We start from the raw sequence: 576,716 nt of genomic DNA on the forward strand, positions 1-576,716 counted from the left end.
TAGGCTCAAGTAATCATCCCATCTCAGCCTCCCAAGGAGCTGGGATTACAGGTGTGAGCCACTGCACCCCACCACAAGCTGTATTTTCAATGGCAATAGTCTTCTGATCTATTTGCCTCATCCTAACTAAACCACAGCAAAATCCTCGGTACATTAAAAAATATCCTTCGAGCCCCAATTAACTCTCTATTTTGGAAGGATATAAACTAGAATATTCAAAGTGAGCCAAATTTGTCTAACATGGATGTGTGCCTTCCCTCAGACTGAGAGGTGCCAGTTTAGAGCAAAAAATTCACCAAAGAAATAGGTGAAAGAATTTGGCACATGGTAAGTACCCAGGAAATGCTCCGTTCCTGACTTACCTTCTCCCTCTTTGACCTTAACTCAGAAAGCAAAATTCCACAGCACCAATGTCTACATAAGTAAAAGAGAATCTAATTCTTTTCAGCAAGTGTCCCTCATGAAACAAAAGAGCTTCATGCATGGCCCACTGATGCCTTTGTTTCTGCAAAGAAGACTTCACAGTCAACCTGTTTTACAGGAAACTCATACTGGACCTCTACCCGTGGCAGTCCTCTGATGCAACAGACTCAAGGTTCCTGGCCTCTGCTACGGGGCACCCTGCAGTCTGACTCAGCTTGCAGCCTGCACCTTCCTGAGCCTCATTCTCATCCTCCTATTAGACTTCACTACATGGTGTTGCCAGATCTCACTCCTGCTCTTGAGTGATTCCATCTCAGAGCTTGGATCTGTCCTACCTTATCTCCCTTCTGAATGACCTCTCCATTTCAGCTTTGCTTTCTAAGCTCTTAACCATTCCTATTCTGGGTTCATAGATGGGTTTCAGGGGGTCAGTGAAGCAATGGGAAAGGTTGTTGAGCTTTAGAAAATTCGACTTACTATGCAAGTATGTAGAATGATCATTTTATCCTGCTTTTTTGTGTGTCTCCAAATATGTTCTTTACACTGGTTGCCCATTGGAATTGCCTGGGCAGCTTTTGAAATGTACTGGGCCCTATCCCCAAAGTCCTGCTTCAGTAGGTCTAAGGTGAAACTAAACATTGGTCATTTTAAAAGATTCTCAAGTGATTCCTGTAAGCATCTAAGGTGGAGCTTCATTTTCTTGGCCTTTGGCCCTTTGGCCACCCCCGGGTCCTCAAATTATATGATCAAACCTGAGATATGCCCATTCAAGTGAGAATATTTGACTTCCTATAAATTGGTAGAGGCTTGTGTGCAGATTCAGTTTAGAATTCTGGGGCAGGACAAATTCACAGGTATTGTTATGGGCCTCTATCAAGAGACACATAATATCTGGTTTGCAGATATTGATGATTGATATTTAGGTCCATTAATATATTAGGGGCTATGAAATGCTGATATTCTAATTCCATCATTCCTTCTTTACTTATCACCTAAAATCTTTCTATAAAGAGAAATGTCCCTTCATCTGTCATTTGGTGAGCCAATGGCATGGTTCATATAGGAAGGGAGGATAAATTATACAAGCTACTTGTTTTCAGATGAATTGGTTCACTGGTATTATCTGCTGTGATTACTTAAAGCTCCTTCATCTAGTGTTTTGTAATTATTGTCTTTTTGTCTGGATATAATGCTGTAGCTAACATGATTCAATTTGACAAGTGAGCACAAGACACAGACACTGCTTCACATACCACTTTTCTCTACATCAATATGCGTTTGTTCCTGAATTATCCAATATTACATTCACATCAGTCATCAACTGAAAATGACACCTACAAGGCTGGGCATGATGGCTCACACCTGTAATCCCAGCACTTTTGGAGGCTGTGGTGGGAGGATTGCTTGAGCCCAGGAGTCTGAGGCCAGATTGGGCAACATAGCAAGGCCCCATTTCTAATAAAATAAAAAATAAAAAAATAAAGTTAGCCAGGCATGGTGGCATGCACTTGTGGTCCCAACTACTAGGTAGGCTGAGGTGGGAAGATTGCTTGAGCCCAGAAGGTTGAGGCTGCAGTAAGCCATGATCGCACCACTGCACTCCAGTCTGGGCAACAAAGTAAGACCCCATCTCTAAAAAAAAAAAAGAAAAAAGAGAATGGCACCTGCAAAGTTAATGATACAGAAAGAGTTTGATAAGCATGTGCCTACTTAAACACATAAAAACTTGAAGATACTTAGCACGTCTTTGTTCTGTGTGTTTTTTTTTTTTTAAATAAGGGTCTTCAGAAGGCTATGGATTACTATTTAATTATATTTTAATCTTCCAGCTATTGTATCATCCTAGTTAGGACTGCTAAAGAGCTAAGGCTTAACCTGGTTTCTGAAAGTCAGAGTGTAAGCCAGCCTACACATCTCCTGTAAACACACTTGGTTCTTCAAGTTCCCAGCAAAAGCAACACAGCCATAACACAGGTGAGGTACATTGCTTATCAACGTATACAGATTAACTGAAGTAAGAATTGTGCTGTTAAAGAGAAGTACCCAAACACATGTTCTTATAAGTTTATGCAAATACATTCTCTAACAATTTTATATTGGAATAAAATATATATGGCAAAGTATACAAACATTCGTATTCCAACTGAATCTCTGGCTGTCTAGCCATTTGGCAGATCAAAACTCTGCCAGTTTATGAGGCAGATTCTGCATTAAATTAAGGTACTGTCCTGGGCAACAGGGCAAACACCCATCTCTACTAAAAATACAAAAATTAGCCAGGTGTGGTGGTGCTTCCCTATGATCCCAGCTACTCAGGACGCTGAGGAGGAAGGATTGCTTGAGCCTGGGAGGTCGAGGCTGCAGTGAACCAAATTCACACCACTGCACTACAGTGTAGGTGACAGAGCAAGATCCTGTCTCAAAAAATAATAATAATAAAATAAATTAAGGTGTTGATGTTCTCTGTACATTTGAACCCGACAAAGACTCTCTCCTTGACCAAACTTTAGTCAGTCTCTCCTGAGCCCTCTTCTCAACTAGGCCTCAACGTGCCCAGTTTTCACAAGCATCCCTCAAAGTCAGTTTAGAGAGAATCCCACACCCTTGATATTTGATCACTGTTGATTGTTAATCAACAGCCTTTCCTGCCCTCAGCAAGAGCCCTTTTTGGCTACTTTAGCAAGAATCCCCCATCTTTGATTTCCCTTCTTAGAACATTTCCACCCATCATTACTCCCAACCTGCTCCTTCGCTGTAAATCTCCACTTGTTCTTGCCGTATTCAGTGATGAACCCAATCTCTCTCCTCTATTGCAATGGTCTTGACACTTTTACCTATTGCAATAGTTCTGGATCCTTCTTACCATGTTAACGAGGGTCAGAATGATTTCTTCTTTAACAAACCTGGGCCCAGCCTACTCTATCCAGCACTAATGTGCACCTCCTAGAAGTAAGGGAGTCTTCTTAGGATCCTTTTCTTTGGTTACCTGAGGTAGAAGGTGTGGGGTACCAAATCAAAGAGTACATACACCAGTTTCTCCCGACATTCTTTCTCTTTCCTTAGATGAAGAACAAAGAGAAGACATCACATTGCTAGATGCAGTAAAATGGGTACATAGAAAAACTTCACCAAAGGATTAAAAATAACATAACTACACTATCCCATTAATCATTCCACTGACACAATAAAGTTAACTCAAGTGGGGATTCTTAGTTTCATGTTAATTTCCTCCCATAATGCCCCAAGATGGGGACATACTCTTCAGATAAATAGCCCTGCTCCTGGTGGTGCACCCTGAGCATTCCTGGGGCTCCCTGCACATTCGTACTGGCATTTATCTCACCACATTCCAGTCACCTCTTGTCTTGGCCTCTCCAGGGTAGGGACACCTGGGGTGACGGTGGGAAGGTGGGGAGCTGCTCCTTACAGTTGAACACAGGCCTCTAATTCCATAATCATCTGAAGGACATCAGGCCCAGAATCTGGACCATTAGAAGCTCCAGGCAACATTTTGACTCTTTAGATAGACAATACCGTGTTAGTCCTTAAACTTTTGCCTGAAACCTTTTGAAAATGTCAATGCTTTATTGCCACCTTCTGGTCAAATTGTGTTTTGTGTTACTTCTTGAAGTCATCATTTGGTCTCAGTAAAAAGGATTTGAGAGAAATTAAGTCCCTGTCAGAGCAGAAATCCCACTTCTCCAGTGGCAGCCAATATGGACAGAATGTTATATATCCCTTGAGAAATTTCCCAAGGATGTGAATGCATGTATATGTCACATAAATGAATACTGTTCTGAATCTTGTAGGGTATAAAAGGTAATTATAGCTTACATTTCTATAGGGCTTTGTTTTTAAAAAAACAGTTTACAAAGTGCTTTCACATTTGGTCATTATACCAACTTGAGAGACAAGTAGGATATATTAATAGAATGATCTTTTAGCCATCCTATAAAAAGACAGGGAATTGTCAATGAACTCTAACTTTCCTTGCAGATTTGTGTTCCTGTTAATCTTTTTAAGCTTTCTATAATGGTTCTATATCTACTTTTTCATTAGCAAGCCCACTTTTGCCCTTAAAATGTAATTTAGTTTACAAGAATAATGTACACATCATATTAAACCATCGATTGTGTAGACAAAACTTTAATAATCAATTAATAACATGTATACATTAATGCTTCATGCTGATGCATAAACCTGAATTTATGGTTCATGATGATGATGATGATGACACTAACGTGAATTTAAGAGCACTGCCTCTGGAAGCAGATTGTCTGAATTTGAATCCTAGCTCTGACTCTTACTGGCTGTGTTATATTAAGCAAGTTACCTAATCTCTGGACTCCATTTTTGTTCTCTGTGAAATAGAGGTGGTGATGATGATGATGATGATACCTATCCCACAAGACTGTTATGAGAATTAAATGTGTTAATATCTATACAGTGCTTAAAACAGTGCCTAGCATGTAAATAATTATTTTTTGAAAAGTAATTAGACTAGCTCCTGGCATGTAGCAAACACTATTCATAAAACAGAACACCAATAATTAATATTCATTGCAAACTTCTTATGTGCTAGGTTCTAAATTTAGAGCTTTGCACACTATTTTTTTTTTTTTTTTAGATGGAGTCTTGCTCTGTCGCCCAGGCTGGAGTGCAGTGGTGCGATCTCGGCTCACTGCAAGCTCCGCCTCCCAGGCCCACGCCACTCTTCTACCTCAGTCTCCGGAGCAGCTGGGACCACAGGCTCCCGCCACCACACCCAGCTAATTTTTTGTATTTTTAGTAGAGATGGGGTTTCACCGTGTTAGCCAGGATGGTCTCGTGATCCACGCTCCTTGGCCTCCCAAAGTGCTGGGATTACAGGCGTGAGCCACTGCGCGCAGCCTCACAAACATTACTTTACCAAATTTCTGGAAAGTTTTAAAGTATTAATTGCTGGAGACTTGTCAATTAATACAACTGTCTTGTGTGGCTTTATAATAGGGATACTGAGACATTCATCAATTTTAGGCGATTTTGTCATTGTGTGAACGTTATAGCGTGTACTTACACAAAGACTTATACAAATCTAGATGGTGTAGCCTAGTACTACACACCTAGGCTACATGGTATTGTCTGTTGCTCCTAGGCTATAAGCCTGTACATTATGACTGTACTGAATACTGTGTAAACATAATAAACATAGAAAAGTTAATGTCTTGTGCTATGACGTTACAGAGGCTACAACATCACTAGATGATAGGAGTTTTTCAGCTCTGTTATAGTCTTAGGGCACCACTCTCATATATATGGTCCATCACCAACTAAAATGTTATTTGGTGTATGACTGCACTTGACTTTTGGGGAAAAGGTTGGAGGACATAAAACTTTCTGAGCCAACTGATATATTTCTTAACTGAAAGCTTTCCTAGGTTATTCACACAGAGGAAGAACAAAAGATGGTCGAGAAGAACCTTGCATATTCTCAAATCTTCCATTGCTAATGGAAGCACCAGGAAGCCAGAGGTTCTTTTTTTTTTTGAGACGGAGTCTCGCTCTGTTGCCCAGGCTGTGGCACAGTGGCCGGATCTCGGCTCACTGCAAGCTCCGCCTCCCGGGTTCACACCATTCTCCTGCCTCAGCCTCCCAAGTAGCTGGGACTACAGGCGCCCGCCACCTCGCCTGGCTAGTTTTTAGTAGAGACGGGTTTCACCATATATTAGCCAGGATGGTCTCGATCTCCTGACCTCATGATCCGCCCGTCTTGGCCTCCCACAGGCCAGAGGTTCTTAAACTTACTCTTATCATACTGCCAGCAATTATTCCTTGAGCTGGAATTCTCTTAAAGTGTTCCTAGAGAACCAGACAGTAAATACTTCGCCTAAAAGTTAGGTTAGTAAAAATTACTAAGATGTTTAACAAAGTAGATAAACCACATTTAAAAAGACTATGTCATTTAGGCATTACATTAGGCTGAATGAAATAAAAACCCCACTATGGTGACTTAATCAAGAGGAAGTTCAGAGACAGGTGGTTCCAGTGACATTAACATCCCAGGATCCTCCCATCCTTCTGGTTTGCTTTCCTTAGGGTGTGGTGTTCATCGCACAGTCATGTTGTGGCTTCTCCACCTTGAGCATAAGGTCCATCTTTCAGGTAGGGGGGAGAAGAAGAAAGAGAAAGGCAAAAACAAAAGACCGAAGCGATCTTTTTTAAACTGGTGATATGGTTTGACTCTGTGTCCCCACCCAAATCTTATCTTGTAGCTCCCGTAATTCCCATGTGTTGTGGGAGGGACCCAGTGGGAGATTATTGAATCTGATGGTTTTAAAAATGGGAGTTTTCCTGCACAGTTTCTCTCTTGTGCCTGCTGCCATCCATGTTAAGATGTGACTTGTTACTACTTGCCTTCTGCCGTGATTGTGAGGCTTCCCCAGCCACGTGGAACTATAAGTCCAATTAAACCTCTATTGTAAATTGCCCAGTCTCTGGTATGTCTTATCAGCAGTGTGAAAACGGACTAATACAACAGGAAACTATAGCTTTTCCAGAAACCTTGCCTGTAGTCTGCTACTTATACCTCATTGGCCAAAACTTTGACACATGGTCACCTAGCTGCAAACAAGAGTGAGAAATGTACACTTTAGCTAGATGCATTGCTACCCAGAAGAAAATTCAGGTTCTCTTGTCAGAAAGGGGAAAATATGGCTGTTGGGTTGACAACTAGCAGTGCCTGCCACAAAAACACTTTTTAAAGTTGCAGCCAGAAAGGGCTTAACTCCCAGGGACCTTGGAGACAGTGAGAAAATGAATGAATCTAATATTTTGAATAAAAATTATTTACAGGCTCAGGCTCATGTTCAGGTTTAGGCTGAGGAAAAAGATATGACCTATGCAGCAGGCAATTAGACATAGTTGGGCAAGAGCTAGTTTGAGTGATTTGTAAAGAACTAGGTAGACACCTTCCTGCTTATGCTGTAGGATACCTGAAAGGCACTAGCAAGCAATGAACACCCTCAGAAGAATTTAACAATGGTTGCTGATTTTTGTATTTTGTATCCAATTTTAACACTAAAAAATTCCTGTTGGAGTGGGCCAGTTGCATTCAAAAAAGCACAGTTGAAATAGCCAAAAAATCTTTTTAAAATTAAAAATCCAAACTGATTTGGCATTTCTTGAGAACTATTAAAAGGGCACCATTTCACACTGCCCAGTAACCTTTCTTGCATCCCTTATTCTCTCCTCTCCCATTCACTCATGCATTTTGTTGTGTCTTACAAAAGTATTAATCCATAATGAACTAGAATTTTTAAAAACATTCTCACCACAAAGAACTTAAGTACTACTCTAGTATGAACCATTGATTTTGCATTCTAAAGACCTCGAATTGGTCCAGTGGGACAGACTGTCCTTTGAGAGTTTGAATTCTTATTATTAAGGGAGAGTAGAAGGGAAGAGGATGTGGGAAGGTTCATAACACAGTAATGTTTTTACTCATTATACTATCATAAAAGGGAGGTACAAAATGTAAGAATTTCAGCTGGGGGTGGAGAAGAGTGTCTTACCTAGCTTCCTCTGGCTTCCTTTACTGTCACTCCAGTGTTTTAATGTTATACCCACCCATTCTTTTCTTGGGCCTCCAGGGGAGGAAACAGATAATGGTCAATTGACCAAAAGTAATATGGGGCAATAAATCATAACTATCAAAATGCTATGGCTCCCCAGATATTCTCCTGTGGCATCAAAAAGTTGAATCAGGTAAGAAAATGTTGGCTACCCACCGTATCCATATAAATTATGACAGGTGGATATTAATTAAATATAAATTGATGACACTCTAAAAGAAATTGGATATAAATCAGCTTTTATTGAATTGACAATATTCCTCTGTTGTGGAATATTATAATATCTCAGGCATTTGAACTCCAGCCTGATTAAATTCATAGGCTCCTGGAATGGCTGTAGATCAGATTGAGTATGAGTTAGCTATTGCTGCATACTAAACACCCAAACCTCAGTGACTTTAAACAACCATCCTTCGTTATTTCTTACAAGCCTAGGGGTGATGTGTGGGCTGGTTGATCACTACCACCAGGATTGCTAATTTATCTGAGGGTTTCCTGAAGTCTCTCCTGTAAGCTGGTCTTAGCTGGAGCATCTAAGTTAGGAGAGGTCTGCTCCCTGTATTCATCTTTCTCCTGAGACCAACACACATGCCTGGGTATGTTCTTCTCGTGGCAATGGCAGGAATTCCAGAGGGCAAACAGAATCACTAAGGCCTTGGGACTTAGGCTTCGATGTGCCACTCTGTTGGCACATCACCTCATTCTACTGGCCAAAGCAAATCACATGGCCAAACCAGCTCAAAGGTGAAGGGGAGATTCTTCCCTTTTAGTGAGGAAAACCACAAAATCACATGTCAAAGGATGAGGAAGCAAGACAGATAAAGAACTGGGGCCATTCATGCAATTTCCAAAGTGTGATGGTTAATTTTATGTGTCAGCTTGATTGGGCCACAAGATGCTCATTTATCTCCTTCAATATTATTTCTGGGGTGTGTGTGAGGTTATTTCCAGAAGAGATTAGCATCTGAATTGGCAAACTAGGTAAAGCAGATGGCCCTCCCCAATGTGGATGGGAATTCTCCAACCCACTGAAGGTCTGAATAGAAGAAAAAGACAGAGTAAAGTTGAATTCTTGCTCTGCCTGACTGCTTGAGCTGGAACATTGATCTTCTCCTGCCCTTGGCACTCCTGGTTCTCAGACCTTCAGACTTGGACTGGAATCTATACCGTTGGCTCCCTGGCTCTCATGCCTTCAAATGACACCATAGGCTTTCCTGGGTATCCAGCTTGCAGACAACAGATTGTGGCGCTTCTCAGCCTCTATAACCACATGAGTCAATTCCTTATAATAAATCATATGACAGCTGGGCACGGTGGCTCGTGCCTGTAATCCCAGCACTTTGAGAGGCCAAGGCAGGTGGATCACCTGAGGTCAGGAGTTGGAGACCAGCCTGACCAACATGGTGAAATCCTGTTTCTACTAAAAATACAAAATTAATTGGTTGTGGTGATGGGTGCCTGTAGTCCCAGCTACTCGGGAGCCTGAGGTGGGAGAATTGTTTGAACCCGGGAGGCCGAGGTTGCGGTGAGCTGAGATGTCACCACTGCACTCCAGTCTGGAAGACAGAGCAAGACTCCATCTCAAAAAACAAAACAAAATAAAATAAATCATATGACACTGAAGTTACAGAAATTACTTTTCTAATTTGAACCAGTTTTTTAAAACAGAGAGATTTCACATAAAAATCCTGATTGAATTTTTTTTTTTTGAAAAATCAGAAGCTTTGCAACACAGGGTCCACATTCCCACATGTCTCCACAGTTCTCAGGAGCTGAGTAGTAGCTGCCTTGTCCATTCATTTGCTTTATCTCCCTAGCCCTTTGAGCCATTTGAGTTTGCTTTACACAGTACTAGTTCTACAGCCAGATCTGTTTCTCAAGCTTCAGATAGGCTTCTGCAGTGCTCACTATTTACTGAACACCTCAAATTCAATATAATCAACAAAATCAAAACTAAAGCATCCCTTCCTCCTCATGCAACATACTCTTCTCCAATAGTCCCTACCTTCCTTGTCCAACCTAGAAACCTATTCATCACTTCGATTTTTCTTTCCCTCTTTAATATACTACAGTATAAAATTTTATTCACAATAAAACTACAGAGTGTCTAGGAAATAACTTAAGAAACAACGCCCAAGACCTTTCCCAAAACAAGTGTTAAAATTGTACTAAAGTCCAAGAAAAATATTAAGCAAAAAAAGTATGTGAATTGACTAAATAAAGTTTTATGTTAATTCCCCTAAATAAATCTATACATTCAGTGTAATCTTAATGAAAATCCCATTGGAACTCAAGGAACTCATTCTAAAATGTTATGGAAAAATAGAGGTTTATGAATAAGCTGATTTTGAAAAAGAAAAACAAAATAGGGCCTTGCCCTACCAGTTAGGGCATACTAAAGAACCTAAGTGATAAAAACAGAATGGCTCCAGCATGGGAGCAGACTAATAGACAAACAGAAAAGAATGGCAAGCTCAGAACTAGACCCACATATAAAGATGGGAACCTGATGGAAGATGATGGTGGTACTACAAAGCAATGCAAAGGGGATGGTCTTGAGAAAACTAGGTCATGTCTGAATACCCCCCTGTTGGAATAGAGAACAAATGCAAAAGTTTAAATTATAAGATCAATAGAAGAAAATATGACTTGGGGTAAGGAAAATCTTCATGAAACCCTAAACTGTAAAGCCAAATAAAATTTTAAAAAGTAAAATAAAATAAAGACTGATTTCACTACATACAAATTAAGAATTCCTGGTTAACAAAGAACACTGGACAAAGCTAACAGATATATGACAAACTGGGAGAAGATATCTGTAATATCTAAAACTCATAAAGAAGCAATACCTTGCTTATATAAAGAACTGCAAAATAACAAGAAAGAAATGGGAAAAAAGATATGGATAGGCAATTCACAGAAAGGAAAGGACACATAGCCATTTCAACATACATATATTTCAACAAATGCATGAGATTCTCTAGTAATCAGAGGAGCATCAATTAAAACAGCAAGGAAATACCTCATTATATTCATAATGGCAAAAAGTACAAAAATGGTTCATATAATTTATTGGAGAGGATGTGGGAAAAAAACATTACAAAACAAAATCAAATGGTGAAGGGTGTCAAGTTGAATGCTTCTTTAGGGCAGCGCCTCTGCCCACTATGCTAAGTACCTCTTAGATCTGAAAACTAGGTGTGGCAAATACTGCTATTTACCTACTCAACATGAATTTTGCCCTTCTTCCTCACTTGTAGAATCCCTATATTATTAGGAGAATAACATGTCTAGCTTAGAAAAACACACATATACACATAATTTCCAGCCCCACTTGCAGCAAGAGGTGACTATTGATACGTAGACAGGAACCATTGGGTGGGGCTTTGGGAAATTCCTTTCACCCCTTGCCATCTTGCACCATGGATCAACCTGGAGGCTCTGGAAACATGCTCCGAGAATAGCAGAGCAGAAAGACATACCAAGCCTGGGTCCCTGAAGAACTGTGGAGTCACTGGCCGTGGACTGCCCCTCTTTAGGCTCTGTAACAGGATAACACCCTAATTTGTTTAATAAGCCACTATAGACCACCTCTGATACTAGCATCTTAATGCAATTCCTGATATTCAAGACTTTTTCTAAAAAAAAAAAAACAGCCATTCTTTTCTAATGGTCAGAGGTAAGGTACAGACTGGTATTACAAGGTAAAGATAACTTAGCCTTGAATAGATTAAGACAAATAAGAGGATCACTGCTTGAAGTAGCGGTTAATAAGCTTATTTATTCTCCACTTAATTACTAAAAACTGAAATACCATCTTAAAGATACCTTTCAAATGGTATTTATGGATTTTCTTATCCCCCAAAGGTGGAGAAAGTAGAAAATGACATCTTTTAAAAAAGACTTCAATATGTTCATTGATGGAGTCATAATGCGTCAAGGGAAGTCAGAATTCTTTTTCAATACATCTTTTTTCTACATCACAGGGGACATACCATGTCTTCTCACTAAATTTCCTTTGATGGCTTGAGGGTTACTCTTGACATGACAATAAGGTAGAATCTCTGTGTTTCCAGATACAATGCCTTGTAAAGAGCTCTTCAGGCCTAAGGAGGAATGTGTACAGGACCTACAGAGGGCAGGTCTCTGCTGGAAAGCTCACTGTTTACGAATGATGTAGTGGCAGAGCACAAGACAAAAATACATACAGAGCCATGTTTTAAAATTTAGATTTTATTATTATTTAGTTATAGTGAGGCCAACAGGTCAGGAGATGATCTGCTATTAAAAAGAGAGTTTATTATTCACCCAGCCCAAGAGGAGGATGCACACCAAGCCACACAAGGCAATGTGGAGAAGCACCAAGGTCCAAAAGGAGGCAGAAGGAGTGGGAGGAAATATGGCAAAAAAACTACCTGATTTTTGCAGGAAGGAATGGACAAGTCAGGGTAAGCAGGTTTAGTTTGCATAATTTCAGCGGGATCTGAGATGTAGGAGTTGTTCCTAGTTGTCTGGTACTTGGCCCTGGAGTGATGAGGACAGGGGAATATTGGCAAGGAGTGTAACAGTCTGATAAAGAAGGTAGATGATCAGTGGGTGGCATGCTGGGTGAGTTGTTTGCTATGTCTAGAAATTAGCTAACCCTTGGAGGGGGTATCTCCCTGGTCATGGAGACCCCAGATGCCAGAGCATCGATAATACAAAAAATAAGAAAATACAGTTAATGGAAGTGGCCACTGATCTAAGACACCAAACAGGATTATCTTGTTCAGCTGTGTTCAGCACTTATGGATACTGCTCTGTGACAGGCACTGTGCTAAGCCCTGAGAGAGGAGCATCTGCACGACACAGCTGCTGACCTCCATGAATCTCAGGCCCAGGACTCTGAGCTCATGATCTAATTCTAAATGACATTGGCAAAGGAAGGAAGTGTGTTCCAAAGAAGCTCTCATCAGTTTAAATATTGGCGAACCAATGCCAGGGTCACGCAGACAAAAGACCAAATAAATGCACCAGACCAGAGCATTTTTCTCCCCTGTTCCACAGAATATTGTCTCTCTCTTATTTTCCCACCAGGGATGCTCCTTTTTGCGGCTCAGACCTAATGTACTCGCTCTATTTTCCCAGGGGGTCTAAACTTAGGAACCAGCAGAATGACTAAATGAGAAATAAAAGTAAAATTCTGAGCCCCTCGACTGACTGAACAGATCCATTGCACACTACATAGAAAGCCAGTCATTGAGACAAGGAGTATTGCCAGGGAAGAAGGCTCTATTTGGGTGCTGCAGCCAAGGAGAGTAGGAAATCAGTCTCAAATTCATCTACTCAACCAACTAAAATTAGGGGTTTATATGGCAAGGGAGCAATGTGACTACATGTGGGAAAATAGGAAGTAGTAAGCAGTAAGGATGAGGACTTGTTCAACAGGCAGCATGTGGCTGGTTAGGGAATCATAATGGGTGAGGGATTTGGTGCCTCATTGTCCAGATGCAGTGATCTGGTAAGTTTCAGTTCCTTGATACTATCTGGGAGGCCTCATGGTTGGTTTCCCAAGAAAGGAACTCAGATAAGACAAATGTAACTTTCTGAAGTTTTAAGACTGGGAGGGTAAGTTTCCAGGTTTATTCAAAAGAAACCATAAACATCAGTTCTATAGGACAGTTGGGCTGATTTCACACCAACCAGCATTCCTTCCTGATAAGAGACCACCAACCACAGAGCAGTTCTGGCCAATCTACCAGGGACTCACAGTGAGGGTTTTCATCTCCTCTGCTTTGCCATTTGACGTCAGAGGATGAAAACTTCACACTGGGATCATGCTAACACCACCATTTTTTGAATATGGGTCCCACAGAGAGGCAGGAAGCTTAATTGTGCATGTGCATGTTTCTCCTTTCATAAATATTCATGAATCCTCCTACAGCTCATTGAATATATTTGGCCACCCTGCTCAGCATAAATTTCTGTTCCCTTTGCCCTTCCTTCCAAGTGTCTTGTTCTCAGCTTCTGACCAGAGGCTATGCTTCGAAGCCTGTGAGGATGGCCACCCTGCAGGCTGTAACCCTTCATGAGAAATAAAGCCCTTTTCTAAATTTATCAGCCTCCTCATTCTTCAGTTGACATAGGTAAGTAGAGCATTATAGTCCCCACAAAACATTACTGGGGTACTCTGTTCTTATTTGTAAAACAAGGAGCTAGGAAATGCATGCTATACTAAAAGTTTGTTCAAAGAACATCAGCAAGTGCAAAAGTCTAAGACCAGAGGCTGCAAGCCTCCCTATCAGTCTAAGGCTTCGGTAGCCACATTGCCAACAGCTCTCCACGCCCTCAGGTACCGCAGGCTAGACGTCCGCACGCACACTATCGGTCCTTACTGCTTTCCGTCGCTTCCTGTTCCGTCTTGGCCCCGCCTACCGCTGGCGCCGTAGTTTCCGGCTCAACTGGGGAGCTGCCGGATCGCTTCTGGCCCCTGGTTTTCTGGACACTGGTTTTCCGGCTCCTTATCCCACGCTCCTCCCTCTGTTTCTGTAGCTGGAGAAGGTAGTTTCCAGGCAAGTTTTCCGGTTTCCAGGCCGCGCACATCGGGCAGGGGCCATCCTCAGTCCCCTTGCTCGTCGCCCGCAGCCCCGTTCGGCTACAAGTGAGTTTCAGGGCGTCATGGCCAGGGGCCACCGCGGCCGGCCGGGTGTGAGGCTGCCTTTCGCTGCCCGCGCGCTCCCGTGGCCTCTGGGTCCGCCGGCGTCCGTTTCGGCCTGAACGCAGCCCCTCCGCGGCAACAAGCAGTCTCGCGCCGGACCTCATGGCCTCGGAGGCGCCGTCCCCGCCGCCGCCCACCTCCCCTGAGCCTGAGCTGGCCCAGCTAAGGCGGAAGGTGGAGAAGTTGGAACGTGAACTGCGGAGCTGCAAGCGGCAGGTGCGGGAGATCGAGAAGCTGCTGCATCACACAGAACGGCTGTACCAGAACGCAGAAAGCAACAACCAGGAGCTCCGCACGCAGGTGCGCGGTCCGCCTTAGCCCCGCGCCCCATCCAGCCCGAGGCGAGGCTTTCGAAGCCCCTGATGGCCTCGAAAGGGGTCCTTGGCAGGGGCTCAGAACTACTGTAGAGTACTTGAAATATAAATAAGTAAAAGTTCAGCGCAGTTACAATTCTAAGTACATCAGGAGCAAAGCTGAGTTCAGGTTACTTGATTTAAATCTATGTCTCGCGACTGGCGTGAATTGAACTTAAGTATTGTGGCTACATAGTCTTCATTCTCGCTTGCCCCAGCATCCCATTTCCCATTGGCAGTAGGCGCATTTACTGTAGAGCACATTTGAGTTTATTAAAACGTTGAACTTGAGTCAGAATCCCATCGTTGCCATTCACTGGATGTGTAAGCTTATACCGAGCCTCAGTTGCCCATTAAATGGGAATGATAGCTCACAGTTGTGAAGGTGGAGTAAAACACGAGTAAACAATTTTACAAACTTTTGAACGCTATACCTGTGTAAGGTTGCTTTTCTGGGCGTTTACTTGGGCTTTCTTGTGGAAGTAGGGAAGATATATAACTGCTTTTGTTGGAGACGTTAAGCAGCTTATTTCGTTTTCAAGATAGTAGGGGCAAACGTTAATACTTAAACTGTCGCATTAAAAACAAAAAACCTTGTCCGGGCGCAGTAGTTCACGTCTGTAATCCCAGCACCCTGGGAGGCCGAGGCGGGCAGATCACCAGGTCAGGAGTTCGAGACCAGTCTGGCCAACATGGTGAAACCCCGTCTCTACTAAAGTACAAAAATTAGCCAGGCCTGGCGGCGGGCTCCTGGAATCCCAGCTACTCGGGAGGCTGAGGCAGGAGAATTGCTTGAACCTGGGAGGTGGAGCTTGCAGTGAGCCGAGATCGTGCCACTGCACTCCAGCCAGGGCGACAGAGTGCGACTCTATCTCAAAAACCAAGAGCATAATATTTTTTTTTCCACTTTGTTGGCAGGCACTCTCTGCCAACACATTATTTCCACATAGTAACTAGTTTCAATTTGACAGTTGTCTAGTTCTTCATAATTTATTGGTACGTTTCCTAAAACCAGTATATAGGCCGAACACTAAAACGTCATCAAACTTCTTTATGTTTTACCAAACGGACTATGAAAATAACTGCTGAGTTGCAATGACTTTGTATGACCGTTACATAGAGTTCTTGACATCATGACATTGGAAAGTTTTTGTTTGTCAATTTGAACACCTACGGTGTGTAACTGTGTAGGAGCATACAAGTACGGTAAAAAAAAAAATATGGGGAGAAGGTAGGGCGCGGTGGCTCACGCTTGTAATCCCAGCACTTTGGGAGGCTGAGGCGGGGGATCACGAGGTCAGAAGATAGAGACCATCCTGGCTAACACAGTGAAACCCCGTCTCTACTAAAACTACAAAAAAAAAATTAGCTGGGCGTGTTGGCGGGCGCCTGTAGTCCCAGCTACTCAGGAGGCTGAGGCAGGAGAATGGCGTGAACCCGGGAGGCGGAGCTTGCAGTGAGCTGAGATCGTGCCACTGCATTCCAGCCTGGGCGACAAAGCGAGACTCCGTCTCAAAAAAAAAAAAAAAAAAAAAAAAAGGAGAGGGGAGCAAAATATGACAGCCTTTTTAAAATGACAGCCTTTTGAAAAGGGCTTTATAATTCTAAATTGTTGAAGTACTGCTTGCGTTAGAGATTCTAAAACATTTTTTGCTAATCTTCAAAGAGCCAGCATTTTGGTGTTAACTGTTAATTTGATAAATCAGACTAAATAATGGGACTTTGTGAACAGATCCTTTATTTCTTACAGAAAAGAATGTTTTTATGCTAATATTTCGGGAGGTCAGCAATTCTCCCTAAAGAATTAGAAAAATTAAAAACTGTTAATTCCCATTCATATTATCTAATATTCAGTGTTCTCCACGTGGATTTAATTATTAAATATGTTAATGCCTCTTATAAGCTTTAATACACTTAAAAAAAATAGTAGTTCTCTGACTAAACTGCAGCAGAAGCGAACTTCTGCAGGTAATTGCCTAAGAGGAGCATCTGTCTTCCACATGCCTCCATTTTAGTTCAGTATTAAGAATTTAATCTGGTAGAAAGTCTTGACTCTACTTTGGATAGTGATAACTCCTTACTCTCCTGGTCAGCCTCCCTTGGTTGGAGAGAGGGTGGATTTGATTAACTGTCATTCCAAATTACTGAATATGTCTTATCTGGAGCAGTTAAAAAGTTTTGCTTGAGAATTAATGATAACTGGAGAACCATAGTACATATAGGGTTTGTACAAGACCCCAAAATAGCCTTCTGCAAATTACTTTGTCTCGTCTGATATTTTATGTGTAAAATTGGGGTTAGGGCAACGAATATTTCAGGTGGTTTTGTGAATTAATGAGATGTTATCCAAAGCATCAAGTATAGTGCCCAGCAGGTAGTAGATACTAAGTAATCTAATTCATAGTAACAGACAGTAGCCAGAGCCAGGATTTAGGGCAAGGCAATCAGGCTCCTAGGGCAAGGAATTTAATGGGGCACTAATTCCCAGCTATGGAGCCTGTACTTGCATGAATCAGAGGAGGGCGTCAAATTTTTCATGATCAGTGTCTTGCTTCCCTCACTGTAGTTCCTGCCCTCGCATTAGCAACAGATTGGATAACTCATGAAGTGCATGGATAATCTGTATATAATCAGTTTTATTGCCTTTCTCTGTTTAAGCTTTTTGTATCATTAAATAAGTATTTAAAAGCTTGTTTTTTACTTGGTTTCATGTATGTAGTAGACATTGTCTCACATTGAGGTCCTCTCAGGCTGAGGTACATTGACTGAGGCAGCATGTTACCTGCTTTTGGGCACTTCCACACACTTTCTCTCTGTCCTATGTAGTAGCATCCTTTTAAGGGTATTTTAGTGTGTGAAATACATGGAGGACAGATGCCGCTCTCAGGCAGTCACCTTCCCTGTTGTCTTGTGCTACCGTTAATTATAGGACTACTGTTTAATGAAAAAATGTGTATTAAAGCTTGTAAGTGGCATTAACATATTCAAGTGGATAGTTATTTCCAAATGGAGAATACCAAATGAATATTAGATAATTCAGTAGGGATGAGAATTTGTAATTTTTAAATTTTTGAATTATTTAGAAAGAACTACTGACTTTAAAATATTAACATAAAAACAATCTTATTTGTTAGAAATAAAGGACCCTGTTCACAAAGTGTCATTATTCGATTTTTGGAGGAGATATTTGGACATTTAGTAAGAGAGATTAGGAATGAAAACGTCTTTTAAATGTAAAAAGTAAAATAGTAATTTTAGCTTTTCTGAAAGGTAAACTTGCTGCTCTTGACATTTCTCTAAAACTTTTATCAAGAAAAACAATTATTTGTAACAGCGGGAGATTGGTATATATATTATTAGATCATTACATAATTTCTTTTTCCTAAAGCCTTGTTTTCTCTCAGGTGGAAGAACTCAGTAAAATACTCCAACGTGGGAGAAATGAAGATAATAAAAAGTCTGATGTAGAAGTACAAACAGAGAACCATGCTCCTTGGTCAATCTCAGGTATTTAGCTTATAGTGAGGATATGCTAATACTGTTACATTCAAATCATGCTAATGTTGAGTTTTCTTTAAATTTAAAATAAACTAAGATCAAGGTAAATGAGAATTGTTAATGCTGTTGACGTCTCTCCATATGATCTGGTATTTTCAGGTAATCAGTTTGTTCTTCTGGAGGAAAAAGTAGAAATGTATTGTCATTCCTGTGATTTCTATAATGTTGCTAATGTTTTCAGTGACACACTCACTGAGTAATTTTTGGCCCGCAGTTAGCCATCTACTTCTGTATCTGCCTTCCTTGTGACCAGGGGCATTTGTTTTCTTGTTGATGTGTTCTAATTAGAATTGTGTATAGTGTCAGTTCTCTCACCCTTGTGGGAATGGTGGGCCTACCACCATGGCCTCATGAGTGTTATGAGGCAGAATAGCTGAGATACTGAGTTTTAATATATATGCGTCACAAGAAGAAATCATCTTTCCTATTAAGTTTTGCCTTACTTCATTCAGGACATAATTTGGCTAAATTGCTAAACACAGCAATAGTACTAACCTTACTTATCTGTATAATATGTTTTAAAAAGTCTGCATGGGGAGAGAAATTTGACAAAAAAAAAAAAAAAAAGAAAAGAAAAAACCCTAATTCCTTGCCTTTATTTCTTTATCAATTGATAAGCAACAATATTAAGGTATTCGGTTAGAAGTTAAATTGATAAGCAACAATATTAAGATATCCGGTTAGAAGTTAAGAGTTAAGTTTTTTAAATAGAATACAACCTATCTACCTATTTTTATTTTACTCTTGCTGTGGAAAATGTAACCAACTTACCTTTTTTTTTTCTTTTTAACTGACAGCTAGGGTCCTGAAGGAGACATTAGAATCAGAGATACACACTTCTGCAGATTTATTTGTACCATCTGTTTTAATCTTTTAAAATTTGTACAGTTGTAAAAATCATGATTTATTTGAAGTATGCGCTTTTTGTGTTTAAATGCCATTGTTTTGTAATTAAGTCCTTTTTATATACATTATTCTAATATGATATGATTTCACTTAATTTTTTTGCTACAGATTATTATTATCAGACATACTACAATGATGTTAGTCTTCCAGGTAAAGTGACTGAACTGTCAGATCAACAAGATCAAGATATCGAAACTTCTACTTTGAATTCTAAAGACCATTTACAAATAGAAAATGATGCTTACCCTGGTACTGATAAAACAGAAAATGTTAAATGTAGACAGGTGGACCATTTTGCCTCAAATTCACAGGTAATAAAATGCTAAACATGAAACTGTTGATGCCCAAGAACCTGTCCTTCTTTGTTGTTATTATGTGGAAAGATAGACTTCTTTGGTCCGTCACAGCATATACAAGTGTTGTAAACATTCTTATGTGTAATTATGCAAAGAATATTATAGTTTTTCAAAAACCAAAAGTAGAACTTGTTCATATGTGTAGTGGTTTTCCTGCTACATTGTGTTCCAAAATTGTATGATATACATAATCTAAAACAAAATTTGTCCAAATATTTTGACTCAACAAAAGAACTGTGGACAACAATACCACATTTACTCCTAAAAAAATTTTAATGTTCCTTTATGTCAGATACCCTGCCACTGTTCAAATTTCCCTGAATCTGTAAATTTGTTTTTATAGTTTGTTTGAATCAGGATCCCTATTGTGTTTGACATACCTCATTTAATCTATGGTTTTCTCCTTCATTTGTCTTTTTGAAGTTTTTTTTCCAATTGAACATACAATTATTGAAGAACCTAGATCTTTGTCTTAGTCAATATTTCAGAGTCTGTGTTTTGTGGATGGCTTCTCTGTGGCATCATACATTTATTCTCAAATAATTGTCACTCATTTTTACTGCCTTCAAAACTGGGTCAAAGTTGAAGTTACTGACACACTAGTAAATGTTCTAAAAAGTGGTTCAAATCATAATTGATAGACATCCTTTTCCATTGTAGTAATTGAAGTCATTACTTAAACATAGTCTCAAGTCTTGAGTTCAGCCAGCTTTTTAATTGATATACAGAAGCTTTTGTCTTATTTGGTGTGACTGTATCTTTTATAGGAACCAGCATCTGCATTAGCAACAGAAGATACATCCTTAGAAGGTTCATCATTAGCTGAAAGTTTGAGAGCTGCAGCAGAAGCGGCTGTGTCACAGACTGGATTTAGTTATGATGAAAATACTGGACTGTATTTTGACCACAGCACTGGTTTCTATTATGATTCTGTAAGTATCTCAGATCTTTTTTTTTTTTTTTTTGAGGCGGAGTCTTCCTCTGTCACCCTGGCTGGAGTGCAGTGGTGCGATCTCAGCTCACTGCAACTTTCACTCCCCAGGTTCAAGTGATTCTTATGCCTCAGCATCCCAAGTAGCTGGGATTACAGGCGTGCACCACCACACACAGCTAATTTTTTGTATTTTTAGTAGAGGCAGGGTTTCGCCATGTTGGCCAGGCTGGTCTCAAATTCCATCTCAGACCTTTAATACTGTATGATACATACTTAGTGCCTGATATCAAATATTAAACCCTAAGCTGAAGTAAGAAAGCCAAAAGCTGCATTTAAAAATTATATTTGACTCAAAACTATTTGACAGAAGAATTCTAACATAGCTTATGGTGCTACGCTTCTAAGTTTTTAAAATAAGGTTGTTTATTGTGATTATTATAGATAATGTTTTGGAGAAGCCTTTATGTATAAAAATAACATCTAAAGTATTAGAGCTTTTGTTAATAAAAGCAGATAGTTAACTACATTGTAAATATTTTAGAACCTAAACTAATTTTTTTTTCATAGAATTAATAGAGAAGTAAGGTTAATTTTAGGTTTGAGGTAAGAATTTTAAAAATTATTTCAAATACTTTATGAATTCATTTTAGGCCACATAAGGAGACTTCTTTCTTGAATTCTTAGTAGTGTGTTTATTATTAGCCAGTGTTTTATATTCTGTGTCTTTTAACTCTTTCACTTTAAAAAAGTCAATCTGTTGGCTAGGCATGGTGGCTCACTCCTTGTAATCCTAGCACTTCAGGAGGCTGAGGCAGGAGAGTTGCTTGAGTCAAGAGTGCAAGACCAGCCTGGGCAACACAGTGAGACTCTTTCTATAAAAAATTTTAAAAGTCAGCCGGCTGTAGTGGCTCACCTTGTAGTCCCAGCTACTCAGGCGGCTGATGTGGGAGCATCGCTTGAGCTGGGAAGATGGAGGCTGCAGTGAGCCATGATTGTACCACTGCCCTCCAGCCTAGGTGACAGAGTGAGACCCTGTCTCAAAAACAAACAAAAATCAATCTGTTAACAGTGAGAACTAGGGAATTAATATGGGATCTAAAATATAATGGACCACTGACTAGGATAGAACCAGAAAATAAAGTTCTTGATTTACAATACAGTGTTATAGCTGTTGAAGCCTAATACTTAATTGTATTTCATTCCAGATTTGATGACAATGATAGAACTCAGTCACATACCTCAAACTCAAGAATCTAGTAATGTAATCTGGTTCTCTGAGGAATTATAGAATGTGGTGCACAAAAGTGGAGTTGATGCTCATCATTCCTGTTACTGCAACTATTGTCAGCTTATCTAGAGAACATAGTATCATACTAAATATCTCAATTAACATAAGAGGTTTTATTAGTTTGTCAATCTGCATATGGTAAACTGTAAGTCCTTATACAGAGAGGGTTTTCTTTCATGGAGGATGCTAATTGACAATGCTAATACATAACCAGAAAATTAATGTTTAAACACTTATCCAAAGGGAGTAGTTATTGTTTAGTTTCTAGGAAAACAACAGTTTCAGGTAGACATTAGTGTTTGTCAATCTTCTGCCTTCCTTTCTGTATCTTTTCTCTTGATATCCGTTGTTCTGTAAATGGTTAGTTACATTCTGCAGGTTATATTTCTGAGTAAATTAGGAACTTCATTGTGTTGCCATTTTTATTATTTTAGTAAAATTTTTTTTTTATATTTTGAAAATGTCTATATTTGGGACTGACAAACAGATTAAAAAGGTTTGAATTATAAAAGTTCCATTATTACTAGAAATAAAGATTGGAAAGCCTCCATTCAGTTTCTTAGTTAAGAGAAAGATGGTGAGAAATCTAAATATTTTTGTAAGAGATCTGCAAAATGGAGGAATTAAAGACAGTAAATTGCAAGTGTCAATAGTTAGAAAAATAAATTATTCTTTTTCAGGAAGTTTTAGTTGCTCAATCTCAGTACATCAAAGATGTTTCCAGGTCTGGTCTGCATGGATTTAGGATGTAAATAAAATATAGACTGTTCAATTAAATATTGGTTTTAGAGTACTGGCCAGTGTATCATAAATGCAGGTGATTACCTAATTTTAACTTTCTGGCTTTTAAATCTGTAATTTGCCAAATTTTTGCATGGTTGCTTGTCCTATTTACTATAGAATTAATTAATTAGTGGAGACAGTTGTTTATTGATTGCATTATACAGAATGTTATTTTTTGGTATGCATGAACTTTATTTTCAAATTTTTTTTCACTGATTTTAAGTAATGAACATCAAAAGACAAATCTTTGTTTTATGACATTAAGAGGAGGGTTTAGAGGTTTATACTGCCACACCATTATTGTGCAGTCATTAAGAATAAAGAGTCTAGAACTGCTCTCATATGGTCAGCTTTTTCTTATGCATGCTTTAGTTTTCATGCCTTCAAAAGTATTATCAATTTTTGTTAATGTATTAAGTGGAACCATACAAAATTGCTGTTTCTTAGATAAAAATGGTCAAGTATTGACAGTTTTATATGATTCAATTTAATATTTAGATTTACTTGTTTCTCACACTAGGAAAATTAGATCAGCTATTGAATGGTAAAGTATTTTGGAAGATTAAAGCATTTTTTATTCTGTTATCTTTAATTCATTGTCTTCTGAAAATACCATAGTTGTTCAAAGAAATATTTACTACATTTGAATATATTTGGCATTTTCGTTAAGTTTATTTTATCTTAGATGAATTTAGAATTTATTTTTTTCTTGACTTTCAAAGGAAAATCAACTGTATTATGATCCTTCCACTGGAATTTATTACTATTGTGATGTGGAAAGTGGTCGTTACCAGTTTCATTCTCGAGTAGATTTGCAATCTTATCAGACTTCTAGCACAAAACAAAGTAAAGATAAAAAATTGAAGAAGAAAAGAAAAGATCCAGATTCTTCTGCAACAAATGAGGAAAAGGTAATGTCTTTATAATTTTAAAACTTTACATAATGGTGATAACATGATAATTAAGACAAAATTTTTTATGAAACTGAAAATCATTCAATAACTCTGTATTTCAAACATGCCCATTAAGATAACATCTAAGGAAAGTTTAGATGGAGCAAACATGGACTTTGTCATAAACTCTGTCACTAGAAATAGAAAGCATTTCTTAAAATTTGAAGGAGATAGATTTAGGGCAGATAAAATATCTCATGTTGTATAGTTTGGAAGAAGAATTCAGATCTTCAGTTGATAAGTTGATGTCAATGCACAATTCATAATAAAAGATAAACACAGTTTACAGGTAGACATAGATACAGGTTCAACTTTTTTTTTTTTTTGAGATGAAGTTTCATTCTTGTTGCCCAGGCTGGAGTGCAATGGCATGATCTTGGCTTACTGCAACCTCCACCTCCCAGGTTTGAGCGATTCTCCTGCCTTAGTCTCCCAAGTAGCTGGGATTACAGGCATGCACCAACGTGCTCAGCTAATTTTTTTTTGTAATTTTAGTAGACACAGGGCTTCTCCATGTGGTCAGGCTGGTCTTGAACTCCTGACTTCAGGTGATCCACCCACCTCCGCCTCCAAAAGTGCTGGGATTAGAGGTGTGAGCCACCGCACCCAGCCAGGCAAACATTACAAAAAAAAAAAAAAAAATCCAATGTTGACAACTATGGAGTGAGAGTTTAAATGGCCTGCAAGACAATGGTTAAGAAAGTGATAATTACATTTAACTGAAAAAAGTATTATGTAGGCTTTCAGATGGTACTTGTAAAGACTAAGGGGAACCCCCAAAATGCTTACAATGATACAATGTTAAATTGAAAGAAGGAAAATATAAAAAGGTATCAGTGTTCTTTATTTCTACTCTCTAAACAGATAAGTTTGGTGGTTTATAGGTAAGAAAGGAGTCTTGTTTGTTTTATTGACATTTTATCAACTGTGGCAACTGTTTGGTATCTTACTCTTGAAATTTTATCTCATGGTTTCCTGTCCTGTCCTTTCCTCTCCTATCCCTTCCTATCCCTGTCCTGTCGTGTCCTGTCCTATCCTATCCTTCTGTCCTGTCCTAACAGGGTCTTGCTCTGTCACCCAGGTTGAGTGCAGTGGTGCCATCATGGCTCACTGCATCCCCGACCTCCTGAGCTCAAGTGATCTGCCTACCTTGGCCTCCCCAAGTGCTGGAATTGTAGACGTGAGCCACTGTGCCAGCCAGTTTTTCTTAACAAAAGAAAAATTACTTGATACTAAATTCTAAAGTTCACATAAGGAATTAGGATTCTGTTGGATTTTTTTCTGTTCTCTATTTGATTTGTTTTTGTTCTTCTGTTTTTTTGTGGACAATACTTAGGAATAGAAGAGTATGTGACTTAAATACTAGAAATGAGTTTTCTGTTTGCGTTCAAGATCTCTGTTTTAATGGCTAGTGCTTGTTACTAGTGGTTTAACTGTTTGAAAGGCTAGGTTGTAGGCTGGATGTAGTGGCTCATGCCTGTAATCCCAACAGTTTGGGAGGCCAAGGCAGGCAGATTACCTGAGATCAGGAGTTCAAGACCAGCATGGCCAACATGGTGAAACCCCGTCTCTACTAAAAATACAAAAATTAGCTGAGTGTGGTGGCAGACGCCTGTAATCCGAGCTACTTGGGAGGCTGAGACAGGAGAATCGCTTGAACCTGGGAGGTGGGGGTTGCAGTGAGCCAAGATTGCACCACCACACTCCAGCCTGGGCAACAGAGCCAGACTCCGTCAAAAAAAAAAAAAAAAAAAAAAAAAGCTAGCTTGTGAAAGCACCTCTCACTAACAATAGGAAAAGAGTATATAGGGCTCCTCAAATGGCCTTGCCTGAAAAACTAGAGAATAGAGGTGGAAAGCATTCTGTGATATTGTGGTCCAGCTTCGCTCCCATAACTACTCATCTTAGCCATCCTTCTTTGAAAATATGTGAATTCCAAGACGAGCTTTAAGAAAAATTCTGTTGGAATTTTGAGAATTTCCTGAGGATTCTAAAAGGTACCTGTGAGGCCATGAGAGTATCTTCATCTGTTTTCTTTATTTTTAAAGATATTTTTGAGCCTCACTTTTTGTAGGTGGAGGTTATGTGGAAGGAAGACAGTAGGGGAGACAGGAGTAAATAATTTGAAATACACATATGTGCCTCAGTGCCCGTAAATAAGCCCTCCTTTCTTTTCACTTAATGACTATCTAACGTTCTGTACTGGCAAATAGCTTTCCCTGCATATGTTGTTCCGCAAGTAATAAATATACAAGTGCTTTTTTAAGAGTATATACAGATAGGCAGCTTTTTTGCTATAATTTTATAATGTAAAAGCTCCTCATGGTTTTTCAGCTCCTTGCCCTTGTTCTTGTTCTTGATGAATTTGTATTGCTAAAAGTGTATATAATTTATCACACTGTGAATGTTTAGCCAGTCTTCAAGCTGAATTTATGCTGTTATTAAAGATAGGTGTGTGAGGTGGGTGGATCATGAGGTCGAGAGCTCGAGACCATCCTGGCCAACATGATGAAACCCCCTCTCTACTAAAAATACAAAAATTACCTGGACGTGGTGGCTCACGCCTGTAGCCTCAGGTACTCGGGAGATTGAGGCAGGAGAATCTCTTGAACCTGGAAAGTGGAGGTTAGAGCGAGCCGAGATTGTGTCACTGCACTCCAGCCTGAGAGACAGAATGAGACTCCATCTCAAAAAAAAAAAAAAAAAGCTGTGTGAGATGCTCTCATATTTAATAAAATAACAGAAGAGCATATGAATTTGCCTCATGTTGCTCTAAGGTAGAAAGAAAAGTGAGAGTGTGTCAGAAACCAAGGGAAAAAAATGGAAAATAATTATTTGCTTTTTCTAAGGCTAAAATAACAGATTTGACCATTGTATAACATGGTGACTATTGTTAATAACAATGTATTGTATTATTGAAAACTGCTGAGAGCAAATTTTAAGTTTCTTACCACAGAAAAATAAGTATTTGAGGTAATGTACATGTTAATTAACTCAATTTAACCACTCTACATTGTGTACATATTTCAGAACTTCATATTGTACATGATAAAAATACATAATTTTTGTTAATTGAAAAATAGATTTGTTCATTTATTATAAGGCATATCAGCTATAAATGTACAATAAATAATAAAAGACTTATACCAGGCAAGTTAAGATTTTGGAATAAGATAGTTACCATTAATTTGTACTTTAAACTTTTATGTATTATCAAGCCAAATCTGAAGTACTCAATTTTAGCAAAACTACACTTTTGCTACATATTGAGTACATTTGGATCTTTAAATTCATGTTGTAAGTAAAGCTAATTCTGTATTTTATTTGTATTGACTTGCTAATTGATTACAAGTTTAAAAAGAAAATTTAGAATAGGTATTCTTTAGGCCTGCACTGTCCAGTAAGGTAACCACCAGCTCCATGTGGCTGTTGAGCACTTAAAGTGTTACTAGTCCAAACTCAAATGCGCTGTTAGGTGTAAAATACACTCTGGATTTTGCAGACCATGTAAACTATCTCATTAATAATTTTACTTTTTAAATGTGACTGCTAGAAAATGTAAAAGTACAAATACAGCTTGTGTTACATTTTTATTGGACACCATTGGTCTATGCTATCCCATAGTCCAGGCAATATGTGATTAGGGCTTGGACTAGGAATGTTAAGACATTGAGAATAGAGGGACAGATTTGGATATATTTTGAGAAAAGTCTGTAGCACTTGGTAATTTTATATATGGTTAAGGGGATCTCAGACATAACTAGAGGATTTTTAATTTGGATGATAAGAAGATGGTAATATCATTAACCAAGAAAGGAAATGTGAGAAGGAGAGGGGGAACAGATCGTAACCATTGTTATTTTACTGACATATATCTTCATGAATTCATTAAAACTTGATGTAATGTTATCAGATAGTGATGTTTAAGAGTGTTCTCCCCTGTTCCCACCTATCTACCCACCCTTCTCCAGGATTTGAACTCAGAGGATCAAAAAGCCTTAAGTGTTGAACATACAAGCTGCAATGAGGAAGAAAATATTGCGAATATGAAAAAGAAGGCGAAAATAGGCATTCATCACAAAAATAGTCTCCCCAAATTCACTGTTCCAGCTAGTGGAAATACTATAGAGTCTCCTCTTCATGAAAACATCTCTAATTCAACATCATTTAAAGATGAGAAAATCATGGAGACTGATAGTGAACCAGAGGAAGGTGAAATTACAGACTCTCAGACCGAGGATAGTTATGATGAAGACATTACCAGTGAAGGCAATGTAACTGCAGAAGATAGTGAGGATGAAGGTGAGTAGATAATCATTATTTAAGTAAATACCCCAGTCTGGTAACTATGTAAGAGCAAAACCGTTAAAAATGTTAGTGAGTCATCGTATACCTGCCGGAAAGTAAACATTATTTTAATGATGTTATTGAAAATTATGTGGGTAGCTACTTGGTTTTTAGAGAGTAGGATGTGAATACATGACTAATACTTGGACCTTCAGAAAGTTTCATTGTATTGAATGGCGTAGTCAATAGAATACAAAACCAAGTTACCTGCATTCTAATCTTAAAATATAGATTAAGGCTGTTTTAGTGGGTTAGATATTCGTAGTCTACTTTTGTAATTAAGAGAGAAAAACAAGTTGTCTTTAAAAAGTATACATTATGAATTCAATTACATGGATATTATGGAAAATCTAATTTTTTTTTACTTGAATATATAAAGACATACTTTTAAAACACAGGATTTCATGTTACAATTGGCCTTCTGTATCCATGGGTTCTGCATTAGTGGATTCAAGCAACCTCAGATCAAACATATTCAGGGAAAAAAATGGATAGCTGCATCTGTACTGAACGTGTACAAACTTTTTTTCTTGTTATTATCCCCTAAATACAGTGTAACTATTTATATAGCATTTACGTTCTATTAGCTATAAGTAATCTAGAGATGATTTATAGTATACAGAAGGATGCACATAGGTTATATGCAAATATGATACCATTTATATAAGGACTTGAGCATCCATAGCTTTTTGGCATATGAGGAGGGATCTTGGAACTAATCCCCCACAGATACTGAGGGCCAACTGTGTAGTGTATGAGCTTATTTTGTTCTTTGGTTCTCAATGTCATTTCTTTTGCTTTTATTTTGAAATTTATTTTATTTATTTTTTATTTTATTTTATTTTTTGAGACAGAGTCTTGCTCTGTTGCCCAGGCTGGAGTGCAGTGGTGCGATCTCGGCTCACTGTAACCTCTGCCTCCTGGGTTCAAGTGATTCTCTTGCCTCAGCCTCCCGAGTAGCTGGGACTACAGGCACACACTACCATGCCCAGCTAATTTTTGTATTTTTAGCAGAGACGGGGTTTCACCATGTTGGCCAGGCTGATCTCCAACTCCTGACCTCAGGTGATCCACCCACATCGGCCTCCCAAAGTGCTGGGATTATAGGTGTGAGCCACTGTGCCTAGCCTTTTTTTTTTTTTTTTAAATGGACTCAATTTTTGTAACTTAAAATAATATAAAAATATTTGGGATATTTTCAGATTCCAAAACCTTAAAAAAGAGTTGATTATTTGATAACTGTGATAGATGCTACATATCCTGCAACCTTTATGTTGATCACTTTAATAACAGTATTAAGCCTTACCCATTGCTATGTATTATACAGCAGAATTTAAGAAGTTTGTTTTAGTCAGAATTAAGATTTTTGACCAACACTTTTTTATTTTATGGATGCCGCCTAGTTATCCCTATGAAGTTCTTTTTCATAGTAGTTAAGTTAATATTTACTCACTTCTTTCCTTGGCAGACGAAGACAAAATTTGGCCCCCATGTATTAGAGTAATTGTCATTAGATCACCTGTGTTGCAGACAGGATCACTCTTTATCATTACTGCTGTAAACCCTGCTACAATTGGAAGGTAAAACAGTTAATATTATTATATCATTCTTTCAATTATTTCAGAAAGGCTTTATTGAGAGCATGTATTTTTGTTTGTTTGTTTTTTGTTTTTGAGACAGAGTTGTGCTCTTTTGCCCAGGCTGGAGTTCAGTGGCATGGTCTCGGCTCATTGCAACCTCCGTATCCTGGGTTCAATCAATTCTCCTGCCTCAGCCTCCTGATTAGCTGGGATTACAGGCGTGCACCACCACGCCCAGCTGATTTTTGTGTTTTTAGTGGAGTCGGGGGTTTCACCATGTTGGCCAGACTGGTCTCGAACTCCTGGCCTCAAGTGATCCACCCACCTCGGGCTCCCAAAGTGCTAGGATTACAGGCACATAAGCCACCACGCCTCACCATAAGTTAAGCATTATTATATGTGCTGTGGATACAAAGAGGACTAATGCAAATCTCTACCCAAAGGAAGCACAGTCTGGGGGGAGAAAAAGACATGAGCAAATAATCACTGTGTGAAAGCACAGGAAGTCTAGAGTAGCAGTAAGGAAACTGGATAATCCATAACCAGGAGATTTACTGTTGATAGACATGTATTTTAACATTATCTATTCTTAAAAATCCTTTCCATGTCACTCTATAAGTGCTGCATTTATACAATATGCTTCAAAAATTATTAAAGACACTTTACTTCATTCTGCAGAGAAAAGGATATGGAGCATACTCTCCGAATCCCTGAAGTTGGTGTCAGTAAGGTAAGCTCTTTGATTTCTCAAATATAGTCCCCTAGATGTAAATTTTTATATTATTATTACAGTAGAAAGCTTAGAGGTTTTTCTCATTTAATAGGAAGGTTAATATACAGTGTAGTAATGGTAATGAAGGCAGTGCAGATTTATTTCAGTGCTTGAGAAAATAAAATTTTTTATCACAATTTGAATAAACAAAATTATGTTTATTTTTAAGAATCTGGACAAGGGTAGAAAACATATTACGTCTTAAAGTAGTACCCATTTAATGAATATTTATTGAGTGAAATAAATAGGCTGTATTTTATGACAGTTAAAAATTGAATCTTACCTGGCTTCTGGCTACTTTAGGAGGTGGTTACTTTGAGCCAGAGGATTTTACAACCCAAGAATATATCCTATACCGCTCAGAGATCTTGTTTAAAACTTCCCCCAATTGATCATCTAATGGTTTCAGGAAAAAGAACGATTGAGTTTTCAAAACAAATAGAACAGAATTGCAACTCAAGTTATAAGTAGAAAATAACTAAAGGTTTAGCTCCTGATGCTCTTTATATATTTTTACTTTTTTTTTTTTTTTTCTGGAGATAGGATTTCACTGTCGCCCGGGCTGGAGTACAGTGATGTGATCATGACTCACTGAAACCTCGACCTCCCAGGTTCAAGCAATCCTCCCGCCTCAGCCCCACAGGTAGCTGGGACTACAGGCATACTCCACCATGCCCAGCTAATCTTTATGTATTTCATAGAGATGCGGTTTCGCCTGGAGGTTCCCTAGGCTGGTCTCGAACCCCCTGGGCTCAAGTGATCCACTCGCCTCGGCCTCCCAGAGTGTTGGGATTACAGGCGTGAGCCACCATGTCTGGCCGAGGCTCTTTATATTTCTCTTTCCTGTACTGTTTTCTCTCCTCTCTTATAGTTATCTTTTTTCCTTTTTTGCTTTTCTCTTTTTTTAACCTTCCATCATTCCCATTTTGCTTTTATTTAATGGACCGTAATGTGGACCTAAAATAGATTTTATGTGATTTTTGTCTTTTTGGAATATAATTTGTCATTTTTAATTTGAAAGACCATTTACTTTCACTTTTTGGAGACTCATTCAGCAAGAGGAAAAAGTTCTCATAATTTTAATTCTAACCAGATTATCTTGCTTATTTACTTTTTTACTATGACCTTGGGTCTCCTGCCTCCAAAAAAATAACACCTTATCTGTAACTTAAATAGCAAAGAGTTCTGAGATCCTTCCCCACTTTCCATCTAAACTATAGATAGTTCTATGGTGGCTTTCTTTGTTTTTTTTTTTTTTTGATATAGAGACAGGTTCTTAACTGTGTTGCCCAGGCTGGGATGCAGTGGCACGCACTACAACCCATGACACCTCCTGGGCTTAAGTGATCCTCCTGCCTCCGTTTCCTGAGTAGCTAGCACTATAGGCACACACCACCACACCAGGCTTCTGGTGGCATTTCTGTTTTTTCTTTCTTTCTTTTAAACTAACATCCATTGGTGGGGTGGATAATTAGTTGGTGAAGTCAGTTTGATAGCACATATGACGTGTATCCAAATAGAAACTTCTAAAAAAGAAACTTAATGTTAGGGGAAAAAACAAGTATTTGACCACTAGATAGAAGACTTTCTGAGTTTAAAAAATGGTAAAAATTACAAAGGACAAAGTAATTTTGCTCTTTGTATGTTAAGAAACCAGTTTAGAAGGCAGACTCGGACAGGCACAACAAATATGACACAATATACATTATTATTTATTTTTGAAAAGTTCACGCAAATTTTTGTTTTCAAACCCCACTGTGACACCAGTAGATAAGTGAGCAAAAGATACATCAGGCAATTCACAGTTAAGGAAATATCATGGTTAATATATGAAAAGCCATTCAGTCTTTCTAGTAATCTGAGAAATACAGATGAAGCCAAGGTGTCAATTTTCATTCATCATTTATTAAATATCACTCCTATTGGAAAAGTAATTTAGAACAGCTTTTTGGAATAGGGTTTTGCAGTACGGAAAGACTTATTCTGAACAATCCAGTTGGAAAAAAGTGTATAAAGGACTTAAAAAGAAAATTTACAGAAGAGGAAACTCAAATGACTAGTAAATATTAAAAAGAGTTTTGGGGTTGGGCACGGTGGCTTACGCCTGTAATCTCAGCACTTTGGGAGGCTGAGGCGGGCAGATAACGAGGTCAGGAGATTGAGACCATCCTGGCATACATGGAGAAACCCCATTTCTACTAAAAATACAAAAAGTTAGCCAAGTGTGGTGGCAGGTGCCTGTAGTCCCAGCTACTCAGGAGGCTGAGGCAGGAGAGTGGTGTGAACCTGGGAGGTGGAGCTTGCAGTGAGTCAAGATGGCGCCACTGCACTCCAGCATGGGTGACAGAATGAGATTCCGTCTCAGAAAAGAGTTTTGGTACTAATCAGGGAAATGCAAGTTAAAATCACAATGATAAAGCAATTTCACACCTCTTAGGCTAGCAAAAATTAAACATTTTGGCAATGTCAAGTTTTGGTTTAGTATACATAGAGCAACGAGGATTTTCACAGACTGCTGGTGGGAGTATGAATTGATACAACCACTTTGGAAAAACAGTTATCTAGTAAAGTTTAAGATTTGCTTATATTATGATTTAGCAATTCCATTCCTAGGTGTGTACTCCAGAGAAACACTTGCATTTTGCACACAAATAGATTGCAGGTACAAGAAGGTTTATAGTAATATTTAAAAAAAATAGTAAAACCTTGGAAAAAACCCCTGAATGTCCATTTTCAGAAGGATAGATGGATAGATTGTGGTATATCCACACAATGGATTACCATTCAGCAAAATGAAGGAACGACAGCTCTGTAACTGTATAACAACTGGATGAACCTCATGACTTAACGTTAAAGAAGCAAAATAAGAGGAATAGATAAAGTGCTATGGAAAAAGGAGGGAAAGATTAGTCCTAACTATTGAAGATCCTGGAAACTTCTCTGAGATGTTGGCCTTGGGTGTTTCAAATCACATTTTGTATTAAAAATTTTTGGCCAGGTGTGGTGGCTCATGCCTGTAATCCCAGCACTTTGGGAGGCCAAGGCGGGAGGATCACTTGAACTCAGGAGTTCAAGACCAACCTGGGCAACATGGTGAAACCCTGTCTCTACAAAAAATACAAAAAATAACCAGGTATGGTGGCACACACCTGTGCTACTCAGGAAGCTGAGGTGGGAGGATTGCCTAAGCCCAGGAGGTCAAGGCTGCAGGAAGCCGTGATCACACCACTGCACTGTAGCCTGGGTGACAGAGTGAGACTCTGTCTCCAAAAAAAAAAAAAAAAAAGGAGTTTTTAATGATATGGACAAATACTTACATTAGGTCAAAATTTTTCAAATTATCATCTCTAGTACAAAAAGAGAAAAAGTAGGACATATTCTAAATTTTTCATGGTAGTTAAAGGTAGAATTATAGATGACATTTTCTTCTATAGCCTCTGTTTCTACCAGAAGCATATAATAGTTTGTGTTTCTAAAAAAGTGTTAAGTATAATAAAATGTAAATTATCAAAGACTCAAGTTAACATCATCATATCATACAGAAATTGTCCATAGTTTTGAAAAGTGTAGTAATTAATAATTGCTTGATTTTATTTTCTAAGTTTCATGCAGAAATTTATTTTGACCATGACTTACAAAGTTATGTCCTTGTGGATCAAGGCAGTCAAAATGGCACAGTTGTTAATGGAAAACAGATTCTTCAGGTGAGTGTATATGTATTAATTAGTTACCTGCACATTATTTTAAAACTGAATTTTTTTTATTTCTGAAGGCCATAATCTTTATCATTTGGTTCAGAGTAAAGCCCAAATGTGTTACTCGGAAAGAAATTTCCAGAAAGGCTGAAAAAAGAATATAATCAGTGGGTCTTCCTTGGCTGTTGAGTTTTGACTTCTAATTGTGTATCTGTGCCTTATTTTCAGTTATGAATCCATTGTAAAGCTATTGAGAGTAAGTGTGTAAATGTCTCAATAACAACTTTGAAGGTCCTCCTTTTTTTTTGTTGTTGTCTTAATGGAAATGCTGCTAAATTGAAAACTTCTTAAAGGCAAAAGCTATGTCTATTCAGTTAACACTTACATCCTCAGCATGTAACAAACTATTTGGCCTATAATAAGAAAATATAGGGGCTGGACGCGATGGTTCATACCTGTAATCCCAGCACTTTGGGAGCCTGAGGCCAGTGGATCATCTGAGGTTAAGAGTTCAAGACAAGCCTGGCCAACACGGTGAAACTCCGTCTCTACTAAAAATACAAAAATTAGCTGGGCTTGGTGGTGTGTGCCTGTTATCCCAGCTACTTGGGATGCTGAGACAGGAGAATCGTTTGCACCAGGGAGGCGGAGGTTGCAGTGAGCCGAGATCATGCCACTGCACTCCAGCCTGGGCTATGGGGTGAAACTCTGTCTCAAAAAAAACAAAAAATATAGGGAAGGAGGGAGGCCTTATTCTTAGTCTGTAAGAGTAAAAATGGAAATAAAACTGAGTTATCAAGAGAGAAGAAAAGGGAGATGTGATGCATTTATCCCATTCTCTTAACACTTCATCTTTTTTTACTATGATGATTATATGTTTTGGTAATAGATTGAAGTCTAGAATTGGATATTTCTGATTGGATAGCGAGATTGGTGGGTTTGACAAATTGCTCAGTTCAGCTGTCTTCATCTCCACTAGTAGAACTTTTTTTTATGCGTCATCAAGTTGGGGAAGTGTGTTTGTGTCTATTTCATTTACAGCTATTTTAAATATATTTTTAAAATTGTAATCAGACATTACTTACAGTAGATGTAAGGTAACCATATGTGATTGTTTTGATTTCTGTTTTGTAAATGGTTCCCCTCTAGCCGAAAACTAAATGTGACCCTTATGTACTTGAGCATGGAGATGAAGTGAAAATTGGAGAAACTGTCTTATCCTTTCACATTCACCCTGGCAGTGATACCTGTGATGGCTGTGAACCAGGGCAGGTTAGAGCCCACCTTCGCCTTGATAAGAAAGATGAATCTTTTGGTATGTGAAACAGATTAAATGTGGCTGTGATAACGTTCTCTTTCATTACCTAAGTGTTCTAAAAAATACCAGTCAGCTACTGGCTATGTGTCTAATTGATATGATACTGCATTGAGAGATATTTATACAAAGCTATTGGTCTTGTATCCAGTTGATGTAATAATAGATTGAGATATATTTCAGTGAATATTACCAAATGAGACTAAGAAATGACATATATTTGGAATTTGAGACCTAGGCTAATAGATTATAATTGTAGTTGATTTTTCTGTGTAATAATTTAGCTTCATGATATGTAGCATTGGTCTGCTTTCTGACCAGGAAAGAGATTGATTAGCTCTGTTTCTGCTAATCCAGTTTAGTAGGCTTTTGAGTCAGACTGTAGTGGTAGTCAAATGTCCTTAGGAGCAGTTGTAATTGAAAAATTGGTAAGAGAGTAAATTTTAAGTGTTCTCATCATACACAAAAAAGTGATAAGTACATGAGGTAGTAATGGATATGTTAATGAGGTTGATTTAGCCAGTTCACAATGTATACATATATAAAAAATCATGTTGTATACCATATATACACTTTTAATTTATCAATTAAAATAATTTAAAAAGTAATGACAAAGTAATAATTTAATAAAGATTGGTTTCCTTTTGACATGTATGTATTGATGTAAAAAAGTCATCCACAGTTGAACTCTGTCATGTAATATTAACATAGGAAATAATAGGCCAAGGCATTAAGGGTTGTTGATTGATATGTTTTCTGTCCTATTGATAGCTCATGCTGTATATTGTCTATGTACCATTATTTTTTATAATGGCACTGTAGGATATTACTGTTGTGCTTTCATCCCACCCATCTAAAGCTCTTAAAATTTAAATAGTTGCTTTGAACTAGTAAGAGGTCATCTTTTTTGACATAAATTTTCCCCCAAATGCCAAGTATGCATGTTCATTGTTTTTTTTTTTTGTTTTCTGATACTAATTTGAAAATGAGTATGTTGCATTACACAGTAACATGAATTTTGGTTTCTCTGACTTTTATTTTGCTTATGGCTATGTTCCTTTGCAAAATTTACTTAATATTTCTGCATTTGAGATTGTGTTACAATAATCATATTGAAAAATCAAAATGTTCATTGTTCATTTTGGTATCTATACTGTAAGATTCCTATTATGTGTAGTTTTTGCTTTACTTCTCAAGTAGGTTTAGTTACCAAAATGCTGAAAGGACATCATCACAACCCTTTTATCCTTTATATTAATGTTTATTTCAACTTCTGGTTAATCGGAATGGTTACTAACGGGTTATATTAGTTTTTTATTAATTAAATAACATTAGTTTTAATTTTCTACAAAATCAGATTTAGTGGCTTTTTTTTAACCAAACTTTTTTTCTTTCAGTTGGTCCAACACTAAGTAAGGAGGAAAAAGAGTTGGAAAGAAGAAAAGAATTAAAGAAAATACGAGTAAAATATGGTTTACAGGTGAGGATGTTAAATATTGTTTCATTTGTTAAGCTGTATATCTGGTTTTCAGTAAAAATGTCTTTAAATATGCTGAGTACATTTTATATATAAATAGTTGTGTAGTATGATTTTGTGATTTCTGTTAGTTTAGTGTTCTGGTATTCATAATCTAAAAACTACTGAAGTTGGAGTAGAAAAATGATAATAGCCTACATTTGAATATATATTTCTGGTTTTCAGAAAACTTGCATTAAGATGCCTTGACATAACTAGACATGGTAGTGTCTGTAGTTTGTAGTCCCTGGTACTTGGGAGGCTGAGGCAAGAGGATCACTTGCAGTGAGCTGTGATTGCACTTACGAATAGGCTCTGCACTCCAGCCTGGGCAATATAGCAAGATCTTATCTCTGCAAAAAAGATGACATTGATTGAACATAGTTGGAGAACTAATACGACCTGATTTAAAGACTTATTATAATTAAACTACAGTGATTAAGGTAGTATCATATTGGCATAAAGATAAATAGATGGATGGAACAAAATAGTCCAGGAGTAGATCCATATATATGTGTGGACTGTCAATTTTTGATAAAGGCATGAAGGCAGTTTGGTGGAGAAAGAGTGGTCTTTTTTTTTTTTTTGAGACAGAGTCTTATTCTGTCACCCAGGCTGGAAGCGTGCAGTGGCACAATCTCAGTTCACTGCTACCTCTGTCTCCTGGATTCAAGTAATTCTCCTGCCTCAGCCTCCCAAGTAGCTGTGATTGCAGGTGCCTGCCACCATGCCCGGCTAATTTTTGTATTTTTAGTAGAGACGAGGTTCACCACATTGGGCAGACTGGTCTCGAACTCCTAACCTCAGGTGATCCGCCCACCTTCGCCTCCCAAAGTGCTGGGATTAAAGGCATGCACCACTGTGCCCGGCCAAGAGTGGTCTTTTTCAACAAATGGTGGTAGAATAATTGGATGGCCTTACCAAAAAAAACAGCAGACAAAAAGAATATTGATCCATACCTTGAACAATCTATAAAAATGATCCAAAAATGGATCGTAGATATAAAAATAAAACCTAAAAACTTTAAAACTTCTAGAAACTTTTTTTTTAAAGGCAAAGATTCTAACACCAAAAGCACAATCCTTAAGAACAACTTGATAATTTGTATTTCTTCAAAATTAAAAATTTATGTTTTTCCAAAGACACTATTAAGAGAGTGAAAAGACAAGCCATAGACTGGAGAAAATATTTGCAAATCATGTATCTGGTCAAAGACTTCTATATCTAGAATATACAAAAAACTTTCAAAACTTAATAATAAGAAGAAGACACCTCAGTTAAAAAATGGGCCAAAGATTTGAATAGATACTTCACCAGAGAAGGTATGCTGATGGCAAATAAACACCCGAAAAAATGTTCAGTATCATCAGTCTTTAAGGAAATGAAAATTAAAACCACAATGAGATACCACTACAAATCTGTTAGAATGCCTAAAATTTTCAAAACTGACTGTAACAGGTATTGTAAGGGTTGTGGAGGAACTAGAAATCTCATACACTGCTGGTGGGAATGTAAAATGGTGCAGTTGCTTTGGTGGTTTCTAAAAATTTAACATACACCTATTTTACAATTCAGCCATTCTACTCTAAGACATTTAACCGAGATAAATGCAAGCATATGTGCATAAAAAGACCAGTAAGCAAATGCTCATTGCTTTTTTTTTTGAATAACCAAAAACTGAGAAAAACTCAAATGTCCTTCATATATGGATAAGCAAACTATGGTGTATCTATATGGTGAAAATACTACTTAGCAATAAAAAAGCAGGAACTAGTAATATAGGCCACAACCTACCTGGATGAATCTCAAAATAGTTATGTTGAGTGAAGCCAAATAAAACACGTATATGTGCTGCCACTTGTGGAACAGTTTCACTATTCACTGATTTCCAGCTTGTCTGAGGTCAGTGAGATAGAACACACTCTCATACAAGTTACATGAAGCAAACTTATGACTTACAAATAGGCAGCAAGGGATGACAGAAGCCTGGGATTTATTGTGAAACCACCCCCCAAAGGTCAGAAAGCTGCCTTGTGGGTGAATGGAGCCTCAACTTTGTATGTCCTACTTGCACAGCAGTTGAGGGACCCTGGAAAGCAGCCCACCTTGGGTTATGTACCTCAGGGTCGTTTGACTCACTGGGCTACAATGTTGAAGGCTGTCGTGTTTCCAGGTGGGGACTGGAACAGCCTGGACTGTTTCAGCCAATCCCTCCTTACCTCAGGATGTTGCATTCCCAGCACATTCTGGTTGGTGTTGAGAACTACAAACAAGAAAGTGGGAAGAACTGTTCTGCACCATTTATATAAACTTCTAGGAAAGCAAACTAATGTATTGTGACAGAAGGAAGAAGAGTGATTGCTTAGACAAGGTTGATGCTATACAGGGAAGGTCTGGAGAGCTGGATTACAAAGAGAGACAAGGACACTTTTGGGAGAGATGGGTTTGTTTATTATCTTGCTTATGGTGATAGTTTCATAGGTCCATAAATCTCAAAAGCATCTCATTGTACACTAGTATGATTTATTTATATTAATTATACCTCAATAAAGGTTTTTTTTAAAAAAGTTACCGCTTAATCCTGTAAATAGACCAGGGAGGCAATTAATTAATGTTTCTAGTTTACTTTTGAGAAACTAAACCTTAGTAGCCCAGCTATTAAATGGTAGAGCTAGATGTAGAATCTAGGTCTTAAGTATATTTGTGCTGAATTTTTACACTTCATGAAGATATGGAAAAAGAAGTTGCTGCCAAAATAACATATTTTTCTGTCAAATTGTGTTTTTTTTGTTGTTGCTGTTTTACTAAGGTAGAGAAATCATAGAAAAAAAACAAGATAGGCCAATTTTGGGGGAAAATAGAAGACATTTAAGGAGAGAATAAAATTGTTTTCTCAAAAATTTTAGCTCAATTTCTTTATTGTCTTCTGGGGGAAGAACTTACTAGGATAGGTAGTTCTATATTTTTCTTCTCTTTTTAAAAGCAAAATTAATTAAAAGCTTCTGTCGTACCTTTGTTGAGTTGCTCTCCAGTCCCTAGCATCTCTCTGGATGAGTATCATACTTTTTATATAAAGATCAGCAAGTTATAACAAAGGGAAAGGGAAGGCTTCTGTGAATGCTGAATTGACTACCCCTTCTTTGTGCCACCACCACACCTTGTGTATACCTTTATCGAACCACTCATACTGTAATAGGCCAAAGGTTATGCACATCTTCCTTCTGGCATTTCATAACCTAGCATGGAGCTTGACATACTCTTTATCCAGTGAATGTTTGTTAAGTGACTAATTAGTCACTTAAATGGAGCTTTATTGAAGTAAAAAACTATTATTGCCAGGTTAAATGGGTTTTTTAAAAGTCTCTACATTTCTCCCTTCCAAGAAACAGTATCGAACTACTGTAGGTCCCTTGGAACTTTCAGTTCCTTAGAGAAAAGGGGAGATAGATTTTTTCCCAAACCCCAGGGATTCTGTATTTTTCTTCAAATACTAGTCGTTCGTATGACGAGATGAGAACGCAGCATTGAGTCAGAATATACTATATTTTCACCGTATCATCTTCTTACGTATATGTATGTTGTGGCATAACTTGAAATAATATAAACATTTTAAAGGGGATAGAATAAAAGTAGCATATCTAATATGATAATTTCTTCATATCTTTTTTTTATAACTTTAATATAAATCAAGTAGAGATGGGAGTCTTGCTATATTGCTCACACTGGTCTCAAACTCCTGACCTCTAGCTATCCTCTTGCCTTAGCTTCCCAGAGTGCTAGGATTATAGGCATGAGCCACCATACCCGGCAGTTTCTTCATATCATAGCTTGTTTTATTTTATTGTTTATAGAGGCCACATTGACCCATATTCGTTAAGTAAGGCACATGTACAGAAATTGTCTTATTTATCAGCTTTCTCTTCCTCAATGAATATTTTGTGTTTATTAAGAATACAGAATACGAAGATGAAAAGACATTGAAGAATCCAAAATATAAAGATAGAGCTGGAAAACGTAGGGAGCAGATTGGAAGTGAAGGAACTTTCCAAAGAGATGATGCTCCTGCATCTGTTCATTCGTAAGTTTTGAATTACAGTGGCTCGAAACATCCTTTGTTCATAATCACATTCATAGGTTGGTCTGATGTTCAGGGCTATATATCCTGATAGGTGGCCTATTTATTTATTTATTTATGAGATGGAGTCTTGCTCTGTCGCCCAGGCTGGAGTGCAGTGGTGTTATCTCAGCTCACTGCAACCTCCGTCTCCTGGGTTCAAGCAGTTCTCCTGCCTCAGCCTCCTGAGTAGCTGGGATTAGAGTTGCGTGCCGTCACGCCCAGCTAATTTTTGTGTTTTTAGCAGAGGCAGGGTTTCACCATGTTGTTGGCCAGGCTGGTCTTGAACTCCTGACCTCATGGTCCACCCGCCTTGGCCTCCCAAAGTGTTTAGATTACAGGCGTGAGCTACCACGCCTAGCCGATAAGTGGCCTTAAAATGAATGCTTTAACAACAAAATGGAGACACTAAGTCTATTTATACTTTCCACTAATCTTAGAATTCCATTATCCCCTAAAAAATTGCTGAGCATATACATGAGTACCTGTACTTAAACACACGTATATGTATGTTAACAGTCTAGCCACACAGTTGAGTGTGTATGCTTTTATATGCTAGATATCTAGAAGCCTAGACTGGTAAGAACTTGGTATGGACTAGTATCAAATACTTCTGTTCTTAATGACTGTGAAATATAATTTTTCTTATTTATTTTTCTCTGATTCAGTTTTCTCTTGGCAAAGTAGTTTGGATAAAAATGAAAAAAGGTGATTTTTGAGGCCTGCAATATGACCATATTTCTGCATTTAATCAAATATTAGCTACATTTTTTTCCTCAGAATATAAATTTTGAGTTTAGTTAAAATTTAAATTTTTCATATAGAACTAGTAACTAATTATAAAGTTTTGATTCAGTATCATATTGCATTGACGCTAAGAGTTTTATGGTTACAAATGGCAACAATTTTCTCTTGATGGTACATAAAATAATGGTGTACCTTAGAGTTGGTGGAGTTTGATCCATTACCAACATTTTATTTGATGAAATACAGGATTACAAAACAGGTACACTAAGCAACATGACACTTTTTTTTTTAAGTTTAATATTTAAAATATAATCTTGGAGAATATAAAGAGTGCATTCAAATTAAATAAGATAAATTTAAAATAAAACACATTGGTTTGACATTGCTTGGTTATTAATTAGGGCTACTAACAGCATATTTTGTGGAACTGAAAAGATAGAACATAAAATACTCTTGAATTAGCAGAGTATAGAATCATAGGACAAAATGCAAACAGTGATTAAGAAGTTTGTTTTTTTTTTTTTTTTTGAGACGAGTCTCGCTAGCTGTGGCACCCAGGCTGGAGGTGCAGTGGCTGAGTCTCGGCTCACTGTAAGCCTGGGCCCCAGGTTCACGCTTCTATTCTTCCTGCCTCTGCCTCCGAGTAGCTGGGACTACAGGCTGCCTCGCCACCACCGGCTAGTTTTTTGTATTTTTAGTAGAGACGGGGTTTCACCATGTTAGCCAGGATGGTCTCGATCTCCTGACCTCGTGATCCACCCGCCTCGGCCTCCCAAAGTGCTGGGATTACAGGCTTGAGCCACCGCGCCCGGCCCACAAGAAGTTTTATTTCATTTGAACTTCTTAATATATAACATGTACAGAAAATAACACAGATTATAAGTATATAGCTCAATGATACATCATAAAATTAACGTATTGCAGAATAGACATTTCTTGGACAAGAAATAGAAAATTATCAGTAACCCCAGAAGCTTATTCTCCCTGTGCCTTGCCTAATCACTGTCCTGCTCTCCTCCTCAAAGGTAATCACCATCCTGACAGCAATAGATTAATTTCACTTATTTTAAAATTTTAAAGAAATGGAACAATTCAATATTTATTTTGTGTCTATATTCTTTTTGTTCCACATTATTTTGTTATGTATGGTTTATTTTTATTACTGAATAATATTCTACTGTATGACTATACCACAATTTATCCATTTTAATCATTGCCAGACATCTGGATTGTTTCTGATTTGTTGCTATTAGATTTGCTGGAAGAACATTGTTGTATGTGTCTTTTGGTGCACATGCTTTTCTAAGTAGGACATGTACCAGTGGAATTTATGTGTCTTCAACTTTGTTAGGTAATGCCAAGCGGTTTTCTAAAGTAGTTGTACCAATTACTTTTAATTCATGAATTTGTTATAAATGTGACCTAAAAGATCTTTTATCAATCAACTATCATTTTAATATTCCTTAAAGTGAAATTACTGATAGCAACAAAGGTCGGAAGATGTTGGAGAAGATGGGTTGGAAGAAAGGAGAGGGGTTGGGGAAGGATGGTGGAGGAATGAAAACTCCGGTAAGACTTGCATTTTCTTGTATTCATTTATTCCTAGAGCAGATATTTACTGTGTACATTAACGTGCCAAACATTGCCTTAAGTGTTAAGAATATAGTAGAAAGCAAAAGCAGACATGATTACTGCCTTTGTGGCATTCACAATTACCAGATATATACATGTGCTTTGTTTTGTGTTTTATATTTTTAGAAAGCCTCTTTTTGAGTGCTTCTTTTTCCTACATTAAAGCTAGGGTAAAAAGTGCTGTTTCCTGAGCCAAAGGTTCTTCTGTGTTTTAGAGTCATTTTTAATAACTGTCATACTGTGCCTGGTGCTGAGCACTCAAGAACAATCACAGTGTTAGTTTACAAACAGGTGGATTCTGTGTGAGCTGAAAAGTCTGTTAGGTTCAAGAATCAGAGCATGTTAACATGGAATATAGAGAATAATGTCTGGAAAACGACATAGTGGTTTAATTAATGGTCCCATTGTTCATAGGAGGTTTGGGTTATCTTTCACACAAACCTTAAGAAGTAACCTGACTGTAGAACTTTCTGGATAATGACTTAGTACCTAAAGAAATAATAGATGGATCAGTGTGAGTATATTCCAGCTTTCTCATTTTTTTTGAGTTACAGTGGCAAGAACTAGGATTTTGTAGTCAGACCTAGGTTAGAATATGTGCTCTGTCATTTACTAGCTATGTGGCTTTGGGCAAGTTTGGACTTTAGTTTTCTTATGAAAAAATGGGGATAAGAACTCTTTTTCAGGGTTATCTTGAAGATAAAGCCCCTAAGCATTGTACCTTACATTAGGCACTCAGTAAATGTTAGCTTTGAATGTTCTTAAAATATTGAGAAGTGCTCCCCTCCTGTTATGAAAATAAACAATCAGATTCTTTTTATGGTTATTAATGTTTAACCTGCTTGTTCCACTTACTTAGGTAAGGATAGGACAGTGGGTTTAAACATATCCATTGCCTTTATTTCTGTTTAGGGTGGAATGACATACTCTGCAGCATCTAAATGAAATTTGGTGATTGCTAGTTAAGGAGCACTCTATTTTCTGTAAAGTAGGCTGTACTTATTGACAGGCAAGACAACATAGAAAAATGAGTGTAAGTTCCATGTATAAAAGTATATATATTCCTGCACGTATTAGATGCATTTGACAGGTTTTTCTTTTGCATCAATCTGTAATAAATCAAAAAATTATAGAGTCCTAAGTTGGACACAGCAGATTTCAATGTGTTTAGACTCTAAAATAAGTCCTCTGCTCAACTTTTGGTAACAGATCCAGCTTCAGCTTCGGCGAACACATGCAGGCTTGGGGACAGGCAAACCATCCTCAATTGAAGATGTTCACCTTCTCCAAAACAAGAACAAAAAAAACTGGGACAAAGCACGAGAGCGGTTTACTGAAAACTTCCCAGAAACTAAGCCTCAAAAAGATGACCCAGGGACCATGCCTTGGGTAAAAGGGACTTTAGAGTGAAGGTTAATCATAGAAGAAAACTCTAGCTTTTTTAAAAATAGAATTTGGAAACTTATTTTTTCTCCCCAAAAGAATCAGCAGCACGGGGGAACTGTGTCACAGTTTACCTCTTCCTGATTCAGAAATGTGTATGGTTTGCAGCTTTTAAAAACCATTTTTTAAAAACTAATAAATAGTGACTGAACCAATTTATGCAGTAAATAGACTAAAGTTCACAGGGCACGGATGAGTTTATCCAACTTCGTTATTTTATCTTGTCATTTACAACATCCATATAAGCAACTAGCCATATACGCAAAATTCATATAACTACTGACTTAAATGTACATCTATCTGTTCTTGTCTCCATATATTCATGTAAGATGCACAACAAAAGAAACATCAAAAGTTTATAAAAATAAATCTGACTATATGCATCCTCATTTATGCCCTTTAGAACCTAGATTAAAAATGTTGAGAAGACATGGGTAGTGGCGCATACATTTTGTTATCCTTGAAATAGATAGCCTAAGTCATATTATTGAAGAACTAATGAACAGGTAACATGTTGTAGAAAATTAGCCTTTCATTATTTTCTTCTGTGAAGAATCTGTTGCTATGTACTATATATTCAGCATTTATATTTGGTTTGTTTCATAGCTAATGAGGTATTTAGATATGAACAACTGAATACATATTGAAATAGTGTGCTGGCATTTGTAGTTTTGATAAAGACCATTGCAGGCAATGGAATTGTGCCAGAGAAATCTGATTTCTAGTACAAAAGGAATACTTAGCCAGGGCCTCAAGCTCAAGATACTTACTGAAAACGTCCTCAATTGCAATAAAAACATTATAACATGAAAAAGAGTGGTTTGTTGAACCAGTGATTTAAATGTATTGATCTGTTTTGGCAGAATTTTCTAGTTTAAATTGGCAGAATTATAACAAAGGGGAGCCTCAAATATTAGACAATTGCAGTGCGGCTTTCTGGGTGCAGGTGTCACTGCTCTGCCACCTATCACTGTTCTGTTCAGTTTTTCTCTTGGGTGTTTGCTGGGAAGTTAACACTGGAACTGACCCTTTTCTGGCAGTGAATGTAAGCTCTAGCTCCCCCATCTACTATAAAGAAATGTCTTCAAGATGTAGAAATAAGGAATATCCTGAAAATAAAAATTATACAGTAGTAAAGGTAATTCAGAAAGAAAAAACTACCTGTTAGAATTTCCAGTCTAAATGGCACAGGGTAGTTAGGGAGAAAGGGGGATGGAGAAAAAGAAACTATGACTAAAGATGAGAGGTATGAACGAGTTGTCAAGTTCCTATGGGCTTAAGCTAGGACAATCAGGCCCTAAACTCCAAATTTGGATAAAATATCTCTTTGCATTCCTCTTGGCCACGTGCATAGTCTGACACATATGTATGTACAATTAGACTTGCAGGCTGCAGGAGTGCCCTGCATTGTTTTCTTTTAATTAGAAATAAAAAGTATTAGTCTAAATGTGGTTCTGGTGCTGGTGCCCTGTTTATACATAACAATATAGGACACCCCCAAATAGGTTTTGCCTCTGGTGAATCTTGGTCATTGGGTTAGTATGTGACTGTCTATAATGTTTTCCATTTGTATTATTATATTGGGGAAAACATTTTTTATCATTTTCTATTAAGAAAATGGAAAACTTAAATATGGTGTTGAAAATGGAAATACATGTGATATTTGCATTATTAAACCCTTTTGCAGATCTAAAGTCTCAGGGTTCCACTATTAGTGGTTAAAGTATTGAATAATGTCTGGGTCTATTTCCATCTGTAAAATAAGAATATTTGTCTCACTTGTCTGTCGTGAATAGCAAATGAGAAAATGTATATAAAAGCACTTTGTAAATTGTAAAAGTAGTACAGATGTGAGCTTCTATTTGTTTAGAAGCATAAATGTGAATTATGTACAGTTTGAATTATGCATAAATTTTTTGTCTAATTTTAAATATTTGTTTAATCACACAATACATTTTCTAACTGAGTAGCTTTTAAGTATGTATTTTAAGTGGAGCTGCAAGTTCCTGAATTTTGAGAAATCTAACGTCTAATATTTTTGCCAGAACATGAGAAGCTGGCAAAGTTGAAAACAGAAGAAGCCTTCAACATTAAAGTAAAATAGAAATTTTTTCCAGTATTAAATAGAGGAAGCACTCTCATCGTCAAAGAGAAACTTTTTTCTGCCTTTGAAACAAGTATTACTTCTGATGTTTCATTTTTATCCTGAATTTATAGAAAGTAATGGTTTACGCAAATCAAAAACCTTCTGACTTTTCATAGAAAGATTATTTTTTATTTTTTGTGATTTTTATTTTTATTTTTTTATTTTTTGAGACAGAGTCTTGCTCTGTTGCCCAGACTAGAATGCAGTGGTTCTATCTTGGTTCACTGCAACCTCAACCTCCTGGGTTCAAGCGATTTTCGTGCCTCAGCCTCCCAGGTAGCTGGATTACAGGTGCATGCCAACATGCCTGGCTAATGTTTGTATTTTTAGTAGAGATGGGGTTTCACCATGTTGGCCAGGCTGGACTCCAACTCCTGACCTCAGGTGATCTACCTGCCTCGGCCTCCCAAAGTGCTGGGATTACAGGCGTGTGTGAGCCACCATACCTGTCCAAAAGATTATTTCTTAATTTGACATATTTTTAAAGAGCAGGCAAAGAAGATAGAAATCTCAAACAAGGGAAAGCAAGAGACATTGGAGATTGCATACAAAGACCATTCTGTAAGGTTGCAGGACTGAGGGATGTCCTTGGCAGGGGGCCAGAAAGCACTTGTGGACCCCAAACCCAAAGGCAGTCTCAGGAACAGTTGAAAGTATTTTCCCCACCATCTTCTTGTAAGTGTGCTTCTTTTAGTAGGGTATAACTTATATTTCTGCTCTGAATCTTTGATTCAAACATTTCATTTTACTTTTTCAGCCTTTAAAGTGGAAATGCATTTTGATTCTTTAAAATGAGGCAGTGGTTACTTATGTTTCTGTGTGTTTCAGGGCTCAGGCTGTCTCTTCTGCTTTTCTGTTTTACTAATCTTAGTGTTGGCTTATAGCCTTGTAGTTGCAAAATGGCTTTTGAAACTTTAGACATCATATTTGTACCTAAAGCAAGAAGAAAGAGGAAAGAGCAGAGTGTAGTGTTAGTTCTCTTTTTTTAGGAAAACAATAGCTTACACAGAAGCTGACTTCTTGGGGTCATTAGCCAGAACTGGATAGCATGGCTACCCATAGAAGAGATGCTATAAAAGTAGCCAACAAGATGGTTACATTTGGCTTAAGCCAGTCATGAACCAACACCTGCAGCTGAGAATGTTGCCATTGGAATGAAATACATTCAGTGAACCAAGCAGAAGGGGGCAGTGGATGTTGAATGGGGCAGGTAGGTAACTGTGCTAGATAACGTACCTGTCCATCAGTGGGGACTAGGGGTTGCTTAAATTGTGATGCATCCCTACTATGTAATACTTTCTAGCCATTCAAATGAATAGGATAGAACTGTGTATACCCTAGTATAGAAGAATATCTCACAAAGCAGATTGAAGCAAAGTATATATGGCATAATCCCATTTTTATTTTTAAATTACAAAGGTACATATTGAGTTGCTGATTACCCAGAGTGAGCAAACTTTCACATTTTATTATTTCTTTATTTGAACTTTAAAAAAGTAAACAGGTGTGTGGTTAATGTGTATGTATATACACGTTTGTGCTAAGAATTTACCCAGAAGTGGGTAAATTTGTGGTTAAGCCTTCATGGCTCAAACCCAGGCATTTTTCTCACATGTATACCCAGTTTCACTTACCATCTATAAACTCATGACTTCTCTCTGTCTTAGGATATTGATTCTGAGATTATGACTTACATAGCCACCTCAGAGTCACTTTAAATGCAGCTCCAAGACTAACTCCATAATCTTCTCCAAACCTAGTCTCTTCTAGTTTACTCTGTCCAGCTGGTAACACCATCCATCCAGTTGCGTGAGCCAGAAGCCTAAGTCAGCCTCTGTTTCACAACCACCAGCTTTTCTCCCCTTTGTCTGTTTCCAGTATATTAGTTCACCGTCACCACTCACCAAAATTATTCTGAGGGCTTCCTAACTGGTCTTCCTGCAGGCATTCTTTCCTCCGTCTTCCACACTGCAGATAACTTCCATCTCATCGTCTCTTGTTTGGCTTCCCATTAATTTGAGGCTATAAAACAAACTCCAGGCCCATAAGACCCTAAAGGATCTGGCCACTGCCAGCTTTCCTAGTCTCATCTTGTGTCACTTTCCTACTTGTTCGTTGGGTCCTAGCATGCTGGCCCTGAAAAGTTTGTCAAACACAGCTGCCTTCTCTCATCACAGAGCCTCTTAACATTGTATTATATGTGGAATGCTCTTCCTCCCCCATTTTACAGAGTTAATTCTTACATAGTCTTTAGGTCTGCTGATTGAATCTTCAGGAATGCCTCCTTTGAAGCCCTGGACTAGATAAATTGCCTTTGATACGTGTTTTGAAAAACCATTTCTTTCATTTAGACCACTTAGCTTGGTTCTCGGTTATATATTAGTGTGGTTAGTGTAATATTTGTCTGTTTCTCCAGATTCTTAAGTGCCATGTAAGCAGGACCTTGGGTATGCTTACTGTTGCATCCCTAGAGCCTAGCACCACATCTGGTTTATACAACCATAGGCACTGAAGCAAACAATGGGTAACTGCAAGAGGCTTGATGGAGTTTTATCAAGCTGTGACTGAAGAAACATGGGAACTGAGGCTACATAGAGGATCTACAACAATGGCTTTCAAACTATTTTGATGATGATCTACAATATGAATACAGTTTGTATTACAATTCAGTACACAAGCATGTTCATAGCATATGTAGCATAGATTTTGTATACCAGTACTTTGCCATAGGCTCATGTAATACACTCTTGTTTTCCACATCATGGATTGCATCCACTAAATTGCTTTCATAATGCACTAATGCGCTGTGTCCTACAATTAGATTTTCAAACCTTTTCAAAGAACCCACTGCGTTGCTTTAGGAGCTGCAGCTGTGTGAGTCTGTTTGCGTGATGAGGTGGGGAGAGTTTCAGATGCCAAACTGGTGACTCCAGTTCTCAGGCTCATTAACTACAATAGGTCTGGTTTGCAGTTCAAGCTTCTAGATAGGTTTGATTGCATAACATAGAAGGGGTGAACAAAACTGAGCCTCTTACCTGTAGCCAAAACTGCATATTGTGTTAAGAAATTTACACAATTAAGAAATGAAGGATTTTATCTCTGAGACAATGAGGAATCCACTGAAGGATTTTAAGCAGGAAAGGAACCTCATTAGATTGCTTTATAGCAGAATAACTGGTTGATTAAAAGGAGGCAGAGTGGCGACTGGAAATCTTGAGAGTAGGTTGACCTCTTTGAGAGTTTGTTCAAATATTTATTGAGCACCCACCAAATGCTGTGCACATCTTGGAAGGCAGGAACCTTCTTTGTCTTAATCACTGCTCTATCTTCAGCACCTAGCATAGGATTGGATGTTTGGGAGGTCCTCAATAAGCATTTGTTGGTGGAATGGATGGAATGCACATTTGTGTTGCGTCTGGCACTGTGCTAGGCCCTTAACATACATTCTTTATTCTGGACACCATTTTATGAATTAGAAAACTGAGGCTTAAGAGGTTTTAATTTTGCTCAAAGTCAAAAAGCCGGTGTGACAGAAGTGGCAGGGCTGAGATTTCTATCTTGATTCTTTCCATCCCACAGGGATGATTAAGAGCACAGGCTGAAGAGTCTAACTGGCCTGAGTTTAAATTAAAATTCCACCACTTCCAAGCTGAGTGACCTTTAAAAATTTATTTGAACCTCTCTACCCAAGTGTCTTCTATGGAGTTTGTAACCGCTCATTGGGATCACCTTGCCTGCTGCCCAGATAAAGCCAATTTATCAAGACGGGGGAATTGCAATAGAGAAAGAGTTTAATTCATGCAGAGCTGGGTAAGTGGGAGCCAAGTTTTATTACTCAAATTGGTCTCCCTGAAAATGTGGTGACTGGTTTTTTTTTTTAAAGGATAATTTGGCAGATAGGTGGCTAGAATAGTTGGGAGTACTAATGGGTTTGGCCGGAATTGAAATCATAGGGGGTCAAAGTGGGTTCTTGCTGTCTTCTGTTCCTGGGTGAGCCAGGACTGGTTGAGCTAGATTATCAGTCTGGGTGGCTCCAGCTGGTGCATCAGAATGCAGGGTCTGAAAGATATCTCAACTACCAATCTTAGGTTTTACAATAGTGATTTTATCCCTAGGAGCAATGGAGAGGTTCAAATCTTATGGCCTCTGGTTGCATAACTCCTAAACAGTAATTTCTAATCTTGTGGCTATTTGTTAGTCCTACAAAGGCAGTCTGGAATCCAGTCAAGAAGGGAGTTTGTTTCAGGAAAGGGTTATCATCATCTTTGTTTCAAAGTTGAAATATAAACTAAGTTCCTCTAAAAGTTAGTTTTGTCTTTGCCCAAGAATGAACAAGGACAGTGTGGAGGTTAGAAGCAAGATGGAGTCAGTTAGGTCAAATCTGTTTCACTGTCATAATTTTTGCAAAGGTGGTTTCAAGTTTTGGTGAAGATTAAATGGAGATAAGGTTTGTGTGGCACTGAGCACACTCTCTGATGCATAATAAACCTCCACATATCAGTGATTATTAGCATTGTTATTATCCATGCTAGCAATACCAAGGACATGGTTGTAGGAGTAGAATCCCAGAGTAGAGATGGTGGTTATTGAAGTCAGGTAGGATGAGGAATGAGGCTAGCAAGTAGTGGATGGGTCATCCTCATTCCACAAGGCAATAGGAGATAGGTGTGGACAAGAAGACTGAGTCAGGAGGTGGATTTCTAAGTGAATATTGGAAAATGAGGAGGAGATTGGTAGACAATAGTGAGAAAGGATAGAAGTTACTGTAGGTGACTCTCATCATCCTCAAAGGAGGAGGAATGGATTCTACATGACTTTGGAAATGGAGTCATCTGGAGGAATGATAGGGAGATCTAGCCAGACAACCCTGGCTCTCAGTACTCCATGGGAGCACGGGAGCTACAGGGAGAATTCCAAGAAGTAGAAGATTTCAGATCCCCATATGTAAAAGTCTTTCAACAGCATACATTAATTCAGCAAATAGCCATGAAACACGTAGCACAGGCCAGGCACTGTTCTAGGTACTAGGGATACAACAGTGAATAAAATAGTCAAGGCTCCCTGCCTTCATGGAGCTTACATTTATTTTTACATAGGATTTGGCAGAATGTAAGGGCCAAGTAATACATGCAGGCCTTGATAGTTCCAGAAAGTATTAATCCAAAATCGTTTCTGTTCATTCCAAAGTTTTAAAGCCAAAATTTTAAAGCAAAAATTTGGGTGGAGCATTTGATGCAGGAAGGATTTGGGGCTTTTTTCTTAATGTTTTCAGACTGTTTCTAAACCAGATCTATTTAGGGGAATCTTACAAACTGTGCTTTCAAAATCTTTTTAGTTATGTGTTTGAGAGTTCTGGGTATGTAGACAACAGACCTCATTGAGGCTGCAGCCCCTTGTTCAATTATGTATCTCCTCTACCTGAGAAGAATAACTGCTTGCTCAGACATCTGGGTTCTATGGTTCTAAATCTGAGCACTAAGTACAGTCATGTATCACTTAACGATGGGGATATGTTCTGAGAAATGCCTTGGTGGTGATTTCGTCACTGTACAAACATGGTAGAGGTACTCACACAAACCTAGATGGTACAGCCTACTGTACACCTAGGCTATATGGTATACTGATTGCTTCTAGGCTACAAACCTGTACAGAATTCTGTCGTCTAACACAGTAAGTATTCATATATCAAAACATATCTAAACATAGAAAAGGTACAGTAAAAATAACAGTGTGGTAATCTTACAGGACCACCACTGTATGTGTGGTATGTCATAGACTGAAACTTTAGGTGGTGCATGACTCTACCAAAAAAACAAAAATGAAATTGCATTATGCAGTTCATGACTATACAAAAAAACCATGCAACAGGAATCAGGTCACTGGAACTGGAAGTGATGGAGAACATGTAAATCAAGTCTTTGGAGGGTGAAGAGCAGACAGAGATGGGAAAGTTAATGTGAATGGAGGCAAACAATGTCTGCCTGCTATGTAAGAATGTCTTTTTTTTTTTTTTTTTTTTGAGACAAAGTCTTCCTCTACTGCCCAGGCCAGAATGCAGTAGCATGGTCATAGCTCACTGCAGTCTCCACCTCCCAGGCTCAAGCAATCCTTCCACCTCAGCTTCCTGAGTAGCTAGGATGACAAGTGTGTACTAGCACACCTGGCTGAAAATTTGAATTTTTTGTGGATATGGGGTCTCCCTGTGTTGCCTAGGCTGGTCTTCAACTCCTAGGCTCAAGCGATCCTCCCGCCTTGGCCCTCCCAGTGTGCTGGGATTACAGGCATGAACTACCATGCCCAGCCAAGAACGACTTTTGGAAATTCTTTCTTTAAAAAAAATCACTCTTCATCTATGTTAAAATGCTGTGGTATTTCATTGCCCAGCATGCAGAATACAGGGAGAAGCTGGTGGAATATTATCAAATGTATTTAAACATGTGACAACGTTTTACTTAGCTTCCAATTACTAGTAGACTTCAGAGGGCAGAAGGTTGCCAGCTCATTCATCTGGTCATTACTTATCTTGACCAAAAGCCCACGAGAATATATACTAAAAGAATAAAGCTTTCATTACCATTTAATGTTTTTCCTTAAAGCCTTATTTTAATACTGTGAAACCAGATTTCAGAGAATGTCATAATTAAGATTTTCATAAAAAGAAATATTTAATACTATTTAAACATATAATGACTCCCAGTGCTACCTGAATTCATTCACATCATAAACCAACTAAAATGGGCTTTAATCTCTACGGTGACCATGCTGCCTTTACTTAACCTTAATATACCACTATCAAGATCAATTTATGAGCCACACTAAAATAATTATTGTTTTATTATAATTTCACCTTATTAACCAGAAATGTTAATCTGGTTAATCATCTACCGTATTCACCAGACTCTGAATAATTGGCAGTTCTTTTAAAAAATCAAATGTATCCTGGAAAGAGGGGTATTTGCGAACTCAAGGATGTTTTAAAGAATGTGCTGGGGACTCATGGCCACTCTAAAAGAGGAGTTCCAGAAATATTGAAGCATTTTGGGAATAACTGTGTAGTCTTCCAGGTCTTCTACTTTGAAGAGAAAATGCCTTAGATAGATAGATTTGTATATACCTTTGGGATTCATCAGATTACTTTGTAGTCACAAGTCAGATTGAGTTTTGACTGGCGCAGGTCATTTGGCAACTATTTGATAGAAAAATATTAAATTGTTCTATCGGAAAGAGAATGTCTTGGCAGATCTCTGAGGCTTGTGTGTAGGTGTTCTCAGGAATCCTCCCGGGGAGCCTGCTTTTGTGGGTTCCTTGGGAATGGTTTCAGGTGAGCAGCAGGAGCTCTCAAGGCGGAAGAGGCTGAAATGCGTTAAGTAGGCTGGAGTCAGGTGACGCGCCACAGCCACCATATCCTGACAGTGGACAAGTCACTCTCTGGGACCTATTTTCCTAATCTATCAAATGATGGAGTTGGACTGAACAAGGGCTGCATTTGTTTCTAGGATTTTCTGGAAACGGGGATCGTATCCATGCTTTCGTTGGAGATTGTATTTTAACTAAGGAAGCTGAATGCTGAAGGAGAGGAATTTTGTCTACGAACAAAATTTTTTATCATAAAAGTAATTCATACTTTGTGTAAAAAATTACAACAATGCAGAAGTGTATAAACAGAAAGTAAAAACCTCTTCCCTTAACTCAGCACTCAGGTTTATTGTTCTGTATATCCTGAACAGAACATTCAGGCTCGCACTAGCCATCTTTGAGGCAGTAGTTAAGACTCTAAATCTTTTCCTATGTTTTAATGGTTCTTACAGTTGGTGAGATGGAAGAGTAACATTTGTGGAAGTCTTTTTCCTTCTAAAAAGGAAATTCAGATCATCTAGCCCATATAAATCCATATGAAGAAGTTAAGTTCCAATACTTGAAAATAACTTATACTATTACTAGAGTAATATAAAAATTGCAAAAGACAAAAGAAAATACATTAAAATGTTAATAGCAGTTTTACAGAGGTGACAGGATTTTGAGGTATTATTTTTTCTGTTCTTCCTCGGTTGAGGCAATACATTTTGTGTTACTTGTATAATAAAAAAGATTTACATACCAGAATAGTTGGTTGATTGGCTTCAAACCAAACAGTCCAATAACTGATGCATTAAATCTTTATTGACTAAACAGCTTAAAAATTATTACTGCTATTTCCTTTATTTGTTGTTGTGAATTTTACTCAGAATTAAAGATAAATGATTATATTAGTAATTACAGGAAAACTAGTAAAAATCTTAAAGACATTGAATGGGTTAATGTACTGAGCAGCTATGGAATGCAAGGCACTGTGGGAGTGGGGTGAGTCTACTCCCCGCAAAGGCTCAGGGTCTGGCAGGGGAGGTGAGATAAAAACCCATAGCCATACACTGGCTGGCCTGTCCTGAGGGTTGTGAGACAGAATGCTAGGAGACCAGAGAAGAAAGAAATGTCTCGACATGAGGAGAAATCAAGGAAAGCATGGTTTTAGAAAATGGGTGGGATGTTTTTTGTACCGAGAGACTGAAGAGGCTTTTTAAAGTGGAGGGAAGGCAAACTGTGGCATAAAGATGCCAATACCAGGTCTTATCAGGAAGAACAGAGTCCAATTTGGCTGGAGCATAGGGCATATGTAGGGGAAGGGAGAGGACTGGCACGGGGGCAGAAGGGGACTTGAATGTCAGGTGACAGTCAAAGCTTGCACTCTAATAAGTAGGTGATTGATAGGTGATCTTGGGGACTTTTGAGCAGGAAGAGTGGATAATAAATCAATACTGGCTTAGGACAGTCCCTTTGGCTTTGGCCAAATTGTGACTCAGGTAAGGGACAGTTGAGGGAGACAAGGATGGGAATATGCATGATAAATGGGCCCTATGCTTGGCAGGAAGGCAGTGCAATATTTTGTAGAAATAGACTTAGCAGAGCAGGCGCCCAGCATTCAGTGAGACCGCAGTTCAAACCCCATACAGACTCTTAGCTGCTGTATGACTTGAAGCTGTTAGTAACTCCCCTGAACCTGTCTCATCTACAAAATGGGCATAGTAGCACCTATGTCATAGGGTTGCTTCATGGCAGGTAATTATTCTTGTAAAGCATTTAGCACAGCTCTGACAACACATGGTGAATGCTCAGTAAATATTAATGTCACTAATTCCAGTCAATTCCATTAACTGGAATTAATTAGTTGGAGTTAGGAAGGAAACAGGTGTCAGCTGGGTCGACTGAGGGAAGCAGAGATCTCAGGAAGCAGTGCATGGTGGTACGGTGGGAGCATGGCATCTGTGAGGGAGACTGTCTGCAGTGGGATCCCACCTCTACTGCCGGCCAGCTGTGATCTTCTACAGGCTACTTAACCCTTCTAGCTCAGCACAATGTTACCATGGAGCTGGTGTGAGAGTAAAGTGAGATAATTAATGCATGTTAAGTGTGTCGTATGTGCCTGATACATTGTTAGTGCCTAGTAAATGTAAGTCATCAGGTGAGAGGTGTGATGTGGGGTTGAATAGATTCGCCTCTTCCACTCACAGAGGCAGGATGTGCAAGGAGGAGTGGAGACGTGCAGCAAGGGATTGGGCATGAAGGATCAGGCCTGGGGAGATCACCCGGCCTGGAGATATTCAGGAGTCCCTGGCCCAGAGGAGATTACAATTCTGCAGGGAGATGAGCCACGAGTGGAGTATTAGATATAGGCCTAAGGAAGCAATCAGACACTTCCAGAATAAAGGACATTTGCTAAGACAGCTGGCCTGGTTGCTTCACAAAGTGTCATGGGAAAATATGTCGGGATTGTTCTAGACTAAAAGTGACTAGAGTTGAAACCAAAAGAATGTATGAACCTTGATGGGACCTGGTTTTTTTTTTTTTTTTTTTTTTTAAAGACAAACATTTTGGAGACAATTGTTGAATACTGATTAAGGGCTCTATATTAGAGGTTATAAAGAAGTTATTGTTTATATTTTTAAGCATGATAATCTTATTGTAATCACGTAGAACAATGTCTTTGTTCTCAGGAAATCTATGTGGAAATACTCAGGGGTGAAATGTCATTTTATGTACACATGCATGGGGGGTGAGAACAGTAAATCTGGCAAAATGTTAACTATTCAATCCAAGTGGAGAGTACGTATCTGAGTATTCATTGTGCTAGCCTTTCAACTTTTTCTGGATGTGTGGAATTTTTCAATATAAAAAAAGAGGGAAATAAAAGAGGCCTGTGAAAAATCTGGGAACCAGTATACAACAGGAAAAGGAATTCTTTGGAGGAAAAACACGATCCACCTACCAAGAGAGCAATTTCAAGAAGGGAGAGATTAAGCAAAATGGAGGCTGCAAATAGATCATATTTGGTCACTGAGAGATTGTGGCGACTTGGAAATAGTCCACTGTAGCATAGAAAACTGAACCAGAGTGAAGGAGTAAAAACTGGGGAGGAAGTATAGGCAGCAAGGACTTGTTGGCCCTTCTGGGTTAAGTCTTTCTTTTCAGTAAGAAAGGGAGCCTGAGTATTGATGAGGAAGATCCTGGGGGAAAGGGAGGGACTGAGACAGCGAAAGGGGAAATACTACAGGAGGAAAGACCCAGTAAACATGGGAGAGGAATGGGATGGAAAATGACAGGAAGATGTGGCCTTATGCGAAGGGATGCTTTCCCCTTCAGCCCAGAGGTGAGGACTATGACGACACGTGGGGAAGAAACCCTCTTCCTAGTGACAAGGGGATGAGCTGATGTCTTGCTAAGGTGGCAGATGTGAGGCCTGAAAGTGGACATATGTGCCACACTTGTCGTTAGGTCTGAACCAAGGGAAAGATGGCCGAGGGGAGACAGAGTGCACCTGGTATTGGTTGAATAATATGGGGAGTAAAAAAGGGGGCTCTTTGGGACTGCCCCGATGAGGGCTAGAGATGATGCGGGTCTACAGCAGTCACGGAAACTGGAGGGGACATCCCTCTGACCCTTCAGAACTTGGTGTTGGGCAGATTATGCATTAGGAACTCTTTTTTTGGTAAAAAGCTTTCTCATTTCCCCGCACCCTCCACCTTGGGCTGTTGGAGGCACATGGTGTGATAAGTCTTTGGTATGGAATGAAGCTCTCTATCCTTTCAAAGTCACCAGGTTCGGGTTCCCAGCCCTAAGTGGTCATGGCACCAGGGGGTCTGGGTTCACGGGGCTGCTGCAGCTCTCGGGTGTTCCGTGTGCTACCCCATCCCTTGCGTGCATGCCCACGAAAGGCCGCCCAGGCACCCCAGGTGACCCCATGGAAGTGAGTTTTGGTTCTGCTCTGGCTTCGAAGTGCTTCTCAAGCTGAAGCCTTCAGGCGCGGAAGGCCCTACAGTTAGCTGGAGCTTCCAAGTGAGTAGCGGCTGCTTCGGGCCTGGCTTCGGTGCCAGCGGGGGCTGAAGGCGTTGGTCGGAGAAGCGCTGGCCTGGGGTGGGGAAGTGGCCACACCCCTACAGGAGGACCTTTGTGATGACGCAGCTGTCCCTGTCCCCCTCGGGGTCGTCCTTGAGCGGCAGCGCAGTGGGAGCCCAGCCCAAGGCGCCCTCACGGCGGCTCACTTCCCGCAGCCGCGCCTGCAGCGCCTCCCGCTCGGCCTGCAGCTCCCGGCGCGCCTGGGCCGCGGCGCGCTCTTCCTCCTGCAGCGCCCTCCGCCTCCGCTCCAGGGCGCGCTCACCCTGCTCCACGGCCGCCTCACGCCGCTCCAGCTCCCGCTCCCGCCTGCTGCCGCGCACGGCCAGTGCGCCCATCTGTTCCAGCAGGCGCGCCCAGTCGCCCTCAGGGGCCGCAGCGGGGACGGGCGGCGGCGGGCAGGGCGCGGCAGGTGGTGAGCGCCGGGCGCTGCTGCTCTCCAGCTCCCGCCGGTGCGCGCTCTTCAGGTGCCTCCACAGCGCCGAGGTCCCTGCGTGGAAGCCCGGGCCGCGGCCCACCTGCTCCCCGCACAGACGGCAGGTGGCCCAGTGGCCTGACGGATGCCCGGGGCGCCCCGGGGCCAGGTGGAAGTAGCCCCAGGCCTCGGAGTACGGCGCCCCCAGGCGGCCGGGAGGCATTGGCGCCGGCCCCAGTCCCCGACACTGACCGCCCCGTGCCGCCGCGTCGTCTAGCCCGCGGGCCTCGTCCATGATGCAGGCCGGCTCGCCACTCCTCATTCTGCGGCGCCCGCACGCTGGGGAGCAGGGGAAGAATAATAATGAGTGTTAGGATCACGCACACAGCTCCTAGACTACAGTTAGTCTGAGAAAGCATGCCGCCCTCCATTTTCTTACCGATAAAAATCCTATAGTGTGGGTAGATGTCTAGGTTTCTAATTAATCTTCAGTATTAAGTGTTGATTCCTCAGGAAAAAAACTGTTAAAAATGTCTAGCCCTTCCTATACTAGGAATCCTCTTTGAAATCAAGTGGATCCCTAGTCAACAAGTATTTATACTAATAGCGGGAGGCTAAGCTGCTTGAACGGAAAGAACTAGCTAACTCCGTGCAGTGTCTGTGTTAGCTTTAACTAGTCTCTCCTTTCTTAACAATAACAACAACAATAAAAAAGGTACTGTCTTCAGAATAACAGCGAGGCTTCCTTATGCAGTCTTCTCTGGGTGCTGCACAGCACACTTCAGCAATGACCAGAAAAAAAGCTCTGGGAATGAAAATTTTGTTTCTTAAACTTCAGGAGTGGAAGAGCCAGTGGTGAAAGCTTTTAAAAAGCTTTCAACGACTGTATGCTTTTCAAGATAAAAATATGTTTTTGTGATTATAAAAACAATCTACCATGAGAAAATCGGCAGTACTGAAAGCAATGCTTTTAAGATATGCACATTTAGGAAATGGCAATGTCCAAAGCAGCACTCTAAATTTTTACCTTTAAATTAGACAGTGGGTCATTTCCCAAGGACTCTGGGGTCCCTGTCATTGCCTCAGGGTTTCCAACCATCTCAGGTTCCACGGGTAGAAACAATGCATGCAACACGATTCCTGAGTTCCGAAGAACCATCAGCAGTGCTAGGAGTAAATTCAGAGGACAGGCAGGCCAGTGAAAGAAATGCATTCAAACCACCTTAAAGATAGATACTAGAAATAATGAGCAGCGCCATGCCCTCGTTCACTTTTTCTAACCCTTTCATAGATACCCAAGGAATAAAACAAATAAAATTAGTTTTCTTTATTGTTTTTGCTAACTAAAAGATCCCCTCTACGTATTTGCAAGATACAAAGTTTGCTCAATACTTTTAATTAAGGAAGAAAAAGAAATAAAAGTAATAATGTCTTGCTTTGTTCAACACAAAATCTGTTAAAAGGATCCAAACATAATGCAATGACTGTCACCGCAGTCTTTTTTATTAGGAAAATAATTCACCACTGCAATAACCTATTAAAGAAAACGGAATACAAAAAAAGGCAAAGTTTATTCCTTAGGAAATAAGTTCACAAAGGACCAAATGTGTGATTCTAGATAAATTTGCTTTGAAAGTTGAAAAACAATGAGAAGAAAACACATGACAGACTTCTTGAGCTCTTGTGAGAACTTATCTCAGGGAGAAAAGGGCAAGGTGAGACCCAGGCACAGTGAGATCAATGCTGTTCATGCTGTCAGATTTTGAACCAGCAGCCATGGACATGACAAAATTCCAGAACCTTTCTTGTTAAACACAACTGGAAAAAACTGAAGACAAAGATGAGAATAGGAAAAATAAGCTGCTATAGTAACAGTAGCATTTAGTGTAAACTATGAATTCAGTTGCTAATAGTCTTGTTAGAGATGCACAGTACTTTTCTAAACCTAAGTATTATTTTTCCCACCAAGCAAGTCCACTCCGGATCAGGTATGACATTTAACATATCTCATTTTTTAAAAAAGATAACAGATCTGCCAGAATCATCAAAAAAGACAAGTACCATGCATCTTCTAACAAGGAAATGGCTATTTACATGTCTTCTGATATACAGGCATTGATTTAAATATGGTCACTCATGATAAAGACCAATTAGCATAAAAAATCTTTAGAAATTAAAGGCTACATTTTCCCCCAAGAGATTTATTACATTGCTAAAGTCTCAAAAGTGGGAGAAAGTAGGATGAGGAGTTACAGACCACCTTCAAGAATGGTATTTTTGTGGCCAGTAAATATTATGGTTATGTAACATTATGGTTGCTAAACAGAGTAAGATGTAAGGGTTATAAACATTTTTTTAATTATCTAACTTGACTTAGAATTTTTTCTATACTTTTTTCTTTTTTAAAATTTCTATTTCCTTCTATGTTGAATCTGATCTTTCCCGAGGTCCTTTTTTATTACTGGACAAACACAAAAGTGGACAGAGTATTAAAAGGGATGTAAATGTTTCTTATAACATCAAGAGTATTGCTTTGCATTCTGATATGCTTGAGCTAAAGCTTGGAAACTGCACATAAACCCGCAGATTGTCTTACTTGTGCCAAAGTCTGAGAGTCATCCTTACTGATGTGCCCCTAATAGAGCCAGAGGTGACCGATTATTGTCATGCTTTTTACCTCTCCGGGTTTCTTTAAAAACTGGAATGCCCAGAGGGCGTGTTGCACAGGTGAATGCCAGCTGTTAGGAGTTAAAGTGGGCACAAGGTGAGAAGCACTGACTTTGACGTCTTAATCCTTTTGACCTAGTAGAAGCCTCACAAATGTCGGCCAGCACAGCGCTGCCCCTCCGAGGGTGGCAGGGGGACATCCTCTGCCTGGGCAGCCCTTCGATTTTGGAGGTCGTAACCGGTGGAAGGCAGCATGGGGCAGAACTGCCTCACCTTCTCAGTCCTCCACACCATGCGGCTATATTCTAGCTCAATACAATCCTCAGTCTCAGTATCTACCGTAACAGCCTGGTTAGCTCTGCTAAACAACCCGAGTGCATTTCAGCTGCCCCTGCAATGTGGAGGGGGAGAAAGCTCTTCAGACACTTCAGCCACAACCATAACACACAAAGGGCTCTTCAAACTGACAATAAAAAGACAAAGAGCCCGATAGAAAAACAGACGAGAAATATGAGTAGGCAAATGACCTAATAGCAAACTCAAATAGCCAGGAAATTTGTGAAAAGGTGCACAACATCACTTATATTCATGGAAATGCTATTAAAGTAGCAGGAAGGTATCATTTTACATCCATCACACCAAGAAACATTAAGAGGTCTAACAGCCAAAGTTACAAGGGAGATAGAGAAAACGCACACACTCCTCAATTACTAGTGAAGATGGGATGGATTTTAGGAAAGCATTCTGGCCATTCCTTCCTTCCCTCCCTCCCTCCCTTCCCTCCTTCCCAGGGTCTTGCTCTGTCACCTAGGCTGGAGTGCAGTGGCACAATCATGGCTCACTGCAAACCTCTGCTTCCCGGGCTCAAGAAGCGATCCTCCCACCTCAGCATCCAAAGTAGCTGGGACTACAGGTGCATGCCACCATGCTTGGCTAATTTTTGTATTTTTTGGTAGAGACGGGGTCTATGTTACCCAGGCTGGTCTTTCTTGAACTCCTGGCTCAAGTGATCCACCTGCCTCAGCCTCCTAAAGTGCTGGGATTACAGTCATGAGCATATCCAATGAGAATGCATATCATTAATTCTGTGGTTAGCTAATAAGAAGAAAATGAAAAGTAAGAGCTCCCTCAATTTTTCCTTGAACATTTTTTTTTAAAACTAACACAAAGGTGCCAATGAATTTGAGTATTTTGCTTACATCCATCCACTCCATCCAACTCTCATTCAAATGCTCATTGTGCACCTGCTAAGATCAGGTGCGTGCTTTCTGCCAAGCATTCCAAGAGGAATGTCACGAAGTCTCTGCTCGCAGGAAGCGTACCATCTGGTGGGGAAAGAGATGCTTCCAACAATAATTCTGATACCTGTGTGATAGGGCCGGCTGCAGTTTCTATATTAATTAAAAACAGAGGCTGGGCTCGGTGGCTCACGCCTATAATCCCAACACTTTGGAAGGCCCAAGCAGGTGGATCACCTGAGGTCAGGAGTTCAAGAGCAGCTTGGCCAACATGGTGAAACCTTTTCTCTACTAAAAATACAAAAATTAGCTGGGCGTGGTGGCGGGTGCCTATATTCCCAGCTACTCGAGAGGCTAAGGTAGGAGAATTGCTTGAACCCGGGAGGTGGAGGTTGCAATGAGCCGAGATAGCACCATTGCATTCCAGTCTGGGTGACAAGAGCGAAACTCTGTCTTGGGAAAAAAAAAAAAAAAAAAAGATATAACCTGAGATTCTACTCCTGGAGGTCTCTTCTATAGAACTAACAGCACCAATAAACACAGTCTTGTGTCAGGATGTTCATTACAGAATCATGTAGGGTGACAAGAAACTGGAAGCAAGGGAATGCCTGCCACCAGGAAAATGGCTGGGTATATAACATATGTTTATATCAGGGAATATTATATAGCAATTAAAGAGGAATAGCATGAAGTTCTGTTCAATGTCTTAGAAGGATATCTGGAGGAACTGTTCAGGGAGAAAAGAGATGCAGAAGAGTGTATAATATGATCCCACTATTATTAAGTAATACACATATCTGTATAGGCAATATACAGATACAGATGAAGAAAAATAAAGGAGATACTATGGGTTGAGGCAATGGTGACTGATGTGAAAGAAGGGAGAAGGGGAAGAGGTAAACACAAAAGCAAAAGCAATAAGATGCTAAGAAAGCATGCATGTGATCACGTGTATACATTTAGGGAAAGTGTGTATATCACAGGATCTCTACAAAAATAAAAAATAATTTTACAAAACAACCCCTGGGGCAGGGTGTGGTGGCTCACACCTGTAATCCCAGCCCTTTGGGAGGCCGAGGCAGGTGGATCACTTGAGGTCAGGAGTTCAGAAGACCAGCCTGGCCAACATGGTGAAAACCCATCTCTACGAAAAATAGAAAAAATTAGCTGGGCGTGGTGGCGCATGCCTGTAATCCCAGCTACTCTGGAGGCTGAGGCAGGAGAATCGCTTGAACCTGGGAGGCGGAGGTTGCAGTGAGCTGAGATTGCACCATTGCACTCCAGCCTGGGCAACAAGACCGAAACCCTATCTCAGAAAAACGAAAAACAAAAACCAAAAAAACAAAACAACCCTTGGCTCCTCAGGCGTGTGAGCTCAGGCAGGGCCAGCCCAGCCTTAACTGTGGAGGCTGGTGGGACAGTCCCATGGGGAAGCCCACTGCTGTGCCGCCTGGAGGAGGAAACCCAGCGTGTGGGGCAGCTCATTGTCACGTGGTTTGCTGTGCTCTGCAGAAGGAGATTCTGTATGCACACCCAGGATGTCATGGAAGAGGAGCTCATCCCATTCATCTCCCTGGCACAGAGTAGACGCTTGGGGGATGCCGCATTAAATGAAATGAACCTGACTCTGTGTCTTCAGCCCCAGCCCACCTGCGTCTCACTCTTCCCATCTGTCAAGAGAAATAAGATTATTTGCCTCTAAACAGGTGGCTGAGATCAGACAGTGCAAATGATGTCACTGTTGGACTCTCCGGTGTTATATAAATTCAAGGCATGAACAAGAAAGAAACTACCGATATTTACTACTCAGACACATCCACGTTAAGATTTTAGTGGTTAAAAGGCAGTTATTTTTCCATCTGACATTATGTTATTGAACAAAGTAAGTAGTCTAAGTTGGGGGAATCCCCTTGGGAGTTGTTTGAGTACAAAGAGCAAATAAAAAAGAGTAACAGATCTAAGGCCCTTACCCCTTAAATTTATTTTCACTTCCTAAACTGACCTTCATGCAAAATAGGTTGCTTATCACTAAGGTAAAATAAGATAATGAGGAAGTTTAATTAGCCAAAGCCCTGTGATATGCATTTCTTCCTTATCAAATACCTAATGAGAATGCATATCATTAATTCTGTGGTTAGCTAATAAGAAGAAAATGAAAAGTAACAGCTCCCTTAATTTTTCCTTGAAATTTTTTTTGAACTAACACAAAGGTGCCAATGAATTTGAGTATTTTGCTTACATCCATCCACTCCATCCAACTCTCATTCAAATGCTCATTGTGCACCTGCTAAGGTCAGGTGCGTGCTTTCTGCCAAGCATTCCAAGAGGAACGTCACATAGTCTCTGCCCTGAGGAAGCGTACCCTCTGGTTGGGAAAGATGCTTCCAACAATAATTCTGATACCTGTGTGATACGGTTTGGCTGTGTCCCCACCCAAATCTCATCTTGAATTGTACTCCCGTAATTCCCACGTGTTGTGGGAGGGAACTGGTGGGAGATAATTGAATCATGGGCGCGGTTTCTCCCATACTGTTCTCGTGCTAGTGAATAAATCTCATGAGATCGGATGGTTTTATAAACAAGAAGCCCTTTTCGCTTGACCCTCATTCTAGCTCATGCCGCAGTCAGCTAAGGAGCGCCTTTCGCCTTCTGCCATGACTGTTAGGCCTCCCTAGCCACGTGGAACTTTAAGTCCATTAAACCTCTTTCTTTTATAAATTGCCCAGTCTTGGGTATGTCTTTATCAGCAGCGCGAAAACAGACTACCAACAGACTGGTAAAGGTGAAATCAATGCTCGCTCCTTTGGGTGAATTCCATTACATCATCTCCACTGGGGAAGGGGTGGGCGTGGGCAGCTCCTGGGAGCTGATGTCTTAGGGACCCTAACACAGAAGTTCATGCAGTTCAGCATCCCTTCCCCTCCCATGCCCCACAGGGCACAACCGCATTGTCATCCACCACCAAAACACATTACCCTTAGTACTCGACTCTAATAAAGTTCCAGTTCCTCAGTTGTATAATGAGGCTTCCAAGCTCCTATTTTAAAAGAAAGTTTCTTGAAGCTAAATAAAAGCACTACTAACATGAAATTAACAGTGGAAATCTCTGAGTGCAATTTCAGGGTGAAAAAAACTGAAAAGACAAATGCAGATTTTAGATATTTCAAGGAAAGAGAGAGAGTAGTGTTGCTGGTACCATGCCTCTGCACTTGCTGTAGCTGAGTTTCATTTGAGTATCCATTATTTGGAAGGAGTTCTTAAATCTAAGCCTGTGGAAGACAATAAATTCACATTAATTATCTCTCCATTTGACTCAATTTCTGAAGAGGTTCTATCCTGATAAACTATCAGATTCAATCCCAGATTCCTCGGTATGATGTCCCTGAATACCAGTATAAAGAATAAAGGAAGAAATCAAAACCTGGATGAATAATCTGTATAAATATGGGCATATACACAAGGTATGACTGTAATATTGACAGTCATCCTATAAAGCACCCACAAAAGTTAATTGTATTATTTTATACTTATGCTTGTGCACATAAAAAAATATTTGACAGGCTAAAGGCCAAAGAACCAGGCACTGTTCTCAAAAGGACATAGTAATTAATTACACTTCTATTTGTCCTTTCATACTCAAGGCTACTCACTGTAGCTGGGTTAACCAGGCAGAGTTTAAACCAATATATGTTGGTTGAGCCTGGATCTTAGATAAGAAATTCACACTCATGTGAAATTCACACAGACTTATGTGGAAACAGTAAAAACATTTACTTCATCCACCAGTGACTTTAATCAAAGTAGAACAAAATAATTAATACAAGTAATTAGAGTTGACAACTGAAGTGTCAAGAAAACCACAGTTCATCTGTTATCCGTCCATCTCTGTTGAAATATTAATTTACTGCCATATATTAATCTATTTATAAACAGATCCAGACAATTAGAAAAATTAGTCTGGAATCACCAGGCTGAAGGCTTAGCTGAAGTTAAAAGACAAGTAAAAATGCCTCCAAACTGTAAAACCTGAGTTGGGGAATAAATGGTAAAATGTGTAAAAGTTTAGAAAAAGGTTATATGTGGACTGTAAAAAATACACTGGACTCACAGGTAATTATGTGGTGAATCAGAGATGTTTCTTAAATGTCATAAGCCAAACTCTTAGATATTTCTACCATTAGCTAAAAGGCAGAAAAGCACTCTATTAATGCACTTTTTAAAATGAAAATTGTGACATGCTCTGCCCTTAAAGTGGACCTTTATTTCAGGCCTGCATTACTTTGCTTAATAGATATGGTCCTAAAGATTAAGGTGGTGATCCATTTTATCTTGTAAAAATGCATAATTTAATCTGAGTTATAGGACTTTAAAGCCGCCCTACTTTGAAGGCCTTTGTGACTCAAAGATTTTTTAATTTAATTTTTAGATTGAGAACTACCTGGCTTGGGTTTTTGGTCTTTTTATAATACATATCGCTGTCTACTTTTTAAAATTCTTGGCTGCCTCAAGCTATTCTTGCCTCCAAAAGCTGTCATCATAATATATGAATAAAAAGAGCAGAAAATAATTACCCTAATTAGGTTAATGTATTAAGTTGTTTCCACAGCAGTTTCTCTTAAACACCTTATCTTTGTAGTCTTGGTTAATTAGAAATTCGACTAGTGGTAAGTATTTATTTTTTCCTTCAAGGGGATTTTTGCTTTGGTAAACCTCGGACATTTGGTTAGTGCAACAAATCACAGAAACTGCTCCAGCGGACTCCGAAAGGAGCGGAAAATTCTTTTGTTTGGGGGCCACGAGGGGTGGGGGAGGGGTGGGGATTCTGGTGTAAGCTTTTGGCTTGCATTCACTTTCTCCCTCCGAAAGTGGGCGACACCAAGTAAGTCTCAATTACAGAAAGAACCCACTGCAGGGCGCCCAGCCGCTTGCCCAGTAAAAAGACTGTAATCAGACAACTTTAATAAAGGGAGAGCAGGAGAGTGGCAACGAATTTCCACATTCCGAACAAGCCTGTCGAAAGCGGAGTATAGGGAAGGAGCAAGAATGAGGTACTGGAAGATGGTGAGCGGGGCCTTGCAGCAGAATCCCGGGCCCACCTGCCTTCTCACAATCGCGACAGCCGGCCCGGGGAAGGGCAGCCCAGCGAAGGGCACGCCCCGCGCTGATGCCAGGGAGGCCGGCGGGGGCGTCCGCGGTCGCTGCTCACCCGCGCTCCCCGCTGCCCGGCCCGGCCCGCCTCGCCCACCGAGTCTCGAAACCCACACTCACCCCATTACCCGCGAAACGCTGCCGGAGCCGGCGGCTGGTCGGGAGTCGGGGATGGTAGATCCCCCTCCAGGCGCCTAGCTGACATTTTGTCCCGGACGGAAAACCTCCGCGCTTCGCACTTAAAGACACAGCGCTCCATTCACACGTCTGCGGGGAAAGGGGGCCGTCACTTGTGGCCTTCACCCGAAAGTGGTAGGGGAGTCGCTCTGAAACCACCAAGGTCCGCGAGCGACAGACTTGTGTTGGCCAGGGTTTAAAGATGACGCAATAGCTGAGTGTGGTTGAAATGTAACTATTGTTTTATAACTTTGCATTAACCTTCCAAGACCTGGATTCCCGGGCCTGAGTCTCAGAGCGCGGTTTGCATCCTTGCAGGCTGCAGGCACATGATGTCACAAGTTATTAGAAGAAATCCCTCCAACCTAGGTCGGGACAGATGAAGGCGGCGCTTGTTGGTGTTCACCAAAACACCAGCATGGTGTACCAGCTTTGGCTAGATTATACTCAGGTAACGAACAACCCCTGCAACTGAGTAGCTTCAAGTTCAAGGTCCGTTTCTCAAGCGAATTACTGTGGCTGAAGGGAGCTTTCGTAGTACTCCACCAGTTTTCTTCACTCCCGGCTCTAGGCTGAAAGATCAACTTTTCTGGGTCGTGCTCCCTGCTGGGCTGGTAAACCAACTTTGAGGGAGAACGGGGAAGTCCTGATTTGTAGTGTTTGCTATTTCTGTGATGTTAATACTCCCACCATGGCCGATTTCAAGCTACAAACAGTCTAACAAGTGGCTTGCCAAGTTCCTGGAAATGTAACGATTAGCTCTTGTACGTGACTGGCACAAGCTGCTCCTCAAACTCACATTCCGCATGCCTCAGTTCTGCTCAGGTTCTATTGGTCAAAACTTGCTGTCAGTGGGTGGGGAAGTATACCCCTCTCTTAAGGAAGCCTTGCAAGTCATGTGACAATGAAACGGGAGAGTTCCCTGATTTCCCCGTTTTCCCCGCCCTTTGCAGGACATGCAACAGGGCTGTGGCTGGTGTGTTCGGTCTCTGCCCTGCTGAAACCCCTTATGGGAGGTGGAGCATGCAGACGGACGGGTGCAGGAGCTGGGGTGCAAAAGCTGGGGCGCTAGGCTTCCAGCCCCATTGCAGTGTCCAGGGGCAGGAGCCTGTGATTCCTGGAGCCCAAATGGGCTTGTGTTATAGTGTGCTCTTTTAGCCTTACCATCAGCGGACGGTTTAAGTGTTAACCAGCTCAATAGACCCTCTGCATTTTTGCAAGCGCAGAGGGTCAGTCTGACAGCTTTCTGTATCTCGAGCTCTTGTCCCCCCTCCCAGAAAAATTAGGTCACACATGGACTTGAAGGATAGTGAATGCTAGGGAAGTAGAGTAGTGGGGTGGGGGTTATTAGGTGGTAGGGGTGGCAGTCAGTGGGATGGATGGGGAACTGGAAAGGGGATGGAGTACGAAGATGATCTTCCCCTGGAGTTTGACCGTCCAGTGATGGATTCTCTGACTGTCCCCAGCTGAACTCCTCCTAACATTCCTTCTCTTTACCTGCCGTTCTTCTGCTCTTCTGTTCATCTGCTCATCTTTTGCTGCTGGAGCCTGGTTTCTGGAGTTTATTTGGGTACAGGATAGGGGGTCATGGAGGGCCAAAAGGTAACTTTTGGGCACAAGGGCAGGAATGCCTCTCTTCATTTAGGGCCATGGGTTTCCAGGCTTGAGGGTGGGGCCTTTGCCAGGGAACTGCCTTATTCTACTCGGTAGTTCCCTGTCTTCTGTCCCTATCAACAATAAGTGAGCTGAATAATACTCTTAAAAGGAGGACAAGAAATAACTGGGTAGAATAATACAATCCACCTTTCCAATAATGGTTTCAGAAGAAGAAACTGGTTGGGTGTCTTCAAAGGCAGGGGTCCCCAACCCCGGGCCATGAATCAGTACCCTTTGTACCCTGTTAGGAACCTGGTGGCACAGCAGGAGATGAGTAAGGGGCAAGCAAAAGAGGGAAGCTTCATCTGTATTTATAGCCGCTCCCCATGACTAGCATTGCCATCTGAGCTCCACCTCCTGTTACATCAGCTGGGGCATTAGATTCTCACAGGAGCACAATTGTGAACTATGTGCATTCAAGGGATCTAGGTTGTGTGCCCCTTATGAGAATCTAATGCCTGATGATCTGTCACTATCTCCTATCACGCCCAGATGGGCCCATCTAATTGCAGGAAAACAAACTCAGGGCTCCCACTGATTCTACATTATGGCGAGTTGTATAGTTATTTCATTATATATTACAGTGTAATAATAATAGAAATAAAGTGCACAATAAATGTGATGTGCTTGAATCATCCCGAACCCATTCCCCACCCCATCCATGGAAAAATTGTCTTCCATGAAACCAGTCGCTGTTGCCAAAAAGGTTGGGGATTGCTGTTCAAAGGGATAATTTTGCAATGTGAAGGCCAACTATTAGGTTACTACTGTTCTTCAGGCCCGAGGGACACTTTATAGCTGTGGACATCTGATAAAAAGAAAAGTAATGAGTATACTGTTGGTGGGAATGTATATCTAGACACCCATTATGGAAAACAGTATGGAGGCTTCTCAGAAAACTAAAGATAGAACTGTCATATGATCCGTCAATCTCACTACTGGTTATTTATCCAAAGGAAAGGAAATCAATGTATCAAAGGGATCCTTGTACCCCCGTTTATAGCCACACTATTCACAATAGCCAAGATATGAAATCAACCAAAGTCTATAAACAGATCAGTAAAGAAAATGTGATATATATACACAGTGGAATACTATTCAGCCATAAAAAGGAATGAAATCCTGTCATTTGCAGCGACATGCAGGGAACTAAAGGCCATCTTGTTAAGTTAAATAAGTCAGACACAGAAAGGCAAAAATCACATATTCACACTCATGTGGGAGCTAAAGAAGTTGATCTCATGGAGGTAGAGAGCAGAAGGGTGTAGGGGTAGGGGAGTGAAGACAGGCTGGTGAATGGGTACAAGCAAACAGATAAGATGGAATAAGTTCTAGTTTTTGATAACGCAGAAGGGTGACTATAGTTAGCAACAATACATTGTATTTCCAAATAACTAGAAGAGAAGATATTTTTCTTTCTTTCTTTTTTTTTTTTTTTTGAGACGGCTCTTGCACTGTTGCCCAGGCTGGGGTACAGTGGTGCAATCTCGGCTCACTGAAAGCTCCGCCTCCTGGGTTCACGCCATTCTCCTGCCTCAGCCTCCCAAGTAGCTGGGACTACAGGCGCCTGCCACCACGCCCGGCTAACTTTTTTGTATTTTTAGTAGAGATGGGGTTTCACCGTGTTAGCCAGGGTGGTCTCAATCTCCTGACCTCATGATCCGCCCGCCTCTACCTCCCAAAGTGCTGGGATTAAAGGCGTGAGCCAGTGCACCCGGCCGAAGAGAAGATTTTTTTCTATGAGTTTGACTTTAATTTCTAAGATTCCACATATACATGAGATGATGCAGTATTTGTCTTTCTGTGTCTGCCTTATTTCACTTAGCATACTCTTCTCTAAGACATCTATGTTGTTGCAAATGGTAAGAGTTCCTTTTTCTTTAAGGCTGAATAATATCCGTGTGTGTGTGTGTGTGTGTGTGTGTGTGTGTGTGTGTGTATGTATACACCACAGTTTCTTTTTTTTATTCATCAGTTGATGGACACTTAGATTGTTACCATATCTTTTGGCTTCTGTAAATAATGCTGCAATTAACATGGGACTGCAGATACTTCTGGGAGATAGGGTTTTTATTTCTTATGGAAATATACCCAATAGTAGTATTAGTGGATCATATGGTAGTTCTATTTTTAATTTTTTGAGGAACCTCTATACTATTTTTCGTAATGGCTGCACCAATTGACATTTCCACCAACAGGGTACAAGTGTCCCCTTTTCTCGAATGCTCACCAACACTTGCTGTCTTTTGACTTTTTGATAATAGCCATCCTAACAGGTGTAAGGTGATGTCATTTTGACTTGCATTTCTCTGCTAATTAGTGATGTCGAGTAGAAGAGAAGATTTAAAATGTTCCCAATACAAAGAAATGATAAATGTTCAAGGTGATGGGTATCCTGATAACCCTGACGATCATTACACATTGTATGCATGCATCAAAATATCGCATATACCCCATAAATATGTACAAATATTTTGTATCAATAAAAACATGAAAAAGAAAAGTAACTAGTATAAATGGCCAGGTGCAGTGGCTCATGCCTGTAATCCCAGCACTTTGGGAGGCCCAGGTGAGTGGATCACTTAAGGTCAGGAGTTCAAGACCAGCCTGGTCAACATGGTGAAACCCCATCTCTACTAGAAAAATACAAAAATTAGCCGGATGTGGTGGCAGATCCCTGTAAGCCCAGCTCCCTGGGAGCCTGAGGTGGGAGAATTGCTTGAACCCAGAGGTGGAGGTTGCAGCGAGCCAAGATCGTGCAACTGCACTCCAGCCTGGGCGACAGTGTGAGACCCTGTCTAAAAAATAATAATAAAATAAAATAAATAAAAAAGAAAAGTAACTAGTGTAAACGAATCAGGTTAAAGTCATCTCTAATTCATGTTTAAATATTTGAACAAATTTGTACAGTTTACTCTATCTGGCAGTTCTTTTAAGAAGAAGCTTTATTACTTTGAGTGTCTAAAAGAATCCATTTAACTTTAAACTGACCACGTAATGAGATACATTATCTTTTCATTAGTTCATAGAGGAGTTTTTAGTAAGTGCTGGTTATAGGCAAAGCACTATCTTAAGCCTAAGCAGGAGTCTGGAGACTATTCCTGCCCTCAAGAGGATTACACTCCAGTATGACAGTAAGACACATGCAACTCCAAGAAGAAAGTAAAAAATTATGTAAGAGGAAATATTCAAGTGCCATAATAAATTGAAAATGGCTACATAGTTTTGAAAGTGGCAGCATTTTATCAAGGCTTGAAAAGGAGTAGGATTGGACTCCTGGCATTATATGTTTATTATCTTAACGAGATGTATTTTCAAAGTCAGATAAAAGGAGCTTATCTTATTTGTGAGTCAGTGCTTAAATTTTCTTAAATTTTGTGAGTCAATGCTTAAATTTATTATTTTTCTAAATTCTTAAATTTTCTTGTAATCAGAAATCTCCTTCTTGTGTTACATTTAAAATCAAACTACAAAATATGTCTCAATATCTAATAACTTTTCTTCTTTGCCCTACATACTTTGTTCAAGTTTCAGCAAGAAAAACAACCTTCAGTTCTTACTTTCTTGGTAGTGGCAATTCCCCTAACGTTCATCACACATTTAACCATAAATAAATAACATTTAATTTTCACAGGAGGATCTCATTTCTGTCCCCTGCCCTGGAAGTTGGCAAAAAGTAAGGACCTGCATTTCATTGGAAATACAGAATATTTACTCTCCCTATTCTCTTCAGAAATTACAGCCTTGAAATCTGCTCTCAGAAACCCAGTTTGAGGCTGAGCCCAGTGCAGCGACTCACGCCTGTAATCCCGGCACTTTGGGAGGCCAAAGCAGGCAAATTAGTTGAGCCCAGGAGTTTGAGACCAGCTTGGACAACATGGCGAAATCACCTCTTAAAAAAGAAAAAAAAGAAAATACAAAAATCCCCCCCAGAATGGTAGCACACATCTGTGGTCCCAGTTACTCAGGAGGCTGAGGTGGGAGTGTTGTTTGAGCTCAGGAGGTGAAGGCTGTAGTGAGCCCTGATCACACACACCACTATACCCCAGCCTGGGTGATGGCGTGAGATCCTGTCTCAAAACCAAACCCAGTTTGAGAAAAATATTTATCAAGATTGCCTCAAAGACATGCAATTATGGAGCTGTGTTCTTTGGACCACACTGTTGTGGTGCATCCCAGATGTGCTTTTGGTCTGTAGGTTTCTTTCTTGGGCTGTTTTTATCTTGTTTTTGGTATAAGGGTAATACCAGCCTCACAAAGTGAGTTAACAAGTGCTCTTTTCTATTTTTTGAAAGAGTTTGTGAAGAACTGCTATTAATTTTTCTTTAAATGTTTGGTAGATTCAACAGTGAAGACATCTGGACCCCGGCTTTGATTTATGCATAGGTGGTTGATTACTAATTCAATCTCTTCATTTATTATCTGTCTGTTCAGATTATCTATTTCTTCTTGTCAGTTTTGGTAGTTCGTATTTTTTCCAGGAATTTGTTGATTTCATCAATATGATCTAAGGTGTTGGTATATACTTTTTCATAATATAGTATTTTTTATACTTTTTTAAATTTCTATAAGGTTGAGGGTAATGTCCCCTCTTTCCTTTCTGGTTCCTGGATGTGCTTTTACTAAACTGTCCCTGGGGTAGTGCCATCTGCCTTCAGAGAGGCACCTTGTAGGAAACAGATGCATAAACTTCATTATCAGATTTAGTGTCATGATGTCATCTGCTACAGCTGTCTACTGCATCCCACAGTGTTTTCTCTGCAGGACCTAGAGGAGAACTTTCTCTGATCTCTCCGTGTCATGAAAAGCGCTGCATGCCCTGAACAAATGAGACCTTTTAATCCCACTGTGGATTATGTCTCCTGCTTTGGCTGCTGGGAGGGCTGAGTCCAATGTTGAATATCTACTCCATCAGTTTCCTAGAGCTGCCACAACAAAGTATCACAAACAGATTGGCTGAAAACAACAGGTGTTTATTCTTCCATAGTCCTGGAGGTTTGGTTAGAAGTCAAAATTAAGGTGTCCCCTGGGCTATGTTACCTTTGGAACCTGTAGGGAAGAATATGAGGGAACTTCAAAAAGGTTGTGGAAAAATGGAATTAAAAGATTAAAAATGAGAAATATACATTTTATTTCTCAACATAAACTCCATTAAGTTCAAGAGACTTTTGTAAGCGATGATACCAGCCATCTAGTCCATTCCCAGCATCCTGGGAATTTAGCCATGTCAATGCAGTCTTCCTTACATCATTAACTGAAGAAAAATGGGTACACTTTACATCTGTTTTCTTGAGATTGAGTCTCACTCTGCCACTCAGGCTGGGGTGCAGTTGTGTGATCATAGCTCACTACAACCTCGACCTCCTGGGTTCAAGCAATCCTCCCACCTCAGTCTCCCAAGTAGCAGAGACAGGCAGACACCACCATGCCTGGTTAAGTTTATATTTTGTGTAGAGACAGAGTCTCACCATGTTGCCCAGTCTGGTCTTGAACTCCTGGGCTCAAGTGATCCTCTCATCTTGGCTTCTCAAAGTCTTGGGATTATAAGCATGAGCCACCATGCCTGCCATTTTTTTTTTTTTTTTTTTTTTTTTAATATTAGTGTGTTAGTCCATTTTGCATTGCTATAAAAGGATACCTGAAAGGAGGCTCATTCGACTCTCAGTTCTGCAGGCTGTACAAGTAGCAAGGTGTCAGCATCTGCTTCTGGTGAGGACCTCAGGAAACTTCCACTTATGATAAAAGGGGAAGGGGAGCAGACATCATGGCAAGAGAAGAGGAAAGAGGGAGTAGAGGGAGGCGCCAGACTCTTTTTAACAACCAGATCTGGAGGGAAGTAAGAGTGAGAACTCATACCCCCCAGGTACGGCATTAATCTATTTTTGAGGAATCTGCCCCCATGACTCAAACACCTCCTATTATGCCCCACCTGCAACACTGGGAATCAAACTTCAGCATGAGACTTGGAGGGGACAAATATTCAAACTATATCAATTAGAAAAAAAAGAAGTCAGACAGCCACGTCAGCTCTGTAAGGTGGATGCCTAATGATTTTCTATGGGAACTCTCAAAAAATTGCCCTTGTCTGATGAGAGGAATAAGCAGGAGCACTGTTGTGGTAGAGAAATACTCTCTCTGGTGAAGCTTTCCCAGGTGTTTTTTCGCTAAAGCTTTGGTTAACTTTCTCAAGACACTCTCATAATAAGCAGATGGTATTGTTGTTTGGCCCCTCAGAAAGTCAACAGGTGAAATGCCTTGAACATCCCCAGAAATTGTTGCCAGAACTTTGGTCTTGACTGGTCTGCTTTTGCTTTGCTGCGGTAACTTTCTTCTCTTGTTAGCCATTGCTCTGATTGTGCTTTGTCTTCAGGATCATCCTGGTAAAGCCATGTTTCATCTTCTGTTCCAATTCTTCAAAGAAATGATCCCATTGTTTATTCTGCTCTTCTGCACAGCTGATCTGAGCACAGTGGTTTTGGCACCCATTGAGTAGAAACTTTGCTCAACTAAAATTTTTCAGTGAGAATTGTGTGAGCTGACCCAGGTGAGATGTCTGTGGTGTTGGCCATTGTTTCTGCTCTTCATCGTTGGTCCTCTTCAGTTAGGGCTCAAACAAGATGAATTTTTTTTCTTGCAAATCGACGTAGATGGTCTACTGCGATGGGCTTCATCTTCAACATTGTCTCATCCCTTCGTAAACTTATCCATTTGTAAGCATCTAATTTCTTTGGGGGCATTGTCCCCATAAACTTTCTGTAAAGCATCGATGATTTTACCACTCTTGTCCCCACACTTCACCATAAATTTGAGGTTGATTCTTGCAATAGCTGACTTCATGTTGCTCTGATGTGGACTCTTCAAACTGAAGTCATATCCTTCTTCATGCCTCAAACAGGACCCTATTCAGATATGTTATACAAGTCAGTACCAGTTTATTGGTGTGGAAAAACTTTGAAATCCATGCACAATTTTTTCATGATACACTGTTTTTTTTTTTTGAGATGGAGTCTCACTGTGTTGCCCAGGCTGGAGTGTGGTGGTGTGATCTCTGCTCACTGCAGCCTGAAGCTCCAGGTTTAAGCAATTCTCCCACCTCAGCCTCCCCAGTAGCTGGGACCACAGGTGTATGCTAACACACCCAGCTAATTTTTGTATTTTTATTAGAGCTAGGGTTTTGCTATGTTGACCAGGCTGGTCTTGAGCTTCTGACCTGAAGTGATCTGCCTGCCTTGGCCTCCCAAAGTGCTGGGATTACAGGCATGAGCCACCGTGCTGAGCATGATACACATTATTGATGAACTTTGTTGAAGTACCCTTTGTACTTCCTTACCTTTCCCTAGCTTCTGGTGGTGGCTGGCTGTCTTACTCCATTTCATGCCTACTATAACAGAACACCTAAAACTGGGTAATTTATAATGAACAGGCATTTATTAGCTCATAGTTCTGGAGGCTGGTAAGTTCCCTATCAAGATGCCAGCAATGGGTGAGAGCATTCTGGTTTCATCATCACATGGCAGAAGGCAAGAGGTAGGAGGAGAAACTCCCTTCATCAAGCCCTTTATAATTACATTAATCTATTCGTGAGGGCAGGGCTCTCATGACTGAAACATTTCCCACTGGGCTCTTCCTCCCAGCACATTGGGGATTATGTTTCAACATGAGTTTTGGAGGGGACAGAAACATTCAAACCATAGCAGTAGCAATACCTTGTGTTCCTTGGCTTGCAGTTGCATCCCTCCAATCGCTGCCTCTGTCATCACATGGCATTGTCCCTGGGTGTCTGTGTCCAAATTTGCCCCTTATAAGGATGCTGGCTATATTGGATTACGACCCACCCTAGTGGGTGTCTTAACATGATTACATCTGCAATCACCTTATTTCCAGATAAGGTCACATTCACAAATGCCCAGAGTTAGGACTTCAACACATCTTTTGCAGGGACATAGTTCAACTCAAAGCACCTACAAGTGCCACGTGGTCAACTTCTCTGTATGCTAATATTACCCTTCTTATTTCATCTTTTATTTTTCTCCCTCTATTTTCCTTTTGTCCCAATTACCTAGATTACTTAGTTTTTGCTTAATTATATACATCTTTGGCTGGGTTTGAAAGGAAGAAGACAGAAATGAAGGGAAGGATGAAGAGAAGGCGAGAGGAAAAGAGAGAAGGAGAAGGAGGAAGAAAAGCTTGCCCCCTAAAATTAGACATGAGACCAGGGGAACAGAGTTGCTGGAATGGAGAGCAAGGGTGGGAAAGACTGACTGGGAAAATGTTTTTGCTGTGGGCTTCATCAGAACCTCAGAATTACTTTTTTTGAGGAGATGGATGCAGTGGCTAGCAGCTGCTTGAAGCTTAGCTGATCTAGGAAAAAGTGGAAGATAGTTTGATGAACTGGGAATTAGGAGAGTAAAGGTATGGTCCAGCTACTTTTATATGAATGTTAGTAGACACAATATGGATTGAAGTTTTGTGGTAATAGGAAGCTTATACAGTGTTGAAGACTAACGTATCCTAGCTGTTGTGGACACAGACCCATAAATCATTGATTTAGTGCATGCAATTTATTCTGGAGGACAGTATCTCATGTTTACAGGGTATCATCCTCCAAATGGCACTTTAGCTGAAACTTTAATAGGCTATTCCAGTTGTCTATGAGACTAGCTGTTTGTGGAGATTATATGCATATATGACCAGCTAAAGCTACTATATAAACCAACATTTCCCTTTCCACCTGTTTCTCATCTTAACCCATCACAGGTAAGAGTCTTAATCCTAATACTATAGCACACCAAGGGTTACCATCACCCCACTTACCACTAGAAATGAGGTCCTTGTTACTGTTTGGTGGGTGAATGATCCAGTAACAGAATTCTATCCTGAGGTTTGAAGGTTCAGACCTATAAGTAGCTACAAGTAGCTTCTATTTTCTAGGGCCACTCTCTACATGCTTTCTTAGTTTGGATTTCCCTAAATGCAACAACTAAGACAAGGACTAGGATGCAGATAATCTGAGGGCTGACTGCAGGAAGCAGGGCTAAGGGAGCAAGGAGAGTAATGGAAGAAACATGTCAAAATAAAGAGGCTTTGCTTTTCTAACTATAAATGACTGTGTGTCTTTCAAATAATGTCCTCATTTTATACTGATTATGATTGTAACAAAACCCATTCCCAAATGGTGAACTGTTTTTGATGTTCACCTTTAGACTTTTTCAGACCCACCTTCCTTTTTTTTTTTTTTTTCAGAAAGAAGGTCTTGTTCTGTCACCCGGACTGGGGTGCAGTGGCGTAATCATGGCTCACTTCAGCCTCAAACTCCTGCATGCCAGTGATTCTCCCACCTCAGCCTCCCAAGCACCTGGGGGTACAGGCACATGCCACTGTGCCCACCTAATTTATTTATTTTTTATTTTTATTTTTTTTGGAAGGTAGAGACAGGGTCTCACTATGTTTCCCAGGCTGGTCTCAAACTCCTGGTGTCAAGTGATCCTTCTACCTCAGCCTCCCAAAATGCTGGGATTAAAGGTGTGAACCACTGTGCTGGGCCACTTCTACCCCATTGTTTAACTTAACATTGTCTTAATCTGTTTTGTTCTGCTATAACAGAACACCAGAGACTGGGTAATTAATGAAAAGAGGAAATTTATCTGGCCTACAGTTCTGGAATCTTGGAAGTCCGAGATCAAGGGGCTGCATCTAGTGAGAGCCTTCTTGCATCATCCCGTGGCAGAGGCAGAAGGGCAAGAAAGAATGAGAGAGAGAGAGAGGGAGAGGGAGAGGGAGAAAGAGAGGGAGAGGGGGAGATGGGGCGGTGGGGGGCGGAGAAAGAGAGGGAAAGAGAGAGAGACACAGCGAGGGAGAGTGCACTAAACTTGCTTTTAGAGCAAACCCACTCCCACAATTAATCCATTCAAGAAGAGTCTGCAGTCACCTCTTAAAGTTCTTAGCTGTCAACACGGTTGCTTTGGGGAATTAAGTTTCCAATACATAAAGTTTGGGGACACATTCAAACCACAGCTATCATTTTCTGCCATTTATTATTAGAAAAACGTTAATGTATACTTTATGTTTATTTTGTTGGTTGGCTTTTGGCTTGGATACTTATGAAATTTTTAAAACTTATCTTTGAGACTGGAAATTTTTACTGTAATTATATATGTGAAGTCTCTTTTTGCTTGAAACATAGTGCGCTAAGCTTGGAGTTTATCCTGAGGTAGTTTTAGGCAAGAGAGTTACATGGTGAGAGCTGTGTTTTAAATATACCACCTCAGGCAAGTATGGGGGATGTGTTTGGAAAAAGTACAGACTAGAGCTGAGTAGACCAGTTGGACTGTTGGAATATTGTAGGCCAGAACTGAGATATTTTTAAGATTCAGCCTGTTCAATATGTACCAGGAAGTAATCAACAAGAGAATAGATGGGAAATGGAGTTGGTAAGAAGTAACTCCAGTGTGGTCTGCGGTTCCCATGTCTCACTGCTGTGTGTTACTGGCCTCGGTGTATTTGAGGAGCCTGAGCTGCTGTGCAGAGGCCAGCGTCACTGGGGCATGCGACTCTAGGGAGTAGTGCTCCCTGGGGTGACATTTTCTTTTTCTTTTTTTTTTGAAACGGAGTCTCGCTCTGTCACCCAGGCTGGAGTGCAGTGGTGCGATCTCAGCTCACTGCAACCTCTGCCTTCCGGGTTCAAGCGATTCCTGTCTCAGCCTCCTGCGTAGCTGGGACTATAGGTGCCCGCTACCATGCCCGGCTAATTTCTGTATTTTTAGTAGAGACGGGGTTTCACCATATTGGTCAGGCTGGTCTTGAACTCCTGACCTCAGGTGATCCACCTGCTTCAGCCTCCCAAAGTGCTGGGATTACAGGCGTGAACCAACACACCTGGCCCGGGGTGACCTTTTCTACATCACTGGAATGAGAGGAAAATACTGGTTGCAGAAAGAAATGGCTCTTTTCCTATGGAAATCCTCAGCAAGGCATTTGATACTGATTTCTGTTTCTCAGAACTGTTAGGAAGAACTGGTACAGAGATTTATCCCAGAATTTCAACTCCTTTTCAGGATTCATTAGTCTACCACTCTGTATTGTTTTGTGGTTTATGTACATCTATTCACCATAAACTACTACTACTGCCTAAGGATGGAGGAGGCTGGCAGGGGATCCAGGCAGGACTCACTCACTGCCGTCTCACGTTTTTCCTCTCCTAGGGTTCTAGGATGCCTTATAAAGGCCCATAGTGTACTTTCTGTCTACTTCACTTAGCTCCACATTGGCGATTTCTGTTAACACGCATGCAGTTGAATGGATGGCCAGAATCGAAGCTATCTGCTGTGAGACACAATGAGAAATGCTTTTGTGTAAAGGCAGGAGTAGTTTTATTTACTGCTACATCACACAGGAAAGGTGGGGAGGAAATAAAAAGAAAGACAGGAAAGCAAAGGCAAACCAATATGACCAACAGTGGTACAGGCCTTTTTGTTCTTACCTCTCTACCAGGGTCCCTAAATGAGGCTTATACTTGGAAAAGCAGAAGACAGATCTGGTGGGAGGGGATATGGAAAAGACCTGGGAGGCAACCCTCGTACAGAGAGCCTTGTCTCCACGGAGCACTGCTCCACTGGCACACTTGTTCAAAGAACTGGCAGGCTGGGGGTCGGGCTCCCTCCTGCTTGTTTAAAGGGCTGGTATGACTGGTTAGAGTGAACCTCTGGAGGCTTATCCCACCATGATTCCAGGGGTCTCACTCTGCAACCGTAGTCAGGGTTGATGTGACCTGACCTTTGCGTTCAGACATCCACGCAAGTTTCAGAAGTGTTTACAAACTTTTTGCCAAAGGAAAAATAAACTTGCACAGAAGAGCTGGTTTAGCTGTTTTCTGAGATAATTATAAAAATAATAGCAAGCCCCAACTCTCAATCATTTAAATTTTTTTCCTTTTTTTTTTTTTTGAGACAGGGTCTCAGTCTGTTGCCCAGGCCAGAGTGCCATGGCATAATCGTAGCTCATTGCAGTCTTATCCTCCTGGGCTCAAGCTATCCTCTTGCCTCAGTCTCCCAAAGTGATGGGATTACAGGAGTGAGCCACTGTACCTGGTCAATTTTTTTCTTTTGCATTTCTTTTGCCATAGGAGAAAAGCAAACCATTATCTGAGTATGTATGGCTTGGGGGCACAAGCAGATGTAGGGTGTATCGCTCTGTCCTCAGAGAAACTATCAGCATGCTGTTGCTTTTGGTGTTGGCTGGCACTACTCAGGATGATCCAGCCTGCCTGCTTGGATGTATGATTCAGTTAATCCGAAATCCTCCTCTCCGCCCAACCAAACCTCCTACTCATTCACTGAGTCATCACCCTTATGAAAACCTCTTAGATTACACTATGTTAGAAGGATCTCTCCCTCACCCGAGTTTCTCTTGTCCTCCAGGCTAGTACTGTGCATCTGACACGTTGTTTCTTAGAAGCTAGCCTTGCTTTCACAGCTCAGCTAGAATGGTCTCTGTGGCAGGAATGAGAGCGCGTACATTTCCCCCATAAAGCCTAGCACAATGCTGGGCAAAGTATTCGGTGAATACTTGGAGTGATTGAAAACTTGCCATTAAAAGCATATACTGTGTAGGTGCTTACATGAGGTGCTTAAGAGTAGTCACATTTATAGAAATATAAAACAGAATGGTAGCTGCTGGAGGCTGGGGGGTGGAGGAGAGATGGGGAGTCATGGTTTAAGGGGTACAGACTTTCTCTTTGTGAAGATGAAAATGTTCTGGAGATGCATGGTGGTGATGGTTGCACAACATTATGAACGTACTTAATGCCACCAAATTGTGTACCTAAAAAGGTAAATTTTATTTTATGTATATTTTGCCACAATAAGGTTTAATTTTTTAAGAAACCTATACTGTAGAAATTTGAGGCTCTCCCCTAAGTCCACCCTCAGCTGCTCTCCCTGGTGCCCATGTGCAGAATCCATATCATGTGTGAGTGCAATGTCCAGTTGGATTGCCATGCTGGCCAGGCCCCAGCTACTGGGCTCAGCTTCCCACTTGGCAGCTCCATTTTTGTTTTGAAAATGGGGTCATTTGCACCAGGCTTTTAGTTTAGATTTGTTTTTGTAGTTCCTGTCTACACAAGGATGGTGAGGAAAGAGTCCAGATCTAGAGCAAGCAAGGTTATAGTTTCCCTGTGGTAATGGAGAAAAGCTTAGTGATGGTGAGATTTCTTGACATCTCACAGCCTCCAATTTAGTTTGGTTTTGTTTTTCATCTGTAAAATGAAGATTTCAATAGTCCCTACCTCCTCAGGTTGTTGTGGGGATTAAATGAAGTGAGTTGTATCAAATACCTTCCACAGTGCCTGAGGCAGGGCAGGAGCTAGGAAGTGTTGTTCATTATTTAACGACAGCTGAGAATTCTTGGATTCTGTGACTCCAGCTTGGGTTCCAGAAGGACAGAAGCAGCCCACAGGGCTCCTGACACAGTGCCTTGTCTATGATGTGTGATCCTATGCATAACAAAATCCTTGGGAGGCACCAAGTTGGTGGCTGGGGAAACAATCTGGTCCAGAGCGTCAGGGATTTTTCGGTACGACTTTCCCCACTCAGTCAGAAACCCAGCTGCCTGCCATGCCTGGGCTCCCATGTTCCCTGCGGTGCTCTCTTTCTCTAGTTCACATTCAAAAAATCTTGAGAAAGGACTTGAAGAGACCTGCTTGGCTGGCTTTCTCACCTGCGTGGCCAAGATGCCAGCACTCACTTGACCACGTAGTCAGAGTAGGGTGGGCAGCTTTCCATGTGAAGAGGAGTGGTGGGCAAAGAAAAATGAGGCATCCACCCTGCACTGAACTGCATACCCTGGGCAGGCCAGAGAAAAAGCAGCCATGGCCCCACCGCCATCTCTCTCTTCAGTGACTAATGCCCTATGCGCCATGATATCTGTTTGCAAAGAAAAGATGCCTTATGTTTCTTCTTTTGAAAGGGAGTCGAGCACATTGATCTTAAGGCTTTCCAAGTTAGCATCTAAAATTATTTGACCTTGGTTTAATAGGGAGAAATTGATCAGGTTGTGGAAATGAAAAATGCAAATGCTTGATGAAAAATACTTGAAATAAATTCAAGGCCATATTAACATTTAATTTACACTTCCTCCCAGAAGCTATTTTTACATTCCTATTTACTAGTATGATATGCAGTAGTTATTTTTCTCCGTGACTCAATATGACGGGATATTTTTTTCCTTTCTTCAAATAGTTCTCAATTCGGATATGACACAGAGTTCCCATTTTCCCCATAAATTACATATTTATAGCACACGGGAATAGCAGGAATGCTGTATGTCTCTTAAAAGTACTTCTGTATTTGAATTATAGAGAAAATGACTTGATGGGAGTCTGAACTTTGGGCACTCTTGATGTAGCTGGAGCAGAGAGGGGAACAGTGTGTTCCAGGCCTAGGCACTGTCTGTTCTGAACATGAGCCTGCCACTGCCAACTGAGTGTACGTGGGGAAGGGTAATGAGGGAAGGATGGGCATGAGCAACCTGGATCAAAGGTCATGTGGTGGTGACAACATAGCTTGGACATCCTGCGTCTTGGATTCTGTTCTGCTGTGTACTAGTTCTGAAAGCTTGAGACAGCTTCTTAGCCTTTTTGGTCCTTTTGCTTTTTCCTCTGTAAACTGGCATAACAGAAGGAGTTACACTTAGGGTTATTATAAGGATTTGAATAACGTAATGCATGGAAAGCTTCCATGCTAGTGTTTTTGTTGAGAGAGTCATCAATTAAAAAAACAAACAAACAAACAAACAAACAAAAGCCTGTCATTCCAGAGAGTTCTAAAGCAGGACAAGTGTCTTCTGTGCCTTGCACCCTTCTTCCCCTTCCCTTTGGAAGACTGGTGGCTGAGACCAGCTAAGTTGTCTGCTTGGGAGGAGGTACCCTTCCTTCCCCACAGAAAGCTAAGTGGGATCCAAGAGTCAAGGGAGCACAGAGCAGGCCCCTTAAGCCTACCTCTATCCCAGGCTTCCTGTAGAGGTTTATGTGGGGCCTATTGCTCCTCCACACAGTAAGGAACCATGTAAAAGCTTGGGAGCTGAAGTACATATTTGCCGGGAGGGAGCTCAGTATAGTAGATGTTCCCTTTATAACCCTGCACCCAGCGTGACAATGGGCAGTGCTATGGTTTGAATGTTTGTGTCTCTCCAAAATTCATACTGAAACTACATCCTCAATGCAATAATAGTATTAAGAGGTGGGACCTTCAGAAGCTGATTAAGCCATAAGGCTCCTTCCTGGTGAATGGGATTAAGGCCCTTATATAAGAGGCTTCTTGGAGTCTTCATCTTTTTTCCCCCTTCTGGCTTCTGCCATGTGAGAGCTCAATGATCACCCACTCCACAGGACGCAGCAAAAAGGCACTGTCTTGGAAGTAGAGACCCGCTCTCACCAGACACTGAATCTGCTGGCTCCCTGATCTTGGACTTCCCAGGGTCCAGAACTCTGAGAAATAAATTTCTATTGTTTACCAAGTACTCAGTCTGTTGTATTTTGTTATAGCAGCAGGAATGGACTGAGAGATAAGCAGCTATTTGAGGATTTGGGAATTTGGGTGTTTATTTGGTTTTTGGTTTTGGTTTAAGTGAACCTTTTTGCAACACATTGTAGACATTTTATGTCTAATAAAATGCTTCCATTTAAAATATGCTTTTGGGTAGGCTTTAGAAAATGTATACAACCACGTAAGCATCTTAATCAAGACACAGAAAGTTTTTGTAACCCTCAAAAGTTCCCTTGTGTCCTGTTGCAATAAATCTCCCCTTCTCCCCACCCCCAAGTGATTCCTAATCTGCTTTCTATCACTATAGAAAAGTTTGCATTTTCTAGAATTTTGTATAGAGTGAATGGATCAGGCTTTCATTTATCAAAATGCTTTTGAGATTCATCCATATTGTTGCATGTATCGGTGGATTCTTCCTTTTCCTTGCTAAGCTTCATTCCATTATATAGATATACTGCAATTTGTTGATCAATTCTCTGTTAATGGACATTTGGATTGTTGCTAGTTTTGGTGTATTTTGTATAAACGGACAGTTCCTGACTTATGATGGTTCAACTTTCAGATATTGTGAAAGCAATACACATTCAGTAGAATTCATACTTCAAGTACCCGTTCAACCATTCTATTTTTCACTTTCAGTACACTATTTAATAAATTATGTGAGATATTCAACACTTTATTATAAAACAGGCTTGTGTTAGATGATTTTGCCTAGCCTAAGCTAATGTAAATGTTCTGAGCACATTTAATGTAGGCTAAGCTAAGCTATGATGTCAGGTAGGTTAGGTATAGTAAATGCACTTTTGATTTATGATATTTTCAACTTATGATGGCTTTATTGGGACATAATTGTATTGTAAGTTAGCCAAGGAGCATCTGTATGTTAAAAAGCTGCTATGAACATCTGTGTACAAGTCTTTTTGTAGATACATGTTCTCATTTCTTTTGGATAAATACCTGGAGTGGGATTGGTAGATCACATGGTAAATATGTGTTTAAATTTATGAGAAACTGCCAAAGTATTTTCCAAAGTAATAGTAACATTTTACACTCCTACCAGGACTGTAGGAGACTTCCAGGCGCTCCACATCCTCACTGACACTTAGTATTGCCTGTCTCTTTAATTTTGGTTGTTCTGGTGGGTGTGAAATGGTATCTTGGTTTAGTTTTAATGTGCATTTTCCTAATGCCTATGGAATTTTCCTTTGCCTAATGGCTAATGAAGTTGGGGTCTTTCCATGTGCTTATTAGTCATTCATTTATCTTCTTTAGCAAAGGGTCTTTTCAAATATCTTGCTTATATTTAATTGGTCTGTCTTCACAGCTGAGTTGTAATAGGTCTTTTTATATTCAAACTACAAGTCCTTTGTTAGATATATGTTTGCAAATATTTTTTTTTCCCATTCTGTGGTTTCTCTTTCATCTTCCTAGTGGTGTTTTTCAATGAGCAAAAATATTAATTTTATAAAAGCTCAGTTTACTAATTATGTTTTTAATAGTTTGTGGGTTTAATGCTCTATTCAAGAAATATTTGCCTACACTAACGTTGCCAAGATTTTCTCCTAGGTTTTCTTCTAGGAGTTTTATGGTTTCCACTTTTACATGTTGCCTATTATACAATTTGAGTTAATTGTTGAGTATGGTGTGAGGCAAAGGCCAATACTTACATCTTTTGCCATGAATGTCCTAGCACCATTTGCTGAAGCACCCCTTTTCCCCATTGAAATGCCTTGGCACAAAAATCACTTGACCATACATGTGTGGGTCTATTTCTGGACTGTCTCTGCCTGGATGAAAGGTTAGGAAAACTATGGGTTTCTAATGAGAAAGTCAAGTTTAATTAATTATCCTCTGAGTAGATATGCACTGGGGGGTTGGCAGCTGACGCTTAATAGCTAATTGCAAGGACTGCCAGCGAATAGTGGGTAATCTACATCCCCAATTTCATGTTGGAGATGTCATAATTACTGTATATCACGGGACAGCAAGGCAGAGCAAATGGATACAAGCTGCAGCTTTCTAGAGGCATTCCATGATGCTGCTCTGAGAGTTGGAGAAAAGGTCCCAGTTGTCAACCACAGACTGCCACGAAGCCAGCAGTTTCAAGTAATGTGGTATGCACCCAACTGCCTTTGAATCATGGAACCAGAGAGACTACTGGATGGCCTCTAGCTGATCCCCTTCCACTAGGCCATTGATGCATCCAGTTATTTCAGACGATACCATTTTCCCCTTTCCTTCCAACCCCATCTCCTATTCAGCCAGTTTCCTTTAGTAGTTAGATATCAGGCAGGGTTCCTGTAATTCACTGTATTGAAAGCATTTGGCAAAATTCAGCACCCCTTCATGATAAAATGTTATCATCAATCTTAGACTAGAAGAGGACTCAACTTGAGAAAGAACATCTACAAAAAATGTATAGGTAACATTGTACCTAATGCTACAAGACAATGTTTTTCCCCAATGTTGAAAAATCACTTTGGTTGCAGAATGAAGAATGGCTTGTGGAGAGATGGGTAAAAGTCAATGATATAATTGCATCTAGGAAGTTATGGCAATAGTTCAGGTGAAGATGAGAGCTTAGACTTGCATGGCAGCAATAGAAATGAGAGGTATTTAGGAAGATGGGGCTCATTCACAGATTGGGGATTATTCACAAATTGAGGGAGAGATCTAAATATAACTGTTAGGTATTAGCTTACTCAGCTGGATGGATAGTGCTGCCATTCATTGGGCACAAAAATCAGGATGATTTTCTCTATACCATGGCCCCTAAAAGTCAATTAGAAGAGTCTGATATCTGTGGATGATATCTGTATTCAGAATGGAGGTGAGGTATTTTCAAGTACATGAAACTGTGTTTACATACACAGGGCTCCCTGACTGCAGAAAGTAATTGAAGGAAAAAGCAGGTCTTATGAAGTAAATTACTGGGGAGACATGCCAATACTGAAATACTGGAGAAGAGGGGAGAATTATATATTTCAAGGTGCTTTACAACAAGCTCTTTAACATATTATCTGATTTAAGTATTACCACAGCCATGTGAAGTAGAATTTTTCTGATACCTGTTTTTAGATGAGGATTGGAGTCCCAATTTATTAAATGATTTGTCCAAAACTATTCAATGATGAAAGGTTTTAAATGTAAATCTCCTGATTGCAGTGTCCCTAATCTTTTCAGTGCTACAGTAAAGGTTAATTTCAGCTAATTTCTCTAAAGAAGAGAGTCATTGGAAGGAATTCAGGTCTGCAGACTGGGTCCTCTCTAATAGGCTATTTCTCTTTTCTCCCACCCAGTTAAATCCTACTCATCCTTTGAGACTCTGTTCTGATTGTTCATCTCCTGTAAATCGTTTGCACCCATTCCTTTTTTAAAAAAATTTAAATTATATGTTATTTAATGTAATATGTTAAAATAGTATAATTTCAACATGCTATCAATATAAAAATGATATTTCACATTTTTCTGTACCAAATATTTGAAACCCAGCATGTATTTTATACTTACAATGAATCATAATTGGAAGTAGTCTCATTTCCAGTGCTTACTGGCTAGTGGCTTCTGTACTGGACAGCACAAGTCTACAGTCTAACCCCTTCTAACCTTCAGTGTGATACTCACCTTAAAATGTACAAAAAGAGGTGCATAATAGTTGATCCAAAATTCAATAATGCTCTGTTAAAAGGGGAAGTGAAAGACAAAATATCTTAACATTTGGACCTTATCTGATTACCAAGAGACATTTTACGGTGATTGAAGAATGGCTAAGCAAATCTTTTTGACATTATTTTTACAAATACTTTGCAGACTGGTTTTCTCTTTCCATTACCTCATTGAAAGTCTGTCTGGGCACCTAGTTATATTGTTCTATTTCTCCACTTAACAGTTGTTCATTCTGATGTATCTCAAAATAATAAGAGCTATTTATGACAAACCCACAGTCAATATCATACTGAATGGGCAAAAACTGGAAGCATTCCCTTTGAAAACCAGTGGAAGACAAGGATGCCCTCTCTCACCCCTCCTATCCAACATAGTGTTGGAAGTTCTGGCTAGGGTAATCAGGCAAGAGAAATAAATAAAGGTATTCAATTAGGAAAAGAGGAAGTCAAATCATCTCTGTTTGCAGATGGCATGATTGTATATTTAGAAAACCCCATCGTCTCAGCCCAAAATCTCCTTAAGCTCATAAGCAACTTCAGCAAAGTCTCAGGATACAAAATCAATATGCAAAAATCACAAACATTCCTCTACACCAATAATAGACAAACAGAGAGCCAAATCATGAGTGAAATCCCATTCACAATTGCTACAAAGAGAATACAATACCTAGGAATCCAACTTAAAAAGGATGTGATGGGCCTCTTCAAGGAGAACTACAAACAACTGTTCAATGAAATAAAAGAGGACACAAATGAAAGAACATTCCATGCTCATGGATAGGAAGAATTAATATATTGAAAATGGCCATACCGCCCAAGGTAATTTATAGATTCAATGCTATCCCCATCAAGCTACCACTGAGTTTCTTCACAGAATTGGAAAAAACTACTTTAAAGTTCACATGGAACCAAAAAAGAGCCCGCATTTCCAAGACAATCCTAAGCAAAAAAAAAAAAAAAAAAAAAAAAGCTGGAGGCATTGTGCTACCTGACTATACTACAAGGTTACAGTAACCAAAACAGCATGGTACTGGTACAAAAACAGATATCTAGACCAATGGAACAGAACAGAGGCCTCAGAAATAACACCACACATCTACAACCATCTGACCTTTGACAAACCTGGCAAAAACAAGAAATGGGGAAAGGATTCCCTATGTAATAAATGGTACTGGGAAAACTGGCTAGCCATATGTAGAAGGCTGAAACTGGATCCCTTCCTTACACCTTATACAAAAATTAACTCAAGATGGATTAATGACTTAATGTAAGACCTAACACCATAAAAACCCTAGAAGAAAACCTAGGCAATACCATTTAGGACATAGGCATGGGCAAAGACTTCATGACTACAACACCAAAAGCAATGGCAACAAAAGCCAAAATAGACAAATGGGATCTAATTAAACTAAAGAGCTTCTGCACAGCAAAAGAAACTATCATCAGAGTGAACAAGCAACCTACAGAATGGGAGAAAATTTTTGCAATCTACGTATCTGCCAAAGGGCTAATATCCAGAATCTACAAAGAAGTTAAACACATTTACAAAGGAAAAACTAAGAACCCCATCAAAAAGTGGGGAAATGATATGAACAGACACTTCTTAAAAGAAGACATTTATGCAGCCAAAAGACACTTGAAAAAATGATCATCATCACTGTTCATCAGAGAAATGCAAATTAAAACCACAATGCAATACCATCTCATGCCAGTTAGAATGGCGGTCATTAAAAAGTCAGGAAACAACAGATACTGGAGAGGATGTGGAGAAATAGGAATGCTTTTACACTGTTGGTGGGAGTGTAAATTAGTTCAACCATTGTGGAAGATAGTGTGGCGATTCCTCAAGGATCTAGAACTAGAAATACCATTTGACCCAGCGATCCCATTACTGGGTACATAACAAAAGGATTATAAATCATGCTACTATGAAGACACATGCACACGTATGTTTATTGTGGCACTATTCACAATAGCAAAGACTTGAAACCAACCCAGATGTCCATCAGTGATAGATTGGATTACGAAAATGTGGCACATATACACCATGGAATACTATGCAGCCATAAAAAAGGATGAGTTCATGTCCTTTGCAGGGACATGGATGAAGCTGGAAACCATCATTCTAAGCAAACTATCGCAAGGACAGAAAACCAAACACTGCATGTTCTCACTCATAGGTGGGAATTGAACAATGGGAACACATGGACACAGGGTGAGGAACATTACACACAGGGGCCTGTCAAGGGGTTGGAGGCTGGGGGAGGGATAGCATTAGGAGAAATACCTAATGTAAATTACGAGTTAATGGGTGCAGCAAACCAACATGGCACACGTATACCTATGTATCAAACCTACACGTTGTGCCTATGTAACCTAGAACTGAAAGTATATACATAAAAAGATTTAAACATTTTAAAATCTATAGTAGACAAGAGGGAAAAAAATCCAAGTGAAATTAAATTCTAGAAGATTAATGTTGCCAGTTATATTTTGATGACAACAATAAACATAATGCAGTTTTGTTAAATTATTGCTTTAAAATGCAAGTTGATGACCAATAATGGTACCATTTTAGCACAGGTAACTAACTACTTGCGTTTGAGTGTCCCTACAGGTAACCTGAATTGCAATAATGAAGAGGCGTTTAACTCATTAATGTTTTTTATAGTCTCTTAAATAACATTAAAATTGTCTTAAAGTCTCTAGTATATTTAACAATTATATAAAGAAAAAGAAAAAGAGTTGTTCATTCTGCCATTCACTAAATACCTGCTGACACCTTACTGGCCAAATGTGCCAGATGCAGGGATGTAAAGATACCCCATGTCTGCTTTCACAAAGCTTCCAAAGTAGTGATAAAGAGAAAGAGGGTGAAAAATATGTGAAAACATATCTTTGTGTTTTATTTGACAATTATCATTCTGTGTCAATTATTTGTCTGAATATTAGTTTACCCTCATTTCTTTAGCTGAAGTGAGAGGAATGGATTTTATCTTCTTATTCTTTTTATCTTCTTGGGACCTAGGAGAATGCCTTAATAAATACATGTGGAATCCACTGCAATGGATGAATAAATGTGTGTTATTTTCTAGAACAGAGGTCCCTACAAAGTATACTAGGAATATAAAGAAACATGTCATCTTCCTGATGGAGAATAGAAAGGAATATAAGGCAGGGGGGACATATGGTCCAGGCCTTGAAGGACTTGACACAATTGAAGAAGCTGATAAGAAAGAAATTTGAGGAAAAGAATTAATAGTAGTTTTCAGATGAGAAAGTCAGGGAGTAGAAGTACATCACTTATGGTGGGTACTCTCTGAACATTTGCTTAATAAATACACAAATAGGTAAAAGAAAGAACCTGAAGGACCTGAAGATGATCTACTTTGTGGAGTTAGAAATGGAGGGAGTGAAGGGGTGGTGGCACAGCAGAAGGAACATGGGAAAAAGTGACAGCCACAAGTTGGCCGTTGCCATTGTTAACATTTTAAAGCAAAACAAGACAACAGCAACCACCCTTTCGACGCTGGAGGTACAGTATTGTATCCTCTTCTCTTAGCTTTGGGATAATGCCTATTGTATCTATCTGAGAACTTAATGATTCCATAATCTCTCATTAACGTGAACAATTTCATTCAAGAAGGTTTATGGGTAGAATGAAAAATAAGAAACCTAGCAGAGTGACATGCTTTTATTTTACTATCATGCATATAAAGGAAGACAAATATGCCAATAATACCCTTCTAATTCAATAGAAGAGTCTCACAAGAACTTGTGCTATTTAGAAAAAGAGACACATCAATGACTAACTTGTTCCCTGGGCAAACTACCAAGTAAGACAATCAACGCCACAGCTTTTCATAGGTTCTGTTTCCAGGAAGACAGCAGTTTCCAAAGTCTTCAGAGTCCAAGAAGACCAAGTTCTTCAATTTTTATATGTATGTGTATATATATATTTTTTTGAGACAGAGTCTCACTCTTTCACCCAGGCTGGAGTGCAGTGGCACAATCTCGGCTCACCGCAACCTCCGCCTCCCAGGTTCAAACGATTCTCCTGCCTCAGCCTCCCGAGTAGCCGGGATTACCACCATGTGCCACCACAGCCGGCTAACTTTTGTATTTTCACAAAAATACAAAAGAGACAGAGTTTCGCCACGTCGTCCAGGCTGGCCTTGAACTCCTGACCTCAAGTGATCCACCCGCCTTGACCTCCCAAAGTGCTGGGATTACAGATGTGAGCCACCATGCCCAGCTTCTCAAATTATATTTCTAAGGACACAGTTTATTAATAGAGACAACAAACTTAAAGCTATTAGAAATTTTCACCTGCCTCTATATTGTACAGTAAAGTAAAATTGATATTCCCTAAAAGTTCCAAGTTGAGAGCAAATGTAAGCCTGTACAGCCCAATTTTTCCAGAAACAGAAACCAAGAAAGTAATAGGATTTTACCAAATACTAGTGAAAAAAAGAGCACGGTATTATTCTTCCACGTACATAAGGTCACATGCAAACATGAGAAAACCCCCAAAGTCGCACTGTTTGTGTTTCTTTATGGAACCGTTCTCTAAGTAACATATCTGACACTCCAACCCCCTTCAATTCCCCCATTGCAATCCTGAGAAAAGCATTTCTCCTTCCACCACCACTGCCAGAGTAAGTGCCCTCTCCCCCCAGGCTCTCAGCCAGTGCAGCTTTACTTCTACGGCTGGTTTCCGCCCGGCTCATTTCTGCCTCTGGCCTTTTGTTCAGCTTTCCCTGCTTGGGGCAGCCACCCCATTCCCTTTAGTGCTTCCATGATTCTGAACTATTATAGAAATCACCTTTCATCTAGATTGTTTGCCTTTGAACCCTCTAGGCCTTGTTAAGGGGCGGGTAGAGGTTGGAATGAGAGCAGAGGGGGCAAAACGTTCTGGTAGTCTGTTTTTCAGGACAAGCGCTGTGTCTCTGGAAATGGTAACAAGAGCCACGTTAAACAGAAGAGCTTGCTTTCGTGGATGTTTCTGTTATATATATGCATTTTTTTTTTTTTCAATTCGAGAGAAGAGGAAGTGTACTTCCCCTGGCACTCAGTCATGTTCAGGATGAGGAAGGCAGACAAACAGGGAACCTAGGTTTTATGTGAACTCGCCGATTGAGACTGACAATGCCTGGTACTTGGAAAGGACACCACTTTACCTTTACTGTGAGGACCGGGTCTCACTGTCACCCCAACCACTTGCCTTATAATATGGTTCCTGGAGGCTGGGGGACACGGGTAAGGAGTGGAGAGGTATTTAGGGGGAGGAATGTGGTTAGAAGTCTTCTGTGTGCTGGCAGGAAACCTGGGTCCCCCAGTTCCGGAGATCCTTGTTTACTATATACCAGACAGTGAGGCTGATGATGATCTGGAAGATGTTCCTTCAGAAGCCAGCAGCCAAAAGTGGTGGACAGAACCAGAGGCAGATGTAAGAAAAGGTGACCTGAGGGGCAGGAAGAGCAATGGAGTCATATAAATCACATACTGTCTTGTGCTGCTATTGCAATGTGCATCCATTCATTTATACATTCACTTTCTTTCAACCAACAGTTATTGAATGCCTGTGTATTCACATTATTGAATGTGAATTCAATGCATCTTTTTAAGGTGGTAGTTCTTTTTTTTTTTTTTTTGGTGGTGGTGGTTGTTTTTTGAGATGGAGTTTTGCTCTGTCGCCCTGGCTGGAGTGCAGTGGTGCAGTCTCGGCTCACTGAAAACTCCGCCTCCCAGGTTCAAGCAATTCTTCTCCTTCAGCCTCCTGAGTAGCTGGGATTACAGGTGTGCACTACCACACCTGGCTAATTTTTTAAAACTTTATTTTATTTTTAGTAGAGACAGGGTTTCACCATGTTGGCCAGGCTGGTCTCAAACTCCTGACCTCAACTGATCCTCCTGCCTTGGCCTCCCAAAGTGCTGGTACTACATGCGTGAGCCACCGTGCCTGGGCCTAAGGTGTTGGTTCTGTATCTAAGTTTAGAAGCATCTAAATTTTAAGTTTTATTGTTGTTGTTGTTGTTGCAGGAAAACATAGATCCTAGTGCCGAACATGAGGACAGGACAGACCAAAGGAGAAAGTAGAAGGAGGGGATCTTCTCTCTCAGCCGCATCCTCCTGGGCCTGGATGCTGGAGAGTCATGAGGTGCTTCAGAGTACTCTGGGTGAGGAGGGAAAGATGGTGCCCACCACATGGAGGCCAGCCTAGGTCTTGTATGAAACCTGTGAGGTACGAAGGAGTAATTTTTCTTTCCAAGCCATTTCTCTGCTTATTTCTCAGATCAGTGCCCTTTATGTTTGAACTTGGTGTGAATGACCACCTTAGTGATTCTTACTGCAATGACAATAGGGAGTTAAATGACATAAGATTCTTTTTTTGTGGTAAAGGATATAGAAATGTATCTGCATGTGGTCAATGTAGAATATTCCCAGCCAGAGGTGCAGTTTTCGGGATTCCTTCCACAGACACTGTGTGGAAACACACCTATTAACCAATAAGGGGTGAAATTTCACCAGAATGAAGAAGCATCCTCTTTTCCCTTTTCACAGGGGTGGGGATGAGGTTAGGGATGGGGTTATACCTTCTTTGCTCTCCCAGCTGCTTCTATATTTCTTAGCCTGTATATGCCTAAAGTTAAGCCAAGACAAAGAGTCATAGACAGGTAGTTTATTTGCAAAATGATACTGGGGATCAGGAGTGAGGAATGAGAGAGTAAAGCAGGGGCAGAAAAGCCATTGCAAGCATGCTCTGTCAATAGAGGAGTGACCAACAGGCACGTGAAAGGCCTCAGTGTTACTAGTCATCAGAATTCAAATGAAAACCACACGAGATACCTACTAGATGCCTATTAGAATGGCTACATTAATAATACTGCAGTAACAAATGTTGGTGAGAGTGTGGAACAATCAGAGCTCTCATAAATTGTTGGTAGGGGTGTAAATTGGTACAACTGCTTTGGAAAGGTCTGGCACTTTCTTAAAAAACTAAACACACACCTTCTATGACCCAGCAATTTCATTCCTAGATATTTGCCCAGAGAAATGAAAATATGTGTATATAAACAGACTTGTTTAAGAATGTTCACAGCAGCATTATGTGTTACAGTCAGAAACTGGAAACAGGCCAGGCATGGTGGCTCACGCCTGTTATCCTAGCACTTTGAGAACCTCAGGTAGGAGGATTGCTTGAGGCCAGGAATTCGAGACCAGCCTGGGGAATATAGCAAGACCCTGTCTTTAAAAAACAAACAAACAAACAAACAAAAACAAACATTAGCCAGCGTGGTGGCACACATCTGTAGTCCTAGCTACTCAGGAGGCTGAGGTGGGAGGATCACTTGAGTCCAGGAGTTCAAGGCTGTAGTGAGCCATGATCACCCAGCCTGGTGATAGAGTAAGACCTTGTTTCAAAAACAACAACAACAAAAACCAAAAACAAACAAACAAAAACTGGAAACAGCCCATTGACAGAAGAATGGATAAACAAACTATGGTATGTCCATGCAATGGAGTATTGCCCAGCCATAAAAAGCAATATAGATATAATAATATGGGTAAATATTAAAGCATGCTGGGTGAAAAAAGCCTTACACAAAAAGAATATGGTATTTTCCTATTTAAAGTTCTAGAATAGGCAGAACTAATCTGCAATGAAGAAAAATCAAAACAGTGATCTGCGCAGATGTGGGCGTAGAAGTAGGAGTTGACAGAGAGCAGGCATGAGGGAATGTTCTTATACATCTTCAGAGGAGTTTGGGTTACACATGTCAATGTACTTTTCAAAACTTACTGAATGGTACACTTACAATTGTTCATTTTATTGAATATAAATTTTGCCTTAGAAGAAAAACATCGTAAATGAATACCAAAGTTTAGTTAATGGGATGCATGCTGAAGTGTTAAAGGTGAATTATACCGTTACCTGAAAAGTACTTTGAAATGCATTAAAAATAAAATAGATTAGTAGATGGATAGAACAGTAGACAAATGGATATATATATGACAAAAGAAATAGAATAAGATGTTAGTTGTACAATCTAGATAGGGATATATGGGTTTTGACTGTAGAATTCTTTCAACTTCTCTGTATGCTTGAACATTTTTATAATAAAAAGTGAGGTAAAAAGAAAAACACAGGATCACATTGGCTGCAACTGAGCAACTGCTGTACAAGCCTATCAGGACCTTTGAGGAGTTTTCTGAAATCCACTTCAGAACCTAACACCTGAGTGGTGGAAGGGAAAATATTTATCTGTTGGCTTCTTTCTCCTTGTGTCAGTGCTTAAAGCCCTCTTGCAGGTGCCCTGCATCTTAGAGAATTCCCAAGGTAGGGAGCTAGAGGTACACAGCATGCATGGACTGACGTGGGATGCTTCAGATTGTACCTGTGTGTAGCTGGTCAAAGCCTATGCAGAATCAAGAGTCAGATTACCCTCCAAACTTAGTGTCTTACAACAAACAAACAGCTATTCTCCACTATTCCTGTGGGTCAGAAACTCAGGAGTCACTTAGCTGGCTGATTCTAGCTCAGGGTCTGCCATGACATTATATTCAATATTTTAAGCCAGGGCTGCATTTATCTGAAAACTTGATTGGGGCTGAAAGATCCACTTTCAAAGTGGTGCACTACATGGCCCTTGGCAGGAGGCTCCAGTGTCCCTGCCACATGGGCCTCACAATAGGGGTGCTGAATGTCCTTATAACATGGCACATGGCATCCCCCAGAGTGAGTGATTATTGGCAGGGGGAAGTCACAATGTCTTTTATGACCTAGTCTTGGAAATCACACACTGTCACTTCCACCACCTTTTATTACTTAGAAGTGAATCACTGGGCACATTCCACACTCCAGGAGAAGGGAATAAGGCATTCCCCTCTCCCCAACTCGCTTTTTTTTTTGAGACAGAGTCTCGCTCTGTCGCCCAGGCTGGAGTGCAGTGACGTGATCTTGGCTCACTGCAACCTTCACTTCCCGGGTTCAAGCAATTCTTCTGCCTCAGCCTCCCGAGTAGCTGGGACTACAGGCGTGAGCCACCACACCTGGCTAATTTTTGTATTTTTAGTAGAGACGGGGTTTCACCATATTGGCCAGACTGGTCTTGAACTACTGACCTCGTGATCCACCCACCTCAGCCTCCCAAAATGCTGGGATTACAGGCGTGAGCTACCGCTTCCAGCCTAGGCTTCAGTTTTTGAAGGAAGGAACATCAAAGAAGTTAAGAACATGTTTTGAAACCACAACAGATTTCCATTACGTTTCACCTTTGCCCTTCTTAGGACTTTTGTGCTCTGCATTAAGTCCAATCTGTCCAGAGTCTTCTAGATTGTGGCTAGCTCCAAATCCTACAAAGACTAAATACAGGAAGGTTAATAGAACAACTTACATTCCCTGCTGATGCAATAGGTTCCAAGTCCATAAATAGTACTTGTCATCTCCATTTTCCACCATTTGCTCTAGATTTCCCTTAACCTCAGCCAATTCTTTGGCTGATGTAGGTTGCTTTCCTGATGTCTGACTCAAAACTTTATCTCTGAGTGATCTGAGCCTTTAGTTGACCTTGTAAAGTCATGATCACTGCGATTGCCCATCCGCCATCACCAGTCATGGAATCATCAATAGATGTCCCTGTGAATCTTCTATGTCCCAGACACAGTCCTTCCTGCACACATAATGTAACAACAGCCTTAGCTCCTCATGGTAATCAGAGTCGATTACTCTTTTCAGCATAGGAACACTTCTTTTTTCTTGCTGGTCTACTGCCATGAGGAATCCCAAATTCAAAACCAATAATCACACTTTAAGGTGAATGGAAATGCTATCATTTCTTAGTGCACACATTTGCCTACCTGAAAGTGGGACAATTAATTCAGCAGAACCTAAGCTCATTTGATGGGAATTGTACAACATTTTTAAGTGGATCATGAGAAGTGATGGTGAGGGGGGCAATCCTACTTCTACCTCATGTTTCCTGGACCAATGTTGCTAGACATTGGGTACATAGCATCATGTATCAGCTATTGTTTTAGCACATATATACAATATTCTGGAGGACAGTGTAATTACCGACAGGTCGTTCTACCTGAACCTGAGCTGGCACTGAAAATCCTTTTCAAGAACTTCTGCTTTCAACCATGAAGGAGTAAGGCAGCCTGTGGTTACATTTTGAAAGTAAGCAACTAGAAAACTAAACAAAAAGTAGGAAAAAATTATTTTAAGACATTGGATAAGAGTCCAATGAGATTATGATCCCCACGAAAAGGAAAACAAAGGGGGCAAAATACACCCTCATGTAGGCTTTCTTCCTGTAGGTAGCTCCAAGATTGTGATTCAGGGAGATGACATGGTACAGAGTGTGGTCATTTCCACTGAATTAAACAGAGATTATAGTTCAAGAAGACCAAGGTAGCTATGATTTATAAGGCAGAGAACCTGTCTAAGTCCATTTTCTGTTGTTATAGCCAAGTACCTGAGACTACGTAGTTTATAATGAAGAGAAATCTATTTCTCACAGTTCTGAAGGCTAAAAGTCCAACGTTGAGAGGGTGCATTTGGTGAGGGCCTTCCTATTGGTAGGGACTCTCTGCAGAGTCCCAAGGTGGTATAGGGCATAGAGAGGGAGCTAAGCATGCTAGCTTAGGTTTCTTTCTCCTCTATGAAGCCACTCACGTCCCACACTCATGACCTTATCTCTTTCGAATGACCTCCAAAGATGCTGCTTCTCAAAATACTATAGTTGAATTTCCCATGCTCTTAATATTGTTACAGTGGGGATTAAGTTTCAACATGAGTTTCAGAGAGGACAAACATTAAAACCATAGCATTGCTTGAGAGGAGAGCTCTCAAGAAATCTCTGGCTGGGTGCAGTGGCTCACACCTGTAATCCCAGCACTTTGGGAGGCTGAGGTGGATGGATTGCTTGAGCCCAGGAATTTGAGACCAGCCTGAGTAACATGGCAACATCCTGTCTCTACAAAAAATACAAAAAATTAGCTGGGTATGGTGGTGCATACCTGTGGTCCCAGCCACTTGGGAGGTTGACTCTTTGTCTGAACACCAAACTAGTCAGGAATAGAATGAAATCCCATAGGGCTGGACAAGAACAACTTTCAAGGAAAGAATAGTTCTGTGTAAGCTGTAAGACAAATAACCAATAACCAGGGTTCACACAGAGCTGGGAATCATTTGAGTTCCCTCTAGTCAGAGTAAAGAGACCTTGGTGAATACACATGACATTCAGTAAAAATCCTGGAAAGGCAACAGTTTGAAGTGGGGCTAAATTATTTCTCAAATAAATGCTACTCTAGAAAACACTAAAGGATCCTAGAACATACCTCGAAAGGATCAAACTAATCTTCAAGTAAAAACCCAACAGAAAAGATTCAACACTCTTCTAAGAAATATAAAATTTCAGCACCCAACAATGTAAACTTCACAATATCTAGAATCCAATCTGAAATTAATAGACATATGAAGAAAAAGAAAATATGAAGGATAGTCAAGAGAAAAATTAGTCACAAGACTCAGTCCCAGAAACAGCAGAGACTATGGGATTATCAGACAAGAAGGTTAATATCGCTATTGGAAATATGTTGGCTAGGCCTGGTGGTTCACACCTGTAATCCCAGTGCTTTGGGAGGCTGAGGTGGGTGGATTGCTTGAGCCCGGGAGCTCGAGACCATCCTGGGCAACGTGAAAATCCATCACTACACAAAATACAAAAAATTATTCAGGTGTGGTGGTATACACCTGTATCCCAGCTACTTGGGAGGCTGAGATGGGAGGATCACCTGAGCTCAGGAGGTTGAGGCTGTAGTGAGCTGAGATTGTGCCACTCACTCCAGCCTGGGCGACAGAGTGAGACACTGTCTTAAAAAAAAAAAAAAAGAAAGAAAGAAATATGTTTCTTGTATAAAGAAACGAAAGAACGTGAAAGTTATAAGAAATAAAAGATTTATAAGGGACTAAACTGAAGCTTTTAGTGATAAATATATGACACCCAAAATTGAAAATTCACTGGATAGATATAATAGCAGGTGAGACATTGTAGAAGAAAAGAACAGTGAACACAATGACACAGGAAAAGAAACTGCCCAAAGTGAAGCACAGAGAAAAGATGGAGAAACGGCACATCAGTGAGCTGGGGAACAATATCATATGAGCATTTGAAGTAAAAGAAGGAAAGGAAAAAGAGGAGGGATAAAAATGTTTAAAGAATTAATAGAAAAAGAAATTTCTAAATTCTTCACACCTGTTAGGATTTTTGTGTTGTTTTGTTTTGCTTTTGAGCAAAAAGACACAGGGTCTTGCTCTGTCACCCAGTCTGGAATGCAGTGGCACTCACAGCTCACTGTCTTGAAGATTAAGACAGGGTCTTGCTCTGTCACCCAGGTCTTGCTCTGTCAGGGGTCTTGCTCTGTCACCCAGGTTGGAATGCAGTGGCACGCATAGCTCACTGCAGCCTCAAACTCCTGGGCTGGCTTCAGTGATTCTTCCGCTTCAATCTCTGGGGTAGCTGGGACTACAGGCATGCACCTCCATGCCAGCTAAATTCTTTTATTTTAATGTTTTTGTAGAGACACACTCTTTCTATGTTGTCCAGGCTGGTATCCAACTCCTGGCCTCAAATGATTCTTCCGCTTGGCCTCCCAAAGTGCTGAGATTACAAGGGTGAGCTACCATGCACCACTGTTTTTTTAAAAAGGAAAATATCAGTTGTTGGAAAGAATGTAGAGAAATTGGAATTCCTGTGCATTGCTGGTGGGAATATAAAATTGTGCAGCTGCAATGGAAAGCAGTTTGGTGGTTCTTCAAAAAGTTAAACAGAGAATTACCATATGATTTAGCAATTCCACTCCTAAGTATATGCCCCAAAGAATTAAAGAATTAAAAGCAGAGACTCAAATAGATACTTGTACACCAATGTCCATGGAAGTGTTAATTTGCAAAAGCCAAAAGGCATAAACAATTCAAATGTCAAAACAGACAAGTGGATGTATATACATACAATGGAATATTATTCATCTTTTTAAAGAAAAGATATTTGGATATCTCCTACATCATCCTTTCAAGGATGAACTTTGAAAACATTATGCTAACTAAACGAAGCACAAAAGGAAAAATATTGTATGATTCCATTCATATGAAGTACTTAGAACACACAAATTCATGGAAACAGAAAGTAAAATAGAGGTTGCCAGGGTCTGGGGGAATAGTAGATTGGGAAGTTATTGTTTAATGCGAACAGAGTTTCAGTTTAGGGTGATAAAAACGTTCTGGAGATGGATGGTGGGAATGGTTACATGACAGTGAGAGTACACTTAGTGCCACTCAACTGTACACTTAAAATGGCAGGTTGTATGTTCTGTATATTTTACCACAATAAAATTAAATCTCTTAAAAGTTAGTTACTGCCGGGCTCAGTGCCTCATGCCTGTAATCCTAGCACTTTGGGAGGCCGAGGTGGGTGGATCATGCGGTCAGGAGATCGAGACCATTCTAGCTAACACGGTAAAACCCCATCTCTACTAAAACTACAAAAAATTAGCTGGGCATGGTGGCACACGCCTTTGGTCCCAGCTACTCAGGAGGCTGAGGCAGGAGAATAGCTTGAACCTGGGAGGCGGAGGCTGCAGGGAACTGAGATTGTGCCACTGCACTCGAGCTTGGGAGACAGAGAGAGACTCCTTCTCAGAAAAACAAAAACAAAACCAAAAAATCTTAGTTACTATTGTTCAAGAATAAATTGTGCCTTATTTGCCAATTTATGTCATTTGAGGAGGATGACAAAAATTGAAGAGCTTGATGGAATTCAGTTTTGTAAAGTGGCATCTATGTGTGTTTCCTACCAAGTTTATATTTTTTGAGACAGTGTCTCGCTCTGTCACCCAGGCCGGAGTGCAGTGGCATAATCACAGCTCACTGCAACCTTAATCTCCTGGGCTCAGGTGATTCTCCCACCTCAGCCTCCCGAGTAGCGAGGACTACAGGTGTGTGCCGCCACGCCTGGCTCTTTTAAAATTTGTTGACAGGGACTCTCCATGTTACCTAGGTGGTATTGAATTCCTGAGCTTGAGCAATCCTACCCACCTTGGCCTCCAAAAATGTTGGGATTACAGGCGTGAGCCATAGCACCTGGCCCTACAAACTTTTAAAAACATAAATGCTTGTAGAAATTTAATTACATTTTGCCTCTGTGAATTCCTGATGAAAACTTTCTGAAATCTGTCATAACTACATAATCAAAAGAAAAAATAAGTATCTTTAATATTTTCACATCCCTGAGCTTTCTGACTCCTTCCTTAATGCTATGGCAAGCTCCAGTCCAGGCAAGTTCCAGCCTCTGGACTTTATTTATTATAGGCCACTATTTTGTCCAAGCCTCAAGAAATCACTCTTGCAGTGTATTGCTACTGGTATCCTTGCCAGGACACTGAGTTTAAATCAAGGAAGGGTGCTCCCAGGTCAATAAATTCACTGTTATCCAGCTTTCTATTCCACTCACCCACCCGAGTCCAACATCCTCAAGATCCACTTTCACAAGCTTATCCAGGTTCCTGCCTATATACATTACCCAGGCGAAGGGTTTGGCTCTGTGTCCCCACCCAAATCTCATCTCGAATTGTAATCCCTATGTGCTGAGGGTGGGGCCTGTAATCCCCATGTGTTGAGGGAGGGAGGTGATTGGATCATGAGGGAGATTTCCCCCATGTTGTTCTTGTGATGAGTGGGTTCTCATGAGATCTGATGATTTTATAAGCATCTAGCATTTCCCCTGCTTATACTTCTCGCTCCCGCCACCCTGTGAAGAAGGATTTGCTTCCTCTTTGCTTTCCACCACGATTGTAAGTTTCCTGAGGCCCCTCCAGCTATGCAGAACTGTGAGTTAAACCTTTTTCCTTTATAAATTACCCAGTCTTAGGTATTTCTTTATAGCAGTGTGAGAACAGTGTAATATACCAGGTCCTTCAGTTTCTTTAGTAAACTATTTCCTACTGCAGCAGGGATACATTTCCCCACCTGCTTGAGCCAAAACCTGACTCCAGTTATCATGGACCCAGTGAATTGGAGATGGAAGGAGACCTTGAGGAAGACAGACATCACTTTGCACAGCAAGATTCAGATGAGGTATTTTCAGGATCTCCTGGCATGATGAGGCTGATGTCCCCAGCAAGGAGAAGGCTGACTTTGCTCTCCTAGAGGATGAAAATTAATCTAGTGACTCAATATTCTCAGACTTGTCTGTCCTATCCCAGCTCTTAAGATCTTAAGCTTTTCCTATCAGGGTTCTAACTTTGAAATAGGAAATCTGTGAAGGCTTGTCATTCTGTCTCCTCTATGACTCTGTCACCTGTTGTCTTAATCTTCAAGACAGTATTCCCTGTGCCTGCAGGAGATCAAATTCTTTTAACCATTGCTCTATTCACTGTGGGCTTGAGTTGATAGTTGGCTAACATGACCCTGTCATTTTCTTATTTTGAGACTTTCAAAGCAGTTAACAAAAGCCAATGAACTCCACATTCCTTTACAATTATCATTGCCTCCATATTGTTCAAGTACCATAGCTACCACTTGACCCAGAGCCTCTCCCTTCCACCTGTACCTCATCCCAATCCACCACAGGTGACAGCCTTAATTGTGTTGCCACTGGATCCGCACTTACCACTCAAGCTGTGACAGAAATGATGAGAAAAACGTTCTTCTCTTGCAGTGACCATCTGGCTACTTGCAAAGTATGGTTAGAATTCTAGATTCCTTTGAAGTCTTGGTAAAGATCTCCCAAGGGCTGGCTGATGGGGACATGGGGATTCTTAATCCTCTTCACCTACAACATCCCATCCAAAGGGAGCCTCAAAAGTAGTAATTGCCCACCTTATGGGTTGTACATGCATTACTGCCAAGCAGCTTTCCACAGGCATCACAGACTTTGGTGTCAGACAAGCCTTGGAGCAAAAGCTACAGGTCCAGTGTTTGGACTGAGGCAAGGTCAGGTTACGCCTATGTGGAACTGTTTGCCTACACTAGTGACTGGGGTAGGTGGCCGGTCCAAAAGGATGGGAAATGGTGCTCAAGAGTTCTGGTCCCCTGGAGGCCCTGCCTGGAGCCAAGTGTCAGCACACAAAACATCATCAGCTCATTCTGGAGCATTCACTTTAACCCAAGTATTAATAAATAAATTGGAAGTCAATTCGTAGATGCATTGGACCAGAACGAAGTCAAAGTCTATTAGCCTAATCAATGTCCTGGCTACCCTTTTGTCTGTGTGGTTGTACGGGGTTTGGTTTGAGGACCATGATCACAGTCCATTTCTCAGGAGACTAAACAAGAAACCAGGCTTAAGATTCCCAAACTTATTAACATCCTTCCCTTTACCCAGATATTAGCCTGGTGACAATTTCATTCATTAACCTAGCTTTGAACATAGTTTTCAGTGTCCAAATTCTTTCTGGATAGTTTATTTGTGCGTTCAGTTATTAGGTCTGTCATCTTTTATATGATCTACTGTGTCCACATAAAAAATTACCAACATTTTCCCAACCAGTTTAGTAATGAAAGTACCATCTAATTAAAAAAAAAAAAACTTCAGTGTGGGGAAAAGGAGGACAGATGCAGTTATTAGACTGTCATCATGGGTCTCTACTTGTTTTAAAAAGTTATAGTTACCTGAGGATTTTTTCAAAATATTTTATTATGAAAAATTTTAAACATCCACAAAGTAGGAAGAATAAAATAATAAATCCCCATGTACCCATCAGCCAGCCCTTGGGAGATCTTTACCAAGACTCCAAAGGAATCTAGAATTCTAAGCATACTTTGCAGGTAGCCAGGATGGTCACTGTAAGAGAAGAACGTTTTTTTCTCATCATTCCCATCACGTCTTGAATGAGTGATCACATTTTTACCTTGGAAATGGATTACTTCCCCTCTGGTGGGTTTATTTGCTCAGGTTCCCTTTAACCAGAGGATATCAGGGCTGGGGCCAGACATGAGGCAAGATCTAGCTGTGCCCACCGGAGGGAGCAGTGTCCTCCTGTTTCACAGTAATTTGCTATGGATTGGCGCGGCTACTTGTCAGAGTTTTATTTAGCTCTGTTCTTCTCCTTCTGTTGGAATATCATTCATTTTTCTTGGACTGTGGGATATGGTCCATGACCTTCACACTAGCTCTGTCATTACTGTCTGTAGTGTTTCGCAGTAAATGAATTGGTATAACGTCACCCACCCTACCTCTACACTGTTTGACTCTCACATTTCCATCAGTCTAGGCTGCTCACTGTTTTCCATCTCAGTTCTGGGAAACCAGAAAAAAATTGGTTTGAAATTGAATCTTTAAAGGATGTTTTTCTAATGAAACTCCTAGATGGCCTTGATTGCGTTTCCAGATCTCCTCTCATCTCGCTTCTGTTTTCACACAGAGATGCAGTTGTTTTTCATAGTCTGGAGCATAGAAAAAATGTGGACTGCACTCTATGCTGATCAGAACCTATATAGACCTCTGGGTTTTATTTTGGGCACTGCATTTGAAAGGATATAATGGCAAACTGGAGTGGGGCGGAGGTGAGGGAGGGGAACTAACAGATAGGTCTGAGCAATATGTGATGAACAATTAACCATGTAGAAAAGAAGACCCAGGGGAGGCAGAGTAGCTCCTGTAAAAGTTGTGTTGAAATATAGCTATGACCGGTGTGGGGAAGTTAGAGAAAGCAAATTTCAGCTTTTTATAAGGTTAGATCAGAAATATCCGATAGTTAAACTAGACTGACCCATAAAAAAGTGAGTTCTCCTTCCTAGGAGTCAGATAAATGCCAGGTAACATCTCTCAGGAATATACTTCGTGGGGGAAGCATTCTCCGTAATAGAAAACACGTCTAGAACACTTAGTTTCTTCCAAGTACTCTTCTAAGCACCTTTCCTTTATTATTTATTTAACCCTCGTGACAACCTTGTGAAATAGACACTTCAGATCCACAGCTTTTATCTGAAAACCTTAGGACCAAAATTCTTAATTTTCTGGATTTTAGAAAGGTATATGGCACATACACCTTATGATGGAAAACACCCCCATGGGACTGTTCTCCATAATCAAATACATTAATATTTATACAGTGACGCATGTGAATTTTTGCATTAAATGGAATACTTTTACATGAGTTGGGTTACATTTTGTTGCCAAATGAGTTCAAATCATCTCTTCCCACCAAAAAATTTTGAAATAATTTTAGATTTTTGCATTCTGAATTGTAGAAAAGAGATTATGGACGCATATTGCTATTCCCAGTTTACTCATGAAGAAACTGAGGCAGAGAGATTAAGTAGCTTGCTCGAAGTCATACGGCTTCCACCCAGGCAGGAACCGGGTTTGAGCCCTGCTCTTAAGCACTGTGTGGACTGCCTCTCCCTGCGCTCTGCCTCCTCTCTTTGAGGGGTTGGGCTTAGTTACCTGAAACGTCTCTAACCTTGAGCCTTCGATTCCCTGATCTCTGACTTCAGCCAGCCTCACACTGGTTCCAGAGCGATCCTCAGAGCTGTTCTCAGATACCAGACTGGAATAAATGAGAGACATCTGGAGAAAGGAGACCTGTTCCTATCCCAACAGGACTGTGTTTCACAGGAGGCATTTTAGTGTTGTTGTTCCCCAGTGGCTAGGCAAAGGCAGACAAAGAGAACATTGTGTATCATCATAATTTGTCTTCAATGACCTTTCTTTTTGTGTCATTCACCACCACCTGTTCCTCAAAACACCACCACGTGAACCCCAAGCCCAGTGGCTCAGGCTTGCCCTTCTTCTACCCACGTTCCAGGATGGATTTTTCCAGGAGCAGGACTAACGACTCTTAACTTTTCTTCTACCATCTAGAGATGGATTATAAGGCACCCAAGAAAATGGGTTTGGACATTCACATACTTGAGTTTAAGTCCAGATGTGCAAACTTGGGCAAAGCCATTTAACCTCATTCATCAACTTGTCAAATAGGACAGATAATACTTACCCGGGATGAATTCAAGTTTTGGTGAGCCTGACATTTTCACTATTTGGTGGAGCCTTCTTTAAGCAAAAGAATAAAAATTTTTGATATGAATTGGGTACAAAAGTGTATGTTTATTTAGAAAATGTTCACATAAGGAGAAAGATGATGCTTTAGGAGTTGAAGTGATCTTAACAAAAGGCTTTTTTTTGGGTATAATTTACGAAATTATATGACCATTTAAACATATTGATAGGGCCCCTTTCCAGAGTTAGAAAGGGGTCCATTCAGCAAACAGTACTGCAACTTAGAATTCATTAACAGCAAGGTAAATTTGCTTCTGTATCAAACTCACAGAGTTGTGAGAATTGAATCACAAGATTAAATATATGCAAATATGTTTTGTAATCATCAAACACTGTGCATAATTATTTTGATGCCTACAACTAAGCAAAAATATTTATACCTAGAACAACGCAAAAATATCTATTCAATAAATGATAAAATAGATGAAATTTGCTCTCACCAAAGCAGTATACAAGCTAATTGTATTACATTTCCCTAGGCCTGAAAAAATTTATCAGAGTAACATATGTACATATTTTTACACAACAGTCCAATATTGGTAAAAGATTTGCAACCAAATATAACAAACCCATGTCCCAACCCTCATATTTTCTAATTCTACTTTCCAGACTCAATACATTTCCTCCATATTGCTAACTATTATGTGCTATATTGTTTTTCCTGATTTATCAACCTTGAGTATTGTCTGGTGACTTTCTATTATGGTATTATTCACTTTCTTCTTCCCATTCTCTCAATATGGTTATAGGACAGTTCTTCTTACAATATGAAATATTGTTGTTTATGGCTGAACAAAATAGTGGACTATGATTTTACTTCCTTCCACATACTTCTAAATAATTGTGTTATTTTTCATTTGCTTAGTTTTCCATTGTACCTATACTTGGGTTTTTCCACTGTCTACAATAGCATTTTAGATATCTTTCTACCCAGTCAAATTCCCTACACTGCAGAGAGCCATGGAGCCCTCTATCCCTCTGCTCCAGACTAGTCTTGCTGTTTTCTGTGCAACAATATGGAACTTCATGTGCTATCATGCTGGAAATTTCCATCGTCTCTCTCCTAAATTGGACGTCCTATGTTTTCTATCTTCTCTGTTTTGGCTGCATCTTTTTGGTGGCTCTTATTCTCTAGTAGCTTCTAAGGAAAGGTCTATGGGAGGTACATTAACTGAGACTCTACACGTGCATGTCTCAAAATATCTTTATTTTAGCCTTATAATTGACTGATAGTTTAGACGGATATGGAATTCCAGGTTTAAAACAGTTTCACTCGAAATTTGGAAGGCATTTCATTGTCTTCTAGCTTCTGATATTGCTCTAGAGAGGTTCTGCCATTCTCATTCACAATCCTTTGTATCTGATGACTTTTCCTCTTCGGAGGTGACCTATGATTCCACAATAACATGTGGTAGGTTAGATTATTATTCAAAATACTCACTTTTCTCCCTCCCCCGACTTACTTTGGCTAGTGGGATATTAGCAAGTATGTTGCAAGCAGGGGCTTGAAAAACACTTGTGTGGTTGGGCTTGTTTTCTTAGGCTTATGCCATCAGAAGCACAGAACAGGCTGATGACTAGCCCACTGGTTCTAGGAGGAGGATGAGTAACACATGGAGCAAAGCCAAACTCTCCTAGCCAAGCTCAGCCTGAATCAGCAGAGCTGCACAGTGGAGCCCAGCTTGGATCTGCCAACACTCAGCTGATTCATAGATCAATGACAATAAACGACTGTTATTTTAAGCCACTGAATTTTTGGATGTTTGTCATATAACATTTTGTGGCAATAGCTTTTGGTATCAGAAATTAGTATCTAATTGGTATTAGAAATTGGTATTTGTAGTGGGGTATAGGCACCAGAACACAAAAAAATAAGTGGCATTGGTTTGGAGACTGAATGATGGGCACAAGAAAACAGTTATAGGAGGCTGGAAAGAAAATGTTAATCTGTGTTTTGCAGGGATGAGACATTTTCTAAAACTGTCACCTTTGGTAACTTGGAAGTTAGCATATGTACCTAAAAATATTTGGATTTGTGCTGAGAAGTCTTCAGGCACAATGATAAAAGTGTGAGCTAGTTGTATTTAGCTGCATATAATAGGTACTAGAGATGAGTTCAGAAAAGAACCAGCCAGGTTTCAAGGAACATGTAGGTGGAATACAGAGAGCCCAAGAATTCTGGGACTTGCTGAGTTGGAAAATAAACTTTTACATCTCCAATGTAGTTGGCAAGTCAGCTACATTGGGCCTTCTGTCCTGGAAGGTTCCACAGTTCATCCTCACAGGGTTAGATACCTCTCCTGGCTTTAGATTTGCCTTTCCTCGCCACAGAGCTTCAGCAAGCCCCACTATCTGGGGCTGATCTGTAGTCCTGGAAGCACACACAGCATAATATTGACCAGAGGATCACTTCATAGCAAAGGAGGCTTGGGAATAGGACAATAACCATGGGATCCACTGGTCATATCAGATACTACATCATCTAGATGGAGCCAGCCTCATAAAGCATTGGAATGGTTACTAAAAGCATAGCTGAAGCTCCAGCTGGAGGCAATGCTCTGAAAGGACAGGGTACCGGATGCACTGTATATACTAAACTGGGGTTCTCCATATGGTGCTGTGTCCTCAACAGGAAGAATACATAGGTCTGAGAACCAAGGAGTGGAAGCAGGAGTGGACCCACTTATCATTTCCAAAGACATCCTGGGGAACTTTGTGCTTCTTGTCTCTACAACTCTGGGCTCTATGAGATTAGAGGTCTTGGTTCTCAAATGTAGTGTAGCTTGGCGGGAGACACAGCAAGTGTCCCATTGAATTATATACTATGGCTTCCACCAGGGCATTTTGGACTCTTTCTATGAAGAGACCAGCAGGTGAAAAGAAGAGATCATTGACTTTCACCGGCAGGAAGAGATGAGGCTGCCTGTATACAATGGGAGAGGGAGGAAGGAATGTGTATGGATCCCAGGTGATGCCTGTGGTCAAGTTTTTCTGTTGTCTTGCCCAATCTTGACTAGCCGTGGGCAACAAATTCCTCCTGACAAGAGTGTGTTTGCCAACAGCTAAGACCTTCTGGAATAAAGATAATAAAGATAATAAAGAGGGGGAATTTAGATTGGATAGTGCAGGTAGGAGAAGATGACTATGGGTTGCCATCTCAAGACAAATGGCGGCACTAGGGACTATATTCCTCCCATTAACTTCTCTCTTCTAAGTATTTCCTCAAGAAGAGGGCCCACAGGAGCCATGGGAAACTGGATCTGTGGAGGACAAGAAATGGACTGTGGCAGTAGCTGAAGGTACACTGCTTAGATGTCCCTTTAAGATAGTCGGCCATGGAAAGCATAGCTGAGTGACAGCTACATAGAGGCCATACTTCCCTTTGACTGCTCCCAGCTGACCACCGAATAAGATGAGGATAGTAGAGCCACTTGTGCCTACCTGATGTGAGGCTACTCTAATGAACAGACCTTGTCTCAGACACTAACTCTCCTTTGTTCTGGCTGGACACAGTATCACAGTTTCTCAGAACTGTGCTGTGGCCTGAAGCTTTTCCTAGGCAGGACTTTCTTTCCTCTCTTCTTTCCCAGGAAGCAGACCTGCATTATATTCTTCTGCTCTCCATTCCTTTACCTTCACAGGCGTTTCTCCCAATAAATCTCTTGACTACCTAATCTCATCTTGACATCTCAGAGGATCCAACGTGACGTAAATGCCACAGCATTTCTATTGGAAATAATAGTATGACTTAGCATGGTTTGAATTCATTGTGCTGGACACTTGGGAGACCCTTTTAGATGAGGGACTGAAGACTTTCAGCCAGAGGAATTTTTTTTTTTTTTTTGAAACTGAGTCTCGCTGTCACCCAGGCTGGAGTGCAGTGGTGTGATCTCGGCTCATTGCAACCTCTGCCTCCTGAGTTCAAGCAATTCTCCAGGCTCAGTGTCCTGAGTAGCTGGGATTACAGGCATGCGCCACCATGCCCAGCTAATTTTTGTATTTTTAGTAGAGATGGGGTTTCACGATGTTGGTCAGGCTGGTCTCAAGCTCCTGACCTCATGATCCACCCGCCTTGGCCTCCCAAAGTGTTGGGATTACAGGCATGAGCCACCGCGCCTGGCTGGAATTTTTTTTTTTTTTTTTAATAGAGACAGGATCTTGCTATGTTGAACAGGCTGGTCTTGAACTTCTGGCCTGCAGCGATCCCTCACCCACACCTCAGCCTCTCAAAGTGCTAGGATAACAGGCATGAGCATTGGCAAATCTGAGGTGCCTGGCCTCAAATTTCTCTCTCTGGAACTCCTATTTTGAATGTTGATCCCCAGGATCAAGCTTCTAATTTTCTTATTTTTTCTCCTCTATTGCCCATATCTTTGTCTTTTAGTTCTGTTTTCTAAAAGAGTTCCTCAACTTTATCATTCAACTTTTAAAACTTAGCTTTCTTACTCGTAATTTCCAAGGGCTCTTTCTTATTTTACAGTTACTTGTTTTCTGTATTATTCTGTTTTCCTTTCATGAGTGCACTTTCTGTTCTTATCTAAGGATGTTATTTCTAGTTTTGTCTTTGAAGTGTTTATTTATTCCCTACCTTGTCTCTACTGCCTCTAAGTAGCCTTTTCTGTTTTGTTTTTGTTTTTTTTGGTTTGACTTTTGTGTCTGTCTTTCATGCAAGGAAACTTTTAAAAATGTCTACTGATTCTTGACTATCTGTTCTTATTTAAGAGTGAAGCACTAGCCAGCTAAGTGACAAATCTGTGGGCTTGGGAGGGTTTTAAAAGCACTTATCTAAACATCTAGTAATACAGGTCCCAGGACATTTATGAAGAAAAGGAGACTGAATATTTAAAATAGGTACCATCCTTGGAAATTTTGAGTCTGGGGGTGACCTCTCCTCAGTCTCCTCTTGTCCTGAAATCTGTCACCCTCCTTGGTTCCACGGCAGTGTGTATGGCAGTAAGCTGGCTTTGTCAATGGGAGAAAATCAGATGTCAATATCTGTTAGAATTCTCTCTGGAGACTTGATGTCTGGAGAGAAGAATCTTACAATCTCCCTCCTGAAGGGTATAAGCCTGGCTGCTGGCTTTTTTGCAGCTGAGATGAGGAGAACATTTGCATCATTCAATATTTTTACTCTGGATTCTAACCCCCATCATATATTAGAAACCTTCTGGTTCAGTTTTTCCTCCAAAATATTTGTAAAGAAGGGTTTTTGTCATTTTTTTTGGCTATGGGTGAGGACTAAATGCTTATTAAATATATTTTAAACAAATCTCTCTATTTTTATCAGTTGCCTCACCCCAACTAGTGCTCAAAGCCTGGGCACTAGTTTGAGAGTTCATACAGGGCAAAATCAGTTTGCTTCTTGGTGATTTCATTCTCTGCAGGTTCTTACATTTCACATTCTCTGCAGGTTTTTACATTTCACCTTTCTCTATTCTGCTAAGGCCAGAGTCCTCTAGCTGCTTTCTGTCATCATGTATTGTGATGTGCGCTTCTATTTCTCATCTCTTTCCTGACAGGGGAAAGGAGAGATAAGGTCTTTTCTCCATCACCTTAAGCTGAGAGTCTTCCAGGTTATTTTCATGTTTAAAGAGTGCATGCTAATTCATAGCTATCTTGTGCAGAACACGCCAGGAGAGCCTGGCCTAGCAGGGCTGGGAGAACCCATAGGGGTGAACAAATGCAGCTGGATTGAAAGACAAGAGCACAAAGCATGATTGAGCTGGGAAAGAGCTCTTTTCCAAACGGCCTATTCAAAAATGGGATGGGAACTGCAATTGGGTTGAGGTGCACTCAGTCAGTCATAGAGGAAGAAACAGATGTGAGATGCTCTGGCTGAGGCCGAGTCAAGGTGGAAGCAGCTTATTTGAACTCCTGTCCAAGCTATTCTAGTGGCCATGTCAGATCTGCCTTGATGCCACCTGTTCTCAGTATCTTCACGCAAAGTAAGAAGCACAAGCAGTCGAATTCCAGTGTCAGCAAGTGGCCCTCTGTGTACCCTGCAGAAAAAGGCTCCCTACGGAAACGTTAAAGTCACACCTTTGCTCTAGCTCTACTTTGCCCTCATATTTTGTGGATCTTGTCCAACTTGAGCATTTTTCACCTGAAGGATTAAAATAGGGTGTGGTTTATGTGGGGGTAAAATGGCTACAGATTGATCATCATTAAAGCCAAGGAGAGACTTTTTTCATTCAAGCAAAGGGGAGACTTCAAAGTCTGAGAAAGCCAAGGAGGACACCAAATCTACAGACTAACCATAGCAAAAGCACAGGCATGCCGCCCACACAGAAGCATTGGAAATGAGCGTGTTGCCAAGGTAGCTGGAAAGACCCCTTCTATTAGGTTGGCGCAAAAGTAATTGCTGTTTTTGCTATTAAAAGTAATACTTAAAAAAAGTAATACTTCCCTACTCCCCTTGGACTTCCCATGGTAATAGTGACACAATTTTTAAAACGATTTATCTGAACATCTAGTAATACAAGTCCGAGGGCATTTTTGAGGACAAGGAGACGACTGAATATTTGAAATAGGTATCGTCCTTGGAAATCTGGAGCCTGGGGGTGGCCTCTCTTCAACCCCCTCTCATCCTGAAGCCACATGGATGGTTTCTTGTCCCCACCCTTCCCTACACCTTCCCTCTGGCCCTGCTTTTAGGTCTTAAATGGATGAAATTTTCAGCACAGGTGACGCTTTTCCCTCTTGTCCCTCAGGGTGGTTTTTCTGTTGTCTTCGTTTGTTTTCCCCCATGGCTTGTATATTTCAAATAGAACAATTACGTGAGGATGATCAGCCTGGAAGCGCTTTCCAGAGCTGAGTATTTCCAGAACAGAAGTAAGCAGGCTTCTTTCATTCTAAAGTCTACTGTGATTTTTAACAGGATTTCCTTATTTCCTATCAGTTTGTTTATCAAAGACTCTAGCATGGAGTTTATTTAGGAAAAACAAATGACTTTCTAGGTTCCACTACTTGGCTGAGAGGAATTCATGTTTTAGGAAGCCCCAGATGGGAAAACCTTGTTGTTTTCTTCTCTTAAATGATCTGTATTTTCCATTTTTTCTACTTGCTTTTATTTCCCACAATCCAGACTCGCCTTTTCTACTTTGCCTATCCAACGATCTAAAACACTATGTAAAGATTGTGTCTTTACATAAGTCTTGTTGCTTCTTTTAAACATTAGCCATAATCCAAAAAAGAAAAAAGTCTTAGGACTATAGTCCTAACAACACAAATTTTAACCCTGACCAAAGCAATTTCTATTTTAATTTAGATTATTTGAGCTGAATTTGCAGGGCGAAGTGGTCATGGGTAAAACTAACCATTAGTTACCTCAAGCTTGCAACAATGGCAAAGAAATGTCAAGCCATTAATTAAAATGACTCCCACTGCCCCTCCTGGAATCAAGTCATTCCCAGTTAGTCAACATCTGTCACAATCTGTGTAAAAGGGCAGAACACACTGCACCCCAGCACATTAAGTTAGAACACAGAGGTCTTCGGTCACTGCCAGGGTAACTTGTCTGTGGCATGATAGTTGCCAAGTGAAACAGAGCCTTCTCTGTAGGGAGCCCTCCTGGGCTGAGGCTCCTTTTCTTCCCCTTTATTTCTTGCTAGGCTGGCAGGAGCCAGGCTGTGGCCTGCTGACTGCACCTGCCAGATGACTACAAATGTGTGAGTAAACCCATTCTCAAGACCAAGAGAACCTCTCAGCTGAACCAGGCCCAAGTTGCTCACCCGCTGAACTGCCAGTTAAATAAATGGTGGTTGTTTTAATTCACTAAATGCTGGGATGGTTTGTTACACACCAGTAGGAATCAATACAGTATACTTGTCGATCTAGGAATTCCTGTCTTGTCAAATCTGAGAAAATTCTCAGTCATTATCACTTCAAATATTACTTTTTTCCCATTTTCTAGTCACTCATTCCAAAACTCCTAGTGGATGTCTTTTCTGTCATTTCTGGTTCTGTCTTTTGTGATCTTAAACTTTCTTTCATTTTTTTTTTCCATTTTTACTTCTGTGTTACATTTTGAGTCATTTCCTTAGTTCCAGTTTGCTTATTTTCTATTCAACCATTAAATATTTCTATTTAGTTTTGAGTTTCAGTGACTGTAAGTTTCATTTATAAAAGAACTATTTGGTTATTTTCTAAATCTGCATTTTGATTTTACATGTTTTTCTGTTTTTTTAATTTGTGTTTTCCTTTGCCCTTGTAAATCATTTAAAATGTACTTATTTTATAATCATCTATGGCTTGATCTATACTTCTTGGGCATTACTTTTTCTGTTAATTTCATGATCTGACCTTCAAGGTGGGTTCCTCCTGTGGTTTGTCATTTTTGGTATGAGCTTATTTTCAGCAGAGATTTCTCCCCTCTGGTGAAGATCTGTATGCCTTGGGTTATGTGATTGTCACTTCACTGTGCCCGCCAGTTTGCTTCTGATGGAGTCCTACAGATATCACCAACTCTCAACCAGCTCTGATGTTTCTTGGTATTTCTGCCCACAGTGAAAATTCAGAGCTTATTTCAATGTAGGGCATGGGCTTGGCATGGGCTTTTTCTACATGACTTTTATTATTATTATTATTATTTTACACCTATAGCCTGAGGACACGGGAGCTTTTTTTCCTGATTTGTTTTTGCCAACACTGCAGCCCTCAGGAACTCAGATTTTGCAGAGTGCTCAATTCCAGTTGCCTTCCTTACTCACACCAGAGATGACATTTTATTGGCCTGCAAGGGTGTTAAACTCCCAAGGGTGTTAAAATCCCTGGATCTCCAGGGCCTATCATTGGTCCAAACCCTGCAGAGGCTGCAGTGACATTAGCCCCTACTTACTGCCCAGCCTCTGAGCTCCCTCTTTGTTTCTGGAATCTGGGGATTTCCCTTTCGCTCTGTCTATAGATGATCGTGCTGGACCCCTATTGACTCCAATAGGAATGGCACCAGGTTCAAGAGGCCAAAGAAAAGACCTGGAGCCAGAAAATGAGACATACGATTTGATTTGGGGGAACTTACGTACAGGGATGGACTGGTGGCAGTGGGCTGGATAGGAGAACCACAACTGCTTTCCAACAGGCTGTAGTTCATACAGCACCTTCACTTAGCACCCTCTCTCCAGCAACATCCACGTGGCAACCCCCATTTCCTAGGCTGAGTTATTGCTGTCAGATGTGTTTGCCATTCAGGCTGCTGTATAGAGTATGCTTAAGTTATTGCTGTCAGGTACATCCACCATATATATACATATACATGTACGTATATATGCACATACATGTATGTATGTGTGTACATATTTGTACTTATATACGTGTGTGTGTGTGTGTTTGTATATATATATATATATATAAAAAACCTTTTCTCTGTGTTTCTCTGTAATAGTAACTGAAGAGGGAATTCTTCTATATAATCTTAGTCCACTATATTGCTGGAAGTTCTCTTCTCCATACTTTTGAGATACGAATTTTACCTTTCAATATTATAAAACTATAACAAAGCTGTAAATTTTGGGAATTGGTATATGTTTGTTTTTAGAAAAATTGTTAGAAGCATCCCAATAGCAATAGGAGGCTTTAACATACTACCTTGAATCTGTACCAAATAAAGAAAGTAAAAATTAAGCACAAAAGAGGGATCTAATACTATAAACAAGGTAGATTTAATACATATGTATCAAACATAGTAACCTAGAAGCAATGAATATACATTTTCTGATGCTCACGTAACATTAACGACTTTTAAGAAAGCTTTAAATAGCAACAGATAGAGTTGAGTTGCTTTGGCGTATTGCTAAAGGCATCTAACCCACCTGCTTTGTGGGAGGTCATCTGCTTTGAACCTCAACTGTATCCAAGTCAGATTTAAACTCTGTGGGCCATTGGAATTGTCCTCTGAATCATCTCCAACTCTGCAGGATACATAATAGAGCCACTTTGTTGTTCTGGAATTTAAAGACAGGGTCTTATTCAATTTTGGCTATTTTTGTGCAGTCCATGGATCCTTGAAACAGGACATTCTACTTTATCAATATCTGACTCATAGAAGACCTATATATATACCTACCAGGTGGCTACTACCCAGTAACTCCTACCAATACCATGACATTTGTTTTGAAAACCTTAGCTTATTGCAATATTGCTTATAATTATGAAACATTAGAAACAACCGAAATGCCTATCAAAGAGAGAATTTATAAATAAAATGTAACATATTCACATTCTATTTTGACATGAATTACCGTAATATTCTATTAGGATATGAATTGTTATAATGGCCATTAGAAGGAATGGATTGTTCCCATATATAACATAATATATCTATGCATAAAGTATCTATACAATACCAACACATAACATCATGTAAAGAAAAGAGATTCATGGAATAAAATATACATGACATTTATATAAATTTTAAAAACACAGAAATAATACACTATATTGTTTAAGACCATATATGTATGTAAAATTAATACCAGTAGACTGATTTGGATATACACTAAATTCATGCTACTTGCTTCTGGAGGTTGCAGTAAAGAACTGGAACTGTGGCTGGGGACATCACTTTTATCTGTTTTATTTAGTTCATTTTTTATAAACAATCCTTGAGGCAAATAATGAGAAGCTGTTAATAAATGTCTATTAGTCTTTTTGCATATTGGTTGCATTTCTCTTTTTGATGACTTTATTGAGTATAATTGATGTACAGTAAACTGCACATATTTAAAGCGCACATGGGATAAGTTTTGACAAGTGTATATACCCATGGAACCTTTACCACAGTCAAGACAATGAACATTTGTTACCTCCAACAGTTTTCTCAGGCCCTTTTGTAATCCATCTTTTCCTTGGACAACCACTGATTTGTTTTCTATCACTATAGATTAGTTTTATATAAACTCATCTATTTATATAAATCCCATTTATATAAATGGCATCCCATAGTAGGTACTCTTCTGGTTGTGGGGAGATGTCTATCTGCCTTAATTCAGTAATTTCTCGAGATAAAAACAATTTTAAAAATCTCAGAACTGCTGAAAACAATCTGGGGCATATAATCTGTGATTATATTCCCCCCTTTCAGAAAGGGGGAAAGGAGGGAATCTGTGGAAAGCAGGTACCATTTGGGATAGATTGCCAAGCAGGAAGAATAAGCACACTTATTATAATGGCTTCCACATTCCCCAAATTATTTCCTTCATGTAATCTTTTTTTTTTTTCATTTTGTGACAGTGTCTGAAACTGCACAGATGAGAGTCTTTTGGATAAGTAAGCTACCCATTTAAAAACAGACGCTTTGCTCAGAATTTACTCATGGCAGCTGGTTCAAGTAGAAGCTTGTCATCCTAACCCTCACCCAAACTTAGCTTCATTAAGGAAATGCGTGTTTGGATCATAAGCGAGAGGAGCTAAGATGTATTGAGGCATGGAGAATTGGGGACTGTAGGAAGATCTGAGAAGGCAGCACCCTAGGAGACTTCGGGGGACAATAGGATATCGGGAAGCAGGACCCAAGGAGGTAGGGAGGGCCAGAAAAGAATGTGAGAAGACACCCAGAGTTAATAGCCATCCCTTTCCTAATATTCCCTATGGGCGGCTCCCTGATGAGAAACTGGAGGAAGAAATTCCCATCTTCTTGCATCTTCTATTCTCAACATCAGAAAACGCCTATTCTTGAAATTCCACCTCATATCATTATTGCTCTGTGGATTAAACTGGCTCTTGTTTGCTAGGCTTAGAGTCCAAATACAAGATATAACATTGATTCTGTGGAGAAACGTGCCCAAATACCAAATAATTGATCTACAAAGAAATTCTGAAACATAACCTGTTATACGCCAGGGATTTCTTACATGTGTAAATCTTTGTAACAATGAACTATGTTCTAATGGAAATATTTTCACAGATATAATTCTTAATCTATAGCCAATATCAGTCATTAAAACATACTGCTCAGTCTTGGGGCCCATAGGTGAAAGATGTTGTGAAGACATTGGAAAGGAGCCAGGGGAGACAAAGTAACTCATGAAAGGTTTTGAAAAATAGCCCTTCAGGGAAATGTCTACATTCATTCTGAGGAGAGAGGTGTGAGTATCAGTCTTCAAACTGTAAAAGGATGTTACATTATTGACATCAAGTCTTTTTTTCTTCTTGTCCACAGAGGGCAATATGAGAGGAAATGAGTTTAAACTGCAGCAGAGGGGATTTAGGCTAGTCAGGTGTCCCCAGCTTGAAGATGAGAGGTGCATTCTCAAGCTCCCAAGCCTCAATCTCATAAGGGAGTAGGTCTTTCTTGAGGAATTTTTTTTTTTTTTTTTTCACTCTGATCAGTGGCAGGCCAAGTTCACACAGCCCTGGTCTGCTTGAAGTTGTTTGCATACATTAGTGTTTGCGAAACTAAGTTCTGTCCAAGAACAGAAAATGTTTCATGGCTACATGGAGGGTAAAGAAAACGTGAAGTTGCCTCATACGAGAAGAATCCAGGCATGAGAAATCTCAGCCTTTGGTCCATCATTTTGTCAATCTGCTCAAAAGAGCATGGATTCACAGGAGAAGTGTCCAGGAGGAGGGTGGTGCCAGCCCCACTGCTCCGAGGGCAGTTGGATCACATCTCAGGCACTGGGTCGAGGTCTTGGCAGTCAGGATGTCTCCAGGGGCTGTTGAGAAATTGGAGTGCCTCCAGAGGGGAGCAACGGGGACAGAGGAATCTGGAAACTGGGTCAAAGAAGGAGCAGTTGAAGGAACCACATGTGTTGGCCTGAGGAAGATAAGTTGCAGTGGGGACGAGAAGCTGTTTTCAAATATTTGAAGTGCTGTCAGGTGAAAGAGCAGTGAAAATTGTGTGGCTCCAAACGGTAAACCCAGGACCCATGAGTATGGGTCACAGGGACGGTGTCCGCTGAAAAGAAGGAAGCATTTTATAATCATTAAAGATGTTCAAAGTAGATGGTGGTACTTCGTGATATAGAAAATGTTGGTATGAAGACTAGATATATATAAAAATGTTGGAGGAAGAATTTTTGAGCTTTTTTTTTTTATCTCACCAAGCAAACGAAACTTTTTGGAGAGAGATGACCTAGCAAAAGATTTTTTCTCTTGGTGATCGGGAAAGGCAGTCTTTGCAGACCGAACCACTAGAGGGAGTCAGGGCAGCAGCGTTGCAAGGCCGCCGTCCATTCTCTTCACCGAAGCAGCAACTGATACCCAGGCCTGGCTCTCCGGTTCTAAGTTCCCCTGATTTCAATATCACCCCCATGAATCTTTCTGAAATGTTTACATCTGATTAAATTCTTTAATGTCTGAGAGACCTCTGTGTGTAGAGAGGCACAATCACTGCTATTTGTTGTCTGTTTACATCTTTATTTATTAATTATATAATAAACAGTATTCTCCTTAAAATTCAAATACTCCTTAAATGACTAAAAATGAAAACTTATGCATTTAACAAATGTGACATTTTCCAAATGTTTAAATATTAGTTTATAAACTAAATGAATTATCCTAAATATATGTAATATATAGTATATAATATATACTTCTAAAATCACAAATATCCTATATCTAAGTCTTTTAAATGCTACAAATGCCTTAAAAGCAGAAACACACAAATGAATAATCACTATGATACATATACAAAGTGATACATACACAAAGTGATGAAATATAGCTAAAAAGATTTCCAAGCAAAGTGTTGAAGGTACCACCTGGTTTCTTCTTGGTGCTTATAGTAAAATGCAAGAGGAGAGTGATAAATTGAGGGAAGAACTGTTAAACAAAAAGGAATCAGGACTTGATGATTCTGAAAATTCTCAGTCTCTCCAGATGGCAAAAGATGTTAAAATTAAGAAATTACTTTTGAACGTGTGGCATAGAGATAAGTCCTGGCCTAGAGAAAAAGCTAAGTAGTGATTGTACAAGCTTTTGTTAAAATCTCAGGAAGATTAAGGGATCAGAGTAGCATGCAGTCATACAAAGGGCCCTCTCCAGAGATTAATTGTGTATCTCACGGAACCTCTTAAATAACAGGGCCTTTTGGAAGCTTAATTGAGTTATCTTTCAACCTTCTCAGCAGGAACTCAAGGAAGAGGAGGGCCTAAGTCCAAAAGAACCTTGGATGTGGCCTTTGTGTAAAGGGAAATTTACTGGAGACCCACAAAGTATTTAAGAAAAGTATTTCAGCAAAAACACTGCCAACTTAAACTGAAAGGGACAGAAAGAGTACAAAATGAAAGGAGGCTGTTAGATCTCCAAAATTCTACTGGCAGGAAGCAAAATGATAAAACTACTCAGCTGCAAACATGTGCTACTTTTCATGAAAAAAGGAAAGATGACTCAGAGGGTGGAACTAAGAGCTATGGTGAATTATTCCCAACCCTTGAAATCTAATCAAAGAATTCTGACTGAAGTTTGCTAGGTTGGATTTTAAAACTACTTTGGACTGTAACTCCTTTTTATCTTCCATTGCCCACCTCTCCTTCTCTTTTTAACTAGAAATGTCAATAACTATTTTACTATATTCATTCCTTCGTTGTGGGAGCAAGATGATTTGTCTTTAGTTTTATAGATTGAGAGGAACTGTGCTCAAGGAGCCTCATGCATACCTGGACCTGATTTAAATGATGAGATGCTGGACTTCAAGCAGATGCTGTCATGATATGAGGTTCTCAGGGACCTTGGGAAATAGTAAATGTATTTTGCATGTGAGAGGGACACAAATCATTGGAGGCCAAAGGGGTGAACCGAGGACAGATGCTAGGGTAGCTCCCACAATCCCCACCTCCTGGTTTCACCCTTGTGGGATCTCTCCATGAGTGTGGATGGAACCTGTGATTTGCTTCTAACTAGTAGAATTTGGCAAAAATGATGAGATATATGTGATTATGTTTACATGATTATATTATATAAGATTCTGAGTACATTGAGCTGCATAGAGAGAGCACAGGGGCAAGTGAGAGCCAGGTGGGCACTGGACAACCCTCTGCCTCACTGAGGAAAAATAACTAAACAAGGGCAAAAGAGATCCATGGAACCTGAGAGGCAAAGTGTTATTATATGCATTATTTGGCAAACTTGTCAGGAGGCGCATAAGAAGAAGCACCCAGATGGTTCAGTCAACTTCTCAGTTTTCTGGGAAGTGCTCAGAGAGGTGCAAGACCATGTCTGCTAAAGAGAAAGGGAAATTTGAAGACATGGCAAAGGCGAACAAGGCTCGTTATGAAAGACAAACGAAAACCTATATCCCTCCTAAAGATCCCCTTTAGGACAAAAAAGTAGTTCAAGGATCCCAACGCACCCAGGAGGCATTCTTTGGCCGTTTTCTTGTTCTGTTCTGAGTATTGCCCAAAAATCAAAGGAGAACATCCTGGCCTATCCATTGGTGAGTTGTAAAGAAATTGGGAGAGATGTGGAAGGGCACTGCCGCAGATAATAAGCAGCCTTATGAAAAGAAGGCTGCGAAGCTGAAGGAAAAATATGAAAAGGATATTGCTGCATACTGAGCTAAAGGAAAGCCTGATGCAGCAAAAAAGGGAGTTGTCAAGGCTGAAAAAAAGCAAGAAAAGGAAGAAGAGGAAGATGAAGGTGATGATGATGATGATGATAATGAGTAAGTTGGTTCTAGCACAGTTTTTTTTTTTCTTGTCTAGAAAACATTTAAACCCCTGTTAACAACTCCTTTTAAAGAGAGACATTGAGATGTAAGGCTGTGTAACATTTGTTTTTAAACTGTGCAGTGTCTTTTTTGTATAGTTAACACACTACTGAATGTGGCTTTAGATAGCACTGTCCTGGTGTATTTTCAATAGGCACTAACCTTGCCTGATACAGTATGGGGATTGTAAACTGGCAAGGAAATTTAAAGCAGGTTCTTCTTGGTGCACAGCACAAATTAGTATACATGAGGATGGTAGATTTTTTTATTTTCACTTGTCTCTGATGCAGCTTATATGAAATAATTGTTTTTTTTTTTTAAGTGAATACCACTCTGTAATTGCCAAAAAAAAAAAAAATTGCAGCTGTTTTGTTGACATTCTGAATTCTGAATGCTTCTAAATAAATACAATTTTTTTATTAGTAAACAAAAATGTTCTAATCCATCTTTCCAGAAGATTCTGTCTCGCTTGCTGACTTTGAAAAAGCAAGTGGCCATGTGAAGAGGGCCATATAGCATAGGAGCTGAAGGCAGCCTCCAACTGACAGCAAGAAAATGAGGTCCTCAATCTGACAACCTGCAAGAAAAGTGAATGCTGTAAAAGCCACATGAGCTTGGGAGCAGATCTGACCCTAGCCAAATCTCTGAAGTCCACAGGCAGGAAATGAAGACCAGAAAAAGGCTATTGTCTCATGAATATGAGCCAGACTCCACAGAAGCTAGAGTCCTTCATTATGGAGCTAAACACACACACCTGGCTTAGGAGTCAGAAAAACTCAAGGAGAATTCAGGGAAGTAGAGAAATTGCAAGCTCAGATGCTGCTTCATACCAAAGAAGCAAGTCAGCAGATCAGCAACAATGTGTATCAGCTCCAAAATAACTTACACAGGTACCAAGACAAGACATTATATACACTTATATAGTCAAATACTTTAAAACTGTTAACAAACTTGCTACAATTGTCTCATTTGTCTTTTAACCTTAATATCACAGGTCAAGTTTGTAATCTCAAAAGTTCACCCTGGCTGCTGTATGGAGTATTCTCTTATCTGCTCATGTTACATTGTGCTTATTCATTCATCAGTTAATGGAAATTTGGGTTGTTTCCTGATTTTGACTGTAATGAATAATGTTGCTGTAAACATTTGTGTACAGTTTTGTGTGGACATGCTTTTCTTTCTCTTGGGTAGGTTCCTATGAATGGAATCACTAGATTGTATGGTAAATGTATGTTTAACTTTTAAAGAAACTGTCAAACCGTTTTCTAACATGAACGGGCCATTTTACATTCTTATCAACAGTATATGAGGGTTTCCATTTTTCCACATCCTCACCAACATTTGGTGTTGTCTCTCTTTTACATCATAATTATTTTAGTGGGGATGTAGTGATATCTTATTGTGGATTTAATTTGTGTCTCCCTAATGACTAATGATATTGTGCATCTTTCCATATGCTTGTTAGCCATTTATGTACCTTCTATAGTGAAATGGCTATTCAAATCTTTTGCCCATTTAAAAATCGACTTGTTTTTCTTATTAGTCAGTTGTAAGAGTTTTTTCTTTATTCTGTACAAAAGTTCTTTATCAAGTCTATGATTTTTAAATATTTTCTCGGCCTAGAGCTTGTCTTTAAACATTTTTTTCTTAATGATCTTTTGAAGTGCAAAAGTTTCATTTTGATGAAGTCTAATGTATTATTTCTTCCTTTAACTGTCATGATTTTTGTGTCATATCTAAGAACTCTTTACCCAACTCAAAGTTACCAAGGTATTTTCTTCCAGAAGTTTTGTAGTTTTAACTCATATGTAGGCCTGTGATTCATTTTTAATTCATTTTTGCCTATGATGTGAGAGAAGGGCCTAAGTTCATATTCGTACATGTGGATGTACAATAGTCCCAGGATCACTTGCTGAGAAAAGACTATCCTTTCCCCATTGATTTTCTTTTTGGCACCTTTGTCAAAAATCAATTGACCATCAATGCAAGGGTTTATATCTGAACTCTCAGTTCTTCTCTATTCATCTCTAAGGATATGTCTATGCTTACATCAGTATCACAGTGTATTGATTCATGGGGCTTTGTAGTAAATTTTGAAACTGGATGATAGAAGTCTTTCAATTTTGTTCTTATTTTTCAAAATAGTTTTGGCTATACTTTGCATTTTGATATAAATTTTAGGATCTGTGTGTGAAGTTTTACAAAAATGCTTGCTAGGATTTTGATAGGAATTATGTTGGATCTATAGATCTATTTGAGGGGGGAATTGCCATCTTGACAAGCTTGAGTCTTCCACTCCATGGATAGGGAATGTCTCCATTTATTTGAATCTTCATTACTTTTTCTTAGTAATGTTTCACAATTTTTAGTGTACAAGTCTTAAACTTTTATTACATTTATTCCTGTTTATTCTTTTTGATGCTTTGTGAATGGAATTTTTTTTTAATTTTATTTTTTGGGTTTGCCATTGCTAATATATAGAGATACAATAGATTTTTAAAATACTGATCTTAGATCCTGCAGCTTTGCTAAACTGTTCGATGAGTTCTAGATATTTTGTGTATAGATTCCTTGGTGTTTTCTATACACAGGATTATGCCATCTGCAAATAGAAGCAGTTTTAATTCTTCCTTTACTCTCAGTCTGCTTTTAATGAGCTATTATGTCTTCTGTTCTGCATTGGTCAAACCCTCACCTGGATCACAGTATTTATTACCGACCATCACAGTTTCCTTGAGGAAATGAAAAAAAGTAAAAAGATAAAGTAACTATTCCCATAATCCCTATATTCAGACACAATATTTATGAGCATGTGGGGTAAATTCTTCCAGACACTCTTGCTAGAGGCCGTGTAGCAGAGCTTATGATGCACTGAGCCACATCCTTCAGCCACCAGATTCCAGGGTAGCTGTGGTGAACCTTGCCTTGCACTTTGCCAGTGTCCATATAAGCTCACATTACAGTGTCTTTCTGTTTTACTTTCTGGAGGTCAGGAAAGCCTGCTGAGCTATATGTAGACCCAACCCATATTCTCAAGGCAGTTAATACTCCTTAGTTGATAGAAGCCCTCAGTTGATGGGAACAGGATTTCGTGGATTAATGCCCCAGTTCCCCCATCCTGCAGGACATAGCATATGTGACAATCTAAGATGCTTGCAACATGGTTTCTCAGAGTTCCCAATGGGAATGAATCCTAGCTGCATACAATTGTAACCCACTCATTTATTAACTTTTCTCCCTTCCTCTTTTCCTTCACTTCTGTTTCCTAAGACTACTTCCCTCTAAATGATCTGTACCCAAGTCATTGTCTCAAGGTCTTATAGAGAAACCCAAACTAAGGCAGTTTGTGAAGGGACAAACTGGGGTACATCCCCGAAACAGCCATTAGGAGAGTGAGAGGACCTGCAATGATGTAATACAAAAACAGTGAAAATAGCTGAGAAAACTAGAAACAGAGAAAACTTATGGAAATAATAATAGTCATCTTTAAATACCTGCAAAACAATCAGGTATAAGAGGTCCAGAGGAGACACTGGTATTAACTGAGCACCTTCCAGTTTATATACTCGCTACTATGCAGTGTGTTTATTCCATCCTTACAACAACCCAGGGAGGCAATTAGAACTACCGTTATTTTTCAAATGAGAAAACTGAGGCACAGATGATTAAGGAATTTGCCAAGGTCTGAAGCTAGCAAGTATTGGAGCTAGGATTCAAATCCAAGCCTGTCTGCCCCCTAACGTGTGTCTTGCTGCTGTGTGTGTTGCTTTGAAGGGCAAAACAGAGACCAGCAGGCAGACATTCTAAATCCATAGAATTGTGTTTATATGCATGCAGTGTGTGGCAGAGATTGTCTAGATGTTCATCAATGCTGTTTTCTCTGTTCTGTTTCTGGACACATAGGAACACTTCATGTCCTAGCCTCCTTTATAAGTAGATTGGGGTCATGTAACAGGGTTCTGGCAAATGGGAATGTGCAGATGTGATATGTGATGCTCCTGATTCATTCATTCTGTCTCTTTCTCTCTCCCCCTCTCAGCTAGCTGAAAGCAGAGAACCCAGCAGAGGATTCTGGGAAGGTCCTGGGGGATGGCAGAGCCAGCAGAGCGAGGGTATGAATCCACCAGGCATGGGGTGGAACGGAGCACTACTGACCACAGCGAACTGGGGCATGGGCAATCAATAAATGTATTTTAGATTAAGCTATTGAGACTCAGGGATTTTTATACAACTGGCATTCCCTAAGAAGCCATGAGCTTCCTGTCTCAGGAGGTGCACAAGCAGTGGTTGAATGTTCAACAGTCAAGAATGTTACAAAGAGAGGTTCCTGGAAGAGTGGACCTGATGGCTAGCAAAAATCACAGCTCACATTTATTGAGTTATTATGGATCAGGCGTGTGCACATATTCTTTTATTTAAATCTACAATGTGCTTTATCACACTCATTTTATACATGAGGAACATAAGGCACGGAGAGGTTAGATAACGTGCCTAAGATCATGAAGCAAGGGGAAGCAAAGATACCCTTCTCACTCCTTCCAGACACCTCACTTCACCACCACTGCCCGCTGTCTCTAAAGCAAAAGTTATCATTTGAAGGCTTGGGGACTGGTTTGGGGACTGGTTTGGTGTTATCCATGCAGGGCAGTTTGTTTTGTTTTTCTTTTTAAAATTTCAGCCTATGCTTAAAAGATTTCACGTAAAAATTCTGTTCTCTAGTTTCTCTTGAAAATTCAGAAGATCTGGTAAAACTGGGCTTGAAGACCATATGGTAACGGGCCGCTGAAGCTGAGGAGAGGGCCCCTTCAGATGGGCATAAGCACTGCTCCCCTCCCCAACCCCCCCTTTTAGGTTACTATGAGGCTCTGGAAGCTTCTGAATGTGTGAACCCTGAAAGAGTCCATCTAAAGCTAAGTTCTCCCCAGGGGTAGAGCCCAATGCTGGGTATACAATAAGGACTCTATGGATATTTATCAAATGAATGAATACAGTTGGAATTCGGATCCTCTTGACCTCTCTTTTCTATGACTGGGGACAGCTGAACTTGAGTCACTAGTGATAACTCACAACACAAATTTTCTTTTTGTTCCAAGCAGCCAGGACCCAGGTTCTAGGTATCTAAAAATGCTCTGCCTGACTTGAGTTCACAATGGCATTTTTTTATCAACTGAAAATATTTACTTCTATGCAACCGGCCAAAGCTGGGGGTAAGCAGCCCAGCAGGGTGCATTGATTCTATCTTAGATTACACTGTGCACAATGGACTCTTTGTAAAGTCCTTATGGCAGGGAGTGGCCAGGCAGGCATCTCCTGCACCCAGCTTTGGAGACTCACTTGCCACAATGCTTAAGAAGGATGGAGCAGTTTTAATCCACTTGGCTTAGAGAAGCCACAGACTGTAGGACTTACATGTGGGTGTGTAAGCCCCGCACAGAAGCAGCTTTTTCTCCAGCATTGTTAACAAAGCTCATTTGGAGGAATGCAGGTCTGGGGCATGGCCTGGATGGGCAGCGTGACGCACATACCACGTAAGCTCCAGACGCTCACTGATCCCCTTCACAGAGGCTGAGCCTGCCCACCCAACACTGCCCTCACTCTCACCTCCGCAGCCAGCCCTGGGAGAGCACTGCTTTTCTTGAGATGGCTGAGTCTTAGCATTGAGGATGGGAAGGGGAATGTAAGGACTCTTCCAGGAGAGAATCCCTTGCTTATTTGCATGGAGGAAGAAGGGAGCTTTTCCAAGTGCCTACACGTCTGACTCCCAATTGTGAGAGAAAATGAATTGATTAAAGTTACAGTTCTCAACCAGAGGTGATTCCCCTCCTAGGGGATATTTGCAACACTTGGAGGGATTTTTCATGGCAATGACTTGGAAGGGGAATAAGGGAGGTGGTGCTATGGGCATCTTGTGAGTGGAGGCCAGGGATGCTGCTGAGCATCCTACAAAGCACAGGACAGCCCCTCATGGCAAAGCATTACTCACCCCAAATGTCAGTGTGCCAAGGTGGAGAAACCCTGGCTTAAAGGAGGGCTTTTGTTACCTTTTAAGCTTAAGAATTATAAAATGCAATTTGTTGTTTTATAATAAAAAAGGGTGATTTTAAATATAGGCAAATATGCTGAACTTCCCAAGTATCCCCTTCTTTCATTATTTGTGGTAACAGTCTTGGCACACAGCAAGTGCTCAATACCTATCTGTGCAATGAATGAATGTCATACTGTAATAGTGTCTTTTACTTAGTTTGTTATAACATGGTCACTCCTTCACTGAAGCAGTACACAGGCTCTAGGGGGAGGGCTGGGGGTAGGTATTGGACAGTTTACTTACTTATTTACTTTTCTGCTTATGGCTTTAGCACGTGGGCCCCTGACCCCAGCTGTACCTTTTTTTTTTTTTTTTTTTTTTTGAGACGGAGTCTCACTCTGTCACCCAGGCTGGAGTGCAGTGGTGCGATCTCAGCTCACTACAACCTCCGCCTCCCAGATTCAACTGATTCTCCTGCCTCAGCCTCTGCAGTAGCTGGGATTACAGGTGTCTGCCACCATGCCTGGCTAATTTTTGTGTTTTTAGTAGAGATGGGGTTTCACCATGTTGGCCAGGCTGGTCTTGAACTCCTGACCTCAAGTGATCCACCCGCCTCAGCCTCCCAAAGTATTGGGATTACAGGCATGAGCCACCGTGCCCGGCCCAGCTGTACTTTTAAAAAAATGTTGTCCGATTTGCTAATAAGCTTGGCCTCTCTCTTTTCTCAATCCTTGTGCTATTGTTTGGGTGGATTTGACTTGATAAATTTCCAACCCATCTGTGTAGGAACCACATTTGATATTGATATGGATTGTAGCCATAAAGCTTTTTTCACTGAGGAAGAAACATTTCATAATTGAAAAATTGAATTGTTACATATACCCCTTGAGTTACAAAACCTGAAGAATTTGCTATTGTTCAAAATAGGAGGCCAAGTGAAATTCTGACTCATTTCTGGTACTTCTTCCCTCTCACCCAAATTGCTGATGGCCCTGTAGCCACATTGACTGCATTTCTCATATGGTTGATGGGATTATCACTATCTGAAATGCTGTCAGATATTATTAGCTTGTTTTCCTGTCTTTCCTTTTCTAGATGTGAGTTCTCTAAGGGTAAATACCTTGTTCTTGCTCATTCACTGCTGTATCCTCAGTGCCTAGAACGGCGCTTGGTATAGGGAAGACGTTTAATAAATATTTGTTGCATGAATGAATGGCAAGGCAGAGAGGCCAGAGCCTGAGTGACCTACCTAAGATCATGTAGAGCCCCATCAGGAGAATCGGTCATGAAACTGGGAACCAGGTTAAGGTCCTCTCCATTTGGCCTGCCCACATCCCCTGCATATCTACTGTGGGGTGGGGATAGTAGGCATGCCATCCTTTTACCACAGGAGTTGCCCAGTGAGACTCAGGACAACTAGGATGCAGTAGAGCATCATCATCTCCCAGATGGGAGGGGCCACCTTAGAGGTGACCTTGTGACGTGACACATAGGTCAACTAACCCGGTTTGCCTGTGACTGAGGAATTTCCTGGGGCGCAGGACTTTGCATCTGAAAAGGGGAAAGTCCCAGTTAAATTGGGATGAACTGGTCACCCTATGTGACAGAAACATTCAGTAAAAATCTATGGTGCCCTGCAGTGGATTCTTCCTTTGGGAAACTCTGTTAAGTTGTCAAAGAATCATGGACTGTTAGTGGTGGCAGGGAGAGACCTTAGTGATCATTAAGTCTGGATATCGCAGACTTAAATGACTGCACAAGTGTGAGAAATGGGGACTATGGCAAATTGGGGCATATTTGCCTCTTATAAAAGGAGGTGGCCTTGGCTCAATGTTGCCCATGGGAATAAGAGCCCATGTGGCCAGATGGGCCTGTTCTCAAGAAAAGCTTGAAATCTCCCTCTCTCTCCCTCCTCCCTCTCTCTCCCTCTTCCCCCTCTCTCCCTCCTCCCTCTCTCTCTTTTTCTCTCTTCTCTCTGTCGGTGCCCACACATGTTCACCCACGAATATGTGTGGAGAGAGAGAAAAATGAGAAAGGGAGAAATAGAGGGAAATCTGATTTTTAACGCTGCAACTATTTTTTAAAATGTAAACACTATGCAATGCAACACAATGTAGCTGCAGGCAGGTCCACCCCATAGGCCACTGATTGACAGCTGCTGTTGTCTGGCATTTCACATAGGGGGATACTAAAACAGAGAGCAGTAAATGCAGAGGTAGGAGTGAAGGATCCAGGCCTCTTGACCAGGGAGCTTTGTTAAAAGACTCGTTTCTATAAAGATCAGTTACTATACCCAATTTTCACAATATCCCTTTGAGCAAGTTACTTAATCTCTCTCTGTCTGTTTCCTTATGTGCAAAGAATAATAGTGTGTATTTCCTGAGGTTGTGGTAAAGATGAAAGGAATGAATTCGTGCGAAGCGGTTAGAACCGTGGAGTAAGCATGTTGACTCTCATCATCACTAAGGTAGGTACTGTCATCATCCTCGTTTTACATGTGGAGAAACTGATTTCTCAGAGGTTACCTAACTTGCTGGTGATGGTACAGCAATATAACCCTGGCTGTCTGACTCTGGTAACAGGGGTATTTTTCTCTGTACCTTCTTGCTATACCACTAGGCTGGTGTTATAAATTCAAGATAAGAAAAACAAAAGCCAGGTTTTTTTCCTCTGGTAATTATTGTATAGATAGATTATCAAGGCCAGAAGTTAAGTCCTGTGTTATTTCTCTCTGCTGTCAGCCAAGTATCATCTGCAATGACGGAAGGGAAAATGTTACGTAGATAATAAAAAATGGTGGATAATAAAAATAATTTCTGCTTGGGCATTCATTATGCAATTTGGGGGGCAGCTAATTTATCTTCCTAATTATGTTTTGCTTAAGCTGATTTTAAAATTAGTTTGTTTACCCTGAGCACACACTGATTAACAGCAGAGAGAGGTGGCCCAGAAACTTCTTGGGTGGTAGAGGGAAGGTATTTTGAGATTCAGGGGAATTTCCATGGATAATTTTCATGTAGCTCTGGGAAGGTAGAAGGTTGATAGGTTGATGGTGCTCTGAGTGTAATTAACTGTTGTGATTTGTTGTTGAGAGAATTTAAATATAAGGCCCTAGATTGCAGACTCAGAGAGGTGGATGAACCCCAAGCTCCTTGTTTCTTCTTCAGTGCTGAGGAAGGTTCAGACTGTCAAGGTAGGTAGATTGAAAAAGGAGATGGAGAAGGAGAGCTAGCTGGAGGTGACCCCAGGAATTTCCTTTCAATAGATACCCAAGGACGATTAAATGCCTATTACATACTGTAAATTATGCCCGGAGCTGAGGATGCCAAGATGAATAAAGCCATTGTCTTACCCTGTGGAACTCCACAACCTAGTAAGGAACAGGCTTATAAACAGAGAGATCACAGCCCATTGGAATCAGTGCTATCTAGAAAACAGGATCACAGTGAGAGCAGAGAAGAGAGAAGAGGGGGTGGCTATCACCATAGGAGAGGCAGGAAAGGAAGGAGCTCCGCCCCTCACACTTCCTCTGTTCACCCACTTTCTGGGGAGTTGGGGGAGGCAGGAAGGGGGTGGGGAGGTAAGGGATGGGGTGTAGCAACCCCTTCAGGTTCAGTGTCAGCTGGCTTCTGGCTGTTTCAGCCAGTGGGAGGTGCTGGGACAGGCTGGAGGATGGGAAAAGGGGAAAGTCAGGATAGCTCTCCCCTTCCTCTGCCTTGAGTGGCATCTTCAAAATCCTAAAAGCATGTGGTCTCTCCCATGAGCCCATTTCCCACTAGACAGGTCCACTGGGGTCCAGCTTCAGCAGAGTGATCATGGCTTCTGAGCTCTGGTGACTTCCTTCAATTGCCCCTCCAGCCTGTGGGTGGTAACAGTTTCTTACTGGTGCTAAAAAACTGTCTCCTGTTTGGTGACTCCATGTTTCCATCCTCTGGAAAATCAATCCCTTGCATTAAATTCACTCTATTTAAATACAGTGGGTGGCTCTGATGGATGTGAAAGGCTTCCCAGGGTAACTCATACTTGAACTGGTTTTTAAAGAATAAAAAGGTATTTGCTAGGTTGAGACACAGGAAGATTGTGTCTGCAATATACTTGGAAGTGTGAAACACTGGAGCGTGGGGACCCAGAAGGGACAGACATCCCAGCAGTGGAGAGCCACTAAAAGATTAGAAAGGAAATACATTATTCAGGTATTTTAGAAAACTCATTTGGCCAGCTCTGCTCTGTATAGATTAACAAGGAAAACATGAGAGTGGCTGTGAAGACTACTTAAGAGACAATCACAACGATTCAGGCTAGAAGTCATGAGGCTCAAACTATATATGCACATAGAGGCGTGATGGATAGATGTGGACATGGGACACACTCTTGCTATTATTCTCTTAACTGTATCCAAGGAGAAAATATCTTATTTTCCTGGCATACAATAGGTGCTCAATAAATGCTTGCTGAATGAATTAGTAACATTCTAATAACTTAATTTGTGTTATGAAACCTCAGTTCCCCACATTTCTTTCCCTTAACCAGAACTCTGACCTGTCCCGTGGAGTCTGTTGCCCAGGGTCACCAGGTTTCTGCCTCCCCATTTAGGACAGCATGGGGTCCTCAACACGGGTGCTCTGGCTTCCCAGCCTTGCTCTAGAGCATCCCTCTCTCTAGTTACTGACTGCCCCTCCTCTATCAGAGCCATTCAATCAGCAGGTATTTATAGACACTTATATACTCATAGCTGGCACCGTGTGGGACACTTCCCACTCATTTATCTCCATCCTTGCAACCGCCCAGTGAAGGGGCTACTTTCATCCTCATTTTATAGACAAAGAAGACAGATAGAGGCTGATAACTTGTCCTGGGTTATGCAGCTAGTAAGTGGCAGAACTGGAACTCATACTCAGGTGTATGACTCTCAAGCCCAGGTTCTGAGCCACTAGGCTAGATTGCCTGGTACTGGGTGCTGTATGTAGCTGGAGATATAAAGAAATGGACGATAACTTCCATTTCTCTCCCCACTCCGTGTGGGGAGAGAAAGTGTGAATGCACAAAGAATTAACTTTGATGCTAAAAATATGTAGTGATTCAATTCAACCAGCGAAAAGCTGCCACAAAGCAGAATGATGACTGCCAGTATAAACAGTAGGGCTAAGAGGAAAGAGAGATCATCCTAGGCTGGGGTAATCAAGGGAGGCTTAAGGAAGTAGGTAGGATTTAACCTGTGGCTTTCCTGCTAGTTAAGGAGACATGCTGAATTCTTCTAAAACAATGCGAGACCAGCTGGGAGGTCACTAGCAGGCCAATGCAAATTGCAGCAGGAAATTAAAGAAGGGAGACATTTGTATAAACTGGAGAAGGACATCTGGTTGATTCTGGAGCTCTGAGTGCCTGTGGATGGAGCCTGGGTGGACTGCCTGTGGGTGGAATACCTTCTACCAACTTTGCACAACCACCTGTAGCCGACTCATTTCACACATGCACATTCCTAGGTTGAAATAGGCTCCTTCCAGGACTCCAGGTTTTCCTTTGGGTGTGACCTGTCCCCAGTCTTTCTTTTCACACATCACGTGTGATCCCATAGCAGGGAAGACAGATCCCACTACACCTGAGAAAGAGGGACCATCTCTTCCAGTTCTTGGGGATAATAGAATGACAAGCAACACATGAGACTCAACATCAGGTGTATTTGCTTGATGGTATACTCCTTAGGTAACACAGGGAAATGGCCCGGTGACTCCAGGAGGGAGTCAGGGAGCCTGAGCATGCAGGTAAGAGAATGCCTACTTGCCCCCTGTGGTAACATCTGTATCTTTTAAGCATATCCATCATTCCTTCCCTTGTGGGGACTCCTGCCCTACTGTATGTGGTCTAAATGGGACTTGATTGAATATGTCACCCTCCACCACAGGGGCAAGGATATAAACCAGCTGGCCAATCAGACTACTCCATTCTCCTGGCCATAGCGATTGAGCCAAGCCTGGTGATAGATAGTGTGATGGTTAACACTAGAGTGTCAACTTAATTGGATTGAAGGATACAGGTATCTGGGTGTGTCTATGAGGGTGTTGCCAAAAGAGATTACAATTTGAGTCAGTGGGCTGGGGGAAGGCAGATCCACCCTTAATCTGGTGAGCACAATCTAATCAGCTGCCAGCAGATATAAAGCAGGCAGAAAAACGTGAAAAGGAGAGACAGGCCTAGCCTCCCAGCCTACATCTTTCTCCCATGCTGTGTGCTTCCTGTCTGAACACTGGACTCCAAGTTCTTCAGTTTTGGGACTCAGACTGGCTCTCCTTGCTCATTAGCTTACAGACAGCTTATTATGGGACCTTGTAATCATGTAAGTTAATATGTAATCAACTCCCCTTCATATATATATTTGGGTTGGGGATTGGTGCATTTGTATATATCCTATTAGTTCTGCCCCTCTAAGAGAACCTTGACTAATACAGGTAGCCCCTGCTCTCCCGCTGTGCTAGTCTTGAGCTGCAGGAGAGCACCACTTAACAATGGCAGGGCCCCATGTGAGCCCACACTGGCTAATGCTCTGTAGTTCAGGATTTAGCCTGGAGCCTGCCTCAGATATGAAGGGTTGATCTCCTCTGGTCTTTTAAAGGGTACATATCCAGAGACTCTCAGTTGATAGTTGGTTGCTTTGGAGATTTGGGGTCTTCTCAGTGCTAGACTGGTTTACCCTGATTAAGATTAAATTTTACTTCCCAGGACAGAAACACATAATGGTTACATTTAAAGTTAAGGTTATATTTTGCTTTCTGGAACACAAACCCATAACAGAGGCATAAACCGATGGATCTTTGCACCAGAGGTGATTTGAAGAGGGAATGCAGGCATGCCCACCCCTAGCCCCTACATCTAGGCATCCTGTTAAAGCAAAAGGAGTTTGCATATATACTGACAAGTTTTCTTCCAAGAATATTGTACCAATTTACATTACTACTAAACAGCTGAAAGCCCTTTTTACTCTCTGCCTTCCCAAAACACCAAGCCCAGGTGTTTATGTTTAAAAAAATAATCAATTTGATAAATAATAAATTACAGTAATCTCTCAGCATGCATGGGGATTGGTTCCAGGATCCCTGCTGTACCAAAATCTGCATGTACTCAAGTCCCACAGACGACGCTGCAGAACCCACAGACAGGAAAAGTTGGCTCTTAGGTTTCACATCCCATGAATACTGTATTTTCAATCTGTGTTTGGTTGAAGAAAATCCATGTATAAGTGGAACTGCACAGTCCAAACCCGTGCTGTTCAAGGGTCAACTGTATATTGTCGTATACTAATTTGTATTTCCTTGATTTCTAAAGAGTTGGAGTCTTTTTCATATTTATTGTCTGTTTATATTTCTTGTTTTATGAATTACTCCTTTCGGTGTTTTGCAATTATTTATTAGTATGTACATCTTTTTCTTTTTGATTTAGTTTAGTTTAGCTTTGAGACAGTATCTCGCTCTGTTGCCCAGGCTGAGTGCAGTGGTGTGATTATAGCTCACTGCAGCCTCAACCTCCTGGGCTCGAGGGATCCGCCCACCTCAGCCTCCCAAGTAGCTGGGACTACAGAAGTGGGCCACCATGCCTGCATATTTTTCTTATTTTTAAATAGAGACTGGGGTCTCCCTATGTTGCCCAGGCTGGTCTCAAACTTCTAGTCTCAAGTGATCCTACCACCTCAGCCACCCAAAGTGCTAGGATTACACGCATGAGCCACCATGCCTGGCCTTTTATTGTTTTTCATTTTTATTTATTTATTTTATTTTTTTATTATACTTTAAGTTCTAGGGTACGTGTGCACAACGTGCAGGTTTGTTACATATGTATACATGTGCCATGTTGGTGTGCTGTACCCATTAACTCGTCATTTACATTAGGTGTATCTCCTAATGCTATCCCTTCCCCCTCCCCCACCCCATGACAGGCCCCAGTGTGTGATATTCCCCTTTCTGTATCCAAGTGTTCTCATTGTTCAATTCCCACTTATGACTGAGAACACGCAGTGTTTGATTTTTTGTCCCTGTGATACTTTGCTGAGAATGATGGTTTCCAGCTTCATCCATGTCCCTACAAAGGACATGAGCTCATCCTTTTTTATGGCTGCATAGTATTCCATGGTGTATATGTGCCACATTTTCTTAATCCAGTCTATCATTGATGGACACTTGGGTTGGTTCCAAGTCTTTGCTATTGTGAATAGTGCCACAATAAACATACGTGTGCATATGTCTTTATAGCAGCATGATTTATAATCCTTTGGGTATATACCCAGTAATGGGATGGCTGGGTCAAATGGTGTTTCTAATTCTAGATCCTTGAGGAATTGCCACACTATCTCCCACAATGATTGAACCAGTTTACAGTCCCACCAACAGTGGAAAAGTGTTCCTATTTCTCCACATCCTCTCCAGCACCTATTGTTTCCTGACTTTTTAGTGATCGCCATTCTAACTGGTATGAGATGGTATCTCATTGTGGTTTTGGTTTTGATTTGTATTTCCCTAAAAATAAATAAATAAACTCCCCTGGAACTAATAAGTAAATTTAGCAAGGTTGGAGGATACAAAGCATTTTTTCATGTGTCTGTTGACTGCATAAATGTCTTCTTTTGAGAAGTGTCTGTTCACCTTTGCCCACTTTTTGATGGGGTTGTTTTTTTCTTGTAAATTTGTTTAAGTTCTTTGTAGATTCTGGATATTAGCCCTATTGTTTTTTAAGAGTTCTTTGCATATTACAAACTTATCTGCCTTATATGTTGCAAATCTCAGTTTGTCATTTTCTTTGGATGTTTATTATGAATTTTTTCAATGTAATTGCAGCGTAATTTATATAATTTACATACAATAAAATGCATCCATTTAAAGTATATAATTGAGTGAGTTTTGATAAATGTATAACAACATTACCATGACCATAAGCAAGATATAGAATATTTCTGTCACCTCCAAAAGTTCTCTTGTGCCATTTTATATGAATCTAATTTCCACAACTTTAGGTTACTTTTTTCCTATTCTTGGATTTCATATAAATGAAATAATATAATACGTGCTTTTCCACAAAGCATATTTTTGAGGCTCATCCATGCTGTTGTATCAGTAGTTTGTTCCTTTTTATTTTTGTATAGTTTTCCATTGTATGACTATCCCACAATTTGATTATTGATTCCCCTATTGATGAACAGGAGGTTTTTCAGTTTTGGTCTCATGAGTAAGGCTGATATGGACTTCTGAGTACAAATCCTTTTGTGGACATATGTTTTCATTTCTCTTGGGTAAATATCTAGAAGCAGAATTGCTATGTCATGCATGAATATGTATGTATACATATACACCTAAGCATATATATAATTTTATAAGACACTGGTGAACTCTTAAAACAAATGGTATCATTTTGTTCTCCCACCAACATTGATGAGCATTTCAGTTGCTCCAAAGCTCTATCAACATTTAGTACTATAGTATGTTTAATATTAGTCATTCTAGTGGACCTTTTTTTTGGTATTTTCTTGTCAGTTTAATTTGTCTTCCCTGATGACTAATGTTGTTAAACATCTTTTTATGTGCTTATTGGGTATTTTTAGATCTTCTTTTGTTAGGTATCCTTTCAAATGTTTTGATCTTGTTTAAAAATTTTTTCTTTTTTTTTATTTTTAAGTTTCAAGATATTTTTATCTTTGGAAAATACAATCATGTATGTAGTACAGTCCCTAAAAATAAATAAATAAACTCTCCTGGAACTAATAAGTAAATTTAGCAAGGTTGGAGGATACAAGGCCAATGTACGAGAATCAATTGTTTTTCTATGTATCAGCAACAAAAAAATTGGAAAATAAAAAATTTTAAATGATTATTTATATCTTTAAAAATCTAAGCTACTTAGGGATAAATTTAAATAAAATATATCTAAGGCTTATACACTGAAAATGTATAAAATGCTACTGAGAGAAATTAAAATATATACATCAATGGAAGAATAAATCATGTCCATGTATTGAATTTAATATTGATAAGATATCCATTTCCCCTAAGTTCATCTGTAGATTTGACCAATCCCAATCGAAACCCCTTCAGGCTATTTTATAGAAATTGACAAGCTGACTTTAAAATTTATTTTGAAGTAAAAAGCACCTAGAATTGCTAGAAAAAAGAAATTGAAAAAGAAGAACAGAGTTGGAACACTCATACTGATTTCAAGACTTAGAATAAAGCTATAGTAATTAAATAAATGTAGTACTAGGGAAAAAATAGACATATAGGTAAATGGAACAAAATAGACCTGCACATACACAACCAGTTGATTTTTGACCAAATAATCTTGATGTTATGTTTGTGTTCATGAGAGTATTCTTCATTTTAATATTGAAATCATGTTAACTTAGTGAGAGAATGCAGAAATAGTGGTATTAAAGCTAATGGCAAGCTAGCCCATTACAATCTAATAATCAGTGGCCCTGATTTACCAATGGGCAGAGAGAAAATGAACCACTTTTGCAAATCACAGAGATCCAATTTGTAAATTGGGAAATTGCCTTTCCCAGGGTACAAGTCTGTAGGTGGTCCCCAAAGAATTATTAACTATTCACAATAGTTCTTAGTAGTAATTGACTTATTTGAACAAACAATTGGTTCCCATATTTGCTTTAACCAGACTTAAATACTAAATATACTTCATTTCAAATATAGAAGACAGGTTAAAAGGGAGCACTAATCTTACTCTTGGGAAAGCGACATTAAAATGATTTGTGTCTTATTTCTCGAAGTAGCCATTTGCCATTGATTTTACCCATGAGGCAGGCATATAACACCAAAAGAAAGAACAAACAGTACCTTCTGAACTCAATTTTGTGATAGAAATGAGGGTCAGAAATAAAATTATGAGAACCTTTGGGGAACACAGCAATACAGGATGAGAGGGAGTTGCAGAAATGGCTTGCATGGTAATCCCTGCCCTCTCCGAGTAATGTCTCCCTCCACATTTCTTTTGTCTTTCAGAATATTTTGCTTTCATTTATTTAAGGGTAGGATTCTTATATGTGGTGTTCACATGACTCAGTTGAAGTAATAGACAAGAACACTTTGCAAAGGTTGACATGCTTTATAAATTTAAGGTGTTATTATTGTGCTTCTGAAAGTATAATGAAGACTGAAAAAAGGTGATTATCTACTGAAAATCCTTTGGTGATAGTAGGACTTTAAAAAAATCTTCATTTCCCATCAAATAACCACTATGAACAGTTTGGTACAAATTTTTCCCATCACAGCTTATAAAACAAAAACCCTCATTACAGGGATATAATAAGGAGTTTCTTTTCCCCAGTTCTTTGGGTCTGGCCCAAGGACTGGGTCGGCAGCTGTTTTGCAAAAGCTGGCCACTCTCCTTCCCCTTTTCATAGTCTCTGCCCAATTGGCCAGCAAATTAGTAAGGCTTCATGTCATCCAGTGTTTTAGTAGGAAATTAACAAAGTAAAGTCTCATAAAAAATGTTTAGGAGTTGATGGTATGTAGAGTCACAGTTTAAGAACTCCATATTCCTTACAAGCAGAGTTTCTTTACTACTTCTAGCTTTCCCCACTGATCAGTTAAATGTGGCCTTGTGACCCCATGGCCTTGTTGTCTTCTTCTTTGTACTCTGCTGTCCCTGTTAAGGACATTGAAGGCCAACCGCTAATCTTACTTCCTGGTAAATAAATGGTGCACACGACCAGGATGAAATTCTAAATAGCTCAATGCTATGGAATCAAGTGCCAAGCTAATGTGAGAGTCCTTGGAGGAAGAAGAGGGAGTGAATAGCACAGGGGTTGACTTGGTTGACTTGAGGTTAAAATAATTGGCATTGCATGCTTCCTGCCCTTGTAAGGCATGGCATATTTAAAAACCAGTTGGCACTGTGGAACCTATCCCAGCTCTTTTACAAACTAGCCAAGTGGGCAGTGGTAGATTAGGTAGCTTCTGAATTGGGGGCTCCTTTCATTCATCATGGGGATAGTAATGTGTGTATTGTACCTATCTCTTGGTGTTATTCTAAAAATTGTATGCGATAATAAATGTGATGAGGTTTCATAAAAATATAAAACACGAAGAATTCTTTTAAGGATTATACCTTTTGACCCAGTCACTCTGCAGAAGAAAAAAAAGCCAAGTGTTTTCAAAAGCAGAGGTCAAAGCTAGAGGTTTACTTCTACTTGCTCAGTCCTTTACTTAACTCGTTCAGCATGTGTCTGTCAAGAGCTACAGACCCACTCTTCTCTCACCTTATAGGACCAAATGGTGATAAGAGAAGGTATGCACACTAGCTTCATATCCAAAACAACCCATTTGCCCTGCTTTAGAACCCGTCCCCGACTCTGGAAGACTCTCAGATTTCCCAGACTTGCATTGGAGTTAACAGGATTCACCTGGAACAGAGGGTGTTGTCTACGAAGTGTTTGTATATGTGTGTGTTGGAGGGGGAGCTTGTATCTTTGTGGTGGGGAAGGGATGCAGCAGGAGTGACTTGTGGGGGTCAGAAATTACCCAGGCAAAGTGGCTCTGGGAAGACACAGGCAGAGCTTTGGGGAAGTTCTGCATTTCTCTCTCCACATTCATGAAGTTCCATATTGGCACTCGTAACTGACTACAAGCCAGGCTCCTGGGCCCACAACAGGTCAAAATAGTGGTATACTGATACATGCTTAACTGGCTTGGTAGGAGAAAGGGTAGTAAATAAAGCCCTGATTTACAGTGTTAGACAAGTTCTCTGGTGTAAATGCTCCCACCATGTCTGAGTTCAAGCTACCAGCGTGATGTCACTGAACATGGAGTTGGAAAGAGATGTGCAGTCACACACCATATACAATAGTCCCACCATACAAATCTCAGAGACAAATCTCTTCAAGTGCACTGATAAGAGAAAGTATAATAAAATAATTAGGCAGTGATGGTGTTTAAGTATTGATTACTTTTGTTTTCAATATAATTTATTTAATTACTTGCCTCTATAATTTAATTTTTTAAAATGACAGTGTCTAACAACCATCTTGAAAAATTCCTGAAATTTTCATACTCAGCTCTCATGAACCAGTACAGGTCTGCTTGAGCATAGCACTGGGTCCAAAGGAAAAGAAGAAAGTGCTGAGTGTGTGGGTGGAACATCTAACCTCTATGGATTTATAAGGCTCCTGCCTATTTCATTCTCTCCCCAGCACGATAAGTGCCCTAAAATAGGTCTAAGACAGAAAATAGGGCTTCTCTAAACAACAACTGCAACAACAACAACCAAACAAAAACAAAAAAACAAAAAAACTTCTCCCTACTGGCATAAAAATTCCACTGTACTCATGGGCTAAACCATATCCATCTTGCAGATAGATATTGGAAGGATTATAGGAAGGGCGAGTTTTGAAGTATAAGAAAGATAAGAACTTAGCCAGGCGTGGTGGATCATGCCTGTGATCCCAGCACTTTGAGAGGCCAAGGCAGCTGGATCACTTGAGGCCAGGAGTTCAAGACCAGCCTGGCCAACATGGCAAAACCCCATCTCTACTAAAAATATAAAACTTAGCCAGGTGTGGTGGTGCATGCCTGTAATCCCAGCTACTTGGGAGGCCGAGGCAGGAGAATCATAAACCCAGGAGGCAGAGGTTGCAGTGAGCTGAGATCGTGAGTGAGACTGCCTCCAAAAAAAAAGTAAGAGGCCGGGCGCGGTGGCTCACGCCTGTAATCCCAGCACTTTGGGAGGCCGAGGTGGGCGGATCATGAGGTCAGGAGATCGAGACCATCTTGGCTAACACGGTGAAACCCCATCTCTGCTAACAATTCAAAAAATTAGCCGGGCGTGGTGGCGGGCGCCTGTAATCCCAGCTACTCAGGAGGCTGAGGCAGGAGAATGGCGCGAACCTGGGAGGTGGAGCTTGCAGTGAGCCGAGATCACGCCACTGCACTCCAGCCTGGGCAACAGGGCAAGACTCCGTCTCAAAAAAAAAAAAAAAAAAAAAGTAAGAGCTTGAATTATATCAGAATAGATAAGATATTATCATAGAAGGTTCTGGAAGCCAACTGTGGCATTTGGATGCTCAGTGCTTAGAGAGAGGAGAAGCAGAAGAAATGATGGAAACTCTCTGCACTTCACAATTGTGCCCTGGGCCAGTCCTGGCACAATTCTTGAAGAACAACATTTCTTCATGAGATTCTTTTGATAAAGATTAAACAACAACAACAACAAAACAACCTTCTGTGGCCATACAAACACATCATCTAAAATAGGTCTCCCAGAATTCAGGCCACCGGGTCATTTTCAGTACCATAATGAGATACAAAATGAGAAGGGCCTGCGGTCTAGGCATTACTAAATCCCTCCCCAGTGAGTACACACACAGAGGAAAATGACCAAATGTCATTTCGATCCATTTTCAACCCAATATACTTCTCCTTGAGTGGAAGCAGAGTTAGAAATTTCGTTCTAAAAATAACATTGTGATCTCTGGCCTGGAATAATCATGCCTATCTAAGGCCAGGCTAAAGCATGTGCACGTGTGCAAGTGTGTGTAGGGTAGGATGAGAGAATGAACACACCCTTGTGTGTATATGCAACAGTCATTTTCTTTTCTATTTTTATATATTTTTCTAGGCAGCAGATGCAACTCTGGAGAAGAGGGCAGGAAAAGAGCCTGCGCTGCTGAGCACTTACCAGGACTTGTCAGGGCCCGGGCACCCTGCGAAGCACCTCATGTTGGTTATCTCACACTAAGCTCGCAAACCTCTCAGGTAGGCAACTTTGTCACACAGAGAGGCTGAGTAACAAGCCCAAAGTCAAACAGCCAGGAAGAGACAGAACTGTATTAAACTTATCTACTGGACCCCAAAGACCACTGTCTCCCCTACACTACTATCACATCCTTCCCTATCTGGACTGGAGTTGGCCACAGAAGTTGATCATCTCCATTCCTGTATACCCAGCACCACATTGGTCCCTAGCACAAAGTAGGGTTCACAAATATTTGTTGGATGTAGTGATTTCAAAACAAAGATTTAACATCTGAAAGTTTGCCTGGCTGCATATGAATTGGGAAGAGACTCCACAACTCTCCTAGATCCAGTGACATGGCTCTAAGCGCCAAGACATTAAACCAGGTCATGGCAGGCTCTAATTCCTGTATTGCATTAACAGTTATTGGTGTATTCATAAGTGTGGCCCTGCTTGTCAACACTCCTCAGCATTCTTTGAAGTCAGATGCCTCTTAATGATAAAGATGCATTGGGTTGTACACCAGACCATGTCTATTTTTGGCTTTGGGGCACAGGGGTGCTTAACACTTTGAGAAAAACCCAATAGAGGAATAGCTAGATTTACAAAAAAAAAAAAGAATCTGTTGGGGAGTGTTTGCGTTACAAAATTATTTACCACAGGGTTTGTTTAAATAGTTCCAAGTTTAGATTGTGTATAGAATATGAATGAACACACCCTGGCCAATGTGCACAGCACTTTCCAGGGCACGTCGATGCTGAGGGCACGGTGGAGTCTTTCCACACCTGCCCCTTCCTGTGCAAGGGGGCACGCGGCTCCTCCCTCCTGCATCCTCCTTTCTCCTCTCCAGGAAGACAAATGTCCCCTCAGTGTATGCTCAGGAAGTCTGGGGAAGAGACAAGCTGGCTGCTCCTGAGCAGGAAAATTTGAGTGGAAAAATAGAGACTTGGGGAAATCGAGGGGATGAGTAGAATGGATTGTGACATTTGCTAGGAATGTCACCTCAAACCCAGAAAACACCCAGCCCAGGGAGTGAGGCCCACCCTGTGGGACTGTGTGCCCAGGACTCCCGGGGCGTCTTGAGGGAGAAACACAGTCCCCACAGCACAGAGCCCCCACCCATTTACACTAGTTGGCTTTCACCACACAAGGGGGTAACATGAGCCAAATGTTTGATGATGAGGAAGTGAAGTGGAATGTGAGAATCCTCACTGCTGACGTCAAGCTAGCCTTTCATTTTATTTATACCCATGACACTGTGACACAGGATCTAATTTTCCATTGTATTTTTTCCTCTGTTGGGAACCAAGTGAAGACAAGTAATTTTGTGCCTGAGCCTGGAAAACAGTATTTTAAATTTGAAGACAGGGATGATATAAGAGTCTATATCTATCTTCCTCCTGCCCCTCTTCCCTCGAATTACTAAATTAACTGTGGAACAGAGCAAAGGAGTAACACTCCGACAGGGCGTGGCAGCCCGAGAAGTCAGGGCTGGAAGCATCCAGTTGCCCGCTCTTCACTTGTGTCAGGCTGTTCCTTCCGGGCACGGGGCTGGAGGGAGGCCAGGGAGCAGCGAGGCTGCACGGCAGCCCTGGCACAGAGCCCCGGCTGCCGTCTGGGGATGAAACTGGGCTCTGGCACCAGGAGCGTGGTTCCAGCTCCCTGACCCAGAACTGCCTGTGCAGGGGCCGCTCTGCCACTTGTGCCCTGGTGGGACCCTACTCCTCCTGCCCCTCTGAGGCAGGGCAGATTCAGGAACAGAGCTGGATCTGGATGGAATGGCAAGTCAGGGATGCTGGGGTGAAGGCAAGTCATATCCCTTCTGCAGAAGCAGCCTTTAGGGATGTGCCTGTGATGGGGAAGAGAATGATGTGTGTGTTCAGCAAGTGACAGAGTGGGCTTTACCGCAGCTCCTTCCTTTGCTGGCAGACTAGTGGCCTCAGCTCCATCAACAGCCTCCCTCCATTACTCCCCATGGCTTCAGGTCCAGACACAGCCTTTCTAACGTGGGTCCCTCCTCCCACTCTGAAATGGAAGCTCCACCTGGTCCCTGCAGACCTGCCATGATTTCAGTAGGGCCTCTTTTCACCAGGTTTGCAATCATGTTTTTCAGCCTCTAACTCCAGAGAAATCTTGACTTCCTTGTACTTAGTTCAGAAGACATTTGTTGTTCAGGATTCTGATGCAGAGGTCTGATAAGAGAGGCCTCGGGCCTTCCAAGTTAGTAAAACCGACAGTCTGGAGATTCAAAAAATCCCAGAAACACAAGGACAGCCACACCCTGAGAGTTGGCACAGTGCCAGCTCCTGTCACTTGAAATCTTCCAGGATATTTAGACATGGGTGTCAGTAAGTTTTCACTACATTTACCTTGGTGGTTGTGTTTGGTTTTTTTTTGCTTGCTTTTGTAAACAAAGGGTTTCCCATAGCACCAACACAGTCAGACCTGTGTTTTATTGATAAGATGAGACAGCATAATGGCATAGTTCAGCTTCGAGAGGTGGGGGCTAGGAAGCCCCTCTGTGGAGGTACACATAAAGCCTAGAATGGTGCTTCTCACATTTTAATGTACATCACAATCACCTGGAGGTTTGTGAAAACACAGGTTTCAAGGGCTCACTCCCAGCGTCTGAGGTGGACCCCAAATATTTGTGTTTCCAAGTTCCAGGTGACACTGAGGCTGCTATTTGGAGACTACACTTTGAGAACTACTGGCCTAAAGAGCAAATAGGAAGTAGCCATGGAAAGAGAGTGGGAGAGGAGGTCAGAGTAGGCAGCAGCAGAAGCATGTGCAAATACCCGAGCTGAGAAGGAGTTTGGTGGCCGCAGGGAATGGAAAGATCTGCGTGTCTGGAAGACAGCGGATTGGCAGCCGTGTGGCTTGAGGTAATCTGAGAGATACACCTGACCCTCATCCCCATCCTGAAAAATCACTCCAACGAAGCCACCTCCAGTTGTAGTGTGTCTAAGAAGAATAGTTCCACTGAGCCCCGGAGGTGTGCTACTGCAGCATGGGCTAATCAAACTGTGCCGACCCTGTGGATAGTGTGAGTGCTGAAAGGGATTAGGTAGGCAAAGGGCTGAGCGCAGAGTAAATGCTCAGTGCACTGTAGTTTTCTCTCCTCCCTGACTTGAAACACGGCTCTATCTCAAGTTCCCTGTTTTAGCTATATGAAGACATGTTCCTGAATTGGTGCTGAGGTGCTATCCTGCACCTGCAAGCAAAAAGGGTTAATGTGGAGGTCACCCCTGAGACCTGAACTGGGGTCCTGTTGAGTAGATGGCTATAGCTAAGAAATCTGGATGCCACTTCCTAAGAGCAGTTTTGGACGTGTATGTGTTTTCCTCCATCATACCCAACTGATAAATGTCTCAGGTTTTTAAACCAAAGGAAGCATGGATTAGGTTTTTGGAGCCAGAGTGCACAATTGGCATTAGATCAATTCCTTTCAGACTGCATTTATTGAGTACTTACTCTGTGCCAGGTACAATGTTAAGTTTGGGAAGACAAAAGTGAACAAGACTGGGTCCCTTCTCTTAAGGAGCTGATGGTCTCACTGGGAGCTTGACACATAATTAACCACAGAGCAGTGGGATAAAAGCCACAACAAAAATCTATATAGAGGGCAAGAAAAACTCGGGAGAGGGAGCCGTTCTGCCTGGGGATGTCAGAGAAGGTCACAGATAGAAGGTGACATCTGAGCCAAGCCTGGAAAGGAAACTTCTAGAGAATAAGCAGGACTGAGGATAAATGAACACATCTCCTTTAAGAACTTTCTTGTTATTGTTTTAAGCTCTGAACTAAATCATCGTTATGAGTTTCTAGGAGATACATGGCCACATGGTGTTAAATTTGATTTAAAATATTGCATAAGCTGATATATATAGAAACACATATGGAAACAATCTGAAAATATTTCTCCTCAAATATAGTGCCATTTGCTTTTACGAATTTGCTATTTCTAGATAAATATGTGAAATATGGTTTGGTCTTCTGAGACTCAGAAGAAATTATATCACTGTCCCAAGAAAAAATAACTTTGGTTGCTAATTCACTCATTCATTTATTTAGTCAGTCAACAAACATTTAGTTAGGAATTTCAATTTTTGAAGCACTGTAATAGTCCATCAGGGTAAACAAAAAGATGTAAGACGTTGTCTTGACTTCAGGACTCTTCAAAGCTTGGGAGTGAGAAAAATACCGGAACACAAATAATTCTAACACAAATCAGGAGTCTATGATATGGGTGAGTACAAACAAAATGCTCCAAGTATCTAGAGGAAAAGAAGCTATTTTCTGATTGAAATAATGGGAGAAAGCTTGTTCATTTATGAAGGAGAATTCATTTGCATAGGCCTTGTAGCGTGGAAAGGGATTGGACTTAACAGAAACAAGCATTGGGGAGGTATTCCAGGCAGATGGAAGTTTGTGAACAAAACAGGTGGGAAACTTGAGGTCACTTGGAAATGGCACTTTGTCTTATTTAGGGGTATGACTTGGGGAAAGAACTGAAATAGATGGATGTCAGTCTCACAGCATAGTTTGAACTTCATTCCACTGGCTGTGGCTTCTCGGAATTTGAAATGCCAAGCATGTGTCACTTGGTTCCTTGTACACTTGTTTCAGTTGGCACCTCAGGCTTGACCTTAATCCTGGCATAATTCTGTCTGGCCCATAGGAAAATTTTAAAAAATATCAGTCTGTGTATGCTGGGAGTAGTAAAATCACGATGCGACTCTAAAGCCACAGATTGGAAGTTGACCCTTTTCTTCAGGAATTTATGATTCCACATCTGGAGGTTGCAAGAGATGGGTTTTGTGTCCAAGTCCCTTCAGACAACAGGTGAGGGCTTATTTACACAGGTGTGGGCAGGGTTAAAAAATGGTGCGGTGTCTGTGACTTGTGAGAGCCAGGAAGCCGTTTCCACTCCCTAGGCAGGTGGTAATGGGGCAGGGGATGAAGACGACATTGGAACTTGGAAAGACTTCTGGGTTGCCACGGAGGGATGCAGCTCCAGCCCCTGCTTGACATCCTGTGCTCGTGCCTTTCATTGACTGAACCTGACTGACTGGAAGCCAGAGGGCCAGGGACCCACTGATGAATTCCCCACAGGTCAGACTCCTAGGGCACAGGACGAGGGGAGGAAGGATGGAGGTGATCTGGAGGGGCAGACAGAGCCTCTCCAGCACAATCCTTTCTAGCTTTAATATTTCTATAATGCCAAAACAACCCGAACTACAGTCAGCCTTCGTTTGACAAGTGTGTTCTAAACACCCAACTTGTTCTCAGCAATTTATTTATTAAAAAAAGAAAGGGAATCAATTGGATGGATAGATGAATGCGTGGATGGTGAAGGAGCCTCTGACTGAGAAAATTCACAAGATAATAACTCAACTAGATTGCAAGCTTGGCGAACCCAGGGACCGGACTGGGTTTGTTCATTGTTGACTCCTCACTGGCCAGCACTGAGCTTGAACCTTAGTAGACCCATAATAAACATTTGTCTGAATAACTTGACTGATGAAACATCAAGAGCACCAAACAACATAAAATATGCAGTTGGGAGTCTTGGGACAGGAGAAGGCAAAGTTAGGGTAAGGAGCTAACGTTTTTGGACCTAGGAGAAGCAGACAATGACGGTGTTTGTTATTCTGCTCCTAGTAACTTTTACACCAAAGCTTCTAAGCACTTCTCAGGGAACAAAGAACATCTGATGTTGATGGAGAGATAAAGGATAGTCTGTCCCTCAATCATAACTAGTCACTTAAAAGAGCAACATTGTAACACATCCCAACCTCAATTAAGTCATCCATTTATTTATCCAGTGAAAATTTATTGAGTGCTGATTTTGTGTTTGCAAATTCAGAAATAAGACATAAACAGGCTCAGCCCCCAAGGAGCTTAGTCTGGTCAGAACTAAAGATAAGACATTAGGAAATACCAGTACCAGTGCTGACTGCGGGGAGCACAGGCTGCTGTGGGAGCAACAGGAAACCTGGGACAGGCAGTGGGTGTCGGAGTAGGTAAGTTGAGCATGGAAGGACTTTCCCACTTCTTTACTTGTTTCTGGCTTCCATCCCTCCACCAGCCATTCACCCCTCCACCATCATCACCCAAAAAGTATGTAAGCAAATGGTTTGTAATGCACATTTCTTTGATTTGGATGCATGTTACACCAGAGTGCCATAACCCAGCCAATAAACACATATGTAGGGTAGAGTCTCATCAGCTAATCAGTGAATGCATGTAGAGGTGGTCCCATCAGCCAATCAGTGAACACACGGAGGGTATGCTCCTTCCTCCAGAGTTTTCGGCAGAGAAAGAGAACGAGAGGTCAGGAAAGCAAAAGTGGGTGTCTGGGTTGGAAGGAGGAGACAACAGGTACAGGAATAGAGGCTGGAGATCCTGTAGACAAATCTGACTGCAGAATATTTTGGAGGATTAGTACTATTTATCTTCAACTCTTTGCAAACAAATGGAAAGTACGTGAGGAGGTTTATTTGTGCTTGTTTGGTTTTTTTGGCCTCTAGCAACAGTTGGGTACAAGATCTCAGAAAGTTACTGATCTGCATGGTCTATATTAACACTGATTCATCTGACTTATGAAGGTGGTTATTGGCTGATTTTTAAATATTGGCAATTTTGTTACAAAATTGCTTCATTCTCAGAGGTTTTGTTAATTAGGATATTCATGTATTTAACTTGAGTATTATGACTAGTAATGGGGGGGAAAAAGCAATTTGGGAGAAGAAACAGAGGGGAAGATAGAGAATAGCATGTGAGTCAAGATGGAAGGGCAAATATTTCCTAATTTATCTATATTGCCCTCTTTTTTAATGTAAAGCCTACTAGAGTTGTGAAAATTTGCTGAAAATACATTTTAACTGTTAGTTACATTTGGGAAATTGAAGTGCTTTTTAATTTACTCCCTTTCTCCCCCCATCTCATTTTTCAAAGGTAAGAAAAATGCTTCTAGCTCTAGAAAGTGTAGCAGAGTTAAGTGTATATGTGTTTGTGGGGGTAGGGTGCATGGCGTGCATTTTATTTTCTATGAGAACATTACTTCTGTTAGGGAATAACTCTCCATTTTGCAGTCTTTAAGGCATTTTGACTTTTGATGAATTTCTTTACTATTAGCACACTCTGTCCTTGGCCTGGAAGAAGTTATGCTAGGACCAACCACCGGCCTGAGAGCTGATTCTCTTACCTTCCGGCCATCTGCTTAAGTCTCCTTTGTCCTACTCTCTGTTTAGCCCTTGAAGGTCAGTAGTCTGTTTTGAAGCTTGGTCTGTAGGTCTCCTTCTCAGAGCTTCCTCTCTTACCTATATATTGATGCTGCATGAATTTTTAACTGTCACCCAAATACTTCCCTTCACTTGTAGACCTGTGTTTCTTCTTACCTATTAGGTATCCTTCCTGGGTGTCAACACACTCACAACTTCTCCCCATCAGTGTTTGTTCTTGCCCACCCTGTCTCTGTTTTTATGGGAGGTAGCGGCATCCCCACTCACAGCCACTGAGTCACCCACTCAAATTCATGTATGTGATCCCTTACCAAGTCCTACTGTACCCCTGAATACCTTTCCTATTCTTTCCTTTTTTTTTCCATCCGCAAAGCCACTGCTCTCATCAGCTCTTTCTGGATTATTATTGTTATTATCTCTCTCTCCTCCACTGGTCTTCACTATATGCTTCCCTCAACCACCAGGTTTTTATTTATACTGCACACATCTCCATGTCTATTCCTTGTGTCAAATCTTTCAGGAACTCTCCGTTTTCTAGCTCTTCATATCAGTGAACAAGTCATTGAAACAGCTTCATTCTCACTGAGCAGGTTTTCCTCCTATCGCATGGGCCTCAGCTCCCCGGGCTCTGCTGGTATCTCCTCTGCTGCATGACCTTGAGGAGTTGGCAGGCCCAAAGTATGGTTCTCCACCCTCTTCTCCTTTCTGATGGCACCCCTCCTCCCCACCACCTTAGGTGACCCCATCCAGCCCCACAGCTCACAGTAGCATCTATATACTAATGATTCCCAAATTTATGGCTCTAGCCCTGACCTGTCTACTGAGCTCAGACACATAGATCCAGCTGCCTCTTTGACATCTTCACTCTAATAGAGATTCTTATTTCACAAGGCCAAGGCAGAACTCTTGATTTCCCACCCATTCTTTTTCTGATCCTGTCCCATGTCTCAGAGAATGGTGCTACTGCCCACCCATTAGCTCAGGTCAAAAACCTAGAGGTTATCTTGTTTTTTCCTTCTCCGTACTCCACTCCCCACATCCAACCCATCACAGGTCCTGTCAACCTTGCATTCAAAATTCATTCATCCTGAACCTGACCCTTTCTATCTATCTCCACTGCCTTCTCCCTAGTAACCCCCATCTCTCATGTGGATGGCTCTGACATCTTCCTGCCCTAGCAGCTTCCACCCTTCATCCCTACAATTGATTCTCCACACAGGGACCAGAGGAATTTTCAAAAAGCAAATTATATTGTGTTTCTTCTCTGCTTAAAATTCTCCCAAGGCCTCCTCCCTGGCCTGGACTCTTGTCGCTTCCTTGAACTCACCAAGCTTTTTCCTGCCTTAAGGATTTTGCATTTGCAATTCCCTTCCCTAGAATCCTATTCGCCCCAGATATTTGCATTTCCAGCTCCTTTGGGATAATTCACGTGCCAGTTTAAATGTCCCCTCCTAGGGAAGCCTTCTCTGGCTTTCCAAACTAAAGTGGACTCTACCTCAGCTTCTCTCTATTACAGTAAGTTGTTTTATTATCTTCAGATCATGATACAATGATCATTTTCTTTTCTTGCTAATTGTCTCTCTTCCTCCACTAGAATGTAAGCATCATGACAAGTGTGGATTCATCTTACAAATTTATCTTACAGATCTATCCTCAGCACCTAAAATAATTCTTGGCATATAGTAGTTGCTCAAAAATATTTGTTGAGTCAATGAATGAATATATAATTGCATAAATTTGCCTCTGTGATAAAATACCTCACCACCGATTTATATATATGCATGTATATAAATGTGTGTATCTATATATATAGATACACACATACCTATATATGTTAGCTTGTTAGCGTCATCAACATCTTCAATCTTTGAAGAAGAAAAACTGAAAACCTGTTCAAGAGAACCTAAATGGTGCATCCCATTTGTTTTAACCTCATCAGTGAAACCAGAATGGGGTTATCAGTAGATAATTGCTGCTCTTGCAGTCCTGAATGGTTGGGCTTCTATTTGTTTCCTCTTAGAAAACTATTTTCTTCTTTTCCCATATCTTTGCTTGTTGAGTTATACATTGGAAGCAGGTAGATTCCACTGCACATCCAGGGTGACCAGAAACCAACTAGCCACCAGTCACGTGAAAGCCACCTCACTCCCACTCGTATTCCAAACAACTAGACGTGCAGCACCATAGGCAAAGCTGTGAATGGGGTGAAGTTGCTTTTGCTGCCCTTTTCCATCACCCCAGCACTGTCTACCCTTCCCAAGGAAGCAGTGTAGGAAGAAGAGAGTGATCAACAGAGTCTTATGAAGGTTTTAAAGGCACAAAGAGTTACTGCAAAATAGAAACATTTACAGTTTTTAAACTTAACGATAGAGCAATGCCGAAGCAATTAAAAAAAAACATTTTAAGGACATTTCAAGCCCTGTCAAATGTGGGTGGAGGAGATATTCATGGGCATGAGCAGGAGGAGGGTGGATTCTTTGGCACATCTCAGTTGGATGATGTCATGTTGGCTACTACCTACTCGCCTGGGTTGGTCCAGAGGGAGAGGACAGGGGCCCACACTGAGCCTGTTTCCCTCCTGGTGGTAGGGGTGCAAAGGGACGGACAGAAAGCAGTGACGCAGTAATGGAAGTGGTGGCTGGTTGATATGGAGAACAAGGGAGAAGAACAGATGGCCATGGTTTGAATTTGGAGAGTTGCTAGTAGCATGAACCACTAGGTATCAGATTTGGTAGGGAGATGATGCTTTATGGTTCAGAAGCTTTCATTGTGTGATATTGATGGAACTCATACTTGGAGTTATCCAGGAGGCCATGGGGATCATGAGAGCAGAGCTTCAGTGTGCAATTTTAGATACCCCAGCCCCACCCCCAGCTAGACTTGGAATTCTGTGCCTTTGGTTTCTTTTCTCTTTTCCTTCTTTTCTTCCTTCCCTTTGCTTCAGTTCCCTTTCCTTCTCTTTCTTCCTCCTGTCCCTTCTTTTTCTTTCTTCTTCCTCTTTCTCTCTCCCTTCTTGTTTCCTCTTTTAAAATCTTCTACCACTCCATAGTCTCTTCAAGGTGCATGGTAGGTGATAAATATCCAGCAGGTTAAGTGTTGGGCTCTGTTTCGCTGTATGATAGCAGGAGTGGAGGAAAAAAAACCATGTTTAAACATGAGGCATCCAAAGACACTTAAAACCTAACAAATACGGTATCTCCCCCTTATTCACAAGGGATATGTTCCAGGACTCCCAGTGGCTGCCTGGAACCACAGATAGTACTGAACCCTGTGTACACTATTTTTTTTGCTATACGTACATACCTATGATAAAGTTTAATTTGTAAATTAGGCACAGTAAGAGAGTGACAATATAACAAATAACAAAATAAAACAATTATAACAATAGACTGGAATAAAAATTACGTGAATGTGGTCTCTAGCTCTCAAAATATCTTAGCGTACTGTAGGTCTTAGCAACCTCAACATACAATTTTTTTATTGCCTTATTAAGTCAAGAACTTTTACCTTTTCACTTAAAGGAAGTGCATTACAGCTTCTCTTTGGTATATAGAATGGCCAGCATCACTGCTTTTGCACTTTGGGGCCATTATTAAATAAAATAAGGGTGCCTTGAACACCAGCACTGGAATGCCACAACAGGAAAACTGATAGTCAAGGTGTCTACTCAGTGACTCACAGGGATGTGGTGGAGGTAGGGGATATAGCATGGAGACACTGGACAAAGGGACGATTCCTATTCTGGGCAGGATGGAAGCAGGACACCTCTAGATGTTATCAGAATGGCATGCAATTTACAACTTATCAATGGTTTGTTCTGGAATTTTTCTATTTAATCTTTTTGGACCACTGTTGACTGTGGGTCACTGAACTGCAGAAACTTAAACTGTGGATAAGTGGGGACTACTGTATGTGCAAACCATCAGAACTCAGGCTAGTGGTTTTAAGATACTGTCAATTTTTATGCAGTATCTCGGGAAAAAATAGACAAACTCCCAGTTGCCACAGACATGTACTAAGCAGACATCCTCCTAGTACTTCTTAACTGGCTCTTCTGGAAAATCCTCACTCTCTTAGGAGTGAATAGTATGGCTTTCCTTTTTCTTTTATACATAGTGAGAAGAGGAATTCAGAGGATTTGGTGCCTTTATCCTTCCTCATCATCTCTTTGTTGTTGTTTTTGTCTTTTTTGTTTTCCTTTTAACTTACTTATTTTTCTTTCAGAAAACATTTATTTTTAACCTGGGTCAGTGTACCCTGAGTTTTTCAAACTGTCCTTTAACCTGTTGGGTTGTTTTTGCATCAGACTTTATTAAAGTTTTTCTTTTGCCTTGCTTTACCTTCCACAAATCTCAACCTGCACTTGATGCTTTACTTTCTGATTTCTTTGCTGTTCTGCTTTTCCTTGTCTGCCCAGGCCTAAAAATACTATGATGTGAAAGAAGGATAGATCATGCCGTTAATTTAAATCACCTTGGCCCTTCTACCTAACCTCCCTTTGCCTCACTTTTCTTTCTGTGGAAGGACAAAGTATATTCGTTTGCTATTGCTACATAACAAAGTACAAATTCAGTGGTTTACAACAACACTTATTTATTATTTCACAGTTTCTGTGGGTCAGAGCCTGGGCATGTCTTTACTAGATCCTCTGTTTTAGGATTACTCTGAAAGTGGCAATCAGTATCTCAGCCGGAGCTGCAGTTGCATCTCAAGGCGCAGTTAGGGAAAGGTTCACTTTCAGGCTCTCCTGATTGTTGGCAGAATTTACCTCCTTTCAGTTTGTTGGACCCAGGACCCTTGAACAAAGGCACCCTCAGTTCCCTGCCAGGTGGGCCTCCCCAATATGTCTGCATGCTTTATCAAAGCCAGCAAGAGAAAGCCTCTGCTAGAAAAACTGTATAACCTAATCTATGAAGTGACATTTGGTCCCCTTTGCCATTGTTCCATAGGTGGGCAGCAAGTCAAGTCACAAGTTCTACCCACACTCAAGGGGAGGGGGACAACACAAGGGCATGGACACCAGGTGATGGGGATCATTGGGAGTCATCTTAAAGTTTGTCCACACATGGAGGAATGCTTTTGTGAAAAAATGCTTGGGTTCCTAGAAGAAGGTGGTGAAGGCCATGTTCATACTGAATTCCTGCCTTTTTGTAGGCCTTTATGGCTAATGTTAAAAATAATAATTTTTCCTCTTGTTTTATTTCTAAAAATGACCTGATTTTGTTTTCTGCCATTAGAAATCTTATCTAATGAGACTTTCTCTCTGGATGAGAAAGTCAGCAGGAACAGATTGTTGTTGGTCTTGGTTTTGGCTGGGCTGACTCAGCACTGTGGGCAGCTGACAAGGGGAAGGCCTTGCAAATGCTCTGGAGGCCTCTGTTCGGAATCCCTCCACCCCAGAGGAGCCAGGTATGGGCCAGGCGTGATAATGGCCTCAAGCAAGATGCCAGGACCGTTTAAGGCTGAGGCATTTAATTAGGTACAATGTATTACTTCCTGAAAGTGTATGAAAGCTTCATAGTATCTGCTTGGACATTTAGTGATACCAGCTACCTACACAGATTGGAGGGGAGCTGGGTGGGGGGCGGCTCTAGAAGCTTAGCTGCACCTTTGATTTGATCCGTGTTTGACTCATGTTTGTAAATTGTCCCTACAATTAAGGCTGAGGGATAATTTCAGCCCCTAATAGATTTTTTTCAAGGTTTTTTCTCCTTATGTTGCTCAGGCTGGTCTTGAATTCCTGGCCTGAAGAGATCCTCCCGCCTTGGCCTTTCAAAGTGTGAGGATTACAGGCCTGAGCCACCGCACCCAGGAGATGTTATTTTCATATTCATTCTTTTACTTGGAGGAAAAACTGTCTTTCTTACATATGATGTGAGATATATATATATATACACATACACACACACACACACACACACACCAATATCTCTAACTTGAAAGTCTCTTTAAAATTATAGTGTATATGATTGTGAGTTGAGGGATGCAGGCAAATCTGATCTTTCAGCATTTTCTTGGGGGTAAAGGCCCAATGAGAGGAAAGTGGAGACCTGTAGAGGAGGCGTTGGGAACCCGAATCCTGAGTCCCCAGAAAGGCTCCAGGTTTGGCAGCTCCAGCGAGACTGGACTTCTCTTGAGGGGCTGGGAAGGTGTTGCCCGGAGCGGAGTAGCTCAGCGGGCTCAAAGTCTGGGCTCCACACCCCGGGAGGGGCGCTAGGACCCAGGCACCCGCCGGCCTGGGGACGCGTCTGGAAAGTGAAGGCGCGGCGCAGAGGCTCAGGCTAGCGGCCAGAGTCCCACGGAGCAACCAGAGCCTTCACGTGGGCACGAGGCCCGGGGAGTGGGGTGCAGGGTGCACCGGTCGGTGCCCTCTGTGCGGGGCTAAGGCGCCGGGCACCGACACCACCAGGGCGCCCAGCAGCCGCCGGCCTCCGGTATGGACCAGCTGCACTGCCCACCCAGCGCGCGCCAGGTGAGCCCCCCGGCGCGGGGGACCGCGCAGCCCTCGGCCGCCCCCTCGCACCTGGGCACCCGGCCACTGGGCACAAGCCCAGAGCTGGCTCCAGGGCCCCCTTTCAGACATCCAGGTGTTAGACTGGCTTTTTTTTTTCTTTTCTTTTCGCCCTTAGTCCCTCCGTGTCCTAGTGCCAACTACCTCCTTCCTTTCCAGGCGGGAAGCACCTCGAGCGTCTAGTGTAACCGTCAGGTTTATTATTCCTAATAATAATTGACCACAGACAGCCGCTGTTCGCGTCTACCTGGTGCTTCTTAGCAGGAGCTGGACCTGTTTCTCTGTCGGGCCAGCTCCGCCGGCTCCTGTTGCGCCTAGTGTTTTCCACGCTTCCCCGGCGTGGACGGTGGGGCCCCTGCTTGCCTCCTCATGCTTCTAGTGGCTGCAAAGTAGTGAGTCGCCGGCAGCCCCAGCCTCGGGTGTGTGTACACGTGTGTGTGTGTGTGTGTGTTTGCACGCGCACCTCAGTGCCTAGCTCCAGCGCTCGGGACTCTGCGATGGGGCACCTACCCCTACCCCCACCCCCACGCCCACCCCTACCCCTCCCCTTGCACTAAGTTCTAGGGACAACGCTCGCTGGGTGAATAGACGGAGCGTGGACTAAACCACCCGCCTCATCCCCTGTGGGAAGGGATGTTTGGAGGTGGAAAGAAGGAAAGGGAGAGATGGAACGTGTGTACAAAGAAGGATCCCACGCTGCGGGATGGCAGGAAAGGGCGCCGGAGAACAGTCTGTGATAGGGAGGGGCGCTTAGTGCAAGGGGGAAGGTGCGCAGGTGGCGCTGCCACTCTGAACTTGGGGGCGTTCTGCTGGGCGTTCAGAGTGTCCCCTGAAATGCACCTAGTTACGAGGATCAAAGTAACTGTGCTCCTGCGGACTGTTGGTAGAGTTGAGGCTTGCAGCTGCCTTTGCAAAGGCTTGGCTAAAAGCCTTGAACCGTCCACAGACTCCTCTATACCCTCAAGACTAACTGTGCCCATGCATTCTGCTTCTGGCTCAATCTGACACCAGTTTACCTGTCCCCAGGTTGCCAGCTCCAGAAAAACACTGCTGGCGGGGAGGTGTGAGTTACTAGGACTGTAAGACCCCCGCAGTTGAGCGGTGGTTATTTGCCCAGGTTGCCTTCCCTGGACGGTTGGGAGGTCAGGGTAGCTGGAGGCGTGCTGGCTGATAGTTACAGGTGCTTCTGTCTGAACCTGAAGTTGGACGTGCAGTGCTAACCTAGAAGAGAGACTTCCTCTAAACTGTGTGTTGAGAGACAATCAAGGAAAACATTTACACAGGGTCCCAGGGGGAGGCGAGGGCCAGAGGACCCGCCCTCTTGGATTTTATAACGCAGCAGTTCGCATTACCAGTTCTACTTGACTGCCCTCTTGACTTTGAATAAGTTATTTTAACTTTGTAGAGGTTCGGTTTTCCAAGAAGCAAAAACGGAAGAATGACAATTCATCAGCAGTGGCAAGAACATGGATTAGGAGGCCAAGGAGTTGGATTCCAAGCGCCACCGGTACCACTGACCAGTTGTGAAACTCTGGGCAAGCCGTACAACCTGTCCTGGCCTCAGCTGCCAGGAAGGCTCAGAGCCTTTAATTCTGGATTGATTCCACTCTGGCAGTAATCTGCCAGACTTAGCCTATGAATGCTCACTAGTTCTTTGCAGTCTTGCTACAGATTGTACTTGGTTCCAAAGAGCATTTATGGACAGAAGAGATACTAGATCAGTGGGTGAATTGAATTTTAATTCCAATCTGTTTATAGGGCTACACAAATCATTCAGGCTTAAAGATCGGTGGAAGTAAGCCTGACTGGTTTAGTTAATGCTTAGAATGCACTGGGAAGGATCTCACATAGAAAGTCCTGGTAAAGTTTGAGCTTGGTTATATAATCCTGGAAGACATCCTTTCTGTGCATTTGAAAGATTCCAGCCACAATCTCCCTGTTACAGGCATGAGTGGAGGGGAAGCCTTAGACCGACCCCTCAGTAGAAGACAGCCCAGTGTCTTGCAGAGCCCATCAAGGCCCCTTACATTATATCTGATAAACAATTGACTTACCTGGGAATGACTCAGTTAATATCAACTTCTCAGAAAAGCAGCTTATCAGCTTGGTAATGAAATAGTGAAATTGTCTTTAAAAGCTGTATTAAATATTGAATGCCTAATATTGCCAGAGCTTATTGAGATAAGCGCTGCCTTTTTTTTTTTTTTTTTTTTTTACTTTATATGCACATCTTATTTTTATTTATGGAGAATCAGTTAATAAACACATTTTAAATTCAATATATTATGTATTTGCTTTTTAAATAACACTGCTCTTTAGCTTTTTAATTTAGCTTTGGGAAGGGAAATAAGCAGGATGACAATTTTTTTTTTACTAGATAATTATAAGAGATTAAGAAGCCACAAAGAACCTTGTTTCTTCAGGTTTTCAGAGATGAATATCATCTTAATGGTGAATATTTTTTAAGTACTTAGGCACTAGGCATTGGACTAAGCACTTTATGTAAACACTCTCATGTAATCCTATCAACACCTTCTGAGGGATGTGCCATTATTATTGTTATAATTATTATTATTTTGAGACAGAATCCTGCTCCGTTGTCCAGGCTGTAGTGCAGTGGTATGATCTCGGCTCACTGCAACCTCTGCCTCCCAGGTTCAAGTGATTGTCCTGCCTTAGCCTCCTGAGTAGTTGGGGCTACAGGTGCGCACCACCATGCCTGGCTAATTTTTGTATTTTTAGTAGAGGCAGGGTTTCACCATGTTGGTCAGGCTGGTCTCGAACTCCTGACCTCGTGATCCGCCCGCCTCGGCCTCCCAAAGTGCTGGGATTACAGGCATGAGCTACCGTGCCTGGGCACTGTTATTTCTTTCAGTTTTACAGAAGAGAGAACTGAGGCTTCTCATCTGAGATGACACAGCTAGTAGGTGGTGGAGCTGAACCAGCCAGCTGGGTGTATTTACAATGATCCAAGTGACATGCAAGAAATAAGAAAAGGGGAGGGCAAAAAGTGCCTACTAAGTGTCAGATACTTTATACACCTCAGTTCATGGAGATTAAAAAATCTTTTATGAGTGGTAATTTTCTTTTCTTTTTCTACTTGGACTTTCTTGCTTTTATCAATATGATCTGGGTGTCTTTTCATGTCAGCGAAGAGATTGACTCCTTTATTTTTAACTATGTGGGCTTGAGAGCAGATGGGTAAACCGTAATTTATTTCGCCAATCCCTGTGAATGGGCCATTTGGATTATTTCTCAGTTTTCACAGTCACATACAGTACTTGTGAAAGATCACACAGTGGCTCCATTTGTTTATATATTTCTGCATACCTGTTTAGATATTTCTGGTGAATCTGTTCCTAGGGGTGGAATTATTATGTGAAAGATCATGGTTACTATTTAAATACATACTTTTTTTTTTTTTTTAAAACAGAATCTCCCTCTGTTGCCCAGGCTGGAGGAGAGCTGGCTCACTGCAGGCTTGACCTCCCCAACCAAGCGGTTCTCCCTCCTTAACATCCCAATTAGCTGGGACTACAGGCATGCGCCACCATGCCCAGCTAATTTTTTAATTATTGTAGAGAGAGAGTCTCACTGTGTTGCCCCAGCTGGTCTCAAACTCCTAAGTTCAAGCAATCCTCCACCTCAACCTCCCAAAGTGCTGGGATTACACGTGTGAGCCACCGTGCTGGCCAGATATATACTTTTAAATACATACTACTAACTTGCCTTCCCCAAATGAAGTGTAATTTCTGATTTGGGGTCCAATTCTTCCACTAACATGTTTTTGGACTTTTGATAAATCATTTAATCTGAAAGATGTATTATCTATAAACTATGGATGGTAGGACTTCTTGGTTGCCAAAGTCTGTTCCAACTGTGAGAGTCTGCAAATATGTGCAGTTAGAGGTCACACAAATGAACTGTCCATATCTGACCATTTTTTGCCTACAAAAACAACTTAGTATGATTTCATCTAATATCACATGAATTCCTGAAATATCTGTTTTTGGTACCCTGGCTTTTCTGAGGCAGCTTTGTGTGAGAGAAGTGGCTAGGCTATGTTGCAGTCACAAATCAACCCTGAAACCTCAGTAGCTTAAAAAATAGAAAGAGGCTGGGCATGGTGGCTCACACCTATAATCCCAGCACTTTAGGGGGCTGAGGCAGGAGGATTGCTTGAGGCCAGAAGTTTGAGACCAGCTTAGGCAACATAGTGAGACCCTTCTTTAAATTTTTTAAAATAAAAATAAAAATAAATAAATAAAATAATAAAATAAAATAAAAATAAAAAGTAAAATATAAAGATTTATTTATCACTCACATGTTATGTCCAAAGCAGGTTAGCAGAGTGTCCTGCCCCACAGAGGCACTCAGGGCACCAGGCTATCAGAGCTCTGCCGTCTTGTAACTGCACTGTCTAGAACATGCAGTCTTGATGTTCCTATGGCAGGGGAGGAAACAAGAGACAGTGGAGAATCAACACCTGCTTGTAAATGCCTTGGCTCAGAAATGAAGCATATTTCTTGTATTTACAGTCTTTTGGTAAGAACTAGTCACACAGACCTCAACCTGATGCATGGAGACAAGGAAATGCTTTTTGGAAAGAGGAAAGGTTGATACATAGGACTCTGTATTAGTTTGCTAGAGCTGCCATAATAAAGTACTAAAGACTGATAGCTCACACAACAGAGATTGACTTCCTTACAGTTCTGGCAGCTAAAAGCCTCCAAACTATAAGGTATCAGCAGCATTGATTAATTCTGAGGACCTCTCTTCTTGGCTTGTAGACAGTCATCTTTTCCCTCTGTCTTCATATGGTCTTCCCTCTGTGTGTCATGTCCTAATCTCTTCTTACAAAGACACCAGTCATATTGGATTAGGAGCCACGTTAATGACCTCATTTAAAATTAATTCATCTTTAAAGACTATCTCCAAATACAGTTACATTCTGAGGTACTGGGAGTTAGGACTTCAACCTAAGAATTGTGTTGAACACAATTCAGCCCATAACACATTGTCTCTGTCGGACAGCACATCCTGAGGTGTAGTCATGTTGTTGTCATTGGAGGGGCTGGTAGGTTACCGAGCCATGTTATGGAGTCATCTTCCTCTTCACCTCACATCCATCTCCTCCTGCCCCCCCTGCCCCCTGCTATTTCCTAACCCAAAACTGTTATTTTTCTGAATTCCCTGGGTAATGTTTAAAGGGGTCCAATGTTACTACTTACTTCGAGCAAACTTTTATTGATGGCATTGGCTGTAATGTGAAGCAGGGTGGCTGTGGGTCAGAGATGGGAAACCTAGGGGTTAGGAGCACGAACTCTGAAGCAGACTGTTTGGGTGCTCATCCCAGCTCCATTGCTTGCCAGTAGTATTCCTCATCTGTCAAATGGGAATAGTAATACTTCCCTTGCAGGGTTGTTGTCCTGATTAAATGAGATAATCTATGTAAAGTGGTTGGCACAGACTAGGTATCAAAAATGGTGACTATTATTATTTGCAGCTTCAGAAGCTCATGGAGCCCTTCACACCCAGTGTCCTGCATTCCAGCCTGTGTCCCAGCATCACAGACAACCCAGAGGCTCTGCCACACAAGCTCCTAGGGCTTCCCTGGCGTGCCCAGGAAGCATGTATTTGTTAGTATGGCAGTAACTTCATTACCACTTTAAAGCTCCAACAGCCTGCACATATTAAAGTCATAGGTTCCTAATTAGATTGTACAGCCAAAAGGAACACAACAGACTATCCCGTTAAATAGCCCCTTAAAATTATTATCCTTGTTACAGTTAAGACAATGAGAGCTGGCAGTTAAATTGATTTGGAAAAGCAGCATTTCAGTTTTTCCAAGAGGCACCCTCCTCCTCTCCTGTTTTAATGACCCTAGAATCAGGATGTGTTAATAGCTGAGAGATAGGCTTGGAACCTTTTCCCATTGACCTGCCTGGGAAAATGACTGCAGACTCACCTTCTCATGCCATCTTTTTCTTGGAAACACAGCAGTTGGATTGCTCTGAACCTGGGGTGAATTATCTGTCTTGATTATTGCAAAACTATTGATTCCTGAGACTGCATTAGGATTGGAAGAGCTATGAGTTGCCCAGTGGCCTTAGGCCTCCATGATTGGAGCAAGAAAGAATCCAGAAGGAAACCAAAGCAGTGGTTTCTCCTGGGCAGGATGAACCACACTCTTCATCTTTGGCAACTATGCGCACCATAGTGTGCATAGGGGAGGCCAAGACTCTGCAACTATGAGTAGTTGCTGGGCCTTCCTATGAGATAGCAGATATTATGCGAACTGTGTTTCCCATTCTGTTTCCTACTAGAAAGCTAAATAAAGGTAGTGATAGATTAAAACCTATTGTGTCTTGTGAATTGATTACCAGTCTGAATCTGTGACCACTATTGCTGGTGGTACAGCTTCTTATAAATTGCTGTCAGCCAGGCAGTGGTTGTAATGGATTTGTCTATGAATGTGTACACGGTGCACACAGTTTCAGCTTTTTATGTTTTCAACATTTGTTGAAGTAGGTGCATGGTTGATAATACATGTGTTGAGTTTAATTGCTGGCTAAGATGACTTCACAAAGGTTACACTATGATTTGACCTTGACACAAAAGTTATTGTTTATACAGGCAGTCAAGGAAATAGAGCATGGGGATAAATTTGATATTGATGAGGCAAATATTTGGCATTGGAGGGATGATGCAATTTCAGTTTTGTTTTGCTTGTTTGTTTTGCAAGGTAGCAGCCAAGTGCTTTTAAGGAAGAAAAGATACCCACAAGTACCTACAGCTAGGTTTATGTTTCGGTATTGAGAGATGTGCAAAGGGGTTACCTCTTATATGTCAAGTAATTAAACTGAAGCCAGGAGATATAGCCTAATCTATAGATGAAAAAAAATCAAAGCAGTGAGTGGCCAGTGGGAGCACTTTTCATATCTTGTAGGACTGTTAATGTTCGATGGGCAGCATTCTTTTCTTAGTGATACATAAAGTGATAGCATTCCCTACAATTAGTGGTATTTTAGATTTGATGAAATATGGCAAAAATGGCAAAGAGGGGACTAGAATCTAGAGCTTCTATCTCTCAAGCAGTCTACTTTCTCCTACCCATACCAAGGTATGCATTCCCTGACCCTGGTGTTGCCTGACTCCAGCCCTGGTTTTCTTCTCAAAAGAATTTTTAAACTTTTCCCTAGAAGATTGAGACAATTACACTGAAGCATAAACAAATGAAAAAGCAACCATCTAGCACACGTGGCCAGCCAATATTCTCTATCGTAAATATTACTCCTTTTGAGTGAAACTTATGAAGGGTGTTACTAAGATCAGGACATCACTAAGAAAGTAAGTGACTTAATAAATGTATTTATTACAAGTTCTTTACCATTGTGTACACGTTTAAGAGGCCATGGTTGATTAAATAGCAGGAAAACATGACTTCTCTAGGGTTTTAGCATCTATTTTCTAGTTCCAGTTAGTGTTAAAAAATAAATTCAAGACCATCTTTGCTGGAATAGAATGCAATTGAAATAGGAAAATTAACTTGCTCAGAGAGCTTTTAATTAAATCTGTTTGAAAACTGCACAAAAGACCCTCTTAGAAACCTAAGAGTACTTTAGAAAGTTGAGGAGTTCTAGATCCTGTCCTGGATTGAGATGGAATGATATTAGGAAGGTTGAGATGAATAATATTGATAAAGGACTTACTACGAACATCTTTGTCAAACAGCCATTGAACAGCATTCCTGTTTAAAGTGCATCATTTCGCAATACTCATTTTCACATCTTGAAGAGGAAACACCCAGTTTTATTCCAGAATAGCATTTTCAGGGGGACAGTGGCCACTGAAATATTTTCACAACCTGTCTTTTCTTGGGCAGGTTTTTCTTTTTAAGGAAGGGCATTTTTGATATTTTAATATGGTGTGCATTGGGGCTTCTCAACGTGCAGTCACTCATATCGTGAGAATAACTTCTGTCGGAAAGACCACAGCTCACCCACTGATCTCTGCAACTGCAGAAAATATCTCACGGCTGCAAGGATTGCACAAGAGGAAAATAAGTAGGAAGGTAGAAGTGGGAGGAAATAGTGAAGGGAGTAGAAGGAAGGCTGCTTAGAGGAAGGATAAAGCAGTGTATTTCAACCCTGTGCATCACAACACACAGAGGACAATGTAATATTGTCTAGGACATTTGAACCAGTGGACAAGGCTCTGTGTCTGCTCCAAATGCTGAATGGGTGACCTGAAGGCTTAGAGAATCAGTATCTTGCTTCTGTACCAGTTCAGCTGGTACCCTGATGAGGAAGTCTGAGAGTAAAGCATAGCCCTCAGTGGGGGAAGGGAGAGGAGTCTGGGGACCACCACATTATCTGCTCCTGCCTGTCTCAAACATCTAGATGGCCTCTTGCTTTGGCCCAGGTGTGGTTAGTCTTCTCTTTCTCCCCTAAGCCCTTCCCACTGCCTTTCTAGGGATTTGCCCAGTCTGCAGGGTTTTTCTCTGCACTACAGCAAGCACTGCTGTCATTCACACCCCCTCTTCCCTAGGCTTGAAATCTGGAAGGCAATGAGAGCTGTGAGCTGCAGGGGAGGACACAGGCGGCCTAGGACCCTTGCTTCCCCCCTCTGACTTGTCATCCTTAAAGGACATATTTCTATTATTCATGCAACACATAATTAGTGAGCATCTAATATGTGCCAAAGATCTTCTTCTCTTGAGGCTTACCTTCAAGTGTGGAGATAAAGTCAAGAAGGAAAGGAGAGGAGGAGAAGGAGAAGGAGAGGGAAGGGAAGAAGAGGGAGGGTAGAAAGGATGCAAGTGTCAGATGTGGTGAGCACCAAAAAGAAAGATAAAGCAGCAAAGAGCAATGTAACTGTCCAGGATGGGGTGGGGGACGTTGCCATATTAAATAGCATGGTCAGAGAATGCCTCCCTGATAAGGTAATATCTGAGCTGAAGCCTGAAGGAAGTGGAGAGTGAGCCACGTGGGTATTTGTGAAAGAATATTTCAAGTGGGAGGAATAGTGGGTGCAAAGGCCCTGAAGGAGCATATCGGCGTGCTCATGGTGCATCATGGAGGCTGCTGAAGCAGGAGGGAGTGAGCAGGGGGTGCAGCAGGAGCTGACGGCAGAGAGGTTGTGGAGAGCCAGGCTGCTCAGGGACTGTGGTCTGCTATAAGGACCAGGTCAGATGGGAAGTGGGGGATCTGACAGGTTGTAGGAGGCTCACCCTGGCTGCTTACGGAGACTAGCCTGACGGAGCCAGGTGAAGCTAGGAGACGTACTAGGAGGCCATCAGTCATCCAGGCAAGAGGTGTTGGCAGCTTAGACCAGAATGGTAGCAGTGAAGATGGCAAAAAATGGTCAGATTCTGAATCAGTTTTGTAAGCGAATCTAACAGGATTTGCAGGCAGATGGAATATGGAGTGAGAGAAAGTCTAGGGTGACGTTAGAATATCTCTAAGGCCCCTTCCAGCACTAACATGGTGTGAGTTATCATCAACCTGTTCGTTGGGCTTGACACCTGGTCCCTGTCCTTTGCCCATGTTCCTATTAAGTCTTCTCCATGAGTTGAGTCAACTGACCTTGTTGTTATCAAGGGTGATTGTGGTCTTTGTTTTTGAGTGCCAAAATGCCCTTTGGTTTCCCTGGAGGGGTAAACCTTCCAGGGAGTTCTAAGGCCAGTCCTTGACTGCAACAGCTTAACAGGCCATGGTCAAAATAAAGGCTGCTTTCCCTCTGGAAGCCTTTCTTCATTACCAAACTTGGAGTGCCACTAAGTTGGCTTTAAAGGAGAGGGGTGGATCTAATTTGTTAGCTGAAAAATATTGCTCTTAATAAGTGAATCGTAATTAGTGGAAAGATGAGAACCAATTCTGTCATCTGTTGCAGAATTTATTTGATAAATGAGATAATAGGAGAGAAAAAGACGTCTACAGTCTATAGTTTAGGGGCCAGTACTAAGTGAGGCTCAATGAGAAGCCAAGAGAAAGCAATTGCTTCACTGAAATCTTATCTGACACACAGGTGAGTGTGATGGAGGTGCTCCTGTCATCTACCTTTCACTTGACCCTGGTAAGGTCTGACTGGTGTCAATCATGGCATTTACAGACCTAAAAGTTGTGTTCTCCTCGTCACTTTGGCTCTAGCACATGAACTGGTTGTATGAACTGTTGGCCGAGACCTTCCCTTGCAGAACTGAAACAACCTCTGGTCTCTCAGTATATGCTCTAGGAAAGCTTTGATTGGCTGAAGACAAAATAGGCCCAAGAATAATATGATTAGTAAGGGATGGTGAATTTATTATCTTATGCTTGTCGGCCCAGTATATCAGTCAGCTTCAGCTACCATAACAAAATACCACACCCTGGGTGGCTTAAACAACAGATACTCATTTCCTCACAGTGCAGAAGGTTGGAAGTCCAAGATCAAGGTGCTGTCAGGGTTGGTTTCTGGTGATGCCCCTCTTCCCAGCTGGCACACAGCCACTTTCTTGCTGTGTCCTCACATGGCTTTTTCTCCATGCGTGTATGGAGAGAGCTCTATAGTGTCTCTTCCTCTTCCCACAAGGATATCGGTCCTATTGGATTAGGGCCCCACCTTTATCCTCATTTAACCTTAATTACCTCCCTCAAGGCCCTGTCTTCAAATATAGTCATATTGACAGTTAGAATTTCAACTTAGGAATTTTGGGGGACAGACTTCAGTCCATAACATGAGGTAAATGTTGTAAGCTTTTTAAAAAATGAATTTTATTGAAGTATAATAATTTACGTACAATAAAGCATATGCTTTTTTTTTTTTTTTTGAGACAGAGTCTTGCTCTGTTGCCCAGGCTGGAGTGCAGTGGCACGATCTCGGCTCACGGCAAGCTCCACCTCCCAGGTTCACACCATTGTCCTGCCTCAGCCTCCCGAGTAGCTGAGACTACAGGTGCCCACCACCACGCCCAGCTAAATTTTTCTGTATTTTTAGTAAAGATGGGGTTTCACTGTGTTAGCCAGGATGGTCTCGATCTCCTGACCTCGTGATCCACCTGCCTTGGCCTCCCAAAGTGCTGCGATTACAGGTGTGAGCCACTGTGCCCGGCCAAAACATATACCTTTTAAAGCAGCGGTCCCCAACCTTTTTGGCACCAGGCACCAATTTTATGGAAGACAGTGTTTCCACAGATCCAAGGTGGGTATTGTTTTGGGTTGATTGAAGCACATCACATTTACTGTGCACTTTATTTCTATTATCATTACATTGTAATATATAATGAAATAATTATATAACTCACCATAATGTAGAATCAGTGGGAGCCCTGAGCTTGTTTTTCTGCAATTACATGGTCCTGTCTGGGGGTGATGGGAGACAGTGACAGATCATCAGGCGTAGATTCTCATAAGGAGCATGCAGCCTAGATCCATCACGTACGCAGTTCACAATAGGGTTCACACTCCTATGAGAATCTAATGCTGCCACTGATCTGACAGGAGACGGAGTTCAAGTGGTAATGTGAGTGAGGGGCAGTGGCTATAAATAGAGATGAAGCTTTGCTGGCTTGGCCTACTGCTCACCTTCTGCTCTGTGGCCCAGTTCCCAACAGGCCACGGACTGGTATGGGTCCATGGCCCAGGGGTCAGGGACTCCTATTTTAAAGTGTACAGTTTGATGAATTTTGACAAACTAAGTCATCGTGTAATGTGTCCATGTAATCACTACCACAGTCTAGATATAGACCAGTTCCATCAGCCTGAGTCATGTGCTCCTTCCCAGCCAATCCCAACCCCCACCAGAGACCCCAAGTAACCAGTGTCTTCCTTCCATTCCACTAGACTAGAGTTGTCTGTTTTAGAGTTTCATGTCAATAAAATCATACACATAACCTTTTGTGTCTGTCTTGTTTCACCCAGTATAAGGATTTTGATTTATACGTGTTGTTGTGTATATCAGTAGTTTGTCACTTTTCATCTTTGAGTAGTCTGTTTTATGGGTGTACCACAATTTGTGTATTTATTCACCTACTAATGAACATTTGGGTTGTTTCCAGTTTGGGGCTATTATTTTAAAAGCTACTATGAATGTCCATAGATAAGCCTTTGGCCATTTTCCATTATGTTCTTATTTCTCTTGGGTAAGTGCCTAGAAATGAAATTTCACCTTTCCATGGTAAGAGTATGTTTTTAATAAGAAAATATTATAGACTGCTGTCCTTAAAAGATATTGTAGTAATTTACATTCCCATCAGCAGTGTATGAGAATTCCAGTTGTTCCGTATCTTGCTAACCCTTGGTATTGTCAGTCTTTTTCATTTTAGCCATTTTAGTGGCTGTATGCTGGTATCTCATTGTGGTTTTATTTGCAATTCACTGATGACTAATTGATGATGAGTATTTTTTATATGATTACTGACCATTTTTATTTTTTGTATTATGAAGTATCTGCTCTAAATATTTTGCCCAGTTTTAAAAATTGGGTTGTTTGACTTTTGATTATTGACTTGTAAGAGTATTATGAAGTATCTGCTCTAAATATTTTGCCCAGTTTTAAAAATTGGGTTGTTTGACTTTTGATTATTGACTTGTAAGACTTTTAAAAATATATTCCCCAGCGACAGAGCGAGACTCCGTCTCAAAAAAAACAAAACAAAACAAAACAAAACAAAACATATATATATATATATATATATATATATTCCCCATACAAGTCGTTGGATGTGTATTTCTCCCAGTCTGTGGCTTGCCTTTTTATTTTCTTGAAGGTATCTTTAAAAGAGCAGACTTTTACATTTTCAATGAATTGCAATTTATCATTTTTTTCTTTTATAGTTCATGCCTTTTACATTCTTTTAAAGAAATCTTTGCCAACCTCAATTTCACAAAGATTTTTTCCTATGTTTACTTCTAGAAGCTTGCTTCTTAAATTCTGTGATCCATTTCAAGTTAATATTCATGTATGGTGTGAAGTAAGGGTGGAAGGTTTTTTTGTTTGTTTTGTTTATGCACTTGGATACTCAGTCATTCCACCACCATTTGTTGTAAAGCTATACTTTCCAAATTAAGTTACTTTGGTACTTTTATTGAAAATTAATTGACCCTATATGCATGGGTCTATATCTGGACACTATTTTATTCTGTTGATCTATTTGTTTGTCCTTATGCCAATACCACTCTGTATTGTTTACTGTGGCTTTGTATTAAATTTTAAAATCAAGCACTGTTTGTCTTCTTTGTTCTTTTTCAAAATTCGTTTTGACTATTCTAGGTCAATCGCATTTCTACATAATTTTTATAACCATTTTGTCAATTTCTACAGATATAAACCTGCTGGGTTTTGATTGGGATTGTATTGAATCTATAGATCAATTTAGGGGAAACTGACCTCTCAGCAATATGGAGTTTTCTGATATAAGAACATTGTATATCTCTATTTAATTAGACTTTTAAATTTCACTATCAGTGTTTTACAGCTTTCAGTGTAAAGGTCTACAGAAATATTTTATGCTTTTTAATATTATTGTAAATAGTATTTTGTATTTCAATTTCCAATTGCTCATTGCTAGTATATAGAATACAACTGACTTTTGTTTATTGACTTTGTATCCTGTGATTTTATTACACTCACATATTAGTTCCAGCAGCTGTTTTTGTAGCCATTAGCATTTTCTATGTGTACAATTATGTTGTCTGTGAATAAACAGAATTCTACTTCTTCTTTCCCAAATGGTGTATCTTTTACTTCTTTTTCTTGCTTTATTTTATTGGCTAGAGCCCCCAGTGTAGCTTTGGTGATAGTGACATCTGTGCCTTGTTCCTGAGCTTAGGGGAAAGACGTTCAATCTTTTAAGTATGATGCTTACTGTAGGGGTTTTTGCATATGCTTTTTATCAGGTTAAAAAAAGTTTCCTTTCTCGACTTACTTATTGAGAATTCTTATTGTAAATAAGTAGTGAATTATCAAAAGCTTTTATTACACCTATCAAAATGATGTTTGTTTTTTTCTTTGTTCTTTTACAGTGGTGAATCACATTGACCTTTTTATTGTAGTAAAATACCCATAACATACGATTCACATTTGTAACAATTTTAAAGTGTACAATTAAGTAGTATTAAGTATGTTACTATGTTGTGCAACCATCATCCCAATCAAGTTCCGGAATTTTTAAAAAATCACTCTAAAAAGAAACCCCATGCCCATTCAACACTCACTTTACATTCCCTAGCCCCTGGCAAGCACCTGCTCTGTCTCTGGATTGGCCTATTCTAGATATTTCATATAAATGAAATCATAGTGGTGACCTTTGTGTGTGGCTTCTTTCACTTAGCATTTTTAAAAGTTTCATTCATGTGACAGCATGTATTTGTGCTTCATTTTTTTTAATGGCTGAATAATATTCCATTGTATGGATATACCACATTTTGTTTATTCAGTCATCTATTGATGAACATTTGAACTACTTCTACCTTTTGACTATTGTAAATAGTGCTGCTGTTAAACATTTAAGTACAAGTTATTGTTTGAACACCTGTTGTCAGTTCTTTGGGGTATAAGCCTGGGAATGGAATTGCTGAGTCATATGGTAACTCTCTTTACCTTTTAGGAACTGCCAAACTGTTCTCCACACTGGTGTTATGTTTTAGTTTGTGCTGCTGTAACAGAACACCTGAGGCTGAGTAGCTTAAGAGAACAGAAATTTATTTTCTCTCAGTTCAGGAGGCTGGGAAGTCCAAGATCAAGGTGCCTGCATCCAGTGAGGGCCTTCTTACTACATACTCTGGAGAAGAGGAAACACATGCCCTCACATGGCAGAAGGCAGAAGGGCAAGAGGACAAAAGAGATCGAACTTAGCCTCAAGCCCTTTATATAATGGCATGAATCCATTCATGAGGGCAAATACCTGCTATTAGGCCCCACCCCCCAAAACAGTTGCATTAAGCATCAAGTTTCCAACACATGAATTTTGGAGGAATGAGTTCAAGCCATAGCATTCTACTATTTTACTTTCTGAACGGCGATGTTTAAGGGTTGCAGTTTCCCATATCATTGCCAACACTTCTTTTTTTTTTTCCAATTATAGGCATCCTAGCAGATTGGAAGGGACATTTCACTGTAGTTTTGACTTTATTTACATTCATTTTACAGTTGACCCTTGAACAATGTGGGGATTAGGGATTCTGACCCCCTGCACAGTAAAAAAAGAAATCAGTGTATAACTTTGAACTTCCTAAAAACTTGAGACAAATCACCTATTGTTGACCAGAAGCCTTCCCAATAACAAAAAGTCAATTAACACATATTTTGCATGTTATATGTATTATATACTATATTCTTATGATAAAGCATAGAGAAAAGAAAATGTTGTTAAGAAAATCATAAGGGAGAGAAAATATATTTACTATTCATTATGTGAAAGTGGATCATCATAAAGGTCTTCATTCTTGTCATCTTCATGTTGAGTAAACTGAGGAGGACAAGGAAGAGGGGAGAGGTGATCTTCTTATCTGTGGCAGAGGCAGAAGAAAATCTGCACGTAAGTGGACCCACAAAGTTCAAATCTGTTGTTCAAAGGTCAACTGTAGTTTTCAATTCATCGGAGTTTTAAATTGTATTTCTCTAGTGACAAACGATGTTGAGCATCTTTCCATGTGCTCCTTGGCCACTTGTGTATCTTCTTTGTACAAATGTCTATTCAAGTTCTTTGTCTCTTTTTGAATTGGATTGTTCATCTTTTTGTAGTTGAGTTATAAGAGTTTTCTTTTTAGTTTATTCTAGATACTTGACCCTTACCGAATATATAATTTGCAAATATTTTCTCCCATTCTTTGCATTGTCTTATTACTCTCTTGATACTGTCATTTGATGTACAAAAACTTTTTAATTTTGATGAAGACCCAATTTAATTTTTCTTTTGTGGCTTGTGCTTTTGGTATTATATTTAAGAAACTATTGTCAAATCCAAGGTCATGAAAATTTGTCCCTGTGTTTTCTTCTAAGAGTTTTATAATTTTAGTTTTAACATGTTTCATGGCTAGTTTGCACATGGTATGAGGTAAAAATACAACTTCATTCTTTTGTGCATTGATTGATTTTTGAATATGAAACTAACTTTGTGTTTTTGGGATAAAAACTGCCTGGTCATGGTGTACTACATTTTTATTCTATTGCTGGAGGTTTGGTTTGCTCAATTGTGTTAAATATTTTTGCATCTGTGTTTAGGGGTATTTTTATCTGCACTTTTCCTTTTTTGTAAAATCTTTTTTTCCTTGGCTTTGGTATTTGGATAATGCTGGCCTTATAATATGAGCTGTGAAGGGCTTCCTACTGCCCAATTTTATGGACATGTTTGCGTAGGGTTAGTATTATTTCTTCTTTATATATTTTATAGACTTCACCTGAGAATTTTCTGGGATTGGAGTTTTCTTTGTAAGCAGGCTATTAAACACATATTCAACTTCTTTAGTAAATATAGGGAAATCTAGATTTTAAAATATTTCTTCTTGAGTATTTCTTTCAGTATTTCTAGGGAAATGTCTATCTAAATTGTGAATCTGTTGACATAAATTTGTTTCTAATATTCCCTTATTATTCCTATTAATAGTTTAGGGTCTTGATGTTAGTAATTGATGTCTTTTATCTTTTTTTTTTGACCAGTCTTGCTAGAGCTTTATCAATTGTATTGACTTTAAAAAAACATTTTTTATTTTTATCTTTTTTTTTTTTTTTTTTGAGACTGAGTCTCACTCTGTCACCCAAGCTGGAGTGCAGTGGCATGATCTTGGCTGACTTCAAATCTCATCTCCTGGTTCAAGTTATTCTCCTGCCTCACCCTCCCAAGTAGCTGGGATTACAGGGATCTGCCACCATGACTGGCTAATTTTAAAACTCTTTTTTAGTAGAGTCAGGGTTTCACCATGTTGGACAGGCTGGTCCTGAACTTCTGACCTCAAGTGATCAATCCACCTTGGCTTCCCAAAGTGCTGGAAGTACAGATGTGAGTCACTACATCTTGCCCAGCATTTTTGTTTATTGCATTTGTCTATTGTTTACCTGTTTACCATGTATTAATTTCTGTTTCTATACTTATCATATCCTCCTTTCTTTTTAGTTTAGATTTAATTGTTTTTTCCCTAGTTTCTTAAGGTAGAATCTTAGATTATGGGATTTGGACCCACTTTCTGTTCTAACATAAGCTTTTGTCCCTTTTATAATTTTTTATTGTGTCTCTTTGATTCTTCTCTCTTTTCTTCTTTATTAGTCTGGCTAGTGGTCTATGTATTTTGTTAATCTTTTCAAAAAACCAGCTCCTGGTTAATTAATTAGCCTGTCTTTGAGTTCACTGATCCTTTTCTTCTGTAGTGTCTAATCTGCTTTTAGTTCCATCCAGTGACCATTTCTTTTCAGAACTTGTATTTTTCGTTTCTGGAAGTTCTATTTGATTCTTTTTTTGTATTTTCCATTTCTCTTCTCACAAGTTTTCTCAATACTTGGACAATAATTATAACAGTTGTGTTGATGTTCTTGTCTGCTAATTTCTGTCATATCTGTTTCTATTGATCTTTCTTTTGATTATTGGTCACATTTTCCTGCTTCTTGGGATATCTAATGATTTTGATTATATGCTAGACATTGTGAATGTCTAAGTTTTGTTGTCTTTCTTTATTGAGTGTTGGATTTTGGTTTGGTACACAAGTTAATTTTGGTTCCATTTAATTCTTTCAAGGTTTGTTTTTGAGCTTTTAAAGGTAGGTCTGCAGTATTTTCTCTAGGGATTCTTTAACCTTAGTATTAAGGTATGACCCAACTGGCTTCTCTACTGAATGCCCTGAGTGATCAACAAAGACACTCCTTTTTGGCTGGTAGAACTTGGATAGCTCCTAGTTCTGTGTGAGCTCTGTAAACTGTTTGCTTATAGCTTTTCAGTTGCTGTCTTTCTGGTCTAAGGAATTTCACCCTACTCATACATATTTTAGTACCTACTAAACTCTCAAGTGCCCCTCTATGTTTCTTTCATAAGTATTTCCTTCTTTCTGAAATACTGCCCCATAAATCCCAGCTACAGAAGCCTGTCTGAACCATGATTTTGGTCTTCTCACATCAACAAAACCACTGTGCTCTGCCTTGAACTCCTTTCCTGCTGTGAGACATTGAATTTGCCTCCACGGTGATAGCTGGGGTAGTCATATTGTATATTCCATCTGTTTCCCTTCTCTCATGAATTACAGTCCTGAGCCACCTATTTTTCAATGTCTGATAATAGTTGTTTCACACATTTTATCTGATTTTCTAGTTGTTAATGGAAGGAAGGTAAATTTGGTCCCTGCTTATTCATCAGAAGTCCATGTTGCAAATGTTTATTCATGATCCTATCCAAAAGGTTGCCATCTGAAAATGCTGTTCTATTTGAAGATGTCTTCTGGGACATTTTTTGTTTTTTTCTCCATTCTTCTTCTACAACTTAAAACTATGGATATTCCAAATAAATTTGGGAGAACTATACTGCATTGTTTCTGGTTTTTGTTGCAGAATTGTTGGTTTTCCCGTAGTGATCCCTACGTCTTATTCATCTTTTCCCACACACGCACTTCAAATAGGGCTAATGTGACTTTTTGATACAGTATTTAGGCTACGAAATGGCTCTCAGACCTTTCCAGGGGAGTTTCTAAGCCCCTTATAGCTGGAGTTCTAAGAACAGCCACTCAAGGCTTGCTTCTACCATTTCTTAAAAGTGAGAATTACTTGTAGATGTGGCATCTCTAACATCGTTGCTTTATACTCACTTGAACATACAGTGGGAAACAGAGGCTATTAAAAATGTAATCAGTGTGAAAATTCATGCCATCTGAATTGTACGGGTATGTAAGGGATTTGAGTTCCTTACAGAATTTTCTGCAATTTAGTACTTAAAATGACTTATAAATGTATATACTTCTCTCTCCTTAGGAGAAGGAAAATCTTAAATACTAGCTTGATTTCTTAATTTAACAGCAAAAAACAATTCTCATACCATGTATCTCCTAACATGTCACTTTCACTTTAAAAGTCTAAAGAGTTGAGGTTTATTTCTTTTCTTTTAAAATTGATGTTTATGTTGGTGATTTTAAAAAAGATCAGATCCCCTGTTATGAAGGATCTTAACCTTGTCTTTTAGATCTCAGTGAGAAATGCAGTACATGTAGCATTAGCTATATTTCTTTTTTAGAGGCTTATGTAGGATATTTATAACCTATAAAAGTTTGATGACTTCATGTTCAGGAGAAAGCAAGTAATTACCTAGCCAAGCTAGGTGGGTGTTCAAGTTAATGGTAAACAGAAAGGAGATGTTGAAAGATTTCTTATCTGAAGGGTAGAAACACAAGAGAAATATATAGAGATAAAACATACAAAGTATAAGACTGATACATAGTAAGCTACCTCCGAAGTAGCAGCCATTGTTATTATTATTCTGCCAGTATTCTGAAAGTAATTGTATCTGTTTTGTGTACTTACACTGGATTGAATTTACACTATCTTCCCCTGCCCTGTCCTCCAGACCTCTGCTTCCTAGAACTTTATTCATTGTTCTTAAAACATAATGGACTTTTGTCTTCTCTGGTTTGAAGTCTATATAGTAAAAAAAATAAAAAATAAAAATAAATAAATAAATAAATAAATAAAATAATAATAATAAAAAGAAAGAAAAAGAAAATCAAGTACTGTACTGGAAATTTATATCATTCTGCTGGTGTGTATTTAAACATTAAGTTTACTTCCACAGATAAGCCTCTCCTTCCTCTACCCCCACTCCCACATCTCAGAAAAGATAAAGGAGACTATTGAAAACCTGTCCTTAGAAGTCCTTGGTTTTGTGAGGCTTACAGACATCCTAAAATTTACAACCTTACATTTTGTTTCAGAAAATGAAACATCACAGGTGAGGGGCTTTTTAAAAATTTTGTTTTGTTTTGTTTTTGTTTATCATTGTTTTCGCTTTGCAATATCTTACTACGTGTACAGAAGTAGTTTTCAAAGTGTGATCCCTGAGTAAGTGGCATTAACATCACCTGAGAATTACTTAGAAGTGCAAATTCTCAGGCCTCACAATCTGTGTTTAGGCAGTTCTGGTACATGCTACAGTTTGATAGCCACTAGTGTCGAGTACCCTAGAAAACTCTCCCACATCTGACTGAATCTATTTCTGTCTATGATATTATAAGCCTCAAATATGAGGTATGAAGAAGTAATCAGTCATGCCCCCAGTGACTGTTGCCTTGGAGATGTTTAATGGTGTGACATGGGAAGTGCCATGCTGCAGAGCAAATGTCAAACCCCAAGAAGGGAGAGACTTTCTGCCGCAAGCTTCCAGAGCGTCTCCTTTCACTGCCCTAGCAGCCACAGTGTAAGAGGATTAAGACACCAGAACTGCAGAAGGTACTAAAGCAAGCAGGGCCTTCAGGCAGAGTTGCAGCCTCGAGGCACCTTAAGCTAGTTAAGAAGTAAGATCCCAGGGCTCAAAAGCAGTCCTTGAAACAAGAGTATCAAAGGCTGACTTTAGCGATCCAGACATGGAGCAAAAAACTAACATCACTGCATAGGTCTGACTATGGGGAAGCCCAAGGAAGTCTTGGCAGAAACTGTTTACTTAGCAACCCTGGAAAAGGACAATGGTGCTCTTGTCAGTAAAGAGGACCTGGAGGCTGGCATATCTATCTGTCCTCCTCATAAAGGCTCATGATTGGTTCAGCAAATATTGAACATGTACCATTTCTTGTTCTAAGTACTAGAGTTCCAGCAGCAAACACAAAAGAGGTTCCTCACATTCTAATCATGTTCTAGGGAGAGTTCAGTGTCAGCACTGGCTTTGGGTGGACACTTTCTGGTTTCTAGACTCAAGATTCTGGGTCCCAGAAAGTGCAAATCCAGGTGAAGAATTCCCTTGATAGACAAAGCTTATTTCTCCTGGGAGTGCTCCCCAATCTCATTTGCACTTTGTCCTAGACATCTAACCTGGAAATTTTGCAGTCAGTTTTGATATCACTGGCTCCCTGGCTCCTTATCTAATCAGGCACCGGATCCTAAGGATTCGTTTTCAGTAAGGTCCATGGAATTCCCCTCCCCACCCTTTTTTTCTGTTTTTACAAATTCTGTCTACTCAATATCTCTGTATTTGTTTGCTAGGCCACCATAATAAAATACCACAGACTGGGGGACTTAAACAACAGAAACTTATTTTCTCGTGATTCTGGAGCCTAGAAGTCTCAGGTCAAGGTTCCAGCAGGGTAGGTGTCTAGTGAGGCCTCCCTCCTCAGCTTGCAGGTGGTGCATTCTCTGTGTGGTCTTTTCTCTGTGTGCATGCAGGAGAGCGTGGGCAATCTCTGCTGTCTCTTTTTCTTATAGGGACACCAGTCTTATTGGATTAGGGCCCCACCCTTATGACCTTGTAACCTTAATTACCTCCTTAAAGGCCCTGTCTCCAAATATAGCCACACTGGGGGTTAGGCTTCAAAATATAAATTTTGGGAGGTCACAATTCAGTCCATAACAATCCCTATTATCCCATTCCTGGGTTATTATAGGTCCTTACTGATCTTCATTCCTGACTTCCTTCACCAGTCCTTCTGGAATATGCAATAAGTAAAGTAGCACAGTTGACTCTTGAACACCAGAGTTTGAACTGTGTGGGTTCACTTTCATGTGGATTTTCTTCTGCCTTTGCAATCTTGAAACAGCAAGGTGAACCCCTCCTCCTCTTCCTCCTCAGCTTACTTAACATGAAGATGAAAAGAATGAAGACCTTAATGATGATCTACTTTCACTTAATGAATAGTAAATATATTTTCTCTTTCTCTTGATTTTCTTAATAACATTTTCTTTTCTCTAGCTTACTTTATTGTAAGACTATAGTATATACTACATATAACATGTAAACTATGTGTTAACTGACTGTTTATGGTATCTGTAAGGTTTCTGGTCAATAGTAGGTTATTAGTAAATCCTTTTTTTTTTTTTTTTCTTTTTTTTGAGACAGAGTCTCGCTCTCTTGCCCAGGCTGGAGTGCAGTGGCGTGATCTAGGCTCACTATAACCTCTGCCTCCCAGGTTCAAGCGATTCTCCTGCCTCAGCTCCTGTGTAGCTGGGACTACAGCGGCATGTCACCATCCCTGGCTAATTTTTATTTTTAGTAGAGATGAGGTTTCACCTTGTGAAAGTGGCCTCAAGTGATCCACCCACCTTGGCCTCCCAAAGTGCTGGGATTACAGGTTAGAGCCAATGTGCCTGGCCTGTAGTTAAGTTTTTGAGGAGTCAAAAGTAATATGTGGATTTTCGACTGTGTGGCAGTTGGTGCCCCTAGCACTGTGTTGTTCAAGGGTCAACTGTATTTTAAAGTTACAGTCTTATTGAAAACATCACTGATTTCTAATGACTAGAATTTAGCCAGACTGCTTAGTCTGGCATTTGACTCGCTGGTCATAGCCTCCCTTGTCAGCCAAAATAATGTTATTCTCTTCTTCCGTACCACAAACCTTTTGACTCATCTGCCTCTTTGTTCTTCAAGCATTTAGCAAGTGTTCCCACCTCTAGGCCTTAAGCACATTATTCTCTCTGAAATGTCCTCTTTTCCACTTATTCAAATACTGCCCTTTCTTCCAAGAGCTATACTCTGTCTCCTCAGTGACATCTCCCGGATAATTTCCACCCACAGTGATCTTTCTCTCTGGGCTTGGATTAATTTTTCAAAGCAAATGTTAACGCAATTCTCTTGTGTGTATGTCTGTGTTCCTAACTGAATTGTCTGAGGGCAAATACTAAGTCTTTTACTTCTTTGTATCCCTCACAGCACCTGGCACAGTAGTGGTGCTCAAACCATGTTCTCATGGCATCATGGGTGGCTGGATGGATGGACGGATGGAAAAAGAATGATATTCCCTTTGATAAAGTTTTCTGGGAATCTTAGCTTAAATGTCATGTCCTCTGAGAAAAATTTCATCATCCTACCCCAGTCTCACGCTATCACATCAACATATTTTAAATCCCTATATAACCTTCATCACTACCAGAGAATTTTATTGTTTGTTTGTCCTTCCAACTCCCCCTAATATCCTAAACTCCATAGAAATAGGGACTGTTTCTGTCTTGTTTCTCACTGAATGAATGGATGGATGAATTTAGCATCACATTAGTGTAATGAAATCTTTTGGAATGGATGATATGCCTAGCAAGGTGTGCATGCGGGCAGGAGAGGACCTGCTTAGAAACCTGAACTTTAAAAAATTGCCCATGAGACATTTAGGAAATCTCACACTAATTTAGAAACAGATGTGCCTTGTGCCTTGCTTTATAGATTGTAAATGTTTAAAAAATTGGTATGAATTAATAATTTGTACCCTTAGTTGTTGTTTTTTTTTTTTTTTTTTTGTACCCTGACTTAGAATACCTAAAAACCTCAAAGTACTATGTAAGAGTATTCATGGAGGCTGGATGCAGTGGCTCACGCCTGTAATCCTAGCACTTTGGGAGGCTGAGGCAGGCAGATCACCTGAGGTCAGGAGTTCGAGAACAACTTGGCCAACATGGTTAAACCCATCTCTACTAAAATATAAAAAAATTAGCTGGGTGAGGTGGCATGCACCTGTAGTCCCAGCTACTTGGGAGGCTGAGGCAAGAGAATCACTTGAACCCGGGAGGCAGAGCTTGCAGTGAGCCGGGGTCACACCACTGTACTCCAGCCTGGGTGACAGAATGAGACTCTGTCTCAAAAAAAAAAAAAAAAGAAAGAAAGAAAGAAAAGTATTCATGTTAATCATTTGGCAAACAACAATATTTTTTGCAAGACAATGGATTTGTTTTCTAAATCTAGATTTTCACACAGGATGTTTCCTTAAGGGTGGTAGAACCTACAGTGACTTCCATTACATAGAGAAATTGTTTCAGGGTCTTCTCCCTTCATTTCTTTCTTCTTCCGATGTTATCATCCCTGCCTTAGGAGACATTGTCTAGTTACCCTGTCTGCTCACTGCCTTCTGGCGCCACCAAGGTTAGTTCTGCCTCTGTGCCTTTGTTCATGCTGTTCCCTGTGATTGACAAGTTCTTATTGAAGCCCAACTGACATGCCCCCTTCTTCCCTTCCCAATGACCATAACTACTATAAAAGAATTGACAATACCACACATCTTCGTTCTGGGCCCTTGACACTCATAGATTTTATTCCATTCTCATGTGTAAGTCCCATCTGCCTGATTGCTCTGTAAGTTCCTTTGGAGTAGGACTGCACCTTGTGTTTCATGCATATATCCTTTTGTGTCTGATGCTTTTGTGAAATGTATTTGTAAGACTTTAGGAAATGAATGTTCCATCTCTCCTAGCCTGACTATTGGGGTCCAAAATTCTGGAGGTGAGTAGCATTCTGAAGTCTTTGCAGGGCGAATCCAGCCCCTCCCTGTGGGGTGCTTGTTAACAAGAAGGACAGATCACTTTTGTACTATGCAGACTCAGGACCCAGCATTTGGTGGCCTCCAAGTTTCATGATGTTGACTTAAGGAAGTCAGATGTTGGCTGACTCTCTATTTGCTACAACTGGCAAGAGAAAACCATCCTATGGGCCAAATCCTCTCCTTAGTTTCACTTGGCCTATGGCAAAAGGTCCAATAAGTGATGCACCTATAGTTACAAATACAACTTATTTTTACTCTCTTGAAAGACCTGTCTCTGTAAACTCACTTGGTAGGAATATTTCACCAAGAAAGTGCTCCCCATGGCTTTCTTTGTCTCTCATTTTCTTTTTTCCTCTCTGTGTGTCTGGTTCTGTGAGGTTTCCTTTGTAAATGTGTATGCATTAGTTTCTCTGTCTCCACCTATCTCTGATTCTCTCCCTTTTAAATTTATTTTCCATCTTTCACCTTCTGTCCAAAGGAAAAAAAAATCAGTGGAAATCCATAAAAGAAAATAGAGTTACCTAAATACTTTCTGTGGAGAGCATTAGGAAATATTATACTTATTCATTTACATGGTTTTTTATGCACTGAAACTGGTTTTCAGAAAAATAAATTTGCTGTTTCTTGTCTAAACCACTTTATACTCACTTATGAACCTCAACACATGTTCATACATTTTCTATATTTGTAATTAATCCATGTACATATCTATTTTTAACCTAACATTGTTTTGTTAGGTTTTATATTACTACAAATAGTGATATTTACATGTGATTTGTTGAGCCATTCCCTAAGTGTTTGATGGTTGAATTATCTCCAGTTTCATTATCATAGACAACATTGCTACCAACAACTTTGTACAAATTATTATATTTTATTATTTTGGCTTTTTCTGATGTACATTACCAAAAGACTACCATGATCTAATCAAAGGCATTCACTGCCTTTAAAAACTAAAAATGCAGAGCATAAAACTCTATTAAACAAACAAACAAAATAACCCCTTCCATTTTGGATTATAACAGTTAAGAGAAAGACAGAAGACAAAGAAATGGGAGAAAATTATTCATTCATAAATTCAACAAATATTTGAGCACCTTCTGTATACTAGGCACTGTTCCAAAAGTATGGGATACATCAGTGAATAAGAAGGCCCCAAACCCCTGCCTTTGTAGAGCCAATATTCTAGTGGGAGAAGGCAGACAATAAACATAATAGTAAGTCAGCTAATTATATAATAAGTTGGAAGGTGATATATGCTATGAAATAAGAAAAATAGGCTAAGGGGAATCAGGAGTGGTAGAGGAACAATAGAGGTATGTGGGTTGCAATTTCAAACAAGGGTTGGGAATAGGCATCACTGAGTAGGAGACATTTGAGCAGAGACTTGAAGGAAGTGAGGAAGTTAGCCTTGCAAGTGCTGATGAAGCTGCACAACAGGCAGAGGGAACAGCTACTGGCTAACAATGTTGGATATCCTGGAGAGACAGCAAGGAGGCTGGTGTGGCTGGAGCAGTGAAGGGGGGCTCAGCAAGGTCGCCAGGACCCATATCGGGTAGGGTCTTCGAGGTACTTATAAGGACTTAAACTTCAAGGAGGCTGTGGAAAGGTTATACTGGATTCACTTTCTTTGAAAGGACAGATGCTGGACCTGTCCTTAACCCCTGAACCAAGTCTCTGGGATAGAACCAGGGAACTGTTGAATTTCTGGCAAATTCCTCAGGGTGGTTCTGTTGTGCATGTGGATTCAGGACTACTCTTTCTGTTCAAAAGTCCCACAATTCTAAATATAAAATAATTTAATAAAAGGAAGCAAAAATTTCACAGCATTCTCAAATGTTGGTGATTTACAGACTCTGGAGATTATCTAGGAAATTGAAGCCCAGAGGTTAAGTGACTTGCTCAAGTTTACACAGCCACAAGAGGCAGACCTCGGTTTCAGATTCACTTGTCTATCCCTGAATTCAATGTGCCTTCCCCTGTACTGGGCTGCCTAATAAACAGTATCATTTCACTTATCAGGTGGTTAGATTTCCAATAGCTCCACCATTAGGAACATAGTTTGAATCCAGAAGCTCTATAAGGTTGATTGGTTGATTAAATGTTTGATTATCTAAAAATCAATCAGATAGCTACTATTGTTTTAACCTTTACAGCTAAGAATCATTCAAAATGTATTAATCACATTTGCTGCTTCTCTAGAGGAATTCTGAAGAGTCATGCCATCTTAGAATTGGAAGGGACCTTAATTGTTCAGCATCTTGCAGTGCCTGTGGGCCATAATTTTAAAGTTAGCTCTTATTTAATCCTATTATAAAACACACAAGCCATTCAGGTGACCCTGGACATATTGGAGGTTTTGTTTTACAGTATGTTTCTGATTTAGGTTACTTTCTTTCGATTTGCTTCTTGGATATTTTCTGTTGCTAAATTTTTCTCCTCTTAATTTTTTTTTTTATAACGTTGGTCTTTCTGGCCTTATTCTGTAACTTGGGCCTAAATTTTATCAGCAATGTCTGAGCCTGTAGTCTCTGCTCTCATCTGGGATGTATTGAAGTGGTCAGTGGCAATTGATTCAGAAATCCCTTCTATGGGCCAGAACTCAGGCCTCACAACTAAGCTGTGGAAATTTCAGTTAAACCATTTCCCCTCCACTTGCACGCTTCTGCAGGTTTCAGCAGCCAGATCTGTTCCAGCAATGGGGGCAGGTTGCACATTCCCACTGAGAACACTTGGTGGAGATTATAGGGACACATTATTTTTTTCTTTCACTAAGCCAGAATTGGCAGTCGAAGATGTGTTTGAGCTACTGGCTGCTTTGGGAATGGGAAGAAAAATGTATATCTAGTGCATTTCCCCTTCTATCTTCTATTCCAACAAAGAACTTGCAGTCAATGAAAGGCACTGGTCCTAATATGAACTGTTCAGTTAACCCACTAAAGCAGCCTAGTCCTTTTCACTAGCTACCTTGAGGTCACCTACTCTTTCAAGGCTTAATTATTCTTATTTTTTAACGTAGAAAGTTCAACCTAAATTTGTTTCTGGGTGACTTGTAGCTTCATGATTCAGCTCCTAATGTTCTCCACCAGAAGATTGGTTGTAATTTCTATTTTATCACAATCTTCTTGCCTTTCAAAGCCTCAGTGAGTGACTGGTGCTTTTTTTCTGGGTGGTTTCATTGCATTCCTAGAGAAAACTCTGAAAAAGTAGACATGTGTCATGAGAATTAGCATGGCTCTAAATTTCAATATGTGAAGGCTGTCATTGATAGCTCCATGAAACGTAATGACTGAAATGCTATATGCATTATCACAGATAAGCTTTAGGAATGATTAAACCCTGACTTGAACATTACATCAGGGACTAGTGTAGAGAGTAGTGTTTTTGCAATTTAACTCTGATGTTGTTTTCCCAGGTCCTAAATTGTCCTTTGGAAGCAGAGAAGATGGTAGCTATGAGGCTTAGTTTTAAATGAATGGCTGTCCCCATATCTCAGTCTCAGCCATTTAATGTGGTGTTCTTATAGGCATGGATGGGACAAGGAAGCATGGACCTCAGCAGCCTGGAAGGGAACTGTGGTGGAAGCTATGATGCCAGGAAAGGACTTACTCCTCCAGCTACTGGGAGTGCTGCCAGCAGAAAGCCCTTGGCTCGGCTGACATCTCCTGGGGGCAGTGCCTCAGCTGAAGAGAGCCACCTTGCCCAAGGTCACTGAGGTGGCCTGCATGTAAAGACTGGTCCATGCTGGGGTATAAAGGCCCATCAGAACAGCTCAGAACCCAGCTCCAACTGAGAACAACTCTGATGCATCATCCCACCTTCAGAATCCTCCCTGCAGGGATGCCTGAGGCTTGGTCAATTTCTCCCCTGCTCAAGCTTGCCTCCCTCCCATCCCTTCCTTTATTTCCTCCCACAAATGACTATAAGAGCACTTCCTAAAAAGCCTCCCTCTGCCTGCTAAACACCATCTCAGAATCTGCTTCTAGGAGGACCCAACCTGTGCAGAAATTTTATGAGCAATTTGCCTGTCCATTAAAAAATATAGCATAGACTTTTTCCAGGTTAGCTGGAGATGGAGTTTTTGTATCAAAAAAAGAGAGAGCTAAACTGAGAAGAGAAGCAAAGGTAGAAGAATAAGGTTAGACTCTTTCTCTGTATATCTGAATTTGGGATTGGGAATGATACCTTGCTTCTCTATGAAATTTAGAAACTGTCTTTTGAAGTCTTCATCCAGTCACGTCCAAGAGTGGTACAGGAAGAAAAAGGAAAATATGAAAAAAAAAAACCCCTTAAAATTGAATACTTCTTTGTGCCTTGCATTAAGCCTCTATGTTATTGCCCTTGTCTGTATAAGCAACTCTAGATAAAATCCTTTCTTAGACCATCTAATTATCTCCCCGTACCATTGTGGCAATAGGGCAGGAATTACTGTGGGAACCGGTGACTGAATGGGCAGTGGCGTCTTGCAGCTCTAACTCGGAGTTCACAAGGGAAGGATGAACAGCAGCCATCCTTCTAAAGGCATTCTTCCTCTCCTCCAGCACAGCTCAGTCTGTGCATGCCTCACCAAGGAGAATGAGGGAAGGCCTTGTTGACTGCCCAGCCCGGAATGTGAGGAAGAACAGTTGACATGGGCGGCTGGATGGGGTAGAAATCAGCATGAACATTTAGTGGCACCCAAGGAAGAGGTGAAAACGGGGGAGAAAGCCAAGAACCGTCAGACAGCTTCTTTCTGTTCTTTCCTTGGATCTTAGGGGAACGTATGTGTTCAAGGGTGCCTTCCTCCGCAGGGCCTCCCATCCCTTGGCATGAACTTCCAAACGATGAGTAGACATGGAACGGGCTTCTTCCAAAGACTGGGTCACCATCCAACTCAGCCTTCGGAGTAGGCGGTGGGGCTGTGGGAAGAGGACGGACCCATGAGGTCTCTCCATCACTCCCCGGGTGTGTTGACAGGCGAGCAAATCCAGTGGATGGGCCTGGGCTGTAGGGTCCCTGCCATTTCGGGAGGGGCCTCCTGGTGTTTAGCTCTGGGATGTGTGAAAATGTGTTGGTGAAAAGCGAGAGGCTTACACAGCCCTTCAGGGGAAGAGGGGCTGGGGCGCTGGGGGCGGCGTCGGGATGAGTGCAGAAGAGACGAGGCCTCTGGACAGCGGAGGAGGAGGGGAGGGCGCCGAGACGCGGTGCCAGCTGCCGCGCACAGGGGCCCCGCGGCGGAGCCGAGCCGCGGGCACGCTCTGCCCAGTCGGGAGAGCTCGGGGAGCGGCGGGAGGGGCGGAGGGGCGCAGTGGGGCCCGGGCGGCTGTGGCCGCGGAGCCGGGGCACCTGAGGAGGAAGGAGGGTGGGAGCGAGGGAGGGAGGGGACGGGTGCAGACCGAAAGTGGGGAAAGAAGGTGCAGGCAGGCGGGCAGGCGGGCGGGCGCCCTGGCCCAGGGCCGCGGGTGCGGGAGCCCGGCGAGGTCGAGCTGGGCGGCGGCGGGGGCCGCGCCGAGGGAGGAGGGGAAGGCGGAGGCGCGGGGAGCGTGTTTGGGGCGCCGCGGCGGCGAGGGTGGCGGCCGCTGGTGCGCGCGGGGCGCTGTGTGTGCGCGCTCCCCAGCTCGGGGAGGAAGATGGCCCAAAAGGGAAAGTTGGGGTGACGCGCGCGTTACCCGGAGGCTCGGCGGGGGGCACCGCGGCCAGCCCGACGGAGCGGCGGACACACAGGCCGGGGGGCGCGCAGTCCGGGCGCCGCCGCGACCGCCCCCTCACTGCAGGTGGCAGCGGGTGCGCTGGGTCCCGGCGGCCGCGGGCGCGGGCGGGCGCGCGGGGGAGCCCGGCCGAGGGATGGGCTGCGCCCCCAGCATCCATGTCTCGCAGAGCGGCGTGATCTACTGCCGGGACTCGGACGAGTCCAACTCGCCCCGCCAGACCACCAGCGTGTCGCAGGGTCCCGCGGCACCCCTGCCCGGCCTCTTCGTCCAGACCGACGCCGCCGACGCCATCCCCCCGAGCCGCGCGTCGGGACCCCCCAGCGCCGCCCGCGTCCGCAGGGCCCGCACAGAGCTGGGCAGCGGCAGCAGCGCGGGTTCCGCAGCCCCCGCCGCGACCACCAGCAGGGGCCGGAGGCGCCACTGCTGCAGCAGCGCCGAGGCCGAGACTCAGACCAGCTACACCAGCGTGAAGGTAAATGCCCCGCGCTGGCACACAGTGTGGGGGCCGCCCGCCCCGTCGGCGGGGCTTGCACGGGCTGGGGGCTCTGGCGGAGTTGGGTGACCGTGACGCGGTTGGTTTGGAGAGGTTGTCACTAAGGAGGAGTTTACTTTTCATTTGTGGAGATGGTGGGAGCCCAGGAAATGTGGACAGAAAAAGGCCCCTGGAGGGGTCCTGGGAGCGTCCTTAGCTGGTCCTGGGGGACGGGGCGGGGAAGGGAGCGCAGAGGGAAGCAGGTGGTCTGGTCTGTTCCTCCTTGAGGACAGGAAGGCTGTGGCTTGGAGGAAGAGGGGTGGGGACCATTGAGAGCATTCGGTGGCCAGTCCTGTTGAATGAAATCTGAGCACGAGCTGGATTTGCATGCCTTGTAGGTGACTGGTGCAGTTGCAGCACCAGGATAGATAGTGCCCCATATTCCGATTTTTACCTGGGATTACCAGCCAGGCTGGAGTCTCAGCACAGGCACCGAGCGTAGGGATTTGTGAATGAATAAGTGTTCGTGTTTTGAGAAGAGATGTGGGAACGGAGCAGAGTGGAACCTGTTGTTTGTCACTGTAGCGTTTCTCTGGGTTGGCTGCATCCTAGACAGAATTGAGAGAATCGGGCCATGAGTTCGGAGTGTCAGCAGAGCCACCGTGAGGGGACATGGTTTCCAGTGCAGTACAGCTGTCTGAGGATGATTCTGCACATACATATGGTCTTTCCAGAAAGTGGGATTTTGAGGAAGTGGAAAAAATTGTTTAGGTGGTTAAAGCAGTCGCTAAATATTTATTTCTTAATGACAGAAGAAAAATAATTATTTAAATAGTGTCCTCCTGTATGTTCTCAAAGTACTATTAAATGTAAGAGGCTTTTCATTGTGTAAATCTGGGCACTGGGTCTTTTTTCCTTACAGCAAACAAGATGACAATGGCATATCCCATTGTACAGAGAGAAGAAATACACATCTCTATGACTCCTAATGTCAGATAGAATCACAGCCTTTACCTGGCCAATAGGTTACCAAGAACCATTCCGTGGATTTTTGTCAAAGACACATTTGTATTTTTAGTAGTTAAAAACTTGGTCTTCATAGGGTGAAGTCAGCCCACAGTGGAGCAGTGAGGAGAAGGATAACATATTTTGGCTTCAATCTGGAAGTCCAGAAGTTTTTTAATGAACCTATTTTTTTTTTTTTTTTTTTTTACAGCATCTGATTGTTTAACATGAAGCTTAACTGATGTTTGCTTGTGGTTGCAGTGTTTCTCTGGCAGTAATCATAATCACCATTATAATAAAAACACCATTTATTGAGCACCTACTATGTGCCAGAAATAAGCTTTCTCTCCTAACTATTGAATGTTAACAGTGTGATCTTAGCATAGCATATCTGAAGACTAGAGTCTAGGATTCATGACAGTACAAACCTACCAGTTGTCCATTTGTTACAGAGGCATGTGCTGAAAGCTATACTTTGCTTTTGTCAGGCTCTCTCTCTCTCCCACTCCCTGTTCACACACAGTTAGCTTTAGGAGCAATTTCAGGGATGAAAATGTTAAATTTGGTGAAAATATTAAGTTGGGCTGTTATCGGTAAAGACCATCCTATTGCCTGATGGTTGAAGACCTGAAGCAGTAGTTCAAAATGGTGACAGCTCATGAACTTTGTGATACTTTTTTTGGTTGCTCCAGAGAAATTGTGAATTTTTGTTTTCCAGAATATCAAGAATCTCAGTTTAGTGCTTGGCAACTCTAGCTACTCCATGTTTGTTCAGTAGAAGAAAGAATACTGAATGAACCCATTCTGTACGTTTTTAATACTTCCCTCAAGAGGCTGCTTAGAGACCAAATGAAGTAAAAACTGAAGGGACAATGAGTCCCAATTATTAGTAGCTTGTATAAACTTGTGTAAATCTCATTGCTACTTGGCTTAAGTGTTAAAAGCCTTGACCTGGGTTAGAATTGAACTCATTTTGCTTTATCAACAAGATTCCCAAATAAGAGCTTAATTCACTCTAACCCATTACTAGGAATGTTGGAAATGAAACCGCTGGTTCAGTGACTTAACACTGCTTTGCATTGTGTGGATCTCAGAAAGTATATATTTGAAGTGAAATTTGAGACCAGAGTTATTCATGCAAATCTTACAGAATTGTTATCACAGAACTGCCCTAATATATTTAATAGTATCCTTTTAGGCCTGTGACTGGGCGTCGTATTGTCTTTTCTCAATCTTAAAGTTCACATGTTCTGTGCCCTTTTGTTGCTGAGATGATTTTATAAAAACTTTACTTTCATTTTTCGTAGACTAAGCATTCTTTTTTTTGCCTTAATAGTTTGAGATAGTTGCTAGGCACGTGGTGGTGCCCCACGCCTTTCCGAAGCACTCAGGTGGAAAAAGTAAAATCTTTACCATTTGGTCCTGTTTACAATGGTGGAAAGTTGTAATAGTTTCCACCCCTTCCCCCACCACTTTACATCAATTATGAAGTGTATCCTCATTATCTGCTTGGCCTCTGGTATTCCCCAGAGTGCAAAAAGTGTGTGCTTGATCTCTCTCTCTTTTCTAGCAATAATTCATCTCATTAAGCTTTTAGAATGATGAGGCATTATGATGTCAAACATGATGTCAACAGGAACCTTCCTGAATACCTAATTTGCAAAAAAAAAAAAAGGATTATAAGCATTAATAATTCATATGCAGTGCAATGATATCACATGGGTTTCCATTTCTGGTAAGAAGTTAGATTTGTCTCCCAATTGCTGTAAAAATGCAACTTCCTAGCAATTTCTTTCCTTTTTGCTTGCCTTTTCAAAAATAGTACTCCAACAGGAGAATCCTGCAGGATGCTCACTCTTGATATTGTGCCAGTTTTGTAATTCTTGTTCAGAAATCCTCAGAGGAGATGGTTGAACCTCTCTCTGGGAAGAACCAGGGATTCTTACAAGTTTTCTCATACCAGCTGTTCCTACTTGGGAGCATCTGGGACTAGACAACCAGTTGTAGAAAGGAATCTTTACTGACAATACCATCAACTTGCTATGACCGCGGTGTAGGTTAACTCTTTTGTGGATTAGACACAGGACGTTGTTAGTTTCCAGATGGCAGCATCACCAGCTCCCCGCTTTCCCTCCATTCATACAGAATGTGCTCATTTGTTCATTCAGTATTTGTGGCCAGACTGTGTTGTAGGTGCTAGCGATTCAGGAAATATCCATGAAATTTGGTAAGCAAAGCCTAATGAGGAGGATAAATCTCCTGTGAAATGGTGTACCTAAACCAGTTATTAGTGACTTCTATGTCTTCTGTTCCATAGCGTTCTAGAATTTGTGAGGATAATCCTGAGTTGACTATATGTAAAAGGAAAATAAATAGATATTCCACTGACCTGATGGTAAATAATAATACGATTTTATCTGGGGGAGGAGTAGAGCTATATTGGAGAAAAGTCATTTTTGTTTTCTAAGTAGGTGTTTTGGAGTCAAACTTTAGTGTACGCCAGAATCGCCTAGAGAGCTTGTTAAAATATAGATTGCTGTACTCCACTCCCAGAGATCCTGATTTAGTAGGTCTTGGGTGGGGCCTGAGAATTTGAATTTCTAGCAGGCTTCCAGAAGATGCTAGTGTTACTGATCTGGGGACCACATTTTGAGAACCACTGCTTTTCAGTGAACTAAATTATCTGTCGGTTGGCCAGGTGAGTGAGGTGGGGCCACCTCAGCAGAGTGCATAGTACCACACTATCTTTATCTGGGGTACTAGTCATAGCACTGCTTTCATCTTAGTTCACTTCTGTATGGGAAACCTATCGCTGTACAAGAAGTCAAACTCTGAGCCTCCGAGATTTGCTAAAAAGTCTGTAAGTGAGGAGAGTGCTGGATCCTGTAGCCAACTCTGGTTTCTTGAGGTAAGTTTTCCCCAGGATCCTTTTGGGTTTGTACAGGTCGTAATGTCTTGCTTTGCCACCACAAGAGAAGCCTAAAGCAAGACTGGATGTTACGTGATACAGGCACATATTGTCTTCTCAGCTCTTGGAATTCCTGCTACGCCTTTCACCATCATTTTTCATTTTAAAATGGAATATAAAGTTTAGTAAGCTCAAGTGAGTCCTGCAAGCTGATTTCATAAGATTCAAGTTTGCCTTCTGCCATTGTATATATGATTACAGTTTAGTTCCTCCTTTTCCCAACACATTAATTAGAATGAATGAGCACATTTTCCTTATTTTCATGACTTTCTTCAGTAGTTCCATGAATTTTTAAGGACCATCAGGTAATTTTTCCTTTTAAAGGAAAGTAAGTCCTCAAGCCAGGATGTAACATAGTATAAGCTGCCAGCTGTTCAGAGATGATACAGTTTCTATTGAAATCCTGGCCAGGCGCGGTGGCTCACACCTGTAATCCCAGCACTTTGGGAGGCCGAGGCGGGCAGATCACAAGGTCAGGAGATCAAGACCATGGTGAAACCCCGTCTCTACTAAAAATAGAAAAAATTAGCCGGGCGCGGTGGTGGGCGCCTGTAGTCCCAGCTACTCGGGAGGCTGAGGCAGGAGAATGGCGTGAACCCAGGAGGCGGAGCTTGCAGTGAGCCGAGATTGTGCCACTGCACTCCAGCCTGGGCGACAGAGCGAGACTCCGTCTCAAAAAAAAAAAAAAAAAAAAAGAAATCCTGTTTTGCTGACCACCAGGTATGGCCTGGGCACCGGCAGGACAGGACATGCTGGTGAGGGCAGGGCAGATTGTGTGGCACTAGACTGGTCATGAGTTAAGACCAGTAATCAAAATAGGAAGAAGGGAGTGAGCCCTGTGGAACCAGGTGGGAAGACAAGAGTCCAGAGTTTGGACATCCAGCAAAGTTGGAGGGGGGCAGGGAGCAGGTGGGAACGCTGGGGCCAGGCAGGCAAGGGAAATCTAGAAATTAGTGGTTCAGCAAGGGTGACAGCTGTTGAACCAGGTTGAGACTTCTGATGGCAGAATAGAAACTTCTCACTTTCTATTCTATTCAGGAGGCTGTGGTGACCAATCAGAGGGCTGTAGGTAACTTTGTGAACCCGGTACCAAATGACACAAGACCAACCAAGCAATCCTTCCTTGCACCCTGATCAGACAGAGTCTGGGCAGGAAACAGACTGCACATCCAAAAGGGGTAACTCAGAATAATCAAATGAAGGGATTACTGCAAATTTTTTGGCAGAATGAAGGAAAGACAACAAATGAAGCTGAAGCACCCTAGGCTGGAAAAAGAGGGAGCTGTTACTACCCCAGAAGAGTCAAGGGGAGGGGGTGTGTATTCGTTCGTTTTCACGCTGCTGATAAAGACATACCAGAGACTGGGTAATTTATAAAGAAAAAGAGATTTAATGGACTTACATTTCCACGTGGCTGGGGAAGCCTCACAATCATGGCCGAAGGCAAAAGGCATGTCTTACATGGTGGCAGACGAGAGAATGAGAACCAAGCAAAAGAGGTTCCCGTTATAAAACCATCAGACCTCGTGAGACTTGTTCACTATCATGAGAACAGTAAGGGGGAAACTGCCCCATGATTCCATTACCTTCCACTGGGTCCCTCCCACAACACATGGGAATTATGGAGGCTACAGTTCAAGGTGAGATTTGGGTAGGGACACAGCCAAACCATATCAGGGTGGTTATGGGAAGCTGAGAAACCAAACCTGTAGGTCAGAGAAACCCTCAGAAGCTGTAGCCTTCAGGAGGAGTGGGCAGGGAGGGAGCCAAAGCAGTAAATCCCTTCATGACATTGTCCTCCCTTTCATCAAGCTCCTGCTGGTTTCCACATATGGAAACCAGAGGGAAAGGGAATCTGTTGATTGGGGTTTTCCAGGGTACCGAGCAGGGTGGAGAGTGGGTCTGGAGGGGCAAATGAAAAATATCCTGAGCATATCCCAAAGGCTCTTCGTAACAGGCAGTAAGAGATGTTCAGTGTCACTGGAGCTACCTCGGTATAGATAAACTCAAATTGTGATGGGCAGTTTGATGGTTGTCTAAAATAATGGCATTTTAAAATGGCCACTTAATTCACTGTTTACAGTTCCTGTTTGATGACTAATGATATTAAAATATGTCCAATTATCTTGGTCGGAGACCTCGAAGTTATTGCTGTAAACATATCCTTCTCTTCAGTTCATTCTGTCCCGTGACTGCTGATACATGTGTTTTATCACTTCCTCTGGCCCCTGCCTGCTGTCCTTCTCCCTATCCTGAACTCAAAGCCCAAGGGTGGAATGGGGGAGAAAGACCTGAGCCTCATAAGAGACTCAGGATCCAGCCTTATCAGTTTATTCCATTTTTCTTCTCAGTTTTTACTTTCGCGCTTTCTATAACCTTCTCTCCACAGGCTTGAAAAGTTTAAAAAAAGTGAATTTTGCTATGTGCTTATAAGGTTATATTTTCAATAAAGAATGTGTACATTTAGAACATATTTAAAAATATTAAAATGTGTCCGGGAATTTATTTTTAAAGATAGGTGTTACCTTTACCCTACAGTGGAATTCTTGGTAGTTATATTTTAGTAAAAAACACTTTTTTTGTTGTTTTGAGACAAGGTCTCACTGTGTCACCAGGCTGGAGTGCAATGGTGTGATCTCAGCTCACTGCAACCTCTGCCTCCCAGGCTCAAGCTATCATCCCACCTCAGCCTCCCGAGTAGCTGGGACTACAGGTGGTGCCACCACCCTTGGTTAATTTTTTGGTATTTTCTGTAGAGACGGTGTTTCTCCATGTTACCCAGACTGGTCTCAAACTCCTGAGCTCAAGCTATCCATCTGCCTTGGCCCCCAAAGTGCTGGGATTACAGGCGTGAGCCACCATGCCTGGCCCAAAACACTACTTCTCAACAAGTTGTAGTATATATTAGTTTAGAATTAGTTGTTCATGACTCCTTCCCCAGTCTATTTTTTTCTCCCATCAGCAGATAATAGCCAGCTTTTATTTCGGATTTTTTTGCTTTACTCTTTACCATTGGTTTCTTTCATCCCCTCCTTTCTACCTCCTTAGGGAGAATGCACAGAAAAGTAGTTCTTGAAGTAGAATTATCCTACTCTACTGAAAATTTGCTTTAAGAAGCTTGTGATTGCTGTAATAAAAATCAAGGAACCATTTTGCTTTTGGATAATCCGTCAATGAAAATAAGACTATTTCATGGTTGCCTCTTGTTTCCAAGGCAATTTAAGTTTTCAGGCATAGTTTGTACACTTCGCAACAAGGTAAACAGGATAGCTATAATAATATTAGTTGTTATTTAAGTTCTTGCTATTTGCTGAGCACTTTATATACATTGTTTCACCAAATCTGCATGGTTTCGCCTGATCTGCTATGAGCTACACTTTATCATTTTCACTTTAGAAAAGTGGAAAATGGGGCTGCAAGAGGTGGGATAAATTTCCCAAGGCAAGGACTGAAGTTTGAAGGCAGGAGGGTCCGAATGGTCTCTCACCCCGTGAGCCCATCCCTTAAGTGTGTTGCACACTCAGGCCTGTGGCCACACAGCCTGCAGCCCCAAGTGTGGCTGGTCCTGGAACTGCAGTTATTTAGAGCAGAAGGATGATAAACAGGCAGAGGGAAGGGGAGCAGGGAGCCTCATGAGTGAGATTTTTCCTTTGACATATCCACTGTCACCCCTTCTATTAACTTGAACTAGAGTGTTTTGAAGTTGGAGAAGAATTTAAAAATGCACACAAAATGTGAGAAGCTCTGACACAACATGTTGTCATTATTTTCACTGAACACAGTGCCTGACACTTTGTAAGTGCTGTACAAATAGTAGCTGCTCTTATTTTTGTGGTTGCTATTATTACTCTTTGGGTAATTAAAATGAGATTTCGGTTATTTAGATTTAGGTATTTTTTAAACATATAATTGTTTTTTATGGAAAATGTATCCCACACTTTCAAGTACGTTGATTTGGCCGATAGATGACTAACTGAATTTATAGAGAGATGTGTTATCCCAAAGCCTTGGAAACTGCTGCCACAGACGTGGGTTTTGTCCGCTTCAGTTGGATTTCCAGAGGTGATGACATAGTAGAATCTTGCCAGTCCAAGGCCCAAGGTGGGGTTTGGGTTCCATGACTGTTGAGCCCACACTCAGCAGAATTTAAAGGTCAAGGCCTTGGTGTTATCCTGAGGTGGTTGGTTCCCTGTGGAATTCTTTGGTATAAACGTGTAGCCTGAAGCTTCAGTCTCTAATTGCTCTTTGAAGCATTTTGCATGAGCTCAGTCGATTTTTGTATTGCTGCGTTTTGGGTGCTGTCAGACACTATATTGTTGGGAAAATGATACCCTGTACATCTAAAACCTGTTTTCTCTCAAATAGGAAGATGTAATGATTAACTCCAGGGACTCAGTTGTCTGTGTGAGTCATAAAACTGAGACAAGACCCTGAATTTTGGAAATTTTTATAGGAAGATGCATGAGAGATTTTAAAGCAATCTGCCACCCAGGGTACCATATGAAGAAAAAGGTGCCGTTCTGACATCAGAACCACAAATAACATTAAAGCTCCGGAACTGGAAGGTGATGACAAGGGTTCAGGATAGCCAGAGCTTTTGTCCACTCCAGAGTTCCTGCTGAGGGAGCTTCAAATGAGAGCAGTGACCAAATGGAGAGACAGATACATTTATGAAGGTCAGTGATGACCCACCAATCCACACTTCAGCCACTAGTGGTCCTGGGACCTTGTGGGACATACTCATTTTCAGCTTAAAAATCTGATCGACAGTCTTGGCTGAGAAATGGGGTCTCTGCGAGGAAACAAAAGCCACCAACAGTGTTTGGAGCTGAGCCTTAGTTGGAACTAGAAGTCTCTTTCCCCCACAATCGAGAGTGTGATACTCAAAAGAAGGATGGCCAAATAAAGACTGAAGGGAGCAAGGATCAGCGTAGTCTGTGGCTGTGCAAGCATTGGGTGGATACCACCTTTCATCCCAGATCCATCTGTCATGTGCAGCCTCAGACGCACACATGCACACATGCACGCACGCACACACACCTGCTCTGGGAAGTATTGCTGGGGCAGAATACCTAGGCGGGGAGGTTTGCAGGAGACTTCCTGCTCTCCCCCTCCCACATCTATAATGCTGAGTCCGTAAAGCCAGTTTCAGGACCCTCCTCACCTAGTAGACTCTTGCAGGTCCTCCTGTCCTTGTGGTTGCTGCCCTGCCCTTCTTCTCAGTCACATGTGGAGCCCAGGGTGAGCTCTCTGACACCCAGGCTGTTCTCTGCAGTGATCTGGTCCATTAGGACTGTCAAGCCCTGGCACTGGCTGACTGACTGTGGAGCCTTCATCCCTTGGGAGGAACAGGTGAGGGCAGGGGAGTGTGATCCACTTAGCCTGATCTCCCTAAGGGCAGTGGTAGAGGGGAGTTTTGCAGACTTAGTTGAGATTTTCAAGAACGGACAAGGAGGTGGGGCAAAAGATTGGAATCTCTTGTTGTATCAAAGGTGAGAACTTTGAATCCTAAAACACAACCAGGAAGTGCTTTGGATGAATGTGAAAGGCAGTGTTCACTTTTATATGCAGACTATATGATGAACATTAGTTTGTAAGGCACCTAGTTGTTATTGGGGAAAGACTTTCATGTAGAAACAATGTTATATGTGGCATTTAGGTTTCTAGGTTAGCACAAAAAAGTTTTAGTCCATTATGTAGCTGGAATGTATTTACACTGTTGAAACAATATTGCTGTGAAAGAAACATAAAATTGAATTAGAACTCTCGTTTCTTTTGTATGGGTGTCCTTTGGGAGAAGTGGGTTTAATTAGAGGCTGATGAAGCAGATGAGGGAGAATTTGTGAAGTTCCTTTAGGGAGTAGTTATCTTTAGTGATCCATGGTGTGCTGGGGCACTGAGGGGCTCAGGTGGTGTTATTAACCTCACATTGCTAGGGAGGAGGCGGAGGCACAGGCGGCTCCAGTGGCTTGACCAAGATCACACAGCTAGGGACCCAGAGCTACATCTGCTCAACCGTCCTGTTTTCACTGTCCTATTTTATCTGCAGGTAAAAAGGGGTGTGTCTAGCTTCTTTGTGGTACTTCTTTTCTGTTTCATGTACAGATAGCTCAGTTGGTATCTTTTAACTATAACTGTTTTTTAAAAATAAATCATAAAACTACTATACACCAAAAATATGACAACTTAATATCGATCACACTTTTCTAATTGTCTTACTGCTTATTCTTGTACTGTTTGTTGGTATCCAAACGGTAACTCCACTCATTGCAGTTGGTTGCTATGCCTCTGAAGTCTTTTTTAGTCTGTAGCTTCCCCTTCCCGTCTCTCTTTTCTATATACTTGCAATTTGTTTGTTGAGGAACCTGGGTTGTTTGTCCTGTAGATTTTCCCCCAATCTAAAGTTTACTTATTGCATTCCCGTGGTGCATCTAACATATTTCCCTGCTGTCTGTGTTTGCTAGAAACTGCAGTTTGATTTAGAGGTTTGATTGGATTATACTACGTTTTGTAGGGTGGAGGTTGTCTCTTTTCTGTGATGCTAACAGAAAATCGGAGTATGCTAAGTTTTGTAGGGTGTTTGGTTGTCTCTTTTCTGTGATGCTAACTCTCATTAATGATCATTGCTTATATCTATTAGTCATTAGAGGTTGTAAAATGGTGATACGCTATCATTTTGTCTTCATATATTCACTGGAATGCCTCAAGAAACTTGTTTCAAGAGTTGATTCCCTAGCATTCTCCTAAGGCCACAGGAGTTCTTTGCCTGTTAATTTGCTTAGTATCATTATGAATTGTTATGGGTTTGTGTGTATTGGATGTGTTGATGCATTGCAGTTATTAAACCTATTTGTGCTCAGACTGCCCAGTTTGGACTGAAGGGAACTTATTCAAGCTGGTGAGGCACTTTTCTTGAAGAAACCGTTTCAGCTAAGTTGAGTGTGTCCTTATTCGAAACTCACTGTAGATGAGGACTCCACTGACCACCCTGGGGGTGGAGGCACATCCTGGTGTCCACCTAGCCCTCTCCAGTTGTGCCAAGGCCCCAGACATCATGGAGCTTTTGAAAGGAGGCATTTCACAAGGCTCCCTTGCAGCTCCTTTGCTATAATGTTTGTGGCTACAAAAGGGTAACTTGGTGTGAAGGAAAGTTACTCACTGACTCCGGCTTGAGTTCCAGCTCTGCCCTGTACAAACTTTGTGACTTTGGAGAAGCTGCATGGTTTCTCCTTGCTCAGTAGGGATAATGTATCTCCAAAAGGACTGGTACAACTATGACAGAGGTACAGTCCCTGTAAACCCACTAGGTTCTCAAGTACGTGTGTATGTGTATTTTCTGCCTTATACTAAGGCACTACTCTAGGTTTAGAGTGATTAAAAAATGAATATGATGGCCGGGCGTGGTGGCTCATACCTGTAATCCCAGCACTCTGGGAGGCCGAGGTGGGTGGATCACGAAGTCAGGAGTTAGAGACCAGCCTGACCAACATGGTGAACCCCATCTCTCCTAAAATACAAAAATTGGCTGGGCATGGTGGCTTGTACCTGTAATCCCAGCTACTCAGGAGGCAGAGGCAGGAGGATTGCTTGAACCTGGCAGGCAGAGGTTGCAGTGAGCAGAGATTGCACCACTCCTCTCCAGCCTGGGTGACAGAGTGAGACTGCATCTCAAAAAACAGAATACGACATAGTTCCACCTTTCAGGAGCTTCCATTGTTTGTGCCCTATATTGTGGTCTTCTGTGGGAAGGCAGTGTATTGACTGAGTGCCGGCTGGCTGGCAGGAGTTAGGGGTTGGGAATTGGGTTCTTCCAGGTGAGACACTCCTACTGGGAGAGCATGAAGAACTGTGAGCCTGAGGGGTAATCAGCTGAAGACTCTGAGGAAAAGCCAAGGAGCAGACAATTGTACGGCCACAGACAGGGGCCAGAGATAGAATTAAGATCAAGCCTGGAGCTCAAAGCTGCCAGACACAAATAGGATCCAAGAGAACTGATTAAGAAGGACTCTAAAGTCTGGTGGAGTTGATGGCTGAGAATGCCCTTGGGTGTTGTGGTTCAGAGACTGCCAGATAAGGCTTGCTTTGGGTTGAAGCTCTAAAGCAGCATTACCCACTAGAAATAAAATGTGACCCAGATGTAACCTGCACATATAATTTTAAAATATTTTATGAATCACATTTTTAAATGTCAAAATAAGCAGGTAAATTAATTTTAATATGTGTTCATTTAACCAATATATTAAAAATATTATTTTGACATGTACTCAATATAAAATTTGTTAATGAGATAGTTTACATTCTTTCTTTTTTTCAGAACTAAGTTCTTAAAGTCTAGAATGTATTTTGTGATTACACTGCATCTCGGTAGGGACTATCCACATCTCAAGTGCATAATGACCACACAAGTAGCTACCATGATGGAAATAGGGAGGAAGAAAGTGAAATTTACATCAAGGTTCTAAGTCAAGCAATTACAATTTGACATTGTAACTTGACATGTATAGCACAGTAGTGGTGTTGGTTTTTTGTCTCTTAGTTCGTAGCTCCATTTTTGCTTTCCCATTTTCTCCTTTGTATTATATGAGGCTAGAAGTCTGCAAGCTGCGTCTTCCAGATTACTTTGCCAGATGGTTTCCTCTTAAATTCCACAGGTAGGAGATACTGGCAGGAAATTGGAATGTGAGAGAAAGGAACAGGTGATAGCAGTGGCCCCTGCTAAGTGGCAGTGGTGCCACCTGAGTGGTGATGGTGCCAGCCCCCCCACCCCCATACCCCCCGCTGATCAGCACGAGTGTGGGCTGGCGGGTGTCAGCCCAGGGTATTAACAGTTTATTGTCTCTGGATGTTACTGCTTTATCTTTTTAGTTCCTCGAGCTCTACTTCCATCTTTCCTTTGTTCATCCATACCTTCTAACACCTTTGTAAACAGTTCTCTACAGCGGTATCTCATCTTAATGTATATAAAATGGTTCTTGCTTTTCTCATTGGACACTTGGGATCTGATGTCAGAGAACTATGCTGTAGTCTTATATGTACCATCTACTTGGTTCTATGGCTTAGCTTCTTTAATTTTCAATTTCTTCTGTCTAAGGGTAGAAAAATAAGGATAGTGAAAGTTCTGACCTCATAGAGTTGCTGTGAGGATGATATAATCAATATATGTACCATTGCTAGCTTTGAATGTAACACCCAGTAAGTATTGCTTATTATTGATAATAATATACAAGCCAATTCATAATTGAACATTTTTTGTTATGGTAAAGTTCAAATGTACACAAAAGTAGAGAGAATAGGATAGTGAAACCTCATGAGTACATCCCCCAGTTTCAACAGTAACAAATTAAGACTATTATTTTATTTATACCTCCTACTTTTCCCCATATTTTGGGACTCTTAAAGCAAATCCGAAACATCCTCTTATTTCAGCTGTAACTATTTCAGCATGTAACTCTGAAAGATAAGGACTGTTTAGAAAACACAACCACAATACTATTAGCAAATCTCTAAATTAAAATAATTTCTTAATATTAAGTACCAAGACAGTGTTCAAGTTTCCCTATCTCATAAACATTTTCATTTAAAGATTTTTTTTGAATCATCTTTCAAATAAGATCCACCTATTGCAATCAATTGATACGTTTCTTAAGAATCTTTTGCTCTGTGGGTTCCCGTTCCTCTCTTTCTTTTTCTCTAACAATTTGTTTGTTGAAGAAACTGAGTCATTTGTCCAGCAGAGTTTCCCACAGTCTGGACTTTGCTGATTACATTCCTGTGGTATCATTAACCACATTCTTCTGGCCTTGTATTCCCTGTATGTTGGTAGTTAGATCTAGAGGCTTGATAGGATTCAGGTTTATTCACTTGTTTCTTTTTGGGAAGACTACTTCATAGGTAGTGTCATGGACCTCCGTCAGGAGGCACATGATGTCTGGTTGTGTCTCTTGGTGACGTTAGCAGCCACTGATGATTGTTGTCTAGATCAATTAATTCCTTAGGGGTTGCAAAAGTCTACCATTCTTTCTACTATGCTTCTGGAATGCATCTATAAAGAGAAACTTCCCTCCATCAAATAGTTGGTCAGTTCATATGGGAAAGGCAGGGCACATGCTTGATTCTACTCTTCTATTTGCCAGTTTTCAAAATAACGAGTTGATTTCCTAGCATCCTCCAAAGGTAACCAGTGATGATTTCAGAATTCCTATAAAATTATCAGTTTATAAATATTAGATGTATCATAGTCCATTGCAGTGATTGTCCTTACTGACGCTCAATTGTCCTGACTTTGTCTACTGGGAGTAGCCACGTTGGCTCCTGTGTCCTTTTCATAGTCTGCTAGTAATGTTTGACAGATTTCCTGCCTTTTGGACTGACAAGATGTTCTAGGTTTGTTGCGTCCATTCCCTGTCTCTGATCTAGAATTAGTCTTTTCTCCCAGGAACCTAATTATTTTTATTGAAAAATGGTATTTAGAGGTATGATCTGGGGAGTTCATTGCTAATGGACTGGTCATTGCTTCTGGGCTTTTTAAGTGGACACAGCCAGGAAATAGATACTTTTGAAAGATAAAAATGTACTGTGAGTGTATACTTATTCATCCAGTTTAAATTTAGGACTACAAGGCTTTTCTTCAACCTCATCAGTCTTACGTTTCTATTTCCTCTTTCCCATGACACAAATCCTGGTTCTTAACATCACTATGATAATTCCTCATTTGTTAGATGCCACATGCGTGTGCGCACACACACACACACACACACACACACACACCCCACACGTCTCAGAATACCAGTGATCAATACGACTTCATGATCAATATGAACACTGTAAACAGTTTAATTTTTTTCCAGTGATTTTTGATATTAGGGTATATCCCACTAGGGATGAGCAGGCAAATTACTATGTTTGTAATTTGTTTGAATCAGTTCCTTTTTATGTGACTGTTCTACTAACAATGGACCAGTTAGTGATTAGCACAATACAGTTAGGATTATTTATTTCATTTTACTTTTGATTTGGTCTTCTTTAGTGTTTAATTTAGTGTTATAGGAATGTAAATTATTTATATGCTTCAACATAGAATACGGTATATTCGGAGACATTTAGATTTTATCTCTGTCTCTTACATTCTATGCCCTCTGTCTTATTGGTAATTATGTTTTAAAATGTTATGCATTTCATACCATTGTTTAAAATGCACATTAACATGTTCTGCAGAAGTCACTTTTCTGCATTTTCCTTTTTTCACTTAGCAAATATCCTGGAGATCCTTCCATCATAGTACAGAAATCATTTCTACTCATAGCTGCATAGTATACCATTACGTGGCTGTACTTTGGTTTATTCAGCCAGTCCCCTATTGATGTTTTTTGGGGGAATTATTTCCACTGATTTTTGCTATTGTAATGGTGATACAGGGAATGGCCCTATGCCTATATATTTTCATATCATACAGTCTAATTTTTTAGTACAATAGTGACATAATGTTTTCCAGAAAGAATATATTTATCTATCCAGAGCATTAACTTCTGCCTATCATACAAAGACTTTCTTTGGACTCTTTAGTTGTCTAGTAACTGCAAAATAGTAATACAGTTTTAGCTCAAGCTTAAGCTTAAGATCTCTAGATCTTAATCTCAGAGAATTTTCTTTGAGTAAAATGTACTTTTTCTGCTTTTAACCCAGCTATAGTTACATTTTCATGGAGGTGTGAGATCTCTGAGACAAATTTTCTAGAGGAGGTTTGTCTTGCATCTGTTGGACTTGTAATTCTCCTCCCTTATTATGGCAGCAAAGTGATTTGAGAAGAATAGTGGCTGCATTTTCATCTTCACTTCTGCCTTTCCACTTACATTAAAGTTCTATGTGTTTACACTGGCATTAACCCGGTCAGCACCCACAGAATGCCACAGAAGGCTCTGTATCACTGATTGTTGTAAAGAACTTTCTTGAGTCTTCATGAGAGCTTAGAGCATAATGGTACTTTATTTTGGTATTAATCACCAAGACCTAAAATCAAGTTTTTTTTTCCCACTTTAGAAATGGAATGCATAGATGTATATTCTTTTGTATGTTTCAGAAATTGGATTTTATCTTTGTGATAGAATCGCATATCTGATCCATAATGATACTTTTCCTGTAGTGCTTTCTTGTGTCCAGTATAATTTTTAAACTGACCTTGTTCTTTTTCCTTATATAAATGTATCAACTTTATCAACTATCAGTGCTCAAGGAGGTTTCTTGGCTCACAAGTTGTACATGAATGAGTGAGATAGTGTGATGAAGTTTGGGTGGGGCAGAAGAAGAAAGACTGGCAGAAGCGAAGGCACCAGTGAGAGAGACAGCAAATATGAATTAGATTCATAGCAAAATTTTGGAGGTATAGATGGGAATTGAAAGATGGAGAAAGTAATATAAAGAGTGGAGGTGTGCCTGTGCATGTCCATAAGAGATAATCTTGGAAGTGGAGTATCTTAACTATGCTATGAGTCACGCAGAATGGAAGACAGAGTTGGTTACCTGCCTCAGTTTAGGAGGGGGAAGCAAGATTGGGGTCAAATATGCAGAAACTTTGGGGCAGACTGGTTCAGTTCAACAAACATATAGTGAGGGCCTAACTGGGCATCAAGCACGTGCATGAGACTTAGGAATACAAAGTTGAACAGGATGGTTGCTTCCCTAGGTGACTTTATACTTAGTTGGAGTAATTGAAGGGGATAACACAAAAGCAGATGTTTACTTCTGTATAACACATTACCACAGACTTAGGGGCTTGAGACACGCACATTTATTATTAGTTGCTCTGGGTCAGGAGTATAGGCATGGCCCATCTGGGTCGTACGTGTACTTCAGGGTGTCTTACAAGGCTGCAATCAAGATGTTGGCTAGGGCAGGGTCTTATCTGAAGGCTTGACTGGAGAAAATCTTCTAAGCTTATCTACATGGTTGTTAGTAGGATTCACTTTTTAGATGGCTGTTAGGCTGAGAGCTTTAGCTCCTTCCTGGCTGTTGGCTGGAGACCACCAGCCCACAGCCACGCCATCCTGCCCAATATAGCAGCATATTTTATCAAAGCCAGCAGGAGAGACAGTCTCTTTTATCAGTAAGATGGTAGTCATATTATGGATGTGGAGGAGAGCATTACACAAGGGCATGAGTACGAAGAGGTGGGAATTATTGGGGGCTGTGTTGGAAGCTGCCTGCCCTACAAGTGTCTGCTACAGTTCTGTAATGCCTGAGAGAGGAGGTGTTCCATGGAAACATGAAGGAAGAGCATGGAACCCACCTGGCACGGACGTCGCTTCTTCAATAACGCAGTGTCTGGATGTCTGAGTGTAACCTTGAAAGAAAAATAGGGATTAACTTGATGTGTAGCTGGGAGAGGAGGGAGGGAGAGATTCCAAGCAGAGGGACCAACATGAGCAAACATTGAGCGGGTAGAATACCTGAGGACCACCATCCAAGTAGTTCTGTGTAAACCATGTGTGGAAGACATATAGAAGGTGTCAGAAATGGAGAAAATGAAAGATGAGGGTCAGATTTTGGAGTTCCTCGTTTGTCAGGCTGAAGAACAAAGATTTTATCAAGGTGATCACAGGGAGGATTTTAAACAGGGGAATGACACAGTCCAAATTGTGGTTTCATTAGTGTGGGAGATCAGTTTTAGCAGCATTTATAATGATTTGGGTGGTAGATGAAGAGGGTCTGGATTAAAGTAGTGCAATAGGAGGGCATACATTTTTATTTTACAATTAGGAAGTTATTTGATGTTTGGGCAAGGCAGATGTGTGAGATAGAACAGTCTGGAATGATGTCCAGGTTTTGGCAGAACATTCTTATTAGGAAGCAGGGAAAAGATAAGCTAATAGAGGGAAAGGAAAGGGTGGAAGGGAGAGGTCTGTAAGAGTTTATGTAAGTTTGTAAATTAAGAGGCTGACGATAGGAGAGCCCAACTCAAAATACTCTTTACAGAGCTTATGTTCTCAATTTAATCAATGTAACTGTGTAAATTTTCTTTCTAGTTAAGCCATATGTTCCACTGGTAGGAGAGAGAATCAAATACGGAATTCATTTTTCTTGCAAACAGTTGGATAAAAGAAAAATTAGTGTCAGAATTTTAGTAAACCTAGACCAAAGGTGGGACACGCATCCACCAGTTATGTCTAGTGCTTGGAATATTGTACTCTGGCATGCAGATACTGCTATAGAATACCATTCACAAGCTATAAAGTGTCATGTAACTGACTTTTTCTTGAAAATTGAGATATAATTAGAAAAACATAAAATTAACCATTTTAAAGTGCGCAGTTCTGTGCTTTCAGTATATTCACTATGTTGTAAAACCATTACTGCTAATTCTAAATAATTTCTAACACCCCCAAAAGAAACCCTGAATTTACTAGCAGTCAGTTCCAATCCTCACCCCTCTGCACTCCTGCCCCAGGAACCCCTGGCAACCATTAATGTATTTTCAGGCACTATAGATTTGCCTATTATGGACATTTGCTATAGATGGACTCATACAATATGTAGTGTTTGTGTCCAGCTTCTTTCATTTAGCATGATGTTTCACAGTTCATTCTCATTGAAGTATATATCAGACTGCATTCCTCTTGACTGTCAAATAATATGTCATTATATGGATATACTACATTTTGTTGATCCTTTCATCCATTGATAGACATTTGAGTTGTTTTGACTTTTTGGCTCTTAGGAATAATGCTGCTATGAACATTCTTGCACAGGTTTTGGTGTGGACATATGGTTTTATTTCTCTTGGGTATATATATATTAGGAATAGAACTGCTGCGTTGTACGGTAACTATGTGTTTAACTGAGAAACCACTAAACTGTTCTCCAAAGTGGCTGTACCAGTTTCTCCTCCTGCCAGCATGTACGAGGGTCTCTATTTCTCCATGTTTTCACCAACACTTGTTATTGCCTGTCTTTTTTATTACAACCATTCTTGCATTCTTGTGGATGTGAAGTGGTATCTCACGTGGTTTGATTTGCATTTCCCTGATGGCTCATTCAAGATTGTTTTTAAGAATTAAATAAGATACCATAGGTGAAATCTCAACATGAACGTGGGTTTCAGTTCTCTGCTAGATCCAGGGGCCTTCAGAAAAACTGTATCAGTGTTCCTTGCCAACTTAATTTACACTGCAACTTTTTAGCTCAGGAAGCCAGAGTACAGGCACCACTTCCCACACTGGCTTTACAGGGATGGATGCTAGAATCCCCTGTGGAGCCCTATCCCAGAGCTCTGGAATCACAATCTCATGGGGTCTGCCCAGCCTGTGCATTTTTAATTTATTCTATTTTATTTTGAGATGGAATCTCTCTCTCTTGCCTAGGCTAGAGTGCAGTGGCATGATTTTGGCTCACTGCAAACTCAGCCTCCAAGGTTCAAACAATTCTCCTGCCTCAGCCTCCCGAGTAGTTAGGATTACAGGCGCCCACCACCACACCTCACTGATTTTTGTGTTTTTGTATGTTGGCCAGGCTGGTCTCGAACTTCTGACCTCAAGTGATTTGCCCACCTCAGCTTCCCAAAGTGCTGGGATTACAGGCGTGAGCCAACACACCCGGCCATTCTGTGTATTTCTAAAAAGCTGCACATTCAATGTCAATGCAAAGTCAAGAGTTGAGAATCACTACTTGACTCCAGTCTGGGAGAAGAAATTGATGGGACCTGGAGGAAAAGCAAGAGACTTAGTCTCAAGAATCTTCAGGCAGCACCATTTTTTGCCACCACAGGAGGCGATAGTGAACACATGTTGTTCAGACCTCTTAATAAGAACTGAGAGAGTTGCTCACCATTTCTGTAAAGTGCAGAAACTAAGGTTTAGATTTGGTTCAGAAGTTTAGCATTAACCCCAAATCATTGGAAGCACTAGAATTAAATGTGGGCCAGGTTTCTGGTTTGGGTGCATGGAGTCTCACGCAGTGTGTTGGTACTTGATATTTGTTTTGGTAATTTAGAAGAAATGGCGGTTAAAATAATTTCCAAATGGTGGCTGAAACAAAATTCACATGTAGTTGTTTTGGAATGCATTTTCTACCTGCTTATATGAAGGCAGATAGAGTGGAAAGTGTGGAAATTGGAAGGACACAAACAAAGACCCAGCTTAAAAGGAAGTAGGGGAAAGTCTGTGGGAACTTCCCCTTTCTACTTTTCAGTTCTTCTTGCTTTTTGCTTGGATTAAACAGTCTTGCTTTTTAGATTGACTTAAAGTTCTTAAGGAAAAATTCTGTTTCTCTTTAGGCCGTTTTTCTCTGGTTACAGTGGAAGTAGTTGGATTTAGGATTAAAGGGAGGGAATTCCAAATCACCTTCATTTCTATCTTCTTTTGTATGATAATCAGAGAAAGTAGGAATGATGATAATGGTAACAATGTCAAAAGGAAGCTGTGTGACAAAAGGTTTTGCTACGTGTTAATTCAGAATTGATTGCAGTTGTCAAAGTTGCATCAGTCCCGGTCCCACGGGAAACAGCTCACCCCAGACAGTTCTGATGAAGAGACTTCAGTGTAGGTTCCACTTACAGAGGTGTGAGCAGAGATAAGGAAAGACAAGGGAAAATGAGATGTCCAGACTAGCAACTGTATTCAGCCCTTACTGGCCCTAGGACTGTAGGCTGGGGGGCTCCTGGCATAAGCGGTACTCATGAAGGCACATGCTATTGCCAGGACAGGGCACTGAAGCAGGGAAGGAGTGGGGAGGAAGGGACCTGACTTCTGTCTCCTCTCATCCTCCAGTGCCCTGCCAGTGCCTCCCACTGGCCGCATACAGCATGAAGCCAGACACAAGGGAGGCTTGTGCAGGCTGCACAGATCAGCCTCCCAAGACAGAGAGCAGGGCAGACAGTGGATGTGGATGGGCATAGTGGTTTTTGCAATTGGAGACTAACTTGCACAGTAATCAGCTGTTTTACAGTGATCACATTGTATATTTTGTTAATTTTACAATGTGTTATTTTGGAGAACTTTGAGAAATTTTGCAAGCATAGAAAAACATCCATTTCTCATATTTAAAAAAATTCCTCAGTATTTCACATTTACTTATGCAAAAGCTTCTTGTCTTGTAGGTTGTAAACTTTGTTATGAAGTCACTTCACTTTATGTACACTTAAACTTTGTACATTCTTATTTTCCCAATATATTGATGCATATCACTGTACTGTGATAAGCCTGAAGCAGAGAGGGCCGCACTGTCTTTCAGATTGGCAAAGGGTGCTTTAAAAATTCCTCTTTTCTAAATAGGTGCTTAGATATTTGTGAATTATTCAAAGGTGATCACTTGCCTTTAAATCAAGTTAATCAAAGTGGAATTTAGTTTAATGTCTTTCATAGCTCATTGCTTAGGGGGAAGATGCCATGTGTTTGAGACATTCATGTAGCTGCATATATCATCTCCTTGCAGACATAGCTGGGAATTATTTTGCTCCACACATTAGTGAAATATACCAACTTGAAATGTTTGTGCTAACCGAGTGACCTGTTTTCTCTGTCATCATGTGTGTAATTCTCTTAGGAGTAAAAGGCTGAGATGAAGGTCTGTGTCTCTGGATACCCGTGGGGTTGCTAGGAAATGATTTTCAAAGTGCTCTGTGGTGATGCAGCAGGTTGAACTTTTTTTGTGAAGTGTTGTCATGGAAACCAAGTGCATCATTGCCTTGTCTGACTAATTTATCTTTTAATGATAAAAAATTGTAATCCAGGGTTAACAGATATAAATAATAAAAATGCAATAAAAAACCAATAACGTTAAAGGGAATACTGCTGTTAAGTAGCAAATCCTTTGAATTGGAAGATTTCACAGGAGCATTGTGTGGTGATTCGTGTTGGTAAGGGCTTGGCTGTGTGGAGAGCTAATCAGTTTGTTTTCCTTCTTGTCATTGGAGTAGGGAAACCATGATTTCACCCCATGGCTTAGTGCTGTGGGCTTTTGTTACTGACCTCGGCTCCTGAGGTTATAAGTAAAGTGGAAGGCAGCACACCCTGTGAGGCTCAGCAAGTTTGCCAGGGTTTTGTTTTTTGGGTGGTTGCTTAGTTGTACTTCTCCTTTATGCCCTCCTGCTCTGCTCTCTTCCCTAAGAGAAGGCTGGGTGACACAATGCAAGCCCTACCATTGATGAAGGCCAGTCATATGGAAATGGTGCCACAGGCTTGCTCTCTGGACTAAGCAGTCCTACATCCCCCTTCCTCAGGAGCAGGCCCTGGAGCACAGAATCTGCCTTGACTTCCTTTTTGTGGTTAAAGGGCCCTCAAGGAGAGAAAACCTCCTCTTTTGTTTATTGAGGACAAAGTCTTAGAGCATTGTAAGATATCAACGGATACTGCTTATATCTTGATGAGTAGCTTACTAGGGTAAGCTTTCCAATGAAAGTACTTTGTCAGGATAGGAGAGATGATCTGAAAGAAGACTTGATTCTGTATTTAGTAGTCTATCTGCCTCCATAAGGATTTAGTTACTGGCGTTTCAGTCTGAGAGCCCCTAACCCCCTGAAGCTGTGTGTGTGCGTGTGTGTGTGTGTGTGTGTGTGTATGTATGTATGTATGTGCAGTAGACTTTTGTTGCATTAGATTAAATATGCTCTTCAGTTTTAGACCATTCCAAAATATCTTTTATTAATATTTCCACCTTTAGGATATGTTTGAGGTTTTTGTTTTTTTTTTTTTAAAAAAAGTTTGACTCTAGACATGCATCCTAAGATAAATAATGGAAGCAAGTCAATTTAAATCAGTATTTCGCTGACTGGCATTTACAGCCCAAATCTGTTTTCATACTTTCATTTAGCATATATTTCCTGAGCACCTTCTTTGTGCTGGGTACTTCTGATGCACCTATTATGGATAAAAGAAGGAGCCTAGAGGTAACTTTAAGGGACTGAGAGCAAAAGCCAGCCAGAGCTTGTGACCTGGCCAGAGCAGTTTCAGACCAGGAGGATTCCATCTGGCAGCCATACTGGAATCTCGTTGGTGATGTCCCTGCATTTCTGTGGTTTATGCCCTATGCCTTTGGTTGTTTTCCCAGTTCCAGAATCTTGACCACACCTCCTAATGACAATATGGTACACATACCCAGCATTTTGTATGATTTTCTAGTATTGACCTTCTGTAGAGAATGTCACCTTTGTTGATAAAATGGCCCTCAGAACCTAGCTCTGGAAGGACTGGGCAGCTCTTGACTCCATCTACAGCATTTTGTCTTCTGCTTTGATCTCCCTACTCACCCTCACCCAACCCCACATGGGCTTCAGAGTGAGAGAAGGGGCCCTTCTTCTCACATTAATATCCTGGACAACTCATACACGTGAGGTTGTATTTGGTTCCAGAGCAGAGATGAGTCAAGACTGGCATGTTCAAGAGGACTTTACTGAGCCTCAGAGATGACAGAATAGAACAGGCCGAGGGAGCACTCTGAAACTAGACTCTCTGGTTTGCCGTTGGGTGCTGGCAATACTTGTCTAGTCTACCAGAGACTCCAGTCTGGCCTTCCCTACGTAGTACCTTTCCATAGAAGTTTGACCTTTATCCTCTCTCCTCCAGATTCTTTCCCAAGATTCCTAGACCAGACCAGGTGATTCTAAATCCCTCCCAGGGTAGATGTTATCTCTGGAAGTAAGTGGTTGAGAACTTTTGCTTAGAATTCCAGCTGCCACCACTCGCTAAATGAATATTATTTAGCCTGTTTTCTCATTCATTTAATGGGGTAAGAGTATTTCCTATTTCATCTAGGACCAGTGAGGATTAAGTGAGAGCATGCAAGCAAAGTGCTCAATGTAATGCCTGACACTTCGTAAATGTGTTGTCATCATCATATTATTGGAAAGACCACTCTTCCAGTGGTCTCTCACCCCCAACCCATTAGGGCTATTCTTAGCCCTCCTGGTCTAAGTACAGTTATCATGGCCATCATCCCACAGAGCAGCCCCACAGAGGCCTACAATCTGTTTGTCCTTGTACCACAGCTGCCCCTGGGCCCCTCTTGTGTCACAGAATAATCCCATAGCCCTACCTTACCTTCCTTCTAGTATTTACCTATTGGTTGTGACTTGTGTGTGTGTGCCCATGCTTGAGGAAACCCCAAGTTGGGAAACATGAAAATGGGAGCATAGACTAAAAATTGACCATATTTACTAACTTTTTAGTGTATTATTCAATTGTTGAAATATTCAGAATGGCCTTTGCTGTAAAACATCCAGCATTTTACCTCCATTTCCTATGGGTATTTCAGCACTGGGCCTACCAGCATATGAACAGGATTCTCTGGGCGATGCTCATGTTTCTCCCTGTTAGAGTCTCATTCTTGCAGATCAAGGACCAGGAGACTAAACAGGGCATTCATTCATTCAGCTATACAACAAGTAAATGTTGAGTGCCTACTGTGACCTTGAATCAGGGAATACTAACAAGGTCCTTACACTCACAGTGCTTACATTATAATTGATTCACCATTTTCATTCATTCATTCATTCATTCATTCATTCATTCAATGAATCTTGAAATTCTGTGTTCATCTTTTGATCAATAAGGAATATTTTCTTCATATCCTTCTCTTTTTTTCACTTATACCTTCATTCGTCTATTTGGCAAATATTGATTGAAGTGGGAGCCTAATCTGTGTCAGTCAATGTTTGAGACACTGAGTTACAGCAGAAAAAAAAAACCCTCCAAACTAAAAGTTCTTGTTTTCTTAGAACTTACATTTTAATTGCGGGAGATGACCAAGAAAAAAATTTCACAACCTTATTTGGTTGGTACTATAATTATCCCCATTTAAAAGATGAGGAAACTGGAGCCTAGATAGATTAAATTTATTTAAGATCACACCACCAGGAAGTGGCAAAGTCAGGATTGAAACCTAGGCTGGCTGACTGGACTCTTAACTGCTGTGCTGTGCTGTGTTGCCAGAGAGGATATTCTGGAAAGGTAACTTTTGAGATAAGACTTGAAGGAAGCAGGGGAGTGAGCCATGTGGCTATCTGGAGGAGGAATATCCCAGACAGTGGGAGGTCCCAAGTCAGGAATATACTTGGCATTTTGAAAGAAGCACAAGCAGGCCAGAGTTTTTGGAATGGAATAAGTGAGAGGGAAGAGAGGTGAGAGGGCAAGGTTCCAGCTACCTGTAGATGTAAATGTGGGAGTCATCAGTGCATGGATGACACTTACAGCTGTGAACCTGGATGGGATGACCAAGGGAGTGAGTATGGGTAGAAGAAGAGATCTGAGAACTAGATTAAGACCTGGGGCACCCAGAAATCAGAGGCTGGGTTGATGAAGAGAAATCCAGTTTCTAAGAATGAGTAGCCACTGAATAGGAGGAAGAAGCGTAGTGACTTTCACTTGAAAGCCAAGTGGAAAAAGTGTTTTGAAGAGGAGGAAGTGATTAACTGTGTCACATGCCGCTGAAAGTTCAGAAAAGATGAGGACCAATATTGGACCACTGGATTTAGCAACATGGAGGTCATCAGTGAACTTGACCAGGACAGTTTCAGTGCGGTGATGGAGGCAAAATCTTGCCTCAAATGGTTCAAAGAGAGAATGGGGGAGAGTAAATTTAGATAACTATTTTGAGGAGTTTTTCCACAAGGGAAAGGAAAAAAATGAAATGATGTTGGCTGGGAAAGTGTTCTATAATGTCAGTTTAGTTCAGTTGGATGATGGTATTGTTTGGTTTTTCTATATTCATGCATATTTTCTGTCTAATAGTTCTATTAATTACTGAAAGAGACTTCCAACTGTAACTGTGAATTTGTCTATTTTTTCTTTAGTTCTGTCAGTTTTTGCTTTATGTATTTTGAAGCTCTGTTGTTTGTTAATTATATATTTAGTATTTTTAGATATGCTTGGTGAATTGACTTTTTTATGATTATATAGTGTCCCTTTTTACCCTTAGTAATTTTCTTTGATCCAAAGTTTACTTAGACAGTTATTCCCTTTTTTTGATTAGTATTGACCTGGTTTATACTTTTCCATTTGATTCTACCTGTATAATTTATGTTCAAAGTGAGTTTCTCATAGATAGCATGTAGTTGGATCATGTGTTTTTAATTCATTCTAACAATTTCTGTCTTTTGATTTATTTAGACTATTTACATTTAATGTCCATACTTTTATTATTTGTTTTCTGTTTGCCTCCCCTGTTTTCCATTCCTCTGTTCCATCTTTTCTGCTTTTTCTGGTTTATTCAAACAGTTTTTAGTATTCAATTTTAATTTATCTATTGTATTTTTTACTATATCTCTTTGTGTCATTTTTTTAGTGGTTGCTCTATGGATTATACACACACACACTTAACTTTTCATAGTGAACTTAGAAACAATATTCCATGTCTTCAAATTATATGAAGAAATCTTCATGTATGTCTTTTTTATTCAATCCTCTTCATAATTGTCTTATACACTACTTATATGTACATTGAAAACTCCATTAGGCCATGTCATAAATTTTCCTTTCCACTGTCAAACATACTTTAAAGAATTCAAGAGGAGAAGAATAGTCTACTATAGTTACCCAAATATTTACAATCTGTTGCTTTTCCTTCATTCCTGGTCTTCCAAGTTTTCTTCTAGTATCAATTTCCTTTAGTCTGAAAGCTTTTCTTTAGAATTCTTTTAGAGCAGGTCTGTTGACAACTGATTTTTAAGTCTTTTCTGCATTTGAGAATGTCTTTATTTCACCTTAATTCCTTATGGATATTTTTATAAAATATAGAATCCTGAGTGAACAGGTTCCCCCAACCCCAGGACTTTGAAGATTATATTTCACTACCTTCTGTCTCCCATGGTTTCTGGTGAGAAATCTTTAGTCATTTGAATTATGGTCCCCTTATAAGTAATGTACCATTTTCTTTGGGTGCTTTCAAGAATTTTTCATTATCTTTAGTTTTCAGTAGTTTGATTATGTTTCTGGACATGGATTTCTTGGAGTTTATCCTGTTTGGAGTTTGCTGAGTTTCTTAAATATTATATAGGTTTATGACTTTTGCCACAGTTGGAAATAATTCCAACCATTATTTCTTCAAGTATTTGTTTATCTTCTCTTTCTGAAATTCCACGACATGATGTTAAGACCTTTTGTTATTGTTCAGGTTTCTAAGACTCTGTTTTTTTAGTTCAGTCTTTTCTCTTTTGTTCAGATTGGATAATTTGTATTGATTCATATACAAAGTTCACTGATTCTTTTCTTCAGTCATTCTAACATTGAGCCTATCCAGTTGGTTTTTTATTTTGGTTATTCTATCCTTTAGTCATCAGATTTTCATTTGATTCTTTTTTATATCTTCTATTCTTTGCTGAGACTTTAAATCTTTCCAATTGGTTCAAGTGTTAACTCTTGCTTAGTGGAATTTTTTATAATAATTGCTTAAAGTCTTTGTCAGATAATTCTTGCATCTTTGTCATTTTTGTGTTGACATCTATATTACTCAGGGCTCTTCATAGAAACAGAATATATATATCCAATAGGATATATATAGATATACAGAATGTAGTTTATTACAAGGAATTGGCTTATGTAGTTATGGAGGCAGAGAATTCTCATGATCTGACATCTGTAACCTGGAGGCCTGAGAAACCTGGAAGTGCAGTTCTAGTTCAAATCTGAAGGTCTGAGAACCAGGAGAGTCAATGTGTAAATTCTAGTATGAGTCCAAAGGCCAGAGAACCAGGAGCACTGATGGCCAAGGGCAAGAGAGATGAATGTGCCAGCTCGAGAAGAGAGAATGAATTTGCCCTTCTTCTGCCCTTTTGTTCTTTTCAGGCCTTCAACAGATTGAATGATGTCCACCCACATTGGTGAAGGTGAATGTCTTTATTCAGTCTACTAATTTGAATGCTAATCTTTTCCAGAAACATCCTTACAGATACACCCAGATATGTTTTACACGCTATCTAGGCATCCCTTAGCCCAGTAAAATTGACACATAAAATTAATCATCACAACATCTGTCAATTATCTTGTCCCATGCAAGTTGTAGTTTTCCTGGTTCTCATGTCCAGGAATTTTAGATTGATTATAAGACTTTGTATCTTGATTAAATCTTATGGTGAATCTTGATATTTCCATTTTAGTAGGGAATCAACCCTGTTGGGTTCAGACCACAATTTCTAGTCAGCCTTCTTTTGTGGTTATATCAGTTACATTTTTAAAGCCTTTTCAATGTTCTTTGAATATGTCCCATGTGTATGCCACCCAGTGGCCAGTCTGTGACCTGAAAAGTGATCTGTCTCATAATTTAGTTCTCTGTGACGTGCTTTTTGGTATGAGATCCATATATATGCAGCTTGGAGGTGATTCTAAGAGTACATAAACAGCCTGTGACTTCGATTTTCCAAGCTCTTCCTTCTTTGCAATCTCTTGGTATTTTCAAGTATCCTGGGGCTACTGATATCTGGCCACTTTTCTTTTCTCTAATTCTTTATATAATAAACGATACCAATCTTTTCTCTCCTTTACTGGATAATTTTAATGTGGAAAACAACATCTGACCTTTCTGAAATTGAAATCCACACTTTTGATGAACATGATTCAATCTCTTATCCTTATGTAACTTTAAAACTTTCCACACATCCTTCTAACAAACATGGGCTCCTCTAGCTTCAGCTGTATTGTAAGATCTTAGATGAGGTTAAATGCGTTCCTATTCAGAGCTCTCATTCTTGTAATAACCCAGGCTTGTCTCTCCAGAATGCTCTTCTACTTGGGTGGCTTTTAAAGCATGTTTGTTTATAGCTGCTCTTGATCCATTATCCCCTGGGAACACAATGTTTTATAGGGGGTCCTTGAGCAGAGAAACACAGCAGCAACCCTAACCCTTCGACGTCAGTCTCTCCAAGTGCATCGAAGTGTAAGTGTTTTGCTTCCTTCATCAGTACTTTTTCTGTGATCCTTCCTTTTCAACAAGCTCTCCAGTGACAGCGCAAGACAAAAGTTAAAATGAAGCTATTTTTTTGTATTTTGTTTTAGTCATTCAATTGAGAGTTTTTTGAAAGGGCAATTTAAATTTTAATTAAAACTCTGAGGTCACAGGAGGTCTCATAGATAGGATTCTACTCATGTAGAAAGAAAGTATAAACCATAACATAACCTAGTGTACATCTGCCTTGTCACCAGTCAGATAATACTATGCCAGCATCTTCTCCATCCCTAGGGGCTAGCTACTAATATCTTTTCAGTAAAATATTCTATATAAAGTGTTATACCCACACAAATTATTCAAACACATTCAAATTAAAAAAAACTAAGCTGACAATTATTCAGTACCCATTTTATGCAATAGGTGTTGTGAAAGGAAATAAAGAAAAATACATAACTCTTACCTCCAGGAAGCTTTCTGATTTGCATTTCCATAAAATAAAATTATTTTGTCTTTCAAATACAGGTTTCCAAATACAGAGGGATAAAATGTTGAATTAGCATTTTGAATAATACGTAGTTGCAACTAAGCAGCATTTTCCTAAATAAGCATGTTTACAAAACTTCCTAGGAAGTGACCAGATTGCTATTCATTTTAGTAACACATAGTAAATTTTTTTAGTGCAAAAATGAAGGATAAAGGAGAAAAAATGAGACAGTTGCAAACAGGATTTGTGATCAACAGGGGAGACAGCAGCCAAATGAAAAGAATTCTTTTTCTAGAGCACTCACTAGTATAGCATTTTTGGAAGAGTGGCTCTTGAATAAAACATCCAGAAAACTGGTTGATATACTTACCGTGAGTTCTGCACGCGCACGTCATTGCTTTTCTTTGGCAAGTGTTGGGAGTAACTCATCATTATAGTCAAATATGTATTCAAATGCTTTGACTGCTGGAGATATCATAGTTCAAAGTGTACTGCTCTTGAGTCTGAAGAAAGAACCTTAATTGATGTTTAATGTGAACTCAGATATTGAGAGAAGAATGATTAGATGCCATATATTTCAACAGATTTAAAGTAATTTGAGGAGGTAAGTAGGCATGATCATTTTATTTACCGCACAAAAACAATCGTACTAAGAATAATCACTAATATTTATTGAGCACCACATGAAGAGCATGATGTGCATTACCTCACCGAATCACACAGTAATCCTGTCCTATAAGCACTATGGTCCTTATCTCCATTTTACCAACATGAAGGATTAGAGGTTAGAGAGGTTCAGTAGCTTGACCAAGGTCACACTGTTACTAAGTGACGAGGCCAAGTCTGAGTGCCAAGGCCAGTTCCCAGCCACCATTCCTGCCTCTCTCATGAGATCATGTGTTCTTCAAGCACAGTTCATGTTGGCCATTAGATTATTTCTCTGGGAAAATATTAAAGCTGCATTGATTTGCTAAAGAAACCACAAGTGTCTGGCTAACTTGCATTTGAAATTTTGCTTTAAAGTTTTAAAGTTATCATTTTAAGAACAGCTGCTGTAGCTGCTATAATGCCTCTGGAAAAGATAGCAGCAAAAATCCACTGCCTTGCCCACCACCACTACAAACAACAACAAAACACTTTCTCATGGTGCAAATCCTTCCTTAACTTGCCCCAACACCAAATTCATGCAAGGTGTATACCAATAAGCCTCCTGTAAAATATCCAGAGCTTCTAATTTGGGGTAAGATTCTCTCTCCATTCTCTCTCTCCAACTGAATGCAATTATAAAACCTGGCGCGAATGCATGGAGCTATTATTTAAGAACCTTGAAAAGTAAATAGTAACAGGTAGATTGGGAGGGCAGCCAGAAATTGAAGAACTGCCAAACTGGTGGTGAGTTTACCACTTTCCCCTCACTGGTATCCCTCAGCCTGTATCCAGTGCTCTCCAAGAGACCTCCATGAGTCCTTAGTTCTGGCACAAGGCTCAGGAAAAGGAAAGTGGCCAAATATCAGTAGCAAACATGCTTAAAGAGAGGTTAACAGTTACTAGCTCAACATATTTCATCTACATCAGCATGTTTTAAAGTTGTGCAGGATGTTAGGATGTTAGACTCAAATGAACAAAAAAGCAAAATAATGGAGATCCAGCGCTGTCTGGAATTAGGCTCTTTGTCAACCACTAAAAGAAGCTAGATATATTTTAATTTGATAAAATAATGAGTATGATTTGGAGATCCAGTTTATTGTGGTTAAAATTTATTAGTGAGACTTTAAGACATCAATTCCTTCTGTTAGAAGTTTTATATCAAAATATCAAATTTCTTTTTCTTATTAGATTTAACATTCTAAGAAATACCAAAGATAAAAATTATAATACCAATCAATTATACTTTTTAATATCAACTATACCATGTTTATTCTTTTTTTAAAAAAGTGGTCTCTTTTAATCAAGACTTTGCAATGATTATGGTGGGAGAAGTTTATGGTGAATTTTATAAATATAATTCAGTAGCTTGAGCCTGACTTTTTGGAGTACAAGGGGAGTGTCTAAGAAGATGTCTTCTATGGTATGTCCATAGATTAAAATGTAATACCTTTAGACAGAGCCAACTATACTACCAGAAAATATCATCTATATTTTAAGTAAGCCATTTAGGAGTTAGCATTGCATTTTTTTTTTTGTTTTGAAAAAACACTCCAGCTTTATTGAAGTATGCTTTATATACCATAAACTTCATCCATTTGAAGTGTATAGTTTCATGAATTTTAATAAATGTATATAGTTATGGCAACATCACCACAATCCAGTTTTAGGACATTTTCATTACCCCTAAAAGATCCCTAGCACCTGTTTACAGTTGAGCCTGCTCCCACTCCCAGACCTAGACAACCACAGATCCTCTTTCTGTTGGTTTTAACTTTTCTGGAAATTTTATATAAACGGAATCATACAATATGTAGTCTTTTTTGTCTGAGTTCTTTCACTTAACATGCTTTCAAGGTTATTTGTGTTGTGGCATGTGTGAGTAGTTGTGTGAGTAGTTGGTTCCATTTTATTGCTGAGTGGTGTTCTACTATATGGATAGGACACATTTTGTTTGTTCATTCATCAGTTGATGGACATTTTGGTTATTTTTAAATTTTTGCTGTTATAAGTAATGCTGCTGTGGACATTTGCATACAAGTTTTTGTGTGGATGTGTGTTTTTGTTATTTCTCGTGAGGAGCTCTATCAGAGTGAAGTCAGGGTTGTATAGTGACTCCTTAAGTCATTGCCAAAATGTTTTCCAAAGTACTTGTAACATGCTGCATTTCCACCACCACCGTCATTTTCTGCTTGATTAAATGGTTAATGTTTGGTCTGAACTTCAGAGCAGGAAGCAGGGTATGTGGGAGAGTTGAAGAAGACACTCTACCACCACCACCACTGCAACAAGAAGGGCTCTGGGGAATCAGATTGGATAACACAAGCCAAGCGATGATAGGACTGAAGGAAACCCAGGCTTGAAGATCGTAGCAGACCTACAAACTAATCAGATGGGTTTTAGAATGACTTAGCTTGGGATGGGGTAAACCGGTGGCAGCATACATCTGAAATGGCACAGTAGGACTCCAGCTGTAGGCTCAGCTCCAGAGAGGAAGACTGAAAACAGAAAGAGCAACAGGGCCTTCAGCCACTTGCCTTGGGTTCATGGCAGGGCTGCAGCCTTGGGATACTCCCAATGTAGCCAAAGTCACAGGGTCACGTATAGAGATGGGACCAGGTCAGGAAGGAAAGAGAAACGATCTGGGTCTAGGAAACCATACAGGCTGCAGGGACAGCCTTAGGTCAACTTGCAGTGAAGATGCCATAGAGGCAAGCTTCTTACCAGAAATATATCTGTTGTGAGTAGCCCAGCAGGCCTTGGTATATTGTATAGAAAGCAGAGACTTTGGTATAATAATAATAAATAATAATAATAATGACCAACCTGTATGTAGTTCTCACTTTATACTAAGTACTTTTTTAAGTGCTTTATATATATATCTAAATTTATTTAATTCTCACTGCAACCCCACAGGATAGATACTGTTATCTCATTTGATCAACCAAGATACTAAGCATCAAGAGATGGAGTGACCTGCCCAAGGTCACACAGCTAGTAAGTGGGTAAACTAGGATTCCAACCAAGACTGGCTGGCTCCAGGGGCCATCCTCTTGATCACTAAGCTAGTCACCCCTCGGTGTAATCCTTATCACCTCTGCCTGAATGGACTCAGAAACTTATCATCCAGGGCAAGGGTGCTGAGAAGCTCAAGACAGGAGAGGCAAGACCCTAGTCGAAAGTTTAATACAAAAATATCACACAGACATAGGCCACAGATTCCAATGAATGTGTAATCGTAGGCAAGGGGAAAATACTGTATCTTAAGGGAAACCGTAAGTGAAATATTCCTTACACTGTGTTTTTAAAAACAGCCAAAAATCTCCTCCCTCTAGCTCTGCAGTTAATATTTGAGCTATATCTAAGATAGGTCCAAAAGCAATGAACTAGAACATTATCATACAGGCTTTGCATGATTTTAGCTACTTTCCATTGGTTTGAATCAAATACTCTCCTACTCTCCAAATTAGCGAAATGTTATACAAGCTAACAACGGTTTAAAAAATGAAGAGTGTCTTGAGTAAAATAAAATAACTTTTTGTTTTTTAGGGGGAGCATTAAAATAAAAAGAATATATTGAAACCAAATTATCAGTGCTTTGTAACTTTTCAGTGACTTTATATGCAAGATAATTAGATTTTTTAAAAGAGACATATGGGTAGTATCATTATCATTAGCAATGACTATTTTCTGAGCATTGACAGTGTCTCTGATCACTGAGCACTGACAGTGTCTACAGAAGACAAGGCCCAGACCCTGAGGAACTTAGAGTTCAGAGAATGAAGTGAGATGATTGTTATTGGGCCTCCTCTGCCTGTCTCATTTCCTCTTTCTCTTTGGTCTTTATTTCATGGAGCAGCCTGTGTGTGTGTGCACATGTATGCATGTTCACTAAGGGCTATACACTTATTTGATCTTCACAGCAGCCCTGTGGGATAGATATATTATTATCCTCATTTTAAAGAAAAGGAAACTCAGGTTTAGTATTTACATATGATAACTTATCTGAGATCATTCTGATCAGAATCTGTGTTCTTACTACTATGTATTTGTACCCCTCATCTCTCCTATAACCTCCTTCCCCTACCACCCCCCCCCCCCACTTTTTGAGATAGATTCTTGTTCTGTTGCCCAGGCTAGAGTGCAGTAGCACAGTCACAGCTCACTGTAGCCTTACCTCCTGAGCTCAAGCAATCCTCTTGTCTCAGCCTTCCAAGTACCTGGGACCACAGGTATGGTCTACCACGCCCAGCTAATTTTTTAAATTTTTTGTAGAGATGGGTTCTTATTATGTTGCCCAGGCTGGTCTTGAATTCCTGGGCTCAAGCAGTCCTCCTGTCTCAGCCTCCAAAAGTGCTGAGATTACGGGCATGAGCCACCATGCCCTGCCCTATTGTCTTTTATCTTCCTCCTCAATTGGTCATAATATTTAAAAAAAAAAAAAAGAATGCATTTTAGGTCATTTGATGGATTTATTGCATTCATGCTGTGTTGACTCCATTGATCTACAAATGACTGTGCTATCCTGGCTTGTGGGCGTAGGGGGTTCCCTCAGAGGAGAGGTCCCAGGACAGTTAGGTTGTTCGTGGGGACTCTGCCATCTGAGGTCAGGAAGAGAAAACAAAGGCAGAGCCTGACTTATGTACAATTTATTGCAGGGTTCTGAAATTCCCACCTGAGGACCAGTCTGGCTCACTACCTATTTTTATATGGCTCATGACTTAAGAAAGGGTTTTACATTTTTAAATGGCTGAAAGAAAGTTAGAAGAAAAAAAACGTTTTATGACAGGTGAAAATTATCTGAAATTCCAATTTTGGTGAACATAAATAATGTTTTATTGAAGCATAGCTGTGCTCATTTATTTACTTATTGTCTATGATAGCTGTCACACTGACAGAGTCGAATAGTTGTGACAGAGACCAAATGGCTTGCAAACCCCAAAATATTTACTGTCTGGGGCCCTTTACAGAAAAAGTTTGCCAATCCCTGGTCTATTGGAGCAGGTTGGAGAAGCTGTGAGCTCGTTGGAAAGTGATTAAGCTTTACAAAGGAAAAGAGCCAGCAGGCGACATGGTGTTCTTGTTTTGTTGGGTAAGAGTTCCTCAGACTCTGGCTTTGATCTTGGCTCCACCTGTGTGACCTTGGCTCCACCTGTATGACCTTCAGCAAGTTACTTTGCCTATCTATGCTCGTATTTCATATTTATAAAGTAGTGATAATCATAGTTCCTACCTCATAGGTTGTTATAAGGATTATATTTGTATGCTAATCTTGTAAACAGTGCTTTAATATAAATGTAGCACACAAATAAGTTAATTAAGGTTCATTGTTGTGCTATGTGCATTTCCTCTAGGCTTCATACAACAGGGCCCTAGTAGCCGCCAAACCTCAGCCACTCTGGATGGCACCCCACCCTTAGAAATATGAGACCCTCTGGTTGGCCTCCTGAGACGCTTCTGTCCCCAGCACAGGCCCTGGTGTCTCACAGGTATACTTTTCTCCTTACTGTTCCGGGCCAGTAGTTCCCAACGCCAGCCCTTTCAGAGGCTCCTGACCTCTATTCTGCAGCAGGAGGCACAATGCAGTCCTGGCACTGCTGTCACGCGGGGTGCCTCGGGGTCCCAAATGTGGGCCATGTCATTCTCAAACGAGCCTCCCTCCGTGTCATATCACAATGAGTGCATCCCTGATGGCCCTGTGGGGCCACAACCATGAACATTAGCAGGGGTCAAGCCATGCCCTGTGGTGACCCTGTGTGAACTTCTGAGAGCCTGGCTGCTCTACATGTTCATGAATATCGCTTTTATGGAGCAGGTAGCACATTCTAGGCCTCAGGCTAGGGCTCTGCACATATCACCCTTCATCCTCATGGGATCCCTGCAGAGCAGCGCCATACCCGTCTTACAGTGGAGAGGGCACCACAGCAGCTGGCAAAGCCTCCCTCCTGTATCTAGGGCTAAATGTGTTCCTTCCCCGCTCCCCCCAAGGGCCAGTGTTCTGTAGAGATTTGGTTTCCCTCAAGAGAGGTGGAAATCATGTCCTAGTATGATAACTGTGAATCCTTTCTACCTCTTACCCTTGGCTGCCTCATCCTGTCACCCTTAGGCTGCATTGGTTTCTCCTAAGCACCATGTGTAGTAGGTGTTCTGTAAATGTTTGCTGTCCAGGGGACCCATGCAGGAAGGTCTGAGGTTACAAGCAGGTAAACAGAAAAACCCACAGCACTTCACCCACATGGTGGTGTTTGGATCTATTATAACAGCACATCTAAGCCAGGCTTGCTTATCTCCCATAGGACAGTTGAGAAAACAAAGGTAGGTGCAGAGAAGTGAAGTGATTATCACAAAGTTACAGTCACAAACCCAGCTCTGACTCTGAAACAGAAAAGTGTTCTGGGTAGAAATGACAAATGGGGGCTGAGTATTAACTGGACTGCAAACTCGATGAGGGCAGGAGCGGTTGCCTGTTTTATTCACTGTTGGAACCCAAGGGCCTAGAATGCTGCCTGGCTCATGGGAAGTGGCCAACTAATATGGGTTGAAGTCATAGCAAATATTGTTGCCAAGGTGCAGCTGAATCAGGAGCTTCCTATTTGGACAGGAAGCAAAGGAGAGAGTATAACTGCACTGAGAGGGACACCTTCTATCCTCAAGAATTAAGAAACCCCCAATTAAATTAGTTTTGTTGTTGTTGTTGTTGTCTAATGAGCTTCAGTTTCTTCCGTATCCACAACACGGATCATTGGCATTGGTGACAGAAACTTCCTTGCCCCAGTATACCTTATCACTACAGGGAAAAAGTCCGTGTGCACCTGCTGTGAGGAAGCAAGGATGTTACCTGACACACTAACAACGCATTAGATGCACTTGCAGAATCCAGATTGTTTCTGGGGAAAGGAACAATCTACTTATGCCAGAAAACCTCTGGAAATTTACACATCATATGTGGCGCTGTGAACTGAATTGTGTCCCTACAAATTCATGTGTTGAAGCCTTAACTCTTCATGTGACTGTATTTTGGAGATTGGGTCTTTAAGGTGGTGATTAAGGCTCGATGAGGTCACAAGGCTGGAGAACTGATCCAACAGGATTAGTATCCTTATAAGAAGAGACACCCGAAAGCGACTCCCCGCTCCCTGCCATGTGAGGACACAGCAAGAAGGCAGCCATCTGCAAGCCAGCAAGAGAGCCCTCACCAGGAACCAATCCTGCCAGACCTTGACCTTGGACTTCCTAGCCTTTGGAAGTTTGAGAAGATAAATTTCTGTTGTTTAAGGCACCCAGTCTATGGTATTTCGTTATGGCCACTCAAGTGGACTAGTAAATATAGTTTCCCAGTATTAATCCATTTATATAACCAAGATCTGGCTGGAAAGGCCTTTAAATTTTTGACAACAGAAGCAGAATTCTTCAAATGATGCCACTAGTAGTTAATGGATTCTATCCAAGTAAGTAGCAGGTATAATGATCCATATTTTTACAATAGGAAAAGCAGCATTTAACTATTTTCTGTTTACGAAAGTCACACCACAAGCACTGTCCACTTTAATTCTCAGAGTAGTGCTGTGATATTGTGAGAGGCAAGAAAATTCAGGCTCGAGAGAGGCTGAATGAGTTATCTGAAGCCACACAGCTTGTAAGTGGAAAAGCTGAATTCTAGCCTCAGTGTTTGACTTTTGGACTAGACTGTGTAGACTCAGGGACATAGTTTAGATTCTCTGACCTTTCATAGCTATATCTACCAAGTGGCAAAAAAGAGCTCAAAATAAGGCACTGTAACCCAAGGAAAATTTAGAACGAAGGTTTTGTCTTTGTCCTTAATTTACCTGACAGCATTTTCTGAAGTAATGGATGTCTCAGAAATGTGTGGGATGCAGTATGCCACATTTGCAGCAATTACTAGGCAGAATAAGGAGAATTGGGGAAGGTGTTAGCAGCATTCTGCCTTATCAGCTGTCAAGGCCACTTGCTCTTGTTTACCTGAAGCATGCCGCTTAAGAAGCACTTCATTTTCCACTGATAAAAATTAGAGGAATTAAGTTTTTTGGGCAAGCATTCCAGAATGAAAGAAACCATTTGGCTGAAGTGTGTGCATTTGATCTCTTGGAAGAAACAGAGATTTGTGAAAACAAAAACCATTACAAGTTGATGCAAGCCCCGTACAAGAAGATGTATACAGAAGTTTCTTCAGTTGGTCAGGCTATATGCACACATCCCTGTTATACAATTACTGAATTACTGCTTTGCTTAATTGCTTCCATTTTAAAGAGAAAAACAACATAATAGACCAAGATCTAAAAGGAAAACCTTGCAATGCTTCTTTCTCATCAAACTGGGAGAGGAATAAGAAATTAACATTTATTGCATGCTTACTCCATGTCAGTTTCTGTGCTAGGCTCTTGGGATGGGTATGTTGCATTTTCATCTTCACAGCAACTCTGTGAGGTAGAGAGTATCATTTCCATTTTTACGAATTGAGAAATAGAGTTGTTAACTTCTTCAAGCTTTTTCTCTTTGGAACTTGGGGATTGAAACAAGGTCATATGATTCAGAAATCCTTGCCCTCGCTGCTAATGGAATCCAGTTACTCCCTTCCCATTCTCCCTCTATGATGATTTCAGGAAGGGGCGAGGCCCTCTTGCCCCTGGGATATATGAGGACAAGGGACCTGGGGCAGCGACACTTTTCCTAAGTGCCACGCTTCAAGGTAAAAATGCCCATCTTTGCTATTTAAAGAGCAAGTTCCTCTTGAGGTTCTGGGGTGCCTTCCCCTCTTCTTCATTAACTTATTTCTCCCACAGTGAAAGCAGAGAAGATCTCTTTTTCATGTCACAATGACTTTTGTATTTTTGCCTGCCCACTGATAGCTCCCTTTGCAGGGTCCACAATCAGAGTGAGGTGTGGGGGCAGTCTCAGTCTCTCTATAGCTTTGATGATCTGTAATTGTCTGGGACTCACTTTCCAGCCTGGGTCATTGGTGGCCTCGGGATTCGCTGACAAGTCCAGAAGAACAAGACGTGTTTTCTGGACCACCAAGGTCCCTCTTCTCAGGTGTGGGGAGGAGATGCAAAAGGCTACTCCAGGAGACATAGCATGATTCTGCAAGTGCATTTTGGCTGAACATCATGAGATGTATTTTTCTTTGTAGGTCAGGTTATAAAAGCACATAGTATAGGTACTCAACTAAATAACCATCCGTAGTAGTGTAATTCAGCCACATTATAGGTTCTTAAAGACAGTTTCGATAGCTAGGGAGGCTGTTTAACAATAGTAACTAGGAGCATAGACTTTGAAGTCAGACTGTCTGGCTTTGTATCTCAACCCTGCCACTTAGCTGTGTGACCTTGGGCAAGTGTTGTTGGACCTTTATGTGCTTCAGTCTCTATCTGTAAAATGAAAATGATAATACCAACCTTACAATGTTGTCAGGAGTATTGCTGCTGAGAAGTGGCAACTCTGAGGATGATCCATTTGAAGGTCATCTGTATTTTTTTCTCTGGCTGTTTTTAGGATTTTCTTTGTCTTTGGTTCCCTGCAGTTTCACTGTGATGTGTGTAGGTGTGACTTCCTTCTTATATAAGTGCCATGCTCCTGAGTAAAAATGCCCATCTTTGCTACTTAAAGAGCAAGTCCTCTTGAAGTTCTGGGGCATCCTCCCCTCTTCTTTATTGATTTATTTTTCCTTGAGTTAAAGCAGAGAAGGTCTCTTTCCCACGTGAGAAAGACTTTTGCATTTTGCCTGCCCAATTGCTTGGGAATTGTTGGTTCTCCTGAGTCCGTGGATTGATGTCTCTGATTGGCTGTAAATTATTTTCAGTAATGACTTCTTCCCATGATGCTTCTTCCCCATTTTCTCCCCTTTCTCCTTCTTGAACTCCAAGTAAATAAATGTTAGACTTTCCCACTGTATCCACCGCATCTCTCTCTCTCTTTCTTTTTTTGTCTCTGTGTCATATTCCAGATGGGTTTCTGATATTTTGTGGTTTCTCTGTTCAGTTGTATCTTATCAGCTGTTAACTTCTTCCACTGATTTATTAATTTCGATTATTACTTTTTTCAGCTCTAGAATTTTAATTTGTTTCTTTTTCAAATCTGCCAAACCATCTTCTCATAGTTTCCAATTCCTTTCTAAAATTTAAGCCTTTGTTTTTAATGCCTTTGAGTGCTATACATATAGTTGTTTTACAGTCTGTAGCTGGTGATTTCAGTATTCGAAGGCAGCCTCTATTTCTGTTGTTTCTACTGGCTCTCGCCTGTGTGGTCACATGTGCTCATAAACCTGGTTATCCATTACAGCTTTGGCCTCTGCAGAGTGTGGGGTGTTGTCTGGTGACTGACTTACTCTGAGCACAAGGCTTGAGGTGTCCTAGATGACTCGTTGCTGCAAGGCAGGCTGCCAGTCCACCGCAGGGCTGGTTCACTTGGGGTTCACCCTTTCCCAGACTTGCAGCCTTTGGGGCACAGATGAATCTGGGTGGTTCACTACATTCTCCACTTTTGGTGTCCCTGGCTTTTCCTTTAGCCTCCTTTTACCCTTGAAGCTGTTAAAATAAGAAGCTCAGTTTTACAACTTTTTCTACCAAATTAGCAAATACTTATGGGTACTCAATTTACCCAAGTGGGTTCTCATCTTCTAGAATTTGGCCTTCCAATGCTTACTACATTGATAACTCTTTGAGGCCTTTTAAGAGGATGTTTTAAGCTATTCAGTAGTTTTAGTTGTCCTTATTGGGCACGTCGGTCTTAATTTCTTAGTGTGCCATTACTAGAAGTGGAAGTTCCCCATTCTGACTTTGATACAGGAGGATTGGTTGCCCTATTATGTCTGTTGCTGTTTGTTTGAGGAAGATACTTTTGTGCCACCTTTTTCTGCCCATTTCCCTTTTTGATACTCCTTTTTCCTATGTAAGAACTACATTTATTTGGAAAGGGGTAAATATAATCATCTTATCATTCCTCCTGGCAGAGGTAGCCATTGAGGAGTAAGACTTTTTTGATAAGTAGAACACTGGTGGTTTGATAGAAAAGAATAATACTTCTGACCAATATTTTCCATTAATTTTTCTGTTATCATCTTAAAAGCATCAGAGCTTAAGTAGATAATTTTCTATTTCAACCCTTCCATTGAGGTCACTTTTTACGAAGTCTAATCTCTGCAATTATGACATCACGTTTTGTTGTAGAGCAAAGCATCATACTTTCAGAGGGCAAATATCATTTAAGTGATAGAACTGATTTTTTTCCCCCAAAATAAACACAGTTCAAGAAAAAGCAGCAAGAAAATTAATTGGTATACTAGGAGCAGGAACTGATCTCCTGGTTTGCTGGGTAAACACCTGTTTTTAGGGCAGTATCAGGTGTTCCTCTGAAGGCAATTTGTACTTTAATACATGAATATATTGGTTCAAAGTAATTATGAAGAACACAGTGTTCCATATGTGTTACCTTCTTGTTGTAAATGAGTACAAATTTTCAAGGATAAAGGATCGCAGTAATCAAGTCACACTTGAAAATTCCTCACCTGGAGATACCTAATGATTAACATAAATGAGGTTGGAGAGGAAAATATTTGACTATGAGAGTTGCTATTTGCTGCCGTTGTATTTTCCTTAGCAGTTTTCCCCTTTCATGTCTTTGGATTCCAAATTCCTGTCTCCAAAGCATCAAGTTTTCTAATGATTGACAAAAAACACTCAAAATATTAACATTTGTTTTCTGCTTCTTAGAAGAAACCTTTGAAATATGAGAGAAAAAGAAATTGAAGATGATTGCCCCTATGGATTTATTTTATTCATTTGAAATTTTGCCAGCATAGAGTCAGCTTATAGTGAACATAATTCTCTTTCAAAAAGTCTTCATTTGATGTTATCCTCCAAAGATTGCTTAGGTTAATGGGACAAAAGTTTTGAGTAAAAGCTTGGGATACCTGAAATTTGTAGTTGTATACCCCTGGCTCTTGATGTGAGACTTGACATTGAACCTTACAAAGAGGACAACCTTAGGTGATATCATTGGTCACAAATGCATTACAGAAAATGTTTTCTCGTAGTCAAATTGATATATCTAGCTCCTAAGTTGATTCATTCAAAATAATTGTAGACTGAACTATAATGAATTTTGAGTATTCTGTATTTTATTTAGTATTTATATATGATATATAAATATGTAACTATTTTATTGGGTATTTATAGTTATTACTGATATGAAGTATGCTTTCACATTCTTTTCATTAATATGACCTAAAAGATTACTAAAAAGTAATGCATTGAGACTTTGTGTGGAACTAATAAGTAGATAATCTCTATGATTGTATCCTTGCTTGAAAAATTTTATGATGTTCTGTTCAGATCTATTTCTTATCCATTGTGGATCACAGATACAAAAAGAATCTGGTTGCTAAGCAACCAGATTATATATGATGGAACTCCTTGAAAGAACTTAAGTGTTAACTCTTTAGAAATTGAGAGGTGTCTGAGACATTGTGAATCCCTTACTTTTAAAAGTAGATATGCATTATGCTTGGAAAAGAACTACAGTGAAAAACTGTCTCAAAAGTAGACAAAAATGATCTCAGAACTATTTGAATAACTGCTTTCCAATTTAGAAAATTCAGTCATTAAAAAAAATGGAAATAATTGCACTGAAGAGTGATCGGTTAGTGCTGTCTTCTAAGATTCCCATCTCTACTGGGTTTATTAGCTGCCTCTTTTCTCTAGTCATTGTGCTGTTACCGAACTCTCAAAACCACATGTGTAGTGATGCACTTAGTTTCCTTCTGCCTTTCTCACAAAGGGGCTGATCTTTCAGGCTTTGTTTGTTTTGTCTTTTTTTCATTTTGTTTTCTATCAAGTTTCCATTTTGTGAAATACAGTTGAACAGTGGTTGGAACATTAACTTGAAATGAAAAGAATCATTATTGGAATTAATTTTTTTAATCATTTGATCAATTCTTCAGCAATAACTGATTTCTTTTGTGCCTACTGTTTCTGTTCTTCTTGAAATGTCTTGTGTTTTCCTGGATGGACCAGTAATAGCAGATGCTTCTGTGTGGGTAGAGGTGAGAGCTCACTATATTTCTTCATTTGTATATGCTCTCTGTAGGCTTAGGGGAGTACAGTTGTTTTAAATAAATGGTACCTTTTGGGGAGACAGGGAGGGTGGATGTGTCTTCTGATTTTATGAGTCTCTATCGTTTCTAGAGAATCTTTAATTTCTGTTGCTTGCTTTTTCTTTTCTTCCTTTCACCATCAAGCGTCCAGGGGATGTAACCCTCCAAGTTGCCTCCCTCTCCCAAAAGTGGTACCCTCCCAAGACTTTGGTCCTGGCAACCTTTCAGCCCCTTCTTTCATTTCCTCTGTAGCCAAGAATCAGACTTGTTCTCAGTATTTCCACACTTAGGGTGGTACACTCTTTCTGGGGGTGATTTTCATCTGTTCCCCAACCAGGCTCTGCCACCTGACTCTCTTTTCTGGAAAGATTTCTGCTGGTTTCAGATGTTCATTTTTTTTCCCTGTGCATTAATTGAAGTTTAGAGTATGCTTCATGTCCTGGCTATGCTACAGGCAGGGCTGGCTTCATAGGCATGCCACCAATGCAGCTGCACAGGGCCCCATTCTCAGAAGGGCCTCTCACCTGGGGTTTAATGCTCCACAGTCACTGTCTTAAAATCCTTAATAATTTAATATTTGAATTTGTGTTTTGTAAGTGAAATCTGATGGGACAATGGCGCATGTGCCAGGACCTTGAAGCCTTGGCTCACACATGAGCCTGCCTCCCCTTCCCCAGCAACCCTTACCCCTCACCTCCCTAGCCCCAAACTCTCCTGGCTGAATTCTCAGCCCCCTGCCTCCGTGTCTGCCTTGCAGCCACTGTGGTCCTCTGGCTGAGGCAGCAACCTGGCTGCATTGCAGGTGGAGGTCGGTGCTCTGTCTTAGCCTTCCACACCCACCAGGGGCCTGGAGGCATGTGTGGGAAGGTTGAGGTTCCTGGTTGACAGTGTCATGGTACATTCAGCCAGCAACTCAGTGGGGCCTCTCGTCTACTACAGATCCGGGTACAGGGTGTGTCCTGGCACAGAGGTTTCGATTCCTTGGAGGCTGCCAGTTCACTGTGGTTTGGGTGGACCCTGGGAAGGGGAAATTGATTTCTCTGCCCCGGGCTGGAGCCCTCATTTTCATTTCGAAATGAGCCCTGCCAACTGTGTAGCGTGCCCTGGCTGTAGATGTGAGTTTTGGGTGGTTTTATTTGCTCTCCTGGTTGATTTCTGTGGTTTTGGAGACATTCGAATTTAGGCAGTTGTCATTATCTCACGGGGAACTGGAAGTTCCTTATTTCTTTTAATTTACTTTTATCAAAATGTTTTCAAACTGTAAATCAATTCGTATTTTTTGCAGCAAAACAAACAATATACAGGTATACAAAGAAAAAGTCAACATTTTGTTCTTGTCCCCCCTCCCTCTCAAAGTGACCGGTGTTTACATTGGGTACATATATGAGGTCTTGCCACACTTTTATTCATGATCATATCATACACGCATGCTCACACACATTTATATATGCAAGTGTACATATACACAAGCCTTGTGGGGGACTTGGGGGTGTGGTAAAAATGCTTATATCTTGATAACCTGAAAGTCCCTCTACTTCAATGCATCTGAATCCAACTCATTCTTTTTAATAAAGTATAATATTCTGTATCCATAGATTTGCCATTATTCATTTGTGCATCTTGTAATGATGAACATTTAGGTTGTTTCCAGTTTTTTAGTGCTATGATCTTGCCACTGTGCTATAGCCTAGGTGACAGAGGGAGACCTTGGCTCTAAAAAAATAAGGAAGAGAAACTAAATAAATAACTTCTATGGTGTGTCCTGGGCTTTGTACTGGTTTATTCTATTCTATACTTTATTTCTGTATTCAGACATCAACATCACTGGTGTTTAGAATAATGATAATGAGGTACTGCAACTTATTTATAATATACTAAACTTGTAAGGCATGAAGAGCCAACTATTACATTTTAGGAAAAAACCTGAAACCAAAAAAGAGTTGAAGCATATAGATTTTCTGAATAATCTTCATTGACTAAAAATTTACTTTACCAAATGCTCTTTTTCTTGATTATTTTGTTTAACTGGTATTTTGCTTAGCTCTGTTATTCAATTTATTTAATTCCAGGCATTTTTCCAGGCATTTTTCCAGGTGCTAGGGTAATAGCAGTGAATTGAATGGTAGTGAATATAGATAGAATATTATGTCAATCACAAAAAAGTAGATATATCTAATAAACTAACATAGAAGATAAGATATATTAGATATTTCAGAAATAGTACATCCAAAAGAAGACAGAAAAAGGGGAATGGGGGGAACTAAGAACACAGAAGACAAGTAGGAAACAAAAAGCAAGATGATAGATTTAAACCCAACCACATCAATAGTTGTATTAAATGTATGTGGTCTAAGTGTCTGAATTAAAAGGCAGAGCTTATCAGATAGGATAAAAGAAAAGGCAAGACCCAACTATATGCTGTCAACAAGACATCCACTTTTAATATAAAGACACAGAAAGCTTAAAAGTATAGAAAAGGATATACCACCTAGTGCTAACCAAAAGAAAACAGAAGTGGCTATTTTCATTAATATTAAACAAAATGAATTTTAGAACTAAGAATGTTACCAGTGATAAGTATTATCATTTTATAATTTTTATAATTTAAAAATAGGCCATGAGTCAAGAGCATATAATAATACTAAAATATTATGCATCTAATAATAGGTCTTCAAAATATGTAAACACTGATAGAACTAGAAGGAGAAATAAATAAATAAACCAACATTTATAGCCAGAGTTCTCAACACCCTTTTCTTTTTTAAAAAATTTGATTTAATTTTAAGTTCTGGGATACATGTGCAGGATATGCAGGTTTGTTACATAGGTAAACATGTGCCATGGTGGTTTGCTGCACCTATCAACCCATCACCTAGGTATTAAGCCCGGCATGCATTAGCTATTTATCCTGATGCTCTCCCTCCCCAATCCCCGACCCTGACAGGCTCCAGTGTGTATTGTTCCCCTCCCTGTGTCTGTGTGCCCTCATTGTTCAGCTACATGCAACACCCTTTTCTTAATAATAATTTGGGGAAAAATATTCAGGGCAAAAGAAAAGTGCAAGGATCCTGAGGTGAGAAAGAGCTTGAGTGTTAGAGGAACCCAGAGCAGCCGGGTGCAGTTTGGGAGGCCGAGGCGGACAGATCACTCCCAGTACTTTGGGAGGCCGAGGCGGACAGATCACCTGAGGTCAGGAGTTCGAGACCAGTCTGGGCAACATGGTGAAACCCCGTCTCCACTAAAAGTACAAAGATTAGCTGGGCGTGTGGCAGGCACCTGTAATCCCGGCTACTCAGGACACTGAGGCAGGAGAATTGCTTGAACTGGGGAGGCAGAGGTTGTAGTGAGCCGAGATTATGCCACTGCAGTTCAGCTTGGGTGACAAGAGTGAGACTCCATCTCAAAAAAAAAAAGGAACCCAGAGCCAGAGCAGAGTGAACTGGTGGAGCATGGTCCATTATAGACCAGGGAGATAGGCAGGGGCTAGATTGCATAAGACCTTGTGGACCATTGTAAGGAGTTTGCAAAAGCACTAAACATGTTTGCTTCATACTGTGACTTTGATTTAATATTTAATCATTAGGTGTATCTTAGAACTTCTCCACAGCCTAAAACTGAAAACAGTAGGTGACAAAGAACCCCATACTTTAAAAAACAGGCTGGACCTGATAGGATACCATCAGGAAACAGATATGTATTCCTCCCATCCCTTCTTTCAAACCTGTTCTGTCAGATCTGCGTCTCTGAATTGTATCTCAGGGATCTATCACAGCTTTTGAGTCTTATTTTCAGTTATTAAAAAGTCCAGTCTGGTCTTAATCAAAGCTCCCATCTCCCATTATTCAGTTCAGTGCTCCTGTGTTTCCTTCAGCTCAGCACTGCCCTTGTCTTGGAAATTGCAGCAGGGAAGAGCTAGCTGTGTGGCCTTTGTCTCAGCTCCCTGGCTTTTCCTCCTCCTGCATGGGCTTTTTGGTCCCCAGGGTCTGGGCAGGGGCAGTGAGAGGCAAAAAGGGAGAAATTGGTTTTCTGGGAGTCTTCTAACACTCTCACTCTTTGGGTACTGAATACCTTCTCTCATGGAATACTTTGGTGGTTATTTTTCTATTCCCTGCCTCCAACACACCCCCCCCACACACACACACCCCCACACACACACATGCACACACACAAATGTTTCTGTCCCTTGACAGAGGACTATGCTTTCCAGCTGACCCATGTGCATACCCTCCTCTCCTGGTTCCTGCTTTTCAAGTACAGCTCCAGCCTCTTCCTGCTAAAATCCCCTCACTCCGGTGGCAGGCAGCCCTCCTGAGTAGGGTCCCTTCCAGGTAGTTCAAGTCTGCTCCTGTCTTCTAAAGACATTGTCCACTTGGCCCATAGAATAGGTTACAAATCTTTGCCCCAAAGGACATTGGAATGTAAGCTGCTCTCGCTATCTTCTTGCCCTCTCCCTTGAAGGGCAGCTCCAGGCAGCTCCCATCTCTGTGATATATGCCCCTGACTCTCCTAAGAACCCTTCTGCAGCTTCTCTGGTGGCAGCGTGTGGAGGCCTAGGAGTTTCTTTCCACAACCCAGCAAGAGCTCTGCCTGGGAGGGAGTTGCCAGCCTCTCCTCCAGCAAGCACATTGCTCTCTTGAGTAAGTTCCCTTGCTGCTGCCCTCACTTGGAGGGGGAATTCCTCCCCACTTCTCTACTCTGAGAAGGAGGGAGAACTCCGCAGCAATTCCTACTAAGCCAACAACTCTTTCAAAAGTCCCCTTCACCCAGCAAGTCCCCAGCTTTCTCTTAAAGACACTGAAGATGGGAGGTGAGCTCAAGGTGCTGGGGGTATGTTTCCCACATCCTGGCAAGGTCTTTCTAGATGAGTCTCTATAGTGTGGGATCTTTATTTCGGCTTTCAGCCATTTAATATCCTGTTTCATGTGGAAAAAAGTTTGAGTATAGAAATAAAGCTATCGGCTGGGTGCAGTGGCTCACCCCTGTAATCCCAGCAGTTTGGGAGGCCCAGGCGGGTGGATCACCTGAGGTCAGGAGTTCGAGACTAACCTGGCCAACATGGCGAACCCCTGTCTCTACTAAAAATACAAAAAAAATTAGCTGGGTGTGGTGGTGCATGCCTGTAATCTCAGCTACTTGGGAAGCTAAGGCAGGAGAATCATTTGAACTCAGGAGGCGGAGGTTGCAGTGAGTCGAGATCATGCCATTGTACTCCAGCCTGGGCAACAAGAGCAAAACTCCATCTTAAAAAAAAAAAGAAAAGAAAAGAAATAAAGCTATCATGCTTAATTGTACTGATGAAATGAAAAAGACCAGCTAATTTGATCATTTAGGATTCTTTTGAAAAGATCTAATATGGCAGTAGAAATTTAAGACTTTGCACAATTAAACATATTTTTCAGAAATCAGTTCATCAGTTTACCATCTGGTTGGGAAAGGAAGAGGCCTTTTCCTGTAAGGAGCATTTTAAAAGGGACATTTAAAAATTAGCTATCACATATGCAAATACTTTTGGAAAACTTTTATGTCAGATTTAATGATTTGACTAATTAGGAAATGGTACATATATCCATAGACATCAGTTTCATAGACTTGAATATCATAATTAAAAAGTGAGTATATCCTTGGGTATTTTATTGATAATTTTCACTGTGGCTCATTTTTTTTTTTTTTTTTTTTGAGACGGAGTCTCACTCTGTTGCCCAGGCTGGAGTGCAGTGGTGCAATCTCAGCTCGCTGCAACCTCTGCCTCCCGGGTTCGATCACTTCTCATGCCTCAGCCACCTGAGTAGCTGGGATTGCAGGCATATAGCACCACACCCAGCTAATTTTTGTATTTTTATTAGTAGTAGAGGTGAAGTTTCACTGTGTTGACCAGGCTGGTCTCGAACTCCTAGCCTCAAGTGATCCACCCGTCTCAGCCACCCAAAGTGCTGGAATCACCACGCCCGGCCACTGTGGCTCACTTCTTAATTGTTGGGCCATTTTCCCCAAGTACCCTGTTTCTTTATCAGAAAAGTGATGAAAATATAGAATTATGACTGTTCTAATACTGGCTGAAGATGGAGGAACAAATTGGGAACTACTGATCAAGACCACGCTTCAGATCTGTGAGACTGTACATAAAGTCTGCCTGAAAACTGGTTGCATTCTGTTGCTTTTAAATGTCTGGAAATAAAAATAGTCTGGTATCTTTAAAAAGTTTAGAAAAAGTCCAGTGGCTTAGAAAAATGCCAGAAGCCATTCTGTCGGAATTCTGTAGTGGAGGTAGTAAACCCAGCCTGCAGTTCTTTATTAAAGGAACTCACCACATGATGTATACAGATGTGATGGTAAGGAATGTCACCTCCACAGAGACAGGAGAAGACACTCACCAGGAGCAGCTCTTATCCCTTAGGATCTGCATGAAGCCCAGGCTTTTGGAGAGATGGAAGTGAAAGGGTTAAGTATTTCTCTTTAATGTAGACCAAGGTAAACCAAGATGAAATTAAGCATTGCTTGACAGCAGTTGAAGATTGAAGACTGGCAAGACTATGGCAACTACACTTAACTTTTCTACATTTGACTCTCAGTTATGCCATTTTGTTTCTAATTAATCACTAGCATTTTAACAAAATGATGTAATTGATAGCTATCAACCAGACTGTCAGTCTTCTCCCTACATCAGAAGGTATCTATCTATTCAGCTATTGCCAGACACACTTTGTGCCCCATGGCAGCTACCTAGATTGCCGGCCAGAGGGCCTGCTCTCCACACTAGACCTGTGAAGTACTGGCAGGTGCCTAAGAGGATTCCAGTAATGTCCCTTCTAAGGCTGTCAGTGGGAGAAGGATTGTCCTGGTGTGCTTCTAAATCCCAATGGTTGCTGGGTCTTACTCCTGGCTTTTAGAAGGCTACCCCAGCTGTGCCTGCAGCAGCAAAGGGAATTTCTGTGTGTGGATTCAGAGAAGTGCCTTGTATTCACAGGGAAACTGTTTTTATTCTTATGTAACGTTTGAGGCCATCCCTCTGTAGGTTACCGACAGCCTCCTGTTCTCCATTTTTCCTCACCGCAGCTTGGGCCGGGCGCGGTGGCTCACGCCTGTAATCCCAGCACTTTGGGAGGCCGAGGCGGGCGGATCACAAGGTCAGGAGATCGAGACCACGGTGAAACCTCGTCTCTACTAAAAATACAAAAAATTAGCCGGGCGCGGTTGTGGGCGCCTGTAGTCCCAGCTACTCGGGAGGCTGAGGCAGGAGAATGGCGTGAACCCGGGAGGCGGAGCTTGCAGTGAGCTGAGATCCGGCCACTGCACTCCAGCCTGGGCGACAGAGCGAGACTCCGTCTCAAAAAAAAAATAAATAAATAAATAAAAAAAAATAAAAATAAAAAAAAAATAAATTGGGCTTCAATTTTTGTTCATAATTCTTTTAAATGAGAATACTAAGACTTAAAAATAGTAGCAGGAAACATAAGCCTTTATTCACTTTACAAAGTATAACTAGTAACAGTATACTTCATGTGTATACTGTGACCAGTTAAAATGGAAAGATCCTGTGTATGGGAACAGGGGTAGCGCTAGTGAGAATCCCTGGTAAGAGAAAAAGGGCAAAAAGGCAGAAAATGGAGAGAAAGAGGGGACAGACAGAATGATTAGCTCACACAGAAAAAGGAAGACAGAAGAGCCCCCTTGTGCTTCTTCTGACATGTCCTCTAGTACTAAAGTGGTCATGGGTTAGCTTTATCCACAATCTCCCTGTGTGGCTATCAAGCATAATCAGTATTATTTTTCAAAAATAGAACCAGGAGAGGAAAACAAACGTCCCTCTCGCTTTGCACCCCTACTGAAATGTTGAAGAACTAATTTCCTGGAGGCAAAATGCCAGTGTAGAAAGTGACAGGCCTCATTACATACTGCTTTCACAAAAATTGATTTCCATACTTTATAGTTGTACCTTATTATCAGGTGCATATATTGCATGTCTGCATTTGACATTTGTGCACAAAATAAACTTCTTTGATTACACCTTGAATCTCTTTGACTTGGCACCTTGAATCTCTTTCCTGTTGCATGCTGGAATTGGTTGTGACTCTGGTTTTCTACTTCTGTCTTTAGTGCACTTGTAACATGCCAGTGTCTGGAAACCATTATGACAGGTCCTACCAAGGATGCCAGCTGGACTTGAAGGAGACACTTGGTTTCCCTCCTAAAGTCTATTTTGTGAATCACATGACCTGAGGATCTGCTTTGTTTAGTACTGGGAGCCTGCTCTTTCCACTTATGCACTCTCAACTGATTTCACAAGGCTAAGTATGCATCAGATTTTCATTTCGCTTGACCTGTGATATAATATCCTCAACTGAGGGCTCCCTCCTTTTTTTCTGATATTATAGTAATTTTTAAAATGCTTTCCTGGCAACTGACTGAAATGGGCATGGTTGCCACTTTATAGGAATACACTGAATATTGACTCTAAGACTTACATATACTTTGGAGACAGTGTTACAAGGTTTCACCAAAATAGAAGGAAGATGGAAAAAAAAATGAAAAGATTAGTGGATCATACAGAGGCCACCAAGGAGAGTGTTTGAGAGATCAGGGCAACTAGAATAGCGGGGATGACAGTTTAGGGCAGAATACATTTTTGTAAGAGAATAGGAAATGTTTTGTCTTTAATGAATTAAGATCAATGTGAATTTTTATTCCAATGCTGATCTTGCAGCAGGTTAAATAGCATATCCTGATGTTGCAGTGCACTTTCTCAGAACAGTTAAGTAAATAAAACCTTTTTTCTTGGATCACATCGAAGTGAATAAATCTTTTTATTCTTTAGTACTAAGAGCTTTATATTAAATACCATGTTTCTGATATGCTGTTATATAATCTGGTAAGTGCTTTTTCATAGAGAATGAAGTTGATTTTTCTCTACTGAAAAATGAAATTACAGGAACCCATCCTCCTGTTTTCCTCCCCTACCCATCAAAATAGGATGATTGGAAAACATGGTAATTATCTCATGTGATTTGGTTTATGAAGGTTAAAGACATCTTATTAGGTTATTGCTAAAGGTTTCCAAGACCCTTTGCCACCTGATGTCAGAGGACCTGGTATTTGGCACTATGTGGAGTGACTATATAGCTCATTTCCTAATGGAGGTTATTGTTATTAATTCAGTTTATTTTTATAGCAGCTTTATTGAGAAATAATTTATCACCATACAGTTCACCCCTTTAAGCATTTAACTTTTAGTATACTCCTAGAAGTTGTGCAACCATCACCATAATCAATTTTAGAACATTCTTACCATTCTCAAGAGAAAGCCTATATACATTAGCAGTCTCTACGATTTTCTCTCACTAGCAGCCCCAGCCCCAGAAAAACACAAACCTAGTTTCTATCTCTATAATTTGCCAATTCTGGACATTTCATATAAAATGAACTCATGCAGTATATGGGTCTTTTGTGTCTGGCTTCTTAGATTTAGCATAGTGTTTTCAAGGTTCATCCATGTTGTAGCAGGTATCAGTACTTCATCCTTCTTATTTCTGAATTATTTTCCATTTAATGGATATACCACATTTTATTTATCCACATTTGGGATATTTTCAAGTTTCAACTATTATGAATAATGTTGACATGAACAATCATGTACAACTTATGTGGACATATGTTTTCATTTCTTTCAGGTATATACCTAGGGGTGAAATTGCTGGGTCATATGGTAACTCTGTGTTTAGCTGTTTGAGGAACTGCCTGTTTTGCACAACAGTTGTACCATGTTATATTCCCATCAACAATATATGAGAGTTCCAGTATCTTCACATTTTTGTCAACACTTGTTATTATCTGCCTTTTTTATAATAGTAGGGACAATTTTCAGAATGAAAGTGAGCCCTTATTAATTATCCCAGGCATGGCATGAACCAGTAGAACTCTTGGGAATGAGACCTACTCAGTAGCAAAAAGTAGGGGGTGATTTGGGGGCAGTGGAGCTAAGTGCCAGAAAGTAGTGCTCGTTGAATATATTCAACAAAGAGGACATATCCAATTTTATTGTAATATCCTGTGGGTAGATATTACTGTTTCTAAGGATCAAGCACATATTTATCTGGAAAAGAATCAAGTCTTTAAAATCATTTTTATAGGGGCAATTATGTTATTGTTCTTAATAGATACAATAGTAGATCAGCTTTGTTCAATGGGTAAAATAACTGCCCAGTTATTTAAAATAACTGCCCAGTGAACCATAGCCATTTTATCCAAAATTGATTCCCAGAGGCAAATTTGTAGCAGGTAATTTAAGTACTCTTAATTTATTCCCAGGGACATTCTTTTTACATTTAAGTGCATCTCTTTCCTAGGCCTCACCTGAGCTGCTTGTGCAGGCTACTACTAGATGTTCAGGTTTTACAAATATTTGCCATCTTATTCTGTCTTTTTACATTGTTATTGACCCACTGATGGTGTTCTTATAAGATGTCTTGAGTGGGAGTCTCTAGCCCTCTACCCTAGCACTGTGGCAGGCAACTCAGCTGGCTAGCAGTAGCTCATGGTATGGGATGGTTGGGCGATGCTATACCGTAAATGTCAGCTAACCCAGAAACCAAGACATCACAGATAATCAATGGTGGTGTTGGCACAATAAGTATCTGCTGGACTTTAATACTCATAAAATGTATCCTTTCTAGATCTGGTGTGTTGGCTTTTATTTATCGATGGAAATTATACATCAAAATGTTTCCCTTTCTTATTTGCTGCCAGAAAGCTTAGAGCTGATTTTTTATTGTTCAGCCACAATCGCTCGTTCATCAGTGTCTTTAATATAACAATTTCTATGCTCTTTCCAATGGTTTTTAAATTGTTTTTCTTAACTGTCCTAATCTTATGAGTTTTTTAAAACATTGTTAGCCACCTTTGAATTATTTTTAAAGGTTGGACTGTAGATAATTTTTGAAACTCCCATTTATAAAGACATGAAGGGTAAACTGTCTTTTCTCTCCAGAACAAGTCTCTTGGAAATTTGATTTGATTTGATTTAGGTAATTGGCCCTACTACATAGTACCTTCCCTCTGTGGGCTCTTGACCATCTGGGGTTGTCCTATGTTTGTCATGCTAGGGAAGCATAAGAATATTCTTTGGGTATTCTTTCAGAATTAAATAAGAAAAGGCAAAATGTTTGATAAAGAGACATTTATTTCAATATTAAATATCCTTCATATAAAATGGACTCAAGTCTAAATTGCAAGTTCTTCAAGTTGTCCTTGATCAAGATGTGTAGATGCAGAATAGTTCCTTCATTTCCACATCTTTTCTAGTGAGCAGGTGAGAGTACTTTCTCTGAAACTGAAGAGAGAACTGTCCTGATCCTAAAACCTTTCAGAGAGCTGCCTGACGGTGCTGCTCAGGAAGTAAGGGGTGTTCACCCTAGCATGGTGGGGATGGCCTCTGAGAGGCCAAGCGCCTTGGGGCACCCAGCTGTTCAGCAGTATTGTGGTGAAAGGGAGGTACAGTTGATCCTCACTTTTTGCACATTCTGTATTTGAGAATTTGCCTACTTGCTAACGTTTATGTCTAATCCCAACATCAATACTTGCAGGGCTTTTGTGATCATTTGTGGACATGGGCGAGTGGTAAAAAATTTGAATCCTCCTATGTGAATGTTCCCAGCTGAGATCGAACAAGGGGATGTTCTGCCTTCCCATTTCAGCTCTAATACTATAAATGTGTTCTTTGCTCACACATGGCTCAAAAATGTGCCAAGTTTTTCCCATTTTTTGTGCTTTTCATTGGTGATTCCATTGCTTAAAATGGCCTCCCAACCACAGTGCTGCAGCAGTGTCTATTCCTAGGGGAAAGAAGGCTGTGATGTGCCTTTTGAAGAAAGTACATGTGTTAGATGAGCTTCATTCAGGCATGAGTCATGATGCTGCTGGCCAGGAGTCCTATGGTGGTTAATCAACACTATGTATATTCAGTGTGGCATCTTTAAACAGAAACCAACATAGAGCACAGTTATGTATTGATCAGATGAAGAGAATACCTCCTGTGACCAGAGGCTCACAGGAATCTAACCCTGGATTTCCCCTAAGAGCAATGATTCAATATTTATGAATTCAGTGTTTGGGGTGACTTGATAAAACATAACTACCTTGAATAAAGAGAATCAATTTTATCTCTTTTTCTGCCCTTATAATTCTTCATGTTCGTGGGCCCCTGCCTTCAGCCCCAGAGAATGCAGCATGGGGCTTATTATTTATTGAATCTGGTTTTTTTCTGGATAATTTCATTCAGCAAATTATGAATATTATGAGGTGTTGAACTGAGCTTTTGAAAACTTAGTCAGATTCATCTTCAAGATTTTTGTTCCAAATATCCAAATTTATATACTCATTGTGAGTTTTTGAATGTTAGCAATAGAATTTGATTCATTCTGTATCCTTTGAGCCCACATGATGCATTTCCCTGTCTTCAGACTTACTTGTTGCTCAGTTGAGTGATTCATTCACCACTTCTTACTTCCTGGAGGTTTAGTACCACTCTTAAAAATAGCAAGAGGCCAGGCACGGTGGCTCACACCTGTACTCCCAGCACTTTGGGAGGCCAAGGTGGGTGCATCACGAGGTCAGGAGATCAAGACCATCCTGGCTAACATAGGGAAATCCTATTTCTACTAAAAACACAAGAAATTAGCTGGGCATGGTGGCACACACCTGTAATCCCAGCTACTCGAGAGGCTGAGGCAGGAGAATCACTTGAACCCAGGAGGCAGAAGTTGCAATGAGCCGAGATGGTGCCACTGCACTCCAGCCTGGGTGACAGAGTGAGACTCCATCTCAACAACAACAACAAAAAAAGGCAGGAGAACGTTGCACAATGGGTTCAAGTGAGAGGTCTGCCTTCTTTTGGGATTTGTAGCTCCCTTCCTGTGCTGGAAGGGGGCTATTGTGAGTGCCCCACCCTTGCAGATGTCAGCAGGAACCAGTTTCTCTTCCAGAGCTGAAGCTCCAGCGTGCTGTCTGGCTTTGAAGCTGCTGCCTTCTGTCCCAACTCTCACCAACTCTGTCGGGTTGTTCCCTGCTCTTGATCCTAATCAGTGCGTGTTTCTCAAAGGCCTATTCAGTCATCATATTGACCCAATCCCCAAACAATGGGTAGTAGTTAAGTCAACTTTCGTAAGGTTATGGTATGTGAAGTGATTATAAGAGATTGCTTACAAGAGCAGTTAGAATAAACAGTTCAGGTGAGGGCAGTGTCTTTAGTGAGCCAATGAGTTGTCTAGAAGTTGATTGGGAAATTGTTTAGTCTGAGATTAGAATAAGGTGTTTTTTGAAGCACATACCAATGAACAGATTCCTTGAAGATATTTCCTTACAGAACAGTTTGTATTTTTTCATGTTGAAAATTAGCTTAGTGATTATCTTTAATTAACAGGTTAAAAAAAAAAAAAAAGAATACCAAACCTGGTGAAAGGGTGACTTGGCATCAGGAATGGGAGAGGTGGTTTGGTGAAGGGATAGTGACCACCACTGACCACTAAAATAGCTTCATTTGTTTTGTATTTTCAGTGTCTCATTTCCTCCTATGTTTCTCCTTTTTATTTTATTTTGTTTTTAATTTTTAATTTTTGTGGGTATATGGTAGGTATATTATGGAGTACATGAGATATTTTGATACAGGCATACAATGCATAATAGTCACATCAGGGCAAATGGGGTATCTATCACCTTCTTTATTTATGTCACAAACAACCCAATTATGTTCTTTTAGTTATTTTTAAATGTAAATACACTGTTGTTGACTATAGTCACCCTGTTGTGCTATCAAATACTAGAGCTTATTCATTCTATTTAACTATATTTTTGTACTAATTAACCATCCCCAGTTCCTGCACCCCCCAGCTACCCTTCCAAGCTTCTGGTAACCATCGTCCTACTCTCTGTCTCTATGAATTCAATTGATTTAATTTTTAGCTCCCACAAATAAGTGAGAATGTGTGGTGTTTGTCTTTCAGTGCTTGGCTTATTTCACTTAACATAATGACTTCCAGTTCCATCCATGTTGTTGCAAATGACAGGCTCTCGTTCTTTTTTACAGCTGAATAGTACTTCATTATGTACTTCATTATGTACTTCAATAATATTCCTAACTATCCATCAACAGATGACACATTTCCTTGATCCAGTCATCTGTTGATGGATGGTTACAGGTTGTTTCCAAATCTTAGCTCTTGTGAATAGTGCTACAATAAACATGGCGGTGCAGCTATCTCTTCAATATACTGATTTCCTTTCTTTTGGGTATATACCCAGCAGTGGGATTGCTGGATCACATGGTAACTCTATTTTTAGTTTTTTGAGAAACCTCCTAACTGTTCTTCGTAGTGGTTGTACTATAATAATTTACATTCCCACCAACAGTGTACGCGGGTTCCCTTTGCTCCACATTCTCGCCAGCATTTGTTATTGCCTGTCTTTTGGATTAAAGCCATTTTAACTGGGGTGAGATGATATCTCATTGTAGTTTTCATTTGCATTTCTCTGGTGATCAATGATATTGAGCACCTTTTCATATACTTGTTTGCCATTTGTATTTCTTTTTTTGAGAACTATCTATTTAGGTCTTTTGCCCATTTTAAAATGGGATTATTAGAGTTTTCCTATAGAGTTGTTTGAGCTCCTTATATATTTTGGTTATTACTCTCTTGTCAGATAGTTTGTTTGCAAATATTTTCTCCCATTCCGTGGGTTGTCTCTTCACTTTGTTGATTGTTTCCTTTGCTGTGCAGAAGCTTTTTAACTTGATATGATCCCATTTATCCATTCTTGCTTTGTTGCCTGTGCTTGTGGGGTATTACTCAAGAAATCTTCACCCAGTCCAATGTTCTGGAGAGTTTCCCCAGTGTTTTCTTTTAATGGTTTCATTTGAGGTCTTAGATATAAGCCTTTAATCCGTTTTGATTTGATTTTTGTATATGGTGAGAGATAGGGTTCTAGTTCCACTCTTCTGTATATGGATATCCAGTTTTCCTAGCACCCATTAAAGAGACTGTCCTTTCTTCAATATATATTCTTGGCACCTTTGTTGAAAATGAGTTTACTGTAGATGTATGGATTTATTTTTGGGTTCTCTATCCTGTTCCATTGCTCTATGTGTCTGTTTTTATGCCAGTACCATGCTGTTTTGGTTACTATAGCTCTGTAGTATGATTTGAAGTCAGGTAATGGGATTCCTCTAGTTTTGTTCTGTTTGTTCAGGATAACTTTGGCTGTTCTGGGTCTTTTGTAATTCCACTTAAATTTTAGGATTTTATCTATTTCTGTGAAGAATGTTGTTGGTATTTTGCTAGGGGTTGCATTGGATCTGTAGATTGCTTTGGGTAGTATGGACGTCTTAATAATATTAATTCTTATAATCCATGGACATGGAATATCTTTTCAATTCTTAGTATCCTCAGTTTCTTTCATCAGTGTTTTACAGTTTTAATTGTAGAGATCTTTCACTTATTTTGTTAATTCCTATGTATTTTATTTGTAGCTATTTTAAATGGGATTACTTTTTGATTTTTACACAGTCCACTGTTTACATGCAGAAATGCTACTGATTTTTGTATGTTGATTTTGTATCCTGTAACTTTACTGATATATTTATCCGTTCTAATAGTTTTTTGGTGAAATCTTTAGGTTTTTCCAAGTATAAGACCATATTATCTGCAAACAAGAATAATTTGATACTTCCTTTTCAATTTGGATGCCTTTTATTTCTTTCTCTTGTCTGGTTGCTCTAGCTAGTACTTCCCCACGTTCCCTCTTACCGTTCACTTCTGCCTCTGCTTCTGGATCTTGTTTATAATTGTCCACTCTGTTCAACAAGATACCTAGGGGATATATGTGCACAGAAGTTAGTGATTTTTCAGGGCTCTTATTATTAAACCTTGGCCCCACATTCTTAATATGGAACACTGCTTTGGCAGAAGGAAGAGCTAACCAGACATATCACTTCCTTCTGGGAAGAAGCAGCAGGGCTGGGAGAATCCTAGCCCAGACTTTCTCTGGAAGCTACTGCAGCTCCTGACCAGGCTTATCTTACCAGCCAGGTGGGAGTTAGGAAGACTCCAGAGTCACACAAAAAGCCAAAAATCTCCTGAAAACAGTACCCTTTCCAGTGTAGATCCTAGGCTCACCCTTCATTGTTCACTCAGGAATTAAGGCAGCTCTGGGGGTAACCCCATTTATGGAATCCATGTGATGATGACATTGTGGGGGACATTGGCTAAACTCCCATGGGGATGTGCTATAACTGCATTTCAGTGGCTAGGCCCCACCCTTGTCATGCCTCTTCCCAGGTCACTATGGTGATGAGTCACTAATATCAAGAAGTAAAAAAGAATGGCAGTTTATAAGAGACCATAGGATCTCCCTATTCCAGGATCAATGGTACATATGGTTCCTTTTCCTTCCTCTTACTTGTCCTTTAAAACCTCCATTTGAGAGCTGCCTCTTCCAGAAAGCCTTCCTTGACCACCTCCAACTGCAGTCTGGTTTGGAGCTATCTTCTCTGAGCTGGTACTTGCCACCCTGGAAGGCTGTGGCTGGTATGTGATCTTGAAAAAGTGGTTCCCTAGCTTTGTGGGAGTGGAATCTAGATGACAAATGGTTAAGGAGTTGGGGATAGGGGTGTAGATGGGACAGCCAAGGCTAATATCTTTCAAATTTCAGATTGGACTGTGGAATGAAGAAGGTAGTGACTGAAGGTCACTGGGGAAGTTTATTTATTTAGTTTTTGATGTGAAGAACATTTTTTGAAGGCGAAGGAGTATTGGAAACATTAGTAAAATAGGGAATAATCAACAGGTCATGGCCCAGGAGGAGGCCAGAAGAAGTGGAATCAATAACAGGTGGAAGGAAGTGAAACGAAAGACACAGAGGAAGCTCTAGCTGGACATCCCCAAAGTTGTTCAACAATGGGAGCCACTGTTTCTTGAAAGTTGACTAGATGCTGGATAGTCTTTATACATTCTCATCTGATCTCCACAGCAGCCACTTCACATTCTACAGATGAGAAAACCAAGGCTTAGAACAGGTTCTTCAGGTGGTACATGTTGGGGAGGGATGTGAATGTAGTCAGTGCAACTTGCAGAATCTCCTCTACCAGAGTCTTACTTCTCAAAGTGTGGTCCTCAGAACAGCACCACCTGGGATCCCATTAGAAATGTTGACTCTCAGTCAAATCCTCAGACCAACTGAAACAGACCTGCGATGTTTACATATGTTGAGGTCTGGAAACCCTGGTCTAAACTTCTGCCCCTTGTTCTCCTTGAAGTGTTAGATGTTGGCTTGGCTCCCTGCTTAGAGTAAGGTTAGTGGAGCATGCTGAGGGCAGAGGCTTGAGGGTGGAGGGAACAGCAAATCACAGGAATATGATGGAATGTATTAAGAGAGAGCTTCTAGAAGGTTATGATATCTATTAGTTCACAGGTTATGGCTATCCTGGTAATGACTTCATTTAAGTTGATATCATTGTACTTTGCAGAGAGAACAGCCAAGTAACCTTGGTTGACTCTGGTTGTTCTAATATTCTTAGCTATCCATTCTCTTGGGAGTGTCAAACCATAGCTGGCTGATCTGTTATCAAAGGACTTGTGGTGCCTTGAACATGTCCTGTTATTTCACAATCAGTGCCCTTTGTGCATATGGTTCCTTTTCTTTGTTCTTTGTCTGGCTTGTCCTTTAAAACCTCCATTTGAGAGCTGCCTCTTCCAGAAAGCCTTCCTTGACCATCTCCAGCTGCAGTCTGGTTTGGAGCTATCTTCTCTGAGCTAGTACTTGCCACCCTGGAAGGCTGTGGCTGGTACGTGACCTTTAAAGAACTTATCATGGTACCTGGCACATAGTAAGTGCTCAATAAGCACTAGCTTCTATTATTAGCCCAGAAGTAGGAATAAAAATAGTTGAGAGTAGAACATACGGTTCAGAGAGTAGCACAGTATAAGGGGGGCAAAAATAACTGAAGGTCCTAGCAAGAGCCATATGGAAGTGGTCGACTAGGAGGTTTCTGTGCTGGGAAGGGAGGATGAGAAGGCAAGAGAGAGGCAGTGGAAAGTTCATTATTTTTTAAATGTGTTTTTATTGTATGTATTTAAGGAGAGAAAGTGATGTTTTCATATACCTGTGCACAGAATGATTTTGAATGGCTCTAATTGCTACAAGGTCAGTTACAAGATGGAGGAGAAAGAAGACATGAATTTAAAGAAGCTTGCTTATCCGAATCATTCTTCTTTTAAGAAAGACTTATATTCATTATAGCTGATTATAAGAGTTAGGACAAATTTATAATGTGGCCAGACTTGTGTTTTAGATTATTAGTGCGTCTTTGTGCTGCGCTGAAGCCCTTGTCATCACTGCAGTGTATGTAGCTCCCACTTATGTACTTTCTATAGAATCTGAAGCCTAATTTTAACATTTATAGTTTTTTATAGTTATTGAAACTTTGCTTCTATCCTGTTAATTCTATCTGTAATTTATTTCAAATCAATTTCTTGAAGAGGCAGGTAATAGCCTATTATATTATTTTTCCTATGGGAAAATATGATCCTTTATTAATTTAGTTTTTTTAAATTTACAAAAAGTCTATTACCCAGAAAGCACTATAGAAAATGCTTTTGAGAGATGCAGTTATGAACTAGCAATCACCCTTGTCCTTCAGGAAGCTGACAGCCTAGGAGAGGAGATATCATAGGTAGAGATGACTTTAACCACAACAATGTGAGATGCTATAAGAGAGGCAGGGTAGTACACTTACTGAGGAATAATAACTTGCTTTTGGGCTGGGGAGAGGAGTAGAGGATAAAAGCTTTGAGGCAAAGGCGATGATTCAACTTGACCTTGAGATTTTGTCTGGGTTTGACAGGAAGAAATAGGGCAAAAGCCATTTGAGGTGGACAAAATAGTATATAAAAAATAAAGTTTGATTTTTATTAACACAATGGTGAAAAGAGAGAACTGCCAGGTAGTTCCATCTTTTTTTTTTTCTTTTGAGATGGAGTTCGCTCTTGTTGCCCAGGCTGGAGCGCAATGGCGCAATCTCTGCTCACCGCAACCTCCACCTCCTGGGTTCAGGCAGTTCTCTTGCCTCAGCCTCCTGAGTAGCTGGGATTACAGGCATGCGCCACTGTGCCTGGCTAATTTTGAATTTTTAGTAGAGACAGAGTTTCTCCATGTTGGTCAGGCTGGTCTCGAACTCCTGACCTCAGGTGATCCACCCGTCTCGGCCTCCCAAAGTGATGGGATTACAGGCGTGAGCCACCACACCAAGCTAGTTCCATCTTTAGACTAACATTTAAGCATCCATAAGAAGGAGGAACTGCTGTTTAATGAATGCTAATGTTTAGGTACATATATATTATCTCAATTAATCCTCAAAAATCCCCTATGAGGTAGGGAGGTATTATTATTTGTATTATAGAGGCAAATAAACTGAAGTTCAGGAAAGTGAATCATTTTGCTCAAGGGCCACACAGGTCATCTGTGTCAGGGCTGGAAATCCAACACAGATCTATCTGATTCCAAAGCTTTCCACTGCTTCCTGCTGCCTTCCTGTGGACCCGTTCATAAGACTGACTTATTCATTCATTCCACAAGTACTTATTGAGCATCTGACATGTCCCAGGTGCTGTGCTAGGTCCTGGACTTGCAGTAATGGCCAACCTAGCCTAGCTACATGTGGGGGACAAATGGAGGCACAAATAGTGCCTTGGTATTCTGAGACCTACAGATTTCCAATTAAGTATAAATTTAGAAGATGAATATGCTTTATTGATCTCATCAAATAGCCTATGGATAACCCTCATCAAATAACTAATAAAGGCACAGTGTTCACTGAGGAAAAACAGATGGGAAAATACAGGATATTTCAATGTCATAGTTGGAAAATTTACAACTTAACTATTTTATTAAAACATCAGTACTTTGGAATTTTAGCAGTTGTAGACCTGAGAGCCCAAGAGGAGACTGCCCCCATGCCATGCAAATTGTCATAAAAGTTTTAGATAAAAGTTCATGTATACGTTTCAGAGAGAGAAAGAGAAAGAGATTTTGTTGACAGCCAGATGAAAGTAAGTGGTCAGAAATTTAATCTACTGGCCCACTAAAAAGAAAATTTTCAAGATACTGAGAAACGCAAAATATAAAGTAAAAATCAAGCATAATATCACCACTTTACACCACAGAGTATCTCACACACACACACACATACACACACACACACACATACACACACACAGAGAGAGAGAGAGAGAGAGAGAGAGAGGGACACTAGTTGAGTACAGTGGTGCCCACCTATAGTCCCAGCTACTTGGGAGGCTGAAGCAGGAGAATCACCTGAGTTCAGGATTTGTGACCAGCCTGGACAAAATAGTGAAACTCCATCTTTTAAAAATACACTTATACATTTACTGTATATACTTACATGTATACTGTATATGTAAAGTCCTTCCTTAGAGGTAACCACTGTTAACAATGTGGAGTTTATCCTTTCTGAATTTGTTACTCATAGTGACAAATCTGTTTAGGTTTGCTCATACAATCTTTCTTTTCTTTCCTTCCCAAAAAAAGGACCATTTAAAAATTCTTATTTGTCTGCCATTTTCCTTTTGGTCTCGTTAATTAATTTATTTTTGTCTTTTAAGAGAACAGTTTTAAATTGCTCCTCGTGAGGGTGCAACACACCAGTAGGATTATCAGCGAAGTGTGGGCAAGGCTATGAATGTGGATCTGATGCCTGGGAGAAGGGAATTATCTTGTGACTCAACTAAAATACAACCAAAGACTCGAGAAGTTATGGATTTGCTCTTAATTGCTTTAATTGCTGCACAATTCTCCTTAGTTACTCTGTGAACTTGTAAGAATCCACCCACAGTAAAAGTCGAATTTGACAAGTTGTGAGAAATTGTTATGAGGATTACAATTCTTTGTGTCCCACGTGCAAAGCGCTTCCAAGATATTTCTTTAAATGTTGAATTTCATTTAAATATCTCAAATGAAGAAAAAGATACCTAACCACATGAGGTTGGAAAACTTAAAAGTAATTGTTATCCTATCCTACAGACACACCAAAGGGTACTTAAAGATGACAAAGTGGGATATAAATATATATACTATTATCCTCTGAACTAAAGCAAGTAGTATATATTTGTTATCCTTTATACTGAATTAATTATGTAAAAAATAAAGTTCAAAATATGAGTGTAGTTACTGTGTGACGAATTGCCTGAATTACTCAAGTGATTATCTCAAACCTCTACGTCATTTGCTTGTAGAGTTCTTTAGAAGCACTTAGTACAGTTATCTGAAAGTGTCTCTAAGGTACGACATTTCTGTGTGCATTATTGTACTCAGCATTTAAAACATGTCATTGCACTGATCTCCTTCCTGTTTCTTAAAATAAGCCAAGCCCTTTCTGGCCTCAGGGCCTTTGCACCTGCTGTTCCCGCCGCTCAGTTGCTGACGCTCTTCTCTGTATGAAGAAGCAGAATCACTCCTCATCTTTCAGGGTTGGCTCAGCTCAAAGGCCTGTACCTCCAAGAGCCTGCCAGGATCACCTCATCTAGAGTGTCTTCTCCCTCCAATCACTTCCTATTATCTGATTTATTTTCTTCATGCCACTTGTCATAATCTGTCATTCTTATGTTTGTTTGCTTACTTTTTGAGTCAGGCCTCTGCCTTGGCACACAGTGGAGTCCTCAATAAATACCTGGTAGATGAATAAAGAGCTTTATTAGTTCTTCTTTTCCTCATTCGTTCATGCCTTCATTTATCTGTTCAGCATCAGACACACATTGAGTGTCTAATGTGTCTAAGTCACAGTGCTGGACTCAGTAATAGTGATTGTAGTGGAATTTTCAGGTAATTAATGCTTAGCGCTTCAGATGCTGATATTTACTTAAAAGTAAATATTGGATATAAATAAAGGATATAAATAAGTAAAGGATAATAAAGTAATTGGATATAAATAAGTAAATTATAAAATACTGGATGAGACTATTCCTTGAATACATTACAGCACATCTCAAATAGAAGCTCTAGTATTGATATGGCGTGGTCCTCACCGTGAAGTGTCCTTACAGTGAATTTTTTAAATTTACATTTTGGTTTTTCTCTGAGCCCAGAGGGATGCCACTTCCTTTATCCTAACTCTGACTAGTTGCTCCAACAATGGCCCCTTCCTGCCTCTAGACACAGGGGTGCTGGTCACTGATCTCGGTTCAAAAGCAGGATAAGACAGTTGCTTTCATGGTGGTGGTTCTCACCATGAACCTTGACATTCCAGTTTTCCCACAGCGTGTGAAGGTCTCAAGTTGTTCACATATAACCTTGATTCTCCAAGGGGTGATATGGTAGAACACAGAAACAGATTTTTGGAAAATTGCATCCACAGAGTTAAATACTATGGATGTTTCTTATCTTGTCATAAAATCACCTGCGTATATTCTTTTTATAAAGCGATCTTTCTAAGATGAAATTTATATTAATGTAATACGTTAGTGCTCAGATGGCCTTTAGCAAAGGATTTTAGGAAACACCTATTATCTATGACGGGGGTTGTCAGAATGCAAAACTTCAAATCATCTTCCACATAGGAAGCTCTTTTCTGGGTTCTGGGTTTGTGCTTATTATTTTGGTGTTTCCCTTTTAACTGTCTTCAGAAGGCATCTTCTGACAGTGGCAACATCAAACTGCGAAATATCATAGGCTTATTTGGTGGGGATTTTACTTCTGGATTTGTTCCTCTTGACATGAAAAACATATATTCTCTGCTTCATATAAAAAATGTAGGCTTACTTTTAAGTAGCTATATTTTTAAAATCTGTGTCCTGTTTTTGATCTAGTTCTTATTATATCTTGCATTTTACCTGCCATTTCTCTTCTTTCTCTTTTGTTCATTTTACAGGAAATGGGAGATCAGAGATGCTCAGATTTTATCAGTGTAGTTTCCCCACACATCACAGCTCTCTCCTGTCTCTTTTATTCACAGTTAAGACACTAAAGACTTCCCAGTGAGCAAATTTTTCATAGGTGAAACTTACTCCATCAACCACTAAAACTTTGAAGACATTATTTTAACCACTCTGGAAATACATTTCACAGTTCCCTCATTTGCAAAATAAACTTTGCATAAGATATACATAGAAGGTATGCCTCTCTTTCACAGAGTCAGAGCCAGCCTAGTGAGCTTTCACTTTTGTCCAAGGTTGGAAGGGGATGGTTTGGAGGTTGTTGAGCTAATCAGAGCTGTTTTCCTTGGCACCAAATGCTCTTATGTCTTTGCCTCTGCCTACCACTCTCAGCTGCCGTTTCCTGGGACCATCACTGGGTCTTTGTAATTCTCATTTTTTCCTTATTGTAATGACAGTTGGCTGAGTTAAGGTTCAAGTTTACCTCCACCTCTTCTATAGAGAAACGTCTCCCAAGTTCAGTGCTCTAGAGCCGCTGTCTTGCAATTCCATGCTCCTGTTCGGTTCTGGTAGGTAGGAACCTGACTTCTGAGTAAAGGGAATAGGGGATGTCATACTAAGTTGTCATTACAAATCCCTTCAGCCTTACTGATAGCCTTGCTCAGGACTATCCATTTTAGTTTTTCAACTACCGTGTTCTCATGAGATGGAAATGGTAGAGCCAAGTGTCTTTGAAGAATTCTACTTGAGATTCAGAGCAAGACTCCATTTTATTTTTTAAAGAGAGATACTTTTTTTTTTTTTTGAGACCGAGTCTTGCTCTGTCACCCAGGCTGAAGTGCAGTGGCTCACTGCAAGCTCCGCCTCCCAGATTCACGCCATTCTCCTGCCTCAGCCTCCTGAGTAGCTGGGACTACAGGCGCCCGCCACCGCGCCCGGCTAGTTTTTTGTATTTTTTAGTAGAGATGGGGTTTCACTGTATTAGCCAGGATGGTCTCGATCTCCTGACCTCGTGATTCCCAAAGTGCTGGGATTACAGGCATGAGCCACCATGCCCAGCACAAAGAGAGATACTTTTTTTTCAAGTTTTTGAGTGGCTAGTTTTGCATATTAATACTAACACTGAAAATACTACAAAATCAATTTTTTACACGTTGTATCTTTTTCTTGACAAATACTAGTTTACGTTGCTATTTCTAACTAGTTCCTTCAGGGTATGAAATATACAATGGGGAAACTTTGAGACTCATGTTACTTCCTGTTGTTAGAGTGCTTGATTTAGTGCTTTAATTACTATACACTACTGAAACAAAGTGAATATACACCACCTTATGAAATCACTTGTTATTTTCTTAAACTGTTTTGTTTCTCCTATAATTACATCTTTATATCACATTTCACAAAATACTGGTGATTATGTGATGTTCTAATGAGTGTGTATAGATAATAAAACTAAGAAAATGGATTTTAGATTTAGTGGGGCTACCACCTAAAAATTAAACTTGCTTAGTTTCAAATTTCCAATCCTTTGATGATTTGTATCGTAAACAGGATAGTTTTTTATTACATTTACAAAACGTGGGCATGACTTGAACAAGAGTTGCTATTCTTAAGTCAATTACTTTCATTTTATGCTGTATCTTGCCTTCTTGATGTTCTGGATGGTATGTCCTTGTAGTCCCACTAGAGTCTGTAATGCTACTGTAGTTCCCAGCTTCCAACTGTCATCTGTGTGGTGATGCCATAAGCATTGGAAACAGCACTGTCCTTAGAGCCAGAAAGCACTGGTTCCTTCACCCTTTAACTGTGACTTTCCTCCCCCTCAACCCTCTTTTTTTAAAAGTCAACACTTATTGAGGACTTAAGGTTATATGCTGCATGTCACGTGTTTTCTAGATGTTGCTTCTTTTAATTATCACAAGAAGCCTATGATGTAGGTATTAGTATCCACATTTTACAAATATGCAGACTCAGGCCCAGAGAGATTGAATAACTCCCAGGTTAGCCAGCTGGTTAGTGACAAAGGTGGGATCTGAATACAGGTCTTACTTCCAAAGCCTGCGCTTGAATTACCTCCTGTACCACCTGTACTACCTTTGTGCCTCTCTGAACCAACTTTGAGTTTTCTGTGAAGTGAGAGTGACAATCTCAGTCTCATGGGGTTGTCCAGGGACATAAGTGAGGTGAAGGAGGCACAGCATCCTTATCTTATGCTGCACTTGAGCAATATAGGTAGTCCAGCCTGGATAGTCATCTTCTTTTCATTGCATGCCTTTTCCTATTTCTGGATTATAGGAAACAGTGTCTCCCACCTGGGCCAGCTTTCTCCTGCCATCCAGCAGACACCCCAGTTCTGAGTTGGTGTGCATCGACGAAGTGCAAATAAAGTGGAATATGCCTCATGAAGCAGGAAAGTAGTCATGAGGAAAGGCATGCACTTGAGAGCCGTGCCTGGGCTCTTTATCTTCTGACAGATAGGATCATTTCCAAGCTGTGAGAGTGCAGGGGATCGGGTGCCAACCAGGACACTGAAGAGCTCCCAGAGCTTTCTGTCTTCAGGCAGTCACATGCAAGCCCTCCCCTGGAAGGACTGTCAGACCACACCTGTGCCGCTGCTGCTGTCTCCTCCCTGTCCTCCTGCAGGAGAGTGTGTGTGCGTTCTAAATTTCCAATTGACTGTGGACCAAGGCCCTTAAAAAATACGATAAAAACAAATTTCTGGAAAATAGCTTTTAAAATGGTATTCAAAATGTAAGCATCGTATTTTATTAGAAGATTCAACAGCAAGAAAATAACATGGCAAAAATGCCCTGGCAATGCCAAATTGCTGGAAGTTTCTAAGCACTTACTGTCCATTTTTTTCCTAATCCCTTTACTGTTGGGTAACAGTTCACAGACTGACCAAGGGTGGTGGCTCACGCCTGTAATCCCAGCACTTTGGGAGGCCAAGGCGGGCAGATCACAAGGTCAGGAGTTTGAGACCAGCCTGACCAACATGGTGAAACTCCATCTCTATTGAAAATACAAAAAATTAGCTGGGCGTGGTGGCACATGCCTGTAATCCCAGCTACTCAGGAGGCTGAGGCAGGAGAATCGCTTGAACCAGGGAGGCGGAGGTTGCAGTGAGCCGAGATCACACCACTGCACTTCAGCCTGGGTGACAGAGAGAGACTCCTGTCTCAAAAACGAACGAACGAACAAACAAACAAAAAACAGTTCACAGACCACCACCAGCGCACAGACTGCCGGCCCAGAGCCCACGCTGACTGAGGTGGGCACTTCATGTGTAAGTGCAGGTCCACCTGCTGAGGGGCTGGAGGTGTGCTTGCTGCCATAAACTCGCTCTGTGGAATGTGTGCACAAGCCCCAGGCCACAGTGCCTGTGGAAGTGCCAGTTCCCTGCTGCCCTTCATGACACCACTACCCTTGTGACTTGGCCTCTACCTCAGCTCCAGTTTCATTCTGGTTTTGCCTGATGCTGGAGCTCATCCCTGAAACTAACTGGTTTAGTGGCTGTGGTACTGAAAGGGTCTTCCCGCGTCCCTCCCCGAGGCCTGGATTCTGTTGTCTGGATGCCTAGCTGTTGGCCAGGATTCTAATCCAATGTTTTAGTTTCCTCTTGTTGCTGCAACAAATTGCCACAAATTTAATGACTTGAAACAACAAAACGTTATTCTCTTGTACTTCCGGAGGCCAGAAATTCAAAATGAATCTTATGGGATAAAACAAGGTGTTGGCAGAGCTGGCTCCTTCTGGAGGCTCTAGGGCAGAATTCACTCTTGCCTCTTCCCAGCTTCTGGTAGCTGCCAGCATTCTGCAGCCCACGGCCACCTTATCCCAGTCTCTGCCTCCATTGTCACATTGCCTTTTCCTCTTCTGTTGCCAAATCTCCATTCACCTCCCTGTCATGAGAACACTTTTGATTACAGGTAGGCCTCCCACCCCAATAATCCAAAATGATCTTTCCACCTTAAGGTTCTTAACACAATCACACCTGCAAAGTCCTTTTTGCCCTGCAAGGTGGCATGCATAAGTTCCAGGGATCAGGACCTGGATCTCTTTGGAGGGCATTACTCAGCCTACTACGATGATGGTTGGGAATTTGTATCATGATCACTTCACCCCCTGTAAATTTTGCTTCTATTGTGCATTACTCCAACCCCCACTCCACTTCAACTGGACTAGCCAGTATATGGGATCATTTGTGGGGGCGATCTGAGGTTTTCAGAGTCTGGGGGTGCTGGTAGCAGCTAATACTTAGTAATGTGTGTTTCAGATTATCTGCTAAGGACTTTATATACTCTCCTGTTTAAAACTCACATCAACCCAACAAGTACTGTGGCTTGGGGAAGCCACATGCAAATTCTGTTCAGCCTGACTTGAGAGCCAGAGTCCTTACCCGCTAACTGCCCTATGGACAGAGGCAGACCCTGTGATTTGGGCTTTAAGCACGTCTCTTCCCCACAGGGACCAGCCTCATGGCAGCCCTAGTGCTCCAGCCTGACCCTGTGGTCCCAGCTTCTTTTCTTTCCCAGATAGCCTGCAGGATGCACCTTCCCAAGAGGGGACAGCCAGGATGAGCTTCTTCAGCTCTCTCCCAGCAGGACACGTACAGCTCAGGAACTCAAGCAGCAGACTGTGTGAATAACCCTGAGTTTCCAGGCAATCTGGCTCTCAGCCCCCACACTGTGCTGCCCCTTGGACAGGCAGGGAGTTGGCAGTCAGCAGACACTGGCTGAGTTTGGATTTGTTTGCTGATCCTGTCATAATACGTCATTAAACATTCCTGGCTGGAAGTCAGACGTGAGAGCGCTGGAGGGTATTCTCACACCCCTGTGCTGTGGGGAGGCCTTCCCTTTTTTCTGGCTGCCCCGGTACCCTCTAGAGCCTCCTATCTGCTGCTCGGAGGCAGTGCCTGCAGCAGCTGGGCTCCTGCAGCAGCTGGAGGTGGAGGAAAGACTATTAGGCCGTGAGTCACCTTCCTCCGACAGCAAATGTGAGCCCTGGTGGAGCAATGTCCAGCAGATTCAGGAAAGTGTGAAATCTAGAACTCTCTGTGGTGGCCTGAGGCAATAGTCAGACATGGCTGGTAGAGCTGTGCTGCCTCAGAAGTTGTCCTGGATAAGCTGCTCTGGATCCCCATCCATGGAAGCATAAAATGTCAAGCAGAAGGATGTTACAAGAATTAGAACGTAAGCCCTACGCTAACCTCAGGGAGCGCTCCCTGGGGCTACCTTTGCTGGGAGGTGCCTGGCCCAGACCTGTCCAACCTGGGCCTGCAGCCAGGAACTTTCTCCCAGAGTAGCAATCTTATTAAATTCCCTGTAATATACATGTTTTAATAATAGAAGTATGGATATATTATTGATGAGGATACAAATCGCTTTACATCTTTTACATTATGTAAGTAAGCACTGAAGTTATTTCTTTTTTAAAAAATAGACTTAATGTTTTTTACAGCAGTTTTAGATTCACAGCATAATTTTGCAGAAAGTAGAGTTCCCATATATTCCCAACCATGCCCCACCCCTGACCCCCCGCAGCCACATGCACAGCCTCTTCCACTATCAACATCCCCCACCAGAGTGGTACACTTCTTACAACTGATGAGCCAACACTGACAACAATATAATCATCCAGAGTCCATAGTTTACATAAGGGTTCACTCTTGATGTACATTCTGGGGAGTTTGACAAATGTATAATGACAAATATACACCACTGTAGTATCATCCAGGAAAGTTTCACTGCCCTAAACATCCTTTGTGTCCCACCTGTTCATCCCTCCCTTCCCCCTAATTCCTGACAATCACTGATCTTTTTAATATCTCCACAGTGTTGCCTTTTCCTGAATGTTATATGGTTGGACTTGTATAGTATGTGGCCTTTTCAGATTGACTTGACTCCTTTCACTTAATAATATGCATTTAAGGTTCCTCTGTGTCTCTTCATGGGTTGACAAACTATTTCTTTTTAGTGCTGAATAATATTCCATCATTAGAATGTACCACAGTTGAGTTATCCCAGTCACCTACTGAGAGACAACTTAGTTTCTCCAAGCTTGGGCAGTTATGAATAAAGCTGCTGTAAACATCTGTGTGCCGGTTTTGTGTGGACATAAATTTTCAGCTCATCTGAGTAAATATCAAGGAATGCAATTGCTGGATTCTATGGCAAGAGCATGTTTAGTTTTGTAGGAAACCAAGTCTTCCAAAGTGACTACATTTTGCATTTTCACTGACAATGAATTAGAGTTCCTGTTGCTCCACATCCTTGCCAGCATTTAGTGGTGTCAGTGCTTGCAATTTTTCCATTATAATAGGTGTGTACTGGTATATCATTGTTGTTTTAATTTGCATTTCCCTAATGATATGATGCAGAGCATCTTTTCGTATGCTTATTTGACATCTATGTATCTTCTTTGGTGAGGTGTCTGTTCATTTCTTTTACCCATTTATTAATAGGTTGTTCATTTCCTAATGATTGAGTTTTAAGAGTTCTTTGTGCATTTTGGGTAACAGTCATTTATCAAAATACATTTTGCAAATATTTTCTTCCTGTCTGTGATGTCTTCTCATTCTCTTGACAGTATCTTTTGCAGAGCAGAAAATTTTAACTTTAAATTAAGTCTAGCTTATCAATTATTTCTTTCATGGTCATGCCTTTGGTGTCTTACCTAAAAAGTCATTGCCAAACTCAAGATCATTTAGATTTCCCCTGTGCTATCTTCTAGGAGTTTTATAGTTTTGCATATTACATTTAGGTTAGATTTCCTTTTCATAAACTTTTTAATTGAAGAATAATATGCAAACAAAAGTTTAAAAGTCCTAAGTATACAAGTTGATGAATTATCAGAAAGTCAACACATTCATAACTATCACACAGGTTAAGCAATAGAACCGGTACCTCAGAAGCCTCTCTTGTCCCCTTTCTCAATCATACCTCCCTCCCTTTCTATTCCGACTTGTAAAACCATAGGGTAATGTTGCCTGTTTTTGAACCTTAAGTAAAATGAAGTAATATAGCATATACTATTTTATGTCTGGCTTCTTTTGCTTAATGTTACTTTTCAGAAATAATCTATCTTGTTGGGTGTTGCAGTGTTTAATACGTCTTCATTGCCATATAGTCTTCCAATGTTAATGGACATTTGAGATGTTTCTATTTGGAGCTATCATGAATAATGCTACTGTAAACATTCTTGTACATATCTTTTGGTGCTCACTGGCACATTTCTATTGGGTACTTACCTAAGATAGATAGTGAGTGTCACTATTTTTCCATTGTGTGCCCCACTGTCCCAGCTTCTGCCTAGACTTCCAGAGTAATAATTTTCCTCCCTTTCATTTTCAGAAGTGTTCAGTTTGGCTAATAAATGAATTATGTCTTTTGATGAATAGAAATTTCACTTAGTCCAAGAAATCTTTTCCTACCCCAAAGTCATGAAGACAGTTGCCTATATAATCTTTTAGAAGGCTTATTGTTTTAGTTTTTACAGTTATCCTTTTATGTTAACCCAGATAAAATAACCTTTTATGTTTACTACTAGTATGCTCTTTATTCACTCCTCAACAGTCATGTTTCCTTCTGGTATCATTTCCTTTAATCTGAAGTAATTATTGTCGCATTTCTTATAATGAAGATCTGTGGGCAATGAACTGTCCTTAGTTTTACTTTGTCCAGAAATGTCTTAACTTGAAAGCTGCTTTTCCTCTGTTTCCTGTTTCCATAGTTTCTCATGAAAATTTAGCAGTCATCTGAAGCATTGTCCCACTGTGTGTATTGTGTAGTTTTTCTTGGGCCGCTTTTGTCTTTGGCTTTCAGCAGATTAATTACAATGTGCCTAAACATAGTTTTCTTTGTATTTTTCCTGTCTGTCCTTTGTTGACTTCTTAAATCTGTAAATATATGCCATTCAGCAAATTTGGACATTTCCCATCTATTTTTTCCCAAATACTTTTATCTCCTCTTCTTTTACTTTTCTCCACCTGGGACTTCAATTGCTAATATGTTAGGTCTTTTGATATTGCCCACAGATCCCTAGGTCTCTGTTTATTTTTTCCTTTCTCTCACAGATCTTGGTCTTACAAAGTCTCACTGCACTGGTATCTATCTATCTGACACTTTCAAATAGATTTTTAAAAATTCTTTCCAATTTCTCTGGTTATTCTTATAGGAGAGTCGGCCCAAGAAAACTAAGGTTCAGAGAGAATAAATAAATTGTCCGGGGTCACATAAACCCTGAAAGTAGAATCTCTATGAAATCTATTTAGATAGGAGACACAAGACCAGAGAAATCTGAGACTTATAGCAGCCTGCACACCCAGCCTTCACCATCCTTTGTCGTTTGGGTATTAAGTTTGACAATCGCTGTGTTTAACTCTCTTGTTTTACAAAACTGATATCCATAGAGATGGTGTGATTTATCCCTGACCACACAGCGAGGTAATATATGAGTTAGGGCAAAATCTAGGTCTGTGCTCCTCGATTTTTTCCTGTTAAATCTTGCTGCCCCTCTCTTTTTTTTTTTGTTACTCAGGTACCCAGATCTACATCCCAGCTTTAGTAAGACTTCTCAGCAGTCCAAGAAGATTCTTCTCATTTGTAGAAAATTGTCCTTGATTTATGCAGCCACAACCACATATGAGTGTCACCTCTTATCTTTTTTCCCCCCGCTTTCTTCACTTCTCTTTCTATCTCTGGATTTTTACATTGCCACTGACATCTTGCTTGTGGCTAATGGACACGTCCACACTGAGAGAAGTGTGCTCTAGTAGAGTGGGTTCAGGACTGCATAATTAGTTTGTCCTCTTTTATGCCTGGGTATATTATATCAGATTCTTCAAAAGGTTTTGAAACATAAGGTGAAGAGGGAAATGATAAAATAAGGCATTTGAGATTTTTAAACTCATGATTAGCTGCTTCCTTTGAAGGTAATTAATAATCTCTTCTAGAATTGCTAGTAAAGGCTTTTAACTTTTGTGGTTTATATGCTGTTCTCTTAAGCACATGGTATATATTTACAGGCTCTTACCTTAAATTTTAGGCAGAATCATGAGTTAGATGCTGGGAATAAAGCTGACCAGAAGTAAATCAATTCCCACATCTCATCTTTGTAAGGCCTGAAAATGTGATATTTCGTGCTGCTGGTTTTGAAGAGAAAGCATTTTGGTGGTTACCAGGAGGAAAGAATGGGGCAGGATGAAAGTGTCACTGGCCTGGCAGCCTGGAGACCTCTATTTTATCCCATTGTGACCTCTCACTTATGTGTGACCCTGGACACATCACATACAATTTAGGCCTTATTTGGCAATAGGTAAAATGAAAGGGTTGGACAAGATATTCCTTGGGAGCCTTTCATTTCTCAAAATTTTGGAAAACTGTCCTTTACTGTGAGGCCAGTGTCTGGAACAGCATTTTGTAATACGAATGAGGACTTAAAGCAATTTTTTATTTCCTGTGATCTTGTGGGAAGAGGGTGGGTAAAGTTAGATAATCTAGAAGTTGACGTTTGTGTTTTCATGTAAGCAAGTCAAATGTTCTGGACTACATTTTGTTTCAAGCTAAACAGCTTATGCTGTGATGACCCAGCTTATTAAGTTATATAACAAATGTAAGGCACCTATTTCATTTCCTTATCACTGTGGGGCTCAGTAAGGAGTTTCCAAAAGAATGAATGAGAGATTATCATCATAATATCTATCACTTATCAACTGCCTGCTGTGCCAAGATACATTCGTGAGTAATACAGATTTGGCATCTGCCCTCTCCAAGGGGTAAATATTATTACCCCTAGTTCCACGTGTGGAAAATGAATCCCAATCTGGTCTTATATTAAAAGCCATTTACCACTTAGCAACATTGGCAGCTTTAGTTCTCCAGCAGCCTGCATTTTGTGCTAAGGAGCAAAGTAATCTTCCATTTACCAAGAGCTTTTTCAGCTTTTTAATGATGTATTAAATTAAACACCCACTCACCAAATATCTGTGAGTGTTGGTTGCGCAGATGGATTTGAGTGTTTGGTGCTGGGATGCATCTTGTCACAGCTGATCACTTACTGGTTCTCTGACTGTGGTTGGATGGAGTTGGCATCTGTCTCCTAGGGTCCTCCTGCCCCCAACAGTTTGTGGTTATGGTGATAAAATTATTGTGTGGTAAATATCATGGCAGACGTATAAACAGAGTAAAGGGGACAGCAATTGAAAGACTCAAACACACGTTAAGGTTCTAACTGTTTCAGTTACCAAGGCTCAGGAAGGCGTATGTTGGGTGTTAAGGGATCCAGAGTCAGTGTTCCTCTCCCTCTAGCAGGGTATGAAAATACTAATGGCCCCAGACCCTCATCATCACTGTGAAATTCACTGTAAAATCTTTGGAATTTGATGAGTCAAAAGTGGAATCTGGTTATTTTGATTTGCATTTTTGGATTGCCAGAGAGCCTGAGCATTGCTGCCTGGTTTTACAGCCCATTTGTGTATTTGTTTTGAGTATTGCTTGTCCTTTTCTTGACCCTTTTTAATCGGAATGTTTGTCTGTTTTATTATTGTCTTAAGAGGTTCAAAAAACTCTAATAAGGATGCCAATCCCTTTACTGTCATATGTTACTAATATTTTTTCTCAGTTAGTTTTGTATTTAAATATTTATTATGCTTTTTAATATGTTTTTCTTAGTAAAAACCTAACAATCTTTTCTGGGTTTATGTCTTTGATGTTATTTTTAACAAAAGCCTTCTGGGCCCTTGAATGCTGGAAATGTTCACTTAAATTGTTTTTCAATATTCTCATGGGATTTTTTTTTCTCATTTAAAATTTTAATCTATTGGAAGTAGTTTGGGTATATGTCATGATGCATAGACCTGACTTAATTTTTCTCCATATAGTTAACCAGTTACCTCAATATTATTACTGAATTATCCATTTCTTCCTCACTGATATAAAATGATATTTTATTATATAATAAATCACATATATCACTTTATATATATGTATCAATATGTGTAAAAATTGGGTCAGTTTTAGATTTTATCTTTTCATTGCTCTCTCTGCTCAAAGCATACTATTTTGATACTTGTATCTTTGAAGTATTATTGTCACAACTGGCAGAGCAAAATACTTGTAACTCTTCACAGTTTTATTAGCCAGTGGCTGGAATTTATTCCTCTATATGAATTTGAGAATTGTTTCACAAGTTTAAAAAGTTGTGCCAATGTATTGATAGCAATTAGTATATAGGTTAATTTAAGAGAGACTTAGCATTTTTTTAGTACTGGTTTTCCACCCAGGAAAACAGCATCTCATTTGATTTATTTCCATCATATTTTCTGATACGATGTGTTAAGGCACAGGTTCTGGAGTCAGAGAGTCTCAGTTCAAATCCAAGTCTAACCATTTAGTAGCTTGTAAGCAGTGAAAGATTTTCCCCCAGTGAGTGGGACATAGTGTTGCTCAGTAAACATTTGCTGAAGAAATGTTTGAATGAAATAATGTATTCCTAAGTTTTTTGTTTTTGCAGTTGTGAATGAGTTTTAGTCTGCATCCTTGCCAGCAATTAACATTGTCAGTTTTTTAGATTTTAGCCCTTCTACTAGGTGTGTTTTAATTAGTAATTCCCTAGTGACAGATGATGGCAAGCATCTTCTTTGGTGAGGTGTCTGTTCAGATCTTTTGTCCATTCATTAATTGGGTGTTTTTTTTCCTTAATGTTGAGTTTTCAATGTTCTCTGTATATTTTGGATGTAAGTCCCTTATCACATTTATGTTTGAGAATATTCTCTCCTCATCTGTGGTTTGTGTTTTTATTCTTCCCACAGCTTATTTTGAAAGGAGAAGTTTTTAATGTTAATAAAATCCAATTTACTATATTTTTTCTTTCATGGATCTTGCTCTGTGGTATAATTTTAAGCCTCTTATATCACCTCATAAAAACAGATAGAGCAATAATGTAAATTGACAGAGCACACAGTCCATAAGCAGCATCTTTCATAAAACTAAGGATTAGAGTATATGTCTATAAACTCAAAAATATGAGCAGTTAGGGCCAAACCACTGACAGTAACAAGGAAGTCTGCAGGAGGAAGCAGCTGGCAGACAGACAGGCTTCTGGGGATCCCAGGGGTGGGGACCCAGATAATTCTCTCAATATTCTTCGCAAGAAGGGGACAGTCCCCCAGGAGTAGAGGGCTTGCTGTCGATGTAGCACAGTCACTTAAAGTGGAGGGGGCTTCCCAGGCTCCAGCTGGCAAACAGTAAGGACAAACGAGAAAAATATGCCCACAAAGCAGAGGAGAAACTGCAACCGAATATTTCAAATGAGCTAAAAGAAATTAAGAAAATGATTAAAAGTCATGAAAGAACAGGACGAATGCAAATTAAAAAACAACACAGGTTACATAATTAGACAACAGAAAGATATGAAAGGGAACTGGTTACTCAGAAAAGAAATAGAAATAAAAGCAAAAAAATCTAGGAAAGGAAGGTCAAACTGGAAGAAATATAAGAGTGAATAAACACTGCAGAAAGCACTGTATAGAAATTGGAAAGGAAGAAGAAAAACACAGAAATAACAAAGAAGATAAGAAAATATTTGAGAAGTGATAGAATGCAAGACAGGCAAAGGAGAACCACAAATATGTGATGATTCATTATATAATATATGTGTGACATACATAATGTATATTATATCGATCTAGATAGGTCCACATATATAATACATATACATATATAACTCCTTTATATAATAGGAGCCTCTGAAAACAAAAACCAAATCCCACTGTGTACTGGGAAAATCAATCCAAAAGGACAACATCAATGCATATTCTAGTAACATAATTGCACTATAAAGAAAAAAAGTCTTTTGGGGCATCTAGGCAAAAAGACAAAGTTGTTTATAAGGAAAAGAAATCAGATTGGCATCAGACCCTGAGAGCAATGCTTTAAGCCAGGAGATACTGGAGAAAATATGTTAAAGATAATCTGGAAAAGAAAAAGTGATCCAATTATTCTACATTCAGCCAAACTGGACCCTCATATATAAGAACCACAGACAAAACCATGCAAACATGCCAGACTTCGGGGAATGAATTTCCCATTAACCCTTCTTGCGGAACCTTCTGACAATTACTGTGACTGGAGAAGCTTTAGCATAAGGACTGGTGGTTGTCATGTGAGACTTTGGGGTACATTAGCTTCTGGTGAGACCCCTGGCTTTCCCAGAATTCAGTTTAAGTGTTCTTGATCCAAAGACAGCGGTTCTGTGATCCCTCGGTTGGAATACCATTTCTCCTCTGCTCAGGTGTTAGCTTTGACTCCAGTCATTTGGCTTGTGATTATATCATATCCCTCCTTTTAAGAAGCCACACACCAATGCAGCTATAGCTTGTGTGGCCTATTGCCCACCCAAAGGATACATATCATCAGATCTCTTTAATATCAACAAGGGGAGGTCGTTTGTTTCCATTGAGATTCTTTCTGTTTAAACACAGGAAAGCTCATTCAACCTTATTTAATAAGGAGAAAAAAGGCAATTTATTGGCTTACCTAACTGAAAAATCCAGAGTTAGATACAGCTTTGGGCAAGTCCTGATCTGGTAATTTGGAAGTATTACAAAGAATCTTGTTTCTTTTCATTTCTCCACTCTGCTTTCCATGGTGTTGCTTTCGTTCTCACATGGTGTCAAGGTGTTATGAGGAACAACCTCGCTACATGTTTCTTTTTGATAAACAGTGAGAATAGTTATTAAAAGTAGAATAGCTTTTTCTCGGCATTGCTAGCAAAATCCTGGCCTAGCCCAAGTCACATGACTGCCCGTAACCAATTGCTGTAGCTGTGCAAGTCACATGACTACTCCTAACCAATTGCTATAGCTAGGAAAATGAAATGCTTAGTTATATTCACCTGTCCTCTTCTTCCTCTTCCTCTTCCTCCTCCTCCTCCTCTTCCTCCTCCTCCTCCTCTTCTTCATCTTCTTTTTTCTTCTCCTCCTTTCTTCTTCTTTCTCCCCCTCCTTTTCCTCCTCCTCCTCCTTCTCCTCCTTCTCCTCTTCCTCTTCTTCTTTCTCTCCTTCTCCTTCTTCTTCTTTCTTCTTTCTTCCTTCTTCTTTCTTCGTCTTCTTGTTTCACTCTGTCACCCAGGCTGGAGTGCTGTGGTATAAACATGGCTCACTGCAGCTTCAATCTCCTGGGCTCAAGCAATTCTACCACCTCAGCCTCCTAACAGCTGGGACTACAGGTACACACCATCATGCCTGGCTAATCTTTTTTATTTTTGGTAGAAATAGTGTCTTACCTTGTTGCCCAGGCTGGTCTTGAACTCTTGGCTCCCCAAAGTGCTGGGATTATAAGTGTGAGCCACCACTCCCAGCCCACGTGTCTTTAGAACCAAACAGAGATCTCCAAACAGAAGTCAGTGACGCCTGGAAGGAGAAAGGAAGGAATGGTTGGGGAGGCTATCTAAAAAAAGAAATTTTAAACGTGTTGAATTTTATCAAAATGCTATCTTGACATTTCTTGACATGATCATATATTGATTTTTGTTGATTGTGGTGAGTTATGTAAATAGATACTCTAAGTTAGGGAAGGCAACCTACTTAGCTGTGCTCTGTAGGAGTAACTGAGGTTCTGGGAGAATCTGCTTGTTTCCCCTTTTCTTCTCTTTTTCCTTCTTCCAGCTCTTATGTGTACTTCTCTGTCTCTCCTCAACCCTCTGATACTGGTGTGCTCCAGAGTTCTGTTTTTGGTCTTCTGCTGTGAGTGATGGCAAGGTTTTAACTGCCTTTCCTGTCTGCTGGTATCACTTTCCCTTAGCTTCATACTTATGTATCCCAAAGTCTGACTTTGCATTTTGAAGGGACTAGAGACATCTCAAACTCAGTACAAAGGCAGGAACCTTTGTACTGTGTCATCTCATGGAGAAAGTAGAAAGGGCAAGTGAATATGGGAGACAGAACAAAGAAAGCGGGCAGAACTCATCCTTTTATCAAGAGTCCTCTCCTGTGATAACTAACCCACTGTCAAGGTAACAGCATTAATCCATTCCTGAGGGCACAGCCCCATGACCTAATCACATCTTAAAGATCCCACCTCTTAATACAGTCAAAATGGCAATTAAATTTCAACATGAATTTTGGAGGGAAAATTCAAATCATAGTACCCCTCACCACTGCTCCTAATGTAGACACTCATCATCTTTTGTCAACATCAATGGTTCCCAAACTTTAGCAAGCATCACAATCATCTGGAAGGTCAGTCAATACATACTGGGCCCACCCCTAGAGTTTCTGATTCAGTAGATCTCGGGTGGGGCCTGAATGTTTCCCCTTCTAATAAGTTCCATGTGATGCTGATGCTGCTGGTTCAGGGACCACACCTTGAGAACCACAGGGATCATTGGAGAAACTCCTTTCTGATCTCTGTTCCTCCCTTAGTCTATGCACATTTCAACCATCGTGATCCAGCCAGCTACAATCCAACTATGCTATACCTTTGTCCACCTAGCAAAGCCCAGGCTTCTCACCATAGCAACCTTCTGTGACCTGGCTCCTTCCTCCCTCTCTAGCCACGTGGTCTGTTCCACATTGCCTAGGACTGTTCACATAAACTCTGTTCTTTGCTATCCTTGTGCCATTCCATCTGCCAAAAATGCTCCTTCCATTGGTCTTCACTTGGCTCATTCTCACTGATCCTTCAACTTTGATCTCCAGTGTGGTTTCCTGGAAATTTGCCGGCATCCCCAGATTGAGCTGAGTTGCCCTTAGGTTTCTCTGGCTTACCTCTCACCACCCGTTATTGAGTTGATTGCTTCATGGTCATCTCACTCCCACCCTGCTCCCCACTCCTGTCTTCAGACAGTGGGCTCTTTGAAGGCATGAACACTCAGTCTTGCTTATCTTTTTTGGCTCATTTTCTGTGCAGTGCCTGGCACATAATAGATGCTTGATGAAAGTTTGTGGATCTAAACTAAATATTGGTGGTACTCTTGAGTATAGCTATCTCCCCTCAGGGGCCCTGCCACCCATATGCTAGTACCTGCCTCCCATCATAAGGAAACAGTGCCTTTTAGGCATTACTGAAAAGTAGAGGGCCTGGACCTCCTGATACTGGGACTTGTTACCCTCTAGACATCATCTCAATCATATATCTTCCTCCTGTAGTTAGACTTAAATTGAGGGCTGTGGACTCAGCCACAGAACATCATGGCCTCTGTTCCCCTAAGTTTCTTCCTGTTCTTGAAATTGTGACAGTGTGGAAAGAGATGGAGAGGATGTTGTTACCCATGTGACAGGCTGCGCAGCCTTGACCAGTAAGGTCAAGTAAACAGCATTGATGAATTTTAGCATGTGGGCACCCCTGGAGGGGGCGGGGCAAGTCTTTCTGTTACAAAGATGCAGATTTCAGTGCAACTGAAGGCAGAGCTTTCTAATGAGAGCATAGAGTTGTCCACTGGTTGTTTAGAAAGAGGCTGGACTTGCACCGTTAGAACTCCAAGTCCACATAGACCTGCCATTTGGTTCACCAGACACCGTTCCCAGGGCTTTATTTTCGCCATCTGACCATCCAGGGATCCCCGGGAATTCTTACGTGTGATGATGGGGCTTTAGAGACTTTGAACTAAAATGCCAAGGCCTCAGCTCCGTGAATTGGTCTTCTTCCTTTAGATTGGTGCTTCTCAAACCTCTTCAAATCTGAGGGTGGAGAAAGTGGATGCCTACCTCTGCCAGGTAAAGTGATCTGCTGCAAGCACTAGATTTTTGTGAAATTTCATTCTTTAGCTTAAAAATTCATGTGAACTTTGCATTATACTCTGGTCCTATCTTCTCAACTAAGATAAAACTATTTTGAGGACTTTGTAAATTGCTAAACTTGTTTCATCTTGGCATAAAAATGGATGCTCCACTAGGATGCACTAGTAGCTTTGTATGTCTCCTGGCCCTATCTCTGCACCATCGCCATTTCTAACACATTGCCTCTCTTACACAAAGGCCCCAAGGCCCATAAGAAATAGTAGTGATTTTAAACAGAATTCCAGGAGAGTGGAGCCCATGAATCTGCATTGTTGCTTACAGAATTACAGCGAGATTGGGAACATGAGAGTTGTAACTGAAAAGCTTATGAGGCAATCTCCTAAGATCAGGGGCTCCCATGTATGCAGTGGAGTAGGCCAGAATTGCTCCCAGTGCCTGGTCAAAGAGACATGAAGCCACGTTCTGTGATGCTAGACCATGATCAGAGAACCCTGGTGCTGGGCATAAAGTACCCAGTGTTCTGCAGTGTAGGCATTTTAATGCCTTGAGCACTGAAGGTGAGAACCTGAGGCTCATCAGAATGAGCAAGTAGGCAGAGCTTTGGAGCTTTACAGCAAGAATACAAGGGAGCCCCTTGTTCTCATTCCTCTCTTAGACGAGTATACGTTACTCAGCCTCTTCTCTAGCCAAGAGAAGAGGAAGATGTCAGTGGATCCAAGATAGCCTGTGAGTTTGAACCACTTAAAAGAAATATACTTTGATTGAACACAAAATGGTCTTTTGGAACTTACTTAATCCTTTGCTGTGCTTTGGGCATTTTCTGTTTTCTGTTCCACCAATGGACACAGAACTGTATCCCTTTCATACTCTCTAGGGTTTGGGGAGATGTGAGGCGGATTACCATGGGAGCCCATCTTCAACTTAGTCACCTGCCTGTAAACAGGCTGCTTCCTTCCAGTGCTGCTCCTGTGCTTACCTCTCTAATTCTTCAAAAATAATACAAGAAGTATGGTTCCTTGGGTGTTGCATCATTGACTTTTGATGTAAGACATAGTGGCCCCAGAGGGTCAAGGTGCAGTGGGGCTTGTCTTCCACATGTGTTAGCAAAGGGGAGGGGCCAAGGGCTGGGCCTGAGGCCTTGGGGACCTTCCCAGGAGAAGCCTTGCCGGTCTCAGGCTTCTGGCATCTTTGCTAAGCTTCTGAAAATGTTGAGGTTTTAATTGTATAGTGTTTCACTCAGGTTGTATGTCATTAGGATGTTAATGGTACTTTTTATCAATAACTGCTTGGAAATCATTATTGTTCTTGCCAAATAAATAAAATTCCTTTTCAAAAAAGTGGACATTTGCATTTTGTGGCTGACTTTGCGTGGGCTACTTACTTTTAAATGGAATTCATTTCAGTGAGATTGGTTTTTAAATGGGAATTAGTGCCCAACAAGGATTCATTACCCCTGGGGCCATCTAGTCTTTGGACTTGGTGACTGAAGGTCATGGTTCATCCCAGCATGAGTGGTCCTGACACACCAGAGTTGGGAAAGTGAGTGTGGTTGGATTCTTGATGGGATACCAGCTGTGGCTAAAAATCCAGGTGCTTCAGGGTCACATGTCCCTAATGGGAGATTCGCATGGAGACAAGCAGGGAAGACATTTCGCTCTTGGTCCTCTAAGGCAGTTCTAGCTTAATCAATGATGAAATTGAGGACAGAGGCAGCATGTATAATTGAAATCCACAGGAAATCTCTAAAACTGATTTTTAGCAGGTGGTTCCTGTTTCCTTGCCCATCAAATCTATTTACCAGAACTGCTGACCATGTAGCAAAATTTACTGATTTGAATATCATCCCTCCCCACTTTCTCCCAACTTCATGTAATGTTCAGGAGAAGGGAAGGCATCAGAGGCATGCAGGAGGATGGAGGTGGATCAGAAATGAGTGCTTGGGTTTTTCCACAGTCTGGATAATTGCCTCCTGAATAATCAGAGCTAGACTGTTCTTTGCTTGTTCTCTATTACACAATGTAATTTTACATGCTTGAAGTCATCCAGCAGTGTCTATTATCAGTGGTATCTCTAATAAAAGGAAGTAAGTCAGTTGAGGGATGTCACGTTTTGACCATTGCCTTTAAATTCCTGTGCTCTCCCAGTCAGACCCTGCATGATCTTTGGAATCTTGGAATGGAGCTGTGTTTACACACACTCCGCCTAATCATTTGTGGCTGAATTATTACATTATGAAAGCTTGATGCCTTGATTCTTGCACTGCATGTACAACAGAAAGAATTTTCACATAATCGTAGCATCGAAGTGCAGTTTGGGTTTTTTGTTTGTTTGTTTTCCTCCTCTGTAGTTAAATCTCTCTAAGGTGTCCTTGTGCTGGCCTCCTTTGGATACTTGTCACTTTGTGGATTATATTCTAGACCATGTTTTTTCTTTCCATTTTAATGCATAATCGATATCAGGCTGAGTGTTTTTTCTCATGACTGTAGATGACATGACTATGGTTGTATAAATAATTTCTGTTTCATCTGATATTTGTCAGGGGGAAGTGGCTTCTCCATTAGACTGTGCCAGCCAAGTTTTCTGTGTTTAGATCTGATGGCATCTGCATGACTTCTCTGTTTATTTTTTTCATTACCATTTCAGTGTTTACAAGAGGATGGCCTCTTTATCTTTTCTCACTGCCATGTTTTCCAGGCACAGTGGGATGTAGCATCCCCCTCCACAGCAAAGCTTGCTGAGTCTAGTAGTAGCCCTTCTTAAGAAAGAACAGTGACAGTGGGGAAGGAAAGAGAGGGCATGGGTGGGGGGCAGTGTAAGACGCTGTGCTGGAAAGCGCATCACTGTGTCTAGTGCACGGTGGGAGACTGAGGGTACTGCCTCCCTCTTTGCAGCCTGACCTCACTGTCTGGGTGGCCCACCTCAGCAGGAGCGGGTGCCTTGTACCAAATGTTGTGCACACTGACCTCCCTACCTGCTTCTTCTTTCCATGCTCATTGTTTCTCAGCCAGATCTTTCACATCTTATTTATAAAACCCTCACCTCATTTAAAGTCTCTGTGTACACCATCTTAAGGCCTTTCTGGAGCAGTCTGAGATGTAAGTAAATACATAATAAGAGCATGGCCTTCCCAGTGAGGCAGACCTGGGCTTCAATCTCAGCTTCATCCTCTGGGGTAAGTGGCTTAACCTTTCTGCAGCATAACTTCTTAAGCTGGAGAAAGGGGCCCAGGATGCCCTGTGGGATTGCCGTGACCTTTACGTGAGATGATGTACATGGGGAATTCATCAGTCCCTTTGTCTTATTGAGGCACAGTGCAGTTACTCATCTTGAGCAAGGTCCCCTGAGTCCCAGCCCAATTTTCTAGAATTTTATTTTACCAACTTTCAGAGAAACCCTGTCTATATTCTGAGGAATTTTAAATACACCACCTTATTCTACCAAATAAAGATTTTACTGGAAAGAAAAAATATATATATATATATATATAGAATATTTATGTAGTGGCTAATGCTCCATTAATGTTAACCCCAAGATAGGAAATATACTTTCCCAATAAAATTAAACATAATTTACATTTATTTTGGTATATCTACATATACAATAAGAAAGGTTAATTTAGTAAACACCCATGTGCTCACTACTCACTGCTTAAAAAAATAGGTCATTTGCTGAGTGTGGCGGCTCACGCCTGTAATCCCAGCACTTTGGGAGGCCGAGGTGGATGGATTGCCTGAGCTCAGGAATTCAAGACCAGCCTGGGCAACATGGTGAAACCCCGTCTCTACTAAAATACAAAAAATTAGCCAGGCATGGCAATGAGTGCCTGTAATCCCAGCTACCTGAGAGGCTGAGACAAGAGAATCACTTGAACCTGGGAGGTGGAGACTGCACTCGAGGCTGGGCAACAGAGCAAGACTCTGTCTCAAAAAAGAAAAAAAAAAAAATAGGTCATTCACAATGTAGTTGAAGCCCTGGCACCTCCCTCCCTGAATTCATTGTCCCCTCCACCAGCAGGACCACTTGCCTCAATTGGGAGTTTGTCAGCATTTCTTTGTACTGTTATAATATATTCCTAAAGTATATTCAGTATTGTTTTAAGTATGTTTAAACTTTAAGTAATATCCTAAGGTATGCATCATTCTAAAACTTGTAATTTTTTGTTTTGTTGTTTAACTCAATGTTTGTAAGATTCATACATTTTAAATGAGTGACTCTAGTTGATTCATTTTTATTGCTGTATAATATTCTATTGTATGGATAGTCCTTGAGCTATATATCAGTTTCTTCTGGTGATAGGTATTAATAGACTATGGATTCAGTTTTCTAAGTTTTTGTTACAAACAATACTGCTCTGAATATTTTTGTAAATGCCTCTTATATACCCTAGAGGTACACTCATACAGGAGGCTGAATTGTAGGATATATACTTCTTCATCTTCACTAGATATCCCAAAACTGTTTTTCAGAGTTGCTAAACCAATTTACATGCCCACCAACAATGTATAAGAGTTTCTGAGGGGCCACTTTCTTGCCTATTCTAGGTAATGTTTGACTTAATTCTGCCATTCTGTTGATAAAAATAGTTGGATGTAAGATAGCATCTCATTGTAATTTAAAATTGTTATCTTCCTGATTACTAATGACGATGAGCATCTATTCATACTTACATTTCCTCTCCTGTAAATTTCTTTCTCAAATCATTTCCCCAGCTTTGTTTTTGGCTGTCTTCTTACTGATGTTTAAAAAATTTTTGTTTTATGTCTGGTTACTAACTTTTTTTTTTTAATGTTTTAGATTTCATCTCTCAGGCTCTGGGCCTTTTTCTCTTTTATTACAGTGCTCTTTGCCTTTGTTTTTGTTTTTGGTGAATAGAAGCTATAATTTTAAAGTCAAAGTGATTAATCTTTTATCTCATGGTTGTATATTTTGATGAGCAGACATTTGTATGTTTATGTGATAAAACATCGTGCTGCCAAATTAATGTACTATTCTAAATAATAGGGCATAAAACACAAAGTAGTGAAATATGTCACTGGCTGTATCTTGTAACTATGAGTAATCGTCCATTTATATTATATAACACAAAAACTATAAAAGAAATTTTTGATTGATTTTGATTGTAAAGTAGGGATATTGTTTGGGGGGGATAATTCACCAAATGTAAAAGACTTTATCTTCCTCATGCCAAGATTATAATCTTGTGTTTTTCGTGGAGCTATCTGGAAAAAACCAGTGGAGGTATCTGGAAATAAACACAGATACCTGTCAATGTCTGGGTTCAGTCATGATAGCTGAGTCTTGGGTGGGTGTTGTTACCTTCCACAAGGTAAATGTTCCATTGATGTTTGTTGAGTAAATGAATATGTAATAGAGTCTGCAGGAGGGGCCATTAAAGAAGCAGGAATTGAAGTCAGCAACGGACAAGTCTGCTCAAAACAATAGACTAGTGGTTGTCAACCCTGGCTGCACCTAAGGAGATAAAAAATTGAAGATGCTTGGGCCCCATCCTTACAGATTTTAGAGATTCCAATTCTCTTGGTGTCACATAGGACCCAGGCATTGATATATCTTTAAAGTTCCCCAGGTGCTTCTAATATGAAGCCCAGGTTGAGAACTTCTAGACCGGAGGATTGGAAGCAGGAAGGAGAAGGGAAACTCATGGGCTGCCCAGTGAGCTCTTGGACCCTGAAAGGTCCAGGGTGTCAGAGTTGCCAGGTGGTGCTGGAGGGCAGCCAGACCACAGCCAGGTAAGGCTGGAGGCTGGAGTGAGGGCAGCACCAGCCAGCAGGGCCTACAACTGAGAGGGGACAGAAGGAAGAGAGTGTTCTGGGTGTGCTAAGCATGGTTGGCAGGGAAGAGAGGTTGGGATGGGCCAGAGTTTCCCAGCATAGAGCAGGGAGGCCCAGCCTCACCGTGGGGTCACCTAGAGACTGCAGGGCCCGTCCCTTTCTGACTGGAAAGCAGAGGACAGACAGGCACCCGTTCAAAAGACAAAAGGCAGACACAACCTTTGTTTACCCAGAGCTCAGAAGAATAAAGAACTAAGTTTTGCCTGAGAATGGAGGGTGGACAGGGCACATACTGAGATCATTAAATGCTATTTTTAAATCAGAGCCAACAGGGCAGCAGACAGAGTTGATGAAGAGCATTTAAAAGTGCCTATTTCTGTGCCCACAGCTGGTGTCTTTTCAGTGTAAAATGATCTTCACCATGGACCCGTCACAAAATGCGAGTCAAGCTTGCCCTAAGCTGTGTGTGTTTGTGTGTGTGTGTGTGAACACTCAGTACTGTAGATGGTGGGAAAGAAGGGATTCTAAAAGAGAAGTCATTGAAGTGGGGAAGATTCAGACTCTGAGTTTTGGAACTCAGACACTCCATCCCCACCTGGACACACACGCACATGCATATGCATGCATACCCTTTTCCTTCTTAGTGCTGGGCCAGCCCTGTTAACAGACTACCAAGGCACAAGTAGAGATCGCCAGGCACTGCATCATCTATTTTGCAGAGTCTGAATGGAGTCCAGAAGCCACACCAGAAATATGAGTGCTGCAGAATTAATGCTTCCAATTTTGGAACATAATGGAAGAGCAGTACACTGGGGGTTAGGAAGAATGAAGTCTCAGTCTTCACTCTGTTACTTAAAAGCTGTCTGATCTTTTCAGTTTAATTCAATTCCACAAAGCATTTGCTGAGCATCTTGTAGATGCTGGGGATAAAATTGTGAAAAAGGCAGAGACTATGTCCTCAAGAAACTCACAGTCTTGCCAAGGAGTGAGATATGTAAATGACTAACAAAATTAGTGCTATGAATACAGGAGTACTGAGGAGAGAAATCACTGGTTCTTCTTTGGGTGAAGTTAGACTTGAACCATTGTCAGAGGGCAAGGGCACTGGAGCAGGCCCTTGAAGTATGCGTAAGCTGCTGAGACAGAAAAGGGCTTTCCAGGTCAACTGCTTTCCTTCCTGAATCCTTAGCTTCCCTCTTGTCTGAGGAAGGCTCTAAAACTCGATGCCAAGTTACTTAACAAGATTCCTGAAGCTGAAACTATTAAGAGCTGCAGCAGTCACCTCTAGAGAATGTGGTGGCATGACAGGTGAATTAACCAACCTGAACTACCTTGATTTCTCTCGCGAGTTTGTCCCTTCCATCTGCCTACCCTGCACCAGCTGGGTTGTATCTTGGAGTTCCCTTTCTATTGAAGTGAAGCCAAGCTGAGTTTTTTTCCTGCAATTTTTTTCTTGATCATTGCAGTGTATTTTCCCACTTGCTTTCGTTGCTGTAGTTCCTACTCATAGCAGTGTTTTTGTTTAGTTTTTGCGAAATCTCTGTTCTTGGTTATTCAGAAAGTGGGCAAGCCAGTGTTTGATTTTCCCAAGTCACAGATCTGATTATGTTGATCCTTTGCTCAAACACCTGCAATGTGATTGGTGCTTAGAGATGAAAAAAGAGAGCTCGTTCCTGTGTCCTCTGAGGATCTGACCCCAGCCTTCCCAGCCGACCCTTTCACATACTGCAATCCAGCTCTCTGGAGACTTGTTTTCTCCCCCCCAGCACCTTTGCTTTCCTGCCTCCATGCCTGTGTCTGTGCTGTTCCCTATGCCTAGAATCTCTTTCCCCAACCCAGCCTCTTCGTCCCCCTTTTTCTCACCACCTGCCTGCCTTCATGAGGCCTTCCTTGATCTCCCCACCCCCCAAACCAGAAGTATTATCTCCTCTTTCTCAACTTCAGAGTGGGAGAGAAAATGTCTCTTAACCGGAATTCTATATTCAGCCAAATTTCAAGCAAAAGTGAGTGATAGATGTTTACAGATCAACAAAGACTGAATGACTTTGCCACTTGTAGACTTTCTCTGAATGAAAAGATGCATTCCTAATTTTGCAGTCATGGACCCATGTTGCCAGCTTGAGATAAACAATGGTATTTATACCATGGAAGTCAGCAAATGCTACAAAATAGTACTCGTTTTTTTTTTTTGTTTTTTTTTTTCCATGTGAAAGTGGATTGGTGACCCTGCTTCCATGTATATAGGTGTGTATGTTACCATTCACACACATGTACACACAAATATTTGACACACTATGAATGTTGTACAGCACAGTTAAAACTACACTGTAGTTCAGCAGTCCTTCCTCATTAGGCTACTGGGGAAACCCATGTGGCTAGGAAGTGTGTTTCTCTTCACATTCTGGTCCCACCCTCTTCTCAGGTGTTGGAATTATGTTACCTATGCCCCTACCCCTGCATTTGTTTCTCTGACCCTGGCAAACTTGGTCACTTCCTGGAATCAGAGCTAATACACTAATTGAAGATTCTGTGCATCTGCAGTTGCTCAAAGTTCATTCTTTGAAGTAGAGAATCTTGGCGTGGCTACACAGATGTCGGTAAATGATCTCCTGTTTCTGTTCATAATAGCTGTTTTATAAATTGGTGAAATGAAGGCACTTAGATGCCTGTGTCAGAAGCAGAACTCTGCAAACTGCTGTCTGTGAATATACCTGCTACGGCTTTTTTCTGCTGGTCACTATCTAGTGCCAGCCCTCAGAGTCAGCAAGAACAAGTTCCAGTGTTCTTTTGGGACAGTTGACCTCTTTGGGACACAGAAGCCAAGGCCAGATGACTTGGAGCACAGACTAAGAAGGAAAAGGCAAACAAACAGACACAAAGCAAAGTGTGGGTCAGGACTAGAGGAGCTGGTAAACTGAGGCACCCACGCCGGTAGTGGAGGTAGAGTGACAGCACGTGGGAGGGAACACAGTGAAGTGGGGCTGGGAGGAGAGAGGCAAGGAATGGTAGAGATGCGAGAGGCAGGGGTTTGGAGAAGGTCCCTAAGCAGCAACTTTACAGCCCCTGTTCCCGGCTCTGCTGTCCTCCCACAAGCTCACAGCTCACCTTTCTGCTGGGCTGGGTCAGACGGGAGTTAGAATGCTGGATGGCAGGCAGAGAACTGTTGTGGCTATGAGAGAAAGTTGTAGGGTCTTTCCTGCCTTTAGGAAGAAACATGATACATCTTCTAGCTTGAGAACTGCTTTTAAAATTCCATGCTGTGACTCTGTGGCCGTTGCCTGTCTGCCACTAGGATTACAGGTGTGAATGTGCCTGGCACAATGCCTGGGTCAGAGGGACTTAAGGAATGTTCACGGTCATCAGATATTCTCCTGGCAGAGTTGAAAATCGCCTGCCCCTCCCCGCCAGCCTACCATATAAGGTTAGCTGTACCAACACTTCATGCACATATTGATTATTTAGAAAAGTATATAGGCAGCAGGGCACAATGGTGCACTCCTGTAATCCCAGCACTTCGGGAGGCCAAGGCGGGCAGATCACCTGAGGTCAGGAGTTTGAAACTACCCTCGCCAACATGGCGAAACCCCATCTCTACTAAAAATACAAAAATTAGCTGGAAGTGTTGGTGGGCACCTGTAATCCCAGTTACTCGGGAGGCTGAGGCAGGAGAATCGCCTGAACCCAGGAGGCGGAGGTTGCAGTGAGCCGAGAAGGTGCCATTGCGCTCCAGCCTGGGTGACAGAGTAAAACTCTGTCCAAAAAAAAAAAAAAAAAAGCAAAAGAAAAAAAGTAAAGGAAAGAAAGAAAGGAAAGAGAGAGAGAGGAAGGGAGGGAGGGAGGGAGGGAGGGAGACAGGCAACGTATTGGTTAGGGGTGAATTATTATTTTTTGTACAGCCTGTGCCCTTCTTGCAGGAGTCCTTCCCTATCTCTTGGCCTTCTAATGTGAGTCACTTTTTATTTTATTCCTTTTAAACTTTTATTTATGATTTCATTCATTACTTTCTTTTCTGCCACTGGATGACTCCTTTAGGAGCCTAATTTTGCTGGCGAAATCATTCACAGGTGGGCTTGTTGGAGGGCCTTCTGTGTGTGGTGGAGGCAGTGAACTCAAGAGAGATCACAGGGCAAGTGAAAAGATGAAAAGATACCCTGGCTTATCAAATGTATCTTAGCATACTAAATTGGTTTCACTTTTTTTTTTTTCCCCCGGAGTCTCGCTGTGCTGCCCAGGCTGAAGTGCTGTGGTGTGATCTCGGCTCACTGTAGCCTCCACCTCCCGAGTTCAAGCCATTCTCCTGCCTCAGCCTCCCGAGTAGCTGGAATTACAGGTGCCCACTGCCATGCCTGGCTAATTTTTGTATTTTGAGTAGAGATGGGGTTTCACCATGTTGGCCAGGCTGGTCTCAAACTCCTGGCCTCAAGGGATCCACCTGCCTCGGCCTCCCAAAGTGCTGGGATTATAGGCATGAGCCACCACGCCCGGCTGGTTTCCCTTTTTAATCATTAACTTTTTTTTTTTTTTTTTTTGAGATGGAGTTTCGCTCTTATTGCCCAGGCTGGAGTGCAATGCCGTGATCTTGGCTCACCACAACCTCTGCCTCCCAGGTTCAAGTGATTCTCCTGCCTCAGCCTCCCAAGTAGCTGGGATTACAGGCGCCTGCTGTATTTTTAATAGAGACTGGGTTTCACCATGTTGGCTAGGCTGGAACTGAACTCCTGACTTCAGGTGATCTGCCTGCCTCGGCCTCCCAAAGTGCTGGGATTACATTAATTTTTAAATCTGGGTTCTGGCAGTTGTGCTGCTTTGGAAGGAGGGTGTTTATTTCAATAGCAAAAACTGGCTTGGGAGTGGAGCTGGGCGAAGGGCTGGCAGCCCAGCGACGCAGGATGCCCTGGGGCTGGCCCTCTTCTAGTGGAGTTGCTCTTGGGGCTGTGCACGTAGGCTACTGTTGTCAGCACCCACACCTTCCAGGATACTGACTGACTTAGACAAAAGAAGAGTAAGGGAAGTCGACACTCAACATGAGCCTGTCACTTTGACCTGAACACAGCAGTGAAACACTGAAGGAACTTGTCCACAGGCTCAGGGACTCAAAGCCTCCAGTTGGTTTTCATTGTGCCAGGCCTGCTGAGTGGACCCATGGTTGAGGAGGCTGTCTCCCCCAAGGGGAGCAGGACAGGCAGCCTTGCCCTCCTGAGAACCCTCCATGGAGGGCCAGGAGCCTATGAGCAGTCATTAGAGGGCTCTTTGAGTTTTCTGCTGGCTGGTTTGGTGAGAGGCCCAAGCACCCTGCATCAGTTCTTTACACTGCCGTGTTGGGGTGGGGTGAGAGAATCAGCCCTACAGAGGAAAGGAAGACTGACTGGTGCTTTGGAGAGTGTTCATAGCGCCAGCACCAAGAGTTAAACTTGGGGAAAGAGGAAGAAAGGAGAAAGGGAAATTATTGTAGTCTTGTGAAGTATAATGTAAAGAAAGTTTGCTTTTCTTGTTTGTTTTTGGTAATTGAAAAGCCTCCCATGGCCCTTGGGTCACTGCAAGTGTCTCTGGTTGTGTAAATGCTGCTGCGAGCTGAAGGCACTTCTTCAGACTGACACGGGGCCAGTACAGAGGGTGGCATGCAGGATAAGCTTCCAATAGTGGCAAATGACCGCAGTCTCTTAGAGAAAAACAAAATTGGATCCATGGAGGTGAGGTCAAGACCGTCAACCAAATTAGTCTAGAGAACAGTCATTTTTAGAAATCCCAGTAAAGTAATTAAAAATAAAGACAAATATTTGCTTTATGCTTGCTTCCATCTAACCGCTCGCCAAAGGCAGCCAGATGGTGTTGGCCAGTGAACACCGAAGAGCCCTATGCTCACTCCTGGAGTCATGGGGCAGAGACAAGCCTCTTGTGGTCATCATGGTGTGGTATTGCTCAGTTTATTTGTGGAAATACAACTGAGATGAATAATTTATCCATGGTAAATGTGAGTAAGACTAAGCTGTTTGCCCCTCATAGTAAAACATGAGGATAAGAAAAAAAGGATCTAAATATTGGAAAGGCTCTTAAACCATAGATGTGATTTAGCCTCGAGATTTGAGAGAAATGTTTATTCTCTTTTGAAATGTCAGAATAATAATGGTCTTAGCATGATGCCCAGCGCATAGTAGGTGCTCAGTAAATAATTATTGAATTGTTTCCTTCCATAAAATAGTACATGCTTATTATAAAAATACAGGCACTTCTAGTAAAAATAACTCAAAGTCCAACCACTTAGCATTTGGGGATGTATCCTCAAAGACATTTTCAATGCATATAAATGTATACTTTATTTTTTTATACAAAAACAGGGCTGTGCTATATACATCATGCTTTGTAACCCATCTCCAGTTCAGTAAGCCGGATTCTTCAATTTAGTGCACACAGTGGCATAATGCAATGCATTGCGTAAGGAAGGATGTATCCATTTGTGTAGTTTAAGACTTGACACTTCTCTTGTGCTGTCCTTTATTTAGCAGGTGTCTTCTGCGGAGGTGCGCATCGGGCCCATGAGACTGACGCAGGACCCTATTCAGGTACGCCTCTTTTACTCAGCCCCATAACTCAGATTGTTTTCTGTTTTTTGTTTTGTTTTGTTTTTGTTTTTTGCCATAGAGCCTCCTTCTGTTGCCCAGGTTGGAGTGTAGTGGCTCCATCTCAGCTCACTGCAACCTTTGCCTCCTGGGTTCAAGCGATTCTCCTACCTCAGCCACCCAAGTAGCTGGGATTACAGGCGTGCGCCACCATACCTGGCTAATGTTTGTATTTTTAATAGAGCTGGGGTTTCACCATGTTGGCCAGGCTGGTCTCAAACTCCTGACCTCAGGTGACCTGCCTGCCTGGGCCTCCCACGCAAGTGTGAACCACTGTGCCCGGCCTGACTCAAATTGTTTTCTTGAAGACCTAAACGTTTCCCCATTTTGAGTATAAATATAATGGATAGATTGCATGGTGGATTGTGAGAAAGAACAACTCTTACCCCAAAACTAGTCTGCTCCACATCCTGCTGCAGCCAGAAAGGGAAGAAGCAATGAAATGGTAAAGGGCTGGGCCTTGTCATGAGTCACAACTGGGTGGGAATCTTAGCTCTGCCGTTAATCAGCTGTGTGACCTTGCATATATTGCTTCACTCCTCTTACCCAGTGTCCTGTCTGCAAAATGGAGATGATTATGCCTCAGGGAATTATAAGTTAAATGAGATAGCATAGGATGCCTAGAACTTTATCTGGCAGTTATCATTAATTGAAAAAGATGGTTGATAAATGATAGCTGTTGCTGTTGTGTGGGAATAGAAGATGATAAAATGCTCCCCTATATCTTCCATGTGACTTAAGCCAAGCAGCCTCCTGGGCTCCGTAACATAGCAGGAACTGGTATCCAAGGATACAAGGCCCAGCCACCTGTAGGATTGACTTCACTCTAATCGTGGCAGCAACTGTGTCCTCCTTGCAGCCCTTCCAAGTTCCTGTGCCCCCTTGAGAGAAACATGTATGAAAAGGGAGTTTGTACCCTTTTAAATAATTTCTAAATCCTTATCTGCATATAAGCCATCCCATTAGGCCTAAATAAGTTAACTTCCTCCTTGTAAAAACTGTAGCTTATTAGCACCTGGAATCTTGTCCCATACTTGGGACAAGTCAAGATGCAGAAAAGATATAAACAAGTCAACCAACATATAGATGAAAGTGAAAAACCAAGCAAGGAAATGTGCTATTTGATTTATGAGCAAATGGAAAAAGAAAATAATGTTTTATAGTTGCTTGGTAAAAGAAATGCAAATCTAGGGAAAGGAGAAAAAAAAAGGAAGAGATTTAGCTTGGGAAAATTTGATGAAAACAAATTTAGGAACAGAGAGATAGAGAAAAATAAACACCAGCCACAACTATTTGTATAGAATATAAACAAATGGAAAATTTCAGTAATCATTCTGAGCCATGTCCTTTGTACTCCAATTTTGAATAAAGGCAATAACAAATAAAGGAGTTGATATCAAGGACTTATTCCCAAAGCAATTTCCAGAATACTGTTTGGGATTAGTATGGTTTTAGATCAATTTCATTTACCTTCATTTTTGTCCTATGCTACACTGGCAATGAATGCTCATAAGGATGTCTCATTCTTTTTAAAAATGTAAGTTGTTAAATGTTAAAATATTTCAAATATTCATAAAGGTGCATGGGTGTACCAACACCCACTTCTGTCATATATTAATGGTATGTCTTATTTGTTTCAGAAACAGAAGGTTGTAGATACTGTTTAAGCCCTTTATTTATCCCTTTGCTGCCCCTTTCTTTCCTCTCTGAAAGCAACCACTATGATAAATATTTGTATACTCACTCTTTGTATGTGTGTATCCATTCATAATATGTACACTTGTTATGAATTCTTTTTAGCTCTCTTTGAAAGGTGTTGTGCTGTAAGCATCATTCTTCATTCATCAGTTGGTGTCGTATCTAAAAATTCATTGCCTAATCTAAGATTGTAAACATTTACGTCTTTGTTTTCTTCTATGAGTTTTATAGTTTTAGATCTTACATTTAGCTCTATGATCCATTTTGGGTTAATTTTTGTTTATGGTGTGAGGTAGGGGGTCCAGCTTTATTTTTATCTAGTTGTCCTAGCAGCATTTGTTTAAAAATATTCTTCTTTCCCCTGTTGACTTGTCTTGGCATCTTTGTCAGAAATCAATCATAAATGTGAGGATTTACTTTTGGACTCTCAGTTCTATTCCATTGATTTATATGTCTGTCCTTATCTAGTACCACACTGTCTTGATTACTGTAACTTTGTAGTAAGTTTTGAAGTTGTGAAGTGTGACTCCTCCAACTTTAGTCTCATTTTTCAAGATTATTTTGGCTATCTGGGTCTCTTGCATCTTTGTATGAATTTTAGGACCATTTTGTCAATTTCAGTGGGGGCTTCGGAGAGCCAGCTGGGATTTTGATAGGGATTGCAATGAATCTATAGACCAATTTCAGGAGTATTACCATGTTAACAATTTTGTTTTCCAGTCTATGACCATGAAATATCTTTCTATTTCACAGGATCTTATATCTTGCAACCTTGCTGAACTCATGTATTAGTTTTTCGTGAATATAGAAATTCCTATAATCCTCAGGATTATATATTATAGGTTTAAATTCCTATAATCCTAAGGAAAGCCTAATGAATTCCCATAGAAATTCCTTAGGATTTTCTGTGTACAAGATCATGTCACAATCTAGATGCTTTTTTTTTTTCTTCTCTTGCCTAATTGCCCTGGCTAAAACCTCCAGAACAATGGTGTGTTTAGCTTTTTAAGATACTTCTAGACCTTTTCCCAAAGTACCATTTTACACTCATACCAGCAATATGAGATTTCTGGTTACTCTAAATCCTTGAAAATATTTGATGTTGTGAGTCTTTTAAATTTTAGCTACTCTAGTGAATGAGTAGTATTATCTTATCGTGATTTAAATTTGCATTTCTCCATGACTAATGATGAGCACTTTTTTATTTGTTTATTAGCCATTCCTCTATTTTCTTTTGTGAAGTGTTTCGTCAAGTCTTCTCCTCATTTTTTAATTGGGAAACTTACTGAGTTGTATGAGTTCTTTATATATTATTGTTACGACTCCTTTGTCAGATTTTGAGAACATTTTCTCCCAATCCGTGGCTCTTTTATTCATTTTCATAACTCTGGCTTTTGAATAATTTTTCATTTTGAAGAAGTCTATCACTTTTTAAAAAATGGTTGTTGCTTTCTGTGGTATAATTCTTTATTTACTCCCAGGTCAAGAAGATAATTTCCTGTTTTCCTCTAGAGACTTCATTGTTTTAACTTTTAATTTTAAATCTATAATCTATCTCAAGTTACTTTTTGTGTACAGTGTGATATGGGTGTCAAGGCTGATCCCCCCACCCCACCATATTGATGTCTGGTTGTTTCCAGCTCTACTTATTACAAAGACTATTCTTCCCCATTGAATTGCTTTGATGCCTTTGCTACTGATTTTTTTTATATTTGTTGCAGCTTGTTTGGTGGCCAGGTATGTAGTCAGTTTTTAGATTAATACTCCACAAAAAGTGATAAAAAGATGTATTCTCTATTTGTTGGACAAAGGGTCCTATTTACATGAATTACTTCAACTTCATTAATTGTGCTATTCAAACCATCTCTATTAATTTTTGACTTAAATTTTGTGACTGTGTGATCTGTCAGTTTCTAATTACAGTGGATTTGTTGAAAAATCATCAATATCTGTTAATATTTGCTGGTATTTTGAGTCTGTGTTGTTAGGTGTATCCAAGTTCTTGATTGTTGTATATTCTTGATGACTGTCCCTTTTATCATTTTGTAGTGTCCTTCTTTAACCTTTTCCCTTATATTCTGTTTTATCTATTTATAATATTGCCAGGCCTGCTACCTTTGGTTAACATTTTCCTAGTATATCTTTTTCTGTTTGTTGTTTTTATTTTCAGAAACAAAAGACTGCAGATACTTTATAACTTTATTTTGAGTAGCCTTTTTAAAGCAGTGTGTCAGGGTTTTTTTCAATAAAAGTATGGGAGCTGGCCAGGCGCGGTGGCTCACACCTGTAATCCCAGCACTTTGGGAGGCCGAGGCGAGCGGATCACGAGGTCAGGAGATCCAGACTATCCTGGCTAACATGGTGAAACCCCGTCTCTACTAAAAATACAAAAAATTAGCCGGGCGTAGTGGTGGGCGCCTGTAGTCCCAGCTACTCGGGAGGCTGAGGCAGGAGAATGGTGTGAACCCAGGAGGCGAAGCTTGCAGTGAGCCGAGATTGCGCCACTGCACTCCAGCCTGGATGACAGAGTGAGACTCCGCCTCAAAAAAAAAAAAAAAAAAAAAGGGAGCTAAAATCTGTTTCTATAATGTTTGTCTTTTAATAGGTGAGTTAAATCTGCTTACATTGAGTGTGAATACTGATACAGTTGTTTTATTTTGTGTTTTCTATTTATTAACCTTTTCCTTTTGTTTTCTTGTTTCTTGTTTCTGCTTATTAAGTTGGGTATGTTTTTGAAGCTACATTTTCTTTTCTCTAATATAGGTATACTGCTATTCTTTTAGTGATTACCCTGAAATTATTATTATTATTATTTTTGAGGCAAAGTCTCGCTCTGTCACCCAGGCTGGAGTGCAGTGGCACGATCTCGGCTCACTGCAACCTCCGCCTCCCAGGTTCAAGCGATTCTTCTGCCTCAGCCTCCCAAGTAGCTGGGACTACAGGTGCATGCCACCACACCCAGCTAACTTTTTGTATTTTTAGTAGAGACAGCGTTTCATCATATTGGCCAGGCTGATCTTGAACTTTTGACCTCGTGATTCACCCACCTTGGCCTCCCAAAGTGCTGGGATTACAGGGTGAGCCACCGTGCCCAGCCTGAAATTATTTTTAATATGCATGATTAGCAATCAAATTTTATAACAAAATCTCGCCATACTATCCTTCTGTCCTCTCAAACATGATACAGTCCTTTGCAGAATTTAAGTACCTCCTGACAGCTCCACCCTCCCACAACTGAAAAACACTTGTCTATAAATTTGAATTTATTATATGTGGCATATTAAAACATACAAAAATTTTTTGATATGTGCTCATAACCTATGAAACATAATAACAAATTGAATACCATAAACTCATAAGCCCGCCACCCAGTGCAAGACCTGGAACATTACAAGTGCTACTGTATACCCCATTGATTTCCCTCACATGAGTTTGGCTCCAAATAACAGCAGATGCAAGTGGTAAAGAGTCTCTCTTTGAGTGAGGGACACAATAATTAAGAGTTTCTTTTAAAAAAGATAATAAACTCAACTTAGAACCAAGGATGGCTTCACTATGGTCTCATTCAAACATAGAGTTTTGACTCAATGATTTATGCAATAAGAATCTACTGAGTACCTCCTATGTTCGGGGCTCTATGCTAAGTGTTGCAGGGGAGAGAGAGAAGGCACCATGTTCCCTGACCACAGAGAGAGGTCTGGAAGGTCAGTTTTATTGTCCATAACACACGAACTTTCAGTGCATTGATATCTAGTGTTTTTTTGCTTCTGCTACTAACATTGCAATTGACTTAGAAAAATCAAGCTATGTCCTAGTGCTTTTATTTTACTTTTTTTTCTCCTTTTTTTTCTTCACTGCAGTGCCAAAAATATTAATTAGCTACATCAGCCAGAGCCCTTAGGGTTTGGCTTGATAAGAATATTTCAGGATATAGTTGCTTTTGAGGGTACATTTCTGAGTTCATCAGGGGACATTTACTCCCATGTCAGGAAATGTACTCCCATGGGGCTCCACACACCCCACACAGAGCTGGCAGGAGCACAGTTAGGAGTGGAATGGATTGGAAGTGCAGAGTGGTGCTGTGGAGCACGTCTCTCCTGGGTGAGTTGATGTGACCCACAGTGAAAGTCATATTTTCCAATCTTGGCTAGAAAATAAAAAGCAGAGGAAGTATTATGAGGCAGGAGATCCAAATCAACATGAGACTGTCTGAAAAATCAAGTGGCCTTTTCTTCATCCATACCTGGAACACATTTACTTCCCCAGTGTGCAGAATTTGTGTGTTTCTGCTTAGAGAGTCCTGTCCCCATTCCCCCTCACGCTGGGCTTTCCAACTGGACTTGGAAATGGATCCCCACAAGTGTGACCTAGCTTTTTCTTAGCAAGGTCACATCTCCTTTCAAAGCCTGGCCAAGATGGTGAAACCCCATCTTTACTAAAAATACAAAAATTAGTCAGATGTGGTGGCCGCACCTGTAATCGCCGCTACTTTGGAGGCTGAGGCAGAGAATTGCTTGAACCTGGGAGGTGGAGGTTGCAGTGAGCCAAGATAGCACCATTGCACTCCAGCCTGGGCAACAGAGTGAGACTCCAACCCTAAAAAAAAAACCACAACAACAACAAAAACCACCTTATTCTTCCATGTTGTAGGGCATGGGTTTTCTGGAACCATTATATTTGGGGATGTTATATGTTGGAGATCACATGGCCTCATAGGGAGGTGACCTTCACACATTAAGTGAAATGACTGAGGGATGGAGACGTTCAGACTCAGTAACTTGCTGTGGCCAGCATTTCTCTTGCTGTCTGTCCTTACTGCTGCTACCAGGTTGCGTCTTCTACCTCATCCAGCCAGTTTCAAAGAACCACAGAGTTGTTAAGAATTTTCGTCTAATATTATAGGTAAAAAATATTTGTGGAGCTGAGAGACAGTAAGTTACTTAACATAGTGATTGCAAAGACCCTGGGGTCAGGCCAGCCTTGGTTCACATCTTGCTGGCAGTGCAGCTGTGGACAAGTTTTTTAACCATCTAAGCCTCAGTTTCCATGTCTATAAAATAGGAATAATTCCCACCTCCAAAGAGTTTCTGTAACTGGTTATTGAGTGAGACAGTATGTTTCTAGTACATTCAGTATAGTGGCTGGCCCTTAGAAAATTCTCATCAAACTATAGCTGTAATCAGCATCACTTTCCTAGGGACATTTAAGGAAAGTTCTCAGACCATTTTTTTTAAACCCAATTAACCCCTCCCCTGATCACATTGGCCACTTGTTTAGTATTATGCAGAAACAGCTTATGTGATCTATATATGTGGTCTGCTTTAGAAGCTCCCTGTTACCAGGTGTTTGCTTAAAGCCAGACTAAATATTCCAAAAACTGGATGTTTAATAGTAGACATTGACAATCCATTGAAGACACATAGATATACCCTCATTAAGAAATAACACTAGTAATAACACCTATATTGCCTTATTCAAGATGAGGAAAAGTTAGTTTTTGTTTTCATCTTTTTTTATAATTAGCCGTCACCGGATAAAGTAGTTTCATTCTAATTTAGCTGTCAAAGACAGATTATTTGCTATCCTCCAAAAGATATGTTTCAGCTTTCTTTGAGGTATTTGTAGTTACTTTTGAAAAGCAGGTATCTCTTGCTTTGTACAGTTCCAATGTGCACAGATTTCATGGTTTACTTAAATAACACCAGACTCCCAACAACATGTTTCAGATTGTGGTTACATCAGTGTTTTAACTGTGAATAAATGCATAAAGCATAAACTTTGCAGCTGGTTCTTCAGTCCACAAATCACTATGTAAATAACAAATGTGCAGCATCATCAGTAACCTATCGCTTTTTTTAACCATAACTTTTTTTAGCCAAAGACTCTGGTTGGTTTCTGCCTATCTGTTATTCAGCCTAAGTACAGACAGCAAAGCATGTAGTTGTGTTGCCTCCTATCTCTTCGTGATAAACCCACATGACATTATGCAAAAATAGATTGTCAAAAGCGGGAATGAGCTAACAAAGATGAAAGTGCAATGAAGAGATGAAAAATGATAATGCTGTGAGTGAAATTTGAATCAAATGTAAATGGACTTAGAGGAGAAATAGTTGACTGTGGAATGCCGACACTGTAGCTGGTAGAAGTTAGTGAATGTAAGTTCATCAACATAAATGAGGACAGTGGTGTGACAAAAAGGATGAAGAAGTCATAGAGGTAGTGAGGCCAGCAAAAAGCTTCACAGTAATTAAAGGAGCTCTGGGGATATTGCATGATACTGAAAGCACAGAGGATAAAATGTCAGCAGCTGATCCAAAGTTAGGAGTATGATAATTTGCCAAGGCATAGAAAAGATGCTCACTTCATATCATAACTTATACAACTAGAAGAAGGTGGCAAGCACTGTCCAAACTACTCTTGATAATTTTTTAAAATAAATAAAACATTTTAATTCTCAATGTTTCTAATATTTTAAATTACAATATATTAAATAAATTTTAGCTTTATATTTTTTTCATTTCCCTATATATTTATAATCAAGAATAAGAAAATTTTCAGTATGTTGACACAAATCTTTAAAGGTCACAAAACAATCATAATTTTTACCATGATTTATTAAGATAGCTTTACATGGTCATTTTTTTCATTTTTGTTTTTACAGAATATAAAAATGCAGATTTCTTGCTTGCATATATTGTGTACTGGCTTTCAGTGTACCTATCACCTGAAAAGTGAAAAATGTACACACTCCGTACGTTTTCAACCCTCGTGCATGGTCATTATTATAGTCTGATTCTGCCATGCAAGTGAGGATTGCCGATAGCTGTGTTCTGACTATGGACAGAACGCAAGTTGGCTGAGCTCTGCTCCAGTAAGAGGCTTCCTCATTGTTCCAGGCTTCAGCCCAGATCAGTTCTGCATCTTCTCCTCTTTTGCTGTGTTTACAAGGGTACAGTGAGATTGATGTGACAAAACTACTTCCTTCTGCTTGTTCTCCTGTGCTTGGATTCTTGTCCATGCTTCATTTATCTGTGGTCACCACTCATTGGTGCATTTATTATAATTATCTGTTTCCTTGACTGGAGCCCATGGGAAGAGACTGGCCTATGGCTATCTCTGTCATCTTTTTATTCCCAGTTCTTAACATCTTGCATTACAAGTCATCAATAAATATTCTTTGAATGAATGTTGAGCATATTATTTTGAGCAAGCACAAGGTCAGTTTACTGTTACTCTTTATAGATCAAGTTCAGTTATAACACCATTAGTAATGATTTTTCAAAAATATGTTTTGCAGAATCATTTATATGAGTTAATCATTTATTGACCTCAGTTAATAGTCAATAAATCTTAACAAATGGCCATGTCAAAGAAATGAGAAATACTGATACACAGAATATTAAAGCTGAAAGGGATTACATTACTTAAGTTTTTGTTTTGTTTTTATTTTTCGATTGTAAGTAATAACTGCCTTATACCAAAAAAGTACATAAGTAAATAAGAAATGTAGTAGAAGGATAGTGCAATTTTTTTTTTCAGACTCCGAGAAAGAGTTGAAAAGGGTGGGTGGCTTGGGAAGGATGTCCATGGGCCATCTCTGAGCTCTTTGACATCAGCAGTTTAACATTCTTCCATCAATATCTTTTTTTTTTTTTTTTTTTTCTTTTTTGAGACGGAGTTTCTCTCTTGTTGCCCAGGCTGGACTGCAATGGCACGATCTTAGCTCACTGCAACCTCCGCCTCCCAGATTCAAGCAATTCTGCTTCAGCCTACTGAGTAGCTGGGATTACAGGCATGAACCAACACGCCTGGCTAATTTTGTATTTTTAGTAGAGACAGGGTTTCTCCATCTTGGTCAGGCTGGTCTGGAACTCCTGACCTCAGGTGATCCGCCCACTTCGGCCTCCCAAAGTGCTGGGATTACAGGCGTGATCCACCGTACCCAGCCAATATCTCTATTCTTAATGGGCCAGGTCCCAGTTCCCAGCCTTTGTGTCTCTCTGTTCAAATTCTAAATTCGTGGAATCAGAATATCATTAGCCCAGCTATAGCCTGGGAGATGGGGACAAAGAGTCCAATTTGGGCTACTTGGATCTACTACTTTCCTGGAGAAGGTATTATTTTCAAGAGCTAGGCAGATATTTTTAAAAGGTGATTGCTATAATGTTTTGCTCTAAGGTATATATTCTTTATTCCCATAAATTTTCACTTTGATTAGGAATTGAATAATTGAAAAGCAGCCTTTCTAATTTTTTTATAAATAGGAAAATATTTAAATATTAGCCAAAGAAATTCTCTCCTGAGTGCCTTACCATACCTAAATAATAAGATCCTTTGGCCTTACCATACCTGAATATTAAGATCTGTGATACAGAATAATAAGATCTGTGATATAAGGCCAACAGATCTAGGAACAATTGGCATTGAAAAAATAGTTACAGTTCCCAGAGCAGGAGGCACAGTGTGCCACCCAGGGCCATGCTGGGAAGCACCACAGTCAGTCAGGAGGCAGAGGGAGTGGGAGGAGATCGCACGCAAGAGCCTCCACTGTGGTGTCCATGGGAAGGCTTGGGTGAGGCAGGGTGAGCAGGGTTAGGCCAAGCTAGTCTGATTAATTTCAGAAAGGTCTGGGACATATTGGTGGTTCTAGTTGTTTGGTACCTGGCCCTAGGGTGATTAGGGTTGGGGAATTGTGGCCTGGAGTGTAAGAACCAGAGGTGGTGGTGGTTGGGGAATGGGCTCTGGATTGGTTGATTTGCATATGAAGGGCATGCTCACAGGAGAATTGTGTGCTATCTCTAGGAATTAGCAACCCTGAGAAGGGCAGTCCTTCCAGGGTCAGCAAAGCGCCAGGAGTCAAAGCATCGGAAACACAGAAAATAAAAATATACAATTAATACAGCTGTCCACCTTCAATCAGTTTTGTGAGTTTCCATGTGAAATCCAGTTTTGTAAGACCTTCAAATGGCCTGGAAGGCCTTATCATGGTCTAGCCCTCTGCCGTGAACTTGACCTGCTCCCACCCTTTTGTCCTCACACCCTCCCTTCAGTCACCCTGGCTCCCTTGCAGTCCTTAGAACACACCAGGGGCTTATAGCACTCTGCCTGGAATGCTTTTCCTTCCAACGTAAACTGGGCTTGCCTTTCTATTCCTTTCAGGCATGTGCTCACACGTCACCTTCTCAGCGGGACCTATCCTAACTGCCTACTTCCTTCTGCAGCTGGCACCCACTGGTGACCCCCCTACTCTGCTCTGCTGGGTTTCACGTAGCACCTGTCATTTATTACCATTCTGTATAATGTACTTACTTAATGGTCTATTTATTGTGTGTGCCTCTACCACTGTAATGCAGAGTCTTTATTTTGTTCATCAACATACCGTAAACAGTTAAAAGCAGTGTTTCTGAAAATTAGTGATAGCTGTTGAAATGCCCAACAAGAGAATTGTTATTCTTACTGTGTTAGTCAAAGATTGAGGCATAATGGTGTTAAGGAAATATAAATTGTTGAGATTCTTGTTTAAAAATCCATAATTCAGCCAGACAGGTGAGAGACAAGAAGTTTTTCACCTTTTTTGACTTCTGGGTTTGGCATATTGAGTTTCTCGTGTTAATACCACAGCTACACCAAGTAAAAGGTTATTGACTTTTTGCACCAACCAGTTTATTCTACCTGATTTTTCTCATTCAGTTTCCCCTGTTAACAGTTTGATAGGAAGGCTTTCGTTATCAAAATCCACAAGGTTCTGTCCTTCATTTTTCTTGGGAGAGCCACCTCCCGTTTCTTCCTGGAAGGAACTCTGTGGCTGGAAATGTTAGGAGCTTCCTGGGCTGCAGAAGGACAGACCCTGGTCAGCCCAGGGTGCTCTTAAAAAATGGCATATATAATATATCCAGATACTTATTGATATTAAGAAATTATTGGGGAGGTTTAGGTATGAAATGATATTGTGGTTTTGTTCTTTTTAAAAAATCTTTATCTTTCACAAATGCATATGGATGAGATAAAATAGCTGGATTTGCCACAATCTGTTGTAAGAGCTAGGAAAATGGGTAGGGATAGAGATGAACCCACATTGGCTAGGAGTTGGTTATTGCTGAAGCCGGGTAAGGAGTACATGAGTTTCATTATATTATTGTTTCTGCTTTTCTATATACTTCCAATTTTCAATTAATAAAAGTATTTTTCAGCTGGGCATGGTGGTGCATGCCTGTAATCCCAGCACTTTGGGAGGTCGAGGTGGGCAGATCATGAGGTCAGGAGTCCGAGACCAGTCTGGCCAACATGGCGAAACCCTGTCTCTACTAAAAAAATACAAAAATTAGCCGGGTGTGGTGGTGGGCACCTGTAATCCCAGCTACTTGGGAGGCTGAGGCAGGAGAATCACTTGACCCTGGAAGGCGGAGGTTGCAGTGAGCCGAGATCGTGCCATTGCGCTCTAGCCTTGGTGACAAGAGCAAGACTCTGTCCCAAAAAAAGGAAAAAAAAAGTAGTTTTCAAATGTAATGATTGGACAATTTGGCTTGTTTCTGATTTTAAATGAAACACGTTTGGTATTTCACCATGATGAATATATTGACTATTGACTCAAAAGCTCTTCATGTTGAGAAACTACCCTTCTGTTTCTAATTGTTTAAACCAGATGTGGGTGCAGAAGAGTATTGAGTGCCTTAACAATATCTTGAGATTATTATAGGTTTTTCTTATTAGATCTATTGCTGGGAGGTGATCTTACATCTTATTCACAGTAAAGCCCTCTCGCATTTCTCAGAAGACCCCACAAATAGTTGTTTTTTCATTTCTCAAATATTTACTGAACAGCTAGGAAGTGCCAGGCTAGTGCTGGGCATGGGGGGTACAAGCAGGGAACAAGCCAGGCCGAGCCTTTACTCTCCTGAAGCTTACTTCTCTAGTGAGAGAGATGGACCATAAATACATAAATGAGCTCAGGTGGTGGTAGGGCAGTCTGGGTCTTTCTGGCTGGCAGGGAATCTGTGTTCCTGGACCCAGGCGATGATGAGGGAGGAACTGTGTAAAGTGTTGCTGCCTTCTTTCCTGTGGGCAAAATTGCTTCTCAATGAGGCAGTTCATCAATAGAAGCACATTTCCCTCAACTTAACTCCATCAACTTTACATTTCATGATCATTCTTTCCAGATTTTGGCAAAGATTGGATGTTAAAATTCATTTTTGAGGTTGTTTTGAGTTCCCTTACCTCCTTATGTCTATAGGTATTTTAGTGCTAAGTTCAAAGAGGTGGCCTCCAGAGACTTAAAGGCAAATACCACTTGCAACTGGAATCAAATATATGTACTGTAAATGTAAACCATAATTTAACCTGTGTTAACTATCTCATTAATAATTTTACTTCTTATTTAAAACCAAACTAATTAGGAAATTAGAAATACTTGTAATTGCAGTGAGTCACAATCACCACCAGAGTGAATGGGCACCTTCTCTGTGCTTATTCAGTTCTCAGAACTAACTTATGTGGCACTGTTCTTTCACTCTTACAGCCAAGAAACTATAGGCCAAAGAGGTGAAATACCTTGTTCAAAGACCACTGTAACCAACTGGAGGAGCTGGGATTTGAACCCTGGTAGCTTCCCTCCAGAGGCCCCATTTTAAACCAGTATACCATAGGCCTGGTCTTTTGGTTGTTTTGGGGGGATTGTTTTTGCTTTCATTTTAGACAGGGTCTCACTCTGTTGCCCAGGCTGGAGTGCAGCGGTGCAATCATGGTTCACTGCAGCCTCTACCTCTCAGGCTCAAGCGATGTTTTCATCTCAGCCTCCTGAGTAGTGGAGACCACAGGAATGTGCTACTATGCCTGGCTAATTTTTTTGTATTTTTTGTAGAGGCGGGGTTTTGCCATGTTGCCCTGACTGGTCTCAAACACCTGGGCTTAAGTAGTCCACTGCCTCAGCCTCTCAAAGAGCTGGGATTACAGGCATGAGCCACTGCACCTGGCCAATAGGCTTGTTTTTAATAGTCTCTATGGATGATGATTTATTTCAAGATGCTCTTTTTGTTGTGTTTCAGGTTTTGCTGATCTTTGCAAAGGAAGATAGTCAGAGCGACGGCTTCTGGTGGGCCTGTGACAGAGCTGGTTATAGATGCAATATTGCTCGGACTCCAGAGTCAGCCCTTGAATGCTTTCTTGATAAGCATCATGAAATTATTGTAATTGATCATAGACAAACTCAGAACTTCGATGCAGAAGCGGTGTGCAGGTACCTTCTCTAATTTAATATGCTGAGTAAATGTTCGCTTAACAGCTTAAAATGAATTTCATTTACAGATATCTTTAATTTATTTCAAATATTTTTAAAATATGTGTTGATGTTTTTAAGCAGTGTATACAAATGTCTGTGGTGAAAGCTATAGCTCCTTCCTGTAGATTTCTCTCTCCTCTTCTACTTTTCCACATTTGAGTGGTACTAAATTTAGAGGTGTGAGCTGGGCTCCCCTGATAACTTCAGGGTATTCCCCCCACCCTGTGTATTGCTCATAAAAAAAATTAAAATTCACACAGTTCTCATTACACAGATACGGTTTGGATTTAAACTAGCTATTTTAATCTTCATTATTCTCTCCCAAAATGAACATCGGAAATGTGTGAAATATAAATTTTTTCCTGCCTGACACAGATGGGTAGATCCCACAGCAGGCTTCCCAGTCATGGAGTGAAGGCAGCCACTTTGCAGCAGTAGAAAATCTTCCAGGGACCCAAACCCCCTGCTTGTTTATAGAAATGCTTGCACTCTGGGGAGGAAACACAGGCCTGTTCATAAATAAATGCTCAGTCATAAGAGTTAGCTCTGGATGAACTGATTCATTTAGCAGAAGTGGAATGCTTTGAAGCTAGATGGAAGAGGTCACTAATTAAATGCTAGACCAAGACAGAGTCCAATTGCATGGCGAGCTGGAATTTTCTTGAATGTTAGTAAGTGAAATAAAAGGTGGGAAAACGGCTTTTTAGAACCTTGGTACCCTGAGAAGAAATTAGTGGATTAAGAGAAGTTTCTTATCACAGACATCATCTTGCTATTCTTTGATGATTTTCAGTTTCCCAAAGAATAATTTTTCTTAAGCATCTGTTTTAGAAATGTTTTAATGGCTTCAAATAATCTCATCTTTCTGCATAAAAATGTTTTTCTATTTAATAGTGTATATAAATATACATAGAGTATATCATAAAATATCTGGATACTATTTTTAGTATTAGGAAATATTTTTGATGATTTTATAGTAGAATTGGGTCTTGTAAAACTAAGTATTTCTGATTTTTCTTGGCCTTCACTTACTTTTCTTAGGTAGTTTTATAGTAGAAATATCACACTTCTTTGTTCCTACATACAATGACTTAAGAGAAGCTTTACATATAAAGAAAAAATCAACAGGAAGAAATCTTTTAATTCAGGCAAAGGCCCAGTTTAGCAGATATTCTTTGAATATAAAGAAATAGAGTTTTATTTCCTACCAAATGTATTTCTGTGTTAGCTGCTCAGAAAACCAATAGAGGTCTATACAGTTTAGAAGTCAGATGGACGTATCTGTCAGTGTGTTTCCCGACCATTATTGGTCATGTTGAGGGTGGCCAGATTCCAAATGCTTGACTCCCAACACACCTTCCCTAAGGGGATGGGTAGGTGACATGCCCCTGGCAGATGTGCATTCTTTGTTGTCATCTGTGGCGCTAGATCCCTCACCTTTGAGCTAGGATTGGACCTTAGCCTAACATGCGTCCTTGAGCCTCAGCCCCACCTTCCCCTTAGTCCTCTCATCCAGGAAGAGGCCTAGGTCTCTCTTACCATACCAGTTCCTTTGGAGAGACGAGAGAAAAGAGACAAGCAGCAGGAAGCAACCCAAAAGATGGAAGCCAGTCCCAAAAGAAACCAAGAGCGTGTGTGCTCCAGCCCAGTTATGCTTATTACATGTTTTAGCCTCTTGCCTAAAACCCACACCTTAGGATATAGCCCAGCAGTGTGCCCATGACACCTACTGGGGTGAGAAAGACTGAATGAAGGTGAGAAGTACTTAGAGTTTTCCTAGAGATCGGAACATGCTTCTAAAACACTATGTATTTTTTCATTAGGTGCTAACTGGTATTTCCACTGAGTATCCATCCAGTAGGCTCTTGAGTATAAAATAAGTGTAGCTTCACCTTAGCAGGACCTGCCCTACAGGGTGGCTGAGTGGGAAGTAGCCTGTGCTGGCATTGGAGAGATATTGACTTATGCCTCCTGCCCCATTGTGAGTTAATAGCATTTTCTTCAAAAGATCTCTTTAAAATACCATTTATCCACAGAGGAAACTTCACTTCCTGGGAATATGACAGCCGATCATTTCCTGTAGCCTTCCTCCCACATAGTGTGAGGGCTCGAGGAACAGGACATGGAGAAGGTGCATTTTTTGAGAAAGGTCAGAAAATGTTGGAGTTGAAGAGGATGAAGCAATATGAGCTGACTGTCCCTTGGGGAGTGGTAGTTCAAACACATTAAAGTAGAGGGGAGCAGAAATGCCCACAGCCAGAGAGAAAAACAAATGCATGTTGTTTCACAAATTACTCAGGAGTAATTCTGTTCTTGGAGATGATGGTTCCCTTCCAAGATATCTCAGCATAAGCAGAGGCCAGACCAGGAGAATAGGTCAAAGCAAGCATGCTGGTTCGCACTGAGATTCAAGTGTGTGGGCCTTTATTAAAAGTTTGTCCAATTTACAACCCCCTGACCAGAACAGTGCAGAATCTGGGCTGTAGCATGGCACAGCAAAGAAGATTCATGGACCTCAAAATTCTATGTCCTGATTATTTTGGCCCTGTTTAACTCCTAGGGAATAAACTAACTATATCCAGGTGGTCCCAGTACAATAAACATTATACAGTGACAGGTACCATATTGCAACATTTCTCAGCTCCAGCTGATGATCAAGTTGTTTAAAGTATTTAAGCACAAACTACAGTAGGACTGAAAAATTGAGGTGGCTCTTTGTACCAACTTTAATTGGCTTTAACCGGCATTTGTAGATCCCGCTGCCAGCGAGTATTTTAATTTTTATCATAAGGTCGACTTTCTGAACTATCTGCTATTTTAAAAGAAAAAAGATTAAACCTAATTGGCTCCCCCAGGTACACACTGATAAGAAGAGGATTGTAGGACTGCCAATTTATTTTTATTTTGAAGAGTGGAGTTTCAATTTTAAAAAATGGAATTTAAGTGGAATTTGCCAATTTTTTTAAGTGGAAAATTGGCAGGTCTGACCTATTGGATAATTGCCTGGGAGTTAAGAGAAAAAAAAATTTTAACGAAATGAAGAGATTGTCCTAATCCACAAGGGCATCTTTCTTTGTTGTCTTCTGTGTGTTTTGAGATGTTTTCTTTAGAGAAAGATTTGATGTTGTGTCATTTTCAATGTGAAGAAGTTCCGCATTCATTTAATGTAACAAAGTCCAGATCACCTTGTTTGACTTGGAGGCTTCTCATTACAGGTCAATCCGGGCCACAAATCCCTCCGAGCACACGGTGATCCTCGCAGTGGTTTCACGAGTGTAAGTGCACCTCCCATTCCCAGCCGGAAGGAGTACTGTTCGTTCTGAAATGTCTGTCAGATGTAATCTGGTTTTTGAGCTGTCTAAGCAATGGGCGCGTCTTGGGTCCTAGAACACCAGCCTTAGATCTTGATCTTGCTTTGGGGGTTTTGTTTGTTTCACAAGTTCCTGGAAATATTTAGGTTTTTCTCTGTATCTTATGTAATTGCCTTTAGCACATAGTCATACACCTCAGGGAGAAAGTTTACTCATTATATGCCAGAAATGAATGGAAAATTTGAGGAGGAGGTGGTCTGGAGAAAACATTGTTCCAGTTTATCTTTTTTTCTTTGAAGAAAAGAGATGGGGATATGCTTGTTTTTCATTTAAGAAGAAACACGTTTTTTGTGTTTTGTTTTTTTTTTCATGTTCAAGCATGAGAATAAAAGGGCACGAAATCCACAAGACAAGGGTTGTAAAGTTGATGCTGGGACCGTTACGTGGCTAGAGGCAGGACAGTAGAGTTTATCCAATGCTGGGCGGCAAAGAAAAGGGATTGTGCTGTAGGTACAATGAAACTGTAGGATGAGCGACTGCTCTGCTGGGTTTATCGTCTGATGTGGCCAGCACTTAAAGTAAAAGAGCCAGCAGGAAGAAAAGTTGTCTGTACAAACTACAGTGGTGGGAATGTTGGCAGGTAACAAAATTTGTTGTAGTCTTTTTTTTTTTTTTTTTGAGACGGAGTCTCACTCTGTCGCCCAGGCTGGAGTGCAGCAGTGCGATCTCGGCTCACTGCAAGCTCCACCTCCCGGGTTCACGCCATTCTCCTGCCTCAGCCTCCCGAGTAGCTGGGACTACAGGTGCCCGTCACCATGCCTGGCTAATTTTTTGTATTTTTAGTAGAGATGGGGTTTCACCATGTTAGCCAGGATGGTCTCGATCCCCTGACCTCGTGATCTGCTGGCCTTGGCCTCCCAAAGTGCTGGGATTACAGGTGTGAACCACCACGCCCGGCCTATTGTAGTCTTTTAATGGCTGTATTTAGCTTCGGAGAGAATAAGAACTTCATTAGGGCCTAGGACCTGTTGGACTTGGCCTCATTATGGCATTTGGCAGAAATTCTGTGACAAAGGCCAGGAAAGTCTGGCCCAGGGGACTTGAAATGCCTCATTCCAAAGCCATGTGAATACAGCAGGAAATCATGGCTTCAAAGTCATACCCTTACTGAAGACTCCTACTTACCTGCTACTCCTTGAGTGTCTTCCTAGGAGCTCTGTCTTCTCACTTTGTTTGATACCCACCACGGGATGTGGTCCAGAGAAAGTAAAGACATTATCCTCACTGGTTCGTTACACCTCTCCATCCTGGTGGGAGATTAAGATTCCACAGGGAATGAATGAGGGGAACTGAGACATAAGATGAGCCTCCTTCAACCCTCCTTTTCACATTTATCTTCTGGACACTCAGAGATCTGAATGAGGTTATAGAGGCTTGGACATCAATACCAGAAATGTTCAAGGCCACACAGCATTTTCCCCAAGCCTGGCTTATTACACGGGTCCAAGAACAAAACACTCTTGTTTTTCCAACTCATATGGCAAAAAGGTTTGCTAGTCCTTGACAAAATAATGGTTGACTATGGCTTATTTGTTATGATTGTCACCGACTTTTCCTGGTTTTATTGTAAAATATTTCGTATAGAGAGAGTGGTAATAAAATGAATGTGTATGTCTATGTCACCAGCTTAAGAAATAAAACATTATTAATACCCTTGGAACCGTTTTGTGGCCTTCTTAACAGTCAGAGAAGATAGAACTTGGAGTTCCAGAAGAAAAACAAAGTGGGTAAAATAGCTTTTCCCTTAGGGCAGGAATCAACTATGGGTAATGCCACAAGTCAGCACTGGGACTTCTGTTCCTGTTTGCTATCTGCGTTTCCACCCAATCCCTTTTATTCCATTTTTCTTCCCTGGTTCTTAGGGTATGTCCCCCATGTTACTTGCTGGCTGTCTCAGACCCTGTTTCTCTATTTTGGTGATAGGGAGCCCAGCGATGGCATGTCTTCATGACAAGGCAATCCATATCCCACCTTGTACTCAAACTGAAGTCCTGAGACTCAGCGGTAGGCTCACTATAGCAAACCCTCTTGTGAAATGAGTGGCAATTATCCATTTTTGTTTTCTCTCCTTCCTTTCTAACTGTGTGTTCCTGCTGATACTTCTCTCCCATTTGGCTTGGGGGTCCTACAGCCTGGACTGCTGACTATCTTCCTCATGTTGAGAGTTGGACCCAGCTCAGTTTTGGTGTGGGAGTCATACTTCCAGATGGTTTGGGGACAATGGTCTCAGAATGAACAGTGCACCTAACGTCCCTTTATGGGACTGCTCCCATACACGTGGCTCAACCCCAAAGGGCAGCTGAATTGGAAAGGGCCACTCATGTATACTGAGGGTGATACCTCCAGGTACGCTGCTGGAGCTGTCTCTACTGTTTTTGTTCTTTTTGCATCTGGAAGGTAGATGTGGGGTCTGTATCCTTGAAGGCAGGTGTGCCCCGTGGGCACGTGCTCGTCAGGAAGCCACTCTTGCAGCTAATGCTGTGTGGCCTCATTGCTCTCTCTCCATGTTTCAGTGTGAGGAATCCTGGTTTGTATCTGCTGAGTGACCACATTTTCTGCTTTGCTGCAGATCGGATGACCATGAAGAGGCGTCAGTCCTTCCTCTTCTCCATGCAGGCTTCAACAGGGTATGTACAAGATGTCCAGCATCTCTCTCAGGTGCGGGTACCTTAACCCCTGACTCTCCCATAACAGGAAGGCGAAGCCGCCACGGAGAACTGTTAAGGAAATGAAGCCCCAGGACTGTTGAGGAAAGGAAGAGACTGTGTTCTCATGGGAGAGTAACGAGCAGCTGCCAGTCGAGCTCTTTGCCTTTTTTGCTCTCTGGGTTTTCTCCATATATCTTAGCAATAGATATACAATGACATAAAAACCCATCTTATTATATCAGATTAAAATTCTGTCGTCCCAAAGTAATCTTATTTAAATCAGTACAGTCAATTCGATTCAATGTGTGTGTGATTATATATAGATACATCCACCAAATTGGCACCCAAGACTCTGTTCATCAGGGCTGGCCAGAGTTTATACCCTAGGGACAGGCCCATGATGACTGTAGCACCCTGTAAACTCCTGGTTGAAACCATTAACATCAGCAAAGAAAAATTCTTTGAGTGACAAACTGCACAAATAACACTGAGATTCCACTTGAAGATTAAGAATTTCTCCAAGGAAACTCACTAACAAACTAAATAACCAAGCTCACCCAGCATCTCAGGGTAGAAATTAGATTGGAGGCAAGGCTGTGTGCATGCAAATGGAAAAGAACTGATGGAATGGACTTAGAAGAAAGGGAAGAAAGGGAAGAGGAAAAAGATCATCAAAACATGAATGTTGAAAAGAACTATATTCCCTAATATTAAAAGAAAACAAGTCCTTATAGAGAAATTGTAGAAGACCTTACTTCATATTTTAATTTTTTAAAATAACAAATATATATATTACTCCTATGTAAAGAATAAAAGGTTTCCCTTAGGAGAATAATAGGATAGAAGACCATAGTTTACTTATACAGCTTTTGCTGATCATCTAAACACAAGTAATCCTATAGCATCCTGTGACCTCCTGGCTTAAACTATAAGCATCATGAACAACACTGATATTCAACTTGAAGATTGAGATTGGTTACTCCAAAGAGACTTACCAACAAACTAAGTGATTAGGCATACCCAATATCTCAAAATCTTTTGGTAAGAGTAATCTGAATCCCGGCCGGGCACAGTGGCTCACGCCTGTAATCCCAGCACTTTGGGAGACCAAGGCAGGCAGATCACCTGAGGTCGGGAGTTCGAGACCAGCCTGACTAACATGGAGAAACCCCATCTCCACTAAAAATACAAAATTAGCCTGGCGTGGTGGCGCATGCCTATAATCCCAGCTATTCGGGAGGCTGAGGCAGGAGAATCGCTTGAACCCGGGAGGTGGAGGTTGCGGTGAGCCGAGATGGCACCATTGCACTCCAGCTTGGGCAACAACAGCGAAACTCCGTCTCAAAAAAAAAAAAAAAAAAAAAAAAGTAATCTGAATCCCAAGTAGATGGAGTGATATATTCTTTAAAAAATAGGGTACTGCCTGTGCCTTGTGAATTATGAAAATCCTCTGTGTGCTTTAAGTAATGGTACTTTGCTACTCTGGGCTTAAAAATATATATATTCCTCTTAGTTGTAGACCACAGAGAAGCAGAAACTACCTTTGTGATGCAGTTGTTTTGTGCTTTGGTATGCTTCAGTGTGGAAGTCACAGTGCTGTAGAGAAGATTCAAGGTAGTCTAGTGGCTCACGATGTGTGATCGAAATGAATGTTTCCAGCTAGCAATATTTTTCACGCTCCTAACACTTTTTCCTCTTGTCTGTTATCTCTTCTCGCAAAGGTTGGCGTTTGGTTCTGAAAGCTATTCTTAGGTGCTATATCTTAATGAGAATGCATGAGACAATGCTTCTGAGTTTTGGAATGAAGAGTTGCAAAAGAAAACTCAGCAAAGAAGCCATGTGGTTGAGACAGATTTTCTTTACTCATTTGCTAAGAAATAGCTCTAAAATTATTCACAGGCTTCATAGAACTTCTGTGAAATATTGACCCCCTGACTTCACCCCATTCCAATGTTGTCCTTTTCAAGTTTGAGTTGGGACCTCATGGAGTGTGAGGATGTAGATTTTCCTCATTACCTGGGGGATGATTGGAGAATGGCGATGACACACTGTGAGTTTTATCGATTAGGGACCCATGTACATGCTGTTGAGTGTCCTTTTGGAATTCTACCTTTAGTTCAGTGATGCTCCCTCAAACTGGTTTAGAATTGCTGCCATTTGAAGCGATGGTGTCTTGTCTGGAAGGCTGAGGTTGCACATCCGCTCACAGTTAGGAGAAATAACTGGCGCTCTTTGGGTGCAAATGCTATTGAGAACATTTAACCAAAGTTCCATTGTTTCCTTCTTACACATTTTATAACCTGTCCGTGGTGCTCTGGAAGGCTTCACTTCCCACTATCCAGACGTGTTACTGTGTTTTGCAGTCAGCCTCAGTGAATAAGCCTTTGGCGAAGGGGCATTAACGGCAGTAGCTGTCAGAGACCACCTGGTGTTCTTCAGTGCTGACCCTGATAGAGGCCATTTGCTGGTTAGGTCAGGATGCCCCCAGTAGCTCGGGCTCATTCCAGGAGAAGCGCGCTGCACCTCCAACAGCTCTCCTGGCGTTACTGTGGCACACCATCGGCTGAGACTGATCTTCAGGTGGTGGTTCTCCTTTTTTGGGTAAAATCCTGTCTTTCACAACTCTCTGCCCAAGCACCTTTTCAAATATGCCAGTTATCCTTGCCTTCCGTGAGGTTGTTTCCCATCGCCAAGCTGTTTTGATTGTATTAGATCATCTGCTTTAACTCACCCCTGGGTTGCTAGCTAATTGGCTGGTGCTTCAGTCTGCAGTCCCTGAGTGGGGATCTAGGAACAAATTGTGCCATCACATATCCCACAACAACTCCCCTTGAAGGCTCTGGAGCTGTGTGTAAGCAGTCAACTATATAGATGCTCAGTCCACGCTGAGCCTTTTAGAAACCAGCATCTTAGCAAAGGACGGTTGCAGCTGTTTTTATATCAACTTTATGTGCCTCTTTTTCTATTTGCAAAAATGTTCAGTTTAACAAGTGTTTATGGAGTTCTGCCTCTGTGCAATGTGCTAGGCATGCCGGGGGCACAACTGTAGGGACATGGTTCTCTGTGGAGAGGCCTTCTGTGGAGTAGGAAGTGGGGAGCTATGATTTATTGTCAGGCCCAGTTCTCAGTGATTTACTTAATCCTCCTGTACATATGAGGGATTTGATATTTTCTCCATTTTTGCAGAGGAGGAAATAGGCTCAAAACAACTAAACTTGCCAGAGCTCACACTCATGACAAAGTCCAGAAGCAAATGCATGTTGTTTAACTCCAAACTCTATATTGGGTCCACTAAAGTTAGATTTCCCAAGCTAGTGCTCCACAGAACACTACTGTACCAAAAGCTATTAATAGGTGGTCCGTGAAAAAAGGCTTCTATGGTCAAGTAAGTTTAGGGAATCAGTGAAAACTCAGTTGCCCCTCCTCCCACACCTGAGAATTCACAGAGCACTTTTGCAACATTGCACATTAGCATTTTAAATGCTCTGAGATATCCTGTAGTAAACAAACCTGCTAACTTTGTGTATCCCAACATTTTCTTTCCATTTTTTGCAAAAACGAATCCATGTTTGTTATAGAGAATACAGATAAGCTAAAAATTAAAATTATTTATGCCACTAGCCTTTCAGATTTATTCCTAGGCAGAAATAGAAATGACTGTGTATTATTTACAAAACAGCGTCATGATATACATACATATCTTTCTATGTTATGCCAGCATTTTCAAACGTGTGTTATCATGGTTTTTTCATGTTTTTACAAAACATCAGCTAACAACCCCCTGAGTTCTGTTATAGGCTGATATATAGCTTTTATCCATCTAAAAGCTCAAATGGAATCTAACCATGTTTAACTTTGCTCTGTAAATCAAAGAGAAAGTGTTTCCCTTCTGTGTATGTTTATGGCTTCCTCTCTTTCCTTAGCCCTTCCCAGTTTCCACATAAGAATAGTGGAGGACCAGAGGCCCAGGGAAAACCAGAGAGAGGCCAACCACTCCAGATATGTGGAGCCATCCACTTCAGTGTATATTGGGGGTGTGTGTGAGAGAGAGAGGGAGAGCGGGTGTGGGGGGGGGAGAGGGAGAGAGAGAAGAGAGAGAGAAAGGAAGGAGTGAGGAGAGGGATTGATTTTTTTCTCTGGCCAACTTGGGTGAAGGAAATCTAAGAAACACATCTTTCAGCAGGATCTAGTATTCTCCTTCTCCACCTATATAGCTACCTGAGAAGCAAAAGAATGTGACTGGTAGTTTGGAATACTTTGGAATTCTGCTTATCTTTCTACTTAGTTTGCCAGCCATATGCTTGGAAAGGCTTGCATGATGTGTTTTTTTTAATCAATTAAAATGCAAAACATTTCCCCTTTCCTAAGTAGAATTGTCCTTAAATCTCTTCCCTTACTATTTTTTACTTGCTTTTTTTTTTTTTCTGATTTCATTATTTCTCATTAAGTATTGACGTGATCATGTCAGAGAAGTGCTCAGTTTCCTATATACCCTACACTGAATCATGTAGCATATATGAGAAATGTAAACCAAATTACTTTGGGATTAAGTGAAAAAGGGCCTACTCCTCTTTCAACGTGGGATTTGAGCAGCTCATACCTAGCATAAATGGGTGCTTCGTGGGTCTTTGATGAAGGACAATGTGTGCTGCATTTTCTTCTGCATTATTATTTGCTTATCTATCTGTTCATTCATTTGCTATGTTTATTTATAAATACATGAAAGCTTTTTTTTCCATTGAGATGAAACTAAAATTAGCCATTTTAAAGTGAACAATTCAGTGGCATTTAGCACATACACAGTATTGTACAATCACCACCTCTGTCTAGAGACCCTGTTGCAAAACAAACAAAAAAAGCCATTTTCATCATCCCCAAATGTGTTCCCATTAAGCAGTCACTCCTATTCCTCCTCCCCACAGCCCTGGCAACCACCAGTCTGCATTCTGACTCAATCAATTGACCTATTCTCGATATTTCATATACATGGAATCATACCATATGTGAATTTTTCTGTCTGGATTCTTTCACTTAATACTTTTTTCAGGTTCATACATGTTGTCGCATGTATCAGTATTTTATTCCCATTTTATGGTCAAGTAATAATCCATTGTATGTATAGACCACAATTTGTTTATCTGTTCAAATGTTGAACATTTGGGCAGTTTCTGCCTTTTGGCTATGGTGAATAATGCTGCTGTGAACACACATGTGCAAGTATTTATTTGAGTACTTGTTTTCGGTTCTTTTGAGTATATACCTGGAAGTGGAATTGCTGGATCATATGAGAATTCTGTGTTTAACTTTTCCCCTGCATTAGGCACTCAGAAAATTAGGAAGGAAGTAAAGAGTAGGCTCTCCCTTCCAAAGAGATCATTGATAATGTGCTGCACACTGAACATGCTGAGTGCTGGGTTTTATATGATTCTATTAGTGCAATATGAAGCAAAATGTGTCAGTAATTTACATGGCTGGGCAGGCATTCTGTGCCCTAGAGTGTTCATAATGTAGTTTATTCTACCTTTGTTATGAAGGAAGTGAAGTGTACAGTATTACTTGCTCTGTTGTTTCTCATACATTTAAACAAGCACTTTGAATACCTTGACAACTGTTTCATCTCATCTTACTTACTAATTGTCTTATATAACGGAGTTACCTGGGGGTAGGAACAACTGTTAAGTTTCTCTGTTTGGCTCTCAAAGAAGTAACTATATATGTCTTATGTATTGTCTTTGCTTTCTTTTCAGAGATTTATGGAGAATAGCAGCATAATTGCTTGCTATAATGAACTGATTCAAATAGAACATGGGGAAGTTCGCTCCCAGTTCAAATTACGGTATGTAGCAAAATGAGACAGTAACATGAGGTTAACAATTCTTTAGAAAATCTTATCTGTCAACAGGCTGATGTCCATGGGTTCAGAGCTGAATCCCAGGGATTTTGAAGCTTTTAAACAGGCAATGAATGGCAGCTGGCCAACAGCAGTATCTTAGCCAGAAGGCCCGTTATATAAAGAAATAAATTGGAAACATTTCTTCTTTTGACAGTATTTTCCACTATTTACAGAATTTTAAAATTGTAACCTGGGAAAATGTTTAATTTTTGCACGATTAGATGGAGATTGGGAATAGCCTTGAGGATTATTTTCTACATCCTACTTTCAATATTTATAAATTTTTACTTAGATTGTTACGCATAGGGGTAAACTAATGGCGATATTTATCATGCTAACCATAATAATTGCTAAGTAACCACAATAGCAATTTTATTAAGTCTGTTTGTGTCCTCAATATGCATGAAGTAGCTTTAAGAAACCAGTTTTAAGTCTCTTTACAAGCATGTAGTGTTTTAAGATCTGGCTTGTCACTGGTGCTCAGTTCCAGGGATGGGATTCTCTGGGTGTCTGGCTGCTGGCCAGAATGCTGGGCTGGGGGATGTTCTGCTCCTGGACCCTCTGAGGAATATCAGGGTCCTAGCTCCTGCCTGGTTTTGCTCAGGCTCCACTCTGGCAGGCTTTTTGGACCCTGATGTTTTCCTCCCTTCTCAGTCAGGGAGCAGGGAAAGGAGGAGGCTCTTCTCCACCCATGGGCCACTGCAGGGCCCAGTCCCCAGGAAATTCAGGCTGTGGGATGCCAGAAAAGTCTGTAGCATGGCTTCTCTCTCTGGCTGACTGAGAAGTCATGGATAGTTTGAGGCTCAATACAAAATAAGTAGGAGAGCATCCTATTATAGTGATTATATGCCTTATCTTGATTACTTATTGTCATTCAAAGATGACAAAACCCTTTTCAAACTTAATTATCCTCTGTCCCAGGGAGGCAAAATGAATTGACATAAACCTAGAGAAGCAGTTTCCCCTGGGGTGCACCCTGGTCAGGGGAGTCACTTTTTGGTCGGTAGAGTGCTCTAAGAAATAAAGTGTGGGATAAACAGTCACTTCCTTAGATAGAAAAGTATTTAAAAAAGAATCTCAAACCAGTGGGAAATCAGATATTTTGGGAATTCAGGTATTTTTTAACAGCCCTTGGTAAGAAATATTGCCAAAGACTTTTTGAACGTATAAGTAAACTAGATCCCTTGGTTTATTTTTATGTATATGTTAGCTTCAGAGCACTTCATAGAATTTTTCTAGAAACCCACGTTGCCTTTACTCCATAATTTATGCCTTTTAATAATGTAGATTAATTGTTATTATTCCTGGTGATCTCTACTGTTTTTAATTGAAGGTTAAAAGACTCAGCACTTTTATTTTAGATGTTTACACAGTAAATATAATTAGAAAGAGGGGGGTTTTATTGTGGTTTAATTCTTCGGCTGTGTATTACCCACAATAAAAAATGAACAGCGCAACACTTCATTGCTTTGATAGGCAATTCCATTATTTGATTTTAAATAAGTTTCTGGTTTTTTAGGCAACATTACATGTGATGGCATATGTAAGTTGCCAGGAGATGCCCTAATACAGATTCTGCAGTGCACATGGGGCACTGGAGGGCTGTCCCAGGAATGTTAGGGGCACCTTGTCCATGATGAACAGGGCAAAAGCAGGCCTGGAAATTTGAAGTAAATATCCCCAGCCAACAAGAGCATAAAGAAAAGCCTTCAGGTTATTGTACTGATGAAATCTGTTTAGAGCCAGGGCACCAAAGACTTTTTAAGATCTTATCAGATTCAGAACTTTGCAAGTTTCTAAGTACCTACCATTATTTAAGTACTATACTTCTGACCCCTCACTTACTAGAACTGGTTGGGGGCATTGGACCCATTGTTGAGGTCATAATGAAAAAGCTCAAGTTCTTAATACAAATCAGTGTGAAATTGGTGAATGGACCTGACCCAGGAAGGTAGTGGCCCCAGGAAAGAAGGTTTGCCTGGCACATGGATTATCTTGCCTTCTGCACAAGCTTCAGCTGTTGCTTTTTGGTGGGTTCTGCCTCAACCTTATTCAAGTTATCGCCCTTTTGGGTGTGTGTGTGAACATGTGCGTGGTTTTATGTGCATATTCCCAGGTATACTATATCTAGGCCCAGCAGATGGAGGCAGTGACCCATGCCATGGCCCCTCCCCAGCTCCTTAGGGCACTTAGGGACGTCTAGCACATATACCTGCACCCCAAGGCAGGCAAGCAACTCTATCATTTGTTGCAGACTGGGAAAATGAGGCTCTTTATTATACAATGCTAGAATAATTATAGTCTAATTATATAATACTTTCCCCTACAATTCCGCCCCCAGCTGCAGCTAAATATGTAGCATTACTGTCATTCTGCAAGGACAGTCTGTACTGCAGGATGATGGTGAATGTTGAAGGTAGACACCTCCGTCTGGGTCCCGTGTCTAGTGACCATATTTACTTAACCAGGAAACAAAAAGGATCACCTGATGTGATCAAATAGAAAATGTAGTCTAATTTTAAGATTCTATTATATAAAATAACTTTTAAAGATATGAGAACTAAATCACATATCTGTATGCCTTTGATTAATTACTCTGTTGAATAGAAGAATTTATGAAATGGAGAGTGTCTAGGATAATCTAAATTAAATGATGACTATCTCTTCTGATGTTCTTACACCTCTTTATCATGAAAAGATCTATTTTATCTAAAATAAAGATAATTATTTAGATACTTAGCAGGAGTTTGGGCTGATTGATACATACTAATGCAGTACCAGCTATTGTTTGATTCATTAGTCAGTCTAGAAGTTACATCCAAGTCATTATGTTTATTTCACTCCAAATCTTAAGACAGTAGCAATCCTCAGTTTTAGAAAGAATCAAAATTTTTGATGGACAAAACTCTGTATTCCGTGGAACACCACATCTCTCAGTATTAACGGACATTTATAGAGCACTCTATTCTCATATGAGCTCTGCGTGATAGCTATTGTGTTACAGGGGTGGAAACTGAGCTGTGAAGGCTTAAAATAACCAGTCGCTATTGCTTTATTGCCCAGTAATGAGTGCTAACAAGTAGCTAAGTCATGATCCTCTTACCTCTTCCACTCCCTGCTCCAAACTCATCCCAGACTCCTTCTGGGATGTGGACTTGTGTTCAGAATCTTTTCCCTACAAGCCACCACCTTGCCCAGTCCTACCCTTGTTCCAGGCAGCTTCAGAGTGTGTGTGTGTGTGTGCGCGCGCGCGCACGTGTGTGTGTGTGTGTGTTGGTGGAGTCTAGATAGAGCACTTTTGGAAGAGACACAGGAGATAAGGTAACCCAACACCCCGACTGACAGAGGAAAACACTGAGAACCTTCACAGCTACTCAGCATGTTGGTGACTGTGGTGGAGTAGAATCCAGGCATCCTGCTTTTTCAGTCTGGTGCACTTTCCACTCAGCATAGTACTACATTATTTATAGACTTTATACCTGGACCTCTGTAATATTTACCTTTTCTCTCTGGACCTTCAAGGGCTCTTAAGAAGGTGTGGGGAAAATGGTGACATTACCTGTACTTCTTGGGTTTCCACACCTAGGTTACTTTTCCCTTGTGTTTCCTTTTTCTAGTTTTCCAACTTTTTAACCTGAAGAATAAAACATAAAGATACCTGAGACGAAAGAATTGTATGGTTCCCAAGAACAGATATTAATAAAGCTAAGGTTCTTCTGCCAGAAGAGTATGAATAATTAATACAAGCAATTAAGTTCTAAAACTCTAGAAACATGACTCAAATTGATTATCTCATTTTGCTGCAGGTTTATTTAAATAGAACCATCAACCAAAGAGGTTGAGAGCCTGAATAAACATTGCAGTCTGGTCATGTTTGTCGTGGGGGGCGGGGATGGGAAGTAGTGTGCTCTTTCTACCAATATCCTTTCATTTCAACTGTTGATAAGCATTTACTTTGTCTTATGGGGCTTTATACTTATTGAAAATTTCATGCTTTGTGGATAATCATAAAATGAATATTTAATAAATTTTGAAGATTAGATCTAAGATCATGTATAAAGGCAACCTCTTGAATTGATGAAAATGATAATAGTCTGAAGTACCTGTTTATATATTTAGCTGAAACCTGTTTACGTAGTTAGAGAAAATACTTAAGCAAGAGAGGAATTTGTCATTTGATAAAATGTGTTAATTAAAACTTAATTATCCAGCTCTCAAAGTTAACAAATTAGTCCACATAGAGTGTGTTTCTCCACAAGTGACTTCTGAAAGACAGCTGTTGCCCAGGAAATCCCTAAGGTGCTTTGTCAAGTTTTGGACCAGGTGCCTGGAAAACACTGTTGATAAGACTAGCTCTTGCTTGTCTCTTATGAGGCAGTGCAGTGACAAATTTGGTAGCAGTTTTAAAGCCCCCTTTTATTCTTTTTTCTTATTTTAAATTATCATATTTACAAGTGATGGTACTAAGACAGTATACAGTTCAAATTGGGTAGACTGGAGCAATTTAACTAAGAAAATATACTACTGCACCTGTAAGCCTTTTCAGTTGAGTGAGGTTGATATTCTCCTCTGCTCTGCTAACCCGTATCATGATTACTCGTTTTACTTACCCTCTCACACTGATATCTTCATTTCTGCAACCATAGGATTGGCGTCCTGCAGTTGGCTAAAATACTGCACTCTGTAGGCATACCTCACTATTATTGAATACTGTTCTTGGTTTAACATTTCAGGTATACTTACGAGAAAAGATAGGCTATGATTCATTTTTTTAACCAAAGCCTTTTGAAAGCCTTAAAGAACAAAGAAGTATTGCTCTGTGATCTGAAACATAACAACAGGTATCGTGTGTTGGATGCTCATATTGTCCCAAGCACTTTGAGAAATGCCTCACATAAACTATCTGTTTTGATCTTTACAGAAACCTGTGAAATACATATTATTATCCTCATTTAATGGATGAGGAAACTGAGGGCCACTGAAGACAAAAAGTTGCCTCAGGTCGCATAATTGGAAAAATACAGAGCCAGATTTCACCCAGTTCTTTCTGCCTTCTTCCTTCTAAACAGATCAAAATAGGATGACAAAGTTAGAATGCCTTTATGAGTGGAAAAAATAACATTTTTCAGAGTGTTTCTTTTAAAGAAAAAACATCAATCCAGTAAATCAACAGTTTTTTTTTTTCTTTTTGCAATGTGTAAGAAAGCTTTTTGTTGGGATTCTTTAAACAGTCAGTATAAATAACAGAGCTCTAGCTACATGCTTGCTGTGTTGGACAGTAAATAGCTTACTGTATTTGGAGTTGCTCTAGATTAGGAAATTGGTTAAAACTGTAACAAAGAAAATGAGAGTCTGATTCCAAATATTCTTTATGCATTTAGTTTGAAAGATGACTTTTTTTCCCCTCAAAGCATATTGTTAACCCTCTTAGTCTGTTAGGATTGCAATAATGAAATATAGTCATGCATCATTTAATGATGGGGGTATGTTCTGAGAACTGTGTCGTTGGACGATTTTGTCATTGTGCAAACATTGTAGAGTGCACTTACACAAACCTAGATGGTATAGCTTACTACACATCTAGACTACATGGTCTAGCCTGTTGCTCCTAAGTTACAAACCTGTGGAGCATGTTACTGTACTGAATACTGTAGACAGTTTTAACACAATGGTATTTGTGAATTTAAACATAGAAAGGCACAGTAAAAATGCAGCATAGAAAGATTTAAAATGGTGCACTTGTATAAGGCACTTAGCATGAATGGAGCTTGCAGGATTGGGAGTTGCTCTGGGTGAGCTGGGGAGTGAATGGAGAGGGAAGGCGAAGGCCCTGGGCATTATGTATATATGACTGTAGACTTTATCAGCTTTGTGCTCTAAGGCTACACAAAATTCATTAAAACATTTTCCTTTCTTCAATAGTAAATTTGCCTTAGCTTACTGCTACTTTTTAACTCTATAAACCTTTATATTTTTTAAGCTTTTTCACTCTTAAGAACATTTAGCTTAAAACACAAACACATTTCACAGCTGTACAAAAAATTTGTTTCTTTATGACATTATTCTGTCAGCTTTTTTCTATTTTTAAATCTTTTTTTTTTTAACTTTTTAAACTTTTTTGTTAAAAATAAGACAACTTTGGCCAGTGCCTACACAGGGTCAGGATCATCAGTATCACTGACTTCCCCCTCCACATCTTGTCTCACTGGAAGGTCTTCAGGGGCAATAACACACATGGAGCTGTCACCTTCTATGGTAACAATGCCATCTTCTGTGACACCTTCTATGATAACAATGCCATCTTCTGTGACACCTTCTATGATAACAATGCCATCTTCTGTGACACCTTCTATGATAACAATGCCATCTTCTGTGATACCTCCTGAAGGACCTGCCTGAGGCTGCTTTACAGTTAACTTTTCTTAGTAGTAGAAGGAGTATTTTATCTAAAACAATGATGAATAGTATAGTAAATACATAAACCGGTATCCTAATCATCTCTTATCAAACATTATGTACTGCACATCATTACTGTATTGCTGTATGTTTATACAGCTGATAGTGCAGTGAGCTTGTTTACACCAACATCATCACAGACACGTGAGGATGTTCTGTCTGCTACAACACCACTAGGCAATAGGAATTAGGATTATAATCTCACAGGACCACCATTGTATATTGAGTCCATTGTTGAAACATCGTTATGAGTTGCATTACTGTACCTTAAACTGAGTAATTAATAAGCAACAGAAATGTATTGCTTACAGTTCTGGAGGTTGAGAAGTCCAAGATCAAGGTGCCAGTGGGTTCTGTGTCTGGTGAGGGCCTATTCCTCATAGAGAGGACCCTCTCTATGCCCTCACATGGCAGAAAGTGCAAGGGAGCCCACTGGAGCCTCTTTAATAAAGGCACTAATCCCATTCATGAGGACGAAGCCCCACAGACTTAGCCACTTCCCAAAGGCTCTGCATCTTCATACAATCACATCGGATGTTAGATTCCAACATATGAACTTTTGGGAGACATCAGCAGTCAGACCATGGCAGTAACAAAAAGTACGTAGATTTGATGAACCTGGTATCTGTTTACTTTGTTAAATTAACAGATGAAATGTGAATGGTTTTCATAGAAGAACTAACTTCAATCTTTTATAACTTTCAGGGCCTGTAATTCAGTGTTTACAGCATTAGATCACTGTCATGAAGCCATAGAAATAACAAGCGATGACCACGTGATTCAGGTATGGAAAGAAACCATCTCTATCATTAACATTCAAAATGAACCTTTCAGGTTTAAGCCACACTTTTTATCAAGTACTTTCCCATCAACCTCACATATCAGCACATTTTCTTAGGAGAAATAAATATCAAGCTGTGCAAAGAATACTGATAGACTTAAGAATTAGATATTCAATAAAGAACAAAAAATGATTACTTCAGATCAGAACCTGCAATTTCTTTGACAGAAATGGGGTTTAAGAAAATTTATTTTTTGAGACAGATTCTCATTCTGTCGCCCAGGCAGTGGTCATCTTGGCTCAGTATAATTTCTGCCTCTCAGGTTCCAGTGATTCTTGTTCCTCTAAGTAGCTAGGATTACAGGCATATGCCACCACACTCAGCTAATTTTTATATTTTTAGTAGAGATGGGGTTTTACCATGTTGGCCAGGTTGGTCTCAAACTCCTGGCCTCAAGTGATCCACCTGCCTTGGCCTCCCAAAGTGCTGGGATTATAGGCGTGAGCCACTGCACCCAGCTAGAACCGGGGTAAATTCTTTTGACCATCTGTGAAGACGCTATTCACATAGAAGTAAGTCAGAATGGTACAGTAAATGCTTATAAATGTCTATGGAACAGAATATTTTCAAAGACATTCATTTGTTTACCTGCAGTGGGTATTCTAATTATAAAGCATTCTTACATGAATGTCATCTTCCTAAGGAAATGTGTGTAGCAGAGAAACCTTTCAAGAAATGAGGTATTCTTATTATAATTGTTGGAAAGTAAGACATCTGTATTTGTAAAATACTCTGAAATATAGACTTTCCACGAATTGGTGCTTGTTTGCCTGCAGTTGGTTTGCAGAGTGGCAGGGAGTGTGAGGAGCACTTGTCATCAGTAGAGCACCAAAGACAGTGGGCAACACACAGTGAAGCCCACAGCAGAAGCCTCACATTTGTCTGCCCTCATCTCCCAGTGCACACGTACACACCCCGTTCTCATACCAGACCAATAACATCAGTAGCCCACCCTGTCTAGGCCCTGTCATCAGCACTTTCATTAGGTTGTTTCGTTTCTATTCGTAAGGGTAGGAAAGAGAAATCATTGCCCTATAGTGCAGATGAGGAAACTGAGTCCCAACAAGGTCAAGGAACTTATCCAAGGAAAGCCTTAGTACTAAATATCAGAACTAAAATATGTAGTCATGTCTCCAAAGCCTTCTTACCTGGTTTCCTGTTTAGCTGTATTGTTAGAATATGTTTTCTGGCTGCCCCCTTGAAATGTATCTGAAGGCTTCTTCATGTTGCTGGCTATTAGTGACCCACCTGCCCACAGGTCTGCCTCTTGGACCTCAGAGAGAGTCCGACATGTTTCTGTTACAGACCAAGCACAAAAATCCCACGTCTCCCTTACTTATACCCAGACTTGAACAATCAAATCTATTCATGAAGCACATTTTCTTGGCACCTCCCTGTTTTGCAGTGTGCAGCTGGATTTGATTTCAGAAATGAGGAGAAGGGGCTCCCTGCCCCTCCACCTGTAATCTAACAAACAACTTCTAGAATAGGGAACAGTCTTTCATTCTCCAGTTATCAACTGGTGGTTAGAAAGCCTGTATCCCTGGGAGAGGTACTATTGTGATGGTGTCACATTATGATATTAATCATCTCCCAGCCTTTGCCATGAACAGAAAGAAACAGGTGCATGAGGCCAGTATAACAGATGCCTGTAAAGGAGAGGTGGAAGGAGAGTCACTGCCTTTAAAGGGAAACTTGGATTCTGAAAGAAGACCTTACAGCTTTTTTCTCTGGGAACCTTTTCATCCTCCTTTAGGAAAATGTACCAGCAATCTGTAGTATGGAACTTAAAACGAGAAGAAGGAGGAAGGAGCTGGATAGAGGATGTTATATGTATGGTGAAATTACCTATGTGCTATAAACTTTGAGGATGTCATCACTGGATGGGATAGTTCATGTATGATTTTACTTGATATCAGCATCCTTTTCAGGGCACTCCAATCAAATAGTCAGATGCTTTTTTGAGTACAAATCTTCAGAGGTCAAGTAGCAGCACTTAAAATTTAGAAGCAATACCTATCTATCTGTGTCTATCCACCCATCCATCCCTCCCTCCTATCCTTCCTCTCTTCGTCCATGCCCCTATCTATCTAAACTATATATTTTCTTTAAAACGCTTAATATGGTACTTGCCATATACGAGGCTCAGTTCTAAGCATTTTACATATACTCATTTATTTCTTGAAGCAATCCTATGAATCCCATATCACTATTGTACTCATTTTGCAGATGGGGAAACTGAGAACTAGGGAAATTAAGTAATTTGTCCATGGTTTTGTAGCTAGTAATTGGCAGAGCCAGGATTTAAACTTAGGTGCCTTGGCTCCAGAATCCATATCTGGGAGTACCTGCTGCATTCTGAGGTTTCAGGAACCCTGGTGTGAAAGAAGGGCCATGACTTCTACCCAAATTTACAACTTAATAGGGAAGGCAGAAGGAACACATATGAAAAGGTATTAGAATATAGCTAACAAATAAAGAAAATAACATATTCTCTAATATTTTCTATTCATTCATCAAATAGTTACTAAACAGTCCTGAGTATCCAAAGATCAATTCAAAATAGCCTTTGCCCTTGAGGAGTTGAATGTCCACTGGGAAAGAGAGATAAACAAAAATTTAAATTCGGTGTAATAAGTCACTGAAAGTCTGCACAGGCATCAGTGGCAGCTCTTGGGAGTGGACTAGGTTAGGGGAGTCAGGGAAGGCTTCCTGGAAGAAAAGAGGGATAAATTGGAGTTGGAGAGGGAAAGAGACCGGGAAGGGAATTGTAAGCAGAGAAAGCACGTGGGGGAAAGGCCCGGAGATGAGGGAGACATGCAGACAGCTCAGCAGCCTGCGGGGGTGGCCCAGGGAGGTGTGAGACTGGCTTTGTGAGCAGGGGCCACACTGTAAGTGATGCCCTTCCCTGCCTAGGGAGAGCCCTGACTACTACATGTCAGTGATGGGGCCAGGGGTTGGGGGTCTGGAGTTCCATGAAGACAATATCAGGCCGCCTCCTCTTCAGTCACCCACCAAAGGCCTGATGACCAGAGCATCTTCCAAACCCCTTCAACTCTCAGGGGTGATCATGTTAATGGAAGCTGTGTCTCCCAGGGGACAGCTCCCTAACTGTCCCCACGCCACCCCGTTCATGACTGCTGCCATCGCAGTTGAGGGCAAGAGTGATTACAGTTGGTTCGAACATCTCCGAAGTAGCAGATGGATGCAATTTAAGCCCAAAGAAATTCATGACCCAGATGCAGTCTGTTTACATTTTCCCCACATTCTTTACCGCTTGTCTCTCTGCATTCAGCCCCCATCTGTGATCTTTGAAAAGAAATCAGAGGGTGGGACAGGACCTGGGAGTTAGCTAGGGTCATGGCTCTAAATTCCAGGACCCCAGGCAGAATTTTGGAAAGAAACCTCTGAGTCTGCTGGCCCCAGAATCTGCCGAGGGGAGCTTCACATCTGCCTGAGCCCAGCACTGAAAGGGCTGCCTCCTGCCCAAGCCATTTAACTGAATTTATTGTTCTGATTCTACTGGTAGTGGCCCCAAACTGTAGCAAATATTGATCGATAGGCAGTGGCAATTGGAAAGGAGGCATGAGAAATCCAGTTGCAGAGATGTGTATAATACAGGCCACCACTGTTGAATGGAGTTCTTATTTGTTCATTTGTTTGTTTATAAGAAGCAGGGTCTTGCTGTGTTGCCTGGGCTGGAGTGCAACGGTGCAATCACAGCTCACTGCAGCCTCAAACTCCCAGGCTCCAGTGATCCTTCTGCCTCAGCCTCCTGAATAGTAGGGACTACAGGTGTGTGCCACAACAACTGGCTAATTTCTTTTTATTTTTGTAGAGGTGTTTTTTTTAAATTTTTTATTTTGTGTTTTCCAGGCTGGCCTTGAACTCTTGGGCTCAACTGATCCTCCTGCCTCAGCTTCCCAAAGGGCTGGAATTGAATTACAGGCATGAGCCACTGTGCCCAGCCTGAAACTGTTTTTTGTTTTTTTTTTTTAACTACAAACATATGGACCCAGTCCTAATTTATTTTTATTTCTTTTCTTTTTTTTTGTCTGCGTTTTTCCTTGTTCATGGGGTAGTAGATGGTGAATGAGTTCCCCAAGAGGCTGGTACTGCTAGATGAGGGCTTCCTGTTTTTTTCCTGCTGAAGTTTCTTCTGATTTCCTACAGAGGATCAGGATGGCAGTTGAATGAATACTTTGCTGCCAGGAAGGAGGGAACTCCTCCAGGAAGGGTTTGGGGATGGAGCGGGGCCGCAGCACCTGGCCAGCCAACTGCATTAGAGGATGTTTGCCCTGGGAACTTCTTGCTTGATATTCCTCTGGGTCCCAACAAGTCTTCCTACGGGGCACACAGACGTTTCATGAACTCTGTCTTGTGTCCCCGCACTGATCTCTACCCACCTCCCATTAACAGTATGTCAACCCAGCCTTCGAAAGGATGATGGGCTACCACAAAGGTGAGCTCCTGGGAAAAGAACTCGCTGATCTGCCCAAAAGCGATAAGAACCGGGCAGACCTTCTCGACACCATCAATACATGCATCAAGAAGGGAAAGGTGGGTTACACCAGCAAAACCAATCCACAAACCCTCTCCCCAATGCACTTTTTTTTCTGTGGGTTTTAGAATTTCATCCTTAAGATTAGCTTCTTTAATAATGTCATAATTAAGTGAAAGATCTTTTATTTTTGCAAAATGAGTTCATTTTTGAGTTAACTTTGGAACTCAAGTGAATCTGGTGCTTATCATTATGTTACAGAATATGGGGATTTTGTGTAAAAACATTTCATCCTGTGCATGAGTATATCCCATCTGCCATTGCTGGAATATTGTGGGTATCTCTGAGCAGAGTCCCACCCAGAGAGCTGTTGTGTTTTTTCAGTTTATCCAGTGTTTGGGGGACTAGACATATTTAATATCACTATTTATAGGTAGACCAGGTTTTTTCCCAGTTTTTCTTTTCTGTTCTCTGATCACTGTTCAACATACATTTGTAGCTTCCTCCTCCCAGCTGCACCTGTTCCTCCAGTGGCTTCCCCTTCATCTGGGTAGATGAAGGTAATGATGGAAGTCCGAGAGGAATTTTCCCTGAAGCCCTCTCCTCCTGTGGAGCACTGCCTCTCATCGCTGGAACTGCCTGTGCATTTTCTGTTAAGCATTCAGAATGCTTCTTCACATACACTTTATTTCATCTTCCTTTCTGTGATGTGAAGTAGTTAGATAAGCACTGTATCCATTTAATAGAGGGAACATTTTAGAGGGATAAGATAAATTTGGATTATAGATGATGATCAAAAATGTTTTTTAACTGGGGCAATGAGACCAAAAAGGAAACAAGACATTGTTAACTATTCCAAAAATTGTTGCCAAAAGAATACAGCCGCACGTACCAAGGTGCATACCAATTAGCCACCTTATGTGATAGAGGGGGCAAGAAATGGCTGCAGGGAATCTCGGTTTCTGATTAGCCAAACCTCCCAGGTTCAGAGAACAGGAACCTTTACTCTCCCTTTGGCCTCGTTCATGGAAACTCTGAGGAGCCAGACTAACCCCTGAGAAGCCTTGGCTGGGGGGCCCATAGGATGTTAGGAAGATGATGGGCTTCAGCGAGTGTTAAATAGACATGAATTTATAGGCAGATTTTCTGCATCCTAATGTGGGCAAATTACCTAGACTCTCTGAGCCTCAGTTTACCCATCTGTAAATTTAGTATGATAAGGCCAAGTTCACAGATTGCTGTGAAGATTTTGAGAGAGACCTCTGAAGAATCCTTTGACCTGGTGCCACAGCAGCCATAGGGCTGAGAGCAGAATTCCAGCCACAGGTCAAGTGTCCTGGAAGCTGGGACAGACAGCCTGTTGGTGGATATGTGGATCTGTGGTCTTGTCTTCACACATGTGGCCATATCAGCATTGCATTGAGTACAACAATACAGCAGGCATTGTGAAATGTAATGAAAGCATGTGGGAACGTTCCTTCGCAGCCTGCTGAGACCCTCTGCAGGAGCAGCTGTCATCCTTGACTGAAGGATTTTAAGAGCTCTCTTTGTCCATGTAGGAGTGGCAGGGGGTTTACTATGCCAGACGGAAATCCGGGGACAGCATCCAACAGCACGTGAAGATCACCCCAGTGATTGGCCAAGGAGGGTGAGAGCAAACTGTTCAACTATTTTAGCTGAAGATAAAGACTCAAGGCCCTCATGGGCATTGGGCTTGCAATGCCAGTATGAGCCTTACATCCCCAAATGCTGTAGGGTTGTGCTGAATGTAGTATCGACCGAGGGTGCTTCCACTCAGCCGGCAGCAACCCCCATACATGGTTTTCCATGTCTTTATGAAGCATCACCCCAGCCTCCCACCTCCACCTGATCACCTATGCCTTCTGTCATTCCCAGTGTGCTCTAAAGGGGCTTGATTTCTGGGCTTCCCTTTCCCCATAACAACAATGATCTCCTGCCAGTGCTCTCTGGCCTCTGCACTCAGTGCATAGGGAGCCACCCTTTTCTCCTGCTTGAGACCCTCACCCCATGCTGGTTCTTCCAGGCCAGTTCTAGGCTTGTTCCTCCGAGGCCCACTGTTTATGGAGAGAAAGGTGTGTCTGACCAGGAGCTGAGGGCATCTCAATCCACTGAATCTCAGATTACCAGAGAAGGTTCCCTGTTACGTGGAGAGATAAGAAAAATATGCAGTTCCTCTTCCTTCCTCCAGTTAAATTTTGTGAGATTTACAAAGCCAAACAGGACCCCGTAACCATACATCATGGTGAGCCTTGGGAAGCCAGCCTGAAGGTCAACACCAGGTTCATAGTTTGGGTGTATAAGGAGCACAACATTGTGTGACATGTCAGAAAAAGATGAGGCCACAGTCATCCTGCCAATAACTGGAACAGGAGCCCCACCTGTGACTCTTAGGACTACCTGAGTTCATTGCAAATTGTTGCATGAATAGAAAAAAGATGTTTTATAAAATCAGCCAGGTAGCCAGGTATTTGTAATAGCTTGTTTCCTCTCCAATTTTGGTTAGTTTCAAAATTGCTCTCCCATCAATGCAGGCTACCTCCTGTCAATATCACCTGGTATTTCATGCCATTTTGTAATTTGCAGCTCCCTTTTTGCTTCACTCTGGATGATGGGGGCACTGACAGGCCCCTGACCGAGGTTGTGAGCTGGAGAGAGGCTGCCCCTCCGCCCTCCTCCTGAGCAGCCCGGCCTCAGCGTAGCCATTCTCACACACAGGCAGTGCTGAGAGCCGTGGGGTGGAGATGATGCCCATGGCTGTCGTGTTGTTTTTATCCTCATCCTTATACCATCTCCTCAGAAAATCAAAGCTAAGAATCCCTTTTTGTGTGTGTGACCAGAATCATTAGGCAACCAAAGCAGAGGAGACGTGCTATTGCCTGTTAATTTCCATCAGAGTACATCTTTCTGATCTCTCTGATTTTACAGAGAAGAAAAAGAAGTTCTTTTGTCCAGACACAATTTCCAGTGTTATTTTCCCTGTAATTGTAGGCAGTGAGCTATCAGAGGCAATTCTTACTAAAAGTAGGGAAATTTTACCTCTTCCTAGTTGAGTGAAGTTTATTACAGAGTAACCAGTATTTTCTATCCTCTTTTCAGAGGCCTACAGAGAAAAGTGAACCAGGTAAAAAGAGAGAGAAAGTGGGGCACCCCACAGGCTTCTGGGGGCAGAAAGCCTAATGTAACTCTCTGGATTTCATGGCTTTACTCTCAGTAAAATATTGACTGTGAGCTGATTTTTGCCTGGGGCTGAGGCACCTGTAGTCATTTGCCCGGTTTTCCTTGTGACAGTGAAAAAGAGTGAGACCACCCACTGAGTTTCAGGACCCAGTCCATGACCTTGAAATGAGAGGATTTTTATGTGCCTGAAAAGTGCCATTATTATGACAATTATAGTGTGAAAGAATATGGGATATTTAGTATAGAAACAGCAGCCATGAAATGTGGTCATTGTCCAAATGAATCTTTTGTAGCTATGCAATTGTTAGTGTCAGCAGAATTAAAACTAATTTGTTTGTAGCAGCATTTTATCCTATCAACTGAAGATATCTAGGAACCTAACTGTAGGAGTCAGTTACAAAATGAGATACCCACTAGGGAAGTGTTTCTGAGCCCGCTGTGATGTATAAAGGAGGCCCAGTTTCCAAAGGCATGTGTGGGCTCTGTGTGAAAACTGTGTTTTCTGTAGATTGAGTCTTGCTTGAATTTTAAAGCTGCCCTAGGATGAACCCTGGAGTTTAGCTTTAAGAAGTCTGTTGACGTTTTTATTTGGCAATTTGTTGAATCATCTCATATCTGACTCACTAATAACTGATTGTTTGTTATTAGGAAAATTAGGCATTTTGTCTCCCTCAAGAAACTGTGTTGTACCACTGACAATAATAAGCAGGTACGGTATCAGCTCACTTTGTTTGCTCTGTCCGTTTGGCCGTGCATCACCTCTGTTCTCTGCTTGTCTCACCACTGTTCTCTGCTTGTCTTTCTCCATGTCTAATTGTAGCTGCCAATTAAGCAGATTTATGGGAAAAGTAGGTTCCTCTGACAAATTTTTTTATTTCCCAGCAAGCCTATATCACTTTATTTGTAGTGCACATTGGTTATGATTTAGCTTGTGGCTGAGGAACTCTCCGGACTAATATATGAAGGCACAAAATTCTTCCTCCAAATAAAAAAAAGTCCTATTTTTTATCTTAATTTCTTAATCAGTTGGAAAGTTATATCGATTTGAGCATTTCACCCCTACAAATTCATATCAAAAACAAGAATCATTCCAAAATAGTACTGCGATTTTTTTCTTACCCTTACATCATACAGAGCAATACATCTGAATGTTATCATCTGCAATAACAGAATTTTAAGAAGCCACTGTATTTAATAACCTTTTTTTTTTTTTTTTTTTTTTTGAGACAGAGTCTCGCTCTGTCACCCAGGCTGCAGTGCAGTGGCACAATCTCGGCTCATTGCAGGCTCCACCTCCCGGGTTCACACCATTCTCCTGCCTCAGCCTCCCAAGTAGCTGGGACTACAGGTGCCCGCCACCATGCCCGGCTAATTTTTTTGTACTTTTAGTAGAGATGGAGTTTCACCGTGTTAGCCAGGATGGACTCAATCTCCTGACCTCGTGATCCACCTGCCTAGGCCTCCCAATGTGCTGGGATTACAGGCGTGAGCCACCGCGCCTGGGTAATTTTGTAATGGAGAGCAACATTGGTATAGGTATTTTTTCTATTTGATTAGTACTTTTACTACTGGATTATGTGTATTTTCACTTCATGCATTATAATTTATAGATTAACAATTATACAACAAGCATAATTATCAGTGATCTATTTTTGAAAACTTACAACATGTGGTCTTTGATTTTTATGAAGATTTTAAAGAGGGACATATCTCTAAGGGATTTCAAGGGCTTCTCTGGCATAATCCATTTTAGTAGAGGATGGCAGAGATGTGTGAAGTGCTGGATGAGAAGGTGAAGCCCAGCCAGGCCTGGAGATCAACTGGAACCAGCAGGACGTGAGTAGACAGTGGGGTGAGCACAGTGAGCCCGTGAGGGTCTTCAGTCGGTTGTCTCAGGCTATCAAAGGGGTCCATGTCCATGTGCTCCTTTATAAGATATAGTTCAAGATAAAAATCCTTCCTCCAGTACCGAGAATTTCATCTGAAATCAGGACGTTTTCACATAATACCATGAAGTCATACAAGAGCCAAGTCCTTGGAGACCTCTGGTAAAGGAAAGAATGGCCTTTCATAGGAAAAAAAAGTGTTCCAACAGCCTTATTGCTACATACCAGGAGAAAGAATGAGTTCTTCTTAAGAGCTGACACAGGCAGAAAGAGAGGGACAGGACACCTGGTGTCTCTTTCAAGACGAACTTCTGAACACAAGCAGTGCAGACCAGCATTTCTTGGCTGTGGATCCACAGTAGAGGACACAGTTCCCCTGGGGCTCATTCATTCTCATGCCAGAAATTGACCAAGTACAATTCATGCCTTTCCCCCTACCAACTCAGCCTTGCTCCTCTTCCTTACCCTCTTTCTCACTTAATGACGGGGACCCCCACTCTCCCTGTCACCAGTCTCCCTGCAACTCCATGTGCTCAAGTCCTACCAGTCCTTCATGGCCCAGTGCAAGAAACATTAAGTACCACCTTCTTCCTGAAGGCCCCTGAGGTACCCTCTTTTCTTTGTGTCACCCCCCAACCACCAGCATCATCTTCACAGCTATTTGTGTGCTAAACTGCCCTCTCCCCTCTAGCAGGGCCACTGGTCTGTGCTGTCTTTGTGTGCCCACACTGCCTGGCATGTAGTAGGCCCTCAAGCTGGTAGCTAGCGTTAATGAAACTGAATGTCTCAGTCCTGGCCTCCTGCCAGCTGTAAAGGAGTCCTGGCCTCCTCCCACAGGGGGAGCAGGCAGGTCCTTAGCACAGGACTCTAGCATGCAGGGGTGGGGGGCCACCTGCTTTTTTTCTGACGCTCTAAATAGAAACGCCTTTACTACCATGAATTAGCTGCTGCTCCTAGAAAAGTGGAAACGCAGAGCTCAGATACCCTGAGCCATTGACGTCACCTAATGGTACTGCACAGGCCTAGAGAGACATTTAGATTTTCTAATAACAAAGCATTTTTATACCTCTGGCTAGCTACAGTGTTTTTCCTCCTCGTCAAAGGAGGCTGCAGCGAATGGCAATGGGATCTGTGCTGGGGAGGGCTCCTGTCTGCCGGCAGTTCCAGTGGCGCAGTTTTCTGGGGTTTAGCCCTGATGTCAAAATTGGCCCATGGGTTTGCATTTTAACAAGGTGTGACGCGGTAAGCCAGGCTGCTGCCTCCTGGTAGGGTTTGCTGTCAGCAAAGATCTCTTTTCCTACATGAGCCCTGTAGCTTTTTGCCAAGAGGCTGGAAATGCTCAGTGAGGTTTGTCTGTTGTCTTCCTCTCCTCTGCACACATACTTTCTCCCCAAATATGTGTTAAACACCTGTTCTGTGCTGGCACCAGGGACACGATGCATCTGCCCCCAATGTCAGGGAGGCCACAGACAGGTAAACAGAATAAATACAATGCAGCACAGAGGAAATGTGAACCAAGCACTGGAGAAGCTCAAAACCCAGGACCTAAGGAGGCTGTCTGGGATTTTTAGGTATTGTCTAAAACATGGGCCAACAAACTAGAGCCTGCAGGCCAAATGTGGCCTGCTCTATAAGTAAAGTTTTATTGAAACACGGCCACACTCTCTTGTGTGTTGTGCCTCTGGCTGCTTTCATACTATGGCTACAGAGCTGAGGCCATGTGGCCTGCAGAGCCTAAAGATTTACCCTCTGGTCCTGCACAGAAAAAGGTTGCTGACTTCATTTCTTGAAGATAATTTTCTTTCTTGGATGTTCCATTTTCTTAGGCCAGCAACAGTGTGCCCTGACCTCCCAGAAGTACCCGTTCTCCCCTTCATATACTTCTTTGGGCACCTTTTGCCTTCGTGCCAGCCTCTGCGTCCTGTCTCAAACCTATCTCAATCCCTCCATACTGGTGCGGACACGAGAACCTAGGTCCCCTGCGGCTTTTTCCTTTTCACAAGGACAAAATCCAAATGCAAATTCGTGGCTCAAACTTCAGAATTTCAAGGATCTGCAACCATGGTCCAGGAGTCATACTTGCATAGGGAAAAAAGGAGGCAGTTAGGGCCCTGACATTATATCAGCTCTTGTGTTTTGTTTTGTTTTGTTTTGTTTTGTTTTGTTTGGGACAGAGTCTCGCTCTGTTGCCCAGGCTGGAGTGCAGTGGCACGATCTCGGCTCACTGCAACCTCTGCCTCCTGGGTTCAAGCAATCCTCCTGCCTCAGCCTCCCAAGTAACTGGGATTATAGGTGTGCATCACGATGCCCAGCTAATTTTTGTACTTTGTGGAGACAGGGTTTCACCATGTTGGCCAGGCTGGTCTTAAACTCCTGACCTCAAGTGATCCACCTGCCTCAGCCTCCCGAAGTGCTGGGATTACAGGTATAAGCCACTGCACCCAGCCATCAGCTCTTATTCTTTTTACATTTTAATGTGGCTACTACAAGTTTTAAATTACATATGTGGTTTGCATGTGTGGCTCACACAATATTTTTATTGGACAGACCTGGTCTGAACTTTCCCTCCCATGCCAAATCCCATCACAGATTCACCTCACTTGCCCTTGTGCAGGTGATGGGATGCTAATGAGCTACAGACATCCTCTCGTTTCTAGCAATGAGTCAGCTCCAGATTCACTGAGCCTCCAGGAAACCACGCTGTAACCAGTTTCTCAGGCCCCTAGGAGGCTTTTACCCTCCCTCACTGAGGACATTCTGATGGGTGCTTAAGCAAACCTATAGAGAGTGTCTTTGCGGGGAGATGCAGGGCCCCTTTCAGTCATTCTCAAACTGCTGCAGAAAGTTAGGTCTCACTTTCTAGAGCTCTTTGGTGGACAGTGGGGAGTACCATGTCCTACTGAGTGTACTCAGGCAAGGGGACACCACAGCCCTCAGAAAACTGAGCAGAAGTGGGATGCGTGGGAGCCAGTGAGGGCCAGTGGACAGTTAGACACAGTCATCATCCCTGAGTTGTCTGGGCAGCAAAGTGGGGAAGGCTTATTCTCAAAGAGACCACACATGCTTAGAAACCCTTTAGCCATGGGTTGAGATGGTGGGTTAAAGGAGATGGTAATCCTCCCCTAATTAGAATGACCTCCTGCCCTTTCGTGGGAACAGAGCAAGGCCACCAGTTGATAGCTAGTAAGATGTTTTTTCCTGGCACAGCCTGGCTTCACCAGCGTGTCACAGAGAGACTGCCCCACAGTTCTCACCAGGCTCTAGGACCTTCTCTCCAAGCCCAGCAGGTCCTGGAACATGGGCCTTGTCTGAGATATGTGCAGTCTGAGTGTGACTGACAGGCTGCTCCACTAAGCACCCTTGGTTGATTTGTGTCTTGCCTGGCAGTACTGTGCTCACAGCCCCCTGAACCCACAAGGACCCAAGGACTCAAGGACTCTGTAGTTGCCTGTGCCCAGTACTCCAGGAAGGAGGCCGCCTCATGCCATCTTTCTTTTCTCCCTCCCTCTTTTGCCTTCTCTCTTTTATCCACACTCTACCTTCAGTCACCTTCTGTAGGCCTCCAGACAGTCCACAGATTTTCCCATTCAGTCCTTACACCTGCTTGGACCATCCTCTCGATGGGTTTCTGCTGCCTATGACCCTTGGTGGCCCATTCTCGTTCCCACCCCCAGGCCAGCCTTCTCTTGGGCGTGTCCTTGGCCTTCACTGCCCCCATGCCTTTACTGTCCCCACATTTGGCCATTTCTGTTTCTCTCACCCCTTACCTTTCTAGGGGTGGTGTGGCCGATGGGCCTGTTCATGATTTGGGGCCTTCTCCTCCAGCTTCTGGCAAACCATGATCCTTAGCACTAACAGAGTCTAATATCTCATGGCATTCTCAGCAGAACTGAGAGAAGAGGGTGGTGGGGGCAGGAACGAGGAGAGAGAGGCACATGGATTTACTTACTAGGTTCTGTTCATTGCTAAGTAGTGATAAAAACAAAATTTAGGCCGGGCGCGGTGGCTCAAGCCTGTAATCCCAGCACTTTGGGAGGCCGAGACGGGCGGATCACGAGGTCAGGAGATCGAGACCATCCTGGCTAACACAGTGAAACCCCGTCTCTACTAAAAATACAAAAACTTAGCCAGGCGAGGTGGCGGGCGCCTGTAGTCCCAGCTACTCAGGAGGCTGAGGCAGGAGAATGGCGTAAACCCGGGAGGCGGAGCTTGCAGTGAGCTGAGATCCGGCCACTGCACTCCAGCCTGGGTGACAGAGCGAGACTCCGTCTCAAAAAAAAAAAAAAAAAAAAAAAAACAAAATTTAAATTTGTCCTAAATTCCTAGTATTTGGCTCTTTTACATGCTTTTAAATGGTGTGGACCTTTTGTTGCTTCCCTGCCCTTTAGCACTCAACTCAGCTTCTCCTCCCTCCAAGAAATCTTCCAAACCTTCCAGCCCATGTCTCTACCCTGTAAAGAGGGAGCAGGGACACTTTTTGTGTGCACCACCCAACTGGATCATTAATCTTATGCTGCTTTGGGTGAGTTCTTGCCTTAGGGCGGGGACTATGGATTATGCCTCTTCGTCCTTCCTACTGTGTATATCCCATAGACATCAGGAATCCCACAGACATCAGGAAATTATTTTGAAAACTAGCTTTTACTCCTTAACACAATAACCTTTGGATGGCATAGGAAATTAAAGATGCAGCTTCTGTCTTATCCCGAATTCTTATTCCATGTAGAGTTGATCTATATGTAGCCAATATATGTCTCACATGGTGTTACAAAGAATAGTTTCTGTACTCTTCCAAGGCACACATCCAAGTGTGACTTCTTTTTTAAAAATTTGGAGAAAAAGGCTACCGCAACTGAAAACATGACTGCAGTTATCTCTAAAAGCAGCTAGTCACAGTTAGCAATGTATTTTATGCAATTGGAATATTACTATGACACAGACTTTGTACACGTGTACCTTCTTTGTGTGCCCCGAAATATTTATTGACATATTTGGTAAAGCCACAAGATAAACAAAATTATCCAAACATTTCCACTTAGCTTTAGTACGTATTTACAAGAATCTATTTAAAGAAAGGCCTCCGATATTGCGAAACCAGATTTTTTTCCTGAGAAACCACGTTTGGAACAGCCAAACCCTGAGCAGACATGAATGGAATACCTGTCACACATCAGGGACTGTGGGAGGCTCTGAGGGCACAAAATAAGCAGGGGCTTGCGGCAGGGAGGAGGGGACAGGGGCGGGGGTACTGAGAATCCAGCTGTAGAATTGTGTGCTTGGGAAGTCGTGGCTTAGAGGAGAGAGAGACAACTTCATGCCTGGTGGTGATGGTGGCTGTTGAAGGTGACCATGCCAGGCTCTGTGAAGTTCCAGAGCATCTGAAGCTGAGAGGGGGCTCTCTTGGCTTGTGAGGGAAAGGGTAAGCCGAGAACATTCTGGGCATGTACACCTACACTGAGCATGATGTGAGAGGAGGCTGCCTAGTTTCAGGTAGACACAGGTGCCCTTTGCCCTGGCAGAGAAGCTTACCCTCATGGCCTGCAGAACAGCAGGCCGGTGGGTGTCTGCCCTGCATGAATGGGGTTTGTTTGACCCGTCTGTTCTCTCATTCTGTCCTCTCTGCTACATCAAGGATGTTTATAAGGCAATGGATGTTTGTTTATAAGGTATCCCTCTGGTGGGCATAAGTGGGAGGTGGAGGATGGGAAAATCAGAAGGGAAGAAGCTGGAAATAAAGTGTCTCTGTGTGAGACCAGTAATGCCTGCTCACCAGTAATAACCAGCTTCAGCAGGGACCCCCTGACCCGCACCCTACCTCACCTCACCCTTAGCTAAGCCTCAGTCCTGGAGGCCTAAACATAGAGAAAAAATAATTTGACTTAAGAAAAGTGAGATAGACTGCCGGGCGCCGTGGCTCACACCTGTAATCCCACCACTTTGGGAGGCTGAGGCGGGCAGATCATGAGGTCAGGAATTTAAGAACAGCCTGACCAACATGGTGAAACCCCATCTCTACGAAAAATACAAAAATTAGCTGGGCATGGTAGCGGGCACTGGTAATCCCAGCCACTCAGGAGGCTGAGGCAGGAGAATTGCTTGAACCTGGGAGGCAGAGGTTGCAGTGAGCCAAGATCACACCACTACACTCCAGTGACGCAGCGAGACTCCGTCTCAAAAAAAAAAAAGAAGAAAAGAAAAGTAAGATAGGTTTGGTAATGAATGATGAACAGACATAGCTGAGCTATTTCTTAAAAATGAATGTTATCTATTTATCTCGAATGCATTGAAGTCCACTAGGATTTAAAGACGAGTATTATGTTGGCCTTTGGGAGGAGGATTTTTTCCCCATAAGTTTAACTAAAATTCCAAAGGTTGCACTTCTACATGACTTGTGTCATTCAGACTATTACAAGATGCTGCTCACTCCAGAGGCTTGTACTAATTAAGCCCAAGAGACTTACAGTACCTTAGGCCTGAATTCCGTTAAAGTTTTACTTATTTACCAATTTTTAGGTCACTTGTGGGTGTTAGCACTCTATGGAAAATTTTCTTTTTCCAAAGCAACAGTTGGTGGCTGACTTCTCAGAAGGAATTCTTCACCTCACATGAAGGAATCAGTTTCTGGCATTTTGCTCAACCTAAATCATCCATTCAGTGAGCATGCAGTGCCTGCTGGCGCTTGGCCCAGTGGAAGATACAGGATGGATGAGACTGAAGTCACTCCTTACATCTGCTCTTGCTAGAACAGAATCCCTGGCTTGGCTAATGGGACCCCCATTTACCCAGTCACCCCCATCCTAACCTGGGAACCACCTTTAGCATCCTTGCTTTCCTGAGTCCCCTGCATCCTAGAAGACACTTAGTTCCAAAGATGATGTCTTCGTAACAACTCTTGACTCCATGCCCACTTCCCCACCCCACCACCACTTCCTTCAAGCCATTATGACCTCTCATCCTACAGAGCCTCATGACTGCTCCCTCTGCCTCCTTGTAATATGTGCTGGAGCCAGTTCATACCGACTTGTGAAAACTGATTGTTTAATTTTCTGGAATTTTGTGATTTAGTGTTAAACCAGCCATTATTAAAACTTAAATTATATAAGCATGCATTTAAGCAAATTTTATTTGTAAGAAGTAATAAGTACTTAAAATCCATCCCTTCCCAAGCACATAACTATATTTTACTATTATGTGTGTTCTTGACATTCTGTACATCTGTTTTATCTGTATTACGGAAATGCCAGATAAAGCTGTGCCCTGCACACGTCTTCCCAACTGCACGTTCAGTGACATCATTCTGGCAGTTTTAAACAGCCATGAAGGGAATATTTTTAGATCAAGAAAATTGGCAAACTCTACAAATCAGGACTTATTTTTTTATTGATTTTTCTGGACTTAAAAAAGTGATGAAGAAAATGTTAATAATACCAGATAAACTTAAATATATATCAGGTCTATAGTAGTTTCATTGTGAATAACACAAAAATAACAAGATTGATTCCCCCAGTATTTACAAACTATTATTTGATTCAACAAAGTTCTTCACATCACTGACAAATGAGTGAAATTCATATGTACGTCTTTGTTACTTGCCTTTCATCTTACTTTTTGATGTAAATGAAAATATCAACTAACATTTATGCCAAGACTCCACTCATTCATCAACTGTAACCGTAAATTGGCTGCTGATACAAGAGGTCAAAAAAACCAGCAAAAGCATTTTGTGGGAATCCATTGGCTATATAGACTCTACAACCAAGAGTGCCTTATATTTGAATATTGTTTTGAAATTGTGTGCTATACATTCTTTATATTAGGGATTGGGAAATTGTTTTCTTAAAGGGCCAGATAGTAAACATTAGGCCATACGGTCTCTGTCGAACTAGTTAGCTCAACTCTGCCATTGTAGTGGGAAAGCAGCCATAGATGATATATAAATGACGGGCAAAGCTATGTTCTAATGAAATTGTATTTACAGAAACAGGTGGCCAGTTCATACTGACTTGAGAAAATTGATTGTTTAATTTTCTGGAATTTTGTAATTTAGTTGTTAAACCAGCCATTATTAAAAATTAAATTACATAAACATGCAATTAAGCAAATGTTATATTTAAGAAGTAACAAGAACAGCCCATCCCTTCCCATGCACGTTACTATAGTTCACTATCATGTTAGTAATGTCAAGAGCATACATGATAGTAAGCTATAGTAATGTGCTATGTGGCCATATGCTAAATTATGGCCTGGGCCGTTATTTCCTGACCTCTGCTTTATATCAGTAAAATGTATAATAAACTTATGTTCGGCTATCTTCGCTTTTTCAGCAAACTGGTGGTTAAACCCTTAGCAGCACACCGTTGACTGCTATCCTATCCGGTCCCCAGTCCTCATTCTGAAGGGCTGAGTGGTGATTCCTCATCACTGACTAAACCATCATCAGGCATCTTTGAGGAGCACACTCCTGCCTTCCTGCCCCACTTTCCCTGCCACCTTCCCAAGCCACACTAGGCTGTTTGTAGTTCTCTGGACATGCCAGGCTTGGCCATACCTCTGTGTATCACTTCCTTGTCTAGCGTGCTCGTCCTTCCTCCTGTCCTCCTGGACAACTCTTGGTCCCCTGACCCAGGTCAGGAGTCCCCTCTGTGACTACCCCAGGCCACCTCTCTCCTTCTCCCCGCTGTGGAGTGGATTTGGCGCTGACCGCACTATCGCTGCTCAGCCTGACCAGACCATCCAGGGCAGCATCATGTCTTGGTCCCTATGTCCCCATCTCCCACTGATGCTGCTGAATGCACTTAGTAAAGATTCGATCAGTGGAGCTTATGGAAGAGCCTATGTTTTAATAATCCAAGTAAGATGTCTTTCGTGTTGACATTTTGTATCCGTTACTCTCCAAGTGCATTTCATACATTAACTCCTGCAATCCTTACCACAACTCCAGGAGAGAAATACTAGGCTTCCCTTTCTACAGATGAGGAAACTGAGGCTTGAAGTGGTCAAGAAACCTGTCCAGGCTTCACATGGGATGCGTGGGGCAGAACCAGGATTCTAACCCTAAAGTAGTTAGCAATATGTAAATAAAAGAAGCAGAAGTGCATCTTTGGAGAATTCATAAGAGAAAGGTTTCCCTTGCTTGGGAAGTGAGGGGATGACTTCATGAAGGAGGTGTTGACTGATATGGATTTCAGCAGTGGATAGAATACGTCATTGTAGGCCAGGTGCGGTGGCTTATGCCTGTAATCCCAGCACTTTGGGAGGCCGAGGTGGGCAGATCACGAGGTCAGGAGTTTGAGACCAGCCTGGCCAACATGGTGAAACCCCATCTCTACTAAAAAATACAAAAAGTAGCCAGGCGTGGTGGTGGTTGCCTGTAATCCCAGCTACTCAGGAGGCTGAGACAGAAGAATCACTTGAATCCAGGAGGCGGAGGTTGCAGTGAGCTGAGATCCCGCCATTACACTCCAGCCTGGGTGACAGAGCAAGACTCCGTCTCGGAAAAAAAAAAAAAAGAATATGTCATTGTAGGGAGAGGAATCCTCTGCAAAAGTGAAAAGGCAACAAGAGGCAGGAGAGGAGATGATCAAGCGTGACTGGATCCCTCGATGCTTAGAGTAGGGGAGCTTGAGCTGAGGGTACAGTTGGTGCCCAGATGCTCAGCTGCCCACCTGGCTTGGCCTGGCTTCATCCACAGTCCATACCCTACCTCCAGGTGCTTCAGGGTCCACAGCCACCCTGGCGGGTGTTTGGACTGAAGTAGATCCATGCCATGTGGATGGGCCTGTTTATGTGATGTGCCATGGAAGGGAGTGGCAGGTGGGCAGCTTGGAGGCATGAGTGAAAAGCTGAGAGAGTGCAATAGCTAACTGCTGAGAAGCCTGGGTCTCTTGTATGGAAAACTGGAGGCCCAGACCTGCATAGCTCCTTGAAGGCCATGAGAGCACCTCGTCCAGGAGTGGGCATAGTTGGGCACGCAGTAATGTAAATGGAGTAGTAAATGTCAGCTCTGACTGCAGCATTTCAGTTCAGCTTGCCACCACACTTCGGAGGTATGCAGCCAACTGCACTTAAAACCCAGCCATTGTACCACCTGCTTCTTTGTCCATAGGACCCTTTATTTCTACCATGGTCAAAGCAGTGTTCCTCACATAAGATCGGACTCAAGCATCTGCGCCTTCGCTTATGTGATGCCTCATTTAAATAATTTATAAGAACAAAATTCCAAGAGGTATGGTTTCCTCCAGTGCCATTGCTGGAAAAAGAAGTGAGGAGGAGGAAGAATTTGGAGTGTTCTTCCGTCCGCTTCTCACCCTGGTTTACTGAAGACTGGGTTTCCTGGGTGAGATTTCAGAGCCCAGCTCCAGGAAACTGAAGAAAGTGTGCATTTACTCATCCTGACCAGCTGTCCCTAAACCCAGAATCACCATGAAAGGAGTGGCTTTAATGGTACTTTTCCTCATTCATTATTTGTTAGTCAAACAAGATGGCTGCAGGATGGGAGGCTGAACAACTGCAATGTATGTACTCGAGGGTCTGGGGAGGAAGAAAAGGGCCAGGTCTCAGCGGGTGCCATTCATTCTGCAAGTGCCTAGTGAGCACTTTCATAGCAAACACAACCCTCAACTATGGCACGACGAAGAGAAAGCGTGGGGAAGCCTGCTCTCAAGCTGTTTTGGGTGTAGTAGAGGTTTGTGAGAAGGTTTCAGATCACTGGAACTGTTGAAAAGAGTTTGTCTATTCGCAGAGCTTTGGCCCACAAGTTACAAAGGAAGCAAAAGGCAGATTCATAAGAAGCCAGTTGTAATCCATAGGGAACACGGGACCTGTCTGATGGCGGAAATCCCTACAGGAGGAACTTTCACATTCACCCACTGGTGCTAGGGAACGGCAGCCCCTTCAGCACCTGTGTTCAATGAGGAGGCGTGTGGAAAGGCTAACATAGTGGCTCCCAACCTTGGCTGCACATTGGAATCACCTGGAGAATTATCAAAGAAAAAACAACAAAACAGGCTCTGATAGATTGGGTCTGGGGTGCAGTCTGTGCATGAGGATTTCTGAGAGCGCCCCAGGGGAATCCGATGTACTGCTGAGGTTGAGAACCACCAAATTTCTGAGTGAATTAGATCTGGTGCGATCATGTTATGTTAGCTGAGGGAGCTTTCCTGCCGGACGTCTTGGAGGGGAACAAGACTGATTTGACCAAAAACTCATGTTAAGGCAGGCTGATAGAAGGATGGCCTTTGTATAATTCTCACAGGGAAGACCAGGCAACTGTGGAACTGCCAGGGGTAGGGACCATGCCTTCATCATCATCATCATCATCATCATCATCTATCTGCCTCCTAGGTCCTGGCACACAGGAAATATCTATTGAATAAATGTTGCATCCAGGCAGAGAGAAGCCATAGTGTTTGGGTAGCAGAAGTGGTTTCTGAGAGACAGGCCTGTGTGTGCCCTTCCTCAGGCTTTGTCAGGGCCAGGGAGCTTGAAGCATAGTTTGGCTTCCAGAGCAGGCACTGGCCCAACAGAAGGCTGACCTGGGCAAAGCTGCGCTCCTGACTGGACTCAGCACTGTGAGGATGTGGCTCTGACTGTCTTGTCAGCCATGTTTCTGGCACTTAGCACGAAGCCTGGCGCACAGGAGGTGCTTCTGAAGGGGTGGATGATGTGCCGGACAGTCAGCCCTCTTCCTGCAATTGGCTTCGGGCAGCGGAGCTCCTGTATCTGCAGAGCCTGACCTGAAGGCAGTTTACTTCCTGATCACAGTGAGATTTGGGGACAAATGCAACAAAAATTCATTCCACAGTCTGCATCCCAAGCCCCTATCTGATTCAGCTGACAGGTTTTGGTTTTTTTTTTCCCACATTTTTCCAATTTCTCTTCCACATTAATGCTTTATGGTTTGAGATTTGATAGGGGAAGTAATAGTGTGAATGGGATTTATATAGTTTCCTGCTTCAATTGAAATTAGTAAAATTCACCCAACATCCTTTAGGCTATGAGAACTTTGGTTTTTTTTTTTTTTAAATCTTCAATAGATCATCGTCCCTGCGACACTGCACCACCAAAACTCCAAGCCTTGTTCCTCTGCCTGTCACTACCAGGCTCTCAGATACAGCAAACAGCTGCCCCCTTTAGCCACAGAAGCACAATATTCCGGGTAAGCAGTTGAGAGGTGAGATCCAAAGCACGTGCCTGGTTATCACCGTGGGGCGAGAGTCCAGAGACAGCAGTTGTTGAGTAGGCCCTGGGGTCGGTCAGCTGTGCCAAGTGGTCCAGGCTCAGGCAGGGGCAGCTTTTTGCATTAGAGGGCAGATCACCACTGCTCCACCGCCGTCCGGGGCTCTTCCTCTGTGCCTAAGAACCATGGTGCCTGTGCTTGGGGAATTCACTGCTGTGGAAACAGCCTCGTGGGTATGCGGGGGTCTGCCTGGCCTGCAGCAGCTTCATGAGGCCAGAGTGGGGCCTGTGTATGTTCTTTCATCTTCTGATAAATGTCCCTCAGAGGGAATTGTCTGAACAGTGGCCCCAGAGACATGTTCTATATTAGGAATTTAAAGTGACATTAAAAACTGCAACATCTTTAAAACATCCAACCAAAGGTTCTAGGGACTTTGGGGCTGGAGGCCTTGCTCCTGGATAGCAGCCCCACGGTGGCCATCAAGGGCCCTTCGGTGCAGATGTCCCCTGGGGCATCTGTGCAGAGAATGTGCAAGGTCAGGCCCAAGTAGGCCCTCCAGAGGCAGAAGCTGATGATGACCAAGGGGGTCTAGGCCCCTTGGGGCCTCTCAACTCATTAGCTTCTATGGGGCCAATAGGGTAAAACTGTTGGGGAAAAGGACCTTTCAAAAATTCTTTTTAGACAATGTGGACTGTTATTTGTAAACTTACAAAGAGGAGGATATGCTAAAACATTGTTTTCTCAAAAAAAGAAAAAAAAACCCACACACACACACAAATGTCTTCACGTAAAAAGGAAAGGGAAGAGAAACTTGCCTCACTGTCTTCAGAATTCAGTTCCTCCTTACACAGCTGCTGAAGGTTAGTGGTGTTCTGATGAATTCCTCAGGTGCACTCTGGTTCCTCTTGAATCAGTGGTGCAGAGCGGAGAAGCAGATGCTGCAGCCAGTGAGCATCGTCCCTCTTGGAGTGGCCAGTGCAGTTATCCCTTCCCCTTGTGTTTGAACTAATCTGGGGCCCAAAGCACACTTTCCAGCTAGTCTTCCTGGCAATGACCTTGACCTTTGATCTGGAAATACCAACTGGAAGCCTGGGGAGTTCTTTTTTTTTTTTTTTTTTTTTGACAGAGTCTTGCTCTGTTCCCAGGCTGGAGTGCAGTGGCGCAATCTTGGCTCACTGTAACCTCTGCCTCCCAGGTTCAAGCAATTCTCCTGCCTCAGCCTCCCAAGTAGCTGGGATTATAGGCGCACGCCACCATGCCCAACTAATTTTTGTATTTTTAGTAGAGACGGGGTTTCACCATGTTGGCCAGGATGGTCTCAATCTCCTGACCTCGTGATCTGCCCACCTCGGCCTCCCAAAGTGCTGGGATTATAGGCATGAGCACCATGCCCGGCCAGAGAATTCTACCTTTTTCTAAGGCTTCCAGCAATACTGAGCCACAGACCTGGGTGAGTCATCTGCACTTGCAGCGCTCTTCACAAAAGCCCCCGACTTGTTCTCAGTCCTGAACTGGCTCCCCTGGCCATCCCTCTGGCATGTCATTGTTGGGGCCAATGAGGCTGGCGTGCCCTTTGTCACTAATATGTACCCGTATGAGAATAAGAGATAAATTGAAAAACTTTTGATTCCCTGGTGAAATCTTAACCTTTGGCATCTCATTTTCAGTGGTAGTATTTAGAGAATAAAGTGTAATTTTGTGTTTGGTCTTTCAAATCCATCTCTCTTATTCCTTCGGAATCATCTTCACTTTCTCCAGCATCACTGAATTAAAGCAATTCTTCCTCTCCCAATCCATCCGGCACCCCCTTCCAGATTTATCTCCCCAAGATAACACTTGAATCTCTTACTTCTCTCTTAAAACTTACACTGGCTACCTGTTGTTTATAAGATCTGTCCTGCTGACTTAAAGTCCCAGCTCTTGGTCCTTTACCCTTCCCGTGACCCCTGTGGAGCCTGCACACTAGAAGGCTCAGCTTCTTGCACCCTGTTACTCCTGGCTCACGATCCTCAGGTATACTGCATATTCAAAGCACAATCTAGAAGTCTGGTCCCTCCCATGGAATGTTCCCTTCACAGTAGCTTACTGTCTTTTCGGAGCCCTGCTGCACTTGCTGGCTGCGTCACAGAGCCCAGCACTCAGCCAGGTTTTGTCTCACTACACAGGTCATCCCAGGCAGCATTCAGAATCTTCTCCATCCTGACCTCTCCTTCCCCCGAGGGCCTTACACAGTGCTAGGTAGGTGACTAATACATTCAGACTAAATTAGATTATCTGAAAATATTCATAATTAGGTTACCAGCATCATGTCTTACAAGCCAATCACTAGAAAGGCACTTATTTGATGAGATACACAGAAAGAATAAGACAGCCCCTGTTCTATTCTAGTCTTACTAAGTTAAGTGGACAATAGTCAGATATATGGAAACAGAAAGAAAAGCAAAGAGGTGTGGTTAGACCCCATCTTATAGACAAAAGAAAAAGAAGAGGCTGGGCGCAGTAGCTCACGCCTGTAATCCCAACACTTTGGGAGGTTGAAGCAGGTGGATCACCAGAGGTCAGGAGTTCAAGACCAGCCTGGCCAAACATGGTGAAACCCTGTCTGTACTAAAAATACAAAAATTAGCTGGGCATGGTGGTGCGGGCCTGTAATCCCACACTCCAGAGACTGAGGCAGGAGAATCACTTGAACCCAGGAGGCGGAGGTTGCAGTGAGCTGAGATCATGCTGCTGCACTCCAGCCTGGGTGAGAGAGCGAGTCCTCTGTCTCAGAAAAAAGAAAAAAAAAAAGAAGAGATGGACATAAGAGATGTTTTGATTAAAACAGTAACCAGATTTTTTTTTGAAGTGAGGTGTTGAAGGATGTGATGGAAAGAGGAGTGAAGAATGGCCCCATACGAGTAGCAGGGCATTGACTGTTCCATGAATTCCAAGGTGGAAAAAGTATCACAGAGCCCTGAATGAAGGTTTCTGCTGGACAAGAGAAGCAGGGAGGTTGAGGGTGTGCTGGGCTAAGGTGACATAAGATCCAGCAGCTGGCTATATATGCAGAGAGAGGAAACCAAGGAGATCTGAAAGGGCACGCTGTATCTGAAAATAACGAAGCGTAATACAGTAATATTTATAATTTATTGAGTATTTTGGGACAGGCCCTGGACTGTTTTAAAGGCATCATCTCAATTAATCATCCTATCAAGCCCATAAGTTAGTATTGTCCTTATTCAGCAGATGAATAAACTGATACTCAGAGCGCAGTTACACAGCTAGCAAATGTGCAAGCTTGGCATTATACCTCAAGACCACTGCACAGGCCTTCCCTGCGGTGCCTTTGAACAAATGTTTTCACTGGCATGGGCCACTCACAACATGAAGTACACTCAGTCACTTTTTGTAAGTCATGGGGGAAGCAAATATTGTGAAAAAGACACCCAGAGCTCACCCTCAGTTCACATTCCAGCCAATTTTTCTCAAGCATTTTTTGTGAAAATTGTCAGGTATACAGCAAAGTTGAAAGAATTTTACAGTAAACACCTGAATAACCACCACCTAGATTCCACCATTAACATTTTACTATATTTGCATTATCACATCTCTTTAAATATACATCCCTCTGTGCATCCTTAATCCATCTTGTTTTTTAAATAACTTTTATCTGTTAGTACTTTTCCTCCTAAAGCCTTTAGCATATGTATCATTACCAACAGTTCTATATCTGCTTACTTTTTATGTAAAATTAACATACAAAGAAATGCACAAATGGTAAGTGTACCTTTGCGTGACCTTTGACAAATGTATACACCTTTGTAACCTAAACCCTAAGAAGATGTAGAGCATCACTGCCACTCCAGAGGTCTTTCTTCCTATTCCCAATTAATATCTGTTTCCCAATCCTCAGAAGAAACCATCGATCTGATTTTATCTACCATAGATTAGTTTTGCCTGTGCTAGAATTTCATCTAAATGGAGTCATACAGTATTTACTCATTCGTGGAAGGCTTCTTTGAGTCAATATAATGTTTTTGAGATGTGTTTATGGTTTTGAGTATATGATTTGGTTGCTTTTTACTGCTGAGTACTATTCTATTGCATGGATATACCACAGTTTGTTTATCCATTCTCCCATTGATGGACACTTACATTGGTGCCAGTCTTATGAATAAAGCTGCTGTGAATATTCTTATACAAGTCTTTTTGTGAATATATATTTTTATTTCTCTTGGGAAAATACCTAGGAGTAGACTTGCTAAGTCATGGATTAAATGTATGTTTACTTTTATAAGAAACTGTCAGTTCTCCCACAAAAGTTTTTAGCATTTACATTCCCAAGAACAATGTCTGAGGGATTCAGCTGCTGCACATCCTCGCCAACAGTTGGTTTGCCAGTCTTTACAATTGTAGCCATTTTGTTAGGTGCAGGTCTTAATTTGCACTTCTCTGATGACTAATGTTGAACAATTTTTCATGTGCTGTTGCTCTTTTTTAAATGTTATCTTTTGTAAAGTGTCTGCTCAAATCCTTTGCTATTTTAATTGGGTTGTTTTATTATGGAGTTGTATTAGTTCTGCATATATCCTGATGAATACATCAGTCTATTGCCAGGTGTATGTTTTGCTAATATGTACTTTCACTCTGTGGGTTTCCTGTTCATTTAACAGTGTATTTTAGGAACCGAAGTTTTTTAATTTGATAGTTTAATTTGTTAATATTTTATGTTCATTGTTTTCTGTGACCTACCTAAGACAACTTTACCTACCCTCAAGTCATAAAGATATTTTGTATTTTCCTTTAAAAACTTAGTGGTTTTACATTTAGGACTATCATCCATCTAGAGTTAGTTTTTGTATATGATGTCAGATGGGATCAAGCTTAATATTTTTCCATTTGGATATCTGTTGTTCAAGCACCATTTGTTGAAAAGACTTTCTTTTCCTCACTGGATTGTTTTGACATCTTTGTCAAAAGTCAAATGAGTATGTAGTGTAGATCTGTTTCTGGACTCTGCTCTTTGCATTGACCTATTGGTCAATCTACAGATTGCATGCTTTCTTAATTACTTTATAGTGAATTTCAAAGTCAGGTAATGTAAATTCTTCAACTTACATTGAATGGTTTGGTATGCTATGTCCTTTCAATTTCTATATACATTTTAGAATTAGCTTGATAATGTTTCCCTCAAAAGCCTGCTGAGTTTCTTATTAGGATTACATTGATGCTGTAGATCAATTGGAAAGCATTGATATTTGAGGATATTGATTCTTCCAGTCCATGAACATGGGGTAGTTTTCCGTTTGTTTAGATCTTCTTTAATTTCTCTCAACAATGTTAAGCAGTTTTCAGTATAGAGGTCTTGCATATCTTTGTTAAATTTATTTCAAAGTACGTTATGTTTGTTGATGTTGTGACAAATGGAATTGATTTCTAAGTTCATTTTCTAAATGTTTGCTGCCAGTACATAAAAATACAATTGATTTTTTGGCCAGGTGCAGTGGCTCACACCTGTAATCCCAACACTTTGGGAGGCCGAGGTTGGCATATCACTTGAGGTCAGGAGTTTGAGACCAGCCTGGCCAACATGGCAAAACCCCGTCTCTACTAAAAATACAAAAATTAGCTGGGTGTAGTGGTACACACCTGTAAATCCAGCTACTCAGGAGGCTGAGGCACAAGAATTGCTTGAACCTGGGAGGCAGAGGTTACAGTGAGCTGAGATTGCGCCACTGCACTCCAACCTGGGTGACAGAGTGAGAGTCTGTCTCAAAAAAAAAAAAAAAAAAAAAAAAGCAACAACAAAAAATTGATTTTTAAAATTAGCTTTCTACCTGTGAACTTGCTTGATGGATTTATTAGTTCTAGCAGCTGCTTTATAGATTGCTTAGGATGTTATACACAAATCGTCATGTCTTTCACATCTGTTTAGGATGGAATCTTGGTCTGTAGTTACCTGTTTTTTTAATAATGTCTTCATCAGGGTTTGCATATTAGGATTGTGCTGGCCTATTAAATGATCTTGAAAATATTCCCTCCTCCTCTATTTTCTGAATAAGTTTATATAAGACTGGTGTTACACTTCCTTAAATGTATGATAGAATTCACCTGTGAAGGTATCGTGGCCTGGAATTTTTTATGTGGAAAGATTTTTCAATAGAAGATCTTTTTTCCCCTAAATACAGGAAATTTCAATCTTTTCTGTTTTTATGTCCATATAGGTGAGTTGTAGTTTTCAGAGAATTTGTGCATTTCATCTAGGCTATCAAATTTTTTGGCAAATTGGATCATAATATCCTCTCATCATTCTTGTAATGTCTGTAGACTTTGTAGTGTAAGGCCAGTGTGGTGGCTCATGCCTGTAATCCTAGCACTTTGGGAGGCCGAGGCGGGCAGATAACGAGGGTCGGGAGTTTGAGATCAGCCTGACCAACATGGTGAAACACCGTCTCTACTAATAATACAAAAATTAGCCGGGCGTAATGGCGTTCCTCTGTAATCCCAGCTACTCAAGAGGCTGAGACAGGAGAATCACTTGAACCTGGGAGGCAGAGGTTGCAGTGAGCTGAGATCGCATCATTGCACTCCAGCCTGGGTGACAGAGTGACACTTCATCTCAAAAAAAAAAAAAAAAAAGAAGAATTTGTAGTGTAACCTCTCTTTCATTTCTTTATTTGTGTCTGTGTCCTCTCTCTCTTTTTTATTGTTCTGTCTAGGTGAGACTTATCAACTTGGTTGATCTTTTTGGAGAACCAACTTGTAGGCTTTATTACTTTTCTCTATTGTTAATCTGTTTTCTATTTTGTTGCTTTCTGTACTTATCCTTATTATTTCTTGCATTTCTTTTACTCAGCTTGGTTTAGTTTCTTCCTTTTTTCTAGCTTCTTAGGTAGAACCTCAGGTCATTATTATTATTTTCTGACAATTTCATTGAGGAATAACTGACATACATTAAACTGCACGTATTTAAAGCATACAGTTTGATAAGCTTTGTTATATGTACACACCCATGAAGCAATCACCACAATCAAGATAATGAACATATCTCTCAACATATCCCCAAGAGTTTCCTTGGGTCCCTTTGTATTCTTTCCCTCCTGACCTTCCTTGCCCTCCTTTATTTCCAAGCAATCACTGATCACTGTAGAATAATTTCCATTTTCTTGAATTTTATGTAAATAGAATTATAGAGTATATACTCCTTTTTGTGGCATCTTTCAGTAAGCATACTAATTCTGAGATTCACCCATGCTGTTGCATTTATCAGTTTATTTCTTTATTGTAATAATTTTATTGAAATATAATTTACATACCATACAATGTATCCATTTAAAGTGTACCATTCAGTGGATTTTAGTAGTTCACTTCCTTTTATTGCTCAATATTATTCCAGTGCATTAGCTATCCCACAGTCTATTTATTCATTCATCTAGTGATGGACATTTAGTTGTTTTCAGGTTTGGCTATTACAAATAAAGTCGCTTTGAACATTCATGTAGAAGTCTTCGAATGCGCATGTGCTTTTATTTTTCTTGGGTAGATACCCGAGATTATAATGTATTTAGAACCAGATGATTGATTGACTTCTTATTCGGTCCCTGGGTTATTTAGAAGCTTTGCTTTTTCTTTTAATTTCTTTTAGTTCTAAATATTTGGGGATTTTACAGATTTTTTCTGTTAGTAATTTCTAATTTAATTTCATTGGGGTCAGAGAACATACTTTGTGTGATCTGAATTCATTTAAATGCATTGAGACTTATTTTATGTCCCAGATTAATATCTGGCTTAAGTGTTTCAAGTTCATTTGAAAAGAATGTATATTCTTCTGTCATTAGGTGGAGTGTTCTATAAATATCAAGTCAAGGATATTGATAATATTATTCATATCATGTGTGTTTTTCTTAATTTTTTTTTTTTTCATTTTATCAAGTGCTGAAAGAAGAGTGTTAAGATCCTCAGCTATGATTGTGGGCTTGTCTATTTCTCCCTTTAATTCTATATGTTTTTTTCCATGTTGTTTTGAAGCTCTGTTGTTAAGTAATAGACATCTCAGATTGTTATGTCTTTCTAAATTGACCTTTTTATCATTATAAAATTTTCTTCTTTTAGCTGGTGAAACTCTTTTTCTTTTTTTTTTTTTTTTTGAGACAGAGTTTTGCTTTTGTTGCCCAGGCTGGACTGCAATGGTGCAATCTCAGCTCATCACGACCTCCGCCTCCCAGGTTCAAGCGATTCTCCTGCCTCAGCCTTCTGAGTAGCTGGAATTACAGGCATGCACCACCACGCCTGGCTAATTTTGTTTTTTTAGTAGAGACGGGGTTTCTCTATGTTGGTCCGTCTGGTCTTGAACTCCTGACTTCAGGTGATCTGCCCACCTCGGCCTCCCAAAGTGATGGGATTATAGGCACGACCCACCGTGCCCAGCCAATACTCTCTATCTTATAATGTATTTGATTTGATAGTAATATAGCCATTCCAGCCTTCTTATGCTTGTTTGCATGATGTATCTTTTCCCATCCACTTACTTTTCAATCTGTGTCTATTGAAGGTGTATTTTTTATGGAGAGTGTAAAACTGGCTTTTCATTTTTTAATCAACTCTGACAATATCTGCCTCTTGTATGGAGTGTTTAGTCCACTAACAGCTAATGTAATTATTGATATGGTTGGATTCAGGTCTACCATTTTAACATCTGATTTTTGTTTTTTGTTTTATTTTTGCTTATCTTCTTTTATACAGGTGTTTTAGATTATTTGAACAATTTTTAAAAGCCATTTTATTTATCCATTGACTTTTTAGTTAAATCTCTTGGCATTTTTAAGTGGTCATCCTGGGGATTACTATATACATCTTTAATTACACAGTCTATTTAGCCTAATGTGGTACCAATTCATGTGAAACACAGGAACTTTTGAAACTGGAAGTCCATTTACCACCTTCCCTCTTATCTTTTATGGTGCAGTTCTCATGCATTATACATTATACACCCCTACGTTATAAACCCCATAAGACAGTTACTGCTTTTGCCTTAAATGCATGTGTTTTAAAGAAATTAAGAGAAAATTTAATCTAATATTTACCCAAATATTTGCCATTGAATCTGAAGCACTGAAGATGGGTGAGAAGGCAGCATACGTGCTTGTTCTGTCCTTCACTCTGTCTCTGGCTTGTTCTGTGCCTTTGGGCAAATCCCCTAAGGACTTGGCCTCAGCCATCTTCCTCTGTAGCAGGTCAATAGGTGTCTTAGCTGCCTATAGACTACAGACAGAACCAGATACACACACACACACACACACACCCCTCAACTCTAGGTTCTCTAATTCTTGAGAAATTGCATTGTTAATGTGGATTTTAGACACTGAAACAGTTCCCAGAGGATACAGCTGTTTTTCCCAGGAAACTTTTACAATAGCTGCCGTATATGTGATGGTGTAGTCACTGTGCCATTGCCCCTGATGTGGACACTAATGAAGCTCTCAGCTGTGTTTCTAGGCCTTCTAGTGGCAGTTTTTGTGCGTCCTGCCCATCCTTCTCTTCTGAGACAGACCTCACCTGCAGCATCAAAAGGAGTAGTTTTATCTCCTGAGGGGGCTTGAGGGCCCAAGACTGTGGGAACCTCTGCTGATGGAAGCACAGACATGAATTGCCCCAGGCAGGGAGGGTCAGGTTAGACAGCTGGGCCAGTCTAAGTGATCCCAAATAAACTGTTACCTGGACAGAGTCAAAACTTTAGCAAAAAGTATTTAAGTTCCTGCTTTCAGACATGAATTTCAGATATGTTTTCCTGACACATTTTCAGCATAATAGTACCAGAATCTGCCAAATTGAAAAGCTAGGAGAGAGGACATCAAACTTCTCTTTGTTTAAAGTGAGAATGGGTCCCATGGCTGCATTTGCTGCCATCTGTGCCCATCTCCCCTCCATCAGCCAGGTCACCCCAGAAAGTTAAATCCCTCCTTAATGACCTCCTGCAGCTAGCCTGCCATCACAAAATGCCACTCACAGCCATTACTAACGGACTCAGGAAAAGTTCCAGCGGTAGTCTAGTAAGTGGCTCTCAGCGTGGGCTGGGGTGGCATTTTTATTGTGTCTGGAAGGAAAAAAATCTGTTCATGTCACATGAGATACATATACTTTAAAAAAATTATAAATGCTGCTTAGTTCATCCATTTTGTTACCCCTTTAGGGTACAGGAGTGTGTTTAATACGCACTTTGTGCCTTGATTTTTTTTTTTTTTTTTTTTAAGATGGAGTTTTGCCCTCGTTGCCCAGGCTGGAGTGCAATGGTGCAATCTCAGCTCACTGCAACCTCCGCCTCCCAGGTTAAGCGATTCTCCTGCCTCCGCCTCCTGCGTAGTTGGGATTGCAGGCATGCGCCACCACGCCTGGCTAATTTTGTATTGTTAGTAGAGACGGGGTTTCTCCATGTGCCTTCATTTCTAGTGGAGCATTTCCAGACCAAATTAGGTGAAGGGTCTGATTTCGTAGGATTTCTTCACAGGTGGCATCCGTCCTCTGATGGGCTACCTAGGACTAGGGATGGCTGCAGGTTTCAAGTAGCGAGTAGCTTGAATGTGTGATTCAAGGTTATTTAGTATCAAATTTGAGAATGCCCCAAACTTACCTTTCAACTGCTCGACCGCATGGCACCACCTTTTGGGAAATACTGTCTGTGGGCACTTCTGAACTAGTTCATGGAGAGCCAGAGCTTTACCTCTTGTTCTCGGTCACCGCCCAGGCCTAAAACATTGCCTAGCACATAGTGTATGCTCAACAAACACCCGCTGAATGAATAATTTCATTATGACAGCACTGTGTTTGTCCCTTATTAGACAGTAAATCCTATGAATGCAGGGACTGGGACCTAACCACCTTTGCCTCACAAGCCCAATACATATTTCTTGAGTGGAATTAGAAGTTGAGGTTCTAATTAGAGATGCCCTTTTTTCTCCTGGGGGTAATTGTTTACAAAATGTAAACACAGATTCTAATGAACAGCATTTTTAGAACCTCAGGACACACAGCGATAAAACTGTTTTACATTCCTCTCGTTATTACTAATTTTTCCATGTGCTGTCCCCTCGCCGCCACACTAGGTCTCAAGGGACCTGATTCACTAAGCCCTGGGCCTGAGGATCAGTTCTATCTTATGCTAATCAAGTGCAAATGAAGGCCTGGTGTCATTAAGTAGTTTAATGACTCTCTGTTGAGTGCTAGTATAACAGGGGTGGGGAAATGTTGGATCTCTTTAATTCTCTCATTCTCTGGACCATAATCTAGGAGGCATGTGGGTTTACACAGAAAAGTGCCATCCGTCACTGACAATTCTTTAAGAACAAGAAACTTTAAGCAAAATGAAATTTCTTTCTGTAACTGTTTATATGTATGTGTCTGTCACTGAGCAGCGAGGGGACACAGACTGGAGGACTGACAGCATAAAAGTGAAGAGACAAGTGTGCTGCTTGTATGTCAGCTGCTCAGCAGAGCACACCACATATGCTCAACATTGAGCTTCAGAGGAAAGGAAACTAAAATCAATCGTGAAAGAGCAAGCAATAGAAATAAATGTCATTGAATCCAGATTCTCAACAAACGGAATACACTTATGAAAGAGAAGGCAAAGGGAACCAGCATGATCTGGGCCCCACTGTAGGCTAGGCCCGTGCTTCTCAAAGGATGGTGCTGGACCTGCAGCTTCAGCCTCACCTGGGAGCTTGTTAGACATGCAGATTCTCAGTCTCCCACCCAAACCTGCTGAAACAAGTGATGGCTGCAGAGCCCAGCAATGTGGCTTAACAAGCCCTCCAGGTGATTCTGATAAAAAGACTGGCTTAAAAGCCACGGGCTAAGATTGTCTCATTTGATCCTCTTAGATCCTAAAAAGTAGGTGTGATGCTTAATTTTAGGTGTTGACTGTCTTAAAAAAGATAACCAGAAAAAGGGTCTATGCGTCCGATCCTTTAAAACAGTAAAACATTATTTATGGGAAGGTGTTTCCCAAAGAGACTGGCATTGGAATCAGTGGACTGAATTTGAATCAGAGGACAGGAAGATCTGCCCTCACCACTGTGGGCAGGCACCAGCCAATAAGCCAAGGGCTTGGATAGAATAAAAAGACAGCAGAAGTGCAAATCTGCCCTTGCTTCTTAAGCTGAGACATTCAACTTCTCCTTCCCTTGGACATCGCTGCTTCTGGCTCTCAGGCTTTCAGACTTCAGGACTTATGCCACCGGCTTCCCTGGTTCTCAGACTTGCAGACAGCGTATCATGGGACGACTCAGCCACCATAATCACGTGAGCCAATGTATATAATAAACTCAGCTCTCTTGCTCGCTCTCTCCCTCTCTCTACACACACACACATCCTCTATTGGTTCTTTGTCTAGAGAATGCTAATGTAGTAGGTATTGGTCGCCATTTACCAATGAGAAAACTGAGACTTAATAAAGCTCTGTAAGTTCCCCAGGTTTATACAACTAGAAATGTAGGTACTGGCCGGGCACAGTAACTCACGCCTGTAATCCCAGCACTTTGGGAGGCCAAGGCGGGTGGATCATGAGGTCAAGAGATCAAGACTATCCTGGCCAACATGGTGAAACACTGTCTCTACTAAAACGACAAAAATTAGCTGGGCGTGATGCTGCACACGTGTAGTACCAGCTACTAGGGAGGCTGAGGCAGGAGAATCGCTTGAACCCAGGAGGTGGAGGTTGTAGTAAGCTGAGATCGGGCCACTGCACTCCAGCCTGGCGACAGAGCAAGACTCCATCTCAAACATAAAATAAAATAAAATAAAAATAAATAAAAAGTAGGTACCAAAAGATCTTTTCTCAAAACCTGTAGTCTTTTCACTTTATCAGTGTTTCTCAAACTGTAATGTGTAATTGAATCACCTGGAGATTAAATGGTAAAATGTAGATTCTGATTCAGTGAGTCAGAGAGCTTGAGTAGTTCTAACAAGCTTCAGGTGTTGCCAATGCTGCTGGTACACTGAGCACACCTTGAATATGAAGGCTTAATCTGTTAAGCAGTGGGCCCCAGACCTAAAGTCTCAGCCTCACCTGGGAACTATTAGATCCAAATGCTTGGCCCCACCCAGACCTACTGAGTCAGCAACTCTGGGGATGAGGCCCAGCAGCTGGCTTTAACCTTTCAGGTGATTTTGATTCATGCATAAGTTTGAAAACTATGAATATATCATCTTTCCATATTAGAAAACTCAGTATTTGCCAGGTTATGAAGTGTGGTGGTTCTTACACTGTAGGTATTTGAAAGACATTAGAAACTAGACAAGAGAAAAAACATAAAACATTTAAGCCTGAATAGTAGCTTGAATTAAGTGTTTTCCTATGAGATAAGGACACATAAATGATTATCACTGGGCTAAACAATGAGAGTACTTCTCTGTAAAGGGTCTTGCAAATGCTTGTAGAACGTAGAGCCAGCGGCCACAAGTACTAGGAGCTAAGAGAAGTTATGACCAAGGGACAGTATAATATCTGAAGATGTAGACCTGGCATTGCACAAGAAAATGATGCTTAAAATTTTTCAAAGAAAATATATCTAACAGCAGAAGAAGATAAATCTGTGCTTGTCTGGCATGCAGAAAATGATCTGGGGGGGAAAAACAGCTTGGGATTTTTCTTTTTAATCTTGTGTAATCCTAGAAATTCATATGCAATTTCATCTATGTCAAACCAATACATGTTGCTTTGATATAAGTAACATTTTAAATTACCATTAAGATAAAAAGGGGGAGAGATGCTGTTGCACTGAGTGTATCAGACTCATAAAATGTACTGAAGTGATCTGATACCAAGTATCAGAATCGGCACCCGTGCATATTTCTTTTCTGTCTTGGTGCTACAGCATTTGAAGAACTTGGAATACATGAAAACAAATGGCAACAGCTTGTGTGTGGCTTTGAGAGCTATGTAAAGGCAGTCACCGAGGACAGGGGCTCAGTGTTGCAAGAGGTGTTTTGTTCAGGTGTTTAGGAGCTGCTTGGGTGGAAATTTTGAGAAGTGAATCTTCAAGTGGTTTTTGAAAATAGAATAGAAAAGATCTTTGATCTGTGCATCAGATTCTTTTAATTTCAAGAACATACTCATCAAAGTATTTTGAGTAAAGATGATCAAAGACGTTCTGTACTATACCACTCACACTGTCGTTTCATTACATGTAAATGAAGGGAGGGTCTCAAATGACTCAGTTCCTGTGATCACATCTCTTTATCCAGCATTCAGACTCCAATTCATCAAAGCAGTCTTGTCACAAACATGAAAGCATTCAGTTCTGTCGTGAAGTTGTGGATCAAGAATGTTCAATCTTAAAAGTGCTTAATAAGTCAACGTTTAAAGCTACAGTGATTATTTAAGCGAATAGTACTTTTGTTCATCTTAACCAGGTTTTTACCCCTTTCCGTAACATTCAGGAGAGTGGAGGATGACACAACAAAACAATATAATTCTGAGTTTGAAAATGTGGATCAAAAATTTCTTCCATCAAAATCTGCATTCTTCTATATAAAATCAAGAAATATTTAAAACTCACTTCCCGTTTCATTGCAATTGTGTGTAAGGTTATGAACAATCTTTTTGTTTTTAAAATAACATCTACCATTTTTACCATTCCATTGAATACAAGAAGAAAAGTAACAGACTCTGTCAGAAGCTCAAGGAACCAAGTTAGGAACAAGGGTGCATTTAGATATTTGGCCTCCATTTCTCACCATCACAACCACTCTTTGCCTGTCAGATTTGGCACTATCAGAGCCCATGGATGTATTTTTAAATGGACGTTTCTCTATCAGCATTTTACCATGAAACACTGCAAATTAATGTCTTTAGAGACATAAGTATTAAGTAAAATATATAATGGCCAAATTATTAATAACTGTTTTCACCAGAGCTATAAGGAAAACAGCCCGGTCAATCGCAGTCTCTTATGGATTCATTTTATATCAGCTTTTATATGCCACGTACTGTGTTAGCACTGGGTATACAAAGGTAATCCAATGAAACATAACCCCTGCCTATACAGAACTTATAGGTAGACATTATTCAAATAAGTACTAATTTATGAACTGTTATAAATACAGTAAGGGGAAAGTCTATTGATAGCATGTAACAGAAGGGCTTGACCTTATAAGGGAGTAGGATAGGCAGGAAATATCCGGAAAGGGTTCCCTTGGAAATCATGTTTGAGCTAAGATCTGGAAGACAAATAGGCAGAGGAAAGACAGTGGACTGGGAAGCTTCCCAAGAAGAGGAGCCACATATGCAAAGACCCTGAGGTGGGAAAGGGCATGGGAGAACAAGAGGGATGAAAAGGAAGCCAGGACGGCCTGCAAGTTGAGTGTTCAGGGTAGAGTGGCAGGGGTCAGAGGTGCACCTGGAGAGGTGGCAGGGACCAGGCCACGCAGCAGAGCCTCATAGCCAGCTTGCTGCCTGGAGTTGACCCTAAGACCAACGGGAAGTGGGAGTTTTAAGCAGGAGAATGACAGGATTAAATACGTAGTTTGCAAGCTTACGCTGGCTGAAGAGTTGAGAATAGACTGGGTTGGGCAGGTATTGCCAAGCTCAGATGAAAGCTGATGGTACCTGCGTTCTGGTAGTGGAGAGATGCAGGTGACTTTACAGGATTGGATGATGTACTGGCTCTGGGGAGGAGAGAGAAGGAAGCAGCAAGGATGACCCCTGGCTTGCATACTGATATATCTGGTGATTTAATTGTGAGTTCTGATGCCTTTGACTTTTAGTAATGACTCTTTACTTTCAAAGAACACTTGGTGTTTTAGTCATGAAGTCTTTGCCCATGCCTATGTCCTGAATGGTATTGCCTAGGTTTTCTTCCAGGGTTTTTATGGCTTTAGGTCTTACATTTAAGTCTTTAATCCATCTTGAGTTAATTTTTGTATAAGGTGTAAGGAAGGAGCCCAGTTTCAGTTTTCTGCATATGGCTAGCCAGTTTTCCCAACATCATTTATTAAATAGGAAATCTTCCCCCCATTGCTTGTTTTTGTCAGGTTTGTCAAATATCAGACGGTTGTAGATGTGTGGTGTTATTTCTGAGATCTCTGTTCTGTTCCATTGGTCTATATATCTGTTTTGGTGTCAGTATCATGCTGTTTTGGTTACTGCAGCCTTGTAGTATAGTTTGAAGTCAGGTAGCATGATGCCTCCAGCTTTGTTACTTTTGCTTAGGATTGTCTTGGCTATGTAGGCTCTTTTTTGGTTCCATATGAAATTTAAAGTAGTTTTTTTTCCAATTCTGTGAAGAAAGTCAATGGTAGCTTGATGGGGATAGCACTGAATCTCTAAATTACTGTGGGCAATATGGCCATTTTCATGATATCGATTCTTCCTATCCATGAGTATGGAATATTTTTCCATTTGTTTGTGTCCTCTCTTATTTCCTTTAGCAGTGGTTTGTAGTTCTCCTTGAAGAGGTCCTTCACATCCCTTGTATTTCTAGGTATGTTATTCTCTTTGTAGCAATCGTGAATGGGAGTTCACTCATGATTTGACTCTGTCTGTTATTGGTGTATAGGAATGCTTGTGATTTTTGCGCTTTGATTTTGTATCCTGAGACTTTGCTGAAGTGGCTTATCAGCCTAAGGAGATTTGGGGCTGAGACGATGGGGTTTTCTAAATATACAATCATGTCATCTGCAAACAGAGACAATTTGACTTCCTCTTTTCCTATTTGAATGCCCTTTCTTTCTCTCGCCTGATTGCCCTTGCCAGAACTTCCAATACTATGTTGAATAGGAGTGGTAGACAGGGTATCCTTGTCTTGTGCTGGTTTTCAAAGGGAATGCTTCCAGTTTTTGCCCATTCAGTATGATATTGGCTGTGGGTTTTTCATAAATAGCTCTTACTATTTTGAGATACGTTCAATTGATACCTAATTTATTGAGAGATTTTAGCATGAAGGCATGTTGAATTTTGTTGAAGGCCTTTTCTGCATCTATTGAGGTAATCATGTGGTTTTTGTCATTGGTTCTGTTCATGTGATGGGTTACAGTTATTAATTCGCATATGTTGAACCAGCCTTGCATCACAGGGATGAAGCTGACCTGATCGTGGTGGTTAAGCTTTTTGATGTGCTGCTGGATTTGGTTTGCCAGTATTTTATTGAGGATTTTCACATCAATGTTCATCAGGAATATTGGCCTGAAATTATTTTTTTGTTGTGTCTCTGCCAGGTTTTGGTATCAGCTTGATGCTGGCCTCATAAAATGAGGCCTCTTTTTCTATTGTTTGGAATAGTTTCAGAAGGAATGGTACCAGCTCCTCTTTGTACCTTTGATAAAATTTGACTGAATCCATCTGATCCTGGACTTTTTTTGGTTGGTAGGCTAGTAATTACTGCCTCAATTTCAGAACTTGTTATTGGTCTATTCAGTGATTCAACTTCTTCCTGGTTTAGACTTGGGAGGGTATATGTGTCTAGGAATCTATCCATTTCTTCTAAATTTTCTGGTTTATTTGCATAGAGGTATTTATAGTATTCTCTGATGGTAGTTTGTATTTCTGTGGGATCAGTGATGATATCCCCTTTATCAGTTTTTATTGCATCTATTTGATACTTCCCTCTTTTCTTCTTTATTAGTCTTGCTAGTGGTATATTTTGATCTTTTCAAAAATTCAGCTCCTGGATTCATTGTTTTTTATGAGACAGTCTCGCTCTGTGGCCTAGGCTGGAGTGTGGTGGCGCGATCTCGGCTCACTGCAAGCTCCGCCTCCCAGGTTCCTGCCATTCTCCTGCCTCAGCCTCCCGAGTAGCTGGAACTACAGGTGCCTACCACCACGCCTGGCTTATTTTTTGTATTTTTAGTAGAGACAGGGTTTCACCGTGTTAGCCAGGATGGTCTCGATCTCCTGACCTCGTGATCTGCCCGCCTCGGCCTCCCAAAGTGCTGGGATTACAGGCATGAGCCACCGCGTCAGACCTGTTTTTTTTTTTTTAAGGGTTTTTTGTGTCTCTATCTCCTTCAGTTCTGCTCTGATATTAATTATTCCTTGTCTTCTGCTAGCTTTTGAATTTGTTTGCTCTTGCTTCTCTAGTTCTTTTCATTGTGATGTTAGGGTGTCAATTTTAGATCTTTCCAGCTTTTTCTTGTGGGCTTTTAGTGCTATAAATTTCCCTCTAAACACTGCTTTAAATGTGTCCCAGAGATTCTGTTACGTTGTATCTTTGTTCTCATTGGTTTCAAAGAACACCTTTACTTCTGCCTTCATTTCGTTATTTATCCAGTAGTCCCAGTAGTCATTCAGGAGCAGGTTGTTCAGTTTTCATGTGGTTGTGTGGTTTTGAGTGAGGTGTTTTTTTTTTTTTTTTTTTTTTTTTTTTTGAGATGGAATCTTGCACTGTTGCAGTGCAATGGTGCAATCTCAGCTCACTGCAACCTCCACCTGTCGGGTTCAAGTGATTCTCCTGCCTCAGCCTCCTGAGGAGCTGGGATTACAGGTGCGCACCAACATGCCTGGTTAATTTTTGTTTTTCGTAGAGACAGGGTTTCACTATGTTGGCCAGGCTGGTCTCAAACTCCTGACCTCGTGATCCACCCCGCCTTGGCCTCCCAAAGGACTGGCATTACAGGCGTGAGCCACCAAGCCCGGCCTTGAGTGAGTTTTTAAATCCTGAGTTCTAATTTCATTGCACTATGGCCTGAGAGACTGTTTGTTTTGATTTCCATTATTTTGCATTTGCTGAGGGATGTTTTACTTCCAATTATGTGGTCAATTTTAGAATAAGTGGGATGTGGTGCTAAGAAGAATTTATATTCTATTCATTCGGGGTGGAGAGTTCTGTAGATGTCTATTAGGTTCACTTGGGCCAGAGCTGAGTTCAAGTCCTGAATATCCTTGTTAATTTTCTGTCTTGTTGATCTGTGTAATATTGACAGTGGGGTGTTGAAGTCTCCCATTATTATTGTGTGGGAGTCTAAGTCTCTTTGTAGGTCTCTAAGAACTTGCCTTATGAATCTGGGTGCTCCATTGTTGGGTGCATATATATTTAGGATAGTTAGCTCGTCCTGTTGCATTGATCCCTTTACCATTATGTAATGCCCATCTTGGTCTCTTCTGATCTTTGTTGGTTTAGAGTCTGTTATATCAGAGACTACGATTGCAACCGTACTTTTTTTTTATTATTTGCTTTCCATTTGCTTGGTCAATATTTCTCCATCCCTTTATTTTGAGCCTATGTGTGTCTTTGCACATGAGATGGGTCTTCTGAATACAGCACACTGATGGGTCTTGACTCTTCACCCAATTTGCCAGTCTGTGTCTTTTAATTGGGGCATTTGGCCCATTTACATTTAAGGTTAGTATTGTTATGTGTGAATTTGGTCCTGTCATTATGATGCTAGCTGGTTATTTTGCTCGTTAGTTGATGCAGTTTCTTTATAGCGTCGATGGTCTTTGCAATTTGGTATGTTTTTGCAGTGGCTAGTACCGGTTTTTCCTTTCCATGTTTAGTGCTTCCTACAGGAGCTCTTGTAAGGCAGGCCTGGTGGTGACAAAATCTCTTGGCATTTGCTTGTCTGTAAAGGATTTTATTTCTCCTTCACTTAGAAGCTTAGTTTGGCTGGATATGAAATTCTGGGTTGAAAATTCTTTTCTTTAAGAATGTTGAATATCGGCCCCTGCTCTCTTCTGGCTTATAGAGTTTCTGCAGAGATATCAGCTGTTACTCTAATGGGCTTCCCTTTGTGGGTAACCTGACCTTTCTCTCTGGCTGCCCTTAACATTTTTTCCTTCATTTCAACCTTGGTGAATCCAACGATTAAGTGTCTTGGGGTGTATTGGGGTTGCTTTTCTTGAGGAGTATCTTTGTGGTGGTCTATTTCCTGAATTTGAATGTTGGCCTGTCTTGCTAGGTTGGGGAAGTTCTCCTGGATAATATCCTGAAGAGTGTTTTCCAACTTGGTTCCATTCTCCCCGTCACTTTCAGATACACCAATCAAATGTAGGTTTCGTCTTTTCACATAATTCCATATTTCTTGTAGGCCTTGTTCGTTCCTTTTCATTCTTTTTTCTCTAATCTTGTCTTCTAGCTTTATTTCATTACGTTGATCTTCAATCTCTGATATCCTTTCTTCTGCTTGATCGATTCGGCTATTGATACTTGTGTATGCTTCACGAAGTTCCTGCTGTGTTTTTCAGCTCCATCAAGTCATTTATGTTCTTCTCTAAACTGGTTAGCAATTCATCTAACCTTTTTTCAAGGTTCTTAGTTTCTTTGCATTGGGTTAGAACATGCTCCTTTAGCTCAGAGAGTTTGTTATTACCCACCTTCTGAAGCTTGCTTCTGTCAATTCGTCAAACTCATTCTCTGTCCAGTTTTGTTCCCTTGCTGGCAAGGAGTTGTGATCCTTTGGAGGAGAAGAGGCATTCTGGTTTTTGGAATTTTCAGCCTTTTTGCCCTGGTTTCTCCCCATCTTCCTGGATTTATCCACGTTTGTCTTTCATGTTGGTGACCTCGAATGGGGTCTCTGAGTAGACATCCTTTTTTGTTGATGTTGATGCTATTCCTTTCTGTTTATTAGTTTTCCTTCTAACAGGCCCCTCTGCTGCAGGTCTGCTGGAGTTTGCTGGAGGTCCACTCCAGACCCTGTTTGCCTGGGTATCACCAGTGGAGGCTGCAGAACAGCAAAGATTGCTCCCTGATCCTTCCTCTGGAAGCTTTAGCCCAGAGGGGCACCAGCCAGATGCCAGCCAGAGCTCTCCTGTATGAGGTGTCTGTTGGCCCCTACTGGGAGGTGTCTCCCAGTCGGGATACATGGGGTCAGGGACACACTTGAGGAGGCAGTCTGACCTTAGCAGAGCTTGAACGCTGTGCTGGGAGATCTGCTGCTCTCCTCAGAGCTGTCAGGCTGGGACGTTTAAGTCTGCCAAAGCTGTGCCCACAGCCACTCCTTCCCCCAGGTGCTCTGTCCCAGGGAGATGGGGGTTTTATCTATAAGTCCCTGACTGGGGCTGCTGCCTTTTTTTCAGAGATGCCTTGCCAGAGAGGAGGAATCTAGAGAGGCAGTCTGGCCACAGCGGCCTTGCTGAGCTGCAGTGGGCTCTGCCCAGTTCGAACTTCCTGGCGGCTTTGTTTACACTGTGAGGGTAAAAGCACCTCCTCAAGCTTCAGCAATGCAGTTACCCCTTCCGACACCAAGCTCAAGCATCCCAGGTTGACCTTAGACTGCTGTGCTGGCAGCGAGAATTTCAAGCCAGTGGATCTAAGCTTGCTGGGCTCCGTGGGGGTGGGATCCACCAAGCCAGACCACTTGGCTCCCTGGCTTCAGTCTCCTTTCTAGGAGAGTGAATGGTTCTGTCTCGCTGGTGTTACAGACAGCACTGGGATGTGAAAAAAACTCCTGCAGCTAGCTCAGTGTCTATCCAAACGGCCACCCAGTTTTGTGCTTGAAACCCAGGGCCCTGGTAGCGTAGGCACCAGAGAGAATCTCCTGGTCTGCGGGTTGCAAAGACTGTGGGAAAAGTGCAGTATCTGGGCCAGAATGCACCATTCCTCAGGACACAGTCCCTCATGGCTTCCCTTGGATAGGGGAGGGAATTCCCTGACCCCTTATGTTTCCCAGGTGAGGCGATGCCCCACCCTGCTTCGGCTTGCCCTCTGTGGTCTGCACCCACTGCCCGGCCAGTCCTAGTGAGATGAACCGGGTACCTCAGTTGGAAATGCAGAATTCACCCACCTTCTGCATCAATCTCACTGGAAGCTGCAGACCAGAGCTGTTCCCTTCAGCTCTCTTGTCAGCAATCCCTTCCTTGAATTTTGACAAAGCATATAATACTGGAATCTCAATCCCATCACAATACAAAACCTCGCCATCCCAAAAGTCCCCTCATGCCCCTTCACAGTCTATCTCTGCCCACCCATCCTGCTCGCCCCTAGAGGTGACCACTTTTCTGAATTACTTACCCATAGATTAGAGCTTGAGTGTATACTGTCGTGGTTGGCTTCTCTCACTCATAATGTTTTTGAGGTTCATCTGCACTGTATGTATCATTTTTTTTCCTTTTTATTACTGAATATTCCTTTGCATCAGTCTATCACAGTGTGGAGAATCTACTTCTGCTGATGGACTCCAGGGCTGTTTCCAGCTTTTGGCTGCTTTGAACATTCTTAGACAAGTTTTCTTGTGACTATATGCTTCTGTTTGCCTTGAGTAAACACTTAGGAGTGGGACTGTTGGGCTGTGTAGTAGGTGGATGGCTAATTTTAAAAGAAACTGGCAGGCCTTTTTTCCAAAGTGGTTGTACAATTTTATACTCCCTCCAACTATGTATGAGAGTTCCAGTTGTTCCATAGCCTTAACAAAACTTCTTTTTAATTTTAGACATTCTGGTGGGTGTGTAGATAAATAGGATTTTTAAATGATTATTTAAGAGACAAATGACCCTGAAATCATGCACACATACACACAAATACATAACTCGGAATTCATAGTGCTTTTTAGAACCAAGCAAAATCAGATGTTTGTAAACAAAGTATTTAGCACAAGGACAGCAAAATTTGTGGCAACTTATAATATTTTTAAGTAATTGAAGATTTGAAATTATTTTTCTCCCTGAAACAAGCGGTAAGCCTCCAAGGACTTGCTGAGGAATCCCAGCTTTGAGTTCTGGCAAAGAGTTTCACAGGCCAAGGACAGCAGTATTCACATTGCACAAACTGAGCACTAAAGCCTTCAGTTTCCCCAGTAACACACAAAATCAAACTTCCCAGTCACTGCTGCACATGAGAATATTCTACATTTTAAGCTTTTACAAGAGGAGAAACATGCACCACACTACAGAGAGACTGACTGGCATGGGACATTGATGCCATTGAATCCCTGTCCCTTTGCTTTGAGTTAGCCTGCACATGACAAAATCTTTTGATAAGAGATACTCACTTCCCCCACAAATTTCAAGGAAAACTGTGTTTCAGAGAGATGTCTTGCACTAATGCAGGGGTGTTTCCTTGACCCCAGTTTAACAAGCCCGGACCTGGCACGTCCCTTCTGGGGCTTCACTGTAAAGAGCAGTGTGGCACAGCAAATGGTTTTAGAGCCAGAGGGACGCGTTTGAAATTGGCTCTGCGTACTACCTGTGTGGCTTGGGCAAGTTTCTTAACCTCTTAAACCTCAGCTTCCCTGCCTGTTCCAAGCAATGAGGATACCTCCCCTTGTGCAAGAGTGCCATCATCATTAGACTGCAGATGTCATGCTGCCAGCATGTGGGAAACACATAAGAGATGGTTGTGGAGCAAAGTTCATCCCCCTGGCTGCCTACCAGAGAGAATGCCAAACCACAGACCCACTCATTCCATATCTATTCTCCCAATGAACTCAACTGAGTATTAAGAAGGAAATAATTTTAGAATAATTCCTACTGAGTTTAAATGACTGGTAAGTGTAGGGTCCACAAGAAAATTCTGGTTCTAGGAGAATTTTGTCATCCAAGTGAATCATTAGCTGTACAGTCAGGTATCTGGAAGAGGTACGTGGATAATCAGAGTCAGCTTCAGTGAAAACCCAACACTGCTGGGGTGTGACAGGGAAAGGTCTGCTGGCCCTGCTCTCGGCACAGAGCATCATTAAGTTGGTCCCAAAATAGGGTTCCTGACGGCAGATGCTGCCGCAGCCAGGAAGAGTCTCTGCTTATAAAGCAAGGAGTTATCTCCATGCTGGGTTGCTAGCCATAGGCATGCAGAGAGCCCAGCAGAGGCAGGTGAGCTAGTTTGTGTGTGTGTTGGAGGCGGGCGGGGGGGGGGGTTGTTCAGCTCAAAGTGCCAAATGCCACATTATATGTGGAGAAGAACGGACCAGAGCCATCTCAGCAGATGGAATTGGTACCTGTCATCCCTGCTTCTTCCTGTACCTAGTGGCTGGGGTACATTTCCATCCCGAAAGCAGGATGTGCATGCGCACCTACTGGCCTTGTGCTTTATCTGGCTCCACTCTAGACAGAACACAAAACCCATGTTGACATCGCAAGAGCGCCACGAGCCAATCAGCTGGCCCAAGGGGCAGATGATACGTGAGAAAGGGTTTTTTGTTGTGTTTTGTTTGTTTTTGTTTTGTTTTTAAATAACATAGGGAGCCATGGGACACAGCTTCTAAAGGAGAGACGCATCTTGATTCAGAAAGAAAAGCTAAGCACTTAAAAATCACTTGTTTTTGTGTTAAAGCTATTTGAAAGAACAATTTGCAAGGCAAAAGTTTTATTCGTTTGGTATCATATAAAAAATTCACACAAGCTCAGTAAGTGGCTGTATAGCAAATGGTCTTTATCCCTGAAGGAAAGCATGAAACAGTTCTTCACAGAAGAAATAAAAATGTCCCATAATTATGGGATAAATGAGTCACAGCCCTTAGTCACATTTCGACCAAGATATCACACAGGTTGGTCATGTAATTGTTTCTGTAATTATGTGGAATGGACTGAGCAGATGAGTTGGTAGAAAATCCTATTTTCACACTTCAGTTGTATGTGATTTTTCAGTGGTTCAGTCAAGCTGAAACCTTTTACCTGTATCTGTCATAGATGGTGTTCTGCAGTGGGCAGGCCTATGCAGACCTACCCCGCAAAGTCTGAGGAAGCTGAGAGGCCAAAGAGACTGACAACTCTAGTTTCTTAGAAAGGAACATTAATACGAACTTAAGAACAGAAGCCCTGTCTGTGTCTCTGGCAGCAGTGAGACAAGATGGTGAATCCCTGCACCATTACCCCCAGACCCAGGGCTTATATGCCATGCAGAAAGGGTGATTCAGAGGGATGTGTAGGACAATTGAAGTATGATAACATCACGGTTGTTTGACCTAATGGTCGTGTTTACAGTATGTATGTGCTTTTACCCAAGGAACAATAGATAATTTGGGAATCTTGGAGGCCTTCTCAGAACTGGGGTTAATCAGAAGACAACATGGCAGAATAGCATCCAAGATGGAGTTGCTTTGGCCTCCACACTCCAGCCTCCCAAAGCCAGCTCTTACAATCTCATGCACTCTTCCTCTTCTGTGATGGTCTCTTAGCCTGTAGGGAGGGTGGCTGTAGCTTTAGTAGCAGTACCTTGGCAATGGAAAACAGGTCAGTCCCAATGGAATACCAAATGAGGGAGGTTCACAGTCTGTTGGATCATCTCTAGTCTTAGGAATACCATGACTTCAGTTTTCTCAGAAGTAGTAAGACAATGAGAGATACTTAACATTAATAATTTGAATAGTAGAAATGTAATGACAATTGAAAGAGAATTCGTGTGCCAGAACAACAACAACAAAGCCTGTTAGCCAACTAAAAGCATCATGAAGAAAATTAAAACTTAGTTCTTCTTTAGAGACTTGTTGTAGCCAGGAAATAATTCAGGTTTAGCCCAAATTGTAGGCAAATAATAAAAACTCAAGAAGAGTATTTCAGGACCAGGTACGGTGGCTCATGCCTGTAATCCCAGCACTTTGGAGGCTGAGGAGAGCAGATTGCTTTAGCTCAGGGGTTGGAGACCAGCTTGAACAACATGGGAAAACCCTGTCTCTACTAAAAATACAAAAATTAGCTGGGTGTGGTGGCGCATGCCTGTAATCCCAGCTACTTGGGAGGCTGAGACCCGCGAATAGTTTGGATCTGGGAGGCAGAAGCTGCAGTGAGCCAAGTTTTTGCACCACTGCACTCCAGCCTGGACAACAGAATGAGACGGTCTCAAAAAAAAAAAAAAAAAAAAGAAAGAAAAAAGAAAAAGAAAAGAAAAATAGTGGTTAGGACTAGAATCGAAGTTTTTCTCTCTCCAGTTTCCCCATTTCTACCAAGGATAAATTATAGTACCTTGTTATTTCAGGAATAATGAAAAATAAAAAATAAAAAAATTCTAGGACCAATTTATTTGCTTTATTTGCAAAATAAATGTTAGTCTCACTGTACTTGGCCTAATTATTTGCCTGAAGTGTAGCAAGAATAGTTATTGGTCATATAGGCTTCTTTTCAGTTGGCTTTGCTGGAACTTTATAAGGAATTTTGGATTTGACATTTTAAAAGCCTTGAGACTAAGGATTCCCCGTTAGACTATGCTTGTAATACCTATACATAGGTACTATACCTGTACAAATTCCTCTCTTCTTTAGTTCCCAAAATATCTTGGTTCCTGGGCCTGTCAGAAAGTGGTATTATTTACTTACCACAGGCCAGGAACCTTGTAAGGGAACCATTTAGATAACATACCAAGTTAGTCCTTCCAAAGGACTTTTTATCGGCTCTGTAAAGTCAGTGTCAATTCCTCAAAGCAGTCTAGTTATATCTGAAACTACGTGATTCTAGTCAAAGCCTTGGTGAAATAAGCAGTGTTTCCAGTTGTGTCCTGTTACAAAACAAAACAGATTCTTACTAAATTTATGCAAATAACTACATTGCCATAAAATAAGAATACTCATGAAGTTTCCAAATTCTGGAGAACTCAGGTAGAGGGAAGAAGTAAATTTTGCTCACAAAAGTATCCTTTACAATCAGAGTAGCAGTCTTCCAAACAGGATGTTGCCCGTTCATCATGGAACGGTCACCCATAAACCAACCAGCTCTTAGTCAGATGAGGGCGCTGTTTGTCGGGCACCGTAGAATCCAGCAGCTCCTCACACAGTTTCAGAGTCAGTCCTAGGGAAAAAAGAGGCTCTCTGCTCGTGAGTATCTCCTCCTTGTACTCTCCAGGTAGCAAGATCCTATATAAACCATTTCCATTTTATCGTGGGACTCTTTTTGGGCACTGTAATCCCCATCAGAGTGTTTCTCTGGGATTACCCCCATACGCCCTAGTAAATGATTCACTAAGGGCTGTCGAGTGAAGAATTTATCCCTGCAAGCACTCTGGCAGGCTACATTCTGTGGGCTCACACAGTCTTATTCCCATTTAGCATGTCCAATTAATATTGCTCAAAGGGCAGATTTGCATGCCTTCTCTTCTGTAGTACTAGGTGGGAGAAATGTTTCAGCAGTCAGATGTAATATCCACTTTCATAAAACATTTAGGGAAAGGAGATTATAACCACTTTACATAAAGCCTATTTAAACATTTCAACTTTCATAATTCTATCAACCCTTACATTTTTATGTTCTGGTTCCAGGAACTTCTCTTTTGACCTAGACCATTTTACCGTCTTGTCAAAAAGGCTGTGGGTTTGCAGCAGGGGATTGAGCCAAGGGACCTGGGCACTTTGGTCAGTGTGTCTTGATTAATTACCTCAACATTGCCCCAGGCAATTGTTGATCATCTTTCTCATTTTAATCTTTACCTTTTGATTTTTCAAAAAAGTATTGTCCAATCTAGGGTAAATACAGAAAACTGGTTTGGGTTCCTGTAATGTTGGGAGAAAAGCAGGGGCTTATTATGGTCCATCCAGCTTTTGGTTGTGTTATATTAAGAAGTTTGTTTGAACCTATCAATTTCAATTAATTCAATTTCCCTTTTTTTTTTTTTTAAGAGACGGAGTCTCACCCTGTTGCCCAGGCTAGAGTGCAGTGGCGCCATCTAGGCTCACTGCAAGTTCCGCCTCCTGGGTCGATGCCATTCTCCTGCTTCAGCCTCCCAAGTAGCTGGGACTACAGGCACCCGCCACCACACCTGGCTAATTTTTGTATTTTTAGTAGAGACGGGGTTTCATTGTGTTAGCCAGGATGGTCTCCATCTCCTGACTTTGTGATCCACCTGCCTCGGCCTCCCAAAGTGCTGGGATTATAGGTGTGAGCCACCGTGCCCAGCCAATTCAATTTCTTAATAACCAAGATTTCCACCCTGCTGGGACAAATTCCATGACTCCCCTTTCTTTTCTTCTCTTAGTTTCACCCCTATCAATTTTTTTTTAATTTACCCTTTTTTAGTAACTTTAAAAATTTTCACCTCCCTAGGATAAGTCCTTTGACTCTCCTGTTTGCCATTCCCCATGCTCTTGTAATTAGCCTAATGTTTTTATTAGCATCTGTAAGAACCATGAGGGGAAGTTGAAACAGCAAATTTGAGGCTTCCTGAACTTTTAATTTTGCATCAGTAATGAAGTGCGCATACAAAAGTCCCTTCCACCCCCGCACCCCCTCACCAGACACACACGCTTAACCACAGCATTTACCATGACCTGGGTAGTGGGCACATTGATGGAGTGAATATCCCTGTCATAAAGCCAGTCCCACATGGCTTATAGACAAAGCATATCAGCTGCTTCATCTGGGGTACTCCACGTAGCATTGAGGCTGACCCCATTCTCAGGGTAAACAGATCTTACAGAGGCTTTTATCCAGTCCACCAGGCTGGCTGTTCCCTCAGGAATAATCTCCCATGTGTCTGGATCACATATAGCCATCTGTGATTGTTCAGTAGTGAGCTGGGGATCCTGCATCAACCCAAACACATTTTTCTACTCTGCAGCATGTAAAACCAAAGACACTGCTCAAATTAGTTACTCTCACAATTCAACAAAAGGTTTACCCAGGGAGCTGATGATACCTATCTACAAAAGTGAACAATTCCTTCACACAGTACCCTCTGGTTTCAGCGGTTACTTGGTTTTGCCCTTCCCCCACATTGACTACCTTCTTGGTAACCACAGGTCTCAGAGGTACTTTCTGTTGCCCTGTCATTATTTTCCCCTTGTAGATAGCTTTGAGGCTAGTGATCTGAGCTCAGACGGACCCACATTTGAGCTTGGTCTAGCCTCAAGGCCCAATCTGGCACTCTTATTTTAGCTTTTATAGAAAATAAACAAGGGACTGAATATTTCACTTTTCCTTATTGGTTTGCATTTATTTATGTATCCAGTGAATCAACTCCTTAGGAGTTGGCTCTGAGTTCCACTGGTAACTCTTACCTTTTAGTAACTGAGCACAGCACAGCTACAGCTCCATGCCATAGGTGAGCACGCAGCCGCCCAGGAATCAATCAAAAGTTCCTCATTCTCTATCCTTTTATCCTTTCCCTTTCTATCCATCTAGTTTTATCTGTATCATTTTTCATTCATTTTAAAACAACCTTTAAATAGCCTCTAAACTATGTAGTTACTCTTCCTTCATGCAAAAACTTCATCTTGTTTTTAATAAACTTCTTTACCAAAACACATCTTTCTTTGTTCACTTTGATATAGAATTGTTTCTCGTATATCTAGTAGTTTTAATTACATATATTAACTACTGCTTTAACTCTTAGTAACCCTAATTTCCATGTAAAAACCTAGGATTACTTAATTTAATATAACAGACTTTAAGATTTCAAATTACTGAAAAGAACTTTGAAACTAGTTTTACTTGAAAGATTACTAAAGTTAGGTGAACTAAAAGGTATGTGAGTCGGTTTCTATATTTCTGATAATAACTTTTTTGTTTGTTTGTTTTTTTGAGACAGAGTCTTGCTCTGTTACCCAGGCTGGAGTGCAGTGGCACGATCTCGGCTCACTGTAACCTCCGCCTCCTGTGTTCAAGCAATTCTCCTGTCTCAGCCTCCTGAGTAGCTGGGACTACAGGCGCACACCACCCTGCATGGCTAATTTTTGTATTTTTAGTTGAGATGGGGTTTCACCATATTGGTTAGGCTGATCTCAAACTCCTGACCTCAGGTGATCCACCTGCCTCGGCCTCCCAAAGTGCTGGGATTACAGGCATGAGCCACTGTGCTCAGCCAGAACTTACTTTTTCTTTAAGCCAAATTAGAGCTCTGTCATATATTTTGGTAATGATCTGTCACATACACAACACACTAAATATATATAGACATACACACAAACAGAAGCAGATCTTATAGATTTACAAGATTCTTCATTTGCCAGTTCTCAAATAGCTCTCTCCCACCTTTACACAACCCACCCAAAGACATGACTCAGATGAAACAAGGTAGAGAAGATTTACATCTCAAAGGCACAGAACTTAGACCTAAATAGCATTATCTGAAAAACAACATTGCCAGGAAAAGTGTCTTCTCTTCAACTTAGCTTGTTTCTTATATTACTGACTTCAGGGTGCCAATATATTCTTATATTACTGGCTTTAAAGTAATATTCTTCCAGGGCCAAGAAAGCATGGAAGTTTTGGGGCCTAAATCACACTTTTTTTATCCAAACATGCCAAGAAACGAGTAGCCCTTGGAGTAATAACCACTTGCTGTAAACAACTGCTGTCAGCCACCTCTAACCATATAGCTGTTGCCCATGACTGCTAGCTATTACAGACAAGGTCAACAACTCTCACAGTACAAAGTAATCTCTGTACCTCACCCCCCACCTCCCCACACACTAACCAGAGATCAGATAACACAATGCAAAAGAGTGCAGTTTTAGACCTGAGTAGAATCTGTCTGCTTACTACTCTTGGGTTTCATAAGGAAAAAGATTCTTCCCCAAAAGAGGCATCTTTGATGCCGTCTGTTTTCCCCAAGGGATCCCAGGCTGTTGGAAATTCCTTTTTTTAGATCCCTCGTGTGGCAAGAGGAAGGAGGAACAGACAGAAGTAAATAGAGAAACAGAATTCGGTAGACTCAGAAGTTTTACAGAGTGCACAGGCCTTAATACATATGTATACATATGCAGCCCAAATTTCAGTTTTAACTAAGTTTACTTTTGACTGTAGGGCCCTTTAAAAAAAAACTTTTTCCTAATTATAATTCCTACTGAAGCTGTTTTACTTTTTTTTTTTTTTTTTTTTTTTGACACGGAGTCTCGCTCTGTTGCCCAAGCTGGAGTGCGATGGCACAATCTCCGCTCACTGCAACCTCTGCCTCCCAGGTTCAAGCGATTCTCCTGCCTCAGCCTCCTGAGTAGCTGGGACTACAGGTGCCCTCCATCACACCCAGCTAATACTGTATTTTTAGTAGAGAGGGGGTTTCACCATGTTGGCTAGGCTGGTCTCGAACTCCTGACCTGGAGTGATCCACCTGCCTCAGCCTCCCAAAGTGCTGGGATTACAGGAGTGAGCCACTGCGCCTGGCCGGCCGTTTTACTTTTGCGTCTGCTGCCAGCTGGCTCCCGCTGAGAGGCAGCCATTTAACCGCATTGGCTGCCCGCCGCCCTTCCAGACCACAGTGTGATGGATGGCGCTCAGTTAAACCCACTGGCATTTGGGGTCATCCCCACACTCACAGGGTAGTCCACAATCATCTGAAATGTGAGCCACAGCATTCCACATAAAAGTTGGATGCCCACCACAAGATTTCCTCCATTTCTTGGTCTCTCAGCTCCTGGCCTGGCTTACGACACATGTCAGGGTGGGCAGGCCTGTGCACACCTACCCCAAAGTCCGAGGAAGCTGAGAGGCCAAAGAAAGAGGCTGATGAATCCCATTCCTCGGAAAGAAACATCTAATAGGAACTTATGAACAGAAGCCACGTCTGTGCATTGGGTGGTGGCAAGACAAGATAATGGATCCCTGTTCCATTACCCACAGAGCCAGCACTTACATACCGGAGGAAAGGAGTGTGTAGGACACTTATAGGGAAAGCCAAGAATGCTACGCGAATCTGCCTAAGGGCAGGATTTATGGTCAAGGTTGTTCTGATGTAAGGGCAGGATTTACGGTAAGTACATGCTCTTCTTACACAAGGAAGAGTAGATAAAATAGTAATCTTGGAGGCCATCCCGGAACTGGGGTTAATCAGAAGTCAACGTGGCGGATTAGCATCCAACATGGAGTTGCTTTGGTCTCCACAGACAGGATTTCTGGCTATTACAGTTGATGTTGCTAAGCCGTATTAATCTGCTTCTGCAGACGTCCTACATGCTCATCTGTCTTATTTTTCAAGTTAACCTACCCCGTTCATTGAGTGGCTACAAAGATGTAATGGTCTGAGCACTTGAAAGTAGGTGGATTTAGCAGTGAAGCAGCATGATTATGTTTGATAGAACTAAATGTGCCCCATTAACAGTGTTGGGGTCAGTTATAAAACAAGAAATGCAGGATCCCAAAGGAAGCACACTTATTATTTCTAGTGTTAATGACTTCATTTTGTCATTTGACAGACATTTATTGAGCATTAGTACAAAATCATTAACAACAAAAAAAATTGGTAATGAGAAAGAACTAGGTGCAAAACTGCATCTAAAGTTCAGATCTCATCCTGAGAAAACATTTTATAAATTGACTGTCTATAATTGAGCATTTGAAGAGCTTTGCAGGAAATGTTTTTAACTCCTAGACTTAAATTCAGATTCCTTCTGGAGCACAGAAAAATTTTATAACATATCTGAAACAAACAGGTTATATGTTAGCCTTATAAAAAACCAAAATTTAATTGTATGTTTTATCTTTCTGCATTTCTGTAGGCTGTCAAAATAAGACAGTAGCTGACTGGAAAAGTAGATGTCCTGTGTAGAGAGTAGATGCCTTGGGTACCTTCCTGCTCTCAGGCTCAACCGTTCTATAAGTGTCTGACAGTAACAGAGCCTTTGGAGTAGTACCACTCGGTGTATGTCTTTCATCTGTTCATATTATATGTGCAGCTTCTTGCTTTCTTCAAGTCTTCAGAGCTTTTTAACTAAATTGTTTGATGAGAAATATAGCAAATGGCATATTTAAAATCTTTCTCTTGTTTTACCAAACTTTTGAACGACTTTAGATTCACAAGATTCATCGTGATTCAGGAGACAATTCTCAGACAGGTGAGAATACTTCAATTGAACTCTAACATACTTAGGAAGCAGTTATGGGTTCAAATGTATAAATTTCTCTGAAGAAGTCTAAGTTGACATCTGCCACCCCAGAATGTGGAGTGCCAAAATCCACGTGCTCATATCACAAGGTTGGCAAGCCAGAAGAAAAGCAGAAATCCCTTAAAATTTCCTTGAATCTTCCTTTATGGCAACCTTATCTACTGATTGCCCTCCCCATCTTGTTTTTCTTTTCTTGGCTAGATACCATGTAGGACACATAAACCCAAGAGAGTGGGCCAAAAGTCTAGGGGAGACACTGGTTGAATATGACACAGGTGACAATATGGTGGTTGCTCAACCATGTGCAGTCTCCCTTTTCTTTGCAGTAATTGGTGACTTTATAGTTGGAAAATGTCACTAGGTCCTGGCCTGGGAGGCAGAAGCTCCAAGTTCCTATTCAGTTTCCTACTCTCTCATTTCGTATGCTGGGCAAGACTCTGCTTGGTTCTTGGCTTCCTCCTTAAAAAGAGGAGCTGGACCTGATGGCTTCTACAAGTGGAAAGATCTGGAATTCTCTGATCGTTAGAGGAAAAAAAAAAATCAGTCTGCTACCAAGAATTTAAGATTTTTGTTCCTGCAAGAATTACAACATTCTTTGCCCTGTTGATGGCTTTCCTAGCCACTAATGCGTAACGCCAGACCCTAGGCTAAGTGTTTTAGTCTCTCTTCTTGATGAGGTGGATCACATCTAGCATACTTAGAAAGATTTCATGTGTTCTTTCTAAGTTTCAATTTTTGTCATTGTAAAATGAATTAATAAAAGCCCATCTCATTGTTAATGAGGATTAAAGAAGGAAATGTATAATGCTTAGCAGTAACTGGCATTTAACTGGTACCTTCCTTCCCCCTTTCTGAAACCTTTCTAGACATGACCAGTCTGGAAGAACATAATGACACTTCACACACCGGTGCATTTTCTCTCTCTCCCTCACTCACACACATACATTTTAGTTAATTTCTTGTAACACTCGAGCGGGGGTATTATTTTAACTAACTTGGGAGCTTCTGGGTGCCAGAAACTGTTCTAAGCATTTTCGTGTTCTTTTCAGTACCCAGCATTGCCTTGTACATAATAGACCCTCTGCAAATACCCAGCAAACATTGGTAAATTGAAACCATTCCATCTTGGAAGTACAGTTTCCACCATTTATTCTCTCTTTGATCTTGGGCTACCTACAAAATCTCTCCATGCTTAAATTTCTTATCAGTAAAATGGGGATAGCCCTATGTAGTTTTGAGAATTGTCGTAATTATTGGATGAGATAATTATTTAAAGTACATAGCACAATGCCTGGCACAAAGTAGGCACTCAGTAAGTGGAGGTGTTTTTTGTTTTTTGTTTTTCAATTGGTAGCACAGTATTCCTTTTTGCCACAGAGTACAGCTATTTAAATGTCCTTTATCCTTTCTCTGGCTTAAGTTTCTAATTCATATAAATATCTGTTGAAAAAATGACCAATGAATTCTTTAATTATGTGGCCTTACTTTAACCTTTATTGAAGAATAATTTCTCCAAACTTTTAATCACTTCTATTGCTATAGACTCTCTTAATTTTAACTGAGATAAAATCAGGAAGAATAAACATCATCCATCTTTGAATAATTTCTAATGAACGACTTAGAATTCAACCAGCCAGCCTGGGCCATAGCCTTGAAACTAACCTCTCTACTTTTAGTTTTGTTTAGAAACTACATTTTGAGGAATTTTTGGTTTTTGAATCTTGAATTTCATCTTAAATCTTTAAGTTAGACTTAATTTATTACTTGGTAAACAAATAAATGCTAGGACTGTACATAATTATGAAGTCCCTGAATAGGCTAAACCAAGTGTCTCACAAGTGAGCAGTATTAGTTTCTCAGGGTTTCAGAAATGCCATGATCCCAACAATATCATTTAAAGTACTATTGTTTATAGATAATTGTAAAAATGTATATATTAAAACTTATATGCAAGGATAGGTAAATTACTAAGGTAGAATTTGGAAGATAAAAATTAGGAAAAGAGATAGCATAGGTATTTTAAGTTGGATTATTTAAGGTAAGGCGCTATAGCTATGGTGTTCAGATTAACTTTATAATAGTTCCACCTTCACTTCATGTTGTATAAAAATAATTCAGTTTTAATTTTTGATTTAATAATTTTTTTAGTTGAATCAGGTTTTTAGGACACCAAAATAAATGGTTAACAAGGTGATCTAGAAGAGTGTCTAAGACATTATAAAGTGAAAACAGTAAGTAGTGGAACAATGTAACATGATCACATGTCTAAAGACATATATGCAAATGAACAGATGTAATTAATAGCCCCCAAGTACTATATGCTCACTATGTGGCAGACACTGTTCTAAATGCTAGGCATATATTAACTCACTTATTTCTCAAAACAACCTATAAATGAGATGCTATCATTACCCCCACTTTATAGACGTGGATAATGAGACCCAGAGAAGTAACATTCCCAAGATTACATAGCTACTGAGTGGCACAGTAGAAATCTGAATCTTGGCAATTTGGCTCTGGAGCTGGTTTCCTTAACTACTAGGCTTCTTGCACCTCGTGACACTAGGCAATTCTTAAAGAAGAATTATTGCATCTTTTTTTTCTTCTTGGAATCGGATCATTTTATTGGCATCTGAGAAGTGCATTCTTCCTGCTGAAATTTGCATGTCTGCCTCCTCTCCTAGCCTAGCGAGGAGTAATCCTGTGTTATGGTTAAATTTCTCTACTCGCTTATGAGTTACTCTCACAAGAAGCAAATGCGCTGAAAATGTGTGTTTCTGAAGCCAACACTGCTGCCTTGTCATTTTTTATATCTCGGCGCTCACTGGTGGCATATGCTTTTTGTTAGTTTTTACATTAACATGACCGTGCATTTTCAGTGTTAAATTCAAGTCTGCAAAGACTTAGGCCAAAATTATTTAAATGTTTGCCTGCCCCCACCGCCCTGGAAGATAGGGACAAGGGTGAGAGTTGAGTTGTTGAAATTTTGGGGAAATCTGAAACTGTTTTCTTCCTTTCCTGTGATCAGCAGTATGCATCATTTGATGAAATCCATCCTTAAAGAGAATCTAGAAGACCATCTAGAAGTCTGACTTTTCAGAGGTGCCCAAATTGGTCTGAATTAATTTCTTAATTTAAATCTCTATAGGTTTCATTAGTATTATATTTCCTCAAATATCCCCATTTAACAGCCTTCCCTATCCAGTTGAATATATTGTCTTTCAAGTAAAGATTTAAAGTACTATTATTTATAATTTTAAAAATATATATTGAAACTTATATGCAATGATAGGAAAATTACTAAGGTGGAATTTGGAAGATAAAAATTAGGAAAGGAGATAGTATAATAAATATTTTAAGTTAGATTATTTACGATAAGGCGCTATAGCTATGGTGTTCAGATTATAATAGTTGCACCTTTACTAGTTCAATAGTTCCCTCGAGAATGTCCCTCAAGTTTTAATGTTTATTTTCTTAAATTGTTTGTTTGTTTGTTTGTTTTGAGACAGAGTTTCACTCTTGTTGCCCAGGCTGGAGTGCAATGGCACAATCTTGGCTCACTGCAACCTCCGCCTCCCAGGTTCAAGCGTTTCTCCTGCCTCAGCCTCCCAAGTAACTGGGATTACAGGCATGCACCACCACGCCTGGCTAATTTTTGTTTGTTTTTTTGAGACAGTCTCGCTCTGTCGCCCAGGCTGGAGTGCAGTGGCATGATCTTGGCTCATTGCATGCAACCCCTCCGCCTCCTGGGTTCAAGCAAGTCTCCTGCCTCAGCCCCCTGAGTAGCTGGGATTACAGGCATGCTCAACCATGCCTGGCTAATTTTTGTATTTTTAGTAGAGATGGGGTTTCACCATGTTGGTCAGGCTGGTCTCCTGAACTCCTGACCTTGTGATCTGCCCGCCTCAGCCTCCCAGAGTGCTGGGATTATAGGCGTGAGCCACTGTGCTCAGCCTAATTTTATGTATTTTTTTTTTTTTTTAGTAGAGACAGGGTTTCTCCATGTTGGTCAGGCTGGTCTCAACCTCAGGTGATCTGCCCGCCCGCCTTGGTCTCCCAAAGTGCTGGGATTACAGGCATGAGCCACCACACCCAGCCTAATGTTTATTTTCAAAATTACATTCATGGAACTAAATAACCCTTGATACTAAGCTATATTACTATGATGTAACATGGCACCATTTAAAAAAACCATCATTTAACTAATATGACTATAATTTTTGTGTCTTTCATGATTTGAAAAGAAAGTGGTTGATTATTTCTTAAAATTATTTTATAGTGCTTAAAAAGTAACCTTGTTTTCTTTAGAGAATAAAGAAAAAACATATTTGAATCTCTTCTGTGAATACACGGAAAACTAATCACCTTCCCTTTCTAATCTGAAACCCTTAGAGCCTCATTCATTCAGATATAAGAACAGGAGGAAAGAGTCCATTGACGTGAAATCGATATCATCTCGAGGCAGTGATGGTAAGACATTTTTCAGATTCCTCTGACCTTTTTAAAATGTAGAAAATGATGGAAGAATATGTTAAAAAATTCATCAGTGTATAAACTCCAAAGAGTAAGAGTTCAACACCACCGACTTCTTTTTCAATAAGCTGAAAGGTTTTAGGGTTTTTAATTATTTTAATTATTTTAAAAAATCTTATGCTGTAGTCTTGGTCCTCTCTTTGGAGGGACTCCATGCTTGTTCCTTGATGGCTTGAAGCATGTTGAGCCATAACCACCCAGGCAACTCAGAGTTTTAGTAGCTGAACACGGTCACTCTTGGGTGCTAGAGGCAGAGAGGCAGCCAGTCCTGGCTTCCCAACTGCCAACACAAACCTAGTTTTCAGTGTACCAGCTATATGCGCTCAATTCGTAATAAAATGTCACAGAGAAATTGTGAGGCAGAATTTAGCAAAAATGTTTCTGTCCTGCAAAGCAGGATTTAGCAAAACATTTTTTGAGTTCCATCAGCCAGGCCTAAGTAAACTATTGGATTTGCAGGGAGATGGAAAAGTCAAAGACGATTCTGACACTTCATTGCTCGGTGTCTGGGAAATTTTAAGTCATATTTACAGAAATGGGAACGTCTCCAGGTTTTGCTAGGTTGGGGGTTAAGGAGAAGATGATGAATCTTATTTTAATGGAGATGACTAGGAAGCTAACCTGTAACCCTGGTACTTGGGGCTATAGATGTGGACTCGGCAGTCCTAGTGGTGACAGGTGAAGCCAGGGGCAGAAGAACGTCTCTAAGGGGTGTGTGTTCATGTGCATGTAGTGAAAGGACAGAGGGTCTAAGCCTGAGCCTGAAGGCACAGTCTCAGCCAAGGGGTGGGCAGTGGAAAATAGGGCCAGTGAAGAGGACAGAAGAGCTGGGGGTGACCATGTGAGTGCAGTGTCACATGAACCAAGAACAAGAGGGGATTGAGAAAGGAAGTGGCCAGCAGTGTTAGATGCTATGGATATCAGAGCTAGAGAGCAGACAATAGACTAGTACATTTCACTCACTCATTTGGTTTTTATTTGGCAAATGGGAGGACAGGTTCTGGGGTGTGAGGAGGGGATGGTTAGTGCCTGTGATAGAAGAGAGATGAGGCTGGTAACTTGAGAGAGTCAACAGAAAGGACAAGGGAGGGACCTTCCAGTCCTTCAGTACACAGTGGGAAGACTGAGTATTAAAGTGGCTGACATAGGCCAGGTACAGTGGATCATGCCTGTAATCCCAGCACTTTGTGAGGCTGAGGCAGGCCGATCACCTGAGATCGGGAGTTCGAGACCAGCCTGATCAACATGGTGAAACCCCATCTCTACTAAAAATACAAAATTAGCTGGGTTTGATGACGCATGTCTGTAATCCTAGCTACTCAGGAGGCTGAGGCATGGGATTCGGTTGAACCCGGGAGGTGGAGGTGGAGGTTGTGGTGAGCTAGATCCTGCCTCCAGCCTGGGCAACAACAGTGAAACTCCATCTCAAAAAAAAAAAAAAAAGTGGCTGACATAGCAAGGACCAAAGATGCTAGAGATAAGGTGATAATTCACAGGGCATGTGAGGGATGGAAACCAATAATATAAAGAGAGATTTTTCGATGGATTGAGTGGATAGATAGAATCTTTTAGACTGAAAGGATAGGGGTTGAGGGAATTTGAACTGGACTCACTGGTTTTGGAGCGGACCTTGAAGGGGACTATCGTCGCTCCAGTGTGGGCACAGTGGAGGCTGAAGAGCATGCAAGTCTGCAATGGCTGCTACACCAGCAGCAAGGGGGACCCCAGAGTGGCTGAGCAGGAGGCAGGCTCTGATGTGGGCTGGGTTCAGTGATCCCATCCATGAAATGGGACTCTACCCCTCCTGCCTGCCTCAGAGAGGGTGGTAGAAAGATCTGATGAGAACAGTGCTTTTCAAGTCAAGCTTGTACCCTTGGCATCTTAAACCAAGTATAAACATTACCTATTCAGAAAAACAGAAGTTTTTTAAAAAAATTAAAGTTTCTGTGGATTTGAACTAGAACTTCCATGGGTTTCTGGGAGTTAAGAGCCTGAAGGCATGGGCAGGGGAGTGACTGGCCCTAATTCAGACTGAGAATGGGCTCAATCCTCCGCCCTGACCCTGAACATGAACTGTCTCCCCTCCCAAGCTGGCTGCACAGTCATCTGGTTACAAGGCCAGCGGCTTAGGACTGAAAGTCATGGAACTGCAAAAGTTGGGTTTGGGTGACCTGGGGGAAGGTGAGCCCTGTGGGGGTCATTAGGCTGTTGGGATGAAGCCTTTTTGGACCCCATCAACCTTCTCTGAAATTCCCCTTCTGGACTTGGGGCTCACCAAGCCCTCCTGCCTCCAAAGTTCCAGGCGAGATCGCCTTTCCAGACTCAGGCAAGTAGAGGTTGGGCTATCAGCCTTGGCAGAAGAGATGGGTGAATTCATGGCTTTTTTGGTGGGAGGGTAGTCCTGTGAGAGGTGGGCCCTGGTCCATGAAGGGACACCTTTGCTGCACTTAGCCACACTGAGCCACCAGAACTGGACACAGCTTTCTTGCCTTCTGTCCAGCACCAAGCCTGCAGAACCGTCGCTATCCATCCATGGCGAGGATCCACTCCATGACCATCGAGGCTCCCATCACAAAGGTGAGTGGTGGCTGCTGCCCGCACTCTGCAGTCAGGGGCCCTCACACAGGGCTGTGCTCTGAAAATACATCGCACTGACATCATGGAGCTCAGTCTAGTGGAAGAAGCAAATAACAGGCAAATAAACACGTAACAAAAGTCACAATCAAGGCAGTGAAGGAAAACAACTGGATTCTGTGAGAGAAAATTAGAGTAGGGCCCTTAAGTAGGTTGGATGAGATGGGTGGTCAGGGAAACTCTCAATCATGTTTGAAGCAAGACATCAAGCATAAAATGTTACTCGGGAGAAGAAGGAAGAGAAGAAGACTCCAGGTAGCAGGAACAGCAAGGGAAAAGCATTGTGATGAGCAAAGAGGGATTGGAACATTTAAGGAGGTGAAAGAAAGGTGGAGTGGCCAGAGCTTGGTAAGCAGGCGAGAGAGGAGGAAGATGTAGGTTGTACAGGGCTCAGCTCATTCTGGACCACAGGGACATAGTTAAGGAGTTTATATCTTAGTTTATGTGCACTGGAAACCACTGAAGAGTTTCAGGTGTGGGGTGGGCGATGTGACCAGATTATCTGTTGAAAAGAACACCCAGCTATTGTGCAGAGAATGGATTGGAGGTGGCAAGAGAACAGGACAGTTAGGGGACTATTCTAGAAGTAGCTGAGCTAGAATTATAGCAGTGGAGGTGGAGAGAAATGATCAATACATATTTTGGGGTAGACCAGTAGGACTTGGTGATGAATTATATTGCCAGGGGTGGGAGAGGAATGAGGAAAAGTATGTCAGGCGCGGCCTCCCAGGTTTTTGGTGTGAACATGAGGTAGAGAGAAGTGCTTTCTATTGCAGCGTAGAAACCACAGAAGGTGAACAGCTTTTGTCTTTGGTTTTTGTGTGTGTGTGTGTGTTTATGTGCTTTCTGTGGGGAGAGGGGAACAAGACCATAGTTTAGTGTTAGACCTGTGAGATATTCCAGTAGATATGTCAGGTAGGGAACTGAACATACAAGCCTGGAGGTCAAAGGAAGTTGAGGGCTGGGAGGTATATCAAAAGTCCCTGGCTATGGACCATAGGTGTCCAAAGTCATGGAACCAAAATATCATTTCTGGAAGTGAGAGAGTGAGAGAGGGGCCCAGAACAGATCTCTGAGCAACTCCAACCTGTAGAGGAGGCCAGGGAGGCGAATCCGCAAGGGAGCCTGAGGAAGCCTAGTCACTGAGGTAGGGAGAACATTCACCAGGAACCTGCAGGGAGAAAAGCATGCTTCAGGAAGAAGGGCGGTGCCGTGAAAGCACTGGTCATTTTGAATAAGAGATGGTTACCCACTGATTTCTTTTGGATTCTGGGCATACATATGACTTTTGGGAAATAGAACCTGTTGTCCTCAGATGTATTCTTTCTTCACTCCCTTAGGTTATAAATATAATCAACGCAGCCCAAGAAAACAGCCCAGTCACAGTAGCGGAAGCCTTGGACAGAGTTCTAGAGATTTTACGGACCACAGAACTGTACTCCCCTCAGCTGGGTACCAAAGATGAAGATCCCCACACCAGTGATCTTGTTGGAGGCCTGATGACTGTGAGTGATGAGGCAAAACCTGAAAAGCAAGAGAGGTATCCGAGGCCCCTAGAGTGCAGCCGATGTGGAAACCGTTACCTGTGGTTGCAGAAGTACCTGCTGTATAGACTAACGTTAGCATAACCAGAAGCAACGGCATCGGAATTTATGTATTACATGTGTAGTGGTATTTGAGTGACTGTTGCATTTGTCTTTCCATGAGGCTGACCTACCACAGCCATGGGGACAGTGTTTCAGAATTCCTATGACTGCAGGGAGTCAGTGGGCAACTGGTGGAGGGCTCAATGTACACGATGGGGCTTTGCAGGCTCTTGATTACTCCTGCTTTCCCTTGATCTGGTACAGTACTGGATTTCATTTCCATGGACCTCAGACTCCTCATGTAATGAAAGGGTTTATAGTTAGACTATAGCATTTAATCTTAACTATAGGATCCTTTATTTAAATAAAAGTTTGTATAGAAGTTCCATTTATAAGGTAAAAGCAGAATGGGGCTGTTCTGGCTCAGGGAGGGGAAGGGAAGAAGGAACCTCTCATTGCCAAATTCCAAAAAGCACAATTTACACCACCAAGAGTAGCTGATTTCTAGGGACTTGTCCTATGAACTATTTGGCTTTCATAATCATCTATCAGCAAGTAAAGGAAAAAAATTCAAATTATTTATTTGAGTTCCCCATCAGAAGCTGGAATTCTTTAGAAAAAAAGTCCAGAGGTCATGTATGAGTTTGACTCTGAAGGTTTCTATCCATCCCTGCCACCAAATGCTGAATGTTGACTGACTTTCCCCTCCATTCTCCACCTGGAACTTGAGGGCCTCCTTGTTTCTTTCTTGCCCCTGGGCTGGCCTGTTAACTCCATCTAATGCAGTGCAGAACTCAGCTTCTAGGCAGCACCGGCAAGGGCTCTGCAAGAAGGTGGCCACCACAGAGCTGCAGTGGGAAGGGTCTAGTTCTGGGAGCAAGCCATGTTCCCTCCCTCCCCTGCTGCTGATGCAGGAAAGGCAAGTCCTCAAACTGGGGCCCAGCCGGGAGGGTTCCTGGCTTCTCCGAGGAAATATACCAAGGGCAAGCCGGTGGTGTTAAACAGCAACTTCTGTTAAAGCAGCAGTTGTACAGCAGCGGCAGAGGGACTGCTCTGTGCACAGCGGGGCTACCCCATGGGCAGTGTGTCCTTGATAGCAGCTCAGAGGCAGTGCTGCACTCATCTTTATATGCACTTTTAATTACATGCAAATGAAGGGGCAGTTTTGGCAGATATTTCTAGAATGAGGGTGATAACTTCTGGGTTGTTGCCCCGGAAAGGGGTGGAAGCGTCTGGGTGTTGCCATTGCAACGGTAAGCTGCAGTGGCATGCTGGTGGGCATAGCTTATGGGGAGGTGCTTCTGCCCTGGACCTGTTTTACCTAGTCCTCAATTTGGCCCCATGTCCAAGTCCCTCCTCCTATATCACTGCCATACCATCCTGGATTTCCTCTCCAGAGGATGCTGTGAGGAACCAGTGCATGATTCCACCTCAATTTTATGTGGTTTTGGGGAAGTGGAACAAGAGAACAGCAAGGAAAACCAAGAATCTCTTGCCATACACACCTTAGAGGCAGGACAGTTGTGGCTGTTGTTACGTCCATGTTTACTCAGCTCTTGGCCTAAAGATCTAAGTTGTAACTTCAGGGGAGTCCTTCGTTAATTAATACTACTTTAAACCTTAGCACACATCATCTGGGAATGACAAATAAGCATTTCTAAATGACTTTTAAGCAAAGATCTAGATAATTTAGGTACTCAGAGATCGAAGGTGGAGGGAAGGAAACTGAGATTCAGGAACACTTGGGGACTAGTTCTAGAGCCAGGACATAGCCAAGCATTTGAATTTCATCCACTCTCTTAATGCTGCACTCCAAGGACCTCAAAGCCAGAAACTCTTCTTTAAAAGGCAAGCAGCAATGCTCATGTTTTAAAACATAAAATACAGTTGGGGAAAAATTAGTTGCGATGTTAGTCAAAAAATAGCTCAATCTTTTTAAAACTTTATATTCGAAGGTAATCCCCTAAATATGGCTGATGGCTTCAACTCCTCAAAATGTAAGTCTGAAAACACAAGTAACACAGTCCCTTTGAGGGTGAGGCAATCCTGTCAAGATCTGAAGCAAGGACTGTCACAGTCACATCCTGACGCAGTCACATCCACTCTATCCCAGGTCTCCACTTTCTGGGGCTAATAGTTACAGAAGGGAGAGTATCATCTGTCTTATAACTGTTCTGATTTAATTTTGAGCTTTGCTTCAACTTAGACTTCCAGATTGGTTGGGTTATTCAGGATTCAAATCTCTTTCACTAACAAAAAAAAAAAAAAAAGAGAGAGAAAATGATAATGGATATAAAGCATACTTCTAACAGGCTCTTCCTTTATTCCAGGATGGCTTGAGAAGGCTGTCAGGAAATGAGTATGTGTTTACTAAGAGTAAGTTTTCATCTATCTACTGGTTACTGTAACCTGTCTCCAGCCTGTGCTGTCCCTGCTGTTGTGATTATTGTTCTGGGAGGTGTTACTTCCAGCTAGTCCCATTTGAGTTTAAGCATCAATATGGTCTACCTTTAAAATTAGTCTCCTAATTAAAATTACTTCTCTGAGCACAGTTAGAGTAAGAATTGCAAATCTCTATACATTTAAACAGGGTTAAAGTGAATTATTTTTCTATTTGAGGTTCTTGAAGTTCAATAACAGAAAAATCAGGTATAAGACTTTTTTTCTAGTAGTAACCATGAAGATGATGACAGACAGCCAGGCGCTCAAGATTCCACAATTAACCAGCCTCTCCCATCCCATCTGTTTGCTCAGATGTGCACCAGAGCCACAGTCACCTTGCAATGCCAATAACCATCAATGATGTTCCCCCTTGTATCTCTCAATTACTTGATAATGAGGAGAGTTGGGACTTCAACATCTTTGAATTGGAAGCCGTTACGCATAAAAGGTATGTGACTCCTCTGGCTGAAGGCAGAGCAGGATTGATGGCCACACTCAAACTCTCACATTTGGAAACTTTGAGGGAGATATGTTTTTGCCGTGAGAGACCTCATGGGTTCTGGCTGTCATGCCATGTTAGAGTAGTGTTGAACGAGTAGAGAGACTGTAACCCTTGAGTTGACCCCCTTTGTGGAGAGTATTAGTAAGATGTGGGATCCGCCTGAGTATCCACAGGTCTCTCCTTTGTGCTAGTGAGCCAAGAGTTCTAAGAATCCTCAGTCTCAAAATTGTTGAAGCTCTACCCTACAGAATGGAATTGAGAGCACTATAGATTTTTTTTGTTTTTTTCATGATCCATCCTGTAGGCAGAAGAAAGATTAGATAACTAAAAGTTCTTTTTCTGTACTAGGAGAAGGCTGTTTCTTCTCAGGGGTGTTGGTCTGTAGGATATGAATGATTCTCACCTGTAATGGAAATAAGTAACAGGACTCTAAATGATAGGACTTGGGACCATCCAAGCTGTTCCTTTCGCCCTTAGGCTTAGTCACTTCCTTAGGGAGCAGAAATAAAGTGCAAGGTTAATGTGGAAGTGGAAGTGGAGAGGGACTGCCAGGCTCCTTTCTTGCTTGTCAGAGCCACTGAGGGGCCTGTGGTTTAGAGATCATCCAGAAATAATTTGGATGTACTACAATGAAGCATCTAGTTCCAAAGAGGTGGCTGGTGAGGAGGAGAGATCCCACCTCCTAATTTTTAGAGGAGATGCTTTTAAACCCCTGTGTGTGTGAAGCTATCGTCAGAAGAAAAATGCTTCCATCCCCCACTATCATCAAAGAAAACAGTTTCTGGGCCAGTGAATACAATGAGCCCGGGTGGGTTTTCCTATTTTTCAGGCCACTGGTTTACCTGGGCTTAAAGGTCTTCTCTCGGTTTGGAGTATGTGAATTTTTAAACTGTTCTGAAACCACTCTTCGGGCCTGGTTCCAAGTGATCGAAGCCAACTACCACTCTTCCAATGCCTACCACAACTCCACCCATGCTGCCGACGTCCTGCACGCCACCGCTTTCTTCCTTGGAAAGGAAAGAGTAAAGGTAGGATTTTGATACCATGACCTAGTTACCTGCCTGGATTGGAGATCCAAGAACTTAACCTTAGTGAATACATTAAGCAAACAGCTATTTTGCAACCAAGTTGACAGCTTTTTTTAAAAAAAAATTTTTGTTACCAAATTGACCAGTCACTTTGGTGTAGTAAAGACACGGACCTTTCTGCTAGTCCTCCCCTCCTCCAAATAATAATTTGTATCACCACAGAGACTCCTTTATATGCATGGCAGATAATGAACCCATTTTCCAAGCGTTAGCTAGGAGCTGTGTTACTGGGTTGCAGGACAGAACTTAATTATTACAGCAAATGGTTACTAGATCTATAGGTTAAATTTTAGTATCAGGATTTGGCCACTGGTAGATTACAATCCAGGTATTAATAGCCATTCCGCATTCTACACTGATTTACATACATTTGTGTTTGTGTTTTGTGTAGGTGCGAATGTGCCTATTTGTATATTAATGACTTCTGCATAATTCTGAACGAGTTCCATATCCCCTGGTCTTAGAGTTCAGTACTGTCATGTACCACCGCTGACTTGCAGGGCAGTCCTAGGAACCCCTGCCCTTTACATAAGGGCAGCCCTATTTAAAGCCGGCAAGTAATCCCCATCTCTCCTCCTCCCCAGCTACCCCCACTTGCACACCGAAGCTTATACATTCTTTTGCTACAATAGAACTAAAACTTAAAGTTTAGATACCCCTGGGAGAAGTGCCATACAGGGATTGAAATTCACGTCAATCTGTAAATGCCTGACGTTAGATCATTTTCTTAGAACAGGTGTTGATGAAGGATTAATATCCTAGGTATTTAGGAGCTATAGTGAGACAGGTAGAAGCAGAAATGGCATGAAAACAGGAAGAGGGGTGTGGGTAAGGTTTTCTTCTCAGTTTTGCCAGCAGCATCCTGATATTTATTCAGTTTCATCAACAAGAAAACAATGTGGCCCAAGAATGATGCTTTTGAAGAATTTTGTCTTCTACTTTTAAAAAACTAATAGTGATATCAACCTATGTTTCTATAACACCTTTCTTTGAGGAGTGAAAACACCCTGGATTCCTATTACAGGTTCATGCTCCTCTTTTTTTGGAGGGTGGGGGGACGAAGTCTTGCACTGTTGCCCAGGCTGGAGTGCAGTGGCGTGATCTCAGCTCACTGTGAACTCCACCTCCCGGGTTCCAGCAGTTCTCCTGCCTCAGCCTCCTGAATAGCTGGGACTACAGGCGTGCGCCACCACACCCAATTTTATTTTATTTTTTTTTGTATTTTTAGTAGAGGTGGGGTTTCACCATGTTGGCCAGGATGGTCTCCATCTCCTGACCTTGTGATCCACCCGCCTTGGCCTCCCAAAGTGCTGGGATTATAGGCATGAGCCACCATGCCCGGCCCATGCTCCTCTCTTTTATACCACATGATATTTCACAGCTGAAGCCACATGCTACCAGGTGAAAACAGCACCCAACTCATTAATGCCAAGAGCAAGGTGATCAATAGCCTCTGCAGTCTTGAGTTAGAGGTGAACCTCACTCAAGCAGAACCACTCTAGGAAAACGTTGATGAAATCTTTGATAAATTAGGGAATGCTTAGTAGCTTGATCATATCTTACTATCCTCTTCCAAAATATGTTTCTTTAAATTGTGAGTTCTGCTAGTATATTTGGAGCCTGATTAGATTTCTCAAATGACAGCAATAGAAACAAGTTTAAGATTGGACAGAATATGTTTACAATTCAGAAAACATTTTCTCATGCTGGCAGCCCCTGCCAGAGAATCAGAAAACTTAGAGCTGCTAGGAACCTTGGAGAACTGAGCTGGAAGGGGCTTCTGTGCTCAGAGCTTTGGTTACCTGCCTGTGATCACTGGTGGGTCCATCATGAGGTGCTTCCAGAAAGATTTATTCCTGAGGTCTCTTCTACCAGATCTGCTGGCACTGACAAAGAGGGTCAGGAAGTATTTTCTCACCTCTCTTGTGTCATCTGTCACCCCTAATTTCTTTGTGATAAGCTAAATTTTTTTTCTTTTCTTTTTTTTTTATTGAGATGAAGTCTCGCTCTGTCATCACCCAGGGTGGAGTGCAATGGCACGACCTTGGCTCACTGCAACCTCCACCTCCCAGGTTCAAGCAATTCTCCTGCCTTAGCTTCCCGAGTAGCTGGGAGTACAGGCACGCACCACCACACCCGGCTAATTTTTGTATGTTTAGTAGAGATGGGGTTTCACCATATTGGTCAGGCTCATCTCGAACTCCTGACCTCAGATAATCCACCAGCCTCAGCCTCCCAAACTGCTGGGATTACAGGTGTGAGCCACTGTGCCTGGCCAGGCTAAAATTCTTAATTCTATGACAGAGCATGCCCAACCCAGCTGTAAAGCTAGCATGCCCAGAGCCAACACTCGCTTCAATTGGTGACAGACCCCATCCTCTCCCCACGTTACCCAATTCCAGGGAACTATTGCAAGTGGAGAGGCCAGGATAGCAAGCATTCCTTTATTAGTGTCTGGGCATACATGAATATTTATCCTGAATAAGCAACTATTGGAAAAGCAGATCTAGAATGAAACCCTTCTGGCCAGCTTTCCTCAGTGTGATCCAAATCTACTCCTACTGGTTCGGGAAGGAAAAAACTATGCAGAGGTAACTCCACGGGACTGGAATTTCGCCAGTTGCGGGTTTGGTGGGGTTTTCTTTTTCTTTGTTTTGTTTTTTTTTTTTTTTTTTTTTTGAGGCCGAGTCTCGCTCTGTCATCCAGGCTGGAGTGCAGTGGCCGGATCTCAGCTCACTGCAAGCTCCGCCTCCCGGGTTCCCGCCATTCTCCTGCCTCAGCCTCCCGAGTAGCTGGGACTACAGGCGCCCGCCACCTCGCCCGGCTAGTTTTTTTTGTATTTTTTAGTAGAGACGGGGTTTCATTGTGTTAGGGGTTTTCTTCCACGGATAGCTCCTCCCTGACATAGAGCCTTGCTTCTCCCGTCTGCTAGTGAGCTGGCCTGTCTTCCTTCCCTACCTCCCAGCCATTTCTGGTCTGACAAGGCCTTGTTGGTGCCCACCTAAACTGCAGGACCCATTATTGGTATCTTTGTAAAAGTCACTGAGGGCATGGTTTAAATCAGTGTTAGCTGGAAGGAAAGGCATGTTTCATCTAGTGCTATTTATGTTTTCTACCCCAGTTACTTGAATCTCTTTCATTGAAGAATTAAAAAATAAACAGGCCTGAGACTCCAAGCAGGATTGAACATACCACAGGGGCACTAGCTGGAGGCCCAGAGTTTGGGCCCTGTGGGTTCTCACTGCTCAGGTACAGTCAGTGAAGGCGGAGCCCAGGTTGGGGCTGTCCTGGGTCCTGAGCTTGGAGATCGCTGAACGTGCCTGCAGGTGACCGTGGCCTCTCTCGACCAGCAGTGAAATGGCCAAATCATGCTTGCTTGCCCTGGGCACTGCAGAATCAATCTCTGAGAAGAGCTGAAAAGAGTCACTTCTGCTGTCCCTACTCAGGAAGCCTAGTTGTGTTGATTGGGGTCACCCCAGTGTTGCTCACCAGCTCCATGGGGTCAGCGTCAGGAATGGAAATGGCTCCCTTCTGGTGGAGACAGAGCTTTCGGGGAAGCCTGCTAAACCAATACAAACATGTGCAGCCCCTTGGCCATCAGGGTGCCGTTGCAGGACAGGGCTGAGCTACAGGTTCACCTTCCTCACCTGAGCAGCCGTTCATCCTCCTGCAGGCCTAGGCGAGCAAATTTTGGGAATACCAAAAATGATGACCCACCCCAGCCCCCGTATCCTGGGGACCACTTTCCCTCTCACTCACTGTCCCTTCAGCCGCAATGATGTTGCTTACGTTTCCTGAACAGACCTTTTTTCATTTGACTTCCGGAGCTTCATGCAGGCTGTTCTTTCTGCCTGGAATTCCCCTCTTGTTGCTTGTTGCCTGGACAATTCCTACCTCTCCTTCAGGCTCAGCAGAAAAATCACTTCCTTGGAAGTGACCACCCTCGAGACTCATGTTATCTGATAGGTAGCCATCAGTCTCACATGGCTATGAAATAAAATTTAAAATGCAGTTCCTTGGTTGCACTGGCTACCTTTCAAGTGTCCAGTAGCTGCATGTGACTAGGAGTTACTCTATCGGATAGCACAAATAGAACACATTTCTGTCATCGCAAAACATACATTGGACAGTGCTGCCCTAAACCAGACCAGGCCCCATGGTTATACTCCCAAAGCATCTGTACTTTCTTTCTTAGCGCATCTCACAGCAAGTTACTTCTGTTTGTGTTTTTAAATGTATTTGTCTCTCTCCCTCTACATTACAAACTTCCTTGTGCAGGCTGTGCCAGTGTAAATCATTGCTGCAGCTCTGGCACTATGCAGCGATAATTGGTACGTGGTAGGCACTCAATAAATAATAAATTCCTAGTACAGCATCTCTTATATAACATAGCCCATCTGATAACTCCCTCCTAAAGCTGCAGGCTCAGAAAACACTTGTATCCCCGGATGCTCTGGTTTGTGTTCTTTAATTACATAATGAGAGCTTTCAAAATAGGGTTTCCCTTTTTGCCTTTGCTGCCTGCTAGCCCAGAGCTGAATTTTGTTCTTAGTTGCAAGAACCCCCTTAGCCTTAATTTTCCTGGCAAAGTTATTCTTCTTCCCCTTGGTCCTCTTTTACTGCTTGGTCCTCTTTTACTTGGTACTCTTTTACTCTTTTACAGCTCTAGTCATTTCACCATTGTATGAATAGTTTTGTTGTATCTGAGCCATTTGCTACATGCACACTCAAAATCTTTTCAGAACTAGGCAAATTGGTAGTATTTGTGAACATAGGCCACTTTCTGCTGTGGCAGAAACACCGTACAGTGGGCAATTCAAAAGGCTTGTTTGGCCTCTTCCTGCAGAAGCAACTGATGGGCCCTGGAGAAAGAATTAAGCTGTCTGTTGTAACTGTGGCTCAGGTTTCCCTCCTGATAACAGACAGCACAGTAAAGTGATGCTGCATGTCCGAGGCCGCCTCTCCACATCTAGGAGGTCAGAAGGCTCAACCGGCTAAAAACGTTCTGAAAATCCCACGTCCCCTGACCTGACCCTCTGCACAGACAAGGATGGATGTGGGTCTCCAAGATACAGTGGTAATGCTCAACCTTGCCTCCCCGTATCCCAGGGAAGCCTCGATCAGCTGGATGAGGTGGCAGCCCTCATTGCCGCCACGGTCCATGACGTGGATCACCCGGGAAGGACCAACTCTTTCCTCTGCAATGCAGGCAGTGAGCTTGCTGTGCTCTACAATGACACTGCTGTTCTGGAGAGTCACCACACCGCCCTGGCCTTCCAGCTCACCGTCAAGGACACCAAATGCAACATTTTCAAGAATATTGACAGGTGTGTTGTGCTTGGGCTCCTGTGCTCAAGTTTGTGTAGTTTAAGTGGGAAACTCAGTTTTCCCAAATACTTAGCTTCCTCTTAGGGGAAAGGGAAAATAATAGCTGTCCCACTGTATCAGATGATAAAATAACCTTGCCCTTAACTCAATTTGACTTTTCAGACTGCCTTTATGTTTTGAAATCACATTTGGTCTTCAGTGAGTTCATAAAAATGTTTTATACACTGCAGAACACTACATAAATATTGATTGTATTATTACTAAGTATACCAGATATTTTTACCCTCCTACGAGGACATCCTGTCTTTTGTGCAACTTGAGGAAAATGTATCCACCCCCATCTTTCCCTAGCTCAATTTCCGGCTGCTTAAAATACTCCCTTATGAGTAGGTCCCACAGAGCAGGAGCATGAAGGGTCGGTCAGGTTCCCCCAGCCCTGCATTCTCCGCTGATGACAGTGGGTTAGATGTGAGCAGGTCCTCTTGCCTGCCAGCACCTTGCGGTCAGGCTGTGGGTATTTCCCACACAGCACCAGCCAGGCTGGTGCACAGATGCCTGGGAGGGGGCAGTGTGCAGAGAACATGGAGCGCCCTCAGGCCTCAGGACCGCTGGTCTACGTGAACCTGTTGGTTTGGTCTCCAGAAAACTGGGAAAACATGGAGGTGAGTTATTCCATCTTTGGCTTCAGTTTCATGAGTATCAAGGATGGGTTTTTAAACTTTTGCAGAAAATTCTTTCCAGTAGCCAATTTTATTCAAGAGCCATTCTGGCTCTCGAAGTTAGAAAACGACGACAGAATTGGATGGTTACTTTAGGGCACGGTTGTTGCTTCATTCATTACAACTTCTGTCTGCTGCAATCTAGGGAAGTATTTATTAACAGGAAAATCCTCCATTGCCATCACTGAAGGACGCTGTGGCCATTCTGCAATGGCAATCACTGTGTTTGCACAGAGTGCAGTGCGCCAGCTTATGTGGCTGCTGTATCAGCCTACCATTTCCTGCCACCGTACTGTTTTGATGTTCTCAAGGGAAGGGAGAAGGGAATCACCTTGTCAGATAAATGTCCACCATGTGACAGGTACCTTCTGTCTTTTTAAAAATACTCATAAATCACATAAGCGTCAGCTATCACTGGGGAAAATGGAGTAGCATCTGCAGGTCTTGGTTATTGGGAGGACGAGCAGGTAAACTCTTCTTGCGATCTGCACACATTTCTTAACTCTGTGCCGCAGCTTCCTCTTGGGTTGTGAGGAGTGTAGTGAAATGGTGGCAGAATAGTTATAATTCGAGACACACTGTGAACAAGCCCCTTTGTCTTCTGGTTATTTTAGGAACCATTATCGAACGCTGCGCCAGGCTATTATTGACATGGTTTTGGCAACAGAGATGACAAAACATTTTGAACATGTGAATAAGTTTGTGAACAGCATCAACAAGCCAATGGCAGCTGAGGTGAGTGCTGCTTTCCATGCCGTAAGGCACATCCAAGTACGTTCCCATGAGAGCCTGCTCTGGCCCCAAAGCATGTTCTCTCCCACTCAAATGCAAGGTGGTTATTTGCTTGGAGTTGGTGAAGGGCTGAAAGGACTAGCCACTTGTTTTCCTTGGGGATGAGAGTAAACTGTGTCCACAGCAACTCTGAGCTCCTTGAAAGAAAGTCCCTGAGAAAAAGCCAGTACTGACCGAAAAAGCTAGGCCCAAAGAATATGGAAGGAGCTGCAGACGAGCAGAGACTGGCATAAATGGTGGTATTTTAGAGAATCCAAAGCCTTTACTTCTCTGTTCACTGAGCTCTTGGAAAACCTCAAAGTTGGAGGGTGTTTTCAAGAACAAAGAATGTTGCTGATTCACATTAAAAGCATACCAGTACCTGAAGACTGTCATAAAACTGGGAGTGACTGGAAAGCAGAAGCATTCGTTGTTTTCCTTTTTTAAAACCTACTCATGTACCTAGGACCTGCCTTAAGGTCCTTACCAATTTGGGTTTTAGGAACATGAAACAGAAGGTTCACACCTAATAAGATCCACTGTTCTCTGAAGCCATGAAGCTGTTCATAACTCCATAAAGCTAGAAAACCTTTCCGCTCATTCCTGTTGAGCAGCAGAGGTTGGCAAAGTGGATGGATGTGAATGATCATCGTAACTTGATCAGTAAGGAGACTATCTGTGTAGGACCCATCCCATGACCAGTCTGGATGGAGGGACAGTGTCCACCTCACCTATTAAGCCCCTTCCCCCAGGGATTCCACAGCACAACACCAGAGCCCTCTCCTTCCACAGAGGACTTACGGGAGCAAGGATCTGGGGATTTAGAGAAGTATACAGATTCATAGAACTTCAGAACTGGGAAGGTCATCCACCCATGTAAGCCCCCAACTCTGCATTGAAACTTACTATTAACTGCAGTATTTATAGTAAACAGTATTACTTTGATAAGTAATCAAAAACCTCCAGAACATATTCTGCACATTGATAGTCTAATAAATAGGTCCAGTCTAAAACCCCCCAAATATCATGCAGCCTTTTGGCTTGGCAGAGCTCTGGAGACCTGTTTGCACACAATCAATTTGATGGTGTCCTTAAAAGTGGAGAATAACAATCTTTCAGGTTCTATGTAAACGGCCTGTGACTGCATCTGTGTGCACCAACTCGTGTCTTGGCCACATGGCTGAGGACACTGACATCACCACTAGGTGTAGACCAGTCTTTCTAAACATGGCTGAACACACCTGCTCCTGACCACTTTCTACTCCAAGAACCCCACACCTACCTTGCTCACCTACCAGCCAGTCAGAAGAACAGCCAAGAAAACATGAGTGGACACATGCCTTAGGAGAACCAAAGTGCGAGGGAGTGGGTGAGTGGGGGTGGGACGGGTCATAGGAGGGAGGGAGCTGGTAGGCATAAGTAGTAGAAATCAAGAAATAATCGAAGGTTACATGCATGTGCCATTGCTCTACTTTAAATGGATTAAAGTAGCTAAAAGCTCTGCTTTTACACTTTTTTTTTTTTTTAAACTGGGAGAAATTCCCTCTCAGATTACATATCTAATTGCTCAAAATAAAAACAAAACTGCTATAGCAGTTACCTCTAGGGAAGAAAATGGATGTGAGGGGTAGACAGGTGGTGATAGGGACTTTCAGCTTTCGAACTCTGTGTTGAGTGTCTTTTAAGACTGTATCAGCATATTCTTTTTTTTTTTTTTTTTTTAAAGAATGTATTGGCATATTATATATGGAATTTTTAAAAAAGCTGCCTCCGCTGAGTCCCAGTCCCACCTGTGTGCTCGGTGATTACCATCGAATGCCAGGTGAGTCAGCCCTCGTGGGCTTCACCATCATCTTGAACCAACCCTGATCCGACCATCTGTTTTCCAGATTGAGGGCAGCGACTGTGAATGCAACCCTGCCGGGAAGAACTTCCCTGAAAACCAAATCCTGATCAAACGCATGATGATTAAGTGTGCTGACGTGGCCAACCCATGCCGCCCCTTGGACCTGTGCATTGAATGGGCTGGGAGGATCTCTGAGGAGTATTTTGCACAGGTGCGCCATCTTTCCAGGGAAGCTCCACTTCCCCTCTGGGAATGGGCCCCAGGTCATGGAAATCCTGGGGGATTCTCCGGTTAACTTTTTACCAATTAGTTAACCACTCCTCCCTAGAAGAAAGCAGCTTACCCCCTCCTGGGGTAGACTTCTGGTTCCCTCAGGAACTGACTGATGGGCTGATCACTAACCAGAGTCTCTCTAGAAGGAGGATAAACTGAGCCTTTGGAAGTAACTTTTCATCTTCAATTTGTTCGATCCAGAACTTGTACAAAAACTGAGAAATCTTCCATTCATTCATTCATTAGGTTATTCCTGGGTGTCTCCATGGTGGGTTATGGGAACACCAGCATTAGTGAAGACATCGCGGCCACGGGAAGTTCCCAGTCCAGTGGGGGAAGAGATGCAGATAGGTCCACATGTTGGTAAAAAATGAAGTGTATCTCAAGGAAGTTTATGTTAAGTGCGACAGGAGTTCAGACTTTTTTTCCTAGATAAAAGGGGGGGCTACAGAAATGTGGGAATAGGAAAATACTCTAGAAGAACAAAGCATTCTGAGCAAAATTAACAAGGGGAGGGAAAACAGAATTTTTATATAAAGAGGAGCAATATGTAGTTCACTTTTACTGTGACAGTGTAAAGAGGAGTTAGAGAGAAATCTAGAAAGCAGTGGACTGTAAATGAACATGTGAAACAGCCCTACTTCCAGAGAAAAGACTCTTAAGCACTGAGGGGTGTGTGGGTGACAAACAAGTAGCCACAAGTAGTGAATGTTGTGGGGTCTGCATGGCTGAAATGTACTATGGTGGCAGTATAAATAAGGGCAAGATAAAGAATAGATGATACCTAGGAAGACCATGAAGGGGAGTGGCCAGCAGCGGACCCAGTATGTTTAAGATTTGGGGTACATGTGCAGGTTTGTTAAAAGGGTATATTGCTGATGCTGAGGTTTGAGCTTCTAATGATCCATGGCTCAAGTAGTAAACATAGTACCCAATAAGGAGTTTTTCAACCCTTGCCCCCTTCCCTCCCTCCTTTTGAAGTCTCCAGTGTTTACTGTTCCAGTTTCTGCTACTGTGTGTACCCAATGTTTAGTTCCCACTTCTAAGAAAGAACATGTGGTATCTGGTTTTGTTTCTATATCACTTCACTTTAGGATAATGGCCTCCAGCTCTAGCCATGTTGCTGCAAATGACATGATTTCATTCTTTTTTTATGGCTGCATAGTATTCCATGGTATATATGCACCAAATTTTCTTCATCCAGTCCACCAATGATGGGCACCTAGGTTGATTCCATGTCGTTGCTATCATGAACTGTGCTGTCATAAACATGCAAGTACAGGTGTTTCTTCAGTACAAAGATTTATTTTCCTTTGGGCATATACCCAGTAATGGGACTGCTGGGTTGAATAGCAATTTCTATTTCTAGTTGAGAAATCTCCGAACTGCTTTTCACAGGGGCTACCTGATCTAATTTATTTCTCACCAACAGTGTATAAGCATTCTTTTCTCCACAACCTTGCCAACATCTGTTATTTTCTGACTTTTTAATAGTAGCCATTCTGACTAGTTTGAGATGGTATCTCATTGTGATTTTGATTTGCATGTCTGATTAGTGATGCTGGAATTTTTTTTTTTTTTTTGAGACAGTCTTGCTCCATTGCCCAGGCTGGAGTGCAGTGGCATGATCTCGGCTCACTGTAACCCTCACCTCCCAGGTTCAAGCAATTCTCCTGCCTCAGCCTCCCAAGTAGCTGGGATTACAGATGCACGCTGCCACACCCAGCTAATGTTTTGTATTTTAGTAGAGATGGTGTCACTGTGTTTCCCAGGCTGGTCTCGAATTCCTGAGCTCAGGCAATCCGCCTGCCTCGGCCTCCCAAAGTGCTAGGATTATAGGCGTGAGCCACCGCGCCCAGCCTGGACATTTTTTTTTTTAATGTCTGTTGGCTGCTTGTATGTCGTCCGTCTTTAGAGAAGTGTCTGTTCATGAAATCCAGTAAGTAAACTGCAGCTTTCTGGGAAGAGAGCCCCTGAATTGAAGAAAAGTAGGACAGGTAGTTCTGAGCTTTCCAGAGAGAACAGGAAGGGGGTGGGGATCAAATGACTCCTTGAACACCAGTGGATATTTTAAGGCTGCTTGATCGACTGACCTGAAATGAGCAAGCCAAGCCAAAAGCTGCTCATCAATGGGCTTCCCTGGACCCACAGAGCGAGGACCTGAAGTACTACTCCTAGTTATTCTCAGTGTGAATGGAGAATGAGAAAAATGTGCTTTTAAGTTTTTTGATATAAGCTTCCTATTTAGGTGTCCTTTTCCCAAAAAGGAATGTACTAATGTTCATAAGCCAGGGTGACCTAAAAATGAAAGTTACAAATGAAGCCTTTGAGCTGGCCTCTGGCTCAATACACCACCAGGAAATGTGGATCTTAATATTCAGCTCAATGAATGATGGCCTTACTTTAATGTGCATAATACTCAGATTTCCACACACCTCAAAAGCTGCATGGTTAATACCCACATCTGAACAATCATAGTTTGACAGTCATTCTTTCGAGTGAAAATAATGCTCCATGGATAAAAGCAGCTGGTTCATCTCAATTCAAGTGCATAAGTGCTTTTCCACAAGATGACCAGCAGATTTTGGTATGCAGTGCAAGTGCACGTGTACTCCCATTTCATCACATTCATCACACAGAATATTACAGAGACATGTACTTCAAAGGTCAAGATTCAATACAATAACTCTTACTGCTTCAAAGAGGTAATTCTTAAGTGAAACTGTTTTTTGTTTTGTTTTTTTAATTTGAGACAAGATCTCACTCTGTCACCCATGCTGGAGTGCAGTGGCACAGTCCTGGCTCACTGCAGCCTCAAACTCCAGACCTCAAGCAATCCTCCTGCCTTGACCTCTCATATTACTGGGATTACAGGCATGAGCCAGTGGGCCCGGCCTGAAACTTTTTAAAGTGCAAACATGTGGCAGCGAATAATATAATGACTATGGCTATTAATACAGTTTGGTGCTAGTTCATTGAGTCATGCTAAGGTGTTAGCAGTTTTACCCACTGTTGCTGCTTCTCAGTGTAAACGTCAGTAGTTTTGGTATGAGAATTTGTGTTTGTATGACATTGAAAATAGCTTTGACTTTGCAATAATAAAAGATCACAGCAAAGGGGCTAAGTACCCTGAGATCAAAATGTCAGGAGATGCTATGGTATCACATAGAAAGTAAGAGGCTTGGGGCTCGTGCCTATAATCCCAGCACTTTAGGAGGCCAAGGCAGGCAGATCACCTGAGGTCAGGAGTTCAAGACAGTGAACTGGCCAACATGGTGAAACCCCGTCTCTACTAAAAATTAGCTGGGCATGGTAACAGGTGCCTGTAATCCCAGCTACTCAGGAGGCTGAGGCAGAAGAATCGCTTGAACCTGGGAGGCAGAGGTTGCAGTGAACCGAGACTGCACCACTGCACTCCAGCTTGGGCGACAGAATGAGACTCTGTCTCAAAAACAAAAGAAAAAAAGTAAGAGGCTTGAGAGTGGGAAGGCCTGAGTGTAGTCACTGTAGCTCAGCTGACTTACGTAAGTCTGAGGACCTTGCTGAGCCTATGTCTTCATTGAGAAAACTGGATAATAACCCATTTTCACAGGGTTGTTCTGAGAAACAGGATATTACTGTAAAAGTGTCTCGCATGTCCTCCAGCCCTATGTGATGGTGTTTTTTTCTTACAGACCGATGAAGAGAAGAGACAGGGGCTACCTGTGGTGATGCCAGTGTTTGACCGGAATACCTGTAGCATCCCCAAGTCTCAGATCTCTTTCATTGACTACTTCATAACAGACATGTTTGATGCTTGGGATGGTAAGACAGTTACTGTTTTGTCACCCACAAAGAAAATTTTGTTATACTTTATTATCTTTAGTGACACAGGGCGACCCTAAAGGTAAACAAAATATATTTTTTAAAATGTGGCTGTCCGCTTTTTGTGGCCGAGTTGGGTGGGTGCATTCTTTGCATCCCCAGCAGCTGGCACAGAAGCTTGTGTGCAGAAGACTCAATGGATTTTTGGTAACTGGATAAACGAGTCTTTGCCTCTTCAAAGGACACGTTGCAGAAGCTACTGCAGTTTTATTCTATCATTGGAGGAAACTCTAGGAAGAATGCAAAATGTATTTAGTTTACTCTGAATCATAGGTTCTTCTGATAAGCAGCTTTTCAAAAAGGACCTGTTTGTATTTCAGCAACTAGTGTTTAATGACTTGTCCTCATGTTAAGTGTGTTCACTTAACAGCCTCAGGCCTCACCCACGGTATGCCTCCTCTAATTCTGATCCCACACTTGTCCCAGACAGCCCCAGGCTTATAAACGCTCCTGGGGTCTAACTTCACAGGTTTCTTTTGATTCTTTTCTGTCCTTGCAGCCTTTGCACATCTGCCAGCCCTGATGCAACATTTGGCTGACAACTACAAACACTGGAAGACACTAGATGACCTAAAGTGCAAAAGTCTGAGGCTTCCATCTGACAGCTAAAGCCAAGCCACAGAAGGGGGCCTCTTGACCTACAAAGGACACTGTGAATCGCAGTAGCGTAAACAAGAGGCCTTCCTTTCTAATGATAATGACAGGTATTGGTGAAGGAGCTAATGTTTAATATTTGACCTTGAATCATTCAAGTTCCCAGATTTCATTTTTAGAAAGTCATGTTTCATGAAGAAAAATATATGTCCTTTTGAATACTTAATGACAGAACAAATACTTGGCAAACTCCTTTGCTCTGCTATCATCCGGTGTACCCTTGTCAATCCATGGAGCTGATTCACTGTAACTAGCAGGCCACAGGAAGCAAAGCCTTGGTGCCTGTGAGCTCAGTCTCCCAGGATGGTGACTAAGTGGCTTAGCTAGTGTTCAGCTCATCCTTTACCATAAAAATCATCATTGCTGTTTAGCTTGACTATTTTCCTCAAGAGCATCGATCTGAAGGATTCATAAGAAGCTTATCTGAACAGATATATCTAAGGAAAAAAAAACTACATAAAATAAGTGAAATAACTTGGACCAAATTACAGATAAACTAGTTAGCTTCACAGCCTCTATGGCTACATGGTTCTTCTGGCCGATGGTGTGACACCTAAGTTAGAACACAGCCTTGGCTGGTGGGTGCCCTCTCTAGACTGGTATCAGCAGCCGGTGTTGTACCCCCTTTCCTGTAAAAGGGGGTAACAGCCATCCACAATGAGGGAAAAAGTGGCATTTCATTTTTGGGGAATCCATGAGCTTCCCTTATTTCTGGCTCACAGAGGCAGCCATGAGGCACTATAACAAGTATTATATAAAAGCCATTAAATCTGAATGCCCTTGGACAAGCTTTTCTTAAAAAAAAAAAGTTTATATACATGTTTAAAATTTTTATTAAAATCCAAATTTTCTGGGTGTAAGCCCATGGAGTATATTGTGCCATGCACCACATATACGTAATATTTCGGGAGGGGATAGGGAGGGGAAGTTTCAAGGTTCAGATATTTTTAACCAATCTATATTTGAAATCATGCCATTAGCTTTAACAATGTTAAAATTGTGCGGTGTAAATATATCAGAAAATAAGCATATGGGGAGGCAGTAAATACTATTTTAAGCTATTAATTGTATGCTAAAAGCTTCTAAAGCACAAGTGCATATTTTTATACTGCTCTTTTCACAACTCTGTGATCTACATAAAGTCAGACTTGAGATTTTCTTTTCTCTTTTACCAGCCGATCCTTCCTATGTATTATATTAGACCCCGTAAACAAACTTCGTTTTTCTTTCTCTGTACTTCATGCTGCATTTTTAAAAGGTATAAACAGAGACTGAATTAATTGAATCAGTAATTACTTTTTTCCAATACAAATTGGAATGCAGAATACTTGGAACTTGTACATGGGGAAAAAATGACTTATCACTACATACTGTGCCAATGTTTTTTTCTATGTTTTGTACCAAAAATGGAAAAATATGACAATTCCATGCAAAGAAATGTATCTAAATTATTTTTGTTAGATGATAAGAGAACTTGCTTGGTCAGGACAGCAGCCAGCTTTGTATTGTAATGCTATATTATGTAAATGTGATGAAAATGTTTTTGTGAAGTACTTGTAACTAAATTCCTACAGCCATTTTTCATTCCCAACAGCTGTTTTTATTTTACCTCTTTGGCCTAAACTTTTCATAATTTCAAATTTGGGGTTTAGTGTCCTTTATTTCATGAGTCACACACTTTGTTTTCAGAGCACATTAAAATCAAGATGCCAGAATCCCATATTAAGGACCTAGCTAACTTGCCTAGGCTTCAGAAGCTTGCTTGAGGCAAGGGACAGTCCTTTTCTGATCATCTCACTTTCAGTTCTATTTGGTAAGTAACATTTATCAGGTGTCTGACATCTTCTACATGAAATATTTACAGCTTACTCAGTGTTATGTCAAATTTCATGTTAACTTCAAACTTTTTATTAGTAATGTGTAAATGTTTAAAAATGCTTTAAGACAGCTAGGTACTAAAGCTTCAACAATTTCTGCTCTTTACCAGTGTAATCTACATTATAATCTTCTGAGCTGCGAACTAGTCTATTCTTCCATATAGTCAACTTGTTAGAAATACAGGCTTTCAGATGGTGTTTGTATCAGATAGTTTATATTATAAAAGCCACTATAACTGCCTCTTACATGGAGTTGTTTACTTAAATGACATGTGTTGAGGGGGCTGTATTAGGAAAATGCAACACTCTTTAATAATTTTCGTTGACTACTAAAGAGGAGGAGGAAGCTAGTTATAAAACATTGCTGGACCAGAATGACCCTATAATTTCCTAAGATCATTCTTTATTTCTAATTTAAGATTTTTAAATTTACTTGCCCTCTAAGTCAGGACTGGTTAGCATTCTGGGGCAAAAAAAACAAGCTTATCAGTTCACACAGAAGCTACTCAGCTGCAGAGAGAGAAACAGAAGGGATGATCCTGTGCCCTTGTGCTCTGTGAATATAGCCAGAGACTGAGGTAATAAATACATTTAAATAAAAATGACAAGGCATTTGTACACACTGTAACACTATGTAGTGTTACTTCTGCTGTTGCAAGTATCTTAAGTGTTGAAAGCTAAACGCAGGAAATGGAGAAAATGTACATAATATACATTGACCCATTATTCTAAATCGAAAGTCCAACTTTTAGGAGCAGTCTACCTGCAACTACTGAACACCATCAGGTTTGAGACCCTACGAGAATTTCCCATCATACTGTTATCCCCGATCTTTCTGACTTTAGGGCATGCATGAAAACAAAAGCAATCTAGTCCCTAGGGCTGGAGACTGCCCTCTAGACAGTTTTTCATGGCAGAAAATTAGAATACAAGTATACCTCATTTTATTGCATTCTGTTTCATTGTGCTTCAAAGATACTGTCATTTCTACAAATTAAGGGCTTGTGGCCACCCTGCATTGAGTAAGTCTATTGGGGCATTTTCACAACATGGGCTCACTTTGTGTAAGTGTCACATTTTGGTAATTTTTACAGTATTTCAAATGTTTTTATTCTTGTATCTGTCATGGTGATCTGTTACTACTGTAATTGTTTTAGGGTACTGCAAACCATGCCCATATAAGACAGTGAACTTAATTGATAAATCTTGTGTATATTCTAACTGTTCCACCAACAAGCGGTTTCCAATCTCTCCCTCTTCTTGGACCTCCCTAGTCCCTGAGATACAACAATATTGAAATTAAGCCAATTAATAACTTACAGTAGCCTCTAAATGTGCAAGTAAGAGTCACGCCTCTCACTGTAAATCAAAAGCTACAGATAATTAAGCTTAGTTGAAGAAGGCATGCTGAAAGCCCAGGCAGGTCAAAAAGCCATGCCTCTTACACCAGTTAGCCAAGTTATGCAAAGGAAGAGTTCTTGAAAGTGTTACTCCAGTGAACGTGCAAACAAGAAAGTGAAACAGCCTTATTACTGAGATGGAGAAAGTCTGAGTGGTCTATATACAAGACTAAACCAGCCACAACATTCTCTTAAGCCAAAGCCTAATTCTTCAATTCTTTGAAGACTGAGAGGTGAGGAAGCTACAGAAGAAAAGTTGGAAGCAAGCAGAGGTTGGTTCATGAAGCTATCTCCATTAACATCAAAGTGCAAGGGGAAACAGCAAGCAGTTATCCAGATGATCTAGCTAAGATCACTGAAGGTGACTACACTGAACAACTGAGTTTGTGAAGATGAAATGGCCTTCTATTAGAAGAAGATGTCATCTAGGACTTTAGTAGCTAGGCAGAAGTTCAATGCCTGCGAATGTAGCTGGTGCCTTTAAGCTGAAGTCAAGAGTTTATTTACCAGTCCAAAAATCTTAAGGTCCTTAAGAATTATGTTAAATCTACTTTGCCCATGCTCTAGAAGTGGAATAACAAAGCCTGGATGACAGCACATCTGTTTATAGCATGCTTTACTGAATATTTAAACCTATGGTTGAGAACTCAAATTTCTTTCCAAATATTACTGCTCATTGACAATGTACCTGGTACCTAAGAATTCTGATGGAGATGTACAAGGAGGTCTGTGTTGTTGTCTGCATGCCTGCTACCACAACATCTATGCTGCAGTCCATGGGTCAAGGAGTCACTTTGACTTTTAAGTCTTATTTAAGAAATACATTTCATAAAGCCATAGCTGCCCTAACTAGTGATTCCTCTGATGGGTCTGGCCAAAGTCAACTGAAAACCACCTGGGAAGCATTTATCATTCTAGATGCCGCTAAGAACATTCTGATTCATGGGAGGTGGTCAAAATTTCAACATTAAAAGGAGTCTGGAAGAAGTGGAGCCTGAAGGTAATAGATGAGAAGTTGCTTAAGAATGTGTATAGAAAGAAGTTTCTGGAGACAGTCATTTCCACAGTGAAGGTGCTGTTAAACACCGTTGAAATGACAACAAAGGATTTAGAATATTCTATAAACTTAGTTGATAAAGGAGCATCAGGGTTTGAGATGACAGACTCAATTTTGAAAGAAGTTCTATTGGTGGGTAAAATGCTATTAGAAAGTATTACATGTTACAGAGGTACCTTTGTGAAAGGAAGTCAATTGATTTGGAAAACTTCATTGCTGTCTTATTTTAAGGAACTGCCACAGCCACCTCAACCTTCAGCAACCACCTTAGTCAAGACCCTCCACCAGCAAAAAGATTATGACTCACTGAAGGCTCAGATAGCATTTTTTAGCAATAAAGTATTCTTAAGGTATGTACATTTTTTAGAAATTTAAGACTGCAGTATAAACAAAAGTTTTATAGGCACCGGGAAACCAAAAACTAGATGTGACTCACTCTATTTGCAATACTTGCTTTTTTGATGTGGTCTGAAATCTAACCTGTAATATCTCTGAGGTATGCCTGTATAATGATGGAAGGAATTTGCTGTGGTACTTATGGTACCATTTGCTTCCAAAATTCATGTGATTTCTACCACTCCATTTGAATAGATTACTATCACAAAACACTAGCCTAGAACAGGCTAGGAAGTAAAACAGTTAAAAATCTATGACTCCCGTGTGTCATACAACTTAAGAAAACAACTTTACAAATGTATGGGCTAATACAGATTTTCTAAAGGAAAAAGCATGTGAGTAATGGGAGAAAGTCTTTTGTAATGGAGGTAGCTTAAGTTTTAATATTTCTCCATAAAACTTTTCATGACTCAATGTTATTTGGATTTAAAGTAGTCATATAAGCCTCTCTCATTCAGTCTTCAATTCCTGTTTTTAGAGCTGCTCAGTGATACTGGGCACTACAGAGTTAATTGCAAGGCCTTACCACATTGGGCTTCAGTTTCCTCATTTATAACATTATGCCATTGGTCTACCTAGATGACCTTAACTCTTCCAGTCTTTGACTGTAGGTAGTTGTGGAAGCAACTGTCAAAGCTAAAACTAGTAAAAAGAACTCTGAAGATTCCCTTTAGGGTTATTTGTATAATGAACACATAAATCTGTAGAAAGTTTTCCCTAAGAAGGGTCAGTCTGCTAACATCAGTCACATTGCCCTTTCTTAATCAGTAGTTTAAGAATTTCAATCTTTAATATGTAGACTACTTTACTTTCTCATTTTTTTATTTTTTAGCACCCAAAGGAGAAAACATATTGTTACAAGGCTGGTTATAGTGTCTCAATGGGCACTGCAAAGAACTACATAAATGAAGTCTGTCTCAAGCAATTCGTATTTGAGTCAGTGGTCAGATGGAGCAGTTGCGCTTAGCTGCAGTCTCTGACTCTGGAAACACTGTGCCTCTCAAATGATCTAGAGCTCATCCTTGGTGTACATGAGGGGCAGTTGTTGTTCTAGTACCAATTTAGCCCATGGCTGTTCAAGCCACTTTGCACTGGGAAAAATACACCCTCATAAGATTCCTATCCATTTGAGTTCATATAGGTTTTAGTAGCTAGAACTAAAAAACATTTTTAAATTATCTAAACAAATTGATACCCAAAAAAACTTGCCATATATTAACAGTACATAAGTTCATTTTTTTGGCTGAGAGATTCAAGTTTGTGCTATATAGAACGCTAACAGTTACTATAAGACCAGGAAAATTTGCAGGAGAAAGGCTATTTTTAAACTTCACAATAATTCTAAAGGAAGCCAAATAATAAAACTTCTAATAAATGCCATAACTTAACTATTACCTCTATCTGTACCTTTCACAAGGGTCTAGGTTCAAAATAAGCTCAAAACACAGCGCTCACCACTTCAACAGCAGCTGAAAGTCAAATGGAAAACTTGTGGTATATTCTTTGGAGAATATACTAGGACCTGAGAAGCAACATGTTCCTGGTTGGTAGGTCCACAAAAACTTTAAATATGTAGAATTTTATGGACTGACAAAAAAAATTACCAATTTAAGTGATCGATATATTAATGGTTTTCAAAGTAGTACCCGATATTTGATGTTCAAGGTTCATGCATGTGTATTTTTAATTCCTTAAACTAGACAGCAAGGTATAAGTCACCATTCTCCTCTAATTTTTGAAATAATCTTAAACTGCGCAATCCAGATTCTCGCTCTCCATTTTTCCACAAAATAATGAGATGATCAGCAGAGCATGTCACTAGTCCGTGATCTTCAAAGTATAGAAACATCTGTAAAGAAAATTAAAACTGATTATAGTGACCCTGAAAAGCAGAGAAGTGGCTAATACCACGTTAACATATGTGCGTATGAGATACATGCCTTAAGACTCCTTTGGATCTGCGTGTAGAACTTCATTTTTCAGTATTGGTAACAGTCACATACAAATAATATCTAATATTTTAATCAGAATTTTGTTAATACTGTTCAACTACAGAATAGCTATTTTCGTAAAGTATATGAATTCCCATAGTTCTTCCAGATGTTTTCATAATCTGATTTTTCAAGTATTGGTTTTACTTAACCATTACTTATGTATAATGGCTATGGATAAAATGTCTGAATTCTAAATTTCCCAAGATAATCACTGGCTTCAGCTCTCTCTATAAAAGTAGATATACTCAATCCATAGGTATTGAATGTCAGAACTAGGTTTATGGTTCCTACCCTCAAGAAGATTCTGAAAAGCAAATCATAATTGAAACAATAAAGGTACCAATGAAAGATTATGTAATCAGGCACTAAATAATGCAGTACAGACTCTGACATGCCACAGAAATTCAGAAGAAGCTTCAAAGTGAGAAAATGCCCCAGGTAAGGGGAAGGGGCTTGTCCAGTGAAGGAATAGGTTGGAAGCTAAGAATAGGAAAACAGTGTTGACAAAAGGCAACATGAATACTATGGGGTGAAGAGTTGTATCAGAGAGAAGTGAACCAATGAAAAGGATGAGGTCCTCGAAGGAAAGGGTGAAATAAAAGAGAAACAGGGCCGGGTGTGGTGGCTCACGCCTGTAATCTCAGCACTTCGGGAGGCCAAGGTGGGTGGACTGCCTAGGTCAGGAGTTCACGAGACCAGCCTGGCCAAACATGGTGAAACCCTGTCTATACTAAAAATTAGCTGGCCATCTGTAATCTCAGCTACTCGGGAGGCCAAGGAAGGAGAATCGCTTGAACCCAGGAGGCGAAGGTTGCAGTGAGCGGAGATCACGCCATTGCACTCCAGCCTGGGCAACAAGAGCAAAACTCCCTCTCGGAAAAAAGAGAACAAGAGTTTTCTCTAAAATGACTTATACATTTCTGAAGACCACAGGAGAAGACTCAGCTGAGGATGCAGGAGTGAAGGGAGGAAATATGGGAGCAGAATTCCTTGGGAAACTGGAAAACACAAAATTCAATATACAGGTGGAGGGGTTGAGCCAGTAGAGCAAGGATGAAAATATAAAAGAAATGAGGACCAGCCCGGCCAACATGGCGACACCCCATCTCTACTAAAAATACAAAAATTAGCTGGGTGTGGGGGCGGGCACCTGTAATCCCAGCTACTCGGGAGCCTGAGGCAGGAGAATTGCTTAAACCTGGGAGGTGGCAGGTGCAGTGAGCCAAGATCGTGCCACTGCACTCCAACCTGGGCAAGAGAGAGAGATACTGTCTCAAAAAAAGAAATGAGGAAATTCAGGTGACACTGCAGAGATAGCCTAGGTTTTATCAGCAAAGCCAGAGATGCTTTTTAAAAATGTTCAGGTCTCAACACTTTCACTCAGGAAAATTCCTAAGAAGCTGACACTTATATAATGAGAAACGTGCCACATTCAAACACATTTGAATGTGTTTTACATGGGGTTTTCTCCACCATCTAAAAACCTTTTTTATGAGTTCCTACTATTTAAAAATATAAAGTCCAAACTCCTCAGCCTCAATGACATTCATAATCTGACCCCAAACCACATCCCCAGGCATAAGCTTTATCTCCTACTAGTGTCTGTTCACAGGAAGCCAGCACTCCAGCCTAGCCAAGGTGCTCTTTGCCACCACATATATGCTATCTTTGCCCTTCTGTCTACCACAGTCCACGCTTGCCACCCAACCAGAAACAAAGTTAAAAACTGAGCTACTTGTTAGAGGAAAGCAAAGATAACTATGACACTGTACCCAACGTCAAGGAGCTTATGGTGACAAGGCTATATACTCATCCTACTAAACTTAAAAGTATCAAGTCCCATATCCCTAACCATTTACAAGATTCAGCAAGAAATGTTTCTTCTGAGTCACTGCTGCTTAGTTGGGTCCATCATATGCAGCCTAGGGTCTATACCCCTTCTCTCCACTCAAGAGTAAGATCCATGAGGGCAAGGACTGTATCCATCTCTCTCTGTCAACTCCAGCAGCCAGTGTTTAGCAGTGCCTGTAATACAGGAAATGCTCACTAACAAGCATGCTGCCGCTGTTCCTCCTAAGCATGAATGCCCTTTCAAATGAAAAGAAGTTTATTCTTCTTTGGCTATGAAACAGGGAAGAACAATTTAAGAAATTTCTTAGGGCTCTGATTATGCTGTTATCATTACACTGTTATTAGTTCTCACAACTAATCTGTTACCTCAACTGATCTTATTCCTTCACTGTAGGCAATGATGCCTGCAGCAAATATTAATGTATTTGGATTTCTATATATTAGAAGCTTATGCATTTCATAATTTTCAACTAAAATTTTCATATTTGCACAATGAAAATCAAGGCATAGGGTTTCATTAAAGATAACAAACTATTATCCTTCAAAGGCAGGTGAAAACAGGACCCTGTTCATAAATTTGATAAAGGCCCCTGGAATTCGATTCTTTTAAGGCTTTAACTGTATACACATAACCACAACCCTTCATGCATTCTCTGTTGACTGTTGTGTTATAGTCAGCATTATTCACACTACCCTTATGGTCAGCTATCTCCAGCTCATAAATAATGGTGATTAAGCCCATTCTTAAAAGCAATGCATTCCTTGTTTCCTCAAATCGTATCTCCGGAAAGGGAAATCCTAACGGCACATACTATAGCCTATCCCATTCTATGTTCAGATCTACGAAAAAGTATATGCCTTTATGAGACCGACTGAATGAAAAGAGCAATGAAAAGGAAAAGCAGGAGTTGCCTGGACATTCTATGCCTGAAAAGCAGTACCTCCACAGATGACGAGTGTCCAATCAAATCTCCAATAAGCTCCAGTGAACATGAAGTAGCATTTTCTTGCTGCTTTTTAACAGGTTGGCTGGCTTGTTTGTTGACTCTTCCAAATCCCCACATGTTAAAAAAACCTAGAAAAAGAATCATTTCCAAAATGACTGTGCTCTATACATACAATAACAACATGAGATCAGAAAAACAGAAAATTTAAATGTGAAGAGGTTCCAGACTTATTTTAGTCAAGGGCTAAGTGGACAGTACTGAGTTTTTGGAATATGTTATCTCATCTTTCTTAGCTAACCAGGTCTGTTCTTCATCTCTTTTTATTGCCCCTAGTCACCCACTGGTGAAGGTATATTAACAAAAAGACACTTGGAATAAAACAGGACAGAAACAAAGCTTGAATGGCAGTGTCTAACTGTCAAGGGAAAAAAAGGGCAAAACTCAGATCAACAAACAAGGCACGGGGGAAAATCTGTATGTGTGTGTGCAAAAGCAACACCCCAGGACTTCAGGAACTCAAAAGAACCAGAAGCAATTAGGTACCAGCATCTGATTTCTTGTGCAAAGGTTGGTAACTAATTTATTCAACCCTTCAGAGTTTTGTTTTTCAAATTAAACACCTGGAAGTCAAGAGCTCATGCAATTATGATGTAAGCACACAAGGAAAAACGTATTTTTCCATAAATTGAGTTCAACATCAACGGTAAAGAACACTTTAGTTTGACATCTGACAGTACAAATTTTGTGTATCAGTCAGAACTAAAGACAATATAAATGAATACTTCATTAGGCCATTTGGTCATTCAGATGACCAGAAAGTAAATTTTCCCTCAATAAAGTCTCTATCTCACTTGAAATGAAGTGGCAGTTCTACATTAGGGCAGCATTAAGCTGTAAATCCTAGATCTCAATTACCATATGCTTTCTACAAACACCTGATGCCTATTTGGAGCATTTCTATACTATCTTAGTGGTTTCACATAATCGCCCTTCTCCTGCCTTTCACGTGAGAAGAAAGGACAGAGAAAAAGACTACCTTTCTGAGAGAAGACACACCTGTTGGGACAGGCTCAGCTGCAAGCTGCTGTTTTTCTCTTAACTCCCAAATGCGTACACTGCCATCTTCTGAGCATGAGATTAACTGCCTGTCAGAACAGAAAATCAGTAACACAAAGAGAGCGCACCACTGAGGACCAATGCTAAATTTGCAGTGAAAGAAATCAGTGGAGCCCTCAACTGCTTTTATTCAGCTCTTAGCAGGAACTGACAAAAATCACAATTTAACATGACGTTACAACACAAACTAAAAGCACCTTTTAGGAAAGCCACATGTTATACATTACATTAGCTCAAATGCTATAAATTTATTCTCTTCATTAAAAAAAATGCACTTGGGAAAACTGTGAATTGTACTTCACAATGTCCTAAGCAGCCCCCTTCCCTCCTCTTGCTACTCTCTTCTCTGGGTGCCTCTCACTCCAAAAATATCCTGCACAGAAAATAACGACATTCCCTGTCCATATGTTCGTCCCTAGAAGCTCAGCAGCAAATCTACCCTAAGAGGAAACCACTCTCTCAGTAGCCTCATATAACAAGGAGACTAGCAGCCATTTGATTCTGGACATAAACAAACAAAAAGAAGGTAGGTTTATGAGAAACATAAAAATTGGTACACTGTAAGTGGCCCCAAAGTCATTTTCATTGTTAAATACCAAATTTTAAATCATCTCTTCTTACAATGAAATTCGACGTAATTCATTTGAACCTTTCTTCTTGTAAATTCTGTAATTTACAGAATTTAAATTTAATTTAAATGCCTGAGACAGCCCTCAGGCATTCTCCATTTCCAAAAGAACACAGCAGGTCAAGCCATGAAGCCAGGTAACTTGGCCACTGGAGAAATTACAGTGGAAGCCCTGGGAACCGTGACTTGCTTTCATCTACTGCAGAACAGATGGGAACTTGTACCTGTTTGGAAGTTTGGCAATGTGCAGGACGCTGGAGTCATGTGCAGTTTTCTGGCAGGCAATCACACGCTTCATGTGAAGGTTATACACGTATAAACCCCTTCCAACTGCAGCAAATACATTCTAGGGGAGAAGTTCAGAAATGGGCGTAAAACTAGCACTCACCCTTCCTACTGTAATGGATTTCCAGCCCTCATGTGACATCAGAAAGCCACTGTTACCTTCCCCATTCCTAGCCTTTAGCCCAAATTACAGTACTAATCTCTGAAACCCCAAAATGTCAAAGCACTAAGGAAAGCTCCAAGCATTTAGAAGGTAGGACACAACCACTAACGGAGAGAAAGGTCTGCATAGTATATCCCTTTGCGCCACTTTCTTCCTCACTGAAATAGATCTAAAGAAAAGCTATAGCTGGCAGCCTGGCTCTGCAGTGGAAGCTGTTGAGGGATAATCTGAGTTTTCATTTAAATAACACTATATCCTTGGGAAAATTACCTAGCTTCTTCTGCCTGAAAAATGTAAGCAAAATTACTTGCATTCCACATCTTCAGCAATCAGGAGACCTACGAGTGATATGAAAAAGCATGGCTACAGTGGCATTATCATCATGCAATCCTCTGAAGGTTTCACAAAAACATTTTTCCAAATGTACTATTAGAAGAAAATACCTTTTTACTAAAACAACTTTAATCTTTTGAAAGCATTTCCACCAATACTTATCTCACTTCAGCCTCACATCTTGTTAAGAAAGGCAAGCATCATTGCCATTTGCCAGATAAGGAAGTTAAAATTAAAGAGATTAAAGTCACCCAAGAAATGAGACATGGAGTCAATATTAGAATCAAGGTCGTGTTACTCCAGTCCCTCAGTGCCTTGCTCGTTCCTCGCATGACAGACTCACATGCAGTAGTAGCCTTTGAAATTTTTGCAAGCACTTGTCCTACAATCATTCATTCTTAAGCCATAGATATCCCCATGAGGTAGACCTTTCAAATATCCCTACATATTGCCTTCTTGTTTTGACCAGAGATTCTGGGCCCTCCATCCTTTCTCACACAGCCTCCAAGACTACAAACTCAACTCAGACCTATAGTGACTGAACCAAAGCTTGCTGGAATCTTAAGTCTGGAATGATCCCCTTGACTCTCAGGATTAGTACTCCACAATCAGCAATGCAGCTGATGCCCAATGCAGGTGCATTAATGAACAGTGCTAGCCAATGTGCTAAAATGGAAAGCCCTATGGATTGTATTCAATGCCAACATCCCCCGAAACTTATTCTACAGACCAGGAAATCTAGGCACAGTTTAAGTAATTTATCCAAGGTCAGGAAAAAAATTAAAAACACAATTAGAGAATTCATGAGCTTTGGAGGCAGCATTTACTCAATGGAGACACTATCCCTGCTATCAATAACTAATGGTCCTTTACAGAAGGAAAGAACTCACAACAAAGAAAAATTAGGGAAAACTATACAATGCTTTATCCAGCATATATAGTAGAAAATAAACATCAATCACAAAATTTAAGATTAAAAGAAATACAAAACAAAAAACTTTTAAATATTAATTTTTACAAAAGTGAGAAAAAAACATGTAACACTTAAAATATATAATTTGTAGGGCTACAACTCTAAGTGATCTAGTCTCCATCTTTTCTGAGACCATACTGTTTTTACCATGTATATTTAACTTTTTTCAAAATCAAGTTGGGATACAAAGAAACAATCTTTGAATATATTAGTATTTTTAAGTCCTGTTCCTATCCTAATCTCTCGTTTTGTTTTTAAAGAGTGGTGCAAAGAAAAATGGATCATATTCTCCCCCTGCCACAGAACATACTACTGAAATTTTTAATAAAAATAACAGGCATGCTGTTAGAAAACCTAAACAGTATAGAAAGTCACAAAACAGAGAAAAGCCTCCCCAACTCCTCCTCCTCGAAGGGTACAACTCATAAACATTTCTTGTAATTACATTTAGAAAAGTTATTTGCCCTTTAAACACATTTTCTGAGCCCCTGATGCTAAGAGATTTGTCTTCTAGATCAGAGAGAAGATTCAGTAGTCCACTGGTACTGATCTGTTACAGCAAAACAGATGTCAAGTGCTTCAAGAGCATCACTCCCAAGCCCTGTGGGATGGAAATCAACAATTCTCACTCAATTTATCTTGCCCCAAGATGCCAGCAGACTAAGAGAAACATTCCTAAAATTTTAAATTTCCTTTGCCTCACTAAATGCACCAGATCTTCAAAATAATTCTTTTTCACTGTTTCTTAAAACAATTTTAAGCGTTAACCTCAAATCCAATGGGATTATTTAATCCAACCCAAAATTTCAATAGAGTTTTAAAATCTGTGTCCATTTAATCATTTCCTTGCCTCGAGATTAGAAGCAAAGATTAAAATGCTTTTTTAACACAAATCATACAATTTTAGAAAAAAGTCAGACCATTTTAAAGCACAACCTGAAACCATGATGATACCCTTTTATGTCCAACATGGGATTAAATTTTTAAAATCAGGATTGGGTTTATGTAAAAGGCAAGTTTATAGTGTATAGATTTTTTACCTCTTCATCACATGTGAAATGATGAATAGAAATGTCATTTGATTTTTGACAGAGTTTTATTTCTTGTTGGGTGTCCAGTTGTGGAGATGGGTCCCAGAAGTTGCGTTCATAGGCCTGCATGGTCCAGTCCAGCGCATCCCAGATGATCAGCTCTCCGATGTGGGAGCCGGTGACAAAACTCAAATCTAGGCAAAGTTCACATAGGCCTCATTATTGATCATTTTATCTAGGTAAAGGTAAAACTGAATGGAATGTCTAGTAGTAATGCTCTATAAAACCACAGTAATTAGAACAGTGAGGTACCTAGGCAAGCCAACAGAAAGATTAATATAAGAATAAGAAGGCCAGAAATAGACTCAAATTATCTTAGTAATTTAGTATGTAACAATGATTGCATTTCATTTCAGTAAAGAATACCTCATGCTGGAATATCTGGTTACATTTAAGGGGAATAAAAGTAAAAGAACATCATCTTGGATCATCCACCAAAATAAGTTTCAAATAGATTAAAACATGAAAGTTACTTAAAGGATGGAAGAAAATAAAAGTGAATACTTTTATGAGTGTGGAGTGGTAAAGGGCTCTCATGGAAGCAGAGTGGGGTGCCAGGGGAAGAGATCCTAGTAAATAGCTGCTTGGCAAAACAAAAACAAAGACCAGGCACAGTGGCTCATGCCTGTAATCCCAGCACTCTGGGAGGACGAGGCAGGTGGATCACCTGAGGTCAGGAGTTCGAGACCAGCCTGGCCAATATGGTGAAACCCCATTTCTACTAAAAATACAAAAATCAGCTGGGCATGGTGGTGTGTGCCTTAGTCCCAGCTACTCGGGAGGCTGAGACTGGAGAACTGCTTAAACCTGGGAGGCGGAGGTTGCAGTGAACTGAGATCGCACCATTGCACTCCAGCCTGGGCAACAGAGCGAGACTCAGTCTAAAAAAAAAAAAAAAAAAAAACCACACACACACACAAATACACTTAAATGACAAAAAGCTGGGAAAAAATTGCAACTTGGATGACAAAACAGGTTTATTATACTTGATACATAAGCAGTTCTTGGAAATTAAGAACAAGATAAATACAGCAGAAAAAAAAATGGGAAAAGGACCTGAAAAGGCAAAACAAATACAAATGGTCATTAAACATGTGAAAAGATGTTCAATTCCTTTAATAATCAAAGAAATTTTAAAAAAGAGATATCATTTATTTACTTATGAATCAGGAAATATTATAAAACAGGAAAATACCCAATACAGTACTGGCAAAAGCATAAGAAATCAGCACATTCATGTACTGCCTAATACATTGGCTTTTTTTTTCAAAGATTAATTTGCTAATATGTATCAAAACCTAAAAAATGTAAATCTCTTGATCCAACAATTCCACTTCTAGGAATTTATCCTGAAGGAAATACATAAATGTACAAGGTTGTTACATACATATATGTACAAATACACACTCTTAAAAATCTGAAGATTAACTACACATCGAATTGAGAATTGAATAAATAAGACATCAACAAAATGAAATAGCAATGCTGTTATTAAAAATTAAGTTACAAAAGTATGCTTATCAATGTAAGCTTAGATATGGAAATATACTTATGACATATTATTACAAAACAGTAAACCATATGAACACACATGTACACACATACATATGCCCAGAAAATCACCTAGAAAGATGTGGACTGGTGTTTAATACTGGAGAGTGGAAAGATTTTAACTTATATTTTTAATATTTTTCACTATTTTCATATTTTTCTACTATGATTACGTATAACTTGTACCAGTTTTTAAAACCTTTAAAAGTGGATTTTTTCCATTTTACATATTATATACTTTACACACAACATATTTAATAGAACATGTACAACTGCTAGACTTATTTCAAATAAATGTAATTTATTTAAATTATTACATATTTATGGTAAGACAGAAGAGTATAATGCACTTAGTCTAGAAATCCATGTTCTGATTTTGGCTCTGCCTGTTGCTAGCCAGGTGGTCTTTAGGAAGAAGTTTAACCTTTATCTTGGATTCCTCATGCATTAAATGAGATGACTGCAAAAATTAAATTGAATAATAAACACGTAGCCATTTCAAAAAGACATCAAATGTTATCTTTGCGCCCCTGGTAGTATTTTGAGCCCCTGGTATTATTCCACATTAACTGTATTAAAACATCCTATTACTTGTTAATTTAGGAATACATAGATGAGTAATTATGATTTAATTATTTCATTTATCAAATAAACCAGCAAGACAGAAATCTCTAATGACCACACGAACAATCTCTTAAGAGATACAGAATTACCAGCAACCCTACATGTAAACATTATTTGTCTTGGCTCCAAGGCTATAATAGGTAGATTATTAATATCTAATTTCTATAGTTTATTAACAGACTCTATAGAACTTACTCCGTGGAGAAATCACTTCTCATCTGTGGAGCAAAACGGGCTTCTAGTTTTAGTAGTGGGAAAGTTAGGGCAGTCCCAATCTTCCCAGGACCTTCTTTCCCACTCCTTTCCCTCCTTTTTCCAATTTCATTCAAACTACAAAAGAACCAGAGATGCTAAGGAAGGAAGATTCCCCTTGACTCTCACTCTGCATCTGTACTCATAACACAGAATTAACCTACTGAGACCATGCAGCTGCCTGCTCTGACTTAATCCTCCAAGTGTCTGTGATTCCTCCATGCAGTAGAAACAAAATATTAACGACCAGTTGGAATTTTCCCTAAAAATAAAATGCTGGCATTCAGCTGAGTCAGCATTTCCCCCCCCCCCCCCCCCCCAGATGGAGTCTCACTCTGTCGCCCAGGCTGGAGTGCAGTAACACAATTTTGGCTCCCTGTAACCTCCACCTCCCAAGTTCAAGCGATTCCTGTCTCAGCCTCCTATGTAGCATGTGACACCAAACCTGGCTAATTGTATTCTTGGTAGAGACAGGTTTCGCCATGTTGGCCAGGCTGATCTCGAACTTCTGACCTCAAGTGATCCAACCCCCTCAGGCTCCCAAAGTGCTGGGATTACAGGCGTGAGTCACCGTGCCTGGCCAATCGGCACATATTTTTAAGCAGTTTACACATGGTAAACTAATTCCCAAATAGGTCATTCAAAATGTTTCATGACAAACAACCTCAATGATATATTATTAGTAGATGGATTTTCATCCTGTATCAAAAGCCACTTAGTATGAAAATCTCACCTGTTATCTGTCTATCCATCCCTCACAAGTACTAACACCTCATGATTACCAAAGCATGCTGGCAACATGATACAAGACAAGGAATAAAATAAAGGAGCACCCAGAGCCTTCTGCCTAGAGAGATTAGCAGTTATTTTTGGTCTGTCTTAGAAAACCTTCTGCCTGGGGCATTCCAATCTTTTTAGCAAATCTGGTACTCATTATCCACACTTGTTGGTGTTCTGTCATACAAGTTTAAGGTTGCCCTGGGGCCACCCCTCTGAAAATAAGACTTGCCCTGTGATGTACAATCCCAAGCAACTGGCCATATCTTTCATTGGTAGTGGGTGAGGAGAAAGGAGCAGAGCTGCAAGTGAAGCAGGGTATCGTACAACATAAACATTTCAGGATCACTGACATCCACATCACAGCTAACATGCCTATGTACTGAAAGATGAGATTGTCAGCAAATCATTTTCAAATTTTAACAGACTACTTGGTCATGTTTGATTCCTAAATATACTTTTGGCTTATTTATTATCTGTAGTATAATTTTATAGTCATAGAGTTTATAAAGTAAAAAGTACTTTAAAAGTAAAAAATCCAAAAGCTAGAAGAAGACAAGAAATAACTAAGATCAGAGAAGAATTGAAGGAGACAGAGACATGAAAAACTCTCCAAAAAAAATCAATGAATCCAGGAGCTATTTTTTTTTCTGAAAAAATTAATAAAATTTACCACTAGCTAGACTTATAAAGATGAAAAGAGAGAAGAATCAAATAGACACAATAAAAAATGATAAAGGGGATATCACCACTGACCCCACAGAAATACAAACTACCGTCAGTTAATACTATAAACACCTCTATACAAATAAATTAGAAAATCTAGAAGAAATGAATAAATTCCTGGACACATACACCCTCCCAAGACTAAACCAGAATAAGTCAAATCCCTGAATAGACCAATAACAAGTTCTGAAATTGAGACAGTAATTAATAGCCTACCAACCAAAAAAAGTCCAGGACCAGACGGATTCACAGCTGAATTCTACCAGAGGTACAAAGAGGAGCTGGTACCATTCCTTGTGAAACTATTCCAAACAACTGAAAAGGAGGGACTTCCTAATTCATTTTATGAGGCCAGCATCATCCTGATACCAAAACCGGGAAGAGACACAACAAAAAAAGAAAACTTCAGGCCAATATCGCTGATGAACATCGATGCAAAAATTCTCAATAAAATACTGGCAAACACAATCCAGCAGCACATCAAAAAACTTACCCACCACAATCAAGTAGGCTTCATCCCTGGGTTGCAAGGATGGTTCAACATATGCAAATCAATAAACATAATCCATCACATAAACAGAACCAATGACAAAAACCACATGATTATCTCAATAGATGCAGAAAAGGCCTTTGATAACATTTAACATCCCTTCATATTAAAAATTCTCAATAAACTAGGTATTGATGGAAGGTATCTCAAAATAATAAGAGCTATTTATAAGAAACCCACAGCCAATATCGTATGAATGGGCAAAAGCTGGAAGCATTCCCTTTAAAACCTGGTACAGGACAAGGATGCCCTCTGTCACCACTCCTATTCAACATAGTATTGGAAGTTCTGGCCAGGGCAATCAGGAAGGAGAAAGAAATAAAGGGTATTCAAATAGGAAAAGAGGAAGTCAAATTGTCTCTGTTTGCAGATGACATGATTGTATATTTAGAAAACCCCATTATCTCAGCCCAAAAACTCCTTAAACTGATAACCAACTTCAACAAAGTCTCAGGATACAAAATCCATGTGCAAAAACCACAAGAATTCCTTTATACCAACAATAGACAAGCAGAGAGCCAAATCATGAATGAACTCCCATTCACAATCACTACAAAGAGAGTAAAGTACCTAGGAATACAGCTAACAAGGGATGTGAAAGAGAACTACAAACCACTGGTCAAGAAAATAAGAGAGGACACAAATAAATGGAAAAACATTCCATCCTCATAGATAGGAAGAATCAATATCGTGAAAATGGCCAGACTGCCTAAAGTAATTTATAGATTCAATGCTATTCCCATCAAACTACCACTGACATTAAATTAGAAAAAACTATTTTAAATTTCATATAGAATCAAAGAAGACCCCGTATAGCCAAGACAATCCTAAGCAAAAAGAACAAAGCTGGAGACATCACGTTACCTGACTTCAAACTATACTACAAGGCTACAGTAACCAAAACAGCCATATAAACCAATGGAGCAGAACAGAGACCTCAGAAATAACACCACACATCTACAGCCATCTGATCTTCAATAAACCTGACAAAAACAAGCAATGGGGAAAGGATCTCCTATTCAGTAAATGGTGCTAAGAAAACTGGCTAGCCATATGCAGAAAACAGACACTGGACCCCTTCCTTACACTTTATACAAAAATTAACTCAAGATGAATTAAAGACTTAAACGTAAGAAAGACCTAAAACCATAAAAACCCTATAAGAAAACCTAGGCAATACCATTCAGGACATAGGCATGGGCAAAGACTTCATGACAAAGATGCCAAAAGCAATTGCAACAAAATCCAAAGCAGACAAATGGGATCTAATTAAAAAGAGCTTCTGCACAGCAAAAGAAACTACCATCAGAGTGAAAAGGCAATCTACAAAATGGGAGAAAATTTTTGCAATCTACCCAACAAAGGGCTAATATCCAGAATTTATAAGGAACTTTAATTTACAAGAAAAAAACAACCCCATCAAAAAGTGGGCAAAGGATATGAACAGGCACTTCTGAAGACATTTATGTGGCCAACAAACATACAAAAAACAGCTCAACATCACTGATCATTAGAGAAATGCAAATCAAAATCACAAGATACCATCTCACACCAGTCAGAATGGCAATTAATTAAAAAGTCAGGAAACCACTGATGTTGACGAGGCTGTGGAGAATAGGAAGAACACTTTTACACTGTTGGTGGGAGTGTACATTAGTTCAACCATTGTGGAAGACAGTATGGCGATTCCTCAAGGATCTAGAACCAGAAATACCACTTGACCCAGCAATCCCATTACTGGGTATATACCTAAAGGACTATAAATCATTCTACTACAAAGGCACATGCACATGTATGTTTACTGCAGCACTATTTACAACAGCAAAGATATGGAACCAACCCAAATGCCCATCAATGATAGACTAGATAAAGAAAATGTGGCACATACACACCATGGAATAATGTGCAGCCATAAAAAGAAATGAGATCATGTCCTTTCCAGGCACATGGTCATGAAGCTAGAAGCCATCATCCTCAGCAAACTAACACAGGAACAGAAAATCAAATGCCGCATGTTCTCACTCTAAGTGGAAATTGAACAATGAGAACATATGGACACAGAGAGGGGAACAACACACACCAGCACCTCTTGTGGGGAAGGGGAGGAAACTGAGAGGACAGGTTGATAGGGGCAGCAAACCACCATGGCACAAGTATACCTATGTAACAAACCTGCACATTCTGCACATGTATCCCATTATTTTTAGAATAATTTTTTTAAAAAGATCATTTAAAAGGCAGTAAAAAGTATATGATGCTTTCTGTAACTTTCATTAACAATTTTTTCTTTAGTTTTCCCTTTTTTCCCCTTACAGATTTGGCAAAGGAATACTTGAAGAAAGTTTTCAGAAACTGCTGTAAGTTCCTCTGTGTCTCACATGGTAAAAGAAGTGCCATGAGGTTCAGGCTATCTAGTACCATCCCATCGTCTTCATTTCAGAAACCATGCTGGCTCAATAGTACCAGTGCTTCACTGCTAAAACAAAGTAACTACGCGTGACCAGTGTAATGGGCCAAATACTGCTGGGCTTTTCTCAGCAGCCCTGGGAACTTGAGACTTAAGACTCAGTGTCACCAATGAGGCTTCAGAGGGCTTCCCAAGTAAGAACTTGCCTTTTGTGCTATGTCTCCATCCACGGCTAGAGAACAAGAGCCCCCCAGAGAACATTAAAGGGACACCAGCAACCACTGTTCTATCACCACAGACAATCTAGTCCTTAGAAAGACCTGTAGCTGGGTTTTACAGTAAGATGGCTATTAGGGAGGAAGATTTTGGAGCTGGGAGGGACATTCTTACTGGTATATCTGAACACATGACTGAATGGACACAAATGGAGACTAGGCTTGGTACTCTCTGTGCCCCTTGCTCCCCTTTGTCTCACGCTTACACAAAATACTGCTTAAAACCAAAGCCGGCCAGGCTTGGTGGCTCATGCTTGTAAATCCCAGCACTTTGGGAGGCTGAGGCAGGCAGATCATGAGGTCAGGAGTTCGAGACCAGCCTGGCCAATATGGTGAAACCCTGTCTCCACTAAAAGTACAAAAATTAGCCAGGCGTGGTGGCATGCGCCTGTAGTCCCAGCTACTTGGGAGGCTAAGACAGAAGAATTGCTTGAACCTGGGAGGCAAAAGTTGCAGTGAGTCAAGACCGCGCCACTGAACTCCAGCCTGGGTAACACAGGGAGCCTCCGTCTCAAAAATAAAATAAAATAAAATAAAATAACAAAGCCAGGCCAGGCCTCAGGGAGATATGTTGCTGGGGTGCTGTCTAGTCCTTCCACTACATCGTATTCCCAGCATCCTTACAGGAGCGTCCTGCAGGCTCCACCAGACTATCAAACTGAAGCCACCAAGAGTCCTCTCACATGACTTCATACACAGATCACCCAGCACAGTTCTGATGATATAAGCTGTCACTTATTTGCAAGTGAACTGAATGTCAAGATCAGTGGTTTGTGATCTTGCCATCTGATGTCAGATTTAGCTCACAGGAGATACTCATTAAAATCATTTAGGAAGCCAAATAGGATGTACAGCAAGTCAAAACCCCCACCATAAGGAAGGGAAGACATGACCCATTTTCTGCAGACTTTTACTTTAGTTTGGTGTTATTGTTTGAGAGTCTTCAATCAGGATTACAACTGGCTTGAATCCTGCTCATTCTAGTGTAAGTGTATATGCTGTGTGATATTGTATGGTGTGGACGGCAAGACAAAAGGGCATATTTCCAATCTCTTTGCAAAAGAGGAACTAGCCAGAACCACCTGCCAAAAATGCTGAAACAGCCTGTGACAGTCATCCCACAGCTACCAAGCAGCGCCTGAGATTATGTTCTCCTCTATTTTCTTTTCTCTGCCTTACTCTATTTTCCTTGTCCCTAAATCTCAGACCTAGCAATCTAGGGAACTTGCTCAGCTCCACTGGCTAAAACTTCAGAGTAAAAGAGAATGACAATCCCTACTAATCTAAAGCATTATTTTAATGACTTATGCTAGAATCCCAGAACAAAGCAAGGCTCATGGTTCAGAGCAGGTTGTGTTAACAGGCACAAAATTGTACACAATAAATGTACACAATGAGCTTACCATTGACATTAATCAATGAGAGAATATTATCCTGGTGATCAAGAAGGTGCTTAATTTCAAGAATATCCCATTCTAGTGATCCTTCTGTGGGTGCTACCAACCTGAAAATTACTAAATGAAAAAGACAGATAAAATTTTATTACAATGTTCAGAGGATAAAATTCCACTTCTTCTCTAAAAAAAAGCATTTCATTAAGTGAAAAATACCTACCATACTGAAAAACCCATTTCCAAAAAACAAAAAGCCATATTCATACTACTTTAAACTATTTCTTTCAAATGCTTGAGATGTTTGAGATGATCTACTAAAACCCATACTGAATGTGTCCTGAAGAACCCTCTTCCTTTACTGACTTTTCCAAACACTGAAGCTCCCATTCTCTCTAGGGTTTCGATGGATGTCTGGCTATCTCAACTCACTCACTCCCTAGCCAGTGACTAGCCCACATTCCTGAATCACCTCCACCATCAGCTTTCTCTACTCATGTCCCCAGGCCAATAAGCATTACTACAGAATAAGCTGCAAATCCAAGCTTAACTTCAACTCAGTAAAGACATAAGCAGCTTCTTTTTTAAAAAGTTTTTGATTCCTAGGCATATACCATTAAATTACAAATTCTCTGAGTATGTCTTATAATGTTTATATGTCATGCAGTTCTTTTGACTATAGTAATGTTCAATGTGTTGCTTTTCTCATTATCGACTTTAACAAATACAGTTTTATTTAAACTAGTATAAATCCTAACTTTAATCAATGCACAAAACCCATAATAAAATCTACTGATGTGATTCTATCAACAGCATTTACTAAACATTTATGTTCCGGGAACTCTAGGTACCAAATGTGAATGAGGGCCAGTCACAAATGCTCAGTCCAGAGTGGGAGAGAGACTTGTTTATAAACAGGCTTACCGTCAATATACTGAGTGTTTAATACCCACTGGACCAAGTGCTGTGGAAGCTCAAAGACTAGGATGACTACCACCTGAGAAGTGACAAATCTCAGAGATCATGTCCTTTTCAAATTATGAAAAGTATCTTTTCTTTCTCACATTTCTCTCTGGAAGACAGGTCATGTCATGCTTCTTTCTGTGTCTCCGACAGTATTTTACCAAACTACAAATCTCTAACAAGGTTATTTAATCCTGACAGCCACTGTGGTTGTCAAAAGAAGATTTCAGTCAACAGAAAAGAGAACTCTTTCTGATACACATCGAACTTATGGGAAATTCTACTTTAGTTGGAATATTATGAAGTGATCTTGAGACTGGAATTTTGGAATAAGAAGCAATATACTGTTTAACCAAGCTAACATACTGATTAAAAGACTGATAAGAAAAAGAAACCTGGCCTAACATCCTGAAAATGTCTCAGTCTCTGTATCACTTCAACGATCCCAAGAAGCCAAGACTGGGGCACAGGGAGATGTCCGTTAAATAAAAAACAAATTAGTCTTTCAGCATGTGTATACAATTCTCATTGAAAATATACAAGAAGAAAAAGAGAAAGAAAAAAATTCATACTCACTCAGTTCTTTGCCAACTGCTGCCACAACACAGTTCTTAGGTATTTCAACCAAAGCACTAATACCTCCAAAAACATATAAAACAAAGGTCAAATTATTTTTCTCACAGATTACATCAAAAACAAAAACATTCTCAGTTTTATGTCAGTCGTTTTCCATAAAGAAGATAAAGCACACAGAACTCGCTCCACACACACTTCCTCGCTTGCTTACTCATGGAAAACGATTTTGTTAAATGTAGGTTTCCGAGACTTTTGGAAGACATTATTGATTTATTAAGAGCAGAATATGGAGTTGTTATTTTTTGGTTTTTTTGGTTTTTTTTTGTTTTTTACTGTGGTGATAAAAGTGGTAGATTCAGCCATTCAAACTTATTTACAAGGGATCCCTTAAGATAATCACCATTACCCATTTACAAGATGGCTAGCTCAAAAGTGATGTAAAATTGGGGTTTTCCTTCCTGTAAACTTAAGAAGATTGAGCAGGCTCCCTGGCGCTGAACAAACTAGCCAACAGTCAGCAGCTAAGAAAGCGGCCTTCAAATAGCATGTCTGTGGATCCATTAATACACGTACAAATTTTCTTCTATTATTGAAAGAATCAGATTCAACATTCTAACACACTTCACTTATTTAAGTAAAGAGGTCTGAGTATCTTTTCATAGCCAAATCATGATTTTAGGGTAACTATAACTTCTACAAGGCATGTTACAATTTTACTTCTGTGGGCATGAATAAAAAAGTTGATATATTAGAACCACTACATGTTGGCAAAAGAAAAAAAAACCTGTTTAATTTTTCCATTATGATATATATGTAATTTACAATATATATATGCAAGTGTGGAAAATGGTCTACTCATTTGCTTATCCTTCCATCCATCAAAGGACTAACTGTTGTGATTTGGACAGTATTTCTGGCCAAGATTTTTCTCCACATAGGCGTGTTTTAACAGTAGGATTTGTATTTTCCCATGTACGAGGAGGAGGAAATGGTGCTGCAAGGAAGGCAAAGGAGTGGTACAGAGAAGGCAGAGGACATGGGAGAGCAGCAGGGTGAGTAGCAAGAGAAGAATACTAAATGCAAAAAACAGCTTGTTTAAAAATATTTCACTAACTTGTATGTGAAAATTCTAGAAGCCCAACAATCCAGAAGTAGCAACCTAATACTCAGAATCACAGAACATATTGCTGGAAAGGACACGGATGCCCTGTGTTTTAGTCCAGGGCTCCTTCCATTGTATCACATTGACTAAGATTATCTTTGCTTATTTCCAAACACAGAATAACTGCTTGTAAAAGCTCCATCACCAGTCCATAAATCAAGCAGGGCTTATGAAAGGACATCATGGCATAAGGGTCTAATAACACTGTTAACAATCTGGCCTCCAGTAATGCGGAAAACCCAAATGACAACAGCTCACCAGTGGTAACCCACGGCCTTCTCAAGGCTTTCCCACAGATACCTTCAAAGCCTCTGTTAACTCTTGAGACACTGATGAACGGCAGTATTGTGATGACTTAATATATAGTACTTAAAGATAACTTGCAAAACAAAGGGAGACTGCAATAAGAGGTGGCTATTTCCAGGAACACACAGAAGATTCTTTTCAGCCCCGATTTCAACATTTTACAATATAACTTTACCAAAATAAAATTCATGAAAACCACAGGCTAGTGAAAGAGAGAGGAAAATGAACATAAAGATGTATAATTCATGGTAACAGTACACAGGGAAATATATTCTAGATTTGAGCAAGATTATTAGTAATCAAATGTTGAACTGAGTGGTTAAATTGTAAACCCTAGCAATGTATGGATTTAGTTTTCCTAAGTCATTATTTTTCTGATACTTTAAAATATCTATGTGGAGCTAAGCTAGCTCCTATTAGTAACCAAATTCAATTCACAGGGCTCCTGCTACCATTGAAATGTCAACAACGTGCACGATAATGTTCCTTTTAGGATAACCAGGCTCATTTGATTATTTTTAGAAATAACGATAGTTAATACTGTGACTTCAAGGTTGTTATTAAAACCTACCCATTTATATTTAAATATTTTACTCTAAAAATAGATTTTATTTTTTAAGATCCTTGGTATCAAAAAGTCAAAACTGATTTGATTATTTTTTTTCTGTTGAAACCAAAAGCACATGCACACAGAATTCTGAGAAAATGAAACTTTATCAGTAAGCTTGCACATGTATGAACTTTTTGGTAAGGACAATTGTAAAAAGAGGTCATCCTTAGGCATTTATTCAAAGTTAATGACCCCACAAATGCTACTATAAAGGTGTAAGGGTCTGCTTCTAGGTATCAGCGTGCTCATCAAACACAGTTCAAGAAAACAGCCTAAGAGCATTGGAAAAGGTTGTTCTTGAGAAATTCTGTTAGAAGGGAAGGGGAAGTCAAAAGGATTGGAGTCTTCTCCTTCTGATTCAGGATAAAAATGTATTTTACACAACCCCTGATCTGAATTGAATATGGCTGTTATCTTCAGAACTGAAAAGAAAAATCCCCTATATTGACCTTTCTACTTATGGGAAGTCTCTCTGAAGATCTGCTGTGTCTTCTAGAGTCTGTCAATCACAGTTCAAAATTACCTTGATTTGTTTTTTTACCTGTATCAGAAAGGTGGCTAGTCTTACACAGGAGATCTAATTTTCGGTTCCACACACACAGGTCATTCCCACCAGAAAGCCAAACATCTAGTCTCTGAAGAACAGTTAAACACTGCAAAATGTATTTGAAATGTATATCAGGTTAGAAACTCAAGCAGTCATTGTTCAGTGGTTTTAAAATATATCCCCAAGTTCTTTAACCCCTTCCTTCAATAGGTGGAGCTTATTTCTCCTTAGTAGAGCATGTGGGCACTACTAAGTGACTAGCTTCTACCAAACAGAATCTGGCAAGAGGGATGATGTGTGACTTACAAGACTAAGTCATAAAATACACTGTGGCCTCCTCCTTGTTCTCTCTTGGATCACATGCTCTAAGGTGAAGACACTAAAGCGGTCACATGGAGAAAGGTTCATGTAGCAAAGAGCTGAGGCCTCTGGGCAAAAACCAGCACTAACTTGCCAACCACATAGGTGAGCCTCCTGGGAGGGAGCTCCTCCACCACAGTCAGCCCTTCAGATAGCAGGAGCCTCAGGAGAGGCCCTGAGCCAGAACCACCCAGAGAAGATGCTCTCTAGTCCTAATCGCAAACACTGTGAGATGACAAATGTTTATTGTATTAAGATACTACGTTTTGAGGTAATTTGTTACTCAGTAATAAATTACTAATACACAACTGCCTCAACTCCTTTTTAAATCAAACTGAAACTATGACCTTAGTTTCTCTGTATCTTTAGAATAAATAACGCCTAAGTCTTCTCAATTCTATATATTTGGTAGACTCAGGAAAGTGAGTGTTTCAAGTACCATATAAGCCTTTAATAGTACTCTCCTTGTCCACTGACTCTGAGTCAGACAAGGCCAAGAGCAAGGAAGAAGAACAGAAAATAAAAGGCAGAGGTTCTGGTAATCTTGCCTAGGCTGAGCAGGGCTGCTTTTAAAACTGTCAGGTGATCGAGACCAGCCTGGCTAACACAGTGAAACCCCGTCTCTAGAAAAATACCAAAAAACTACCCGGGTGAGTTGGCGGTGGGAGGCCTGTAGTCCCAGCTACCTCGGGAGGCTGAGGCAGGAGAATGGCGTGAACCCGGCATGAGCTTGTGGTGAGCCAAGATCGCCACTGCACTCCGCTAGGCCTGGGCGATGAAAGGCAGGACTCCGCCTCAAAACAAACAAAACAAACAAAAACTGTTGATTAAAAGAATCGAAAATAACCAATGCAGTTTATATTTCTAGTACTCCTACTCTGTCTAATCTCTGGAATTTTTTTTTGAGACGGAGTCTTGCTCTGTTGCCCGGCTGGAGTGCAGTGGTGCTTATCTCAGCTCACTGCAAGCTCCGGCCCCAGGTTTAGCCATTTTCCCAGCCTCCCAAGTAGCTGGGACTACAGGCACCCCGCCACCTCACCGCTAGTTTTTGTATTTTTTAGTAGAGACGACGCTTCAACTGCGGTTAACCAGGATGGTCTTGATCTCCTGACCTCGATCCTGGCCTGCCTCGCCTCCCAAAGTGCTGGGATTACAGGCTTGAGCCACCGCGCCCGGCCTAATATCTGGATTTTTAATGCTAGTGTTTCATTTCTTTTACTGCCAAATAGTATTCCACTGTGTGGACATACATTGTGTTTATTCATCAGTTGATGGACATATAGGTTGTTTCCATTTTGACAATTATAATATTGCTATGAACAATTATGTATACATTTTTATATGAACTTACATTTTCATATCTCTTGGGGATATAGCAAGGAGTGAGACTGCTGGGTCAAATGATAATTCTGTTTAACTGTTTTCCAAGGTGGCTGTATTGTATCATTCTAGATCCCACCAGAAATGTATGAAGGTTATAATTGCTCCACATTCTTACCAACACTTGTCTTTTACATATTAGCCACTTTAGTATATAGGAAATAGTATTTCACTGTGGTTTTGACTTGCATTTCTCTAGTGACTAATGATGTTGAACCCTCTTTTTCATGTGCTTATTTGACATTTGTTTATCTTCTTTGGAGAAATTTCTTTCTTTCAAATCTTGTCTATTTTTAATTGGAGTATTTGCTTTTTTACTGAATTCTTCATAGATTGTATACACAAGTCCCTTATCAGATATACGATTTGAAAATATTTTCTCCAATTCTGTGTGTTGTCTTTCCACTTTGAAGCACAAAAACTCTTCATTTTGATGAGGTCCAATTTATTTTTTTGGTTGTTGTTGTTGATATGCTTTTGATGTCATATTTAAGATATGCCCATATTTAAGATGTGCCCAAGGTCACAAAGACGTACTCCTTTATTTCTTCCAAGATTTTTGTAGTTTTAACTCTTACATTTGAGTTAACTTTTGGATATGACACGCAGTAGGGATTAAAATTTCATTATTTTGTATGTGGATGTCCAATTGACACAGCATCATTTTTTGAAGAGACTATTCTTTCTTCCATTAAAGGTTCTTGGCACTCTTGTCAAAAACTCAATTGGCTATGTGAGGCTTTACTTCTGGGCCTTTAATTCTATTCCATTGATCTGCATGTCTATCACTATGCCAAAACCACACTGTCTTGACTACTGTAGCTTCATATTAAATTTTGAAATTGGGAAGTGTGTCTTGGAACTTTGTTTTTCCATTTTAAGACTGTTTTGGCTATTCTAGGTCCCTTGCACTCCCATATGAATTTTAGGATCAGCTTGTAAATTTCTCAAAAAAAAAAAAAGCCAGCTACAATTCTGATGAAAATTGGGTTCAATCTGTAGATCAATGTGGGTGGTGGTGTAATCATAACAGCAGTAAAATTTGACCCATGCACTCAGGATGTCTTTCCATTTATTTAGATCTTTAATATCTTTCAACAATGTTTTATAGTTTTTGGTATGTAAGTCTCATACTTCTTCAAATTTCTTTTAATAGTGATGGGGGTATTGCTATGTTGGCCAGGTTAGTCTTTAACTCCTGGTCTCCAGCAATCCTCCCACCTCAGCCTCCCAAAGTGCTAGGATTATAGGCATATGCCACCCCGCCCAGCCTACATCCATTTCTGAGTATTTTATTCTTTTGGATGCTACTGTAAATGGAATTGTTTCTTAATTTTTGGAATGTTCATTGATAATGAACAGAAATACAATTGATTTCTGTGTGTTGATATTATATCCTGAAACCTTGCTAAATCCATTTACTAGCCTCAATAGTTTGGTTGTGGACTTAGGATTTTCTATATACACAAGATCATGTCATTTGGGAATAGAGATACTTTTAGCTCTTCCTTTCCAATATAGATGTCATTTATTTCTTTTTTTAATTGCCCAACTGCCCTGGCTAAAACCTCCAGTACAATGTTAAACAGATGTGCTGAGAGCAGACATCCTTATCTTGTGCCTGATCTTTGGGGGAAATTATTTGTCTTTCACCATTTTTTTAATTAATTTTTTTTTTTTTCTTTTTGGAGACAGGGTCTTGCTCTATCGTCCAGGCTACAGTGCAGTGGCACAATTACAACTCGCTGCAGCCTCAAACTCCTGGACTCAAGCGATCCTTCCACCTTAGCCTCCAGTAATAACTTCCTCCTGTAATAACTGGGATTACAGACATGTGCCACCAGGCTGGCTAATTTTTCTTTCTTTTTTTTTTTTTTTTTTTTTGGTAGAGAAGTTTCACCATGTTGCTCAGGCTGGTCTCAAACTCCTAAGCTCAAGTAATCCACCCACTTTGGTGTCCCAAAGTGCTAGGATTGCAGGCATGAGCCACCACACCAGCCTAGCCTTTCACCATTAATACAAAATTAGCCTTGAGATTTTCACAGAAGCCCTTTATTAGGTTAAAGAAATTCTCATCTATTCCTAGTCTGTGGGGTATTTTTATCATGAAAGGTGTTGGAGTTTGTCAAATGCCTTCTCTGTTTCCTGTTGAGATGATCCTGTGGTTTTGGTCCTTTATTCTTACTAGGGTGTATTTCATTGATTAATTTTCAGATGTTAAACTAAGCTCATATTCCAGGGATAAATCTCACTTGGTCATGGTGTATAATCCTTTTTAGATGTTGCTGAATTTGGTTTGATAATATTTTATTGAGGATAATATACGCTTTTGTTACTTAACATTTTACCACTAGCATTTTCCTCTTTTAATATTCTTCTGAAATATAAATTTTAGTATATATATCTACCATAATTTATTTTCTTATAAGACATTTAGGGCACTTCCAAACATCCATTTATAAAAATGTATTTGTAGTACACATTTCTGTTCATAAATCTCTGCCCTATTTTCTGATTATTTCCTTTAAAGAGTTTTCTAGAATGATCACTGGATTAATACCTATAATAATTTATTTAGATTCATTCATAATGCCAAACTACCTTCCAGGAAGACATCAATTTATAGTCTCAATATGCAATAAAATGCCAATTTCACTATCTCCTTGCTAACATCAACCCTTTAAAAAACGTTGCTAGTTCAAAAAGTAAATGATAGTATTTCTTATATTGGGGATATAAATTTCTTAGATAAGCTATCTATTCAAGAACAACTGGACCACTGAATTAAATGAGTGCAATGCTATTTTTTAACAATTTTTATGTGAAACAGTATCACAGCAGGAGAAAACAAACACAAATATCTAGCTGATTCACATCACGGTAAAACCCCTTTTAAAACTACTTTCACTTTATTGGAATAAGATACTTTTTTAGTGACCAGTTCCTATAACCAGTTCATAACACAGTTTACCAAAGGAATTTCCCCCAAATACATTAAATTTTTTTCTTTCTTTGTTCCTTCAAGCCATGTATTTTCATTGGAAACTTAACGACCTTAGTTTTTCAGATAGCAAGAATATTTTTAAAGGAATGTAAATGGCGCATCATTTCAGGCCACATAGAGATTTTAATCAAATCAATACTTTAACGACTTCTTTAAAAATCCACTGTTAAGTTAGATAAAAGCATATATAGTACATGGCACTTTCTTCCCCTGAAACTTGACTAAGTTGATATTTTGAACAGCACAGTGCCATGAGATGGCTACCAGAGATCCTGCCTTTTTGGGAAAAAATGAACTATCCTAACTAGTGGCACACAGCAATTCTTTTTACATTAAGAAAAAAAAGAAACAAAAGAGCTCCAATATGGAGATCAGTTATCCTTAAAGTAAATAAGAGAACATCTAATACTACTACTATCTTTTACCAAAACTTGCTTACGTTACTAAAAAACAGTGGCACTTTCTCTGAACACTTAATTTCTGTAGGTATTACAAGCAACCTAGTCTTATCTGTTTGTTTCTCTAAAATGTAGCAGAGCTTCTGTCATATAATCAGCCCCAATCACTGTTTGTAAAATGAATAAGACTAACAGTAGCAGCAAATTAGCCATGTCAGTTTTTAGTTTTGAAACTAAGTAACTGACATGTCTTGCCTTTGTGACCTTAGTGAAGGCAGAGGTCACGGGACAAATAATTCTATATTTTAAATTCAAAGTATAAAGAAAACAGACCAGCTACTATTATGGTCATTCTGCAAGTAATATCTCTTCCTAGAACTACCTACAAAAAAACATACTGGGTACTACCTTTTTCCTTATCTTGCTATTGGGATTATCCCTTGCTCTAATTTCAAATGGAAACATTCTAACACTTAATACATATGCTCTCAAAAATCTGGTGTCACACGAATGAAATGACTACAAGTGTGTGGAAAGAAATAATTCATAAGACCCACTAAAGTAATTTCATCTAACTTTTTAAACCATGTCTTCTCAGACAAAAATAGATTGCCATAAAAACTCATATTTACTTAAGATTTTACCTTTACAGTAGACTGGAAGCATGATATTCTCTGAACTTGTCTGCCAGTATCACTATCCCACACCTAAATTTATGTTAAGAAATAATTTCTAGACAGAATTTTAAAATCTCAATTATAACTTTTCTAATTAACAATTAAACCACAAATGTTAAGCAGTTAGAAATTCTTTAAATAAAACATAAAATACTTAGTGTTTATACCACCACAAAAATGAATTCATATAGTGAGTCATCAACTTAGCAAAGCAGGCTTATGATCTAAAATAAGTTTGAGGTAAATTTTACTATCAAATTATTTGAAAATGCCAACATAATGAATGGTCTGAAGTACTGAATCTTTACAAGCACTAAATATTGCAACTGTTTAAAGTTTATTCTCCAGAATAGCCTACCGTAATCTAATAAGCATAAAGTACTTATACCAAAACTATCATGTCCATTAGTATTTACTGAAAGCTCCCTATAATGTGGATAGCATGATTTACTACTGTTATCTTGATTCGAGAAGACACTAACAGTGTATTACCATTACCTGTATATGCATTTAACATAATCAGAGGGCCTCTCACAAAACATCTGAGTTTAGTTTGACTTAAGAAGCACAGTGATTTTCAAACTTTTATACCATTTCCTATAGTAAGAAATACATTTCACACCATGTCTGAAAACACATTTACATACATGTATGTACTATGGATACAAATGTATATGCACATATTAAAAATTGAAACTAATTTCACAACTAGTTAACCTTATCATGGCCAATGCCTTTTGTTATATTTTTATTATACAGATGTGCCTTGACTTAAAGTACAGTTTTCTCCCACAATAAACCCATTCTAAGTGGAAAATATCCCAAGTCGAAATGCATTTAACACACCTATCAAACATCATAGCTTAGCCTGTCCTAACTTATATGTGCTTAGAACACATACATAAACTTATAGTTGGGCAAAAAAAAAAAAAGGCATCTGGCAACACAGTACACTGTAGAGTAAGGCTGTTTACCCTTGTGATCTCACAGCTGACCAGGAGCTGCAGCTCCAGGCAGCTGCTGCCCAGCACTGGTAAAGACTATCGTCCAATGTATCACTAGTGTGAGAAAATATCAAACTTCAAAATTCAAAGTACAGCTTCTACTTAATGCACCTCCCTTTCACACCATCATAAAGTTGAAAAACTCTAAGTCAGACCACCCTAGGTCAGGGACCATCTACATTCTGTGTCATGTTTTAGATGGAGCTGGATTATCATGAGAATTACGTTTTATGTATATAACACATGAAACAAACTGCTAGCATACAAAAAGTGCTCCCAGTAATTAGGAAATGTTTTCTGGCCTTGTATTTACCACAATTCTAGTAGTGTCTCACAGCCTTTTCACTTATTTCACTTTTTGCAAGCAAAATGTTTAATATTCAGTAACTTGAGCTCTTAAGGCTATTGCTTTAAAAAATTATCTACCTTCAGTATTTAATTAAGGAAGTTAGTTTTTACAGGTTGGGTATCCCTTATCCAAAATGCTGAAGACCAGAAGTGTTTCTGATTTTTTTTGGATTTTGGAATATGTGCATATATCTAATGAGCTATCTTGGGGATGGCACCCAGGTCTAAACACAAAATTCATTTATTTTTCATATACACCTTATACATATAGCCTAAGGTAGTTTTATACAATATTTTTGGCAATTTTGTGCATTAAATAAAATTTTGACTGCAACCTGTCACATGATGTCAGGTATAAAATTTTCCACTTGTGGCATCACGTCAGTGCTTAAAAAGTTTTGGATTTTGGAGCATTTCAGATTTTGGATTTTCAGATTAGGGATGCTCAACCTGTAGTAAAAACGCAAGCAGAGTAAATTTAGAATTCATCTGGGTAAGAGAGATTGCCAAATAAGTGGCCTAGAATTTTTTTCTAACAACAAAAATCATTCAGCAAAGGAAATGAGTTCATACTATCATTTACAGGTAAAATTCATAGTGACACTGTCCCAGCTACTAACTTCCGTACGTAATTTTAATCACTGCCTTAAAATATTGTTATAGTGTCTTAGGAGTGGTCTAACAAAGTATTTTAAATTCTATTTCTGCAAAGATTACACTGATATCAAAAAAAGAGAGCTTTATTTCATAATATTTGCCTCTACAGAGTAGCAATCAAGCAACTCTGACCTAACCATCTGAGTGAATTTTATGCCCTTGTTTATGTTGTATCGTAATCACAAACATACGTGTGTGTATATATGTATGTATGTAGAGAGTTTATCCCCCATTTAAACCTTTTCTTGACATTTCTTCAGCTATAAACAATCTGTCTAGAAAGCACTTCAGCTGATGAATTCATTTAAAGCACGTTACAGTCTGTATCTTGGTTCTATAAGAGCCTAAGAAATACCTATACCTTTGGGCTTACTCCAAAACTTCATCAATGCTTGAAACTGTTTAAACAGAACTTTCAGATGAGCATATACTTTTAAAAATTAATCTGACCGGGTACAGTGGCTCATGCCTGTAATCCCAGCACTTTGGGATGCCAAGGTGGGCAGATCACAAAGTCAGGAGTTTGAGGCCAGCCTTGCCAATATGGTGAAACCCCATCTCTACTACTAAAAATACAAAAAAATTTGCCAAGTGCGGTGGCGCACACCTGTAGTCCCAGCTACTTGGGAGGCTGAGGCAGAAGAATCACTTGAACCCGGGAAGTAGAGGCTGCAGTGAGCTGAGACTGTGCCACTCCACTCCAGCCTGGGCAACAGAGAGAGATTCCATCTCAAAAAAAAAAACTGACACCTTTTTTTTAAAAAATAAAAGTAATGAGAGATAACAGTAATCCATAAGCACTTGACTCTGGACTTCACAAAGCCAGTTCCACATACAGATATTAAAGGGCTGAGTTTGTTTACAGAAAACATTTTATGAAGTACAGTGGTTTGGGGCTCTGACTCTGCAGTCAGACTTGCCAGTTCTGCCCTACACTGGCTGTGTGCCATGGGGAAGTTACTTAGCCTCTATGTGACTCTACTTTTTCATCTGTAAATAAGGATAATTAAAAATAAGGCCAGGCGTGGTGGCTCACACCTATAATCCCAGCATTTTGGGAGGCCAAGGTGAGTGGATCACCAGAGGTCAGGAGTTTGAGACCAGCCTGACCAACATAGTGAAACCCCATCTCTACTAAAAATACAAAATTAGCTGGGCATGGTGGCACAGGCCTGTAATCCCAGCTACTCGGTAGGCTGAAGCAGGAGAATCACTTGAACCCGGGAGGCACAGGCTGCTGTGAGTGAAGATTGCGCCATTGCACTCCAGCCTGGGCAATAACAGCAAAACTCTGTCTCAAAAAAAAAAGGAATAATTAAAAATACCTATGTCAAAGGGCTAATTTTAAAGATTAAATGAGTTCACATATGTAAAACAATTAGAACAATGCCTGTTACACATAAGCACTTTACTACTGCTATTCCATCTTAACTTTTTACCTAAAAGTGTGGGTAAAGAAAAAGTAATTTTCCTTTTATAAAATTGTTAATTATTAAATATTAAACACACAACAAATGGTAATTCACTTTTCTGTCAGACTCAGATGCTCAAAAGATTTTTATGGGTTGGGACTATTTGGTTTCTTCTGCTCTGTAGTGAGGAAAAAAAAGTAAATTATTCTCCAGTCCAACTCATCGTTGTTTCCCTAAATTGAAAAGTAAATTGAGATAATAAAATGAATTATTTTTAAGTCCACATTCTTCCATTTTATCAATTTTATACAATGTGAGAGAGTAACTCTGGAAAGAACAGCAAGAGTCGTGGAGTTTCCATCAATAACAAGCCTTAACCTCCTATTTCCAGTCTAATACTTATCAGATACCTAATAAATGGTATCTCATAATAGAACAAAAATCATTTTTGCTGTAACAAGAATATACAGACAAGACCCTATCAGCTAAAGACTAATAATGTATGTAGTGGCTCGTTGGGCCACTATAGCTTGTTCATTTCTTCCAGATTAAAGGATACAATAACTCTTCTATCAGCAGAGGCTGTCAAGATGAGTTGATTTTTTTCTTCACAAGATTCCAAGGAAGGAAATGTAATAATAGCGGTTATCTTTTGAGTGTGTCCATTCAGTTCTAAAAGTTTTTCCCCTGTCTGAAATACCAATAAAAATGTTAATAGGCCTAGCTTTCACAATTTAGATAATCACAAATGACAACATTAAGTAGAACTGGCATATAGAATATACATATACATTCCATTTAAAATTACTTAGAATTTAACTTAAGCAATCACACAGAATCTAAACAACTGCTGAAAGTATAGCCATAAATAATTTTGATGATTTTCTAATACAAAATGCTAATTTTTAGTATATTTTTGTAGAAAATTTTAAGGAGTATTCTTTTCTATAAATTTAAAAATGTAATTGTGTAAATTAAGCATAAAAACATCAGTAACTTAGTTTGCAGAAAAAAAATATGGAGTCCCCATTGTCCAAGTATTTGTTATTGACGTCTCCAGTTATAAGGTCATAGAAGAAGATAAAAGTCAGCATAACAACTGTATATGTATCTACATACACGTAAGTATATCTATCCACTCATTTATTAACCACTTAGAAAGTCAGTCTCCACTCCATCGCTATTTAACACCAACATCTATTCCTATCCATCCAATGTCTTCATCTATCAGTCTCTCACTAATTTACCAAGTAGTATACATGCAAAAATACAATGTAAATGGCAAATCTTTCCAAGATTGCAGGACTTCATGAATGTGGTGAAAATAATGTTAAAGAACTGCTTTTATCACAGGCAAAGCCATTGAAAAATAAAGATCTAACACAGTCAGACTAGGTAACAATCCAAAATAAAGGTGAGAGGAAGATAAACACTTCGAAAAAGAACAATTTGAGTAACAAATGATCAGGAAGGGAGGCTCTGAAGAAACTGATGAAGCCTTAAGTATTTATTTTTTAAAAAGTCTTTTTTAATATTAAGTCAAACATGAGAAAAATGTCACATTATGCTATTAAGCAATGTTGAAAGAAAACTTGTGTGTCTCACAAAAATCAACACAATTCATTTATTCATTTTGGAAGTCTGGGCATAGCTACTGATAACCTAAATTTTGTTAAATAAGATTAAAATTTTGTATTTTTTGAATTTTCATACTTTGGCATTTCTTAGGAAAAAACTTTTTTTTTTTCCCCCGAGATGGTCTTGCTGTGTCACCCAGGCTGGAGTGCAGTGGCATGATCTCCTCTCACTGCAACCTCAGTCGCCTGAGTAACTGGGATTACAGGTGTGTGCCACTATGCCCAGCTGATTTCTAGTATTTTTGGTAGAGACAGGGTCTTGCTATGTTGGCCAAGCTGTTCTCAAACTCCTGGCCCCAAGTTACCCGTTCGCCTTGGCCTCCCAACGTGCTGGGATTACAGGCACGAGCCACTATACCCAGCTGGAAAAAAAATCTTAATTTAAAAAACTTTCCCTCTTCACTATGAAATACTGGTCCCCACTGTATATGGATTTATCCTAAGTAGCTCTTTTCAAATATTAATGTGTCAATTAATGATAATGATATGCAAATGTATCCCCAGATAGTATTTATATGAATACATACTCAACTATATAATCATATCTTTATTACACAATGCACACACAATCAATACACACCTGAGCATTCCACACAACTACAATTCCATCATCACCAGCAGATGCAAATCTGGTTAGGGAAAAAGGGTCAAGAAAAAAAAAATCACTGTTGACATTTAATTACTAAGATTAAGAACTATCAAACCTTATTAGTGGTACTTTGACTTACTAATATTAACGAAGATCAAGTTCTTTGAGCTAATTTTAAAAATATTTATGAAACACATTCCAGGTACTGTGCCAGGTATGAAAGATCAAAAGATAAATAAGACATTTATAGGTTTACAAAGAATAACCTGCTAGAAATGTAAAAATAATCTTTAAAGTCCTTCTTTGCTTTCAAATTCCATGATTTTAAGAAACCCTTGACTTAAGTGAAATGAAACCAAGCTGAGAAGTGGCTTCAGTGATAGGAAGTGATATTCCAGGGGTGGAACTGATCACAACGTTAGATAAATTCATTACTTTATTATTCTGTCTGTAAATAATTGTATTTAAAGTCAAGATCTATCCTTTGCTCAGTTCAACTCCTTAGTCTTTCCACATAAATGCTTTGTTCTTGGTTTGGAAGGTTTGAGGACTTTTTTAGGGTTTTTTGTTGTTTTTTAGTGAAGATGCTTGAAATGCACAGGTAAAGTTTGTCTCATGGCATGAAAAATGAGCTGTGACACTCTACTATAGCTTCTCTCTCCTTTTTACATCCCATTCACCATATACACAGGGACAACAACCAAATTCTGTAGAGTAGAAGATACCCTTAACACAAACACTATCAAGAGGAATAACCTGTCATACAGGATTATTCATCATCATATTATACTAAAATTCACCATCATCATATTATACTAACCCAACAAAATAGGATACAATAATCACACTGTAAGCATGTCAAATAATTTATTGTTAATGTTGTACACAAGTTTGTAAATAATTTTTAATGATTCAGAATCAATTTAAAGCTATCCCCATAATATCGCTTTCACTCAAATCGAGGTTTTTTCTTTTTTTTAGTAAAAGAGAAAGAAGTGGTATTAAAGAGAGCCAGCTATGAATGACATATAACTGTCCCCCGATAATTAACAGATGCTATGTGAGCATCTGTTCTAATGAATTCTACCCCTTTATAACAAAATCCCACTACTTCAGTCATGAAATACTTTAACACTCCAAACTGAGTTTCATGTTCAAATTTCTTAACTTCAGTTTCAAAGTTCAGTGCCTTCACTGGCTCAGACAATTCCCATACTCAGTTCTTATTTCAAAACCCTTTGAGTACATCTACTACTGGTAGAACTAAGATTATTCAGGAGATCTGAAATTGATCAAATACAGTCTGACAAAGTCTTTTAATAATTTTTAAATACAGAACTACCTATCTTTTTAATGGAAAGGACCTTTTAAATTTAGGTAACTGGCTAAAAATCACATAGTTATTTTTAAATTCACGCCTATCATTTATTCTTATTTTAAAATGTGAGATATAAAAGATCTAGAGATTAAAAAGAAAATGATCATTTTAAAAATAAAAATAGATTTCCTATGCTTAATTATCTACATTTTCTCAATCAGATTAATAAATAGTACCCTGAATATCAAAAATAGTTGCTGGAAATAAATCTTTAGCAGCTTATGTTTCTGGGCCTATTGATTTCTTTTTATTCATATAGTGACAGTGGGGAGGGCAGGACTCAAGGTCTTAAGTGTTCTTTGGTATAAAACATCAATTTCTATTGATTCTTTAAACTCTTATAATTGCTTTTCTGCCATTTAGAAGATTGCAAGTTTAAAATACATACTTTTTTTCTAACCCTAATTTTTAACTTCTTATGATTGTTTTATCATGTTTGACTTTCATGAGTTCACAATGAGAGATGACTGAGAACAGCTGAGAGTTTAGAAATGGGATACAGAGCATTTCACCTCAAACTTTAATTCAATCAGTAGAGAACAAAAGTTAAATCTAAATAAGGCTCAACAGTAATGCATGAAATCACAGCCAATTTTTTATTGCTCCAAGGTCAATTACCTGGTTGGTAGATTATTCAGGCCTTCTATTCTTATATATATTCTATTGCTACCATTTTTTTTTTTTTTTTTTGCCATTTCAATATTTATTACTACCTCCCCTAAAGAGGAAACTTTAAGCTTTAAAATACAAACCAGTATAACTTTGATACATATTAGTACCTGTCATAAAAAAACGAATAAAGGGTTGAGATATCATTCACAAATTACAATTATCCATCCTACTATGATGGATAATGAAAAACTAGCTATACTATATCAGTTTATCTTAAACTAAATCCTAGTCAGTCAAGCATACACTTCAACCATCTGCAAATCAGAAATGGAAATACAACCCAAGAATTCCTAATTGTAACTGCTGAAAAGAAGTAATGAACTATAAAATTAAAAAGGATTAAAATGTCAATAAGTTTTCAGCTATTCTATCCAATGGAAGAATAATAATATTGCCAGAAAACATTTTACATACTAATTTTTAAAAACACTCTAATAGAGGGCAAAAACTTAAGCCTAAAAATAAGATTTTGACAGAAACGTTTCTTTACCGATCAGCAAAAAATGTATTTAGTGTGATTCCGTGCTAGGAGTTAGGGAAATGTCAAGACACCTGACATGTGGTTCTTGCTTTGAGATCTTAAAACTTAATGAATGTTTAGAAATATACCGTATTTCATCAAATCTAAGACATCAATTGTAAGACACTCTTATTTATCATTAAGGAAAACATACTGCCAATTACAATTGAAAGACACAATTATATGATGTGTCCAAATTTTAGAGATGTTAAAATAGAAAAAAATATGCTTGTTAGAATCATGAACTATAAGAATTACCATATTTATTGATCTTTATCTTTATAACATGGCACTTGCCAGTCTAATGAATCTCTGATTACCTCTGGCAGGTTTTAAGTGCTAAAGAAATGCTTGTTGAATGAATAAATGAATGCATAAGCAAACATTTAAGTGTTCAAGGGCTCTGTGAAATAGATTCGTTAATGACAGTAATGTAACCCCATATTTTCCTTTCATTATAATTAATGTAAATATACTACCACAAAAAATAGAAATTTAAAAAATTTAAAACCCAGAAACCTGCCACACAAAAGTACATTTCTGTATTTTTTCATATTCCTGTCCAATTCTTATCCATATACTTCATTTTTTTTTTTTTTTTTTTTTTAACTTAAAACCAAGTCCAAGATCACGCCACTGCACTCCAGCCTGGGCAACAGAGCAAGATTCCAAAAAAAAAAAAAAAAAAAAAAACCCAAGTCTTTAAAAATACTCCTTGAGACTACAAAATTAAATGACTAAGCAAAAATTATATTCATGAAAAACAAGTTCAACAAGGTGAAACATGGTTTAACAAAGACCTATGGCAGACCTTCTAGAATGTTCCATCCTCTCATCCCCTAATTATGAGAACTAAATTTATTATGATAGCCCATAAGTTACTCGGTCATTCAAGAAATACTTACTAAGCACTAACTATATAGATGCTTAACTCTGAGAATTAAGATCAAGAGATTGTTCTTGCCCTTCAAGAACTCACAGTCCAACATTACTAAGTGATGCTATAGGGTCTAGATCATGAGTCCTTAGAGAACTCTCACTTACAACCATCTTAATGTATAAAAATAATTCCCTCTAAACACCTTCTCTTTGAACATCTCTGAGAAAGTGTTCTCTCGTTCCTTCCAACAGTGGCTGAGACGACAGCAAAGCTTAATAAAGATTTGTAAAAAATAAAGTTTGTATACTCCATTAGGAAACATAATTTCTGGCAGTCATTTTTGTGGGTGTGATGTTAACACCCATCAATAATCATTGCCTGAAGTCATTATTACATTTATTTACAATAAAATAACACTGAAAAAATGCTGCTACAATGCTAGAAATGAGACAAACCTAAAAAATAGCACAATTTTCATTTAAAGTATATGTTTGTATGCTAGAACTACTTGAAGAAAATTAGAGAAGCATCCAGAGAGAGACTTGTAAAGCAGCTGAAGGAAATTTCAAAGCATTTTCAAGAGCCATAGATGCTGACACAACTAATTCCTTAATTAGATCTACTTCAACATTAATTTCTTTTCCTTAAAAAAGAATGTATTATATTAACACAACTCTAACATCTAAAAGTCTAAGGTCTTTTAGCTCACAAATAAAGATTTCATAGTTCCCATGGTTATTTGCAAAGGTAAAACATTTGGTAAGTTCTTCCCTCCCCAAATCACAAATAGAAAGCTAAACTGCACATCAAGATTACAGTATTAGAATACCAAAAAAATCTCTGTGACTTCTGTTAGGTGAACCTCCATTCCCCTGCACTCAAGTTTCCATGGAGGACTCCTATTATTAGAGAAACATTCTTGGTCTCTCTCTGCCCCACTTGCTTGAGACAATGAATTAGGCATGCTCAGTTCAGACCCTTGTGGGTTTTCTGTTTTGTTTTTTTTTTTTGGAGACGAAGTCTTGCCCTGTTGCCCTTTTTTTTGGAGATGAAGTCTTGACCTGTTGCCCAGGCTGGAGTGCAATGGCACGATCTCAGCTCACTGCAACTTCTACCTCTCAGGTTCTAACTATTCTCCTGCCTCAGCCTCCCAAGTAGCTGGGATTACCGGCACCTGCCACCACACATGGCTAATTTTTGTATTTTTAGTAGAGATGGAGTTTCACAATGTTGGGCAGGCTGGTCTCAAACTCCTTACCTTATGATCCGCCCGCCTTGGCCCCCCAAAGTTCAGGCACGAGCCATCGCGCCCGGCCCCTTGTGGGTTTTCTGAAGATTCATCTGTTCACAGAGAACATACTAGTCTGCTCTTATTTTTGAGGTAAGCCCGTATCTGAATGGGAGGCCAGCAACTGTTCAGTTGCCCCAGGGATTCATTAAAAAAGTCTACGTGACTCAGGTTGAAGTGTAAGGAAACCCACTGTGGGTGCATATTAAAGCTACATCCTGGCCAGGCACGGTGGCTCACACCTGTAATCCCAGCACTTTGGGAGGCCGAGGCAGGCAAACCACGAGGTCAGGAGTTCGAGACCAGCCTGGCCAATATGGTGAAACCCCGTCTCTATTAAATATACAAAAATTAGCTCAGTGTGGTGGCACACACCTGCAGTCCCAGCTACTAGGGAGGCTGAGGCAGAAGAATCGCTTGAACCCGGGAAGTAGTGGTTGCAGTGAGCAGAGATCACACTACTGCACTCCAGCCTGGGTGACAGGACGAGACTCCATCTCAAAAAAAAAAAAAAAACAACAAAGAGCCATATCCTGTAATCCAGCTTTGTATCGGTTATTACTTTATGAAGCTGATATGTTCATGTTCATCTGTATGATTCCTGCATCTATTCTCAATAAATTCTGTTCTCAAAGAGAAACAAGGGTGGTTCTCCATTGAACACTCAAAACACTAGTAATATCTAAGAAAACATTTTATTTCATACAGAGGCATAAATACCTTTTAAATTGACATTTTTATTTCCTCTATTTCAAATATAGATCTTTAACTTTTCATTATGGAGAATTTAAATATATACAAAAGTGGAGAGAAGAGCATAATAAAAAGCCACATGTACTCACTGCCTGTCTCTAGTAATTATCAACTTATGGCCAATAGTGTCTTATCTGTACCCAATCCAATCCCTCTGTAAATTATTTTGAAGCAAATCCTAGTCACTGTATTTCATTTCGTATTTCAGAATGCATCTCTAAGGACTCTTTTACATCACACCTAAGTTAACATTTACTTCCTTACTTGACATTTACTTCCTTAATGTCATCAAATACCCAGTCAAGGATCAAATTTACCTGATCACATTTTTTTAAACACTTAGAAGCAGGATCCAAATAGGCTTATATAGTATACTTGGTTGATATATCTCTAATATCTCTTTTATTCTAATGATTTTTTTCTCCATCTATTTTTCCTTGCAATTTATTTGTTGAAAAAAAGGTCACCTGTCTTGTGGAGTTCTCACAGTCTGGATTTTGCTGGCTACCTTTCCTGTGTTGTTATCCAACATGCACCTCTGTCCTCTGCATTTTTTGTTAATTGATAGTTAAATCTAGAGACTAAATAGATCCAAATCTGACTTTTGGTAAGACTACCCCAGAGGCAGATTGTATACTCCATCAGGAAATATAATTTCTGGCTGTCTTGTGTGTATATGTTATGATTTAGGCCATCAATAATCATTGCCTAAATTCATTACTTCATTTGAAGGGGTTCAGAGCATGTAACCCCAAACTATGCCACTCTGACATTATCATCTTTGGCTTAAGGCAACTGAGAAAATGCAGGCACAGAATGAGCTCTGTCCTCCCCACATCTACCTGGGGAAAAAAACCACAAATCACCCTTGTGAAAGTGCCCCCCTAAAACCTCTACCCCACTTCCCATACCAGGAGAGGGATAAAAACCTTTATCACAGATTAGATGACACCAAGAGTTTACACAAACCAACCTCATTAATGAGCCCTTCTCTACCATCAGTTTCCATCATATATTTGCCTTCTTACAATTTGCCACCCCAAGAAACTCAAAGTCCATTTCCTTTGTCTTGTCACTCAACAAATTTCTTGTTCTGCTAAGATACTATATAAGCCGAAGTTTTATTTTTCTTTTTTGAGACAGGGTCTTACTCAGTCATTCAGGCTACAGTCAGTGGCCCCAATCACAGCTCACTGCAGCCTCAACCTCCTGAGCTAAAGTGATCCTCCTACCTCCGCCTCCCAAGTAGCTGGGACCACAGGTGTGCACCAACACACCCAGCTAATTTTTGTATTTCTTAATAGAAATACAGTTTTGCCATGTTGCCTAGGCTAGCCTCAAACTCCTGAGCTCAAGGAATCCTTCCAACTCGGCCTCTCAAAGTGTTGGGATTACAGGGCTGAGTCATCATGCCCAGCCTAAGCCCAAGTTTTAACCACCCCTATGAGTTAAACTTGAGTACTCGTGCGTTTGTGTGTGTACACAATGTACGCATCGATATACTTCTTTTTCTCTCATTAACCTGTCTTTTGTATGTCTATGTTGTAGAGTCCTGGTCAATGAATCTAAGATAGGTAAAAGAAAAGTGTTTTCCTCCCCTATACATTAGAGGTTGCAAAATTACAATATTCTATCATTCTTCCTAGCCTGAATTCTTCTATAAAGAGAAATTTCTTCTCAATTATTACTGATCCCAAGACACAGTTTATATAAGAAAGGCAGTATAGATCTTGACTCTGCCCCTTTATTTACCAGTTTTCAAAATAATGAGTTAGTTCCCCAGCATTCTCCAAAGGTGAGTTCTCTTTGTGAAGTATCATTATGAACACATAGATTTAAACATATGTGATATGTTGCAATTCATTGCAGTTATTTCCCGTATCCATGCTCAAGTTGCCAGATGGATTTTTTAAGCTACATTCTAAAGATGTAGATCTTTAGATCAAGAAAATAATTTTCAAATGCCTAGTAAGGGTATTTTGTAGTTGAGAGAGACTGATTTTTTCTAGAAATTATAGAGTTTTACTGCTAAGGTGACGAATTTGAAACTGAAATACTGTTAGACACTTGCTGTCCTTATCCCAACATTTGATTCTATGCTACTGCATGAAGCAGCAATTACCTTTTCACTCACTCCTGTCATCCTCCCAAACCCTGCAACATCTTATCCAATTAAACAAAATTCAGCTACAGCTCCAAAACACAAGCCGAAAGGACAAAATTATTAGAAACAAGGAGAAAAGTAGCAAGGGTGGCACATGCATCTGTGTGATGACACTGCCGTAATTCCCTAACTTGATTCAGGGCACGATCCAAAACAACAGAAATTCAATCAACAGGTTCACCACACATGGCGGATTAGGGGTTTTAGAAATAGAAAAGTTATTTGGTTAACAGATTTCAGTAAAATTTACTATAATAAAGTTGTCTAAAGTCAATGTCACACTGGATGTAAGTGCTTTAAAAAAAACCTGCCAGATATGGAGTCTGTTATTAATATTGTAGCTGTCGGAATTTGTGATAAAAAGGGTTCTGCTTATACCCTCTTTTCCAGGCATAAGTACGTTAATAGCTCTAAAAATTGTATTAACTTTTTCAAGCCATCAAATATTAACCAATGGCATAATTACAGTTTCTGAAAAAGCTGCCCAAAGACATAGCCAATGAGTATGTTCATGCAAGTTAAAAATAAAATAGACCACCTTGCAACTATGGAAGCGTAGCAAACACCAACACCTGCCTCCCAGATCCCCTTTCAAGAGAGGACTCACTGCTCAGCTGTGAGGAATCTAGTTATCTGACTGCCTCCAGCTGTTGACTTCAGGATCCATTTCTGCTTTCAAGCCAGTTATACTAGCTCAGTTGGCTCCTAGTCACTGGGATTTAAGCAAGATAGAAGCCACGTGCATGTTCTTCATGAAGGACCCTCGGCAAATAACCAAGCAAGGCAGAAGTACAAAGCCCTAGTTATTTACATCCAGCAGAGAACTCTAAAGAGCAACCTTTCCTCCAGCGAAAGGTTGGGCTGGCAGAGACTTTGTCACATCTGCATCAGAGTCTGAGACAGCTCCTCTTGTCCAATTCTGCTTCCTCCCTTCTCCTTTCATTGGCTTTCTCTCTAATAAACCTATTGCATGCTTAACCCCGTTTTAGTGTCTCCTTCCCAGGGAACCCAGGTACTAGAAGGATCTAAACTATACTGACTGTTTCCCAGGGGACCCAGATCCTAGGATCTGAACTATACTGATTTCTATTCTCTGAAGGTTAGTGTATAAGAAAGAATATGTTTAGCTTGAGAATATTTCCTTAAAAATCAGCATATTGTTCACTTTTAGTGGATCAAGCTATACTGAGTTTATTTACTTTCTTGTGAATGTACAGCTTCACCAACCATCCTAGAGGCACATTTTGTTCTCCAGTCTGGCACTTCATGGGTCATCTGATTCTTTTCCAGTCATGATCACCATCCTACACAACCTTGTCTGTTTCCTGAAGGAGCAAGGAATGGTCAAATGAGCAACAGAGAAAACTCTTCTTAAAATGTGTTATGAACTCAGTTTAGTTTAATGTGTCAAATGCTAGAGTATTACATGCAATTTTAGCACAGTCCATTTTTTGGAAGACTGTTGCTGAGGCTTAGCCTTCTTTAGTGATCTCCCAATCAATATGACCCTCACTTCATGTTCAAAAAATACTAAAGAAAAAAAGAAAAGGCAGCTGTCTGTTAGGTTATACAGGATTTATTGGGTATCTTCAAAAACCAATCTGAGAAAATTTTCCACTCACTGATTTTAGCTGAGCCACCGAGAAAACAAGAAAATCCTTCTGCAAAATTTTCAATAAGATGATATTATCTAAAGACTTGAAGCGTGAAACCTGGATTATAACAGCTGACCAAAAAAAAACAAAGTGTAATGTCTTCAAAAACTAAGAAACAAAAAAAGTGTAACGATATAAAACTTAAAAACTGGAAAGGTATTTCTCTAATTTGACAATGCATAATGTACATATGCAGTGGTAAAGATAATTCTAAACTATTAAGAGTAAAAACATTCAGTTCTTAATTCTGTTCATAATATGTTTATACTTCGTAGATTTTCCTGTGTCCTTACCAAGAATGACTTTCTTTTTTTTTTTTTTAGTACACTACAGAATTAAATTTTTAAAAACAACATACAGACTGAAAGTTCTACAGGTCAGCAAATGACTGAAAAACTTCATACTTGATATGTAAATTTGATAATGACTTTTCAAAGAATTAAATGTGAATCATGAAGTCGTATCATCATTGCATTACAAAAGCCAAAAAGCAGGCTTCTTCGTCTATCTCAGATTCACTGTGGTAGATCAGAAACTGGCCACAAATTATTCCCCCGCCCAATATTCCCACCACCATTAGCAATAGGACTTAGTTACTTCTACCGTGAGAGGTCAAGTTTATTTACCCACTCACTGAATTTGTGCCAGCTCCTAACTTGCTTTGGCTGATGAAACAGCAGCAAACATGATGCAAGCTGAGACTTGAAAAGCGTCTTACTTTGGGGCTTGCCCTTCTGCTATTAGAACTCCATGATCATTATGTGAACAAGCACCTGAGAAATCACATGGAGGGAGACCACAGTCATTTCAGCTAAGACCTTCAGCTGAAATGAACCAGCCAGCCCCCGCCAATCTACCAGCTGACAGAGGCATAAGTGAACCTAGCCCAGATCAGCTGTTCCTGGTGCAAAGACAGACTCACCCAGCTGAGCCTAGCCCGAATTGCCATCCTGCAGAATAATGAGCTAAATAGATGGGGATGTGTTAAGCCAGTAAGTTTGGCGTGATAGCTGATAGAGCAATAGATAACTAACATACTCACAGATGGCTTTTTACTCTTTACAGAATATTTACTCTATCATTAAACAGCTAAAGTATATGTGAGCACCACCGTGGGGAAAACAGAACCAAATATATGTCAGCGTTTGTACACTAACCATTATTCTATAGGCTGGCTTCTTCTACAGAGTCATCTTCTCACTATGGGATAGGAATAGCCAAGAGGATATTTCACAGAGGAAAGACAACAATGAACATGGACTCTTAACAATTTATATAAACATTTAAAGTCCACAACCTGATCACATTCTGTGTATTTATTATTTAACTTTCCTAGACAAAATAACTTTAGGATTCCTTAACATCCAAGTATTCGTGATTATAAGAAATTATCAGATTTTCTTTTTTTTTTTTTTTTTGAGACAGAGTCTTGCTCAGTCGCCCAGGCTGGAGTACAGTGGCACAATCTCAGCTCACTGCAAGCTCCGCCTCCCGGGTTCCCGCCATTCTCCTGCTTCAGCCTCCCAAGTAGCTGGGACTACAGGTGCCCGCCACCACGCCCGGCTAATTTTTTGCATTTGTAGTAGAGATGGGGTTTCACCGTGTTAGCCAGGATGGTCTCGATCTCCTGACCTCGTGATCTGCCCACCTCGGCCTCCCAAAGTGCTGGGATTACAGGCGTGAGCCGCTGCGCCCGGCCCCAGATTTTCTTTAATCTAGCAACTTACTCGGGTAAAATATAGCACAAGAAAACTTTAGCTGTCCAAAATCTTACCTTTCCAGAAATAATCAGTTCCCCACAAAAATGACCACTTAAATAAATGGAGTGTCTCTCAGGACACAGCAACAAGTAATACTGCCAAAAAAAAGGCTCCAGATGATTAACATGTCATGATTTGGTTGACTTGCACCACAATAGGAAAACAGTGCTGACAGGCCAGTAATATACATGAGACAAATCTTTTCAAGCAAAAGTTAAGAAACACAGTACTGTTTAATAACTTTGCTGGACTTTGTCTCTGGTTCCTAGAAGGGAGTCTGTAAACCCTTGGAATTTTCCAAGTGGTAAAAATGTCTTCATATTCATGGTGGGTCCCTTGGACCACACCTAAGTTTATGCTAACGGAACAACTCACAGTGGGCCCTGAGATAACATCAGGAAAGAGGCTGGCCAAGCTGGAAAAATGAACCACGTGATTTAAAGGTATGGGCTTTGTGCTACCAGCCATGGTGGGGAGGGTGGGGACTGAAGATTGAGTTCAGTTATGTGACCAGTGATTCAAACAATCATGCCTACGAATGAAAGCTCTGGACACCCAAAGTTCAAGTGTGCTCACTCATTGGTGATACACACTGATGTGCCAAGAGGGCGAGGAGTCTTGAGACATGGAAGCTTTGCATGTGGGACCCCCTAGGCCTTGCCCTATATCCATCCTTTCATTTGGCAGGTCCTGATTTGTATCTTTTATAATAAAACTGTAATCCTGTGTATAGTGCTTTTCTCAGTTCTGTGAGTCCTTCTAGTGAACTATCAGACCTGAAGGAACAGTGGGAACTTGTAGCCAGCAGGTGGACATGCAGGTGGCCTACAAACCCATACATGGCTTGCAGCTAGTGTCTCCAGTAAGGGGTGTTGTATAGACTATGCCCTTCACCTGTGGAATTTGACCTAACTCCAGGTAATGTCAGAACTGCACTGCACATGGTAAAAGCAACTAAATACCAGTAACATTTAAAAAGCGGAGAGAAGGCTGAGCACGGTGGCTCACGCCTGTAATCCCAACACTTTGGGAGGCCGAGGTAGGAAGACAGCTTGAGCCCAGGAGTTCGAGACCAGCCTGGGCAACATAGTGAGACCCTGTCTCTATTTTAAAAAATTAAATTTAAAAAAAAAAGAAAGAAGAGGAAAGACAAGGTTAATAGCAGAAGTGGTGGTCAGAGTTAGGAATAATCACAGTAACACTCATCCATGGACTGAAAAATGAAAGAATAAAAACAGCAAAGGCAAAAGAGAAAATTAGAGATAAAAGCGGAAAAACTTGTAGAGACAACAGAAATGAAGTTGGGGGATAAGGATGGCACACAATGTAGATGCTTAGTAGTCTAGGGAATCATTCACTCAGCCACCATCTATGAATTATCTGCTACCTGTAAGGCACTGTACTAGGTACTAAGAAAACATGGTGAATAAGAAAAACAGCCTCATTCTCATGAAGCTTACATTTTAGAGAGGATGAAAATACTGAGTTACACCACTAATTATGTAATTGTTATGGTGAAACATGCTATAAAGGAGAAATATATAGTTGAATATGGGTTTAATATACATATATACAGATCAATAATAGTCTACAGTCCTAAAACCTATATACCTTCACCTTTATTTGCAAATATATTAAACACAACTATTATACATGTTAGCAAGGAAGTACAGAATAATGTACATTTTCAAGTGGTTTCACCAATAACAAAAACTTTGGATTAAATCCTTACCTTCCACTAAAAAATAAAACATTCCTGGTAGGTACCTGATACTTAAACATTTACCATATTTGTTTCTCAAATACAGGTTCTCCTTGATATACTGTTATAACTCCCACCCAAATTTTAAAGTCATACACTTCTTTTAAACTATTAAGAATATTTCTGAGAATGCAAACAAACAAACTCTCAAATCACCAGACATGACACCATGACTTTGGGCCAAAAAAGACTCCAGATACGTATTTCATCAGAGGCCAATTTTAATATCTACTAAATGTTACTAATGATCAGTTTTAAAATTTTTAGAAAAGATGTATTAATTTTAAAGGTGTTTAACATAAAATTCCCTAAAACCTCTTCCCACACAATAGTCAATTAGATCACTATAGTTTCTTACCTGTAGTCATCTAACTGTACCAGAAATCGTACAATATCATGATGAGCTTTTAGTACAAGCAGTTCAGTGTAGGGATTCTGGGTTTGTTCTTCACCTATTGTCTGTAAAGGAGATTTCTTGTATTGGAAAAAAAAAAAAAAGCAAAAAACAAAAGACAAAAAAAGAGATAAAATGATTTGTAAGACCATATTGGAATACAACTGCATGGTATACATCTGAGAACACAAGATTTTTAAAAGCTTTAAGATATCATGTTCTAATACTAAATATTATTTCTCCTTATATCAACTAAATAACTACCAATTCCACATAAAACACTTCTCCTACCACAAATTCGAATCATGAATTTCAGTATTTTCAAATCACAATAAATTTACAAAAGGGTGAATTTTATGTAAATTGCATCCTATTAAACCTCACTTTAAAAAAATTAATGGGCCAATCCAACTCAGCTTTCAGAAAGCATGTTTCTCAGTTAAAATGCGGCAGAAACTAAACTGCACATCAAAGACATAAAATAGTGAAACAGTGCCTCATCCATTACAAGCACTCAATACGTGTTTGCTAAATGAATAAAGGAAGGCATGAAATCGACTCTGGATTTCTCAAACTTGATGCTGATATTTTTGGGCCAGATAATTTTTTTTTTTTTTTTTCCCCGCACCACCACGCCCAGCTAATTTTTGTATTTTTAGTAGAGACAGGGTTTCGCCATGTCGGCCAGGCTGGTCTTGAACTCCTGACCTCAAGTGATCCGCTCCCCTCGGCCTTCCAAAGTGCTGGGAATACAGGAGTGAGCCACCGCTCCCGGCCCAGATAATTCTTTGTTGTTGAGCGCTGTCCTGTGCATTGTAGGATATTTAGCAACATTCCTGGTCTATACACATTAGATGCCAGTAGAACTGCCGCTCTGCAAGGCATGACAATCAAAAATGTCTCCAGACATTGCCAAATGCCTCCTGCGGGGCAAAAATCACCCCAGTTGAGAACCACTGCTTAAACGAGAAGCCTGGATACAAAGTTCTTGAATAAATTAGGGAAAATCACAGGTTCTGATAATGTACAAATTCACAGCAGTTATACAACTGAATTTACCTTCATATGAAGAAATATATAAATTTAAAACATGCATAAATGTCTTCCAAAAAAAAAAAATCACCACAAAGCATTAATTTTGCATTTATTCTGTCTTCCTTCTAGCAGAGGTTGTGGTGAGAAATTTGAAAACTGTATAAACTGCTTCCCCTCCAGTGAAAACTTGCCAGGAATGGGAGAACTGGTTAATCAAATTACACGATTCACCAAAGAACCAGGTTAAAACAGAATTATCCAAAATGTCGTATATACAATATGTGGCTATTTAGTAATCCACAATTCTTCCACAATCTCAAGGATTTAGGATTAATATGAAACAAGAAAATTTTAAAAACAGACAATACCATCAACTGCAAAGACATGAGGAAGTTAAAACAGTAGACTGCCTACTCTCAACAATCCAATTTCTTACTTTTAACAATCTAAACAAATACTTCCTATGAGAAATAAAATGGAATTCACAAATTCTGTTCTTGTGTGGCATAGGAAATAAATTCCGGACCTCAAAATTTTCAAGACTGCAAAAATCATTGTATTCACATTTCAAATGTAAATCTCATTACACACGGTCTGTTCGCCCATGAAGAGTGTGTGACTATGAAACCAAAAACAGCAGTTAATTAGAAAATCATGTTCTTGACCTTGAAGCAAATTATTACTTTTTAAAAATAATTATATCCTTTTTTGGTTCTTGGATAAGTAAATTAATTTTATATTCCCTGAGCTAGGATCAGCTGACACCAGGAAGAGGCACCAATTCAAACCAAAAGTGGAAAGCTGCGGTTACAACTCGTTCGTTTCTAGCTAAATTGGATACTTTTTAAGTGGAAATGAAGATAGTTTCGGTAGCCAGAAGCCCTAAGTTGTCACAGGTCCCAATAGGACTGCAGACCCTGAGCCAGGGTCTCACGATTCGGCTAGCCGTGGAACGGGGCCGGGGGTCTGCAACTCCAGGGTGCGTTTGGGGGCCCGCCGGGTCCGGTCCAAGGAGCCCCGGCTCGCGCGCCCTCCGCCCCCACCGGCGTGAGGACTGCGAACTGAACTAACTCAGCACCCAGCCACGCCTCCGCCCGGGTCCCCGCGGTCGGAACCCAGGGAGGCCGAACCGGAACGAAGCCGCCCCTCCAGCAAGCTCGGAGGGCGCAGGGCAGGCCCGCCCGGAGTTTACCTCGGCCAGTCCCTGCGGTTCTCGGCCTCCCCCGATCAGCCATCGCAACATCCGGGCAGCGGCGGCGTCTCGCCCGGTCTAGCCCGTCTGCCAGAACTCCACCCCGGGCTCGGCCTCCTCCTTCCTCCCCGGCTGCAGCGCAACTGAGGCGCTAATACTTCCCGCCCCAGATCAGCCCACCGGCCGAAGGAATGCAGACCACAGTTGAGGGAGAATTTTTGTCCCGAAAGCGCTTCCGTACCCAGCCACAGAGGCTTGGTTTGGGCAATCACTTCGGAGCGGCGGCCGGAGGCGGGGACGGCTGCGGCGATTGCGGGGCGCGCGCTGCTCCGAGTGAGCACGCGCGGGGGCGCCGCCGGGTAGCCCACGGAGCTTAGGTAGCTCGAGCGGCCCCTGGTGGACGCGCGCGGAGCAGCAACTAGACGCCGGCGAGCAAGCGCGCACCAAGAATAGTCCCCCTCCCTGTGACATGGCTTTAGTATCCTCCACTTCCTGGGGTACCAGGAAACCTCCCCCGCTTTCCCAAGAGCTGGCTGAAGAAGGTGTACCGCAGTAGACTTCTGCATCCAGACAAATCCAGTGGCTTATGTGTACACCCGAATAAATCTGGCCAACATTTACCGTGTGCTGTATAGTACAGCTTCTGCGCTGAAGCTTTACATAAATCCTCATGGTAAACCTATATCCTCTATTTTACACATCAAGAAACTGAAGCTGTGAACGATTAGGTAATTTGTCTAAAGATAACAGCTAGGAAGTGACTGCATTGGTAGTGTTCTTGACTGTATGCTATACTAACAGAATCTCCCTCAAGAATAGAAGGCAGTTCATATACCTTTTTTGACTACTAAATTTTCTTAGGTAGTCAAAAGGGCTGTGGTTCTCTATGCTGACTGCATATCAGAATTACCTGGGTAGGTTTTGAAAATGTAGATTCCTGGTTTCCACCTCAGACTCATTAAAATAATCTTTGTGGTTGGAACGTAGGAATCAGGGTTTTGGAAACGTTCCTCGGGTGATTCTGATGAGTAGCAAGGTCTGAAAATCGCTGGTCTAGGAACTACTTATACATATCATGTTTGCAAAAGTGTAAATATATATATTTGCATATGTATTTGTTAGGTTCAAATAATCCTCCTAGCAGTAAATTGTTGTAGGGAACCTACAGATGTCCCAACCAATGCATTAATTCAGCAAACATGTGTTGGACACAGATGCACTAGAGAAGCAGAAAGGAATCACATAAAATGCTGCTCTGGAGGGACAAGGCAGAATATCCCAGTCACCAATAAGAGAGAGCCATATATTCCACTTTAAGGTAAGTTAGTCGTGAGCAGCTGCACAAACTTACAGTCTCTCTGGAACTGGACTCTCCTATAATTCATCTTTGTATTCCTTTGAGTGCACTCAGCAAGAACACACTCCCAAGGATCAGGAGCATGTTGCCTTCTGTGTGCTAGCCCCAAATTGCAGTCTGCATACAGTTGAAGACAGACCAAAACAGAGACTATCCCCTGGGAAAGACGGACTTATCTTTAGTAAAACAAAGCCCAGAGACATCAGGAATTCAGTTCTGGAAGGAATATCTTCAAATGAGACAATGTGGTTGTGCAAATAGCCTAAATTTTATCCTTCTGATTATCCACATTCTTTAGGGTTTGCTTCATGCTCTTTAGGGTTTGCCCACTGCCACATTACTCTGATGTAAGGAACATTCTGCTGATCCTTTAAAGCACGGGTCCAGGGGTGAACACTTCCTCCCTTGGTTCCTCTTAGGACAGCTAAGAAAGAACTTTTTACAAGATTAGTATATTATTGGGCACACAATGTATAAAGATGTAATTTGTGGCATCAATAGAAAGGGTGGGGGTGGAGCAATATAGGAGCAGAGTTTTTGTATGCAATTGAAGTTACATTGGTATAAATTAAAATGAGATTGTTATAACGTTAGGATGTTAAATGTAATTCTCATGGTAAACACAAAAATACCTGTAAAATATACGTAAATGGAAATGATCAGGGAATCAAAACATTTACTACAAAAAATAAGCTAAACGCAAAAGATGGCAGTAATAGAGGAAATGAGGTACAAAAAACTATAAAGCATATAGAAAACAAATAGCAAAATAGAAATTCCTCTTTATCAGTAATACTTTAAATATAAATAGACTAAACTGTCCAAAGAAAAGGCAAATTGACAAAAAACCCAAACTCTAGGATCCAACTATATGCTATCTATGAAAGACTGACTTTAGATCAGACACAAATAGATCAAAAGGGAAAGAACAGAAAAAGATATTCTATGCAAATAGTAACCAAAAGAGAACTGGAGCGGCTGTACTAATATCTGACAAAATAGACTTTAAATCAAAAAAGTTTCCAAAGACAAACAGAAACATTATATTATATATTAATAAAATAGTCAATATAGCAAAAAGATATAATAATTATAAATATTTACACACCTAATAATAGACCCTCAAAATTTATAAAGCAAAACTTGACAGAATCGAAGAGAGATATAGTTCTACAACAATGGTAGCAGACTTCATTTGCCCACTTTCAATAATAGATAGAACAACCAGACAGAAGATAAAGAAATAGAGGACATAAACAAACACAATAAACTAATTACATCTAACACATATAAAGAACATGCTACCCAACAATATCAGCATAAATGTTCATGTCAAGTACATGTAGGACATTCTCTTAGACCACATCATATGTTAGGCCACAAAATAAGTCTCAATCAATTTTAAAAGATAGATATCACACGAATTACCTTCTCTAACCACAACAGGAATCAGTGACAGAAGTAAAACTGGAATATTCACAAATATGTTGAAATTAAAACACTCAACCAATGAGTCACACGCAAAAGCAGCACAAAATAAATTATAAAATACCTAGAGACAAAAACACAACACGACAAAACTTATAGGATGCAGTAAAAGCAGTAAAGGGAAATTTATAGGTATATATGTCTACATTAAAAAAGAAAATCTAAAATCAATAACCTGACTTTATACCATAAGGAACTTGAAGTAGAAGAGCAAATGAAACCCAAAACTAGTAGGAGGAAGGAAATAATAAGAATTAGAGCAGAGATAAACAAGATAGAAAATAGAAAAAATAGAGCAAATCAATGAAACCAAAAGTTGGTATTTTGCAAAGATTACCAAAATTTAAAAACCTTTAGCTGGACTGACAAAGGAAAAAAGAGAAAATGCAAATAACTAAAGTTGAAAATGACAGTGGCGACATTACTACCGACTTTACAGAGAGAAAAGGAACTATGTGACTACTATGAACAATTGTACGCAAACAAATTAGATAACCTAGAAGATATGAACAAATTCCTTGAAATACACAGTTATTTAAATTGACTCAAAAATAAATGGAAAATATTAACAGACATATAATAAGTAAAGAGATTGGAACAGTATTCAAAAACCTCCCCAAAAAGTGGAGTCCTGGACCAGATGGCTTTACTGATGAATTTACCAAACATTTAAAGAAGAATTCACATTAATCTTTCTCAAATTCTTCCAAAAAGTGAAGAGGAGGAAACACTTTTTAACTCCTTATACAAAGCCAGCATTACCCTGACACCAAAGCCAGATAAAAACATCACAAGAAGAGAAAATTACAGGCCAATGTCCCTTATGACTATAAATGAATAACTGTTTGATATAATATTATCACATTAAATCCAACAGCATATTAACAAGTATTATTTACTATGACCAAATAAGATTTATTCCAGGAATGGAAGAGTGATTCAATATAAGAAAATCAACCAATGTAATACATCACATTAATAAAACAAACGAAGATAACCACAGGATCATCTCAATTGATGCAGAAAGGCATTTTACAACATCCAACACCCTTTTATAATAAAACTCTCAGAAAACCAGAAATAGAGGGGAAATTCCTCAATATGATAAAAAGTAATTATGAAAAACCCATGGTTAACATCACATTCAATGGTGAAAGACTGAAATCTTCTCCCCTAAGATCAGAAACAAAATAAAGATGTCCTCTTTGACCACACTCTTCAACACTGTATTGGAAGTTCTTGCCAGAGCTAGTACACAAAAAGAAGTAAAAAGCATCCAAATTGGAAAGGAAGAGGTAAAGCTCTATTTGCAGATGATATGACCCTATATATAGAAAATCCTGAAGAATCTACATAAAAGGTATAGAGATAGTAAATAAATTCAGCTAAGTGGTACTAGATTAATACAAAAAAAATTAGTGTTGTTCCTACTTGCCAACAATGAACAATCCAAAAGGAAACTAATAAAACAATTCCATTTACAATAGCATCTAAAATAATTAAATACATAGGAATAAATCTAACCCTAGAGGCAAAAGACTTCTATACTGAAAACTACAAAACATTGCTGAAAGAAATTAAAGAGTACCTAAATAAATAAAAAGACATCCAAGCTCTTGGATAGAAAGACTTAACATTGTTAAGATATCAGTATTTCCCAAAACAATCTCCAAATTCAATGCAATCTCCATCAAAATTTCAATAATCTTCTTCCTAAAAATGGAAAAATAATCCTCAAATTTATATGGAATTGCAAGGGGTCCCAAATAGCCAAAATAATCTTGACAAAAAAGATAAAGTTGGAGGACTCACACTTCCCAACTGTGGAACTTACTACGAAGTTAAGGTAATAGTACTGACACAAGGACAGACATGTAGACCAATGGAATAGAACAGAGAGCCTAGAGAAAAACTCTCACATATATGGTCAATTTTTTTGACAAGTGTACTAAGACCACCCAATGGGGAAAGGACAATCTTTTCAACAAATGGTACTAGGAAAATTGGATCTCTACACATAAAAGAATGAACTTGGATCCTTATCTTTTACCACACACAAGTATTACGATAGTCAAATACCTAAACTTAAAAGCTAAGTTGTAAAAATCTTAGAAGAAAAAAAAATTGGAGGGGAAAATCTTCATGACATTAAATTTTTTTTTTTTTTTTTTTTTTTTTTTTTTGAGACGGAGTCTCACTCTGTCGCCCAGGCTGGAGTGCAGTGGCCGGATCTCGGCTCACTGCAAGCTCCGCCTCCCGGGTTCATGCCATTCTCCTGCCTCAGCCTCCCGAGTAGCTGGGACTACAGGCGCCCGCCACCTTGCCCGGCTAGTTTTTTGTATTTTTTAGTAGAGATGGGGTTTCACCGTGTTAGCCAGGATGGTCTCGATCTCCTGACCTCGTGATCCACCCGTCTCGGCCTCCCAAAGTGCTGGGATTACAGGCTTGAGCCACCACGCCTGGCCCATGACATTAAATTTGGCAAAATTTAGTGGCTGTGACACCAAATGCACAGGCAACAAAAGAAAAAATAAACCAATTTGACTTCATCAAAATTAAGAACTTTCATGCATCAAAGGATACTCTCAAGAAAATGAAAACCTAGAGAATGGGAGAAAATATTTGCAAATCATACATCTGATAAGGAAGTGATACCTATAATATATAAATATCTCCTACAACTCAACAACAACAAAAAAAACAACCCTAATAAAACTGGGCAAAGGACTTGAGTAGACATTTCTCCAAGGAAGGTATATGAATGGCCATTCCCTTATGCACCTGAGAAGAAGCTCAACATCATTAGTCATTAGAAAAATGCAAATCAAAACCACAGTGGCATGCCATTTCACACATACTAGGATGCTTATAATTGTTTTCAGATGGAAAATAAGTACTCATAGGGATATGGAGAAATTGGAGTCCTTGTGCATTGCTAATAGAAATGTAAAATGGAGCAGCCACTGTGAAAAATCGTTTAGCAGACCCTCGAAAGTTAAACATACAACTACCATATGACCCAGCAAGTCCACCTCTAAGCATATATCTACAAGAAATGAAAGAAAGGACTCAACAGATATTTGGGCCAATGTTGACATCAGCACTATTCACAATAGCCAAAAAGTGGAGACAACCCAAATGTCCATCCACAGAGGAATGGATAAATAAAATGTAACATACGCATAAAGTGAAGTATTAGGCATAAAGGAATTAATTTTTAAATATATTCTATAGCATAGATGGACCTTGAAAACATCATTTTAAGTGAAATAAACCAAATACAGAAGAATAGATATTGTATGATTCCACTAATATGAAATACTTAGAATAGGTAAATTCATAGAGACAGAAAATAGAATAGAGGTTACCAGGGATGAGAGGGGGGAAATAGGGAGTTATTATTGAATGAGTACAGAGTTTATGTCGAGACCGATGAAAAAAATTTGTGTATAGATAGTGGTGATGATTATACAATATTGTGAATGTATTTAATGCCACTGAATTGTACAATTACAAATGGTTAAAATGACATATTAGTATGTTTTACCACAATAAAAGAGATAAATAGACCAATGGGACAGAATAGAGTACCAAAATAAAACTACATATATATGGACAACTGATTTTTTTTTACAAAAGTGTAAAGGCCATCAGTATAGAAAGACTTTTGAAAAAGGCTTTTTGTTAATGGTGCTAGACAATTTGGTATCCATATCCAAATAAATGTACTTCAATTTATATCTCATTCCATATGCAAAATACAGGATTAATCATAGGCATAAATGTAAAACCTAAATCTATAAAACTTCTAGAATAAAACATGGAAAGGCCAGTCACGGTGGCTCAAGCCTATAATCCCAGCACTTTGGGAGTCTGAGGTGGGAGGATTGCTTGAGCCCAGCAGTTCAAGACCAGACTGGGCAACATAGCGGGACCTCATATCTACAAAAAGTTTTAAAATTAACCGAGTGTGGCAGCAGGTGCCTGTGGTTCCAGTTACTTTGGAGGCTGAGGCAAGAGAATCACTTAAGCTCAGGAGCTAGAGTCTGCAGTAAGCCATGTTCATACCACTGTACTTCAGCCTGGGTAACAGAGTGAGACCCTGTCAAAAAAAAAAGGAAAAAAGGAAAAATCCTTGTGACTTTTTAAAGATTTGATCTCAAAAGCACAATCCATAAAATTAAAAATTGATAAATTGTACTACATCAAAATTAACACTTCTGTTCTTTAAAAGACACTGTTAAGAGAATAAAAAATAAGCCATAGACTAGGGAAAATATTTCCAAATTATGTAGGTGATAAAGGACTTGTCCCCAGAATATATAAAGAACCCTGAAAACTTAATAAAAGTCCAGTTCTGAGTGAGATAAGATAAACACACATCACCCTTTCTCTCCAATTGAACAAAACTATAAACTTTGAACAAAATAGATGATGTAACTCTTTGAGGACTCTGGAAAAGGTGGATTGGGGAAGAATACCAGAATTCAAACTACCAGCAAGTCAGCATTTCTTTTTTTCTTCAGCAACTTCCCCAGCCTGAATCCAATGCAACCTCAAATCTGGAAAGGAGCACTGTGGTACAGAAAGAGAAAGGTGTACCTTCTAGTTGTGGCTTCTAGTTGTGGCTGGAACTGCAGGAAGAGGAACTCCCAAAGCTTAGAGAGAATGCAGGAATCCTCTGGGTCTTTTCCTGTCCTTTTTGTCCATTCTCTCATGCCTCAGACTCCAAGATATCCCACAGCAATGGTGGCAGCTGTTATAGTGGCTACCAACAGGAGACTGCAGGAGCCAAAACTCTAAGGGAAGGGAGACTTCCTCTCCATTCAGTGGAGCTCATGCTGCAAAAGAGTGCATCCAAACCCAGACCTGCTTTTTCCCATCTTTCTACCCTTCCACTAACTAGCACCAGAGGTGGAGCAATTATGAAAGTGGGTGGTTTCCAAAAAGGGAAACCCCAAAGAAACAGAAAGTACCACAGAGAGAGTGGAAATAGAAGAGTTCAGGAAAGCAACCCCAATTAGTGTTATATGAACATCTAGGCTCACCTTCCTTATCTTCATATGCAAGGCTCTTAACCTAATTAGTGTGCCAAAGACTTTGAAAACTGAGCTAATAGAATTCTGCCCAGGTCCAAGACTAATTACTAGGTGGGACAAATACAGATAACACTGTAAAGGCATTAAAACTGAACAAACATTGGAGCCACAGCTCACAGAAGGTGAATTAAAACTTGTGCCTAACCTAGTCAGGTTAATTGCTTGTTAAAAGAAAAATACCAACAGTCTCCATAGGACTTAAAACCAAGATTCATAGTGTCATATTCCAAAGGTCTAGGAGTATAAGCCCAAATTACTTGGCATATGGAGAAACACAAAAGTCTCAGCTCACATGGAAAAATACAATCAACAGTAGCCAATGACAAAACTACAGATGTTGGAATTACCTCACGAAGACTTTAAAACATATTATAAAAATGCTTGCATGGCAATTATAAACATTCTTGAAACAAACATTAAAACACAATGTATCAGCAAAGAAATAGAACATATAAAATAGAACCAAATGGAAAATTTTAAATTTAACATAGAATAACCAAAATTTAAAACTCAGTGGATGAACTAGTAGCAGAATGGAGATGACAAGGCAAGAGTCAGTGAACTTAAATGGAGAAAATCAATAAAACCAAAAGCTGGTGTTTAAAAAGATCAATGAAATTAATAAGCCTCTAGCAAGACTGACAAAGAAAAAAAATAAAAGATAAAAATTAGCAGTATAAGGCATGAAAGCAGGGATATTACTTAGGCCCTACAGACATTAAAAGGATTTTAAGAGAGTATTATAAACAACCCTACACACAAAAATTTAACGACTGATGAAATGGAGCAATTTCTCAAATATCACAAATTATCAAAATCTGTTCAAGCTCAAATAGGTAACCTAAGTAGTCCCATAACCATTTACAAATTGAATTTATAGTATAAAATGTTCTTAAAAAGCAATCTTAAGGTTCAGATAGCAAATCATAATGAACATCCCAGCAGGATTTCTTGTAGATAGACAAGCTGCTTCTAATATGTATAAGGAAGGGCAGACAAACTAGAATGTGCTGTGAGACATTACATTAAAAACCAAAAAAGACACTAAAATCTTTAAAATTTGAACCTTGTAGTCCCTGCTCTCAAGAAACATATTTCAGGAGGTGGCAAGATGGCCAAATAGGAACAGCTCTGGTCTGCAGCTCCCAGCGTGATCAACACAGAAGACAGGTGATTTCTGCATTTCCAAATGAGGTACCTGGTTCATCTCATTGGGACTGCTTGGACAGAGTGTGCAGCCTACATAGGGCAAGCCGAAGCAGGGCAAGGCATCGCCTCACCCAGGAAGTGCAAGGGGTCGGGGGATTTCCCTTTCCTAGCCGAGGGAAGTCATGATAGACTGTACCTGGAAAAACGGGACACTGCTGCCCAAATACTGCACTTTTCCCAAGGTCTTAGCAACTGGCAGACAAGGAGATTCTCTCCCATTCCTGGCTCAGTGGGCCCCACGCCCACAGAGCCTTGCTCACTGCTAGCACAGCAGTGTGAGATTGAACTGCAAGGCAGCAGCCTGGCTGGGATAAGGGCATCCACCATTGCTGAGGCTTGAGTAGGTAAACAAAGCAGCCAGGAAGCTCAAACTAGGCAGAGCCCACCACAGCTCAGCAAGGCCTACTGCCTTTATAGACTTCACCTCTATGGGCAGGGCATAGCTGAACAAAAGGCAGCAGACAACTTCTGCAGACTTAAATGTCCCTGTCTGATAGCTCTGAAGAGAGCAGTGGTTCTCCCAGCACAGCGTTTGAGCTCTGAGAATGGACAGACTGCCTCCTCAAGCGGGTCCCTGACCCCTGTGTGGCCTAACTGGGAGACACCTCCCAGTAGGGGCCGACAGACACCTCATATAGATAGATGCCCCTTTGGGATGAAGCTTCCAGAGGAAGGATCAGGCAGCAATATTTGCTGTTCTGCAATATTTGCTGCTCTGCAGCCTCTGCTGGTGATACCTAGGTAAACAAGGTCTGAAGTGGACCTCCAGCAAACTCCAACAGACCTGCAGCTGAGGGACCTGACTGTTAGAAGGAAAACTAACAAACAGAAGGGAATAGCATCAACATCAAAAAGGACATCTACACCAAAACCCCATCGGTAGGTCATCAACATCAAAGACTAAAGGTAGATAAAACCACAAAGATGGGGAGAAACCAGAACAGAAAAACTGAAAATTCTAAAAACCAGAGCACCTCTTCTCCTCCAAAGGATCACAGCTCCTCGCCACCAATTGAACAAAACTGGATGGAGAATGACTTTGACGAGTTGACAGAAGTAGTCTTCAGAAGGTCAGTAATAAACTCCTCCAATCTAAAGGAGCATGTTCAAACCCATGGCAAGGAAGCTAAACACCTTGAAGAAAGGTTAGATGAATGGCTAACTAGAATAAGCAGTGTGGAGAAGACCTTAAATGACCTGGTGGAGCTGAAAACCATAGCACGAGAACTTCATGATGCATGCACAAGCTTCAATAGCTGATTCAATCAAGTGGAAGAAAGGGTATCAGTGATTGAAGATCAAATTAATGAAATAAAGTGAGAAGAAAAGGTTAGAGAAAAAAGAGTAAAAAGAAATGACCACAGCCTCCAAGAAATATGGGACTATGTGAAAAGACCAAATCTACATTAGATAGGTGTACCTGAAGGTGATGGGGAGAATGGAACCAAACTGGAAAACACTCTTCAGGATATTATCCAGGAGAACTTCCCCAACTTAGCAAGGAAGGCCAACATTCAAATTCAGAAAAACAGAGGACACCACAAAGATACTCCTCAAGAAGAGCAACCCAAAGACACATAATTGTCAGATTCACCAAGGTTGAAATGAAGGAAAAAATGTTAAGGGCAGCCAGACAGAAAGGTCCAGTTACCCACAAAGGGAAGCCCATCAGATTAACAGCAGATCTCTTGGCAGAAACTCTACAAGCCAGAAGAGAGCAGGGGCCAATATTCAACATTCTTAAAGAAAATAATTTCCAACCCAGAATTTCATACCCAGAATTTCTAAGTGAAGGAGAAATAAAATCCTTTACAGACAGGCAAATGCTGAGAGATTTTGTCACCACCAGGCCTACCTTACAAGAGCTCCTGAAGGAAGCAGTAAACATGGAAAGAAACAACCGGTACCAACCACTGCAAAAACATGCCAAATTGTAAAGACCATCGATTCTATGAAGAAACTGCATCAATTAACAAGAAAAGTAACCAGCTAACATCATAACAACAGGATCGTATTCACACAAAACAATATTAACCTTAAATGTAAACAGGCCAAATGCCCGAATCAAAAGACACAGACCGGCAAATTGGATAACGAGTCAAGACCCATCAGTGTGCTATATTCAGGAGATCCATATCACATGCAGAGACACACATACGCTCAAAATAAAGGGATGGAGGAAGATCTACCAAGCAAATGGAAAGAAAAAAAAAAAAAGCAGGGGTTGCAACCCTAGTCTCTGACAATACAGACTTTAAACTAACAAAGATCAGAAGAGACAAAGAAGGCCATTACATAATGGTAAAGGAATCGATTCAACAAGAAGAGCTAACTATCCTAAATATATATGCACCCAATACAGCAGCAACCAGATTCATAAAGCAAGTTCTTAGAGACCTACAAAGAGACTTAGACTCCCACACAATAATAATGGGAGACTTTAACACCCCACTGTCAATATTAGACAGATCAGCAAGACAGAAGGTTAACAAGGATATCCAGGACTTGAACTCAGCTCTGCACCAAGCAGACCTAATAGACATCTACAGAACTCTCCACCCAAAATCAACAGAATATACATTCTTCTCAGCACCACATTGCACTTATTCCAAAATTGACTACATAGTTGGAAGTAAAGCACTCCTCAGCAAATGTAAGAGAAGAGAAATCACAACAAACTGTCTCTCAGACCACAGGGCAATCAAATTAGAACTCAGGATTAAGAAACTCACTAAAAACTGCACAACTACATGGAAACTGAACAATCTGCTCCTGAATGACTACTGGTTAAATAATGAAAAGAAGGCAGAAATAAAGATTTTCTTTGAAACCATTGAGAGCAAAGACACAACATACCAGAATCTCTGGGACACATTTAAAGCAGTGCGTAGAGGGAAATTTATAGCACTAAATGCCCACAAGAGGAAGCAGGAAAGATCTAAAATAGACACCCTAACATCACAATTAAAAGAACTAGAGAAGTAAGAACAAACAAATTCAAAAGCTAGCCGAAGGCAAGAAATAACTAAGAGCAGAACTGAAGGAGACAGAGACACAAAAAACCCTTCAAAAGATCAATGAATCCAGGAGCTGATTTTTTGAAAAGATCAACAAAATTGATAGACCACTAGCAAGACTAATAAAGAATAAAAGAGAAAAGAATCAAATAGATGCAATAAAAAATGATAAAGGAGGTTTCACCACTGATCCCACAGAAATACAAACTACCATCAGAGAATACTATAAACACCTCTATGCAAATAAACTAGAAAACCTAGAAAAATGGATAAATTCCTGGACACATACACACTCCCAAGACTAAACCAGGAAGAAGTTGAATCTCTAAGAGATCAATAACAGGCTCTGAAATTGAGGCAATAATTAATAGCCTACCAACCAAAGAAAGTGCAGGACCAGACAGATTCACAGCCGAATTCTAACAGAGGTACAAAGAGGAGCTGGTACCATTCCTTCTGAAACTATTCCAATCAATAGAAAAAGAGGGAATCCTCCTTAACTCATTTTATGAGGCAAGCATCATCCCGATACCAAAGCCTGGCAGAGACACAACAAAAAAGAGAATTTTAGACCAATATCCCTGATGAGCATTGATGCAAAAATCCTCAGTAAAATACTGGCAAACCGAATCCAGCAGCACATCAAAAAGCTTATCCACCACAATCAAGTGGGCTTCATCCGTGGGATGCAAGGCTGGTTCGACATGCAAATCAAAAAATGTAACCCATCATATAAACAGAACCCAAGACAAAAACCACATGATTATCTCAATAGATGCAGAAAAAGCCTTCAACAAAATTCAACAGCCCTTCATGCTAAAAACTCTCAATAAACTGGGTATCGATGGAACGTATCTCAAAATAATAATAGCTATTTATGACAAACCCACAGCCAATATCATACTGAATGGGCAAAAACTGGAAGCATTCCCTTTGAAAAGCAGCACAAGACAAGGATGCTCTCTCTCACCACTCCTATTCAACATAGGGTTGGAAGTTCTGGCCAGGGCAATCAGGCAGGATAAAGAAATAAAAGAAATTCAATTAGGAAAAGAGGAAGTCAAATTGTCCCTGTTTGCAGATGACATGATTGTATATTTAGAAAACCCCATTGTCTCAGCCCAAAATCTCTTTAAGCTGAAAAGCAACTTCAGCAAAGTGTCTCAGGATACAAAATCAATGTGCAAAAATCACAAGCATTCCTATACACCAATAACAGACAAACAGAGAGCCAAATCATGAGTGAATTCCCATTTACAATTGCTACGAAGAGAATAAAATACATAGTAATCCAACTTACAAGGAATGTGAAGGACCTCTTCAAGGAGAACTACAAACCACTGTTCAACAAAATAAAAGAGGACACAAACAAATGGAAGAACATTCCATCCTCATGGATGGCAGGAATCAATATCGTGAAAACGGCCATACTGCCCAAGGTAATTTATAGATTCAATGCCATCCCCATCAAGCTACCAATGACTTCTTTGACAGAATCGGAAAAAACTACTGTAAAGTTAATATGGAACCAAAAAAGAGCCCACATTGCCAAGACAATCCTAAGCAAAAAGAACAAAGCTGGAGGCATCATGCTACCTGACTTCAAACTATACTACAAGGCTACAGTAACCAAAACAGCATGGTACTGGTACAAAAACAGATGTATAGAACAATGGAAGAGAACACAGGCCTCAGATATAACACTACACATCTACAACCATCTGATCTTTGACAAATCTGACAAAAACAAGAAATGTGGAAAGGATTCCCTATTTAATAAACAGTGCAGGGAAAACTGGCTAGCCATATGTAGAAAGCTGAAACTGGATCTCTTCCTTACACCTTATACAACAATTAATTCCAGATGGATTAAAGACTTAAATGTTATACCTAAAACCATAAAAACCCTAGAAGAAAACCTAGGCAATACCATTCAGGACATAGGCATGGGCAAGGACTTCATGACTAAAACACCAAAAGCAATGGCAACAAAAGCCAAAATTGACAAATGGGATCTAACTAAATTAAAGAGCTTCTACACAGCAAAAGAAACTACCATGAGGGTGAACAGCCAACCTACAGAATGGGAGAAAATTTTTGCAATCTATCCATCTGACAAAGGGCTAATATCTAGAATCTACAAAGAATGCAAACAAACTTGCAAGAAAAAAACAAACAGCCCCATCAAAAAGTGGGCAAAGGATATGAACAGACACTTCTCAAAAGAAGACATTTATGCAGCCAAAAGACACATGAAAAAATGCTCATCATCACTGGTCATCAGAGAAATGCAAATCAAAACCACAATGAGATACCATCTCATGCCAGTTAGGATGATGGTCATTAAAAAGTCAGGAAACAACAGATGCTGGAGAGGATGTGGAGAAATAGGAATGCCTTTACCCTGTTGGTGAGAGTGTAAATTAGTTCAACCATTGTGGAAGACAGTGTGGCGATTCCTCAAGGATCTAGAACTAGAAATACCATTTGACCCAGCAATCCCATTACTGGGTATATACCCAAAGGATTATAAGTCATGCGACTGTAAAGACATTTGCACAGGTATGTTTATTGTGGCACTATTCACAATAGCAAAGACTTGGAACCAACCCAAATGTCCATCAATGACAGACAGGATTAAGAAAATGTGGCACATGTACACCATGGAATACTATGCCACCATAAAAAGGGATGAGTTCATGTCCTTTGTAGGGACATGGATGAAGCTGGAAACCATCAGCAAACTATTACAAAGACAGAAAACCAAACACCATATGTTCTGTTGTGATTGTCAGCAAACTATCACAAAGACAGAAAACCAAACACCGTATGTTCTCAGTCATAGGTGGGAACTGAACAATAAGAACACTTGGAAACAGGATGGGGAACATCACACACTGGGGCCTGTCGGTGGGTGGGGAGCTGGGGAAGGGATAGCATTAGGAGAAATACCTAATGTAAATGACGAGTTGATGGGTGCAGCAAACCAACATGGCACATGTATACTTATGTATCAAATCTGCATATTGTGCACATATACCCTAGAACTTAAAGTATAATTTAAAAAAAGAAATATGTTTTAGGCTTTAGGATAACATTGAGTAAATTCTTGCATTTTAAGAAGAACAACTGAAGGGTAGCAGATGAGCACATGCAAATTAGTAATGAGTAAACTGAAGGAGTAAGTTCTAAGGAGACCTAGCTTAAAAATAATCATCAGAGTTCTGGAGACTGGTTGCACGAGAATGTGGGCATATTTTTAAAAACTGACCTGTACACTTAAAAATTGAAAAGATGTCAAATATAATATAGTATACATTTTACCAAAATTAAAAATAAAACATAAATACACTGCCCCATCCATTTCCAGCACCAATACTGCTTCCAGAGGCAACCACTTTCAAAGCTGTAGCTGCTTCTTTGTAATTTGCCTTTATTTTTCTGACAAAATGCAATACTACTAAATCTTATACTTGTTGTCTCATGTCATCATTTTGCCATCTTTGATTTCTTATGTTAGATGAGCACTAACACTAAAAGCCTTCCCCACCAAGCCTTCACATGAAACCTTCCTCACCTCATCGCCTACCTATATTGCCAATGTTCCTTTTCATTATACTCTCAATATAGATATAACAGATTTTTTGTCAGTCAATATTCAGTGTTTACAGTGTTACGGCTGTGATATTAGGTGGAAAATGTTATTCACTATTGAGTCAAATATAGTAATAGAATTCCATTTCTTCTTCATGGTGTGACTAGGTATGGATCTCTTTGTTAATTCTACTTAGAGTTTATTATGTATCTTTATTGCATAATTTTTAATGAAATTTAGGAAGTTTCAGCCATTATTTCTTCAAATATTTTTCTTGCTCCTTCCTCTGTTCTGCATTTGGAATTCCTACTGCATGTATGCTGGTGTGCTTAATGGTGTCTCACATTTCTCTGAGGTTCTGTCCAGTTTTCTTCGTTCTTCTTTCTCTTTGTTCATTGGCTTACATAACCTCTATCAATCTGTTCTCGAGTATACTGATTCTTTCAGCCAGTTCAAATCTACTGAGCCTCTCCAATAAATTTTTTATTTTGGTTATTTCACTTTTTTACTTCAAATTTCCATTGGTTCTTTTACAAAAATGTCTTTTCTTTTCTTTGCTTTTCTTTTGGAGACAGGGTCTTACTCTGTCACCCAGGCTGGAGTGTGCAGTAATGCAGTCAGCTCACTGCAACCTCGACCACCCAGGCTCAAGTGATTCTCCACCTCAGCCTCCCAGGTAGCTGGGACTACAGGCACACAGCACCAAGCCCAGCTAATTTTTTGTAGAGACAGGGTTTCTCCATGTTGCCCAGACTGATCTGGAACTCCTGGGCTCAAGTGATTGACCTGTCTGGGTCTCCCAAAGTGCTGGAATGGCAGGCATGAGCCACCTCACCTGGCCCTTTTATAAAAATGTCTGTGTTTTTATTGGTATTCTTTATTTGATTAGACATTGTCATCATAGCATCTTTTACTTCTGCACACATGGTTTTAGTTCTTTGAACATATTTATAAAGGCTGTTTTGAAGTCTTCATCTATTAAACCCAGTATCTGGACACTCTCACTGGCAGTTCTGTTGCCTGCTTTTTCTTCTTGTGTGTGTGTCACACCTTCCTGTTTCATTGCTTGTGTCACGATTATTTGTTGCTATTGAAAACTAAACATTTTTGGTAATATATTGTTTGACACTAGATACTTATTTCCTCCCTTGTCTGGAGCTTGTTTATGTTGTTGTTTGCTTGTGTACTTAGTAGCTTGGCTAAACTATTGTAGTGGTCTGTTTCTCTCCCGCCACAGTGTGAAGCTTCTGTACTCATCACAGAGTGCAGCCTTGAGCATGGGACGGTCACCCTGGAATGACTGATCTTAGCAGGGCTCTCTTTGTTTATCTGATTTCTCTTTAAAACCTTCTGCCCCTTTTATTGGTCTCCACTAATTGCTGGCTGATTGTTTTAGACAATGTCCTGTGGTATAAATGGTTCTGTGGTCTGAGCCAATTAAATTCAGGCAGGGATCATTTTTGAGGCTAGTGTTTGAGGTTTGTTCTGTCCCCAGGAGAACTCTTCTTAACTGTCCCTTTCTCTGGGTGAACTAGCTGGCCTATGATTTAGCTTATTGCTCTCAATATAATCTTTCAATCAACTGCACCAATAATAGAAAATACCAGTTTAATTTTATTGCTGGAGACCTCCTTCATCAAGACTTCTGACTTGTTGCTTCTATCTAAACTGGTTGTTTTCTAGGTCTGATACACAGCTGTCACCCTGGGGTTTTCTTTGCCATCTTCCTGAGAATTCCCTGGAATTCCCCTTTGAATTCCCTGAAATGAAGGGGTCCCAGCAATTACATTCCTAGGTATATAACCAAGAGAAACAAAAACATATATTTACACAGAAACTTGGACATGTATGTTTATAGCAGCATAATTTGTAATACTCAAAAGGGGAAAGAACTCAAATTTATAAGCAAAATGTTGTATAACCATACAATAGAATATTATGCCATAAAAAAGAATACAGTACTGACACATGCTGCGACATTGATGACCATTGAAAACATTATGCGAAGTGAAAGAAGGCAGTCACAAGAGACCACATGCTGTGATTTCATTCATATGAAAGTCCAGAATAGGGAAATCTATAGAGACAGAAAGTGGATTAGTGGTTGCTTAGGGGTGGGTAAAGAGGTAACAGGGCAATGGCAGCTAAAAGATGTAAGGTTTCTTCTTGAGGTGATGAAAACCTAAAATTGACTATGGTAATAGTTTCACATATCTGTAAATATGTTAAAAACCATGAAATTGTATACTTTAAATGGGTAGATTATATGATATGTGATTTATATTTCAACAAAGCTGATTTTAAAATTCAGGCCATTAAGATATTTATTGGCAACCTGAAGTTGTCATTGAATCTTGCAACTCTACCAGTATATGAGAGTAACTCTTTAACAGAACCTCTTGAGAAACTTCTCCTCATGTCCATTGGCCAGGTTTGGATTCCCTTCCCCTTTCCTAAACTAATTGCTAGTATGGAACTGAGATCACCAGGTGTATTAGCCCATTTCCACACTGCTGATAAAGACATACCCGAGACTGGGCAATTTACAAAAGAAAGAGGTTTATTGGACTTACTGTTCCATATGACTGGGGAGGCCTCCCAATCATGGCAGAAGGCAAGGAGGAACAAGTCACATCTTACATAGATGGCAGCAGGCAAAGAGAGAGCTTGTGCAGAGAAACTCCCATTTTTAAAACCATCAGATCTCGTGAGACCCATTCACTCTCACAAGAACAGCATGGGAAAGACCCGCCCCTACGATTCAGTCATCTCCCACCAGGTCCCTCCTACAACACATGGGAATTATGGGAGCTACAAGATGAGATTCAGGTGGGGACGCAGAGCCAAACCGTATCACCAGGATTACATTAGATTAATCATGACTTAACCAACTAGGAAATGAGTGAATACACAAATAAAATTATGGTTCTGCCCAACAAGAATGAAGGGAGGATTGGCTATTGGGTGGATTAGCACTAGTGTCTGCTGCATACTTGCTTAGTGTTTTCCGGTTTCCATCCCTTTCCACTGTCTTAATTTTTCCTCACAACCACCCTATGAAGTTAGCAGGAGAAACAGCTACGTTTTTGAGATGATGAAACTGAATCTCAAAAATGTAAAGTATCTTAGCAATGGTTATACTGTTATATTGCCTGTTAAGTAATGAAGCCAGGACTGGAATCTAGGTTTTTCTGACTCCAAATTCAATTTTTTTTTTTTTTTTTTTTTTTTTTTTTTTTTGAGATGGAGTCTCACTCTGTCTCCCAGGCTGGAGTGCAGTGGTGAGATCTCGGCTCACTGCAACCTCCGCCTCCCAGGTTCAAGCAATTCTCCTGCTTCAGCCTCCCAAGCAGCTGGGATTACAGGCACACATCACCACACCCAGCTATTTTTTTTTTTTAATTTAGTAGACAAACAGTTTCACCATGTTGGTCAGCTGGTCTCAAACTCCTAACCTCAGGTGATCCACCTGCCTTGGCTTCCCAAAGTGCTGGGGTTACAGGAGTGAGCCACCACACCCAGCCCAAATTCAATTTTTAAAATTAGAATTAAAGAAAAAACTATGTCCCTACAAATATAATTTCTATTAACAAAGTGTTACTTATCATAATTTTTAGGACTCTGCACTGAAAGATCCTCCAGCTCACAATTCTTATTTAAAGCTTTCTCTTACTTTCCCCTCTAACAAATACAACCAGTGCATTCTCTCCAGTTGACATCTTTTCAATATAGGCCGCTACACCAATAGACTATCCTGTGCTCTTATTCAAATAATTGTTCTGCTAAGGATTGCACATTCCTACTAATGAGTTTGTTGTAGATTTTGTGGAATTAAGCAGAATGCAGTAGAATTTTAAATTAATTTATCTGTCTTTATCTCTAATGACTTTTCATTCATAATTATAGTATTTGTAATGAGTACATTCATGATGACAGAAATCCACCATAACATATTCCATTGTCTGAATTAGCTTCAGACCCTTATTTAATAACTTATTAATCAACCACAGTCAGCCAACAGTGTATCACATTAAATCTGTGAACAACACAGGCAAAGAATTTTTCTTTTCTCTGTATGTAACTGGTGGAGCAATGTTTAACAATATGAATCTGTTCAAACATCCATCCACAGTTCTATTACATCTGCAGTTCTATTAGTAAAGGTCGGCCTAGGTTAGTTCACTGTCAGCAGCCAGAAAGGTGCAAGAATAGATGAGCTTAATTGCTGTATTGTTACTATCACTATGACTATTGAGAATGCTGGTAAGACTTCCAAGATACTAAATCTCCATTTAGGTTACCAAGAAGCATTAGTTAAGTTTGGATTCTTACTGAGAGCCACCCTAGTTATTAATACTACAGATGAGCACATGTAAGACACTTCCTAAATCAGCAATCGGTAATGTATATTATAATTACTTTACCACCTATTCTACTTCTACCATCCTTAGGATTTAAGCAGTTTATCAATGAGTATAATATCCCATTGGGCATTCATAGCCAGTATCTATAGATACAGAACAACAATATTATGCCTTTATCTAGATAAAGTATGAAAATGCTAAAATAAATGTGTAATTTTGTTAGCTTACTTGTGTATGGAGAGCAAGGATTTTCAACCTTGCTGCACAATGGAGAACATTATAAAATATTCATGCCTGGGTTCCACCCAGAAGTTAATGTAATTGGCATAGGGAGCCGCCTGGACACAGATTTTTAAAAGTTTCCCAGATGATTGTAATGTGCCCCGCAAAGTTAAGAAAAGCCCTGGTCTGTAATTATATGGGGTGAGAAAGAGAGAGAGAGAGTGTGTGTGTGTGTGTGTGTGTGTGTGTGTGTGTGTGTATGATGGGGCAGTCAGGAAGACAGGGTGAGAAATTAAGTCTTTGGACATAAAATTGGTCAGGCAGGGCCGAGGGAGGTGGCTCACGCCTATAATCCCAGCACTTTGGGAGGACAAGGCAGGCAGATCACAAGGTCAAGAGATCAAGACCATCCTGGCCAACATGGTGAAACCCTGTCTCTACTAAAAATACAAAAAATTAGCCAGGTGTGGTGGCGCACACTTATAGTCCCAGCTACTCGGGAGGCTGAGGCAGGAGAATCGCTTGAACCTGGGAGGCGGAGGTTCCAGTGAGCAGAGATTGTGCCACTGCACTGCAGCCTGGCCATAGACCAAGATTCCGTCTCAAAAAATTGGTCAGGTGGGTCCTCAACTTTCCTGGTAGGAAAATGATGTTTAAAATTCTGAGCATTGAAATCAAATTAATATATAAATGCATTATTTTATTTGGTACTCACATATTTTATTCTTCTTACAAGTTAAACATGTTTCAAGTGCTAAGGTTTCAAAGATGCCTTTTCTCTTAGGGAGTCTTAAGCAGCAATGGAAATATTCTGATTAAGACAGAATGAAAAGGCTTATCATTTTCCCTACCTGACTGAAATCTAGAATGTTAATTTAAATTATTATGATTTTGTTTCACAGATGCTAAAATACACTTAAGTAATTGACATATTTTGAACATATATGGTTTTGTTTCACCTTCATATTCTTGGGGTAAACTATATGGCACATGTACTTTCTAATTCTTGTACTTCTGTACATAGTTTCTTACATTAACCTCTGTTTAATGAACTTTTGTAAAGATTCCTGAGCCTAATTAATAGATTTTAGTGTCTTATTACTGCTTGGCACTCTGTAGGTCTGTGCACCTGCCAATGAAACTTGAATTCTTCAGTGGCATGGCCTTTCTTATTGTTGCTAGTGGTCAGCATTCACTAGATAACTAAATTAGTTCTTAAACTGAAAAGGAAAAATCTATAATGCGTCTTCTTCTAGGGTAGAAAATAACAGCAGAAGAATTCACAACAGTCTAGATGCATTTCCATAGCCACAGATCCTGTCTTTTTTTCCAATTAGCAAAGGGTTTCCCTGGGAACTAAATTACTATTCCTCATTCATCCATCTGCTTCCTTCCTCCTTGCATTCAGGGAAAGTATAAAAGTTACTTTGCACACAATACTAGATATGACATGAAGTTGCCAAGAGTTTTCTAAACCAGCCCTTTAAAAGGGCTAGTATACCTTTTTTCCTTCATTAAAATTTAAACATGTTTTAACAGAACAATTTCCAAAAGCAGTTAATCATTTCCACATGGTATTTGCCAGCTTTTAAGCCTGCTTTTTAAATGTTTGTGAGCCCAATTATTTTTCTAGGTCCTTTGACTACAGAAGACCCTCTGAATGGTAAAAAGAAAAAGAAAAAACACTTTTCTGCTCCACTTTTCAACTTGGAGTAGCCAAATTCTAATACCCTATGCATATGTCCACAGAGGGCTTTTCTTAGTCAATGACTGCATAATCGAACATTTCTTTTTCTTCTTTTGCTTTACGAAAAACTGTAACTTTTTTCCTTCTTTGTACTCTAAGAGTCAAAGCTTCCCTACACGTGTTATGCTGATCATTTTGTTACTCAAACAGAAAAAAACAGCATTTCTTTAAAACATTCTTCATACAAGTAATTGTAGCACATTATAGAGAATTAGGGAAATATATGGGCGGGAAATCACCTAAAATTTTACCACCTTTTAAATCATTCTTAGCATTTTGATGTATTCCCACCAGTCTTTTTTTTTTTTTCTGTACACCTATATCCACACATAATCATATTGCAGATTCATTTTTCTACTATGTGTTTTCCAGTTACTATAGCCTAGACATTTTCCATGTTAATTTATAGCATTCATATCCATTTTCTCATTAACTTCTTTCCATTCTTTAAATCTTAGTGCAAAGGTCACATCTTTAATTAGCAATGCCTGTCTTAACATCTCAGACTAGGTCAGGTTCCCTTGTTATTTGCTTTTATAGAATCATGTTCCTTTTCCCATACAGCAATAACCATAAGTGTCTCTAAACCATCTGTCTCTCCCATAAGGTATAAGCTCTATGAGAACCAAGACCATGTCTACCTACTTTTGCTTGTCGTTATGTAACCTGAACAAACCCTGGAACATAGTAGACACTCACATTTGATAAACAGAGTAATGGTCACTTAATGATAGGGATACATTCTGAGAAATGTGTCATCAGGTGATTTTGTCATTGTGCCATTGTAGAGAGTACTTACACAACCTAGATATATAGTCTAGCCCATTGCTCCTAGTCTACAAATCCATTCAGCATGTTACTGTACTGAATACTGTAGGCAACTGTAACACAGTGGTAAGTATTTGTGTATCTAAACATAAAAAAGGTACAGTAAAGATGCAGTATGAAAGATTTTTAAAAGGGTCTACTTGTATAGAGCACTTACCATGAATGTAGCCTGAAGGACTAGAAGTTGCTCTGGGTGAGTCAGTGAGTGAGAGGTGAGTGAATGTGAAGGTCTAGGACATTCCTGTCCACTCCAGTAGACTTTACAGACACTGTATACTTAGGTTACACTCAATTTATTTTAAATTTTTTTCTTCAATCATAAATTAACCTTAGCTTATTATAATTTTTTTACTTTATCAAGTTTCTAATTTTTAAAAATTTTTTGACTGTTTTAGTAACACATCTTAAAACATACATTGTAAACTGTAAGCTTTTTTCTATTTTTAGAGTTTTCTATTTTTATTGTTTTACTTTTAAAATGCTTTTGTTAAAAATTAAGACACAAACATACACACTAGCCTAGGCCTCCACAGAGTCAGGATCATCAATATCACTATCTTTCACCTCCATATCTTGTCCCATCAGGAGGCTGTCAGGGGCAAACTGTCATCCACTATGACAACAATGCCTTTTTCTGGAAAATTTCCTGAAGGATCAGCCTGAGGCTGTTTTACAGTTAACATTTTTTTTAATAAGTAGAAGGAATACACTCTAAAATAACAATAAAAAGAAGAGCATAGTAAATGTATAAAGCAGTAACATCATTATTCTTATCAACTATTATATAGGGTACATATTATATATGCTCTACTTTTATATGACTACTTTGTTTACACCAGCATGCCCACAAACACGTGAGTCATGCATTGCATTTTGACATCACTAGGCAATGAGAATTTTCATCTCCACTATAATCTTGTGGAACCACCATCATGTATGCAGTCTGTCACTGACCAAAAAAAATCATTAGGCAGTATATGATTATATTTATTGAGATGCCATTGTATACCAACACATAAATTTTTTAAATGAGTAAATAAATAACCCTCATTTTCAATGGTCATTTGATAATCTATTCAATATATATGATTATACCTTACTTAGCCAGTCCCTATATTGGACATTTAGATTGTTTCCAATTTGTCAACATTATTAATAATGCCTCAGTGAGTATCTTTGTGCATGTAACATTTTAGTATTCACAATTTTTTTTAGAACTGTTTACCAGAAACAGAATTTCTGGATCAAAAGGCAAATATCTTCTTATGGCTCTTGATACATAGTTTCAAATTGCTCTTCAAGTTATGTTGTGACAAGCAGTGAAATGGTAGGCCAGTTTCCTTTTTCTATCTGTTTTGGGAACTTAAAAATATTTTTGTTAAGTTGCTACTAGATAAAGAATAATTTATTGTTTTGATTTGCATTTTTAGTTATAGGCTGGATATTTTTCTTATGTTTATTATTTGCATTTCTATAAACTGTGTGTAACAGTACCCTTTCTAATACTGTCATGATGCTTCTAAGCTGAGAGGATGGACAAAATGAATGTGGTAAATAATGCATGAATATATTATATAAAAATTAATTTTAAAACAACTTTTTCAGTAACTAATCAATAAATGAATCTGCATTTCCCATAGCAATTATATCCGAGGAGAAGAGATTTAGCTGCAAGTTGTAGAAAATCCAAAATAAGAGTGCCATAATAGAAGTTAATTTCTCCCTTCTAGGGAGATCGTTCCTAGGTAATAGTCCAGGGCTGTTTTAGCACTCCATGGTGCGAGGCACTTTGGCTTCTTCCCTATAGCTTTACTCTGTGTGGCCTCTGTATTATTATGACCTAAGACAACAGCAGCTTTGTTCAGACAGCAGAATTGATGAAGGAATGAAAAGAAGAGGCAAATAGTGTGTGCCACTTGTCTCTTAAGAATGTTTTCCAGCCGGGTGCAGTGGCTCACGCCTGTAATCCCAGCACTTTAGGAGGCTGAGGCGGGCGGATCACAAGGTTAGGAGATCGAGACCATCCTGGCTAACACGGTGAAACCCCGTCTCTACTAAAAACACACAAATTAGCCGGGTGTGGTAGCATGCGCCTGTAGTCCCAGCTACTCGGGAGGCTGAGGCAGGAGAATCACTGGAACCTAGGAATTGGAGGTTGCAGTGAGCCGAGATTGTGCCACTGCATTCCAACCTGGGAGACAGAGCGCGACTCCCTCCAAAAAAAAAAAAGAAGGAGAAAGAAGAAAAGAAAAGAATGTTTTCCAGAAGTTGCCACAGGATATTTCTATTTACAACCCATTGGCCAGAACTTAGTTATATGGACACAGACAGCTGCAAGGGAAGCTGGGGGATGTAACCTCTATTCTGAGCAGTGAAATGCTCAGATAAAAATTTTATTGGTAACAATAAAAATGGATCTGGGGGAACTGCTACTACTTTCTGCCATAGTAATGTAATACGGTTCAAATAACCTACAGATGTAATTTATAAATCTTCATCTTTAAACATCACAAATCTCATCAACTTCTAACCAGAGCTTATAGCAGATGCTATAGTGACCAGCTGATGGAAAAACAAAAACAAAAACAAAAAATAACAGATCAGACTCACTTGCAAACTTATTCTTCTTGTTTAAATACCCCTGCTGCAGCTAGACCATGCTTAGTTCTCTGAACATGTGCACATGAACCAAATTCTTCATCTCACAGATAAGATGTCACTGTCTATTTCAGCTTTTTTTCCTTTTCCTTTATGATATATCTTTTCTGTTGGGACAATTAGAAAATTCTAAAATATTGATATTTATTCATATTTATTGAACATCTAAAATATATATCTATATCTATCTATATCTATATATATATCTATCAAGCTAACAGGTAATTCATGGAAAGAAAAAAAGGATGTGAATAAATTCACAAATAGAATAATGAGCTTTTAATTAAACATGATATTGCTTATAGCAACAGAAATTTGAAAAACACCCAAATGGGAAAGATACAGTTAAAGCATAAGATAGCCAAAATGGTAAAAAATAATAATAATAATAAACAAACATTTTGTTATAAAACAAACAAAAATACTGTAGATAAGGACATCAGCAGCTCTTATATATTTTCACCTCATGTGTATTGTGTATACTATCATTTGACAGCACAGAGGGCGTTTCTTTTTTCTTAACAATATTCAGCAAACATTAGGCATTCAGTAAAGACTACCAAATTATGAATGCAAAGGAGCTCCCTCAAAAAAAAATGTTGCTCTGTAACCACTTCTCATATGCTACCTCCCTGAGGTGGCTTGGCTGGTGTGACTAACTCTTCTATGAGTTTTTAAGATTAACAAAAAAAGAGAGAATATTTTCACTGCCATAGATACATATCCGTATATGGGATTTTTTTTATTGTTTAAGCTTGTTCTTTTTTGGTTTGACCCTGTAATGTTGCTGTATCTCATAATGTAACATACAATTGTAGACATCTTATAGTGTACCTATGCTGTCTCCTAAGAGGAAGAATGTTGCTTGGTTACAGGAAAGAAATATCTTGATAGTGTAGATTGTAGAAAATAGGATAATATTTTGAACCATTATTCCTTTTCTGTAATCACTGTAAAAATCAGCGAAAAGGGAAAAAATAAATGGTAATGATTATTCTGAAGGGCAAATGGAGGTAACTGGAATTTACCCTATAGGATTATTAGTTTTAGTGAACTGTGATGTCCTTAAAAGCCCCCAGGTGGCATTATAGCCTTGTTTTCCCTAAGTCATTTGTTTTCATATAGCACAGATCAGAATCCACTTTAACAAGAAATTCCGCTCACTCCAATGATAAATGTGAATATGAAAAATACTATTTTCTTAATTTGTTTATTTATTCATTGTGAGTAAGTTCTTTTCAGGAATGGCTATGAATTTGAAATGTGTTTGGATTAAAATAAGATAAACCACTTTCCAAATTAAATAGTTTATAAACCAAACTTTCCCAAAAGAAGTTTCAAGGATACTACTTTAAGAATCCAGTAATATATGTTTAAATAAATATATATGAGCAGTATAAATTTAATTCCAAATGAATAATCTCAGTGAGAAGTAGTTTATTTGCAATTGTTACTAATTTTCTTATCAGCTTACTTATTTGCAATTGTTACTAATTTTCTTACTAATTAGCAATAAATTGCTAATTTTCTAAGACTCAGTTTCTCTAATGTTTAAAGCAGGAACACTACATTTATTAAACTGAAAAACACTTTTGGCCGGGCGCGGTGGCTCAAGCCTGTAATCCCAGCACTTTGGGAGGCCGAGACGGGCGGATCACGAGGTCAGGAGATCGAGACCATCCCGGCTAACATGGTGAAACCCCGTCTCTACTAAAAAAAAAATACAAAAAACTAGCCGGGCGCGGTGGCGGGCGCCTGTAGTCCCAGCTACTCGGGAGGCTGAGGCAGGAGAATGGCGTGAACCCGGGAGGCGGAGCTTGCAGTGAGCAGAGATCCGGCCACTGCACTCCAGCCTGGGCGGCAGAGCGAGACTCCGTCTCAAAAAAAAAAAAAAAAAAAAAAAAAAAAAGAAAAACACTTTTAAGGTCTTTAGCGAAATGCTAGGAATAGGTATGAAAAGAGAACTTTTCAGCTAATATCAAATAATAAATTTGTGTATTCAATAAATATAATTTCAGGTACTTGACCAATATAATTCAACAATGAATTACTGTAATGAATACAAAAAGGAAAATAATTATTTATTAGGATATTCTGCCTGGTTATTTATATTCAGTAAAATAAACTTGTTTAAATTACTCTCCTATGTACTTGCATATATAATGAGTTTTAATACCTAAACCTCCTATAAATTATTTTCAAAGTATGTAGACCAAACTTGTCAAACTATACTTGAGTAGTAGACACCATAATCAATTATACTGTATGACTTTCTAAGGACATTATTTTTGTTCTCACTTTATTTGCTAAATAATCAACATGGTAATTAAATTGTAAGTTTAGGTTGCAATTCATCTCCAAGTATTTAGTCTTTATTGTTTTCAAATTTAATCTACCCACTGCTCTAGCAAATTATCTTTAACATAATGTACTAAGAGTTCAAACAAAATTATATTTATTGTGAAGTAATTACTTAATATTAGACCTGAAAATAGTTTCTTGTGAAACTTGTACCAGGTTTTAAATTTTTGTTCTAGAAAAACCACATTGGTTTGCATTTAGGTTGAATAATTAAAAATATTTTTTTAAATCATGTATTTTTCATCTTTATTAAAATTAGTTTAAGTATTTATGTTAAATGTGAAGTCCATTTCAAAGTATTTCAATTCTAGGCATGTACTTAAATTTTTTCATGAATTTTTCCTTATAACTTTCCGATAAACACATACGAGAAAGCTATTATATTCAAAGCTCCAGAAGGTTAATTAATCTAAGCCCTTGGATTGCTCATTGAAAATATTTTTTTAATTATGCTTAATAAAATATGTTATTTCAATATATTTTTCCAGTATGTGAAACTTTTGTATTTTTAGTAATTCAAAAAAAAACACTTAAAAAATGTTTTTAGGCCTCTGAGTTACTCTCCTTGTATTATTTTCAGAGGGCCCACAGCCTAACTGGGAAAAATTGCACAATTAGAGACCTAACAGTCAAATGAGAATGCCCTTGTATCTTGCCCTTTTGGTGTAAGATCATGTATCTTGCCCTTTTGGTGTAAGATCACTCTCCGACAGAGTTCCAGGCCCGTTTAGAATGGACTGATTAAATAAAATTAATTTGCTACATTAGAAACTACAGCTGTAACTTGAAAAAGGGTCTACTCTAATAAACGTGCATTAACAGTATTTTTGTAATCTCTTTAGAACCATTATTCTAAAGTCCAAATGATTCTATGCTATGATTGATAACTACTTGTATCTAAAGATCTTTAAGCCCTTTTCCAGCATTAACCCATTAGTTTTCACACTTTCTCTGTGAGGCAGTAGGATGTAAGCATGGTTAGTTTGATTTTCCACATGAGAAAACCAAATCATCAAGAAATGAACTTGCTAGAAGTCACACAAGCAATACCAACAAATGATACAGAGCTCAAAGACCTGACACCCCATTGAACAAGGAGGTGCCTTATACACTGCTATATGCAGAATGACCATCTCTATCACCAAATTTACAAAAAAATTGAGCCTTTCCTGACATTCTCCCTGCAAACTCCTCCTCAGCTGCTCATCCGCTCTGAGAATGAACTTCCTTTCAGATCTGAACCCCATAAAGCTGAAGGTCACATTGCCCTGTTCCCAATTATTACAGAGTACATTATAGTTGTTAAAGAGTTACTTGGAGGTAAGTAGGTTCAGATTATACTTGTGCAGATTATGCTAGGTATAACTGAACCCATCAAGACCTAGAAATAGACTTTATTTTATACAGGGCAGAAAACTAGGTTTGATAATGAATGGAATTTGGAGTCTGACAAAGTTGCACTTAAGCAACTTCCTAAGTATCTGAAAACATTCCTCCGGGACATCTTACTGGCAGGAACTCATTAATACCACCTGAGTTTCTCATCCTCAACCCCTGACATTCAGGAAGTCTATATGTCAGGAGACTGGCAACCCAAATAAGTCTCGCCCAAACAAGTTGGTATTGTCCCAGGTATCTCCTTGTCTCCTAAGGTTCCTTTTAAGCCAGCAGTCCCCAACCTTTTTGGCACCAGGGATTGGTTTCATGGAGGACAATTTTTCCATGCTGGGGGTGGGTGGGGGATGATTGGGGATAAAACTGTTCCACCTCAGATCATCAGGCACTAGTTAGATTCTCATAAGGAGCATGCAATCTATATACCTCGCATGCGCAGTTCACAGTAGGGTCTGAGCTCCTCTGAGAATCTAATGCCCAGGCTGATTTGACAGGAGGCAGAGCTCAGGCCGTAAGGCCGGATCCCCTGCCACTCACCTCCTGCTGTGCGGCCTGGTTCCTAACCGGTACCGGTACCGTCTGTGGCCTTGGGGTTGGGGACCCCTATTTTAAGGTAAGAAAATATTTTGTTTCCCTAGATGGTTATGGTGAAAATTGCCTATCTGCCCAGTGAAAATATGGTATCAAAACTACAAACATTAATTCCAGGTAATTACTTTTTGAGGTCCACAATCCCTTATCCACAATTCCAAAAATTCAAAAAGCTCTCAAAATGGACGTCTTTCTATAATGTACTTGGTAGCAAAGCCTCACCTGACCTGACCACATTTTGTGGCAAAACCTAACCTAAACTGACTAGAGGCTTTTTATAGTCTTGACTGATCACATTCCATGAGAATAATCACACATTTTACTGCAGAAATATTAATTTATGTGATTATGTCCGCCATGCTGCCCCAGAAGGGTATTACCTTATTAATAGCATATATACATCACTATCTTTATAAACTTGAAAAAATTCTGAGTTCTGGAATATATCTGGTACCAAGGATTTCTGTTAAGATGCTGTGAGTCTTTTAAGCCGTAGGTCTTTAGTCTTCAGGTTCTAAGACTTCAGCTTGAATCCTGGTTGCACCTACAAGCTTAGTAACTGGATGAATCACATGGCTCCTCATAAGTTTGAAACAATTGCAGGAGTTTTCCCTAGAAGAATCAATGGAACTTCATGACCAATAGGTGACTAAAACATCAGAGGTGAAGTTAGGAAGGGACGCTGACTTGATATGCTTTCAAGTTCACACCTGTTTGTATTTAAGGGAACCTGTGAGGACACCATCCAGGGAGATGTACAGACAGGCTGTGGCTCGGTGGGGTCCAGAAGTAAGAGCAATGGAGTTGAGGAAAACAAGACTGAAAATGGAAACTTTGAGACAGCAGCAATTTCCACAGAAAAAGTCTTGAGGAAGACAGCCCCAAAGAACACCAGGGAAGAAGGAATCTTTAAAAGAAACAGAAAGAGGCCAGGCGTGGTGACTCATGCCTGTAATCCCAGTACTTTGGGAGGCTGAGGCAGACGGGTCACAAGGTCAGGAGATTGAGACCATCCTGGCCAACATGGTGAAACCCCCATCTCTACTAAAAATACAAAAATTAGCCAGGTGTGGTGGCGAGCACCTGTAGTCCCAGCTGCTCGGGAGGCTAAGGTGGGAGAATCGCTTGAACCTGGCAGGCGGAGGTTGCAGTGAGCCAAAATTGCGCCACTGCACTCCAGCCTGGCAACAGAGTGAGACTCTGTCTCAAAAAAAAAAAGAAAGAAAGAAACAGAAACAACCATCCAAGAAATAGCAAGAAGGCCAAGAAGTACATTACCATAAAAGCCAAGGTAAGTAAAGAGTTTTCCAAAGGGGACGACTATAAAAATTTAATTAAAATTAAAAGAGTAGGGAGTATGAGGTATTTGAGCAAGGGCCAAATGTTTTGACCAGAAAGGAGCCACTGAAGATTTTGAAAGTGTAGTTTTGGTAAAAACAACAAGGGATTAAAGAAGGGATGTGTAACGTGTAGTGAGAAAATGAAGGTAACAGGTGCAGAGCATTGCTTTGAAAAGGAATACAAGCAACTGTAAAAGTCACCAAAGAAAAGGAAAATTCAAAAAGTAAATAATGGAAAACACCACATGCATTTGAAAAGGTGGCCAAGTTGGCCAGGCGCGATGGCTCACGTCTGTAATCCCAGCACTTCGGCAGGCCAAGGAAGGCAGATCACCTGAGATCAGGAGTTCGAGACCAACCTGGCCAACATGGTGAAACCCCATCTCTACTAAAAATATAAAAATTAGCCTGGCATGGTGGTGCACACCTGTAATCCCAGCTGCATGGGAGGCTGAGGCAGGAGAATTGCTTGAACCTGGGAGGCAGAGGTTGCAGTGAGCTGAAATCGTGCCACTGCACTCCAGCCAGAGCCAGACTCCATCAAAAAAAAAAAAAAAAGATATATTTTCTACCTTTTAGAATAATCCATATAACTTTTCACTCCTTAATATTTTTATATTGTGCCTGGTAAATTTATTCTACTTTACAACTTTTCTGAGGGGAAATAATTACGTCTATTTTACAGACAAAGGAGTAAATGCAGAGAGTTTACGTGCTTTGTTTGTTACTGTTATTCCTACTTTCAAGGCCCTTACTGATTACCTACTATATTCAGCAAACTATACTAGTGTCACGCCTATCGTGCCTTGCACTGGTCAGTGCTTAACTTTTTTTTCGAGTAAGCTGAATTAGAAATATATCTGGGTTTAGTAAGTGTCACTTCAGGCAACACAGACACCTGGAATACCAGGCTCTTTTTCAGTTTAACAATCTTGCCAATGATGAGAAATGGATTTGAATACACCCATAACCATGCCAGGAAAAAAAAAAGTGACTATAAAGAATAAATATCAAATTGACAGTTCAATAAGACAATTTTGAACCTTGAATATTGACTGCATTGACTGAAGTAAATGCCCACTCACTTGAAATCTAAAAAAATGAGAGAGAAAAAAAAGCCAGACTTGCATGAACTAAGAGGATTTGAATTATCTGATTCTTTTATTAAAGAGAAAGGGAGCATCTAGTTACCTAGGGAATTGACAATTGTTTCAAATTATCTTCTATTTAATAAGAAAACAATCATACACACTGACTATGATTTTTCTAAACGTGTTTTCTAATACTTTTTATAAATTATATTTCAGTCTAAAACAACAGTGTTCATGTGTTCACACACAGGGACAAAACAATCAAGCCAGTCCTAAATAAAATATGACAGCTTTTCCCCCAGAGCTTTACTGAGGTGTAGTTAGCAAATAAAAATATGACAGTTTAAAAACAGAATAGGTAACTTGCTTTCTTTAATTATTACACTGGGAATTTTATATGTGTCTTAGGTCAGCACAACTTGGGCATTTTTTACCAAAGCACCATGGAAATAATAAATCAGGCCAAGTGCAGTGGCACACACCTGTAATCCCAGCACTTTGGGAGGCTGAGGCAGCAGGATAGCTTGAGGCCAGGAGTTCAAGACCAGCCTCTGCAACATAGTGAGACCCTATTCTGGCAGAAAAAAAAAAAAAGAAAGAAACATTAGCTGAGAGTGGTGGTGTATGCCTGTAGTCTTACCTACTTGGGAGGCTGAAATGGGAGAATCACTTGAGCCCAAGAGTTTGAGGCTGCAGTGAGTTATAATTGCACTACTGCACTTCAGCCTGGGTGACAGAGCCAGATCCTGTCTCTAAATAAATAAATAAGACACAATTTTTTTTTGTCTTCCTCAAGGCTTTTTCTGTGAAGCTCTCTCAAAGGTACCATTTTCAGTCTAGTTTTCGTCAACTCCATAGCTCTTATTCCTGCACCCCACAGAGCCACACTCTATCTGTATATCTGCCGGGTTGGCATCCTCACAGGTTACCTCAAATACAAATACCTAAATAAATCGCTGACATTCTTAGTGGAGAGGACAGTCTTAGCCTAGAAAATTCCCAGAAGTCTCAAGGCCTAGCTTAGGATTTCGTGTTCATTGAACATTTTACTCCAAAATGTATCTGAGTTTGTTTTAATATAAAATAATGCTTCATTTGCCAATTATATGACATTTCCCTAAATATTTGCAGAAAATCAGTCATCTGGAGGATGCAACATAATTCACCTATGACTTCCCCAGCCTCCTGCCCCCTCAGCCCTAGTTTTAAAACTACAGCTAAAGGAATTTCGACGATAAGGGGAGGACATAACTTAATGCTTTCTGATCAAATGAATCCTGCTGAAGATTACTGAAGGGGGTGGAATAAGAAGACAACAGAGAAAGTGAGTGGGTGTGCCAAGAAGAATGTACCCCATTGGAAAGCCAAAGCTTCCTAAACTTCATAGTAAAAATGAATTCATATTCTTTTCATTATATTCCCTGAAATTAAATTAAATGTCACAAAGTATTTTAGTTTGTTTTAATTCATTCATCCATTCATTCACTCAGCAAATATTTTGTATGCCCCTTCACATGCCAGACTGTGTCCTAGGTACTTAAGGACACAAAAATGAAATAGAAAGTTCTTACCTTGAAGCACTCACAGTCTGTATGAAAGCACATGCAGTAAGACAGAACAGGAGCTGCAAACATAACCATACACAGTGGGCATAGAGAGACCAACTCTTTCTAGGGATGCTGGCAGAAAACAGGACCCATGAGAAAAAATTAAATAGTGGCTGAGCTGGGTTATTAAATTGGAGTTTAGGGAAGATCTAGACCTTTGATCCCTCAGCTCTCTCCCTTCACCTTGCAGGGGTTCCTTAAGACCACCAAAATTTGGAGGGGTGCCATCGGAAACCTAGTATCTTGCATACATTCCCAATTCCAAGAAACAAAAGATTCCAAGTGCAGTACATTCAGAACCATAGATAATAAGACCTAGAAAAAGACTTTTGAGCTCATTTAGGACAATGCCCCATCTTAGAAACAAAAGAGTAGCCCAAGGCCCAGAGAGGTATAAGGATACTGCCAAAGGAGTGGAGCTCATTAGTGGCAGCTTGAAGCTTGTAACCAAGCTTGTACCCATTCCACTGCAACACATGCCAGCACCACCCTTAGCATTCCCTGCTTCATTTTCTAGCCTTTAGTCAGTTGAAAAATATACATAAAATTTTATCCATCATGAAAATACTTAAATGTGTTAACATTAAGAATATATAGTGCTTTTCTAGCAATATTTTACTCCTTATAAAAAATTATTATAAATTTTAACCATACACTAAAACAGAGGAAATAGTATAAGACGTTCTCATACTACCTATTGATTAAATTCAATAGCTTTTAACATTTTGGCACACTTGTTTTATCCCTCTTTTTGTTCTTTCTTTTTCTTTGTTACTGCAAATATTTTAAAGCAAATTTCTGACATTATGTTTATGTCATTTCAACCTTAAATACTTCTATGTGTTCTCAAAAAAATAAGGACTTTTTTTTATTACTACAACGTGGTCACAGCTACAAAATTAACAATGATTCCTTAATATCATCTAATAACCAATGTTTCCTTATTTGTCTCAAAAATATCTTTCTATATTTATTTTAGTCATTTAAAATATGTATTTCTATTTTACTGCAAAATAGTATTCTATATTTGGATTCAGCAATCCGATTTTTCTTGCTTTTTATAAACTTCTATTCTGAACTGGTACCTTAGTTACAAGGGCCTTATATATAAGTCATTAACTTCAGGCACACCTCCCTAATCCTGATCCCAGCCATAATATATTTTTAACACTTCAATGATTACTACAGATATCTTTCCTGCTTTTTCACCCCAATACACACAAGCTATGACTCCCTCATTACTTTCTCCAGTCTATTAAAATTACAGTAAAATCCCATTAAAAAGGCCTTTTTATATCACAGATAAAATCATACTTGCTATATATATAGTGGTGTGTGATTCATACAGCTGTAATTATAATTCAATAAGTCTAGATATTTTCTTGCTCCATCAATGCTAACATGATGATTGGATTTGGCTGTATTCAAAATTTGATATGGCTCCTTTCTTAGCCAGTGCTTCCAATAGCTATCCCATATGGAATCTAGTTTATTTGAATTTCAGCTTGAAACCACATCTACTCTCTCTTTCCACATCTATGGAATATTTTTAAACAAAAATGGAAATTTTCTCTATAATTATGACATACCTAGAAAATTTGAGCTCATAGTAAATATCTCAGAAAGGTCGTCCTATTAGCCTAAGTTCACTAAAAGCCAAATTCCAAGTCCTCCTAGCAAAGCAGAAATATCAGTAATTGTGATAAATAAATATTAGTGGACTCAATAGTGAAAACATAGACTGTCAGACCAGATTTTTTTAAAAAATCTAATTCTGTATTGTTCAAAAAGGATACACATTAAGAAGGATTTTACAGTATTAAAAGTGAAAGGAAAGAAAAACATATACCATGCAAACATCTACAAAGAGGAAGCTGATATATCTAGTAATATCAAGCAGTCATATTTAAGGCAAAAGAGCAATATTAGAGATAGAAAGGAATACTTCATTAATAGTAAAGAACCCAATTCATACAGAAGATATAACAATTATAAATGTGTAGGCACCTAATAATGTGAACTCAAATATATAAAGCAAATGTTACAGGACTAGAGGTAGAAACAGACAAAACTACAATCATGAATAGAAGCTGATAGAATACACAGACTATACAATTTAAACAAAAGAAGAAGAAACTTGACCTGATTGATACAAATGGAATATTATGCCCCAAAACTAAAATGCATATTGAGTTTTTTAAAATTTCATTTTCAAAAATGGAGCATGTGTTGCAAAGCAAGTCTCCACAAATTTCAAAGAACTGATATGAGACAGAGTATGTTCTCTGACTATGATGCAACTAGGCTAAATGTCAATATTTTTAAAACTTTAAAATTTCCATCTATATGGAAATAAAAAATCTACCTCTAAATGATATAACAGCCAAAGAAAAAGTCATAGAAAATATTTTGAACTGAAAATTCAAAATTATCACAACTTGTAAGATGTAGTTTAAAGGAATACTTTAAGAGAAATGTACACCATTAAATGCACACCAGAAGAGAAGTAAAACTAAAAATTAATGAGGTAAGTATTAGTCACAAGAAGTTAGGAAAAGAATAGCAAATTAAAGTCAAAATAAGAAGAAAATAATAAAGATTATATCAAAATTAGTAAAACATTAAAAAAACTTACAACATAGTTTCAATAAAGAAAAACTAGGTAAGTTGAAAACACTATTAAAGTTGATAATTGTACAGTAAGAATGACCAAGGCAGGAAGAGAGAGAAGGCAGAGATTTACAACACATATATAGAAAAGAATAAATTACTACATATACCAACTATTAAAACAATATTAAGAGGTAGCTACTAACAACTTTATGACAATAAATTAAAACTTTAGATAAAACAAACTTCTTAGAAAATACAATTTACCAAAATGACACAAGAAGTAGAAAATCTAAATACCTCATTAACTATTAAAAGAACATTAAATCCACCAAGAACGCTTCAGGCCAGGGTGGCCTCACAGGCTAATTACACCAGTCAAGGAAGAAATAATGTCAATCTTATATAACTCTTCCAGAAAATAGGAAAATAAAGACTATCATTCAACTTCTTCTGTGAGGCTAAAATAAGCTTAATAGCAAAGCCTGACAAGAACATTTTGAAAAAGAAAAATTACTAGCCAACCTCATTCAGGTACATAATTTTGAAATGCCAAATATAAAATATTAGCAAGTAAAATTCAACAACACATAGAAATAATAACACAACACGAGCAAGACATGTTTACTACAGAAATGCAAGGCTGCACTAACACACTAAAACCAATCAGTAAAATTCAGAGCATTAACACAGTAAAAGAGAAAAATCATATTATCATTTTGATAGAGAAAAATTACCTGACAAAATTCAGTATCTCATCATTTTTTTAAAAAAGAACTTTCAGTAAACTACAATTAGAAGTGAACTTGCTTAATCCAATAAAGATTATTTATTTAAAAACCTATAGCATTATACTTAATGAAATATTGATAGCTTTCCCTTGAAATGTAGAATGAGATAAGAATGCCCACTGTCATTTCTTCTATCAACTTTGTACTGAACTTTGTACTGTACCAGTACAATAAGGAAAGAAAAAATTAAAGGGTATAAGAATTGGAAAGAAAGAGATAAAACTCATATCCATAGCTGACATGTATAATGGTATACATATAAAATGCAAAATAATCTACAGAAAAAAATAATAGACACAAAAAGCAATTTTAGTAAAGTTGCTGACTACAAAGTCAATAAACTAAAATCAATTTATTCCTATATACCAACAACAAATAAACAAATAGACACTTTAAGATGCCATTTATAACAAACATCAAAAAAAGCAAACAAGAATACATCTAAAAACTTGTAAACCTCTACACAGAGAAACGCTAAACTATTACTGAGAAAAAACTTCAAGGGTTTAAATAAATAGAGAAATACACCATGTTCATGGATTCAGAAGCTTAAAATTATAAAGATGTCACTTTTCCCCCAAACTGATACAGAGAAACAATAAAACCACAATCAAAACCCCAAATTTTGTTAAAACTTTACAAGTTGATTATAATATTTTTATGAAAATGCAAATTGCCAAGATTAGCCAAGACAATCTTGGAAAAGAAGAACAAAGTGAGAAGACTTGCTTTATCATATACCTAGATTTATTATAAAGCTACAGAATTAAGTCAATGTGGTATTGGTGTGAAGACAGACAGATCAACGACAGAACATGGAGAGTCAAGAAGCAAATCCAGGCATAAATGAATACATGGTTTATGAAAAATAGCAGCTCATAGAATTGTGGGGAAATAGTGATCTTTAAAGGAAAAATGGTTGTGGAAAAATTGTATATTCACATGGAAAAAATAAATTTTTGCTGCTTCTTTACACGATGTACCAAAATTAGTTTCAAGTTATTTGTACACCTAAGCATGAAAAACAAAACAAATAAATATTTTAGTTGGCAGCATGGGATAATATTAGTTTGGAAAATACTAACCATAGAAATGACTGATACATCTTACATATGTGTCATAAAGGCTTCTATCAAGATACAGAAAAGAATAAAGCAATAAGAAAAAACCAGTCACATACAAAACGAGAGAGAAGGAAAGATGCTCAACATCATTAGTCATCAATGCAAAATTAAAACCACAATAAGAGACCATGACATGTTCACCAGAATGGCTAATATTAAAAAGACTACCAACCTCAAATATTGGCAAGAATGTAGAACAAACAAAACTCTTACTCATTTTTGCTGGGAAAATGGTACCCCTACCCTATTACCCAACAATTCTACTACTAAGTGTTTACCCAAGAGAAATGAAAACATATATCCAGAAAAAGACTTGGACAAGAAGGTTAATTGCATCTTTATTAATAAGAGCCTTGAACTGGAAATAACCCAGGTGTCCAACAATAGAAGAATAGACAAACATCTTTATAAAATGAATTACCACTTACCACTAAGAAAAATCAAACTACTAATACAATCAACTGTATGGATGATCTCAAAAAATTATACTGGGTGAAATAAGCCTTACACAAAAATGAGTATACTGAACAAGTCTATTTACATGAAGTTCTAGAATAGGCAAAACTAATCTATAGTGGGAAAAAACTTCCTCTGCTCTTGGGAGTTTGGGAAATTTCAGGGAGGAATATCCTTGCATGGTGATAATGTTTTATATCTTGATAAATGTTTTGGATATATGGTCATATGTGGCTGTCAAAACCTAGAAAAAGAACAATTAAGATTTATGCATTATATACATATAATTTTGTATATAATACATATAATTATAATGTATATATAATACATATAATTATATGTAAAATTTACATTAAAAATAAACTGTAAACAAATATTGAATTCTATGTAATGATACGTATGCTGAAAAATTTAGAAGAAAGTGATTGAAGAACTCTATTTTGAAAGGTATCAAAAAAGTAAGATGGATTGATGAATGGGTAGAAATATAATAAAACAAGCACAGTTAAATGTTAATGGTACAAGAACTAGTGTTGAGACAACTGGATACTCACATGCAAAAAAATGAAGCTGGAGAGGTTCCAAGATGGCCCAATAGGAACAGCTCCAGTCTACAGCTCCCAGCATGAGCGATGCAGAAGACAAGTGATTTCTGCATTTCTAACTGAGGTACCAGGTTCATCTCACTGGGGCTTGTCAGACAGTGGGTGCAGGACAGTGGGTGCAGCCCACGGAGCCTGAGGCAAAGTAGAGCGAGGCATCACCTCACCAGGGAAGTGCAAAGGGTTGGGGAATTCCCTTTCCCTGTCAAGGGAAGCCGTGACAGACTGCACCTGGAAAATCAGGTCACTCCCACCCTAATGAGAGGTGATAACATGCCAGCATCCCTTGCTAGCTCTCGGGCTTTCTCAGCCTTGGCGTCTGCTCTGGCCACACTCAAGGAGCCCTTCAGCCCGCTGCTTCACTGCGGGAGCCCCTCTCTGGACTGGCCGAGGCCAGAGTCAGCTCCCTCTGCTTGCGGGGAGGTGTGGAGGGAGAGGTGGGGGCAGGAGCTGGGGTTGCACGCAGGGCTCTCGGGCCAGCGCAAATTCCAGGTGGGTGCGCTCGGCAGGCCCTGCACTTGGAGTGGCCGGCTGGCACCACTAGCCCTGGGCAGTGAGGGGCTTAGCACCCAGGCCAGCAGCTGTGGAGGGTGTGGTGGGTCCCCCAGCACTGCTGGCCCGCCCATGCCATGCTCGAGTTTTCACCGGGCCTCAGCTGCTTCCCTGTGGGGCAGGGCTCAGGACCTGCAGCCTGCCATGCCCAAGCCCCCCTCCCCCACTGTGGGCTCCCACGGGGCTGAGCCTCCCTAACAGATGCCACCCCTGTAGCGCCCAGTACCATCGAACACTCATGGGCTGAGGAGTGCAGGTGCACAGCATGGGACTGGTGGGCAGCTCCACCCGTGGCCCTGGTGCGGGATCCACTAGGCAAAGCCAGCTGGACTCCTGACTTAGGTGGGGACTCGGAGAACTTTTATATATAGCTAGAGAATTGTAAATGTACCAATCAGCACTCTGGGTCTAGCTCAAGGTTTGTAAACGCACCAGTCAGTGCTCTGTGTCTAGCTAAGCTAGTGGAACTTGGAGAAATTTTAAGTCTAGCTAGAGGATGGTAAATACACCAATCAGCGCTCTGTATCTAGCTCAGGGATTGTAAATGCACCAATCAGCACTCTGTCAAAATGGACCAATCAACTCTCTGTAAAATGGACCAATCAGGCCGGGCGCGGTGGCTCAAGCCTGTAATCCCAGCACTTTGGGAGGCCAAGATAGGCGGATTACGAGGTCAGGAGATCGAGACCATCCTGGCTAACACGGTGAAACCCTGTCTCTACTAAAAACTACAAAAAACTAGCCGGGCGAGGTGGTGGGCGCCTGTAGTCCCAGCTACTCGGGAGGCTGAGACAGGAGAATGGCGTGAACCTGGGAGGCGGAGCTTGCAGTGAGCTGAGATCCAGCCACTGCACTCCAGCCCAGGCAACAGAGTGAGACTCCGTCTCAAAAAAAAAAAAAAAAAAATGGACCAATCAGCAGGATGTGGCTGGGATCAGATAAGGGAATAAAAGCAGGCTGCCTGAGCCAGCACTGGTAACCCGCTCAGTCCCCTTCCACACTGTGGAAGCTTTGTTCTTTCATTCTTTACAATAAATCTTGCTGCTGCTCACTCTTTGGGTCCACAACGCCTTTATAAGCTGTAACACTCACTGCAAAGGTCTGCAGCTTCACTCCTGAAGTCAGCAAGACCATGAACCTATCAGAAGGAAGAAACTCTGGACACGTCTGAACACGAGAAGGAACAAACTACGTACACACCATCTTTAAAATTGTAACACTCACCGCGAGGGTCTGCGGCTTTGTTCTTGAAGTCAGTGAGACCAAGAACCCACCAATTCTGGACACACTAATACTGAGCTTTTCCAACAGTCTTAGCAAACATCACACCAGGAAATTATATCCCACACCTGGCTTGGAGTGTCCCACACCCACGGAGCCTCGCTTGCTGCTGGCACAGCAGTCTGAGATCGAACTGCAAGGTGGCAGGGAGGGGTGCCTGCCTTTGCTGAGGCTTGAGTAGGTAAACAAAGTGGCCAGGAAGCTTGAACTGGGTGGAGCCCACCGCAGCACAAGGAGTCCTGCCTGCCTCTGTAGACTCCACCTCTGGGGGCAGGACATAGCTGAACAAAAGGCAGCAGAAACTTCTGCAGACTTAAACGTCCCTGTCTGACAGCTTTGAAGAGAGAAGCAGCTCTCCCAGCACAGAGTTTGAGATCTGAGAACAGACTGCATCCTGAAGTGGGTCCCTGACCCCCGAGTAACCTAACTGGGAGGCACCCCCCAGTAGGGGCTGACTGACACCTCATACGGCTGAATGCCCCTCTGAGACGAAGCTTCCAGAGGAATGATCAGGCAGCAACATTTGCCCGTTCTGCAAAATTTGCTGTTCTGCAGCCTCCACTGGTGATACCCAGGCAAATAGCATCTGGAGTGGACCTCCAGCAAACTCCAACAGACCTGCAGCTGAGGGTCCTGACAGTTAGAAGGAAAACTAACAAACAGAAAGGACATCCACACCAAAACCCCATCTGTATATCACCATCATCAAAGACCAAAGGTAGATAAAACCACAAAGATGGAGAGAAACCAGAGCAGAAAAGCTGAAAATTCTAAAAACCAGAGTGCCTCTTCTCCTCCAAAGGATCGCAGCTCCTCGCCAGCAATGAACAAAGCAGGATGGAGAATGACTTTGATGAACTGAGAGAAGAAGGCTTCAGATGATCAGTAATAACAAACTTCTCCAAGCTAAAGGAGGATGTTCAAACTCATCGCAAAGAAGCTAAAAACCTTGGGAAAAGATTAGACGAATGGCTAACTAGAATAAATAATGTAGAAAAGACCTTAAATGACCTGATGGAGCTGAAAACCATGGCACAAGAACTATGTGATTCATGCACAAGCTTCAGTAGCCGATTTGCTCAACTGGAAGAAACGGTATCAGTGATTGAAGATCAAATGAATGAAATGAAGTGAGAAGAGAAGTTTAGAGAAAAAAAGTAAAAAGAAATGAACAAATCCTCCAAGATATATGGGACTATGGGAAAAGACCAAATCTACATTGGATTGGTGTACCTGAAAGTGATGGGGAGAGTGGAATTAAGTTGGAAAACACTCTTCAGGATATTATCCAGGAGAACTTCTCCAACCTAGCAAGGCAGGCCAACATTCAAACAAAGTTGAAATGAAGGAAAAAAATGTTAAAGGCAGCCAGAGAGAAAGGTCGGGTTACCCACAAAGGGAAGCCCATCAGACTAACAGAGGATCTGTTGGCAGAAACTCTACAAGCCAGAAGTGAGTGGGAGCCAATATTCAACATTCTTAAAGAAAATAAGTTTCAATCCAGAATTTCATATCCAGCGAAACTAAGCTTCATAAGTGAAGGAGAAATAAAATCCTTTACAGACAAACAAATGCTGAGAGATTTTTGTCACTACCAGGCCTGCCTTACAAAAGCTGCTGAAGGAAACATTAAACATGGAAAGGAACAAACGATACTAGCCACAACAAAAACATGCCAAATTATAAAGACCATCGATGCTAGGAAGAAAGTGCATCAACTAACGAGCAAAATAACCAGTTAACATCATAATGGCAGGATCAAATTCACACATAACAATATTAACCTTAAATGTAAATGGGCTAAATACTCCAATTAAAAGACACACCCGGCAAATTGGATAAAGAGTCAAGACCCATCAGTGTGTTGTATTCAGGAGACCCATCTCACATGCAGAGACACACATAGGCTCAAAACAAAGGGATGGAGGAAGATCTACCAAGCAAATGGAAAACAAAAAGAAAAGCAGGGGTTGCAATCCTAGTCTCTGATAAAACAGACTTTAAATCAACAAAGATCAAAAGAGACAAAGAAGGCCATTACATAATGGTAATGGGATCAATTCAACAAGAAGAGCTAACTATCCTAAATATATATGTACCCAATACAGGACCACCCAGATTCATAAAGCAGGTCCTTAGAGAGCTACAAAGAGACTTAGACTCCCACACAATAATAATGGGAGACTTTAACACCCCACTGTCAATATTAGACAGATCAACGAGACAGCAAGTTAACAAGGATATCCAGGACTTGAACTCAGCTCTGCACCAAGCAGACCTAATAGACATCTACAGAACTCTCCACCGAAAATCAACAGAATATACATTCTTCTCAGTACCACATCGCACTTATTCCAAAATTGACCACATAGTTGGAAATAAAGCACTCCTCAGTAAATGTAAAAGAACAGAAATTATAACAAACTGTCTCTCAGACCACAGTGCAATCAAACTAGAATTCAGGATTAAGAAACTCACTCAAAACTGCTCAACTACATGGAAACTGAACAACCTGCTCTTGAATGACTACTGGGTACATAATGAAATGAAGGCAGAAATAAAGATGTTCTTTGAAACCAATGAGAACAAAGACACAACATATCAGAATCTCTGGGACACGTTTAAAGCAGTGTGTAGAGGGAAATTTATAGTACTAAATGCCCACAAGAGAAAGCAGGAAAGATCTAAAATTGACATCCTAATATCACAATTAAAAGAACTAGCGAAGCAAGAGCAAACACATTCAAAAGCTAGCAGAAGGCAAGAAATAACTAAGATCAGAGCAGAACTGAAGGAGATAGAGACACAAGAAAACGTTCAAAAAATCAATGAATCCAGGAGCTGGGTTTTTGAAAAGATCAACAAAATTGATAGCCCACTAGCAAGACTAATAAAGAGGAAAAGAGAGAAGAGTCAAATAGATGCAATAAAAAATGATAAAGGGGATATCACCACCGACCCCACAGAAATACAAACTACCATCAGAGAATACTATAATATACACCTCTATGCAAATAAACTAGAAACTCTAGAAGAAACGGATAAATTCCTGGACACATACACCCTCCCAAAACTAAACTAGTAAGAAGTTGAATCCCTGAATAAACAAATAACAGACTCTGAAATTGAGGGAATAATTAATAGCATACCAACTAAAAAAAGTCCAGGACCAGATGGATCCACAGCTGAATTCTAACAGAGGTACAAAGAGGTGCTGGTACCATTTGTTCTGAAACTATTCCAATCAATAGAAAAAGAGGGAATCCTCCCTAACTCATTTTATGAAGCCAGCATCATTCTGATACCAAAGCCTGGCAGAGACACGACAACAACAAAAAAGAATTTTAGACCAATATCCCTGATGAATATCGATGCAAAAATCCTCAATAAAATACCAGCAAACTGAATCCAGCGGCACATCAAAAAGCTTATCCACCATGATCAAGTGGGCTTCATCCCTGGGATGCAAGGCTGGTTCAACATAGGCAAATCAATCAACGTAATCCATCATATAAACAGAACCAAACACAAAAACCACATGATTATCTCAATAGATGCAGAAAAGTCCGTTGACAAAATTCAACAGCGCTTCATGCTAAAAACTCTCAATAAATTAGGTATTGATGGGACGTATCTCAAAATAATAAGAGCTATTTATGACAAACCCACAGCCAATATCATACTGAATGGGCAAAAATTGGAAGCATTCCCTTTGAAAACTGGCATAAGACAGGGATGCCCTCTCTCACCACTCCTATTCAACATAGTGTTGGAAGTTCTGGCTAGGGCAATCAGGCAGGAGAAAGAAGTAAAGGGGTCTCAATTAGGAAAAGAGGAAGTCAAATTGTCCCTGTTTGCAGATGACATGATTGTATATTTAGAAAACCCCATTGTCTCAGCCCAAAATCTCCTTAAGCTGATAAGCAAATTCAGCAATGTCTCAGGATACAAAACAATGTGCAAAAATCGCAAGCATTCCTATACACCAATAACAGATAAACAGAGAGCCAAATCCTGAGTGAACTCCCATTTACAATTGCTACAAAGAGAATAAAATACATAGGAATCCAACTCACAAGGGATGTGAAGGACCTCTTCAAGGAGAACTACAAACCACTGTTCAACGAAATAAAAGAGGACACAAACAAATGGAAGAACATTCCATGCTCATGGATAGGAATTCCATGCTCATGGATAGGAAGAATCAATATCTTGAAAATGGCCATACTGCCCAAGGTAATTTATAGATTCAATGCCATCCCCATCAAGCTACCAATGACTTTCTTCACAGAATTGGAAAAAACTACTTTAAAGTTCATATGGAACCAAAAAAGAGCCTGCATTGCCAAGACAATCCTAAGTCAAAAGAACAAAGCTGGAGGCATCACACTACCTGACTTCAAACTATACTACAAGGCTACAGTAACCAAAACAGCATGGTACTGGTACCAAAACAGAGATATAGAACAATGGAACAGAACAGATCCCCCAGAAATAATACTAGACATCTACAACCATCTGATCTTTGACATACCTGACAAAAACAATAAATGGGGAAAGGATTCCCTATTTAATAAATGGTGCTGGGAAAACTGGCTAACAATATGTAGAAAGCTGAAACTGAATCCCTTCCTTACACCTTATACAAAAATAATTCCAGATGGATTAAAGACTTAAATGTTAGACCTAAAACCATAAAAACCAGAAAACCTAGGCAATACCATTCAAAACATAGGCATGGGCAAGGACTTCATGTCTAAAACACCAAAAGCAATGGCAACAAAAGCCAAAATAGACAAATGGGATCTAATTAAACTAAAGAGCTTCTGCACAGGAAAGGAAACTACCATCAGAGTGAACAAGCAACCTACAGAATGGGAGAAAATTTTTGCAATCTACCCATCTGACAAAGGGCTAATGTCCAGAATCTACCAAGAACTTAAACAAATTTACAAGACAAAATCAATCAACCCCATCAAAAACTAGGCAAAGGGTGTGAACAGACTCTTCTGAAAATACATTTATGCAGCCAACAGACACATGAAAAAATACTCATCATCACTGGCCATCAGAGAAATGCAAATCAAAACTACCATGAGATACCATCTCACACCAGTTAGAATGGTGATCATTAAAAAGTCAGGAAACAACAGATGCTGGAGAGGATGTGGAGAAATAGGAACACTTTTACACTGTTGGTGGGACTGTAAACTAGTTCAACCATTGTGGAAGACAGTGTGGCGATTCCTCAAGGATCTAGAACAAGAAATACTATTTGACCCAGCAATCCCATTACTGGGTATGTACCCAAAAGATTATAAATCATGCTGCTATAAAGACACATGCACACATATGTTTATTGAAGCACTATTCACAATAGCAAAGGCTTGGAACCAACCCAAATGTCCATCAATGATAGACTGGATTAAGAAAATGTGGCACATATACACCATGGAATACTATGCAGCCATAAAAAGGATGAGTTCATGTCCTTTGTAGGGACATGGACGCAGCTAGAAACCATCATTCTGAGCAAACTATAACAAGGACAGAAAACCAAACACTGCATATTCTCACTTACAGGTAGGAACTGAACAATGAGAGCACTTGGACACAGGGTGGGGAACATCACACACTGGGGCCTGTCATGGGGTATGGGGCTTAGGGAGGAGCTATACCTAATGTAAATGATGAGTTAATGGGTGAAGCATACCAACATGGCATATGTATACATATGCAACAACCTGCACATCATGCGCATGTACCCTAGAACCTAAAGTATCAAAAAAAACAAAAAAACAAAATGGAAACACTATAACAAAGGAAAAGAAAAGATACAAAATAAATCATTGATTTAATCTTTAAAAAAATGAAGTTGCACCCTTACCTCACTTAGTATACAAAAATTAACTCAAAATGCATCAATTACCTAAATATAAGAACTAAAACTATAAAAACGGGTAAATCTTCCTGACCTCAGATTTAGCAATGGATTTCTAGATATAAAACCAAAAGCACAAATCACAGCAACACAAATAGGTAAATTGGGCTTCATCAAAATTTAAAACTTTTGTGCATCAAAGGGCATTAAGAAGAAAGTAAAAAGACAACATACAGAATGGGAAATAACATTTGTAAATTGTAAACCTGAAAAGGGTCTCACATCCAGAATATAGAAAGAACTCTTACAACTCAACAACAAAATGACAAACAACCTAATTTTAAAATGGGCAAAGGACTGGACTAAATGTTTTTCCAAGGAAAATATATAAATGGCTAACAAGCACATGAAAAGATGCTCAACATCATTAGTGAAATACAAATCAAAACCACAATAAGATACCACTTTGCACCCACTAGGATGGCTATAACCAAGAAAGACAGACAATAGCAAGTGTTGGTGAGGATATGAAGAAATAGAAACCCTTGTACATTGGTAGTGGGAATGTTCAGCTGCTGTGGAAAACAATTGATGGTTCCTTAGAAAGTTAAACATAGAATTACCATATGCCCCCACAATTCATTTGTACTCGAAAGAAGTAAAAACAGGTACTCATATGAATATTTGTACATAGCAGCATTATTCATAATAGCCTAAATGTGGGCTATACATGTTCATAGCAGTATTATTCACAATAGCTCAAATGTATTGTTCAGTCATAAAAAGGAATTAAATACTGATACATGCAATAAGGTGAATGAATCTTGAAAACATTATGCTAAGTAAAAGAAGCCAGACACGAAAGGTCGCATATTATATAACGCCATTCATATGAAATATCCAGAAAAGGTTAATCCATAGAAAGAGAAAGGAGATCAGTAGTTGCCAGGGACTAGGGGGAGGGAAGAATGGGATTAACTGCATGATAGTTATGGAGTTTTATTTTGAGGTGATGAAAACATTTTAGAACTAGACAGAGATAGTGGTTGTACAATAATGTGAATGACTAATTGTGAATGTCACTTTATTATTTACTTTAAAATGATTACTTTTACAGTATGTAAATTCCAATTCAATTTTTAAAATTTAAAAATGGAACAAGGGAGAGGATTTAGAAGGTTCTAAATGCTAAAAGAAGTTAATGATAGAATTCAGGTAGTGTGTATAAAATCTTTCAATTTTGCTGTATGTTTGAAATTTTTTATAATAAAAGTTCAGGGGGAAAAGGTACAATAACAAGTATAGAGCAACTTAAAATATCAGGAACTCTCAAATGCTGCTGGTGGAGATGGATATTAATACAACCACTTTGGAAACCTGTTAGTCATTATTCACTGAAGTTGAATATCTTGATATTTTACAATCCAGCAATCCTTCTTGTAGGTATATATCCAACATAAATGAGTATACATGAGCACCAAGAGTCTTGTATAAGAATGTCCATAACAACTCTATTTATAATATCTAAAAACTTTTGAAAACTCAAATGTTTATCAACAGACAGTAGAGTGGATAAGTAAACAATAGGGTAGTTTATAATCACACAGCGGAACATTATACAACAGCCAAAAACGCACTCACTACAGCAGTACACGACATGGTTGAATCTCCTAAACATAATAGCAAATGAAAGAAGCCAGACTCAAAAGAATACATATATAACTCAAAAACAGGCAAAACTAAATTATAGAGTAAATATTTTAAAAATTATACAGTAAATATGAATTATTGGGTGGTAAAGGTAAAAAGAAAAGCAAGGAAGTGATTACCATAAAAATCAGATAGTGGTTACGCTTGGGAGAAAGGAGGGGATTATGATTGGGAAAGGGGACTTTCATTTGGGGGATGCTAGCAATGTTCTATTTCTTTACTGGGATGCCTAAATTTTTGCTTTTTAATAATTAGGCTGTATGTTTATGTTATGTACTTCCTTGCATGTATTTCGTAATTCACAATTTTTAAAAATAAAAAATATATTGCATACATATGGCCAAGCTTATCAGGAAATGGGATCGCTCATGCATTGCCGGTGGGAATATAAACCAGCAAGCTCTCTTGGGAGAGCGAAGTATTTCCTATGAAATTCAGTAAGCATTCTGCCTATCACCTGGCGACCCCACTTCTAAATATCTACCCAGAGAAATTCCTCACAGATCTCTGCACAGGCTGTTCTTTGCAGCATTTGTTTATTTATTTACTTTTGGTAGTGTGTAGTTGGAGGCAACCTCCGTGTTTGTTAGAAAAGGAATTAATAAGTAAAATCTGATACATACATATTAAGGAAAGATAGGTAGTCAGAACCAATGAACTGTAAAAAAAGTAGAGTAACATGGATTGGTTTTTTAATAGTGTTGACTGGGAAAAAGTAATACAATTATATCTATGCCCTTTATGTAAATGTAAAACACATATATGAAGATATATTTTTCAGACACATACTTATCCAAGTATAGACAATGTATATCTACCTACATCTATACCTATCCCAAATACTTTTGAGTACGAGATGGCTTGGGGAGGGAGGAAAGTGGAAACAGGGCTCCGGATGGAGGGACTGAAGGGATAGGAGCCTGAAATGGATGATGATGGTTGTGTGCTGTGAACAGAAGAATATAATTAATTCAATTCCCCACTCCTAAGGTTCAAAGGAGAAACAAAAGAGCAAAATAATATACTAATATTGTTATTGTTGCTAATCTACAGCACTCTCAGATTAGTGTAGGGGCCCCTTCACATCCCCAAACCTTATCAGATTTATTTTTCCGGGCTCCCTTTTCAGGGGCTACTTCTTTATGTGCTGCCTGTGCTTTTCCACATATTAAAGAGCTGGTCTCCCCAACTGCATCTTCCTTTGCAAGTGCTACAGAATTATTTTGTGGCGTTGTTACAGTACACCAAAGAAATAAGCTTCTACAAATATCTTCTATGTGTGTGGTTTTGAAAGGCATACTCCTGTTACAGCTATTGTATGAATATTAACCTATACAATACAATGTAATATTCTGGTAAAAATGTTCACCACTCCAGCTGAATCTAAAGATTCTACCCCAAGAATACAAGTTTAAATAGACACTTTAAAAACTTATTGTTTGCTTTAAAAATAAATGTAGCATTCTTGGCTTATTAAAAATAATCCCATAAACTACTAGAATATTCTTTATGGATCAGAATCTTCAAATTTACATAGGTCCTATGTAAAAATTACATTCAAACCATAAAATTTCAGATAATATTCTAGGACAAATTTGCAACTACACCACTGTATGTGGGGGGAAAAAAGACCTTATATGAACAAAAAAAAAAAAAAAGAAAAGAAAAGAAGAAGTAAGGGTAACTAAGCAGAGATGATGAAAACCAGTTTTGAATAAAGCACCTACAAAATTTCAATTTTTTTTTTTTTGAGACAGAGTCTCACTGTCACCCAGGCTGGAGTGCAGTGGTGTGATCTCAGCTCACTGCAACCTCCATCTCCCAGATTCAAGCAATTCTACTGCTTCAGCCTCCCAAGTAGCTGGGATTACAGGCATGCACCACCACGCCTGGCTAATTTTGTATTTTTAGTGGAGACAGGGTTTCACTGTGTTGCCCAGGCTGGTCTTGAAGCCCTGAGCTCAGGTTATCCTCCCACCTCGGCCTCCCAAAGTGCTGGGATTACAGGTATGAGCCACCCACCTGGCCTCAAAATTTCAGTTTAACCAAACACTTATTGAGCATTTAATGTGAGAAAGGCATCGCCTAGGAGCTGGGGACACCAACATGAAGTAGGTCCTGCTCTCAGGGATCAAAGTCTAAAAACAATAAATGATGTGCGGTGGTTTTACTTTCTTTATTTCCCAGACAAAGAGGGATGTTTTGACTGTGTTTATAAAATGTGTACAAATTAAGACTCAATAGTTTAAAGATTATATTTTATACTTGTGAACCCAATAGTTAGGCTTAAACATTATCTGGCACATTAACTGTTCTGGGTAAATACCAAAGACGTTCGTGGATCCAGTCATTTTTGAGTTTTTTTCTTTTTTTAAGAGTCATGGTTAATTTTAGCTAGACAAAGTCTGAGTCAGGTCATTTCTATCTTGCTGAATTCCCCTTACAGTCTCAGCTGGACCCAGCATCCTTCATTTCCTATCCTAAATTGCTGCCCTTATGTTCTATGCTTGCTGTGGAGAAGAACTGTAGCTCTTAATTGTCTGCGGCCAGATCCTCCCACTCCATCTTCCCCTTCTGCACGGAACACTCCATGTCACTCTGGGGAGAAACGTGCTATATCCATGCAAAGGGTGGTTGTATGGATGTTTCTCATAAACACCAAGGTTTAGAAGGTCAAAAGTCAGGTCAGACCCTAAGGTAACAACAAAACTTTCTTGGAAATCTATTCCATGATGTTCGCTTTGATGTCAGTTACAACTGTGTTGTGCACACATATATCTCTGTGTAGTCACAGCTAAGAGGCAGGGATGACTAGCACACAGGGCTAATACTAATGACTTTATTTTCTACCACATCCTACCGATTAAGTAGTTCTCATAGTGGTTACCTGAATCACAAAAATTCTAGGGTCTTCAACTCCATAATGACAGGAAAGGGAACAGTTGGCCTAGCTTCAACCATTTATCCTGGACTCACAAAAACCATCTTTATTCATTTGTCTAGTCTTTCCCAGTCACCAGTATTAATAAACGGCTGCCAGACGACAAGACCAAATTGCCTCTGCCCATGGATTAGATTAGAGTATTATGTTATAGGCTTAACAGCAGAAGTTTAAATTATGAAAATGAGAACAAATGAAGCCTATTTGCTAAGATTTGCCTACCTAGCTGGTGTAAGACAATCTTAGCTCTACTGAGAAATTTACAGTGCATATTGTTTTTCTTTCATCTGCCCTTATAAGGATGGATAGTTCTGCAGTCAAAATTTTTGCCCAAGGATTTTACTATCACAATGAACTTTGGTCATCAAAGTCTGAGCCAAAGAAAATTGAAGGTGATTGGTCTAATCAGTTTCCCGTTCCTTAGGAATGCCACTAAAGAATGCTACCCTGTTTTGTTGGCTGAATGCAAATATCTCCATTTGTTATGTATACATCCAAGTTTATGCTCATCTGAGGAGAGTTATATTCAGAATTTGGATTCCAAAAAGCAAGCCCCTGCAAGTCTCCTAATGATTAATTAGTCATTTAATTTCAATGTTTACTGAGATCCTACTGTGTGCAGTGCTGTGCTAGGTGCTGGGGACCTATATCCCTGTAATATAAATATCCTCCTTGAGATCAAGGAGCTTAGAGTGCAATAAAAGAGACAGATAAAAACTACCTATAAATGAAACAAGGACTCTAAGAGATGCATAAGCAAAGTGTTAAAAAAAAAAAAAGTAATAAAAATTATCTGGGGAGAGCAGAGAAGACTCCAGTGAAGATATAGCAGTTAAACTAGAAATAAAATTTCTGAAATCAAAGATGAGGATAAAAAGGCATCACAAACAAAGTCAAAGGGGCTTAAGAGGTAAGTACAGTCATGCGCCATGTAACAACATTTCAGTCGATGACAAACCACATATATGATGGTGATCCTATAAGATTATAATACCATATTTTTACTGTACTTTTTTTCTATGTTTAGGTACACAAATACTTACCATTGGGTTACAATTCCCTGTAGTATTCAGTACAGTCACTTGCTGTACAGGTGTGTAGCCTAGGAGCAATAGGCTATACCATGTAGCCTACATGTATAGCAGGCTAAACCATCGAGGTTTATTCAAGTACTCTCTATGATGTTTGCACCATGATGAAACCACCAATGCACTTCTCAGAACATACTCCTGTCATTTAGTGATGGATGACTATAGCTCTGAACTGTATTTTAAAAGAGAAAAGGCACTGGACGTTGAGTTCCAAGACAGGTTTTCATTCCTGCCTCATCTTTTATTCTCTATGGACACTTGACTAATAAGAAAAATGGGATTAGGGTTTGCCTATATCCAGAGGTGCTATTCAAAAAGTTCATATGTGGTATTATGGTATGAGCACGGACCAATCAAAACAAACGTTGGCTGTAATAATCAGTACAGACATTTTGGTGCATTCCAAGTGAATACCTACCAACCCTTGCCTGCATCTTTTTCCCCCATATCTTCCCGCTTTAGAATTTAGGTTCCATGAGAGGAACCACTGTTAACCATTGCGTTCTGAAAATGTGACTGGGATTTATTTTCATCAGGTATGGTAAGACACATAGGCCCAGTATTGACTGATGTGAAGGGACAAGTGTTTACTCACCAATCCCTGGAAATAGGAGGCCTGGCATGCCATGCAGATCCACATAGGGAATCTGACCACGGTTCGTCAGGAGGCCGAAGAGGAAGAGGAGAAAACATGGCCCAGAGCCTTTATTGGGGTTTTCACAGGAAGGAGTGGGTGCAGCAGGGTAGGTATAATGAGCAAGCTAATGATGAGACCGTTTGAATAATTTTGATGGACTCTGGGCTGTTGCAGTGGTCCCTAGTTGTTCAGTATCTGGCCCTCGGGTCATTCAGGGCAGGAGAAATATTGGCTTGGTGTGCGAGAGTTTGATAAAGGAGATGTTTGGGGGAGTGGGCTCTGGATTGGTTGGTCTGTATGTTAAAGACATGCGCACAGCGGAGTCGTTTGATCGCTCTAGGAATCAGCTAGCCCTGGGAGGGTCAGTCTCTCCAGCATCAAGGCCTCAGCAAGAGCATCAAGAATATAGAAAATTTCGGCCGGGCGCGGTGGCTCAAGCCTGTAATCCCAGCACTTTGGGAGGCCGAGACGGGCGGATCACGAGGTCAGGAGATCGAGACCATCCTGGCTAACATGGTGAAACCCCGTCTCTACTAAAAATACAAAAAACTAGCCGGGCGAGGTGGCGAGCGCCTGTAGTCCCAGCTACTCGGGAGGCTGAGGCAGGAGAATGGCGTGAACCCAGGAGGCGGAGCTTGCAGTGAGCTGAGATCCGGCCACTGCACTCCAGCCCAGGCGACAGAGCGAGACTCCGTCTCAAAAAAAAAAAAAAAGAATATAGAAAATTTCATACATGCTGCTTCCAGCATGCCTGGTAAGTGTAGGTGCTCAACAAGTAGGTATTATATAGATGAATAAGTAAATGAGAGATTATTTAAATGTGACTGGAGTATACAATAGATGAAACTATATATGGGACTAGGACTAAAAATGTATGGGTATTTTGGGGGTTTTTGTATAAATGTATGGGGTACAAGTACAGTTTTGTTACCTGCATAGATTGTGTAGATGTCAAGTCAGGGCTTTTAGGGTATCCACCACCCAAATAATATACATTGTACCTGTTAAATAATTTCTCATCATTCATCCCCTCCCACTCCTTCACCCTACTGAATCTCTCCACTCTCTATGTCCATGATTCCACTCTCTATGTCCATCTGTACATATTATTTAACTCCCACTTATGAGTGAGAACATGCAATATTCATCTTTTGTGTCTGACCTGTTTCATTTAAGATAATGACCTCCAATTCTACCCATGTTGCTGCAGAAGACATGATTTATTTTCTTTTCTAAATAACTTCCAATTTTATTTTAGATTCAGGAGGTACATGTGCAGGTTTGTTACATGGGTAGTGTGACACTGAGGTTTGGGGTACAAATGATCCTGTCACTCAGGTGGTGAGCATAAAATCAAATAGGTAGCATTTCATTTCACCCCTTGCCTCTCTTCTTCCCTCCCCACTCTAGTATTCCGCAGTGTCTATTGTTCCCATCTTTATGTCCAGGTGTATCCAGTGCTTGGATCCTACTTATAAGTGAGAACATGTGATATTTGGTTTTCTGTTCCTGCATTAATTCACTTAGGATGATGGCTGCCAGCTACATCCATGTTGCTCCAAAGGACATGATTTTATTCTTTTTTATGACTGCATAAGATTCCAAAAAGACAGGATTTCATTCTTTAAAAATGTACATTGAAGCCAGTTGGGAAGGCTTGCCTTCCATGCTAAGAAGCTGGTCTTGTAACAAATTTTAAAGTAGTTCTGAATATTCACTATGTGCCCTGTAATGAAATCAGGATAATTACATTGGCCACTCAAGTAATGACTGGTAAACTAGAGGAGTTTTTGTTTACTTTTTCTCAGAAGTCTTTTTCTATATTATTTCACATCATTTGTCTTAGTGAGTTTGGGCTGCTATAACAAATACCACAGACTAGGTGGCTTTAACAACAAGCATTTATTTCTCACAATTCTGCAGGCTGAGAAGTCTAAGATTAAGGTACCAGCCTGGTAGGGGCTCTCTTCCTGGTTTGCAGGTGGCCATCTTGCTGTATCTTCACGGGAGGAAAGAGAGAGATCATCTTTCTGGTATCTCTTTTTATAAAAGCATTCATCTCATCATGAGGGGCTCCACTCTCATGACCTCATTACCTCCCAAAGACTCCACCTCCAAATGCTATTACACCGAGGATAAGGGTTTCAACATAAGAATTTTGGGTAGATACAAGCATTGAATTCATTGCACCATAGATAAAAGTGGAAATCAGCCTTCTATAAATACCAGTTCATATTCTATGTGCTCTGGAATGTCTTCCCTAATCAAGTTAATCTGCCTTTTTTATATTCTGTTTTGGGTCGTGCTTCTTAGGCTTTAATGTGCGTGAGAGTCACCTGGCAGATCTTGTTAAAATGTATATTGCGATTCAGTAGGTCTGGGGTGGAGTGGGGCTGATTCTGCCTTTCTAATGAGTTCTCTGGTGATTCCAGTCCTGCTGGTCTAGAGGGTGTACTTGGAATAGTAAGGTTTCAGAAGGTGGACTATTTTTTATTAGATAGGCAATACAGTACACAAAACTGGTTAAGAGCAAGTCTGGATTTGAACCCTGACTGCTGCATGTGGTTGAGGACAAGTTACTTAATCTCTCTAAGCCTCTGTTTCCTGTTAAATGAGGACAACAAATAGTACCAACTTCAAACGGTTGCTTTAAAAGGCTTAGCACAGTATTTTATACTAACAGCTAAAAGAAAACACCATAATAGTAACAAGAATGGCAAGAATAGTAACCATGGTAATATTTAGGATAGAAGGATAACCACATAAACTGGGATTGTATCCAGTGAGTGTTCCTGACAGCTCAGGGTCAGGATTCTAAAGTGGTATCTAACTACCCTCCCAACACATTCATGACAGTCTGATTAACATTTTTTCCTCCCAGTGATGGAAACAAGAGTAGGTTCTTTTCCTGCTGCATAGCTGGGCCTTTACATAAAGAAAAGGTTCACAAAATAAAACACAAAGTAAAACATAAGTAATCTCTAAGAATATTACCTAGCTTTCCTCAACCCAGTGAGGGAGAAAAAGGGCAGATAACCAGCTAAGAGGGAAATGAAGGGCTATGGCATCTCATCACTCCTGATAGAATTCCCGATACACTGTAAAGCAGGAGGGTGTCAAATGTTACTCTAGCAGCTGGCAGGACCCCATGGGATGAGTCTTGCTTTGATAATTCTGCAAACATATCACAGCATATGCAATAGCAGCAGAAGCACGAACCCCAACTGGTCTTGTCTCAAGCTGCCTTGGGGATATATGGTCACAGAAATACAAGTTTAAAAAATCTAAACTCTTGAAACTTTTCGAGACCGACTAGACACTTCTAAGCTATGCTACCCAGGCCCAAGTAACTTAATGATCCTTTTAAAACATACTGCTAAGAGCTAATGACATTCTTACATTTCAAACATAGTTTTGTGTTAATTCAAATTGCTGGGAGGATCACACGATCCCAGGAGTTTGAGACCAGCCTGGGCAACATGGTGAAACCCTGTCTCTATAAAAAAATACAAAAATTCGTCAGGTGTGGTGACACATGCCTGTAGTCCCAGCTTCTAGGGAGGATGAGGTGGGAGGATCACCTGAGCCCAGGGAGCTTGAGGCTGCTGTGTGCCATGATCACACCACCGCACTCCAGCCTGGGTGACAGAGCAAGATGCTGTCAAAGAAAAAGAAAAAAAAAAGAAAAGAGGGAGGGAGGGAGGGATGGAGAGAGGAAGGAAGGAAGAAAGGAAGGAAGGAAGGAAGGAAGGAAGGAAGGAAGGAAGGAAGGAAGGAAGGAAGGAAGGAAGGAAAGAAGGAAGCAAAGGAAGGAAAATTCAAACTGCTATATTCCAAACAAAGTTGTATAAAAGCTGTTTCACATTTATGGTATACAGGCTTCAACTAATGAAGGTGGTATTTGATGACTAAAAGGAGAATGTCTGGTTTCAAATTGGCAGACGAAATGGGAGCCAAAGCCCTGGAAAAAGAAATTGTTCTAAAACCCCTACCAGTACAAAATCTGAGGCTACTGCTATACCATAAACTTTACAACGATCTTGATGATTCACTAACAGTTATTACGCTAAATTTGAGGGATGCATAATCTCAAGCCAACACACATAAATTAGACTTTTAATAATTAAAGCTGTCTACACTCTATTACCCAGAAGTACTATTTTTAAGATTGTTCCTATAAGAAAAAAATAAAGTGACAAAAAGTCATGTCAACAAAGTTCATAACAGTAGTCTTTACAACAAAAAAAAATCGGAACTAACTTTAATAACTAAAAGAAGAAGAAAAATATTTATCAATGCAACAGAATATAATGCAACTATTACAACCCTCAGCCTCAACTCTTAGGGTACTCTGATTTTACAATGAAACAGCAACTCATAGAATTCTTGCAAGGAGTATCTCATATATCATGATTGAAAATTGTGCAAAAATGGTAAAGAAGCAATAATAATATTAATGTTACCATTTGGTTTAACATTTGCTTTTTGTTTAACATTTTACTTTCCTCCCCTCCCATTATCTATATGAGAAAGATAATTTTCTTTAATTATATGACCTTTGTTCATTTTGTGCTAAAGTATCTATCTTAGGTACAAGAAATGATTTCAAGTCATTGTGATTACTAATGAGGATGACTATAACCTTCACTTTAATTACCTTTAAAAGAAAAATGAGCTTCCATTTCTAGAAGTATGGTGGACTAGATGTCTTCCTAACCACGAACTGTAAACATTAAAATGCTAAATAAAATACTAAAACTTCTTTTTTTATGGTAAAAATATGTACATATATTTAGAATTAGCCAGCTGGACTCAGTTTAGATAATCCCAATTTTGTTGGCAACATCCAAAGCATCAGAATCAGGAGCCAGTTGGACATACGCCTTCTTCTCTCCATCAGGCCAAATCAGGGTGTTGACCTTAGCCACATCAATGTCATAGAGATTCTTAACAGCCTGTTAGATCTGGTGCATGTTGGCTTTAACATCTACAGTGAACACAAATGTGTTGTTGTCTTCTATCTTCTTCATGGCAGACTCCGTGGTCAGTGGAAACTTGATGATAGCATAGCGGTCAAGCTTGTTTCTCCTGGGGGTGCTCTTCCGAGGATATCTGGGCTACCTCTGGAGTCACGGTGTTTGGGGCTGCCGGAAGGTGGGTAACGTGCAGATCTTCTCTTTTTTTTGTGGCTGTGGAAACCTTTCAACACCGCCTTCTTGGGCTTCAAAGCCATCACTTTGGCTGCAGTTTTAGGAGGGTCGGGAGCTTCCTTCTTTGCTTTTGGCACCATCTCGTGAAAAGGGCTAAAACTTCCTTTTTAAATGCAACAAGAGCCAAGCAAGACATTAAGGAATATTCAGAAGTCAAAAACTAAGTGACTATGGAAACCCAGAAAGGTACATACCACACTGAAACCTGCTTTTCTCTTGGGGTTGTATATCTAACTAAATGACCTTGACCTTAGATTTCCACAGCCTCCCAGGGATTGGGAGGGAGGAGAAAAAGACCAGGTCTTCTCAAGTTAGAAAGCATAATAAGTGATTCTTCCAATAAAAATGGGATGACAAAATGCTACACCTTCTAAGTAATAGTATACTAAAAGTAATCACAACTCTCTTCCCCCAAACCCCTAAAGAGAACTTCAGGGAAACAGGTCTGACCTTAGTGTTGAATAGAAAGTGGGAAAAAACCTAAGTATTAATAACCGCAACAGCTTTCTCCCTGTCTACATCCTAACTTCACACTACATAGGTGGTACAAGAAACCTCAAGTCAAGAATTTAGTTCTCAGACACACAATAGAATCAAATATAAATCTCTGCAATAACTAACCTTCAAGTCAGGCCTTAAAGAATTCTTACTGTTCTAAGAAATAACAATTCACCATCATGAATATTCACAAAATACACAGGAAAACAAGGTACTATGAGTAAGAACCAGCAGAAACAACAAAGAACAAAATCAAATATATGAAAACTTCACACACTAAAGTACCAATCATAGAATATAAAATAAATATGTTAATGTCTTCAGTGAACCAAGAGAATTAAAACATGAGTTTAAAAAGGAAAAAATAAACTATTAAGTAAAAATTTGAAAAAGAACTAAATATATAATAATTGAAATTTAAAACTTAGTAAGTTCTATAGCAGATTAAAGGCAGCTAAAGAGAGAATTAGTGAACTGGAAAGTAGAGCTCAATTACCCAGAATAAAGCAGAAAGAGAAAAAGAGATAGAAAGTATAAAAGAAAGTTAAGTGGCATAGAGCATTGAGCAAGAAGGTCTAAAACACATGTAATCAGATGACAGAAGGACAGAAGAGATAAAATGGGATGAGACAATAACTGAAGAAATAATGGCTGAGAACTCATCAACATTTATGATAAAAACAATCCGCAAACTTATAAAGCCCAACAAGTCCCCATGTGGGAAAAATAAAAATAAAAATAAATTCATACCTACACATATCATAGTAATGGCAAAACACCAAAGACAAAATGATTTTAAATGCAACTAGAGAGAAAAGTCATGTTACCTTTAAAGGAAAAACAATGAACTGATAGCCAAATTTTCAACAACTGAAACCAGAAGACAAAGAACATTATATATTGACTCTGGTAACAGAAAATAATTATTAATCTAGAATTATCCAAGAAAAATATCTTTAGAGACCAAGGGGAAAATTAATATAATTCAGTGGAGGGAAAGGAAATTGAGAAAGTGTACTACCAACAAATTCTCATTAAAGAAAATTCTATGTATGCACTTCAGGCAGAAGGAAAGTAATCTCAGGTGGAAAGTCTGACATGCAAAGAAAATTGTAGATATGTCATCAGAGTGAACAGACAACCTATAAAATGGTAGAAAATTTTTGCAATCTATTCATCTGACAAAGGTCTAATAGGCAGAGTCTACAAGGAACTTAAGCAAATTTACAAGAAAAAAACAACCCCATTATAAAGTGGGCAAAGGACATGACAGACACTTCTCAAAAGAAGACATACATTCAGTCAACAAACATATGCAAAAAAGCTCAACATCACTGATCATTAGAGAAATGCAAATCAAAACCATGATGAGATACCATCTCATGTCAGTCATAATGGCTATTATTAAAAAGTCAAAAAACAACAGATACTGCCAAGGGGATGGAGAAAAAGGAATATATATATATATATATATGTATATATATTTTGAGATGGAGTCTTGCTCTGTTGCTCAGGCTAGAGTGTAGTGGCATGATCTTGGCTCACTGCAACCTCTGCCTCCCGGGTTCAAATGATTCTCCTGTCTCAGCCTCCTATGTAGCTGGGATTACAGGCGTCCACCACCACATCAGGCTAATTTTTGTATTTTTAGTAGAGATAAGGTTTTGCCATGTTGGCCAAGCTGATCTCGAACTCCTGACCTCAGGTGATCTCCCTGCCTTGGCCTCCCAAAGTGCTGGGATTACAAGCATGAGCAACCACACCTGGCAGAAAAAGGAACACTTTTACACTGTTGGTAGAAGTATAAATTAGTTCGACCATTGTGGAAGACAGTATGGCAATTCCTCAAAGGCCTAGAGGCAGAAATACCATTCAACTCAACAATCCCACTATTGGATGTATACTCAATGGAATATAAAGCATTCTGTTATAAAGATACATGGACACATATGTTCATTGCAGCACTATTCTCAATAGCAAAGACATGGAATCAGCCTAAATCCCCATCAATAATAGGCTGGATAAAGAAAATGTGGTACATATACACCATGGAATACTATGCAGTCATAAAAAAGAACAAAATCATGTCCTTTTCAGGGACATGGGTGGAGCTGGAAGCCATTATCCTCAGCAAACTGACACAGGAACAGAAAACCAAATACCACATGGTCTCACTTATAAGTGGGAGGTGAATGACGAGAAAACATGGATACAAGGGGGAGAAGAACAACACACACTGAGGCCTATTGGAGGGTAGAGGGTGGGAGGTGGGAGAGCATCAGGAAAAACAGCTAATGGATGCTGGGCTTAATACCTAGGTGATGGGATGATCTGTACAGCAAACCACTATGGCACATGTTTACCTATGTAACAAACATGAAAATCCTGCACATGTATCCCTGAACTTAAAAGTTGGAAATGAAAAAAGGGATAAAAAATGCTGTAAAAAGAAAAAAATGTAGGTATGTGATAGAATGAAAACAAAACACTGATTCTTATAAAATAAAAATGATACAGTTTTGTGGAGATAAACAAAAATGATAAAATTATATTATATAACAATAACATAATAACATATAAGACAGAGTATGTAAGCCAGGAGTGGTATCATTAGAATTAAAATGTTCTAAGATTCAACATAGTACTGGAAGTCCTAGCCAGAACAATCAGACAAGAGAAATAAATAAAAGACATCTAAATGGAAAAAAGAAGTCATTGGCAGATGGGAGGCAGGACTAGATTTCAGCTCCAACTCGGATGGAAAGAGCAGCATGTGAATCTCACATCATGAATTTTTGCTCCAGAATGACTGCAGGAATGAATCAGGAAACCTGAGAGGACCCACAGACCCCTGAAGGAAGTGGATTGCTTTTGCAGGACTCAGGAGACACCCCAAATACTGTGCTGATATTCATGGCTGAGAGACCCACAGACAGTTCACATCACAGTACTCTGTGCAGACAACCCCCACTACCAGCCCAAAGCCTGGTAGACTTGCTGGGTGGCTAGATCCAGAAGAGAGATAACAATCACTACATCTCAGCTCTCAGGAAGCCACATCCTTAGGAAAAGGGGGAGAGTACTACATCAAGGGAACACCCCATGGGACAAAAGAATCTGAGTAACAGTGTTCAGCCCTAGACCTTCCCTCTGACAGAGCCTACCCAAATGAGAAGGAACTAGAAAACCAACTCTGGTAATATGACAAAACAAGGTTCTTTAACACCTCTAAAAAATCACACTAGCTCACTAGCAATGGATCCATTCAGCTAAGAAGAAATCCCTGATTTAACCGGAAAAGAATTTAGGAGGTTAGTTACTAAGCTAATCAGGGAGGCACCAGAAAAAGGCAAAGTCCAATGTAAGGAAATCCGAAAAATGATACAAGTGAAGGAAGAAATATTCAAGGAAATAGATAGCATAAATTAAAAAAAATCAAAACTTCAGGAAACAATGGACACACTTAGAGAATTGCAAAATGCTCTGGAAAGTCTCAGCAATAGAATTGAACAAGTGAAAGAAGGAAACTCAAAGCTTGAAGAGAAGTTCTTTGAATTAACCCAATCCAACAAAGACAAAGAAAAATGAATAAGAAAATGCCTCCAAGAAGTCTGGGATTATGTTAAATGACCGTACCGAAGAATTATCGGTGTTCCTGAGGAAGAAGAGAATTCTAAAAGTTTGGAAAACATATTTGGGAGAATAATTGAGGAAAGCTTTCCTTGCTTTGCTAGAGACCTAGACATCCAAATACAAGAAGTACAAAGAACACTTGGGAAATTGATCACAAAAAGATCATCACCTAGGCACATTGACATCAGATTATCTAAAGTTAAGATGAAGAAAAAAATCTTAAGAGCTGTGAGACAAAAGCACCAGGTAACCCATACAGAAAAACATATCAGATTAACAGCACATTTCTCAGCAGAAACCCCAAAAGCTAAACAGGACTGGAGCTCTATCTTCAGCCTCCTCAAACAAAACAACAGCCAAGAATTTTGTACCCAGTGAAATTAAACTTTGTAAGTGAAGGAAAGATAGTCTTTTTCAGACAAATGCTGAGAGAATTTGCCACTACCAGGCCACCACTACAAGAACTGCTAAAAGGAGCTCTAAATCTTAAAACAAATCCTGGAAACACATCAAAACAGAACTTCTTTAAAGCATAAATCTCATAGGACCTATGAAACAAAACTACAATTTAAAAAACAAAAACAAAAAATCAAGGTATACAGGCAAGGAATAGCACAATGAATGGAATGGTACCTCACATCTCAATACTAACATTGTATGTAAATGGCCTAAATGCTCCACTTAAAAGATACAGAATGACAAAATGGATAAGAAGTCACCAACCATCTGCTGACTTCAAGAGACTCACCTAACACAAAAGGACTCACACAAACTTAAGTTAAAGGAGTATAAAAAGACATTTCAGGCAAAGGGACAATGAAAGCAAATAGGGGTAGCTGTTCTTATATCAGACGTAACAAACTTTAAAGCAACAGCAGTTAAAAAAGACAGAGAGACATTATATAACAACAAAAGGCTTGTCCAACAGGAAAATATCACAATTCTAAATATATATGCACCTAACACTGGAGCTCCCAAACTTATAAAATAATTACTAATAGACCTAAGAAATGAGATAGACAGCAACACAATAATAGTGGGAGACTTTGATACTCCACTGACAGCACTAGACAGGTCATCAAGACAGAAAGTCAACAAAGAAACAATGGATTTAAACTATACCTTGGAACAAATTGACTTGACAGATATATACAGAACTTTCCATCCAACAACTGCAGAATATACATTCTATTCAACAGTGCATGGAACTTTCTCCAGGATAGACCATGTGATAGGCCACAAATATGATTTAGAAAATCGAAATTGGATAGATTTAAGAAAATCAAAATTGTAACAAGCAATCTCTCAGACCACAGTGGAATAAAACTGGAAATCAACTCCAAAAAGAACCTTCAAAACCATGCAAATCCATGGAAATTAAATAACCTGCTCCTGAATGATCACTGGGTGAAAAATGAAATCAAAATGGAAATTAAAGAGTTCTTCAAACTGAACGACAATAGTGACACAACCTATCAAAACCTCTGGGACACAGCAAAGGCAGTGCTAAGAGGAAAGTTCATAGCCCTAAATGCCTACATCAAAAAGTCTGAAAGAGCACAAACAGACAATCTAAGGTCACACCTCAAGGAACTAGAGAAACAAGAACAAATCAAACCCAAACCCAGCAGAAGAAAGGAAATAACCAAGATCAAAACAGAACTAAATGAATTTAAAAAAAAAATACAAAAGATAAATCAGCTTCTTTGAGAAAACACCAAATGGCGCATGACGCCGATGCAATGCAGGGGCAGGCGGGGCTGGAGGCGCCAGGGGCCCTGGGATAGGGAACCGCGGTGGCTTCCTGGGAGGCTTTGGCAGTAGCATCCAGGGCCAGGGTCGCAGCCACGGAGCTTGCGGAGGCAAGGTGAGGACAAAGAGTGGATGCCCGTCACCAAGCCGTCTGGTCAAGGACATGAAGATGAAATCCCTGGAGAGCTATGTCTTCTCCCTGCCCATCAAGGAGTCTGAGATCATTGACTTTTTCCTGGGGGCCTCTCTCAAGGATGAGGTTTTGAAGGTTATACCAGTGCAGAAGCAGACCCATGCTGGCCACAGCACCAGGTTCAAAGCGTTTGTTGCCATCGGGGACTACAATGACCACGACGGTCTGGGTATTAAGTGCTCCAAGAAGGTGGTCACTGCCATCCTTGGGGCCATGATCCTGGCCAAGCACTCCATTGTCCCTGTGCACATAGGCTACTGGGGGAACAAGATTGGAAAGCCCCATGCCATCCCTTGCAAGGTGACAGGCCGCTGCAGCTCTGTGCTGGTGACTTTATCCCTGTGCCCAGGGGCACTGGCATCATCTCAGCCCCTGTGCGCAAGAAGTTGCTGATGATGCCTGGTATTGATGACTACTACACCTCAGCCAGGGACTGCATTGCCACCCTGGGCAACTTAGGCAAGGCCACCTTTGATGCCATCTCAGACCTAAAGCTACTTGACCCCTGACCTCTAGAAGGAGACTGTATTCACCAAGTCTCCCTATAAGGAATTCACTGACCACCTCGTCAAGACCCACGCTAGAGTTTCCGTGCAGAGGACCCAAGCTCCAGCTATGGCTACAACATAGGGTTTTTATACAAGAAAAATAAAGTGAATGAAGCCTGAAAAAAAAAAAAAAGATAAATCAAACACAAAGCTGGTTCTTTGAGATGATAAATAAAATTGACAGACCATTAGCAAGATTAACCAAGAAAAGAAGAAAGAAAATCCAAATAAGCTCAGTAAGAAATGAAATGGGAGATATTACAAGTGACACCACAGAAATGCAAAAGATGACTCAAGGCTACTATGAACACCTTTACACACATAAACTAGAAAACCTAGAAAAGATGGATAAATTCTTGGAAAGATTCAACCCTCTTAGCTTAATTTAAATCGGGAAGAATTAGATACACTGAACAGACCAATAACAAGCAGTGAGATTGAAATGGTAATTTAAAAATTACCAACAAAAAAAAGTCCAGGACCAGACGGATTCACAGCAAAATTCTACTAGACGTTCAAAGAAGATTTGATACCAATCATATTGACACTATTCCACAAGATAGAGAAAGAGGGATCCCTCCCTAAATCATTCTATGAAGCCAGTATCACCCTAATACCAAAACCAGGAATGGACATAACCAAAAGTGAAAACTAGAGACCAATAGCCCTGATGCACATAGATGCTAAAATACTAGCTAACCGAATCCAACAACATATCAAAAAGATAATCCACCATGATCAAGTGGGTTTCATACCAATGATGCAGGGATGGTTTAACATACACAGGTCAATAAATGTGATACACCACATAAACAGAATTAAAATCAAAAATCACATGATCATCTCAATAGATGCAGGAAAAGGTATTCAACAAAATCAGCATCTCTTTATGATTAAAACTCTCAGCAAAATCGGTATACAAGGGTCATACCTCAATATAATAAAAGTCATCTATGACAGACCCACAGCCAACATAATACTGAATGGGGAAAAGTTGAAAGCATTCCCTCTGAGAACTGGAACAAGACAGGGAAGCCCACTCTCACTACTCTTCTTCATCATAGTACTGGAAGTCCTAGCCAGAGCACCCAGACAAGAGAAAAAAATAAAGGGCATCCAAATCAGTAAAGAGGAAGTCAAGCTATCGCTGTTTGCTGATGATATGACCATTTATGTAGAAAACCCTAAAGACTCCTCCAGAAAGCTCCTAGAACTGATAAAAGAATTCAGCAAAGTTTCTAGATACAAATTACTGTATACAAATCAGTAGCTCTTCTGTACACCGATGGTGACCAAGCTGAGAATCAAATCAAGAACTCAACCCCTTTTACAATAGCTGAAAGAAAGAAAAAAAAAAAAACCATTTAGGAATATACCTAATCAGGGAGGTGAAAGATCTTTACAAGGAAAACTACAAAACACTGCTGAAAGAAATCATAGATGCCACAAACAAATGGAAACACATTACATGCTCATGGATGGGTAGAATCAATATTATGAAAATGACCATACTGCCAAAAGCAATCTACAAATTCAGTGCAATTCCCATAAAAATACCACCATCATTCCTCACAGAATTAGAAAAAACAATTCTAAAATTCATATAGAACCAAAAGAGCGCCCTCATAGCCAAAGCAAGGCTAAGCAAAAAGAACAAACCTGGAGGCATCACATTACCTGATTTCAAACTATACTATAAGGCCATAGTCACCAAAACAGCATGGTACTGGTATAAAAATAGGCACATAGACCAATGAAACAGAATAGAGAACCCAGAAATAAACCCAAATACTTACAGCCAACTGATCTTCAACAAAGCAAACAAAAACATAAAGTGGGGAAAGGACACCCTTTTCAACAAATGATGCTGGGATAATTGATTAGCTACATGTAGGAGAATGAAACTGGATCCTCATATCTCACCTTATATAAAAATCAACTCAAGATGTATTAAGAACTTAAATCTAAGACCTGAAACTATAAAAATTCTAGAAGATAACATTGGAAAAACTCTTCTAGACATTGGCTTAGCCAAGGATTTCATGACGAGAACCCAAAAGCAAATACAATAAAAACAAAGACAAATAGCTGGGACTTAATTAAACTAAAGCACTTTTGCACAGCAAAAGGAACAGTCGGCAGAGTAAATAGATAACCCACAGAGTGGGAAGAAATCTTCACTATCTATACATCTGACAAAGGACTAATATCCAGAATCTACAATGAATTCAACAAATCAATAAGAAAAAACAATCTCATCAAAAAGTGAGCTAAGGACATGAATAGACAATCCTCAAAAGAAGATACACAAATGGCCAACAAACATGTGAAAAAATGCTTGACATCACTAATGATCAGGGAGATGCAAATCAAAACCACAATGTGATACCATCTTACTCCTGTGAGAATGGCCATAATAAAAAAAACAAAAAATAGTAGATGTTGGTGTGGATGTAGTGAACAGGGAACATTTCTGTGCTGCTGGTGGGAATGTAAACTAGTACAACCACTATGGAAAACAGTGTGGAAATTCCTTAAAGAACTAAAAGTAGAACTACCATTTGATCCAGCAATTCCGCTACTGGGTATCTATCCAGAGGAAAAGAAGTCATTATATGGGAAACATACTTGCACACGCATGTTTATAGCAGCACAATTCACAATTGCAAAATCGTGGAACCAACCAAAATGCCCATCAATCAATGAGTGGATTAAAAAAACAACAACTGTGGTATATGTATATATATGATGGAATACTACTAAGCCATAAAAAGGAATGAATTAATGGCATTTGCAGTGACCTGGATGAGATTGGAGGCTATTATTCTAAGTGAAGTAACTCAGGAAGGGAAAAACAAACATCGTATGTTCTCGCTTATAGCAGGAGCTAAGCTATGAGGATGCAAAGGCATAAGAATGACACAATGGACTTTGGGGACTCGGGGAAAGAGGGGAAAGGAGGTGAGGGATAAAAGACTACAAATAGAGTGCGGTGTATACTGCTCGGGTGATCGGTGTACCAAAATCTCACAAATCACCACTAAGGAACTTACTCATGTAACAAACATTACCTGTTCTCCAATAACCAATGGAAATTAAAAAAAAAAATAAAAAGAATAAGTCAAATTATCTTTCTTCACTGATGATATGATTGTATACCTAGAAAACCCTAAAGACTCTACCAAAAGGCTCCTAAAACTGATAAATGACCTCTGTAAAGTTTCAGGATACAAAATCAATGTACAAAAATCAATAGTATTTCTATACAACAATAGCATTCAAGCTGAGAGCCAAATCAAGAATGTAATTCCATTTTACAATAGCCCCTCCAAAAAAAAAAAACAAACACCACAAACAAACCTAGGGGCCGGGCGCAGTGGCTCACGCCTGTAATCCCAGCACTTTGGGAGGCCGAGGCGGGCAGATCATGAGGTCCGGAGATCGAGACCATCCTGACTAACACAGTGAAGCCTGCACCTCTACTAAAAAATACAAAAAAAATTAGCTGGAAGAGTGGTGGCGGTAGCCTGTGATCCCTCAGCTACTGGGGAGCTGAGGCAGGAGAATGGCGTGAACCCAGGAGGCGGAGCTTGTAGTGAGCCAGATCGTGCCACTGCACTCCAGCCTGGGCAAGGCTGAGACTCCGTCTCAAAAAAAAGAAAAAAAAAAAACCTAGGTACACATCCAGTTAAGGAGGTGAAAGATCTGTATGAGGAGAACTACAAAATGCTGCTAAAAGAAATCATAGATGACATAAACAAATGAAAAAACATTCTATGTTCATGGATTGGAAGAATCAATATTATTAAAATGGACATAGCCCAAAGCAATCTACAAATTCAACACTATTCCTGTCAAGCTACCAATGTCATTTTTCACAGAATTAGAAAAAACTTCTGAAATTAAATAGCCATAGCAATCCTAAGCAAAAAGAGCGAAGCAGGAGGCATCACATTACCCAACTTCAAATTATTCTAATAAGGCTACAGTAACCAAACAGCATGGTACTGGTACAAAAACAGACACATAGACCAATGAAACAGAATAGAAAACCCAGAAAAAAAAGCTGCACACCTGCAACCATCTGATATTCAAAAAAGTTGACAAAAATAACAATGGATAAAGGACTCTATTCAACAAATGATGCTGAGACAGCTAGCTATCCATAACCAGAAGGAAACAAAAGGACCTCGACATTTCACCACATCCAAAAATTACCCCAAGGTGGATTAAAGACTTAAATCTAAGACCTCTAATTACAAGACTCCTCAAAGAAAATCTAAGAAATACCATTCTGGACATCGGCCTTGGGAAAGAATTTGTGACTAAATTCTCAAAAGTAATTGCAGCAGGAACAAAAATTGACAGGTGTGATCTACTTAAACTAAATAGTTTCTGCACAGCAAAAGAAATGATCAACAGATTTAACAGACAACCTACAAAATGGGAGAAAATATTTGCAAACTATTCATCCAACAAAGGTCTAATATCCAGAATTTATAAGTAACTTAAACAATTCAACCAGCAAAAAAACAAACATTACCTTTAAAAGATAGGCAAAAGACGTGAACAGACACTTCCCAAGAGAAGATAAAAAAGTGGCCAACAAACATATGGGAAAATGTTCAACAGAGAAATGCAAATCAAATCCATTATGAGATACCATCTGACACTAGTCAAAATGGCTATTATTAAAAAGTCAAAAATTAACAGATGCTGGCAAGGCTGTGGAGAAAAGAGAATGCTTATACACAGTTGGTGGGAATGTAAATTAGTTTAGTCACTGTGGAAAGCAGTTTGGAGATTTCACATAAAACTGAAAACAGAACTGCCATTTGACCCAGAAATCCCATTATTGGATTATATAACCAAAGACAAATAAATCATTCTACCAAAAAGACACATGTACTCATACGTTCATCACAGCACTATTCACAATAGCAAAGACATGGAATCAATCTAGATGCCCATCAGTGTTGGATTGAATAAAGAAAATGTAGTACATGTATACCATGGAATACTATGCAGCCATAAAAAAGAATAAAGTCATGTGCTTTGCAGAAACATTGATGTAGTTGGAGGCCATTATCCTAAGCGAATTAATGTAGGAAAAGAAAACCAAACACTACAGGTTCTCATTTATAAGTGGGAGCTAAGCACTGGGTACACATGACATAAAAACAGGAACAATAGACACTGGGGCCTCCCAGAGGAAGAAGAGAGAGAGCGGAGCAAGGGCTGAAAAGTTTCCTGTTGAGTACTATGCTCACTACCTGGGTGACAGGATTATTGGCACCCCAAGCCTCAGCATCATACTATGTACTCACATAACAATTCTGCACAGTACCCTGTGAATTGAGAATAAAATCTGAAATTATAAAATAAAATTTCAGAAAGAATAAAATAAAATAAAATGTCCTAAAGATTTTATATGTTTAAGAAGGGGGCAAACATATTAATTAATGTTAGATTTTGATAAATGATATTCAAAAGTTAATTTTAGAATGATTAACAAACTGAAAATAATATAGCAGAAAATTTCCTTACTAGCTGGATGTGGTGGCTCATGCCTGTAATCCCAGTACTTTGGGAGGCTGAGGCAGGAAGATACCTGAGGTCAGGAGTTTGAGGCCAGCCAGCCAACATGGCGAAACCCTGTCGCTACTAAAAACACAAGAATTAGCGTGGCGTGGTGGCGCTCACCTGTAATCCCAGTTACTTGGGAGGCTGAGGCATGAGAATCGCTTGAACCCAGGAGGCAGAGGCTGAAGCGAGCTGAGATCGCACCACTGCACTCCAGCCTGGGTGACAGAGTAAGACTCTGCCTCAAAAAATAAAAAAATGAAGGCCAGGCGTGGTGGCTCACGCCTGTAGTCCCAGCACTTTGTGAGGCCGAGGTGGGTGAATCACCTGAGGTCAGGAGTTTGAGACCAGCCTGGCCAACATGGTGAAACCCTTTCTCTACTAAAAATACAAAAGTTAGCTGGGCGTGGTGGCATGAGCCTGTAATTCCAGCTACTTGGGAGGCTGGAGGCACGAGAATTGCTTGAACTGGGGAGGCGGAGGTTGCAGTGAGCTGAGATCACGCCACTGCACTCCAGCCTGGGCAACGGAGCAAGACTCTGTCTCAAAAAATATAATAAAATAAAATCTCCTAACTAGCAGGGAAAAAAATTGAATGAGAAAAAAAAATGCAATTGATGCAGGGGAGGACAAGAAAGACCATAGAAAAGGTAGGGCAAATACAAACCACTAAATAAAATTGTCAAAATAAATCTAAATATGTTAGTAATTCAAATAAATATAAAGACACATAAAAATCAATTATAGTAACAGTGAACATGCAGAAGCTGACATTAAAAACACAGGGCAATTTACAATCACTCCAAGGAAAATGAAATACTTATGCATTTACTTAACATGCACTAGATCTATATGCTACAAATTACAAAATGCTGATTTTGTGAAAGTCAAAGAAGACTTAAACAAATGAAGAGATATATCATGTTCATGAACTGAAGATTCACTTTAGTAAAGCTGTCAATTCTTCCCAAATTTGTCTATAGTTTAGTGTAATTCCTATCAAAATCTTAGCAATAGTTTTTTCATAGACCTAGGCAAGCTTATGCTAAAATATATATGAAAAGGCACAGGCACTGAATAGCTAAAGCAATCTTGACAAAGAAGAAAGACAAAGAAATGGGAGAAACTACTCTACCCATATGAAACCTGGCTCTGTAATTACTGTAATCAAGAGAGTGTGGTGTGGGCAGAGGGGTAGACACATGAATCAACGGAGCAGCGCAGGAGACTCAGAAATAGATTCACACAGTCTGCTACACTGACTTTTGACAAAGGCGCAAAACCAATTTAAAGGAAATTTAAAGGCGCAAAACCATTTTCAACAAATGATGCTGGAACAATTGCATATCCATATGGGGGTAAAAAAAAAAAAAAAGCCCTAGACCTAAATTGCATGCTTTATATTTTAAAAATGAGCTCAAATTGGATCACAGACTTAAATGTAAAATATAAACCTATAAGACTTTCAGCAAAACACATAACAGAAAGTTGTCAGGTTCTGGGGCTGAGCCAGTAGTTGTCAGACTTGACACCAACAGCAGCATGATCCATAAAAAAGAAAAACTGATGAATTAGACCTCACTGAAATTAGAAATGTTTGTTCTGTGAAAGCTACATAAAGAGGATGAAAAGGAAAACTACACACCAGGAGAAAATATTTGCAAGTCATATGCCTTAGTCCTTTTGTACTGCTATAACAAAATACCTCAAACTGGGTAATTTATAAAGAACAGACATTTATTTTTCACAGTTCTGGAGGATGGGAATTCCAGGATCTAATCACCAGCGTCTGGTATCTGGTGAGGCGCCCATCTCCACTTTCAACCAAGATGGAGCCCTGTTGCTGCATCCTCCTGAGGGGACAAATGCTATGTCCTCAAATAGCTGAAGGGATGGAAAGGGCAAAAAGGGCCTAAGCTAGTTCCCTCCAGCTAGGCACTAATTCATTCATGAGAGGAGAGTCCCCCTGACTTAATCACTTCCCAAAAAGACCCCACCGCTTAATACCATCATAATGGGGATTAAGTTTCAACACATGAATTTTGGAGGGAATGCCATCTTTCAAATCATAGCACCAAATATCTAGCAAAGAACTTACATATTTTAAATTCTAGAATATGTAAAGAACTCTCAGAACTCAACAGTAAAAAATAATCTATTAAATGAACAAAATATATAAACAGACATTTTACCAAAGAGGATAAAAATAAGCACATGAAAAGGTATTCAATATCATAAGCCATTAGGGAACTTTAAATTAAAACTACAATGAGATACCCCCACACACATATCAACATGACTAAGATTTTAAAAAATAACACCACCAAATGCTGGCAAGGATGCAGAGAAACTGGCTCACTCATACATAACTGGTGGGAATGTAAAATGGTAAGCCACTCTGGAAAAGAGTTTAACAGTTGTTTAAAATGTTAAACTTGCAACTACCATACAGCCCAATAATTGCACTCCTGGACATTTATGCCACAGGAATGAAAGTTATTTTAACATAAAAACCCTAATATTAAGGGTTATAGCAGCTTTATTTGTTATTGTTAAAAACTGGACGTCAACAGATGAATGGTTAAAGAAATTGTGGTATATGCACAGCACGGAATTCTACTAAGCAATAAAAATAAATGTCTGTTGATACATATGACTTGGATGTCTCTAGGGAATTCTGTTGAGTACAATAATATAGTATGTAACTTTATAATCCCAAAAAGGTACACGCTACATTATTCCATGCAAATAAAATTTGGGGAGTGCCAAATTTTAGAAATGGAGGACCAATTAGTGGTTGCCAGAACAAGACCCTGTTTCAAAAAAAAAAAAAATACAAGTGTATAGAACTTAACACACACATTCGTACAATTCAAATTGGAAAAATCTAAATAAAATCAGTGAATTGTATTAATTTTCTGGTTGTAATATTATGCTATTATTTTGAAAAAGATTACCATTGGAGGAAACTGGGCAAAGTATACAAAGGATCTTTCTGCGTTGTATCTTAAACTGCATATTAATCTACAATTATCTTTTATTTATTTAATTAATTTATTTATTAAGACAGGGTCTCACTTTGTCACACAGGCTGAAGGGCAGTGGTACGATCATGGCTCACTGTAGCCTCAACTTCCTTGGCTCAAGTGAGCCTCCCACCTCAGTCTCCCAAGAAGCTGGGACTACAGGTGCACACCACCACACCCAGCTAATTGTTTTGGTTTTTAGCAGAGGCAAGGTCTCACTATGCTGTCTAGGCTGGTCCTGAACTCCTGAGCTCAAAAGATCCTCCTGCCTCAGCCTCCCAAAGTGCTGGAATTACAGGCATGAGTCATCCTGCCTAGCTGTAATTATCTTTAAAAAAGACATTAATTACAACAGCATCCAAAAATATAAAGTGCCTAGAAATGAATCTAACAAACAATGGGTAAGATCCTTATGAAGAAATTATAAAATTTTTTTGAAAGAGATAAAAAGACTAAATAAATGGAGTATAAATCTTGTAATCGTGGATTGGAAGACAAATTCATAAAGATGTAAAGATTCAATGCTATTTCAATCAAAATCCTAACAAGGTTTCTTTGTGGAAACTAATAATCTGATTCTAAAATTCATATGGAAAGAAAAGGGCCAAGAACTAAACACTACTAAAGAAGAAAAACAGAAGGAAGAGACTTGCCTTACCAGATAACAGGTGTTTTATAAAGCTGGAGCAATTAAGATAGTGGCATTTGCACAGAAATAGCAAAAATAACCAACAGGAGAAAATAGAGAACCTAGAACCCAGAAACAGGTCTGATTTTTAACAAAGGTGATGGGGAAAAGATGGACTCTTTTTTTTTTTTTTTTTTTTTTCCATTTTGAGATGGAGTCTCTCTCTGTCGCCAGGCTGGAGTGCAGTGGTGCGATCTCGACTCGCTGCAACCTCCGCCTTCCGGGTTCAAGCAATTCTCCTGCCTCAGCCTGCCGAAATAGCTGGGATTACAGGCCCGTGCCACTACGCCCAGCTAATTTTTGTATTTTTAGTAGAGATGGGGTTTCACCATGTTGGCCAGGCTGGTCTAGAACTCCTGACCTCAAGTGATCCACCCGCCTTGGCCTCCCAAAGTGCTGGGATTACACACGTGAGCCGCTGCACCCGACTGACTTTTTGTTTGTTTTGAGGTGGAGTCTCGCTCTATTACGCGGGCCGGAGTGCAGTGGCGTGATCTCGGCTTGCGGCAACCTCTGCCTCCTTGGTTCAAGCAATTCTCCTATTTGTAGCTCCCGAGTAGCTGGAATTACAGGCACGCGCCACCACACCCAGCTAATTTTTGTATTGTTCGTGGAGTTTTAAATTTAATATCACTAAGATAGCTGGTTATTCACGTCGGGGAAAAGGTGAAATTGGGTCTCATTTTTGTGGTTGTATATTCTGGGTCTTATTTTTGTGGTTGCCCCATGAAAGGTGAGCTCAATGCCCCCATCCAAAACTGGTTCAGATATCAAGATTGTTGATACCACATATACAACAAGAAGGTATTTTAAAAGTTTATTACACACGATGAGGCTTTCTGGTCAGAACAGGACAGGCACCCAAGTCAGTTCTAAATGGCTTGAGGGAGGGAGGGACAAGGGTCTTTGATTTTTAATGTGGTCAGTGATGGGGCTGGTATGAGGGATGATTTGAACTTTTCTTTGGCACCAAGGGAGGGGAATCAGCTTTGCCAGACGCTGGGCAAGAGGGAAATGGGGAGGGGTGGAGCCTGAAAGCTGTTGGTAGTCAAACATCAAAAATGGAATTAGATTCTTTATTATAGATCCCTTTTACACACATAAACAAAAAATTCCTTGTGGATTAGGAGTTATATTGAAAGCAAAAGTATGAAACTTTTAAAATACAAAATTGAAGAATATCTTTATGATCTCAAGATAATGAAATATTTACTTGACATAGCACAGAAAGTACTAACCATAAAGAAAAAGTGATAAATTTAACTCCAGTGTATTAAAGTTAAAAACTTCTGTTTACCAAAAAAAAAAAAAATTAAGAGAATAAATAAGTAAACCACACTCTGGGAGAAGTAATTTGCATGACCCCCCCAAAATTGTACCCAGAATATACAAAGACCTACTATAAATCACCAGAGAAACACAATCCAATAGAGAATGGACAGAAGACTTGAGCAGGCATTTCACAAAGAGGAGGCAGAAGTAGCCAAAAGTGTAAAAAGATAAAAGATGCTCATAGTAAGATGACATTTCACATCTGCAAAGCTTGCAAAAATTAAAAATTCCGACAATATTAAGTGTTAGCATGAGCCACTAGAACACTTGTACACTGCTAGTGGCAGTAGAAATCACTATAATCGCTTTGAAAAAGCAATTTGGCATTACTTAGTAGATTTGAAGGCATGCAATTCCACTCCTAGGCACATACCTAAAGAAACTCTTGCACATATACACCAAAATACATGTGTAGTAATGTTCATAGTATAGTGACACTATTCATATTAGGAAAAAAATTGAAAACAGCCCAAATGTTCACCAACAGGAGAATGAATAAATTGTGGCAAATTCATACAATGGACTATTAGGTGAGAGTTAAAAGTAATAACTTACAGTAGAAGCAATGAAGTTACAAAAGAATATATATGGTATGATGCTCTTCATATAAAGGCCAAAAGCATACAACATTAAACAACATATTGTTTAGAAGAAAAAATATGGCAACACAGCGAGTAAGAACAAGCAAACACCCCATGTCAGTGTAATGATTACCTTTAAGTAGGGAGGGAAGAGATGAACACACAGGGAACTTCAAATTTTTTTTTTTTAAAGGAGTAGGTATGTAGGTAATCGTTAAAATGCTATTCTTCAAATGTTAATATATTTTAAATTAATATTTAACTTTAAAAAATAACTTTTATAAAGAAAAATCATTACTCTTGAATTCTCTTTCTGTTTAGGAAAGGAAAATTTACCATTGTGATATTTTTAGTGTCTTATGAGCTTTTTCTTGTACATGAGTATAAATCTAAGAAAAATAGAAAAGGAAATTGAAAAAGAAAATTCTTACATATGTGCCAGGCAACAGCAGACAGCCCACCTTTCCCAGGGAGTCTGGCTACACAAAGGCCTGTGGAGGCAGAGCAGATTGGTGCATTCACCAAAAGAGCCTCGCTGACCTGCGCTGAGTTCCCCAGAGGACTGGGCCCTACTTATTTTTACATCATTAGCCCTCTTGGGGCAGGCTGAGGTCATTTCCAATTTGAAAATGACCTTGGATCACAAGCTGAGGTTTTTAATTTGTTTACACTATTAAACATCCTGAGGTTGATTAATAAGTCTTCTGCATAGAGAAATAAGTTTATTTCTAACAAAGATGGTCCTTGGCATGTTTCTACTATTTATATTATTGCAGTGAGTTCATTCCACAAACTAATTTTCCAGCATTTTCTAACCTTCGCATTGCTTGGCAGTCTCCTAAACTCAGTAATAAGTTGTCTGATAAACCAATATGCAAGACACAAATTGTTTAGAAAATTATGAATTTGTGATTACTTTTAGCCTTTCAAAATAATAAAGTCATTAAAAAAATATTTTTTCTGTATTTTCCAAATTATCTATTACACTAAGGGAAAAAGCCTTAATTTTTTTTTTTTTTTTTTTTTTTTGAGACGGAGTCTCGCTCTGTCGCCCAGGCTGGAGTGCAGTGGCCGGATCTCAGCTCACTGCAAGCTCCGCCTCCCAGGTTTGCGCCATTCTCCTGCCTCAGCCTCCCGAGTAGCTGGGACTACAGGCGCCCGCCACCTCGCCTGGCTAGGTTTTTTTATTTTTATTTTTTAGTAGAGACGGGGTTTCACCGTGTTAGCCAGGATGGTCTCGATCTCCTGACCTCGTGATCCGCCCGTCTCGGCCTCCCAAAGTGCTGGGATTACAAGCTTGAGCCACCGCGCCCGGCCAAAGCCTTAATTTTTAAAGCTAACAAGAAATTGTGGGCTAAGATTCCTTAGGGAATCAAATATACATTTCACGTCTTGTAAAGAGGTCTATGAAAGCTGTTATTACTATTTTAGGAGAGCTCAAGAATAAATAACAGACACATGTATTGAGTTGCTCTGTGTGTATTATAGTTAAAGACAGTGGTGCACTGGTAAATAGTTAACAATCAGCTGTATAGAGACGGAAATAGCCTTGACTTGCTTTGTAGCATTTGCCAATTTCTGTTGTGTAAATAATCCCACTGTGGCCAATTTCAAGCTACCAATTTGATATCACTAAATGTAGAGTTGGGGAGAAATGTACCACACGGATACAAAAGATGGATGTAAATAACCTTAAGAGTATAGATGTTAAAATGTACACCATAATTAGAAAGTGATGTTTTTGAGCAGTTATTACATTAATATAAATTTTAAATCATAAGTTTATATAATTTGATTGTTAATAATTACTCTGTTTAACAACAGGCTGGCAAAATTCTTGAAGCTGCTTTAGCAAGGCACTAATTAGACCATACTTGTGGTAATGTACTACCCAATCCAGTACAACAATTAGTAGATGACAGAATTCAATATATGGACATGATTTTTATATAATGTTGTTATATATATAATGTTGATATATACATAACATATCTATAATTTGTTATATGTCAGCATTATATATATTTTCATTATATCTAATGTTATATATAAAACTTTATATATAATGTTGTTACGTGAGTGTGTGTGTTCTTGTGTGTGTGTGTATTCCTACATACTCATGACTTTTATATAGGAAAGAGTTCTGAAATCCTCCTTTAAGGTAATTGCTTGGTAAACTGTATACACAATTCAATCACAGTCATGCTACTGAATTGTTTTGCAGATAACAGACCTAATTTTCAGAATTACCTCTTGGTCCAGCCAGATCAGAGAGAACAAAGCAACACATAATTTCTAGATTCCTAACAAAGTCATCTAGCAGGCCTAAAAGAACTCCAGTATCATTCCCAATCTGTCTAGTCAGTGTATGAGACACAAGGTAGGAAAGGAAAAAGGGGGAAAAGGGAGCCTCCCAAAGGATCCCTTCCACAATTAATTATGCAAATCACAAGCAAAGTAGACACTAAAATTTTAAGATTGATTGAAAGGCTTGCTCAATTTGCTTTAACTGTGATTCATAAACCAATCACGCAAATTCATATGCTAGATTGTATAAAAAAATTAGAAAGATGTAGAATGGAATAAGATTACCTTAATTTAAATGTAAAAGACATGGTTGCTGAAGTACGAGTCTCTTACACTGTAAGCACTAGCCCATCAGACGTTAACAAAATCTGATATGCAACAGTTTTACATATCCCCTTGTGGGAGAAAGATCAACTTGTGATCTGCTTTATAAATCAGCTACAGTGTTAGAGTTAGGCTACTGTAGCTAAATGGCTTTTAGATATGCTTCCTGTTTTAAGCTACCATATTTACAAATGAAAGCTTTTTCAAACCACGGCTTTTAATATAATTTGCATATTTAGTAATACATTGATTAAAATTAAACACGGATTATTGCAATTTATTTCAGAAACAGATGGGATGCATTAAGTGAAAAGCCAGAGTTTTTAAATAGAACAGACTCACTGACTGACTACTGATGAATGATGAATATAAAAACTTTGTAAATTGGCAAAAAGAAAAAAAAAAAGCCCTTTGCGCCGATTTCTTTTCAAGGTTTTCCTGACTAGTGATTCCAGGAAATTAGTAATCAAGTTAATTTAAAATGAATAATGTATATCAAAGGTATGCATCAGCTTAATGAAGGCAGATTTCTCAGAATTAAAAAATGCTTCCTCAAACTTTGAATCTTCCTTGTCTACAGGGTATGTGTTCTCAGGTTTTCCTAATTATGGATTTGATAGGGCTCACCAGCAGATGGCATTCTTCCATTACATACACTCCTGCTAGATTGCCTTGCTTTCATAGTGCCATGAAACTTCTTCACCAGCTAGTGTAAATTAACTGTGAATTCACTCAACGGTAGAGAGAGCTGGGTTGAAGCATTTGTTTCTGAAATGGCATATTCTTAAAATAGTCTTGGTTGCTCCAAATGTGATTAGATGGTAACAAGTATTTCATTTTTACTCTGTTCTCTGTATCCATTGTTTTGTTGAATATCATTCACAAAAGCTATTTTTAGTAGGAATAATGTATAAGTGTATTATGTTAGCCTCTTGTCAGTTATTTCATCAAAAGCAGAACTAAGCTTTTGCCTCATCCCCTCCTCCCATAGCAGTGTGATATAATTCAATCAGATCACTACTATGCTAGTTCAATTATGAAAATAATTTTGCATATAAGTTTTTCATTTTGTGAAGCACAGGAATTTTCCAAGTTAATTTAGCAAAATCCAGTTTACTTTGCTTGGCTATCCAACACTTCTTATTAACCTAGATAATTGATTCTCAGAATCTCATAAAATTCATGAAGTAGAGAGTTCATTATTTAGTTCTGATACATTTTTCTTCCTTGAGTTTTTTTGTTTGTTTGTTTTAGTGGGAAGTAAAAAGAGAATTGCATCTACAACATTTAAATAATGTTTCTATTACTAGAAATCTTCATTGAACAATACAGAAATCTTATTAATATATAGGCTCAAATTCAGCAACTTCAACTTGAATTGGATTGCTGAAAGTGAACTTGAAATAAAGTCAGTCTAAGACCAAATATTTTCTATTTAATATAGATGCTAATTATAAATTCTCAGAATAAGCTAAACTAGGCAGTTTACAGTACAAATTGTTCACTTCATAGTGAGTTTCAATGACACACTTTTCAAAGCAAGAAATCAAATAAAAACTATATTTATATAATGTTTCTGATGATTTTATATCTTAAAAACATGTGTTTTCTTTTGAAACAAAAAAATGATTTTTTCATCGAAATCCTGAATGCAGTAACAACATGCTATAGAGGTTTTATTTTGTTATATTTTGTTTATAAATGTAAAATATTACCAAAAACTACTTCCAGCTTTTTCAAAGTTTGATTAAATACTCAACAGTACTTAAAAGGTCAGTTCCCAGTTTCACTGCTATGGATTACTCTGACATGAAATGTTTGTCACCTATTGTGAGTTGTGAAAATCCCCCTGTATCCAATGTGTTTTGTTTGGATTGAGATGGCATGCAGTTGATGGCTGTGACCTTCATGGTGGCTTAGATCCCTGGCTGGCACTGATTTTTGATTTAGTGCCGATCTGCTGCGCTTGTCACAGGCTGCAAGGTGCTTTCCATGCACTAATGGAACAGCTCAAGGGCAGAGGGGCCCTGTAAATGTCTATCTCTCACCAACCACGGGCTAAATAGAGAGGTGAGTTTTCTACATGTGAATGACAGACTCTGAGATTACATGCAGAAGGTAATACAAAGTTTTAAAACCTGCACAGACTTGGCAAAAATAACAAGCATTTGCAAAGTGCCAACTCTAAGGTTATTCTGCCTGCTAATGAATATGTATCTGCACTGTTAAAATGGAATATTTAACACAAATACCGATAATATATCTTCATTTGGTGGCAGGGAACTAACAATCAGTTGATGTGTCCTTTGTTTCAACTGTAGTTGTTAATAAATTCTGTTATTTAATGATGTCTTCAACAGAAAATTGCATATGTCCAAACTTTTTCCTTCTAACACAAAATGACATGATAATTGTTATAGAAAGAGAGGAATTTAGAGACAAAATGTGACATCTTGGCCTGAGCATCATATTGGCTAGGCATCTTGACTACTAACGGGTATTCCGTACATGCAGCAAAACAAAAACAAATACAGGTAAATTTTGCCTTCTAAAATCATTTGGGCCTCAGTGACAGTAATTCATGCCAAGAGGCTAGTAAACATATTATTAGTACATCTATAAAGTGACCAAATCCTATTTATCCTTTAAGACTGAGCTCAAATGCTGTCCCCTCCAGATGCAATTCCTGATTCTCCCAAGAAGTAAGCTCTTCCATGAAATTCTACAATATTTGATTTGTGCATTCCTTAGTTATTGCTGTTTATCTTATATGCTGTTTATCTTATATTTTATCTCATTTCCTGCAATAGACTGTAAGTTCCTTAAGAGCAAGTGCCACATCTATTTTATCTTTATAAACATCTTCCCTGGCCCTATGCCTGACACATTATACACGCTTGATACATGTTTGTTGAATGAATGAATGATAAATGCTTATCTACAACATGGTAGCAGTCTTCAGGTTGATGAAATTTGAAAGTTATGAGTATTTGTGGTGATTTTATCATTAACATTAATATCGGGCTGACTTCCTGAATCTCCACTTCAATCACCACATACAGGTGGTGATGGTCCCTCTCATATTCAGAAGTCTCACTTTATAGTTTCTGATTTCTCTCTGTATCTGCCTCCCACCAGCAAGACCACATGCTATACCTAATTCTCATCTAAGACCCCTCTACAGCCAACCTCACCAAAACAGCACTCCCCTACACATACTACTCAGATCTCTCAATATAGAATAACGTTAGTGTGCCTCATCTAACCACAGAGTAAGTCACAGGATATAAACTTCATCCATGTCTTGAAGTATTTGAAGTCATTCCATGGAAAGTTGCCTTCTCAGTAAAAGGTACATGCAGCTCACTTTTATGGCCCTTTGATTCATACATTAATTCACCAACTCATTACTGAGTGCCTACTATGTACCAGGCACTAGAAGGTGGTTACGATATAGTGCTGTGTACTCCCACAAGGAACCAGGCAGTGTGCCAGGACATACTGCAGACACTGGAGAAACATGGTACTTCTTGGATGGGGAATTTCAATGATTTAAAACATTATTTTTATATTAAAATAAAGTAAGAAATAGAATGCAAAATGTGCATGAATTTTTAAAACATAGAATTCAAAAAATTCCTACTTTCAGTAGACTGCTTTTGATCCCCCCGAGTGTGAATGCATTCTCTTCTGCCATTCTAGGTAGGTCAGTGGAAAAATTTTGATAAGTTGTCTGAAAGAACACATACTTTGGAATAAGTCTTGGTTAGAATCTCAATTATTCCTCTTCCTCATTATATATCTTTGGGTGAGTTATGTAATCACTATGAGTGTGAATGTTCTCATCTATAAAATATGCATAATAATACCTACCTTTTCAGGCAATTGTAAAGATTAAATTAATACATGTAAAGTATAAAGACAGCACCAAACATAGTAGGTGGTTCTGTAGGAACTTCATCTATCCCCTAAAGGAGACCTATCAGATCCTTATGTTGTTATTTCACATCTCTGCCATTTCAACTCCTTGCACCAGAACCACTGAATAACTGATAGAAAGGTTGACCATCAAATTGCATTCTTGGCCAGACACAGCGGCTCATTCCTGTAATCTCAACGCTTTCAGTGGTGGAGGCAAGAGAATTGCTTGAGGCCAGGAGTTTGAGACCAGCCTAGGCAACATAGTAAGCCTCTGTCTATATATATATATAACGAATTGCATGTTTTCACAATAAATTCATATTTTGTATGTAGAACATCCCATTAAGACTTCATGGACATTATTCAGATGATCTATATAGTTTTGTCACCACTTGTAAAACTTTCAAAAGCTTCTAGTTCAATCATCTTACGTTCTAAATGGCCTAACTTCTTTGTCTCCTTTCCTGGCTGAAATCCTTTTACTGCCCAATGGTAGATAGGTATAATATGAGGTTCTACTCTTAACACTTATCTTTTATCTCTCTATACATATTCACCTTGGTAAGCATAGCCACTCTAATGGCTTCAACCACCAACTCTATGCCAGTGACCCTAAAATCCTTATCTCCAGTCCTGACCTTTGCTTTGTGCTGCAGTCTTCAGGTTCCACCTGCCTACAGAATATGCACTGTTAAGTGAACTACCATATACTCAAACTCAACAGTCCCATAATGTATTTCAAACTACCTTTTCTTCTATCAGAGTAGAAACTTAAAAGGAATTTTTGAGACTTTTCCCCTTTTAAATCCCCTATAGTCAAATTGTCACCAATTTCTTTTCTCTCTTTAATATGTCATTCAAATCTAAATAGTCCTTTCTATTCCCATTGCTGTGATTGTACTACAGGGGCACATGACCTCAAGCCTGGAATGAGGCAGTGGGCTCCCAGCTCAGTGCTTCTCATACCCTGGATGCAGAGCACAATAACCTGAGGGAATTTTGCAAAACCACAGATTCTCAGGTTGCCCCAGGCTTACTGAATCAGAAGACTTGGGGGATAAAGCTCTCCAGTTGATTCTCATGCACAACTAGACTTGGAACCATGATTTCAATTGATTTCATGTCTCTAGTCTTTCCACTTTCAACACGTACAGTGCATTTAAATACCAATTTTATCATGGTGCATTTCTAACAGTGTCCTACTGCCAGGCACATTAAGCTGAATGTCCTTTGCCAATTCCTAAAAGTCTCCATAACCTAGCCCCACCTTACTTTTTCAGACCTCATTTTTAGTCAGACAACTACAGTCTTCTCAATCTTATTCTCGTGTCAATTCCTCCGTTCATTTTCCCTGAGTTGGGAGCCCCCTGCATCATTCCACCTTAAGGTCATGAGGCCCTGGACTGCAATCATGGCAATGAGAGTAGAAAGGACTATTTAGATTTGAATGACATATTAAAGAGAAAGAAATTGGTGATAGATTGACTATCAGGGATTTAAAAGGGAAAAGACTCAAAGATTCCTTCTCCATCTACCCACCAACATAAACCTCCTCCTTCCTTTAAAGATGAGCCCCATCTGACCTTCTTACCTAGTGTCCTCTGGCCATACACTCTTCCCTCTATATTTTTTTTCTTCTCTGCCTCCTATTGTGAGTTAAGTCAGTACCATGCTGTTTTATACTTCCTCTCCTATTACATTTTTGTAAATCTTCTCTCCATAGATAGAGTGTAAATGTCATGAAAAGAAGAACTACACCAAAAATTTGTTTTCATGTTTCTCCTCATAACATCTGAAGGCATATCATAGGTATTCAACACATTATTGTAATTAGTTAAAACCCACTGAATTCTTACTGCATAGCAGATATATGTATTGACTCATTTAATTCTCACAACAACCCTATGAGGATTTTAACATAAAACTCTTTATTTAGACAAGGAAATAAACATAGAGAGGTGAAATAATTTACCTCTCTATGGTCAAGACTGTCCCGGTTTGAATTTCAATTCTTCCTCTTGTGAGCTTAACACCATTCGCAAAAGGAAGCACTGAAATTCAAACCTGGGCAGTCTTTCCAAAGCTTATTGTCTTAGCCAACACACCATGGAATCATAGAACATGAGTGGCAGAAAGGACTTTAGAGGCCATCTAACTCATCTGCCTAGAACTGAGCTATTTTTCTATTTTCTAATCTTTATGTGTTTGTATAGTTAAGGGCACCTGTTCTCTACTCACTGTCCTGTATGTCCTTTAGATCTCTCTGGGTCTCTATTTATATCAATACTACATAATCTTTTAGATAACTCTTAATTTATGCATATTAGTTGCAGTGATGAGTACCTAAACCATTCTAAGACAAAATAAGATGCAAATAAAAATTCCCCCTTAACCGAACTGTCCATTTTGAAGTAGGCTTATTAAAGCAAGCCAAGACACATGTTTCATTAGAGAGTTTCCTTTTCAATATTTCTGGGCCTTAGCTGCCATTTTTTAAAGAAAGGGATTTATTTACTCAGTGAGTTTGAGGGTGTGGTGCACACATATGCACGCTTGTGTGGTGGGGGACAGAGGGATTAAAAGAATATGCTTTTGAAAGTAGAGTGGACATCAGCATTTGTTTATGTCAGGGTAATAAGTGACTTGTTTTTTATGTTGCCCACTTCTTCTGACACACAGACCTGCTATGCCTCAGGGTGCGTGAATTGACTGCAATCAAAGTCTGTGCACGTGTCTGGGCCTGGGGGTCTGGTTTTCCTGACAGTCAGCATGATCTGAGGGGCACCAGAAGTCACTAGAGTTAAATGGCACTCCATGTGATGGAATGAGACACTTCTATCAGTTCATGTCAGTGGGAAAAAATATGTTCCAACATTCATAGGAGAGCCAATATGGTAGTACATGAACCAACTTTCTTATCTTGAACTACACACTGAAAATTTGAGCCCTATTAAAATGCTAAAAACAAATGAGGTAGAGCGACAGAGTCCATTGCTCTATTTATACTGATATTGGCTTCCACATACTTATTGGAGGTTCTACTAGAACAGGTAATAAGTAGCTCTAGATTTTTCATGCTTTGGAGTTTTGGAATAGCATGAATAATTGAAATCCACAGATAACACAAAAATTTAATTTTAGTCAAGGTATTAAGCCATCTCCTCAATGGAGCTTTTATTATATTAGCTAACACACAGAATAAGTGACCGGCTTGCATTTTAGCTTTTAGTTTTTTTCTGTACACCTCCTAGCATTCTTGGGTAGGTGTCATTAAGCCACCAGAAAAAAAGAGATTTGCACTCTTGGCTTGTTCACTGTGATCAACTACGACTGCCTGTATATTTGCAAGAAGGCTTTCTGATGCTGAGATTGAAACAAGAGTACCACTTCCATCCTCACAGAGTTACTTGACCCAGGTACATACCAACATTACAGGGTTAGTGCAAACCCCTCATTCTCAAGCGGTAGTACAAACGCTGCATCAACAGAACTATTTTTAATTAGTAATAAATGTTATCTTTACAAACTAATTAAGTACTGAAGTAAACGCAATACAATTACCCTAAACCAACTAGCCAAAAAAATTAAAACAAGGAACCAGCACTATTCTGAAGCACCTAAGAATCCTGTTTAAAATGAAGATTCCCCAAATCTTTCTCTAGAGAGTCTGACTCAATAGGTTTGGGTCCAAGTATATGCATTTTAATAAGTACCCCTTCTCCCTTTATTCATCTCCTACTCCTCCCCTCTCATCCCAAACCCAACCTCATCCCACCCCAGCGATTCAAGTATGGAGGGTCCATGGACCACATGTTGAAAATCAGTGCCTAGGGAATGAAAAAAAAAAGAGTTGGATATCCCGGCACTTGGTTTCATAGCAAGAGATCTTTTTTTTTTTTTTCCTGGTTCCACAACCCCCAGCTGAGTTGAGTCTAAATCAGCTATACTGACTTAGAGACTGTGTTAAAGATCTGAAACACACTTCCTCCAAAGCAAGAACTGATAAAAGTGTTTGCTTCCAGGGTATATAGAGCTTTAAGGTGTAGCCTTGAGGGCTGCTTAAGGGCAGTATCAGGCTTATGGATAATGAAATGTACAAGATAGTGATACTGTACAGCCAGAATACTATTCTGCCATGCTCTGATCCAGGCAGAACAAACAGCTGCTGAGGCCAAACCATGACAAGGGCTATTTTTGCCTGTGACATTGGAGAATTTATTCAAGAACAGTTCCCCTTTGTGCCAGGATTTTCACTGTGCAGCTGTAAAGGTTGCTTAGTCCTTGGATCATCTGTTGTTTAAACTTTCTCAAATGTCTAAAATAACCCATTCTTCCTGGGATTGTGAACCCATATGAGAGCTCTGCTAGCTAGGAATGAAACTGCTTGTCCCTATGTCTTCTGCTCTATATACTTTGAAGAGCAGTCACTTTGCAGTAACTGCTGAATAGCAACTCCTCACACAGGTACTATGATTTGGGGGAGAAAATAATTTCCCCTAAAGGCCACATCGTTCACAGGGGTCTTTGTGATGACTGAACAATATAATGCCCATGAAAGCATTCTGCATACTCTAAGATGCCATGGAAACACAAGAATTATTAAATAGCATGTAGTAGATAGGAGTCAAATGATAAATATCCAACGAGGAAGGTTACTGTTACACAGAAGTGAATCAACAGACTATCTTCTCCTAGAAAAGCTCTTTGTGTGTCTGGCTTCCCACCCTTAATCTGGAAGTACAAACAGTCTGTGCTAAGTGTGCCAGATTTCTGCAGACTGAGGCAGAAAAACCCTGAGCAAGAAGAGAAAATTGTTTTGTATTCATTTCAGCAACAAGAGACTGCAATGTCACAGAGTGGTCCCAGTGCAGGGACATCTCATCAGACCTCAACCCATCACTGTGCCCTGCCTTTCTCTGGTTCTTTCCCACTGTTCAAGCACTTTGACACTTTGTGGATTATGCTTTCAGGTTCTTTCATCAATTTAAAATTAAAAGTCCTGTGAAATATTAATGAAATAATGTTTTAAAAAAAGAAAAATGTTCCTACAATACTGCAACATTTTAATGCCTCATTAAAATCATTAGCAATGCTAATACTAAGGAACTTACTTCATCTTTCAAGGAGCCAAAAAATAAATCATAATAAAATGTTTGTTAATGTTACATCTGGAGAAATAAATTATACAATGCCTTTCTATATGGGCTTTACATAGTTTAAAGATGACACACTAAGGTCATATTATTAAGTACATGCAACTAATTTTTTCCTGTGGAAACTAATATTGTGTTTTTTATAATATTCATTAAATGCTGTGAGTATTGTTTGTATTTTTCATTTATGAGAAAAATATACAGTATGCCTATCAACCACCCGGAGCTCTCATGGAACTCAGGTTGCAAACAATGACATGCTTCACTGACCTGGATGACTTACAAAAGCCATTTATATTCAGTACTCTCATTTATGCTATCTTTAAAAATGAGTAAGAGACATATATTAATAGCAAGAAACTGGTAGAATGATTGCATCACTACCCATCTCCAGACTTATTGTAACACTTCATTTTCCATCAGTTGAACTGACATGGGAATGTAAATGTCGTATATAACAGTCATATAAAATTTTACTACAGAAGTTACTAAGGCAAGTGTGACAGTTTTCTTCTCTTTGTTGACCAACTTTCCATTGGAAAACAAAGGGGTTTAATGCATGGCAAAGTTGTAGCTAGTTTGTTGTCAAAGGAAACCTCTCACCATTGACTGGGCTGAATGGCACAGCATGTTCTTCTTAAATACATCTACATCACCTGTGGCTACTGCACAGTACAGTATAACCTCAGCATACGAGCACATCCAGAAGATCCTGGGAACTTCTTTTCTCTCTAAGAATAATCTGGTATTTAGTCATGTACGTCGAGAGGATTATTTTTTAGAGACAAATAAAACAAAAACTCTATGCCTAAAAGTATCCCGATACCTCCCTAGATAAAAATCAGTATCAGGTACCCAGTCAAATCCAGTCTCTCCACCACAGCTATTTGATATTTTATTCCATTGAAAACTAATTGTTGCTAACAGTGTGACTTTCACCTGAGCCTGATTTTGCTCAGGTTCTCCATCATAGGCTATACTATTTGAATTTTTCTTTAGGGGTGACTATTAACCATAGTTTAATATTCTCATTAAAATATATCATACAATGCCTATTTATTATTTACTATTAAAAATTATCATTATCATCTAATAATTATATGATTAAAACATGATTCAATGGGAAGAATTGCAGGAGTTAGAAACAGTTGCTTACAAATGAAACTAGGGTACATTATTTGGAAAATGCAATACTTATCCAGAAGGGAAGTGGGGAAGATTATGCTTTACTATATATATTAGGTCATCTAGTATGTCCTACATCACAGATGTTGCTAATTTTTACATTTATATTCCAAGATATAGTGTTGAAAGTTTATATTAGCATAGCTAAGCCATTTTTTAAAATGTAATCCTAAATTCTTAAAATCGAAGGATTTAAAGGTACAAGTTCCAAATCAGAGAACTTAGTGTGGCACTTTCAATTCAAATTATCATTAGGTTTAGATAGATAGTTAATTAAAGGTTTTAAAATCATATATTTCAAACATAGGCAAGCTCTAAAAATGATAAAATCATTTGTTAAAAACTTCAGTTACATCTTCCTTAGCCATCCGTCTCTTCAGAGATAAAATTAATTGTTCCAATCTAGTAAGCAACGAAAGAAATCGTCGACAAAGGGTGAAATATGAACATAAATGGTAAGTTTTGAATTTACCCTATTTATCTTGAATGTAGGATCTCTTGACCCACTAAAACTCAGTTCATAGTGTTTTATGAAAAATAATGGCTGAAATTGAATGTCTTAATTTACATTTAATGCAATTAAGAATGGTTTAAATTATGACTGATGAACAGCACACACAGATGTCAGTCAGTTTCATCAGAATAAATTGAAGTCAGTGTCAATGAATGCTCCACTGATAAATCCCACTTTACATAAAATTAATAAAAATAAGGAAATATAATCCTTAACTAATTGCAAAATGGTCCGGAATTCCCCTAAATTTTGGGGGGGAAATTCATGTAACTGAGAAAACTGCAGTATTGTTTGGAAAATATTGGGTCATTTTTAATAGATAATACACAAATATTCCATCAGCAAGCAGCCCTAAAGAGGTATAGGATACAAACTTCTACACTGAGTTATGCAAATATTCATGGTGGGAGGAAAAAAAAAAATCCACCAAGAAAAAGAAGAGGAGGAACATAAGGAGGAGGAAGCAGTTAAAAATGAGGATGAGGAAGAGAAAGAGGGGAAGACACTGGAATAACCTTTTTGAAATAAATGCATTGGGCAGAACTTTTTTCAGGTTGCTACACTCCCAAGTTTTCTCAGCTAGCCTCAACCATAACACTGCATTCACATCTTGCTTCATAAAACTGCTCCAAGGTTTTGCTGGAAATGATGCCCTCCTTCAGTGTTTTAATGCCAAACTAGGAAGACTGTGGTCTTGACTGCTGGCTGGATTCTTAGCTCACAGAGAGCACTCTGTTCCTCCATGGTAGACTTTGAAGCTTTGTGGATCGGAGCAGATGTTGCTGCTTTTGAAGTTAATAGAAACTTTATGGACCATTTTTCACTCTCTCGTCCAGGAGCAAATGTCAGCTTTATTCAAAATCTGAATTCTTGGCTCAGGTACTAATTGCTCTTAATGTGTTTAAATCCCAATTCTCAGGGAAAGGGGGAAAGTGTTTTTCCAATGGAAGAAACTGGGTTAATATTTGCATTCTTAGTGCCTGGATAAGCAAGAAAAATGGTAGGCTTCTGAGCCACACCATTCTGCAAGCAACCACAGAAGGCCTAAAAACCACGTTTCTCTAGGCTTAGTGGGTTAATGTGTTCAGGATGAAATCAATCTTGAAAAACCAAAGAATATGAAAGGGAGTTAGGAAGATAGGCTAAAAAGGGGAGAAGAACGTTCACTTTATAAAAGTTATCTTAGTAACAACGCTATTCCTATTGCTGCTTGTACAGCACTTTGGAACTAACAATGCACATCCATTGTATGATACACTACTTTTTCATGTCATTCTACCCACTTCACAAATGAGTAAAGTACTCAGAAATTAAGAGACACAGCAGCAAGTGGCAATGCTGAAACTTGAATCAAGGTCTTTTGTCTCCAAATCTTGTGTTCAAATTACATGTATCTGTTCTAGTAATGTGAATTAACAGCAATCTTAAAAGCTCTCAAGAGTATTCAGCAATTGTTGCTGCTTTACAAAAGCCATAATTCTAAAAAAGTGTTACTTCAAGGGCCTTTTATTTGGTTTCATGTTGTGAACTTTTAACCCAATTTGGAACTCCTACCATCTTATAAATAGTGTTGAGTCATTATAGACATTTTCCAATGACAATTTTTTACCTACCAATTTCCTGACATTTTTTCAAGAATAAATGAAATGGCCGGGCGCGGTGGCTCAAGCCTGTAATCCCAGCACTTTGGGAGGCCGAGACGGGCGGATCACGAGGTCAGGAGATTGAGACCATCCTGGCTGACACGGTGAAACCCCGTCTCTACTAAGAAGTACAAAAAACTAGCCAGGCGAGGTGGCGGGCGCCTGTAGTCCCAGCTACTCGGGAGGCTGAGGCAGGAGAATAGCGTAAACCCGGGAGGCGGAGCTTGCAGTGAGCTGAGATCCGGCCACTGCACTCCAGCCTGCGCCACAGAGCGAGACTCCGTCTCAAAAAAAAAAAAAAAAAAAAAAAAAGAATAAATGAAGACAAGATCAATCTTAAGGAGAGTGGATGAATAGGTAGCCAGTCATCCAATGTACTGAAAAGTTTGCTTATCAAGACCATCTTCCCCACTATAGTGAAATTTTACCATTTCCAAAACAATGATTTCAATCAAGGCAGTGTCTCAAAGTAGTCAATTTCATTAAACAATCCCTCAAGCTAGTTGTTTGGCGTTTATTTCTCAAAATATCTGTTAGGGATTGAGTTTTTCAGGAATCCAAAGTATTTCATTTCATTGTGTATCTTTCATTAGATCAGTCTATCTTTCAATAGATCAGTCTATCTTTCATTAGATCAAATTCAGCAGTGATGTATAAAACAGGGTCTCTGCAATATGCACAAAGGAGTGAGCAGTTCCTATGTATTTCCTATGCTTTCTCTTCCTTTCTTCAAATCTCCCTCTCCTAGCATACCAATCAAAGTAAAAGAGCATGTACTCATTCACTCACAGTTGTACATGATGCCACAGAGCCACAATTCAGACATGTCACTACCCTCAAAGAACTTACAAGGTTCCTTCCTCTCCAGGACAGAGCTGTTTTCACTACTTTTGCCCAGCTACCTGCAAGGCTTAGGGGATCCAGAAACTAATGGGATATTAAGAGACTAAACTGGCACAAGTAAATTAGGCCTGACCTAATTTACTACCAGATTCTCTTTCTCTCTCTCTCTGTTAAATTTTACTTTAAGTTCTGGGATACATGTGCTGAATGTACAGGTTTGTTACATAGGTATACATGTGCCATGGTGGTTTGCCGCACCTATCAGATTCTCTTAATATAATTAGTTTCTGAAGACATTACCAGAACATTTATAGACTCCACTCATATAGGAATTACAGGTTATTCAACTTTATTCTCCAAATATGCAGAAGGGACCACAGAAGAATGAGATATGCAGCTTATCCCAAATTGCAAATTCTGCTAGATCTTCCCCTACTAACTCTTCATGGTACCTCCTTTTTCTTTCCATAGGCTGAAGAATTGTTCTGCTTGCAGCCACAGAATTTCCAACTATAGCCACTAAAGTATGCACAGCATCAGCTTTAAAGCTCAGAAGTGCATCCCAGATTTATAGAACGTGGGGGAGATAAGGGGGGAAAGAGATTGAAAGAGACTAACTTCAGAAATTTCCACCAGAACTAAATGTGGTCTAGACAGCATCAAACACACTACTCCACCCCTTTCCAACACCTCTGCCTCAACACCTCTCTAAGCAGTATTTGAGTAAGTTCATGAGAGACGTTATAACCTCTGTTAATTAACCTTATTTTCATATCCACCATCACAGGCGACTTTTTTAGAAGAGAGAACCCTGGTCTCATTATTGCTTGCTTCCTCCCCAGGTTTCTCCATCCACCCCAGGTAAGTGACTTTTCACAACAAGTTCCATTTCAGTTAAAATTCCTGGCCTGGTGCGATGGCTTACGCCTGTAATCCCAGCACTTTGGGAGGCCAAGGCAGGCAGATCACCTGAGGTCAGGAGTTCCAGACCAGCCTGGCCAACATGGTAAAACCCCGTCTCTACTAAAAATATAAAAATTAGCTGGGCATGGTGGCTCGTGCCCGTAGTCCCAGCTACTCAGGAGGCTGAGGCAGGAGAATTGCTTGAACCCGGGAGGCAAAGGGTGCAGTGAGCTGAGATCACACCACTGCACTCCAGCCTGGGCAACAGAGCGAGACTCCATCTCAAAATAAATAAATAAATAAATAATAAATAAAATTCCTATTTGGGCAGTGATTGTGTTTAGCAAACTGGTTTCTGACTCACCTCTTATTCCACACCAAGCTCCTGGAGACATATCGGGTGTGCAGCCAGCAGTCAAGAGGGAGGAGGTTAGACATTGTAAGTATTCTGTGTGGGTGACGTATAAGCCAATAAACACTATGTAGGTTTTTTATGTATATTTTTTTCATTTGACTTCAAAGGATCATGACTCAATGTTATTTCTCATATTGAAGAATCTAAGGCTAATGCTTTGACTTGATTTTAAAGACTGAATTTTTTCTGCTGGTATAAATAGTATGGACACAGTAAAAGTACTTGAGAGAGCCTAATGAACCATTTCTTACACCCCATTACCTTTAGTCTGATATGACTGAGAGTGCAGGCACTAATTATCCTCTCTTTCACAGACACCAACATAGATCTACAGTAGGTCTTAAAACACAATTTCCCATACAACTCAACATTTCCATGCATAATACATTCCTGTATTTTTCTCCTTGTCATAGTTTAAACAAGAAAGTCCAGGTTCTTGTCTTCCCACAACTTTGTCTAAATACAAAGGATATAGAGTTAATAATACTTCTTAATCTCCAGAGACCAAATATAAAATTATGCACAACTAGAAATGAGGCGTTAAAAATAAATTACAAAAATCACATTTCATAAAAGCCTCCATCCATGGGAGAACAACCTAAAATGCATTTAGAAAATTAAAAAAAAAAAAAACATATCTTATTTCCTACTGGGATATAGGAACAGTTTTGTCACACTGAAATTTATTTATAATGTATTAGATATATACCGCAGTATAGTGTCTAGTGTAATGAACATGCTTTCTCCTATCATTATACCACTCTAACTTGTGAAAGAAATACCTTCATAGTTTCCAAAAGAAAAAGAGGAAAAGAATAAGCTATGACACTAATACCAGAGTTGATATAGTGAGAAATAGGAAAGAACTTTGCAATGAGATAATTTAGAAACCTATACAGTATATTTGAATGTAGACAGTTAAGATAATATAGACATTTATGAAGGAGATATGTAAGGGCACAGCAAGCCATGTGCTTTCAGTATTTAAGCATCCTCCTACATGACATGTTGCGTAGTTCTGGTAAGGATTTTAGTGGTGAGAGGGAAGTCCTTTATCATACAGCAGAAACTGAAAAGAGATCAAAGCATGAGGGAAAACCTTAGGGCAGACATCCCAGTTGAAATAATGCTAGCACACCAAATAAGTTGCAGGTGTGCTCAGGTGTGTATCCTATTGAAACACTTAGGATACACAGGGAGGAGTCCCTGATACCAGTTGTGCAACCTGTGCACCCCCAGCGTACAGGAAAAATACTATCCTTTTTTTTCCTGTGTGTCATGATGTAGAAAAATGTTGGGAAGTATTACAAGAGAAACTTCTCTGTTCATACAGTAACCTTGACGAAGAACTGAGACTTTCCTCATGGAATTTGTGCATGAAGAAATGGAAGAAGCAAGATTTATTTTCTGCACTATCATATATTCCTATAGTTGAGCAAAAAGAGCCTAAAAATGCATTGAGTCTACAAAATCCTTGATCCCAAGAACCATAAAGTGACAAAGCTAATGTCTGTGGTTCTGAGTACTCAGGCTATGCTGACAGGCAGTCAGTCGGTCATACAAGAATAAAATGAACCATCTGGATGGAGTCTTTCTGACACCACAGACAGAGATTTAATAGTTCTCTCCTAGATAACCTCTTATCATGCTGTAATACTTCATAGCATGTCTTACACAGTGAATAACTATTTGCGATGTGACAAAACACACCCTTACTCTCTTTCCCTCTTAGAAGAACCCCTCGATCTATGTTCAGCCCCATTCCCTCCTGTCTCCCAAAAATCATTGTCTCTTTTGCCTATTTTTCTGCTTATCCTTCTGGTCCTTTCCCTTACATATTAACATGCACAATTCTCCCACACCTTCAATCCCCTCCTCAACCTGGCACCTCTTCTAACTATTGTCTTATGTCTGCTTCCTTTCACATTAAGTTCCTCAAAATATGGCTCTACACACACTGTCCACTTCCTAATGTCCCATTGACTTCTTGACCTTCTGCAGTCTGATTTCTGGCCCAAAACACTGACCATGGCAACACCATTTATGACCCCTCACTGCCAAATATTGCTTGACCTAATATAAGCCACTCTCTCCCTAAACTCAGGTCTCTTACTCATTTATTCTGTTCTCTGTTCCCCACTTCTTGAATCTCTTTCTCGCACCACCATGATCTCTAGCTACCTCATCTCAGATCTCTTTATGGCCTCCTTTACCTCTTTAAGAGTTAGCATTAGCTAGGTTTCTGTTCTTGGTCCTTTTTCTTTCTCACATTGTTCACACTCTTTCTGGGCAGTTCCACTTGGATACTTCACAGGTAGCACAACTAAACATGGCAAATCTGCATCAACTATCTTTCCTCAAATGCTACTCCCTGCTCGCTCCTATCATCCTGATTTTTGGTTAATGACATCACTCTCAGACTAATTACCTAAGCCAGAAATTTGAGAGTTATATTAAAGTTATTTTTAATATTCATTTTTGTGGTTAGAAGCAACAACAATTGAACTCCACACAGCATAATAATTTTTAGGTAGGTGGGTATTGAAAGGATACTGCCATATTTCACAGAATCAAAGGAAGAGTTGACATTGGAAGTGAAGGAAACAGGACATGACTGGGGACTTCACAAGAAGACCATGATTTTTCTCCTCAGCCCAGCCACAAACATAACTCCCAGTGTCTGCCTTCTGTGTTCTCAATTTCTTTCATATTCTCAGGGGAAAAAACTGTGTTGGGCAAGCTTGGGTCATGTGTCACTTTTAGGTCAATCAGCTAAGTTCTAAAAACTGGAAGAATAAATTCACAATTCATATACCAACAAGGAATTTGTACCACAATGTAAAAAAGATTTCCTACAAAACAATATCCTCACACCATCCCACTCCCCTGCCCCCTTCCCAGAAAAAGAAAAATGGGCAAAGGAAATAAAGATAATTTTCAAAATAGGAAACAAGTATCATCAATAAAATATGAGAAATTGCTCAATCTCGGTAGTAATCAAGAGATGCAAATTAATAAAACAAAGAGAATCATTTCACACTAATCAGAATTGCAAAATATTATCAGTTCTGATAACACAAACTATTGCTGAGGAGGGAGGGAATACAAATTCATCTAAATACTTCAAAGAGTATATTGGCGATATTAAATAAAGTTGGTCATATGGTTACACAACTGAGAAATTTCACTGCTAGATGTTTACCCTAGAGAAACTTTACACATGTGCACTAGGAGATATATACAAGAATATACATTGCAGCACTGTTCCTAATTAAAGAGTGAAAGCAACCTCAGTAGGCAAATAGCTAAATAAAATCTCTTTTATTCATAAAATAGAATAATATATAGTAGTGGTAGAATTATATACAGTAGTGAAAATGAGTTAACTAGAACTATATACATCAACAAGGATAGATTTTTTTTTAATGTTGAGAGATCAAAGGAGTCCTGAGAGATCAGCTTCCAGCATGACAGTGTGACAGCATGAGGAGTTCCATTGACCCACCCTCAGTGACACTGGTGAAATTATTAAAAAGCAATCATTTAGGGCCTCTGGAAATGCTCCTGGGCGAAAACAGCAAATGAAGAAACATCTGTTAGGGAAAACCTGTAAATTCAGTAAAAAAGCCAGAGTCTGTGTTATTTGACCCAAGAGTGCTCTCTCCCTCCTGCTCCCAGCTCAATAAGACAGAGACTCCACTCAACATTGCTGCAGCTCAGAACACAGGGCTCTCTACCCCCACCTCCCAGTTGGAGGGCTTGCTTTCCTACATGAGAAACCTAGCATTTCCATCCAACCCCTAGCAACCTGTTACTGAGGCTAAGTACTGGGGAACTGTGGTCAAAAACTGAGGGCTCCCTTCTCTCCAGCCCCAACTCCTGGAATATAGGCCCTATCTCAGCACATCTAAGATACTGGAATGCTGATTGGCCTTGCCCCAGCTCATGAGGCAGTGGTTCCATGCCAGGAAAGGCAAGCCAAGAGGACCTCAGGCTGCTGGACCCCTTCCACTGAGTGTTCAGTTCCTAAACAGAGTTGTCACTCAGAGAGAAGCTTTTCTTTGTCCCCATCCCCAGCTCCGGAGCACTGGTTCAGAGACTTCACTTGTGAGGAGAAGCAGGCCTGATCTCTTCGCAAGTGAACTGGTTGCATTTGTAACAGGGCGCAGGTACCCTCAAGAACAGGAGAGGTTGTGGTGAAATGCAATTGGAAGGAGATTCATGGATTTAATGAAGATACAGACTAGACTGTAAGTGACTAGTTCGCAAGAAGGAAACATGGAATAAGAAAGCTGGGAGAAGCTCTCCTGTGATCAGAACAAATATCAAACACTGACCTCAGAAACTACAGATGTTCCTCGACTTATTATGGAGTTATATCCCAATAAACCCATTGTAAGTTGAAAATATCACAAGTCAAAAGTGCATTTAATACACCTAACCTACTGAACATCATAGCTTAGCTTAGCCTAACTTAAAAATGCTCACTCAGGGCCGGGCGCGGTGGCTCAAGCCTGTAATCCCAGCACTTTGGGAGGCCGAGACGGGCGGATCACGAGGTCAGGAGATCGAGACCATCCTGGCTAACACGGTGAAACCCCGACTCTACTAAAAAAAATACAAAAAACTAGCCGGGCGAGGTGGCGGGCACCTGTAGTCCCAGCTACTCGGGAGGCTGAGGCAGGAGAATGGTGTAAACCCAGGAGGCGGAGCTTGCAGTGAGCTGAGATCCGGCCACTGCACTCCAGCCTGGGCCACAGAGCGAGACTCCGTCTCAAAACAAAACAAAACAAAACAAAACAAAACAAAACAAAAATGCTCACTCAGAACACTTACCTTAGCCTACAGCTAGGCAAAATCATTTAACATGAAGCCTATTTTATAACAAAGTGTTGAGTATCTCATGTAATTTATTGAGTACTGTCCTGAAAGTGAAAAACAGAATGGCTCACTACCACTGCCCAGCATTGCAAGAGTATCATATTGCGAATCGCTAACCTGAGAAAAGATCGAAATTCAAAATGCAAAGTACAGTTTCTACTAAATGCATATTATTTTGCACTATTGTAATGTCAAAAAAATCATAAGTCAAACCATCACAATTTGGATACAGTTGCAGAGCAATTTGTAGCCCCAGGGAATTGTAGAAAACAATAGAGACATTAGCCATAATGTCACAGAGTTTAAGAGGCTTAACACTGTAGGGAGCGAGGTGGTAGAGGGTAGGATTCACTCAAATATACCAGTGAGTCAGAAAACAAGCAAACCAAACAACAGCAAGATCTGGGGGAGGGGAGTTTAGTATCCAGAGTACTAAATATATTATTTAAAATGTCCATTTTCCAAATAAAAAATGCAAGTCATACAAAGAAACAGGAAAGTATGGCCCATACATCTGAGAGCAGGCAACAGAAACTGCTGGTGAGAGCAACCAGATGTTGGATTTAATGGAAAAGACTTCAAAGTAGCCATTATAAATATGTTAACAGGACTAAAGGAAAGCATAATTAAAGAAGTAAAGGGCCAGGCATGGTGGCTCACACCTGTAACCCCAGTACTTTGGGAGGCTGAGGTGGGCGAATCACCTGAAGCCAGGAATTCAAGACCAGCCTGGCCAATATGGCGAAACCCTGTCTCTACTAAAAATACAAAAATTAGCCAGGCCTGGTAGCGGGAGCCTGTAATCCCAGCTACTCAGGAGGCTGAGGCAGGATAATCACTTGAACCCAGGAGGTGGAGGTTGCAGTGAGCCAAGATCACGCCACTGCACTCCAGTCTAGGTGACAAGAGCGAAACTACGTCTCAAAAAAAAAAAAAAAAAAAAAGAAGTAAAGAAAGCTATGATCATAATGTCTCATCAAATAGATTATATCAATAAAGAGATAGAAACTATAAAAAAGAGCCAAACAAAAATTCTGAAATTAAAAAGTATAATAAAAGAAAATTTAAAAATTCACTACAGAGGTTCCATAATAGATTTGGACTGGTAGAGAAAAAAACAGTGAACTTGAAGATAAATCAATTGAGATTATGTAAGCCAAAGAAAGAAAAAGGGATGAAGAAAAATGAGCAGAGCCTCAGAGAAATGTGGGTCATGACTAAACTTGCCCACCATGTGTAATGGGAGTAGCAGAAGTAGAGAAGAAAGAAAAAGGAAAAGAAAAAATATTAGAAGAAACAATGGCTGAAGCCTTCTCAAATTTATTGAAAAACATTAACTTACATACCCAAGAAGTACAATGATTCCAAGTAGGATACATTCAAAGAGATCCGTAAATAGACACATCACACTAAAAATGCCAAAATCAGAGACCAGGAGAAAACTTTGAAAGTAGCAAGAGAAAAATGACTCATCATTTACAAGTGATTAACAGCAAACTATACAACAAAAATCAATAAGATTAACAGCAACTACACAACAAAAGCAACGGAGACCATAAGATAGTAGAGTAACATATTCAAAGTGCTTAAAAAAAAAAAAAACCCTGTCAAACAAGAATCCTATATACAGCAAAAGCTATCTTTCAAAAAATAAGTTACAATAATGACTTTTCCAGAAAACAGAAACTGAGATAATTTGTTACTAGTAGATCTTCCATACAAGAAATACTAAAGTTCTACATGCTGAAAACAAGTGACTGTTGGGGGAAGTCAGGGACCCCGAACGCAGGGATCGGCTGAAGACGCCGCAGAAGAACATAAACTGTGAAGATTTCATGGACATTTATTAGTTCCCCAAATTAATACTTTTATAATTTCTTACACCTGTCTTTACTGTAATCTCTGAACATAAATTGTGAAGATTTCATGGACACTTATCACTTCCCCAGTGAATATCCTTGTGATTTCCTATGCCTGTCTTTAATCTCTTAATCCCGTCACCTTCTTTGGAAACTGAGGAGGATGAATGTCGCCTTAGGACCCTGTGATTGTGTCAACTGCACAAATTGTTTGTAGAGCGTGTGTGTTTGAATATGAAATCTGGGCATCTTTTTTTTTTTTTTTGAGACGGAGTTCCCCTCTGTCTCCCAGGCTGTGGCGCAGTGGCCGGATCTCAGCTCACTGCAAGCTCCGCCTCCCGGGTTCACGCCATTCTCCTGCCTCAGCCTCCGGAGTAGCTGGGACTACAGGCGCCCGCCACCTCGCCCGGCTAGTTTTTTGCATTTTTTAGTAGAGACGAGGTGTCGCCGTGTTAGCAAGGATGGTCTCCATCTCCTGACCTCGTGATCCACCACTCTTGGTCTCCCAAAGTGCTGGGATTACAGGCTTGAGCCACCGCGCCCGGCCGAAATCTGGGCATCTTTAAAAAAAAAAACAGGATAACAGCGATGTTCAGGGAACAAGACAGGTAACTGAACTGGCCGCCGGTGAGCCGGAGGGAAACAGAGCTATATTCCTCCTCTTTCATAAGCAAATAGGAGAAATATCGCTGAATTCTTTTTCTCAGCAAGGAACATCCTTGAGAAAGAGAATGCGCCCTGAAGCTAGGCCTATAGACCGCCCCTTTTTAAGGCATCCCGTCTCTTATGGTGGAAGCCCAAGGGATGAAATAAGCCCGGTCTCCTATAAGGCTCCCAGGCTTACTAGGATGGGAAAATTCCCACCTAATAAATTGTGGTCAGACAGGTTACCTGCTCTCAAACCCTGTTTCCTGATAAGATGTTATCAATGACAATGCGTGCGGAAAACTTCATTAGCAATTTTAATTTCTCCTCATCCGGTGGTCCTGTGATCTCACCCTGCCTCCACTTGCTTTGTGATATTTTATTACCTTGTGAAGTATGTGATCTCTGTGGCCCACACCCTATTCGTGCACTCCCTCCCCTTTGAAAATCGCTAATAAAAACTTGCTGGGTTTAGGGCTGGGGAACATCACGGATCCTGCCTAGGTGTGATGTCTCCGCCGGACACCCAGCTTTAAATTTCTCTCTCTTGTGCTCTTTCTCTTTATTTCTCAACCCAGCCGAGACACGGGAAATAGAAAAGAACCCATGTTAAATAACGGGAGCGGGTTCTCCCGATAAGTGACCCGGGATGGTAATTCAAACACATGCACTCACAAACATTGTGAAGTTAATTATGTAATCAGAAAAGAAGTATAACTGCATATTTTCCCCTTTCTCTTCACTGATTTAAAAATTAATTGTATAAAATAAGATGTATATAATGTATTGTTGGGCCTATAACATATTGAAATATAATATATGTGTAATATATTTGCTAATGGCAGCAAAAAAAATGTGAGTGGAAATTAGGCTACATTGGGCTAAGGAAATGACCACAAATTGATGACTGTAAAAATGTATTATTAGGTTTGTGACATCAATAGCTATAATATGTAGAACAATAATGCTACAAAAATAGAAGAAAAAGAATAGAGTTATATAGGAGTAACATTGATAGATAGACATTACTGAAATTAAACAAGTATAAATCTGAAGTTTATTCTGATAAGTAAATGTGTACATGGTGTATTAGTTTGTTCTCACACTGCTAATAAAGACATACCCTAGACTGGGTAATTCATAAGGAAAAGAGGTTTAATTGACTCACAGTTCAGCATGGCTGGGGAGGCCTCAGGAAATTTACAATCATGGCAGGAGGCACCACTTCACAGGATGGCAGGAGAAAGAATGAGTGCCGAGAGAAGGAGAAAGCCTCTTATAAAACCATCAGATCTCATGTGAACTCACTCACTATCTCGAGAACAGCATGGGAGAAACTGCCCCCATGATTCAATTATCTCCACCTGGTCCTGCCCTTGACACATACGGATTATTACAACTCAAGGTGAGATTTGGGTAGGGACACAGAGCCAAACCAAATCATATGGTAAATCCTAGAGCAACCACAAAAAATCACAAGAAAATATAGTGAAAAAAATCATGAAAGAAATGAAAATACTACCTTAGAAAATATACACTTAATGCAAAAGAAAGCAGTACAAAAGAAATGGAACAAAAAAATATAAAAAATAAAAAGTAGGCAGGGCATGGTGGCTCATGCCTGTAAATCCAGCACTTTGGCAGGCCAAGGTGGGTGGATCACGAGGTCAGGAGATCAAGACCATCCTGGCTAACACTGTGAAACCCCATCTGTACTAAAAATACAAAAAAATTAGCCAGGCGTGGTGGCAGGCGCCTGTAGTCCCAGCTACTTGGGAGGCTGAGGCAGGAGAATGGCCTGAACCTGGGAGGTGAAGCTTACAATGAGCCGAGATTGCGCTACTGCACTCCAGCCTGGGCGACAGAGCGAGACTCTGTCTCAAAAATAAATAAATAATAAAAAATAAAATAAAAATAAAAAGTAAAATGACAGATGAAAACTCAACTATAGCAGTAATAATATTAAACATAAATGGATTAAACAATCCAATCAAAAGGATTGTCAGACTGGATAAAAAAATATGATCTACAGGAGACATACTTTAGATTCAAATACAGAAATAGATTGAAAGTAAAAAGGTAAAAATTATATATTATGCAAACAGCAATCACTTAAAAACTGAATAACAGATACTACTACTAACAGACTAAAGAGACCTTAAAACAAAAAATATTATCAGAAATAAAGAAGGACATTTTATAATGATAAAAGGTCAATCTATCACGAAGATATAATAATTATAAACATATATGCTTCTGAAATGGAGTACCAAGATGCATAAAGCAAAAACTGACATAAATGAAGGGAGAAACAGATAATTCAACAATTATAACTGGAGGCTTCAATATCCCACTTTTAATAATGGATAGAACAACTCGACAGAAAATCAACAAGAAAACAGAAGACTTGAGAAACCCTATAAACCAACTACACATAACAGACTTCTAGAGACCACTTCACCCAACAATAACGGTATACATTCTTCTCCAGTGAATGTGGAGGATTCTTCAGTAGACCATATGCTAGGCCACAAAATGAATCTCAGTAAATTTAAAAAGATAGGAATAATACAATGTATGTTCTCCAAACATAATGGGATGAAATTAGAAATCAATAGTGGGAAAAAATGGGAAAACTCAAAAATACATGGAAATAAAGCATACTCCTAAATAACCCAAGGCTTAAAGAAGAAATCAAAAAGGAAATCATGAAATACTTTCAGATGAATGAAAAGAAAGACTTCATACCAAAATTCACGGGCTGCAGCTAAAGCAGTGCTTAGAAGGAAATACATAACTGCAAAAGCCCACATTAAAGAAGAAAGATCTCAAATCAATAACCTCACCTAACACCTTAAGATACTTGAAAAAGAAAAGCAAACTAAGCCTGAAGCAAAAGAAGAAAATAAGTAATAAAATTCGATGAAAGATAAATGAAACAATTTTTTTAATTAGAGAAAATCAATGAAATCAAAGGACAGTTGTTCGATAAGATCAACAAAATTGACAAACGTTTTGCTAGATTAACAGAGAGTGAAGGGAGGACTCAACTTACTAGAATCAGACATGAAAGAGGGAAGATTACTACCAAACTCATAGAAGTAAAAAGAATTATCAAAGAATATTATGAACAATTATATGCAGTAGATTACATAACTTAGATGAAATGGACAAAATTCCTAAAATACACAAATTACCAACTCTGGCTCAACAAGAAAGTAGGCAATCGCATAGACATATAACAAGTGCAGAGGCTGAATTGGTAATTTAAAAACTACCCACAGGCCAAGTGCCATCCCGGTTATCTCAACACTTTAAGAGGCCAAGGCAGGTGGAAAACTTGAGCTCAGGAGTTCAAGACCAGTCTGAGCAATATGGTGAAACTCCATCTCTCCAAAACAAACAAACAAACAAACAAAATTAGCCAGGTATAGTGGCCCATGTCTGTAGTCTCAGCTACTCAGGAGGCTGATGTGAGGATCACTTGAGCCAGGGAGGCAGAGGTTGCAGTTAGCTGAGATCGTACCACCACACTCCAGCCTGGGTGACAGAGTGAAATCCTATCTCAGAAAAAAAGAAAAAAAAAAGCTACCCACATATACATTGCATGTCTGTATCAAAACATATAGGTACCCCATAACTATATACTCCTATTATGTATCCATAATAATTAAAAATTAAAAAAAAACTACCAACAGTGAAATTCCCAGGCCCAGTTGACTTCACCACTGAATTTCATCAACCATTAAACAAGTAATACCAGGCCGGGCGCGGTGGCTCAAGCCTGTAATCCCAGCACTTTGGGAGGCCAAGGCGGGTGGATCACAAGGTCAGGAGTTTGAGACCAGCCTGGCCAATATGGTGAAACCCTGTCTCTACTAAAAACACAAAAATAGCCGGGCGTGGTGGTGGGCGCCTGTAATCCCAGCTACTCGGGAGGCTGAGGCAGGAGAATTGCTTGAACCCCTGGACGACAGAGTGAGACTCTGACTCAAAAAAAAAAAAAAAAAGAAGTAATACCAATTCCAAAAAAATAGCAAATGGGGGACCACTTCCATTCTCCCAACTCATTTTATGAGGCAAGTATTACTCTGATACCAAAACCAGACAAATACATCACAGGAAAGGAAAATTACAGGCCAATATCTTTATAAATATGGATGCAAAAATTCTCAACAAAATACTAGCAAACCAAATCCAGCAACATATGCAATGACCAAGTGAGACTAATCCCAAAAATGCAAGGTTGACTTGACTTCCAAAAATAAATTAATGTAATACATCATATCATTAGAATAAAAGAATAAAAAAACCTGCATAATCATCTCAATAGATGCAGAATAATCATTTGACAAAATCCAACACCCTTTTATGATAAAGACACTCAACAGACTAGGAATAGAGAAGAATTTCCTCAACTTAATAAAAGACATCTGTGAAAAAAACATAGCCAACATCAATCTCACTGGTGAAAGAAAGACTGGATGCTTTCTTCCTAAGATCAGGAACAAAATGAAGAGGTTCATTCTGACCATTTCTATTCAACATTGTACTGGAGGTTACAGACAGGGCAATTAAGGAAGAAAAAGAAATAAAAGGCATATAGATTAGAAAGGAAAAAGTCAAATTATCTTTATTTGCAGATGATATAGCCTGGTATGTAGGAAATCCTAAGGAATACACTAAAAAATTATTAAAACTCATAAATGAGTTGAGCAAGGTTGCAATAAACCAAAATCAGTTTTTTTTATCCTTGCAATGAAATATTCAAAAATGAAGTTAAGAAAGCAATTTAACTTATAATAGCATCTTAAAGAATAAAGCATTAAATTTAAGAAGTAAATAATTTTCAGAAGATAAATAAATAAATTTAAGAAGACAATTAAACAAATTTAAGAAGACAAAGACTTGAAATTAAAAAATACAAATACAACCAACTGATCTTCGACAAAGCAAACAAAAACATAAAGTGAGGAAAGGACACCCTTTCCAACAAATGGTGCTGGGATAATTGGCTAGCCAAATACTTATAGCCAACTGATCTTCACAAAAGCAAACAAAAACATAAAATGGGGGAAAAGACATCCTATTCAGCAAAGGTGCTGGGATAATTGGCAAGCCACATGTAGGAGAATGAAACTGGATCCTCATCTCTTACCTTATACAAAAATCAACTCAAGATGGATCAAGGACTTAAACTTAAGACCTGAAACTATAAAAATTCTAGATGACAACATTGGAAAAACCCTTCTAGACGTTGGCTTAGGCAAGGATTTCATGACCAAGAGCTCAAAAGCAAATGCAATAAAAACAAAGATAAATAGCTGGGACCTAATTAAACTAAAGAGCTTTTGCACAGCAAAAGAAACAGCAGAGTAAACAGACAACCCACACAGTGGGAGAAAATCTTCACAATCTATACATCTGACAAAGGACTAATATCCAGAATCTACAACAAACTTAAACAAATCAGTGAGAGAGAAAAAAAAAAGATCCCATCAAAAAGTGGGCTAAGGACATGAATAGACAATTCTCAAAAGAAGATATACAAATGGCCAACAAACATATTAAAAAATGCCCAACACTAATGATCAGGGAAATGCAAATCAAAACCACAATGTGATATCACCTCACTCCTGCAAGAATGGCCATAATCAAAAAATCAAAAAACAGTGTATATTGGCATGGATGTGGTGAACAGGGAACACTTCTATGCTGCTGGTGGAAATGTAAACTAGTACAGCTGCTATGGAAAACAGTGTGTAGATTTCTTAAACAACTAAAAGTAGAACTATCATTTGATCCAACAATCCCTACTGGGTATCCACCCAGAGGAAAAGAAGCCATTATTCTAAGAAGATACTTGCACATGCATGTTTACAGCAGCACAATTCACAGTTGCAAAATCGTGGAACCAACCCAAATGCCCATCAATCAATGAGTGGATAGAAACTGTGGTATACATATACAGTGGAATACCATGCAGCCATAAAAAGGAATGAATTAACAGCATTCACAGTGACCTGGATGATATTGGAGACTATTTTTCTGAGTGAAGTAACTCAGGAATGGAAAATCAAACATCATATGTTCCCACTGATATGTAGGAGCTAAGCTATGAGAATGCAAAGGCATAAGAATGATACCATGGACTTTGGGAACCTGGGGGCAAGAAAGGGAGGAGGGCGAGGAATAAAATACTACAAATATGGTTCAGTGTGTATTGCTTGGGTGATGGGTGCACCAAAATCTCACAAATTACCACTAAAGAACTTACTCATATAACCAAATACCACCTGTACCCCAATAACTTATGGAAAAAAATACATATAGTTTGCTCTTTTTAATTTAAAATTTATTGAACTTTGAACAATTCAAGTAATATAACTCTATCTAAGACTTCATAAGCCATGCAAGTATATACTGCATTTTAAACATTTTAAGAAATGTTTTAAAAATTATAAACTAAACCATGACAGTTCAGTTAAACAAATAAAAATAACATTTTATTTGCAAAAAAAAGTTATTAAAATTGATTGTGGTGATGGATATCTGTGAATATACTAAAAACAAATTTTATACTTTATATGGGTAAATTGTATGGTCTGTTAATTATATCTTATTAAAATCCTTTTACTTTTTAATTAATTAATTAATTTATTTATTTATTTTTGAGACAGGGTCTTACTCTGTCCACCCAGGTTGGAGTGCAGTGGTGCAATCACAGTCACTGCAGCCTCTACCTTCTGGGCTCAGTTGATCCTCCCACTTCAGCCTCTCCAGTAATTGAGACTACAGGTGTGTGCCATCATGCCCAGCTAAGTTTTGTATTATTTGTAGGGACAGGGTTTCACCATGTTGCCAGGCTGGTCTTGAACTCCTGGACCCAAGCAATCTGCCCACCTCGGCCTCCCAAAGTGCTGGGATTTACAGGCATAGCCACCATGCCTGGCCTCAATAAAGCCGTTTTTTTTAAATGTTGAGAAAAATGAGCAAGTTGCAAAATAGTTTATATGGTATTTGGAAACATGCATGAAATCAAATTTTTTTTGCTTCTTTACTATTATCTAAACTTTTTTTTTTTTTTTTTTTTTTTTTGAGACAGAATCTTGCTCTGTCACTAGGCTGGAGTGCAGTGGTAGGATCTCGGCTCACTGCAACCTCCACCTCCCAGGTTCAAGCGATTCTCCTGCCTCAGCCTCCCAAGTAGCTGGGACTACAGGCACATGCCACTATGACCGGCCAATTTTTTTGTATTTTTAGTAGAGATGGGGTTTCACCATGTCAGCCAGGATGGTCTCAATCTCCTGATCTCGTGATCCGCCCACCTCGGCCTCGCAAAGTGCTAGGATTACAGGCATGAGCCACCACTCCCGGACTATTATCTAAACTTTTAAAATCAGATGTTTTGGTTGAAGTATCACTTACATACAGAAAAGTGCACAAATCTGAATTTTTTTTTTTTTTTTTTCTGAGATGGAGTCTAACTCTGTAGCCCAGTCTGGAGGGCAGTGGCGCAATCTTGGCTCACTGCAACCTCCACCTTCCGGATTCAAGAGATTCTCCTGCCTCAGCCTCCCGAATAGCTGGGACTATAGGCGCCCACCACCATGCCTGGCTAATTTTTGTATTTTTAGTAGAGATAGGGTTTCACCATATCGGCCAGGCTGGTCTTGAACTCCTGACCTTGTGATCCACCCGTCTTGGCCTCCCGAAGTGCTGGGATTACAGGCGTGAGCCACAGTGCCTGGCCCCCTGAATTTTTTAGAAGGTTAACCTACTCATGAAACCACCACCCAGATCAGGATATTGAACATTTCTAGTACCCCCAAAGCTTCTCTCTTGCCCCTTCTCAGTGATTGCTCCCCAAAGGTAACCCTATTCTAAATTTTATTACCTTAGATTACTTATGCCTGTTCTTGAAGTTTATATAAGTGGTACAACCTGTATTTTTTTTTTGTTATAGTTTCTTCTGTAAGATGGACATTTGAATTATGCTCCAGTTTTTAGCTACTACAAATAATACTTCCCTAAACCAGTCCAGTGCATGTATTTTTGGTGTATATGTATAAACACACATTTCTGCTGGACATGTATCTAGGAGTCAAATTGCTGGGTCTTAAGATATGCACACATTCAGCTTTAAAACACTTCCAAATAATTTTCAGAAGTTTTATACCAAACGTATACTCTCAGAAGCAGTGTGACAGTTCCCATCTCCACTTACTCATCAACACTTGATATGGTCTATTTTGTTTCATTTTATAAATTTAGCAATTCTTGTGTATATAAAGTGTTATCTTTTGTTTTAATGTACCTTTCACATTTCAAAATTCATTTGTTGAAGCACTAATCCCCAGTACCTCAGAATGTGATTGTATTTGGAGATAGGGCCTTTGAAGAAGCAACTAAATTAAAATGAGGATGTTAAGGTGTGTCCTAATATATTGATAATATGACTGGTGTCCTTATAAAAGGAGGAGATTAGGACACACGGAGAAACCAGAAGCATGTGTGCACAGAGGGATGATCATATGAAGAAGCAGCTAGAGGGCCATCTACAAGTCAAGGAGAAAAAGGCTTCAGAGAAAACCAGTTCTACCAATAGGATCTTGGACTTTCAGCCTCCAGAACTTAAGAACATAAATTTCTATTATTTAAGCCACCCATTATGTGGACTTGATTACAGAAGCCCTAATAAACTAATATAGTCACCTTATCATATGCTTATTGGCCATTTTAAAATCCGTTTTTATAAACACCTGTTCAAACAATCCATTTAAAACTAGATTATTTGTCTTTTCTTTATTGATGGTTAGTAGTTGCTTATATATTCTGGGTATGAATTCTTTGTCATACATATGCATTGCAAAAATCTTCCACTCAGTGATGTGCCTTTTTACCCTTTTAATGGTGTCTTTTAATTAATAGATATTCTTGGTTTCCATGAAGTCCAATATCTCATTCTTCTCTTTTATAGTTAGTACTTTGAATTCTGTTTAGAAAAATATTTGCCAAAAAAATGCTGATAAGGATATTCTCCTGTGTGATCTTTTACAAACTGTATTGCTTCACTTTCCACATTTAGATCTGAAGTCCATATGGAAGTGATTTTTTGTGTGTAACATAAGATAAAGATGAAGATTCCTTTTTACTTCAATTTGGATATTTCCTTTTTTGGAAAAAAAATGACCCTTTCCCATGCACTTCCAAGGCAACTTTTAATTTAATCAATTATCAGTCTGTTTTTGTGTTTTCTGCTTCATCTCACTGACCTATATGGTCAATTCTCATTATTTGCAATAGCTAATAATAAAGTTTCTGCAAACACAGAATTAGCAAATACCAAATGATTGCTCCTATGGGAATTAAAAGATTAGATTCCTGAAAGCCTCCAGTCACAACGTTTGTGCCAACTGGTTAACATATAACCTTGTTTTATGTGTGTTTTTGTTTTTAAAAAAAATCTTTAATATGTATTGTTGATTCATTAACACTAAGCTCATGGCTAACAGCACTATAACTATGCCTAAAAGAAGCTTATATAACAGATACATTTTCTCAGTAGAGCACATCACAGCCTTCTTGCACTTAGGAACACCAGCAAGCACTTCAGCACTACTCTTGGGGGTCATTTAAATAGCAAAATCATCAACAAAAAACACAAAAAAGTGAAAAACGTGGCACTTGATCACAGAAAGGACACTTATTTAGATATGAGAGAAACCAACACCTTGTTCAACCTCAGCTGGTAATATGCATTTTAGGCAATTCAAATTTTTCAATGCTCTTCAAATGTCCTCTAACGACTGTGAAGCAGCAAATGTTGATTTGGGGGTTACAAATAAATTTTAGCAGGTATGTGAATTTGCAAATCTAAATCCATGAATAATGAGAATGAATTGTATATCTATATCATCCAGTTTTATTCTATCATATTTACTGTAGTTTTTTGACTTAATATCCAGTAGTATATAAATCCTTTAACTTTGTTCTTTTTCAAGACTGTCAGAGTTACTCATTTTAGAATCGGCTTATCAAGTTTTAAAAAAGCTTCCAGGGGTTTGAGATTGCATTACATTAAAAAACAAAAACAAAAAACTGACTTGGATTCTGAGTGGGATTGCAATGGATCTAGAGATCAATTTGGAGGAAACTATGTTCTCTTCCAACTCCACATATGGTATATCTTCCCATTTATTTATGTCTTTCTCTCAGAAATATTTTGGAGTTTTCTGTGTAGAGATCTCTTACATCATTTCTTAGGATTTATTCCTAAGTGTTTTCCATGGTATTACAAAAATTATGATTTTAAAATGTCATTTTATAATTCTTCACTACATAAAAATATGATTGATTTTTTTTATTTTGTTCATGCCAAATTCACTTACTAATTTTAAGTTTATCTGTACTTCTAAAATTTTATACATACATAATCATGTCATTCATGAACAATGACATTTTTATTTATTCCTTTCCAATCCTTATAGTATTTATTTTTCTTGCCATATAGCACTAGCTAAGACTTCTGTACAATTCTGAATAGAAACGGTGAGAGCTGGTACCCTTTTTTCCCTATCTCAGGAAGGAAAACTTTCAATATTTCAATATTATGTTTGATGTTTACATAATATTTTTGTAGATATTCTGTATGAGTTTTGGGTTGTAGTCTTTTATTCCTAGTTTCCTAAGAGCTTTCATAAAAATGTGTTGATTTTCTATCAATGCTTTTTTTCTTTGTTTATTGAGATAATCATATGGAGGAGGTTTTTTGTCTTTTATTCTATGAATTTTATTAATGTGAATTTTATTGACTTGTTAAATGTTAAACTAACCTTGCATTCCTGGAATAAACCCAACTTGGTTGTGATATATTATCAGTTTTATAGATAGCTGGATTAGATTTGCTAATATTTTAATTCTGGATTTTTACAACTATGTGTCTCTGTTTGTTTTGATTGCCTTACCAATGTCTGCAGTGGATTAGCAGGCATCTCCTTTCACGATAGGTTCACATGACTGAGCATGTAACACCAAACAGGATGTAGAGGAAACACATCAGAGTTATTAAGACATACAACTCCCAGGAGGAGGGATACAGCCTGCCCCAAGGGACCACACAGATGGCACATGGAGTGAGAGAAAGAGGACAAAAAAAAGCAGCCTTACAAGTCGTGAAGGATAGGGCTTCCCACAGACACCTTTAATTGGGTACTTTGAGTAAAAGGTAGTGGGAAACTAGGTCAGAGCTGACAAAGAGGAAGAGCAGAGGGGAACTGAGAGTGAGCTATGTTAGATAAAATAGCTGGCAGCCAAGGAGTCTTGCTCAGGACAGCAAGGGGAAGAGCAGCTAGTAGGGACTAGTGGCCTGTGTGATAAGGGAGGAATCCTCCCTTGGAACAGGTCTATATTTCTTCCTTTCCCCTTGATAGATGTTGTGGCAACAACTTATGCTAAGTGAAATATTTTCTCATTACAATGTTAATGAGAGAGATTGGCTTGTATTTTTCCTTCTTGTATTGTCTTTGTCAGGTTTTGTTAGAAAGGTTATGCTGGTCTCATAGAATGAGTTGGAAAGTGCTCCCTCTTTTTCTGTTTTCTGGAAAAGTTTATGTAAGACTTGGACTACCTAATGTTTGGAAATATTACTTTCAATATTAATGGAAATACATGTTTGGAAGAATTCACCAGAGAAGTCATCTGAAACTTTATTTTTCGTTCTGAGTGGTTCTTCTAATTAGACTCAATTTCTTTAATAGAAAAAAGAATTGCATTTTTTATTCCTCCTTGATTCCATTTTCTTAAGTTTTTTCAAGCAATTTTCACTTTTGTTGAAATTTTCAAATGTTTAAGTATAAATTTGTATTTGACATATAAATATATATAACATCCTCCTTATTACCTTTTTAATAATTAGGATCTATAGCGCTGTCTCATTTTGTTACTGATATTGGTCATTTGTGCCTTCTCTGTTTTTTTCCTCATCAATATTAGCAGGAGTTAATCAAATTTATTAGCCTTTTCAAATAACAACTTTCGGCTGTATTTATTTTCTCCATTGTACCTATGTTTTCTGTTCTTGCTTTCTGTTCTTATTTTTATTACTTTTCTTATTCCACTTTGGGTTAATTCACAGATCCTTTACTAATTTCATGAGATAGATACTTAGTTTGCTGATAGCCAGCCTTTCTTTTTTCCAGTATACGTGTTTAAAGCTGTAAGCATCCCATTAAGCCTGGCTTTCACTGTATCTCATAAGTTTTAATCTGCTGTATTTTTATTATTGTATAGCTCAATGTTTTCTAATTTCCAATTTGATTTCTTCTTTTGCCCTTAAGTTATACAGAAAATGTTATCTAATTTCCAAATATTTGGGGGTTTACTAGTTTTCTGTTATTAAATTCTACTTTAATTCTGCAATGGTCAGAAACAGACTTTGTATGATTTCAGTCATTTGATATTTGCTGAAACTCGCTTTGTGTTCCACCATATGATCAATTTTAGTAAATGTTCCATGTGCACTTAAAAGAATGTACATTCTAGGTTGTTAAATACTGGTTGTAATTATATCCATTGAATTAAGATTGTTCAAGTCTTTTATATTTCTACTTATTTTCCCTGCCTCTTCTATTGGTGACTGTAAAGTATATTAATCTCCAATTATGATTGTGAAACTATCTATTTATATTTTTATATGTTTTATTTGATATGTATTGAGGCCAAATTTAGGACTATGTGGGATTGGCCTTTCATTATGAAATGAACTTCTTTGTCTTAGTAAAATCTACTTTATCTGATGTTACTGTCACCTTTCTTGTGGATTACATGTACTTGAAATATCTTTTCTTATCCTTTTATTTTCAGTCTTTCATGTCCCTGTACTTAAGGTATGGCACTATAAGCAGCATATAGTTAGATTTTTAAAAATTGAGTCTGATAGTTTATCTTTCAATTATTTATTCAACTTATATTTAGTGTAACTATGATAATATCTAGGTCTAAATCTCCTATATTAATTTATATTTTCTACCTGTGTTATTTGTTCTTTGTTCCTTATTTTTCTTTCTTGCCTTGTTTTAGATAGTCAAGAATTTATTATTATTCAAATTTCTCTCTCTGTGAACTTATTATTTGCATCAGCAGATCTCCAGACCACTCTCAGGTTTGATGATTCCTTAGAAGAACTCAGAACTTGGAAAAGCTGTTATACTCACCATTACAGTTTATCACTGCAAAAGTATACAGATTAAAATCAGCAAAAGAAAAGGGCAACAGAGGTGTCCAGGAGAAGCCAGGATCAATCTTTCAGTTTGGAAAAGAGGAAACCAGGATTCCTCTTTCAGTGTAGTTGGAATAACACCATTTAATTCTCCCAGCAATGATGTTTTCAATGCAAGCAAAGTACTGCTAACATGAGAAAAACCAGAGAAGCTCACCTGAGCCTTGGTGTCCAGTGTTTTTATTGGAGAGTCAGTCACATAGACATGGAGAACCCTTGTGACTGACCTTAGCTAATCAGTTTCCAGTCCCTCCACCTCAGAGGTCAAACTAATGTGGTATGGCCAGGGCCACAGGTGAACAAAAACAGGTGTTCACCATAAATCACATTGCTAGCAATTAACTGTCATGACCCACATTCTCAGGTAAGAGACCCAAAGGAATTGAAAGAACAAATCACGTGAATACCAGAAAGAAGAGAGTTCCAGGCAGAGGAAACACCAGCAGCAAAAGCCCTGAGGTGGGGACGTGCTCAGAGAGTTGAAAAACAGCCAGGAGAACAATGCATAGAGTGCAGTGAGGCAGAGAGTATTAGAAATAAGGTTCCAGAAGTAGGCAGGTGCCAGATTACACAGTGCTCTTTAGGCCGCATAATGACTTTTTATTTTACTCTAAGGATGATCAGAGCCTTTGGAGAGTTTTCAGCAGAGGAATGTTGTATCTGAATTGCCATGAGTGACAGAGGCAGAGACAGAGAGAGAGAGAGAGGGAAAGGGAGTGAGATTTATTTGGTTACAGAAATTATAGACTATAAATGGCAAGAGTGGAAAAGGGGAAACCAAGTAATAAACTATGGCAGCATTATAAAAGAGAGATGACGGTAACTTTGATTGTGTCCAGCAACAGGAGAATGATTAAATGAATTACAGTAAATCCATGTAATGGAATATGATACAGTCATTATAAATAATATAATACATAAGAACACAAGAAAATGTTTATAATATAGAAAATGTAAACAAAACAGTTATAAAAATAAACTATTATCTGAGTCACAAAGTTCATTCTTCCATGTATAATATGCTACTATTTTATAAAAATATTATATGCATAGAATATTAAAGCTGGAAGAAATTTAGAACGCACTTAATCCACCAAGAACAGAAGGATTACATGACTTAAGTGATGGAGCGAGGCCTAGAATACAGATCTGATTTTCAGTCTAATGCTCATGCTATTTCACCCATGGTCTCTCTTTTATGTTAGATTTCATAAGTGCTTATACTCCTACTAATTGACATTCAAACAGACAATTAGAGCTAACAGAATTTTTATTTTATTCATAAGTTATATATTAAATCTGCCGAAATCTAGATTTCTAAAATTAATCTATAGTAGACTGAAGCCCTGTCCCAATAAAAAAGCGGGGAGGATTATCTCAAAATAAGAGATAGACATGTAGATAGATAGATGATAGATACATAGATACAATTTTCAGGACTCTTCACATAAATCAAGTCATTGAAAATAAATAATTAAATACATCTTGGCATACATTATAAAAATGTCTGTGATCCATGATTTTTAAAATTTCTAACAATGGTACACAGAATTTATCAAGGAAATAACATGCTTGAGCAGCAAAACACTGTTTCTATGACACCAGTAACCATTTCTTCTTTGAATCTGCAGGTTTCTCTGGCTATGATTTTAGATCAACAGGCTAGAAGCCTCCTTCTAGAAACCAAACAGCCCAACCTTCTCCTTTCTATGGTAACGTAACAGAGCCCTTCCCTGTCTGAGCTACAGAAAAAAAAAAAAAAAGCTGTTTTTAATTAACCATTAATTATTTGAATGCAGCCTGCATTATGCGGAAAAATGTGTTACTTTCATCTTAATTTAAAAGACAACGTCTGAGGTTCCAACTGACAAGAAGATACACTTTACAAATGCATTTATATCATTATTCTCCTTCAGAGCATTAGAAAACAGATTCATGGACTTGCATAAAGAAGACATCTATGGTTTTGCAGGGTCTGGAATAGTAAGAAAGGTGAAAGATGAGGAAATAAGGATTTATCCCCAAAGCTTTTTACAGAGAAGAAAAAACATTTTTTTAATTTGAGAGGTTTCTGATTACTGTAAGTAGCTATCTGAATATCGAAAAGTAAAATTCAGATGAGATCTTACTGAGTGCTAACAAAATCTATTTGAAATTTAAGGTCTTTGTGCTTCATTTGCTATAAATTCTTTAAAGGTATTTGAATTTGTGTACTAAATTAGATCAAATAGAAAATAGAGAAGATTTGTCACAGGTATAGAGTGCATGACCAATAAAATCAAGTTCAGCTATAAGAAAGAATGTTTATAAATATGGGGGAGAGTTGCCTCAATATTTTTATAATTTTATGTGCATTATTTTTCACATCTTAAAGCTGCCCAAGTATAGAAAAATACAGGACTTCAATAACAGTTACCAGCATGATTTGCTTTTATTACCTTTCTGTTCAAGACCCTTGTTTCCCCTTGTAGCATGTCAAATTGCCCCCAAAACCATATTATACAGCAGAGAAATGTTGTTCACACTTCACTGGCTATTGATTTACTTTATTTATTGGCACAAAATCAGCTTGAGATAAACATTTTGTCCCCCATTTCCACTATTGTAAGTGGTATACTTCATCGCAAGATAGGTAAGCCCAAATGTGCAGGGTCACAATTCGACATGGCTTTCTAATCAATGTGTGAAAAATTATCTAATGAATAATGGGTTGCACATTTCCACAAACAAATTAACCAGGGTGAGACTGAAACTAATGATTATATTTATCTAATGTAATTTCACATCTGTTACTAGTGGTAGTAATTTTTTTCTCTTTCATCCATGGTGTCCTCAAAATTACAACTTAGCTTTTCAGATACAGTTATGGAACATCAGTTTAACTAGAAAATAGACAATTTTGTGGAATGTTTATTTTTTTCTTTAAATGCCAGTGGTCCTGAGCAATATGATGCTATTTTATAAAATTTGGAAATCCAGACTTTCTTAATTATTACCTCTGTTGTTTTCTAAGTACTGGCTGTGGGCTTAATGCCATAACCTATTGGTCAAATTCCATCATTCAGTCTCATAAAAAACAAAATGACTCCATTTGACCACTGTAAGACCATCCTTAATTTTGCCTGTCTTTACACTAATATAACATTTAATCCTGATATAAAATGTAGAAGTTTTTTTTTTTTTTTTGAGACAGTCTTGCTCTGTCGCCAGGCTAGAGTGCAGTGGTGTGATCTTGGCTCATTGCAATCTCCGCCTCCCAGGTTCAAGTGACTCTCCTGCCTCAGCCTCCCGAGCAGCTGGGACTACAGGTGCATGCCAGCACACCCAGCTAATTTTTGTGTTTTTAGTAGAGACAGGGTTTCACCATGTTGGCCAGGATGGTCTCGATCTCCTGACCTCGTGATCCCAAAGTGCTGGGATTACAGGCGTGAGCCACAGCGCCTGGCTGAATTCTCTTTTAAGTAGAAGCAGTTCCCAACTTGGGGAAAAAAAAATATTATTATTACTTTGAGACTTCTTGTTTTCATTGCTTCATCAAAATGTTCTTAAACTTTTTCTAAGTTGAAATGGAGTCTTGTTATGCTGCCCAGGCTGGTCTTGAATTCTTGGCTCAAGCTATCCTCCTGCCTCAGCCTCGCAAGTAGCTGGGGTTACAAGCACCACCACACCTGGTTTCTTTTTCTACTGTGAGCAGAAATACAACAATAACTAGCACAGTTTTGTGCCATCTGTATTGATTCACTCTAAAACATGAGCAATTTGATATACCGTTGCTTTTACACCATCATGGCAAATGTCAATACAGTGAAAAAGGTAGATAACTTTTGTCTTATTATGAAAATGGTTTTAGCCAGGTACAGTGGCTCATGCTTATAATCCTAGCACTTTGGGAGGGAGCCCAAGGGGGTGGATTGCTTAAGCTCAGGAATTTGAGACCAGCCTGGGCAACACAGCGAAACCCCATTTCTACAAAAAAATAAAAAAACAAAAACAGAAAATTTAGCCAGGCATAGTAGTGCACGCCTGTAGTCCCAGCTACTTGGGAGGCTAAAGGTGGAAGGATGGCTTGAGCCTAGGAGGTTGAGACTGCAGTGAACCATGATTGTGCCACTGTAATCGAGCCTGGGTGACAGAGTGAGATCCTGTCCAAAAAAGAAGAAGAAGAAAAAGAAAAAAAAAAGACAAAAAAATGGTTTTAACCTCCTGGATCTCTTGAAAGGGGACCCACGGATGTCTGCAGACCACTCTTTGAGAACCACTGCTCTAATGAGCCTATAATTCTTTGTATGGGGAGGGAAGGTAATGGCTGGGGGGATAGTGGAGAAGAACTCTTTAAAAACAATCCCGAAAATTGAGGAAAAGGTACTTTGAATATTAATGAGTGTTTAATTCATTTAGCTTTCCTTACAGCTTGACTGATTTTAGATAGTTTCTTTATTTAGTTCTCTACCTTGCTTCTGGCTCTGATCTGAGTTTGGCCCTCAATAAGTAGTTTCATCAGAGTCATGATTAGGCAAACTGTGGATGAAATTTCGCAGTTCTGACTACAGCAGCAAATACCTATGAGGGCTTGAGCCCCTTCAGTAATCTAAAATAAAGGGAAATCTCATGATCACCCAATATTATATACCTCTTTAAGTATTTTGTCTATACTAGAATGTAAGATCCTTGAAATAGATTAGTTTTGTTCACTGCTTTATCCTCAGTCCCAAGGGTGGTACCTGACTCATATATAGGCACTCAGCAAATATTTATTGAATGAATGAATGAATGTACACCATATGAACCTATGCAAGGAATAAGCTTAAAATAATGTAACACTATTTTTTGAACACATCCAGATGAGTGTTTCAAAATAATTTAACTTAGAGAGGTTACAATCATTTTATAGTGATGCTGCAACTATCGTTCAGAGTGTTTTTTTGAACATCAGAGAGGAGGTAATGGGAAATATGCCACACTTGGATTCAGAAAGACTTTAGTTAGAATCCTGGTCCCAGCTATTACCACTGAAATGAAATTGGGCAGTGACTTAACCTCTCAGATAATCTCCTTAATTGTAAAACTGAAGGAGAAGAAACTATCTCATAGAGACATTGTAAGAATAAAATTAAAGGAAACTACATTTGTGATTGTATCTAGCACACTGCCTAGCAAATAGAAAATAACAAGCACGGGTTAAATGCTAGTGTCTAGACAGTTGGAATTGGGCTATCATCCTTCGATTCCATCTTCCTTTGATAACAATATCACAAGTTGTCCCTCCCCAGTTATCAGTCCATATGCTTTGCATTGAGCTTCAGATCTAGGTTTAGTGACCTGAGTCTAAACAATCAGTGCATCATTTCCCTGGACATACTACTCCCCTGTGCAAGATGACCACAAATCTCAGTCAGAACCAATAAGAGTCAATGAAATTCTTGTTGGGAATCTTGGGAAAGAGCCTCTCTCTTTTCCACTAGACTTAAACCTGAAAAGATGCAGACAGGAGCTGCTTCAGCCATCCTAGAATCACAGAGAAGACCCTGCTTGAGAACGGAACACGAACAGCAGAAGTCAGAGGTGAGAGATAACAAAGGAAGAACTAGGCTCAGTGAACAACACTTGAGCCCCAACCAAGTAATGCCTGAAGCCAAGCTGGTTTTTGAAGTTATGTGAATCAGTAAGTTTCCTTTTTTTTTTTTTTTTGTAACTTAGCTTCAGTTGAGTTGTCTGACATTAACAATAGAAAAGTATAGTCTGATACAGTATTTTTTGCTTGTTCATAGACTCAACCTAGATTTGCACAGACAATTATGGTTCAATGTTAATGCTGCTGCTGAGAGCGGAAACATAAAGCCAAAGTCTGTCCTGAAGTATTTTAAATTCCTGTGGCCTTAAGGAAACCACAAGTCAAGGAAGCCAAAGTCAAGGAAGCCACAAGTCAAGATTCTCATCGCATTTGGTTAATATTTAGATCAGGCATTCCGGACAAAAGAAAATACAGTAATTTCAAACTTGAAGTCTTTAGACCTTTAGGGACATGCAATTACTAATATTAGAAATATTAGTAATAGCTTGAGGCACTTCAAGCTATTACTAATGTTTCTAAAAAGCCTAAAACCAGTTGCATATGTTCCTTTAATGAGGTTAACTAAAACATATATATATTTTTTTCTATTGATAGAATGATGTCTACTCCATGCATTTACAATGGTTATCTCTTGCTAATCGGAAGCTTTTTTTTTTTTTTTTTTTTGAGATGGAGTCTCTCTTTCTTGCCCAGGCTGGAATACAGTGGCACGATCTCGGCTCACTGCAACCTCTGCCTCCGGGGTTCAAGTGGTTCTCCTGCCTCAGCCTCCTGAGTAGCTGGGATTACAGGCACCCACCACCAAGCCTGGCTAATTTTGTATTTTTAGTAGAGATGGGGTTTCACCATTTTGGCCAGGCTGGTATTGAACTCCTGATCTCAGGTGATCTGCCTGCCTCGGCCTCCCAAAGTGCTGGGATTACAGGCATGAGTCACCACGCCCTGCCCAGAAGCTCTTAATATCAGATACATAGATAGCTACATAGACAGCTAGCTAGCAAGATATCCTTGATTGATTTTCCAAATGAGGAGATTATTTAGTTAATAAATGCTATATGATAGGTAAAATATTCCAATACACAGGGTCCCATGGTGGGAAGAGAGGTGAATAAATAAAAAGAGTCTTCAGCATTTGGTGATGAAAAGAAGAAAATGCTAATGTAAGAGGCTAGCCCTCTTTCTTTACAGCTATTTGTTGGTGGTGGGGGGAAGGTGGCATGGAGAACACACAATTCAATAAAGTACACAGTGATTTTAAAAGCCCTATGCTTTAGGGGCAAGATATATTAAAGCCAAAATCCGATAGCATTTTGGGATGATTCTGCTTACTCAACAAATAACTGTCAAGGGTCCACAATGGCACTGGAGAGGAAAGATAATATAGAAAAGAGCAAGACAAGTTTATCGAGAAACTCTGAGTTTTGTGGTTATGGTCACACATTGTTCTGTAACATTCTCTTGTGGATCATGGCATTCTCCTTCCTCATGCCTTCAGATATAACTGAAGTGATGTCTTCTACATGGCCTATTCCTAAAGAAAATTTAAAACCCCTGTGCCAGAATGTACTAGTAAACTTTCATAGGTCAAACCTGAGTTTGACCATGGATTAATTGAAATTACTGATCTGTGTACTCAAACCTTACCAATACACTCAAATCACTCTTCAGAATCACACACTAAATAACAACACCTTTGGTAGATTCATACAATGGAATACCACTGAGCAAGAAAAAACCGACACTTGCCACAACGTGGATGAATCTCAAAACCTTCATGCTAAGTGAAAGAAGCTAAACTGAAAGACCATGTATTGAATGATCTCACTTATTTGTTATTCTGGAAAAGATGAAACATTTAGAAACAATAAATAGACCAGGGGTTTAAAGCAGGGAGAAGGGATTGACTACAAAAAGGCATAAGGGGATTTTTGGAGGTGATAAAAAATATCCTATATATTGATTGTGGTGGTAGTTACATGGCTATGTACATTTGTCAAAACTCAGAGCTGTATATCTAAAAAATTTTTTTACTGTGTAAACATTTTACATAGTTAAGGCCGATCGCAGTGGCTCATGCCTACAATCCCAGCACTTTGGGAGGCGGAGGCGGGTGGATCACGAGGTCAGGAGTTCAAGACCAGCCTGGCCAAGATGGTGAAACCCCATCTCTACTAAAAATACAAAAATTACCTGGGCGCAGTGGCAGGCGCCTGTAATCCCAACTACTCGGGAGGCTGAGGCAGGAGAATCGCTTGAACTCGGTGGGGCAGAGGTTGCAAAGAGCCGAGAACAAGCGACTGTACTCCAGCCTGGATGGCAAAGTGAGACACTGTCTCAAAAAAAAAAAAAAAAAAAAGTTACATAGTTAAAATTTTCTCTGTCGATATATTATCTAACTCTGTATGTGTCTCTGTGTGTGTGTGTGTGTGTGTGTGTAAGGCCATAAACAGTGTGTATCTAGTCATCATCTAAGTCAGAGTAAGTTCAAGAAGAGCATAGTAAGAAAAGGTGTTCAAGAAAAATTCAAACACTAGAGTTCTGGAAGTTCATAAAGATGACTATGGGAAATGTTTCTCTTGAAACCAAAGGAATTATAAGTGAAGGCTGAAACTGAAGCATGAAACCAATAAAATAATAAAGTTTGGGGAATGGTACTATTGGTGGGAACAGTACTATTGCCTAAAATAGTTTTTTTTAATTATCAGAAGAAAAATTTTAGAGTAAAAACCTGACCCTTTATTAAATTTTTATTTTGTCAAGATATACCTAGCTGAGATGAACCCCAAAATAAAATGGGCCTGAAAGATGAAAATCATTTTATTTCAGCTACTGAGAATCAGTCCCTTGCTTTCCTTCTGACTTTCTAGAGGGATAATAGCATAGTATTTTCTCAAAATCTTTATTAGAAAGAGCTGCAAGGATGTCAGTAAAGCAGAGAAACTATAAATAATATTAATTTTAAATGTATTATTTATAAATGAAGTACTTAGACTGCAAGGAGGTTAAGAGAATGAGGAAACTAGCCTGAAGATGCATTGTAAAAACCTTCACTACAATTTGACTAAGGTTTTGGCACTTAAGGATGAGGGAGGGAAAGTCTCTGCTGCTTCAATATGAAGCTACTTTTCCAAATGTAGCTACATCCTCATTTCAAGTTCACCACCCACTGGCTCATCTCTTCTTACCTGATGCCTCCCTCAGAGACACAGAATGGAAATAAAGTGAAAAGTAATTCCTCCCCAGCTCCTTTTCCTATTCATAAACTTCAAGGCTTAATCTATTTTAAAAACTTTTTAATTTTTTTATTGATACATAATATTTGTACATATTTATGTAGCACATGGGATATTTTGTCACATGCATAGAATGTGTAATGATCAAGTCAGGGTATTTGAATCCATTACCTCAAGTATTTATCATTTCTATGTTGTGGGAATATTTCAAGTCCTCTTCATAGCTATTTTGAAATATACAAAACATCATTGTTAATTACAGTCACCCTACCTCTGCTATCAAACATTACAACTTATTCTATCTAACTGTACATTTCTACACATTAACCAACCTCTCTTCATCTCCACCCTTCCCATCCTCTGGTATCTACCTTTCTACCCTTTTTTTTTTTTTCTTGACGGAGTTTCACTCTTGTTGCCCAGGCTGGAGTGCAATGGCATGATCTCAGCTCACTGCAACCTCCACCTCCCGGGTTCAAGCGATTCTCCTGCATCAGCCTCCCAAGTAGCTGGGACTACAGGCGTGTGCCACCATGCCTGGCTAATTTTGTATTTTTAGTAGAGACAGGGTTTCTCTATGTTGGTCAGACTGGTCTCAAACTCCCAACCTCAGGTGATCCGCCTGCCTTGGCCTCCCAAAGGGCTCAGATTACAGGCATGAGCCACCATACCTGGCCTATTCTACTCTTTATGTCCATGAAATCAGTTTTTTTTTGCTCCCACATATGAGTGAGAATGTGTGATACTTGTCTTTCAGTATCTGGCTTATTTCACTTAACATCATGACCTCTAGATCCAACCATGTTGCTGCAAATGACATGATTTTATTTTTTTCTATGATCAAATAGTATTCCATTGTGTACATATAGCACATTTTCTTTGTCTATTCATCCTTTGATGGACATTTAGGTTGATTCCATATCTTTGCTATTATAAAAAGTGCAGCAATAAACATGCAAGTGCAGGTATCCCTTTGATATAGTGATTTCATTTCCTTTGGATAAATGCCCAGTAGTAGAATTTCTGGATTGTATGGTAGTTCTACTTTTTGTTTGTTTGTTTGTTTTTGTGAAATCTCCATACTGTTTTCCATAGTGGTTGTACTAACTTATATTCCCACCAACAGTATATAAGAGTTCCCTTTTCTCTGCATCCTCAGCAGCATCTGTTAGTTTTTTGTCTTTTTTTTTTTTTTTTTTTTGAGACAGCGTCTCACTCCGTGGCCCAGGCTGGAGTGCAGTGGTGCAATCTCGGCTCACTACAAGCTCCGCCTCCTGGGTTCACGCCATTCTCCTCCCTCAGCCTTCCAAGCAGCTGGGACTACAGGCGCCCGCCATCAAGCCCGGCTAATTTTTGTATTTTTAGTAGAGACAGGGTTCCACCAAGTTAGCCAGGATGGTCTCCATCTCCTGACCTCGTGATCTGCCGTCTCGGCCCCTCAAAGTGCTGGGATTATAAGCATGAGCCACCGCGCCCAGCCCTTGTCTTTTTAATAATACCGTTCTAACTGGGTAAGATGATATCTCATTGTGGTTTTGATTTGCATTTCCCTGATGATTAATGATGTTGAGCATTTTTTCATGTACCTGTTGGACATTTGTATGACTTCTTTTCAGAAATGTCTATTCATGTCCTTTGCCCACGTTTCAGTGGGGATTATATGGGTTTTGCTTTTTACTACTGAGTTGTTTGAGTTCCTTGCATATTCTGGACATTAGTCTTTTCTCAGATGCATAGTTTGCAAATATTTTATCCCATCCA

At 40.1% G+C, this 576,716-nt stretch overlaps 4 protein-coding genes, 2 long non-coding RNA genes, 1 other non-coding gene and 2 pseudogenes across 21 annotated transcripts; 3 read left to right on the forward strand and 6 right to left on the reverse strand.

Annotated features, from left to right (window-relative positions):
- The first annotated feature begins 14,423 nt into the window (after positions 1 to 14,423).
- On the forward strand, positions 14,424 to 46,916 carry AGGF1 (angiogenic factor with G-patch and FHA domains 1). The gene is made up of 14 exons (XM_003899835.5): positions 14,424 to 15,030; positions 18,488 to 18,590; positions 19,656 to 19,858; positions 20,671 to 20,835; positions 23,631 to 23,819; positions 27,833 to 28,163; positions 29,677 to 29,788; positions 30,467 to 30,518; positions 34,163 to 34,264; positions 35,405 to 35,570; positions 36,968 to 37,050; positions 41,037 to 41,164; positions 43,417 to 43,516; positions 44,789 to 46,916. Exons 1-14 carry the CDS (start codon positions 14,833 to 14,835, stop codon positions 44,987 to 44,989), a joined length of 2,133 nt encoding a protein of 710 aa, XP_003899884.2. The 5' UTR covers positions 14,424 to 14,832; the 3' UTR covers positions 44,990 to 46,916.
- A 6,833-nt stretch (positions 46,917 to 53,749) lies between these two features.
- Positions 53,750 to 68,291, reverse strand: ZBED3 (zinc finger BED-type containing 3). The gene is made up of 3 exons (XM_009208645.4): positions 68,181 to 68,291; positions 60,035 to 60,174; positions 53,750 to 59,346 (listed from the first exon to the last, which is right to left on the reverse strand). Exon 3 carries the CDS (start codon positions 59,327 to 59,329, stop codon positions 58,634 to 58,636), a length of 696 nt encoding a protein of 231 aa, XP_009206909.1. The 5' UTR covers positions 59,330 to 59,346; positions 60,035 to 60,174; positions 68,181 to 68,291; the 3' UTR covers positions 53,750 to 58,633.
- On the reverse strand, positions 61,825 to 61,962 carry LOC116275181. The gene has a single exon (XR_004184133.1). It is a non-coding gene; the product is annotated as a small nucleolar RNA SNORA47 (small nucleolar RNA).
- Positions 68,292 to 68,579: 288 nt separating the features above from the next.
- PDE8B (phosphodiesterase 8B) lies at positions 68,580 to 399,482 on the forward strand. 6 transcript variants are annotated; one of them, XM_031666255.1, is made up of 24 exons: positions 68,580 to 68,688; positions 95,140 to 95,341; positions 144,437 to 144,573; positions 283,895 to 283,954; positions 297,751 to 297,941; positions 301,199 to 301,258; positions 303,924 to 303,981; positions 309,750 to 309,838; positions 317,057 to 317,135; positions 321,613 to 321,753; positions 323,254 to 323,342; positions 325,541 to 325,601; positions 371,509 to 371,551; positions 375,995 to 376,072; positions 378,636 to 378,712; positions 380,110 to 380,274; positions 382,686 to 382,731; positions 383,110 to 383,245; positions 384,129 to 384,327; positions 389,497 to 389,714; positions 391,049 to 391,169; positions 393,095 to 393,262; positions 396,999 to 397,128; positions 397,688 to 399,482. In XM_031666255.1, exons 4-24 carry the CDS (start codon positions 283,928 to 283,930, stop codon positions 397,795 to 397,797), a joined length of 2,286 nt encoding a protein of 761 aa, XP_031522115.1. In that variant the 5' UTR covers positions 68,580 to 68,688; positions 95,140 to 95,341; positions 144,437 to 144,573; positions 283,895 to 283,927; the 3' UTR covers positions 397,798 to 399,482. The 6 variants fall into 6 exon arrangements, with proteins under 6 accessions (XP_031522115.1, XP_031522114.1, XP_031522116.1 ...); XM_031666254.1 differs by lacking the exon at positions 95,140 to 95,341 and adding an exon at positions 127,844 to 127,916 and having other exon boundaries at positions 68,617 to 68,688; XM_031666256.1 differs by lacking the exon at positions 95,140 to 95,341 and having other exon boundaries at positions 68,627 to 68,688.
- On the reverse strand, positions 247,655 to 264,894 carry LOC110743483. Its single transcript, XR_002522601.2, has 2 exons — positions 264,844 to 264,894; positions 247,655 to 247,793 (listed from the first exon to the last, which is right to left on the reverse strand). It is a non-coding gene; the product is annotated as an uncharacterized LOC110743483 (long non-coding RNA).
- Positions 258,533 to 264,205, reverse strand: LOC103885193. The gene is made up of 2 exons (XR_002522600.2): positions 263,901 to 264,205; positions 258,533 to 258,769 (listed from the first exon to the last, which is right to left on the reverse strand). It is a non-coding gene; the product is annotated as an uncharacterized LOC103885193 (long non-coding RNA).
- A 3,001-nt stretch (positions 399,483 to 402,483) lies between the features above and the next one.
- On the reverse strand, positions 402,484 to 452,003 carry WDR41 (WD repeat domain 41). 10 transcript variants are annotated; one of them, XM_003899844.4, is made up of 13 exons: positions 451,590 to 452,003; positions 449,327 to 449,442; positions 436,128 to 436,176; positions 434,470 to 434,601; positions 430,457 to 430,519; positions 424,665 to 424,776; positions 422,046 to 422,108; positions 420,519 to 420,629; positions 411,903 to 412,087; positions 409,333 to 409,454; positions 408,421 to 408,509; positions 407,359 to 407,492; positions 402,484 to 404,421 (listed from the first exon to the last, which is right to left on the reverse strand). In XM_003899844.4, the coding sequence occupies exons 1-13, from the start codon at positions 451,638 to 451,640 to the stop codon at positions 404,269 to 404,271; spliced, it is 1,380 nt and encodes a 459-aa protein (XP_003899893.1). In that variant the 5' UTR covers positions 451,641 to 452,003; the 3' UTR covers positions 402,484 to 404,268. The 10 variants fall into 10 exon arrangements, 9 of the variants coding, with proteins under 9 accessions (XP_003899893.1, XP_031522119.1, XP_021795175.1 ...); XM_031666259.1 differs by having other exon boundaries at positions 449,327 to 449,427; positions 451,590 to 451,899; XM_021939483.2 differs by lacking the exon at positions 451,590 to 452,003 and adding an exon at positions 450,071 to 451,451 and having other exon boundaries at positions 408,401 to 408,509.
- A 58,009-nt stretch (positions 452,004 to 510,012) lies between these two features.
- On the reverse strand, positions 510,013 to 511,810 carry LOC108586328 (annotated as a pseudogene).
- Positions 511,811 to 516,307: 4,497 nt separating this feature from the next.
- On the forward strand, positions 516,308 to 517,233 carry LOC101017839 (annotated as a pseudogene).
- The last annotated feature ends 59,483 nt before the right edge of the window (positions 517,234 to 576,716 follow it).

The sequence above is a fragment of the Papio anubis genome, chromosome 5, assembly GCF_008728515.1.
Source record: "Papio anubis isolate 15944 chromosome 5, Panubis1.0, whole genome shotgun sequence".
Classification (NCBI taxonomy): domain Eukaryota; kingdom Metazoa; phylum Chordata; class Mammalia; order Primates; family Cercopithecidae; genus Papio; species Papio anubis.

Coding starts and splice junctions, on each gene's coding strand:
- ZBED3 (XM_009208645.4), bottom strand. CDS start 59,329: ATGAGGAGTGGCGAGCCGGCCTGCATCATGGACGAGGCCCGCGGGCTA.
- PDE8B (XM_021939477.2), top strand. CDS start 188,527: ATGGGCTGCGCCCCCAGCATCCATGTCTCGCAGAGCGGCGTGATCTAC. Junction 309,839..317,056: donor CGCTCCCAGTTCAAATTACG/GTATGTAGCAAA, acceptor TATAACTTTCAG/GGCCTGTAATTCAGTGTTTA. Junction 391,170..393,094: donor ACAAGCCAATGGCAGCTGAG/GTGAGTGCTGCT, acceptor TCTGTTTTCCAG/ATTGAGGGCAGCGACTGTGA.
- WDR41 (XM_021939481.2), bottom strand. CDS start 450,247: ATGCCTTGCAGAGCGGCAGTTCTACTGGCATCTAATGTGTATAGACCA. Junction 449,443..450,070: donor AGGGGAGCGGATCACTTGAG/GTCAGGAGTTCA, acceptor TTCCAATACAAG/AAATCTCCTTTACAGACAAT. Junction 424,777..430,456: donor GCTTCCAGTCTACTGTAAAG/GTAAAATCTTAA, acceptor TACATTTTGCAG/TGTTTAACTGTTCTTCAGAG.
- AGGF1 (XM_003899835.5), top strand. CDS start 14,833: ATGGCCTCGGAGGCGCCGTCCCCGCCGCCGCCCACCTCCCCTGAGCCT. Junction 23,820..27,832: donor CTGCAACAAATGAGGAAAAG/GTAATGTCTTTA, acceptor ACCCTTCTCCAG/GATTTGAACTCAGAGGATCA. Junction 28,164..29,676: donor AGAAGATAGTGAGGATGAAG/GTGAGTAGATAA, acceptor TTTCCTTGGCAG/ACGAAGACAAAATTTGGCCC.